This window comes from Myotis myotis, unplaced genomic scaffold, assembly GCF_014108235.1.
Source record: "Myotis myotis isolate mMyoMyo1 unplaced genomic scaffold, mMyoMyo1.p scaffold_m19_p_5, whole genome shotgun sequence".
Classification (NCBI taxonomy): domain Eukaryota; kingdom Metazoa; phylum Chordata; class Mammalia; order Chiroptera; family Vespertilionidae; genus Myotis; species Myotis myotis.
In genome coordinates, this window is record NW_023416357.1 from 78,361,536 (window position 1) to 78,938,251 (window position 576,716).

Consider the following 576,716-nt stretch of genomic DNA (forward strand, 5'->3'; position numbering starts at 1 on the left):
TCTCTCCTCCCTTCCTCTCTAAAATCAAAATATATATTTTAAAAAGCATACAAAAGTTGCTTATTACGTAATATTTAAAGCACAACTTTAGGGAGAGAAGTTAATAGAGATTTTGTTATTCACTTTATACCTTTTTGCTTAATATAAAATTTTATTTTACCATATATAGTTATCAATATATATTAATATATATGTTATATTACATATTTGATATATATTTGTCATATATAAATTGACCTCTATATTTATATTATGCAATTATAACATTTTATAAATGTCATTAATTAATACATAAATATATATTATACTAGAGGCCCAGTGCACAAAAATTTGTGCACTCGGGGGGAAGGGGGGTCCCTCAGCCTGACCTGTGCCCTCTTGCAGTCTGGGACCCCTCAGGAGATAACGACCTGCTAGCTTAGGCCTGCTCCCGGGTTGCAGAGGGCAGGCCCAATCCCTAGGTGCAGCCCCTGCTCGGGCTCAGAGCAGGGCCGATTGGGGAGTTGGGGCGTCTTCCCCTGTCATGCACAGAGCAGGGCAGATTGGGAGGTTGCAATGCCAACCTCAGTCACGCTCAGGGCAGGGCGGATCAGGGGGTTGGGGCGCCGCCCTCTATCACCCACAGAGCAGGGCCGATCAGGGGGTTGGGGCGCCGCCACTCTCACACTCAGGGCAGGGCTGATGGGGAGGTTATGGCTCTACCCCGTCACACACAGAGCAGGGCCCGTGGGGGGCGGGGGGGTTGGGGCGCCGCACTCTGTCACACACAGAGCTGCAGGGCGATCAGGGGGTTGGGGAGCTCCCCCCTATCAGGCACAGAGCAGGGCCGATCAGGGGGTTGGGTGCCTTCCCCTGTCATGAACACAGCAGGGCGGATAGGGAGGTTGTGGCCCCGCCCCGTCACACACAGAGCCACAGGGCGATCAGGGGGTTAGGACGCTGCCCCCTGTCACGCTGATCCCGGTGCTGGGAGGCCTCGTGGCTCCGCTGATCCTGGTGCTGGGAGGCATATTACCCTTTTACTATATAGGATAGAGGCCTGAGGCATGGGTGGGGCTGGCTGGTTTGCCCTGATGGGTGTCCTGGATCAGGGTGGGGGTCCCCACTGGGGTGCCTGGCCAGCCTGGGTGAGGGGATGATGGCTGTTTGCAGCTGGTCACACACCCTTCAGGGTGGGGTCCCCACTGGGGTGCCTGGCCAGTCTGGGTGAGGGGCTGAGGGCTGAAGCTCCCAACTGCTCCTTTTTTTCTTTCTTTTTTTTATTCTGAGCTAGCTTTAGCTCTGGCTCCAGCTCTGAGGCCTCTGCTGCTGAAAGAAGGTATCTGGTTTGTTTAGGTTCTATAATTGAAACAATGTATAACTCCAGCTCTGAGATCCCAGGCTCGCTGAAAGCAGGTTTCTGGGGTTTTGTTTAGCTTCTATATTTGTTACAATGTTTCTTAAACTGCAAGCTCAGAGGCCGGCAAGGCAGGCGGGGAACGTTGGAGTCCTCCGTCACTGAAGCAAGCAAGCCTCATGTTAGTTTCAAGCTGCTTGGCTGCCGGCCGCCATCTTGGCTGGCAGTTAATTTGCATATCTCGCTGATTAGCCGATGGGAAGGGTAGCGGTCGTACACTAATTACCATGTTTCTCTTTTATTAGATAGGATGATATAACTAATATATTATCTATATATTATAATATAGTATATGTGGTATATTATAATACAGTACATATTTTATATTATTACATAATTTATAATATATATATTATATGTAATATATTTCATATAGTACATTACATGTTATATATTTTATATACTATATTATATATAATATATTAATACATGTTATCCACATTGAGATACCCTTTTAAACCAATGACTGGAAAAGAATGGGTTTTTATCCTTTCTAGATGATATTTTAAAATTTATTTTATAATAAAATACAGTAAGATAATATGCCAAATATTTTTCTTCTCTCGGGAAACTTTTAGCAAATATTTGAGGACATGGTAAAGAACCTTAAAAATAATATCACTCTTAATAATACCCACTTGGAAAACAGTTTGTCATCTATGATTTGTCACCCTGTATAGATGATTTATCACCATCTATTCAAGGTGAAGAATATACCCTATGAACTACCAATACCTAAATATTGATCCTACAGAAACTTACACATATTGCTATGATGTGTACTAAAATGTTCACAGTAGTCATGTTCATAATAGCAAAAATAACCTGAACCAAAATATTAATTAATAGAATGGCCACATTAATGATGGTATATCCATACAAGGTAACACAATAATGTTACAAAAATAAATGTACTATGACACAAACAACAACATGGATCAAATGCATAAACAAATGCTGAAAAGAAGAAAGACATAAAAGAAACATGCAGTGTGAATCCATTGATATCATGTTTAGGGATATAACCTATATAATAAAAGGGTAATATGCAAATTGACTCTAATTGCAGAACAACCAGGAACAACTGGTCACTATGACGTGCACTGACCACCAGGAGGCAGACACTCAATGCATAAGCTGCCCCCTGGTGGCCAGTGTGCTCCCACAGGGGGAGCTCCGCTCAGCCACAAGCCATGCTGACTGCTGTGAGCGCAGCTGCAGTGGCGGGAGCCTCTCCCATCTCCTTGGCAGTGCTAAGGATGTCCACTGTGGCTTAGGCCCTAAGCTGTTAGTCGGACATCCCCCAAGGGCTCCCGGGCTGCCAGAGGGATGTCTGGCTGCCAGCTTAGGCCTGATCCCCTGGGGAGCAGGCCTAAGCTGGCAGGTGGACATCCCCAAGGGGTCCCAGGCTGCAAGAGGGTGCTGGCAAGGCTGAGGGACATGCCTGAGTGCATGAGTTTTCATGCACTGGGCTTCTAGTATGTATATATATATACAAAAAGTAAAGCCAAGGAAATGATAGTCACAAACTCTCTGGGAATGGGATAAAAGGGGTGTGATCAGGAAGGGGCATACTTGGGAGCTACTGGAGGCCTCACAGTATTATGTTTCATGACCTAGATGCTGATTTGCAGATACTTGCTTTGTAATTTTCATCAAAATATACATGTTATAAACACTTCACTGTATGTTATACATCATAATAATAACTACAAAAATAAAACAAAGCACCTACTACCATTCTGCATCAAAAACATGGCCCACATAGATCAATGTTCTTTGATTCCGAAGGACATCTTCTGTGAGTTTCTAAGGAGTCATCCTTAGGCGTGCAGGATGAATTCTAAATTTGGGCACTTATAACCCCAAAAGAATGTAAAGAGAGACTATGTCCAAACCATCACAACAAAAATCAGTATCAGTACTAAGAGTAGATTCTATATTTAGATAAGAAGATAGAACTTTGATTCCTTCTTCATTATTAGATATTTCATATTCATACCTAAATCAGATGTAGGCCATTCCTCTATAAAAATATTATATTTCCTGATTAATTTACTACATAAATTGCAAATCCTTTTAAACAATTATATTAATATATCGTTCCTATCATCATTGCTCACATTCACATAGCCTGCACAGAAAGAAATCTGAGAACTAAACAAAAGAAGTACACGAAGCATGTCCAAGAGGCTTCAAATCATCTAGTTAAAAGTCTCTTCTCAACTCATGTCCCACATCAAAATATATGGTGGAGAGGAGAAAGAGAAGCTTTGAAGTGCTATGGTACCCCTTCACACACATACCACTTTGTAAGGGAAAACCCTTACATGTTAGAGCTATGTGTTAATTTTCACTTAATATTTGTAGGTTCATTTTCAGTTCCATTCTATATAGTAAAAGACTAATATGCAAATTGTCCCCTCCACCAGGAGTTCAACCAGAAGTTCAACGAGAGTTCAACCAGGGGCGGGGCCAGCCCGCCAACCGCCCATGGCTCCTCCCCCTGGCCGGGCCCACCCTTGGTCGACCCCCCACACTCTGATTGGAGGTGGGGCCAGCCCACCAACCACCCGCGGTCCCTCCCTCTGGCCTGCCGGATCAGCCCCGATTGGGGTGGGCTGGCCGGACCCCACCCGTGCATGAATTCATGCACCAGGCCTCTAGTGTTAAACATAATTACCATTTTAATGTTAGTAATAGAACCTTTATAACCCTTTAAAATTCAGGTTTCTACCCATTGGCAGGACTCATCATCATAGGGAATTCCAGAACTCCAAGTGTGTGCGTGTGTGTGTGTGTGTGTGTGTGTGTGTGTGTGTGTGTGTGAAGTTGCTTTTTTTCACTCTCTAGTTCCTCCTTCCCACTGACTGGAATATAGAAAGATGTGAGTAGCTGCCTCTGACCCAGAAATGAGAGCCTCCTGGTGAGAATGGCAGAGCTACCTGGCCTGCTTGAGTCATGTCATTTCTGGATTGTTGTCTGAGTAAAAGGTAAATGTCTATCTTATTTAAGCATTGAAATTTGAGGATACTGATAAAGTAGACTTTAACATAAAAGCTTAAATACTCCGTTAAATCATTTGAAGAAAACTGTTAAATCATTGCCTCACACCAAAGAAAAGATAAATGTTAGAATAATCAGAGGATTAAAAATAAAAACTTTATACTATTAGTTTTATGTGTGATGGCAAAGGCTTCCAAGCATTATAACAAAGTAAAAATCACAAAGAAAAAGATTGAGATACTAGATGGCAATACATTTTTTTAATTTATTGATTTGAGAAAAAGAGAGAGATATCAATTTGTTGTTCCATTCATTCATTTCATTCATGCATTCATTGGTTGATTCGTTCTTGTTTGTGCCCTAACTGGGAATGGAACCTGCAACCGTGGCATATCAGGATGATGCTCTAACCCAGTGGTCGGCAAACTCATTAGTCAACAGAGCCAAATATCAACAGTACAACGATTGAAATTTCTTTTGAGAGCCAAATTTTTTAAACTTAAACTATATAGATAGGTACATTGTTATTAACTTAATTAGGGTACTCCTAAGGCCTAGGAAGAGCCACACTCAAGGGGCCAAAGAGCCGCATGTGGCTCGCGAGTCGCAGTTTGCCAACCACGTCTCTAACCAATTGAACTACCCAGCCAGGACTTGGCAATAAATTTTAAAAATATAATCGAATGTCAACGGTATGATGAAAAACTACAATGGAACTGACAAACTGAAGAGAACCAATTTAGTTTAAGGTTTAAGTCTGTGATACATAAAAAGCTCAAAAACATTAAGTAAAAGACATCAGAAAATTTGCAAAGAATGCATTAACACTGATCCTTGGTTGCAAGCCATAGGAACTGACTCTTAGTAATTTAGAGTGAATTACTGAGAATATAGGAATGCTAAAAGGAAGAACTGGGTGCAGGAAGGACAAGAAAGGTAGTTCAGGAGGAGGCTGGTAGCAGGAACTACTTACTATTCAGTGTTCCTTCAGTGCTGCCACTGGAATAAATGGACAGTCCTTAGAAACAGACTGAGGTGGAGGAGCCTTGGAGGATTGCTCCAAGCGGGGTGGGGGGAGGAGAAGAGGGTGTGCTCTCAGGAGATACACCTGTAAGAAAATTAGGAAGGGAGGCTGTGCAGAGGGAGAATGAGACCCACAATGAGGATGCAGCTGAAGCCTCTGTTAATCCTACAGGGTGCTCTTTGGAGTACAGTGGGGCCTTGACTTACGAGTTTAATTCGTTCCAAGACCGAGCTCGTTAACTCAAATTACTCTATCAACTCAATGCAAAAAATCAGCCGAGAGACAGCTGGTATTTCAAAAAACTCATTAGTCGGGACACTCGTAAGTCAAGCCCCCACTGTATTCCCAAATAGAAGCAAAGGCTGTGTATTGTCTGTCCCCTTGCCAGTTCCCTTGGGCTGCCCCAGGCAAGGCAATTCTCTAGTGAGGGAGGTAGTGAGATATGAGCAGCTAAAAGTCCCAGCAACTGGATTTATTTTCTGACACCGCTCAAAATTCAAAACTCTTAAGAGAGCCAGACTGGCATATTGGTCATGTGCGCACAATTTGGCTGGGCCAGGCAAGATCCTCTAATACTGTGTCCTTCCAAAACTGCACAAAGGTTTATTCCCACACCCCACCAAAATAAACAAAAACAGTTATATGCTATTGCCAAAACAAGGTAGAATGGAAACCAGACTCCCAGGATACAGCAAATGTCTACTATCGCTATCAACAAGCAATTCAGAAATAGCAATATACAAATGATTAACAAACTTTAAAAAGATCACCCTCACTAGCAGTCAATGATCTGAAAAGTAAACATCTTTTGCCCATCAGATTGACAAATATAAAGAAGGATCCTTCTCAGAATTTGTAAGGATAGTTGTGAGAATGTTGTAAGACAAACACTCAAATACAATGCTATTAGAAGAATAAACTGATACAATCTTTCTGAAAATTTTGCAATGTATGTCAAAAGTTTTAAAAATATAGACACCCTGCAATTTCCCTGCTAGAAAGTTATACTAAGGAAACAAATGATTATGAAGAAAGATATATGTACAAAGATATTCAATGCATCAGTGCTTGCTGTAATTAAAAGGAAATAAATGAAACATTCAAAAATAGGTGATAGGGGGCTTGGGTAAAAAAAGTGAAAGGATTAAAAAAAACCCAAAAAACTCACAGACACAGACAACAGTATGGTGATTACCAGAGGGAACGCGGGTGGGAAAGGTAGAAGAGGGTAAAGTGGGGGTAAATGGTGATAAAAGGAGACTTGATTTAGGGTGGTGAACACACAATACAGTGTACAAATGCTAGAGAATTGTACACATGAAGCCTATGTATTTTATTAACCAATGTCACCCCAATAAATTCAATAAAAAAATAGTAAATTATGATAAATCCAAATGATGCAATATTATGAAACCATTAAGAACCATGTAGCTTCAAGATACTTATATATACAGAAAGATATTCATGTTATTGGTAAGTTTTAAAAGTTACAAAACAAAGCATATAATAAATCATTTTGTATTATCCTAAACCAAAAAGTAAATGTTCTTTGAGGGTGATGGAATTAGAGTACTATTTCCCTTTTATTTTTCCTATGACTTTTCTATTAAACATGTATTTACAGACACACACCCCCCCCCCATGAAAATAAAACCAACATGTATTTTATTAGCCAAATATTATCAATATCAAATTGATCAATCTCTTATAAATATGAAATTTTGAGTCTATATTCTAGAACTTTGTGTCTTCATGTTATTGGTGGAAGTATAGTACCCACTGGTGGAAGTGGAGGATCCCTTTCCCCACTGAGTCTTGGTCCCTATCATATTTTGAGAAAAAGAATTTTCTGAGATTCTCATGGCAGGATGAATGATTCTTATTTGCATGAAATTACATCCCTTATTTTTTAAAGTCCCATTTCCCTTAACCCAGTCCTGGAAATGTGTGGCTGGGGATTCAGCAGAGTCAGAGTCCAAAGTTTCCATTTCATAGTAGAGCTGGGTCTGGTTTAACATTAGGCTAGTTGCAGTCCCTTAGTCCATTGTGTGGGGGATCCACACGGCTGTGGGCCATGTAGGTGGATGCAGGAGTGTGAGAGCCCTGCAAGTCAGGAGCCCGAACCAAGAGGCAAGAGCATAAGGGCCAAGAGAGCGTGAATCAAGAGAGGAACTCCTTTGTTCAGGAGCTTATGCATCTCAAATCTTCCCACGCTTGCAGTAGCCATGCCTACTCTGGCCAATGACTTGTTCCCAGATGTGACTGATAAGAAAGTACCTTCCCTATTTCACCCAGACTTTACTGGGCATGTGTCTAAGTTGCAGCTTTCTGGCAAAGCTGCACAAATGAATGGCTATCTTATTTGGCCTTCCCTTTGTTCCTGGCCCTCTTGCTCTTGCCTCTTGGTTTGCCCTCCTGGCTTGCAGGACTCTCACGCTCCAATCCTGAGCACCCAGTGGGAAGGGGATACCCCACTTCCACCAGTGACACCCCACTTCCACCAATAACATTTAGAAACTGGTTAAAATAGAGATGGACCTCTGGTTCAAATTTCTTTAAAAAAACAAAAATATATATTTTTTTGACTAATCAGAAGAGTTGATACCCAGGGCCATAGTCTAAGTCAGCTGTGGTGGCCCAGTTTTAAGTAAAAACAATTAATTGTACTGTAAAAAAATCTGTCTTTACCTTTATAATCACCAATTGTTGTTTTTTTAACTGGCATATTGAACCTAATAGTTTTGGCCCACATTTAAAGGAAGAATAAATTACTTGGAAAGAGCCCAGAGGAAAGTAATAAAAATAATTACGTACTTAGAAACTGGGCTCTAGAATGACATGCAAGAGGAAATCACTTGAAAAGTAAAACCAAAAATAACCTTACATTTTATGGGTTACCATAACCTCTGAAGAAAAAAAAAAGCAAAAAAATTAGAATCATTAGAAGAATAATTTTGTTTAGCCATTAGGAAGAATGCCTATTCTTTGAGTGTATTACATGTCTAATACTATGGCTGTAAGAACTTGTAACCTTTAGAGTATGTTATTGGCGTGCTCTCCCTCCTGGGAGCATGCCCTGTGCCTTTCCCTTCCCCCACAGGCTTGTATCTCCCAAACTCTAAGCCTTAGAGTCTAAGGGATACCGCAAGGCTTGCAACCAGGGGAGCAATAGGCAGCTGCAGCTCATCCTGGGCTAACCCCCTGAGCCTGTCCCCCAAATCCCCTTTTCTCTGACTCTCCAGTGAGCTGACAGCAGCCCCACCTTGATTTCTTTCCTATAAAATTTTTAGGAATCAAATCAGCACCCACTCCACCCCCACCCCCGCCTTCAGGCTCTCTCGTGTTGCTTCTTCTAACCCAGAGGCTTTCCTTGTTTCACAGTTTTTAGTTTTAATAAATATATTCTCAAAAATTAAAAAAAAGTATTTTGTTTTTTCTTTAAGTGTCAAAGATAGAATAATTGCTCTATTTTTTTTAAAGTAGGGACTTGCTACATAATCCTTTAGGATCCCTTCCATGTTTATGGCTTTTTGAATTTCAGGCATCTTAAATAATTATAAAAACATTTCTCAATTATACTTGTAGCTTTTTCAAAGTGAAAACATTAATTAATCATAAAGGAATGTAATAGAAGATTAAAAAAATCAGGTATTTTTCATTAATAGTGAAGAAAATATAGGTATGTAATTTAGTTATAGGATGCACTACAGTATTTGACTTCATAAAGGGGGACATTTAAAGTAGTTATTAAGGTATGTGCGTGTTTTGTAAGTATTGGTGTGTTTTAAACCTCTATTTTTTTGGAAAGTGAACAAAACGCTCCTGTAGCATACTTTAGCATATAACATACATTTAGTATGTAGTGATTTCAGTGACAAACCATTAGTTTTAAAGGGTCCCGTATAAGGAAAAATGAATTTAAGATGAACAAGAAAGAAATCCTCAGTCTAGGCTGTTTCATCTCCCCCAAAAGTGGCAGCAAAATGACATTAACAACTGCTTTAAAAATCGAAAACCTGTAACAGTAAAGAATGGCTTATCTGATACTTAAATGCACTCCAATGCCTCTCAAAAACAAAACAAAAAGCAAAATTTAAAAACTAAATAGGACAGTCACAAAAAGAATACATTTTTAAAGGTTTGTCTTAGCGTTACTTTTTTTGAATAGCATATTAAAAGTTTAAACACCTATTTAATGTTTATATACATTAGGGCTTACCATGTATCAGGCACTAAGTGCCTTAGATACTAATTCATATAATCCTCATAATTCTAGGAGGCAGTACAATTATTATCACTATTTTTCAGATGAGGAAATTGAGGCACAGAAGTCACATTAGCCCAAGTTCACATGACCAGTAACTACTGAAACCGAGATTCAAATCCAGGCAGTCTGGCTACGGAGACCACATCACTGGAATAACTAAACTATTTTGTGAAACTATTTGCTTCTACATATTAATATTTGATAACAAATTTTGAAGTTTGCAAATGTTCATAGCCTGCAGAGTTAGATGTATAGAAGTAAATCAGTGGAGATGAAAGGTAACTTTTCCAATACAAAATTTGAGTAGAAGAGATTTCCTTGACTAGCTTTATGACATACATATATTGGTAGAATGAGGAATGAGAAAAGACAGATATTACATTTATTTTAAAGGCATTTGTCATGAACTTACTGCTTGGATAAGATTTAAATTCAATAGAATCGTGGGCTGTTTTGAAAGACATAATTCACAAATATGATGCCCGGCCAGCGTGGCTCAGTGGTTGAGCGTTGACCTATGAACCAGGAGGTCACATTTTGATGCCCAGGCAGGGCATATGCCCAGGTTGTGGCTAGATTCCCTTTGGAGGGCGTGCAGGAGGCAACCAATGGATGGTTCCCTCTCATCACTGATGTTTTTTTTTATCTCTCCTCTCCCTTCCCTCTTTAAAATCAATAAAAAATATATTTAAATATTAAAGAAAAAGCACAATCAGATTTTGATTATTTAATTACATGACTGACTTTAAAATGTTTATAATATTTTTAATTAAAGAAGAATGTAATTGGAACTTAGGCAAGTGAACAAAATTATGACGAAGAATAAACAAGTTTCTCTCAGTAACTTTTTTTCTGTGATAGTATAATCACTTTCTTTTTTTTTTAAAATATATTTTATTGATTTTTTACAGAGAGGAAGGGAGAGAGATAGAGAGTTAGAAACATCGATAAGAGAGAAACATCGATCAGCTGCCTCCAGCACATCTCCTACTGGGGATATGCCCGCAACCCAGGTACATGCCCTTGACCGGAATCGAACCTGGGACCTTTCAGTCCGCAGGCCGACGCTCTATTCACTGAGCCAAACCGGTTTCGGCAATCACTTTATTTCTTAATGGAAATACCATTGACCTAATCTGTATGCTACTACAAAAGGAAAACCATAACCAGGTGCAATGTAAACATAGCACATTAAACTCACTGGAAAACAAAAGAGCTGATTTCAAAGATTCTACATAGTTTTCACATGTTCTAATGCTAAAGATATGTAGGTCTAATATAACTTATATCTCTTTTAGCATTTGTGAAATTAAAGTCCTTTTTAGTTATAAAATTCTAAGTACATTCAATACATAGTACTAAGTACATTGAAACAAATATTGCCAAAGGCTGACTTTTTGACAAAAAAGGAAAATGAGCAAAATGACCTGGGTACTTCATCATGGCACTAACAATGAGTCTGTTCTCCTCAAGGCTAGTGCCTAAATGGACACATGGTGAAACTAATAACCAAATGTTTGCTGACAATAAACTAAAAGGAGACCTCTCCTAAAGTGTTTCTGTGAGTTTCACATATATATTTTGATTATATCTCCTGGAACACTTGCTCTCCCTCTCATTACCCTCCTATGATATTGCACAATACATGTTAATAAATTCAATATGCTATATTCACCTCTCATCTTTCCCCACCTCTTGGCCCAATTTAACATAGCTAATCCTACTTTGAAAATGCCTTCATCTGGTTTTCTTCTCTTCCCTCAGGAATTATACTACGCTGGGCCCTAGGCCATCTTTTGAACTCTATACCTAAGTTGCTAGATATGGCAGCCTCTAGCCCATAGGGCTCTTTAATAAACTTAAAATAATAAAGTTACATTTAAATTAAAAATTCATTCCCTTGGTTGCACTAGGCATTTCAAGTGCTCAATAGCCACAGGTGGCTCGTGGCTATCATACAGGGCAGGATTCCCATCATCACAGGAAGTTCTATTGTATAGTGCTGCTCCACACCATCCCCGAGTGGTCCCATTCATGTCTGTGGGTGAAAAAAAAGGGGTTCTGTGGAAATTTACCTCAAGGGTGATCTGATCGCAAATTCCTAACTGGGCAGGTCATGGTGGGTAGTCATGCCCCTGGCATATATTATTTTAGTAAAAGTTTTATCTTTGCCTTAAGCAAGCTCTGTCCATTGTTTGTGTGTGTCCAGATTAGCGGTTCTCAACCTGTGGGTCGCAACTCCTTTGGGGGTCGAACGACCCTTTCACAGGGGTCACCTAAGACCATCGGAAAACACATATATAATTACATATTGTTTTTGTGATTAATCACTATGCTTTAATGATGTTCAATTTGTAACAATGAAAATACATCCTGCATATCAGATATTTACATTACGATTCATAACAGTAGCAAAATTACAGTTATGAAGTAGGAACGAAAATAATTTTATGGTTGGGGGTCACCACAACATGAGGAACTGTATTAAAGGGTCGCAACATTAGGAAGGTTGAGAACCACTGGTCTAGATTAACACACCTTTGAAATACACCATCCTTAAGAGAGCACATTTTCTTGTTAACTATCCTGTAATCCAATCCCCACCTTGCTTTCTTCCACCTCCATGTAATCTTTCTTACATTCCCTCCTTAATTTCAAATGCATAAATAAGCTGCAAAACTGTATTTCTATGGAGCATTTGAGAGCTTGCTCCCTGGCATATGTCATCAGATTGGCTCAATAAACTAGTAAAAAAATTATCTATAGGTTTGTATTTTTTTATGTCGACATGTCCATGGTGTCAGTTATCTATTTGCAGAAGTCCCCCACATATGTACTCTCTTATACAAACTTCCCCTTTGAGCACATAGGAGGCATGCAGGAGGCAGCCAATCAGTGATTCTCTCTCATCGTTGATGTTTCTATCTCTGCCTCTCCCTCTCTGAAATCAATAAAATATATATATATATATTTTTAAAGTTCTAGAATAGACAGACTCATTAATCTCTTACCACTCTTGCCCCTTAATCACTATGCTTTAACCAAACTGGCTTCAAGCTCCCTAGACGGGTCATGTTCACTCCAAGAGGGCTTTTGTCCACAATGTTTCCCTTTTTTGAAACTCCCCAGCAAATTAGTTTAATCCCAATCAACCTTCAGACTTCAGCTGAAAGGTCACTTCCTTTCTAAGTTTGGTCCCTCTATTTTACATTCTCATTGTACCATGGTAAGAGATTAATGAGTCTGTCTATTCTAAAAGCCCTATAAAACCATTAATGGGTTTCCAGGGAGATAGAGAGGCACATGATCAGATTTACATTTATTAACAGTCTCCGGTTATTTTGTGGGGAAAAGATTGGAAAGGAGCAAGAATAAGCATGAAAAGATAGGGGATGGAACCCATTACATGGGCATGTGCCCTGAGCTGGAATCTAAGCATGAGCTCTTAGTTCATAGGTCAATGCTCAACAACTGAGCCACACCAGCTGAGCCTGTCCTAGAACTTCTCAGTTTGCACTTACACATTTTTTTATTTTATATTTTATTGATTTTTTACAGAGAGGAAGGGAGAGGGATAGAGTCACAAACATCGATGAGAGAGAAACATCGATCAGCTGCCTCCTGCACACGCCCCACTGGGGATGTGCCCGCAACCAAGGTACATGCCCTTGACCAGAATCGAACCTGGGACCTTTCAGTCCGCAGGCCGACGCTCTATCCACTGAGTCAAACTGGTTACGGCTGCACTTACACATTTTTGAGTGACTGTTTATTATTATTACTATGCATTTATTTGTTTTCTCCAACAGACGTCTCAGACTGAACTCCCGGTATTCTTGCTACCCAAGGTTGCTCCATTCACCATCTCCTTATCCAAGAAAACAGCAACACCATTTTCCTAGATGCTAAGACCCCAAACCCTTGGACTCTTATTCATACTCTATATTCATCAGCAAATTCTATTGCCCCCTCAGAATTCAACCACTTTCCAAACATTCTCACTGCTACCCATTGTGGTCAAAGCCACACCACCACTTCCTGAACTTTTGTTATTACCTCTTATCACATCTCCTTGCTTCCCTCTTTGTCCCCACCCCTTACTCCCTTGTATATTTACAACAAGGCAGCTAGACTGATCATTTACATCTATGTCAAATCACGTCATTCCTCTGCTCAGGATAACTTGCCATCTGCCAGGGATGGAATGGTGTCTCCCCCCTCCCCCCAAATCCATATACTGAAGCCCTAACCTATGTGTCTTTAAGGAGGTGATTAAGATTAAATGAGGTCATAGGGTGGAGCCCTCATCAGAGAGAACAGGTGCCTTTACAAGAAGAGACACCAGAGTTCTCTCTTCAACATGTGACCAGATGTGAAGGTGGCATGCTCCACTCACTCACCAAAACCTGGCCATGATGGCATGCTGATCTCATCTTAAAACTGCAAGAAAATAAATTTCTGTTTAAGTCACCCAGTCTACGGTATTTTGTTAGGGCAGCCCAAGTTGACTAATAGCCTATCCCACTCAGGGTACAAGTCAAAGTCCTTCCAATAGCCTAAGATGTCCTACACAATTTGGTCTGTTATACCCCCAATCTGTGAACTCTCTGACCGAATGGGCTCTGATTCTCCCCATCCCTTAAACGGTTTCGGCCACACTGGCCTATGTGAAATTCTGTGAACCTGTCAGACATGCTCTCACCTTTGGGCTTTTGCTTTTCCTCTGCTTGGAATGTTCTTTTCCCAGATATTTGCATCACCCACTTCCTCACTCAGATGTCACCCTCTCAGTGGGGCCATCCTGTGGAAGATTTTACCACCTCCATCTCACATACATATCCTATTCCTTTCCTTGGCACTCAAAGCACGCTCTATATTTCTATATTCCTATAGCATGCTATATACTTTATCATTTGTTGCTCCCCCCTTCCCCCCCAACAATGGGCTTCATGAGAGAAGGGATAGTCTGTCTGGCTCACTGCTATACCCACAGAACACAGAGCACCTCATGGTAGGTGCTTACCATTTGTGCAGTTCAATGAATGTGGAAATAGCCACCTAATCAGCTCGGAGCTAAGCGGTACCACCAGGTCAGCTACCCAGGCAGCAATGCCCTGGTAGAAGTGGCACTGCCTGAAGGGCCACCTGATTTTTCTGGCCTCTTACGGTTTTGTGGTATTACACTGCTCAAGAGGGGGTTTAAGAACCACAGCTACATGATCCAAGGGCGGCTCCTTCCTCTCTCCTTTACAACGGAGATAGTAAACTGAGACGAAAAGCTGTGCAGGTCCACTAAGATCATGGTTATGACAACTTTTTAAAAACAATCTGGTTGCAGCTCTCTTAACAGCACTGTGTTTTCAAACAGTCCTGCACACTCTGCGGCTCTTCGATCACGCTTCTAGGGTTCGGCAAAGGACGGTGTTGGTTCCCATAAATAAAACTTAAAAATACATATAAACACTTAAAAGGCAAGTGACCGAAGAAGTCATTCATTGTTCTGTGTTCATGTAGGGCTGTGGGTAGAATTTAGGTTAAAAATGGATTCTGTTAAGGAAGTTGCAAAATAATTACTTTCCCCTACATTTTACCTGCAGTGGTTCTCAACCTGTGGGTCGCGACCCCTTTGGCGGTGGAGCGACCCTTTCACAGGGGTCGCCTAAGACCATCCTGCATATCAGATATTTACATTACGATTCATAACAGTAGCAACATTACAGTTACGAAGTAGCAACGAAAATAATTTTATGGTTGGGTCACAACATGAGGAACTGTATTTAAAGGGCCAGAAGGTGAGAACCACTGAGAGAGAAAACAGACCTGCAAGAGGACCTTTCTGTTTTGGTTAAAACAGAGGATTCTTCACCACCTCCGTGATGTCGAAACTTCCCGCTTAGTTACTGCTCTCACATTCACTTCTGAACTTCCTCTCGGCTTTGGAAATACCGGGTTTAAAGTCGTCATGAGACAACAGGGCATCCTAACTGATCTCCCTCCTCCCGGCTTCAAACATCACCGCTGGTACAGTAAGGTGTCCCTGGAGTGTGGACACACCCACGGCATCTCCACCGGCGAGTCTCCGGTTACGCAAACCTCAGGCTGCCCTGCGGGTGCGTTTACATCTCGAAGGCGGCAGCGGAAACCCTGCCTTCCCCCAGGCTCAGGCCCGGAGCGAGCGCGAGAGTCGCCGCCGGCGGGAGCCCCGCGCAGGCCTCCCGGGGGCGCGCCCCGCCAGCCACTCCGGAAGCACCTGCGGGCGGGACCGGAGCGCCCCCGGCGTCCTCCTGAGGAGCTCGGGTCCAGCACCGCCGCGGGTACCACGCGCCTCAGGGGAAGCGGCCCTGCAGCCCTGCAGCCCTGCAGCATCTCGCGAGATCTCGCCCGCTCAGCACAAGTACTGCGAGTTCAGAACTTAAAAAAAAAAAAAGCCAGTGGGCTCGAGCCTCTCGAGCGGCCGCGGTGGTGGCAGCTGCCGCGGGAGCGTCCGTGATCCGCGTGCGCCGAAGCAGGGCCCGCGCGCCTCTCCGCTGCCCGTGCCGGGCGCCGTCCGCTGCCCGGTTTTCCGCGGTCCCGGCTGCCGGCCCGCGGCCCGCAGCCCCGGAGGCGGGGAGAGAAGGAGACAGCCGAGGGCCCACTCCTCAGCACCGCAGAGCGGGGCGGGGGAAGGAGGTGGAGGGGTGGGAGGAGGGCGACGGAAGAGGAGGCAGCAGTGCGAGATCTTCCCGGCGACGGCGGTCAGGCGGCGCGCGGCCGCTCCCCGACCGCGTGGCTCGTGCTGCCTGAAGCGGGGCGCGGGCTGGCCGCACACGATCCTCGCGCGGGTCGCTCTCGCGTGGGGCCACGCAGAACCCCAGGAGGGCCGGGCGCCCGGGGAGCGTCCGCGGGCGTCACTGCAGGACCGCGGTGGGCGGGCTGAGGGGTGGGGCGCTCGGGCCCCGCCTCCCGCGTGCTGCAGCGGCAGCCGCCACCGCCGCGGCCGCGCCGAGCCTTTAAACAGCGGGCCCGCCCCGCGCCGGCCGCACTCTCGCGCTGACTCGGCTGCCGGCGGGTCCGTGCCGGCCCGGGCTAGCGGCGGAGAGCCGACTCCTGCTTCTGGCGTTGCGACCGCGGCCACCGCCGGCCAGGGGCGCTGAGGGCGTGCAGCCCGCGAAGTCCGCCAGGCTCTCTGGTCCGCCGAGGGTCGGAGGCGATGGATCCGGGGCCTCCGGCGCCCTCCTCCGGCGTCCCCAGGCTGGCCGGGGTCGGAGAGACGCCGCGGGCCGCCTCCGGGGTGAACCTGCCCGGCGCGGCCGTGTCCTCTATGCCGGAGGATGCTAGCCGGGGCGGCGGCGAGGGCGTCTCGGCGGCCGGGGACGGACTGGGCAGACCGCTGGGGCCCACCCCGAGCCAGAGCCGCTTCCAGGTGGACCTGGTCTCCGAGAGCGCGGGGCGGGCTGCTGCTGCTGCTGCTGCGGCGGCGGCGGCGGCTGGTGCCGGGGCGGGGAGCAAGGAGACCTCCGTGGACGGGAAAGCCACCAGCGAGAGCGGGCCGGCGAAAGGCAGTGAGGAAGCCAAGGGCCGCTTCCGTGTGAACTTCGTGGACCCGGCTGCCTCCTCGGCCGAGGAGAGCCAGTCGGATGCGGCGGGGGTCGGCGGCGACGGGCCCAACGTGAGTTTCCAGAACGGCGGGGACACGGTGCTGAGCGAGGGCAGCAGCCTGCACTCGGGCGGCGGCAGCAGCGGGCACCACCAGCACTACTACTATGACACCCACACCAACACCTACTACCAGCGCACCTTCGGCCACAACACCATGGACGCCGTGCCCAGGATCGACCACTACCGGCACACTGTGGCCCAGCTGGGCGAGAAGTTGCTCCGTCCCAGCCTAGCGGAGCTGCACGATGAGCTGGAGAAGGTGAGCTCTCCCGGCCCTCCCCCTGCAGCCCTCTCGCCAGCCCTGCCTCCTTTCCCAACCTCTGGTCCGCGCCGGCCACAGGATGTGGCCTCCTGCTTTCCCCCGGTGAGGTGGCGGGAATGGATGTGCACGACTCGCTGGCATCTCTGGATTCAGCTGTCAAGGGTGGAATTGCAGAGGAATGTAACTTAATCTCTTAAAAGTTTGCAGCGGGTTAGGCTACTTACGCGATACTGGAGAGGCTGCATTTAACCACCTTCCCCATCCAGTTATATATCTCAATTACGCTTGGTTTCTCAGCCGCGTTGAACAATTAACCATCTCTCTGCATGACAGTTATGCTTGTGGGCCCGCAAGGGAATGTGCAGGAGGTTTAGGTGAGGACGTCTCAGGAGAGCACACCTACCATTTGTGTCCTTTTTAAAGGTTGTATTGTTGTATGGCTCATGTACACCCATTAGGGATCCCAAGAGTAGGAACTTTAGTGTTGGAGGGAAAAATCTTAACAGGGCGTATTTGCGGTCCATGAATTATTAAAGCTCAATTCCTGCAACCTTGAATATGCAAAGATCATAAATCTAGAGACATGCTGTTCTTGATAATGCTATAAATCCATTTTTAATGTAAACCTTTAGGGAGAGGGCTATAAAAAATAAGATGGGGGAGTGGGCGCACAGGAGAGATTGAGAGAGCAGCAGTGAGTTTTTTTCTGTGGAGGAAGTCCAGAAAGACTTTGTGGGGTCTTGCATAGATAGTTATACTTTGTTAACAGAAAATCATCCCTATACTGTTTCTGTAATTCCATTTTATGGCCACATATGACTTTTATTTCTTCATGGTACAAAATTGTTATTTCGCGATAACATTGATGCTTTTGAGATTCAACTAATTAACTATTTTATGGGAATACCTGAAGTTTGCTTTTACAATATGTAATGACTACATTGATGAAATCTGGTGAATGCAAAGAGTTGGTACCATACAGATTGAAAAGATCTTAGTATGTAAAGTTTAAATACAGAAGTATGTAATTTCTTTTTGATGTGATTATTTGATCTCATACAGTCATTTCATACAAAACTACTTGTCCCAGTGTTTGATAATGTAGCATTCATACAGTTTGAAATAATTACAGATGTCTCAACCCTTAACAGCTTATTGATTAGAAGCCTGACATCATTTGGCTTTGGATAATGCTACTGTTATTCTATTGTGGTATTTTGTTATATTAGAAGAAAAAGACTTTCTATAACACTCATACTCTTGTATTTTCTCTCAAATCTGTTATTTTTTCCTTTCAAAACTAAAAATCTTTGTAAAGTAGCTATGTAGCTGGTAATTTTCCTTTTTTAAGAGAACTTTTATTGAAATTATTAATGCAGGTAAATTTCAGATATATTTCACCAAAGCTGAGTAATTTGGCAGTAAAGCACTCTATATTTACCCATGAGTTTTAGAAAGGCTTTATGTGTGTGCGTGTGTGTGTGTGTGTGTGTGTGTGTGTGTGTGTGTATCTATCTATCTATCTATATATATATATATATATATTGAATTCAAAGAGGAAGAGAGGGAGAGATTGAAGCTTCAATGATGTGAGAGAATCATTAATTGGCTGCCTCCTGCACGCCCCCTACTGGGGATGAAGTCTGCAACCCAGGTATGTGCCCTGACCTGAATCAAACCATGACCTCCTGGTTCATAGGTCAACTCTCAACCACTGGGCCACATCAGCTGAGCTAGAAAGACTTTTTAAATTAAAGGATGTTATATTCCTTGAACTTGTATGCTTCCTAGGAAAACTTTTGTTATTTTAAATTCAGTAACCAAGCATATGAAGTTCTCTAAAACATCAGGGTTTTTATGTTTGTTTTGGCATTTTTAGTTCAGTTTACATTGTCTAAAAAAAGAACACCTGTATTGTAAGCTGTATAGTAGTTGAAGTCACCCAGCTTGTCAGCCTCAGTTTTTTCAACTTTCAGGGTTATTTTGAAGATTGGAGGGGGCGGGGGGGGGGGGGGGTGCGGCGGGGGGAATGCACAGAAAGTCCCATGTGCAGTGCTTGGAAAATAATTGCTAATGTAGTTATTATTTTGATCTTATATTGGTCCTTCAGAAAGTACATAGTTAAACTCTAGGATTTCAATTTTCGATCCTAATACCTACATTATTAAATGAATGTAGCATGTAAAATGTTTTGTTAAGTTTCATTTATGCAACAGATAGTATAATGAATTCTTTGTAGTTTTTTATCATCTACCACTCGGGTCCTTTATGGCCAAAAAAAGTTTAATTAATATATGTTAACTAAGCATAAAATCTCATATTGAAGATAATTTTGTTTAGAATTCAGCAAATGGATTATAGAAATGTTTTGTGTTAAGGAGTACAAATCTGGCCATACTGCTGTTGAAGGAGGGCAGGTGAGGGGTGATAGCATAAGTTGGGCAGATCCCTAAAAGTTATTCCTCACCCTATCTAAATTGAGTTCTAGCTCCTTAAACATTTTTCTAATGCTTCTAGCCTTCAGTGGACTCTATTATCACTTTGATTATCATGTAGTACTTTGGTCACTAAATGCTTTAAGTATCTACCAGGGATCTGTGTGCTAGGAACTATGGAAGAACAAAAAAAGTAAAAAGACAGGCACTCCAGAAACTTCTTGAGAACTTGTCTTCCTTCTACTTGAATTCCTTTCATTGCCTAGCACTGTGATTTTAAAAAAGTATTTTGCCTAAAAATTCAACTGAAGGGAAATAGTTAAATATCCATGGCATATCTTGCTGTATTATGCAGCCATTCTAGGGCCAGGACTCATGAGTTTTCTGTTTCAAATATTTATTGGTGAAAGGACACATGGCTGTGGCACTGTGAAATGATGCAGTGATTAGGGAAACAGATAACTGACTCTGCTTAAACATACATTAATCAAATAGTTGTACATATAACATAGTTATAATTATTTTTTTAATGCTAGGGAAGAAAAGTATAGGCTTCTAGTGAGGATATAATAGGACCTAATTTTAATTGGGTTGGAGAAGCCTTTTTCCAGAAGTGTATAACATTGAAGCTGAAACTTTAAGGATTTTGAAGATATGGTAGGAAGACATTCCAGGCTGAAGAGACAGCATTTGTGAAGGTAGTGAGGTGAGAGAGGGATATATCTAAAGAACATAAGGTGACCAGTGTAAGATTTCACCATAAATCTAGTCCGAAGTGATTGAAGGATTTTATGTGAGGTAGCAACATGATCTGTTTTGTTTTAACATTGCTTACTGCTGGGTGGAGAGTGGATTGGCAGGAACAAGAATGGAAGCAGGGAGATCCAAGCTCTTAACTGTGGTCTGGGTAACAGATAATAAGGCATGGTGGCAGATAGAATTGGATGTAGGTGGATTGAATGTGGGAGTGGAAAAGAAGCTGATTCCCAGGTTTTGGTCTTGAGCAACTGAATAGATGGCTGTACTGTTGCCTGAGATGGGAAATACTGGAGAAGGAATAGATTTGAGGGATAAAAAAAAGAATTCTCAGTAGCCTGTAAGACATCTTAGTCCATGAATCATTATGAGGGAGGGGAGTAGAAAAGTGTGTGTGTGTGTGTGTGTGTGTATTAGAAAGTATAAAAATCATATATATATGTGTGTGTATAGTGTCTAAGGTTATGAATGAAATTATTTAAGGAGAGTGCATAGATAAGAGAACAGGTATAAGGTCTGGGATTAGGCCTAGAAAATGTCTAAAGGAAGGTCTGTTAGAGATTGAGGAGACACTAGCAAAGGAAATTAAGGAGCTGCTATGCTGGTTAGAAATAACTAGGAGAGCTGTTTCAGGAAAGCTGAGAGAAAAGTTTTCAAGAAGGCAGAAACTCTTCAAAGCTAATGCCTGGAATTGTGTTGTTTTTTTAAGTATTTCAAAAAATCAACCCAAAGTAATGATTCCTGCCTCTACAGGAAGAAAAAAAGTGGAGGGAGGGTAGCATGATTATCAAATGTGGAAAAATATGGTGTAGACAATCTAGAATAGCTCCTACTAGATTTAAAGCATTAATGTTATTTGAAATCACTGGTTTTTTTAAAAAATGATTGATTTTTTAAAATTTTTTTTTTAGAGAGAGGAAGGGAGAGAGAGAAACATTGTTGTTCCACTTAGTGATGCATTCACTGGTTGTTTCTTGTATGTGCCCTGATTAGAGATCAAACTCTGAACTTTGGCATATCGGGACGGTGCTTTAACCAACTGAGATACCTGGCCAGGATAAAACATTATTAAAACAGTTTTAAAAGGTAGCATTACCTTGGTACAGTTGTCCTTAGGCCATGGCTTGGGAGCCTTTTGCTGGTGGTATGTGGACTGTTTTAGCCTTTTTTTTTTTTCTAATCGCCCTTGACCGGAATCGAACCTGGGACCTTTCAGTCTGCAGGCCGACGCTCTATCCACTGAGCCAAACCGGTTAGGGCTTTAGCCTTTTTTATTAATAAAAAGGGAGCATTAAAGAGAACAACTATATCATCAAGTGTCTTTTATGTCTTACTAAGCTTGTGGATTTTTTAATTACTATGAAATAGGTCTTGTACACATTTTACTCATGATAAAATGGGCTCATGAAGCTGAAGAAATTGCTAGTGTCACTCTCATAGAAAGTGATGCAGGTGGAATTCACACCCAGGTTTTTCTGACTCCAATGCCAGGATATAGTATCCTCTTTCTTATTATCTTTTTTGTTTTAAAGATTATTTAAAATTGATTCTTAGAGAGAGAAGAAGGGAGAGGTAGAGAGAAACATCAATGTGAGAGAGAAACTTTGATCTGCTGCTTACTGCACACCCCCTACCAGGGATCTAGCCCACACTCCTGGGTATGTGCCCTGACCAGGAATTGAACCTGCAACCTTTTGGTGCATAAGAGGATGCACAGGACGACACTCAACCAACTGAACCACACAGGCCAGGGCTTTCTTATTACCTTTTCTTCCTGCCGATCCCCCAGACCTGCTCTGAGATGGCAGGGGAGTTGAGGGGGACACAATGGGGATTACCACCATCACCTCTCTACCATGACCTCCTGAGAATGGAATCCTTATATAATAAAAGGCTAATATGCAAATTGACTGAATGGCAGAATGACCGGTTGCTATGACATGCACTGACTACCAGGGGGCAGATGCTCAACACAGGAGGTCAATGTGTTCCCACAGGGGGAGCATCGCGAAGCCAGAAGCCGGGCTCATGGCTGGCGTGAGCCTCTCCTGCCTCTGTGGCAGTGCTAAGGATGTCTGACTTTAGTGGGCCTGAGGAGGAATTCTTATGATGATGTATGATACGACTGTCTCTTTCATTGGATCTGAACTTGTATCTCATTCATCTCCATATAGAGAATAGGTACTTAATAAAGATTTGTTCATTGAATGTCTCAGGGTGGACAATTCCTCCCACTTAACAAAGACTTCCTGTAAAACAGAAACAAGTATGTTATGTCCTCTAATGCCTGTAACTGCTTCCGAGTGGGCTGTATTGATTCTTGGACAAGAAATTTCATCCACTAATTCAGTATATAGCTTGAGTTCTTAAAAGTCACCCTGAAAGAACAAGAATGGGCCATATCCCTGGGGTTAGGGAGTAGAGTAGTTCCAGGATTGAGTAAAATTAGGACCCTGATATGAAATACTTGTATATAGCAAAGTCAAGATTGGATTATTTCACACTTTCGCCAGAGGCTTCACCCTGTTAAACCCATGCCACCAGTGCTGAAGTCTGGTTTACCCATAATACTGTATACATTCTCCAAGTAGACACCAACTGACTGCCTGGGTAAAAGGAAAGATAAATTTGGGGATTTAAAATGTGGAAAATAATCTGTGCAATGCTATCATAATTGATGTTTTCTCTATGTATATTTGTGTTCAGATTCATATTTCCAGTGCTGGGCATTTGGAGTCTAAAGGACAGAAATAATGTTTCTTGGTTCTTGTGTATTGAGTATGCTTGCTTCATTAATATTTAATTACATATTTCATATATGTGTTTGGAAAGTCTGTGGTACTAATCAAATTGGTTCTTTGCTGAAGTAAAACAAATATGAATTTGGTTATTCAACAAATTGGGTACCAGCAACACTATTCTAAGTGCTGGGGATAATACAGCAATGAACACAACAGAATCATGGGGCTTTCATTTAATAGTAGGAGACAATGAACAAATAGGTCAGATATAATTGAAGGAGATAGATGGTTATGGCTGGGGTGATGCTGTTTTAGAGTAGTTAGAGAAAGCCTGTCTGATATGTGAGCAGACACTAGAAAGGAGTAAGGGATCACCCCATGCAAAATACCTGGGGGAAGAACACTCTAGGTCAGCCGTGGGCAAACTACGGCCCTCGGGCCGGATTCGGCCCGTTTGAAATGAATAAAACTAAAAAAAAAAAAAAAAAGACCGTACCCTTTTATGTAATGATGTTTACTTTGAATTTATATTAGTTCACACAAACACTCCATCCATGCTTTTGTTCCGGCCCTCCGGTCCAGTTTAAGAACCCATTGTGGCCCTCGAGTCAAAAAGTTTGCCCACCCCTGCTCTAGGTAGAGGAATTGCACACACTAAGACCCTGAGATGGGAGTGTCTTGGATTGAGAAATAAGGAGGCCAGCAAGATGAGTGACAAGGAGGAGAGTGATATGAGAGGAGGTCAAAGCAGGAGTGAGGAATAAATAAGTAGATCATGATAAAGATTTAGGTTTTCACTCTGAGTGAGATAGGGAGTTGTGGAGGGTTTAATGCACAGACTTGACATGATCCGACTTATGTTTTTAAAATATCACTCTGATTGTTCTGTGGAGAATATCCTTCTATAAGGGGGTAATGGTGGAAGCTGGGAGACCAGTTAGAGCAGTATTTCAGTCACGATGATAGGACTTTTATTAAGGTAGTAATAGTGTTTGATACAGTGAGAGCTGTTCATATACTGGGTATGTTTAAAGGGTAAAACTGTTGGGATTTGCTGATGGTTTAGATGAAGGGGTGTATGGAAAGATTAATGCCAGGGTTTTCCACTGTTTAGAATGGAGTCTGTAGATATGGAGATAGGGAGGGCTGTGGGAAGAGCAAGTTTGAGAGGTGGATGAAAGAGTTGGGTTTCATTCTATAAATTAGTTCTACAATGGGGCAGACACATAAAATTGCAGCTACTGGTTAGTGAAAGAAAAGAACTTAAGAAAATGGGTTTTTAAATAATCGCATAAAAATGTGCTTTTATGCTACAAATTTAGGTAAAGCCATGAAAATCAATTTTTCAAAGAGAATACAAAAGGGTGGGGAACTAATAGGCTGAAACATAAAGTGAAAGTGTTGAGGGACAGACTAGGGAAAACTACTTAAAATACTGAAGTTAAAAACATCAATGGCTTCCTATTTAAAATATGAAAGCTGTCATCTGCCAGTGGCTTTATTATTCTTTCATTTTTCATTAGAACCAGTACTGTCTTAAAGCAATTATACAAACCATGGAGCTGATAAAGAACTTGGGGATTTCTAATTAGAAGAAGGGGAAAATCTGAAAAGCAAAAATAGCTTAGTGGAATGTTATCTCTCTGCAGAAGCTAGTAACAGGCAGGTGTGTTTGTACCACCCTTGGGCTCAGAAATTTCTCTGCTTTAAATGTTCACTATGCTGTTTCTGAACATTCACAAATTAGATATTCATTTAGGTTAAGAATTCTAAAAACCCCTGGCATGGTTCTTTGTCAGTTGGTGTGAATTAGTTCTTTGATTAGTGTAGCTTCGAGTTTAGTATGCAAATCATTTGGAGTTTTTTGGTAAGGTGGCTTGGTAGGTCAGGCTTGGTTACTCCTGTGGAGGGAAACTTAAAGGATCCATGACCATCTGCTGTAGTATGACTTCTACCCCATCATTTCACCTAAATAGTTGTTAAAGTCACCAGTCATCTCCATTCTTTTTTATTTAAAAAAAAAATTGTATTGATTTTTTACAGAGAGGAAGGAAGAGGGATAGAGAGTTAGAAACATCAATGAAACATCGATGAGAGAGAAACATCGATTAGCTGCCTCCTGCACACCCCCTACTGGGGATGTGCCGCAACCAAGGTACATGCCCTTGACTGGAATTGAACCTGGGACCTTTCAGTCCGTAGGCCGAATCTCTATCCACTGAGCCAAACCAGCTAGGGCAGTCATCTCCATTCTTATCACCAATTCCAGGATACCTTTTTTTCCTCCCCAGCAGCATTCAAACTTCCAATAGCATTTAATGTTCTTTTGCAGTCTTTTCATCACTTCCTCAGCTTCCATATAGCACTTTCCTTTTTTTTAAAACTTACATTGATTGATTTTAGAGAGAGAAGAAGAGAAACGTCATTTTGTTGCTCCACTTATTTATGTGTTCATTGGTTGCTTCTTGTATGTGCCCTGACTGGGGATGGAACCCACAGCCTTGGAGCATCATGATGGTGCTCTAACCACTGACTCACCAGGCCAAGGCACTAGTCTGTCTTTTCATTTTTCTCCCTCTGGCTCTTTCAGCCCAGTGTCTTTTGCAGTTTCCTTTATCTCTAAACTGAGCCACCTTCAAGGCTTGGTTCTGGCTTTTCTTCTGGCTTCTTTCTTCTCTCCCTAGATAATTTTGTCACCCACCCATACCCCTTTTCTGAGTTCTAGGCATCCAATGCCTGCTGACATTTTTGCTTTGTATCTCAAAGGCACCCCAGACTCACAAACCTATAATTGCCTCCTTCTCCCTTCAGAAACAGAACAACCCAAGTCTTCTTTCAGTGTGTCCTATGTCTCTATGAATGGTACCACCATGCATCATATTGCACAAGTGAGAAACATGAGTCATTCTTGACACTTTCTTTCATTCCTCCGCATCCAGTTCATCTCCAAGTCCTGTCACCTTTATTTCCTAAATATTCTTTTTACCTTCACTACTACCAACCTAGACCCAATTGAGGCACGTCGCTCCTACAGTAATCTAACTGGGTTCTCCGAATTCACTGTGCCCTCCCATCACTATTGTGCCCAGAAGTATCTTTTCAAAACAGAAAATTGATTATGTCATCCATTAGCTTAAAACTAGCCCTGCATTGTCTAGCTCTGGCCTACTTCTTGAGTGTTAAAATTACTCCAAGGCACAATACCTTTGACTATAGGAACTATTTATGATACTGTGAACTCTTCCTCCGTTCCACCTTATACACACAGTTAACATTTCAGTTTGGAGATTTCTCTTTAATCCTTATTTCCTCAGAGAGGAAGCCTTATTGTCCTCTGGTCCAGAACAAGCCCCCTTTCCCTTAAAGTACTTATTTCATGTATATTTATTAATATGGTTATTTGACTCAACAGGATTGGACTTCAAGCTGCATGGGAAGCAGACTATGTTTATGGCTATTTATTATATTCACGATACCGTGTATATAGGCCTGACACAGCACACCCTCAATCAATATATGTTGGATAATAGAACTAGTTTTTTAAAATAAATTAATGTAGTACAAAAAAGTCTTAAACTCTTTTATATATCTTATATTTGTTATGTAGACTCTCTATAGTTCATTTGACAGGCATATTGCCCCAATTTGCATAGTTGGAGTTTAACACTCAAAAGCAGCTAAGGAACCCTTACAGAATCATAGGGCCCGTAACAGGCAGCACCAGGGTTGGAACTTGCAGCAAACATTCTGACTTCCAATTGGTGCTACTTTCAAAGATTTGTACTCCTCACTTTCACTGTATGGATATATCTTTTCCTAATAGAAATACCTTCAAAAATAAATATAAGAAAGTATCTTATAAATGGAATCTTCCTAATTTTTTTCCCATTTCCTCTTTCCTTATCCATGTCTCTCAAAAGTGCAACCTAAATTTTTAAAAGTTCTAGGGTTGTGTTTTTTAAAATTCTGTAATCACTAGTCACATGTGGCTGTTAAACTCAGTTTAAATTAAAACTAAAGCTTCAATTAAATTACTCAAGCCATATTTTAAGTGGTAATTGCCTACATTTGGCTGATGGCTATTGTATTGGACAATGGAGATATAGAACATTTCTATCATCACAGAGGTTACTATTATACATTCCTTTTTTCTTCCTTCTTTTTTTCTTCCACATTAAATACTCACCACAAGTTTAAAATTATTCACATTCAAATTTTCTTCTAATTTTGTATGGGATTCTTCCTCAAAGGTTTCTAGAACAGAGCTCTCAGTGAAGTATTTGTTGAATCAGGGAATTCTTATTTTTTCTATCTGAGAATTAATTGGAAAGGCTGTGGAATTTAATATTGTATAAATTGTTAGATTTTCTAAAGCACTCTTAAGCTGCATATCTGTATTTGGTCTTCAAATCTATCTTTGGAAGAGTTGGGTTTTCAGAAAGTCTTGGAGTAGGAGTCTCATTTTGCAAGGTTGTGATTTGCCTAAAGCCACATAACTAATACTTGATGAAGCTGAATTTTTTTGAAATTAGGTTTTTGTCTCCCTATCCTTTTCTTCTGGACCAGTGACCTCCAAATTTCTAAAAATTTGGAGAAAAATTACAGATGTCTCTCTTTCAAAGAATATACAGGTAGCTTTTGAAAAACTTTCTGGTGATTCTCAGAAAGCCAGGTTTGAGAAGCAGTGTCCTAGAACATGATGAGAGATACACACTTTGATTGCCCCTGTAACTTAGTACATAGTTATTTTCTTTGATGTGCTGATTCTCCACTTTGAAATACCCTTATATAGACAAGTGTTAACAATCAAAGATCTGGCTTTAACCATTAGATAACTGTATACTGAATTGTATTAAGTATTTTTAAAATTTTATTTATGTATTTATTTTTAGACAGGAAGTGAGAGGGAGAGAGAGATAGAAACATCAATAAGAGAGAAACATACATGTTCAGTTGCCTCCTGGGAATTGAGGCTGAAACCTAGGCATGTGCCCTAACCCAAATTTGAACCGGTGACCTCTTGGTGCATGGGCCGACACTAAACCAACTGAGCCACACCAGCTGGACTTTTTTCTTTTAACTTTAGTAAGGTTCCTAATAGTCTTCTTTTTTTAAAGATTTTTTTATTGCTTTAGAGAGAGAAACATCGATGTGAGAATGAAACATCAATCAGCTGCTTCCTGCAACCCCTACTGGGGATCAAGCCCACAACCTAGGTATGTATCCTGACCTGGAATCGAACCAGCAACCTTTCAGTGCATGGGATAATGCTCAACCAACTGAGTCACACCTGTCAGTGCTCATCAGTACATTATTAATTAATACTGGAAGGTACAAATTTTCTGGTAATTTGAATTAAAATATTTTCAAGTTATTAGCTTGTTGACATTAATAAGTTGTATGGGATTTGAAATGATAATTATGCTATTCTTAATGCATTCTGTTGTAACTCAGTCTTGAATGATTAGTAAAGAACATGATGGGCTAGGTAGAGGACTGAATTTTTTAATTGCAGTCAGCAGTTCTGACTCGGTTTATTGTAAAGTCACATGGCCACACCATCACTTTTATCTGTGGCACTTGAGTTTTGAGCTTTGCATTAATGCCACTGGATATTAATAGACCATTGTTAAACAGAGCAGATTGGATTCCTGTAAAACAATACTTGGTTTTGAGAGAGTAGTCTGTATGGGGAGCATTACACTGAATACACCAATCACCGACAGCACGGATAGGAAAAGTTGGTAGCTTTGGGATGAAATAATTGGCTAAGGCTTGATGAAAAAATTGTTAGAATAAATCCAGCCACTTTGGCATCTAAATTTGCATATGTGTGCATCATTTTTAGTTACTCATTTGGCTATGTGTCATGATATTAACACTTTGCCTTTGCTTACCTTAGTATTAAAGCAGATGCTATTAAAATATATTAGAAATTTTTATCTTTAAAGTATCTTTATTAATACTTTATTTCAGAGGTTTGTTTTTAGAATTTTAATCATAGTTTTGGGTGACCTTGAACATTTCTGAAGTGTAATTTGGAGTTTATTTAAATCAATAATAAGATGCTTGTAAACAAAACAATAAATTCTTTTATATTAACCGTGCCCTGAAATAAAGACTTCCACTCCTTTGGCTGTCATTAGCAAAGATTTAATTTGCTTAATTAAAGCTGGGACCAGAGGTTTTGCTAATCCAATATGAACCTAAGCTAGCCCTGCTGTAAGGTGCATGCTGGTTGCCACTAAAGGAAATAGGGAAGGGAAGAAGTTATTTACTAAGCACATTTTTAGTTAAAGAGAAGTTGCAAAACATTTCTAGAATTGCTATGGCCAGTGTGGCTCCATTAGTTGAGTGTCATCCTGTGCACCAAAAGGTTGCTGGTTTGATTCCTTGTTAGGGCACAAAACTCAGTTGTGGGTTTGATCTCCGTGAGGGGGTATGCAAGAGGCAGTGGATCAATGTTTACCTCTCATATTGATGTTTCACCCTCTCTCTCCCTTTCCCTTCAATAAAAACTCTGTTAAAAAAAAAAAAAAAGAACACAGTTCACTCTTCAATCCTGTTTAAAAAAATATTTCTAGTAGTGCCATCTTTGATCATCAAAACCCACATTCTTCACACTATACCCTACTGACTTATTGATGGTATCTATAATAATAAAAGCGTAATATGCTTATTAGACCAGACAGCCAAACAACCTTCCGGATGTCCTTCTGGACAACCTTCCGGAAAAAGCCAGGGCTGTGAGGGCCGAGCCCCTTGCACGAATTTTGTGCATTGGGCCTCTAGTAGATAATAAATCCTTTCTCACCAGGCAGAATGGTGATGCCATGTTTATATGTAAAGTTCATCCAGAGGTAATCTTAAACTCTGTCAATATCAAATTTTAAGACCTATGTAGTAGAGTCTGGATGACTGATGTTTTGCAGTATTTATTTTATGTGTTTGTTCAACATCCAGTTATTTAAACTCATTACATGGGCAGTTGTAATAAATAATAGATCACTTATTTCTTGTTTATAATATTAGGCAAAATTTATTTAGCACTTACTCTGTTAATGTCAAGCAGTATACCAGACACTTAACTTATTTTTTGTTTACTCTTTTAAAAGCCTTTCTTTTTATTGTGGAGTATAGCAGAGAGAAAAACCCATAAATATATAACTTAATCAAATGATCACCATCCACGTCAAGAAACAGAACCTTGCTGGCACCCCCAGCCTCTGTACACTATTTTCTGATCCTTCCATCAAAGTAGCTGTTATCATGACTTAAGGGTAATAATTTCCCTTGGGCCTCTGTCCTGACTTTTTCCCACCCAAAATGACTTTTACTACCTTTATGTATTCCTGAAGAATATTACAGTTGACCCTTGAATGGCACAGGTTTGAACTGTGCTGGTCCATTTACATGTGGTTTTTAATTGGAAAAAGAAAATCCTAGGTACATAGAAATGGAATGACTGGCCTATTTTACCTATTCTCTCTACCACAATAGCCTCCAAATAAACTTCCAAAGTTAAATAAACACGTAACTCTATCTACTACACAATTTCATACTTAAAACATTGGACATGCCTTCCAGATGCATTATGTCTAGACACTAGCAATTCTTTCTCCTCCATGGGTGGTCGTTGCAGTTGTCTGTAATCATCCTGTAGGGCAGAGTATCACAGACACTGTAAATCCTGGAGGAATTTCTACAAAGCACAGAGATTTAAAAAAAAAAAATCTCTCTAGTGCCATCCAGTGCAGAACTGATGTCGTTTTTATGAGGACCATGTCAGAAGCCCTTAGGTTTGGAAGCAGAGAAAGAAGGAAAGGTAAAGCAAGGTGGTGAGTGAGAATAGCTGGGTAATTGGGAAGTTCAAGCAGGACAGTTTCCTGAGTTGGGTGAGTTGTCTATCTTTTGTTCCCTTGCCCCAAATAGGTACCTAAAATAATTTTCCTTGTGTAATTCTACTATTTGGAGGATTCTCTGCACTGCCACATTAATAGATATATGATTTGGGGTAAGTTAACCTCTCAAAAGACTGTTTCTTCATTTGTTAAGTGGGGGTAATAGTACCTACCTCTCAAAGATGGACAATAGGACAATCTGCAGAGAAAGAAAAAGAAAAAATATGAGATCATTGTCAATTCAGGATAGTTGGACACCTAAGCGTTAGGGAAGTGTCTGACACACAATTGGCTTTGAGTAGATTGTAGTTGTTATTAAAGTAAGCCTGGCAGATTATGAGGGTCTCACAAATGAAGAATTCTTGGTTTATCGAATTGGTAATCAGTAACCAGACCTGGATGATGTACAACCAGATTTTATAAGAAACACTTGTTTCTTGAAGGCAGAAAAACTATTTCGTTATATCTTGCAATATTACTTAGCAAAACTCCAAATCTGTTGTATGTCACAGTAAACTTGAATTGTGTTAAGGTTCACTTCACCCACAAATATGCAAAGCCAAATTATTTCCTAACCTACAAACCAGTTCTTATCAAGAATTATACTAGGGCCGAAACCGGTTTGGCTCAGTGGATAAGAGCGTCGGCCTGCGGACTGAAGGGTCCCAGGTTCGATTCCGGTCAAGGGCATGTACCTTGGTTGCGGGCACATCCCCAGTGGGAGATGTGCAGGAGGCAGCTGATCAATGTTTCTCTCTCATCGATGTTTCTAATTCTCTATCTCTCTCCCTTCCTCTCTGTAAAAAATCAATAAAATATATTTAAAAAAAAAAAAAAAAAAAAAGAATTATACTGGGATGTTCAGTTGACATGTGAAAAAACTCATCCCTTCCCATTGTATTTTCAAAGTGTTTGTGTAGTTATATCAAATTGTAAGGGGATTGCTAAGAAACATATGGCAATAAAGTATATTTAACTACTAAGGCAGTTTGTTACACTGCTAACTAGGCTTTTCCATCTTGTTTTTCACCCAGTGCAAGTGTTAATTGGGGTAGAATTTAAAATTAACTTCTGGAAGAGATTGCTGTATTATTGGCTTTATTTGTGTGTGCTTTTCCTTAATGTTGGACTTATAATTCTTTTGGTAGTTGTAAAATTTTTTTAGCATTTAAATGATGTGGTCTTCCAGAATAATTTGAGTTTGGATAACCTGAATGAGGTAAACGTTTATATTTTAAAATTTCTGAATGCTCTACCATAGCTACTACCTTGTACACAGCACCTTCTTCTGAATAAACAGTTGTTAAATGCATTGAAACTTTCTAACACCCCCCCATTTTTCCCTGTTCATGTTTTGTTTTGTTTTTTAATATATATTTTATTGATTTTTTACAGAGAGGAAGGGAGAGGGATAGAGAGTTAGAAACATCGATAAGAGAGAAACATCGATCAGATGCCTCCTGCACACCTTCTACTGGGGATGTGCCCGCAACCAAGGTACATGCCCTTGACCAGAATTGAACCTGGGACCCTTCAGTCCGCAGGCCGACGCTCTATCCACTGAGCCAAATCGGTTAGGGCTCCCTGTTCATGTTTTTTCTGTCACTTTAGATTATTGAGTAAGGTTGATTTACTGTGTAAAAAGGTACATGAATGATGATTGGGATCTAAATGGTATTTCCCAGTTCAGAATGTTAGACACAGTATGGTTTCCTAGTCTTCATCTGGCAGGATTAGTCATTGTTTGACCCATGTTTGTGACAGCCTGGTGCTGATTAGCCAATATGTATTGACTTCGTCTTAATGAAAAACTAAAATGATCTCCTATTTTTTTCTTTCTTTGCAGCTTTCTTCATCTTCAATAAATAATCACCCTTGTTTTTTAGTATACGTGCTGCCGAAGTGAGCACTCACCCTTGTTTATTTTTTTTAAACCAGTATCTTATCTTACACAGTCTTTACATTAACTCTGTAAGTTAGTGTATTAGTTTAAGAACCACTTTCTAGTTGCAGAGGTGATGCTAAAAGCAAATTTTGTTCTTTTAAATAAATGGACCTTTATATAGAAGCATAGACTCACAATCCTCCTATCTAATAAAAGAGTAATATGCAAATTAACCATCACTTCATGATAAAGATGGAGGCACCCACAGCCAATAAGGAGGGAATATGCAAATCGACATGACAAAGATGGCGGTGCTGGCTGGAGCCATGGAGCCAGCGGGAGAGCTGGCAGGAAGCCAAGCCTGGCTGGGAAGCAGGAGAGCAGGCAGGAAGTGACCCAGGAAGCCAAGCCTTCCTGCCCACTCTCCCACTCTCCGCTCTCTGTCCAGGCTTGGCTTCCTGGGTCGCTGGGGCCAGAGCCAGCAGATACACCCTGCATCCCTAAGTCTCCTCTCATTTCCAGAAAATAAAATGTCCACTGCGTACCCACCTTTTGGCACAGCCTCTGCCCACCACGGACGCCCCCTCCCCCAGCAGGCAGCGCCATGTGGCTCCTGAGCACCCATCTTCCCATACCTTACATGGTTACCATACCTTATATGGAAAAATGCGTGCAGGCAAAGTCAGGAATTCAGGCCCCTCATGTCAGCTTCCAGCTCATAGGGCACCACATGGGAGACCGAGGGGAGAGGGTGGGGACGAGGGGAGAGGGTGGGGATGGTGGGAAGAAAGGCCAAGGCCCTTGCATGAATTTCATGCCATTGGGCCTCTAGTAGTAAAATAAAAATCCAAACATTTCTCCCTCCTTGGAAATTAACCCCTAGAGTGCTGGGAGCGCAATCGCGCTCCTACTGTCTTCCGCCAAAAATGCCGGGAGCGCTATCACACTCCTCCTGCAGTGTCACTATTAGATGCTAGTAGTTCACTTTTTATTGACAGATGGCACCTAAGTCCAGAAAACAAATGTAGTAAAGGTTTCCTTAAGTTTTTGAATATGTAACTTCATTTACTTGCAATTCATAATTTTTTTCCTAAACTGCTGTAAAATCAGCAAAAATGCCTTGGCAATTTTAGCATAGTTCCTAGGATATTGGTTGGCACTCAAAGGGTTAAAAAAATAGTAGGTTACTGTCTTTTTGCCCACTATGGCCTAAAATTGTGGAGCAGACCCTTTTGCCCAGGCTTTGTCAGTTAAACTGTAAAAATAGAATAAATTAGTATGAAAAATGAATAGATTGGTAATAAACAATGCCAGAAATGTGTTGTATTAGTATTTTAACTGTTATTTTAGAAGCTGCACTGTTCAAATGATATAGATTTCTCTTTGCACAATGATGAACACCTTTGTTAACTTACTCTGGAAAAAAATGTGATCACAAATCATTTGATTACTATACAATCATCTTTCATGGGTATTAAGTCCTTGGCTAGTAACATTGCAAAGACCACCCATGCTATGCTACAGTGCATACCTGAGATAAAAATTTTGTGAACTTAGTAACCGGGATGTTCAAAGAAAGAAAAAACCATGCTATTTTAATGTAAATTATACTTAAAGCATTTAACAATGAGAAGCACGTTAGTGTACACATTTGGGAAATGAGAAGGATGTAATGTACACAGAAAACAATCCTGCACTCTAGGTTACACAGCTGGTAAAAGCACTGTTACAGGTTTTTAAAAAACTTAATTAAGTATTGATTTTTATCCATTATTTTAAAAAGACATCTGAGCCCGGTTTGGCTCAGTGGATAAAGCATCAGCCTGTGGACCAAAGGGTCCAGGGTTTGATTCCAGTCAAGGGCACATACCTTGGTTGCAGGCTTCTCCCCCACCTGGGCCTTGGTTGGCTCGCGCAGGAGGCAACCAATCCTCTTGGTCTTTCCTTCTGTCTTTCACTCTCCTTAAAAATCAATGGAAAAATGTCCTCAGGCAAGGATTAACAAAAAAAGACAGCTGGTTTCATAATAGGTTGTTGCTAAAATACTGAAGGAAATTCTAGTGTTAGGGAAGAAATAATAGCTTGATTTTTAAGAATTTTTAAACTGAAAAATCATTATTAAACCAAGTCATTGTGTTATAAGCAGTATTTTCTCAAGCATAATTGAAATATGACCTTTGTTATGTAAAAGAATTTGAATTTGTTAAAAGACAAGTTAACTTTTGGATAATGGAAACTGAGAAAACTTTGTAAATATTTAAGACTTGTGTAATAAGGAATAAATATAAAATGTATTTTACATTATAAAGGATTTTAATTATTAAGAATTTACTATCTTCCTGGCCAAATTCTTTTTTTTTAAATGTTTTTATTGATTTTTAGAGAGGGATGGCTAGATAGAAACATCCATGAGAGAAAAACATCATCCATTGGCTGCCTCCAGCATGCCTCCTACTGGGGTTTGAACCTGCAACCTAGGCATGTACCCTGACTGGGAATCCAACTGGTGACCTCTTGATTCATGGGTCAACACTCAACCAGTAAACCATTCTGGATGGGCCAAATTCTTTTTTCTTTTTTAAAAAAATATATTTTTATTGATTTCAGAGAAGAAGGAGAGGGAGACAAAGATAGAAACATCAATGATGAGAGAGAATCATTGATTGGCTGCCTCCTGCATGCCACCTACTGGGAACCAAGCCTGCTACCTGGGCATATGCCCTTGACTGGAATCGAACCCGGGACCCTTCAGTCCCCAGGCCAATGCTCTTATCAACTGAGCCAAACCAGCTAGGACCCAAGTTCTTCATTTTTTTTTTCTTTTGTTGTTATTTTTAATCCTCACCTGAGGATATTTTTTCCCATTGATTTTTTTAATTTAAATTCTTTATTGTTTAAAGTATTTTATGAGTCTCCTTTTTCCCCCATTGACCTCTCCCCAGCCGCTCCCTCACCCCCCTACTGTCTGTGTCCATTGGTTATGCTCATGCATACAAGTCCTTTGGTTGATCTCTTACACCATCACCCCACCTTCCCTCATAGGTTGGACACTCTGTTGGATGCTTCTATGTCTCTGGTTCTATTTTTTTAAAATATATTTTATTGAATTTTTACAGAGAGGAAGGGAGAGAGATAGGGAGTTAGATGTGCCTCCTGCACATCTCCTACTGGGGATGTGTCCGCAACCAAGGTACATGCCCTTGACCGGAATCGAACCTGGGACCTTTCAGTCCGCAGGTTGACGCTCTATCCACTGAGCCAAACCGGTTTTGGCTGGTTCTATTTTTGTTCATCAGTTTATGTTATTCATTATATTCCACAAGAAATATCATGTGATATTTATCTTTCTATGACTGGTTTATTTCGCTTAGCATAATGCTCTTCAGTTCCATCCATGCTGTTGCAAATGGTAAGAATTCCTGCTTTTTTATAGCAACGTAGAATTCCAGTTTCACTCATTTACTGATGGGCACTTAGGCTGTTTCTAAATCTCAGCTATTGTAAATTATGCTGCCATGAACATAGGGGTGCATATATTCTTTCTGATTGGTGTTTCTGTTTTCTTGGGATATATTTCTAGAAGTAGAATTATTGGGTCAAATGGAAGTTGCATTTTTAATTTTTTGAGGAAACTCCATACTGTTTTCCACAGTATTTCTGATAGTTAAGTGTTCACTGGAAAATTCAGGAAATAAAAACTAATCAAAAAAGATAAATTATTTTGCTTTTTATTTAGGAAAAGTTGCTGTTCATCACACATTGACAATTTCTTATTCTCATTTGGTAAGAATTAGAATAGTAAACATTATGAAGTATCTAAGTGGCAACATCAATATTTACCTATACTGGGCTGAAATTCAGAGGTGAGGTCTGATCCAGAAATGAATGGAGGCCATCACTTATTACTTAAAACATTTAGATGCTGCTTATAGCTACAGGTCTGGTAAGATGACCTTACAAAGAAAATATAGAGTGGGAAAAGGAGATGGGGTTAGGACCAAGTTGAAGGGACTCTTACTATTTAATTGCTTGGTAGAAGAGGCTGAGAGAAAATGTGGTATTTCAAAAAATGTTTCAAGAAAGAGGGAGTGGTTAACAATATATCGAATGTTGTTTCAAAAGTCCAGCGAGACAGGGACTGAAAAATGTACATTAGATTTGGCATCAGTGAGGTCTATGGATGTCTTATAAAACTAGTTCAGTGTTGTGTGGCAAAGCTAGGTTGCTGTGTATTGAGGAATGTGCTGTAGTATTTTAGCAAGTTTGGCTGGGCTTCTGGTGACAGGTAAGGGAAGTGGTGTGCAATAAAATGTTAACCACAGTTAAAGGAGAGAGAATGATCAAGTTGAGGTGGAAAATTGAGTATACAAGAGAGATATTATCCACAGTGTAAAAATTCTTTGCTCCCTGCAAAGAAATAATGACCATGGAGACCAAAGTTCCCTTTGTATTTTCTATATCCCCAGAAAAATGTTCAACTCCTCTTGCCTTCTCTCTGTAAGTTTCTCTTTTCATTCTGTTACCATAGCTTCACCCACTGGCGTGTTAGCCTGGCCCCTCTCCTAAGTTCCAGTCATGAATTTTTTAACTGCCTGGTAGAATTCTTTAATCATCTCATGACTCCTCAAATTCAGCATGTCCAATTTCAGGCTGACATAATTATTTAGTAGTTCTCTATTTCTTTCATTAAGAGATCCTTTTAGTTACTGAGGGTCTTCCTATCTGGGTCTTCCGTTATCTCTTCTCTTTTCCTCGCTTCCCCAATCTATTCTCACCTCACTCACCCTCAGTTCCTGCTTGGTACATTGAGAATCACAGTACTCCTTTTTTTGAAGGGTTACTTCACCAAATAAATCCTAATTAAATTATCCCACCTCATTTAATATGGTGTTATGCATAAAATCATTTATGTTGTTATTTTTTTGGCATTTTATTCATTATGTGAAAAACAGTAAAAAAACAAGCCCATCATTTCTATAAAAATGGGAGATTGAAGATTTTATTTATGTACCTTTGTATCAGAATAATTTATAGTTCATAATTGTGTGAAATTTTCCCGATTGTAAGTTTTAATGTGCAGACCAAATGTCCTACCCAACAATTTACTTATTTCTCTGAAACTGATTTATTTAAAGAAACAAAATACAGGTACCCCTACTTTTTGAAAGTTTGTTTTATGCCACTTTGTTAAGACCTGCAGCCAGGCTGGTGTGGCTCAGCAGTTGAACGTCCACCCATGCGCCAAGAGGTGGTTGGTTCGATTCCCAGTCAGGGCATGTGCAGTGGTTGCAGGCTCAATCTCCAGTAGGGGACATGCAGGAGGTAGTCGATAGATGTTTCTCTCTCTATCCCTCTCCCTCCTTTCTCTAAAATAAATAAATAAAAAAGACTTGGATTAGTATCTATTTTCGCTAACTGAAAAACAACAACAAGAAAAACAAAACAAGAAGGAGTTTTGCTTTTATGGAAAAAAGGCAAAAAGCAAAAGTAGCATTCCATATTTGTTTTGCAGTGAGCCATTGTGGAGGCAGGGCACAGTGAGAGTGGCATCACCAACCTGCTTCTCTGGGAACTGCACTCAGCAGCTTGGTATCAAGCTATCATAAGCTTTGAACTAATTGTCTGTGAGCATCTATGTTTTATCTCAGTTTATTTTGTGCATTTGTTAGCAAGATGCATTTTAAAGTAATTACTTCTTTGCTTTATGTCATTTCAGCTTATGAAAGGTTTCATGGTCACGCTCTACTTCTAGATAGTGGGAGAAACCTGTATGTGTATTCTACTTTGGTTTCCTATTACTTCAGGAAATTAATACAGTTGTAAACCCAATTTCATTACATTTAAATATATTGATTGAACTATAAATAATAGCATATTTGTGTTTTAATTTTTGAGTTGTATATTTGAGATTACTTACACACTTTCTGAAATATAACTATCAGAACATGATGAGGATTCCACATTTTTCTAAAAATATATTTTATTGATTTTTTTACAGAGAGGAAGGGAGAGGAATAGAGAGTTAGAAACATTGATGAGAGAGAAACATCGATTCAGCTGCCTCCTTCACACTGCCTACTGTGGGTGTGCCTGCAATCAAGGTACATGCCCTTGACCAGAATCGAACCTGGGACCTTTCAGTCTGCAGGCTGACGCTCTATCCACTGAGTCAAACTGGTTAGGGTGAGGATTCCACATTTTATGTGGACCCCATCTGTTAAAATACTATTTCATATATTATAGAAAATCTTACTCTGTTTTTTAATATAGTTGATCGCAATATAGGGGAAATTAGCATAATTACTACTAAACCTTCAACTTTGAAGTGGAATTCTGATAGACACCCACACAAAAATTTTAAGTTGCCTGCATCCCTTCCTTTGCATTGTAAGATACCCACATCAATATGTGGCCTTGGAGAAAGTAGCCTACTACATACACACATCTTTAACTTTCTTTTAACAGAGATGGAAAAAGAGATGTCTTTTTGTGTATACTATGCAGTTACTTTTTCTGGTGATACTGGGAGGTTATGTAATGTTTTAAAGTCATAAATTAACTGAACAGTATCAGAATGAAAACCGAGCAACTGCTGTCTACTTTAGTTATTTGAATTTACACAAACATTTTTTGTTCTGGCTTTTATTTGAATAATTGAACAGTTAAGTCATCAGTACTTATGAAGGATCTTTTTAAAAAAAAAATCTGGGATCATCATTGATACTTGACCATCTAGAAGACATGTAACAGTAGAAGTAACCAAAAGTGGGTTGCTCTTGTAAAGAGCAACTTTCTTTTCTATTTATACATATTTCTAACAAGTTTAATGGTTATTGGTTTCCATGTGTACATGAGTCTAAGCAAGGGAAAGAAGTAACAGTAGACAGACACATTGACTGAAATGAGGAGTGACAGTCTGCAGTCTGATACAAGAGGTGAGAAAAATTATCAGAAGTAGTCATTTCAAAAAGTTTTCATGACCCCAAAATTCCGTTCCTAGGTAAATGAAAACCAATGTCCACAAAGAAAAATTGTAGACAAATGTTCACAGCAGCATTATTCCTAATAGCCAAAATGTGGAATTAGCCCAAATGATCATCGATTAATGGATGGAAAAACAAACGTTTTTAAAAAAGTTTAGTAGATTGGGATAATTAAAAAAATTTTTATGTGAGTGGTTAGTTCTATATAGAATAGTACGTAATAATTGATACAATAGTTTTGAAACTGTTGAAAGGTAAATTATAATTTTTCTTAGGATTTATCTTAGATTTTTGAATTATCAGAAGTGGTTAACATTAAAATTCATTTAAGTTCTTAGTGATACCTGAATGATTTATTTTCTATGTATTTCACATAGTCAAAGTTATAGCTGTCTGTTAATGCAAACATGGGGATCAGTTGAAAATTTGGTTATTTTTCTCTTAACATCATTAAAAAGCTTAGGTAAAGTAATTTTCAAAAGATACACTTAAAGACATTGTTGGATCTAACTTATAATATTTCTTTTTTTGCATAAAAATCTAAATATTAGCAGTAGTTAAAATATATAAATTGGAATCTAAGAGCTACTCTAGGTTGATAGTACTTTGAAAAAAGATATAGCAATAATGCATTGAACAGAATTAAATGAGTCTACTTGGCTAACACATTGGTCAAGGAGAATAGGGAAGTTTGATTATGACAGGTTTTGCTCTGAGGTAACACAGAACTTGCAACAGCTCGTTTCTATGAAAATGTATTTGTGTTGAGGATATCAACCACTGAAAATGGTTTTTTAAAAAATGCTATAGAAAATCTAGATCAGTTTTCAGGATTAAATAATAATTAATTTAGTTGGCTCTTCTGTATTTAAAGAATGATGCTTGAAATATAGCATCATTTGTTCCCTGCTGTTAAGAATATGGGTAGAGGAAGAACTATGGGGATAGTATTAGGGACATGACTCTAGATCTAGAACATTTTCTATCTCTTAACTTCTCCTTTTACCCTTTTATGACCTGTTTAAAGCACTGTTACTGGTTTGGAAATTTGTCATGACTTGGGTGTATTGAGACTGAACAAAAGTTGAGAACAAAGGACAGAGGGAAAGAGAGAAAATAGAGGACAAAAAACTAAAAATGATAGAATCAGACATGAAATAAAAATTTAAGAAGGGAACACTGTTTATGAAAATGCATGTATAACTAGCTCATGTATGAATGTGAGACAGATTACAAAGGAAAAAGTGAAGGGCACTGAGTGACTGAATGCAGATAAGGAGTAACAGGAATTGTGAATGAATGTTGCGATCCTTGGTAATCCTAGTGTCATGGATTATAAAGAGAAAATTGTTCATTATTGATGAAGAGGAGTTTTAAATTTTTTTATTATTATTGATTTTAGAGATAGGAAGGGAGAAAGAAACATCCATTGGGGATAGAGCCTGCAACCTGGGTATGTGCCCTGACTCGGAATTGAACCCACCACCTTTTTGTGTACAGGACAACACTTCAACTGAGCCACACCGGCCAGGAAAAAATAGTTAACGTTGAAATTTCAGATATGGTAAAGATGTCAATTAGGCAATGTGAATTTGTGGCTGGAGAGACGAGGTCTGAATTGACTGACCTAGCTAGCCTGTACTGAGCAAACAGTATTCACTGTGTTGTTCCAGACATTGCCAGAGTGTAACTAAAATTGGAAATGATTAAAATGGGTTTCTGTCATAAGATTTAAATTTTTTAAAACTTAATAATTAAAGTTTCTTTCACTTTATTGCTTTACATTTTCCTCAGGTAAGATATTCAGAAAACCTTGGTCCTTGGGAATCTGTACTATGTCCTTCTAAACATGGTTAAGTGTATTTAGTGATGTTTGTTTTTATCAGGTGATTTTAAATAATTCTTAAGCATAATTCACATTTTTCCTTTTATAACCAGGAACCTTTTGAGGATGGCTTTGCAAATGGGGAAGAAAGTACTCCAACCAGAGATGCTGTGGTTACATATGCTGCGGAAAGTAAAGGAGTTGTGAAGTTTGGCTGGATCAAGGGTGTATTAGTATGTACATATAGACCTAATTTTAGAGTTACAGCATTTCTATTATTTATAAAATCTTCCTATTATTCTCATCAATCATCGATAACTTTTTTCTTTTTTTTAAACTTTTTTGAGTACTATAGAAGACCAAATAAATAACTTGTACTTCCTTTCCTTGTGCATATTAAATTCAGTAAACATATTTTTAATTTAATCATATTATACTTGATTACCTCAAAACTGTATTTTATTGCCTCTTGCAAATTTCACATATTGTCACCTTTCAGTACAGGTGACAGGAGCATCGGAATCAAGCAAGCTGAGCAGGCAATAGAGTTGAAATATGCCTGTTTCCTTTTCTGCTACTCCCATTACCTTTTGATGAGAAATGTATAGAAGTTACAGGGAATATAATAAAAGGAAAATCCTTTTCTTAAGTGTTGGGGTCACTTCAGTAGACAGTTATAGGCGACTAAGGTTTAGATTTACTTTGTTTTTCTGTGTTTGAATAGCCACTAAGGATCTGATTAGAGTAGATAAGCTAAAATAAGCTCATTGAAACTTTGAGGGTACTTAATTAGAGTTGTATTGACATTTAGGGGAGGGGTAGAGGGAAATCCCAGTTCTGGTAGTAATTTTATTGCCTAGCTAATAGAGTAAATGTGAAGGTCCAAATAGTTTAGTTTGCCTATTCTTAGATTTTAGTATTTTAGAAGACTATGCTTTATGAATGAGCATAATAAACAAAGTAAAAGTAAATTGGGGAAACTGTCTTTTAAATAGTTAGGATTTTTGAAAGATATATGAATAATTGGCATTTTGTGTTGATAAATATATAAAACTTAAATCTGTAGAAATCATGAAATGAGGATGTTATAAAACAAAAATTAAACTTACGTGGATTGATAAAGGGGAACATGAACTTTTTTTTAAGGATAAGGCTACCTACTTTGGTTGCTTCTGCTGCTTCAGATAATTGTGATGGGTATGTGTATATATAGGTTAATACACATAGTCACATATTATACTTATATTAGCTCACATTTAAGTTCTCATTAAGCTCTTTTAAAAAACTGTTAAGGAAAAGGGTGGAGTAAGAGTTATATTTAAAAGGACTTTCTACGTTTTAAATGTAGGTATTCTACTTTTGGCTAGTTTAGCATTTATTGCTGTATCATACTTGATTACTTTTTTAAATCTGTGAATTGGCCTCTTTTCCTTTCCCAGGTACGTTGCATGTTAAACATTTGGGGTGTGATGCTCTTCATTAGATTGTCATGGATTGTAGGTCAAGCTGGAATAGGTAAGTGAAGTTACATACTTCTTGTTTCATTTGAGAATGAATAAACAAAAGTAGCTGTGTGCGTGTCTAGTCTCTGAACTTCATAACATACAAGCAACTGGAACCATTTTAAGCTTTGTTCTCCTTTGTATAAGATTATTGTTTTAATGTTACTTTTTTCCCTCATAATTCTAATTTGATTTCTTTAAAATGGGATAAAAATAAGGTTATTATTATGAAATTCCGTATAACTGGACTAATCATTTCTAAATATGGCCGGTTAAATAAGGTGTAACTTTTCTCAGTCCCTTTTCTTCTTCTCTAAAGGTCTGTCGGTCCTTGTAATAATGATGGCCACTGTTGTGACAACTATCACAGGATTGTCTACTTCAGCAATAGCTACTAATGGATTTGTACGAGGAGGTAAATTCAGTCTTTTCACATCAATTGTCATCAGATTACTGTTACTAAAAAAATGAGATTTAAATCTTATTATTTTTTTACCTTTAAAAAGCAGCATATTGGTCTATATAGACAAGAAAGTTGCTACTAAGCACTTTCAAACAAGTATATTTATATTGACCCAACATGTATGCTTTTAGTCTTTAGGTTGTTGAATGTATTTGGTAGCAAGAATGGAGCTTCTAGCTAGGTTTCTTCTCCACAGGGCTGCCCCTTGTTTCCTCCTCTTATGCTTTAGCCCTTGGATCAATAGAGCTAAAGGATCATCTTGCATTTGGTCTGTATTGTACAAGTGTAACCTCATTCCTTCTCATTGAAGGAAATAGGCACAGTTCTTTCCCCATTATCTAACAATTTTTGTGAGTTATACGTGGGACCCTGAATTCACAACCTCCACTCTAACTATATTCTGAGGTTCCCGAGGCCTCTTTCATTGGAGTTCACAAGATCTGTCTAGTAAGATTTTACCCTCCCCAGGAAGAGCACCCAGGAGACCAGGAGAGTGGCCATGGAATCCCTATGAACAAGAAGAAAAGAACTCCATTTTTCAAACAAAGCTCATCATCCAGCTAGAGAAAAGAAAAAGAAATATGTACCAGCTTCTGTAAAGTCATCATAGCAGATCACCTGAGAAAAAGATCAACCTGTTCCATCTGCCTCCACTATTTTTCAGATCTGTATTGGACATTATATACACACTAGAGGCCCAGTGCACAAAAATTCATGCACTTGGGGGGTCCCTCAGCCCAGCCTGCACCCTCTCGCAGTCCAGGAGCCCTCAGGGCTCTAAGCCGCAGTCTGGCCTCCCTCTGTGGTGCTGGGGTCCAGCCCCAGCGGGTCCATGGGTCCCCAAAGGTGTGGACGGAGTCAGTGAAGAAGGAATGACATGGAGACAGCGTTCAGTTGATCAGCAGCCTAGCCAGGATCTCCAGCCAAGTTCTGGTCTGGATCTCCAGAGAGGTTCTGCTTAGGATCTCCAGCCAGGTTCTGTCCAGGTTCTTTTGCCAGGTTCAGTCACCAGGTTCTAGTCAGGTTCTCTTGCCAATTTCTGTAGTCAGGTTCAGTCCAGGATCTTTTGCCATGTTCTCTCCAGCAAAGTTCTTCTGTCTGTAGGTTCTGTCTTCTCAGTTCTGTCTTCTTGGGGTCCAGCCCCAGCGGGTCCAGGGGTCCCCAAAGGTGTGGATGGAGTCGGTGAAGAAGGAATGACATGGAGACAGCGTTCAGTTGATCAGCAGCCTAGCCAGGATCTCCAGCCAGGATCTCCAGCCAAGTTCTGGTCTGGATCTCCAGAGAGGTTCTGCTTAGGATCTCCAGCCAGGTTCTGTAGCCAGTTCTCCAGCCAGGTTCTGTAGCCATGTTCCCTTGCTAGGTTCTCCAGCCAGGTTCTGTCCAGGTTCTGTAGCCAGGTTCTGTCGCTAAGATCTTCAGCCAGGTTCTCTCGCTAGGTTCTGTCTCTAGGTTCTGTGGCCAGTTTCTGTCCAGGATCTTTTGCCATGTTCAGTCTCTAGGTTCTTCTCTAGGTACTGTGTCTAAGTTCTGTGCCTCTTGGTTCTGTTTTCTAAGTTCTGTCTCTTGCTGTCTTGTTACATCTGTATTTATACCAGTTGATTCAATCCTATCAATCTCTATTACAAAGGTTAGGGCGTTTCTTATCTCCATTCCAGGGAGTAAAGATTATGTAGCTTAAGCATGATTGTTCATAGTTAAAGTGATTAATTACCCGCCTGGCACTTAGTTAAGAGGTTTTATTCCCTCCCTAACTTCAGGGGAAAATCCCTACCTGGGGAAACAACCTTTTTCAGAGAGGAGACCTTGGTTAAAACACATAGTGCCAAGAAGGTGAGAAAACATTTTAAGAACAGTATGCCATATATGCCAGGTCCTTTGAAACAGCAAGGATGGACCGGCTCCCGGCACTGTGGGAAGCGACTGGCAGGCTGATCAGGGGATAGCGTCGGCCGGAGTGGCCAGCCCCGCCCCCCAATTACCCCTCTGCTGCTGCTGTCGGTTGTCACTCCCCCAATCGCCGTCCCCTCCCTCTGTCCGCTAGCACCCACCTTGGTTGGCCTGGCGCCACCTGCTTGCTAGCTCTGCCCCCCGCCGACCTGTCATTTCGCCGTTCAGTCACTTTGCATATTAGGCTTTTATTATATAGGATAATTTCTTATTTATCTGTATTCAGTTTTGGGGGTTTTTTTTGTGTGTTTTTTTTGTTTGTTTGTTTTTTTGAGAGAGAGACCCAGATTGAGTGTTTCATTTTCCCCCATTATCTTCATATTTCTTACTTACCAGGGGATTCAAATCACTGTTGTCCTCAGGGAAGCTGGTAGCTCACATCAATATGATTATGACTATGCTGAACATGAATCACTATTTGCTGAAGTTCCATGTGTACATGAGTCTGGATTGAGTGATATTTGAGTGTAAGATGTGTATATATCCAGAGTTATCAGGTAATACTGGAAGTTGCTTTTTGGCTTATGTACTGGATGCCCCGTGTTTCATTTCTTTCTGTTACTATTGGGGAATAGAAGTGGAAGGAGAAAGGGAATGGGGTATTAGCTACTTGAAGGAATCAGAAAATCATCAAAGAATTTCTCTGTTAGCTCTTCAAATCTAGGTTGTGAGCCTCAAGGGGAATGGGACATGAAGCCACTGGCAGCATGAACCCTGGACAGTTTTCCACATGAATCCAAATTTATGGGAAGTATCGATTTTCCTGCATTATGACTAAAAACCCATTTCATCTTTCAATACTACCAAAAGTTTGCATATATATTCACAAGTATATCTCAGAGACTGTCTAGTCCTTTGTCCTGGAATACTAAGGAAGTATGAGAATGTGGAGTGTGTCCCAACAACTTATCATATGTTGCAGTTTTGCCTGCATTCCCTCAAAATGATAGAATCAACTCACTAAGGAAGAAACTACAGAGAAAAACCCATTGGATCATACAATTCAGAATTCTTCTGTTGTTTTCAGATATTCATACAAATGAGAAAGTAAATACATTTGTTGAAATAATGAAACCAATAGAGGAAAAAAGGGAAAGGCATTAATTTAAAGAAATAACCAAGTACTTGGAAGCTATGCTAGAAGGTATTCATTTTTCACTTGCCAGTTGTTGACTGGACACTTGGCTGGTCCTTTACAGAATATAAATGAGCTGTGTCATCTATAGTAAATATTCCCTGGAGATTCCTTCAATGAATTAAGCCCCTTCTGTCTTCTCTGCTTTATGCACTTGGAGAATTCTTAACAGGATTTACTGGTTTCCTGAGAAAACCATATTTTCCACATGGAAGTAAGTAAATATAGGCATAAAACTGATGAAATTACATTGCATCCTGAACTCATGATTCTAAATTGAAAGTATCAAGTCAGTATGACTCATATCCAGAAAGGACATATTTCTTAGCTTTATTCACCCCCAGTAGCAAGGAGCACCCCCAGTGCCCATATTGTGTATTTCTATTAAGGGGAACCTTGGTTGCAGATCTGGGCAGGAAATGCACTAGAGGAGTCTAGACATCTTTCACCTCGGAAAGTAAAGAAGGTAACAAAAACTAATTTCATTTCAAAACTAATTTCATTAGCTTGAGGAAGCTAATACTGACTGAAGTTTTTTTAGTTTGAACAGTAATACTACTACTGCTAATAACTGATTTGGATGAAAACATCTAAAATCCGTAAGATCACAAATACAACAAAAAAATCCCGTTTTTCACCTCTGAAGAATGCTATGAAATTGATAAAGATAAATGTTGAATAAAGCTTTCATAAATGAAAGTTTCTTTGTCTGAACTCAATGTAACCAAGAAATTAATAAATGATTTTTTCATTATATAATTTACATAAGTGAAGAAGGAAAGAGAATTAGAAGATTCCAACTTTGTAAACCCTTTACTCAGTAGGAGTACCTGTGAAATACTGTTTCCCAACAAATTGAATCTGAAATGTATCATGCCTACAGCTCCAGGAATCATATTGTAGAATATGCACACAGGGGAGCGAAGACTATATTAAATGACTAAAGGCCTGGCGCACGAAATTTGTGCACGGGTAGGGTCCCTAGGCCTGGCCTATGATCAGTGCTGATCTTCCCTGGCAGCTGGCCCCAACCCCCCAGTCACCCACCCCTGGTTCCCCATCAGGCAATTGGAGCCTGCCTGCCACGGAAAGGAACCGAGAGGTTGGCCGTTCCTGCCTGCTCGCCGGCCCCACCCACCGCCACCAGTTGTCCTCTGTGTGTGGGGTGACCAGCATGGTGATCAGGGCCCCGCTCGCTTGCACTCGCCTTGGCCTGGCGGAGCCCATGTCTGCCGCCACCCACCCGGTTCCCCGTTCCACCACTGGGCGATCTGAGCCTGCTGGCTAGGGGGAGGGACCGAGAGGTTGGCCAGCAGGCCCCAATCAGGCAATCGGGGCCTGCAGGCTGGGGACAACTCCTACATTGAGCGTCTGCCTCCTGATAGTCAGTGTGTGTCATAGCGACTGGTCTTTCTGCAGTCCAGTCGATTTGCATATTATGCTTTTATACACACACACACACTATAGGACAATAACAGCAAATAACACACTGGCAATCTCCCTGGAACAAGAAATTTTAATTCAACAAAATTTTCCAAGGAGCAAAACAGATAGGGAGTTATGGTTGAGAACAAACTTTAAGAGTGTGACTTTGTTTGTTGTTCTTAATAGTAAACCATTTTATGTTTTAATAGGGTAGGACCAAAATGCTGGATTGGATCTCTTCAAGCTCAGCAACTGAGGGCTTAATTTGGACTGTTTCCTTATTGAAAGGTCTGCACAGAGAGTAATAGAACTAGAACTGTGCAGAGGATCAAGGTGCCAAAGGCTTAAATAGGAGAAATGGAGGGATTCCATGGGAATAATGATGTGTAGACACCCCTAACAGGATTTATTTTGGTTTACTGAGACCCATCTTAATTTTCTATGAACTTAAAGTTGTTAATAAGGGAATTAATAGGGAAATATTTAAAATTTGCTTAAAGGTTGCAGATCTGTTTAGTAATTTCAATTTGAAGAGTTCCTGTTTAAACTTGTATAGTTATCTTATTAATAGAACTATTGAGGTAGTACTTGATAGTTTAATTTTATTTATCTTGATTCTTATGACATTTACCTATATTTTATATTGAATAATATTTTATTCTTGTTTTGTAAGGTGTTTCCATTCCTGTGAAAATATGTGAAATGTGTACTTTTCCTGATGTTGTGCTTTTTGCCACAGGAGAGATTTAATATTACTAAATTGGTTTTATCAGCATCTTTTAGAGATTAAACAGATACCAATCTAGAAAAATGTAGGTTGATTTCCCAGACAGAAAGTGCTAGGAACCTTTCTGTTCCTTGTATCAGCAGTGGAAGTCATTTTTTAAAATATGAACTGCTTGTAAACATGTAATAATGTTCAATTATGAAGTCTAGGATAAAAATAATATGGAAACATTCGGTGTTTCTGAAAAACAAAAAGAGTCAAAACTTAGAAATAAAAGAGGCTTAAAGATTTCAGGCTTGATTATATTTTAGTGATGATTTTTTGGGGGGTACTGCTTAAACTTACTGGCAGCAGATTAATTAATCATCTCCTCAGTTCTCTGTCTCTACAGAGTAAGAATAGTGTCACACTTTACCTTCATCTCTGGCACAGTCCTGCCTTAACAGACAGTTATGTTCTACAGATTACTGCAGCTGGCTGGGGGCCCAGAGCGCTTTCCTGTTCTGCAAATCTTGTCAGTCTGGAGAGTTTGGATTTGACAGAATTTACTTGGGCTATGGGCAACAGGTTCTGTGATGTAGGTAGTCCTGGCCAGCAGCCACTTTCACTCAGGCCAGTATTTCCTAGACCAGGGGTGGGCAAACTTTTAGACTCGAGGGCCACAATGGGTTCTTAAACTGGACCGGAGGGCCGGAACAAAAGCATGGATGGAGTGTTTGTGTGAACTAATATAAATTCAAAGTAAACATCATTACATAAAAGGGTACGGTCTTTTTTTTTTTTTTTTTTTCAGTTTTATTCATTTCAAACGGCCGGATCCAGCCTGCGGCCCGTAGTTTGCCCACGGCTGTCCTAGACTCACAGACCAGAGTTCTCCCATCCTCAGTCTGTGATATGGACTCACTTATGAATTAGGGGACACCCACATCTTTTTATAAGATGAAAGTGTAAATTCCGGTATTTTCATTCCCCTAAATGTGTCATTCGAAGAGTAGTCTTACCTTTTTGTTATTGTTGTTAATTCTCAACTGAGAGTATTTTTCCATTGATTTTTTAGAGAGAGTAGAAGGGAGGGGGGGAGAGAGAGATATATCATTGTGAGAGAGACACACTGATTGGTTGCCTCCCACATGCACCCTGACTAAGGCTGGGATCGAGCTTGCAATGAGGTACATGCCCTTGATCGGAATTAAACCTGTGATCCTTCAGTCCTCGGGCTTTATCCACTGAGCCAAACTGGCTAGGGCGAGCAGTCTTAGTTTTGATTACATCTAAGTTACCACTTTTTATTTCTTTGTTGGATTATGCTTTTGGTGTGTTATATAAGAAGTCCTGCCTTGTTAAAGGTCCCAAAGCTTTTCTTCTAGAAGTTTTATAACTTGAGGTTTTCAGTTATATCTCTCATCATTTTTAGTTAATGTTTGTATATGTACAAAATAGGAATCAAGCCCATCAAGAGTCATGTGGATATCCAGTTACTCTAGCACAATTTGTTAAAAGATTATCCCTTTTTTATTTCATTGCTTTAGCATTTTCGTAAAAAGTTAATCAACCCTAGTTATCCAAAGCCATCTATAGATTGAATGCAATTCCTATCAAAATTTCAATGACATTTTTCATAGAAATAGAAAAAAGTAACCTAAAATTAATATGAAACCACAAAAGACTCCGAATAGCCAAAGCAATCTTGAGAAAGAACAAAGCTAGGTGTTAGGAAAATTGGATATTCACACGTGAAAGATTAAAATGGACTCTTTTCCTATACCACTCATAAAAATTAGCTCAACAAATATTAAGGGCTTAAATGTAAGCCGTGAACCTGTAAAATTACCAGAAACACAAGGAAAAAGCTCCTCGCCATTGGTGTTGACAGTGAGTTTTTTTTTATATGACATCAAAAGCACAAGAACAAAAAAGCATCGATGTATTTCTCTCAAAGCGGATATTTCTCTCTGTCTTTCTCTCTCTCCCACTCTCTCTAAAGATCAATGGAAAAATATCCTCGGCTGAGGATTAAAGAAAAAACAAACAACAAAAACACACACACATACACACAAAGCAAAAATTAACAATGGCACTACATCAAACTAAAAAGCTTTGGTGCAGCAAAAGAAACAACAAAATGAAAAGACAACTAAAAAATGGGAAAAAATAATTGCAAATCACTTATCTGATAAAGGGCTAATATCCAAAATAGATAAAGATCTCATATAACTCAATAGCAAAAAATAACCAATCTGACAAAAAAGTGGGCAGAACACTTGAAGAGACATTTTTCCAAAGAAGACAGCAAGTTAATGAAAAGATGTTCAACATGACTACTCATCAGGGGGATGCAAACCAAAACCACAATGAGTTAGAGTGGCTATTATAAAAAAAGACTAGATAATAAAAGCTGGTGAAGATGTGGGGAAAACGGAACTCTTGTACATTTTTGGGAATGTAAATTGGTACAGCCACAATGGAAAACAGTATGGAGGTACCTCAAAAAATAGAACCACCATATGATCCATCAATCCCACTTCTGGGTATTTATTAGAAGGAAATAAAATTATTATTTGGTAGAGATGTTTGCACCTATATTCATTGCAGCATTATTCATAGTAGGCAAGACATGGAAACAACCTAAGTGTTCATTGATGGATGGATGAAGAAAATGTGATGTATGCGTACTCACACGCACTCACTTGAGAACTATTATTCAGCCACGAAAAAGAAGATTTTGCCATTTGCAATAGCATTGATGAAACTGGAGGGTATTATGCTAAGTGAAATAAGTCAGAGAGACAAATACTGTATAATCTAACTTATTTGTGTAGGGTGTCCCAAAATTCACGCAAGATTTGAATTTGCGTGAGCATTAACAACAACAACAACAAAAAAATAAAAGCCTAATTTTACTTGGTTTATTTTATTTTTTTTTAAATATATTTTATTGATTTTCTACAGAGAGGAAGGGAGAGAGACAGAGAGAGTCAGAAACATCGATGAGAGAGAAACATCGATCAGTTGCCTCCTGCACATCTCCTACTGGGGATGTGCCCGGAACCCAGGTACATGCCCTTGACCGGAATCGAACCTGGGACCTCTCAGTCCGCAGACCGATGCTCTATCCACTGAGCCAAACCGGTTTCGGCTGGTTTATTGAATCAGATTCTAATATCTGTTGCCCTTTGATTTCAATCCCTTCAATTTGATAAGCATTACCAAGTACAAATTATGGCCCAGGAGCAGGGACAATGAAGACCAATGAAGACCACGGTTTTGCATATATGCCAGCAAAGCCGTGGAGGCCATTTACCTGATGTGCTATTCCATACATAACCCTATACTGTATACTTTATGAATCAATAAAAATTTTACAATTTTTAATTATAAACCTGTGTTTTCTATCAAAATTACTTCTTGCGTGAATTTTGGGACACCCTATAGAATCCAAAAAAGTTGAACTCACAGAAACAGAGTAGGAAAGTGTGCTACGGGGTGAGAGAAATGATAAGATGTTGGTCAAAGTGTGCAGATTTCCATTTATAAGAAGAATAAATTCTGGGAATCTAATAGGAAGCATAGAGACTAGTAAACAATACTGTTGTATACTTTAAAGTTGTTAGGAGTAAATCTTGAATATTCTTTTAACAATAATAAAAAAATGGTAATTATGTGAAGTGAAGAATATGTTAACCTTATTTTGGCAAACATTTTGTAATGTATATGCATATCAAATAATCACACTGTACATCTTAAACAATGTTATATGTCAATTATATATTAATAAAGCTGGGGGAGTTTGACCCTACATGCGTGATTTTATTTCTGGAATCTATGCTGGTCCATTATCTATAGATCTATCCTCAATCCAGTATCATGCTATCTTGGTGTACTGTAGCTTTATAGTAATTCTTGAGACTAGGTTGTGTGAGTCTTCCAACTGTGTGTTATTTTTCCAAAATTGTTTTGGCTGTTCTACCTTTTCATTAAAAATTTTAGAATTACCTTGCCAATTTCTGTGAAATATCCTGGTGAGATTGTGATGGGAATTGTGTTGAATCTAGAGATCAATTTGGAGAGAATAAACATCTTAACTGTGTCTTCCACTCCATAATCGTGGTGTACCTATTTAGTTCTCCTTTGGGTTTAAGTTGTTCAGTACACAGACCTTGCAAATATTTTTTAGATTTAGACTTAACTATTTCCAGTCTTTGAGTACTATTGTAGGTAGGTTACTTTTTAAAACTTCAGTTTCTAATTGTTCATTGCTAGTACATGGGAAAATGGTGGATTTTTATATATTTACCTTGTAACATGTCTGTATTAGCTTTCTTTAGAGAAACAGAACCAAGTGTGTGTGTGTGTGTGTGTGTGTGTGTGTGTGTGTGTAGATTTATTTGAAGGAAGTAATTCCCATGATTATAGAGTCTGGGAAGTCCAAAACCTGCAGTGGGTTTGCAGTCTGTAGGCCCAGAGAAGAGCTGATGATGTAGTTCCAAGTCTGAAGATTATCTGCTGCAGATTTCCTTCTTTCTTGGGGAAGGCCTTTCTTTGTTCTACTCAGGCCTTCAGCTGATTATAGAGGAGGACAATTTTTTTCATCTTTATTGTTGAAAGTATTACAGATGTCCTCTTCCCCCCACCCCCCCATTGATTTATTCTAGCTGCACTCACACACACACACCCCCCTCTCCCCACCCTCACTGGAGGAGGACATTTAAAATACTAACTTTAGTACTATTCTTTTTTCCCCTTTTCTTTAGGAGGAGCATATTATTTAATATCTAGAAGTCTAGGGCCAGAATTTGGTGGTGCAATTGGCCTGATATTTGCTTTTGCCAATGCTGTTGCAGTTGCTATGTATGTGGTTGGATTTGCAGAAACTGTGGTGGAGTTGCTTAAGGTAATTCACCTTTCTTCTAGTCATTTGTTTCCCAAATCTTTATTGAGGGCCTATATGCCACTCTCCATGTTAGATGCTAGGAAAGCGGTGATGAACACAAAACTCATCCTTCAAGAAGTTCAGTGTGTGGGGTAGACAAAGGAAAATCATTATTGAATGTCAGAAGTGGGTAACTGTAGAGACCTTGGCAACACAAAGGAGGATCACTTGACTTACCATCCAGAAATGGGGGTCGCAGAGGAGTGTCAAGGAAGGGAGTCTAGGCTTCAGCAGGCAGATAGGAGAGTGGGGATGTGGAATGGGGGGAACAGTGAAGAAAAGGAAACAGACCTGGAAGGGTGGAGTATGGTGGGTTAAAAAACCCCCACTATATTTCTGTATGACGAGTACAAAGTGGCAAGAGATTTAAGACTAGAGAAAGGAAAAAGTATCAAGTCAGGAAGGGTCTTGTTTGCTATTAAAATAGATCTTATCTAGATTGGACTGGGGGACCATGACATGATCAGATTTTCATGACGTGACCTAAATAAATATCTGATCACGGAGTAGAGATTGGATTGAGTGATCACAATGGGAGATTGAGACCATTTAAAAGGTTGTTGTAGTTATCCTGGAAGAGGAGATGTGGCTTATATTAAAACAATGATGAGTGGGGCTGGGGAGGTGTAGGTGAATTTGACAGATTTAAAAAATGTTGAATAAGTGAATTGATGATTAATGGGATGAGGGAGACTAAAGAGAAAGAAGGATTTCAAGTTTATACACAAATTTCTGAGTTGGGGATTTAGACAGAATGTAATACCATTCACTTGAGATAGAGAACATAGGACAATTTAATTTTAGGTGTCTAATTTGAGGAACCAGAGGTGTATCTAAGTAAAGCTGGCCAGAAAGTAGTTGATATACTGCTCTGAAGTTTACAAGAGAACTTGTTTGGAAAGAGTCATTAGGATGTGTTGAGTTAAAGCAGAAGAGAAATAGGATTTAATATTGTTAAGTGATAGGAACCTCAACTGACACAGTTGTTCATGTCAGGGCTATTGTAACTCTTTTTCTGCAGTAGTATGTGGTACATTAGGATATGTAAAATTTGAAAACACTGACATTTACATTGGCATTGCCCTCATCCATGTAGGCTAAACGGATGAATGAAAGGTAGGGCTGTAAGCAAGCAAACAATATAATCAGTAAGAGTTCATGTTCTTCCATTGTTTAATTTAGTATATGTTTCTCATTTCATTGATACTCAATCACAAATACTTTTTTGCTTATAGAATAGGAACAGTGTTTTGGATTACTGCATGAAAGTATATTCACCTCCTTTTATGCAAACTAAAAGACTATTTAAAGCTTGACTTCACTAATCAAAATGAATGCAAAATATTTCTGCTATGTACCTTAAGAACATTCTATTAAAACTAGTTATATGATTTTTATTGTCAGCAATTCCCTTTTTGATATACCACATCTGATTAAATATAGCATTATTAATTTAATCATATTCTTGATGTCGTCATATACTTGAATGACACATCAATAGTAAATATTCCTTTTTCATTGGTCTCCCTATTCATTTGTTAAATAGGCATTTATTCACCTACATGTAAGGCACTGTGATATCTCTAAAATGTTTCAAAAGAAATAAAGACTATCTAAAAGAACTAATATTGCTTATTTATAATTTTCTTTTTCTAGGAACATTCTATTCTTATGATAGATGAAATCAATGATATCCGAATTATCGGAGCCATTACTGTGGTGATCCTTTTAGGTATCTCAGTAGCTGGAATGGAGTGGGAAGCAAAAGTAAGTAATGATATCACTGGAATATCGGTAAATATTTAACATATGAACTTTAAAAGCTTTTATTTTAAGAATGCATTAAATTGTGGTAACATTTTTAGATTTTAAAAGTTCCTAAGTGGCCTTTTTCAGGGAAATTTATGTATAGGGTTATTTTCTAATTGACAAGACAGGGGATATTTGAAGATAGCCATCAGTTCAGGATCTAGTTAAACACAGTATTTTAAAAATATTTTACTTCCTACCTCTCCTCCAGCCCCTATTGTATGACTTAAATTATTTAGAGATGCTCAGGTTAGTTAGGTAGCCCAAATTAAACTGCTGGCTTTATAATTTATTTAAAAGTTCAATTTCAAAAATAAACATAGGGGCAGTAAATTTCAAGTTAGTGCCATTAGGGATTAGAGAAGATAATCTTGTTCCTTGATTTTGAAATCTCAGAAATCATAACTACCCAAACAGGTACCATTGTTTCGGGGGGGAAACTGCTGAATTCACATGTTAATATATAGGCAAAGCACCCAAATACACATATTTCTGTATCTTTGAGGGACTATGCCATAGTACAGCTCTTGTTTCCTGAATAATGCATATCTACAAAGATACTACTGAGCATCTCAAAGTCACTTCAGGTTCGTGTTTATAGATTGTATAAAATCACATATTTGTATTGTATATGAGCTCTGATAATATTTATCAGATCAAGAATTAGCAAAGTCTGAAAGAATAATTTTTCCCTGGTAGGTAAGTCATTAGTATAAAATTAAATCATTTTCTTATACATTTAACAAATTGACTTTACTGAAAAGAATTTCATACAACAATGTAAGTGGTCCTTATTCCCACAGATGGTACAGTTTTTCATGAGCATCTGCCCAGTGTTATTGGGAGGTTAAGAGTGGAGAAGAAGAGGTGGGGTGGGCAAAATGGGTGAAAGGGGTCAAAAGGTACAGACTTGCAGTGAAAAATTAGTAAGTCATGGATGTAATGTTCAGCCATGGTGACAATCCTATCTATAAAGAGGGAATATCCTGATTGACCCTCATGCTATGGCAAAGATGGCGGTGACTACAGCCAAAAAGGAGGGAATATGCTAATTGACTGCCACGCCCTCAAAGATGGCAGCGCCGACAGCCAATAAGGAGGGAATATGCTAATTGACTGGCACACACTCAGAGATGGTGGCACCCAGTCCCCTCAGCCCTCTGGCTTTGCTGCTTGCCTGCCTCCGGAGTCCCCCCGGCCCCTCAGCTCCCCAGCCGCCCAGGGCTGGCCCAAGGCACAGGCAAGCCTTGGATGGTGGCTGCCCAGCTGCCCAGGGCTGCCTGAGGCTCAAATAACCAGGGCTGGCCGAGGCTTGCACTGCCTGTAGTAGCAGCAGCAGAAGTGTGATAGAGGCATTGCCTTCCCCTGATCGCCGGGTTGCCTCCCACGCCTGAAGGTTCCTGGACTGTGAGGGGTCAGGCCGTGCTGAGGGAACCCCCCCTACAGTGCATGAATTTTCATGCACTGGGCCTCTAGTAGTTAATAATACTATATTGTATACTTGACAGTTGTTAGAGTATATCTTAAAAGTTCTCATCACTGAAAAAAAATGTATAACTATATAGTGATGGATGGAACTTCTTATAGTGATCATTTTGCAATATATAGAAATATCAGATCATTATGTTATATACCTGAAACTAATATACTGTTATATATCTGTTATATCCAATAAAACAAAACAAAAAAAGTGAAAGAGGAGAGATGGTAGTTCGCATGGATTATTCCTTTCTTCCAGTCCCACTGCTACTTGAATTCCCCTCCTGGGTGTTGTCTTCTTTTTATACTTTTCCTTATTTTCATATCGCTGTCACACATTCAACACTGTGTTTGGACTTGGTATAAAACTTGGGTTTTTAGCAAATATGTTGTACTGTATGGTGGAGGGGACAGGAAAGAATGATGCATGGAATGAAAAGCCTATGGTGTTTTGGAATTTATAGTGTTTTATGATTTGTGGGAAGGCATGTGCATCATTAATAAATTTCAAAATATATGGCATCATTCTACTTCTGCCATCATTTTTTTTATGGCGTGCCTACCCTGTGCTTGGCATTGTTTGATGCTCTGAGGAAACAAGACAGAAATCCTTTCCCCCATGGAAGTTGTATTCTAATGGAACTGAATGTACAACATAAGATTTGAGTTTTATTTTTAATGTTTAAAATTTCAGGCTCAGATTGTTCTTTTGGTGATTCTCCTACTTGCTATTGCTGATTTCGTCATAGGAACATTTATCCCATTGGAGAGCAAGAAACCCAAAGGTTTCTTTGGTTATAAATGTAAGTAAAAAAGCTAGAATATTTTTAAAGGTGTATATTATACCATTCTATTAGTAAATTTAGTACATTTTAGATATTTTGTAATGTAAGTAAGTTTGGTATAATCACTAATTGGCAATTCAATTTAGTTTTGTATACTTAAGTATGTTACAATTGGAGTTAAAAAATCATTTTTATTTGTATCTTTCCTTTTCATTATTAGCAACAAAAGGTAATAGAATGTAAAAAAAAAAATCAATGCTACTAAAAAAAGATGCTTTAGTTCTCACTAATTTTGGGAATTTGTAAGTGAAAGGTAACTTGTTCTGATGTTGACTTTTTCATTATTTTAGTTGTATTTTAGCACAACAGTCTAAAAGTGTCTGAGACTGAAAGTAACTAGAAATTCAGTTTCTGTGTAATTGCAGTTTTTAAGTTTTTCTACAATTTGCAGTATTATTGTTTTTAAATATATTTTTATTGATTTTAGAGAGGAAGAAGAGAGGGGGAGAGAGAGAAACATCAATGATGAGAATCATTGATCAGCTGCCTCCTGTACGCCCCACACTGGGGATTGAGCCCGCAATCTGGGCATGTGTACTGACCAGGAATCAAACTGTTACCTCCTGGTTCCTAGGTCAATGCTCAACCACTGAGCCACACTGTCTGGGCTGCATTATTAAATGTGTGAGAATTTCCCAGTTTTTGTCTTCTATAACCCTTTTCATTCCACATCTAATTGTCACTACTGGTGAAATTTAATTGTTATTTTTTCCTAAAGGGTCTATCTGTATCTCCCAGCCCCCACCCTTACTCCCTACCCCAGTCCTTATCTTCTCCCCACTTAAATGAGCAATTCTGAACCTATCTGCACAAAATAAAATGAAAGTGGGAAGGAATAGTTGCAGTAGCATCAGAGAAGCTTATTACTTTGGGTTACAAGCCTGTCTGTCTTCAGTTGAACAAAGCACTAGGCAGCGGTTCTCAACTTGTGGGTCGCGACCCCTTTGGCGGTCGAATGACCCTTTCACAGGGGTTGCCAAGACCATCCTGCATATCAGATATTTACATTATGATTCATAACAGTAGCAACATTACAGTTATGAAGTAGCAACGAAAATAATTTTATGGTTGGGTCATAACATGAGGAACTGTATTTAAAGGGCCAGAAGGTTGAGAGGAAAAGGCCAGGTTCTCCTGCATCTTATTGCTGACTGGTAACAACATATAGTCCTTGGATCATATGTGAATAAAACTGGTTTTATCAGACCATATCAGACTCTGGCTTAGTTGGCTGGGCATTTTTCTGATATGAATTGTTTCAAGGACCTTGCCCATTATTTGTGCCTACTGGTCCTGGGTTGATAGTGTGATTTTTGTTCTGACTACTTGTGCTCTTGCCACCTTCTAAACTGGGCATTAAATTCCTGATTTCCTGGCTTGGGGGAAGAGGTGTCTACTAAGCATTCCAGGAGTAAAAGTTTGCAACATTAGTTAGGTAGGTAATTTCCTGTACTTTATGCTCTCATAAATTATCTAATTATGAATGATTTTTACATGTTTTATTATATTATTATGTATGTTTCTGAACATTAGTTTTTGTCACTTTTTTTTCTAAAGGAAGTATTAAAAGCTATAGTGAATGATTACTTAAAATATTCCTAATAATAATATATTTCTGTTTATGACTTTAATTGATTTAAGTATATTTTCTAGGCCACATTTTTCATTTCCTTATTTTCAGAAATTTGGCCACTTATAGAAATATCACATAGTTAGCTAGAATAATAATTATATTATGTTTAAATAGCACATCTGGGCCTATTTCAGTCTGAGATAAATAAATCTAAATATACTTTGGAATGTGACTTTTCTTTTTTTGGTGGTTGATACTGCTTGGTTCTCCTCTTGTTATACTAAGGCAGTGTTGGCAGTAAACAGGTTATATTGATAAACTTGTCAGTTCAAATGACTACCTAATAGGGGGATTCATTTTTCCTCTTTTTTCTTTCTGACATGAGAAGTCTCTCTCCAGTGCCTCTGCTCTATTCTGGATCCTATTTTACTTCCTCAAAGGCATTTATCCCTTTACTAGAGGCCTGGTGCACAAAATTCATGCATGGTGTGGGGGGAGTGGAAGGGGTCCCTCAGTCCAGCCTGCACCCTCTCCAATCTGGGACCCCTCAGGGGATGTCCCATTGCCGGTTTAGGCCTGATCCCACTAAACTGGCAGTCGGACATCCCTCTCGCAATCCGGGACCGCTGGCTTCTAACCATTCACCTGCCTGCTGGCCTGATCACCCCTAACTGCTCTCCCTTGCCAGCCTGATTGCCCCTATCCACCTCTGCCTTGCCCCCCACCACCATGACTTTGTCCGGAAGGAAGGCAGGACGACTGGAAGATATCCGGTGGACCCGGTCTAATTAGGATATTACCCTTTTATTAGTATAGATAATTGACTCTCACTTCCTTGTTTCAAAACTCTCACCTCTATAAAGCTTATGAACTTGCTCTAGTAATTCTCATTCTTGAAATGCTATCTCGTCTTTTATTCTCCTCTAGTTACCACCTCATTTTCCAGTTCCCTTTCATAGACAAACTTCTCACTTATGTATTATTCCAGAATAATGTCAAACTTACAGAGAACTTGGAAAATTGATACAATGAATTCCTTATATCCTTCATCTAAATTCACTAATGAAGAATGGTTTTATATTGTCTCTGCCACATTTGTTTTATTACTTCATACGTATCTATTCATTACTACTATGATGGCTAAAACTTTTAAGAGAAGTTGCAGAAATCATGACTTACCTCTAAACATTGTACTTAAGCATGTATCTTCTAAGGAAAAGGACAATTCAAGAAGTTTAACTTTGGCACAATGCTAATATCTAATATATGGGTTGTATACAAAATTTTCCAATTGTTTCTATAAAAATCTTTATAGTAGCTTTTTTTCCCTTTTCTTTTACTGTTCCAGGATCCAGTTCTCTAAAAAAAATTTTTTTTTTGCTAATCCTCACCCAAGGTTATCTTTTCCATTGATTTTCAGAGAGGGAGGGAGGGAGGGAAGGGGAAGTAAAGGCAGGAAAGGAGGTGGGGAGAGAGAAACATGGACATGAGAGAGACACATTGATTGGTTGTCTCCCACATGTGTCCCTACCCAGGCTGGGATGGAACCTGCAACCCAAGTATTTGCCCTTGACCAGAAATCAAACCTGAGACCCTTCAGTGCATGGTCTAACACTTACCACTGAGCAACACCAGCCAGGACCAGGAGCCAGTGAATGATTATGTATTGCATTGAGTTGTCATGTCTCTTCTTTTTTATTTTTTTTTTAAATGGTTCTTTACATAATCTTCAATCTCCTTGAACCTGAAACAGCTCCTTAGCCTTTGTTTTTCGTGATAGTGACATTTCTCAAGAATATAGCCCATTTGTTTTGTAGAACTCGCTCCAGTGGGTTCATCTGATTTATTTTCATAGATTCAGGTTATTTGTTTTGCCAGGAAAATAGCATGAACGATATGTAATGCATCACATTAGGAGACATCTTTTTTTCCCTGTCAGTGATGGTTTTAACTTTGGTGACTTAGTCAAAGTGGTATCTGAGAGGTTTCTTTATTGTGAGATTGCCATTTTCTTCTTTGTAATCCTATTTAATAAAGAACTAATATGCAAATGGTCATAATGCCCTTAAGCCATAACGGCTCAGGCACTCAACACTGGGGAGACAGGACTGGGTATCAGCAAGGCACAAATGAGCTCGAGAGAGAGGAATGGGAACCAACCAGGCTGTGGCCTGGGAGAGGGACAAGCACCCGCCACGTGGTCCCGGGCGTCTGTGGCTGTGGCCCAGGCGAAGCCACCTGCCCACAGTACCCTGTGGCTGGGGCCAGCCCAGGAGAAGCTGGCCTGGGTCCTGGGTGCCTGCGACTGGCCTGAGGAGGGAATCCTGGGTCCTGGGTGTGGGGTGATCAGGCCAGTAGGGGAGCAGTTAGGGACGATCAGGCAGGCAGACAGGCAGGCAGGCAGGCAGGCGAGCGTTAGGAGCCAGCGGTCCTGGATTGTGAGAGGCAGTCGGATATCCCTCGAGGGGTCCTGGATTGGAGCAAGTGCAGGACAGGCTGAGGGACAGCGCTCCTCTCCTCCCCCTCCCCCCCATGCACAAATTTTGTGCAGCAGGCCTCTAGTTAAGTAATAATATGTTGTAGGATACTTGGAGACTGCATAGCCTACTTCCCATCAGACTTTTACCAAATGTTTTTATTTCCTTCATTAAATCCTTACCTGATTTCCGTCTGTCAGGGTGACAACCACATGGTACTAGATCCAGTGTGCAGTATTTTAGTCCTCTGCTTCCCAGCAGCATTACACTTAGTTGTCTCATCCTCCTTGAAATACTTTTCTTGTTTTGATGTCACATTGTCACTGTCTCTTTTACTCCTTTTACCCCTTCTCTTCCTAGTCTCTAAATGTCAGTTGCACAGGTTTGGCCTTGGGCCTTCTAATTGTATTCTTTCCTTCGGTGAGGTCTATTCTCATGGCTCCAAATGCTATTAAGAGACTGACATGTTTTTATTCCTGGATTTCTCTTTTTAAATTCTGGATATACATAACTACTTATATGATGTCTCTCCTACATAATCCTTTTCAGACTTTAACGTTTGAGTACAGTATGTGGAAAAAGCCAGGATCTCAATGTTCCCTACCTGCCCCTTTACTTTTTAATCTTCCTCTATATTATTCTCCCCTCATAGATTGAACCATTGGAGTAACCTCCTAGTGGGTCTTCCTGCTTCAGATGTTGATGCCGTTGGTCCATTATCCACACAGCATCCACACAAGCCTTAGTAACATCATGTCATTTGCATGTTTCTTAGCCTACCTTAGCTTTTCATTATATTTAGGATAAAATCTAAAATAAAATTTTGCATAGTCTCACCCCCACTGATTTTACCAACCTAATTTTATTCTCCATGTTACTATGATAAGAGCTTTACATTCTTTTAATTCCTCAAAGAGCTAAGCCTTTTTCCTACCTTTGGGCCTTTATAAATGTCATTTCTTATTCCTGGTGTAATATTTTCCCTAATCATCACCTGGCTGATTCTTGCTCAGTAAAGTATCTTTTTAAGTATTGTTTCCATAGTTACATCCTTTAGCCTTCTGTAACCACACTGAATTAGGTTCTCTCATTCTTTATCAAAACATCCTATTTCCATCAGTCTACTTACTGCTATTTGTAATGACTTGCTTCTTTACTGACTGTGTAGCTCCCAATTGGGATTCTTAAGTTCCATAAAGGTAGGAACAATGTCTAGTTTTTTGCTATTCTATTTCTTGATATAACTAGATGGCTCCAGTACAGGACCTGACACATTGACGCTCAAGGATGGGTGAATGGATGAATAAATGACTGTTAATTGGTTTAGTGTCAGGACCTATCAGAATAGATGGAAACAGTAGGATTAGTTGAAGCTTTCATTATTGTTGAAATGGAAAGGACCTTTACCTAATTTGCTTACGCTAAAATTATTTGGAAGGCCCAAAAATAGCCTCAAAAATCAAACAAGTTATCACTGCAAAATAGAGAAAACTGTACAGATAGTATTTATGTTGGATGTTAAAAAAAAAACGGTTCCAGATTAGTATGATGTTACTTTGTTTTCCTACCTCCTTTCTTATTTCTTTGACCTCTGAGATTGAGGGATTTACCCACGCTTTGATTTACATTTGGACCAGTGTTAATAATCAAATTAGAGGTGCTCAAAACTTGATTATGAAGGTACACAAAATAGTAGGAAATGTCCCAGGTCAAATCATCATTTTGGTATATACTATTCCCTCATATAAGAAAAGAATTAGGTGTGAATTAGGAAATATTCAAGAGTTTATCAGTTACTTGAACTGAAGAAATGTCAGGGGTCATGCATACCACTTACTCTTGACCTAATTATGATGGTCTAATCTATCTATTAATTACAAAAAATGTTTTGTTCTCTACAGCTGAAATATTTAATGAGAACTTTGGACCAGATTTTCGAGGAGAAGAGACTTTTTTTTCTGTCTTTGCCATCTTTTTTCCTGCTGCAACTGGTATTCTGGCTGGAGCAAATATCTCCGGTGATCTTGCAGTAAGTACTGTATTGATTTATATTAAAAAGCACTATATTGATTATATATTAAAAATGGTATACATGTATTTATTTTTAAAGGTATACTTAAAAAAAAATCTTCTTGTCTTCTAGGATCCTCAGTCAGCCATACCCAAAGGAACACTCTTAGCCATTTTAATCACTACGGTGGTTTACATAGGAATTGCAGTATCTGTAGGTAAATAGCTTTACATTTCTTTATGTTTCAGAAATTTTAGTTATTTTTCAATTCAGAAATATTTCAGTCAAAAGACATGGTGTTGCATATTTTCATTCAAATTAGTTTTAAGTAAACTAGTAAGTGATTTTATCTAGACATTATCTAAACCACCAAATGCTCCTCCTCCAGAATTTAATTATATTTAGTTAGAAAATATATAAAATCTTATCTGCAAACTCTTAAATTTCAGAAATATATTTATAGAAAATATCACTTATATGTAAAAATAAATGCATTTAACTTTGATCTTTACACATTCTTGAATATTTTTGTTTATGGTGGTTATTTAATATTTTCTCATAATCTTATTATATGAAGATTGTTTCAAGGCCATTAAGTGCAGTGCCTAGCATTTGTTTTTACCATAAAAACTGATTTTGATGAACAGTATATAGTACATTGAATTAAAAACTTACTAATGTCTTAGTAAATTGAATTAAAATGGTATTTAACCATTTTATTACATTTATGGACTCATAGCATTTTAGAACTTAAAAGGACTTAAGTGGTCAACCAATCTCTAAAATCACTTATAGATGATGGAATTCGAGCTTAGAGATTTCACTACCAAGGATAACTGGTGCTTGCTTTATAGACTTGCTTTCATAGTAAAGTGAGTTTTGGTTTGTTTGTGTTTTTTTAAAATAAAGTCTTTAAAGGATGTTCTTTAAGTTAGAAAAAAATTAAATAACTTAATTTACATATAATTTGCATGCAGTGATTAGAGGAATTGTCTCAAATTTACTACACTTTCATTAAAGTATATACCCAGGAAACATTCTTAAGATGTAAGCATTGCTTTTAATGTATAAACTCTAATTCAAATTTTATTGTTAAATGTTTTAAGCACATTATAAAATTAAATCTTATTTTAATACCAATTTAAAGAATCACAAACTCTAAATTCATAGACTGTAGAATAAGGTTTCCATAGTATTTCAATAAGAAAATTTTATTTTTGCTGTACATTCCGTCATTTTTGGGAAGTCCTGACAGAACAGTTTTTACAAACTCTTATGCTAATTTTCACAAATGTAATCCTATATAATAAAAGGGTAATATGCAAATTGACCCTAACAACAGAACCACTGGGAATGACTGGTCACTATGACACACACTGACCACCAGGGGGCAGACACTCAATGCAGGAGCTGCCCCCTGGTGGTCAGTGCTCTCCCACAGGGGGAGCTCTGCTCAGCCACAAGCCAGGCTGATGGCTGCCAGCACAGTGGTGGTGGCGGGAGCCTCTCCCGCCTCCTCAGCAGCGCTAAGGATGTCTGACTGCAGCTTAGGCCTGCTCCCTGCTGGCAAGTGGACATCCCCCAAGGGCTCCCGGGCTGCCAGAGGGATGTCTGACTGCCAGCTTAGGCCCGTTCCCCTGGGGGAGCGGGCCTAAGCCAGCAGGTGGACATCCCCTGAGGGGTCCCTGACTGCGAGAGGGCACAGGCCGGACTGAGGGACCCCCTGAGTGCACAAATTTTTGTGCACTGGGCCTCTAGTATTGAAATATCAGTAAATGAGAGTTGGAAATTCTAATAATCAGTATTGTAGCAGGTTAAACTAAAATTTAAAAAAGGAATTAGTTTTCATCTAGCCTTAAAATCCATAGATAAATCTAATTTTTAAAAAACAAATAAACTGTATGCTATTTGTAATCTTACCAAAATATTTTGTTCCCTTAAAAGTTTCTACCTAGTGTTCTTATATATTCTATGCATAAGCTAAGGAAAATTTAGTTTTAATTTCACAAATGATATAAATGATTATATTTCAAATTAGAAACTAATTTGTTATAGCAGTAGCAGATAAGTGTTTTCTGTTTGTTTCTGACCCTCTAACACTACTGGCCCACATACTCATTTTATTCTGCCTACATTAGCCCTTGGAGCAATAGAAGTAGCCCTTTCTCCCTGGTCTTCAGTGGCTGAACCAGTAAAGATTGCCTCTACACCAGTGATTGTATAACTAGTTCAAAGCAATGAAGCCTTTTGGAATGTGAAACACATAAAACACATAAAAGCATAACTGCTTTAGGCATAGACAGGCCTCAATCCCTATGGTTTCAGAAGTACCTTCAAGGAAACATGGTTTTTCAAACACTGCTCTGAAAGTTAGATGAAGAAATTTAAGAGTAAAGAACCATGCGTAGCTCTTGCTGGTGTGGCTCAGTTGGTTGAGTATTGCCCCATGTATCAAAAGGTCACAGGTTCAATTCCTGGTCATGGCACTTACCCAGGTTTTGGGTTGGTCCCTGCTCAGGGTACATATGTTTCTCTCTCTACCTCTCCCATCCTCTCTCTCTCTTTAAAAAAGAAAGAAAGAAAAGAACTATGTGTAGTCTGTTTAGTCATTAAAATATTCTTCCCTTTATTGTTCAGTTTTTGCTATAATGCCTTATATCTGATTAGACAGTATTAAAATGCTTTAAAAGTAAAAATATATGAGGTCTAAGAAACCATTATTACTTACTATACATCATATGTTATTTCAAATAATGAATTGCTTTCTTCAAGAAAACTTTTACAATTTTTATTATGGGAATTTTCAATTCTGCACAAAAGTAGAGAAAATTTTCTAATGAGCCCAATATAACTATTACCCAGCCTCAAAAAAGTTTTCAAGAATTATTAGTATATGGTTAATCTTGTTTCGTCAATACCCATTCACTCTGCTTTAAAGGTTATTTTTAAGCAAACCACAGATAACATATATTTTCTTAATATCAGGTTAGACTTATTTGAGACAAAGGTTTAAACAGAATTATAATTTATTAATATTCAAATTGTTTTCCTGTACAGAAGAAATTACCTGAAGTCTGATCTTTGATAGGATTCAAATATAAAGTACTTGAAGTATAGGAAAATGCTTCTGCCATGTGGAACTCTTTCAACACAAGGTTTTTATATTTGCTTAAGGACACATTAACCAAATAGGCCAGGGAATAGTTTTCCTAATATACCATTTATAAACAACTATATTTCACAAGCTTAAGTGTATATGTGTAGGTACTACTCTTTGTAAGGTTCTATTTCATTAAGATATTGGGGACAATGATGCTTTCCCAATTCTGTTCCACATAAAGCTATCTTAACTGTAAATGCAGTGTGTGCTAATATAAGCAAGTTTATATGCAGTCAGTATCATTTCTTTATGGGTATATATAATTTGAAATGAACATAAACATTAGCTATATTATTTGTTCTCATTGTCACTTGTGCTTCAGGTGCTTGTGTTGTTCGGGATGCCACCGGGAACATTAATGATACTATTGTGACAGAGCTAACAAACTGTACTTCTGCAGCCTGCAAATTAAACTTTGACTTTTCTTATTGTGAAAGCAATCCTTGTTCCTATGGCCTAATGAACAACTTCCAGGTGAGTAGTAAATTTATGTTATACACATTCTATATTTATCTAGAGGTTAGACTACTATCAAATCTGACCATTCAGAGTACAGCAGTAACTTAGAAAGGAGGACTGTTTTTATATTATATCTAGATTTTTTTAAAAAAGACTGTAGGTAACTAACTGGACAAACAGAAAAATATGAAAAGTTAAAATCTGAAGCCATTCAAGAGCAGAAGGACCTCCAAGGGTAATACCAAGAGTATAATATATGTAGAATACTGTTTCAGAAAGGAAGAAAGCATCGGAGGCATCTCACATATGGTTATGTTTGCTGAGCCTATTTCTGGATTCTCTGTCTATTCCATTGATCTGTGTGTCTATTCCTCCACCAATGCCATACATTATTGATTACTGTAGTTATAAAAGTCTTAAAGTCAGATTGATTGATTTTTCCCATTTTATCCTTTTTCAAAATTGTTTTAGCTATTTTAGTTCCTTTGCTTTTCCATGTAAATTTTAGAATAATCTTATGTTTTTATTCTATCTGCAAAAAACTTGTATATCAATTTGGGGAGCATTGACATATTTACTATGTTGAGTGTTCCAATCCATGAACACAGTATGCTTTTCCATTTACTTCAAACTTCTTTGATTTCTTTCATTAGCATTGTGTAGTTTTCAGAATACAAGTCTTAAACATATTTTGTTAAATATACACCTAAGTATTTCATTTTTATTTTGAGCAGTTTAAATCCAAACTAACCGAAATGAGTTTAGTTTTCTAATTAAAGTATCTCAATTACTTTAAATATAAATACTCCTTTAAAAGTACTGGTTTTATATATATATAAGCCTAAGTGACCCTTATGACCGAATGACCGGAACGGCCGGTCAACCAGTCGCTATGACATGCACTGACCACCAGGGGCAGGCGCTCAACGCAGGAGCTGCCCCCTGCTGGTTAATGTGCTCCCAGAGCCAACCACCCGCGGTCCCTCCCCCCGGCCGGCCGGCCCCCTGGTGCTAAATCATTCATAGATGACCAGCTTCTGGGTCAGAGTTTCATACAGAGCAGAGCAGTCCCCTTGCTGCGATCTATTGAAAATCAGCCCTCAACACAGGGGTTTGTCTTGCTCCTGTCCTCTCCCTTCCCAGGGGGCCACCCACCTGCCACGGTGGTAGCACGGCGGCAAGGGAATGGGGGCGGGGGGGGGGGGAAGGGAACTGGGAACCACTGGGCGCCGATGGCAGTGTCCTTTCCTTCTGTGCCCAGCAACCATCTCCCAACACCGCCAGGACCTCTGGGGCCTGGGCTGGGACAAGGAACCAGGGGTGGGTGGCAGCAGATGCGGCCTCTTTCCCAAGGGGGCCAGCGGCCAACCTCCCACAGTCCCTCCCCCCACCGGCCCCAATTAGCCCTGATAGCCAGCTAGGCCTAGAGACACCGCCCATGCATGAATTTGTGCACCAGGCCACTAGTTTTTTTAATAAAAGTTATAGGTTTTAGAAACTGAGAGTCAATATATATAAAGAGCCAGGGACTGTAATATCCAAAATGACTTAAGACTTGACCAAACACTGGAAGTCAGTCCTGCAGTCAGTGCTGGGTTGCCATGGTGACCCAGCACTGACTGCTGAGGGGGTTGCAGATCAGGCCCAGAGAGAGGCATGGAGAGAGAAGCAGGGTCTGATCTACAGCCTCAGTGGCAGCTGTTGATCAGCCCTTGTCCCTCTTTCTCTCCAGGCCTTGCCAGCAGCCGCGGGGGCTGCTGATCAGCCCCACACTCTGATTAGGCCCGGAGATAGGCCTGGAGACACTGAGTGGCATAGAAACCAACCAGAATCAAATCTGGGTGAACTGCGAGGAGCCAATGGCTGCCTAGGAGGTGGAGCATCTGACGCTGACTTGCATAAAAACCGACCAATCAGAACCTAATCTGGGTGAACTGCGAAGGCAGAATCTAAGATGGGGGCTGAGGAGGGGTTTTAAGGGCAACAGCTGTTTGGTGTAAGGTGTAAGAAAGGGGTTTCATTTTTTTTTCATGATCAGTTTGGCAGTATAGTGCATATAGCTGGCTATCAGTCCAGATATAGGGATTATGTGTTTTTGTTTGCCAAGAGCATCTCCTCCTCCTGAAAAAGGCTCCCCCCACCCATTTAAGCAATCCTATCCTATATAATCTATCTATACTAATAATCTATACTAATAAAAGGGTAATATGCTAATTATATAGGATCAAATGGCCATCTTCAGGACATCTGACTTCCTTCTGGACAAAGCCATTATGATGGGGGCCAAGGCAGAGGCAGTTAGGGGCAATCAGGCCAGCAGGGGAGGGCAGTTGGGGGCGAGATCAGGCCAGCAGGGGAGGGCAGTTGGGGGCGAGAAAAGGCCAGCAGTGGAGGGCAGTTGGGGGCGAGATAAGGCCGGCAGTGGAGGGCAGTTAGGGGTAATCAGGCAGGCAGAGGCCGGTGAGCGGTTAGAAGCCAGTGGTCCCAGATTGCGAGAGAGATGTCCAACTGCTGGTTTAGGACATCCCCCAAAGGGTCCCGGAATGGAGAGGGTGCAGGCTGGGCTGAGGGAAACCCCCCTCCCCCATGCATGAATTTTGTGCAGTGGGCCACTAGTAGGTTATATAAAGGGAGAAGGAGCCCTAACCAGTTTGCCTTAGTGGATAGAGCACTGGCCTGCAGACCGAAAGGTCCTGAGTTCAGTTCTGTCTAGGGCAGCCGTGGGCAAACTACGGCCTGCAGGCTGGATCCGGCCCGTTTGAAATGAATAAAACTAAAAAAAAAAAAGACTGTACCCTTTTATGTAATGATGTTTACTTTGAATTTATATTAGTTCATACAAACACTCCATCCATGCTTTTGTTCCGGCCCTCCGGTCCAGTTTAAGAACCCATTGTGGCCCTCGAGTCTAAAAGTTTGCCCACCCCTGGTCTAGGGCATGTACCTTGGTTGCAGGCTCCTCCCCACCTGGGCTGCATGCAGGAGGCAACCAATTGATGTGTTTTTCTCACCTCAGTATTTCTCTCTGTCTTTCCCTCTCTCTAAAAATCAATGGAATAATATTCTCGGGTGAGAATTAAAATAATAAAAAACAAAAAAAAATAAAGGGAGAAGGAATTACTAAGATAATTTTGAGAGCTGCTTGTTAAGTCATAGAATGCTAGAAGGAAAATAACACAAAAGATGTAATAGATTCAGGAGACTAAAACATCTATTTTTATAATAGATATAAATTTTTATAACAGATGGTTCTACTAATTCAAAGTAAAAAATTTGCTTCCTAATGTTTTCCCAGTATTATGTAAACACATCAAGCAGAATAGTCGAGGATTTAATATATTTCAGAAAATTATAAATTTTATGTAGAATATATAAATTTTATATAAAAAATCTGGGACTTAAATTTTTAATGGCATTATTTTTATTTTCTATTGTATCATTTCAAGCAACTGACTACACTTTCTGTGGTTCTAAATATTGAACTCAATTATGTAACAAAAGTTTGTTTTTGCTAGTCACAAGACTAGGCAAAATCATAGGAATGAAAGAAAGTATTCATGTCCAACTAATGATTCAGGCCAATTCTGACATTGATATTGTGTATGAAAGGCACAAATGTTGGTCTCTGCCCAGTGACTGAAATGCCAATCAGATTTCTGCGTTGCTGCCTTAAAATAGAAAAGTACGTTGTCTTTATCAAGTTTAGTACGGACTCATTCAAATAAAGAGGAGTTTTGTATACATAAATCTGATTTTCTAAGTAATCGAAATGAAAGAGAGAGAGATTGCCTCCAACTATGTGCCCCTACTGGGACTGAACCTGCATCCTAAGTATGTGCCCTCACACTGGGAATCAAACCTGAGATGACACTCTAACCAATTCAGCCACACCTGCCAGGGCTCAATTTGGTATTTTGACAAATTTCAAAAATGCAGAAAGAACAGTGCAATGAATATCTGTGTACCTACCCTTCACTTATATTTACTAGTTGTTTATATTTTGCCTCATTCCTTTCTATGTATGTCTATTCTTTCTCCTCTCAAACATATAAGAATAAATTGTAGACATTGCAACATGACAGTCACTTTGAAGTATTTAAAACATTCTGTACAAGCACAGTACAATTATCCCATTCAGGCAGTTTAATGTTGATGAAATACTTCTATCTAAATATACCATATTCATATTTCCCTGCTTGTCCCACAAATGTCGCTTATAGCTATTTTTCCCACATTTAGGATCCAAACTGGGATCATGAATGGCAGTTAGTTACCATGTTATTTTAAAATCCTTTAACCTAGAGGAGTCCCCAATTTGCCTATTTTAATCTTTCAGTATGCTGACACTTTGAAGAGTTAGGTCAGGTGTTCTGCATTGTACCCCTCAGTTTGGATTTATCTGATTGTCTTATGATCTAAATGATCTATCCATTTTTTAAAAAAATACTTCATTATTGGGAAATGTTTGAACATGTACAAAGATAGGGAAAGCAAAACAAACACTCAAAAAACGTAATACCAATTTTATTATCTTAACATCCAAAAAATAACCGTCCTGATGGAAGTATATCACATCACCTTGAAATAATCTTGCTAGAAAATTTATACTTCAGTCTGATTAACTCCATATCTACTGAGCAGTTGGCTAAAATTCAGAGGTGAGAAGAAACAGGTTAAACAACAAAGTGGAAATGCAGTCAGCAAAATCCAGAGTGGGGGCGGGAGGTTTATAGGAGAAACGACATAAAAATAATAAAATGTAAAGGAAAAGATGAACCTGCAGATTTAAAGAGACTTTTAAGAGACACATTAAATGTAAAGTATAATCTTTATGCCAATCCTGATTTGCATAAACCAGTTTGAAAAGCAAGAAATGAGGGACAATTTGGGAAATTTGAATGCTGTGTGGCTATTTAGTGCTGTAAAGAAATTAATTTAGTTTTTAAGCAGTGACAGGGCTTTGCAGTTACAGGTTTTAAAAGTTCTTACCTATCTATATATATAAAAGCCTAAGCGACTGTCCAGCCGTTCTACTGGAAGCTGTGATGCGCACTGACCACCAGGGGCAGATGCTCAACACACAGGCATGGAAACATGAAACAGACTGATGAATCTCAGTGGGAAGGGGAGAGGGGGAAAGCCGGGAAGAGATTAACCAAAGATCTTATATGCATATTAGAGGCCTGGTGCACGGATTCATGCACTGGTGGGGTCCCTTGGCCTGGCCTGCGGGGATCAGGTCAAAACTGGCTTTCTGATATCCCCTGAGGGGTCCCGGACTTCGAGAGGGCGGTTCTTGGGTGATGCACCCTGGAATCGGGCTCCGTCTGCTCTTCTCCCAATATTGTGTCACTTTCTCTCTGTATCTGTCTCGCTCCTTTCATCTCACTTCACCCTAAGTTTGGCAGTAACTGATGACTTGTGGTCATTTAACTGCAAAATGTAATTATTTAGCAAACAGGATTTACTTAGCCTGGAATATAGTTGGCCTAGGGCAGGATCCTGCTCAATGTCAGGCTCCCATGCAGGCCCTTCCGCCCAGGTGGAGTCCTGTGGCGGCAGGAACCTCCTCCTTCCCACCTGAGCTGCTCTTTCGCCTCCTTCCCTTCCCAGAGGTTGCCCACTGGTGCTATTGTCCACCCAGAAGGAGGGAAGCCACAGCCAGTTTCCCAACTGAGACTGGTAGCAGGAAAATATGCTGTCTCCACTGGAAATTGATATTAAGTGGATGGGCCAGCATGGGTGCCAGATGTCGGGGCCATAGCCAGTAGGTCCTGCATTTCTCATCATTTAACTAATTGAATCTGAAAGTATCTGTAAGGCCCAGACCCACGACCTCTGCAATGGGCAGAGGACTCATGCACCTGTGGGGTCCCTTGGCCTGGCCTGCGGGGATTGGGCCAAAACCAGCTCTCCGACATCCCCTGAGGGGTTCCAGATTGTGAGAGGGTGGTTTCTTGGGTGGTGCACCCCGGAATCGGGCTCCTTCCTCTGGCTCCAGGTGCATCACCCGGGAACCGCAGCTGCCAAGTCACCCCAGCTCGGCAGCTCCTATGTTGAGTGTCTGCCCCGATGGTCGGTGCACATCGTAGCTACTGGTCAGCCGGTCTAATGGTCGTCCAGTTGCTTAGGCATTTATATATATAGATGATATTTGTAGTTTGATTCACCATAATGTGCAGATTGGCTCTGAGTAGGTCATTGTTGAAACTAGGTGATGGATCCTTGGTGGTTCAATATGCTCTTCTGTCATTGTGTGTCATCCTATCTAATAAAAGAGAAACACGGTAATTGGCGTACGACTGCTACCCTTCCCATTGGCTAATCAGCGAGATATGCAAATTAACTGCCAGCCAAGATGGCAGCCGGCAGCCAGGCAGCTTGAAACTAACATGAGGCTTCCTTGCTTCAGTGACGGAGGAAACCAACGCTCCCCACCTGCTTTGCCGGCCTCTGAGCCTGCAGTTTGAAACACTGTAACAAATATAGAAGCTAAACAAAACCCCAAAAACCTGCTTTCAGTGAGCCAGGATCTCAGACTGGAGTTGATACAGAGTTTTGATTATAGAACAGAAACAAACCAGATAACTGCTTTAAGCAGCAGAAGCCTCAGAGCTGGAGCCAGAGCTAAAGCTGGCTCAGAATAAAAAAAAAGAAAAAAAGGAGCAGTTGGGAGCTTCAGTCAGCCTGAAAACAGCCCTCAGCCCCTCACCCAGACTGGCCAGGCACCCCAGTGGGGACCCCCACCCTGAAGGGTGTGTGACCAGCTGCAAGCAACCATCATCCCCTCATTCAGGCTGGCCAGGCACCCCAGTGGGGACCCCCACCCTGAAGGGTGTGTGACCAGCTGCAAACAGCCATCATCCCCTCACCCAGGCTGGCCAGGCACCCCAGTGGGGAACCCCACCCTGAAGGGTGTGTGACCAACTGCAAAAAGCCATCATCTCCTCACCCAGGCTGGCCAGGCACCCCAGTGGGGACCCCCACCCTGATCCAGGACACCCTTTAGGGCAAACCAGCCAGCCCCACCTATGCACCAGGCCTCTATCCTATATAATAAAAGGGTAATATGTCTCCCAGCACCGGGATCAGTGGAGCCGAGAGGCCTCCTGGCACCGGGATCAGCGTGACAGGGGGCAGCGCCCAAACCCCCGATCGCCCTGCAGCTGTGTGTGTGACAGGGGGTGGGGCCACAACCTCCCTATCCACCCTGCTCTGTTCATGACAGGGGAAGGCGCCCCAACCCCCTGATCAGCCCTGCTCTGTGCCTGATAGGGGGGGAGCTCCCAAACCCCCTGATCGCCCTGCGGCTCTGTGTGTGACAGGGTGCGGCGCCTCAACCCCCTGTTGCACCTAGGGATTAGGCCTGCCCTCTGCCACCCGGGAACAGGCCTAAGCCAGCAGGTCGTTATCTCCCGAGGGGTCCCAGACTGCGAGAGGGCACAGGCTGGGCTGAGGGACCCCCCCCCCCCCCCCGAGTGCACAAATTTTTGTGCACCGGGCCTCTAGTTTATTTTATAAAATAAAAAGTTTTCTAAGGTAAGTGCTAGTGGTCGATCTATTTTTGAATTTGTAATGCCCATAACAGTTTATTACTGTTTACTATTATCAAATTTTTCCCAATATTAGTCTCCTTCATTAGAATAATGATGTATAGTATTATGTTCTTGTTTTTAAGACATTTTTCTATTTTATCACTTTTTTTTAAGGTAATGAGCATGGTGTCAGGATTTGCTCCATTGATTTCTGCAGGTATCTTTTCAGCCACTCTTTCATCTGCATTAGCATCCCTTGTGAGTGCTCCCAAAATATTTCAGGTAAGTACTTTCATATTACAATCTTTATTAAAGGAGAGTTTAGGCAATATTGTCTGAGATTGTTAATATTTTTAAATTAATTGCTTCTGTCAATCTCAGATGTATATTATTATAACACACATACACATACACGACTGGTATATTTAATTTTATGCATATGAATGTGAATATATATATATATATATATATTTGAATATATATATTTATATAACATTTGTGCATTTACATACTGTTTGAGTGTAGTCTTTGAATTGTGTTTCTGGAAGTAGTAATAAATTTTTGCTTTTTTGGATATTCTCTGTTAGCATAAATTTTCATAATGTTGTACCAAAGATAAGGAGTGCGGTCCAAGACCATAAATCAGAATTAAGGTATCTTGTTTCCAATAGCATGACGCCAACCTAAACGTTTTATTTTACAGATGTCTGAATGCCTAATATGTGCTACACATTGAGTATAATGATGAATGAGATAGATATGATCTCCTTTTAATGAGCATTAAATGAATAGCTGATACTGAATAGGAAGTATTTTTTATTACTAAATCAAATCAACAAAACGTTGATTCTGCAGCTTTGTTTTTAATGTTGTAGTTGTAGCCAGTTAGTACAGTGAAGATTTAGGATATCTTTCTTTAAACAGTTTTCAGGCCCTGGCCAGTTTGGGTCAGTGGTTAGAGTATTGACCCAAAGACTGAGGGGTTGGAGGTTCGATGCTGGTCAAGGGCATGTCTCAGTTGCAGGCTGAGTCCCCGGCTCCAGTTGGAGTGCATGTGGGAGGCAACCAATCAGTGTGTCTCTCTCACATAGATGTTGTTCTCTCTTTGTCTCTCTCCCTCTCTCCCACTCTCTCTAAAAATCAATGGAGAAAATATCCTTGGGTGAGGATTAACCACACACACACACACACACACTCTCAACCAGTTTCTAGTATTGTTTTAAGAAAAATAATTAAGTTCTGTAATTAGGATTCTTATCTGCTTTAAGTCTAGTATTTGGACTTGTTGTAAAGCAGTTCCCATCTCTGTCATACTTCTCAAGCTTCTAAATTTCTTTTATTTGTATGCCTTCTTTCCTGGTTCCTTCTTCATAAAGAATTTCAGCATGGGGAGGGAGTAAGGTGGATAAAAACTTTTGGTATTCTATACTCTTTCTGACTCTTAAAATGTTAGACTCTCCTGTACAGTATGTAGGTGAAGCAGTATGAGATAGGGGAAATTAAGAGGACAAAGAATTAGAAACATGGACTCCATTCCTGACTAACCAGTTGTCACTATAAGCAAATCTGTATGTCAAAATGTTTCATTTTATTGTTTACATTTTTTCATTAGGCTCTATGTAAGGACAACATCTACCCAGCTTTCCAGATGTTTGCTAAAGGTTATGGGAAAAATAACGAACCTCTTCGTGGTTACATCTTAACATTCTTAATTGCACTTGGATTCATCTTAATTGGTTAGTCAAATAAATGGTGTGCTAATGTAGGTTTTGGTGCATTTATAATGTTAGCGCTAAACATTGAATTATTAAATAATAAATAATGCTACTTTGCCTAGTTTACTAAATTAGTTTCTGATCAAATGAAAGAGTGTTTAAAAAATACTGCAAATAATAGCACTCAATACATATTTTCTTAAATTTTTACTATCACTAAGTCCCCATTAGGGGGAGAAAGAACTCTTAGGTTGTTGTCCCTAAAAAAATTCAATATTTACCACCAGGTGTGGAAACTAACTCTCATGTACTGCTAGGTATGTATTTGGTATAGCTGCTTTTTGAGAACAAGTTGGCAACATTTAGTCAAGTTTTCCGAAATTCAGCAATTCTCTCTAGGGGAATGTACCCTATAGAAACTTGCATTTGTGCCCATATACAAGAATGTTTTAGTGTTAATTATAATAGAAAAAAATGGAAGCAACCTGAATATCTATCAGTGGAAGAATGAAACTGCAAAATAATATTTAGCAGTAAAAAAGAATGAACTTGGTTTTTACATATCAATATGGATAAACTTCAAATATAGAAAGTGTAAAGTCGAATTTCATGTAACTTTTAAAATACCCCAAACATTACTACATAATACTGATTGACTATGTATGTAGTAAAACTATATAGCATTGGAAAAAGAATATACCAGTTTTGGAAGAGTGATGTATACAGGGGGTTTCAACTGTACGTTTCAGATTTGATTTCTTAAAAGTACATGAAGTGTACATGGCAAAATGTAGTTATTAAATCTGGATGGCCAATATAGGAGTAGCTTTATGCCATTATCTAAAGTTTTGAAATAATTCATAATTTTGAAAAGTTAAAAATGTCTAATATGTCAATAAATATGCCTTGTTTCTTTTGCAGCTGAACTGAATGTTATTGCTCCGATTATCTCTAACTTCTTCCTTGCATCCTATGCTCTGATCAATTTTTCAGTATTCCATGCGTCACTTGCAAAATCTCCAGGTGATTTTACACTTTTAAAAAGTTTTTTAAATGTAATGTCTTTGATTCTAGAGGAAATAAAACACATTTTAAAAAATAGTATGTGTGGGATTAGCTCATTAATGCTCAGTCTGCCTTTATAATTGAGTCAAATTGAGTCTTCAAAGATCTCTTTATTGTGAACTTTACTGATAATATTCTGTATTTTGTTTTAAAAATCTGAGCAGCATTGTGAAAGACTTACTTTGCTTTTTTGTTTTATTTTTGTTTATCTGCTTTCTCTTTCAGTTCTAAGAATACTATGATACTGGGGGTCCAGTGCATAAATTTGTGCACCTTGAAAGGAACTGTTGGCCGCAAGGCTGTGGTTGGCACAGGGGCGGGTCTCGGCCAGCCCCTTCCGCCGTGGCCCCTGGTCCCCTGTCTGCCAGCAGCCCTGCTCCCACCACCACCACTCCCATGCGCTGACGGCGCCCGTCTTGTTTGCACCTGCTGAAGGCGCAGAGCAATTAGGGCCGGCGCCAGTAGCAGGTACAAGCAGGATTGGTGCCATCAGTGGGTGCGAATGGCGGCTGCTGCCCCCGATCACCCCTCAGGAGCTGGGAGAGGTGGAGAAGCCCTCAGGGGCAGTCAGGGCCAGCAGCTGCTGCTTGCACACGCTGATGGCACCGAGCGATTGGGACTGGTACCAGGGGCTGGCAGTGGGTACGAGCAGGGCTGGCACCAGCAGTGGGTGCAAGCGGGGCTGTTGCTGGCAGTGGGTGTGAGAGGTGGCTGCTGGCCCCGATTGCCCCTCAGGATCAGGGGGAGGTGGAGAAGCCCTAAAAATCAAGAAAGAAAACCACCACACTATTTAAGACTCAATTTAAACTTCTTTTTAAAAAACCATCTTTAGTTTTAAGTGTTCACTATGGTAGGTTGATTTACACTTTTTTTGGTAAAGAGTTTATTGGATACAGAACTAGTAAGATAAAATAATGTGGAAGTAAATAGGTGTGCCCTTTTCATGGCTGTCAAGAATTGTGAAATTAAATCATGATCTATGATCTATGACTTTACTGTTATGTATTAGCTTTATACTTACTGTTTAAAGCCCTCTCTTGGAGCAGCCATAAAGAAAGTTATTTTTTGCATACATATGAACTATTGTCTAAAGCAGATAGATGATGTATGTGAGTGACTTGTATTAATCTATTTTATTTGTTATTGATAGGATGGCGTCCTGCATTCAAATACTACAATATGTGGATATCACTTATTGGAGCAATTCTTTGTTGCATAGTAATGTTTGTCATTAATTGGTGGGCTGCATTGCTGACATATGTGATAGTCCTTGGGCTATATATTTATGTTACCTATAAAAAGCCAGGTCAGTAACCTTTTCTATTTAGTATTTCAAGCTACAAACATCTAAAAGTTCTTTGTTATTTTTCATATCTAAGCATCATCTGATATATAATTAAATGGTACTTTGTATAGCCAAATTGGCCAGGGCTGTATAAAACTTCAAATATTTTATTTCCAAATACATGTAGTTTTAATGAAAGAATTGTGACATTTTATTCTATGGAATTCCATTCTTTTCCATAAATTAAATTTAATTTTATTTGTAGAAAAATAACAAATTCATATATTTAACATTCTGTTGCACTCAACAAATTTTAAAATTATTATTTGAAAGGCTTTGATTTGCAGTATTATAGAAGCTTGATAGCTTAATAAGCATGTGTATGTATGATCGATCTACCTACTGTACCTACTGTAATACCATGGAATTCACAAAATACCGGAAGACCTATTATCTTCCCACTAGTTTACATGTGGTGGGGAAAATTGGACAAACATGTTTTAACTGGAAAATGGTCACAGATTACCTTGAATGTGTTTTATTAATAACTGTTGGTATATCTTCACATAACAGGATGCTAAGATATATTAGGATTGGTCCACTATTCACTATGGTGACCTGTAACACAGAAGAAAGATCCAGTGATATAGGTTTAAAAGGTTTTGGCTTAACAGAATAGATTAGGAAGAGATTACAAGAGTAGTTGCAGTGTAGTTGTGAGGAAACATTTCGTAATTATACTACTACAGGATGAGGTTTTGGATTACAGTGGTGGCTTTAGAAATGAAATGGACAAAGGATACTATTTTAACCACCTTAGAAGCAATAATTTCTCTAATATGCCTATTAGGTCTCTAGAGTAACAAATGCCTAAAATCACTTGTGTTTAGGCTGTTTATCAATAAGAAAAAAATTTGCCTATTAAAATAACTTAAAATTGTTAAGTACTATAAGTAACATTTGGAGAGCTGCCTCTTTTCCTTTTAACCTTTGGCAATATAAACAATAATTTTAAAATGTTTCCTTTATTTATAAAAGACTCTTGAATTGCACCCATAGCATGTCTGCAGCCCTGTCATCTCTGTCTTTTCTAAATTGTACTTTCTCTTTAAATGCAATTATAGTTCACGTTAGCATTTTCTTAATGTCATGCTGTGAACTTGAATTATTAAAAGTTTCAACTATAATAGTTTATTTTAGCAACTGACTTTTTAAATGGGAAAGCATTGTTTACTTCTCTGTGTGTCTCATTGGTTACTGATTGGCTGTTAATATTGATGTTCTGCTGCATGAACACTATCTTCCCACAGATGTGAACTGGGGATCCTCCACACAAGCCCTGACTTACCTGAGTGCACTGCAGCATTCCATTCGACTTTCTGGAGTGGAAGACCATGTGAAAAACTTTAGGTAAGTGATAAGGTAATACAGAAACATTTGTCTTAGGTGGCAATCAGTTACTCACTTATTGTTCAGTAACATTTTTATATACTGATACTTCATGAGAAGTTCTCAAAAAGTATACATAGAATATTTGTTGTTGTTGGACTTGGGCAGTTAATTCAAGAACAAGGTTGAGGTTCTTAGTTATCAAATTTTACAAAGAGGTAAATTATCTACAAAATATCATCTGAAAACTTCTATTTTTATATTTTTCCATTGATTTTTAAATTTTATTTTCAAGAGAGAGTGGGAGAGAGGGAGGAAGGAGAGATATCACTGTGAAAGAGATACATTGATTGGTTGCCTCCCACACATGCCCCAACCAGAGCCAGAGATTGAACCTGAAACCCAGGTATGTGCGCTTGAGCAGAAATCATATCTGTGATCCTGTGGTGCTTGGGCCAACACTCTAACCACCGAGGAGCAACAGTGGTCAGCTTCCTTATTAAAGGACACATCCTGGAAACAGGAATATCATGTGGGCTGTAAATCAGTCATGAGGCTAGTTTTAGCTGCTAGGAAGGCCAAGAAGTATAATCTGTACCTGGGAGCCCACCTAACCTGCTAAAGCTCAGATGGGGACAGTGGACTCTGTTAGCAGGCTGGGCCATAGAGGATGATTTCACGTTTGATTGCTCCAAAGCAGTTCGGGAGACAGAATTGGTTTTTTAGATAACTTGCTAAAATTATGAATGTTAGTATATTTTCCATTTTTATTCAGGCTTTATGCTTATGAGTACAGTCAGTAACTACCCTAATAATTAGTGATTAAAGCAGAACTTTTAGTCTATTTGCTTTTTGTTATTTTGTTTTAATTGTACAAATTCTTGTTTTAAAGAATTTTTGCTTATCTGTTTGAACTTATAAAAAGGATACCTAAATATTTTTTCATCAAAAAACTGATTTCTATTTGTAGTCAGGGAAAATAAATATGAAAGTCATGCCACTGTCATTTTAATTGAATTTTGGCTCTCACCATAATTAATTAGATTCAAAATGTTTAGTCCAAATAGAAGCCATAGAAGCCTTTTTTTCACCATAGGTGCATTTACTTATATGGCAGCAGCCATAAAAATTAAGCTAGAATAGAGAGGGCTAATATTACAAAGCCGAAGTAATTATCATGTCATCAAGCTAAGAAGGGCAGTGACCTGTTTTTTTGTACATGAAGGCAAGGCCATGCTCTGAAGAAGTTCTGTGAATTCCATGAAAGAACTGGGATATTTATTACCTTTACAAGATGCAAAGTTGTTACATAATTTTTAATCAGTATGGTCATTTCCTTCTGTAATACCTACCAGAATCTTGATGTATCATATTACCTATTACTTTCGAAGAACATTTGGCATGATGTTTGTTCTAAGAAGGTTCTGTTTCTGCATTTCTCATATATCAAGAAACCCTGACTAAAAGTCATCTTTTATGAGAATCCTGTGGCATGTGTCTTAAAGACACCTACATGAATGAGATTCTAGTGTAATAATATATTCTTAGAGAAACAACTTAAAGTCATGTCTATGTTACCAAAAACCTAAACTCTAATTTTGTTTTTATTTTCAATCGTAAATTAGGCCACAGTGTCTTGTTATGACAGGTGCTCCAAACTCACGCCCAGCTCTACTTCATCTTGTCCATGATTTCACAAAAAATGTTGGTTTGATGATCTGTGGTCATGTACATATGGTAAGTGTTTGTTTTGTTTTCTATATTAAAACATTTTTTACTCTGTATGTAATTTGTGGGGCTTTCTAGACCTGAAATAATTTGGTAAGATAAACAAATCTGTTGCATGTATTTTTTAAAAAGGCAGTTATTTTTGTCAAAATATTTTTGCTGCTAAACTGTCTTAAATCTTATTTCTAACACGATATTAGAATTTGAAATCTTAATTGTTTTTCTTATTTATTTTGGGTAGATTTTAGCAACCTATATTGCCCTTATGGAATGGTTTGGTTAAGCAAAGTAGCTTCTTGATAACTAAGTAAGGGAGCTAAATGAAAGGTAGTATGTATTTTTTCTTACTGATATTTCTCATAAAGTCCTGAGAACATTGGGAATATTTACTTACCAGAAAAAAAAGTTGGAGGAGGTAGACAAATCACCATGAATATCTCTAGTATCTAGTATATAAGAAGAATAGAGCGAATGCTGAATTTCTAAGTTCAAACACTTTTAATTACTCATTAATTTTTGTTTTAACCATGAGTAAAACAATATTAAAAAGTGGTAAACGTTTGTCTAAAAGTAGTTTTCTGTTTTTTGGCCTCTTGGCTATTGAAAATAGTCACTAGAAGATGGATCACCTGTTCTGCATAAGTATTGGAGTATTTATCAGGTTAGCTTTTCTCCCAAGCTCTATTGTTTGGTGCTAGAAATGTGTGTTGTATGCCCATGTCCAAGCCCCTGCTAGAGTTGCTCTTCTACTTAAATAGTAGCAAAGTCAAAGCTGTGTTGTGTGTGTAGGGTGGTGGAAGAAGACATTTAGACACTGATCCCACTTGGGACCTGAGGAGTTTCCTAGTTTGTCTCCAAGTTCATCAATTCAAGTTGGGATCTTGAACACAAGAAATTAGATATGGGGCAATTTTTCTATGAGGAAAGATAAGCTGTATTTTTCTTTTGCGTATTCATGTGTAATTAGGGAATGCTCTTAAACTTATTTTTAGATTTTTGCTTTATACATTTGTATGTAACATATTTATGTGTTGCTTGCAAGGATCAAATTGAATTGCAAGTTTAAAAAGCTCATTTCCTGCCCTGGCCAGTGTGGGTCAGTGGCTAGAGTGTCAGCTTGAGCACTGAAGGGTCTTGGGTTTCATTTCTGGTGAAGGGCACACTCCTGGGTTGTGGGTTGGGTATCTGTCCTCTGTCAGGCCCGTGCGAGAGGCAACCAGTGGATGTCTCTCTCTCACCCCCTTCTTCCTTCTCTTCCACTCTCTAAAAAGTAATGGAAAAAAATATCCTCAGCTGAGGATTAACAATAAGAAAGAAAGATGTCCTTTATTATTTCATTGTTTAACAGAAGTATGAAGAAAAAATGCATTTATATTGTATAGCTGACTTTGATTTTCAATGATATTTCTAGGTTACTGAAAATTAATAACAGACATTTGGGACAAACAGAGAACAAGCTGGGAAACTTTCTGTGGAACAACAGAAAGCTCTTTTTTTCTGCATAATATTTTCTCCAGATTCGATAACTTCTACTTGCATTTACTTAATACAAAAAACTTCTTGTTTTTCAGTCTGTGTTTCTTTCTCTTCTATTCTCTCTTCTACAGGCACTCCCTGTGTGCCTTTACTATTTCATCAACTCCATCTTTTTATAATCAAGTATTGTAAAGAATTCACTTACATGAAAATGAAATGCCGTTATTATACCTTTCTCCCCAACCCCCAATGTTTAGGCACCTTGTTTAAGCCAATATAATAGATTTTTATAAATGTGGAATAGATCATCTTTCAATTAAAGGTATTATTAATATTTTTACCTTACAGGGGCCACGAAGACAAGCCATGAAAGAGATGTCCATTGATCAAGCTAAGTATCAGCGATGGCTTATTAAAAACAAAATGAAAGCCTTTTATGCTCCAGTACATGCAGATGACTTGAGAGAAGGAGCACAGTATTTGATGCAGGTAAATTTCTTATGTCTTTCAAATGACATTTTAGTTTATTGTAAGCTTTTAAAAACTCTTATGCTAGGTTTCATTCTTCATATTGATATAGATGGTAAACCTTTTAAAATATCTTTATTAAAGTAAACTAAGATTTGTATAATTTGAGAGTTAAAGGGACTATAAAAACAATGTGCTTTTGGCTTATTGAAGAACCTATTATCTTAGCCTATTTCTCTAACCTTATTGGGTTTGTTTTTGTTTTTTGTAGGAGTATGATGTAGTGGAAGCCCTAATTTATTTTTTTTTAAAAAAATTCTAGTTCTTTATTGTATTTCTCAATATTTACTAGTACTAAACTTAGACTTCTTTTTCAGTTTTGTATATAGCATAGTAGCCCGATTGTGGGATTTAGAGTCAGCTGTAGGGTTAAAGGCTAGCACTGCCACTTCCTTATTATGGATTTGGGACTGAGCAAGTTAACAAAATACTCTGAAACTCAGTTTCCTCTCCTCTGAAACTCTAAAGGTTGTGGGAAGAAAAAAAATGGGTTGATACAGTGTTTGCCAACAAATTTTTATAGGAATCCCTTTCTTCAAAAAAAGCTTTCTCATTGTGTTAATTGTGGAGCTATTTTGCTAAATAGAAGTTGGAGGCTCAGTACTGTCATCTAAGCCCTTTCTGTTTTGTGTTTCTTAAAACTTGACAAACATAGGATTAACAATAGGTTAGGCCAGTGGTCGGCAAACTGCGGCTTGGCAAACTGCGACTCACGAGCCACATGCGGCTCTTTGGCCCCTTGAGTGTGGCTCTTCCACACAATACCGATTTCTGCGCATGGGCCATGAAGTTTCAATCGCACTGTACATGCACGCCTGCACGTGGTATTTTGTGGAAAAGCCACACACAAGGGGCCAAAGAGCAGCATGTGGCTCGCGAGCCGCAGTTTGCTGACCATGGGGCTAGGCAATCCTCAGGATTCATAAGAGGTGAGAGTGGGGTTGCTTTGGCAGATATCATGAGACTATAGTAATTAAGACACTGTGGTGTTGAAGTAGCAAGGACAGAAAACAGAAGAAATAGAGCCACCCATTTAGGAAATTTAATATTTGACCGAGGTGGCATTGAAAGGATCAGCTGGGACAATTGATTATCCATGGATTAAAGACCTGTATGAAAGGCAATTTTTAAAAACTTTTAAAAGAAAATATAGGGAAGACTTTTTAAAAAATGAGACAATGCTTTCCTGCTTATAATGAAAACGAAAAAAAGGAAGCCACACACCAGAGATAGATCAGAATATACAGGGTGGGTTTACAGTTACAAGTACTTGTATTATTATTTGCTAACTATCATATTATATTTTCCAAACGAACAACTGTAAACCTACTTTTGTCCACCATGTATAAAGCAATACTATCTACATATATAAAATCCCAGTATGCTAAGTGTCCGACCGTCTGACTGGTTGCTATGATGCGCACTGACCACCACAGGGCAGATGCTCAATGCAGGGGCTGCCGTGATGTGCACTGGCCATTTACAGAGAACAGCACCGCAGACCTGGCTCCCACAAAGCAATACTCAGCTTCCCCCAAGTGAGACACAGGCCCTGCCATCACCCCGGAGCAACACCAAATCTCAGCCCACACTGCCGAGACCCCATGGCACAAAATGTGGCCCACAGCCCAGCCCAGCCCAGAAATGGTGGCTGTGGGCACCAGGTAATGACATCACGTAGCAACGCCCGGCTTCCTTTCTCTATCGACTAGCCTCCTTGGAGTTTGTTCAGCCCAGGAACACGACTGGCTTTATAGCCAGGCGGAAACATTTTACACTTTAACCAAATGTCTGTGAAGTGTTTTCCTACGTCTCATCTCATTTGATCCTCACAGAAGTCCTGGAGTAGGAAACTCAGTCGAATCCTATTTTCTTTTCATTAGCTGGAAAATGGAGATTTAGAAAGCTTAGAAACTTGACCCGACTGAAAAGAAGAAATGGTGAACCTTGAAAATGACTTCAGGTTTTCTCACTGTGCAGAATATAGTCAAATACTGCTGGAGTTAAATATTTTACCTTTTGTATCTGCATCTATAATAATAATCTGCATCTATAATAATAATCTGCTTCATGTTGATGTTTACTGCTGTGTTGCTGACAATTACCTGAAAGAGAAGTTGGGGTGCTTCATTCGGCTGGAAAAAGTTTAGCTAAATCAGAAAGCAGTTCTAATTAAGCAAATTTATCTTTATATATATATAAAGCTCTCCCTGGTGCCAACTGCATGCATGTGTTTCAGTCTGTCATTGTTGATCGTGAATTTGGTTGACACTTCTATTATAGAGAAAGGGCGAATAGCGATATTAAAATATTTCTTCTAATTAATTTCCTTTCAATGTGCACAAATTCGTGCACCGGGCCACTAGTAAGTTAGTAAGAGAAAAAAGGAAGCAAAAGATACAAGGTGAAGAGGAAACCTAAATGATAGAAATAAAAATTAAAACTGCATACCCATCAGAGTGACCAAAATTAAGTCTGCCAAGTGTTAAAAATTGTGTAGAGAAATTGGAATCGTTGAACTGTGTGGTAGATTGGACAATTACTTTGTACAGCAACTTGGCAATGTCCTGCAAATTTCAAAGTGTGGATATCCTAGGACAGTGATGGCGAACCTATGACACGCGTGTCAGAGGTGACACGCAAACTCATTTTTTTGGTTGATTTTTCTTTGTTAAATGGCATTTAAATATATAAAATAAATATCAAAAATATAAGTATTTGTTTTAGTATGGTTGCAAATATCAAAAAATTTCTATATGTGACATGGCATCAGAGTTAAGTTAGGGTTTTTCAAAATGCTGACACGCCGAGCTCAAAAGGTTCGCCATCACTGTCCTAGGACATGGGTACCCTAGGACATTCCATTCTTAAGTGTATACCTTAGAGAAAAATTAACATGTGAAAAAGGCTATCTGAAACTTCTTACAAACATCATTTGTGATAGTGGAAGAAAAAAAATAAAGAAGAAACCAGCCTTCAGTTATCAATCACAAAATTAAATTGTGGTGTAATAATACAATGGAATTCTATATAATGGTAAAAGGAGTTATATATATCAACAAAAATAAACGTGAAAAAGTATGAAGGAAAAACTGCAAGTTATATGAATAATTTTAAGATATAAACTTTTAAATATATAAATTTAAAATATATACGTATGTGTGTCTAAATAATGGAATACATAGTGAAAATAAAAGGGGGCATGAGAATGATACATGGGACACTTGATGAGTGTTTGTAATGTTTATTTTTTTAAGCTAGGCAGTGGGTACATGATTATTTATTATTTTATTCACCTTTGTGTGCAAAATATGTAAATATTTCAAGTAGAATGTGACTCCTGTTCATAAAGTTGGTTCTAGTGGGTAAATCTTGCTTGCTTTTGTACAGTTTATAGCAGGGGTCCTCAAACTACGGCCCACGGGCCACATGCAAATACAAATATTGTATTTGTTCCCATTTTGTTTTGTTTACTTCAAAATAAGATATGTGCAGTGTGCATAGGAATTTGTTCATAGTTTTTTTTTAAATTATAGTCCGGCCCTCCAACGGTCTGAGGGACAGTGAACTGGCCCCCTGTTTAAAAAGTTTGAGGACCCCTGGTTTATAGGAATATTTTGATAACTACTTATATATTTAATAAATGTTATGAAAGAAAATATTTTCTTAGAGCAATGGTTCTTAAACTTCATTATGCATGAGAATCACCTAGTAGACTTGTTAAAACACACACTGCTAGGCCCCACCTTTGAAATGATTTCAGTAGGTCTGGGGTAAGACCCAAGAATTAGCATTTCCAAAAAGTTTCCATGTGATGCTCTTGCTGTATAGTTCAGGCACTATACATTGATATTTCCACTTATAGGAAATATCTAGGATAAGCAAATTCATAGAGACTAAAGGCAATGTTACCAGGTCTGGAGGGAGGTGAGAATGAGCGATTATTGCTTAATAGTTACAGAATTTCTGATGTGATTGTTTTGGAAGTAGGTGGTGGGGTTAGTTGTACAACATTGTGAATATAATTAATGTCAACAAATTATACATTGTAAAATGGTTAAAATGGCAAAATGTTTTAATTTTTTACAATAACACACACACACACACACACACACATACACACACACACCCTGGGAATCAAATTTTAAAATCTTACAAAAGGAGTGCTTCATTGGCTTTTGGGGCATTTAGTGTTGATGTGATTCAGAACTGTAACCAACAATGCATTTAGTCTTTTGCTTATAGGTTTTAGTTTTCAAAATATGTAACTGAGAAAACTGTTACTATGATTTTTATAAAAGACTAAGTATATCTTTAAAGTTGTATTTTTCGTTCATTTTAGGCTGCTGGTCTTGGGCGTATGAAACCAAACACACTTGTCCTTGGATTTAAGAAAGATTGGTTGCAAGCAGATATGAGGGAAGTGGATATGTATATAAACGTATTCCAGTAAGTATCCTTTTAATTCAATAACTTGGTTCAGAAAATGTTAATTTTGAAAGCTTGCACTGATTTTTGAAGCCTGTTTTTCATAATAGTCTCTAGTAGAAGCATAAGAATGAAAAGAATCACATGCTTACCTGGGTTTTGAATTGATCTATTAATGAAACATTTTGACTGATCTTTTCTTTGTCTTTTTATAGACATGAACATTCATACACATATAGGGTGTCCCAAAAAAATGTACACACACCATTTGAATAATTATAAAGGCAGTGTTTATTTTTTATTTTTTTTAATTTCTTTATTGGTTAAGGTATTACAAATGTGTCCTCATCCCCCCATTAACCCCCAACCTCCCCACCCCCCACTTGTTTATTAAAAAAAAAAACATTTACTTTGCAAAAGTGAACTATCAGCTAAGGTGTGTATACATTTTTTTGGGGAAATCTTGTGTGTGTGTGTGTGTGTGTGTGTGTGTGTAATCACACATACGCGCGCGCGCATATAATTTGACTTCCCATTTAAGTTAGTTGGCTTTTTCACATCCCTACAGCTATTGTCGAGCAGAGTTCCTGAATGTTGTCAGACCCATCCCCTTTTAAGTTATCCTATATAATAAGAGAGGGGTATGCTAATTAGCCCTGGTATGCTGATTAGTCATGACCAGTATGCAAATTGACCATCACTTAAACACACAAGATGGGCCGAAACCGGTTTGGCTCAGTGGATAGAGCGTCGGCCTGCGGACTGAAAGGTCCCAGGTTCGATTCTGGTCAAGGGCATGTACCTGGGTTGCGGGCATATCCCCAGTAGGAGATGTGCAGGAGGCAGCTGATCGATGTTTCTCTCTCATCGATGTTTCTAACTCTCTATCTCTCTCCCTTCCTCTCTGTAAAAAATCAATAAAATATATTTAAAAAAAACAAAACAAACAAAAAAAAGACACACAAGATGGCCGCCCCCATGTGGCCACAAGATGGCAGGCAGGGGAGGGCAGTTGGAGGCAACCAGGCCTGCAGGGGAGGGCAGTTAGGGGTGACTGGGCTTGCAGGGAAGGGCAGTTTGGGGGGGACCAGGCCTGCAGGGGAGGGCTGTTGGGGGCGATTGGACCGGCGGGGTGGCAGTTGGGGGCGATCGGGCTGGCAGGGGAACAGTTAGGCGTCAATCAGGCTGGCAGAGGAGCAGTTAGGGGGTGATCAGGCAGGCAGGCAGGTGAGCGATTGGGAGCCAGCAGTCCCAGATTGTGAGAGGGATGTCTGATCAGCAGTCGGACATCCCCCGAGGGGTCCCAGATTGGAAAGGGTGCAGGCTGGGCTGAGGGACACCCCTCACCAGTGCATGAATTTTGTGCACCGGGCCTCTAGTGTCATTATAATATCTGATGCTGAGGAAGGCATTTCATCACTGATATCAACCTCAGAGCTTAGATTTGTTTCCCACTCAAATTTTGCTGTTAATTATTTGGTTCATCTATTAGGTTATTTACTTTTCTTCTTTGTTATTTATCTTTTTTTAACTTATTGGGGTGACACTGGTTAACATAATTATACAGGTTTCAGGTGCATGATTCTATAACACTTCATCTGTACACTGTATTGTGTTCATCACCCCAAGTCAAATCTCCATCCATCACCATTTATCCCCCCATGCCCTCATCCACTTCTTTCATCCCCCTCTCCCAAGCAATCACCACACTGTTGTCCATGAGTTCTTTTTTAAAATGTACTAATATGTTTTGCTTTTCCACCCCTTAAAGTATAAGTTCAGAGTTCACTATTCACGGTTAGTGCTATTTCCAATGATCTTTACCAGTTGGCTAAGTTTTTATTTACATCATTTTAACTTCTCTGTTAGAGGTTTTCTAGTGTTTGTTTTGTTACTTTGTCTTTCTGATTTTACTCTGTTCATGTTATTTTTTATTTCCCTTACTGGAATGCCTTTTATATCTATAGATAAAAGCACATAATTATTTGCCTGTATCACATAGGATAGTTTTGTCTTCACAGATGCCTTAAAACAATGAGGAAGTAGGCAGATCTCATACTTTACTTTTAAAATCTCTATTGATTATGTAAAGTAGACGATAAAAAAAATAATACAGTATACAATGAATAAGATTTCCCAAGTAATTGTTACATGCTTTTCGTAAAATGAGAGCTTTGCTGGTTTGTCACACATGTGTAAGTGCCCTTTGGCTTTGGGTTTATACTTTATTGTAACCCAGGATTCTCCTACTGTAAGCCGATTGCCCCTCAGTGGAACAACCTGAAGTTTTGCAATTTCGAACTTTTTTAGTAGATCTGAAGAGAACTTGGGTTTATGTGATTTATGGTGTTAACGAAGTTTATAGAATTAAAGTCTGGTTTTAGAGTTGTGTACAAAGGTTTAATGTATATTATATACATTTGTGTTTAAAAAAATCAAAACGACTTTTGAATACATGTCTGCAAATGTGCATAAAATCTTAGTACTTTTTAAAACTAGTTTTGTAAAAAATTGTAAATTACTTAAAAATACCCTTTCTCCTTTGAGAAATGATCCTTTCATCCTCTACAATATGATCTCATTCTCAGTAATAAAATCCATCTTTGTCTTCATGTATTTCTCTTGACTTTAGGGGTTTACGTTTAAATTAAATAATGGTTGGACTCCATAATTTTAGCTTGTTTCTAATAGGATAAAAATAGTTACTGCTTTAAATAGCTGCTTTAAGTAGATTATCAGTATTATAAAGATCTTCATGTAAATAGTTTTAGAGGCATTACAGAAAAAGGGAAAAGGAATGGTATAGTATTTGAAACTATCTTGGCTCTCACCATAATATTTTAAGCATATTAAAGAATCAAATGTTAAAGCTGAAAGTAATTTTAAAGACCTTCAATTATTGCCTTCATTTTATAGAGGAGGGACAAATTTTTTTTATATTTTTCCTATTATAGTGATGCCTTTGACATACAATACGGAGTAGTGGTTATTCGCCTAAAAGAGGGTCTGGATATATCTCATCTTCAAGGACAAGGTAAATCTTCTTTGAAATAATTTTTTATTTTAAATATATAAATTACTTTGTTAGAAAATTATAAGTCTTACAAGTCCTTCAATAATTTTAATATTTACCATCTGTTGTGAATGGCATTTTAAGATCAGATCTGGCCCTGCCAGTGTGGCTCAGCAATTTGAGTCAACCCATGAACCAGGAGGTCATGGTTTGATTCCTGTCAGGGCAAATGGCTGGGTTGTGGGCTTGATCTCCAGTAGGGGGTGTGCAGAATACAGCCAATTGATGATTCTCATCGGTAATATTTCTATCTGTCTCTCCCACTCCCTTCATCTCTCAGAAATCAATAAAAACATATAGAAACAAACAAAAAAAAACAACAAAAAAAGGTCACATGTTTGGCTCCACCAAAGTTTGTGCTTTTTTATTCATTATACTAACCTGGATGATGGCTAGTGATTAGAGAATAAAATTCAATCCACATCATCAGTTTAAGAAAAACAAACATTAGTAATGATTCTAAATCAGCCAAATTTGTAAAAATAGCCTATGTAATAAAACCCTAATATGTACATTGGCCAAATGGCAGAACAACTGGTTGCTATGACACACGACTACCAGGGGGCAGATGCTCAATGCAGGAGCTACCCCCTGGTGGTCAGTGCACTCCAAGGGGAGTGCCACTCAGCCAGAGTCGGGCTCACGGTTGGTGAGTGCAGTGGCAGTGGTAGGAGCCTCTCTCACCTCCGCAGCAGCGCTAAGGACCCCTCGGGGGATGTCCTACTGTCAGCTTAGGCCCGCTCCCAGGCTGAGGGACATCCCTCCCTCCTTCTCAGTGCACAAATGTCATGCACCGGACCTCTAGTATCCTATATAATAAAAGCATACTATGCAAATTGTCCCCTTGACCAGAGTTCTTCTGGGAGTTTGACCAGTGGGTGGGCAAGCTGGGGGAAGGAAGGAAGGCCCTGGCCAGCAGTGGCGGCAGGCGGCCGGGGGATGGGAGGGAGTACCTGGCCAGTAGCTGGCAGCCGCTAGGGACCCTACCAATGCATAAATTTCATGCACTGGGCCTCTAATAATAAATAAAATTGTTGGAGAAAAACAAAATTAATGAGTGCTAAATTGTTAGACATGATCATGTTTATGAAAGTCATGCTTTATATATAGAGGCACATTAATAGTGAAAAACTAAACTCCGGAAAAGACCTAGAAATCATTTTTAAATCATTTTATTCTGAAATAATTATAGGTACACAAGAAATTATAAAAATGTAGAGAGGTCTTGTGTACCCTTCATTCATATCCTTCGTTCTGCTGTTCGGTCGATTTGCATATTAGCGTTTTATTATATAGGATATTTTTACAAATTTCTCCCAATGGTAACATCTTATATATCTGTAGTTCTATACATGCACACACATGTGTACTTTGTGGTATGTATCACATATTTTGATTTATGTAATCAGCACCATAATCAAGATACAGAACTGTTCCATCACCACAAAGATCTCCCTTGTTCTACCCCTATATAGCTTTCACCATATTCTTCCTCGCTCCCCATCCTTAAACTCTGACACCCACCAATCTCTTCTCCAACAATATAATTTTCAAAGCATTTATAAAACAAACCAACCATTTTTGAAAAAGTGAACATTGAAACCAGTTATGGTATAATATTAGCTATTGCAAACTTTTAAACTATGGAAAATTCCATAGCCTCTAATGATTTAAAAAAATATTAAAAGCTTAAGAAAATTTGCATACCTAATATTTTACCATTATCAACTGAATAACCAAATCATCCAAATTAACTAAAGCCTAAATAGCTGAGAGACATAATGAACTTTTGTCATCTGTTTCTAACGATAATTTAAACTGTTTTATTCTTCCCACTCCCTCCACCATTTTAAGTATATTGTGCATTCCCGAAAGGAATGCTTTAAGATCTTTATCCATATAACACTAAAGTATGGCTTGCTGAAAATGCACTTTCTTACTCTATCTAGAGTACGCCTTGCAACATAATACTTTAATTCTTACTTGCTCTGAGAGTAATTTAGGTTTAAGGTTAACTCTGCATAATTATTTGTAGTGTCCCCTTTCATTCAAAAATATCACAGTTTGGCCAATAAATTACATAATTCTATAATTTACTGAGATTTTGAATATTGGAACTTGAAAGTATTTTTATGTGTTTTCAATCATGAAAATTGTTTTGAAATCCTTGTTATTCATCATTAAGATTTGAAGACAGGTATTTGACTTAGCACAAGGATTAAAGAACAGAGTCATATCTGCTTTAGAAATCCCAGTATTTTTTTCTAGGTAGTTTTGTAGTCTGGGCAAATGTATTGACATCCAAGCCTCAGTTTTCTCATCTGTTAAAACATAATTACTTCATAGGGTCATTGTGAAGATTAAAAAGGATGTAAGGCCTGTGAAGCTTTTAGCAGTGCCTACACAGAAGCTCACATAGTTTCTACTGTTATTTCTCTTAATGCACAAATCAGTGATGAGGATTATGGATAGATTGATCAAATTCATATTATGTTTATCTTCATGAAAATATTTTTATGGTGGAAGTTAAATAATTCCTAACTCTTCCCAAAAAAACAGAAAATGAAGAAATAGTGCTTTTACAATGAGTTTGGTAAAGGACTCTATTCCCTAGTTTGGCTTTGTAGTTATGGCTGTAATTTTTCAGTGTTGTCTGTCCTCTTACATTATATATGAACATCTGTCACATTTTACATTTTTCACTTGTGTAAATGACTTTGAGAGTAGAGTTGACTCACATTTCCATACATCATTCTTTTGTCTGCCAGATTCTTGCGTTTCATGAATCTCATTCATTACTGATTCCCCTGCACTTAATTCAGATGTATGACACTTAGTTGTGGCTCAAGATATTGAAGTGAATAGTCATTTCAAAACAGATTAGCACATTTGTTTAAATCAGAAATCACTTATTATAAACTTACTAGAGGCCCGATGCACAAAAATTTGTGCACTCGGCGGGGGGGGGGGGGGGGGGGGCGGGGGGTCCCTCATCTGGCCTGTGCCCTCACGCAGTCAGGGACCCCTCGGAGGATGTCCACCTGCTGGCTTAGGCCTGCTCCCTGGGGGAACGGGCCTAAGCTGGCAGTCAGACATCCTTCTGGCAGCCTGGGAGCACGCAGGGGATGTCCACTTGCCAGCGGGGACAGGCCTAAGCTGCAGTCAGACATCCTTAGTGCTGCTGAGGAGGCAGGAGAGGCTCCCACCACCACTACTGTGCTGGCAGCCGTCAGCCGTCAGCCTGGCTTGTGGTTGAGCAGAGCTCCCCCTGTGGGAGAGCACTGACCACCAGGGGGCAGCTCCTGCATTGAGCATCTGCCCCCTGGTGGTCAGTGTGTGCCATAGTGACCAGTCATTCCCAGTGGTTCTGCTGTTAGGGTCAATTTGCATATTACCCTTTTATTATATAGGATTTTGTAATAAACTTTGCTTGAAATGGTCATTTAATTGATATTATACCATCATGCTTTCCTTAATGTTTAAAATAAGGTTTAGATCATATTTTAAATACTTTCATATCTACAGAAGAATTATTGTCGTCACAAGAGAAATCTCCTGGTGTCAAGGATGTGGTACTAAGCATGGAGTATAGTAAGAAATCAGATTTAGATACTTCCAAACCATCTGGTGAAAAAACCGTTACACATAAAGGTAATTTTTATTCAAACAAGAAATTTCATTAATGGTAATGTTTTAATTTGGAGAGAAATAGCTTTATTACGTAACATAGCTAATAAGGTAACCTGTCCTCAAATTTTTACTTTTCATTTCTAGTTGCTCAAAATTTATGGCTTTCAAAACTATCTACAGATGAACAAGAATAGATCCAGAGACAAATGAGTTGTGGGGGGGAGGTTAGAGAGCAACCAAAGGACTTGTATGCATGCATATTAGTATAACCCCATGGTCGGCAAACTGCGGCTCTTTTGCCCCTTGAGTGTGGCTCTTCCTAAGCCTTAGGAGTACCCTAATTAAGTTAATAACAATGTACCTACCTATATAGTTTAAGTTTAAAAAATTTGGCTCTCAAAAGAAATTTCAATCATTGTACTGTTGATATTTGGCTCTGTTGACTAATGAGTTTGCCGACCACTGGTATAACCAATGGACACAGACACTGGGATGGTGGGGGCTTGCCTGGAGTGGGAATGGCTGGGGGGTGGGGGAGGGCAAATTGGGGAAGAGGGAGACATATGTAAAACATTAGACAAAAAAAAAACTATCTACAAAATAATTAATTTATAAGGCATTAAAGTGGATCACAGAACAGAAACTATACTAATTAATTACCTACTAATATGCTCTTGTATGTTTTTATTTATACTTGCTTTAAAGAAAACATTTTAATTTGAAGCCTTGGTTAAATCTGAACTTGTAAAGAAACATAATTTTAGAGCAGCAGTTCTCAACCTGTGGGTCGCGACCCCTTTGGGGGTAGAATGACGTTTTCACAGGAGTCACATAAGACCATCAGACACCACATATATAATTACATATTGTTTTTGTGATTAATCATTATGCTTTAATTATGTTCAATTTGTAACAATGAAATTGGGGTCACCACGAGGAACTGTATTAAAGGGTCGCGGCATTAGGAAGGTTGAGAACCACTGTTTTAGAGTGATGTACCTATTATAAGCATGTGATAATATTGAAAGAAATTAAGTTTATGTAATTGATTAACCTTTTTTATTCTTTTTAGTAAATCAAGGTATTTAAATGCCAAGGCTTTTATTTATGTGTTGATATATTCAGAATATTTCTACTTCTGCATCTGAAGTTTAGGTAAAACAATGAAATAAAAAATCAAGTGCAATTTTACTTCTTAATTTAGTCTTTCTGAAGAAACAAGCTATTTGTTATTTGGGTGCTGAACTATTCAGCCATAATTACAGACATAATACCACTGGTAACTTATGTGCTCTAAGCCACAAAACAATTTCCAGGTTTCATGAGACTTTCAGATAATTTCATCCACAAATCTATATGTAATGTTTATGAGAAAGAAAGAGAGATGACTTCCAAATCTTACTCTCCCACCCTCACTCTCCTACCTCTGTTTAGTTTAGTATCTCCATCTGTCCTATTCCCAGTTGACATGCAACAAGAAAAATCTGCACTGTAAATCATCAAACCATATCATATTTTTTATTTCTGTAAAATAATTGCCATTCTTTGTCTGAAATTGATAACATTGGATAGTTCCTGTCTCAGAAAATTGATCATTTCTAGATTTAGAAGCATGCATTTATTTATTTCCTCCTTATTTATCTGTTTGCTTAGAGAATGGTAGTTGAGAGCTTAGTTGAGACCCATTGTCCCTTTCAGTTCTTTGCTGGCTTGGGATTATAATTTTTTCTTTTTCATCTCAAAACTCTATAAACTGATTATGACAGCACTGTTCTTATGTTCCTGCATTTATTTTTAGTTTATGGTATTCATTCTTTCATTTCCTCTTACTTTTCATTTGTCCTTTTCTCTTGCCTAAAACAAATCCTTTCCTTTACAGAATCTGTTAGGAATTAATAGATAAAACTATGATGGAAGGGGAAGAAGTAATATTTATCAAGCATCTACTTTGTGCCTTCCACAATTTAATAGATGTTATCCATACATTAGCTCATTAATGTGTCATAATCTTATGAATCATTATTTTTATGAAGTAGGAAACTGGGTCAGTATATTTCTATTTATCTTCTTGTTATAAAAATGTAAATAATTTTAATTTAGTTTAAATCAAAATGTCAATATTTCCTTGATTTTCTGAGCTCTCTGAAATGAATACAGAATGTCCATAGTTATATTTATGTTTTTTATCTTCAAAGACAGATAATATCAAATATCTATAGGAACAATATTTAATACTAAGAAATTAAAATAATTGAAATGTTTCTTGTTCCATAACAGGCGTAAGAAATTAGCATTCAAAAATAGCATTAATATTTTTTGTGTTTATTTTCCTATTTTTCCAATTATTTTCAAAATTATAGAAATCATAGAAAAGTTTATACAGTTTTAAAAGTCTTCAGAATTATAAACATTCTGGTATGGTTATTATGTAGTCGTAGATATTTGATATTTCTGCCTTGATTATTGAGTATTCAAAAGAACAAAAGGAGCACCCTTTTATTTTGTGCTAAGCACTGCCTTAAGTGCATTAATGTTTGCAATATAATAACATTAAGAGGTAGGTATTGTTCATCCTCTTTACAACTGAGGAAAGTGAGGAGTTAAGTCACAGCCAGGAAAGGGGTCAGTGGTAATACTGGAATGCTGGGAGTCTGGCTCAAGAGCCCACTGCAGTGTACTCTTCCCTGACCAAGTTGGGAGTTTTATGTGCCTTAAACAAATAATGCAAGCTTATATTTAAAAAAAATAAATAAAAAAGAAGAGAGAGAGAGATTAGGAAAACTGTTAACTCCAGGAAAACATTTATAGGTATTTAAATGTCAACGGACAAGTATATGCAGACATACTTGCATATGCATATATACAACTTTATGTATTTGAAAAAAAATCGCTCTCCTGTATAACCTGGCATTTTATATAAACCAAGAGACTCTGGCTGATCAAATTCCTTAATATTTCAAGTGGCAAATGATTTGAACAAATACCAAATATCCCTTAAGTGTTTCCAAAATTACTTTTCAGTCATTTGCATAATGATAAAAGTTTATGTGTTATCTGGAACATCAATTTTTTAATGTCGTATTCCTACTCTATTAGCCATAGTTCAACATCTTGTCATCTGATTTCAAGCATAAAAGTTTAAAAATTCTGCTAAAGTTTTGGTCAGTTGTAGAGGAATAAAATTTTAGGGGTGTTAATCAGTAGCCCCATTGGAGAGGTCTAAAATGTTTGCTTTTTTAAATCCTGAACACTTAGTGCAGAAAATATTGATCTTCAGTCTTGATTATTTGTCAGACTGTTTCTTCATACTATGTTTTGTTTATAAATGTGCTCTATTTACATTTTCATTATTTTATTAATATAAAGGCAATTAACTTATATTTTGTGTTTTTTAAACATAATCTAGATGAGGAAGAGGATGGCAAGACTCCAACTCAACCACTGTTGAAAAAAGGCAGGCATTTTTCATCATTTTATTTTAACCCCTTTTTCATACTATTAACTCTTATTTATTATTTTCTTTTTTATCTTAGTTTTTATTTTCATGGTGAGGTGATGTTACAGTTACTTATTAAATGCAGATTAGAAAAATTATCATTAGTCTAATTAAAGCGTTAAATCATCCCAGGAAAAGGTGATATATCAAATATAAATCCTTCTAAGTCATCATAGCATTTCTGAAATATTCAAACCCTGAAAGTCAGTATTAATTTTTTAATTTTAACTGCATGGTTTAGATGATAAGTAGAGACACTGAAATAGGTTTATTCACAGTGTCACTGCATTCTTTACCATCAGTGGTACCAGCCAAGTCCTTAATTTTGATACTAATATATTTTTCATTTCAAAAATTACAATATTTCTCACAGTCCTGCTGCGTTTGGGAGATACACTGTCATGTCAACGTACATGAATTTTATGAGAAGGAGATAGAGGTGAGAGTTATGGAGCAGTGTGGTTTGGTAGCCATATTACTTCATCATGCAAATCATTCGTCATGTTTGCATACATCGTGGCAGCATGAAAAGTGAATGATAGGCATTCTGCAAACGTGATCAGATTTCCTCCTATGGATTTTTACTTTAAAAATTTGGTCTAGGAGTTTCACAATAGTCATTTGCTTACTCACAGAGCCAGTGTTGATTTCTTTTTTTTAATTTACTGGGAATATAAATGGGAACTCCCTTGGTATATTGCTCTTTCAACGTGCAGCATATGGGTGCCCTTCCAGGGAGTTCCCACCATCTTTCTGTGGTTTAAAGAAAGATGTGATGGTTATATGGCTTTATAATTGGGTATCACATATTAATGGGACAAATGCTAGATAAAAATGAGTTTTTTTTCCTTAGACTAAGGTTTCGCTGTGATAATTGTAAGATTGTATTGGTATGTCTTCCATTTCTGTCTTTCATATAACATTTTATTTAAAAAATTTTTTTGAGCTTTAAATGGTTTAAAAACTAGACTACAAAAGAAAAGGCATAAACTTAATTTGTCCAGTTAGCCTAAAACATCTTTTCAAAAATCAAAATCCAGCAGTTACAATTTTCTTGATTGATATTTATGATTCTCTTTTATTCAGAATGCTTCAAAATATTGGAAATTAGGCAAGATGGTCTAAATGAGTTTAACTGTTGTGAAGATGTGTTTATCTCTAGCCATCTTAATTGTATGTTTAAATTATAAACAACTGAAAGCTTATGATTGATACCATATACTACTATCTGCGAAATATGTAAAAGTTAGGAAATTGTAGGAATGCAGCAAAAGGGACTTTAATATTTAGCTTCCTTACATCTTCTTTTTCTGCTTAATCCTTTAGAATCCAAAGGCCCTGCTGTGCCTTTAAATGTAGCTGACCAAAAGCTTCTTGAAGCTAGTACACAGTTTCAGAAAAAACAAGGAAAGAATACTATTGATGTCTGGTGGCTTTTTGATGATGGAGGTAAGGTTGTTAATACATTTTTTTAACAGTTTTAAATTTACTGAAGTTGTGGGACTAGTACTAAAAATTGGCATGTATTCCTTACTCATAGACCACATTCCAGTTTAGCCAACATTCCCAAAAGCAACAGGATTAATTTCGGAATCAGGTGTTGCACTTAGTTGTCATCTCTCTTCATTGTCCTTTAATTTGGGAGTTGCTAGGTCTTTCTTTGAGCTTCATAACCTTAATATTTAAAAAAATATTATAGACCAAATATTTTATAGAATGTCACTTAATTTGGAGTGCTATTTGATGTTTCACCATAATTATTTTCAAGTTATTTATTTTTAGCAGAAATATCACAAGTGATGCTGTGCTCTTCTGTCTATATCTCATCAGGTGGCACATGCTGTTGCTTTGTAACATCACTGGTGAAGTTAGCTTTGACTATGGAGTAAGGTGGTTTTCACCAGGGTTATACACTGAAGAGTTACTGTTTTCCCCTTTTATAATTGCAGGCATTTGGGGGATGAGGAGTTACTTTGAGACTATGTAAATATACTATTGTTACTGCAACTGTTACCACCATCTTTAGTATCCATTGATATTTCTGCCTGAATTTATTGTTGTTATGGTTTGTTTGTGGTTGCCAGATGATAATTTTCCAGTCCTATTATTTCTTCCCATGGATTCCTATTTTATTCACTGGGATATGATTTGTCATTCTCATTATTTGTTTTGATATTCAAATTGTCCCAGATTTCCTGTTCAGTCTGACTGCTATGTCCATGTGGCATGTCCCCACCACTCTTTGTTTTCTAATACAGTAAGAAGTTCCAGGCTCAGTTTTGTGCTTCCCTACAGCATCCGTTGAACCACCCTTTATCTAAGAAGCCCTGATTACTTTTAGTGGAGAGTGGTGTTGAGGAACCAAAAACGGGGCATTAGATGTGCTCGTTGGTATTAGGGTGTCATTGCTCCCAGGCCCTCTCAGTGGACAGATCTATGAAATACACATAGAAGTGTCTGTATGTATACTTACAGGGTGAAAACTAATTCCAGCCCAACACTGCAGGGTTCAATCCAGCTTCTCCCTCTATGTTTCTCATTTTAGTGAGAAATGTTGCTCCCATTAGCTTCAGCAAATATTCTCCTTCCTCCCTCGTCCTTTTGGGGACTAATCTCCCAACTCTGCCAGGCCATAATCCCATTTCACTGACTTCCTCACATGGGCCCTGACTCCACTGGGTCTCCCTTCTAGTTCAGTCCTGCCTTATGGCTTTATGACTGAATCAAGGAAGGATAGAAAGAAAAATTTAGTTTTACAGAGTTGTTGTAAACATGTTTTTAGAGACTAAATTGAATTAAAAGTTTTTATTTAAGAAATTAGTACTTAGTATATGATTTATTTTTATGATTCAGGTTTGACCTTATTGATACCTTACCTTCTGACTACCAAGAAAAAGTGGAAAGATTGTAAGATCAGAGTATTCATTGGTGGAAAAATAAACAGAATAGACCATGACCGGAGAGCGTAAGTCTACTTTAAATTGAAGGACATTTATCTGTAATACTTTATTATTACTATATAGATTTGATAGAACAATCCATAGGCAATCCATAAGATGTCAGTTGCTCTATTCTATGCTGAAGCTGAAAATTCTCAAATAAACCATCTTTAATTTTAAGTTAGTCTTTACGTTTAAGTTGTAGATTGTTTTACTGATATGTAATATTTTTTAATATATTGACATTTAATATATTGACATTTAATATATTGACATTTTAATATATTGACATTTAATATTTATGGCATTAAAGTGTTAAGCAGCTCTTTTTTTTAAATCGGGGGAGAGTGTGCAGCCATTGTCATCTACTCCCTGTCTGTGTTGTCACAGTTCTGGTTCTGGGTTCAGTGCTTCTCTAAGTGCCTGTGGTGTCTCTGACCTGTTTTGCATATATTTTGCACATTGCTCCCAATTTCAGGTTTGGAAAGCAGAGCTTGATCTCATGATTCCTCTGCCCAAAATACTTCATAACTTTTCCTCTGTAACATAACAGAGAAGGTCTATGCTAAATGTGGCAATCAAAGTCCTTACAATCTACCCTCCTATTCCCTATTGCTATCTCTTAGTCCCCCAATTGCCTTATACTTCAGTTTACATTTCTGTACCTGCTTTAAAAATGCAGATGGTTTCAGACTTTCACTCCTTTGCTTACTCTCCTCTCTCTACTATTAATAGCTTTGTACTTCTCAGTTAAAATACTCCATCCTTTAAAGTTCAGGACAGTTGCCACCTTCTTCATTACACCTTCCCTAATTTTCTCCCTTGTCCCCCACTAGTTGTTACATTTCCTTCCTGAATCACAATATACTTGATACCACTCATCACATTCTGGGCTTCTGTTATATTTATTTTATGCCAGAATTCAATTAAGTGTTTATTCATTTCAAATAGTGAATTATGCAAGCAGTATTAGAAATAACTAAAAAAGTTAAACCTGTTTCTCATCTGGGTAAAACTCATTAAGAATAAAATCCTGTTTTGTTCATTGCTTTTACTGTTTGTATGTTTCAACTTTTCTATTGTTGCCACCAAGGCTTCATTGCCAACTCTGCCTCCAAAAAGATATTTACTGAAAAGCCAGAGGCTGTTGGAGCTCCTATCCCATGCCTGTCCAAGTTCAATCCCCCACCCCTCCCAAATACTGTGAACTTAACCTACTCTCAGTTATAACTTCAGTTTGGTCCAAAAGGTTATATTTGGACCTTTTGAGATATGCATTCAACATGGATGGAAGAATAATCCAAAAATAATTAAACAAATAACTAGTTTTTATTGAAATCCTTATACTTAATATAATTCCACTAAAATTAAATTTAAAATACTAGTTGTATTCAAACTTCATTATTAATGTCTTTCACTGTCCATTACTGGGTGAGATTCAGAAAATGTAAAATAACAGAAGTCTCTTCTCAAGGAATTTTTTAGATCCACTTTGTTAATGTACAATGGAAATTAATTCAGATGGGTTTGTTTTGTATGTGATAGATATTTTTCCTATAAATCATGCTTTTCAGATACATAGATTCAGCTCTAAATAGAATAGAAATGTGTCTAAGTGCTATTTATTTTTGTTTTAGGATGGCTACTTTGCTTAGCAAGTTTCGGATAGACTTCTCTGATATAATGGTCCTAGGAGATATTAATACTAAACCAAAGAAAGAAAAGTAAGTTATTGAATAAATTACTTTGTACAAATTTCTGATACTTTTGGATAACCTACTCAGACACTCCAGTAACAGATCATTCAACTTAAACTAATATATGGCCTTTTGGCCTGCTGTTAGTTACATAACTTTTTAAATTTAGCACTGAGAGTTGGCATGCTTATAGCAGATTTCAAAGTAAGTCTAAAGGCCTTCCATTTTCAGAGAATTCAATTACCGCTTTATAAGAAATTTCTGAAAATCATTAATACCACAGAAATTCCACATGGTTCTTTAAATTTCCATTGTTTATGCCCACGTTCATTATGACCACTCAGTCCCTACTCCACATAGAAATTATTCACACTCTTTTATTACTAAAATAGAAAAGTCTAAGTGCATTTACAATTCTCAAGAATGAAAAGATTTGTGGAATAGTGTATCTGAAGATGGTAATATTATGGTTGTTATCATATGTATATTACTGGACAGAATTTTAATTCTCAGATAAACGTTGAATAAATGATGAAGTTGGTGTAAAGAATCCACTTTAAAAAAAATAGTAAGATTATACTGTGTAAGATTGTAATCAGGGAGAGATTTGTTTCCTGTTATAAAACAATAAAAACCAGGAGCTTTGTATGAGACATACTTGAAAAGGGTGTTCAAGGACTCAATTCCAATGTATGTGTGGAGGCTTCACACACCAACCAATTCTCAGACAGAAGCAGAGTATCGAGAATTCAACTCGATTAGGACACCATCTACCCAAAGATAGAATCAAATTACACAGGTAAAGGGCTCAGCCTCACAAGAACTGCCCTCCACTTAATTTTTTTAATTTTTAAAATATGTTTTTATTAATTTCAGAAAAGAAGGGATAGAGAAACATCAATGATGAGAGAGAATCATTGATCAGCTACCTCCTACACTCCCCACACTGGGGATTGAGCCCGTAACCCCGGGGCATATGCCCTGACCAGGAATTGAACCACGATTTTTGGTTCATAGGTCAAAACTCAACCACTGAACCACACCAGCTGGGCTGCCCTCCACTTTAGATTCCAGCCACAAGCACAGGTTGTTACCTATACTTCTGACAGACTAGCTATAAATCAGAGGTTCACATGACTTCCCTCTCCAATTTCAGTTTGCTAGAATGGCTCACAGAACTCAAGAAAACCCATTTACTCATTAGATTACTAATTTATTACAAAGGATACAAATTAACAATCAGATGAAGGGATACATTGAATGAGGTCCCCAACAAAGGAGCTTCTGGCCTTGTGGAGCTTGGGGCTCAGCAAGGTGGCACCTGGAAGCATTCTGGTCTCCAACAAAGAGGGAAAAGGACCAAGGAGCTGTCCTCCCAGTTTTTCTGAAGCTTCATTACTTAGTCATGATTGAACTTTTGGTATAATAAAAATCAGTTCCATAATTAGTTAAAAATTAGTCATGATTGACTAAGTCATTGGTCACTGGCAATTATACTCAATCTCCAGCCCTTTCCTTTTTGTGGGACACTGGAGGTTTGTAGGGGGAGACAACTGAAAGATCCAAACCTCTAGTCACAAGGTGGGTTCAACTGGCAACCAGCCCCACCCTTGGGTTGGGTCCAAACATCATCTCATTAATTAAAAAAACACACCTTTATAATTCTCAACACTTGGGAAATCCCCAGGGTTTGGGGGAGCTGTGAGCCAGGAACTGTAGATGAAGACCAAATATCTTATATAAATCACAATATTGCAATACTGAAAAATGTTTTTCACATTCATAGAGGATTAGAATGCTGTTCATGTTCTTTTAATTATCTTCTGTCCTATTAAGTATTTTTGGATCCAGAGATTAATTCTCCATCTACTTAAATGTTTAGTATCTTCCTGTCCCTCCCTTCAAAATGTTCTAGTACCTTTTCTTATACTACTTATCTTCAGTGGTATTTGAACTGGGAAAGGGAAAGCCTTTGAGTGTTTTGAGTAAAGGAATAACACAATTTGACTTACTGCTCAAAGGGATCATTCTGGCATTGTGGTGAAAATTTACTTCTATTGGGGTGGGGAGTTAGACATAGGAGCAGGGATAGATGAGAAAGATCAGAGTGGTTAAAGGTATAGAGGGGAGCACAATAGATGGAAAACAATAACTGCTTAAGTTATAATTTTGTGTTTCAAGATCATACTGTTAAGTAATTCAAAATAAGGTTATCAGTATTCTTTCCATTGTTTTTAAGTATTATAGCTTTTGATGAAATGATTGAGCCATACAGACTTCATGAAGATGATAAAGAACAAGATATTGCAGATAAAATGAAAGAAGATGAACCATGGCGAATAACAGATAATGAACTTGAACTTTATAAGACCAAGGTATTCTTTTTTATTTCTGCTTACTTTTCATTAACCTTCCATGTGATTTTTAAAAAATACTAAGACATAAAAGTATCAAGAACTGTAGTTTGTTACAGAAGGACCCAGTTGTGTAAATTAAATCTACTTTAAGTTGGATTTATATGTGGTCTTTGTAAAGAATGATTTTTTAAAATTATGGAACTGATTTTTATTTACCAAAATTGATTTTGGTTTCTTTTTGTCTACTTATAGTTTTATGAACTATGATAGATTCCAATTTTCAAATGGTCTAGGCATGACTTTGTCTTGTTTCATTTCAGACATACCGGCAGATTAGGTTAAATGAATTATTAAAGGAACATTCAAGCACAGCTAGTATCATTGTCATGTAAGTAATACCTGCACTAAGATTTTCTTGGGTATTAATTTTTATGATAATGCAATTAGGGTTAATTTCTATACAAGTACATATCTATTTAACATTCATAATGACCTAGTAGTTGTAAGAAGGAAAAACAAACTTTTTAAAATACACTTTGCTCTAAGCATATGGGAAGAAATTAAGTAGGAGGAAAGAAAAATCTTAAGCTTATATGAATCTAAGTAATTTTTTATTATTGTATATTTTGCAATTTTCCCACCTTTTAACTGTGTTTAACTTTGCCATCAATCATATGGGGTATGATGGCCTGAAATTCAAATTTGGACCCCAGGCACCTTGGTTCTCAAACTTAATTCATTACAGAAGGCAGTGCCAGAAGCGATTTGTTCGCAAACAGAATCATTTTTCCCCATTAGAAATAATGTAAATTAAATTAATCCATTCCAGACCCCCAAATACAATGCATGTCTATTGTACTGTTTAGTCTATAAACTTATTTCCTTAAATTTATCGAACAAGCCCCCTACTAGCCTTAAAGGAATCAAAAGCCTTCAGCACTTGTTACAGAGGTGTCTTTCAGGTCAAAACGGTGTATCTTTGCTTATTCATATATCACTGCCTCCAAAATGCAGTCACTAGCTCACTGCTTTTCCTTTATCCAAATCAACAACAGTTTTTCTGCCTCTTCAATTACCTGTGATCATTGCTTCTTTCACAACCTTAGCAACATTAGCAACTCTTGATGGCCTCTTTATGTTTCAAAATTGTGCTAATATTGATTTCACCAGCGACGGAAGCATCCTCTCCTTTGTTACCTTGAGACGCTTTTTGTCTTGCTGAGGTATCAGCAGAAAGGGTTGTCAGGTTAAAAACTGAAGTTTGGTTCTACCACTGAGACATTTTTTCTGTGAACAACTTGGTCGAGAGCCAAATTGTTTGAGATGGGAGACTTTGAAAAATGAGGTTTAACTGTAATAAAGTTGCTTGGAGGATTAAATTTTTAAAATGATTTCCTGTCTGAATCCTGCCCCAAGTTCCCACACACAAGACTTTACATATAGACACATTGTCCTGGCAGTGAATAGAGCTAACTCTGGCTTTCCTTCCACTGAACCAGGTTAGCTAGATATTAACTTGAACCCAAATTCCCTCTGTCCTATAACCTGGGTTCTTAAATGGGTGAGAAAAGCTCAGGCCTTCAAAAACATGGCAAATGATTGAATAAAGTTAACACCAAAGGATTGTGCTTCTGATTAACAATAAACATTTATTATTACATCAGAAATTAAGTTTTGCCAGTAATCATATATCTGTAATGGAAGATGGTAAAACATAGAATCTAGAAACACTATAGAGCAATTGGCCGCTACTACTACTATCGACAAATAGAAGTGAAAGCACAGAGAGACAAGAAGATAAAAATGAGTATCTAGAAATAATTGTTTGAATTTTACTTATCTATTTTAGTTTCCACTTTTACCATCAGATGGAAACATCATCTTCTCTTAAAAGAATTCTATACTTACTGAAGAAAGGGAAATTTAGGGCTTAATGTTAGATACCAAATGGGTTATGCTATTCGTGGGAAGAAATTTTTAAACATATTTTGTTAGAACTTAAAAAAAATAGTAGTTTTATGGTAGTATAGTAGTTGCTATACTATATGCAGAATTTCCCCACACTTAATATTATCTGCTGTAACTATAGTAACTTTTAATTACTATATTTTGACATAATCTAATTTTTATTACATTTTATTCTTCTCAACTTAAATGCATTGCTGAATTTCCTTTCTCCTTTTGATACCAGGAGTCTCCCAGTTGCACGAAAAGGTGCTGTATCCAGTGCTCTCTACATGGCGTGGTTAGAAGCTTTGTCTGAGGACCTGCCACCAATTCTCCTAGTTCGTGGGAATCATCAGAGTGTCCTTACATTCTATTCTTAAACTTTCTACACAGTGGACAGCCCTTCAGACAGTACTGCATTGCCTAGTGAAGTAACTGAAATCTTCAATGACACGTTAACATCACAATGGCGAACTGTGACTTTTCTTTCACTATTTCATTAATTTGAAAGCACACAGGGAAGTTGATCCATTGACATGTATATGGAGACTTCAGTTTTAGTCATTAATGTATCTCAATTTTAATGATGATTCCTTGTTGTTGGACTAAAGCTCATGAAGTAAAGTTTTCCTTTGCTACTTGAATAGCAATAAAAGTATGTTATTTTCTGACTGATGAAAGAAATACAAAAAGCCTTTAGCCTTGAGGTGCCTTCTGAAAATAACCAAATTTCATCCATATATCCTCTTTTATAAATTTATAGAATGTCAAACTTTGCCTTCAACTATTAGTTTTATTTCTAGTCTCTTCTACCTTAAAATGGACACTGCTTTTCTTCCATTGACCAGTTAGTGTTGAGTACTGTATGTTGTCTATTATTTTTGTAAAGGTTTATGTTAGATATTAAAGGTGAGAGTTAGGGCAAGTTAATGGGGGGGGGAAATGGGAACCAAAAAGTGACCCCAAGTTTAGATTGTATGAGTATGTATAAATGTAGACCTAGGGGGAAAAGGCCCAATAAATCTTTTTTTTTTTTTTAACTTCTAAGTGGTTCTTATTTGTATCTTCATTCAATATTACTAAAACGTTAGGGAAGGTTGGAGATTTATCTAGTACTTCTATATACCGCTGAAAAATTACATAGTCATTCTTTAGACAAATTATATAGTTATTCTTTTGACAGAAATTCTCAAAATCAATTGTATTTATTAAAAGAGATTTGTCCTAATTTAGAGTTTTCTTTAAATCTGAGGGACTTTTAAGAAATGCTAAATAATTTTTCTGGAGGAAAATCATTGCCATTTCATAGAATATTTCAAACACTACATGGAATTTCACTATACCATCCTTTACAAGTCATTAAAATAATGTTTCATCAAATGGTTAAATGGACCACTGGTTTCTTAGTGAAATGTTTTTAGGCTTAATTCATTCAAATGTCAAGTACACTTAGTCTTAATTAATATACTCAGGTTTGAACAGATTATTCTGAACATTTAAATTTAATCCATTCTTAATACTTTAAAACTTTTGTGTTAAGAAAAACTGCCAGATTGTGCTTTTGAAATGTCTGTTTTGACATAGTCTACTAGTACAAATATGACAGTGCGTATGTACTGTTATTAAAAGCTTTATATACAATTATTAATGTAAAGTTTTTCAGTTTTTATTCAAGGAAGGATTTCCTAAAAGCATTTCAAGGGATCTATATCTACATATATGTATGTGTGTGTGTGTGTGTATGTATATACATACACAGATGCATATGTATATATAATGACATTTACGTTGGTTTTTTTTTGCATTTTAAACGATCAAGAATCATTAGATTAAAATGGTTTTTGTTTGAGTAAACGTAAGTTCAAAATTAGATCGAAAGAGACAGGTTTCCTGGAGAACAAAGGTGGTTATTTGAAGGGCATGTAATTCACACAGTTATCATTCAGATAGAAAATGGGGAACATTTCATCTAAAGTACTGTTTGTGGGTTCATTGGTATAAGTTTTAATGGTGAAGAACTTATGCAGGTTTTAATAAATCTTGATAGAAATTATAAAATTATTGTTGTCAACAGTGCAGTATTTTTGCTGCATAAGTATGAACTAAGTTAACATAAAAATGAAGATCTGATAATAATTTTGAATTCAGAATGTTAAGAAAATGAAATAATTGTTTTTTTCCAAAATATTTTTTCCTCTGTTATAACGCACAACATTGTTGCTTTTATGGCAGGTTTTATAGTGTTTGGGGGTAAGAATGGTAGAAATGTCTGATTAGTCAATAAACTATTTATGTTTGAATTTTTAAAATGGATAATAGGGCATGAACTAAGTGCTGCTATCTTGAACTGTACACAGGTACACTTACTTTTTTTTTTTTTTTTTCAAGTTTTTCCCATTCAGGAAAACATCATTGTGATTTGTACTGCAGGAACCAAACGTCATGCATCATACATTGTGTATAAAGTACATAAAATATATCTAAATATGCATAATGGGGGGAGGGTAATATTGTCTGTGAAATAATGTAAGAAGCTTTTCACTTTTTAAAAATGTGCATTACTTTTACTTAACACTAGACACCAGGTCAAAATTTTTAAGGTTAATATAGTGCGCTAATAAAATTCAATAATTAATTCTTAGAGATGCTAGCTAGTGTCAAAGCTATTCTAGTCTTTTATTTATACTGAATTTGATTATTTTAATGCCTTTTTTTTTTTTTCTAATCATTCGTGGTAACTTGGAAATAAATAATTATGCAATGGCATTTGAGCATTCATTATTCCTAGAGGTAAAAATTCAATGGGTTTAGAGAGAATGGTAGTGTTACGCTGATTATTAATGGTTAATTAAATCAGATATTTATTTGTTACATTACTTCATTTGTATTTTAGGTTTTCTTTTACATTCTTTTTATATACTTTCTGATATTACATATTTTTAAAGACTATGGAAATAATTTAAAGATTTGCGCTCTGGTGGATGTTTACTAAGTTTGAAAATGTAATATTTTGATAATATTGTATAATAACTGTCACACATGCTTTTCTAATGTTTTAACATTGAGTATTGCAGTTGCTGCTTTGTACAGAGGTTACTGCAATAAAGGAAGTGGATTCATTAAAACTATATAATGTCTACTCACATTTTATCTGTTTTGTAAGTCTATGTCAGCTTTAACTTAACCTCATTTATATAACTACTAGAGGCCTTGTGCACATTGAAAGTAAATTAATTAGTAATTAGAAGGTGGCTAGCAGTCAGGACTGGGCAAGCAAGACGGCAGGACATGCCCTGGAGCCAACCTCCCATGGTTTCTCCCCAGCAGGCCGCACCTGGGGCAGCGCAGGGGCTCGAAGGGCATCTGCAGAATGAGCGGGGCCCCTCTGGCAGGTGGGGTCCCTCAACCTGGCCTGCAGGGATCAGGCTGAATCTGGCAGTCCGATATCCCTCGAGGGGTCCCGGAGTGCAAGAGGGCACACTGCAAGGTTGCTGTGCTTGGCAGCTCTGGCATTGAGCATCTGCCCCCTGGTGGTCATTGCATATCATAGTTACCGACCAGTCGCTTAGACTTTTATATATATACTAGAGGCCTGTTGCACGAAAAGATTCATGCAATAGGCCTTCCCTTCCCCTGGCTGCTGGCACCGGTTTTCCTCTGGCACCCAGGACCCAGACCTTCGCTCCGGCTGGAGCCGCCTTCAGTCTTCGCTGCTCCGGCCAGAGCCGCCTTCAAGCCTGCGCTGCTCCGGCCAGAGCCGTCTTCAGTCTTCGCTCCGCTGCTTCGTGCCTACGTATGCAAATTAATCGCCATATTTGTTGGCGGTTAATTTGCATATCTCGCTGATTAGCCAATGGGAGGTGTAGCGAAGGTACGGTCAATTACCATGTTTGTCTATTATTAGATTAGATATAGATTATTGACGCCTGAGTTTTTAAAATGGCTTTTATCTTAATATTCATGCCTTGAGAAAGTTGTTTGAAATTCTTCACTATTCCTAAGCCTTTGGAATAATCAGTATTGATACTGATAGTGTGATTGAGCCATATAAGATGCAGCTCATTTTGATTTTTAAAAAAATGATTTAGTTTTTTTAATTCTGCTTTATTTATCTTTGGGCCAAATCAGGCATTTATAGGGTGTCCCAAAATTCACGCAAGAAGTAATTTTGATAGAAAACACAGGTTTATAATTAAAAATTGTAAATTTCTTATTGATTCATAAAGTATACAGTATAGGGTTATGTAGGAATAGCACATCAGGTAAATGGCCTCCATGGCTTTGCTGGCACATACACAAAGCCATGGTCTTCATTGGTCTTCACTGTCCCTGCTCCTGGGCTGTAATTGGTACCTGGTAATGCTTATCAAATTGAAGGGATTGAAATCAAAGGGCAACAGATATTAGAATCTGATTCAATAAATCAAGTAAAATTAGGCTTTTATTTATTTTTGTTGTTGTTGTTAATGCTCATGCAAAATTCAAATCTTGCATGAATTTTGGGACACCCTATATAAATGAGGAAACTGAAGATTAAATGGACTCATAGTTCCCTGAATATAATCTAGTTCTTTTCTTCCTAAGATATTTGTTTGGCTAAGTTGATTTTATAGTTTTAAAAGCATTTTCACTTTCTCATTTGAACATTACAGTAGGTGTGCTATATACACAAGTCAGCAATTAATCCCTTTTTTACTCTTGAAAAAGCAGTTTGGAGCAATGTAGGGAGTTTCCCAGATCATGTGGTAAATCAAGGAAGGATGTTTTCCTAGAGCCCAGGTCTTTCATCTCCAGGAATATTTCTGTTATGCATGTACTGCTGATGAATCCATAACTTAAGAGGGTTGTGCTAGATTTGCTAGATTGGTAATTTCCAAACTTTTATACAGTTAAGAAAATATAGATTGTCCATTGTATGATCTTTGCTTCTTGCTTATTCTCAATAAGTTACTATTCAGGCTAGTTTATTCACTGCTATGGGGAGTTAAGAGACTTCTAAGGCAACTATGAATATAGCATTTCCTAATATCAGGAATGTAATTCCTAAAACAGGAATGTAATTCATCCTTGATTTAGCAGGGTTTTTGTTCATTCATTAGGAAGAAGGATAAATGCATTTGATATACTTCTGTCTTTATCTAGTAAGAAGATGTTTGTAGGGTTTGAGCAAATAGTTGGTAGTTTAATGTTTAACTATTTGAATACGGCTCAAGTCGTAGGATATACTCATCAGAAAGTACTGTTTAGTTTATCTAGTTCACATACATAAAATGTTTTAGTGGCTTAGTCAATTTGATATATATATATGACTACTAAAATACCTAAAGATCTAAGTCTTAATGCTCTTAATATAATTCGAAGGCAATGGTCATAGCTCTGTGTTACATGTGTGATATGCATTTCAGATAGGCTATTAAATGCAAGCATTAAGAACTTCAATCCAGGTGGAGAACCAAGATGGCGGCATAGGTTAACGCCGGAGTTTGCTGCTTTGAACAACTACTTCAAAAGTGAAACCAAAAAACGGAAGGGACATCACCCAGAACCACAGGAACGCTGGCTGAGTGGAAGTCCTACAACTAGGAGGAAAGAGAAACGCATACGGACACTCAGAGGAGGCACAGTGCTGAAGTCAAATTCTGAGGTGCGGAGTGCGCGGAGTGGGCTGGCGGCGGAGGGCGTGGTTGTCGTTTTCAATCGGGAGGGAGTCGCAGACTCTGAGCTCCAGATCCGGGTGAGTCTTTAGGGACCCAGACTCAAACGGGAGCAGCGGGACTGTCTGGCTTCGGTCAGAGCGAGTGCAGCTTTCTCTCCGAGCTTTGCAGCGGGTGCTGGGACTCAGAGAGGCAGAGCCCCTGGGGACAGGACTGAGAGCCGCCATAACTGCTCTCTCCGGCCCACCCTGTTGATCCTGTGCGACCCGCCCCGCCCAAAACCTGCACAGAGGCATTTGCCGGATAGCCTCAGGCAAAGGCTAGATTAGCACCTCCCTAGAGGACAGAAGTTCTCTCACTGCTGACACAGCTGATTCTCATAGCCACTTGGCCTGGAGGTCAAACCCTCCCTGGAATTAGCTACAACAATCAAGATTTAACTATAAGACTGCGAACAAAGACCACTAGGGGGTACACCAAGGAAGCATAAAAAATGCGGAGACAAAGAAACAGGACAAAATTGTCAATGGAAGATATAGAGTTCAGAACCACACTTTTAAGGTCTCTCAAGAACTGTTTAGAAGCCGCCGATAAACTTAATGAGATCTACAAGAAAACTAATAAGACCCTCGATCTTATATTGGGGAACCAACTAGAAATTAAGCATACACGGACTGAAATAACGAATATTATACAGACTCCCGACAGCAGACCAGAGGAGCGCAAGAATCAAGTCAATGATTTGAAATGCGAGGAAGCAAAAAACACCGAACCGGAAAAGCAAAATGAAAAAAGAATCCAAAAGTGCGAGGATAGTGTAAGGAGCCTCTGGGACAGCTTCAAGCGTACCAACATCAGAATTATAGGGGTGCCAGAAGATGAGAGAGAGCAAGATATTGAAAACCTATTTGAAGAAATAATGACAGAAAACTTCCCCCACCTGGTGAAAGAAATGGACTTACAGGTCCAAGAAGCGCGGAGAACCCCAAACAAAAGGAATCCAAAGAGGACCACACCAAGACACATCATCATTAAAATGCCAAGAGCAAAAGATAAAGAGAGAATCTTAAAAACAGCAAGAGAAAGAAACTCAGTTACCTAGAAGGGAATACCCATACGACTGTCAGCTGATTTCTCAACAGAAACTTTGCAGGCCAGAAGGGAGTGGCAAGAAATATTCAAAGTGATGAATACCAAGAACCTACAACCAAGATTACTTTATCCAGCAAAGCTATCCTTCAGAATTGAAGGTCAGATAAAGAGCTTCACAGATAAGGAAAAGCTAAAGGAGTTCATCACCACCAAACCAGGATTATATGAAATGCTGAAAGGTATCCTTTAAGAAGAGGAAGAGGAAGAAAAAGGTAAAGATACAAATTATGAACAACAAATATGCATCTATCAACAAGTGAATCTAAGAATCAAGTGAATAAATAATCTGATGAACAGAATGAACTGTTGATTATAATAGAATCAGGGACATAGAAAGGGAATGGACTGACTATTCCTGCGGGGGAAAGGGGTGTGGGAGATGCGGGAAGAGACTGGACAAAAATCGTGCACCTATGGATGAGGACAGTGGGTGGGGAGTGAGGGCGGAGGGTGGGGCGGGAACTGGGAGGAGGGGAGTTATGGGGGGGAAAAAAAGAGGAACAAATGTAATAATCTGAACAATAAAGATTTAATTTAAAAAAAAAAAAAAAAAGAAATTCAATCCATTTTTCCCCCTTGAATCTACCACTGAATTTTGTTTTACACAAGGTAAGAGTTAGAACTATTGTTTTAGGGAAAAAGTGAAGGCCTCTGAATTTGTCACCTGCTATTGTGCAACCTTATTTGTGGCTCCTGTCCTCACAGATCAGGAACTCATTCTCAAAAATGAAAGTGTCTGCTCAACACATGCTTTGTTCCACTATTCTAGAATATGAATGCAAAATATCAAGATATTCTGCCCATGGCTACAAATGAAAATAAACTTACTTTTTTGATTTATGGATATGCAAAGACAGAGGACCCCGACTCCGTACTTGTCAAATTTCATTAGAGTATTGCTGAAGCCTTTGAGGTGGAGAACTGTGCATATTTTGTCATGAAAGTGTTAACTTATCCAGTATAAGAAGGAAAGTAGGTTGCTGTGCAATTTTATATCCAGCTCTTATATCGCTAATGATAGATATACCAAGGAAAAGTTTTTAAATTAAGATGGCAGTGTTTTTTATTTGCATATGGTACATATAATGGCGTAGAATTACTACAAGACTCACAATTACACCTGCTCTTTTACATTCTAAATAAAATTAAGCCCCAAGTCATTTTTAAAGGAGACAGTTACAATTTGAAAAGCAGTGCGTTTTAGTAATTTATCTAAATAACCAATAATCCACGTTATTTTAAGCCCACAATTTTGCTTAAGCCATGAAAAACTCTCCTTTGAGTTTCTAAGAAATGTCACTAGTTAAGAAACTTAAAAGATGGCAGAAACAATTTGGGGATGGGGGTCTGACAACAGGATGGAAAGTTATGCTCTAAGAAAAGAGGTTCATAGATTATGGAAGATTTGCTTCTTTCTGGCTAAAAGTCTTGCTGTCATATTTTTTGGAGGAGAATCATAAATTTTGAAGAATGGAAGTGAGGTGTTGTGGTTTTTGTTTTGTTTTCTGAATTTTTATATATGTTAAGCAGCATCTCCTATTAGCTACATGGTACCAATCTCAGAGGTATAACCTACAGCTTTCAGGTAATCTATTTATGGCTTTTCCATTAGTAAAGATAATCTTTTGTTTACTGTCTGTGCACCTGTGAGTTTTGCACTGTTGATATAAAATTCACACTTAGGTTTGTGTGTTTTTAAATTGATGGTAAGGAAGCACAGGTGTATTATGTATTGAAACACTCGAACAGTGGTTTCCAAACTTTAGTGTGGTCAAAATCACCTGGAGGATTTGTTAAAATGTACTTTATTCCTGCCAAACAAACTTCTGAGTGAAATTCCTCTCTGTCACAAGTACTGCTTCTCAGTAAAACCCTCCCTTATGTTTGCTTTGTCCTTTATCCATGCTTCATCTACTGTGTTTCTTCCACAGCTATATGTTTGTTCATCTCCTCACCAGCTTTGAATTCAAATAATGACCTCCCAAATTCAGTGTTTTCCTTTTAAAATAGTTATATATTGGTCAGTGGCAAGAACAGAACCCAAAGTAGCCCAACAGAAAAAGGAAGTCCAGGAGACAACTGAGTTCAGGAACTCAGGTCAGTGTAAGCAGGGAGACAAGACCATGTTATGAGGGTTCTGTCCCTACCTTTCCGTCTCCGGTTCTTCAGGTAAGCTGTCACCATTCAGTGTCCTTGATGGCTTCTGAAACAACTATAGTTAAAAAGAAAAAAGTGGGTGTTGGCAGCAGAATAACCTCATCATCTGTCAGGAGCCATACCATCTCCCTGGGGTTTGCCCTTGGAGTCTGGGCATTATATAGCCCAGGAAATTAGGGAAAGGCTTCATATTTCCAGCTCACCATCGCTGGCTGCTCCAGGTGCTAGGTTGCCCAGGTTCCAACTATTGATTTAAAGGTGAATAGCTTTGTAGGCCAAACCTGGGCTACTGACACCATTACTAGGTTCCCAAATCTGCAGCTAAATGCTTATCAATAGACACTCCCAGCTTCCACTCCAGCCCAGCAGCCAACAGCATCCCCAACTCAAAAGTCTGTTCAGAAGGCATTAGGCAGAGGTTTCCTGCTTCCTTGTCTACAGCAGCTGGATCTGCAGCACCTCTCTATTATTTATTTTTATTGTTTAAAGTTTTACACATGTGCAGCACCTCTCTTGTCCTTTCACCTCTGCCCACACTAGGGGGCAGCTTATCCTTTATTTTCCTTCTTTCCATGTCTTCATGACCCATGGGAAAATGCAGAAAAGCTCAGCTAATAGGCTCTAGATCACAGAAGTGTCTGCTTTTCCTGCAGCACCTAGAAATGCAATAACCACTTAGCAATCCCTTTAGAAATGCAATAGTAGAGTCTTCCCTCAGCAAAACAAGGCAGAGTGTACTTTTTCTAAAGCAACTGAAAACAATCTGGTTAATTTCTCCTATTATGTTGCATTAAATTGTTAAAACAGCCCACCCTGCTTCCCTTGAATGTCATAGCCAAGCAATTGTAACCCAAGCATAGGTTGTTGGGAAGACATTCATTAGTACCCAAACTAAAGTGGGAGGGAGCCAAAGGACACAGGTGGCATCAGTATCAAATAGGAGGTCCTTACAACAGTTCAAGTGAGAGATGACGGGAGGGAGGGACTGAACCAAGTGAGTAACAGAACAGAAGAAGAGTTTAGATTCAGAAAACAGGGAGAAAGAATTAAAAAAGCAATAACTTATAATACTCATAAAAGTTAAAATACTTGGCTGTTCTCCCCTTGCGAGACAGCCCGGCAGGTCCTTCTCCTCTAATAAAGCCTGTAGTCCTGATAAAAAAAAAAAAAAGTTAAAATACTTAAATGTAAGACCTAAAACCATGAAACTAGAAGAAAACATAGGAATAAAGCTCCTTGACATTGGTCTTGGAAGTGATTTTTTTGGATATGACAACAAAAGCACAAGCACAAATGCATGCACCAGGCCTCTAGTACTGTATAATCTCACTTATATGTGGAATCTTGCAAAATATCATAAAAAGATATCAGACTTCTGGTTCCCAGAGGCAGAAGCTGGAGGAGGCAGAGTTGAAGGAAGATGGTCAAAAGGTACAAACTTCCAGTTGTAAGATAAATATTAGGGATGTAACGTATGACGTGATGATTATAGCTAACACTGATGTATCATATACAGAAAAATTACTGAGAAAGTAAATCCCAAGAGTTCTCATCACAAAGAGAAAATTCTTTTACCTTTTTCTTTCTTTTTATTGTATCTACACAAGATGATGGATACTAGCTGAACCCACTGTGGTAATTATTTCCCAATAAAAATCAAACCATCACACTACATGCCTTAAACATATACAGTGATGTATATGTTATTTCTCAATTAAACTAAGGGCAGGGCAATAGTGTAGATAGGAGGAAAGACTGGGTCATGAGATGAGGATGACATTCTGGCTAGGGCCATGAGTGGATGCTGAGATTGATAAAACAGGAAGTTGAGTAGGTTTGGGAAAAGATATGCATGTGGGAGGAGAAAAGGAGCTCTTTAGTGTGGAGACAAGTCAGAATGATGTAATATGAGAGACAAAGAGACAGTCATTTTTGGTTACTATTTACGTATGTTTTCTATTTCTTGCTGTGTCAATTTTAATAATCTTGTTGTATGTTAATTCCTATGCATCGATTTTTTTTTTTTTTTACCAATTAGGTAGAGCATGCTTTTATAGTTTCAAATTTTATACACTTAATATATTTTTCTTTCTTTCTTATTTTACTTTTTCTTCCTCATTTCTTAATGGATTTCTTTCTGTTCCCTAGAAGAGACACATTTTTGGATTTATCTATCACTTTCATTAATGTTCTCAGGTGTCATGGCGGAAGAAACAAATGCAGAGAAGCAATGCTCTATGTTTTAATTCTCACCCTCATTAGAAATGACCTAATTTCAATGAAACTTTTTTCTCACAATCCTTAAAAAATACACTATAAGATATCAATCTATGAAAATCTATTCACTGTGTTTTTAAAAGATACCAGTATCTTGCAAATCTGTTAGCTATAACCATCTGTTAGCTATAATCATCAAATAAATCTGTAAAGGAAAACTCATGCTCTTATCTCCAACAGGCTTAACTGTTTCAAAACATCAAAGTAACTCTCCTATTTCTAAAACTGTGGCACAAAATTAGCTCCTTGGCAGGAAGCTGCACATTGAGCTCAGGTTGCACAGAGAGCTGACATGTTCTGTTGGATGAACTTCTTGTACTGGGAGAGCTGATAAACAAGAGTTATCTCTTGAACTTTTAAAAAAGTGATGAACCAGTATGGTTCAGTGAAAGAAATATTGTCTGCTTACTACAGGAGACCGTGTTCATCATCCAATCCTATTGATGATTCTTCTAAATATCTCAAATCTTTCTCTCACCAACCAATAAATTAGCTACATCAGTTCTGGTTTCCAGCATGGTGAGATTGGCCATGTTAGGACAGTTCTAAGCCTAATGTTATGAGAAGGCAAAGTTGGGGATTATAAAAGCCAGGGCAGAGGAAGAACTCCCCAAATCTGGAGCAGGTGGACCCTTGGGTGTTGTTGCAGACCACACTTGTCAGCTCCTCCCTCCTGAAGGCTCTCTCACTCCACATGCCCTGAATGGGGTGGGTGCAGACCCAAGGAATGAGGGGCCACCTCAGAGCTACACCCACCAACGTGTACCTTTATACTGTCCCTCCTTTGCACTGTTTCTCTACTAGTTCTTCAGCAAACCCACGCAAAGGCCACTTAAGATGATTCCAAATCTTTATTCTCCGTAGTGCTGTAACTCAGACTCAGACTCAGACTTGTGGATTGGCCAACATCAATACTATTTTTCTCTCACATTACTGCAAAACATGTTTCTCATATGACCCTTCACCTCCCATAATTACATCATTCTGACCCATATCCACCCTAATGCCAGGGTGAAGTTTTTAAAACAAAGATTTGATTGTATCACTCTTCTGCTTAAAACCTCTTCTGGACTCCCTATTTCACCTATTTCCAAGTGCCTCCGCACCTTCTAAGTCCTTCATGCCTCTCTAGGTTAATTTTGAGCCACTGCTGCCCCTTGCCTTCAAGCTCTCTACTCCAGCCAGAATAACCAGCTGCAGAGGACTTTGGCTTCTAGGCAACTGCATGTTCCATTTTCTCTGGCTGGTCTGTCCTTGACCTCCCTCTCTTCAAGAGGAAGCTCAAAATCACCTGCTCTGGGAAGTTTTCTCTGATGCGACCAGACTGCATTAGGGGCCCCTCTTCTCTGCTGTGTTCATTCATTTTCCCCTCTCATAGCCTCACTAACTGCAGTCTAGTTACCTTGCTTTGTTTTGTTTTACACCAGTCTGGGAGCTCCCGGCTAGCAGCGACCTCACACAGGGTTTACATCTTAATGTTGTGGAATATGTCAGTAAATGAATAAAGTGAATGAATAAACAAAATAATTTACTTGTTTTTTTTATCTTATGAACCCTTTGGACCAAGTAATTAATTTTGTTTTTCACTTAACCTTGACTAATAGTTAAAGGACTATCGGGAGTTTATGATGGGTAGTCAAGGTATTAGGTCTATCCCTGTCTTTTCACATCATTTTTCTTTCTTAGTCTGCTCCTACTCCTTCTTCAATGATACTATAATATCAGTACATTCCTGTAACTAAGTGGAAGTGTTAAAATCTGTAAAAACTAAACAAATTTGTTTTGTCATTGTGAAAAAGCCAACTGAGCATCTACCATCAATGCCTTTATCTTGTCAAGTATCTGAGGACTAAATGCCTCTTAAACCCATGCTCTTTTTTAATTATTATTATTGATTTCAGAGAGAGGAAGGGAGAGGGAGAGGGAGAGATAGAAACATCAATGATGAGAGAGAATCATCAATCAACTGCCTACTGCACGCCCCCTACTGCAGACTGACCTCACATCCTGGGCATGTGCCCTAGACAGGAATTGAACCATAACCTCCTAATTCATGGGTCCACGCTCAGCCATTGAGCCACACTAGCCGGGCAAACCCATGCTCTTTATACATACTTTATGAATGAAAAAAATGCTATGTAAACATTATTCATGACTTTTCCTAATTGACAAAATCCTGCTTTTTCTATATGACACAGCTCAAAAGTCACCTTCTCTGTGAAACTTCTCTGACATCCTGTAGCCATACTCCTGAAACCCTCACCTATTCTCCTGAGCCATTTCATTGTTACTTATTTGATTTCCCAATTAGATTGAGCAACTGAATCACTTCATATCTTCAAAAGCTTATCTTATTTGTGAGCAGCTAGGAAATTTCAACACAGGATTTAATTAATATTGCAAATATCTATTGAACTACCATGTCATAAGTACTGTGAGAAGGGCTGGGGACATAAAAAGGAATAAGGCACAGTTCCTGTCCTCAAGGAAATCACAGATTCCTGTTGTAAATAAGTAATTGCAAAGCAATGCCAAAGTCCAAGAACAGTGAAGCAGGTTTTTTAAAATGCTCTAGCAAAAACACTTGCTGGGGGAATAGAACAATTGGCTATTATGGGCCTTGAGAGTTACACATGGATACCTTTTTCATCTACACAGTTCATGAGTTGGGATGCAAAGAAATGCAGGAATTTGGATGCCTGACATGAAGGAACAGTTAGCAACTATTCCCATGTGTTATCTCATTTATTCCCCAAATCTCCAATAAGGCAGTTTCTATTATTATCCCCATTTTACATAAAAGAAAAAAGGAATTCCAGAGTTTAGGTGATGTCCTTGCCAAGGATCCTTACTTTGACCTTAGAGAAAAATTAGGTGTGGTGTGCTGCCAGGTGACAGAAAACTAGGAAGCCCTGACACTGGGAAGATGTCAAAAGGAGAAGCATAAACATGCCCTGCAGCCCTGATTTCAAGAGGGATGTGAACCAGACCTAGTATGTAGGATGCTGAGCCTCATGGGAGATGAATGTGGCCTTGTGTTCCCTTTCTGTGCTAAGCAACTGAGGAGTGGGAGAGGGGAGAACAGGAGGAGAAGAACTGGGGATGGGACCTGGGACTGGAGAACTGGACATCCTTAAGAAGCCACTCACAAGTGACATGAGCTACCAAACCAGACCAGAGAAGAAAGGTGGGTGGGCAGTGTGGTGGGGCAGCCAGCCCTGGGGCTCCTGCCCACCTGGCAGGGAGACAGTGGGGCTGGGAGTGAAATGCTGAAGTCCAGAAAGGGAGCCAGTATTTAGCTAGGCGTTTAAGTATTTGCTTAAGAATTAAACACCTGCTCAGTCAAGTTCAGGCACCAGTTTATATTTTAACTGCCCTTTAAATACTTCTTGCTGGATTTGTTCTTTGAGGATTACTGAACATTTGAGTCCCACAGGTGTCTGCTGTTTTGAGAAAACTTTATGCTGCAAAGTACACAAAGAAAGTAAATCCTTATTTATTACTAAACCTCCAGTCTTTTGAGAGGTTCTTTTCTGAGACAGGTGACTCTGAAGGTTGACCTAAATAGAGCAGGGGATTCCTGCTTAATCAGTTGCTCTCAACTCAGGTGCAGACCAACAGAAGCCTTGGTGGCGGTGTTCTTCCCTCCTTCCTTCCTTCCCTCCCTCCCTCCCTCCCTCCCTCCCTCCCTCTTCTCTCTCTTCCCCTCTCCTTTCTTCCTTTTTCTCTCCTTTCTTTCTTGTCCCCTCTGTTCCAATTACTATAACTGCAGTTCTGACTTAGTTCATTCTTTCCTGTCTTCTTTGTGACATTTCTCAAGTTTCACCATTTTATTTATTTATTTATTTTGGAGGGGAGTGTTTTGAAGGGGGGAAAAGTGACTTGAAAATATTTTCTTTTAAAAACAGATCTTTTCCCCTTATTTTGACTTCAGTTTTATTAAATGCCAGCTTGCAAAGTGAAGACTAGATGGGGGCCCTTGCTTGCTCTGTGGGGTGCAAGGTGGGGGGAGGGGGAAGAGTGAGGGCAAGTCTCTCTCATACATTAACCTACTGCAACCCGGCAGCGACCTCCACTGGAGCCGGGGCGGCAGAATCTGATTTTATGCTGACAAGGGCTCCCCCATGTGGCTTCAGGGTTAGTAAGATCTATGACATGAATACTATTTACTTCTGTTCTCTTTTTAGCAAAGGAGACACTCTTATTTTCTTTTGAGCACATTTTTGTCTCCAATAGAGCAGAAAAAATTCTCAGCTTTTCTCAGGATAACATAGACTCTGACAGAGGAATTTAGCTACGTCCAGTTTTAAGAACCAAATCCTGCCTGGGAAACAAGTTGGGGTAGAATTATTGCAGGATGCCCAAGGCTACTCTTGCCAAGCAAATGAGGTAAAGGGGAAAAGACCTAGATGAGCTGAATATTCACCAAGGGCCCAGCACTTTACATCATTATTTAATCTTAGATTATCCTGATTTAAGTAGGGATTGTCCCCATTTTACAGAAGAGGAAACTACGGCTCTGAGAGGCCCAAGGTCTCAAAATGATATAGGCAGGTGTCAAACTTAGACCTTACTAAGTCCAAAGCTTTGCACTAATGAGACCTGATACAAGAAGGGATAATTTCCTCTCTCTAGAGTCGTCACACTCAGAGAAAGTTCCTTATGTTTTAAGTCTAATAGCTTCACATCTTTATGGCATCTATATGAATTTTTTATTTTAATGGAGCCAAATTTAACAATTTTTTATTTTGTTGCCATGCTTTTGATGTCAAATCTAAGAATTTATTTCTAAATCCAAAGTCATGAAGATTTACCCTTATTATTTCTTATAATAGTTTCATAGTTTTAGCTTTATATTTAGGTCATTGATCCATTTTAAGCTAATTTTTGCAAATGGTGTAAGAATCCAATTCAATCTTTTGCATGTGGCTATCCAGCTGTATCAGCACCATTTGTTAAAAAGTCTATCCTTTTCCCCACTGAATGGTCGTGGCAGCCTTGTTGAAAATCAGCTGACCATAAATAGATGGGTTTATTTCTGGACTCTGATTTTACTCCATTGATTATATGTCTATCCTCATATCAGTATTACACTGTCTTGATTGTTGTTGCTTCACATTTAAGTTCTGCACTTCTTTTGTTAAATTTATTCATAAGTAATTTATTTTTTGTTGATGCTATTGTGAATGGACTAATTTTCTTAATTTTATTTTCAGTGTATAGAAGTATGATTCATTTTTGTATATGGAGCCAATATATTTTTAACCTTAATCTGTTGAAATTGTATTTTTGGTACTTGAAACTGAAAGAATGCTAACCAATATTTTTCTCCAGACCTTGCCATGACTGGCTTCCACAGAGGTTGGGATATAGAAATATATTTAATAATGTTTACAAAATGCTTTCACATGATTTTACTTATCCCCACTCATCTTGTAAGGTATACAAAGTGGGTATTTTTATCTGTATTTTAAAGGTGAGGAAACTGAGGCTTTGAGAGGGTAAATTACTAACCGAGGCCTGAGCTTAATAAGTGACATATCTGATACTAGAACCCAGATCTTCAGACTCCTGCTCCAAAGCCTTTTATGTAGTGTCATCCTGAGAACCTCATTAGGCCTCACAGATTCACTGTCCTAATGGGCCTGCTGGGAAGCAAGTGCAGGGCAGAGAAACAATGCCCCAAATAATGACATAGAAGCAAGGTCTCAGAGAATGAGTCTTGACTGAGTTGAAACTCAAGGGACTAAATTCTAGTGACCATCCCAAGGAAAAATGGTTACTTATCAACTGCAGAACCTTTCTTTAAAAAAAGTCATAAGAGTATGGAAAATGAAACCACAACTCCCCTTCCCCCGCAAATGGTTTAGAATATTTGTGGTAGATAATTTACACTATCTTAGGAACTATACAAACTCTTTAAACTTTAAGACCAATAGCTGAGAAGGCCAAGTTGGCATTGCATTTTAAAAATAAACATAATTATAATGAAAATTGAGAGTTTCTCCTCACAGGACTTCAGTCGGCCCCGTCCTCCCTCCACTGCAGCCCCAGCTGACAGACAGGGGAGAAGTAAGGAAACCCCAACTGGCAGGCGGTCCGTGAGGTCTGAAAGGTTGGTGACCACTGGTCTAGAGGACTGCCTGGATATTGAATTGGAGTATTCAAGAACTGGTTTCAGGACTGAAGAGCTCAACACTCAGGCAGAGCAGAAGTGAACCCCTGAATACCTAGGCAGAAGGCCTTCATGCTAAGCCTCTTCATATCATCTCGGATGGACAAAGCAACGTGTTGACTCTTCTCAGCAGCTCTCATCACTCTCCTCCCTTTTACGTTCTCCATAGAACACAATCATTTGTAGCAGCAAGAACTGCTTTTTCATTCTCCCCTTCTCTTATTGTTTGGCCTTCTTTTAGGGCAGTGATGGTGAACCTGACACGCGTGTCAGAGGTGATAGGTGAACTCATTTTTTTGGTTGATTTTTCTTTGTTAAATGGCATTTAAATATATAAAATAAATATCAAAAATATAAGTCTTTGTTTTACTATGGTTGCAAATATCAAAAATTTCTAGATGCGACACGGCACCAGAGTTAAGTTAGGGTTTTTCAAAATGCTGACACGCCGAGCTCAAAAGGTTCGCCATCACTGTTCTAGGGACTGATTGGACCAATCACTGTGTCCAGGACACATAGGTTGCACAGTGAGGAGATTAATCTTACAGTTTTTTAAACTTCTGAATCACTTTTCTAAAAGACTGACTTTAGGAGGTCTCTAACCTACTCACAGTTCTCTTTGACACCTAGAGGGAAAAAATAAAAAATGCTTGCACACAGCTAGCACATCGGCACAGCAGCACTGACTTTGCAACTCTCCCCATACTATGGTGCTACAAGGGCCTACAAGTTGTCAAAGTGAAGACAGGGGTAGGAACAATTCTGCAGCCTTCCACACTGGGATATTATGCAGAAATTGGGAGGCTCCTAGAAGACATCCTCTCAACCCCCTTGCTACAGGACCAGGCACAGCACTTCTAAATGGGGAAGCTCAGGAAGATGAGCCTCCAGGACTACCAGGAACACCCATCAGCTAGGCTTACTGGACAAGCTGAGCTTAGGAGGAGCGAGGCACCATTCTTTCCATCCCAACACAGGCCTTTCTGTTTGTCATGCAGATCCATAGTAACAAGAAAGAATTAGGGTCCTGGAATACTCATCAGGTGTGGGAGCAAGGCCAAAGCAGAAAGACAGCTATCACATGGAACTGCCCAAAAGCTTTTTCATCTCTGTTCTGTGTGTGGCACGTTATTGCCTCAATAATTGTTGCAAAGTTCCAAGGGCCTCTTTAAGCACTACAAGCACTGAACTATAGATGCCCTCCCTAAAGTCTGGATGACAACAATAAAAACTGCCATGACAAACGATTTCTTCACTGTTATTATTACCAACTGCGTGATCTGGGCAACCCCAGAACTGTAACCAAAACAAGGCAAGGAGAATAGCTTAAGAAGAACTCTTCCACAGAACTTTCTTTGGTTGTTGTTCTAGAGTTCAGGAGATAAATCTGAGGTTAGGTAAGTGTGCATAACAGGAGCAGATGCTATAGGTTTGGAACATGTGAGTCCAGAACCATGAGTTGTTATTCTAGCTCTCAGTGCAGGAACAGACAATCAAATATAACTTTAAACCCTGCCTGTGAAACTGACAGTCAACATTATACTAAATGGGCAAAAACTACAAGCATTTATCTTAAGATCGGGAACAAGACAGGGATGTCGGCTTCCACTACTCTTATTCAACATAGTACTGGAAGTCCTAGCCACAGAAATCAGACAAGAAGAAAAAAAAAGGAACCAAATTGGAAAGGAAGAAATAAAATTGTCATTATTTGAAAATGACATGATACTGTATGTAAAGAACCTAAAGATTCCACCAAAAACTACTAGAACTGATACATGAATTCAGTAAAATAGCAGGATACAAAATAAATATCCAGAAATCAGTTGCATTTTTATCCACCAATAATGAGCTATCAGAAAAGGAAACTAAGAAAATAATCCCATTCACAATTGCTTCAAAAAGAATAAAATACCTCGGAATAAATTTAACCAAGGATGTAAAAGACCTGTACACAGAAAATTGTAAGACACTGAAGAAAGAAACTGAAAAAGATACAAATAAGTGGAAGTACATATATTAACATTGTTAACATGTTCATGCTATTCAAAGCAATCTGTAGATCCAATGCAATTCCTTCAAGATACCAATTGTGTATTTCACAGAACTAGAGCAAATATTCCAAAAATTTATATGGAACCACAAAAGATCTTGAATAGCAACAGTGGTTTTGAGAAAGAACAAAGTTGGAGGAATCATGCTACCTGATATCACACTATACTTACTACAAAGGGTATAGTAATCAAAACAGCGTGGTACTGACATAAAAGCAGGCATATAAGTCAATGGAACATAGAGTCCAGAAATAAACCCACACCTTTATAGTCAATTAATATTTGACAAAGGAGGCAAATACATACAATGGGGTAAAAATAGTCTACTCAATAAATTGTGTCGGGAAAATTGTACAGATATGTGCAAAAAAAAGTGAAACTAGACAACCTTTTTACACCAGACACAAGAATAAAAAAAGGATTAAAAACTTAAATGTTAGACTCAAAACCCTAAAAATCCTAGAAGAAAACATAGTAGTAACTTCTCACAACAATATTTTTTTTTCAGATATATCACCTTGGGCAAGGGAAACACAAGAAAAAATGAACAAATGGGACTACATCAAACTGTAAAATTTTTGCACAGCAAAGGAAACCATCAATAAAATGTAAAGTCAACCCACTGAATGAGAGAACATATTTGCCAATGATACATCTCATAAGAGGTTAATATTCAACATTTACAAAAATCTTATAAAACTCAACACCACTGCCAACCATTGATCTTTTGATGGTCTCTATTGTTTTGCTTTTTTCAGAATGTCATATGGTTGGCAGAGGTTTGAGGAAGTGGGGCAAGATGCGTGGATATTGCAGATTTTTAGGGCAGTGAAACTATTCTGCATGATACTGTAATGGTGGATTCATGACATTATACATTTGCCAAAACCCATAGAATTATACAACACAAAAAGTGAACCTTAATGTAAACTATGGACTTTAGTTAATAATAACGCATTAGTATTAATGCATTAGTTGTAATGAATATACCACACTATAATACAAAATGTTAATAATAGGGGAAACACTGTGTGTGGGGGGGGGGGCAGAGGTGGTATATAGGAACTGTGCACTATCTGCTCAATATTTGTAAAAATTAAAAATTCTTTTTAAAATATGAAAAAAACACACCTCAACACCAAAACCCCCCAAACAATCCAATTAAAAAACGGGCAAAGTGTGGGGGAGGGCGGGGGAGGATGGAGAGTAATGTGGAGATAAGGACACATATGTAATAACTTAATCAATAAATTAAAAAAATAAAATAAAAAATAAAAAAATGGGCAAAGGACCTGAATAGACACGTCTCCAAAGAGGACATAACAGATGGCCAATAGCAGTGGTTCTCAACCTTCCTAATGCCGCGACTCTTTAATACAGTTCCTCATGGTGTGGTGACCCCCAATTTCATTGTTACAAACTGAACATAATTAAAGCATAGTGATTCATCACAAAAACAATATGTAATTATATATGTGTTTTCGGGGTCGCGACCCACAGGTTGAGAACTGCTGCAGATATATGAAAGTATGCTCAATGTCATTAGAAAAATGCACATTAAAACAACAATGAGATATTACCTCACACCTGTCAGAATGGTTATCATCAATAAATCAACAAATAACAAATGTTGAGGATTTGGAGAAAAGGGAACCCTTGTGCACTGTTGGCGGGAATGCAGATTTTTGCAGCCACTGTAGAAAGCAGTATTGAGTTTTCTTAAATAATTCAAAATAGAACTGTATTATTACCCAGTGATTCCATTTCTGGGAATTTACCCGAAGAAACCCAAAACACTAATTCGAAAGAATATATGCATACTTCTGTTCACTTCAGCAGCACTATTTACGACTAGAAGCCTGGTGCACGAATTCGTGCATGGGTGGGGTCCCTCGGCCTGGCCAGCCATCAGAGCCAATCAGGGCCATCTCGCCCAGTCTGGGGGGAGGAATTGTGGGAGTTGGCCGGCTGCCCCAATCGGGGCTATCTGGGGCCAGCCAGCCAAGGGGTAGGGACCACAGGAGGTTGGACGATTGTGGGAGGTTGGCTGAGGGAGTGCTCTGACCACCAGGGGAAGCTCCTGCATTGAGCATCTGCCCCCTGGTGGTCAGTGCATGTCATAGCAACCGGTAATTCCACTGTTCAGTCGATTTGCATATTAGGGTTTTATTATATAGGATATCTCGCCAGGATTTGCAAGCAGCTCAAGTGCCCATCAGTAGATGAATGGATAAAAAAGTTGTGGTATATTTACACAATGGAATACTACTCGGCCAGAAAACGAAAGGAAATCTTACCCTTTGTGACAGCATGGATGGACCTAGAGAGCATCATGCTAAAGTAAAATAAGCCAGTCAGATAAAGCACCATATGATTTCACTCGTATGTGGAATCTAATGAACAAAATGAACCTATAAACAGAATAGAGACAGACTCATAGACAGAGAGCAGACTGACAGCTGTGGTAGGGTGGGGGCTGGATGAGGGAGTGGAGGGATAGAGCAAAAAAGAAGAAAAAAAAAGAAACTAAAAAAAAAATTAAACTGTAAATAATCGATTTAAAGGCGAAGTCTATTAATATCTTGACATTTTTGCATTAGAGTTTTCTTGGAATATTTAAAGTAAAGAATATGGAAGGTAAAGATGCAGTAGAAACTCTGAGCAAACAGGCAGGAAATTGTCTGAATTTTACTGGTCTTCCTTCCATTTTGTTAGCATTTTTGTAAGTATGGACAGGCATATTGCCCATATTTTTTAATAGTGTTTTAAGAAGAAATTGTAAGTTATCTTCGAGCCTCCTGGTGGTATTACTTTATCGTGTCTTTTTACTTCCTTTTGTTTATATCTTGGAAAAATGCTTCTTCGGTTTTAAAGAAGAATGTTAACTCTTTATTTGTAAAATAAAAATGTAAATTTTAAACTAAAAAAAAAAGTTGAAGCAAAGGAAATTTGGTAGTATGCTTTATTTGGCATACAGCTAAACTGGAGTTAAGGCCAATGAGGGAGGTTCGTTATTTGGTCTGAGTGTTGAAAAATTTCTTTGTAATTGTTCTCCACTGTGGGTCTTTTTTTTTTTTTTAATTTAAAAACTGTTCAGAAAAAAGCTTTCCAGGAGAACCAAGATGGCGGCATAGGTAAACACCGGAGAATGCTGCCTCGCACAACCACTTCAAAAATACAACTAAAAGACGGAACGGACATCACCCAGAGCCACAGGAAAGCTGCTGAGGGGAAATTCTTCAACTAGAAGGAAAGAGAACAGCATACCGAGACTCAGAGGAGGCGCAGTGTGGAAAATACAAAGGTGCATAGGTGCGTGCAGAGCGGGCTGATGGCTGAGGGTGTGGTTGTCGTTTTCAATTGGGAGGGAGTCTCAGATTCTGAGCTCCAGCTCTGGGCAAGTCTCTAGGGACCCAGACTCAAACGGGAGAAGCAGGACTGTCTGGCATCGGTCAGAACGTGAGGGCAGCTTTCTCTCTCAGGTTTGCAGCGGTTGCTGGGACTCTGAGAGGCAGAGCCTCTGGGGACTGGACTGAGACCAGCCATAACTGCTCCCTCCGCCCGCCCTGTTGATCCCGTGTGACTCGCCCCGCCCAAGCCCTGCACAGAGCCATTTGCCGGATAGCCTCAGGCAAAGGCTAGATTAGCACCTCCCCAGAGGACAGAAGTTTTCCCACTGCAGACACAGCTGACTCTCACAGCCAGTTGGCCTGGAGGTCAAATCCCCCCAGTATTAACTACAACAATCAAAGCTTAACTACAACAAGACTGCACACAAAGACCACTAGGGGGTGCACCAAGAAAGCATAAAAAATGTGGAGACAAAGAAACAGGACAAAATTGTCAATGGAAGATATAGAGTTCAGAACCACACTTTTAAGGTCTCTCAAGAACTGTCTAGAAGCCGCCGATAAACTTAATGAGATCTACAAGAAATCTAATGAGACCCTCGATGTTATGATAAAGAACCAACTAGAAATTAAGCATACACTGACTGAAATAAAGAATACTATACAGACTCCCAACAGCAGACCAGAGGAGCAAAAGAATCAAGTCAAAGATTTGAAATATGAAGAAGCAAAAAACACCCAACCAGAAAAGCAAAATGAAAAAAGAATCCGAAAATACGAAGATAGTGTAAGGAGCCTCTGGGACAGCTTCAAGCGTACCAACATCAGAATTATAGGGGTGCCAGAAGATGAGAGAGAGCAAGATATTGAAAACCTATTTGAAGAAATAATGACAGAAAACTTCCCCCACCTGGTGAAAGAAATAGACTTACAAGTCCAGGAAGCGCAGAGAACCCCAAACAAAAGGAATCCAAAGAGGACCACACCAAGACACATCATAATTAAAATGCCAAGAGCAAAAGACAAAGAGAGAATCTTAAAAACAGCAAGAGAAAGAAACTCAGTTACCTAGAAGGGAATACCCATACGACTGTCAGCTGATTTCTCAACAGAAACTTTGCAGGCCAGAAGGGAGTGGCAAGAAATATTCAAAGTGATGAATGCCAAGAACCTACAACCAAGATTACTTTATCCAGCAAAGCTATCATTCAGAATTGAAGGTCAGATAAAGAGTTTCACAGATAAGGAAAAGCTAAAGGAGTTCATCACCACCAAACCAGGATTATATGAAATGCTGAAAGGAATCCTTTAAGAAGAGGAAGAAGAAGAAAAAGGTAAAGATACAAATTATGAACAACAAATATGCATCTATCAACAAGTGAATCTAAGAATCAAGTGAATAAATAATCTGATGAACAGAATGAACTGTTGATTATAATAGAATCAGGGTCATAGAAAGGGAATGGACTGACTATTCCTGGGGGGGTGGGGGGGGAAGGGGTGTGGGAGATGTGGGAAGAGACTGGACAAAAATCGTGCACCTATGGATGAGGACAGTGGGTGGGGAGTGAGGGTGGACGGTGGGGTGGGAACTGGAAGGAGGGGAGTTATGGGGGGAAAAAAAGAGGAACAAATATAATAATCTGAACAATACAGATTTAATATAAAAAAATAAAAACTGTTCAACCATATTCTCATACTTTAGTAGGGCTATGCCATATATAATTGTATGCATTAATAGTGTCTGTTGATTTAAAAAAAAAATGGTTACAAAATTCTCCATCGTACTCTTGAGTCAAATTCAAATAGTTCCACTTAAAAGATCATGTATTTTCTTTTACTTCTTATTCATCTGTTATGGTGGACAGTGATTGAGAGCAAGTAGGTGGTGCCAATAGTACCTCTGCTTGGTTCAATTCACAACTGAAATGCCAGTGGTTCACCCAAAGGAGAAGTGGTACTGATGGAGGTAGAGGGCTGTAGGCTATTTCATAATTTATAGTAGGGAGGGGTTAGAAAATTCCTCATTCATTAGAGTCCTCCCCGACTACAATTAGCTACGTTTCTAATGACTCCGTATCTATTTGAGAACTAGAAATCCTGTTTATGATGATAAATTATTGCATATGAAGAATATAAAAAAGAAAGCTTTGGTATTTAGAAATATGTACACACATATTCATATTTATCCACTACCTATATGACGGCAGAGAAGTCATAGATAAAAATGTTAGACTCAATTTGATGACCAAGTTGATATTCAGAGGGAACATTTACTAAGTGAGAAGGACTAGATTTCAGAGCAGAGGGTGAGGTAGAATGGATATCCACACTCAGTCCACAAGCTGGAAAATATAGTACATGCACCTTATCTTCACTATCCTGTGTCTCAATGACCCAGTTTAGTGGGTAAAGCTTCCACGAAGGTCCCCAAGCTGCAGTATTTTCATAGCCTGCTCCCCATCTGAGAGTTCTGTGGAGGACAGCCTTGCTGCTGAGTGTGGGTCCAAAGGCCCAGAGCAACTTGGACTCCGGCTGCCACCCATGGGGTGCTCCCTCCTTCTCTAGGGGAAGCACCCAGCCACCTGTACCCTCCTTTATTTCCCTTTCTGTCTTCCTTCTCTCATATGGAAAAAGAAACAGAAGTTTTATCTTTGTTTTACTTAGGAAAATCTCCCCTTTCTCCTGACATATAACAAAGAGTGTAAGGTCCTTATGTCCCCATTGTCCTAAGAGAGTTCCTGGCATATAATTGATTCTCAATGAATTTTATTTTATTTTTTTTAATATATTTTATTGATTTTTTACAAAGAGGAAGGGAGAGGGATAGAGAGTTAGGAACATCGATCAGCTGCCTCCTGCACACTCCCTACTGAGGATGTGCCCGCAACCAAGGTACATGCCCTTGACCTGAATCGAACCTGGGACCCTTGAGTCCGCAGGCCGACGCTCTATCTGCTGAGCCAAACCGGTTAGGGCTCAATGAATTTTATTAAAATGAATTGACTATGTAATCACTTTTACTGCACTTGTGATTCTGTTTACTTTACCTCAACAACGCTGGGTGGTTTTGTGGGGCTTTCCACTTAAATGTTCACCTCTCTGTTTTTGCTTTTGAAGATCAGGAAGAAGTTACTACTTCCCTGTTCTAGCTGAAGTCCTGAGTCCCGATTATGTGTTTATTTGGCAATAGAGAAATGTTCATTTCAAGTAGAAGTGGCCATTTTCTTGAGATATCACAAAAGGCTGAGCCAATATAAAGATCCCTCAAAAAAATTTAAATGCCAGTTTATACAAAAAAAGCAAATGCAAGTATTTATCCAGGAAAAAATGTTCTCTCCAGTACAAATTCAAAGAAATGCAAATTAAAGCAAATCTGAGGTGTCATTTGCCACTACTAAATTAGGAAACATCTTAATTTGGTAATCAGATATGCTAATATGTTTGTAGTGAATCTGATTTATTTTTACAGCATACTGGGAATCAATCTGACAATATTCTTATCTACCAATAGGATCTTAGTGAGTACAACTTCACAATATAAATGTGGCTCTCCACATAATGTGTATATCTTGTAACCTTTGCTCCCAATTTTTTTCTTATAGGACATAATACAAAGAACTTAAAAACTGTATGTGAAGGTATTGAGGACTTCTACTATTAGTAACATTACAGACTTGGTTACCTGAAAACCTTCCTACTAAAAACAACATCTTGAAATCACAGATAAAATATAATACATATCATAAATATCAGTTAAAATAAGTAAATCAGTTACATGTATCAATATGACTACATTTCAAAAATGTTAGCCAAAAAAAAGTTGTTCATACAGCTTGATGACATTTAGGAAAAAATGTAAGTGCTAAATAATATAGCATATTGTTTTTAATACATACATCTATAGAAAAATGTAGAGCCAGCCAGTAATAATACCCAATTCACAATACTAGTTACCTCTTCTGAGACAGTTGGGAGTGCTTTATCAAGAATGGGCTTCCACCCTAACCAGTTTGGCTCAGTGGATAGAGGGTTGGCCTGCAGACTCAAGGGTCCCAGGTTCGGTTTTGGTCAAGGGCATGTACCTTGGTTGCGGGCACATCCTCAGTAGGGAGTGTGCAGGAGGCAGCTGATTGATGTTTCTAACTCTCAATCCCTCTCCCTTCCTCTCTGTAAAAGATCAATAAAATAATTAAGAAAAAAAAAGAATGGGCTTCCTACAATATCTTTAAATTTTATTGTTTAAAAACAAAATATCTGAAGCAATATGGCAAACACTTGGTGAGTGTTAACATTTGGCAAAAGTAGTTGCATGCTAAAAATATTTTATAATAAAAAATATAGTCACTCTAGTATTTAAACAACAAAGACAACAGAAATGTTCAATAAATTCTGGAATGATTAGATAAATCATGCCATTTAAATTTTATACATTATGCAGTTGTTAAAAATGAGCATTTATAAGGCATATGGTGTAATCAGAATAAAAGGAGGCAGTTTTGTAAATAAATTCCATAGAGAAACTCAAAGAAATATCACTCTGAAATCTAACAAATTATTAGAAATCCAATCTTCCAATCTAAATCTCTCAAACCAATATTAAAAGCTCCTCCATTCTTAAAGCACAATCTGCTCTGTTGAAGATGGTGGCACAGGTAAACGTGGCACTGGCATCCTACCACCACCACATCAAAATTACAACTAGTAAACTTGAGAAAATTATCACTGAGAATATTATATTTCTGTATCTCTTATTACTATCTCACAGGTGAGATTAGCTACCTAGAAAGCCTCTATCCCTCTTTCCTCCATATTTTTAACATGACTCCAAAAACATTTCATTACTTTCTTGGGTTCTGGATTTATTTAATTTTTCTATTGCCAGTAACTCTGAGCTGTTCCAATATAAACCACTCAAGCATGTTTCAAAGCCTTTTATTCTTTCGCCTGATCCATTGTCTCAATTCTGCAAACTAAAGGCCCTGAAACTGAACTGACAGAGAAGGAATTCTTAACCGGTGAAGGAGGGGGAGTGGCCATGAACAAACATCATTAATAACTTATTTTTCCTACTAGTAAAAACAAATAAAATGTTTAGGATCTATTGTTAAGCAAAGAAAATTCATGTTTGCTATGACTTAACTATAGATTTAAACTGAAGTAAGTTCCCACTTCTAGTAATAAGGTGAGCTAGATATTTCAATCAACCTTCCCAGTGGAGGGAAATAAAAAATGGAAAATATTAAAAAATATTTTTAAGAAGTATCAAGTGCTAAAAATAAGAAATTATTGAGCCAATATCTAAGTGAAGGTGGGCACTGAAAAAGCTAAGTACAGTGGGGCCTTTACTTACGAGTTTAATTCGTTCCGTGACGGAGCTCGTATGTCAAATCAAAAAGTGACGAGTGGGACATGTGATGCTGGGCTGATGTTGTGGCGTTCACTGTGACGTTCACTGCGCCAACTAGCCGTGGGGTATCTGAAGCTGGCTCGTAACCCGAATTTTAGCTCACAACTCAAAGCAAAAAATTGGCTGAGAGACGGCTCGTATTTTGAAAAACTCGTTAGTCGGGACACTCGTAAGTCAAGGCCCGACTGTAGACCCCTTAAGCCACAGTGCCCAGAAAGCATTTTCCATATCTTCCCAACATGAGCTTCAGTTTTTAGGACCTTAAAGGGCACATGAGACCAGTGGAAAAACTTCCTGGTACACTCAAAGTAGATGTCTAGCAGAAGTTCCTTTCAGAAATGCTGAGATCTCAGAGGTTCACACCCTCAAGTAAGGGTTCTCCAGGAGTTAATCAGTCTAATCTCCTAACTCTAGAATAATACATTGACAATTGCTTGAGTAAAAGAAAACAAAAATAATCAATCGCCAGAAGCTCATCTCTACAAGGATGTGTAACCCAAATTTAATTATCTTTGTGGTCCAAAAAACTCTATGAGCTTAACTGATAATTATCCCAGAATAGTAAAGCCCTCAGGTACCATGAAGAAAACAACACTTGATAAACTTCACTGATCTTCTTCAAAGGTATGTACTTCATTCTATGCCTCATTGAACTCTCATAAATGATTTTCCCAAGAAATTAAAAGTTAACAGGTCTCGCTGTGATGCTTATTTTCACATGTCAACTTGACGAAACTAAGGGATGCCCAGGTAGCTGAGAAAACATTATATCATGTGTGTCTGTGACAGTGTTATTGGAAGAGATTAGCATATGAACCAGTAGACCAAGTAAAGAAGATCCACACTCACCACTGTGGGCAAGCATCATCCAATTCCTTGAGGGCCCAAATAGAACAAAAAAGGTGAAAGAAAGGCAGTTTTGCTCTCTCCCTTGGGCAGGGAATTCCATCTTCTCCTGATCTTGTAGGTTGAAGCTCCTGGTTCTTGGCCTTTGGACTGGACTGGACTGAATTCTACAAATGGCTTTCTTGGTTCTCCAGCTCGCAGACAGCAAATTGTGGGATTTTGTGGCCTCCATAATTGCATGAGCCAATTACTACAATAAATCTTTCTGTTTCCCTAAAGAACTCTGACTAGTGCACTCACCATAAGCAAGCACTTGTCGAAACAAAAGAGAAACAGACCCACAAGCTTCATACTGGAATTTTCACACACAGGCTATGAAAATTTTTGTTTACTTTATTGAACAAAAGAAAAGACAGTGTAGGAAATATCTATGGGAACACAAAGCTGTAAGCTTTTAAGAACAGAGTTATTTAAAGAAAAAAAAAACTAAAAAGAACGTCTAGACTTTAAAAAATACTTAACATTTTAAAAATTATTTATTGAAAGTATTACGTCTCCTTTTTCCCCCATTGACCTCTCCCCCGGCCGCTCCCACCCCCCAGCACATGCCCTCATCCCCCTACTGTCCACTGGTTATGATTATATGCATGCATACAAGTCCTTTGGTTGATCTCTTACAGCCTCCCCTGCCTTCCCTCTGAGGTCTGTCCGTCTGTTCGATGCTTCTACGTCTCGGTATCTATTTTTGTTCCTCAGTTTATGTTGTTCATTATATTCCACAAATGAGTGAGATCATGTGATATTTATCTTTCTCTGACTGGCTTATTTCACTTAGCCTAATGCTCTCTATGTCCATCCATGCTGTTGCAAATGGTAAGAGTTCTTTCTTTTTTACAGCAGCGTAGTATTCCACTGTGTAGATGTACCACAGGTTTTTAATCCACTCATCTGCTGTTGGGCAATTAGGCTATTTCCAAATGCTGGCTATTGTAAATTGTGCTGCTATGAACATAGGGGTACATATATTCTTTCTGATTGGTGTTTCTAATTTCTTGGGATATATTCCTAGAAGTGGGATCACTGGGTCAAATGGCAGTTCCATTTTTAATTTTTTGAGGAAACTCCAGTATGTTTTCCACAGTGGCTGCACCAGTCTGCATTCCCACCAGCAGTGTATGAGGGTTCCTTTTTCTCCACATCCTTGCCAACACTAGTCATTGGTTTATTTGTTGATGATAGCCATTCTGACAGGTGTGAGATGGTGCCTCATCGTTGTCGTTTTGATTTGCATCTCTTAGATCATTAGTGACATTGAGCATGTTTTCATATGTCTCTTGGCTTTCTGTCTGTACACTTTCGAGAAGCATTTGAGTCCTTTACCCATTTTTTGATTGGATTGTTTATCTTCCTTTTGTTAAATTGTATGAGTTCCCTATAAATTTGAGAGATTAAACCTTTATTAGATGTAACATTGGCAAATATGTTCTCCCAGATAGTGGGCTCTCTTGTTGTTTTGCTTGTTTATTTTGTGGTACAGAAGCTTTTTATTTTGATGTAGTCCCATTTGTTTATTTTCTCTTTAGTTTCCCTTGTCCTAGGAGATGTGTTGGTAAATATACTGCTATGAGATGTGTCTGATATTTTGCTGCCTATGGATTCTTCTAAGATTTTTATGGTTTCTTGTCTTACATTTAAATCCTTTAACCCTTTTGAGTTTATTTTTGTGTACGGTGTAAGTTGGTGATCTAGTTTCATTTTTTTGCATGTATCTGACCAATTTTCCCAGCACCATTTATTGAAGAGACTATCTTGACTCCATTGTATGTTCTTGCCTCCTTTGTCAAATATTAATTGAGCATAATGGCTTGGGTTGAATTCTGGGTTCTCTGCTCTGTTCCATTGTTCTATATGTCTGTTCTGGTGCCAGTACCAAGCAGTTTTGAGAACAATGGCTTTGTAATATAGCTTGATATCTGGTAGTATGATCCCTCCAACTTTGTTCTTCTTTCTCAGGATTGCTGGGGCTATTTGGGGTCTTTTTTATTCCATATAAATTTTTGGAGAGTTTGTTCTAGGTCTGTGAAATATGCTGATGGTATTCTAATGGGGGTTTCAATGAACCTATATATTGCTTTGGGTAGTATGGACATTCTAATGACGTTGATTCTACCAATCCATAAACACAGTATATTCTTCCACTTGTTTATATCTTCCTCTCGCTCTTTTTTCAGCATCCTGTAGTTTTCCAAGTATAGGTCTTTTACCTCCTTAGTTAAGTTTATTCCTAGGTATCTTTTAATTTTTTTGTTGTTGGTGGTACAATGGTAAATGGGATTTTTTTTTTTTAATTTCTCTCTCCGTGAGTTCATTATTGGTGTATAAAAAGGCCATAGATTTCTGGGTGTTAGTTTTGTATCCTCCTATGTTGCCTAATTCACTTATTAAATCTAGTAGTTTTTTGATGGAGTCTTTAGGTTTTTCTATGTAAAATATCATATCATCTGTGAATAATGACAGTTTTACTACTTCTTTTCCATTTGGGTACCTTTTATTCCTTCTTCTTGTCTGACCGTTATGGTTAGCACTTCCAATACTATGTCAAACAGGAGTGGTGAAATTGGGCATGTGTGTCTTGTTCCCGTTCTTAGGGGAAATGGTTTTAGTTTTTGCCCATTGAGTATGATGTTTGCTATAGGTTTGTCATATATGGCTTTTATTATGTTGAGGTATGATCCCTTTATTCCCACTTTGCTAAGATTTTTTAATCAAAAAAGGGTGTTGGATTTTGTCAAATGCTTTTTCTGCATCAATTGATATGATCACGTGGTTTTTGTCTTTCAATTTGTTTATGTGATGTATCACATTTACTGACTTGCAGTTATTGTACCAGCCTTGTATCCCCAAAATAAATCCCACTTGGTCATGGTGTATGATCTTTATGTATTGCTGGATGCGATTTTGCTAATATTTTGTTGAGGATTTTAGCATCTATGTTCATCAGGAATATTGGCCTGTAATTTTTTTTGTAGTGTCTTTATCTGGTTTGGGGATTAGGGTAATGTTGGCTTCATACAAAGAGCTCGGAAGTGTTCCTTCCTCTTGAATATTTTTTCGCATAGTCTGATGAGGATCGATGTTAGTTCTTCTTTGAATGTTTGGTAAAACTCCCCTGTGAAGCCATCCGGACGGGGCTTTAGTTTGCTGGAAGTTTTTTTTATTACTGTTTCAATTTCATCGGTAGTTATTGGTCTGTTCAGGTTTACTGATTATCCCTGATTAAGCTTTGGAAGACTGTATTTTTCTACGAATATGTCCATTTTGTCTAGGTTGTCCAAGTATGGTAGAATAGAGTTGTTTGTAGTTGTTTTTTTTTACAATCCTTTGCAATTCTGTGGGGTTGGTTGTTACTTTACCTTTTTCATTTCTGATTTTATTTGGGTCTTGTCTCTTTGTTTCTTGGTGAGCCTGGCTAGAGGTTCATCAATCTTGTTGGTCCTTATCCTTTCAAAGAACCAACTCTTGGTTCTATTGATGTTTTGTATTATTGGGTTGATTTTTTGTTTTGTTTTTTTGTTTTGGTCTCTCTGTCATTTATTTCTGCTGTGATCTTTAATATTTCCTTCCTTCTACTTACTCTGGGCTTTTCTTATTGCTCTTTCTAGTTCTTTTAAGTTATAGAATTAGATAATTTATTATCAGTTTTTGTTGTTTTGTGAGGGAGGCCTGTAGTGCTATAAACTTCCCCCTCAAGGCTGCTTTCATTGTGTCCCATGGATCTTGGGTTGTTGTGTTTTCATTTTCGTTTGTTTCCAGAATGTTTTTTATTTCTTCTTTGATCTCTTTGGTAACCCATTCATTGTTTTATAGCATGCTATTTAGCCTCCATGTGTTTGATTGTTTTTAATTGCTTTTATTATAGTTGATTTCTAATTTTATGCCATTGTGTTCTGAGAAGATGCTTATTATGATTTCAATCTTCTTGAATTTGTAGAGACTTAGCCTATGTCCTAATATGTGGTCTATCTTTGAAAATCTCCCATGTGCACTTGAGAAGAATGTATATTCCATAGCTTTGGGTTGGAATGCTCTGAATATGTCTATTAATTACATCTGATCCAGTGAGTCGTTCAGGATTGCTGTTTCTTTACTGATTTTTTGTCTAGATCCATGGTCGGCAAACTGCGGCTCTTTGGCCCCTTGAGTGTGGCTCTTCCTAAGCCTTAGGAGTACCCTAATTAAGTTAATAACAATGTACCTACCTATATAGTTTAAGTTTAAAAAATTTGGTTCTCAAAAGAAATTTCAATCGTTGTACTGTTGATATTTGGCTCTGTTGACTAATGAATTTGCCGACCACTGGTCTAGATGATTTATCCAGTGGTGTCAATGGGGTGTTAAAGTCCGCTATTATGATTGTATTGCTGTCAATCTCTCCCTTGATATCTTCCAGAGGTTGTTTTTATGTATTTGGGTGCTCCTGTGTTGGGTGCATATCTGTTTACCAGAGTTATGTCCTCTTGTTGAATTACTCCCTTTAGTATTATAAAGTAGCCTTCCTTATCTTTTGTTATGGCCCTCACTTTGAGGTCAATTTTGTCAGATATAAGTATTGCTACCCCAGCTTTTTTTTCATTTCCATTTGCCCATAAAAAATTTTTCCATCCCTTCACTTTCAGTCTGTGTGAGTCCTTTGTTCTGAGGTGGGTTTCTTGTAGACAGCATATATATGGGTCATGTTTTCTTAACCATTCAGCTACCCTGTCTTTTGATTGGAGCATTTAATCCATTTATGTTTAAGGTTATTATTAATAGGTACTTGTTTTTTGCTATTTTTATTTTTCATGCCTGTATTCCTTCTTCTTTTTACAGCAGTCTCTTTAGCATTTCTTGCATTGCTGGTTTGGTGGTAATAAACTCCCTTACTCTTTTTTTTCTCTGTGACGCTCCTGATTTCCCCTTCAATTTTGAGCAACAGCCTTGGTGGGTAAAGCATTCTTGGATTCAGTCCCATGCTTTGCGCCACTCTGTATACTTTATTCCAATCCCTTGTGGCCTGATGTTTCTGTTGAGAAATCAGCTAATAGTCTAATGGGAGATCTCTTGTAGGTAACTTTCTCTCTCTCTCTGGCAGCCTTTAAGATTCTTACTTTGTCATTGATGTTTGCTAATTTTATTACGATGAGTCTTGGTGTCGGTTTTTTTGGGTTCACCTTGTTTGGGATTCTGTGTGCTCTTGGACTTCTATGACTTTTTTCCCCCAAAGTCAGGGAAGTTTTCTGTCATTATTTCTTAAAACAGGTTTTCTATTCCTGGCTCAGCTTCCTCTCCTTCTGGCACCCCTATTATGTGGATGTTGTTTCATTTTATGTCTCAAAGCTCCCTTAGACTTACCTGCTTTTTGTTTTTCCAGTTGTTGCTTTCTTGGGTGTTTTTAGTACCTTGTCTTCTAACTCGCTGATTCAGTCCTCAGCTTCTTCTAGTCTGCTGTTGAAACCTTCTCTACCACGTCGTGCCAACCACTGTGGAGGTGCTGACTGAACAGCACAAAATACAACACAACACAACACAAAAGGACCAGAACACAAATGTACACAAGACACCTATAACCCCAATAAAAGTGACCACCAGAGAAAAGAGGACCAGTAGAGAGAAAAGAGAGCAAAAATGATAGCGAGAAAAGATAGTAAAAAAATAAAAATAAAAATAAAGAATATGGGAGAAAACACAATGAAACAAACAATTAAACCAAAAAGTACAAACAAAAAATACCCAGAAAAAGTGGGGGCAGAATCTATAGAGGCAAAGCTTAAATACAGAAAATAAGGTTAAGGAATTGGATGAATAGGGGAAGTACTATGGTTTAGTATAGAGAAGGGGGGAAAAGAATGAGTGGATAAGAAGAAAAAATTTAAAAAATATATAAAAATGAAAATATAATAAATTAAAAAATTATTTACTTATTTATTTTGAAAAGGAGAGAGCAGACAGGCCTGAATTTAGAAAGTCACACTAATTAAAACATTAGAAGAAAAGAGCAAGAGAGGAGACGGAGGAAAATTGAGTAGCGAAGAAAGAGAAAAGAGAAATGGAAATTGAGTAGGAGCTGGGAAGAGGACATTTTAAGTATGAATAAGCCAACAGAAACTACAATAAGAACATATCAATAAAGCAAATAAAGATGATCAATTTTTTAAATATTGATTTCAGAGAGGAAGAGAAAGGGAGAGAAATATCGATGATGAAAGAGAGTCATTAATTGGCTGCCTCCTGCACAGCTTCCACTGGGTATCAAGCCTGCAACCCTGGAATGTGCCATTGACCAGAATTGAACCAGGAATCCTTCAGTCTGCAGGCGGACACTCTATCCACTGAGCCAAATTGGATAGGGCAGGAAGACCAATTTTTAACAAGGGGCAAAAGGAAAGGAAAGAGAAAAGCTGAAGTAGGGAAAGGAGAAAACAGGATGAAAAAGTGAGAAGGAAGAAAAAGGTGATAAAGAAAAAAAAACAGAAAATAACAATTAAAAAGTAAAAAAAAAATGTTAAAAAAGTTTTTTTTAATTAAAAATAAAATAACATGAAGTGTTGTTTCCTTTAGCCGCGTTTTAATGTCCCACAGGGGCTGGTTTAGGATCCCACTCTTCTGTTCTGTCTGCCAATTCTGGGTTTCCTGTTAGGTAGTTAGGTGCTGACCACTGTCAGGCACTGTCTTTGGCGTTTAGCACCCTGTTGAAGCTCCAAGTGATCCACTGCTCCTCTGCATGTGTCTGTCTCCACAGGCCTTGGCTGCAAGCAGACGGGACCAATATTCCCGCTTTGCCTGCCTGCCAGCTGTCTATCTTAATCACTCAAGCATCTGTTTCTGACAGGGCTTTAGGTGGGGGTGGTGTTTCTCTTTCCAGAAATCAGATTGATGTTTTTTCCCTGACCGAGAGCTACTCCTCTGCGAGTGGTCTAAGCTATTACTCTGGCCTTGGTTGGCCGGAGATCCTTGTATGAAGACCAGTGGGGTTGGCTGGCAACCTGGAGTTTTTAATCAGTCTGGTTCCAGGAATAGTGGGGCAGACCAGCTCCTCTTCCAACCCAGTCACGGAAGGCTCTTTGGGGCTATTCAGAGCCTTTGTTTACACTGTATAGCTCAAAATGCAAGCAGGGTGTGGCAGGCTATATTTTCTGCCTTGAGGCTACTGGCAGAGACTGGTTGGCTCTTCAGGAGAGAAATGGTCACTTAGGTTTGGAAGGTTACAAATGTCCCAATGCTGGAATCCTAGGGATGTCTCCCTGCCCTGCTTCCCTCCATAGCTTCTCCTCAGGCACCTCAAGTTTGTGCCTTTCTCCCTGCTCCACAGTCTCGGGTGAGTTCTTGTAACCAAAAAGTCCTACTAGTATGTTCTGGGTTTAGCAAATGAAGACAAAATAAAAGCAAAACCACCATGAAACTATGGGTTTCTCTCCTGCCTGCACTGCACTGCACTGCGTGGGCTGCTTTTCAGGGTGCCTGTTGGGGCACAGCCTTTCGCAGCTGCGGTCTTAGGTCTAGATTCCAGGGCACTAGCAGCCCTGTGGGTTTTCTTTTTCTCAGTTGGGTATTATACCTGTTGCCAAGGGATGAGGCTTTGGTGCAATGCAGCTTCCACCTCACCCTCTCGGCCTGGTGGCTGATAGCCCTCTCCTGCCCAGATCTCTGTTCCTACCGTTTTCCAGGCATCCTCTGCCCTTCCTTGATGATAACTGTCTCCTCAGCTGTGTCTAATTTGTTAATTCCAGGTGGATGATATCTGATTTAGTTCTTTTCCCAGTGTGGCCCTGGGACGAGGTGCATGACATGTCTTTCTATTTGGCTGCCATTTTCTTCTCCAATACTTAACATTTTAAAAATTGAATGGACAGATTTAATAACAGATTCAACATGGCTGAAGAGATAATTAGTAGGCTAGAAGGTAGGTCTGAAAAAGTTATTCAGAATGGAGAAACGAAGAGATGGGAAATATGAAAGAGAGAATGTGAGCTAGAGTGAGAAGGTCAAAATACATTTATTAGGAATTCACAAGAGAAAGAATGACATGAGACAATGGCAATTTCTGAGATTAGAACACAGATTTTAATGGGGATTGCATTAAATCTGTATATTGCTTTGGGTAATATGGCCATTTTAAATATGTTGATTCTTCCAATCCATGAACATGGAATATCTTCCCATTTCATGATGTGTTTTTCCATCTCTTTTAATAAGGCTTTGTAGTTTTCAGTATATAGGTTCTTTGTTATCCTTTATTAAGTTTGTGCCTAGTATTTTATTCTTTTTTTAAATTTTCATTTTAGAGTATGTTTATTAAAGGTGGGGACAGTGAAACAAGGAAGGACCTATGTTAGAAGAAGCAGCAGGAGAGGGACTAGGTGGGGAAATGAGTCTAGGCTTGGTTGCTCTGGTTCACTACAATGTCAAAGAAAGGGGGGCTTGGGGACAGGGTCAGGAGGTTAGCTGGGGATGAACTGCCACTGTCCATTGCTACCCTGGTAAGCCTCATGGGGTCCCTTAGATTTCAGTAGATGCCCCGTACCTGAGAGGGAAGAAGAGAAAGGGAAAGGCATTGCATTTTATACTTTTGTTGCAATTGCAAAAGGAATTATTTTTTTCATTTATTTTTTTTAATTTCATTGTTAGGAATGCAGAGGATTTTTGTACATTTATTTTGTATCCTGTAATTTTATTGTATTTATTATTTCTAATAGATTTTTGGTGGATTCTTTCTATATAAAGAATCATACCATCTGCAAAAAAAGTGAAACTTTTACTTCTTCTTTCCCAATTTGGACACTTTTTATTTCTTTTTCTTGCCTGACTGCTCTGGCTAGGACTTCCAGTATTTCATTAAGTAAGAGTGGTGAGAGTAAACTTCCTTGTCTAATTTCTGATCTAGGAGGAAAAACTTCCCATTTTTCACTATTGAGTATGATATTAGCTGAGGGTTTGTCATATATGACCTTTATTATGTTGAGGCACATTCCTTTTATACCCATTTTATTGAGTATTTTAATCATAAATGTAATTACATATGTATCTTATCAAATGTGTTTCTGCATCTATTGGTTATACTCCAGAAAACAATAATCAAAACAGCATGGTACTGGCATAAAAACAGACACACAGACTAATGGAACAAAATTAAGAGCCCAGAAATAAAACCACATATATATGAGCAAATAATTTTTGACAAAGAGCCAAAAATATACAATGGAGAAAATGGTGCTAGGAAAATTGGAAAGCCACATGCAAAATAATGAAACTAGACTACAGTTTATTCCTATGTACAAGAATTAATTCAAAATGGATCAAAGACCTAAATATAAGACCTGAAACAATAAATTTCATAGAAGAAAAGATAGGTACTGAACTTATGAACCTTGGTCTTAGAGAAGATTTTATGAATTTGACCTCAAAGGCAAGAGATATAAGGGCAAAAATAAACAAATGGGACTATATCAAATTAAAAAGCATCTGCACAGCAAAAGAAACTGTCAACAAAACAAAAAGGCAAACAACCAAATGGGAGAAGATATTTTCAAACAACAGCTCTGACAAGGGGTTAATATCCAAAATATATAAAGAACTCATACAGCTCAACATCAAACAAATAAACAATCCAATTAATACATGGGCAGATGACCTGAATAGACACTTCTCCCAAGAAGACATACAAATGGCTAACAGATAAGATGCTCAACTTCACTAAATATTAGAGAAATACAAATAAAAACTACAATGACCCCAGTTGGTATTACTCAGTGGTTAAGCATCGACCTATGAAGCAGAAGATCCTGGTTCAATTCCCAGTTAAGACACATGCCCGGGTTGCGGGCTCGATCCCCAGTGGGCAGCCAATCAATGATTCTCTCTCATCACTGATATTTCTATCTCTTTCTCCCTTCCTATCTGAAATAAATAAAATTATATTTTAAAAAACTACAATGAGATATCACCTCACACCTGTTAGAATGGTTATTATCAACAAGACAGGTAATAACAAGTGTTGGGGAGGTTGTGGAGAAAAGGAATGCTCATTAACTGCTGATGGGAATGTACTAGTAAACTGGTACAGCACTATGGAAATAGTATGGAAGTCCCTAAAAAAATTAAGATAGAGTTACCATATGATCCAGCAAGCCTCTTCCGGGTATCTACCCCAAAAAGTTGCAAACATTTATTTGCAAAAATATATGCACTTCTATGTTCATTACAGCATTATTCACAGTGGCCAAGAGATGGAAACAACCAGTGTCCTTTGATAGATGAGTGGATAAAGAAGATGTGGTACACATATATGATGGAATACTACTCAGGCATAAAAAAAGATGAAATACTGCCATTTGGGACAACATGAATGCACCCTGAGAACATTGTTCTAAGTGAAATAAGTCAGTCAGAAAAAGCTAAGAACCATATGATTTCACTCATATGTGGGATATAAAACGGAAACTCATATACAGTATAGTGGTTACCAGTGGGAAGGAGGGTGGGAGGATAGTAAAGGGTAAAGGGGTCCAAATATATGGTAAAAAAATGATTTTACTTTTGTTGGTAGGCACATAATGCAATATACAGATCATGTATCATAGAACTGTACACTTGAAACCTATATAATTTTATTAACCAATGTCACCCCAATAAATATAACAATAATTACAAAAGCACACAAATATGTAATTAAACTAAACCCAAATTAATTGCATCCTCTAGTTAAGAGCAAAAATAATGCCTGCTTGAATATACAAAATCACAGCAATATGTTGTTTAACAAGAGACATATCTAAATCATACGGCTGAAAGTAAAAGGATGGAAGAGAGTACACCTGAAAAAGTCTAAAAATATAACTGGTGCATTTATATTAATATTCAACCGAAGAAACTTTCAGGCATAAAGCATTACTAAAAAATAAAGCAGGTTGCTCTGAAAAGATAAAATGTTCAATTTACAAGGGAGATATAATTTAAAATGTACATGTATTTAATAATATATCCTCATCCTAGCTAATAAAAGAGAAACATGGCAATTAGCGTACAACCGCTACCATCCCATTGGCTAATCAGGGTGATATGCAAATTAACTGCCAGCCAAGATGGCGGCCGGCAGCCAGGCAGCTTGAAACTAACATGAGGCTTGCTTGCCTCACTGACGGAGGACTCCAACGTTCCCCGCCTGCCGCTGCCGGCCTCTGAGCTACAACTCTAAGCAACTGTTACAAATATAGAAGCTAAACAAGACCCCAGAAACCTGCTTTAGTCCGCCGGGCTTCAGCCAGCAGGATCGCAACATTGTTTCAAATACAGAAGGTAAACAAAGGCCAGAAACCTGCTTTCAGCAGCGGAGGCCTAAGAGCTGGAGCCTCAGAGCTAAAGCTGGCCCAGAATAAAAAAGAAAAAAAAGAAAAAAAGGAGCAGTTGGGAGCTTCAGTCACCCGCCAGCCTGAAAACAGCCCTCAGCCCCTCACCCAGACTGGCCAGGCACCCCAGTGGGGACCCCCACCCTGAAGGGTGTGTGACTAGCTGCAAACAGCCATCATCCCTTCATTCAGGCTGGCCAGGCACCCCAGTGGGGACCCCCACCCTGATCCGGGACACCCTTCAGGGCAAACCAGCCAGCCCCCACCCATGCACCAGGCCTCTATTCTATATAGTAAAAGGGTAATATGCCTCCCAGCACCAGGATCAGTGGAGCCGCGAGGTCTCCCGGCACCGGGATCAGCATGACAGGGGGCAGTGCCCAAACCCCCTGATCGCCCTGTGGCTCTGTGTGTGACAGGGGGTGGGGCCACAACCTCCCTATCCGCCCTGCTCTGATCATGACAGGGGAAGGCGCCCCAACCCCCTGATCAGCCCTGCTCTGTGCCTGATATGGGGGAGCTCCCCAACCCCCTGATTGCCCCATGGCTCTGTGTGTGACAGGCTGTGGTGCATCAGTCCCCTGATCGGCCCTGCCCTGAGTGTGACGGGGTGCGGTGCCCCAACCCCCCCCCCCACCACCACAAGCCCTGCTCTGTGTGTGATGGGATAGAGCCATAACCTCCCCATCAGCCCTGCCCTGAGCAGGGTGACAGTGGTGGCGCCCCAACCCGCTGATCGACCCTGCTCTGTGGGTGATAGAGGGCGGCGCCCCAACCCCCCCTCCACGGGCCCTGCCCTGTGTGTGATGGGGTAGAGCCATAACCTCCCCATCGTCCCTGCCCTGAGTGTGACAGTGGTGGCACCCCAACCCCCTGATCCGCCCTGCTCTGTGTGTGACAGGGGGCGGTGCCCCAACCCCCCTATCGGCCGTACCCTGAGCGTGACTGAGGGTGGCATCACAACCTCCCGATCTGCCCTGCTCTGTGCATGACAGGGGCGGCGCCCCAACTCCCCAATCAGCCCTGCTCTGAGCCTGACCAGGGGCTGCACCTAGGGATTGGGCCTGCCCTCTGCCACCCAGAAGCAGGCCTAAGCCAGCAGGTCGTTATCTCCCAAGGGGTCCCAGACTGCGAGAGGGCACAGGCCAGGCTGAGGGAACACCCTCTTCCCCCCGAGTGCACAAATTTTTGTGCAACGGGCCTCTAGTCTTATCTAATAAAAGAGAAACATGGTAATTAGTGTACAACTGCTACCCTTCCCATTGGCTAATCAGGGCAATATGCAAATTAACTCTCAGCCAAGATGGCTGCTGGCAGCCAGGCAGCTTGAAACTAACATGAGGCTTGCCTGCTTCAGTGACGGAGGACTCCAACATTCCCCGCCTGCCGCTGCCGGCCTCTGAGCTGCAACTCTAAGCAACTGTTACAAATATAGAAGCTAAACAAAACCCCAGAAACCTGCTTTAGTCCGCCGGGCTTCAGCCAGCAGGATTGCAACATTGTTTCAAATACAGAAGGTAAACAAAGGCCAGAAACCTGCTTTCAGCAGCGGAGGCCTAAGAGCTGGAGCCAAGCCTCAAAGCAAAAGCTGGCCCAGAATAAAAAAGAAAAAAAAGAAAAAAAGGAGCAGTTGGGAGCTTCAGTCACCCGCCAGCCTGAAAACAGCCCTCAGCCCCTCACCCAGACTGGCCAGGCACCCCAGTGGGGACCCCCACCCTGATCCAGGACACCCTTCAGGGCAAACCAGCTGGCACCCACCCATGCACCAGGCCTCTATCCTATATAGTAAAAGGGTAATATGCCTCCCAGCACCAGGATCAGCAGAGCCATGAGGCCTCCCGGCACCGGGATCAGCATGACAGGGGGCAGTGCCCAAACCCCCTGATCGCCCTGTGGCTCTGTGTGTGACAGGGGGCGGGGCCACAACCTCCCTATCCGCCCTGCTCTGTTCGTGACAGGGGAAGGCGCCCCAACCCCCTGATCAGCCCTGCTCTGTGCCTGATAGGGGGGAGCTCCCCAATCCCCTGATCGCCCTGCGGCTCTGTGTGTGACAGGGTGCGGCGCCCCAACCTCCACCCCACAGGCCCTGCTCTGTGCGTGACAGGGGGCAGCACCCCAAACCCCTGATCAGCCCTGCTCTGTGTGTGACGGGGTAGAGCCATAACCTCCCCATCGGCCCTGCCCTGAGTGTGAGAGTGGCGGCGCCCCAACCCCCTGATCGGCCCTGCTCTGTGGGTGATAGAGGGTGGTGCCCCAACCCCCACCCCACGGGCCCTGCTCTGTGTGTGATGGGGTAGAGCCATAACCTCCCCATCGTCCCTGCCCTGAGTGTGACAGTGGTGGCGCCCCAACCCCCTGATCCGCCCTGCTCTGTGTGTGACAGGGGGCGGTGCCCCAACTCCCCTATCGGCCCTACTCTGTGAGTGACAGGGAGGAGCTCCTCAACCACCTGATCGGCCCTGCTCTGTGCATGACAGGGGGGAGCTCCCCAACCCCCTGATGGGCCCTGCTCTGTGCGTGACAGGGTACGGAGCCCCAACCCCCCTGTTGGGCCCTGCTCTGTGAGTGACAGGGGGCAGCGCCCCAACCCCCTGATTGGCCCTGCTCTGGGCGTGACAGGGGGTGGCGCCGCAACCTCCCCATCGACCCTGCCTTGAGTGTGACAGGGGACGGTGCCCCAACCCCCCAATCGGCCCTACCCTGAGCGTGACTGAGGGTGGCATCGCAACCTCCCAATCTGCCCTGCTCTGTGCATGACAGGGGGCGGCGCCCCAACTCCCCAATCGGCCCTGCTCTGAGCCCGACCAGGGGCTGCACCTAGGGATTGGGCCGGCCCTCTGCCACCTGGGAGCAGACCTAAGCCAGCAGGTTGTTATCTCCCGAGGGGTCCCAGACTGCGAGAGGGCACAGGCTGGGCTGAGGGACACCCTCCCCCCCGAGTGCACAAATTTTTGTGCACCGGGCCTTTAGTTCTATATAATAAAAGCCTAATATGCTAAGTGTCCAGTCGTCTGGCCATTCAACCAATCAAAGCATAATATGCTAATGATATGCTAAGGCCTCTCAACTGCTCGTGATGACGTGCACTGACCACCAGGGGGCAGACACTCTGACTGGTAGGTGAGCTTGCTGCTGGGGTCTGGCCAATCAGGATTGAGTGAGACAGGCCGGACACGCCCTGGAGCCCTCCTATGGCCCCTCCCCGGCTGGCCAACCTCCCATGTCTCTCCCCAGCCCTGATCATGCACCAGTGGGGTCTCTTGGCCTGGCCTGCACCCTCTTGCAATCGGGGACCCCTGAGGGGATGTTGGAGAGCCAATTTCGGCCTGATCCCACAGGCCAGGTGGAGAGACCCCACTGGTGCACGAATTCGTGCACTGGGCCTCTAGTAATATATAAAGTAAAAATTGACATAGGGCCCAAGACAAAGAGACAAATCTAAAATCATAGATTTTCTCACACCTCTCTATAGTTGGTAGAAAGAGCAGAAAGCCACAAGGAAACAACAAATAAGAAAATACTGGTGAGGTAATGCTTAATTTTTTTCATTTTTAAAAATTTTCCTCACCTCATACTTGTTGGAATAGCTATTATAAGACAGACAAGAAACAACATGTGCTGGTAAGGATGTGGAGAAAAGGAAACCCTGGTGCACTATTGGTGGAAATGCAAAATGGTGTAGCCACTATGAAAAACTGTATCTAGTTTCCTGAAAAAATTGAAAACAGTAATATCATATTACAGCAATTCCACTTCTGGGCATTTTATCTGAAGAAAATAAAAACATTAAATTAAAAAGATACAGGTACCCTATGTTCACTGTAGCATTATTTTAATAGCTAATATATGGAAATGACCTAAATGTCCATCAATGGATGAATGGATACAGAAGATGTGATATATTTTATATATATTATAATGCACACACAATGGAATACTAATCAACCTTAAAAAGAATGCAATCTTGCCATTAGTGACCACATGGATGGATCTTGAGGGCATTATGCTAAGTGAAATAAGTCTGATAGAGAAAGGCAAATACTGCATAAGCTCTCTTATATGTAGATCTTAAAAAACAAACAAAAAAACCAAGCTTATAGATACAGAGAACAGACTGATGGTTGCCAGAGGCAGGTGGTGTGAGATGGGAGAAATGGGTGAAGGGGGCCAAAGGGTAAAAAACAACCAAGTCCCCTAATTTAAATTTACAATTACAGTTGAACAAGAAACAGAGGAGCTGAAGTAAGGCTCCCATGGATTTGTGTCTTGAAGGAGAATAGAAGCTGAGGTTGCCTATCTGTTCCTGAACATCTCAGTGGCCATTAGTGACTATAAGCAGCAGAGGGGGAGGAAAGAACATGTGGGTCAGGTATTAACAGCATTTTTTCCTAACCTTCTCCTTCCTGCTTTTACCAATAACTTTGGTTTTGGAAAGTCCTTTGTGCTGCTCTAAAGTAAACTACGTTGCCTCCCCTGGGATGTGCCGTGGCCTGGCTCTGGGCTCTGTCCACTTTGATCCTGATTCCAGGAGGGAAATGACCTGGAAAGGAGTTGGCATCCAGTCCTGCGGTGGAGACAAACTCACTTCCAAAGATGTGAAAAATACCACTCATTCTAAGTCATTTTGCTTCCTGCTTCGGACATGAAAAGGGGCCCTTGTTCTCAGTGAGGGGGTGTGCAGTGTATCCTGGTATGAGGTAAAGGCACTTTATATTATTTTATTGTCTGTGCAGAATGAACTGTCACCTCCTAGATTATTACACAGGAGTCATACAGTCTTACTTAGAATCAGAGGAACACACCCAGGGGCCAGAACAGTTCACCAGAGACTGAGCTAACAGCGGAGTGTGGAAGAGAGCCATTCTAAGATGAAAGATGTTTCCTGGTGCCGAGTGAGGTGATGGAAAAATAAAAAGCCAGACAAGTATGTACACAAATGTAGAAAGGGTACCTCTTCTCCAACGCCATGTAGTACTTAGGGCTTGCTTTTGCGAAGTGCCTTTCATACAAACTCTTTCCAAAACCACTTTACAGTTAATAAAAAGCTCTGCATTAGCCATTTGTTGGTGTGTGGTAATAAATCATGGTAGAGGCAGAGGAAAAATTACATTCAGGAGATGACACTGCTTCAACTGTCTATGGTGGGGACAGTTGAAGACCTGGTGGTGGGGCACAGGACTAACTCCACTCTTGCAGGGTCTTATGTGGCTCTGTCAAGTGAGGGTAAACACTTTGAACAGTAGCCATAAAGATTGACTTCTTGATATTTTTCAGACTTTCCCCACCCTCCCTGTCCAATTTATAAGGTGGAGATACAAATTGCCATTCTTTAGTTCAGTCTTAAGTATAAGGATTGAGGGTGAAAGGTTGAATAAAGACAGATAGACAAGGTATAAAATTTAGAAGAAATCTGACTAAATTTAGCCAAGACTCGTTTTCAATCTAGAGCCACTTTGGGGCCTCAAAAAGAGATTTTCAAACAGTGAGCCTCTATAAGTCAGAGTTTATCCTGGAAATTGAAATATAAACTGAAGTATTCGTTTTATAAAGTAGAAAAAGTTTTGCAGCTTTACTTTGTTCAGGGCAAGCAGATTCTCTTCGGTGATTGTGAAGTGGAAACGGTAGGTGGCAATGTTGCCCTTATTTTGGGGGATGGAAATAGCTATTTGAAGCTGATGAACTAAGTCAAGAACATTTAAAATCTGGAATTAAAATGTTTGTTGTGTTAAAAACATTGTATGTACTATATCCCACTAGAAGATAAAAAGTTTCCCTAAAATTTTCATGCATTTTTTTTATACCTTTCTGCGATGTTAAGGTTATACTTTTATATTGCAAGTTGTGATCAGAGAAGTAGGTAGGTATAGATAAGGTAGGAAATGATACTAAACCAAGGCCATTTGCTCTGACCTCCTAATATACTCTCAAAGGAAGCAATCAGGAGCTGACAAAAATCTACTGAATTACTATTTTTGGAAAAAGTACCAGATATTTTTTGGATGAAATGGTAGAAAAATTGCAGAATTGATATGCTGTCACAATAGCAAATTTCAGTAAATGATAATAAAAAAGCAATGACAATAATATTAATAATATTACAAATATATCCACTATTTGTGTGTTTTCTATGAGCCAGGCATTGTGCCAAGTATTTTACATGTATACTATTATGTAATTCTCAGAAAAATCTAAAAGGCAGGTGTCATGACTCCCATTTTACAGATGAGGTCACTGATTCTCAGAAAGATTAAGGACTTTTCCTGAGGTTTTAGTCAGTCACTGGATTGGCCAAATTCAGTGTAAAGCCTGTCTGACTTTTTACTGGCCACTCTGAGCCATAAAAAGAATTTCTCTCACTTGTCTATAGCCAGTCAAGATAAAGGCAAGTTTACTGTTTTCAGAATGAACTTTCAAAATTTAGATATGAGACATATCAATTTCAGAAACGGGAAATAAAGAAGCCTGTGGAGATAGAGGAAATTCTTAAAAATTTTTTTAGAACCTCCTGTATCCTATCCAAAATAATCAGATCGAGTGTGTGTGTGTGTATGTGTGTGTGTAATATATACATAGAATCTTGAAAATAACTAATATGTCAATGGCATTATGTGCTGAGAAGCCTGCCCACTTCTCTTTTACTGGTATTATTGCCAATTCAAAAGAGCTATGTGGTGCAAACGTAAGTTTCACAAACTGCTATATCATAAAATCAATAAAAAATCTTTCTTAACCATTATATCCTTAAGTATAAATTTATTTCAAGGAAACACTTTTCCCATAGTGAACCAGGCAATAAATTTTCTTTACTGGCAAACTGCTATTGACTCTGAGTCCATAATGATGCCTGGCATCACAACCTTGCATGCTTCCCTTCTACTGGGAGGTTCAGGCAATGATGGATAAGCCCACGGTCAGTACAGGTCACTCAGAATCTCTGCAGCACAGAGTACATGTGCCTCCCTTGTGAAGTCAAGGGAACTCCTTAGAGCAAATCAAATTCTTCTGAAATGTCAACATGATAGGAAAGAATTCCCTGAGTACGTACTTGTGAAGGTAATTACACTTCAGATGAGCACAATGAGCAAATGTATAAAAACCTTTAAAGGTTGCCTTTGAAATATCTGGACTTTGAGAACTTAGGTTGAAGAATAGGAGAGGCAGAAAAAAAATCTGCCAATTTAGTTGCCACTTGGGGTTTGCTCATTCCTTTGAATGTGAATCAAGGCCAAGCAAATCACACCACATCTCCTTTAATTTACTTCAGAACAGTCTGTGAGTCTTTATGGAAAGTGGACAGATCTGGGTGAATATGAACTCCAAATCCATACAAGTGTTGAGGCCCACCCCTCATGTTCGCAAGGTTGGGGCAAGAGTACAAATGAAAGCCCTGGATCCTATTTTCTCATTTTAATGTTATAAATCACACTAAAAAACTGTTGAATAAAATATGTTCTATTATCCTAAGTTGACAAAGATACCTTTCTAATGTCCTGAAAAAAGTCTGGATTCTCAGAGCCCTCAAGGTTGTGCACGGGAACATGAACATGCAGGGGAAGCCGACTCCTGGCTGCTCAAGAGACCCTCTGTGCATGTGTGTGGACACCCCTGTCTACATGTCCATTCTCCAGGTCTGTCCATTCTCCTCACAAAGTGCTGTGCCTTGCACTTCATCCCATCCCCACCCTCCCCAGGCCTTTGGAGCTAGGACTCAAAGAAGAAACTGGCAACTCTTCTAGGAACTGTCTGGGGCCATTGGAGTGAGAAATTCTGGGAATCATGTTTGAGTTGGGGGTGGGGTAAGGGCTCTGGGTCATCATGCTCCCTTGACCCTGCAGACTTTCCATTCCATGGAGAAGGGCACAGTAGAGGATGGGCAGGGCACACAAAACATGGGTCCTGGCTGAGTCCCTCTTGAATGAATCTAAATGCACCAAGTGTAAGATGCTTTATAACTGGTCAACAGTATCTTTAAAGCTCAGCTCTTTCTGTAGAAAAGAGGCCATGAGAAGAGATAGAATATCAAGAGCAGGTAAGGAAGAAGAGTCAATAGAAAGTTTCTCAAAAAAAGCAGGAGGGGTATAAGGTGATAACATTGCATGGCTCAGGCAGATGACCCAAGTAGCTCGAGGAAAGACATCCATTCCTGAACTGTGAGACCAGCATTTTAGAAATTAGAGATGTGCATCTTTTAGAAGCACTGTAATTAAAATAAAAGAAAAATCCAGTGTCATAGGAGTTAACATTCTGGTCACTGAAAACATAAATTAGAATCATGCTACTACGATTTCAAGTCGGGAGGGACAGAGACGTGCAGGGGCCCTCAGTTACATATAGAGGGAATGGCCCAGAGCCCACTGTGAGATCTCCTGGGAGGTGCCCTGCTGTCATTTACCTCAGCTTTTGCTCTCATTTCTTCAGGTGGCCATTGCTCATACATCCCCACTCTTAGGACTCAGACTTCCCCCTACACCATTTGCTATTTCTACTCCTTAGTGTGGCCCATAGGCAAACCTTTCCAAGAGACACTCAAATTAGATTGTCCTTACCCACTATGAAACACAAAATTTTCTCAGGCCCCTCCTAGCATCTGCTTCAGGAGGTGACTATTAGCTGAGCTACTGAGTACTTCGAATCCACCCTGGCCAGGGAGACTGGTCACTTGAGCTGTGGCTGAGTGTGGAGAGCGGCTACAGTGTTTGGACAGGTTCAAGCCTCGGACTAATGAGAGGGCACAGTCCTCTCATTGCCACGTGCAAGTCCCACCTTGGAGGGCAGAGCCCTCCCAGCACAATTATAGCCAACAGCTATAGTTGTGAGCTTGAACCTATGGTCCGAACACGTGGCCCCCACATGTCTGAGTGATGTGGGCTTGATAGAGTTCAGGTGCATGTAGTTGAGTACGATCAAAACCCACGATAATGTTGTAAACATCTTGACCACACCCTTACTTTGCCTCGTGGGATCTGTCTATAAAATAAAGACACAGCTTGTCGTCCGTGGCGCTGTCTCTCCATCCGGGAGCAGCATCCCACCCAGACCCAGCTTTTATTCTCGTCTGTCTTTTCTCCATCCTTCACCGCCCCCTCTCAGGGTCACTGAACCTGGCTGAGCTGGTGTGGCACATAAGGCGCCCTGGGGCTGGGTATGCCATGGCCATGCCGGCTTGCCACAGCTGAGGTAGGCCTCTGGCTCATACCCGACCTAATTCATGTGCCCAGCTTCTTTTCCAAGGTTGGCTGCAGGATGTAACCTAGGCTAGTCCAGACCTGAGGCCAGTAAGTTAATTTTGTAAAATAAGGCAAACCTTGCCTATGATGTCTTTTAACGCTCAGCGAAAGGCAAACACACAAAGGAAATGACTGAACATAAGGGGAGGCATCACAGTGGCCAAATTTTTACCAATATTTTGCTTTGGCTTGCTGTTCTGTGAAATGAAATGTTTGGATTCAGTGGTCTCCAGGTCCTTTCGGGGAGTACATTTCTTCAATTTGACTTCATGTCCTGGGCTGCGTTGAGGCCTTGTGGAGGTGAACGCAGTGTTCACTGACGTTGTGTAGCTCCATTCCCATGCAGTAACCGCCTGCTCTGCTTTCGTTACCCCCTTGGAGAGCGGCGTCACCTCCCTGTCCTCTTTCCTCTAAGAACTAGCTGTGTGCCAGACCTCAGGAGGTCATTTTCAAAATCCACATCTCAGAAAAACACAGGCCTTTGGTGACCACAGTGTTGAGGGGCCTGGCAGAAGCTTTGCCAGGAGCCATGCTGTTGATCCTGGCAGGCTTTCTGCCCTGATGTGGACAGGGCATGGGAGACTAGCCTCGCCTTGCTCTCACTCCCTGTTCCCGCTCCCCTGCTGTGCAGAAAGGCCTGGGTTTCGAAGACTCTCAGTGGGAGCCAAGCAGCTTGCCTCAGGCCAGGGGTTTGTGGCCTGTGCCCGTGGTCTCCCGAGCCAGCCTTAATGTGCTCAGATGAGCTTATGCCCAGAGACCCACGGCTGGAAAATGACTCAGGGCCAGATGCAATCAAACCCTGGACCAGTCAGGTTTTAATGAAAGCTGCAATACTGCAGATCACACCTAAAATATACATCATATAAAACAAATGTAGTGGGAGGATGTGAATTACTAACTGGAGTTCCACCTCTTTCCACCACTATGTCCGTGCCAGTTGGGCTGAGACCAGAGCCTGGCATTGTCCCTCAGGTTGGGGAGGAGTATCAGGAAGAGAGCTGGAGAACAAACGCAGCAGTCTGAGCTCTTAATTTCAAAATACCTTGGGTTTGGGTATTTTAGGACCTTGAGACAATCAGCCACACCTAGTACTCACCCCTAATAGATAAAGGTGCTTTCTAGGCTGGGGGAAGGGGATATTGAAAAGAGAAAGAAAAAAACATTTTTAATTGACTTTGCCTATAGTGATGCTTGAAGGGGAGGGAGGACTCAACCTGAGTCCTTATACTTCCTGGGCCAGATCTGGGGAGGAAATAATATCCCCACTGGGTCTGGTGACCCTATGACTTAATTCCCAGAGTGCAGCCTTGGGAAGCAATTCCACGTCCAGTGTGTGTTCTGTGAGGCCAGCAGACCTAGGCGAAGCTCATGGAGGCTTCAGCAAGCCCAGCCTCATCCTTCAAAGTGCTGGGAGAGACCACCCAAAAGTTTCTAAGGCCCTTTGATTAGGGCATAGAAGAGAACAGCAAGAGAGAGCCTGCAACCCTGGGGGCCATGGCTGTCAGGTAAGGTGGGCACAGAGTAACCTGCACAGACCTGACAGATTAAGGCCAGGAGTCCCTGGATACAAGAAGAGATGCCCATGGGGCCAGGTTGAGGGCTGGTAGAGGGCGATGATAAGAGGACTATGATAATAGGACTACAGATGCCACTGGGAATCCGGTGAACTGCTCTCTGCTTGGCACAGCCTTAGGTACACTCCTCAGCTCTTCTCTCTCTCTCCCAGGGTTTTGGTGGCAGGTTTCTGGGGGTAATCTTATATTTGTATATGTGTAATCGATATATTTTTTTATTTCATAACTTTTTGAAAATTATACTTTAGTCCCTCTCTCTGACTTAGTAACACTCTTGGCATAAACAAATGAGGCTGGATCTACCTACCTTAGAATGTATGTATGGGTACTTATTACTCTTTGTCCTTGGTTGCAATTCCAAGAGAGAAGACATCCCACTTAATATCCTGTTTCGAGTAGAAATCATCACCATTTTACACATGAAGAAAGAGAGGCCAAAGGTCACATTGATAATAGCAACAGAGGTGGGATTCATACTCCAAGCCTGCATGTTTCCCAACTCTTTGCTTTTCCATCACACCAGACAGGCTTCTCTACTACTAGCCTGAGTCAAACATCAAGTTATATATGGAGAAATAATCCAACATGGAGTAACCATTCACACACATACACACATACACACACACACACACATGACAGAACATAGGTGTGAATAGGAATCCAGTGGACTATTCTGTGCTTGAGGAAAGAGAGAGAGAGGGCGATGGGAGGGGGGGGAGGAGGAGAAGGGGATGGGAGAGGGTTAGAAAAGAGAAAGAAGGAGGAGGAAGAGAAGGAGGAGGAGGAGGGGGAGGGTGGGGAAGGAGGAAAGGAAGAAGAGAGGGAGGGGGAGGAGGATAAGAAGAGGAAGAGAAAGAGATGAAGAGAGAAAATCTCCAACCAATTCGGAACAAAACAATACAAACTTAAACCTCATAAAATAACTACTTTTTGCTTTATCCACAGGCACCCCAAATAAAACATGACTCACACTGAGTTCATGTCCTGTCTTCCACTCCAGTCTGCTCTTCCTCAGATATTTCTGAACCTGATTGGTACCAATAACACCTAAACAATGTCCCCCTAAATTAGAAATTAGGTTGTCATTTTTTATTTGTTTCTTCCCAACCCTCCTCTCTGCTGGAGCCAAACTATTAGCCTTCAGAGTTGGAATACTCCTCAGTAAATCCTTTTCTTCCTGTTTATTTCTTCTGCTGATATTTAAGAGTGGTCTTGGCATTTTCCCCCTCACTTCTCTCCTAAAATAAATTTTTAAAACTATGTAACACCTACATACTATCAATGTTTCATCATAATTTCAAGTGTCTGCAAAGGATCTAATCCAGCATATTATGAATACTCACTATTGTAAAGGAAAGATTTTTATTACTTACTAGAGGCCTGGTGCACGGATTCGTGCACATTGGAAGTAAATTAATTAGAAGGTGGCCAGCGGGGCAGGACTGGGCAAGAGGGGCTGGATGTTCCCTGGAGCCAACCTCCCCCAGTCCCTCTCCGGCCAGCTGCACCTGGGACAGTGCTGGGGCTCGAAGGGCGTCTGCCAAGTATGTGGTCTCCTTCTGGTAGGTGGGGGTCTCTTGGCCTGGCCTGTGGGGATAAGGCTGAAACAAGCAGTTTGACATCCCCAAAGTGTCCCTGAGTGTGTGAGGGCACTCTGCAAAGTAGCGGTCACTCGGCAGCTCCTGTGTTGAGCGTCTGCCTCCTGGTGGTCAGTGCGCGTCATAGCTATCAGCGAGTTGGCTGGTCACTTAGGCTTTTATGTATATAGATTGTTATTCTTTAAAATCTATTCAATATCTAATCACTAAATACTAGTGACTGAGACTCAGTATACATTCATTAAAAAAATGTCTCAACAAATGGCATTGGTACAAATGGATATATACATGAAAAAATTTGAAATTCACTCCATAAATCAAATTTTACAAAGGAATTAACTCAAAATTATCACAGACCAGCCCTAGCCAGGTAGCTCAGTTGGTTAGAGCATCATCCTGATATGCCAAGGTAGTGGATTTGATATATGGTCACAGCACATACAAGAAGCAACCAATGAATATATAAATAAGCGAAGCAATAAACCTTTCTCTCTTTCTCTTCCTCTACCTCTATAATCAATAAAATTTAAAAAATTATCACAGACCTAAATTTAAAACCTAAAACTATAAAATTTCTAGGAGAAAATTTTTGTAACCTTGGGTTAGTAAAGTGATTTTAGACGTGACACCAAAAGCACATTCTATAAAAGAAAAACACTGATAAATTAAACCTCATAAAAATTTTGCTATGTGAAAGATACTGTAAAGAGGTTTAAAAGACAAGCCACTGACTGGGAGAAAATATTTGTAAATCATATATCTGGCAAAAGACTTGTATATCTCAAAATCCTATATTAATAACAAAAGAAAACCAATATAATTTTGACAAAATATTTGAACACCAAAAAAAGATATATGGATAGCAAATAAGTACATGAAAAGATTCTCAATGTCATCAAGGACATGCTAATTAAAACTATACTGTAACTAGAGGCTCAGTGCACAAAATTCATGCACAGGAGGGGTGTCCCTCAGCCCGGCCTGCACCCTCCCCAATCTGGGACCCCTTGGGGGATGTCCACCTGCCATTTTAGGGCCAATTCCTGTGGGATCAGGCCTAAACCAGCAGTCAGACATCCCTTTCACAATCCGGGACTGCTGGCTCCTAACCACTCGCTTGCCTGATTGCCCCTAACTGCTTCTGCCTGCCAGCCTGATCGCCCCCTTACTGCTCCCCTGCTGGCTTGATTGACGCCTAAGTGCTCCCCTGCCGGCCTGATCACCCCCAACTGCCCTCTCCTGCTGGCCTGGTCGCCCCCAACTGCCCTCCCCTGCCGGTCTGATCGCCCCCAACTGCCCTCCCCTGCCGGTCTGATGGCCCCCACTGCCCCCGCCCCCTGCAGGCCTGATCTCACCCCCAACTGTCCTCCCATGCCAGCTTGATCTCGCCCCCAACTGTCCTCCCATGCCAGCCTGATCTCGCCCCCAACTGCCCTCCCCTGTCGGCCTGGTCTCGCCCCCAACTGCCCTCCCCTGCAGGCCTGGTCCCCCCTGTCCAACTGCCCTCCCCTGCAGGCCTGGTCACCCCCAACTGCCCTCCCCTTCTGGCCATCTTGTAGTGACCATCTTGTGGCAGCCATGTTGTGATGACGTCACACAACACCATCTAGGCTTTTATTATATAGGACTAGAGGCCCAGTGCACAAAAATTTGTGCACTCGGGGGGGAGGGGAGTCCCTCAGCCCGGCCTGTGCCCTCTCGCAGTCTGGGACCCCTCAGGAGATAACGACCTGCTGGCTTAGGCCTGCTCCTGGGTGGCAGAGGGCAGGCCCAATCCCTAGGTGCAGCCCCTGGTCGGGCTCAGAGCAGGGCCGATTGGGGAGTTAGGGCGCCGCCCCGTCATGCACAGAGCAGGGCCAATCAGGGGGTTGGGGCGCCGCCACTGTCACACTCAGGGCAGGGCCAATGGGGAGGTTATGGCTCTACCCCATCACACACAGAGCAGGGCCCGTGGGGGGGGGGGGGGGTTGGGGAGCCACCCTCTATCACCCACAGAGCAGGGCTGATCAGGGGGTTGGGGCGCCGCCACTCTCACACTCAGGGCAGGGCCAATGGGGAGGTTATGGCTCTACCCCATCACACACAGAGCAGGGCCCATGGGGGGGGGGGGGTTGGGGCCCCGCCCCCTATCAGGCACAGAGCAGGGCTGCTCAGGGGTTTTGGGTGCTGCCCCCTGTCACGCTGATCCCGGTGCCGGGAGGCACATTACCCTTTTACTATATAGGGTAGAGGCCTGGTGCATGGGTGGGGCCGGCTGGTTTGCCCTGAAGGGTGTCCTGGATCAGGGTGGGAGTCCCCACTGGGGTGCCTGGCCAGTCTGGGTGAGGGACTGAGGGCTGTTTTCAGGCTGGGAGTGACTGAAGTTCCCAACCGCTCCTTTTTTTCTTTTTTCTTTTTTTATTCTGGGCCAGCTTTACCTTGAGGCTTGGCTCCAGCTCTTAGGCCTCCGCCGCTGAAAGTAGGTTTCTGGCCTTTGCTTACAATGTTGCGAATCTGCTGGCTGAAGTCCGGCGGTATTTGTTACAATGTTTCTTAAACTGCCCACTCAGAGGCCTGCAGCCGCAGGCGGGGAACGTTGGTTTCCTCCAACTATCCTCCGTCACTGAGGCAAGCAAGCCTCATGTTAGTTTCAAGCTGCCTGGCTGCCGGCTGCCATCTTCGCTGACAGTTAATTTGCTTATCTCACTGATTAGCCAATGAAAAGGGTAGTGGTCGTATGCCAATTACCATGTTTCTCTTTTATTAGTGTAGATACCATTAAACACCCATTTAAATGGCTAAAATTAAAAAACCTAAAATAAAAATCTGACATGATCAAGTGCTGGTGAAGATGTGAAGCAACTAGAACTCTCATGCATTGCTGATGGGAATGTAATACAACAAAAAGTCTGTCAGTTTCTTTTAAAGTTAAACTCATAGTTGCTACATGATTCAGCAATCCCACTTCTATTTACCCAAGTGAGATGAAAACCTATTCTCACACAAAGGCCTGTATGCATATATTTAAGGAGTTTATTCATAATGGACAGAAAACTGGAAATATGCCCTTCAACTGGTGAATGGAAAAACACACTGTGATCTGTCCACATAATGGAATATTACTGAACAATAAAAAGGATGAATTATCTGATGAGCAAAATAGAATGGTTACAGTCAGACCGCAAAGGTGGTATGATTCCATTATATGACATTTTGGAGAATTGATCACAATAACATTATCAATCATTACTACAGTGGGTACCAATGGTTGGGAATGGAGGAAAGATAGACTACAAAGAAGCATATGAGGATTTGGGGGCGATGTAACTTTTCTACATCTTGATTGTGGTGATGAAATCATTTGCCAAAATCCACAGAATGGTAAACAATAAGAGGAAATTTTACTGTATGCAAATTTAAAAATATACATATATATATGAACTACATCTTTTTTTTTAATTAAATCTTTATTGTTCAGATTATTACATTTGTTCCTCTTTTTTCCCCCCATAACTCCCCTCTACCCAGTTCCACCCCACCATCCTCCCTCACTCCCCACCCACTGTCCTCATCCATAGGTGCACCATTTTTGTCCAGTCTCTTCCCACATCCCCCTAAACCCTTCCCCCACCGAAGAATAGTCAGTCCACTCCCTTTTTATGCCCGATTCTATTATAATCACCAGTTCATTCTGTTCATCAGATTATTCACTTGATTTTCAGATTCACTTGTTGATAGATGTGTATTTGTTGTTCATAATTTGTATCTTTACCTTTTTCTTCTTCTTCCTCTTCTTAAAGGATACCTTTCAGCATTTCATATAATACTGGTTTGGTGGTGATGAACTCCTTTAGCTTTTCCTTATCTGTGAAGCTCTTTATCTGACCTTCAATTCTGAATGATAGCTTTGCTGGATAAAGTAATCTTGGTTGTAGGTTCTTGGCATTCATCACTTTGAATATTTCTTGCCACTCCCTTCTGGCCTGCAGTTTCTGTTGAGAAATCAGCTGACAGTCATATATGTACTCCCTTGTAGGTAACTGACTTTCTTTCTCTTTCTGCTTTTAGGATTCTCTCTTTGTCTTTTGCTCTTGGCATTTTAATTATGATGTGTCTTGGTGTGGTCCTCTTTGGAGTCCTTTCGTTTGGGGTTATCTGTGCTTCCTGGACTTGTAAGTATTTCTTTCACCAGGTAGGGGAAGTTTTCTGTCATTATTTCTTCAAATAGGTTTTCAATATCTTGCTCTCTCTCTTCTTCTGGCACCTCTATAATTCGGATGTTGGTACGCTTGAAGCTGTCCCAGAGGCTCCTTACACTATCTTCATATTTTCGGATTCTTTTTTCATTTTGCTTTTCCGGTTGGGTGTTTTTTGCTTCTTCATATTTCATATCTTTGACTTGATTCTTGCGGTCCTCTAGTCTGCTGTTGGGAGTCTGTATAATATCCTTTATTTCAGTCAGTGTATGCTTAATTTCTAGTTGGTCCTTTATCATAACATCGAGGGTCTCATTAGATTTCTTGTAGGTCTCATTAAGTTTATCGGCTGTTTCTAGAAAATTCTTGAAAAACCTTAAAAGTGTGGTTTTAAACTCTATATCCAGTAGTTTGCTTTCCTCCATTTCTGTCATTTGTGTCCTTTTTCTTTGTCTCCGCATTTTTTATGCTTCCCTGTGTTGATAAAGTGGTTTTCTGTGCTAAGTGTCCTCTAGGGCCCAGTGGTTCAGTGTCCCCAATTACCTGAGGAGGACACTCGTGGTGCACCCCCTTGTGGTCTTTGTGCACAGTCTTGCTGTAGTTAAGCCTTGATTGTTATAGGTATCACTGGGAGGACTTGACCTCCAGGCCAATTGGCTGTGAGAATCAGCTGTGTCTGCAGTGGGAGAACTTCTGTGCTGGAGACACCCCTCCGGGGCAAGACTTGCTTCAATGGGGCTTTGGTGCTCACTGAGTCTGCCCCCTGAGTGTGTCCTTTATGGTTCCACGGAGCTGCAAACTGAATGGTCCCACTCTGACCTCTGGGTATACTGGCTCCTAGATCTCTAGGGAGGTGCTAATCTAGCCTGTGCCTGAGGCTATCCAGCAAAAGCCTCCCTGCAGGGCTTGGGCGGGGTGAGTCCCACTGGATCAACAGGGCAGGGCTAGCAGTTATGGCTGCTCTCATAGGCCCCACTTCTCAGTGTTCCGGCAATTGCTGCAAGCCCCGCTGAGAGAAAGCTGCCCTCGAGTTCCGACTGATGCCAGACAGTCCTGCTTCTCCCATATGAGTCTGGGTCCCCAGAGACTCACCCAGAACTGGAGCTCAGAGCCTGAGACTCCCTCCGGATTGAAAACGACAACTGCGCCCTCAGCCGACAGCCCGCTCTGCGTGCGCCTCTGTACCTTGTTATTTTACTTCTGCACTGCGCCTCCTCTGAGTCTCGGTATGCTTTTCTCTTTCCTTCTAGTTGTGGAATTTCCACTCAGCCAGCCTTCCTGTGGTTCTGGATGATGTCTGTTCCGCCTTTCAGTTGTATTTTTGAAGTGGTTGTTCGAGGCAGCAAACTTCAGTGTTTACCTATGCTGCCATCTTGGTTTCTCCTGAACTACATCTTCTTAATTGAAGATTTTACACCATTCTATTTTCCCTTTAAATATGTATTTCCATTTTACTGCCTCCAATATTTTATCCTAATGTAACATATTTTTATATTTGAAAGTCTGTTACTGAAATCATTATGTTTTCAGTTTACATAAACTGAAAATTAAAATTTTTTAAATTGTGTATATGTGATTTAAAAATGCTGGTTAGAGTTATTTCTGACATTCATAATAGTTCATAATGGACCAAATTAGCAGAAATAGACTATATATTTTGGCAATAAATAAAAATTTATGTAAAAAGGCATTTACATAAAGAGTAACAATTTTTTGGAAATGTTATCTCCTAATGAGATGGATGTTTATGTTTTGACTTGTCCCTTTGTTTGCATCTTCTTCCTCCCTACCCCAAGTATTTCCAACCCAGGATATTACACTATAGTAAAACTCTGACTGCTTTACTTGCTTTCATGAGGTGGGAGAGGGTGATTGTGGAAGCACAATCAGTCCACCACTGCAGGCATGTTCTTAGGCTGGACATGCCTGCAGTTTGAGGAAAAAGGATACAGGGATATTAAATAACTGCTTGGGTAGCACTTGGAATGACTTGGATACCTGCTGCGTTAGAGTTCATCCTTCCCATCTCTGCCTTGGCTGTATTAACAGCTTCAATCCCCCATTCCCCTTATCTGTTCACTACCCAGCCATCAGGCTTATCTCTCTGAATGACAGACTTGACCATTTTCCCCCTTGGCCTTTAAAATTCACTGTCTCCCACCTTCCATACACAACACCCTCTTTATCTACTATATCCAAACTCCTGAGCTGCTCCTTTATGACCTGGGGCATGAACACCCTCATTACATCCTTATCTGCCCCCACCTCTGCCCTTATTGCTTTGTCTCCCCTCTAGTCTGAGCATTTTGAGAGCAAATCCCATACATTTCTCAGCTCTATTCCTAGCAGAATGAAAGGCTTTTTTTTGGGGGGGGGGGGGGGACGACAAAAAATTGAATGTCAGAGAAAGGGAAAGAAGAATACTGTTATTTTTTTTTTAAAATAGCCATAAAGTGTTTTAGTGTGGAATAGAAAGGGACAGAGAGAACTTACACCTATCAAACATAAGGTTTATAGGACCCTAAAAGGATTGGTCCATGCCTGTGTGGCATTTTAATATTTTTATGGAAAGGATATGCCAGATGTGGGCCTTGCCTCTTTGGGCAGTAAAGTCTGATTGGGAAGGGGCCACGTGTGTGTTCTCTCTATTGCTTCACACAGGGTGGGCTCTAAATATATATTAAATGACAATGAATTGCCAGAGGGTTAGGCTGGTTTGTTAATCTTGGCACTCAGGTTAGCCATGGTGATGTTAATAACGAAATTCCCTTTCTGAACACAGCCCCTTTTCATCCACAACATGACATACTGTGGCTTTGAAGTCTCATTTTATGAAGGGAAGAACAAAAAGAATGTTAGTGTTATAAAGTCCCAGTACTGTTTCCCATAAATGCATCTTTTAATTGTACTTCCATAAAAAATATGCTCGATTGCAACAGATAGGGACCTTTCTTGTTCTGTCCAAGAAGGAAACTGAATGAACAGAACACTTGCCAAGTCACTTGGAGTGTATGGATTTGTACAGTGGCATCAGCCCATGGGGCAAGGCTGCGTGCTGTACCCTGGACTCTGAATCAAATCTGTGCCACCAGAAGGGACCAGATAAGTCTCAGAGGGAAGGGAATGCCATGTAGTCCAGTGAGCAACCAGTCAGCAATCTTCACGGTGGATCAAGGTCCAACCACAGAATACCTTTGGGTTCTGGCTCCCTTTTCCCACCAGACACTTGACTGGCAACCTTACAGTATTTCAGTTTTACTTATTTTTAAAAATTCACCAGTCTTTATTCAATTTGGCATCTCCATGGCCTCTCCAGATAATGTGCCGCAGACACACATGGGCCTTTTGGAAACCCTGGGGCTTCCTGGCAAGGTGAGTGAGGGAAGCATTAGCAGAGGCAGCTACAGGCAGGGGATTTAGCTCCATCCATTGTCAGCCTGACCTTCCCTCTGGTCCCAGGCCAACAGTTGCTCTAAGACACACAGTTTGACAGATCTCCCAACTTACTGAGATTACCAACAGCTTTAACAGGCTTCAGTGCTGAGTGTAAAACCTATAAGTGGAATGAGTCCGGAAATTCAAATAGAGAAACTTGCTGGCTTTTTAACTTAAAAAAGACAGTGCTATATACAGGTGGAGGACTCAGGAGAGGTGGTGGGAAGGTAGAGAGAAATTGCTGAATGTTCAGGAATAGAAAAAAAAAAAAGACTGCCTCCTCTCTCCTGTAGCCAATGGTATGTGCAACTCCCCGGTATTAAATGCCCTTAGAAAAAAGCTAAGAGGACAGAGAAACTTTTTAGTGTCCTACTTTGGCTTGGTGGCAGGGGCAACTCGGAAGGAGGTAGATTTGGAGAATGGGGATAGGCTGAGGAAGGGGGCAGGTTTCAGGAGGGTGGAAGGTTTCAGGAGGGTGGAGGTAGCAATGCGTAGCCTTTGAGGGCCCCGGTTCCTGGAAGTGGGAAAGAGACTACTTTTCTGGGAGAGGGAATTAGGCTAAAAGAGGTGGGAGACCTCAAGTGTAGACCCAGTGGCCTAGAGTCCACTGCTATGAACAGGAGAAAGTGAAGTATTTATTCTAGGGAGCTGTGACAGAAAAAGAACCCGGGCCTGGATCAAACCTGTGCAACCTCTAAGATTTTCACCTCAGACCGCAGTTACTTGAGGAAGAATTTTAAGAGTTGTAGCCTCTTGAGAGACTATAGCACTGTATATATTTCTTAAAACTTCCTCCCATGTTCACTCTGAGGGATAGTACCATATCCACCCTAGTGAAGGAAGCTCTGAGAAGTTGTAAGCCTTTGAGTTAACTAGTGTATTTATGGGAAAAAATAAGTCAGGACAAGAAACAGACTTATAAAATCAGGTCAAGGTGGGAGGGACCACAGGAAGGATCTGGATACAACACTTTTATTCTACAATGAATTGAAACAACAAAACGTTTCTTCCCTGGGTCACACAGCCATAGTAGGAAAATCAGACAAAAATGCTTAGTGATTGCTAATTCAGTACAATTTAGCACTGGGTCCATACTACCGTGTGTGTTGTGTTGTGTGTGTGTGTGTGTGTGTGTGTGTGTGTGTTGTGTAAAAGGAACAAAGAAGTGGGGATGGGTACCCATGGGCCCACAGCACACCCACATATATACTTTTAGGCTGATTTATACTAATCCTTAGCAATGACACACTTACCATTGGTGGGCTCTCTCATCTCATAATATATACATACCCCCAGCCTGGCTGTGGTGATAGACAAACACAATTACACCCGCGTATATCTCCTTTGATGGGGCTGATTCACTGTCTTCACAAGCTGCTGGCTAGTTTAGGGAATGGTTCACTTCCCCTAAGAAGTCACTGACCCTTAATGGCATTTTGGGCCCTTGACTGTAGGGACCCAGGTTTACAGCTTTGTGATATATGACCTTGAGGGCAGGCAGCAATGCAGATTCCTGCTCTGAGTAGGACTGTATCCTTCTGAAACCCTGATGTCCATCTGACCTGCTCTGGCCCTACCTAATTCCCTGCAGCAAAGTTAAAATTTAAAAAGTATAGGTAATTAATTTTTTAAAATTAATATACATAATTTTAAACATCTCCTGTGAACATTTATTAGAGACATTAATGCCAACCAAGGGACGATGAACATATGTGGGACCTCTGTTTCATCTTAATTATGCTTCGCTTGCACCAAGGAATTGAGATTTGATTCTTTCTAAACTGTGCTATTGGCTGACCTTGCTGGAATTAGGTCATTAAACACCAGTAATTCTAACACAGATTCTCTGCAGACACTACACATTTGAGCAACCATTTGTTTTACTGTCCCTCTTTGCTAAAGCATCTGTTGTAGTTGGCATTGTTCCAATCCCACTTAATCAACAAATTAAACTTTCCCAGGAACAAAGAATAGTCCCTAAAACTTCTTCAACCAGCCCTGGCTTAAACACAGCCCGGTTAAAGCTGAAGGGTGACTAATGCTACCAAAAATGGGTATTCCGACTCTTACATGGTGGTCTCCTTGGCTTGCACTGGGGCAGCATCCCACATACCACAATGAATGTGATATACAGATGGGGATGCAAGCATCTCACAGCAGGGCCAGCTTGTGGGCACTATTAAATAATGCAAGAAAACCTCGGATATGTTAACTATTTAAACCTCACATTGTCCCACAGTTGTTGTTTTTTTAATTTAAATTATTTATTGTTGAAAGTATTACATATGTCTTTCCCCCCCCTTCCCCCCCCACTGACCTCTCTGTCCCACAGTTTATTGCTGGAGCCACATGGTAAATACTTTCTCCACTCCCCCAAAAACACATTAGCATGGTTCTCAATACTGATGAGGTAGTCACAAATATTTTATAAAACGTGCTTTTAAAAGTTAACCTCAACTTAGGCAAGGTCTCTCCTTTCTTTCTCTCTCTCTCTCTCTCTCTCTCTCTCTCTCTCTCTCTCTCTCTCTCTCTCTCTAACCAAAAGGGTTTTCTGGCTCCAGCTCATATGTAAATTCCAATGCTCTTTCCTGGCTATCTTCATTCAAATGATACCTCACTTTCCAAGCCAATTACGGTGCTTTAGCTTCCTATTGCATGCGCCCCCCTTTTTATTCTGTAACAACAATGACAAGAGGAAAAGTAATCCATAAACCTGAAAAGTTACCCAAACTGAACTTTTGGAGAAGGAAGCTCAAACCTACCCTGGATCAGGGTAAAATTCACAGGCTCCCAAGACTCATACTTTGCTTTCCTTTGATCAAAGTATAATTTGGGCATGTCCTGAAGACCTTAACATTTTCTAGAAGGTTTAGGGATGGGGAGGCTGGTGTGACTAAAAAAGGGAGCTGATATTTCTGGGTTGGCAGGGATTATGTGCTGTCTGGCAGCTATCAGATGACTGAAGTATTGAAAAAAAAATCAGCCAAATTATTGCAAAAATTTATTTTGACATTCAATACTAAAGATAGTTGGAGGTCACACCAAAATAATTTGTTCCACCTCTTCTAACCTAGACTTTATCCATATGGAGAGAAGAGGGGGAGGCAATCAGTCAGTTGAGTCTTGAGCTGAACATAAGAGAGTGTTAACTGCAGGAAAGTTGGTACTGAATATGGAATGGACGTGGGAATGAGCACCTCCCTCTGTGCTTAGAGTTCTAAATTCCTTACTTCCTTTAATCCCACTGACAGTTTTGGGTAGGTAAATAGTAACCCCTGCTTTTGCTGAAGTGAAGTGATTTGCTGAGGTTCTGGGTCATGGAGATAGCACACGCCCAAGCTGGGCCTGGAACCCTTGTCTAATTCTGAAGCCTATTGTCTTTGCACTGTGTTACCCTGACTAGGGTTAGTCTAGATGTGGAACAAGAATGTTCTCTTCATGTCCAGTTGCTAGGAACTTCTTTACTCAGTGATGAAGTCCATTTAGTACTCATTTTTTTCCTAGAATGCCCAGAATTTACCCACATGAAACCCACAAATTCAAATCAATTTCTCCCCTAAATTTCAGTAAACTATTTCAAAAGCAGTTTTCATATTCAGAAATGATGATGAAACACCCTTCCTCCTCCAAAGGCACTGCTACAGACTGAATATTTGCGTCCACCTAAAATGCATATGCTGAAACATAATCCCTAATGCGATGGTATCTGGGGGCGGGGCCTATGAGAGGTGACTAGATCATAAGGGTAGAGAGAGCCCCCATGAATGGGATTACTGCCCTTACAAAAGGCCTCTTCTACCATGTGAGGACACAGTGACAGGACAGTCATCTATGGCTCAGGGACTGAGCTCTTTGCTGGTGCCTTGATACTGAACTTCCCAGCCTCCAGATCTGAGAAATAAATTTCTATTGTTTATAAGCCTATGGTATTTTTTTATAGCAACCCAAATGGACTAAGATAGGTACTTAAAATAAAATTCACCTTCAAGAGAAAATTCTTTTAGACTTTGTGATGGGCTAAAAAAGAGGACCTATATTTTTATTTTAGTCATACAGTGACTTCTCTCCTATAGCTAAGGAGTTAATATCATTATACACCAGTCTTTTAATGGTTAACTCTGGGGGAGAAAGAAAACCATAAAACCACTCAAGAGTTCTGTGGCAGGTGTTCCACTACTTTATTTAAGGGCCATACTTTCCAAATCGGATCTCTAACCAGACCTTTGTAGAAGGGCCTCTTTGGCCATCCCCCAAAGTGCCTTCCCATATACATTTGGGGGAATCCTTCCTCTGTGAGCTCAGAATGTAGTCAGATTGCCTGAGTCTTCTACAACACATAAGGCAAGGATTTCTCTCGGAGTTTGACAAATGATTTCTACTTCCTTTTGCACAGGTAGAATACTGAGAGAAGTGTTTAGAGCCTGCTGTAAAAATCTTTTCAGAACACTTAAAAAAAAAAAAAAAGGCACCACCACAATGGAAAATAACTTTGTCATCTGTTTCTTGTTATTTTCTTATCTGTGTCTCATCCTTCATTTTGATAGGTGAGGCTTTATTTTTAGACTCTTGTCTTTCAGGCTAGAGGGTTCTTGCTGTGGTTTTCCATACATTTTCACCTCTATTCCCGTCAGTACCCTTTTAATGGGGGATTGTTTGGGTTAACTTGACTGCTCAAGTGTAAGTGCTGCTGGCATATAAAGTGCTGGGTCTGTGCTTAAAGCATGTGTGTGGGGAGTGTTACATCTGCAAGCTGAGTTTCGGGGTTGTGGTTATTCTACTCAGCATTTCCATTTTTAAATATCTTTGTTTTTTGAACCATTCTTGTGGCAGATCTGATCATGATTATTAGAGCCGGGCTGACTTTCTCACCACCACTTTTGGAAGAAATGCCTCTTTATTTAAGAGCAGGTTGGAGGAAGGGTCCATTTTGCTGCTGCTTTAAGAACCAGGATTAGAGAACAGACAAAGAAGGCTATCTGGATATTTACTAATTGTTAAAAGGATATTTATTAATCACTGAATATTTAAGTTGCTTTCCGGTGCATGTTCTTTCTTCCTGAAGTTACCAGTACTATTTTCTATCCCTTATTTTGCATGCTGCCAGATCTTTCTATTTGCCTTTTTCTTTTCTTTTCTGAGAGGATAACCACATGGTGGTGATGTTTTACTAATCCAAATTTCTCAAATGTCTTTTTTTCTTCTTGGATATATTCATAGGGTATGAGAAATTGGGATGAGTTGTGGCGCTTTGTTTCCAAGAGCTGGGTTCATGTTCCGTTTGTGAAATGGATGTGTAGGGCTGGGGAGGATTGTGAAAGCAAAGTGACGCTTCGGGAAATCTTGGTTTCGGATGACATCTTCTTTTTTGAAAATTGATTTTTAGAGAGGGAGGGAGGGATACAGCAACCAGTTGCCTCCCATATGTGCCTTGACCAGGAATTGAACCTGAAACCTTTTGGTGTACAGGATGACACTCCAACCAACTGAGCCACCTGGCCAGAGCTGGATTACATTTTCTTTGCTCAATAAAGCCCATGTGGCTTCCACATATAAAGAATCCTCATTGGATATGGCAGTTAGGAGAAAATATTTTTCTGTCCATTTATTGGATACTTTTGATACTAAACCAGGCTGTACTTTAGGGCAACAGCTTCCTGGTGGGGGAAAATATTTTAATGGGACTCATATCAATCTGGTGGAAGGGACAATTCAAATCTCTAGCTTGGAAGAAATGTATGGTGGTTTTAAAAAGTTCATTGCAAAGACCCTTTACCCTTTGTGGAGCTCCTACCAGAGCAACTAAAAAGGGACACAATGAAATTACCTAGTATTTTTCAGAATACCATTGGTTAAATGATAATGAAGAAATGATCTCACAGGGAAAGTGTGTCCTGGTCCCAGCAGAGAACAACAGTGGCAGTTTTTGGCAGGCTCAGTCACCATTCAGGGAAGCGCCTTAACCAATGTCATCTTTTACTCCTTTATTTTCCCTTTAATATCCATACCTGTCTCATCAACAAATCCTGTGGGCTCTACTTCAGATATACCCAGAAGCAACTCCTTTCCACCACCTCCATCACATCTCCCTGGCATACTACAGTGACCTCCTCTATGGTTCAACTTTTGCCCTTGGCTCTCCATGTAAAGTTCACAGAGAAGTTAGCTAGAGAGGAAATCAGATCATTTCATTTCCTGCTTAAAGCGTGGTAATGGCTTCCTATTTCATTAAAAATAAGATTAATTCATAAAATTCAGTGTCTTTGTATAGGCCTCAATTTCCTTCACATTTCCCATATCTCTAGTACCCCCTCTCTTCTGCTCTTTTCTCTGAATTCCAGTATTAACCTCTTTTCCAATGAACATTCCAAGTTCAGTCATTCTTTGAGTCCTTAGCACTCACCATTCTCTCTACCTAAAATTTCTTTCCCCAGATGTTTGCATGTCTGACTTTTGTCATTCAGGTCTCAACTCCTTAGCCCTGCCCCAGACATTCTCCACAAGGGTCAGCATTACTCAGTTTACTGCCTTCATAATCCTTGTCACTAGCTCACGTTTTCTTCATTTTTTTTGTCTCCTCTCTAGCATATATGTTACACAACATTGGGACCTTGGATATTTTTTCCTTGCTGAAAGCTCAGGGCTGCTTAGATAATGTCTGCATATCGTAGGTTTTTAATACAGTAAATTTTTCAGTGAATGAAGAAAGCAAGAAAGAATACATACTCAATAGTACATACAGAGAAGATGGTAAACTGATTACAAAAGGTCTTACTACCTATTCATGCTGCATTTTATCTTCAATCTTCTTCTATTTATTCATTTAATAAATCTTTAATTGCCTACTATGTGCAAGGCACTGTTCTAGGTCATGTCGATGGAGCATTAACCAGACAAGATCTGTGCCCTCATGGACATACATTTTAGAGTGAGGACACAGATAACAAATGCACAGAATATCAAATGGTTATAGGTGTAGAGAACTCTAAACCTATTAAGAAAATAGGTAATGTTGGGGCAGGTATGAATGTTTGCAATGTTAAAGTAAAGGGTCATCAGGAAAGGTTTCTCACAAGATCACATTTGAACAGAAAAAGACATGTTGAAAGAGTGTTCCAGGTAGGGCGTATCCACTGACCTTAAGCACAGGTCAGCCTGGTATCTTTAAAGAGCAGCAAGATGGTCAGCAATAGCAGGAGTGGAGTGAGCGAGGAGAAGAGTAATAGAAGTTAAAGAGTTGGAGATGGGGGCAGATCACCAAGGGCCTTGTGGGCCCTTGTGAGAGACACAGGAAACTGCAAGGTTTTGAGCAAAGTAGAGAAGTAATCAGACTTACATTTTTAATGGATCTCTTCGGCTACTCTGAGGTGAGAAGACTGCAGTGGGGGAAAGGGTGAAAGCAGGGAAGACAGTTGGGACACTATTGCAATAATTAGAGCAAGAGGCGACAGTGGTTTTAGCTCAGTCAGCGGAAGGGGTAAGAAGTGGTAACATGTTTATTATAATGAAGGTGGTACCTAGAGGATTTGATTTAGAGTGTGAGAGGAGAGGAGTCAAGATGACTCCTTGAATTTTAGACTGGATGGTCTCAGAGGCCCCATCCAGTCCTACCTGCTCCATTTGCACCTGATATGCAATAAAAATAGAAATATGCTGTTCCATATTTGAGACATAGACATTTCAAAGACACACGGGAAACAGAATAAGCACCAGGATTTATAAATAAGTTTACTCATCTGGACTGCCAGGTTTATCCTGAGGAGCACAGAAATCATACCTAGTTGGGTTCTCTTCAACAATTACTTTGCTAATCATGTGGACGCTGAGTTGTGTAAATGACTAGATTTTACTATTTGTGTTGGCTAGTAAAAACTAAGTGCTACTTTCTTTTGCATAGGTAGAATGTTCAGAGAAATCTTTGCTATATAACAAATCCTCCCAAAGTTAATGTTTTAAACAACAAACATTGTATATACTATTGGTTTAGTGGGTCAGCAATTTGGGCTGGACTCAGCTGGGTGATTTTTCTTACCTGTTTGTTGTTGTTGTTGTTTTTAATGCAGCTGCAGTCATCTACTGGCTCAATGGGTACTGGCTGTTGGCTGGGTCAAGTGTCTCCAGCAGCCTAGCCCATGGCTCCTCACATGGAGGCTGGGTTCCAAGAGGGAGCAAGCAGAAGCTATAAGATATTTTGAGGAGTAGCTTCAGAAGTTGCACAATGTCATATCCACTGCATTCTATTGATCAAAGCAAGTCACAAGGCACTCCATTAAGCTTCTCTTGATGGGAGGAGCAACAAAGAATTTATGGCCATTTAAAATATACCACATGCCAAATCTGTGGTTCAGAGAAAGTATAAAAAATTGAATGTACAAATTTTTTATTAGCTTCAATTCACTCCTGGCTTTTTTGTATGACCTATGCTTATCTGCATTTTACTTCACTTTACTTCCTATTTATGTTACCTTGCTATATTTTATACACATTGCAAAACTATCTTTAATACTGTTATTTATTATACCTTAATATAATTTACAATATACTTTTTACCTCAATATCTGGGATGCTTTGTTGTAAAGAACTTTGCCCTTAGCTTTCTGTGAATTTCAAATGAACTCAAAGTTAGTTATCAGATATTTGAGGGAGTTAATATCTTCCCATCTGGGTCTGGCTACCACTCTCTCCAAAGACTTATTCCATCTTCCTTCAATGAAAAGAGGAAGTTCCAGCATGTAAGAGTGACAAACCACAAAAATTGCTTCAATGTACACCATGGGAACATTCTATTTTAGTTTCATCTGTGATTTGATGGACTCTGAAACTCATCCACTGGAAAGAAATAAAAACTCTAGAGCTGGTGGATTCAGGGAGAAACATGATCTTTTTGTGTGGTTTCCTTCTTCCCCTAAGCAGCTGGAGAATGAAACAGATCCAATAGTAAAGTGAACACTGATGTCCTTAGCAACTGGAAAATGATCTATCATGATCAGATTTCTTTGAGGGTTTCTTTGCTCTCTCTCCTTCTGTCCAACCACCAAACCAAACTCCAGGAGAGCTACTGTGTTGTTGAGACCAGCTGACCAGTTACTCAATTGGCTTCTCTGGTCATGGGGGCTGCTGAAAAGACCTCTTTGTCTAAATAACTAGAAGAAAGGTATTTTTTTTAAGTCACCTTATTAAAAAATGGCAGGGTTTGAGTCAGAGCAACCCTTCCATTGCTAATGCCACGGCTAAAACCACTGTCACCTCTCACTGATTTATTGCAATAGCCTCCCACTTCCTTCCCAGCTTCTACCTTTGTCCCCATTACTGTCTTCTCACTTCACAGGAGCCAAAGTGATGCATTTGGATCCCAGATAACCAGTATTCTGATTCTTTCCCCACTATAGATTAGTTTTGCTTATTCTGGAATGTCTACAAATGGAATCATTCTGTTAATGGTCTTATGGAAGGCCCTTTCATTCAGAATATTTTTGAGATTCATCCATATTTTTGTGTTTATTACTTTGTTCATTTTTACTGCTGAATAATATTCCATTGCATGAATATGCCAGTTTGTTAATCCATTCTCTTATTGTTGGACACTTGGCATTTTTGTAGTTTGGGCTGTTACAAATATAGCTGTAATGAAAATTCTTATATGTCTTTTTATAGATATATGTTTGCATTTGTCTTAGGTAAACAGTGGAATTGCTGGATCATAGGATAGGTATATAGAGTGTGTGTATGTGTATGTGTATGTATGTATGTGTGTGTGTGTGTGTGTGTGTGTGTGTGTATTTATAAGAAAGCGTTAGGCATTTTCCAGAGTGATTGTAACATTTTACATTTCGTCTAGTAAAATACGAGTCTCCTTGTTTTATATCCTTGCTAACATTTAGTGTTGTCCGTAGTTTAAATTTTAGCCATTCAGGTGGGTATATAATTACATTATATTATGGTTTTAATTTTCTTTTTAAGTTTTTTATTTTTCAACTACAGTTTACATTCAAAATTATTTTGTATTAGTTTCAGGTGTACTATATAGTGATTAGACAATCATATACTTTACAAAGTGGTCCCCCTGATATTTCAAGTACTCACCTGGCATCATATATAGTTATTACCATATTACTGGCTATATTCCCTAGGCTGTATTTTACATCCCCAGGAATATTCTGTTACTCCCAATTTGGATTTCTTAATCCCGCTACCTTTTTCACCCCCCCCCTCCAAACCCCCTCCTCTCTGGCACATAGTTTTAATTTTTATTTCAACTATTACTAATTATGTCGAATACTCTTTCATGTGCTTAATTTTCATTTGCAGTTTTCATTTGTGAAGTATCTGTTCAAATATTTTGATCACTTTAAAATATTGGGTTATCTTATTATTGAGATATAGCAGTTCTTTATATATCTTGAGCACAAGTTCCTCTGAGCTAAATGTTTTGTAAATATTTTCTCCCAGGTTGTGCTATGTCTATCATTTTCCTAATGATGTCTTTTGCTGAGCAGAGATTATACATTTCAGCAAAGTCTAATTTATTATTTTTTTTTCTTTTATGATTTTGTTTTATCATTTTAGCTTTTACATTTAGATCTATGATTCTTTCTTTTTTTTTTTTTTTAATCTCACCTGAGGATATTTTTCCATTGATTTTCAGGGAAAGTGGAAGGGAGAGAGGAAGGGAAAGGGAGAGGAAGAGGGAGGGAGGGAGGGAAGGAGAAAGGGAGAGAGGGAGAGAGGGAGAGAGGAGGAGAGGGGGAGGGGGGAGGGAGGGAGGGAGAGAGGGAGAGAGGGAGAGAGAGGGAGAGAGGGAGAGAGAGAGGGAGGAGAGGGAGGGAGGGAGGGAGAGGAGGGAGAGGGAGGGAGAGAGAGAGAGAGAGAGAGAGAGAGAGAGAGAGAGAGAGAGAGAGAGAGAGAGAGAAACTTCCATGGGAGAGAATCATTGATTGGCTGCCCCCTGCTGATCCCCTACTGGGGACTGAGCCTGCAACCTGGGCATGTGCCCTGACCTGGAATCAAACCCTGACCTACTGGTTCATAGGTTGATGCTCAAACACTGAGCCACGCAGGCTGGGCTTGCACCTTATTTATTGTATATATTACAATAAAAAGAGAAGTTGTAAGTGGGTTCCATGAAAATTCATTGGTGAGAGCTTAGGAAGGTGGGAGAAAGAAAAACCGGGAAATCTCTGGAACTGGATAAAACGAATACTTCTTTTACGTTTATGGGGCTCTCATAATTAACAGTCAACAATTAACCCGGTAACAATAACAATGAGGGGACTTGTGGTTTCCGCTCTGGTGCTCATGGTTGTGCCCAGAGGGATCTGGGAAAACGGAGGAAGTTACCCTGACATTCCAAAAGTATGTCATCCTAGAAGCAAAAAGACAACAGACAGGCTCCGTTAAGGCAAAGATTGACTTTTGTCAGGGAAGACACCAGCCTAGGACATGACTACCTGCCACGGCCTGCTTTCGGTCAGGACGTTTTCATTTCAGACCATCTCATGTGTTTACTTCTGGTCTCCGAGTTTATCAGGCCGCCACACAGGCCTCGCTCTAGCTTGTTAGGTTTAGTACGTGGCCCCTTTTTTTTGTCCACAGGTTATTCCAGCACTATCTGCTGAAAATATTATGTTTTCCTTATAAAGATTATTTATAAGCTTCTGAGTGCGCATCTCTTGCTTTTCTAATGCTGCTGCAACTAATGACTACAAACTGAGTGGCTTAACAAGGTTACCAATCCATAGTTCCGAGGGGTCAGAAGTCTGACACAGGGACCCCCGAACTGGATCAAGGTGCCGGCGGGGAGGGGGTCTTTTCTAGAAGCGGTAGGGGAGACCTGTTCCCTTACCTTTCCCAGCTTCTAGGAGGCACCCCATTTCTTGGCTCAGGGTCCTGGGCGGGCTGAACTGCGTCCTCCCAAAGGATGCGTCGAAGTCCTACTTCCTGGCGCCCGTGAACGTGAACTTCCCTGGAAACACAGTCATGCGCCACAGAACCACACCCTGGTGGAACGGCACATAGGACGACAGGCGCGGAAGATGAAAATTGAGCGAAAAATGCCCTAAGCGCTGGTGACGAGCACGTTGCAGCTGCGGTGACGTCGTAGCCATCTTGACTTCGTAGCGTGCAAACGTCAGAGCGTAAAACGTCGACGTAGCCGTATAGCGTGGTCACGTCACAGACGTCAGAACCACGCAGGGGAAGGCGTCGCCGTTGGCGCTGGCTCAGCCTGCGGAGGGTGATGTCACCGGCTAGACGCGGCCCGCGGCTCTCAGTGGCCCCGAGAGCCGCCCACAGCTGTCTCCCCTTCCAACCAAAGTGAGAACTGGACCCACCTTGTAGTTTCTATTACGACTGCACGATGCCCTTCCAGCGATGACCATTAGGAGACTTTGAAGAAGAAGAGTTTATTACGTACAGGCCCGGCGTGTACAGGTATGTCAGGGGCAGGCAGCCAGGTCAAGGGAGGAGGGGGTGGGGGCGGAGAGAGAAGGGGAGATTCCGCTCTGGGGGGCAGGGGTCTAGGGTCCTGCTTTTATTGGGGTCCAGGGTAGGGGTCTAGGGTTTGGTGGGACCACTCTTTAATGATGAATTTATAACGTAAGAGCGGGCATTTGAAGACGGGGAAGAGATAGAAACAAATAGACCAAAGGCTCCAACTCGGCCAAGATCTCTGACGCCAAGGGGCCTCGGCCGAGAGGGGCCGAGCGCCTTCCCTAGCCCTGCTCCTGGCTCTGTGCTTGTTCCAGGGCAGGTTTTGAAGTGGAAGCCTCCGCCATCAAAACATTCAAAGCTTCATCGGGCGCCACCGTTACTTACAGAACCAGAACAAAAAGCCAGCCGTCGGGGCTTGCACGTGTTTGCGGCAGTGCTGGTGTAAACAGCCGCCCTGCACGGCCAGCCTTAGGAGCGTGTCGCACATACAGTCGCCTTACGGGGCTTGCCAGATAGGTTTGTGTAAGTGCATAATGATGTTTGCATAATGACGAAATCGCCTGGGGACACATTTCTCAGAACGTGTTTGCATCGTTAAGTCGCACATGACTGTAGGTGCAATTTAGAATGAGGTCATCCTGGAGGAGAGTGGTCCTTTAATCCAATATTGTTGGTGCCTTTCTAGAAGAGGAGAAGGAACACAGAGATAACAGGCGGGAGAAACTGTGATGACGGAGGCAGAGAGTGAGTGCTGCAGCTGCAAACGAAGGAATGTCCAGGGTTTCTGGTAAACCACCAGATGCCAGGAAGAAGCAAGGACGGACCCTTCCCTACAGATTTCAAAGGGAGCATGGCCCCACTGACACCTTGATTTCAGACTTCTAGGCCCCAGAACTGTGAGGCAATACATTTTTTATTATTTTAAGCCACACAGTTTGCAGTATTTCGTACAGCAGCTCTCGGAAACTAATAATGCCTCTGTTACCTGTCTTCAAAGCAAACAGTGATGGGTTGAATCCTTTTCAAGTGCTTTTCTCTGATCCTTCTGTCTTCACATCTCTCTCTGATCACAACCAGAAAGGTACTATTTTAGTCGGTCCAGGCTGCTGTAACAAAATGCCATAGGCTTCGTGGCTTATAAAAAACTCTCTCTCACAGTTCTAGAAGCTGGGAAGGCCAAGACCAAGGGGTCAGTGAGGCCCTGCCTCCTGGTTCAGAGACAGTTGTCTTTTGCTGTGTCCTCACGGGGAGGTGCGGAATGAGGAAGCTCTTCGGGCCTCTTTTGTAAGGACACTAATCCCCTACCTGAGGGCTCCACTCGTGACCTGTCATCTCCTAAAGACCCTGTTTCCTAACACCACCACATTGAGAATTAGAACATAGGAATTGGGGGGGAGGGGTGTTACAAATTCAGTTTATAGGATAATCTCTGCTTTCAGGACTCATGTGTTTACATCGGGCCCACCTGGATAGTTGTTCAGGATAATTTCCCCATCTTAAGGTCCTTAGCTGTAATCACATCAGCAAAGCCTTTGGGGCCAGGTAAGGTAACATATTCACATGTTCTGGAATTAGGATGTGGACATTTTATGGGTGCTATTAGTTCGCCTGTCATAACTCATACTTTGCAAATCTTCTGTAGTGAATTTTAGAAAGCATTTCTATATCCAGAAATTAAAAGTAAATGTTATTTTAAAAAGTCAAAGATTCTAAGATTGGGTAAAAAACAATTTGAGCCAAAAAACCTCTCCCCGTTGAACATATAATATTAATAAGCTCCAATTATGAAATTACTGTTTCATTGTTAACTCATTAATGCATATGAACATTACATGAATTACTGTTTTGGCTTATTAATGTATGTAAATGTTAAGCTTATGATACTGTATTTGGCCAAATATATGTTGCACAGTGTTGCTTAATGTGTTAATTTTATAAAATTTTCACATTTTATGGAGTATTTACCCAATAACTGTATTATGAATAAAGTACAGGTTTGGAGAATTTGTCTTATCCCGAAATAACTTCAATGTTAACTTTGGTTATTATAAAGGTCAAGTGATAGATGTATGTGTGTGTGTGTGTGTGTGTGTGTGTGTGTGTGTGTTATAAGAAGATAAATTTAACACAGAAGTAATTATTCCTGCAGTATGATATCTTTATTGCAAGTTTCAGATCATGTTTTGAAGAAGCGTTTTAATGATAATTTTAAAAGCATTATAGTGAGTGATTTCTTTGTAAAGATCTTTATTATACATCAATAGGATGAATGAAAGTAATAAACTGTCCTAAAACCATGCAAATGAGCACTTGTAGCTGGGGAAAGATTGTAGTATAGCCTCCTGAAAAGTGCTGTGTCTCAAAAGTATTTAGGTGACACTGGAGAGAGCATGCTTGGGAAATCTGTGTTAAATTATTTAAAATAATTTGAAAAGTGCAGAGCATACCGACATCAAAGATGCATGCAAGAAATTGAAATAAAATTGGTTTGTAAAATGTGAGTGTAGAAAAAATTTAAATAAATATATTAAATGTGATACAGTTTTTAAGTAGGTATGTAACTAAATTGATAAATAGAAAGTAAAAATTATTTTATATAGTTCCTAAAATTTTAGATTCAATTGGGAAAATGGGAGCTTATGTTACACTTGGAGTTGCCTCGCATTCAGGCAAATAAGTTACTTTAGGAGGCATGATTTGTTTGAGGGCTTGTCAGGTGGCAGCTGATGAAGTCAGGACCAGGGTCTCAGAAACACAACTGCTCATCCTGGCTTTCTGATCCCACAGTGATTTCCGTTTCCTCTTTTGAAGAGCGATCAGGCAGTCAGAGTCCTTGCCATGGAAATGGCTGCTATTAGGACCCTGGAGGGACACTCACAGTCACTGACTGTCCCTTCATCAGCTCTCGAAAAAGACTTGAAGGAAGTGAGGGAAGTGGATGTTTGTAGTTTATGGACAAGATCTATGCTATAAAACATATCTCCTTTTTTCCTTTATTATCAACAGCAAAAGGCAACTTACAGATATATAAACTTCCAGGGACATGGTTGATATCTTTCCTCTATTTTGTTTTTGCTATAAAATAAATACAAGGACAAAGTTAGACACATAAAGTAGATAAAAACAAATTTAAAACAGACACCGGAAAGCATTTTTCTTTCTATTCTGAAAACCATTTGTGTGTAGTGTAGCCAAGGAGACAAGGGTGAAGAATTAAACTGCCACGTTGCTGGAGAAAGAGTTTGCTGACATCACTGGCATTGGAGAAGCTGACTCCTTGAGATGTGAATTGGTTTTGTTAGGCCAAATGCATTTATTCTTTCAAAAATGTCTTGTGTAATTATTTATTCTACACAGAGCCTCACATGCATGTACTCAATCAGCCCATGGGAACAGTTTAGCAGAATATTGCAGGAAAAGCAAAGGATGACAGCATGGAAAGAAACTTAATTAATTAAAGTGGTTGACATAAAACGACAGCATTTGATTTATTTCTCTCCTACTTAGCTGTGCTATTTCCACCCTTCTTTTTGGGCATAATCCTCGGAGATCATGAATGGTTCTTATTGCAGTTTTCCTTGGTCCTTCGTGAAACGTAGAAAACTTGCTCCTGGGAGAGCAGACCCCACTTTTCTCCAGCATGTGCGTCAGAAACAAAGAAGCCTGGCTGTGGTTTACCTTCCTGGGTCTGAGCCCACCGCGGCCTTGCCCAACTCCATCTTTCCCAACTAGAGAGATGGGAGGATGCAAACAATAATGAATTCAAGTGGCAAAGACCTTGTGAACAGTGAACCAACCCATCTGTAGTAACTCCATTCTGGCTTAGTTATTCATGGCAATGGATGGCACAGGAGATGGGATTGAGGAGAACTCAGGGTCCTTCTTGACATTATTAAAGCAGATGCTGGTCTATTGCATGCCCTGTATTCTACAGACCCTATGCTTAGAGATTGCAATACTTCTCATCCTCATAACAGTCTTAGGAGTAGGGTAGACATTAGACTTAAGATGCAAGCAACAACTTATTCTGACAATAAAAATAACTGACTGCAAGGATAGCTTGGAGACTTGAAAAAATGGAAGAACCAGGCTTAAAAAGAACATAGAATGGATCAGCTCCTCGGACTGAGGTTGCAGTAACAGACTGACAGTTCCATTGGGGTGCTACTTGGATAAATGCAAGAGCTGGTATCTGCTCTTGTATTATTCTGTTCAAAACTCAAATTCCAGGGAGAGAATGGAGGCAAGTAGAGATCCTTGAAGTCCTAATATAACTGTGTGCCATGGTGACTGGGTCATTACCTAAAGCAAAGTTGGCATGTTATCACAGAAAGAACTGGGAAAGGATGCTGGAAATGCAAAAAAAAACCAGATGTGCCACAAACCGAGAACATGACTACTATCACCCAGGAAATCAGTGCAGCCAGAATATAAACCCAATTCTTTTTGCCACAAAGGCAACTCTTTTCCCACTCTGCTGTTCAGCGTCTCAGGTCTACATGTGGACAAGGATCATGAACATGGTTTGTTTTGTCATTTATTGCAACAAAGTGACTAATGTGAAAGAAGGAATGAAGATTGGAAGGTGTGGTGAGTACATATGGGTAGAAAAGGAGATTTGATTTTGGTAGCAAAAAATTCTCATGATACTTTGCTCATATCCTTCCTATCTGGGCATCCTGACACTCCTCTCTTCTGGTTTTATGACTACATCTCCACTTTCTCTCTTTTTCAGAGGCGCTGACAGCTCTTCCTATTCTATTTCTAGATATGAGTTTCCTAGGGCTTGGTTCTAGGTCCTCTTTTCTTCATCAACTCTTACCCAGACACCAATGACCCCTCACTAGTTATTGACAACAGGATAAAGTCCACATTGCCCAGCTTGAATTTTAGGATCCCTCACACCTGAGCTCCACACTACCTAATAATTTTTTGTTCTTTTTTTGTTTGTTTGTTTTGTTAATCCTCACCTGAGGATATTTTTCCCCTTGCTTTTTAGAGAGAGTGAAAGAGAGGGAAGAGGCTGGGGAGAGAAGCATCGATGTGAGAGAGACACATTGCTTGGTTGCCTCCTACATGCACCCTGACTGGGGACAGGGAGTAAACCTGCAACCCAGGTATGTGTCCTTGACTAGGAATCGAACCAAAGACCCTTCGGTGCACAGTCCGATGCTCTGATCACTGAGCAACACCGACTCGGCCTTATCTTTTGTTCTTCATGGTACCATCATTCAAGTCTCAACATTTTTTCACGCGATTCTATCTTCAAGGAAGTCCTTCCTACTCTATACCTTGTTTCCAAATCCGCCTCATTGTACAAGATCCAGCTCATCTCCCACCAATCTCCAAGTGGTGGGACAGACCAAGAGACTGTCTCCAGTAGCTCTACATTTCAATGACCTCTCCTTTTTCTAAGGCAAAGGCTGGGCCATTTGACTGAGAATATATATTCCCTATGGTCCTTAACCATACACCATTTTACAATTTTATGTGGTTATCCTGTTTCTTTGAGTTGACTGTAAGCTTTTGCAGGGAAAATCTTTTTAGTATTGGGTAATAGATATCCAATAAATACTCATGTAGTCAGTTTGTTTCAAAAATGAGAACTGTGTAATCTCCTTCTAAGAAAAGTTATTGGGCCTCTTCTCTCATCCACCACACCATACAAGAAACAGCATCTTCAGCCCAGCTCTGGATTGGGGTCTTCTCATGTCACAAACCCAAGGTATAGTCAGCTTCTGCATGGACGGGCTTCCTCAGTCCCGGGGTGCTGAGGTCAGAAAGAGCAGGAGGCAGGAGGTAGACCAGGAGTGGAAACCCAGGCAGATTATGCAGGCCAAGGGGCTGCTTTTCTGACACATTTTCAGGAATTGGCCATTCACAGCCTCTCCTGCTATTTCATTAGTGGAACTCATACATGTAGCAGTAGTTGTCTGGGGAAGGCTATGAATATTAACTTTCCCTATGGTTTGCTCTAAAAATCATGTAAAGCATTTTCCTGTTTTTCTTTGGAAAATGTCTACACTACATCCTGACATTTCATCTGCAGCCCTAACAGAGTGACTAATGTGAGCTCTTGGTTCGTGGCTATTTCAAAAGTAAGCCAATTTAATCTAGTAGTAATATCTTTTTTAGGCTCACAGGAAAAGGGGAGAAAAAAAAAGACAATTAAACAGCACAAGCAACCAGTGTGCTTTCCTTAAACGTTCTCAGTAAAACAAATGTGTATGTGTTTTTAAGTTTTGAAGGTCTGGTTTAAATAAAATGTTTAACCCTTTGAGAACCAAAGCTCTCATGTGCTTTTAGAGAGCTATAGGATTTAGGTGGGGTCTTCTCGGAGGCAGCCAGTGTTTTGGCATTCTACTGTGTACACAAATCTCTGGTCTATAGGCGGTTGGGAGCAGTTACACAGAGGGTGGGGTAGACAAAACCAAAAGCAGAGCTTGAAGCCTGCTTGGAAAACATTTTTGGATTCAATGTAAGCCAAAACCATGGGAACTGGCCCATATCCTCAGGGTTTAAAAGAGATCCAAATAGGCTTACCATGTAGTGGAAATATGACTAGCACCACACTACAACAAGGCCACCAGGGCTTTGGTCTCACCTCGGTGGAAACCAGCAGTGTAGTTAGCGCGGTTACAGCTCTGGGACTCAGTTTCCTCACTGCGCAATCTGTGTTGGTTTTTAAAGGCTTTTCTAGCTCTGACATTCAATGACACTAAATCGTCCCAAAGGGATTGTCAGATGTCCGTGTTCTCCTTCAGGTTTGGTTTCCTGGGGTATGGGTTGTGTGTGTGTGTGTGTGGGGGGTCCTGTGGATGTGAGAGCTCTGTCTGGGTTTCTGGCATGGGCTTCCAGGGTGGCAGCCCACGACTATAGTCCGTGACGAGCAGGGTGGAGATTGTAAAGGCTCAGGACCATACCAGGACTTCTAGAGTCCCTGGAGGTGCTGACCACGCAGGAGACATGGCCTGGAAGCTATTTATCTGAATGTGATCCTACAGTTCAGAGAGAAGGTCAGTTTCAGGGCCAACCATAGTAAAGAGCTTTGTAAGAGGACGGGGGCTTATTCTCCTACTGGTGGTTATAGTGGGGGAGAAGGAAGAGTGCTTTGTGGGCTGGGCTGGCCCTATGCTGACAGTGTGGCCTGTACTATCTCACTCAATTCTCTCAAACACACTGTAGGGAAACATCAGCCTGGAAGAGAAACCAAGGCTCAGGGAGGTCATGTAGCTTGTCCACGGGGACAGATTCAGACACAGGTCTGCCCAGTGACATCAGCATCATGGTAGCCCGAGTTGTTCCCTTTTTCTCTCCCCTTTTATTTACAACTAATTGGATAGTCAAACTGAAAAAAAGTGCCATGCACATTACACCAGGACACCTGGAAAACGTCTACCCACCTGGCATCCAAAAGTGGGTGGTGATGCCCAGCCCGCGTGGTAGAGGTCTACCTATGAGCCAGGAGGTCCCAGTTCAATTGCCGGTCAGGGCACATGCCTGGGTTGCAGGCTTGATCCCCAGTTGGGGGTGTGCAGGAGGCAGCCAATTAATGATTTTCATCATTTATGCTTCAATCTCTCCCTCCCTTCCTCTCTCTAAAATAAAAACAAAACAAAACACACATTAAAAAGAAAAAGTGGAGCTGAAACCAGTTTGGCTCAGTGGATAGAGCGTTGGCCTGCGGACTGAAAGGTCCCGGGTTCGATTCCGGTCAAGGGCATGTGACTGGGTTGCGGGCATATCCCCAGTAGGAGATGTGCAGGAGGCAGCTGATCGATGTTTCTCTCTCATCGATGTTTCTAACTTTCTATCTCTCTCCCTTCCTCTCTGTAAAAAATCAATAAAATATATTTAAAAAAAAGAAAAAGAAAAAAAAAAAAGTGGAGAGAGACTCAGGCTGCAGATCCAAGGAATCAGTTAGCCTGCCCCACCCCCCACAGATGTTCTCTTTCTTTTACTTGCAAGGTGATACTGCCCCAGAAGTTAAAATGCTGAAGTTTTAATGAGCTGTACATTGTATTTCAGGATATCCACTGCTCTATACATGTAAAGGATTTTAAGGAAAACTAGAGTTAGAAACACATATTCCTTATTAAGGAAGGTAACTATGGTTTTGTATTTATTTGAGAAAGTAATCATGCTGAGAAAAGAAAAGAAACCAGAAACTTCAGGCTGGCTGAGATTGCAAATACGCTGTCCCCCTTATGCTCTCTGGGGTGTTCATGAATCTCCCTCTTTGCAGTCTCCAGAAGTAAAGATTCCTGAAGCCCCCACCCTCACCCCCTTTTTAAACATTGTACTGTATTTTCACCACTTGCAATGGATTTGTCTTCATCTTCAAACAGATTCCAATAATCCCCTCAAGGTCCCAAATATGTGTGTTCGACTCTTTCCAAAGTTTTTGGAGCGTGAAAGAAAGTAGCTGTTTGAATAAATTATGTATAGTCTCCTGTGGACTACTGTAAATTAGGAGTAGAATGGGCCACAAACAACATGGAAAGACATGAATGGAATTGGTTCTTTCAAAGAGAAGGGAAATTTTCAGTCTATTCTTGAGAAATGTGGATACTTCTAAACTATTCAATTGAAGCAAATGAAATTGCCATTTTGTAGGTCAAATGTGGCCAAATATTGGCAGTTCCTCATGGTTCAATTTAACAAATGAATTGACCCGTTTCCCTTGAAGCATTAACAATATGAACCTAAAGAATCGTAGACTCAAGTAGACTGATGCTTTGTAAATTTTAGTTGTTTTTTTCCCACTTCCCACCCCAAGCATTTATTCTGTGAACCAAGAAGGCAATGAATGCAAAACAAAATAAACCCCTAAGAATATTGAGAAGGGACAGATTATATGAATAATCCTGTTTGATATTCCTAGATAATGAAAAAGGGCACATGTTTGTATTGAGTAAAATTCTTATATATTATCCTGAATTATTTTCAGTGCTCATGTGAAAACATGACCAAGTTTCATCTACCATAAATAAGCAGCAAAATCAAATTTAAAAAAGCTCCAAACCTAAATATTAGTGGAAAGCTAATCCATGTCAGCTGAAGAAGAAATTATTGCTTATCAATAAGCAATAATCCAAAACCTATTTGGTTTATATGTCAGGGCTTACATCATACTTTACTCTTGTGCAGTTTTTGTAACATAGTCGAGGTAATTTCTGAGGGGACAATGAATGAGGATGACAACATGATACAATATCATTAGCAGGTAATTACCAGAGACACAAATTAATCATGACTATGTCAGGGCTCACACTATGAGAATTGCAATCATGCTACCAGAGGTGCCTAAGAAGGTTCTTCCGTGAAGGAGCATCTTGGACTAGTCATTTTCCTCTAGTTACATTCTTCTGTGTAAATCCACTAATGGGCTTTTATGTTTTCTGTGAAAGGCACCTAACAGTGTAGATTCTCAAGTGTCCTCAAAAGCAAGTTAAAGCTAAACTGGGACTGTTGCCTTCTCAGTTAGAGAAGTTTGGTTCCAGGTAATTTCATATTACAGCGCTCATGCTGTGCCAATAATAGATGCCAGATGAAACAGAATACGCATGTTAACTTTTAAAGGATGCCCCGAGGCAAATACATATTTTCCTTACTCCATGCAGCTGATTTCTGATTGGCAAAGTACAGCATCAAGATCAGTCATAATCTTTCCTTGTTTTCTTATTCCTTGGATGAAAAATTTAACCACACAAATTCTCAAACCTGATATCGAATTAACTTCCAAGATGTTTCTGTACTCATTTCAACAGTGAGTCAGAAGAGAGTTTGTGTTAAATAACGTGTCATCTCTAGCCACTTCTCCGCTGAGGAAAAGTGGGTGACACTGCAAGAGATAGGAGACTTTGGACGATTTAGGGTGAAGATGCCTTTGGGCCTGCTGTACGCCTACGTACTTTTGCTTAACAACTCCAGTTCAGGAAAACCCAGAAAAAGGCAGACTCTCTGAAAGAATGTTTGACTTCCCCACAGGTGGTTTAGGGTGCTTTAACACAATGGCACTCAAAGCACATGTGAGGATGAAATGGAGAAATTCTGAGGTCTTAGAATTTCTAGGAGGCTTGGACTCTGTTTGGAAGTGAACAGCTAACTGTGGATTGTGTCCTTCTATTTGAATGCGACTTTAAGTGGTACTCGTCGGTTGAACACTGCTGCTAACTTTGTGTCCCAGATTTGACAACCTTCCCTTGTCTTCCTATAAATGGGCCTCACTTGCCTTCTGGTACTTTCTTTTATAAAGGTCCCCATAAAGCCAAGCCCCTGCCACTCCCACAAAAACAACAGGGGTCACAGTCCCATAAAACTCTTCAATCAGAAAACTACCCCAAAATAAGCTTTATTGCAAGAAAAGTGACATATTTGATACATAGACCTACAAAAACAAACAAGACCCAAAACCATAAGTTTTTCCTCACAAACACTTGATTACAAATTTACACTGTTTCTTTTTTTAGTTATTAAAACAAAAGAACCCCAAACTGGATATAACTGGTGACTAATCTTTGGTCAGCACAGGTGTGAGAGGAACAACCCAGAGCCTGCATGAGCTTTGGCCATTTCACATATGAGGTTTGGTCACTGGTCCAGGGACAGGTTCTTGGGTTGAGAAGAACATGGGAGACGTACTCTTATTATAGCACATCTGGTACAATATCTTTTTAAATGACTAAAGCAAACTAAAAATCAATTCATTGTACAAACATCTTTCATACACAATAGGCTATGATAAAATGAGGCATATGGTGTATAACTACAGTATTAATGAAAATTCTAAAAAAAATGGATTTAAAAAAACAACATATATTCCTTGGCTGTACTGCATGATTTGTTTGCACATATGGCAATCCTGAAATAGCTTGAACATAATAAATGCACCATTAATCTAAGACAGCACCAAACACTACAGAACGCCAGGTGTTCCTTTTCAAAGGAACGGCAGTTCTTCAGCTGCCTAAGTACCACAAGTACGCAGCACACCCTGGGTACGAATGAGGTGTTGTGGGGAGCACATGTGCTTCCTTGAGGTTATGAGAAGGAAATACAGTACGGTTTGGCCTGCAACGCTACTGGTCTCACAAGCAGTCAAGGTATTTTGCTACAGTGTTGTGCTTCATCTTCATTGCCTGGTGTGTCTGGTGATGTGAAATATCGTCACAATGAGCTGCTCTGGCTTTGATCTCCTTCGTAAAGGAGCGAATGACACTTCCGTCTTTTAAATTATTGATTACACTGCCCATTCAGCTCTGCGAGGCTTTCTTTAAGATAATCAGATGTGTACCAGTTGGATGACTGGCAGAAAACCAAAGGAAACATCTCTTGAATCTACTGAATTTTTAAAAAGCACCTCTAAAAGAAATAGCTCAAATTTATAAATCTAAAGAAAAACAAAACAAGTGAGTTTCCCTTTTTGTTTACATAGTTTGTTCATTTCTCCATATATTACTGCATTAAAAATAAATAAACATCTATATTTTTTTTAATTAGCAACTATAGCAAAATACCCAAAGTGTTACAGACTGCTAACAGGAAAAAAAAAGCTCACATTATTTTTGTGCATTTAGTGCCATATGCTGATCTCTTGAACATTTACGTTTTGTTCTTTTTTTAATATATTTTAAAGTGAAGTTATATAAAAAATACAGTAACCACGGTTGCCTTTGTACTCAAATCTTTGGCCACACCAGAGTCTAAATTATCCCACCCTGTGAGGGTCAACATTCTGAAGCTGAGACAGGGAGGAAAGAAACAAAAGTTGTCTTTTTTTCCTCCTTAAAATTAGTCATTGATTCTCAAAGGCTTCTGAAGGCTGGCTGTGCAGGGATTTGAGCCTGGAACCAAGTCTGCAAGTGTTAATAGAGTTGAATCTGCAGCCTCATTCTGAGAGCCTCCCCGAGTTCCCCTAGGAGGTAGTCATCCTCATTGCTGTCTTCCAGTTTCTTAAGCTCCTTCTTCTTGTAGAGAGGGATGCTCGTGATTTCCAGTGTGTAAGTGCCAGGCACCGGCTTCCTCTTGGCCGTGTGCAAGTAGCTGAGCCCGTTCCTTTGGTGGATGCGGAAGATGCCATCGTCATTCCCTTGGGAGATGACATAGCGGATGTGGTTGTTGAGGGGCTCGATGGCGGGCATGAGTTCCAGGATGTGCTCCTTAGAGCCAAGGCCGGAGAGGTTGAACTTCATTCTCATGGGGCTGTCCATGTCCACACTCTCCAGGCTGATCTGTTCAACCTGAAGAAAGAGCAGGAAATGATGTGGGAGGAGCAGCTGCAGCACAGGAGAGGACCCGGAGGGGGACTGGCTGCTGGGGCTGCAGCCACAGCAACAACCTGTTGCTCTCCCTTTCTGCACTTTAAGGAGTAGTGCTTGGGGAAGAGGTGACTTTAGCTTCATGTGGGCTGGGAGCAAAGGTCAATTCCATAGTGTGTGTCCTGTAAAGCTCTGGGCCTTAACCAGGTGACGTTACAGGGCTGAGCTTACAGACAACATTCACATTTCAAGTTTTTCTGATGAGTTTGTGGAATACCAGGCTTCTTAATAATAAAGATAATTTAGAAAATAATTGTTTTTTTTTCTTGCTGGGGTCAAAAGAAGTGCAGCTGTTATCCACCAGCAGGGACTGTCCCCAGAGGAATCTGCACTCAGAAGGCTTGGCTTGGTTTGTAAGGCCCACAACGCACAAGCGGAGTGCGGGAGTGTGTTTGCTAAGAGCCCTTGGTGCAGAGAGAGGGGACTGCAGTCCTCAGGGCTCAGATTTGAATCAGTGGGGCAGGGACCAGATAAACCAAGTCTCACTTGATCAGAGGGATGGGAGTTTAAGGATGTTATCTTAGTAAAATAAATAACAAAACAAGAAACAAACAAAAAAAGACAACAACCAATGCTTTGACTGGGCACCTGTTGGCTACAGTGGCCCCGAGTGCCCATCAGTGTTCTGACAGACTCACATCCCAAGTCCCACATTGGGAAGGTTTCACAGAATTTCTGGATTTGATGAAAATCTCAATCATCATATTTACCTCAGTGAGGTGCCTTAGTCTATTTAAGGTAGATGTAACACTGGCCTATTTATTATTATAAAGTAGAATCATAGACCTTTTGGCTAGAAAAATCTTGTTTTATAGATAAAGTTTCTGAGCAAGTTGCCCAGTTCACACAGCCAGTTAGCTGTTTTTGGTGGAGGAATTTCTCAGTAACATTCACTGAAGAGGGTGGTGCTATCCCTGATCTTAGGGAAAATCATCATCATTTCTAGATATTACAAGAGAGATTCACTGAACAGGTGTAATATACATGCCAGGTACCATTCTAAGCACTTCATAGTATCAACTCAATTAATCCTCCCATCCCCCTTCAGCAGTATTTTTATTCCCATTGTATAGGTGAAAAAGTTGAGACAGAGAGAGGTTAGGTAAACATGCCCCATGTAACGTGAGTAACAAGTGGAGGGCCAGGGGACAGTCAAAATCAGGCAGCCTGTGGCCCACCCCTCAGGCGTCTCTGCTAAAGGCCATTTACGACCAAGAAACACCAGCAGCAGGCAATTTAGATATTCAGTTCTTTACAAACTACAAGTTATTTGGAGATGTCATCTTATGGGAGGAGGAGGAACACCTAACTTACAAATGTCACAGAATAGGAGACCAGACCTACTTGGCTTACCTACTGAAAATTAAAATCAGCCTACTTTACTATAAATGCATAAAACAGAACTGGGCACATTTAAAATAATTTTTTGAATCATTTCAAATAAGTATTTCTAGGTGGGCATCTTATTCCCTTTGGCATAAATAAAAAAGAAAAAACATATGACATGTGAATCTTAAAGTCTTTCCCCACCTCCCCGTCCTTGTGTTTTGAGCTAAAAATCAACTTATTTTATTTACTTGTCTCTGCCATGTTGAGTCCATTAATTTAGCCATTAAATTTCAAGCTAATTTTAGCTTTACTGAGCCTGAAACCTACATAAAGGTTTACTGCATCATATACATGACTCCATATGGATAAAATCTGATACAAAACAAAAGTGAGGTTTACTCACAGCAGAGGATTCGGGCTCATGAACACTTCTCTTCTGCCTGCCTTCTTTCTTAGAGTAGCCATTGATTTTGCACTCATAACAGGCTTCCGGGGACAGAGCATTTTCCTCATCCACCTCTGTGTCCATTGGCAGGTACTGCCCTTTGTTAAATCCCATTCCTGAGACACAGTGGCTATTTGCAACAAGAAGCAAGGTGTTGTTAGATTTTATCCTTAACTTTAACTATAGCTTTCCAGTGGTAGAGCAAAGACTTTTCAGAAAAAAACACCAACAAAGCAAAATCTAAGCTCATACAAATAAAAACCTAGTAGTCTCTGTAGCTCTTTTCTTTAACATTTCATACACAAGATTTTCCCTTATTTTGAACAGCAAAATTCTGAGAGTGAGTGTTAAGCTTCCCCCAATTTTTTTCTTTAATATACCTTTTAAACTTAAGCATAGTTGGTATACAAAATTATACTAGTTATATTAGTCTCAGGTGTGCAATATAGTGATTCAGCATTTGTATACCTTATAATGTGATCAACCCACTAATTTTAGTAGTAATCAGTCATCATACAAACTTATCACAATATTATTGACTATATTCCCCTTCACCCTTTTCAGCAATCCCCCCATCTCCCTCCCCTCTGGCAGCCATCCTTTGGTCTCTATTTCTGTGAGTCTGTGTTTGTTGTTTACATTTCACATCTAAATGAAAACATACATTATTTTTCTTTCTCTGTCTGACCTATTTTACTTAACATAATATTCTCTAGGTCCATTCATGTTATCACAAATCACAATATTTTGTTCTTCATAATGTTCCACTTTGTATGTGTACCACATCTTTTTTTATCCATTCACCTATCAATGAACATCCAGGTTGTTTCCATGTCTTGGTTATTGTAAATAGTGATGCAATGAGCACAGGGGTACCTATATCTTTTCAGATTAATGTTTTCATTTCCTTTAGTGGCATCCCCAATTTTTAATCCCAATTAGATGAAGCACTTGAGTGTAGTTAACTGGGGAAAGCAAAAGCAGAGTATGAAGTTCCGAGAGAGTGCTAAGAGAAGTCCTGTTCACAACAAAGCTCTCTGCTGTAATGACTAAGACTTCTCAAGTCCTATTTGAGTTAGTGAAAGAGTCAATGTCTAGAACAGTGATGGCGAACCTTTTGAGCTCGGCATGTCAGCATTTTGAAAAACCCTAGCTTAACTCTGGTGCCGTGCCACATACAGAAATTTTTTGATATTTGCAACCATAGTAAAACAAAGACTTATATTTTTGATATTTATTTTATATACTTAAATGCCATTTAACAAAGAAAAATCAACCAAAACAATGAGTGTCATAGGTTTGCCATCACTGGCCTAGACCATGCCTTTTGTTTCAAGTATTATTATGTAACAACTAGAGGCCCAGTGCATGAAATTTGTGCAGTGGGGGTGGGTCCCTCAGCCTGGCCTGCATCCTCTCCAATCCGGAACCCCTCAGGGGATGTCCGACTGCCTCTCACAATCCGGGACTGCTGGCTCCTAACTGCTCGCCTGCCTGCCTGATCGCCCCAACCACCTCTGCCTGCATGATCGCCCCTAACTGCTCCCTTGCTGGCCTGATTGCCCTTAATCGCCTCTGCCTTGCCCCGCACCCAGGACCCAGGATTCCCTCCTCTGGCTGGTCACAGGCACCCAGGACCAGGGCTTCCCTCCCTCTGTCTGGCCGCAGGCACCCAGGACCCGTGGGCGGGTGGCTTCACCTGGGTCATGGGGCAGGAGGCTTGTCCCTTTCCCAGGCTGCAGGTGCAGGCACAGCCACTGGTGCCTAGGACCGCAGGGCAGGTGGCTTGTCTTTCTCCCAGGCTGCAGCCTGGCTGGTCCCCATTCCTTTCTTGCAAGCTCATTTGTGCTTGGCTGGTCCCCATTCCTCTCTCCCCAATGTTGAGTGTCTGAGCAGTTATCGCATGATGGCGTGAGGGCGTGATGGCATGAGGGCATGACAACCATTTGCATGTTAACTCTTTATTATATAGGATGGTGGACAGATGAGTCCACCCCCCTCAGTGCCTGTCTCATACACTACTCTGAGGAAGAGGACCCTGAGTGACTCCTCAGTTCCCACCTTCCATGCTGTTGAGCACAGGCTGCCTTGATGGAAGGAGGCAGGTGGCCAGCACCCCAGGCCCAGCCCACAGGGCTTGAGAGGTTGCACTTGGGAACGTGTGATGGGCTGGAGGAAACCCAGCCCTGTGGAGCCAGCCTGGCACTGAGCAGTGCCACACCAATGAGGCAGGTCTTCCATGGGCAATAACATAAAGCCTGATGAACCAAGAGAGGGACACACTAGGAACCACTAGGCTGGCACCTGTCAAAATTCATAGAACAATCTAAGAGAAGCCATTTCCACTTGTGCCTCACAACCCAGGTGTCTACAACAACACGTAAGCTGCATTTTAAAATATCTGCTAGTCTCTGGCCTTGAGGGACCTGACTGAATGAATTCAGGCCTTTATGCGGGGCAAGAAAGTGCTGTTTGTTTACAAGTTCAAGTCTTATGCACACCACACGGGAGGTAATCCTGCAACATGGGTATAACCCATATGCCTTCTTAGTGCTTCTCCCTCCTATATCCTAAGTGACCAACGCTTTCGTCTCTTGGGCTTCTAATCACCTTTCACTTCCTTGCAGTGCCAGGCGGCCTGAAAGCCTGAACTCAGGGAGGAAACCTGAGTTGGACCCACCCTGTTGGACCTCCCTTGCTTTCCTGTGTGCGAAAGGATGATGGCCTTACCCTTGTCCCACTCTGTAGTACCCAGGCGGGCAGCCACAGAGGTAACCCCCCTCCGTGTTGGAGCAGCCGTAATTGCATGGGTTCTTGGAGGATGAGCACTCATTCACGTCATGGCAGGCACTGGAGAACTGGTCAAAGGAGAACCCGGAGGGGCAGGCACATTTGTAACTCCCCAGGGTGTTGTAGCAGGAAGCAGAGCCACAGGCATTCGGATTGGAGCATTCATTCTCGTCTATGACAGAAAGTAAGAAAATATTATCTGAGGTGACACGGAGGAGGGCCTGAGTCTGAAAGTACCTATGATTTCACAGGAGAAAGAACTCTACAACAGCATTTAAAAAAACATTTAGTCCAATGGCTGACTTGCAAAGTATGTGAAAATAAAAAAATAAAATGCCCAAATCCAACAAATCCTCCTAAATTATAGCTGTAAAAAACCTTGCCCAACACTTTTTTTTTGTTGCTGTTAATCTTTGCCAGAGGATATTTTTCCACTGATTTTTAGAGAGAGGGAAGAGAAGGGAAGAGACAGAAAGAAACATTGATGTGAGAGAGACACATCAATTGGTTGCCACCTGCACTGGATTGAGCCTGCAACCAAGATATGTGCCCGTAACTGGAATTGAACCTGGGACTCTTCTGTCCGTGGGTGGATGCTCTATCCACTGAGCAAAACCGGCTAGGAAATTACCCAGCACTTTTATATAGTTTGTGCTGTTTATGAATCTGCTGGCAGCCCTTTGGGACAGGTATTTGCAGTTTGCCTACAGAATCACCCTTCTATTCTCTTAACAGCAGGGTAGTTCACCAGCCCACACCTCAGATGAACAGATTCACAGGGACAGCAGATTACTCACTGTGAGGCTGTGGGAGCCAGAAATGAAGAACCACACTAATGGGGGTGAACTCTTCGGGGTGCTGAAAATGCTGTGGTGTTCCTGGTGGCATACTCGTGAGGACATACTAAAAACCATGAACTGTACACTTTAAAAAGATGAATTTTATGGTATGTGAATTATATCTCCGTGTTAAAAAGCCTACATCTGTATCTGTATTTGTGTCCTTTCTCCCAGCAATCCCCAAAGCCTTCATTATATTGTAGATGGAGAAAACATAAAAATCTAAATACCCTAAGTGAAAATACTTGAAATGAACATTATTTAATTGGGTCTATTGAACCAACAATCAACGTTTACCTGCGTGAGGACCCCTTAGGTGCAGACTGTGCCTTCTGAGACTGCATCCAGCCATCAGCTGACACCGACATTCCTGGCTTCATGACTAACATTAATACTTTAAATGCCTGACAGCAGGATAATTATGTTATACCTTCAGTTGCATTTATCATTTTAAATTCAAAGAGTGTACTTTTAAATTTGGAGACTACAACTTAGCTCTTAACTGTCTGGTTGATATATAGCCCCTGGCTGGGCTCCTTCAGAGTTTATTATAATTCACATTTCACCCTGGGCACAAGTCACATCTGTCCTGTGGGAAGTTCTTTCAAATTCTGTGACTCCAATGGAGTACAGTGTGTCTGTTTACTTAATATGTGATAAGTATATGTTTCAGGCCACATGGGGAAATGAGCCTATTTGGAAGAGAGTGTGCGCCTGGAACACAACAGGCAGAGGGAAGGGCAGAGCGGCATGGCTCAGGGAGGTTATGGAAGACACAGATGGCGTCTCAGCGAAGAGGCCTCTCAGACAGGAAATTAAACTCCATTAAGTACGGCACAGAGGTTACTGAGAGGGTAGATGTTATTAGGTACATTTTTGTATCATGATTATAGTTTCAGAATTAAATCAGACCGCCAAATGTATAATTCTTAATCACTGGATATAAAATCTGGTATGATTACCTAATATGTACCAATTCTTAGCCTTCATTTCATGGGAAGGAGATATATAAATAAATTCATAATAACTAAGCTACCTGTGACATAAATATAACTGCCATTTTATTTCTGCCACAAATGCTCCTCTGATTTTATAATTAAATCGGACGTTTATATGCACCATTTCTCTCCCAATGGAGAATGTAAATTAGGTTATAATTTAACAAAATGAACTTTCTATGAATATAGTATTAGACATTGTGTTAAGTAGAAAATGTACCAGGAAAAACTGAATAATTGAATAAATTCCATTTTAACATACCAATGACAAGAAAAAATTTAAATATATAATATTTTTGGAAGCACCATTATATATTTCATGTTTATATGCTATAAATGTACATCATAGTATAATTTTATTAGACTTACGTAATCTGACTTTTAAAATGTGTTCCTGTGTGAGAAATATTTTGAGTTGACTCAAGCCTCACCAAGCTATGTTCAAATTATTTTGAAAGGGCATAGATGCAACTGGAAGTTACTAACACTAAATAACTAAAAGCTTCATATATTAAGACATAATTTTTCTTCATATGCAAATGTTAATAATATTCACTTATTTTCAATTCTGAATAATTATAATGCTTGCAAATATTGGAGAATGTTACCTACATCTGTATAATCAATGCACCAGAATGGGATAAATGTCCTATGGTAACTGGCTGGAAACTTCTCAAATTATTCCTTTGAACTAAAAGCTTTTGTCAGTATTAACACTTACAGAGAAATTTCATTTTTCTTTCTTTCTCTTATAAAGATTTTTAGAGAGAAAGGAAGGGAGAGGGGGAGAGAGAAATATTGATGTGAGAGCAAAACATCCATTAGCTGCCTCCTGCACACCCGCTACTGGGAATCAAGCCTGCAACTCTAGCATGTGCTCTGACCTGAATCGACCAGCAACCTCTGGGTGCACAAAACCATGTCCAACCAACTGAGCTACACCGGCCAGGGCAAGAACTGCCATTTTTCTCAAATTGAAAGTAGTATTAACAGCACTGTAGGTTTTCAATTTAACAGTATTTAAATAATCTGATGCATTAACTAGCAGTTCTGTTCCTTTACCAGGAGATCCCAGATAAATCTATTTGAAAGACTTCATTCTCTATCTCCTCTCAGTCATTGAATGAAGATATTCACACACATAGTGACACATAAAAATGATTTGTGCCTTTTAATTTGCACTTTGTCATAATTCTTGTTGCTTTTATTAGTTCCTGATGGGCTGTATAATGCTATTCTTGTTACGTATTTCTGTTAAAATTCCAACTGTGTTATGTGGATTCAAGGCAAGAAAGTCTGCAGTTTTATTAGAGACCAGCTGGGTTCCTCAACCCTTCACAGAAAAGTCTAGAACCTTTCAAATAAATGTCTGTTGCCTCTTGCTCACTCAGGGACCTGCTGCTTACAGGTGCCCATTTTAGCAGAGCAAGCTCACAAAAGAATACTTGTAGTTGGGGATATCTGCTTATGTGACTTTAGTTTTGAACTCATCTTTGAAAACATTTATCCTTCTGTCCAGAGGGTCCCTCCCAATTAGAAGGCACAGGGGTGTCTGGTTGGACTCCATTGTGAGATGTTCTGGAGTGACTGCCTTGCTGAGGTGCTCAGTCCAGGAGACCCCACAAAGGGGACCTGGGATATACCACACAGTCTTGATTTTAAGTCAGACCAAATTTAGTAAAAGCCTCCGTAGCTATATTTGCACTAGATGTTTACAGACAGAAACTTCAGGAAACTTAAAAACTTGGAAATTGAGTTCATACTCCACACATAATCCTATTTCTATTTATGACTGCCTTAAAAAGAAGAATTCTATATAAGCTGACACATGAAATATTAGAGGATCATTCTTTTGCATTTAGTTTCATAGAATTAACCAAGAAGTCCATTTTATTTGCTAAATAAAGTACTGGACATATGTTATGAACAACACAATATAATAAAATTGTTTTACACTTTTAATAGCTATGTAAAAAAATACCATTCTCTATATTTTGAACAGTGTGCCCCACTTTGCCTCTTTATGAATCAAGATATCAGAGCATAAGGACTTTTGCAACATATTTTGTTTTCTTTTTTTCTGTAAAGAGAAAAAATAAATTACACTTCTGAGATTATTCTGGTTGATAGCCTAACTCTGTGGTTGGCAAACTGCGGCTTGTGAGCCACATGTGGCTCTTTGACCCCTTGAGTGTGGCTCTTCCCAAGCCTTAGGAGTACCCTAATTAAGTTAATAACAATGTACCTACCTATATAGTTTACATTTAAAAGATCTGGCTCTCAAAAGAAATTTCAGTCGTTGTACTGTTGATACATGGCTCTGTTGACTAATGAGTTTGCCGACCACTGGCCTAACTCATCATTTCGACATCCTTTAAAACTGTGTCCTTAAACTCGTGATCAGTAATAGTGTTTGCATTTCCTGCCATGAGGATGTATCCATGGTGTGACCTGGCACACAGCCATGGAATAGTTGTGACTTTCAGAGTTGGTTCTTCTCCTTTGAAATTTATCTTGTGTTTTGTTTTGTTTTTTCTTAATTCACTAAACTGTCATTTGAAATTTCTTGTGAGAAGACCATAAAGGATAAAATCAGATTAATTGAACGAGTAGCCCGAGCACGGTAAACTATCTGAAGTACATGTGGGGTAATTGAAATCACTACAGAGGAACAGGAAGCACCCTGCCATCTCCCTGCAGTACCACTGTCCTCCTTTCTGCTCCGTTATGTTAGCATCTAATGTCACAGGGTATTGGGTGGTGTGTCTATGAAGTGCATTCAAATGGAACCAAGAAGTTAGGTGGGTAAGTTAGCTGGTTACTCAGAGAACGGTGCTCTCTTTGATCAACCTCTCCTTAAAAGGAGAGTTTCCATGACGATCATCAATGCAAGAAATTGAGCACAGTGCCTACTAATTTGATTTTACAAACACTTCTGTCTGGAGTTTTTAATGGTATCTGCTGTAAGTAGGTACTATTTCTACCTTAAAACAATTCAGCTCCTTCATTACATCTATGTGACTGGACAGCTCAGATGGATGATCCTCATTAAGTTGATCTGAATTCCTTTATATTTGTCTGAGGGGGACAAAAAGCCCCTGATCTTGGCAAATGAAAATGATGATTCTTAACACAATCTTCAGAAACTTAAACTTATACCTACCAGAACATTGAAGTTTTTATAAAAGCTCCAGTTGCATTACTGTTCAGGTACTTAAAAACCATGTTCTCATTGTGGGTATTTTCAAATATACACAAGTATAAAGACTAGAATAATGGATCAGTCCTAAGCACTGTTTTATTAAGTTCTAGGATTCAAAGGTTACATAGAAACAGCAACCTTTATTATTTGTTCATTTTACTTAAAGCTACTTTAAGGTCAGAAAAGCAGATGCTATGTAAGAAGTGAGTGCTCACCAACACACTGATTCCACTGGTAATGCTGAATATACCCTTGAGGACAACCACACCTGTAGCCTCCCAGGATGTTCTGGCAGCCATGCTGGCACCTATGGTTTCCATCACATTCATCAACATCTGCAAAAACAAGCCCAGCAAGATCTTCAGGTAAGTTTTTTCTACTATTCTTAGATACACTCCAAACACAGCCTGGGATAGCTATTATCAGGGGAACAAACAAGACACAAAGAAAAGCTGTGATTTTTCCAAGTCACATGGTTATTAGTCAGTGGTGGTACAAAGAATGTTTCTGAGATAAGACTTCATTCTTATACTATCCACCAGACCACACCACATCAATGCTCTAAATAACATTTAATTTCATCAACTCAACCACAGCAACCACAAACGCTGTGCATTTTGGATGGATTAACTTGCAGATGGTCTGATTTATTTGGTAAGTGATATAAATATATTTGCAGTACATTTCTAGTAGATTCAAAAGTGATTGACTCTAACCTTCATTTTCAGGAAGATACCAGCACTAAAGAGATACCTAAAATGTATAATTGTTTTGCCTGCCAGTGTGGCTTAGTGGTTGAGTGTAGATCTATGACCTAGGAGGTCATGGTTCAATTCCCGGCCAGGGCACATGCCTGGGTTGCAGGCTCAATCCCCAGGAGGGGCCATGCAGGAAGCAGCCAATCATGATTCTCTCTCATCATTGATATTTCTATTTCTCTCTCCCTCCCTCTCCCTTCCTCTCTGAAATCAATAAAATTTAAAGAAAGTATAATTGTTTTGCAAGCAGAAATTTTTTATTACCATTCAAGATTAATTAGAGGCAAATTTTAAGTATTTAAGAATGTTATTTTTAGACACGATGTGGTATTATTACACATATGGAATAATTTCTTTGTTCATACGTGCATACTCTTTTGGAATGACAATGAGGCTTTGAAATCTACCCATAAAGAGTGAAATAAAATTGGCATGTTTGATGTGTATGTAACAAATTTATATGGATAATTAATAAATGGTATCTTATGTGGATAGTCACAAGCTGAACTCACACGTGGCAAGCAGCTGTATGTTCAGAATACTTTCAAAGTCTCAATGACTTCAAATGTAAAATATTAAAGTAGAAAAATTTAAAACTAAATTTTTCTTGGTGGCAAATTAGATACATATATAAAAGCCCTATACTACTTATAAAGAGTATCTTAAAAACTTTGAATATATTTCTAGAATTCATAATAATTTATTTCTTTTAAAACTTTTCATTATTGTTGAAAGTATTACAGATGTCCCTCCTTTTTTCCCCCCCCATTAACCCCCTTCATCCCACACCCGCCCCTCTCAGGCCTTCACCACACTATTTTTCGTACCCATGTGCTATGCATATATGCATGTAAGTTCCCCAGTTAATCTCTCCATAATCTTATATTTCTAAGAATAAGTAGAGGGCGACTAAAATAAATAAAACACCAACTGCCATCTGCTAAAATCTATATAATTAGCAGCATACTTTCGATACATTTTTCCAGTTCTCTATGACAATTGGTTCTTTTTCTTACACTTAATTTTATACATTCAGGTATCATAGAACAAAAGTCCTCTCCCTTTTTTTCCTGGTACAGTATACTCACTACTGTAAACCATATTAGGTATAGAATTCTTTTTCAGTTCAATTCTTTTTTAAATCAATAATGAAGTAAACAGTTCAGTTACTTTAGAAGCCAGTTTGTACTCACTAAATTTTGTTTCAGCATATAATTATTCTGCCCTCAGAATAATTATGGAAACTTATGAACAAAAATAAATTGCTGGGTCCTAAATTTTTAAATATATTTTTCTTCTTTTGAGATGATCAACATTTCTCATTTAGTGGCTCGGGAGGAAAAAGAAAACAGCATGCTGTATGTGATTAAGGGTTTTTGAGCAAATAAACTCACCTTCACAGTTGAGTCCAGTGGCATCAAGGGAGAACCCTCGTTGGCATTCGCAGCTGAAGCTCCCAGGGGTGTTCTGACAGATCCCCTTTGCTCCACAAAGGGAAGGCTGAGACCCACACTCATTGTTGTCTAGCAAAGACAAATTATTACATGATTCAAATTTCACTACATAAAGTAAAAAGTGAACTATGAAAGGCTAAGTTTCCCAATGTGAAAAGAGCACTTTAGGGAAATAGATGCCAGTATTCACTGTCATATAAAGGTAAAAGTAGGAAGAAAGAGTGTATTTCGAGAGATGTGAAAGTGGAACATATTTTGAGTTGACTGAGGACAAGGTTTTCAATAATATGACCAAAAGAGCCTTAACATATGTGTCTTCTAACATTAAAAACCCCAACATGTTCATTAGCATGGTCCAAATTACAGTGAACCTTTGATCAGATTTTATCTGAACACATATTTAAAATGCAATATAAAGGCACTGCTTGGAAGATGCCTACTGTGTGTGTGTGCTCAGACTACACAGTATAGGTCTTTTTTCCCTTTGAATATTATCCCTGAGAGAGAAAAAAAATCAATATTATTGGCAACATTTTTATTTAATTTTATTTTTTAAATATATTTTTATTGATTTCAGAGAGGAAGGGAAGGGATAGAGAGATAGAAACATCAATGATAAGAATCATTGATTGGCTGCCTCCTGCACGCCCCCTACTGAGGAGGATTGACCCCACAACCCAGGCATGTGCCCTTGGCCGGAATTGAACCTGGGAACCTTTAGTCCGCAGGCTGACGCTCTATCCACTGAGCAAAACTGGCTAGGGCAAGCAACAGTTGTAGACCACTAATTATGAGGAATTGGTTCTAACTATAAGTACTGAAGACATTACCATTTTAAGTACAAGTTTTATGCATCTATCAAAGTTTGTAAAATTCCCCATTTGTAGTTTTGTCTTACCAATACATGCAGTGTGGTGCTGGGTGAAACCAGGTGGACATTTACAGGTAAAACCTCCCAGAGTGTTGACACAGAGAAACTGGCAATTGTGCTGTTTGGTTTGACATTCATCAAGGTCTGAAATGAGAGAAGCCCATGCAAATCAGAGCAGTGGTGTCTGGATATGCATCCTTTGTTGTGAAGCCACACGAGATGTTTGATCTACTGGGAATATTCTGCCAAAGTTTTTGCTGGAATTTTTATAGGCTTCAATATGCATATGACAAGCAGTTCTTTTTTTTTCCTTTTTTGACAAGCAGTTTCTTTTCACATACGTAAGCAGCATAAAGATTATGGGCTACTGTGATAGACTGATGAAGGTGATACATCAAACTAAGTTTTCTTAAAATAAGAAACTGAATGAAGGAATCACTGTGGTTTCCATGAATTGTTCTCAAAGTTATTATTCAAAGATTATAATTCTTGTATTGAATGTACAGTTTAGTACATGGCTGGTCACTTATTCCTATTAAGGGAGAGGGTTAAATAAAAATAAAACAGAATTTGGAAACTGATGTAGGTCTTAACGCAAACATTGAGTCAGGGTCTCGGGTTCCAAATGAAGTCACCATCATAAACACCAGAGGAAGCAAAAACACAGCATCTGTGACTCTAGTCATACCCGGAAGTAATAGCTGGACTGGACTGACAGAAAACTCAAAATGTGATTTTGGTTAGATTGGAACTTAAGATAGAAAAATATATTTAAATACATTTACAAAGCAATGTAAGATATAAACAAGATTAATTCATTATTTTAAAGTTTAAAAACACACGTTTTAGTTGTACTCATTATAAATGTGCAAAATTAAACTGACTCATAATGGTTCACTAAATAGGTACAAGAGAACAGTACTGCTTGCTATTTCTTTATTTATTGGAAATAAAACCTCATTTTCTTGAGCATAATCTGTATTTCAAAAATTTAATTAGACAGGAATTTCCTTAGTCTAATAATTTCATACTGATGAGATTAATATAAAATTCAATATATGAGTATAGTATTGGAGCTATTTTAATTATCTAATTTAGTTTGATAATTACTTTTAATACTAACAAAGCAAAAAAATTTAAATTTAACAATTCATTTTTAGACTATGGCAGTAATAAAGATAGTTTGTAGAAATGAAATCTTAGATAACAAAAAAATATCTCATTTTAGTTATTTGTCTTAATCTCTTCCCTCACCAAAATTAATTTGTTTTAATTTTATTTGTTTTTTAATGTGTGTGGGTTACTCTAGGAAGCAAGCCACTGCAACATGGGTTTTAATTTTGCCTGCCTCCTACCACGTGTCCTTTATTAGAATTTTCTATGAGTAATAAAATGGTCACTAAGAAAATGAGATTGAAGGAGGTGCATGTGGCATAATCCCCAATTAGCTAAATTTGAATCTGAAAGAAGAGACATAGACAAGGGTCATAAATGCCAGAAGCTCTTCCCCACCTTTGCATGTTTTCCCATCCTCCTGCAGGACATATCCCCTCGGACACGAGCACTGGTAGCTCCCCTCGCTGTTCTTGCAGATGAAATTGCATGGTTTCGGGGACTGGGAACATTCGTCAAGATCTAAATCAAAGTGATGTGAAGATTAGATTCTTGGTAAAAGAAACAACTAGCTTCTTCCCTCCCTCTTTCTTCTTACTTCATTCATTTAGCTTTTTCTCTTCAACTTAAAATGGAAAACAGCCAGGGAGAAATGATGCACAGAACAATTTTCCCTCAAGTAATGCACTGGTTTACTTTGTAGATCAATCTATGGATCTTGGACAAATATAATATCTTGACAGTTGACCAAGGTTAAAACACCCACTCAATTCTTTAGATTAATGTACTTTGGTTTACAATTTGAGAGCCATAAACTTAAAAGCAAGAGTTTAAAAACATTTTTTGACATGTAGATGTAGCAGAATTTCTCTTAAACTCTCCAGGCTGACACTCCCTGAAGTAGCTTGTGGGGTCATGGACTGTGCTGGAAATCTTCCACTTGCCTGCCAGGTCCAGTCCTCTCCCTAGTCCATGCTGCTCATGGGCCCAGGAGCCTGCTCTCTTGCTCTCTGTCTTCTGGCTGGTCCTTGTCTCCTCAACTCTTTCCCCGCAAGGTGGGCTCAGGCTGACTGAGTCATGGGATCAGAGTCATAGCTCCTCTCAAGGCATCCCTCTGTGTATAACTTTCTCCTTTCAGGTCCCAGCAGCCTCTCCCTCCCTCCTTTTGGTCCAGGAGTAGTATGGCCCTAGTACACAGCACCCTCCCCATGGTTCTGCAGACACTGTCCACACCACTATAGACGGTTCCTTTGTTAAGCCCTCCTTAAACTGTCCTCATTCGACTATGCCACCTTTCTGCTAGGACTCCGATTGATAGCAAACAATATACATTTCCTCCATAAAACATATTGATTGATACCCACAGAATGCTGAAAGCTCATGGTTAAGAGCCTATTCTCCATTACTTTCATGCCCAACCAAGTGAGACAAATGCTTACTATGAGTCAGTTTGTTTTTTCTTAACTTTTTCATGCCAGGTGTGCTTTATTAATGAAATAGGCAATTTAGAGAATATCATGTTAAGTTGATGAATCATAAAGGAGAAAATATTTTTTTTCTTCAATGAAAACAAAGTTGAATATTTTGGGAAGACTCAATAAAGGCAAATCACCTTTGTCCCCAAACTGTGATAGAATCACGTGGGTGAGACAATAAAAATATTAAATTAGAAAAAGAGATTGTAAAAATGTAGGTTTCTGTACTGAAACTGTTTTGCTACTGGACATTTATATTATGCAAAAACCAGCAATGAGAAACAAGCACAAAGCATTCCCTCTTTATATACGAACACACACATCCACAACCAAAATCCCCTTTCTCTCATCAAAACAATGACAAATGTCATTTATACATCTTAAATTAAAATATAAAGTGTTGGAAGTTCATTTTTTATAATTGAACAGTTCTGTGTCCCAAATGATTGGACAAGGCCTCAGACAACTACGATGATACCAAGAGCCACATTACTGAAAGGAGTGGCATCATTTTAATAACATGTACATTGCAGAGCTCCCTAATAAAGATACTCTACTGACAGTAAGTGACTTGCAGGAAACAGTAGCTGACAAGCTCCCAGACACAGAGATGTCCTGCCTTACCTACACACGAAGTTCCGCTGATGTCTGTGGTGTAGCCCACCTTGCAGAAGCACCGGAAGGAGCCCATGGTGTTGATGCACTGACCATTGGTGCACAGGTTCGGCATAACCTTACATTCATCAATATCTGTGGCCAAGACAAAACCGAAACCAAAACCAAGGAGAAGTCAATATATATTTGAGGTTAAAACTGGTTAGAAACCAAGAAATTTAAGGAATCGACACGAGATAACTAACAACCAACATTCATGGTGCCTTTTCATCATTCAGACGAAGGCAACATGGAAGGGACATAAAAATAATCTGCAGTGATGGGAAGAGATAAACAAACGAAGACTGTGTTGAAAGCCCTGTTTAAGTTTACCCGTTTTGCAACCTAAGTATGAATTATTTTGGGGAGAATCTAGAAAACTTTCTTTGTGAAGTTCCACTAATTTGGAATTTCTGATAATTTCCCATGGATTGGCCTCAAATCTGCACTAGCCTTAGACTCGAAAGAAAGGGATTTATTAGCAAATAATCAGACATAGGGTTGGGAATCTGTATAGGGATAGAGGAAAATGGTATTTTTCAGGAAATTAGTTGGTTGTACAAAAGAAATGGAAACCACTAATCAATTATGAGAGTTGCTGTTTTGTAAACATGTTAAAACAGACTAAATTTTGGTGCACACTCAAATAAATAAATAACATTTATTTGAGTCAGTATAGTTTGGGGGTTACAAGCATGGCCTTTGGGGGGCAGACAGATATGTTCCATTCCTGGGTCCATCCCTTAAAAAGGGTGTGATCTTGGGAAAATTACTTGTTATCTTAGCTTGTGTTTTGTTTCCTCATCTGTTAAAATGGGAATAATAAATTTTACCTCTTAGATTTGATACAAAGTCTCAAAAGTATTAGCAAAAAGCATATACAAACACATACATAAAAATATTTTAGCGATTATTATTGTACTAGAGGCCCAATGCACAAAATTCATGCAAGAGTAGACCTTCCTTCTCCCAGCTGCCGGCACCAGCTTCCCTCTGGCACCCGGGACTGGCCTTCCCTCGCAGCCCTGGCTTCATCTGAAAGGTTGTCTGGTCCAATTAGCATACTATGCTTTTATTATTATAGATTATTTTTATTATTATTTTTCCACTTTTCCTTCAAACTAATCCTAATGAATGAAGTTCACTGTTGGATAATATGCACCAATTTCCTCAACTCCTTACCTCTTCCATCAGTGGTGTATCCCGGGCCATGAGGACATATCTTTTTGTACTGGGCAGTTCCAGGAAGTGGGCAAAGCTCACACTGGTGACCCCAGCCTCGCCCCCCATCGCAGCAGCATTCTGACTTGGTGACGAGGTTGCGGCTGCTGGATGCCATCTGACACATCGTTTGTAATACCTCTGCAAAGCAGAGTCCCTGTCGATTGTCTGAAATGACAGCGCAGTCAATAGGAATCAATGTCATGGAACTGACACTTCATTATCTTGAACTTCAAATTAAACAGGACAATCAATACTTTCATTCTTAGCTATAACTTAACAAGGTAAATATTCTTTGATATGAACAGTCACACTAAGATGGTTTAACAATCATAACATTTTGTTGGGAGTTAAGTTCATAAAGTGTTCTATCACTATAGACAGTTTGTTAAATTTGGACAAAAAGTGACACTATATTTTAGAAAAATTATTTTTCTTTAATCCATCAGCAACTAAGTGATAGTAAACTACCATTTCTGTAGAATCCAAATAAAAATCAAATTATTTTCCTTTAAATAAGCAAACAAGTATCAGAAGTTGTTTTTGAAAAGAAAATTCTAGACTATGTTATAAATTTGGTAATATTCAATTTAATCTCTTTTAATTTCTACATCTAAAAGATGGTTCAAACATTTAGACCAAGTAGATTTTTTTAGAACAAGGATAGGGATCTCCCTGATGTAGAGAGGCAAGAAATCATTAATATGGTTTTTATGAACCATCCTAGTGAAACTGTTAATATAAAAAGAAAAGACCACTTTTTATATCTGAAAAGGCTGATGGTTAGTAAAGGTCTAGACTGAACAAACTATATATTTTCTTGACTAATAATTTCCTAGGATTTAAAACAGATGACATCATTTTGAGAAAAATCTGATGTAGTTGAAACATGCTGTTTTTACACCAAATCAAATGATGAGTAATCTTATTTCTCTTGGTTTGCCTTACGTTTTACTATTCCATACTTTTATACCTGCTCATAATGTACTAAAATGGCTTATAATATATGCATTATAATACAACACAATGTTTGAGATTTATATTTTCCATAAGAAAATATTTTCTAAAACATTTTTCTGTACCATAAAATAAAATTTAACCTTTATTGCATTTTTAAAATATGGCCTTTACTTTAATATCATTAATTCAGCAGAGCTTACCACACATTAAAAATATTTTCTTTTGGAATTAAATCATCATCCCCTGATGTAAGTTTTACTAAAGTCACATTTTCCATAGACTTTAATTAATACTAATCTTGGGAAGACTATTTAAAATATTATTTATATGACACACAGATGTGCAAGTAATGCGCATACTGACAAATACGTCATTTTAATAGGTGTGTATCTTCAGGAAGAGGTATGTGGATTACTAAGATTGAGAGATTTGTTTAGTAGACAAGAATATATATGTAGAGCTTTTCTGTGATGACATCATAAAACAGATGTTTTATTTACTAAGTAAAATACACGCATGTATCAACTTACCAAGGCATTCAGTGCCTGAGGAACTTGATTGAAATCCTTCATTACACTCGCACCTGTAGCTCCCAATAGTGTTAACGCAACGCCCATTTTCACAGATTCCTGGCTTGGTCCTGCATTCATTTTCATCTTTAGAAAAATAAATAATGTGAATAATGAATAGATTATAAAATTATAATTTAAAATTACCTTATAATGGATTATATCTTGTTTAAAACATCTTCACTAAAGTACTAATATGATGAGATAAAAACTAGTCATGTGTGAATACTGATTTATTTTCAACTTTAACTCATCTTCCAGGTGGGTTCTTTCTTAACAAAGTGTGCTCTTCCTCCTTGTCCCCCCTTGCAGGGACGGGGTGGTGTTTGATGAAGAACTGGAAAATTGACCTCCAAAAGGGATAGACACCAGACAAGGAGGAGAAGGATCTTGGGGAAGAGGATGTCATTTTTGTGCTATCAGAGAAAAACTGGGGCATAGGGGTGGTAGGTGCTAGGGAAGGCTGGTGAGTATAAGAGCAAATTGTTTTTTTAAAATTCTCTATACACCTACTTATTGTGATTATTTAATATTTTGTAAATTTTGTTTGAGGTTTTTTCCCCCAACACTATGTTGTTAGGAGTGTAAAAAAGTGCAAGACAATGAAATCTTTTTGATAAACTGTTTTTCATATATTTTTAAATTTTCAATTTATTGGTTTTTATTTTGCATGTGCTTTCTTTTTTTTAGCAATTGCCTTGAATATCTTGTTCCAATCCTTTATTTTTAACCTCTCTCACATTTTGATTTGGTACATTTCTTGTAAAAAGCACCAACCTGGATTAAAAATTTTTTTAGAAGTACATTTATTATTAACCAGCCATTTCAACTACTTGTATCTATTATGATTACTGATATATTTGAATTTTACCTGCCATTTTAGATTGTTTTATATCTACCATGCTATTGCCCCCTTCTCTCAATATTTATTAAATTAGTCTACTTTTCTATGCCATCCTCTCTCATCCCAAACTCATATTTGGAAGTTATAATCTTCTTTCTATTCTTCTAGTGGTAACTCTGGGACAACTTCAATACACACTCTTAATACTTTCCTAATACGTATCTGTTTAAAAAGCTTCTGGCAATAACAAGTACCTTGCCATGAGTTTACTTCTTTCTGTTCTCCCCCTGTGGTACTTGCCAGGTTTTTGTGATCTAGAATTTTTTTTTAAAATATTTTACCCACCATGAGCATCTATTTTAACTAAATTATGAGGTTTACTGGTTTTCTTGGCTCACCATTGTTTCATATGTACTACTACTTCCTCCTGAATTAAGAAAATATATGAGTATGTACTTTGGTTATCATTCTAGAGAAGGTACATGTGTGGTAAATATTATAAAATACACGTCTGACAACTTCTCATTTTGCTTGTTTTCTCACTTGGACTGAGTATAGAATTTCAGTTCCAAAGTATTTTTCCTTGGAATGTTTTGAAAGTATTGTTCCATTATTTCCTTTTACCCAATTTTCCTGTTCATGTGTAGGAAATCTGGTTTTTCTCTCCTTCTAGAGAAAAAAGGATTTATACAGTAAGGGTTTATATTCTGCTCTTAACTGTTCTGAAATTCATCATGATGTATGTTGGTGTAGATACTGTTCCCCTTTTAGCAAAAATAACTTGTGCGGAAAACTTAAAATATATGCAGAAGGATTGAGCTAAGGTATGGATTTAAGTAATTGCATAGTGTCTGTTATTTCTAGAACTTGAGGGTTCAAGGTCTGTCTTCTTGATTTAATCCTATCCCTCATTCACCTTTATTTTTATTTTATTTGTTTGAATTGAGCTATTTTTTCAGGAAGGGCTCTTGTGGGATATACTTCTCGAGTGCCTCAACATTTGATAATGTATAATATAGTTTTTATACTTGAAAGATAACTAGATATGCCTCAAAATCCTAGCTTACTTTTTTTAAAAAAATGCATTTTTATTGATTTCAGAGAGGAAGGGAGAAGGAGAGAGAGAAACATTCATGATGAGAGAGAATCATGGATTGGCTTCCTCCTGCACGCCCCCTACTGGGGATTGAGCCCGCAACCCGGGCATGTACTCTGACCAGGAATCAAACCCATGACCTCCTGGTTCATAGGTTGCCGCTCAACCGCTGAGCCACGCAGGCCAGGCCTAGCTTACCTTTGTTATGCTACCATTGGCATTAACAATTACTGAGAGAACTTGAAAAAAGAGTATACTGATTTTTTTCCCACCTTGCAGGTAATTTCTTTTTCTGCCTGGTTGCCTACAGCCAACAAAATTCATTTCCCATCTTTACTTTCTTTCGTTTTTTTCTGTTGAAATTTGTAAATCTACTAGGGTGTAACTTGGTGTGATATTGTGCCATCTATGAAATTTTGATTTCCAGCATTCCACTTTCTATGCTTTGGCAATTTCAGGATTGCCAATGACCCATCACTTCACTGTCCATTATACTATGCACACTCATTTCCTTCTACCTACTTGTGCCTGATGCAGTGCAGCTAACAGACTAGGTCTTGCTTTAGTGCAAGACTGAAATCTCAGACCAGTAGTGATACTCCCTTGACAATCCTACTATCCTTCCTAGTATGTCCACACTCCTGCTTTCTAAAATGACTATCACATATTAAAAACTCATTCATCTCCCCACAATGAACCACCTGTCTGCGCCCTCATTTTCAATCTCCTGTTCTTTTTCAACAGCTGAAGTATCTCTGGTTTTTCTCAAAGGTCAAGTGTTTGAGCTTGTACTCTGGATTACCTTCCAGACTTCACAATTCTCCTTTTTTTCAATGAATCATTCCCTCAGCGTGATTAAAAAAAATAATCTCTCTCAACATATTATCCCTCCAGCAACTACCACATTTTAGTTCCCTCAGGGCAAAATTTCTTTTTTTTTTTTCCTGCTCAGTTCTCTGACTCCTGTTTTATTTTACTCCAGCTTTATTGAGGTATAATTGACAAATGAAAATGTGAGATAAAGTGCACACCATAATGCACATATTTTCTGAAAGGATTCCTTCCATCAAAGTCATTGACACTTCCATCAATCACAGATTTACATTTTTGTGTGTGAGAATATTTAAGTTCTACTCTCTTAGCAAATTTCAATTATATAATACAGTGTTACCAACTATATCACCATGTTATACATTAGATCCTCAGACCTTATTCATCTTATAACTGCAAATTTGTACCCTTTTACTAACCTGTCATGATTCCCCCAACCCCTGCCCCTGAGGAACCACTTTTTCATTCTGTTTCTGTGAGTTCAACTTAAAAAAAATTCTACATATAAGTTATAGCATATTTGTATATTTTTTTTAGTCCGTTCATCCACAGACACTTAGGATGTTTCCATACCTTGACTATTATAAATAATTATAAATGAACATGAAAGTACAGGGATCTTTTTGAGATAATGGTTTTGTTCCATTGGATAGACACCAAGAAGTGGAACTGCTAGATCATATGCTAGTTCTATTTTCAATTTTTTGAACACACATAGTGGTTGTACCAATTTACATTTCCACCAACAGTGCCCAGGGTTCCCTTTTCTCCACATCCTTGTCAACACTAATCTTTTTTATAACAACCATCCTAATAGGTGTGAGGTAATATCTCATTATGGGATGTGTTTTTTTCCCCCATTTACCTCATGATTAGTGATGTTGAGCACCTTTTCATATACCTGTTCACCATTGCATGTTTTCTTTGGAAAAATGACTATTCAGGTCCTTTGCCTATTTAAAAAAATATCTAATTATCATTATTATTACTTGCTATTGAGTTGTATGAGTTCCTTGTACACTTTGGATATTAACCCCTTACCAGTTCCGTGGTTTGCAAATATTCTCTTCCATTACATAGGTGGTCTTTTCACTTTGTTGATGGTTTCCTTTTCTGAGCAGAAGTTTTTAGTTTGATACAGTCCCACTTGTTTATTTTTGCTTTTGGTGTTGAAAGAAAATCATTGCCAAGACCAATGCCAAGGAGCATACCCCTATGCTTTATTCTAGCAGTTTTATGGTTTTAGGTCTTACCTTGTAGTATATAATTCATTTTAAGTTGATTTTTGTGTATGGTGTAAGAGAGTGGTCCAGTTTCATTCTTTTGCATGTGGCTGTCCGGTTTTTCCAGCACTACTTATTGAAGAGACTATGTTTGCTTACAGTATTCTTGGCTCCTCAGTTTGCTATTCTTTCCAAAACTGACCTGTGTGTCTGTTTTTATGCCAATACCATAATATTTTGATTACTATATTATAATATAGTTTGAAATAAGGAAGCATCATGCCTCCAGCTTTGTTCTTCTTTCTCAAGATTGTGTTGGCTGTTTGGGGTCTTTTGTGGTTCCCTACAAATTTCTTGAAAAAATGACCTATGTTTGCTGTTTCCACTTCCTAATCTTGGGCCCTTTCTGTAACCCTCCTGGTCTACCCCCAACATGGAAAGTACTCCTGAAGAGATCACCAAGCCTAATTATTGCTTCTCTGTCCTTGTCTTATTCTATATCTCAGCAGCATCAGACACAAGTGACTACTCCCTATGTGTTTGAATAATCCATTCTTGTAACTCCCACAGCTTCACACTGACCTAGAGAACTTCCTATCTTGCGGGAAACTTATTTTTAGTCTTCTTGATATGTTTTTTAACATATATTTTTATTGATTTCAGAGAGGAAGGGAGAGGGAGAGATAGACAGAAACATCAATAATTGGCTGCCTCCTGTACGCCCCCTACTGGAGATTGAGCCCACACCCTGGGCATGTGCCCTTGATTGAAATCAAACCTGGGACCCTTCAGTCCGCAGGTTGATGCTCTATCCACTGAGCCAAAAAGGCCAGGGTGTCTTCCAAACATTTTTAATCACTCTAAATATTGTGGTGCCCAGAGGTCAGTCACTACTTCTTCCACTCTCTATATTCTTTCTCGGTGTTCTCATCCAATCTTATGATTTTTAAACACTACCTATTTGCCAGCAATCTATAAATATGGCATACTTGGTGTTATCACTGGAAAGCTAAACCATATCTTACACTTAACATGGTCAAAACAGAACTTTATACTTGTAATCACACTTGTTTCTTCCAGTCTTTCCCTTGTCAGTTAATAGTAGTTTCATCCAACCAATTATTCTAGTAAATGCCCTAGAACTCATCTTTTATACCTCTTCCTTCATCCACCATATCCAGTCCATCCATCAGCTAGTTCTGTTGATTATCTCCAAAGTATATTCTGATATGTCAATTTCACCACATTTCTATTCGTCTATGCTTTTATCTGAGCCTCCTTCGCCTCTCATCTGGATGATTAAAATAGCCACCTAAATGAATCCTGCTTCTGCTCTCACACCCTTACAATGCATCATCTACAAAGCCATCAGAGGTCTTTTAAAATGTAAATTAGAGAATAATAACAACTAGCCCTTAATCAAAATGTAACTATTTTTCAAGGGCTGTTCTAAGGATTTTTTACATGCATTCCCTAATTTAACGCTCCCAATAATCTTTGGAGGTAAATGACCCCATCATTCCTATTTGTTTTTAGATGGGAAATTTGAGGCACATGGGGAGGCAAACTTGCTCTAGGTCATAGAGCTAGTAGGTATGAAACTAGAGTTCTCATACTTACCATCCATCTTTAGGGCACACACTCTGAGTTACTCTGCTACATGCCCTTAGCATAAAACCAGCTCTTTACCATGGCCTGCAATGCCCATGCCTACCATTGGGCTTCAGCTACACTGGTTTTCATTCCTGTTCTTTGCTCTTGCTATTTCCTTATTTTTTCTAGTTCCCAGTTCAAATGTCACTCATCAGAGAAGGCTTCCATAGAAGTGTATTCTAAAGTAGTTCCCATCCAGTCACTAATCTTACTTTCTTGAAAAGATTTACCACTCTATGAAGTTATCATGTTGATTATTTCTTTATTTGTTTGATGAATGCTCTTCCTGACTAGAACATAAACCACTTGAGAGTAGGGTTGGGGTGGAGAAGGGAAAACTTGTCCTTCCAGTTTATTATGATATCCCAAGAATCACAAACATAACAGATGTTTGGTAGATAATTGAATAAATGAGTGACTCTTTGCAACAGTGTTCCATGGAGCGGTGGGCTCTTCTGATATGCTGAATTAAATATTTTCTACAAGAATTTCTTCTACAAGTACTCAAATATAGTTAAACATTTTTTCCTGTTTTATTTTTTAGTTTTCTTTTTTCTCCAGGGACTTCATTTATACGTATACTGACTTTGTTTTCTACCCCTGTCGTCTTCTTATTAATTACTTCCATATTCACATTACTGGCTGTGTTGTCATCCCTTTCTATTTTTTATTACTTCTAATTTGATGTTAATTTCTGTGGTAGCTTTATGTTTTTCCTAAGCTCTGTTAGACCATTATCTCTTGATATTGCTTTATCTTTTTTCAATCTCTTCTTTCTATTTGAATTTTGATATCTATTAGAGTTACCAAAACATTTTTAAAAATCTTCTTCTTTTGTTTTCTGAGGCATTTAGTCTAATTCTTGTTTATTTTGTCTTCTTTCTCTACCCACTTCCCACCCCAGTATATATATGCATTATTTGTAGTTTTGTGTAGTTATTCATCTCTGAACAATTTTCTCCAGTTCAGCTATTTGCTGAAAAATGGTGTAGGAGAGCACCAGTGCTGAACTGGGCACAACCCATAGTTTCAATTCAAGGCTGTTGTATAAATAAACTCTCACCAAATCTGTGATGCTCTCTGTCCTAGGGACATGTACTCTCAAGCTTTCAGGTAACTTAGGAGGTCAGTGTGGCTCTGAGTAAAGTCTTAGTATGTCAACACGATTTCTCTTTCACTTCTGCATCTTTTGACACTGCAGTACGGAACTGGGCTGCTACAGAAATATTCCATACCTCTCTCATTCACCTATGTCCTTTATCTTCTAATCGAAGATTGTCGGATGAACATTTTAAATTGGGGCAGTTACTTTTAGAGATATATGTATTCTGCCAAAGCTTAAAGAAAAATATGCTGCTGAACATCTGTGTTTTTGTTTGAAATTTTCTATTATTTCAAGAATATTTTTCAGCCTGTGGTTGTGACCATTTCTTCACTTAATCTAAAACAGCTCTCTTTCTCCCTTGTCATAGTTCTAAAATTTTCACAGGATGGGAGTGAAGTAACACATTTTTATTCCATCGTCTTTAAAATGAAGCCTTCTCATCAATTACATTTATATAATGTTAATGAAGTCCCAAAAAGTATTTTGTTGGCATTTATTGAAGTATAATTCAGATGGCTATATAATTTGTGTTTTAAGTGTGCAATTCAATGATTTTTAATAAATTAAGTGTGCAATCATTGCAAACTAGTTTTAGAACATTTCCATCTCCCAAAGGGATCCCTAGTGTCCATTTGCATCCACTCTCTATTCCAGGAAATCATTAATAGATTCATTTGAAAACTTATTTTGTTTTTTACCAAAATAATAAATTATTAGTAATCTTCAAATGTTCCTCCAAAATACCCACATTTCTCTACGTACTGGAGGTTAGGAGGGAGCAGCAGGTTCTTAATTAAAAGGAGGGGAGCCACCCATTTTCAAGGAGAAGGAAGACTGTGTAGTAAGTAGGCTTCAGCGCCCCAGGTGACAGCACCTTTGGGAAGAAGTGCTGAGATAGCATGCAGGGGCCATGGCCAGCTTACATGGCATGAGACTTTGGCTTGCATTGTAAGATCATAGCATTTTAAACCCTTGAAGTCATCTCAGAGAAACAGCCCTACCTCCTTGCTTTATAGGTAAATTAACTGAAGTTCAAATATGTTGAAAATATGGCCAAGGTTAGAGATATCCAGCCTGCAATAGGTTTCTGGAGATTATCTGCTTCTACTCTCCTTATTCATGGAATGATTAGAAAAGAGATAGAGACCATTAACTCATACTTTTATTTTGCTATATGAGCACAATTGCTGCAAGTTTTTTACCCTTCTAAATTCAGTGCTTTAGATTTACAGGACACAGAATTAAGAAAAACAAGAGGGCATATATTCTAGGATGGGCATAATTGCCACTGCATTATCCAGAACTTATTGCATTGGCTGGACCCTGAGATGGAGGAAGTCTAGCACAGCTTGAAACAGCTGGGGAAATAATTGCCTTGCCGTTGGGATGATTTTGGAATAGTGCCATAAATCTATCTTGGAGTAGAAATATTAAATAAGCGACATCATCCCTCATAGCCTTACCTATGCAGCCTTCTCCGTCAGGCCTCCGGGTCATTCCAGGCGGGCAGATGCACATGAAGGTGCCGATCAGATTCTTACACATCATGCCTCTGGATTCACAGTCATGTAGCCCTTCAGCACATTCGTCCAGGTCTATAAAACAATTTTAATAAAAAAATATAAAAATAGGAAGTTCTCAGAAACAGACCATTGTTTAGCACTTTTAAAAAATATTTTTTATTGATTTCAGAGGAATGAAGAGAGAGTTAGAAACATCAATGATGAGAGAGAATTACTGATTGGCTGCCTCCTGAATGCTCCCCAATGGGGATCAAGCCTGCCAACCAGGCATGTGCCCTGACCGGGAATCAAACCATCAGCCATGCCAGCCAGGTTGTTTGTACTTTTAAGCCATACATTTGGTTTTTGGAGTCTGAAAATGTAATCATGTAGGAGCTCCATCTTTTTAAACTGTTGGCTATATTCTAGATTTTTAAGTTTCAACATTGGTCCTACTAGTAAGAAGTCCTGGAAAGGACAATATTTTCTTTATGAAGAGCCCAAGAGTGTGACAACTGGTGAGCTCCTCAACCCATCTTATCTTTGACTTGACTGAACAGATCATCAAGTATCTTGTTTCTAGGTATGAAAACCTACCAGTAAAATGCTGTCATAAACATTTCTGTAAAGCTCTGAAAGAAGACTGCTGAGAACTATAAATCATTAAGATATAAGATATTCCCAGCATGGCAAATAAAGGTCTAACCACTTCCTTGCCTGTGGCCTTACCTTTGCACATCTTCTGGTCTTCCCTGAGGGCGTATCCAATTGGACATGTGCATTCATAGGACCCGAAGGTGTTCATACAGCGGAAAGCACACAGTAGAGGGTTCTGGGCACACTCATTGATATCTGATCAAAGAGACAGGCAGCCAGGGGCTAAGCTGAGGGCTCTGATTATTTGTTTAAATAAACACTGATGAATTTACTTGGCAGTTACACAGAAAGCAATAGGATAATCTGACTTCCACTTCTGGTATGGAGACAGTATCACTTACTTTCACTTGCCTAACAAGCTCATCCTCCCACAAATAACTATAAACTCTAAATGCACATGCATGTGCACACACATACACAAACACACACAGAAACTATCTAAAACAGTTATTTGGTGATAGTTGAAACTCAGCAAACAACCAGCAAGGAATAAGTTCCCAATTTACTGTTTTAAAAATTACAGCACCTGGCAGCTAAATTTTCAGTAGAAACTTTCTTGGCTTCTATAGGAGTCTTGGGGCAACCAAGATGGCTGAAGAGTGAGGGGGAACTCCAAAAAGGAGAGGGCCAGAGACTTAACCAGGTGTGCCTGTGCGTGTGTGTGTGTGTGTGTGTGTGTGTGTGTGTGTGTGTGAATCAAAGGGGCTAGCCACTAAGGTTTAAAGAACAGAACTGAAATCTGAACCACTGTCTTCCACACGCCTGTCAGTCTGCTTTCATTTTCATCCAAGTTAACTGCCTGCTAAGAAAAAAGCATCCACATTCCTAGAAGCAATCTAACTGATTCCAGAAGATATCATTCACAATACCCAGGGTATAATCCAAAATTAACCAACACAAGGAAGAGCCAGGCAAATGGCTCAAGGGAACAGACAATCAATGGATGCCAACTCTGAGATGACCCAGATGCTAGAATTACCAGGCAAGGGCATTAAAGCAGCTATTGTAACTATGCTCATTGAAGTAAATACATTTGTGATGAAATGATCATCACTTGAATATCAGGATACTATAAATAAAAACTGAGACATTAAAGAAGAAATGATAAGAAAGTATTACTTGCCTTCACAATTCATCATGGGCCCTGGCTCAAAGCCTTCATTGCAATTGCATTCAAAACTCCCAATAACATTGGTACATGTACCATTTCCACAAGGATTACCAATTGAACATTCATCAGTATCTGAAAAAGAGTAAGAAAATGCCATAAAATTTGGTGGAGTTTTAGTAATCAAAGCACACCCATGAATATCTACCTGGCCCTCACACATTTCCAGGTTCTACGCAGGGCATTCTTGACTCTCATCTCCCACCTCAAACCCCTCCCGCGGCCTTGGCTGACCAGCCTTTGTGAAGTGCAGAGGACTGAGTACCCTGAAGGATCAAGTATGCTCTGAGCCCCGAGACAGCCATGCCTGCCCTGAAACTCAAACTCAAGAGAGGGATGTAGTCTTCTGCTGTAAGAGCAGGCATGCAAAGTCATAAAGTAAAATGGATCTCTTTCCCAGTTAGTGGTTTTGGCAACTGTAAATCTCTAGACACATCAGATTTTGTATATTTTGGTTGAAGGCAGAGTTTGGGCAACTCTCTCCACTTTCACATAAACCAGGCCTACTGGCAAATGTAGGATGGGAATAGAAAGAGCAGTTACTAGCCATTTATCCTGGCTTTGCAAATCCCACCACCACCCAGGGTACCAGAGAGACCTTTTGCTGAATATGAGACATAAAATAGAACTTTAGGTGATGTGGATTCAACACTCACCCACACAGCGTACTCCAGTGTAATCCAGGTTGTAACCCATTGGGCATTCACAGCGAAAAGACCCATCTGTGTTGATACACTGACCATTTGAACAAATGCCCGGGCTCTCAAGACATTCATTGACATCTAAAATACAGAATCGCCCAAGAATGTCCTCATATGGAAAGATATGCTGAAGCTGTGTACACCTATTCAAAATTTCTAAAACTTATAAACACTTCTATAAGAGAAATATATATTTCATATACAACAACATAGTCTTACAAGTGTAATGCATGTGATATACAAAAAATACTGAATATGTATACTAAATACAATATGCTAGGTATTACACAGGAAAGTCAGCAGGATTTATAAAATAAAGAACAATAATATATTCGTATAAAAGAAGACTATAGGAGTGAAATATATCCAACCACACCTTCTCGAGTATCATGAAGACTAGGAACAGTTCCATGGCCATAAGGACACAAATCCTGGAATGCAACTACAGAGAAAAAAATAAAAATTCTCCATCATTGAAGAGTCTCAACTACCAGAGAACTTAAAAGCTGATAAACAATCTATGTGCAATTAGACTTCTTTTTTTTATAAAGCTGTTTTTAATAAGAGCCTCTTATTTTATTTTTATTATTTATTTCAAAAGCAGCACTGAGCTTAGAGAAGATCTCCTGAGCTTTCCCAGCTCCCTCTGGGGTGCCACCTACTGAGGGCTTCTGGTTCTCTCTGCTCTCTGTGCACTGAGCAGCTAAAGAGCCCTCTCTCCTCATTACACATAGATGCCACTTCTGACCTGGAGGCCAAGCCAGTCCTGAGCTTGCTGGGAACTAGCCTACAATTCAGTTGTGCTAACAAGACCTGGAGGCTCTTGGTCTCTTCCAGCAAATGGCCATTGTGTTGACTCAGCTTCCTTTTAAGACCCTGAGAGCCCTAGTCTGTGATACAATGGGACTCCCACAGCAATTTGGAATATAATTTTCATTTTCTTCTCGCACCTTTCTAATTTTATTTATTTTTTATTTTTATTATATTTTATTTTTATTTATTTTTTTTTATATATTTTTTATTGATTCTAATTTTTTTGAAGGAAATTAATACTAACCTTGGGGGTGTGTGTGTGTGTGTGTGTGTGAAATAGCAGGGTAACTTCCTGTGCTTACACATGTTGAATACAGATGTTAAAAGAAATCCCTCAGATTAGGTTGTTCAATGAACCATTCAAGTTTATGTGTGAGGGGTTAATTTCACCTTCAAAATATTCATAAATTATGTAGTCAAACCTACTCCTAACAAAAATTTCCAAAACAGTGCAAAGGGGTGTTTTAGGTTGTTGGTCTCACCTTCATCATCTTTGGGACACAGCTCACAGGGGTCCCCCCAGCCCTCTCCTGGCATCTTACTACAGCAGCATTTTGCCTTTGTGGTGTTGAAAGCTTTGGGTACAGAACACTTTCCATTTTCAAAGTTTGTGAAGCAGAAGCTCTGGCGAGTATCTATTCAAGAAAGCAAAATCACAGACCTCCTTATTGGTCATTTAAAAAGATGGAATAATTTGTGTAAAACTCTATTTCTGAGAGAGCATTTCTTATGGGTTGAACATATGCAGATCAGATTAGCAATTAAAAGACAGGTCTGGAAATCCTCAATGGCTGATTTCATTTGCCAATTTCAGTTGACTTGTTTATAAAATGTTATTTAATTATTTAAAATGATTAAAATATTTTTATAATGTGCCTTGGAAATCTGAGAAATTATGCTCAATATTAAAATGATTTCCAGATCTCTTTTCTACCATCACACTGTTGCCTAAAAAAAACAATGTAGGTAACTTTCATTTAGTTAAATCACATAAAAAACAATTCATATATGAATGTACATACAAATCTATGTCAACAACATAACAGAAGAGTAAAACAAGAATTTTTCATGAAAAATTTAAAATAAGAAAAAGAGCCAATAAATCAAAGTACCTTAAACTTTGTCCAGTGTAAATTCTTTTGAGACCTACATTTTTAACTCAAAGATGATATAATTGCCATAGACATGTACTTTATAGTGACAGAGATCAGTGTAATGGGTTACTGTCTAACTTTGAAGTTTCTAAGAGTGAATTATGACAGAGAAGTGATTTTAAAGCTTACCGAAGCATCTCCGTCCATTATCAGACAGCACAAAGCCAGGGGGGCAGATACACTGGAAGCCCCCAGGAGTATTGGTGCAGGAACCAAAAAGACAGATGTTGGGATCTTCGTCACATTCATTTATGTCTGCAGAACAGCAGAATTTATTGATTTAGTCAAATCAGCACACTGCTCAATATTTCAAGATAAATAATTTGTTCATACTACAATAGTCCACTACCCATGGGCTATTTAATATAAAACAAGATATTATATGAATTTTATACTTATTATTTAAAAGTAAACTATTATTTCTTAGAAGTCAAAGATTATATCCAATTTCAATCAAACATATGCCCTGATATCTCAAGTTAATCTCTGGCTCCCTGCCCTTGGTCCTTAGGGGTGTATGTACATCCACCTGTCTATCTGACATGACCAGTTCAATCAATATCCTATGGGCAGTGCAAGCTCAACTGGTTCCCTTCTCTGATGTTCCTCTGAGCAACCTAAGTTGGGATCCTGTAGTCCCCTTTATTCTTCACTCTGACCTTTTAACCTCCATATACAAACAGCATGAGGCCTATCAATGCTACCTCCTTTGTACATTCAAACTCACTATCATTTACCACTGGGATTATCATAAATCTCCTGACTGCAGTATCTCCCTCTTTTACCCTTTTCTCTTCACAATGCCATCAGGGCTGTCTTTCTAGTTGAAAATCTGTGCCTATGGAATTAGGACTCAGACGTGTTTTGAGAATTTTATTGTTCCCACTTCACCCCAAAATGGTTCCTTAAAATAAATAAGGATTCCTTACCAGTGATGTTTAGCTTTTTTTTCATTGGAGGTGCTTATGTAATGGGTTATTTTAACTGAATGAAGAAACATTACATAATTCCAGACATGAGAGAATGCAAGCTCCATGAGGACCTGACATGTCTGTCTGTCTGGAATACTAATGCCCCCTCAGCTTAGTCTAGCATACTATCTGGCACATGCTATGTTCTTAATTTATATTGGCAGAATGTTCACGAGTGAGTTATATTCCATTCTTTCTAAAAACAAACAAACAAACAAAAAACCCTGTAATGCTTCACACTGCCTGTAGGACTAAGTTCCATCTTGTCCATACCCTTTACCACACTTGTGTTACCTGTGTCTTCAAATGACCTCCTCTGTGCTGCCCCTTTCCTTGATTATAAATTCCTATCAATATTTAAGAGCCACCTCGAGTGTCACCAATCTTTTGTGGTGAGCTTCCTTGACATACCACCTGTCACCACTATCATCATTATTCCCAGCCTCCTCCTCCGCTCCCACATCCTGGACATGCCTCTAGTAGTGTCTCTCACACTGGATTATAACTATCTTTATAAAACAGGTTTACCAACACAATATGAATTTCCTGTTAGGCAGTAAGTTACCTGAGGCAAGGCCTGTATTCCAGCACCTAAAAGGTGCCGTGGTCACTATAATATCCATTGTATGTATACACGTGTAAACATATGTGTTTGTGTGTGAGTGTGTGTGTATATAGTCATGTTAAAAAGCATTTCATCTGGGAAAAGTTGATAGAGATTCTAGTCTGAAGAAAACAATCTTACAGTGAATTAAGTTAACTAAAAAACAACTTTTCAGAGATGCAAAATGGTGGCATGGCCAACAATGGATAAAAGAAATAAAATATTTCTGAAATGTAATGAAATATAACTGGATCATAGATGTTTTTCACCAGGAGAAAAGGTAGCTGAATCTTTCTGACACAAAGCAGCACATCTATATCTATTCCCTCTCAACGGGTGATACACTGCTACTGTCACTTTTCCATAAAGGGGTGGAGCACAGGTACAATGAAGACTGAGATTAAATATGGTAAAGAAAATGAAAGAAAGGATCTTAAATATTTCAATTTTGCATTAAGGTGCTTCTATTATTATTTTTTTAAGTATTAAAACACTAGACAATCTTACAGTGAACTATACACATCAGACAGAAAAGGGAAAAGGTGTAAAGACCAAATTGGAATGACTAGGGATACCCATTATATGTAATTATATGGGCTGAAAACTAATTAAGTTTGATGAAGTAAACTGTTCCCTTCAGTTCTGTTTGTATATGTCCCTTGAATGTGGAAAGTAGAGCTACATGGAATATTTTTAAAAAGTAGATAACTCAAAGGACAAAAACCACCTTATCAATCACACTAAGATTCTGGTGCTTCTGAATTTCAACAAGACTGTAAAAAATAATTTGTATAAAAGTGAAATCAAGTAACTGTAAAAAGTTGGGCCTGCATCACATCCACCAGGAAATTCTGGGACCCACTTCTGATGTGGTTACAATGTTCTTGTAAGCTGGAAGAGTTTCAACAGAAAAACATCTGTTATGACAAACGGATTAACGTTTTCTGTTCTGACATGAGGCCTTCCCAAGGAGAAAAATGTCTCAACAGCAATGTCAAGGTTTTCTGCTTCACATTTCTAGGACTCTGGACACCTTTAATAGATGTTTTAAAATTGGTTGCCAAAGATTACATTTTGTTTTTATAGACACTCTTTAAATTCAATAGGAAGTCCCTGTTGGCATTTGGAAAAAAGATTAGAGTACACTGAAAATTCTTTTCCTAGTATAAGACTTATGTTAATGAAAAAGCCCACATCCCTAGACCCTGTATTCCCACCAATACACCTTCAAATCATTTCTGATGACTCAATAAGACATATGTAGGCAGCTGTATGCTTAAACTCTTTGGGTCAGCATGCTTGGACTGAGTAGACTCCCACAGAGTCTGTAGCAGGTCTTATTACACTGACCAGCTCGGGGGCCTCAGCATAAATATTAGCCTCACCGATGCAGTTCTCGCTCTTCACTTCGTACCCCGGGGGACAGATGCATCGGAAGGATCCCTCCAAATTCTGACAGGTCCCGGGAGAGCAGGAACCGGGAAGGGCTACGCACTCATTAGTATCTTGAAAGAGAAACGAGAAAAATTATTCAAATATGAGGTCACTGTTGTCAAGTGACATAAACATTAATGCAGCTTGGGCTCTCTGTTCCTCCAAGTCACTATGGACAAATACGCCCGAGATTCTCTTTTGACATCTTGGGTATTACTCATTTGACAAGAGGCTAATTTCCTTGTTTTGTTTCCTTTGTCTACTTTTACTGAGACACGGATAGTTTCAAGCTCTATCCCAATAAACATTGTGCACATGAGTCATTTTCAATTGTTAGCTTATTCCTTATAAGAAATATTTCCCATGATACCTTAACTTGTTCATGTGATCAGATGAACAAATGGAAATGTGAATGAGTCCTTAAGTGGAGCTTGGGGGAGTCACATTATTATTTTACAAAACAACTTAAAGACTTTATTATTTAGATACTTACCTATACAGTTCTTTCCATCTGGAGTTAGTTCATAACCTTCATTACATAAACACTTGAAGGAGCCAATTTCGTTAAAACACCGCCCATTTCTGCACACCTGACCAAAAAAGGAACTGCACTCATCTATGTCTGTAAGCAAACATGAGTTGGATTTTAGGAGAGAACTCTCACACGTATACTGTGTCACAAGTTGCAACTTAAAACCATATTTCTTGGAACACATTCACAAAAACCCTCCACTACAGTTCCCCATCAACACAGGGAAATAGCTCAGATTGTAAGCATCACCTGCCTTATAAGGTCACAGAGAGCCCTCCTGTATTTCAACCACCAGGGCATTTTGATATTACTATAACTCAGGAATTTATAAGCAAATTTACAAGTTGAAGGTTTAAGGTAAAATGTTCCCTTCTTTCCAGTTGAAAAAATTTCTTTTCCCAGAGGCAGAAGGATATATAAGTTTAACTTGACTGCGTAGCTTTCAAGTGACCTCACCTGGAGATAAGCTGACTATATTCAAAGGACAAGTAATGGAGCATATTAAATATAGAAAATCAATCATAATTAAAAAGACTAGAATTTCTGATAGAATATAGAATCTGGAGGGGGGGGATTGGTGTTAGGTTTCCAGTTAAGCTTAGGTTTGACTGCATTTGAGTAATTCTCTGGGTTGCTTGAACATTGTGCTTTGATCAGAGCCATGCCTCTGTCTTTAGTTCTCCATGGCTGTGCAAAGTGTCTGAGAAATGATAGACAAGATGGTGATAGTTGAATAAAATGTCCAATTAGCTCAAAAGTTTTCCCAGTGCAGAATTTTGAGACAAAAAAGAAAGAAAATAAAACAGAGGAACATATGTTGGGTTAAATTGGGAGATAGGTTTGAGCAGGGATAGTCCCATAATGGTAGAAAGCCTGAGTTACTTTCACATACCTTAAAGGATCATGTGAATTAAGAGATGTTATGTTTAAAGTGCCAGTATAGTGCCTGGCACATGATAAACAAGAAATACTGTCAATGCTGGTTGTCATTTCTCTTACTATCTCCTCCATCACATATAGGCACCTCCCCTACTCACTAGCAATTATTATTTTCATCAATATCTGTTAGGGGCAAAGGCTAAAATCCTGTACCAGTAGACAGTTTTATTTTCCACTGATAATCTAAAGTTGGTACCCAAAAGATATCAGCACATGCTGTTTCTGTGGGAAAAAGCATCATCCCTGGCTTCAAAGCTGCCGGAAAATAGAATTTTAACACACAGCATGTTGTTAAGTTGGAGACTGTCAGTATTTGAGCATTAACCAAGAATGGAATATATTAAATACTAGCAATGGAATATATTAAATACTAGTAATAACGCTGAAACAATGACAGGTCTATCTTCAATGCCATTGAAGAGGTAAAAAATAACCCCAAACCACAGCACAGCCCCAATACATCTATCATCTGCATGGCCCTTTGCCCTGAATCGACTGGTTGATGAAGTACTCAGCACAGCAGATTGTTCTGTGATTATTTATGCCAATACTAAGGCTTGAGTTAACTAAAAATTAGTCAGCAGTATCACATAGCGTTTGGCACACATTTGTAATTTTAATGATAAAAATATTTATTCTCTGGTTTTATTTTTCATTTCATTATATAGTGTGTAAACAAAGCAGAAGCAATAACCAAGACGGACTGAGTACTTACCCAGGCAATCATTATTATGAGTGAGTTCAAACCCTGGATAGCAGAGGCAGTTATAGGATCCAACAGTGTTTTTACAGGTTCCATTTCCACATGGGTGCCGCTCACACTCATCCACATCTACAAAGAAACATTGGCTCAAAGTAATTCAGTGTTTAATTAGAAAAACATAGCCTATTAAACATTCACATTATCTTAAACTACTGATTTATTTAGATTGTCCTCATTCAGCATAAGGAACTCCTATTTATTTAAGGAAAATGAGTATGAGGTAGAGAAAACTCTGAATTACAAAATTACTAGAGGCCCGGTGCACAAGGTGGGAGGTCCCTCAACCCAGCCTGCATCCTCTCCCAATTCGGGACCCCTCGGGGGATGTCAGGCCTAAACTGGCAGTCGGACATCCCTCTCGCAATCCGGGATGCTGCATGCACCAGTGACCATACTTTTCATACAGGTGAAAGGCATCTTGCTATTGTATGGGCAGCTACATTTTGTTGCCCCGATTATAAAAAGTAGTACATAACATGATCCTTCTGCGGCAGTAGTAGGCTGACCACAAAAAGTGCAAGTCCATGTTATCACTGCATCATCCTGTTTTTTCAGTGTTAGAGTAGCCTTGCCAGGCTTTAATTTTTAAATCTAAGAGACTGTTCCCAATATATAGGGTAGGGTCCCTAGGACTGGCTGCCAATCAGGGCCATCTGTGGGGCGACCAGCGGGCAGGGCAATTGGGGGGCCCCTGCTGGCACCCGCCTTGGCTAGTGGCCTGGCGCCGCCTGCTGCTGCAGCCAGTGCGTGTCCCAGCAGCCGGTCATTTCGCTGTTTGGTCGATTTGCATACTAGGGTTTTATTATATAGGATAAGAAAAATGTGACATTTAATGACTGACAGGCAATGTAACACTCAGAATGAGGCTAAGCAAGCATCCCCTTAGTGGAGATGTTTTAACAATCAGTTTACTTGTCAACTGTAGGGAAACTAATCTTTTGAAACACTAAAATAATTTTGTTCTATTAAGAATTATTAAACACTCCTCCAGACATTTATAAACCTTAATTTGATCAGCACAACAAAGATACACTTTAGGTCCTAGCGTTTATGAATTCGTGAAACCCAAATTGAAGCAGTCGATTAAAACTCAGTATCATTAGCCTTCAAAACAATGAAATTAAGAAAATATTTACAAGGTCATTCTCATATAAGAGACCCGATTTTCTGGACTATGAATTTCAGCCTGCTGAGACTCCTCTACCGTGCAAAAAAGATACTGGTCCTTAGGAAGGAAGCGTTGTTTAAGAGAGGTATTACCAAGGAGTCTATCTGACTTTTATCCTGGGTGAATTGTTAGGATTCAGGGCAGATTTCTCCATATGAATTTCTGAATCATAAATCTCATATTTTTTCTTAGCAAATCCTATTCTCTAAGAGCACAGCCAGGAGAAGCATGTATAAGCAAGCATTCTCAGAATGTTCCTGCCAATAGGACCAGATTCTGTTTGTCCTTTGAATAAGCATCTCCTAGAGAAGTTTCCTAGGGACAAGTCCATAGTGGGGCCCTTAGGAGGCAATGAATGAAGGAAGATTTTCCTGGTGGTCCATACTCTGTGGCAGCTGTACCATACACGAGTTCTGCAGTTCCGAAATCTGACTTCACTCTTCATACAGACAGCATCTTGAATACCCAAAGAGTAGATGCACAACTTTAGCTTTCCTAAACTGAGAACATGCCAATTATAAACCGTCAAGTTACAATTTGATTTTCCTCCTTCAAGCTCAAAGCGTGGAGAACTCTTTCTGCAGAGCCAGGGCCAGTGGCTGACATCAGATTTAAAGAGTTACTCTGAGTTCCAAGGCATCCAGCCATCTGTTTCTGAAATCTTATTAACCAACAGCTCAGCAATTACTTACTGAACACTATTATTGCTTAACTAATCATTACATTGGCTTCTGTTGTTTCTAAAAAATGTCTTTAAGAGTTAAAACACAAACGAAGCAGATAAATCCCATGTGTTCAATGATTTGGGGGAAAAAGTGTATGCATATATGCATGTATGTATGTGCATGTATATATTGTCATTTCAATACTGTCACTCTTACTACTCCCTTTTCTTGAGTGGTACCAGAGAGGGTGAAGGACAGCTGGTACTGCACTGACTTCCACATGACCCCGAGTGTCCCAGAGCCCAGGTTAAACATGTGAAAGACATCTGGGGAAAAAGGTTGGAACACTGAACCAAGGAACATTTGTAAGCAGTGTGTCCCTGGCTTGAAAATTTTATATTGAATGAAACCATAAACAGTTTAGCATAGTTAACTTTTTGCAAGATTGTTTCTTATAAAGACATGTTAATTTGGCAAGTGACCAAACTGTAATCTCTTCTCGACGCTCAGCTCCATTTCACCCCTGGAACGAATGTTCTCCTCTTACCCATGCACATGGTCTGGTCCTGAGAAGCCTTAAAGCCATTGTGGCAGATGCACTGGTAACTTCCTTGCAAATCAACACACAGGCCATGACTGCAAACATTAGGAATTTCTAAACATTCGTTGCGATCTGAAACAAAAATAAGACACGTTACACGTATCTGATTTTTATTAAGGTTCCTTCATTTCTTTCACAGGCATGTTTCTATAACCTGTTATTAATTATTACAGATAGTCTGAAAATGAACCATGACAACAGCTGAATCAAAACAAAGCAAGGCTTTCAAGCATCCAAGACTCTCTCTTTTAAAATCATGCAGTTTTTATATGTTGATTGCTATCTCGAGGATACTATTTTATTTTTGGGTCCAATCCTAGGAAAATCCACTGAAGGGACCTCTTTTTTTAAAAAAATATATTTTATTGATTTTCCACAGAGAGGAAGGGAGAGGGATAGAGAGTTAGAAACATCAATGAGAGAGAAACATCGATCAGCTGCCTCCTGCACACTCCCCACTGGGGATGTGCCCACAACCAAGGTACATGCCCTTGACCAGAATCGAACCCGGGACCCTTCGGTCCGCAGGCCGACGCTCTATCCACTGAGCCAAACCGGTTTCGGCAGGGACCTCTTTTCTGAACAAAATAACCTAATGTGTATGGTGAAATAGGTTCAATATTAATGAATGAATTTACCAGGAAAATCTTTCCAAATTATTTTTGGAAATATTTTTTTATAGAAATGCACACACGACTTTTCATTGTAGGAAATCTAAGGAATGCGGTGCTCAGCGCTAGAGAATGAAATTAGTCTCCTTCTTACCCACACAGGCTCCGTTGGGTGAGAGCTTGAAACCCGCAGCGCATTCGCAGCGGTAACTGCCAGGACTATTGATGCAGTCTGCGTTTCGCTGGCAGAGATTATCGCCATTGCTGCACTCATCAATATCTGGAAGAATAATGATTTCATTACTGCGTTAGTATTACATTCACTTAATCATTTGGTGATCAACTCCTACACACTGAGAAAGGAGCTGTAAAAAAATGACAAAGCTGTCTAAATCATAAAGCTGTCTAAACCATTTATGTCTGCCAAACTTACTGGGATAAAGGTCATACATCATTGAGATTACCTTCACAGACCAGGAGCAGATCATTGTAACTGAATCCTGTAGGGCATTCGCAGCGGAAACTGCCAATCTGGTTGATGCACACACCATTTGCACAAATGCCTGGAATCTCTTTACATTCATCAATGTCTGAAATTGAACAGATTTGATCAAATATATGTCGTTCTGCTTAATGTACTTACCATAGAACCTTGTATAATGCCATATGTACACTGGGATGCAAACTCACTCAGTGTCACAGAAATCAATTCTATACTGGTATGAATGACTTTGTGCTTCATAAAAGCATACAGACTATAAAATACACTATTTCCTTTAAACAGTGATGGAAAAATTTAAGTAAGCTGATCAAATATACCAAGTGCTTTTACTGTCAATGTAGCAAATGAACTTCCTGGGGAATCACACCTTCTCTTCAGGTTACATGATAAAGAAAGCTATGTTTTCTTAATTTTATGTATTTTTGTATATATGCATTGCTAATAGAGACTTAAAATTACATTACTTTTATAATCTTTGAGGAAAAGTAGAATGAGAAATAGAAAGTACATTTAAAAGGAAGGAAGGGATACAGCAAAAATACAACAGAAACTTAAACATATATGTATGAAAATAACAACTAAAAGTTAAAATAGGGAGGGTTATTTGGAATCCCGCAATGTAATGTTCATGAATAGGAAAACTACAGTTTTAGCTTGCTTGACATGTATGAAATCTTGAGATAACCACTTAACTATCATAACTTAATCAACAGACTATGTCGATACAATACCATTATTAGCACTTGATTAGATTCTGTAAACATGCTATCTCTTTCTTGTCTCCCTATATTATATCAGAATTCAGATTATTACATTTTATGGTACTTCAAACTTTAAAGACATTCAATAGAATTTTACAAAATGCTACATAGATGTATTAAAATAAGCATAATATGTAAAAACTCACCAACAGCTTTTCCTGTGTGAATGTCAAAGGTGAATCCAGGAATATTTCCACATATGGTTTTAAAGTCAGCTTTAAAATACAAACAAACCAAATTCACTCTTAAAATTCTCAAACTCCTTCAAAATAACATTTTACATAGTAACACTTTCACTGCCAAATATCTTATATTATTCACAACCAGACATTTTAATTTCAATTATATTTATTTGCAAACAATACCTGCTCATAGATCCAAAGAGTAGGTCTAAGCATTCTTTACCATTATTGTTATTATTGTTAATTGTTATGTTATTGTCATCGTTAACTTTTTAATGCTGATATTAGAAGATAAATCATTATAAGATAAAGTATATACTTTAGGCACATAAATTATTAATTTTTAAAATATATTTTATTGATTTTTTACAGAGAGGAAGGGAGCGAGATAGAGAGTCAGAAACATCGATGAGAGAGAAACATCGATCAGCTGCCTCCTGCACACTCCCTACTGGAGATGTGCCCACAACCAAGGTACATGCCCTTGACCAGAATCGAACCAGGGACCCTTCAGTCCGCAGGCCGACGCTCTATCCACTGAGCCAAACCAGTTACGGCCATATAAATTATTTTTCTTTTGATATGCAGGGCTTTAAATGATTCAATTTATATAGATTGAAAAACCAGAGTAGAGTACAAATTTTTAAAAGGATTACTCATTGCACAAAGGCATAGGCATAAAAATAATTCTGTGGTGGTCAAGTGGGTCAATAATGAATAATATATGAGACATAAATTTTGTCTTTTTTAAAACTTAAGTGTCTATTTGTTAAAATGTGAAACTTGAGGCATCAAAAACAATGCATCTTGGAATAAAATCGAGAATATAAGAGTTATTCCTACACATAATTCACCAAACTAATAGAAATTAAAACAAATTCCAATTTTTAAGAAGCAGGTTGCTACTGATGCCCACTGCTACACACATGAGCAAAACTCTTGAAAAGAGTATCAGGTAAAATATATACAGCATACTATATACTCCAAGTGCTATCAGGGCAGTCTCTTTGTCTATTTCATCCACCATGCATCCAGAAGATATAGAGAAGCACATAACAGACGGTTTCTAATTGCCTGGAAACTTGTGAACTGTAATTTATATATATCACCTCGTTTAATCATCCTTATAACCATATGAATTAATTACTGTCATTGTTGAATTATTGGTCCTATTTTACATGTGAAGAATCAGTTTCAGAAAGGATAAATAATCTATACAAGGTCAGACAATAAGTGGCAGAACTTTAATTTAAACATAGACCTTCTCCCAAACCTAAGCTCTTTACTTCCTTTTATTAAAAAAAAAGTGGTATTTCATTCCCCAAACCAATTGTCAATTTCTAACTGATAGAGTTTTTAAATTAGAGACTTGTAAAATGTTTCTATTAGATTTTTCAAAACACAACTATGGCAAGATACGGTTAAGAAAATCCATTTGCCCATTGAATTTTAGCCACTAGGAAAGATCCCATGTGTCACTTTTTACCAAGTTTCTCATTAATTTTTCACCATCACATTCAATAAAACATTTCAATACATATATTCTAAGTAATATCTGGTAACAGATGCATAATCATTGTTTTACATTTGTCCTATTGGATAAACTAACTCTTAGCATCTAAAACTATTAAAAATGAACACTTTCCAGGTCATAGACAAACTGAAATAGGCAACATTTTTAAGATAATTTTTTTGCTTGTCTCTATTTTCTTTCAAAAGAATCTGTGCTTGTAAAAAACATTTTACCATGTAACATTAGTTCTATTTTCTGCCTAAAAATTTCAGAAAGTTTGAGGGGGGAAAATGCTAAAGACTATTTTGACAAGAAGCTGCTTTTCTGTAAAGTTTGCTCAAATCCATTTTTTGCATATATTTCAAAAATTGAACCAAAAAAAGCAACACAAACACCTTACTGCACTTGGTAGAGTTTAAATCACCACAAGTTTTTCATCAAAATATTACATATTCCAGGTCTAGCCCAATGACACAAAGTAGGCATTCAATAAATATTTGTTCAGTGAGTAAATGAAGAGTTAACCAGGATGGTATAAGATAAAGAATTTAAACGGACCAGTGCTGTAAACATGAACTCTTCAGCAATGGGGCTTGTTTTCAGGGTCCAGACTCCTATTCAACAGATAGATCAGAATTTAGTGTTTCAATCCCAAAGAGGGCCACTTGGGCTTCAGAACTGAGCAGGTCTGGTTTTAGTATGTTTGCTTTTACTATCCTGCCATCTATATTCGTGTGCCACTGATTTGGCATTCAGCAGAAGCAGGAGCTATGTGCTTACCTGTTCCTGGTGTTGGGCAAGGTTCACAAGGTTTGTTCCAGGCTTTTCCCACATTGTATGTGCAGCAGCACATCCTCTTTGTCACATTAAAAGGCAACTCATTCTCACAAGTGGTTCCATTATAGCTTCGGTAGCAAAAGCTTTTTCTCATGTCTACATATAGAAAAACAATAAGCCAACCAATCATATCAGCAAGCAGCTAATAATGAAGCCCATGCACCTGGGAATGCCAAACTGTCACCATTAACACAACTCAGTGAAAGTTTCTCAGTCATTTAGGGGTATCTTAAAATAATTCTTTAAGTTGAACATAAATCATTTATAGGTTAACATCTCTCCTGTTTTTAAATAAGGGATTTCATTTCTAATTTTTTTTTAAATATATTTTATTGATTTTTTACAGAGAGGAAGGGAGAGAGATAGAGAGTTAGAAACATCGATGAGAGAGAATCATCGATCAGCTGCCTCCTGCACATCTCCTACTGGGGATATGCCCGCAACCCAGGTACATGCCCTTGACCGGAATTGAACCTGGGACCTCTCAGTCCGCAGGCCGACGCTCTATCCACTGAGCCAAACCGGTTTCGGCCATTTCTAATTTTTTTGGGAAACAAAGTTAATAGATATTTGTTTCTACATTTAAAGGTATTTATTTATTTTAAAAAGTATTACATATTAAAATTTAAATGTTCTCATTTGTAAAATAATGTTGACTTTATAGAAATGAAAAATTAAAATTATTTAAAGACATGTAATTGTAACATTTGATGAAATTTTCTACTTCAGACTCATTTAAAAAAAATGAAACAATCTCTTTTTTCTTTTTAGCACTAAAGTATAGCTGATATACAATGTTATATTAGTTTCAGGTGTACAACATAGTGATTCTATATTGATATACCTTAGGATGTGATCATCCCATGTTTAGTAACCATCGGTCACCATACAAAGTTATTACAATGCCATTGACTATATTGCCTGTGCTGTACATTACAGCCCCGTGACCTATTTATTTTATAACTGCATTAAGTAGTAACAAAAAAAAAAATGTAACTACACAGCCAAAGTCCAAAAACATGATACAGAGCCAGAAGTTTATAAGACTTGGAAATACTTATTCATAAAGATTTAATTTCCATATTTTATGCAATAATTCTGAGATATAAGCATCTTACATGGGAGTCACCAACTGTGACCTAATTAATCTCAGAGACCTTTACATACCCATGCAGTTGTGGCCTCCGTTGACCTGCATGTATTCAGGTGGGCAAATGCAGGTGTAATTTCCCAGAGTGTTGTAGCAGGTCCCAGGGCCACACACACCAGGATGTGCAAAACACTCATCAATATCTAGAGTAGGCAAGAATATCCATTAATTAAGATATTTCCACACGAGTCTTTATTATTTAAACTACTGAACAAAAGCATAAGGTAATTCCCCAAAATCATATTTTCATAAAATTCAGAATTTAAAGCAATTACATTGAAAATACTTCAAAATATGATGTATCCTTCTTTAAAAGAAACAACCCAATATTAAAAAAATATAAATGATCAAAAGAAATTATTTCAAAGTGGCAGAAAATAATTTCAATGGCAACTGCATTTTTTTGATTGAAATTTCATATTCTTCAAATGGAATTGCTTTAAAGCGTACTTTCCTATTATGTCATTTAAACTAAATTTTAATGTCAACTTTAAACTGAATCCAGTTAGGAGGGCCTTTTTGTTCATAGTAACCTTCAAATTAGTGCACATTAAGAGATTCTAGAAGCCATGCAATTGCTGATTGTTCTCCTTACTAAATCATATTTCTTCCAGATGTATTTAACTAACATGTTCCAAAAGAAAGGTTATAATGGAGATGTTTACAAGTTTAATGTTCATCTTTAGAAGCCTTCATTGGTACCATCAATAAACACTGAGATTTACCTGTAAGCCAGGACTCATAGTTACAAAGATAAGTAAGCTACAGACCTTGCCTCAAGAAGCTCTCAGTCCTGTGGGGAGATGGCCCCCTAAAAGGATGACTATGGTGCCAAGTGATAAGCGGGGGATGGAAGCAAGAAAGGTATCTGCATCACCTTTGAATTTCTTCATAGTGGTCCAACGTGTAGTCCAACATATTAAAATTACTGAAAAATATTAACTTAATAGTCTCATTCAAGCTTACCTATAATCCTAATTAATATTTGCATTAATAACTTATTTGATATTGAATATCTTCACCCTACTCTGGTTTTCCCCATTTATATTTAATTAATCCATTTACTCAGAGAAAACCAATAGTAAATTATTGCAAATGAGCTGTGAATTTATTTATCTAGCAGCATTGACATAAAAAGAAAAAAAGCTATGAACCCGTCTCAACAGATACTTGGATAGAATGTGAGGATGGAACATTTTCCCCAGGCCTGATCAGGAATTTTGTTTTAAACAGCGCTGACTGTTTTTTAGGTGCAGATTCACCTCACCTTCACAGATGCGGGTTTCCTCGCTGAGGTAGTAGCCCTGTGGGCACTCGCACTGGAAGCTCCCGAAAGTGTTGATGCAGTTTCCTCCCTGGCAGAGACCTGGTAACTCCTGGCATTCATCAATGTCTGCACAAGGGAGATAGGTCACTTACAACAAAGACCATCCCAAAGGACAAGAGTTTCTGTTGCTTCCAAACGCTCCATGCGCCTGCGTGAATGCACACTTAGACAGCAGGTTTATTCTGACCATGGAGATTCTTGGCTTTGTTGTGGAATTTTGCTATAATCTGAGAAGTTTTAAAGTAAGTTGGGGATTATTAAAGTTGGGGGATATCAGTAAAGACAGCTTCTCTGTGGAACAGACACAAGATCTGCAATGGGTCATATCTTTCTGACTTCAAGTTGTTATTTAGCATCCTGGTAATTGACTGTCCATCTGTAATTTTGCAAAATAATCTTGTTGGGATTGCTCCACAACTTTTTTTTTTAACCAGCTTTTCTCTAAAGTAAATGCTTGACCTTGGTTACAACTGGGTGAATAGTGGAGCTGTACTCACCTTCTAAAATGATTGTGATGGGGTTAGGTCTGAAGCCCTCACCTCCAGGACACAAGGTGTAATATTCAGCTACAAAACAATGAAAAAGAAGAGATCTGACACCGGTGTCCAAGTGGCTGAGACAATGAACAGGGGAGGTATCTACAGTTTCCTTAGTACCTTTTCAAATACATTTCAAAGTATATTACATTTTACACAAAATAAGATAATTACTTCATAAGTGATATAGACAGGATAACAAAAATCATTTGTTTTTAATTGAAGAAAAAACTCCTTTGCAGACAATTTATATCACCACTTTTTTGGCCAGTAAATAAAAACTCAGACTTGACAATTGACAAGTTTCATCTATGTCCCTATCAGAACACATGTTTCAACTTAAGGCATAATATAATTGATTTCAGGAATACAACACAGCTCTGAACCTGAACTAGAACAACCTCTGAGAAGAACCAGAAATGATCTAATTTATGTGATACCATGGAGAATTGATATTATCACCATTCATATTGGATTGTGGTTACAATTATTTTCTTTTTATCATATCATGAAAAACAATAAGAAGAGGAGAATTCAAATTCGCTTTATATAAAATACTCTTGGCTGGTTTCAGCATAATCATTGAAGGTAATCCAAAGGTAAAATTTTGGCCCTCACTATTTCTCCCATCCCTGGCACAAGAATAAAATTGCAACTAGTCTTCAGCTACCAGAGTTTGTTCCCTTCCTCTTCTTCAGCTCCATACTCACTGCTATTGACAGGGGGGCATGTCTCGCAGGGGTTTCCCCAGGCCTTCCCTAGGGAGCAGCAGCAGGAGGAGCGACTGACGCCCACCCCAATTTCGGTGTTGCAGGACAGGCTTCCGTCTCCTCGCGGACCGAACTTCAGGTAGCAGTTGCCCACGCGGTTGTCTGCAGAGCAACACAGGAGCTTAAAATTGCCCTTCACGTAGTAAGAATTCCTTTTAAGAGAAAGATCACTCAACTGATGAAATTCAAGCTCTTGTACATTAGTATAAAAGGTTCATTTTTATCCACAGTACAAAACAATCTTTTGCATAGTAAAAAAACCTTACTAGAAATTTTAATAATAGCTGAATCCTAAATAACTCAAATTTTTATTTCACATTTTGTTTTGGTTTTGAGGATACAGTATATATACCTGAATGGTCCTATGAATGCGATGAACTGTCAGCTCTCGTGCATGAACCCAAAACGTATCCATTTTGTAAAAGCTGATTCGACATTTCAAACACATCTCTAGTAGGTTCTAGCTTATCATAACTGCTCCTTCTTGCATCATTAGAACACATATCTAAAGACATTTCTGAAAAATTTGACAGCTCATAATTTTGTTGATGAGAGGGCAGCTGTTTTCTTTGCTCCACAAAGGGACCTATTTTCACTTTCACAGAATCAATGCCAATTAGATTCATCAATGATTTCCTTTATTTCTACATCACATATTTCCTTCCAACAACCCTTGTCTAAACACTTGGCTTCACTATTTGTCTATCTAAGAATCTATCAATTAAATTTTGGATATGGGAGAAATAAGAACCTGGGATGATTCAGGTTCTTGTGCAAATACTGCATGTTGAATTTCTTACTAAGAGACAAAAATACCACATTTCCTTTGTTTATAGAAACATATAGTTCACCCATTCTTTGATTCTTGAATGTGAAAAATTCCATGTAGGATATCAGCCTCTGAAGACTCATAGCCTGGCATTTTGCTTATATGATCCATTTCACCTCTTTAGAATCCAGACTAGAATGCTGGTCTCTGTTGAATTCTTCTTCTGACACATCTAACAACTGTAAAATGTTTTCCACTGTCAATTTTCTTCTTGCCATTATGGCCAAAAAGTGAAAACTTCTAATTTTTCAACTGGTTCAATAAATGCTCAAAGAAGGTTCAAAATATAATGTTTCCAGTCTTCTTTTACACCTTCTTGAAAGGTGACGTAATAATTCCCTTGGGTGCCGAAACCGGTTTGGCTCAGTGGATAGAGCGTCGGCCTGCGGACTGAAAGGCCCCAGGTTCGATTCCGGTCAAGGGCATGTACCTGGGTTGCGGGCATATCCCCAGTAGAAGATGTGCAGGAGGCAGCTGATCGATGTTTCTCTCTCATCGATGTTTCTAACTCTCTATCTCTCTCCCTTCCTCTCTGTAAAAAATCAATAAAATATATTTAAAAAAAAAATAATAATTCCCTTGGGTAACACAACAAGAAAATTGAAAAATGATGCAACAGTGACATTTTATTTCACTATTGTATCATCCTTCTAGGTGACACCATCATTTCCCACTTTAATAATTTTATTCTTTGTTTTTAGCATCATTGGGCATAACTAATGAGTAATGACGAATAAAATGGTTCAAAACAAAAGAAAAATAATATCACTAACATCTCATTTCATGCAATTTCACACTTATAAAAGGGTCCAGTGAACCATTACGATATTTGTGAAACAGAATGAGTCTTTATTCTTTGGAAAACCTCTAAGGAAGGATAAAGCTATGAAGTATCAACCCATATAAACAGAACTGCTCTAAAAAGAAACTAAAAAAAGAAACTGACTATATGCTGACAGTTAATCTGAGTACCACAGTCCAAACTCTGCAGGGCTGTCCTGGTCTATACTTCCACCAGCAGAACAGAGGGACTTTTGAGGTCGCTGAGACCAACACCACACATTACCCAGTCTAATTGTTGTCTGTCTATTAGATATAAAGTAATACTTATATAATTGTTTTAATTTGATTTTTCTTACCCCTAATAGTTTTGGGTATTTGTTTATGTTTGTTACCTTTTGGAGTACTTCCTTTTTATTAGTTGCCTTTTCATAGCTTTTCTTTGCTCCAAGAAAGCTTTTAAGAAATGCTTAGGCTCCAGTGACTCCGTTTCTGGGAGCAACGCAGGCATCATAACAATATTAAGGTTCCAAATGGGATTTTACTGTACAGCTAGGGTTGAGAACCACTTTGTGAACTGGGTTGTTGCTTCTTCTGTGACTCCTTTCCTCACGCTCCTACCCCTCACTCCACTCCTGCTCCTCAGCTTTGTTGCTGTGTCTCCAACACCAGCATTCTCCTGCTGCAGGCCCTGTGCAGTGGTTGCTCCTTTGCCTTGAAGGCATCTCCTCTCAGAGGTCCAGTCAGTTTGCTCCCTCCTTTAAGACTCTGACTCTCCCATGCTCCAAATAACAGCACTTATCCTACAACTACATCCAGTGTCAGAATTTCTTCTCCCTATGTCTGTCTCCCTGCCACCAGAATGGAAACACAAAAGCAGAGAATTTGGTTCCTCTGTTCCCTCTGCAGCCCCTAGAATAGAAAGCACTCAATATTTACTGAACAAATAATTCTGAAGGAAAAAGTCAGAACTTAGAGGAGCCATACACCATAACTCAATATATTCTCTAAAATTTGTAAACATATAAAACACAGCAGCAAACATTCCCTCCACATACTGCAAAGTCTGTAAAACTGCCGCTGAAGACAGCAGGCAGATTCATACTGAAATAAGACTTTTCTTTTCTTTTCTTTTTTTTTTGTCTTCTGTCAAGAAATTCTCCAGACCACTTACTCCTCTAGTGAAACGCTCACTAAGGCAGATGTCAAAAGCTGAACAATCCTATCTAATAAAAGAGAAACATGCAAATTGACCATAACCCCGACACCCTTCCCATTGGCTAATCAGCAGGATATGCAAATTAACTGCCAACCAAGATGGCGGCCGGCAGCCACGCAGCTGAAGCGAACAGGAGGCTTGCTTGCTCCAGTGATGGAGGAAGCCAACGTTCCTGGCCTGCCGCTGCTGGGCTCTGAGCTGCATTCTAAGAAACAATGTTGCAATTAAAGAAACTAAACAAGCTTCAGAGACCTGCTTTCAGCCGCCAGCGGGCTCAGAACTTAGAGCTGCAGTGATGGCAATAGAGTTTCAATTATAGAAGCCAAACAAACCTAGAAACCTGCTTTCAGCCCTCAGAGCTGGAGCCGGCTCTCAGCTCCAGTGACAGCTATAGAAAGTAAATTAATCCCAGAATAAAAAAAGAAAAAAGAAAAAAATGAGAGGCTGGGAGCTTAAGTTGCCCTCCAGCCTGAAAACGGCTCTCAGGCCCTCACCCAGACTGGCCAGGCACCCCAGTGGGGACCCCCACCCTGAAGTGGGTGTGACCAGCTGCAAACAGCCATCATCCCATCATCCAGGCTGGCCAGGCATCCAAGCGGGACCCCCACCCTGATCTGGGACACTTTCAGGGCAAACCAGCCGGCCCCCACCCATGCACCAGGCCTCTATCCTATACTACAGGCAGGGCAGGACAGCGCGAGTGCCATCTGGGCCCCATGTGCAGCCCTGGGCAGCAGGGCATAAGCCCTGCCCCCAGCCGGGACCCCTGTGTGCCACCTGAGCCCCCAGCTGGGACCCCCGTGCTGCCTAAGCCCTGCACTGCTAAGCCCTGCCCCCAGCCAGGACCCTATGACTATTGGAGAGCAGGAAAGTGCTGCTGGGCCCTGGGTCACTGTGGTGATCCGGCCATTGGTAAGTAGAAAAGTGCAGCCTATAGGCAGCCCCTAACTGCTCCTGATCTGGGAGCAGGAAAGCAAGCCGGCCTGCGGGCAGCCTCAAACTTTGCCTGCTCCCCAGTTGCCATGGTGATCCGGGAGCAGGAAAGCAAGCCTGGCCTATGGGCAGCCCCAAACTTTCCTTGCTCCAGGGTCGCCATGGGGATCCGGGAGCAAGAGAGCAAGCCCAGCCTGTGGGCAGCCCCCAGCTGGGCCTGCTCCCCGGTCGCCATGGCGATCCAGGAGCAGGAAAGCCTGGCTTGCAAGCAGCACCCCCATCCTGGCCATAGCTCAAGGGAGAGTACAACATGCAGTGGAGGCCAGGAGCCTGAGAGATCAACACAGAGGGGCTCCTGCTCCAAGCCTCCATGGTGTGGCTGGGGGCAGGCCCCCAGCAGACACACACACACACACACACACACACACACACACACACACAGTACCTGCTCTGAGCCTCCAATTGTGGCTGGGGGCAGACCCCCAGTGGGGACACACACACACACACACACACACACACACACACGGGACGCCTGCTCCGAGCCTCTGCTGCCAGACTGTGGCCATCAGTAGAACATCCACTGAGGGCTCCCGGACTGTGAGAGGGGCAGGCTGGGCTGAGGGAACCCCACCCCCCAGTGCACGGATTTCATGCACTGGGCCTCTAGTTATTTTATAAAGATCAGAGATGTCAGGAACATTGAAGACAGATTCTTAACCATTGTTACTGCCTTCTTTGCTTCTCCCCAGTCTCCCAACTTGCTTCACTCCAATGGTTTGGCTCAAGAAATCCAGTTCTCCCATTCCTCTCCTCTCATCATTCACTTATTACACCCTTACATGACCCTGCTCATAGGAGCGATAAATGTAGTAATCCATTAGTTCTACCACTTTGAGCTGTTCTGGCCAATGCACTGGACAGGGCGCCCAGCAGTTTAGGACTGGGCCTCAGCTCTGCCATTTGCAAGCTCTGGTTCCCAAGCCTGTGAGAGGAGGAAGTTGGAGCAGATATCTTGAAAATTTGTTTCTAAATATGTCTTGGCAGATAAATATGATAACAATGGCCATATGATTTGATAATCTAGACTTCCTTAAGGAAAATAACTGTTTTGTTTGCAAATTAATTGTAGCAAATACTCACCACAGTTCATTGCCAAGAGAGTTTGAATATTCAGCTCTAAATAATTCTATTTGTTTCAGATAGCTTTTACTTACCAACACAACCCACACCGGTAGGGTTCAGCTGGAAATCAGGTGGGCAGTTACACTCATAACGACCAGGTGTGTTGACACACAGGCCATTTACACAGTTTATGGGATCTGCACATTCATCAATATCTAGGAAAACATTTAAAAATGCCCATGTTAAGATCTTTACTTTATGCATACTGCTGCTCCAAAAAATTTGGTGGATTTTTTGTGTAGATCATTATAAAGACCTCAGCATAATAAAATAAAGATTTAATCCTTGTATATAGTACACCTAAAATGGTTTCCATAGATCAATCACATGGTATTTATGATAATGTCATTTAATGTCCTTAATAGGTAAGTAAGAATTACATGTTAGAATTTTGATGAAGAAAAAAATTGTCACTATTCGCTTAACTAAAATTTTGTACACACACACGTACAAAGAAAATATACAAGATATTATTTCTTAGTTCCATGTTAGAAATTTAATATTAGGCTGTTTATATAAAAATGGATGAATTCCATTTAAAAATAAATGTATCACAATGCAATTTTCTGTTTCAAAAAAAATGTATAACTCAAGGCGTAGTTTAGCTAAGTAGAAATCTGAGGATTTTTTAAAACTAGCACAAAATATTCATTTCATCTAATAAGAACACAAACCCTTTGCAAACCATACCTGTACAATTCCCGCCTGTTCTGTCCAATTCATACCCATCATCGCAGATACAATGAAACATTCCAGGCAAATTATTACATGTTCCAAAGACACAGATATTTTGGAAGGAGCATTCATCAATATCTGAAAATTTTTAAAAAATAGTCATTTCTTGTTTACAAGGGCATTTTAAATATTTTAAGGTAAAAAATTAGTGAATTTTTCTATCTCCTCAGATATTCTTATGCAGTAAAAGATAATTAAATAAATGACAAGCAACTAATACTTATTTAAGAATATAAAAAAAAACATTATTTTATTTTATTGACAGTATTTTAGCTGTCTTGGGTTATAATATACTTAAAAAAAAGAATTCTCCAAAGGCATAAAAATACAAAAATTAAATATGAACATGTGAAAGGAACAAGGCTGTGAAAATTAAAAATAAAGACCAATACAATTATAGAAGATGAAAAAAAAAGAAAATTAAGGATAAAAACAAATTCAAAAATTCTTATAATTTAGTGCAAAAAGATGTTTTTAAAATACCTACAACATATAAAATATATCTTATTTTATATATTAAAGATCTCATTAACATTACTTAAGTTTAATTTTTAAAAATTTTTATTCTATAATCTGATCTGTTATAATGTCAGTTTAAAAAGGGAAATAATTTTTTTCCTAAGAGCATGAAATAAAATCATCCCTTGCCCCACATTCCTACAAATTTCATTAAAATAGCTCTACTGAAGCCAGAAATTCAGTTTATGAAACTCTTCCACGAGGCTTTAACTCAGTCAATAAATAAAAAAATCACTCCTCATTCATATTAAAATGAAGGCGTGTGTGTGTGTGTGTGTGTGTGTGTGTGTGTGTGTGTGTACAGCTGCAGAAATAATCTATATTTCTTCACATAGAAAGAGGGTGAACATTTCATACACAAATTACCTCATATTCTGAGAATGCAGACTAGGCATGTCATTTTAGGCTGGACCATGCAAATTATCCTAAAGTGCTGTCTTTAGTCAAAAAAGGACTCTGGTCAATTAAAATATGATAATTAATATTAAAATAATGAATTTCAACTAACTTAGATTTAAGTTCAAATTGTTTTTAAAATTTCAGCTGATATTTAAAGGTGACTCTTTTTGTGTTGCTGCAATAAACAAAATTATTCTCTTTATATAAATGAATAAAGACTCATTAAGCTAGTTTATCACTGTATTGTGTTGATCTATAACTGAAAATGGAATTGTGTTATCAGCCCTCTGAGTGTGCATTTCACTTTTAAAAACTTCTTGTGTTAAAAAGAACTTCCATTTAAATAATGTAATAGTGGTGTAAAATAGGTTTTAAAGAGATTACTGTCTTGTTTTTATAAAATTGCTCAGAAATTCAAATAATACAGAAAAGTATTGATATCAAACGGAAGACGGGAAACAATAAAGAAAAAATAGCAAAACCAAAATCACTTCAAAATGCTTCCATCCAGAAGAAACTGTAATTGATAAACATCATTCCAAATATTTCTCTATGCATATTCAGAGAATGAAGCCAAAACCATTTGTAAGCATCAGATCAATTTTTCTTTACCTCAACAGTTTCTAAAATACTTTCTAATGTTAAGAATTGATGCAAAACACAAAAAAATTATCATCTTTTGGCTTTATGTTAAAATTCAAACATAATCTCTAGACAGTATTAAGGAATACTATACAACGAATGATAGGAAAATTCGCATTCATATATGCTTCCATCTTATTTTTGTTATTTATATTATTTTAACTTAAAAAAAGATTTTATATTGAATTTTAGAGAGAAGAAAAGTGAGGGAGAGAAACATCAATCGGCCATGCCCCCTACTGGTGATTGAGCCTGCAACCTGGGCATGTGCCCAGGCCAGGAATCTAACAGGCAACCCTTTAACGCACTGTACAGCACCCAACCAATGAACCACACTGACCAGAGCTACCTTCACCTTTTAAATGTTTATGGCATTTACCACTACCTCTACAGTATATTCGCACTAATTCTCTACTTAAAGTAATATTTTAACTGCATCTTCTCCATTTATTCTTGATTGGCTGTGTTTCATTGCTAAGTTTTTGCTCTTTTTTTTTCTCTAAGAACGGAGAGCCCACAGGTGATTTCTTCCTCAATTATTTCATATGTAAAAAAATATACATGTTGTCTTTATAATTAACTAATTAACTATGAAATTAATTGAAGTATATTATTTTTAAAGATGTTTTATTGATTTTTTTTTTAGAGAATGTGGGAGAGAGAGGGATAGAGAAATATAAACATTATATAAATGAGAGAGAAACATCTACTGTCTCCTGCACATCCCTTACTGGGGACTGAGCCCACAACCTGGGCATGTGCCCTGACCTAGAATCAAACCAGTAACCTATTGGTTCATGGGTCAACGCTCAACCACTGAGCCACCCCTGCTATGAGGTATAATATTCTTGAGTCACATGTGCTCTCAGAATTTTGTGGGCACAGTGTTCTAGTTTCTTTTGATATTGAATGTTTCTGTTTTGTTCATGACTTGCCTTTTTTATAAGTGTCTGAACAATTCTTCACTATGACATAAGTCAACAAAAATAATAAGGCTAAATCTTTGTCTAATGGTTTACCCTTTCCTGTACATTCAGTTCTTTGTTCTATTTCAGGAAACTGTTTAGTACTTTTTTCTATTCAATTTTTTGGGGTGTTTGACTTCTGAAACATCAATTATACTTCTGTTAATGGTCTTTGTCTTCTTTCTAATAGTGTTAATTTCTTTCTTTCCTATTCACTGCTATTATCTCAAGTTTATTCCATATGTTAGTAGTTACAATGTCATCTCTCTCTACTGTTCTTTGCTGTTTCTATTAGTTCTATAAATTTGCTGTATTGGTCCCCATACTTTATTTCCCGTGACACTGCAATCTCCCTCTTTGTTTTTTGTCCTTTTTTTTGTTTTTATAATCTCTTTGAACTTGTTCAATTTTATCTTATTAAGGTCATCTATCATGGCACAAAGTACCTATGGGAAATTTGTTTTTGTCCCTTGAACAGTATTTTTCTGCTCTGGGTTGGTTCTTTATCTGCTTTCTGAATGTTCTTTTTGTTGTTGTTGTTGTTGATTCCATAGGATGCCTAAACAAGTACCACTGTTTTCTTTCAGTCTGTGTACACATTGTTTGGTCAGCTCTTTCAAGAGTTTTTATATACCCTGATACAGTTCAGATAGAGCTTCTTGACATTTTCCTTTTTTTACCTGGAAGACATCTTGGGGTATGAGTTTCATTAAAGCTTCTATTCTATAGCCTCACTTTTCATAACAGTTTCATAAAGTGGGGATCAGGGAAACGTGGATGGGAAGAGCTACACTGTGTGCTCTCTTTAGATATTATATTAAACTAGAGGCCTGGTGCACGAAATTTGTGCACTCAGGGCAGTGGGGGTTGCTCAGCCTGGCCTGTGCCCTCTCATAGTCCAGGAGCCCTAGGGGGATGTCCTTAGTGCTGCCGCAGAGGCAGGAGAGGCTCCCACTACCGCCACTGTGCTCATCAGCTGTGAGATTGGCTTCTGGCTGAGTGGCACTCCCCCTGTGGGAGTGCACTGACCACCAGGAGGCAGCTCCTTCGTTGAGCATCTGCCCCCTAGTGGTCAGTGCGTGTCATAGCAACTGGTCATTCTGCTGTCTGGTTGATTTGCATATTATAGCCTTTTATTATATAGGATAGCCTGTGTCTAGGTTTAGTCCATCTGAAGTTATCCTAACATGTCCCTTAGAAGGTCCCTCCAGGTTTTGTACTCTCCCATTTTGTTAAGAAATACTGGAAAATGCTCAACCCAGCAATTTTTTAGACTCTAGAAATGCTGAGAATTTGTGGTGAAAAAATAGATGCTAAGTGGATCATGTTGATCAGAGGGTCAATTCAGAGGGGCATTTATTTGTAAGATGGAAAGACATCAAGGAATTAAATTAGTACATTCAGTAGAAACTGGATGAGCCAGATTTTATAGGAAAAGAGAAGACAAATACAAGGAGAAACAGGCACAATCACGAAAGTACATTTTTAGGATCTCAAAAGTTGGCATTTAGTTAAATGGAGCAGTGTTTAACTGAAGGTGAACTATAGGTGTGCCACTCTCAGTTACCCTGGCAACTGGGATTTCTCTTGGTGGTAATGACATATGAGAAAATCACCATGTGAAAAAAGTACAGTAAATAGAAACAGCATCAACTTGGGAGAGGTCTGGGAGAAGTTCTGGAATGTTCTATGCCATAGATAAAGGAACAGAATTATGAAGAGGAAAGTCCGTGTTACGTATAAAGAATTAATTTTGAAATTTTATGTTGGCAGAAATATCTGGCTACTGCTTACTTGTTCCTTTTCTAACTCTTGTCAAACTAACATGGGTAATAAATCATGTAATTCCATAACCATATTGACTCACATTTTCTACTGACTGGCTTCAGTGCTTAGAAGAAACCAGGACTGGGGGGGGGGGGGGTATGAAGCTCACTGTACAGTTGCCTTGTGTAAAGTGGATTAGACGCTGCCCAATCTAGCAGCTCAGTGCAGAGAATGGACGCTTTCAATTTCTAATATCACCTTCCCCAAGGCCCACTATTCATCCTCTTATCAGAGTCTCTCAAAATTGGTGGATATTTATGAAAAATTCCATGATCTTTTAGACACACTTTCTTCAGTGCCACTTCTGTAAGTGGGTCAGTCAGGCCCGACTTCAAGCCAATCTGGATTGTATAATTTGGTCTTGTTGGATTGCTGCTGGTGAAGTGTGTGTGAGTGCTGCTATTTACTATTTCTGTTCATTTGATTAGACACTAGTGTAGGAAGAAGAGCCTGTAATATGGTTTCATTTTATAATCTTTGCTTAGCAGCAGTCAGCCTGAGTTATTTTTTAAAGGTTTTCTATGAATCACTAATTTTGTTCAAGCCTTATTGTTTATATGAATTGTTTTCAATCTTTTTCCTTTATTTACATTTCGATGAACTCCTTATAAACACAATGATGGCTCAAAAGATATGTAATGTGAACTGAGTCTCCAATTTAAAAGGAAATCCAAATTCTTTTTCTTGGAAAGATATGATACTAGTCACAAAGTCCCATTTCTAGGAAAGGGGGATGATGTCATCACTGAGAGGAAGGAGACATTGCTATTAGGCAAAGTACTGTCCTCAATGAGTCCCCGAGGAGGACTTCCAGTCCCAGCCACGCAGACAGCAGACTAAAACACGAAGGCAAATGCCCAAAATGGGCTACTTAGATTTTGATAAACACATTAAGTAGCAGTGATTGGGGTAGATAGCATATCCTATTTTAAAAACTGAATAGTTTTTCCACATGTCATTCATTTAGTGATAAAAAAAGAAATGGTTAAAAAAAAAAGAATGAGCCAAACTTCCAAATATTGGCTCATGCCCAGGAAAACTTCATAAGAGATGAAAGCTGCCTTCCTCATTATTCATTCGGCAAAATAATCCATGCTTAAATGAATGACTTTTTTATGTGTAGCATGTGCTGTGTATTCTGTTTCCAGGTGGAGCCCGTTCCAGCCCTTTCTGTGGCTTCATTTGGTGTAGTTTATCCAGCTTGGAAATGAGTTGGAATCCTGGTGACCCACCTTGGCAGGATCTGCTGTCTGAGGCTGGAGTGAAGCCCATCTCGCACTCGCAGCGATATGCACCCGGAACGTTGAGGCATTGTCCATTCTCACAGAGATTTATGTTTTCTGCACACTCGTCAACATCTGGGGGGTAAGCACATGACATCTCCGTTAAGTTCCAAACTTCATGACACACTTTCCCCTTGTTCTATAACTAAATCAATTTCACTGGCTTGAGTGAGTGCTCATTAACATGAAGCAACAATTAATCATATTCACCTAAATAAGGGTATACAACTTGATAGTGGAGCTACTTAACCTACACCCGAACATTAACTTCTAACATGACTAACAGGAGGAATGCAGGTGCCTCTCACATTTGTCTTAGTTCTATTTAATGCCAATTTCTTGCATCGGTATTATACCAACATCATTTAGATAGGACAAAGACCATTGGTGTTAAAATGGTGTTAATTCACTTGAAAACATTATAGTGTTAGAAGAAATAACTAATTCTTTCACTAGTTTAAGCATTTTTAAGCAAATTAGAGACACTATAAGAATTTGGAAAGGCTTTTTCCTATTATTACAATCATATCAAAATATTTCCATGTTAATTATGCAAATGGACATTATTCACAGACCTAAAGGATAACTTATTAATTCCATTGAATGGAAAAAAGGGAGGAGAACAGAAACCAATATTTATTGAGGGCCAATACTCGCCAGGTAGTGTGCTAGTTGCCTGACATGAATTTTTTTATTTAGTTCACCAATCATGTGAAGTTTAGAAGAAGAACCAAAGCCAAGAGCAGCCAACTGAGCTGTGGGAGCCCCAGCGAGTTAATCTGTGGCTGAGCCAGGATCTAAGTACAGTTGTATCTGACACCAAAACGATGCGCCTTCCTTCACATCATGGTGCAGAGAAATTCTAAGAGAGATGAAATAGCCAAGGTTTAAAAGTAATGATGCTTTAAAATTGAATAGACATGTTTTCTTAAAAAGGCATTTGAAAATGATGAGTCTGTATAGTTATGGGTTTAAGGTGTGTACTGAAATTCAACTCACAAAGACTTATCTTAAAAACAAAAGCATCGTACTTTATGTCCAGAAAAATGATATAACTTTAAAAATGAATATAACGAGTAGATGTTTTATCCTCAAGGAATATGGAATGAATAGCAGCTAAGTAGCAGCTAACATTTATTAAACTTGTATGATGCGTTTTTCTAAGTCCTTTATGTGTTTTATTTCATTAAGTTCTTTCAAAACCATGAGATAAGGTAAGATTTTGATAAACACATTAAATAGCAGTGTTTGGATAGGTCATATATCATATCTGAAGATGCTGAATAGTTTTCCCACGTGTCATTCATTTAGTGATAAAAAAAATAACAAAATAAATGGTTTCATTACTATCACTATGTCCATTTCAAAGGCTTCTAGTATACAGCCAAGTAAGCAGCACAGGCAAAATCTGAATTCAGGGGGTCTGATTCAGACACAGCCTGCATTTTGGCCAATGTGTTAATAAATAAGCAAGAGAAAATGATAGTCATTAGCAATAAAGAAGATTACTAAATGTCATTATTTTAAATCTTCCAAAAGTGTTTTAGAAATTTTTTTCCAGGTTTGTGTTTAATGTAAGGGAAAGATACCCAGTAACCTGTATGTTTTTAAACAGAGGTAGGGATTTCAGCCTCCTTTAACTAGTTTTCTTCAAATAAAGAAAGCATGTAGAGTGTTCCAGAAAGGCATGCCAGAACGCACAGCAGGACTCTCACCTACCTGAGCAGGTAAAGCCATCTCCAGTGAACCCTTCAGAGCAGGCACATCGGTAGGAGCCTGGGGTATTCACACACTGAGCGTTGATGCTGCACTGGTGGGTTCCATTAGAACATTCGTCCAGATCTTCATGCCAAGAAAACATAGCAAAAAAGTTCAGAAACAAAAATAGAACATTAAAACATTCAGAAAGGTTTTCATTTGTCTCAATTTAAATGTAAACTGGCCAAACGGAATGTGTTTTAGTTTATCTCTAAAGTTACAATTCTAATTCTCTAAGATGTCAGACTCACAATCCAAAATGCTCATGCCACGAACAGCGGCCAAAAGTACAAATTCAAGCATTTTGCAACTAGCTTTTTAATGACAAAACAACAAACAAACAAACAAAAAACCCCAAAACCACACACACAAAAAAAAACACAAAAAAACTCCAGGGCCATATTCCATTCTGGCTTCTACTCAGGGCGGATTTTGTCACTGGCTTCATAATCAAGACAAAAATGGTCAATTTCTAAGATATTACTGAATTTCAGAGCAGGGAAAATTAGCAGATTTTAAAAGTTAATTTTATAGATGAGGACACTGGCGATTCTTGACCACGTGAAGCAGTGGAAAAGATTTAAACACAGAAAACAAAATTAAATATTGTTATATGTACTAGGAAGAAATGTTACAAAATGCTATGAAAGACTAAAGAGGGCATCTAATTTGGAGTACAGGAACAAGGAAAGTTCTAATAAGGAAGTAATTTTTAGTTAACTACACACCTAAATAATGAATAAAAGCCTGCTGAACAGAAGTAGGGAAGGGTGTTGCTTACAGAGGGAACAGCACATATAAAGACACTGAGTAGGAAAAGAGCTTCGTGTGACAAACTAAAGGAGGTCAGATGACAAAGCATAGTGCAGGGGAAGAGGTTGATGGAAGAAGAAACTGGAGAGATAGTGGAAAGATGCTGTAGGGTCTTATATACCATGGAAGGAAGCTAGATTTTATCCTAAATTCAATGGATTAAAATGACAGTTGTGAAGACATCAGGTCCATGGTTTAAAAGATTTGTCTGGTGCCCTGGCTGGTTTTTCTCAGTGGTTAGAGTGTTGGCTCAGACATGGAAGGCTTTCAGGTTTAATGCCTGGTCCGGGCCTGTTCAGGGGCAACCAATCAATGTCTCTTTCCCACTCTTTCTTTCTCTCCCTCCCTCTCTCCTTCCCTCCCCCCACCTCTCCCTCCTTCCCTTCCTTCCACTCTATGTAAAATCAATGTAAAAATATGCTTGGGTGAGGATTAACGAAAAAATAAAAATAAAACATTTGTCTGGCTGCTATATGAAGAGTGGATTAGTAGGAGGAACAGAGAGGATGCTGAGAATGGTTGAGACCAGAGCAGGGGAATGGAGATGGAAAGGAGTGAGGAATCTGGAGGATATTTTGTATTAGAGAAGCCTGGGCACAGCAGAATCTTTGGTAGTGGAGGAAGGCTATTTTGCAATAGCTTGCCAGAGTGATAGGGGACAAGACACACACAAAAGGGAGGCTAAAAGAGAGAAAAAGAGGAGTCAAGTGGGACTAGACAAATGGGAAGTGGGATATGGCTGAAAAGTTGTGAGATTAATGATAGAGATGGCTGGACTAGGAGTGGGCAGCTAGTGGACTGGACTTGAAGCCATCATAGAACATTCCTTAGCAAAGTTATTTGGAAACTATGATAATTTAAATTCTATAGTCAGCTCATAAAAATTTGAAAAGTATAAAACAATTAAATGGAGGAAAATGCATATTTAAATTAATATATTATTGATAAGAGATTTTAAGGCTATTCTTTAATGCTTACTGCAGGCTTATAAGGTTTTAATGGGCAATCATGGGGAGGTCAGTTTAGCTTGCTTAATTTTCTACTTTAAATAGACTTGCATAAGTCTTACCATTTGGAAAATGTTTTATTGTTAAGGCATGTAAAACACTGAGCACAGTAAGCAGCACTGTGCATGACACCAAGGGGAAAATCCAGTCTTCTGCCTCACAGTTACAAACACTTATTAATCTTTGGCTAAAGATCTATAACACTTGGAATATGTCAACTGTTTCCCCATTCTCCTTTCTTTAAATCAGACCCCTTGCAATCCAGCAAAACATTAATATTTCTCTGGAAGAAAAATTCTATTTTTTATTAGGAGGCTGGTATGGACTACTTGCTGCAGACTTAGGTTATCTGAAAACACCTTTTCATTCCCTTCATTTATTTCAACAAGTTTTAAATCTCACTGATTATGAAAAGATTGGGGAAATATATTAGTCATTTTCATCATACAGCTGTTTGAATTTTTGGCTACACATCAAATAATTTTTACTGAACTACACACTGAAAAACAGATGCCAAGGCATACTGTTGTAATTTGATCATTTATACTATTGTTAAAGGAAACTCTTAGACAAGAACTATCTTGCAACTAAAGATGGCCTTTGGTTTTCAAGAGAATAAATAAAAGAGCATGCTCCTCTTCAAATATGCGGGTTAACAACTATGTAAAGGAGAGCCTCTAAGATTTTGGTCTTAGCCAAGGTTAGTTACATTTGCAAACTCACCAATACATTTGATGCCATTTCCAATCCAGCCTTCTCTGCAGCTACATTTGAAGCTTCCTGGGACGTTTAGACATGAGGCATGCATGTCACAGTTGTGGGCACCAATTTCACACTCATCCACATCTGAGAAACATAGTTAATATGAAGAAGATAAAATACAAGCTAATTAGTTCTACTTCCCACTATATTTCTGTGCAGATAAAATTTTAAAATGTGGAGGTATCTAAAACTGTACAAAAAAACATTAACATTTTTATTTTTCATAGAGTCCAACAAGATTTGAAACGTCATGATCCAAATCAAGCAAGCCCTTCCCTAGAAGAAATTGCCAGCCCTTTTCCAGTGGAGATGCAGCAGCTCTTGTCCTGATAGACGTGTGTGCCAGCCCCTACCCACACCAGCAACCCTTTCCCTTCCCGGGGCCAGACAAAACTCCATGTAGAACTATAGACAAAATTCCATGTAGAACTATAGATGACAAGAGAAATCTTATTTCCAAAAAGAGACTGTTTTTCTTCTTTACGCATTTCTCCTAGTTGGGCAGCAGTCCTCCTAGGAAAGTGGACGCTGCTGCAGGTGCCACCAGAAGCACATCAGAGCCACAGGGCCCAGGCTCCACACCCACTCTCGACTCCACCTGTGGGTCCACAGCCAACTCTGTGGTGGGGAGTAGCTGAACGGTGTGCCACCACAAAGAAGAGCCAAACACCTCACACATGCTCTGTGTCAGCTCCTCATCACACATACAGTCACAGCCTGGTGTGGGTAACAGCCTAACGGATGCTGGTGAGCAGATGATGTCAAAGGTTGGCCTCTGAAACATAAGAAGCTGAAACATGGAGGATACAAGCTTGAGACCTACCTGTGCATCCTGTGGTCCCCTTCTTCACTGAATAACCCAGCTGACAGTGGCAAATGAAGGATCCCTTGGTATTCTCACACTCTCCAAACATGCAGATGTTTGAATTTAAGTCACACTCATTCACATCTAGAAAATGTATTTTCAATATCTTGGTTAATATTTGTTCATCTTAGTAGTTCTAAAGCAATCTTTTAAACTGAATAGCATAATACTAAAATACACAAATAAAATTTAAAAATATAATCTATTTGCAAGATACAGTGTTGCAGATAAATATAATTTATTTAAGGATTTTTTCCAAATAAATTCTCCATTTCAACTTTTACACCTTTTAATAAAATGGTTTGAATTTTTAAAATAACTGAAAAAGCCTCTTATGTTTATAAGTGTGTACGTGCATAAATGTGCCTGAATTTGGATGTGTGTGTGTGTGTGTGTGTGTGTGTGTGTATAAATATTTATCCACTTTTATGGTACCCACCGATGCATGTTTTCATGTCCATTGAAGCCATGAAGCCATCATAACACAGACAGCGATACTCTCCAGGAATGTTGGTACACTGGCCACCATCACAAATATCAGGATTGTTTTCACATTCATCAATATCTGATGATACAAAATTAACATCAAATGAAAGGAAGGATGGCTTTGAGTAAGCTCAGATATTTTTCCCCATCCAGTTCCACTCAAATTATCTGGCGCCAGATGTGTAAGATAAAATTAATTAAACGCACAAAGTGTGTGTGTTTTCTTTTCTGTACCTGCGCATGATCTCCCATCAGGCATCAGGGCATAACCCTCACTGCAGCTGCATTCGTAGCTTCCTTCTGAATTGGTGCACTGGGTGTCGCAGCCTCCGTTCATTATCATGCACTCGTCAATATCTGTGAAAACATTGCCACCACATTGCTTGCAGGGTTACTTCCTTAAAAATAAATAGCTTTTCTTCTTTTGAAACTTAAATAGTTTTGAATTTTTCTTCCCATTATTCATGTTGCTTTAGCATCATACCATTAATCTTACTTAGTTTTTTTTTACTGCCTTTTAGACAGCATTCCATTTGACATTTAGCTCCAGTAACCTAAGAATAAAGAGCTCAAAAGCATAATAACTATGGAGTTTAGGGAGTTTTTTATGATAAAACCAGAGATTCCTCTGCAAAACCACCAAACCATGGCATCTTAGATTCATTTTTAGGACAAATAACTCCCATTGACTTCATTATAGAGTTAGTGCCAGCAGTTGTCCTAGGCTGATCTGAAAAATACAGGTTCCAGACCCCCCTGGCCTAGTCTCACCTGTACAGCCCTGCCGGTCAGGTGTGGCCTGGTATCCAGGATTGCAAGAGCACTGGTAAGTTCCTATCATGTTCACACATTTTCCATTTCTACAGAGATTATCACTCAGGGAGCATTCATTAATATCTATAAAAAGAAACACAGAATTAATGTTTTACACAATTAAAAACACCACACAAACTATCAAGAACATGCTGCACTGGAGCCATGGTCTGCAAAGGGCTTTGTGTACTTCAGAGGGAAGTAAAATAATCTCCTGGGGCACTATCTGGAATATTAAGAAAATTTTGGATTCTATATTTCTTATTTCTACCCACAACAGTGCTGTCCAGTAGAACTTTCTACAGTGATAGAACTGTTCCACATCTGGGCTGTCCAATATGTAGCTCCTACTGAGCACTTGAAACGTGGATAGTCTGACTAAGGAATTGACTTTTTACTGTTATTTAATTTTAATTAAACTTAAATAGCCACATGTGGCTAGTGACGACCACATTAGACCACACACATGTAGCACATGCCGGAAATGAAGCTTGCTCACGTTGAATAGATGGGTTTACATTGGCACGCTCAGCTGGTCCTATCAGATGGTCTAGTGTTGATGTCTCCTGAGGGAAGACATCTGGTTCTGCAGAACAGAGGGTCTGCCTACAGGGCCCTCACCTGTTCATCTGTTTTCACTGAGTTGTGCGTTCAGTGTGCCTGGAAAGGTGGACCTACATATTATGCTGCCTATTTTAAAATTAACTAACCCTTATAAGATGAACAAGTACCTTAAAAAAAAAAAAACTCCTACAAAGATCTATGAAATAAGCTAGTAGTAACGATGAAGTCATAAGAGAACAGCAAGAAAAAGGTAGTGACACTTTTCATCAGACAAACTCGCTGGCAGACACAATATAAGGTGAAAACAATGACAATATAACTGGATATAGCAAGAAATTCATCCTCAATTCTCAAAATTAGTAAGACGACTATGTGACATACAAATGTATGTCTATGATCATTATATGTTTTATTCTATATGCAAAAATATGTACCTTATATTGTATATTATACCTTTGAGAGGTACATTTTTTTTCAGCTCTAAGATCCATAAAAACCAATCAACAAAATAAGCTGACCTTAGAAACTGACCTCTGAGTCACTGTTTGACAACCATGAATAAATATTTTGTAATTATTTGTGTAAAAACACTATTTGTACCACTATTAAAATGAAATAAAAATGTTTAAAGCTTTTAAATTTACCTTTAAAAAGTGTCTGTTTAGTCTGTGATTTAAGATTCATCTAATATATTAGGATCTCGCTATAAATAGAGTTTATAAATAAATATACTAAGATGTGCTTAAATTATGTTTGTGTGTGATCTGCTCTATCTTACACTGTCTTATTTGTTTATACTTTCAAGAAAGATGTCTGTGAAGAAAATGTTTCTTGGCTAAATCCAAGTTTTAAAGCCAGTATATAAGAATATAGTAAGCACAGAGGCCTTCGTATATTTATGAAAAGCAGTAGGTGGGAATGCTCTGAGACCAACAGCTGGTCTTCTCCTGTGGCCCCTGACATCCCTACTGAGCTCAGGACAAGGAAGAGACCTGGTATTTCTGTGAGAAGAGGGAGTAAGGGGAGCTCACATGTTCTCACATGTGCTAGTAGAGCCTAGGACAGTGATGGCGAACCTTTTGAGCTCGGCATGTCAGCATTTTGAAAAACCCTAACTTAACTCTGGTGCTGTGTCACATATAGAAATTTTTTGATATTTGCAACCATAGTAAAACAAAGACTTATATTTTTGATATTTATTTTATATATTTAAATGCCATTTAACAAAGAAAAATCAACCAAAAAAATGAGTTCGTGTGTCACCTCTGACACGCGTGTCATAGGTTCACCATCACTGGCCTATGATGACAGACATGGGCACAGAGGCAGACTCTGCTGAGTGACTGCACAGGTATATTCACTGGTGAACTATCAGGGAGCAGACCTTCCAAGAGAAGCAGCTATCCCATCCCATCTACCTGGAGGAGGGAATGACATGGCCTTACACAAAGTCCCTCACCCAGGATCCTTTCAGGTGCACTTGTAATGAAAAAGAGGCTACCAGGACAATGCTGGCTCATTCGCGTGTGTCCCCAAAGCATTCTCTAAAGATGGCCTTAATCCAAATGTAGGGACTCTGAATTTATCATTTTTAATCAGCTAGATTTCACATGGCAGAATCAAGTTTACTAGAATCAACCACTGATCTTTATCATCTTCACTAGCTGATCTGAGTGGGTTTATGTGCTGAGGAGACAAACTCACCCACACAGTCCTCACGGGAAGGGGATAGTTCGTGTCCCAGTGGGCAGTCACACTGAAAACTGCCCTCAGTGTTCACGCAGGTGCCACCCCTACAAAGGAGAGGGTTACGTTCACATTCGTCAATGTCTGAAAGGTAAAAATGTGAGATCCATTAAAGAACTCTGAGGAAAAAGCATTCACGCATACAGCATGGGAGAAAGAATCATTATGCAAGGTAAGTGTGACTCAGTGGAAGAGACAGGCTGAATAGGAGATGGGATAATGCTCACCTCACCTTTTCTATTGTCAGTGGATAAATGGTTAAAGTTCTACTCTTAAAGACAGTGAGCTCCCAGAGAATTTACTTGTATGAAATAAACAGGTTCGCACAAGATAAAAATAAACAATATTTACTTTATATCACTCTAAACTCGATATCATTTATTGCTGTCTACATCTCTAATCAAAGTGAAAGAAAAATCTTAGACTGTGCACCTCTACACAGCATGAATGGGTCCTATAGGCTGATGAAAATGAGTGGGCTAACACATGGGCAATACCAAAGAGTTTGTAATAACACACAAATAAGGAAAATAACATGAGATTCACATGAATCTAAATTTTGGAATCACCACACAATGTCATACATTTAAAATGAATCCTTCCTGGGTAGTCTGTGTGGATTTTAGATTCTATGAATAAACAGAACCCAGCCTCAGTATCTCACTGCCATTAAGGTGCCAAGAGGTTGGGGCTCCCCAAGAGCCATCTGGGAGCAGACTTCCTGTCTGACATGTGAGGGTGTTCTCTCACACCACAACTCCTTGCCAAGCAAGCTGTCAACAGCTCTGAGACAAGCCATGGTTGAGCCAGAGTCTGGGCTCGATTGATTTCAAGCCTGGAGAGGAAGAGCTCAAGCCGCTTACCCATGCAGTTCTTCATCATCATGAACCCACTTTCGTAGCCTTCGAAGCACTCACACTCAAAGCTGCCTGGTGTGTTGACACAGATCCCACTTCCACAGAGATCAGGGGAGATCCTGCACTCGTCGATGTCTAATTCATAGGGTTTAAGAGAAATAAAAAAATAGAATGAGATGAGAAGGTGTTAGAGATGAGAGAGATTTGGCCTTCCAAGTGAAGGTGAAGCATACTGGAAATGTTGGGGAAGTCAGTGGCTATCGGTTTGAGGATGCATTTTCAGCAGATCAGCTAGAGGGGATCAGGCCTTGGGCGCATTCCTTTCCCCAACTGCCAAAACTGTCATGGCCAATGGGCAGGTGGGGCCTTTTGCCTTTAAGAATTCCGGAATTGGGGATTTCTTTCTGTGGCTTTGAAATGGTAACAGATGGATAAACCAAGCAACCGCAGGAGGAGCCAAACTAGGCAGATGGCAAACGAGGAAGCAGTGGACACAGGAGGAAAATCTCACGCACGATGCAAAGACCATGCTGGTTCTGCAACACTAACCCATGCCCACTCTGGTATCAGAACAGGGGGCTGCTGCCTCTGAGCAGAGTGACCAACCACAGAGGGACAGCCTCGGAGGCAGAAGCAGCCAACTAACTCTGAGCCAGAGAGCGCTCATATTCGGCAGGGCCTTGGAATATGCCCTAATTTCAGTGTGTGTGTGTGTGTGTGTGTGTGTGTGTGTGTGTGTGTGTGTTTTATGTCACATTCAGATGTGATCTAATTTTAAAAATATAAATTAAAAAAATGTTTGTTACTTTTTATATACTATAGTAATTAAGAATCTTCAATAGCAGAATTTATATTCTAAAAAACAGGATTCTTGGAGAAACCTCCCATGCCTGTACCTAAGATTTTTCAATAGAGAAGTCATGTCTATAAAATATAATGAAGAAAACATGGCCTTTTTAAAAAAAAAAAAATTTGTCACAATGGGGAAAAAATGCTTTACCAGCATCTATTTATTTTGCTGAATTTCAATTTTTAAGTTTCTCTATAGCAGGATTTATAAGTCGCTAATATATGCATGCACTGCTTTCTCCCAGCTATTAATACATAGAAGGAAGTCCCTAGGCAGATGAAGGGGGGCTGGGATAAAGGGAGATGACAGCAAAGAGGAACTGTCCAGATGGAAGTCAGAAATGTTGGAGGAGTAGAGGGCAAGAGATAGCTCCTAGGAGTCAGCTCAACAGAGGCCACCCATGAAGTCATTAAGGTAGATGCCATTCTGAGAGGCAGAATGCTAAGAGAGCAAAGGACTGTGGAAAATACTAAAGGAATGAAAAATGCCAAAGTCAAGAAGAATCTGTGAAGATTAGAGAAGAAACATCATCGTCAAAGAAGGGCAACTGAAATAGGAAAGTACCATGGAAACTAAGAGAAGAAAAGCCAGGAGGGGATCTAGCCAGAGGTCGAGGAGAACATGCACAGATGAGGAAAACATGTTACAACTTCTCTATTTTAAACTTCACCATTTTTAATAGGATACTATATCAAGTGTGGACAATTGTTGATTTAATGGCTATGTTTTCTAGTACTCATATACACTGAAAATTATATATATATATACATATATATATATATATATTTAAAACATATATATATATGACATATGTATATTACAAATATGTATATTTGTTATTCCTTATCCAAGGATATTTTTTCCCACTGCTTTTTAGGAAGAGTGGAAGGGAGGGGGAGAGACAAAGAGAGAAAAACATCGATGTGAGAGAAACACATTGACTGGTTGCCTCTTGCACATGCCCCAAACGGGGCCAGGGATCAAGCCTGCAACCAAGGTATGTGCCCTTCACCAGAATGGAGTCTGAGACTCTTCAGTCCGTGGCCTACGCTTTAACCAATGAGCAAACAGGCTAAGGCAGAAAAACATGTTTTTATGTTGTTTTGTAGATAAAACAGCATTTTCATTCTATTTTGCAGCGCTCTCACAGGTTTGGAGAAGTGGTTTAAGAGTAGGAAAAAGGAAACAAACAGAAAAATGGAAAATTGTACATGTTCTCAACAAGAGGATGGGCTTTTACAAATATATATATGTATTTTTTATTGATTTCAGAGAGAGGGAGAGACAGAAACACCAATGATGAGAATCATTGATTGGCTGCCTCCTGCATGCCCCCTACTGGGATCGAGCCCGCAACCTGGGCATGTGCCCTTGACCAGAATCGATCCTGGGACCCTTCAGTCCACAGGCCAAGGCTCTATCCACGGAGCCAAACCAACAAGGGCGAGGATGGGCTTTTGATGGCAGTGCTTTCAAACAGCAAAAGGAAGAGAGCCAGGGCTTACCAAATACAAGGAGCGGTCTTACCTGTGCAGTTTCTTTCCTCCATGTCTAGAGCAAAGCCATTATTGCAACGGCACTTGAAACTTCCAATTGTATTTCTGCACTTTCCATAGGTGCACATTCCAGGAAAAGCTTTGCATTCATTGATATCTAAAAGCAGAGTAAAGCCGGACTGAAGAGTTGGTTGATATAAAAGAGTAGGCCTATCATTTTCAGCTTAAAATCTATTATGATGGAAAAGAAAGTATCCAAGTCAAAAATGTCAATGATCACATTGATGCCACACAAAAAGTTTCAACTGTGAAAAAGATTCTGTGTTCTTCATGAAGAATTTTGATGCCTTTATTTCTGCTCGTTTGTTTTGTAAAGTATAGGGATCTAGAGAAGTTTTCGCTACATTGGGGCTGCATCTAGTTGGAAAGCAGAGTTACAGTAGAGTGATAGTAGGAAAGCGAGATTAACAGACTGTTTTGTATCTTTACTTCCACATCATCTTATATAGGTGATTTTCACACCTGGGATATAAGGTTGGCCACAAATTATGCCTACCAAAGAAAATAAAGTGGGAAATCAAATGTCTGAAGCAAAACCAAATCTCAGAGAATGTGGAGGGTGAGTGTCAGTGTAGGGGAATGATGTGCCGCTCAGTTACCTTTGTAAAATGGCCTTCCAGTAAGGACATCCCCTCTGTTAGCAAAGCCAGGACCCCTGGGGCACAGGGTGTCGTACTCCTTGGTGCCAGGTTTGGGGCATTCCTCACACTCGGTGCCCCAAGCTGCCCCCACGGCACAGCAGCAGGCATCCATGCGGAACTTCCCAGGAACAGGATGGACGCATTCATCTTCATCCCACTTCAAGTAGCACTGCTCCATGCGGATGTCTATGCGGAGGGTGAAATTGCAATTTGAGATGAAGTTGTAACACTGAACTTTCAGATACCGAACTTCTGCTCGGTGCCTGGCATGAAGCCAGGCCCTGGAGACTCAGCAGAAGGTGAGAACCACAAGCCCAGCACCTCCTGGAGTGGAGTCCATAATGACAGTCATCTAATGAGAGCAAGGTGGGTTCTCCTTCAGTATTACTTAATTCTCACAAGCCACCTTCAGGAGAAAAGGTTCCCTTGTGACAAGGCTCTTCCATATCATCACCTATGACCCCCTTCTTGTATTGCTCACTTCAGAAAGAATGAATAATTTCAGTGACAGATTCTTCTTGTTCACTGAATGGTTTAGAGTGGCTTGTGAGCAGTCCTGTCCCATCCTAGTTATAAACAGTAATGATCAACTTGAATCTACTGGCCAATTGATACAAGGATTAAAATACCTTTATAAAGAAAAACTATTATTGCACTTAAAGTTTTTTTTCCTGCCAAACTTATCTTTCACCATGGTTTTTGCCCTAGGTTATGTAAATCTGCTCTAATAAGGGGTCAAATTATTTGTTTAAATGTCACATTTTCCCTTCAACTTCAAAGCATACTAAAGTCTAGGCATGCTAGCTAGGACCTCAGAAGATCAATCAACAGTCACAAAATAGGGTAAATTAGCATAATCTATAGATAACACATTTATCTGTTAGCCAGTAGAGTTGTTGGTCAAACTACAGTCAAACACTTGGCTGTTAAATTGCAAATATGGATAATGAGTTCAGAAAAGGCTTTCCTTAACCAAATAACATGTTTTACTTGATAAGATTATTTAAGATATTAAATCCTTTCCTAAACCTGAAAACTGTTTAACAGAGGAAAAGAGATCCCTAATGGAAATGTAAACACAAACAAATAAATGTGTTTTCTATTTTACTGTCAATACTGATTCTTTCAAGTTCTCAACCAGAAGTAATATCAACTCTAGCTACTTCCTTTAGCCTAGTATTACATACATTTCCAAGTATTATAATTAAGAAGTCCTATTTTTAAAGAAAAAATAACAGTGGCAAATTTTTATTTTGATTTGGTAGACTGAATATAGATATTCACAGTAGGTGATTTTGCCCTAGATAGCTGCATTAACACCAACCAAAAGCCACATTCCCCATCAGTGTGAGATGTAACAGTAATCCAATGAGTCTCCTACCACAAGACACTCAGGGACTGGTCTCACTTATAGCCAACTTTATCCTATGCTGTCACTAGGGCAGTAAGGATCTTAACAAGATGTGACAGTTTTATTTAAGTACAGGTAGCCTGAGAACTCTGGCTTGAGTCAAATTGTTTCTGATGTAATTGAGGTAATTTGCTCAAGAAGCTATTCTGGAATTAATCTCTCTCTTTTTCTTTTTTTTAACAAAGCATTTGAACTAAGGATGTAAAAAGTTATGATAGCCTGGCAGAGTAATCTGGTGTCTTTACTACGCAGATTCATATCAGTATTTACATCAGGAATCAAAACACTGTCAGCACACTTGCCACATAGGGTCTGTGAATGTTTTGATTGGCTTGCACAGAAACTAAAATATAAATTTGGAAGCCTCTGGATGGTTTATGTACTCTACAGTTTGCTGCAATCCCCACCACTCCTTATTACCACCTCACTCATTTATATTACCTGCCTGTCCCCTCAAAGTGTTGCGGTTTGGGACCCCTGATTTAGATAAATTCTATCAAAGCAGTTTACCTCTATTTTTATTCTCAGAAAATTTTACATTTTCATATGTCAATCTCTTCTCAAAACTTTCTCACATCTCCAGCTACAAGCAATTAATGTAGCATAATTCAAGTAGTGACAAAAACATTTAACCAAAGTACAGAGATAAAAAACTCAACACATCGTTTTAGAATATTACAGAAGGTTTAATTTTGAGGGATGTTATTGGGAATTAATTCTGCTTAGTGATAATTCACAATCCATGATATATCTTCATAAACAGTATCCTTTGGTTACTGAAGGCAACTTGATTTCATTAGTCACTTAGCATACTGGCACTCTGTCATCTTCAAGAGACACTTAACTTTTTTCTAAACTTTGTAAATAATTTAAGCATAAAATCTGAAAAGAATTTTTCTTTATACAGACTTTGAATATCATAATTTCTAAACATTTCCATATGATTTTACAGTCAGACCTTATATTTAAATGTCATAAAAATTAACTTAAAATCTGTGTTAATTATAATAACTAAACTGTATAATATTGCAAACATTTTTTTCTTACCACTAATTTTAAAAATCACTGATGTATACATAAATGCCTTAAGGATCTTTGAGTATAACATTACCATTGCTCAGGCTTTGTCTATAAACTTAAAATTAAAATACAAACCCATATAAGGTTATTTTTAAAACTTACTTTTCCATTGCATATTGGAAAAATCCGTTAGGTAAATAAAAGATTGTTTAGATACAGAATTAATACAAGTTTCTTTTCAATCATGAAACTCAACTTCAGTCAAGCATGACATTGATAAAGAGTAAGGTCAACAAGGCATTTCTATAATACAATGTTGAAAGAAAAAGCTTCTTCATTTTTAGAAAATAAAGCATTAACAAAATTTAAACTGTAAAGGAAGTTAAGGAAGAAAAGGGATCGGTCAATGTTTTCAAAGAGAAACAACATAACTTTGACCATGACTTCCCCCACTGTTGTCTAAGAGCACAGCTGCATTGAGCTAGTAAATGTTAACTTCAAATACTAGTCTCCAATTTTTCTTCCATGTTCAAAATATACATAGTTCTCTTATTCGATTGACTCAGTGTGAAAGCTTGAACTTGCCCAAAATATCTGATTAAAGAAATTTAATTTGGGAGGTAAAATTTTGAGCAGTATCAACTTTCTGTATTTTACAGAAATCATTTCATTGAAAAACGTTTATTTAAAAAATATCCATTAGTGATTTTCCCTCAAAATATCTCATTTAAAGTGTTTCCAGCTACAACCTAACGGTTTTTGACTGGTCACTGCCCAAAGAATAAGAAAAATTCATGGCTGTTTTCATGCATAAAATAACACAAGGGCATGAACCTACCCAAACACACACGGCCAGTTCCATCCAATGTAAGGCCTTCAGGGCACTCACAATGAAAAGATCCTTTGCTATTGATACAGCGTCCATTTGGACAAACACCAGGAAACACCTCACACTCGTTAACATCTGCAGGGAAATGAAGCAAGTGCAGGAATAAAGATGTTACAAATAGAAAAGGCAGGTGTAGTCTTACTTCCCATATAGTATATTCAACTTGCAATATAATGTGAATTATTACTTGAGCTAAGTAAAAATATTCCACAATACAGCCACTGGTTTTCCTAGACACCAGCTGTGAAAATGACCACAGCCCTGCCTGTCCATAGAACACAGCCCAGACGTGTTCCTCTGCCAGCTGCTCTGTGCCTCAAAGGCTATTGGTGGCCTCATGAAAATTTACGCAATGGTATAAAGAGGAAGAATGGGAGACTCTAAGCTGTTTCCTAAGAGTAGTATTCTAAAACATTTATTGATTACATTGAGTATTTTTATTGAAACTTCAAGAGTTTTGAAAATGATAAATATTTCCAAAGTGTGAGAGTCAATGACAATTTTACATACTGCTCTAAAGATTTACAATATCATCTGGGAATACACTCACCTTCACAGGTAACACCTTTAATCCTGGCAAAACCTCTTGGGCAAGCTGTATCTGTGAGAACAACAGGACACATTTTACTTCACTGTAAAAGAAAATACATCTGTCTGAAGCTCAAGAAACAGTATAATGGAATCTAAATGGAACTAGTAAAAACCACAAGCTGGGGAGTAGAGGACAAGGATGCCAGCTGCCCTCTGCTGAATTCAGTGTGGCACATGACATGCTGTGGTAACACCATCAGTGCTGACCCATATTGTAGTCCCATAATTTCTCCTATGAAAATTCCTTTTTGCTTTCACATTGCCAATGGAATTATAAATAAACAAATAAAAGATTTAAGGAAACATCGTGTTCTACAAGGACATATGCCAACAAGGACACTAGAGAATACTGATAGTCATCCAGCAGCTAAATACCAGCTGACTCCCTTCCTTGTCTAAAATATTCAGAAGGGCCTGGCTGGGTGGTTCAGTTGGTTGAAGCATTGTCCTATACACCAAAAGGCTGCGGTTTTGATTCCTGGTTAGGGCACATACCTAGATTGAGGGTTTGATCCCCAGTCGGATGTTTATGGGAGGCCACTGATCAATGTTTCTCATAACAATGCCTCTCTCTCTTTCTCACTGTCTCTGTCTCTGTCTCTCTCCGTCCCTCGCTCTAAAAATCTATAAACATATCTCCAGGTGAGTTTAAAAAGAAAAGACGTTAAAAAGGTTTGGTTACATAAAAGGATAAACCAAATACATATTTTAAGAAATGAATAAATTCTACCATAAAAGACAACATTTTAGGGAGGGTAATGATGTTGTAGCCCTCCTCACTACGGAAATACACAGTGGACAAGGTGCCCAGCTGAGGAAGAAGCTTTCCAATGAGAAGCCAAGAGCCCCTTGGTCAGGCTCCTACCTAGCTCACAGCGCTCACAGGGACTCCCCCAGGCGGCTCCAAGGGTGGCACAGCATTCAGATTTCAGAGTGGCTCCATTAATGTTCACCTCACAGCGATTGTCCTGGATGTTGAGCCAACACGTCCCTTTCAGGCTGTCTAAAAATGAACAGGAAAGGATGGGGAGCTTTCATCTTTTGTATACACCAAAAACATTTTCATAGTATTAAAAAACACAAAAGGGTTATTTTTAACAAATGTTAATAGCATATCCTTTGAACACATTTACATGAATATGCACTTAAATACAGTATATTACATACACGTGAATAAAATATTGTACTATATGTATCTCACACAATAGAGTAATTCATATAATTATACCTGCTGGTATTCTAGGAGCAGCCACTATTGCCCAAGATGTTATGCTTGTACTTGCGAACACAAAGCATTACCATAATAAGATCACTACTTTTGTGAAAAATAGTCGTAAGATTTGTCCTTTATGATAACTGCTTTGATATTTAAGATTTTGTCAAATAATAAAATTCCTCAAATAATCTCTAATTTCCACCCAATACACCAGTATTTCTCCAGCTGACGACGCTTATTTGATGAACAATTTGAAAACACAAAAGAAATTAAAAAGGTAAAGAAGAAAATAAACATCTCCTATAAAACCACCAATAAGACATACCAGAGCTAATATTTGATGTATTTTCTTGCAGGCATTTACCTATGTGTAGTTTTATTTCCAGTTCAAAAAGCAACACATATTTACAATAAAGAATTTGAAGAAACCAGGCAGCAAAGAAACTATAAAACTCATCTGCAATCCAACTATCTAGCGATAACTACTACTGATATTTTTAGACCATGTCTCCACATCAAATTGAAGTTCCTCCTTCCATGACTGTTAGGTAACTGATTCTGAAGCAGCAACAAGGAATCCAGTAAAATACTGACATGGCAAAAAGTAAGTGTGTAAAATATGTCATTTATAAAGCTTCCCTTGTAGAACTGGGCACAACAGTTACCAAAGCTCTTGGTAACATGCAGATTCCTAAGTGTCCAGGTGTGAAGCCCCAAATCTTCATGTGACAAACTCCTTAGATGGTTCCAATGCAGGTGATGTGTAAAACACAATTTAACAAAATCTTAATAGCATACCGTGACACACAGATTTGGAAAACAATGAAGAAAAAGCATATCCCAACATTTATTTAAAACTCGATTATTTTAAAACTCAATTAATACAGTTTTACTGCTAAAATTCAATAATAAAAACAAAACATAACCAGAAACACAGAAGAGGAACTACGATGAATCTGGCAGGTCCATGAAGGGATAACTGGTAATTTCTGATTCCGTATGGAACACAGCAGTGGGCAAGAGGAAGCTACCTGAAACCCAAGTCCTCTGGGACAGAGGTTGAAACAAAACAAACAAATCTGTCATTGACTGGATACAGAGAGTTACGGGGCAAGGATGTGGAGAAGAGATGGACAGCCACTCTGCATTTTATTGTTTTGAGATTTGGTTTGAGTAAAAACCGTATACAAATGAAAAAGACTTGTTCATCGGCATTTGTATCAGGCCTCAAATTACAGGCTTTTTATAGGCTTAAACCTGTAAATTCCATAGCATAGAGGAAACAGAAGCTCCTGTGAGGCTACTGTGTACTTAAATAGGCCATACTACTACCGTGTATTTTAAGGACCAGGACTAATTACTAATGATCACCTTGGCTGTAGTTATTTTAAGTAAGATAATATTGTAATAGCACTTGCTAATATTTATTGAGGTAGCAACAAGCAGTATTAAAGGCTTTCCATGTATAAGCTTATTTACTTAAACAACCCTATATGTTATGCACAATTTGCAGATGAGAAAACTGAGGCAAACTGAGTTCAACTAATTTACCCAAGATCACCCTGTTAGTGTCAGCATCAAGTCAAACCTGCATAGTCTGATTTCAGAGCCCTCACTCTGTAACATCATGCATACTCTCTCTCTCTCCATCTGTCTTATTTGTGTGTATATGTACACACAAAGGATATACATGTAGTTATATAGTCAGGAGCTAGAGAAGATGAAATACTGCCATTTGACAACATGGATGGATCTTGAGAGTATCGTGCAAAGCGAAAAAGTCAGACGGAAAAAGTCAATAACCAGATGCTTCCACTCATATGTGGGACAGAAAACAAGTGAACATACAGGACAAACAAACAAACAAACAAAAGCTCATAGACACAGACAACAGTATGATGGTTACCAGAGGGAAGGGTGGTGAGGGGAGGTGGAAAGGGGAAAATGGGTCAAATATATGTTATTTAAAGGAGACTTGACTTTGGGTGGTGAATACACAATGCAATATATGTGATGTATTATAAAACTGTACACTTGAAACCTATATAACTTTATTAACCAATGCCACCCCAATAAATTTAATACATTTTTTAAGCCTCTGAAAAAATAAAGCAGGGTAAGGAGATTGGAGGCTACAGTAATAGTCAAGAAGAGAAATAATGATGGCTGAGATTGAGGGCTGCTGGTGGTGGTAGTTGAAATATGGATACACTTCAAGTACAATCAACAGGATTTGCTGATGAATTCAATGTGAAGTTTGAGAGAAAGGTATTACAGATGACTGCAAAGTTTTGGGGGCTGGCAACTAAAAGAATGGAGTTATCATTTTCCTGAGACAGAAATGATTCTAGGATATACGGGTTCATGCTGAAAGATACGTTAAATTTGAAATGTCCATTAGAAATGTCTCCAAATGGAGACAACTCTGCAGACAGATGGAAATACAAATCTGCAATTAGTAGAGAGATGAATTTGAGAGTCTATGTAGAGGCCATCTAAGCATGACTGTAGACATTGGAGAAGCTAAGAGGTTCAAAGGTTGACCTTTGGTACACTTCAAGTTTGAAAGTAGGAAAATATGAAAGACTTAACAAAGGAAACTGAGAAACCAGGCTAGAAAAGAGAAAGGAAAAGAGATAAAAAATGAAAAACTTCTTGAGAAGAGGTGAGTGATGAACTGTGCCAAGCATTGCTAATATAGGCTAAGATGAGGAATGAGAATAGACCACTGGGTTGGACAACAGAGAGGTCACTGCCCTTGTCACATCCATGCAATCTGAAGACAGGATGCAGACCCAAACCAAAGATGAAGGCAATGATTGTGTAGAGCAGTGGTTGGCAACTGCGGCCCCTTGAGTGTGGCTCTTCCACAAAATACCACTTGCAGGTGCACATGTACAGTGCGATGGAAACTTCATGGCCACACTCAAGGGGCCAAAGAGCCGCAGGTGGCTCGCGAGCCGCAGTTTGTGGACCACTGGTGTAGAGCCATCAGATATGAGCAATATAATGCATTAATCAATTTTTCTTTTCTATTATCTATACCAGTTGTCGGCAAACTGCGGCTCGCGAGCCATATGCGGCTCTTTGGCCCCTTGAGTGTGGCCATGAAGTTTCCATCGCACTGTACGTGCGTGCCCGCACGTGGTATTTTGTGGAAGAGCCACACTCAAGGGGCTGCAGTTTGCCGACCATTGATCTATACTAATAAAAGGGTAATATACTAATTAGACCAGACATCTTCTGGACATCCTTCTGGACAAAGTCACAGTGGCGGGGCTGAGGCAGAGGTGGTTAGGGGCAATCAGACCGGCAGGGGAGGGCAGTTAGGGGTGACCAGGCTGGCAGGGGAGTAGTTAGGAGCATCCAGCCGGCAGATAGAGGCAGTTAGGGGCAAACAGGCAGGCAAACGGTTAGGAGCCAGTGGACCCGGATTGCAAGAAGGATGTCCGATTGCCGGTTTAGGCCCAATCCCTGTGATCGAGCCTAAACGGGCAATTGGACATCCCCCAAGGGGTCCCAGATTGGAGAGGGTGCAGGCTGGGCTGAGGGACCCCCCCCCCCCATGCATGAATTTTGTGCACCGGGCCTCTATTCCTATATAATAAAAGGCTAATATGCAAATCAACCAAACAGAGGAACGACCGGTCGTTATGATGCGCACTGACCACCAGGGGACAGATGCTCAATGCAGGAGCTTCCCCCTGGTGGTCAGTGCACTCCCACAGGGGGGGTGCCACTCAGCCAGAAGCTGGGCTGGTGAGGGCAGTGGAGGTGGCGGGAGCCTAAGCCATCAGTCAGACATCTCCTGAGGGCTCCTGGACTGCAAGAGGGCGTAGGCCAGGCTGAGGGACCCCCCCACCCCGAGTGCATGAATTTCATGCACCAGGCCTCTAGTAGTTAATATAACTTTTCATCAGAAAACAATCCTTTTTTCAAGCAGTTTACAAAACAGTTTAAGATTATATTTAGGAAGTTTGCAGAATAGATTCTAAATTTCTAATTATTCTAAGTATCTAACTAATTAATGTGTTCTAGATTAATTTTAAATTTGTAACCACATAGGGGAATTTTTATTCTATTCTAAATTTAGAAACCCTTTGAAAGAGTGGTTTCTTTGCAGGCTAAACACAGATTAGAGTCACTTGACAGTCCTATTAAAAAAATCCAGCCCTAGCTGGTTTGGCTCAGTGTTTGAGTGTCGACTTATGAACCAGGAGGTCATTGTTTGATTCCGGGTCAGGGCTCATGCCCAGGTTGAAGGCTCAATCCCTAATGGGGCTCGTGTAGGAGGCAGCCAATCAATGATTCTCTCTCATCTTTGATATTTCTAAAGTTCTCTTCCTCTCCCTTCCTCTCTGAAATCAATACAAATATACTTTTAGAAATCCATAATTTTTCTATAAATATATTTTATTATTTATTTCATTTTAAAAATAGAATTGTTTTAAATTTTAAAAAGCAGATAAAATGATGTCTAAATTTTTAAAATATTAAGTAACTATCTGAGCAGCTTTAGGCTAGAATATTAAAATTTGATCATAATGAATAAAAAAATACATAACACATTGGCTGAGAAAAATATGGTGGTATTTAGTTGCCCAATATAATGACTTGGGAATAAAAAGCCTTTGTTCTTTTTTTCATCAATATAAGGGTAAAGGCCAAAATAATAGAAGTGTTTATGATGAAGCAAAGCTAAGATATCTTTGATTGTCCAAGTGGCACACAGATTTAGTATTCTGAGACATTAATTAACTAATGCTGAGTTCATTTCCTTTGCATAATAAAATAACTCTATCTCAGTTGGAAATTGTGGCTTAGCAAAAATACTTCTGCCTCACCAGATCCAACCCACATGCCTCCTTCCCCCACCTCCCAATCTGGAATTCTATAAGAAGAAAAGAAATGCCCCAGGCAGTCTATTTCCTAATATGGAGAGCTGAGCAAGCCTCACATTCCACCAGCTAACCTGGCATTTCCAAAGGGAAGGTTTTCATTGGTAACCTTGGACTTGGTCATTTCTCTTCATGTTACAAACAGGTGCTCTAGCATTATCAAATTATCAGCTAAATATTGTTAACATCAGATAGAATGCTGAAAATACTATTGTCTTTGGCAAATATTAAATTGAAAATTCGCACTGGCTAGATCACAAAAACTTTCAGTGTATTTGGCACTATGTAAAACTGACATATCTTCCCATTTGCAAGTATACATTTAGCTCACTTTTAAGGTGGATGCTAGCTAATCTACAAATATAAAAGCCTAAGCGACCTTTTGACCAGTAGCTATGACGAGCAGTGACCACCAGGGGGCAGATGCTCAAGGCACAGGCATGAAAACATGGAACAGACTGATGAATCTCAAAGGGGAGGGGGAAGGAGGAAGGGAGGGAAGAGATTAACCAAAGATCTTATATGCCTGCTCCCTCTCGCAATCCGGGACCCCTCGGGGGACTTCTGACTGCTGGTTTTGGCCCAGTCCCCGCAGGCCAGGCCAAGGGACCCCACCGGCCTCTAGTGATATATAAACTGTGATATGCCTAGCCAATGAAGCCATAGACACTAGAAGCAGGAAAAAAAATCACAGAGATAGTTTTATTTTACCCTTTCATGTGATGAATTGCTCCTTATGGTAATTGACCAGATGATTCCTTTTATATATTTGTCCTACTATCATTATCATAAGAACTGACCTTAAATATTTTGAGATATATTAAAAGATGATAGTTTAGAAGTTTTGGAATCTTTCTCCCTTAGAGATTTCCAAAAACAGGAAAATGGTTTTCTTCTCTTCCTTGAAGCCCATAAATTTATGATTGATGGGAGAAATGAGAAAACAATAAATTCTTTCTATTTGTTTAAAGCTAAAAAATCTTCAAATTCTTGTCCTGTTAACTGAATCCAAATGCTATCATATTTTGTTTACCATAGAATGTTGTTTATAAAAAGTATGCAGCAGGGATTTGATTGTATTGATGCCTAAGGCATTCTTAGAGTAACGAATATAATTGTGTGTGTGGTATGGAAACGCTTCTAACTTACAGAATAATATATTATTTATATGAAAAGAACACTTCCTATAATCTAATAAAATTTAAGAGCCTGTCCAGTTTATGTTATCCTGTTTTACACCTATGTTGATAAAAAGAGAAAACGACTAGAGTAACTCCTAATTCTTAAGCTTCCTGTAATCATGTTCTGTTTTATCCAAAGTAAGGCCTAAGGTCTCTGCTTATCTCTGCAGGGAAACCGAAACATCAGCACCGTCATGCGTCTTACCAATACAGATCAATCCTGTTGAGCTGAGTTTGCTGCCAGGAGAGCATTCACAATTGAAAGATCCAAGGTTGTTCCTGCAGGCCCCATTGACACATGGGTTGCTTTCACATTCATTTATATCTACAATCCAGAAGGAAAAGATTCTGTTAGAACTGCCATGTGTTTCTGGAAAATATTATTCCAACAAGCCATGCTATGCCAGAATGTCTGGTAAACTTGGCTCTTGTAATTTTAATATGGATCTATGAGGCATAAAGTGAATGGGGGACGAAGTCATGCATTTTACAGCGTGGATACACACATACAGGCCTGGGGACCCAGTAGGACTGCAGAAAGCAGCCTATTTTAAAAGGGTTTAGTATGCAATCTTCACTACTTTACTATAACTTTACATAAAATGGATCAATTTTCCTCCGTAATAAGATGTAACTGTCTTGTGGGAAATTTGAAATTTGGTTCCATGGAAAGCAACACATTGTTAGGTGCCATGTGCTGTGTACAAACAAAGGTTGACTGTCATTTATGGCTCCATGAGCTTTTGGAAGAATTTAAAGAACCTATAATAGAGATAAAACATCACCATGCTGGCTTTAATTCCAAACTCCTGAAAATAAGGTATAAGAAAATACGGGATAAAACTTCAATGCCAGGTGTAGCTTTCTCCTCCAGTCCTTGCCCACCTCCCTCCTATAGCCTGTTCACATTTATACATGTTTGCTGTGGAGAGTCTTTTAAAGCACATATAAGTTTGGTAAAATAAAAAAGAGAATAAACTTTTAATTGCTTCATATAGACCTTACTATCATTAATTTCATTTGAGTCCTAAATCAAATCATATACCATAATCTAAACCAGCCGTGGGCAAACTACGGCCCGCGGGCCGGATCCGGCCCGTTTGAAATGAATAAAACTAAAAAAAAAAAAAAGACCGTACCCTTTTATGTAATGATGTTTACTTTGAATTTATATTAGTTCACACAAACACGCCATCCATGCTTTTGTTCCAGCCCTCCGGTCCAGTTTAAGAACCCATTGTGGCCCTCGAGTCAAAAAGTTTGCCCACCCCTGAAACAATTCCTATTGACAGTCAGAAGTAAACAGAATTAGAGTATGCCTATGTTCTCAGGTGGTGACTAATGAAAATGTCAAACCAATAAAGTTAAATATTTTAATATGAGTTAATTAAAAATATATGCCAGTTTCAGCTAAAGTACTAGCAATAATATCAAAGACTGACTTTCAGTATAAATTCAACAACTCAATTTAAAGAAGAAATACACAGGTTTCTTTTTGTATTTGATTAATTATCTGAAACAGATCAGCATACCTTAAGACATTTTCTTTTGTCGAACACTAGGGTTTCTGAGTTCACCAGAATACTTAGTATTTTTTTAAACACCTCTTTGAATTAAATATAAAATACTATATTGAGGAAAACATGCAGATAAATAACTATAACACTATAATGCTTACTCTTGACCGTCTCAAGTCAAATGTAAACTAATCTGGTCGTGAAAAGGTAATAGAATTGAAATGCAAATTTAAAAATCAATGTGGAAAACAGGTGTGTTCCTTCTTTCCTAATTCAAAACTAGTAAAGAAGTATCCAGGTAGTCATTTAATTTTTGAAGTAAAAATTGTTTGAGGAAATATAAATACATTTTTCTTTCAGGTTGTCTGTAGCAAGAAAACCTCTTAAAAGAAAAATACAAGAGCAGGTTTTGTAAATATAGCACAGATTTGGAATGAAAAAAATCTATTCCAGAGTACTGAAATTCTTTCAGTAAAAACACAGTGTAAAAAAGGAATCAGATGGTCAAGAAGCAAATAACCAATCTGAGGACTGTCTATATAGAGCTCACCTATTCATTTGTAAGAAGTTCCCCCAACAAAAAATTGTGAATATCATATATTTTCAAAATCCCTATTTTAAATTAAGCAATTATGAACTCCAAACTATAAACACATGCAATGACAGCTACAGATATCAACTGTTTAATTTTTCCTTAAATACAATGTTTTTATGTTATAAATGTCATGGAACCAGGAATTGAAACAGTTCACTGTACATTCCTGGAAATAAACTTCAAAGCACATCTGGTTTACATTTAACTAGTTATGTCACTGGAAACACAATCTAAACCACAGTGCTTGCCGTAAAAATTTTAACTTTCACAGGCTCTCAGAGCTCAAACAAAAAAGCAAAATAAATTTTTTTGTAACTTCAGTCTGAAATATCAGAGGAACTTTATTATTACTGCTATTATATATTTAAAATAGCCTATTCAAAACGTGAATGACAAGCACAATTAGTGAATATAGCAAATATACCCAGAGAAAGTTAGAGTCTGTATTAAATCTGCTAATAATTCCCTGTCTCGTCTTTCGAAATTAGTTTAGGAAGAATAGAATGAAGAGAACTGCTTCAGGCAGACAAATTTACTGTGAGAATTCAATGGTGGCAATAAAAAAGAGACCCAAGGGAAAAAGAGATTTGTGGCCTTCAGGTCTACTTTTTTGGCAAAACATTTAATAAAATGCAAATAACAGTGGGAAGGAAATAAAAAGTTATTTGGTTAGGTTTCTCAGGATAAATCATTTATATTTCCACCAATGTCATAGGTTACAGCCAAAATATTTCTCTATCATTTCTTTTTTATTTACATAACATGAACTTCTGCCTTATGGATGACAGATATAAAATATATTTCATATTAAAGAAAAGGCTCAGACTTATCAGGAACAATTACCCTTTGGACAAAATAAGTGAAGAGAACTGTTCCTAACCCTCAACATTGTCTGATTTTGCATTAATGTGCCGTAATGTTTATGGAATCATCCAATGTTATACTATTAAATATCATTTGCTCCTATTTTCCACTTGTTCATGTAAGTACCAAAGTCCTGCCTTTTCCTCATTTTTTTGTATGTTGGCTCTTCGTATCCTTCAGCTCCATCTTGCTTGGTAAAATGGAGGAAATATGCTATAAATATCATTGACAATTCAGTATACAAACCAAACTTTTACCAAACTGAATCAAAGGCACTGTCTATTTCAGAGGTGGGCACCCTTTTTGTGAATGCGTGTCAACCCTAATTTTTTGAGAACATGTTACACCTACTTGATATCTCTTAAGGTATACGTATGTGAAGAACCTTGAAGAAATAATAAAATTCATTCGAGTGACAAAAACACAGTATATGATGATGAAAAATACATTTATTTTTTAATGTATACATGTACACTGATAGTCTGACAGAAAACTTTATGACTCCGTTTGATACTATCAGTGGGACTTTTGCTGCTGCATCACTGATGACAGAGATTTTACATCAGGTTTATATTTTGTGACCTTCAGAGATATGCACGAGCTACTACTTTCATCTGTCAGGCTACTCCTATTACGAGACTTAACAAAATTCATCACTGAGAACAAAGATTCACAAGCATATGTGGATGAAACCAAAATACTGGTCGGATCTAGGAAGGCAGGGAGAGTTAAGGCAGAGGCATAAATTGCTCTTCCCCTCTCTCGTCAATCCATGTCTATGGTCTTTAAGATAACTTGTTATATAAAATTATTTATCTAAGATGCACCTACACTGAATTTATCTGAAAAATAAAAGTCGATATTAAGAAAAAATTGTAAATGGAAAATTATAAGAGAGGGTTTCGCGTGCCAGCAAAAGTTACTGGCGTGCCAGGGGTTGCCCACCGCTGGTCTATTTAGTTCTCCTTTAAATGTATCTCTCACAATAGCCCTGAAGGGTACTGCTGCTGCAGCCGCAGTAATCATCAGCTTCCTAGTTACATCAAGAAGCTAGTATAACCTGATCTTGCTTCCAGAGGTTCTTAACATTTAACAGAAGCTTATCCTCCAACAGACACTAGACAAAAGGATAAAAGACAGTAGGAAGCAAGTGGGAATAAAGAAAGAAATGATTAATAAACTCTGGAAATCTTTACTCCCACCCACCAAATTCCCTACTCATGGAGGGTATAGAATAGTTTTTTACGGAGTATGTTTCTCAGAGCAATTTTGAAGAATAATAGGTTGGGGTGGGTGGGAGTGGGTGCTAGAAAATGAAGCCTCTGGTTGAATATATTTAGAAGCTTGAGCTAGTTTAAAGTGAGAGCTTTTATATCTTACAGAAAGATATTCTAAACTCTCAAATGTGCCCCTGGTCATCTATGGAGAAGATGAACCTTCAGGTACTTTAACTGGGAATGGAATGAGGGCCTTTTTTTTTTTTTTTTTTTTTAAGGAGCTTCTGCAAAATGGGGTGGGCAGGAGGGGAAAGAGTTATCAGAACTAAGATTACAAAAACTGTATTTTACACTGTTTTCTTTCTGTCTTCAGGCTAATTACTGTTTTTCAGTGGTCTCTCCAATTCAACTCAAATTTAGGTTTGCACTTTGTAACTGCATTTCATTGACTTCAGCTGAACCATTTGTGTTCTGGCATCTTGTTCCAGTCCTAACTTGTTTCTGTTCACAAGAATGCTTTGAAGTTAAACAATAAGATGAAGAGAGAATGTTAACATCTTTTTGCATAATATTACCATTGCAGTTTTCTTGGATTTGGAGTCCTAAGAAACCAATACTTAACAGATAAGGAAAGGGCTACTCAAAATAATTAAAGATATAATCTCTTTTTAAAGAATTACTATTCGGAAGTAGCTATTGCATTTGATAGTGTCATGGGACACTTCTGTAAGCTCATATAGTGAGACTTAAAAGGAACAATGGCTAGTAGTCATGCAACAAATTATTCTGAAATACACAGTACTTTGATCAGGAAACAAAAACATAATTGAATACACTCATTACTTAGCTGGTATCTCACTAAGAACGAGTCCTTCCCTAAGCACTTAACTCATTCATGTAACTTCCACTGCAGAAAAATGTGGTTAAAAGAAAATAAGCTTTTAAACACTGGTTTATGAGTGACAAGCCCAAGCAATAACTTTTAAATGATCAAATGAAAAGGACAATTTTTTTAGACTATAAATTTAATTAAGGTGACCATTTTTACTCAGGTCCCATATTTTCTGGACCAGCCTCTGAGGTATAGCAATCATTTCATAAGTAAAATGCTTCAGAGCTGAATATGCCAATACAATTCAGGTTCCCCTAGTCTAATGTGTCAAAGTAGTTTTTAAAAAAGGGAAAACAAAGTAAACAAATATCTGACGTCTTATTTCAGCAAGTAAAACAAACTGGTTCCTTTCATTTTTTTCTTCACTTTTGTTTTCAGACTTCAAAATGTTCCAAATGTTTGTTGTTATTTTATCCGAATGGAACAAAACTGATAGTATTCATAAACTGTGTTAGGTGCACACTATTTCTAAAACTGGAAGATTAGCTGAATGACACTATAAATTCATAAAAAATATTCACACAATACTCTTTTTACTATATTACTTTGTCGATATACTTGACAGTTTTGCCTCGCTAGGTGCTTGCTTACTCACATCTAAGGCAAGGAAGACAGCGCTTACCTTCACACGTCTCCGTTTCAGTCCTGAACACATACCCAGGGGGGCACGTGCAGCTGTAACTTCCAGGTGTGTTCCGGCACAGGCCATTGTCACAGAGCAGTCTGTTCACCAAGCACTCGTCAATGTCTGGAAGCAACCATCAGAAGACAGGAGATACACATGTTGAAACATACAGCCCAGTGGCCAGCAATGTTTTCTTTTTCTTTTTTCTCACCCCTCTCCTTGACATAGTCTCTTTGTAGTCACAGCACATTCTTTGATCCCAAACAAAATATATTCAGTTTTATTCAAATGGCAAATTCTTATGCTGGTGGCCACTTTTAAGATGTTTTGAAGTCCCTGGGGAGTATGTTGTAGTTTGGAAAAGATACATTACTGGTTTGTTCTTCATTTTCTTACTGTACTGTAGTGGTATTATATTATATATTATATATATTTTAGTACTGATGAAATTGATTAAAAGACAAAACTCATTTGCCTATATATGCCTGCTTATGTGTAATAAGAATAACAGTTTTAAAAACGTTTTGATTAAAATTCTAATAAAAATGCATTAAGTGGCAGTTAAACAAAAGGTATTTACTAATCCTTTCTCATTATGTTTTTACCCCAGAAACAATTAATCATTAATGGAAATTAATGGTGTATTTATATATTCCTTTAACAGTCTAGAACAGCCTAGAAGATATTTAAAGCTCAAATTTAAGAAGCTGATATTGAATTTTATTTTTTGCAAGTATACTTAATAACAGAAAAAATTAAAATTGCAATTTGGGATGAAGAGTTCCTTTCACTGAAAGTTACATTTTTAGCCTTGCAAATAACAATTGTTCTTGACCAAACCACATTGTAAAAATTTGGAAACCAGAGCTTGAAAAAACGTTTCCCATAATTCTATCACTACTACTAATATTAACATTTTGTGTTTTATCTGATCTTTTTTCCTTTGGATATTATGCTTTTGTTCCAATTCTGAATCTTTATTTTTAAAAATCAGCATTATATTTTAAGCTTTACCATAATTTCCCCCTATTGTTTATTTTATCAAATGCCTGCATCACAATTTAGTTACCCATTCCCCCATGGTATGGGTTGAATTGTGTCCCTCAAAAAAGCTATGTTAAAGTCCTAACACAGAATGTGACCTTATTGGAAATAGGACTGTTATAGAGGTGATCCAGTTAAAATGAGGTCATTAGTGTAGGTCGTAATCCAACATGACTGAAAGGTGCTCATATAAAAAGGGGAGAGACAGACACACATAGAGGGAAGATGATGTGAAGACACACAGGGAAAGGATGAACATCTGACTACAGTGACACATCTGCAAGTCAAGAAATGCCAAGGATTTTCTGGCAAACAACAGAAGCTACAGGAGGAAAGGAAGGATTCTCCCCTCATGCCATTAGAGGGAGCATGACTCTGTGGACACCTTGACTTTGGACTTATGGCTTCCAAAACTATAAGACAAACTTATAAGCTATAAATTTGGTATTTTAAGCAACCCAGATTTTGGTATTTTGTTACTGCAGCCCTAACAAATGAAAGCTGGAACCTGGCCTCATTTTTATTTTTAAAAATCTAGTTGTAATTTTAATCAAAATTATGCATACACCTAATTTAAAGAGTTAAGCAGTGCCATGAATGGTGTTCAATGTGGAATGCTCACTGATCTGTTTTCGGTAGATGCCTATGTGCCCAACTGTACTTGGAAGGTATGCTGGAAGCAACTTGGCTTTTGGTGAATAAAAAGCTAGCTGGTTTGCATATTTTGTAGATGTTCAATAATCTTTGGCTAGTGCCTTTCTTTCTAGGTGTCAAAATCTATTATAAGTACTTGATATTTAATACAGTTTTATATATCCACCTGTATGTATTTCTTCAACTCAAGATCAAATGGACATATTCAATAATAAGAGCCAGTACCATGAATGCAGGAAAATGTATTAAAATTTTTAAAAAATTATAGAGAGGAAAAGGGGGAAAGAGAGAGAAAGAGATAGAGAGGGAGAATTGTCGTTTGGTTTCCTCCCACATGTACGCCATTTGGGGATCAAACCTACAACCTGGGTATGTGCCCTGACTGGGAATCGAATCCACCACCTTTCAGTGCATGTGATGATGCTCCAACCAACTGAGCCACACCAGCCAGGGTGAAAAATGTATTTCTTTCTAATCATAATAATCAAGATTTAAATGCAAGATTCATCAGTGATTAGATATAAAAATTATTCTGTATAATGATGGATCGAACAACATTCATTTTGGAAAGTGAACTCAAGTTCTCTTTAGAAAAATCTAGATTCTTCACAAATTCTTGAATATATGAACTACATACTTGAATGTTTTCAAACATCTATAATAATAAAAGTGTCATGTGCTAATTAGGCTGGACATACTTCCGGACGAAGTGGGGCATTGAGGAAAGCCCGGATCCTGGGTGTCTGCCTGCGGCCAGAGGGAAGCCGGTACCAGCAGCTGGGGGAAGGAAGGCCTACTCTTGCGTGAATTTCGTGCATTGGGCCTCTATTTCTCTTATAAATTACAAAACGAGACACCATCTCAGTGAGCATATTTAGATATGTTGTAGCATATAAATTAAAGTCTGTCAACCTGTAAGACTTTATTTTCTTAACTTACAATTATCCATACTGCCCTATTCATTTAGTATATACCCATTCATTTGAGAAAAGACAAATTTAAATACTAAGCTGTGCCACTAAGAAGTTTGTTACTGTGTGACAGAATTTGTCTGATTCCAAAATTTTTATATGTTTGTGTACTAAGAAGGAAACAAGGGAAACTGTAAGATTTATAGTTTTAGAAATTTATTTGTATTTTGATTTCTCCTACAATCCATGGGATTAAACTATATGAAAGGCTCCTAAATAAATATAACAAATAACTTACCAATACAGTTTCTCCCAGAGGCATCTGGTTCATAGCCACTGTTGCAATTACAACGGTAACTACCACGTAAGTTTTCACAAATTCCATTGGCACATATATCGGGATCCAAAGCACACTCATTGATATCTGCATCAAATGTTGAAAGTTTAATGCTCATAGACATTTTATCATTCGTTGATACATTCAGGTCTAATAAAGATCACTCAACATATGAAGTGTTTAACTTGGCAAACCCACAATTTGCCTACCTTTCAGGAAGGGAAAGGAAATGAAAATAAGGAGTAAGAATAAAACTGAGAAATATAAGACACTTTCCTGGTAAGCCATAAGGAAAATGAAGGGAACTGGCATAAATTCAAAGAATTAAACCATGTGATGTGCCTGTATTTATGATAAAATTAATGAAGAAATGTATAGGCGGTTGGCTCAAAATCCAAAGAAAAACTCATCTTGATAGGTATTATAACCATCTAAGCAAAAGACAAAGATTTACTAGGGTGGCTATATAATTTCATGGTCCCCAAAGGCATGGAATACTTGTATTTCATTATCATATTTTTATAGTCAACTAAGTAATATGATACTTAATAAATGTTTTTCTGTTGATGTTGAAATTAATGGAGAGGACAGCTAAAACATGGATGCTTGAGAACATGATGTTTTATAATAAGCCATGAACATGTCTACTTTCTGTCACCCATGTGCAGTGGGACTTTGAGGAAGGATGAGCTTGCATGAGCAACAAAGCAGTTTTAACAGGTGGCTGGCTCTGTTGGGGAGGCCTTGCTGAGGTGGAATAAAATACAGAATAGAGATAAAATAAATTTTTGGTCACTATGCTCAAATTTTGGTGCTAGCTATTGTTTTCTAGAATTTGGAAGACCATAAACACTCCAGAAATGTCAGCCTTTACATTTTATTTTTGGAAGAAACACATTTTAAAAGTTTTCTTCTTTACTGTGGTTTATGATATTCATTGCAATATAATAGATTATATTGTCAACTAACCTAAATTTATCTAAAGTCTTCTCAGACATAAAAGTAGAAGAATATATATGAAGAATAAAATAAAGATTAACAGCACCCTACAGCTTTATTTTTAAAAAATGAAACTATATGTATATTAACATATAAAATAAACTTAAAATATAAACACATATGTATTTAATACTTAAATTTCCATTTTAGAATTCTGTTAAACATATTACTAAATTTAAAATAAGAAAACTTTTTAATAAATTTCATTTCTTTAGTTATATAAAAACAAAGAAAATTTAGCATTCTTAGGCATAAATAGTCCTAACAATTTATTTTTAGGGTAGTATATTGCAAACTTCCATATCAAATATGTCTTAAACATTTTTTTTAAACCATGTCAGTACCATTTTTTAATTTTTAAATAAAAATTCACACACTCTTTATTTTTTTAACCTAAATACTAACTGTAGCCTCTTCATAAGCAATGGTCTCCATAAAATCATGGGTGTAGTTGTTCCTGACATTTTTAACAATGAATATTTAACAGATACATCCGCTATGAAAAAGGTGCATCTGCATGCCACTTCATAATCTAGCTTATAACCATTGTTCTAAGAAATAATTTATCTTATCATTTTACCCTAATATATTTCTGTAATATTAAATATAATCATATGCATAATGTTACAACAGAATCATAAAGCTATACAATTATATAATTATTATAACATGGAGAATAGAATAGAGTTACCTCTTCCATCCACTGTGATACCTACTCCACTACTACATAGACCATGGAATTCAGCTATATGATAAAAACAAATAGAGAAATTAAATACTCTAAACTATATCTGTTTTATACAAGTTACTTACAAAATTCCAAAACTATCATTTGAGAAAATTACATGCATTAGTTTTTAAAATGAAAAAAGACTATATTTTTTAGCACATAATTATTACAAGAATTCCAATAATAGTCCTTCTTTCCCTAAATGTGCCAAGTTACCCTTCTATAAGCAGGATAAGAGAATATCCATTTTGTATACCTTCTTGAACACTGGGAAAAATCAATCAATAATCTAATAAACAAAAAGCACATCTTATTTTAATTTTAGAAAGATTGGGCATTTTTAAAATCTGGTAATTTACTGTTTGTATTTCTACTTTGTAAAATCTTATTTGTGCACATTGCCACTTCTAAGAGCATTTCAACTTCCCTTATTAATTAATGTAAATTCCTTATACATTAAGAAAAATATTTTCTAATTTATATGTTTTAGTCTTTAATGTCTTCTTTGAAAACCCTTTATCATTACAAAATAAACAGAAGTTTATATATCCTATAAGAAAATAATTTTTATAAAATATAATGTTGGGAGCTAACTTCATATTTTTTTCTGACATTAATCAACAACTAGAGCAGTGGTTCTCAACCTTCCTAATGCCGCGACCCTTTAATATAGTTCCTCATGTTGTGGTGACCCCCAATTTCATTGTTACAAATTGAACATAATTAAAGCATCGTGATTAATCACAAAAATAATATGTAATTATATATGTGTTTTCCAATGGTCTTAGGCGACCCCTGTGAAAGGGTCATTCAACCCTGAAAGGGGTCGTGACCCACAGGCTGAGAACTGCTGAACTAGAGGCTTGGTACACAAAATTTGTGCATGGGTAGGGTCTTCATTGATGTAAATGCTGTGTTTATCATATCTTATATTCCCATTTATTTCTAGATGAACTCCCATTGTTTTGCTAAGGTTTGAACAATCCACTTAGGATTTTTAATGGAATGACAAGCCATTTCCGTTGCTGGAGTGCTTCTCTTCTATCTTTCTCATGGGAAGTTCTTATTTTTTTTCAAGACCAAACTAAACATTATGCCCCTCTCTTTCCCAGCTTCCCCAGGCAACTATTTCTTCCTTTATGCTCTCCCAGTTCTTTATGTCCCTTTAAAAGGGTTAATCTTACTACACTATATTTTCAACTATTTCCAACTTAAAAAAAAGATTATGTATATTTTTTAATCCACATTTTGCTTACATATACTCAACACAGGCTTATATATTTAATACAGGTTTAGTATGAGTAAACAGGATCAACCTTATCAACCTAAGAGCCTGTAATTACTGATAGACTGTGATATAAGACCATTCTGTGTTAAGATAAAAATAAATAAATAAAATCATGTTCTGGTAAAGTTATTACAATCTTGAAAGCAATAAGTAAACTTTGTGCTATTTGTCTGAGATCAAAGACATTGAGACTAATACATCCATGTAAAAAATCTGCTTTAGCAATCATAATTGGATCAACAAATACATTTTTCTATTCACCATGTGTTCTCTTTATCTAGAGATTTTAGGTAAATACAAGCCAAATCTCATTAATTGTCTCACATACCAACACAGGTTTGGACTTCTTTTCTTCAATTAAAAATAATGACAAAACACGTCAGACTTGACGTACTCCTTGGCCAAATATCTAATATTACATTTCCAGATTCTTTATCAGGTGTGAAACCAGCCAATGGGACTACCTGAGTTTTTAGCAGGGCATGGCTGGCAGGGCTCTCCAAAACCATAGTCTGGATTGGCACAGCAGCACTCGGACTTGGTCACCGCACCCGGGAAGGGACGGACACACACTCCCTTCTTGATTCCACCATAGCATGTACTGCGCATGTGCGTATCTGAAGGACACAGAGGAACAATGATTTGAGGTAGTGACAAAGAAAAAGGGGGTTCAAAACTGAAGGCTTCTTTTAGCCTAAGTCTGGAAGCTTCTAGAGGGCATCTGCCACTTCTTTTTCTTTGTATCTTTAGCATCTAATAGTGTTAGGAAATCAACAAATGTTTGTTGAGTGAGGAAAAAAATGAGTCCACATCAGAGACTCATTTTCTCCAGTTTTATGTGCTGCACAAGCAGCCATTATCCCACTTAAACTCACTGGCCTTTTGTTGAATCAGGTATATTCCCACAGTTAAAAACGAGACTCCAAGCTCTAATCACTAGCTATCTTCTACTTAAAATGACACATTATTATTTCTATTTTAGAAGTTCTCATGAATAATGAAGTGCAGTGAAGTTAAACTACCTTGAGATGACACTGCTTGACCATCATGTTTTTTACTTCCTTTTCAACCCCCATTTACTATGTTTTGACCTCAGACTCTCAATAAATCCAGTTTTAAAAAATAATAACAACCATTATGTGTCCTTGGCATTGCACTAATTGAACATTCAGGTCAACAACTCCCTAGAATAGTGATCATTCCCACACATTACAGATGAGAAAGGTGAGGTTCAGAGGGACTACATAAGTAGCTCCCAGTCCCAGGCAATCCATTGCCTGAGCTTGGATTTAGGCTCACACTGTGTGACCTCCAAAGTCCTTCCTCTTTGTATTGTGTCATGCAATGTCTCAAAGAAGAATATCCTGCTTAGTTTTCTCACCCTAAATTCTCATAAAATATGCTAAAATTTTATGAGATAGTATCCGATGAACTATAAAAAACTCAGATCATAACAAAGCCCAGAGAAGAGTATAGCTTTTAAGTAGTGTAGATTGACATGTTAATCCCACCAAAGAGACAACCCTTATTATAAATATTTATAATTATTCTCAAGTTGTTAGAAATTATTTTATATGCTTGTTATGCAAAGTGAATCACTCAGTGATTTCTTATGATCTGGCAGTGTTTCTCATTAAAACAATGAGATTCATGGCTGCACTAAAACAACGCGCTGTGTATATGCTCAAATGAAAGCGGGCCATGAGATTTACCACGCCAACCCTATAGAGAGCATGTGTTGCTTCAGCTATGGAAGAGTCTGACAGTTTGCTCTGAGTTATACACAAGTGTAGGACTCAATGCAAAGACAAATTTGCACAAAGACTACATAGTTCATGATTCCCAATATTTTTGTGCATCCTTCAAATTTTACCAATTATGTCAGAAGGCATCATTAGAATGGTCAAAGTTATTTATGTTTTCATGTGAAGAACATAAGCCACACAATTTTTAGAAGTAAGTTGATAAAAAGCCTATGGTACTCAGTGGAAGAGTGAGACAGATTACATACTGGTTTTGGTTATAGGTTAACAACACCAACACCAGAAGATTCATGAAAAGAGAAAGTAATGTAATTCATGTGAATGTTTTAGGGACATGAATATGTCTGATCCCTGTGGGATCACCTTACTAAATTAATTAACATTTTTATCATCACTTAAATAAGGATGGAGTTTTTATTATATATGAGAATGTGTTTGTTAAACATTAAGCACAAAGCCTAGGACACACAGGAAATACTAAAAAATGGTGGCAACCGTTTCTTTCTTCTTTCTTTAATGAGGATAGTTGGCCTTTTCCTATCCAAGACTGGAACCCTAGTTCATATTATACTCTTCAAATGTAACTCAGCCACTGCCCACAGGTGGACAGGGTAAGAGGTGCCAATGCCAGGGGCACACTCAGAACATGCCCACAGGAATGCTTTGGCAGGGAATGGGCTTAAATGCTAAGCAGTAAAAATTACAACTAAAATACATAACAACAATCATCCAGAACCACTGGAAAGCTGGCTGAATGGAAGTCCTACATCTAGAGAAGTAAAGAAGAAAGCACACTGAGACTGGTAGGAGACGTGGAGGCACGGAAAGGGCTGGTCTGACAACCACTTGTGCCGCTTCTATAATTGGGAGGGAGATCGCCTCTGCGGAGGCTACCCGGAGGAGCAAGAGGACCTAGCCCCACACCAGACCCCCTGCCCAGGATCCCAGAGCTGGAAAAAGAAGTCCCTATGGGCAGTAAGAAAACCAGTGCAGATTGGGGGTTAGTGACACAGAGGCTGCTGGAGACCCAGCTGTTCCTCTAAAAAGGCTGGCACCATGAACTGAACTTATAAGTTCCTGCCTCCTCTGAGCTCCAACACCAGTGCCAGGCTCTCGGGGACACAGACACATGCCAGGAGGAACTGGATTGTCTGTCATTGGGGCAGGAACTCGTGGGTAGCTTTCTCCCAGATGGAGGTGCTCGCAGGGATCATTATTCCTATTCTGGGACCTTCCTGGTCACAGGGATGACTGTTTGTTTGCTTGACTTGGTGATTCACTGAGACTCCACCCCACCCAATTTACAATCCCACCCAAGCTGTGTGCAGTGGCTTTTGCATATGAATGGCCTGTCCTAGCTCAGGCTAAAAGCTCTCAAACAACTTGCACTTAGGTCAGGGAGCCCCAAACCTATCAATAAAAGGCCCAGGACCCAGCACCAGCAGCAGCCTGCCTTGCTTCATATCTGGGCCTCATCTAGGCACTTCCAAACTTGATATAAAGAGGAGGAATCTGCAGATCTCTCTGGAGCCCCAGGCAGTGGCTGACTTTGCACCTCCCTGGAGATCCAAGAGCCAGTGTACCCAGTGGTCAGTGTAAGACCATACCAGATTACAACTCTACACATCCATAAGCCACACACTCAAGGGGAAGACTCAGTGAGCAACAAAGCCCCACTGAAGCAAGTCCTGCTCCATAAGGGTGTCTCATGCACAGCAGCTCTCCCACTGTAGTTCCAGCTGGTCCTCATAGCCAATTGGCCTGGAAGTCAATTCCTCCCAGTGACACCAACAGCAATCAAGTCTCAACTACAACAAGATTGTGTTCACTGCCTACAGAGTGGTGCACCTAGAACTCTCAGCTCAGGTGACTAGGGAGGCTGAGCCACTGGGTCCTATAGAACACTTACTACACAAGGCCACTCAACCAACTCAAGGAGACATAGCAGCTCTACCCAATACAGAGAAACACAGGGAAGCAGCCAAAATGCGGAGACAAAGAAAGATGTCAGAAAGAAAAAAATGGAAGAAAGCAAACTACTGGATATAGAGTTCAAAACCACAGTTATAAGGTTACTCATGAATCTTTTAGAAACCTCCAAAAAGCAAAAAAGGAGCAGTCAGAAATTAAGCATACACTGACTGAAATAAAGAATAATATACAGGAATTCAACAGTAGAGTAGAGGATTCTGAAAATCAAATCAATAATTGGAACTATGAGGAAGCCCAGAAATCTTGAAGCCATCCTAGGAAAGTATCAGTGTGTCTGTCTCCTTCCCTCCCCTTATGCACTCTTGCCCCCGGTCAAGTCAGAAAATGTCCTGTTCATGAAGGTTATACCTGCCTGTGAGTCAGGCTTCTTCAATGCACTAGTTACAAAAACAGTTTAATTTTCTGAAAATAAAACCCCACATCTCAGTATTTAGGGAAACGAAAACAAATAAAAAAGAAATCTAAAATTAAAATGCTACACCAAATACTAATTCATCACAGTGATTCGTTTCTAACTAACTCCAACATTCAGTGGATCTCAAAAGCATCACCAAAGTCAGAAGACATGAAGAAAACATATCTAGCATGTTATGGGAAGAGTAACATAACTTTACACAGAAAGGTGTTTTTATTAAAAAGTTTAAGTGAGCACAATGGTGAAAAAACGGAGAGGGCTTTCCAACAACTTCTGATGCCTTTTCAGTATGTGAATGATTTTGCGTGTTTGAACACTGAATTCCTAACAACTACCTAAAATATGTTGGTTGCTTAAAATAAAAATAATTTCTCCCTCCAAAACTGGTTTTGTACTCACTGTAGATTTTGACAGAATCATTTAGGTAAAGGAAAAAGTCAACTAAGTGTATCAAAGCAACAGAAAATCTTTGAGCTATTTAAGCAGGAAGGAGCTACATTCTTTTAGTTGCTGTATTTGAAATATCCCTGAACAGAGTGCTGACAATTTTGTAAGCCGAAATAAGTCCTAGATGGGATAGAGTGGATGAATTTAAACAGACAGATTATTTCCATCTGCTGTTGCTTCTTTCTCTCTCTCTCTCCCCCCATCTTCCTCCTCCTCTGGCCCCTCCGGGATCCAAATGTTTTGATTCCCACAGGTAAGAGTAAAGCTTTATCATACTATACCTAAGAAAGAATTTCATTTCTCTTAAAATTACTTTTAAACCAGTGAGTATGTCTGCCGTCTAGAGTATAACCTGAAAAATAGAGGGTGCACAATAGCTAATGTACCCAGGAGGTCTCATGAAAGCACTTCAGAGAAAAAAAGGCAATAAATGTGTTTTTACAACTAACTCACTCTGCCACTGTGATCATGAGAACATAGTGGTTGGTTTGAAATGCCAATAACATTTTTATCTTCCTGCTTCTTTAAAGCTGATGACTGGTAACACTGATTGATTTTCATGGAACACTTTTGACAAAAGCATCCAAAAGAAATTTCGTATGGCTTAAAATAAAATTTTTTCTCATGCTTTTCTCTTGTTTCTATAGTTAATTGCACAGTGATGAATAATAACTATATAAAAACATTTCTAGCTTTTGACATAAGTCAAAGAGTTAGGGTACTGATTATTTATATTTTAATTTTGTGTGGGTACAAACAAGAGTTTACTTAAATATAACTATAATCCCTGTTTCCTGCCTTCTTTGTTATTAATTATGAAATCTAAATCCAGTGTATTTAGAAACTCAAGTTATCTAACATCATCAAGGATGCTGGGTTAAGGACATTTTTTTCTTCTTCTCCGGCATTTAAAAAACAATTTTTATTCATTTCAGAGAGGAAGGGAGAAGGAGAGAGATAAGAAACATCAATGATTAGAATCATTGATGGGTTGCCTCCTGCACACTCCCTACTGGGGACTGAGCTTGCAACTCAAGCATGTGCCCTGACTGGGAATTGAATCATGACCTCCTGGTCCATAGGTCAACGCTCAATCCCTGAGCCACACCGGCCAGGCACCAGCATTTTTGACTGGCCTCTCCTCAGAGCCTTCTGAGGGAGCTAGCTGGGGTATCTATCCATTTTTTAAAACAGCTTTATTGATATATGATTCATACCCCATAGATTTCATCTATTTAGACGTGTACAATTCAATAGTTTTCAGCATATTAATAGATATGTACAATCATTACTACAGCTGATTTTAGAACATTTCATTACCTCAGAAATACCCTTTAGCTATCACCTCCTCTCTTGCCACCCTACCCTCTCTCTTCTAAGCAACCACTGACTTGCTCTGTCTCTGTAGATCTGTCTATTATGGACATTTCTTATGAAAGAAATTACAACCTATGTGGCCCTTTGTAACTGGCTTCTTCCACTGCGCATGTTTTCAAGGCTCACCCTTGCTTCTCATGTGTCCGTATTTCATTCCTTTTGATGGCTAAACATTATTCCACTGGATGGATCTATCTCTGCCCCCTTTTCAAAGATCATTTGGACACTGGGGACACATTATAGAATGTTTCACTTACCGACACATACACGTCCATCCACACCCACAGCAAGCCCTGGGGGACAGTCACAGCGGAAGGACCCTTCATTGTTGATACAATGCCCATTCATGCAGATTCCTGGGGTTTGGCATTCGTCAACATCTGCCCAGAGGGGAACACAAGCCAGGCCACAACTGGGTAAATTTAACTTTCTTTTTATCTATTGTCACTGCTCTATACGTTCAACCTTTTGTTTTTAATTTTGAAATTTGTGGGAAAACAGATGTTATAATAAATCTTTTTTTAAATTAAATTTATCAGGGTAATCTTGCATCTTAATACAACTCTAAAACATTTTCAGAAAGACTAAGTGAAAGTTTACCCATTCGGAAAAAAAAGAGCCTTACTATTTTTTCATTATTTATTTGGCAACCCTGTTTAACATATTTAATCCCAATTAGTTAAGTGAAACAAATTCTTAAAAGTAAGGTAAATTTTTGTAATCACCTTTTATTTACACACACACACAATTCTAACTATGAGGGATGTTTTAATATTAACTTTATCAGTTCATAATATCAAAATAGTTTGGGGTATCACTTCTAATTTTCAATCTGCTTCAAATTATCAAAGGTAACTCACAATTAAAAGGCTCCCCAAATGATGAAACAGCCTTCAAAACACAGAGCTGCTAAATCATGAACATTTCAAGTCTTACAGACTACAACATTTGTAATAAGAAAATTAAAAAATAATTTCAAGAAAGCAGAAACTGGTGAGATCTAGGTTATCTTTCTATGTGTATTTAATTTTCTTAAGAAATTGTGAAATAAAGCACATGCTATAATGTAATGCTACACACTGGATGGAACATAATGCTAAGCTCATATCCTGTGTTACATCCAACCTTGAGATGACTTCCGAGTGATGAGTTCAATCAGCAAAGCTACAATGGTTCTATTTAATCCTGTACTCTCCTTTCTTGAATAGTCAAGAAGCAATTTTTTATTCAGAAACACGAGAATCAGTCTTGATTTTTCTCTCTAAGGTCCCTGGAATTTCATTGAAATTATAGGGATTAGTTATGAGTCTTATTTGGTATTCAAATAAATTTGTGCAATTGAAGGCAGAAACCATCCTCAAAGTTAATTTTGTCTAAAATGAGAAATTGCGGGGGGGAGCGGGGGGGTGATGGGGGGTAACAAGCTTGTTTCTAAGTAGGAACTGCAAAATTTGTTGCATCTTACTAAATTCCAATTGTGAGTACACACATAAGATAGCCTTATTTATTTCCAAGAGGCATTATCTTTTGCTAAGTTATCACTTGAGCTTGGCCTTTAAAATGGCTTTATGAACAAAACAACTGATAGGAATATTTAAATTATTTCTTCACTAAATCAATGTAAGATTTTTAGATAATGATATAATCATAAATTATCTGTATATTAGCTTTATGGAAAAGTATAATTCAAAACTAGTTCTGAGAATACACAAAAATGAAAACCTTTCAAGATTTTTTTCTTCCCCTTTTTAATTTAGGGCAGAGACAAATTATTTCTATGTTTTCTCTTTCAGACTTAATAGAACCTATCTGTCATTCTCTTAATTTTTCCTATATCATTATTAGTTTTGTAAAATATTACTGTTCCCTAGACCACAATATGTGTTTTTCTAGGAAGCTTTAGACACCTGCCTTACTGAATTAGCAAGAGATGTGAATAATACAAAACCCACATGAAGAAACTGAAGTAATTCTTGCGTGATTCATTCAAAGGAAAAAGATGGTTTCAATCACAATGATTTTCCTATCTCAAAGCCACACATACCAGTACAGTAACGCCCATTTGGAGCCAAGACAAATCCTGGTTTGCAGATGCACTTGAAGCTGCCATCTTCATTAATGCACATCCCATTCAAACACATGTTGGTAGTTGTACATTCATCATGATCTGTGGAGGAGAGAGAGGAACTCACACCACTGGCCTTGAGGGAACCAGTTTCCTCTCCTTCCACAAACAATCAAATTCCACTGCGTAAATGAGCCATGTGCTCATGAATTCCTCCCAGCCCCCCTAATATGAATGGAAACTTAGTGAGAGCAAATAGTGTAGGGAATGTGTATAAGGGATGTAAAGGAAAAGAATTAAGTAAATTTTGTGCTTAGTGGCTATTAAAACCACATGAATAGCTTTTATTTTGATTTCCAAAAAATTAATATGATTTCAGGGATTATTTTTCTTTTGTAAGGGAAAAGGACGCAATGATAAACTTCATTGTAAGTGAAATGATCTTGACTTTTATTAGTGGGTGAACTATGTGTTGCTGTGTGAATAGAATATTTCTGTGAAGTACTGGTACCCGCTGTACTACTAGACATCACCAGGAACACAAATTAAGAGATTTGATTTTCACATATGCCAAACATTTTTATTTCCCCCCAGAGTGAGGATGGGGGAGACCTGTTCTATTTTGTCAGTGTTGTCACCCCAACATGTGAAATGCAGTAGGTAGTAATAATTATTATAAAGAATAACTGCTACTTACAATTAAACATATACCACAAGGAAATTTCCAGAAGCAGTGAAGTGTTCCTTGTTATAACATTTGCCAAAGAAAGAAATAAATAAAAATCTGTTGTTTCACTTTGTCTTATGTTAAAAGCATTTATATTTTCCCTAAGTCACCTGAAGAACTCTCACATATGTGTTGTGTGAGCTTTCATGGAAATAGTATATGTATGCTTCTAAATAAAAATGTATATCCTTTAAAAATCTTTTGCAAAGGAGCAGGCAATTTCCATACCAACACAGTTTTTTCCATCTGTAGTTAATTCAAAGCCAGCATTGCAAATGCACTGGAAACTTCCATCTGTGTTCACACATCGACCATTTTTACAAAGAACCCCATTCTGGATGCACTCATCAATATCTGGGAAAATTAAGAATGGCCAAACATTTTTATTTTACAATAATTAAAGATACAAACAGTAAGATAATAAATTTAATTTCAAATATCCAGTTTATTTTTACATGTAATATACAAAATCATGCTGCTTCTTTAGCAAAATTTCCATTTCTCACTAACCTTTCATTTTTTCTTGGGTAGGTAGATGTAGCAATTTTAAAGCCTTGAGTAATTGAAGAGGGAAAGAGAGAAAGATGACATGGGTGTGCAGTGAACCTAATCGAGGGCAGGTAGGGGAGCTGTTTTTGACCCAGTGGTTGAAGACCTTAAACATCAGAGCAAGGAGTTGAGTAGGAATCAAGTAACTACAGAATATCTGGATTAACAGCAACATGATGAAAACTTCTGGAGCAAGTTTGTTTAAGCAACTTCCTGTGGATGAATAGGAAATGAACAAGAAGACAAGCAGAGGCATCTGTGAAAAGAATTCCTAGATGAATCAGCAGTGAGGTAGAGAGTTTGAACCATGGTAGAGACCAGGCATAATTTGGTGTTGAACTGTGTGTGAGGTTCACAGGAAACAGTAGATGAAAATGACTATAAATATTAAATTCCATTAATAGGAGAGCAGTAATGCTACTGGTGTTACTCAGAAAAAGAAAGCTGTGATTTAGGGAAGAAAGATACACTGAATTTTTCTGAAGCCAGATACCACAATGCCTGGGTTATATATGCAAATAGTGTTTATGTATAAACGGAGCCCTTCTGAAGGAACAGAAATCTGTAATAACGGAACAGCGCTTATTTCATTCCATGTTTTATTTTAATAAATCTACTTTTAACCTCAACAGCCTGGGTCGCTGTATTTCACGGAACATTTTCAAATGTGAAAGCAAACTGCCTTACCAATGCATGCTTGCTTGGTAGGAGTCCTCTGGAATCCAGCATGACATTTACAATAATAGGATCCAGGTGTGTTAACACAATCTCCATTAGTGCAAGGATTTGATGTGCATTCATCAACATCTGTGAGCAGCAAAAGAAACCATTATAGACTTCACTCCATTTCTAGAAATGTTTGTTTAAAATACATTTAGGCCCCCTAAATTTGAGAGGCTAGTCAGTGGTAATAGTCTAAATAGCAGAGTATTTATAAATGAATGAACATTCCTTTCTTTAAATACAGAGGCCAGTATGGAGATTTACAAAAATATTGCCTATTGGAGAGTACAAGCAAATTTGCTTTAATCAAGAAATAATGATTTTTAAATCTGAATAATGCACAATGATTAAAAGCATGGACTCCTTACTATCGTTAGTAGTCTGGGCAAGTGAATAGCCTCTCTAGCCTCAGGATAGTGTTAGAAGATCAATGGAAGATTTTTGAAAATATATATTTATATTACATGTTTTCACTTCTATTAGTTTTAATGAAAGAGATAGATGGATTATGGGATTCATCATTTTGTGAACTCAACTATATAGGTAACTATATATGCATGGAGGCTTGGTAATATTTTGTAGTAACAGAGGGTGGGGTAAAAATGGAAATTAAAACGAAGTCTATTATTTTCAGTAGCTTCAGGTTTTTCTAGGATCTTAATATTGGCGCAGGATTTTTTTTTTTTTTTTTTTTGCATAAAACCAAGTTTTATGCAAATACTAGTTCTGATCCTAAATGGGAAAAATGTCACTGCTTTTCATTCAAGGCTCCCTAAGGCCTGATTAAATGCAAACCCATCGCAGAATTCAGGAACTGCACAACCAAATGGCAGTCTCAACAGTCTGGAAGTCAACTCCCAGAAAAATCACGTTAGAAAAAGTTTAATTCATCTTCTCTCAACAATGCCCACTAAAGAGTATTTTGAATGCTGGCAAATTAAAAACATGGCTGGCTGGGGAGGGCATAATGACTTGCCATTTCACATACATGTAGAAGTCATTAACATATACAATTTCAGCTAAATCAGAGAGCACAACAATAAAATCAATTCACAGGTTTAACATTTTAATAAACAGATTACTCTTTTCACAGATGTTCTTAAAACAGGAACTGTACTCTATTAAACTCACAACCTCAATTATATAAACACTCAGGCGGAATGCAATTAAGCTCTCTCTAGTAAAGGGGGGTGGGGAATCTCATAGCAAATAAAAAAAATTAAAAAAAAACAAGATTAAATGTTTTTTTCAATTCATCCAAAGACACCTTCAGCCCATTAAGACTCACTCACATTTAAACTTCTGGTCGATAACATCAATTCTACTAAGCCAAAGGAATGAAGCAAAATGAAAAAAGAGAGTTTAGAGTGTTAGTAAGCATACAAAATATAATTAATGAACTTTCCAATACAAAATTTCATGTTCAGTGTGCAGTGTTGAAGATCCCTTAAGTTTTATGTCTTTGTAATATTGACTGTAACAATTAAAAATGTGCTGTAGATGCATCTCTATAGAAGCTTCATTGTAAAGATCTGTTCTAGTGAAAAACATGCATCCAATCCCCTCTCTTTAGATAAACTTGCTGGGAAGCTGGGTCACTGTCAGAACATTTCCCTCCCCTTAAGAACCTGTTCCCAAAGCCTCAATGTCCTAGGATTGCCTCTGCCAGTTATTTTGCCATTAAAACTCCAATTCATTGCTGTTTCTGTAGCTCCTTGGCTAAAGAATCAGTACTCAGAGAAGAGAATTCGTTCACTTATTTATTTTTATTTTGGAAGGACGACAATCACCAAAAACCTATAAGTAACTAAAAGCCATGACTTTCACACCCCAATTGTTTTCTAAGTTAATGGAAGACTAATCATAAATGAGCACTGCCATGTTCTGAAATATACACCTCATGCCCCTACTTTATTCTGAGTCTCACACTTCAAAGTGTTCCCCTTTGTTTTGCCTTGTACAGAGGAACAGGGGCACTTAAATTTTACAGTCTGTATATTTTGATTTCTTCCTATATTTTCACTGTGGACTGAGCATTTTTAGGCAAAATTCACAAGATTTTAAACTCCTAAAATAAATGAGAAAATAATTTTAAACTCCTAAAGTAATTGAGAAAGACATCATCAAAATGGTTAAATTCTCAGATACTACCAGTATAAGAAATAGTAACCTTTGAAAAAGTACTTTATATTCCAACTTAGCAAACACTTTTAATTTGCAAGGGCTCTACGATAACCTTTCGCCCAACAGAAACAAAAATTATTTCTTACTCTTCCAAAATAGAATAATTTAAATGGAGTTAAAAACCACTGCTAACAGCAGTCTGACTTAGACAACAAAAGAGTCACAAAAATTCATTTTAGAGGAGAATTCTCAGGAAAAAGAGAGAATAATGTGATGAGTAAATACCACTTTCCAGATCTCAGGAGTAACTCATAATAGCAAAATGGACCCAATTCTATTTTCCTGGTCTTTGATTCCTTAATACAGTTATTGACTTTCAAGTTATACCACTTCCTCAGTATCTAAAGCAGCGGTTCTCAACCTGTGAGTCGCGACCCCTTTGGGGGTCGAACGACCCTTTCACAGGGGTCACCTAAAACCATCGGAAAACACATATATAATTACATATTGTTTTTGTGACTAATCACTATGCTTTAATTATGTTCAATTTGTAACAATGAAATTGGGGGTCACCACAACATGAGGAACTGTATTAAAGGGTCGCGGCATTAGGAAGGTTGAGAACCACTGAAAAGGAAGTTCCCAAATAGCAAGGGCAGTTTGTTATTTTTCAAAACACAGGTACAATTAACATAGTCACCACTTTATCTTTGGTTTATGTCCTCTTTAGCTTTTTCTGACATCTCAACGTGTTGTTTATAAACTCAAACACAAATTGGCTAGAAGCTGACACTAGAAAGAGTATAGGATAAAAAACATTAAAAACTTCTCTTCTGAAAAGATGCCCCAATACTAACCTTTGTCCCTAGGTATTACAATGGAAAGATAACTCTGCCTAGGCTTTAACTTTTCAGGGCTGGATGATGAGATCAAACTAGAATGGAACTGTCTGTAATAATGTTTGGGTAAAACTCAGAAGTTTAAGATTTATGTTAACATACTAACTGTGCAGACATACAATCCCAATATTACATTAGACATAGAGTTTATTAAAAGGGTGGCAGCAGCCTTTCTCACCTGGGTTCCAGGAAAAGTACCTTAAGTCATCCATTTCATGTGGTTAGTTCATTTCCTGCGCACCCAGCATTGTACTAACCATGCACCACCTTTGGGAGAAGTGAAGTTCTGCAGGGCCTCATTCTCTACAGGAACCCTGGTTAAGAAGGCTGGACCAGCAGCATGACTACAGTAGGAACTGCTGATCCTTAAAGACAGTTTATCTTTATACCAAAGGTTTGCAAGCTCCCCCCTGAGTGGAGGTGCTTTACTAGCTAGAATAAAGTATATCCAGGCGCTAACATGAAATAAATGGTGGTTTCTGGCTAGTTTACAAAAAATGTTTAACTTCTGGCCTACGTTTACTTGTTAATTAGTGAATCATGCAGTGACACATGAATGACAAATATTAATAGCAAAGCAAAAATAACCAATAAAATTTCAGTTTGACAGATTGTAACTGTGTATGTATGTGCAAGAGGGAATGTTTTATATATTATATACTTACAATAATGTTTTCTGGTAGTAAAATCGTTTTCAAGACACATAATAAGAATAGATATATCAGTATTTCATGATGTTCCCAAACTAACCACCTGGTCTATCACTTAAACAAGCATCCAGTATTACCCGCTCAGTGAGGGCTGCTGTGTATGGTTGCACTGCACAATTGATGGTGCCCATTTCTGTGTGAATGGTACCTGCTACACTTGTGCAGTGAAAAACCTATGCAACGGTACATAGGGATCCTGAATTAAGCTTTATTTGATCATTCTCATCTTGTAACTCTGTACATAGTTTAGAATAATCATTTTTCCAAAACATTGTATTTGGCTCACATTTTCCTCCATAATCATAGTCCACTTAGATCTTTTCAGTTTAACTTAGCAAAATTGAAATCCTAACTCTCTGTTTCTGGTTTCTCATCTATATTTTCTAACAGAAGACCTGAACCCAAATCTGGTATTTAGTGTTATGCTAATTATGAAACATACACATGATCATTTGTTAATATAAAGAATAAATAAAAGAGTAACCTCAAAATGGCTCAATTCCTGTAGTCCTAAAACTACTCTTAATAGATCCTCAAATCCTGTTCATTATGAAATCTAGGAGATTTTCCCCCCTCGTCGTATTTGATTTTTCTGCCACATTTAACACACCTGACACTACTTTTCTCTTGAAAGTGTACCCTTGCATAGATAGCTTCAGGGACATAATACTTTCTGCATTATTTTTTCCTCTCTCCAACACTATTACTGTTTTCTTTATGAACCTATGTTGTTGTTCCATGGGATCCAGCAGAACTACTATTAATCTTTTCATCCCTCTTGCTGTTCAGTCCAGGAGACAGTATTCACTCTCATGGTTAATATCCACCTTTTGTTACCGATCTCTACCTCTGGAACTGAACACTTCTCTTAGCTTTCTTTAGACTTTTATAATTAAACACTCTACACACCTAAAACTTTACATGTCTAAAAAAATTTTCATCAGCCCTGGCCAATTTTTCCTAGTGGTTAGAGTATGAGCCCATGGACCAAAGTGTCATGGGTTCATTCCAGGTCAAGGGCAAGTACCTCAGTTGTGGATTCAAACCCTGGCCCCAGTCGTGGTGCGTGTGGGAAGCAATCATTCGATGTGTCTCTCTCACTTCAATGTTTCTCTCTCTCTTACCCCACACCCCTTCTCCTCCTTCCACTCTCTTTAAAGATCAATGGAAAAAGTATCCTTGGGTGAGGAGTAAAAAAAAAAAAAATTCATCAGCTATTTCCTCCCAATCTGTACCTTCCTGTGCACGTTAATGACACTATCATATATCCAGTGTTGTTCAGCTAAGAAGGAAAGAAAGCAAGGAGAGACAGAGACAGAAATCTCATATTTAGGGTGGGGGATTCTTGATGTGGCCTAGCTCAGCAGTAGGTTAAGGAAGCATACGGAAGACCATGCACACAGGACAGACAACTTGGAAATTAGCTTTACTTCAAAAGACTTTTTTTCTATCCCATTCAGTCCAATTTATCTGTACAGTGTAAAAGCTATCAAAGACTAAGAAGGATTAAAGAGTCAAGAGCTTACCTATGCAATCCCCATTTGCATCCTGCTTATAGCCCATATTGCACTCACAGCGGTAGCTAGAAACAGTAGGTATGCAGCGTCCGTTTAAACAGAGATTAGCATGGTGCTTGCAGATATCTATTGTCTGGTTCAGAATAGCTATGGAAAATTAAAACACAAGTGATAGTTCATCATTACATGGATTGTTTTTCTTAGAGCTAATTTTTAAAAGGATATTTAATAGTACATTACTTAGGTGTATAAATCAAAAGCTCACATTATTCTAGATTGTATTAAAACTTTAAGGTTGAGGATCTTAAAAATATTCTTGTGACACATGGTTGTAACTGGCATTTGCTAAGTTATGCATCTGGAGACTTTGCCCACAATAATGTCTTTAAAATGTCAGGAATGTTCTACTGTACATTTGAATGCTTTCCATTTCTTTTTTTTGTAACTGTGCTGAATATTCAGATATAGTATACAGGCAATATGCCAAAAATAATAAACACCACACCGTGGGACATCATAAAATATTATTAGCAAGAGCAGTTCTTTTAAAAAGAATGAACTCAAATGTCAAGTACACCGATGCCAATTTTGGCCTGAAGCCCACCGTTCTCGATTTCTTAAGTTATTCAACAAAAAAGAGTGAGGAAAAGAAAGATATTTCATTATAATATTTGGATAGGCACAGAGCAAGCCTTATTCAGTTTATCTCAGTTGAGAAATGGTTCTGGAACTAATTCAAGGGTTGTATGAATAGGGCAGCTGCAAAGGGCCAAGTGAAATACACTGGAACCAAAAACGTGCTTTTGAATGGCGTCATCTGGACTGGAGTATCACTGTACTCTCATTTCTCCTTTCAAAGAAAGCCTGGATCACTCATTCTTTTATCCAATTTGGAAAGTTAATGAAACACACAAAAAAATAATATTTTTCTTAAGAATTCTATATTACTGCATTGTATTTTAGACCCTGAAACAGATTTTTACACATATATGTATACATGCACACACACACCTTTTGGAAAAAAACGTTAGGGATTATAATATCATTTAAGGCAGAAAACTAAAGAGTTTACACAAAAAAGTGAACACTCACTTAGTCCAGTGATGATGGGCCCCTGTCCCCCGGCCCCTACACCCGCTCCCCCAACACCAGGAGAAAAGCCATTGCCTCCAGGGATGGGGATGAAGCCTGCCCCTCCAGGGCCATAGCCATTGCCATTGCCATTTGGGGCAAAGCCATTCCCCCCAGTGCTTCCAGGTCTGGAACCAGCACTTCCTGGAATCCCTCCTATTGGAAGTCCATCCATGCAAAGTCTTTGATACTCCTCTAGAAAAAAAAGAAAGTTCAGTTACACACAAATGGCTGTCTTTCTGCATAATAAAAGCAATCTGTGTTGGCTTATCTGTACCTACATGATGTGAATAAGTAGTGCATTATCCTGATAAATATTTTCAATGCTAACAGTAGCAGAATACATGTTTCAGAAAAATATTAAAACCTATATGCCATATTTTAACTGAGTTGCATAACCTAATAATTGTCTGTATGAGTATTTTGAATTTATGTCCCTTAGTGAAACTCTTAAAATTCTAGATATAACTATGAATGCAAGAAATTTATTTGAATGGAAGAAAATTAAAGCTTTAAATACTTCATTCTATATATTTTATTTTGCTTGAAATGTCTTTGGTATTGTACCTATACGTGTTTCCTATCTCTTTTCTTGTCTTTAAGGGATTAATACGGCTTCAGAGTAATATTTTTTTCCAATGTAGATTTTAAGAGAAGATGGTATTTAATAAGCTTTAAAATCTGCTCCTTATTTGTCCAAGTATCAAAGTTGAGAGAAAAGAAGCAAGGATAGTGATTGCCTTTATTTCCTTAATTGTTCTCAAAATTAAGAAACTACATCAGAAGAAATGAAAACTATTTAGCTCAAGTAATTGTTTCAGTATTAATATTACTATTATTTATTATTATTAATATTACTATTATTACTAGTGGAACTACGAGTTTCCAAAATTATATACTATGTATTAACGCTTTTTTAAAAATTTTACTACTTGGTTTTGATATTTTATGGCTTAAAGATTTTGAAAGAATGTGCCTTGTTTTTCTCCATAACAGTACATATAGTTACATATTTTATAAGCATAGTTCAAAAAATTAGTTTCCATAAAAATTATAATTTAATATGAAGACAATACAATAACAAATATTGATATACCTTTATGTGATAAGGCATATCAATATACGTTATTGTATATTAATTGTACTTTAACTATTCTTATTATTTTAATAAGAGACACTATTGCTCATTAATCCTAAAGTGATTTTCTGATTTAGCCTCAGTTATATGGCAGTTAATATAGCAAAATGAATGAAAGGCATCCTCCTACCCTTGTATTCTTAATGTTCAGGTCATTAGAAAAAAGAAAATATCTTCAAGATTGGGACACTAGGATAAGATAAGATAAGATAAGATAAGATAAGATAAGATAAGATAAGATAAGGGCACTCCTGAAATAAAATATAAATGGAGGTTGAACTTTTTAGTCAAAGATATTCAAGCTCTGGAATGAAAGATCAGGAGGTTTTAAAACTGAATTGAAATACGAGCATTCAAAATAATTTTTAAAAATATTTCACAAAGACGGTGGTAATCAGCTTTTAGGTATTATTTTAATATCAATAAATTAGGTACAGTCAAAATTGATCCCAAGTAAATAATGCTATCCCAACTCTCCCCAAAACACCCAAACTGTCTTCCATTAAATCAGGAAGACAGTAATGGGAATATAGACATGACATGACTTCAAAAAGAAGAGCAAAGTACATTAGTACAAATTTTCTTCATACTGTATGTCTTGAGGAGACTAGCAGCCAGCCACTCACCAGAGCCTCTGACGGGACAGGCTTCAGGAATGGTTCCAAGGCCCCAGCAGCGGCCGGGCTCACAGCAGCATTGCATTTTTGTCATTCTGCCCGGGAGCTCTTGTGCACAGCGACCATTCACCAGGCCTGAGAAACATGTGCCTGATCTTTGATCTGAACATGTGAAAATAAAATAGAAGGCATGGTAGAATTATCTCAAGTTCTTACTTCATCATTTCACACATCAGAAGAGGTTAAATGAAGTGAGTTATTTTACTTAATCTCTAGTGTATCTATTTATTCTCTTCATTTCTATTACATTTATTCATTCCTTTACTTATTTACTGAGCAAACATTCATTGAGAACCTAATCCATGCCACATCCCAGGGATACAAACATGAAAGACACAAAGCAGATATGAGCCCATACTGCAGTGAGAAGCCAACACAGCCAGGTCTGGAACTTGAAGAAAAGCAGAAAGGCAACAACCCAACCCCATCCTAGATCCTTCAATCCCAGCTGACCTGGAGATGTGTGCTGTTTTTGGCCACTGAGATTTTTGTGGATGTTTGTTACACAGCAGTATCTGACTGATAGAGGCCTACTTTAGAAAGGTTGATCAGAAGCATCTCTCTGTGACAGTCACAGCTGAGAAGAGACTTGAATAAAGTCAGATCACGAACCATGTAGCTATCTGAAGGAAGAGTAGTTCAAAGAGAAAGAAGGGGATGTGCCTGATGTGTGTGAAAAGCAAGAGTCCAACGTGACTAGAGAAGAACATTCAAAAGGGAGAGACTATGAGCTCAGAGAGATATCAAAGGCAAGATTATGGAGACCTGAGGACCATTCAGGAGGACTTTGGATGTTATTTGGTGTTCTTTAAGATTAATTAAATGGCTTCAATTAGAAGAAACACAATAGTTTACATTAAAAAAAATCTCTTTGGCCACTGACTGTAGTGAGCACAGGAAGACCTTCAGGTGAGAGATGATGGTAGCCTGGATGAGGATGGCAGCAGTAAAGATGATGACATATTTTGAAAGTACAGACAATGGGAACTTGCATGGGTGTGGGGTCTGAGGGAAAAGAGAGAATTTCCTAAGTTTTTGATTTACACAGTTGAGACGGGGATGACAATTAGGATTAGAGGACATAATACAAAGCTTCTCTTTAACGTGTTACATTTGGGATATTAAATATATGAACCTGGAACCCAGAGGAGTGGTCAGGCTGAAGATATATACCTGTGAGTTATCAGTGTATCTACCAGTACATAGGTATTATAAACTATGAGGCTAGGTGGGACATTTTCAAGAACCAGGGGCAATAGATCATGTCAAATGGTGATAAGAAGTAAAGTAAGGTGCAGATTCAGTAGTAACCACTGGGGTTGGCAGTATTGCTATGATAAGGATTGTGTGTATTATCCTACAGTATTGGGGGAAGAGAAGTGACATGATCAAATGTGACTATGATAAAGGTCACTCTAGCAGCAGGATAGAGAATGGATTAGAATGGCAGATAAAAGCTAGAAGATATCATCAAAAGACTACATAAAAAGCAAAACTGCATAAGGATAAAATATTAGTGTCATCTGTGGGTTTATAACTGAATCTACCTTTATGGTAAGCAATGAAAAAAAGTGTGTCTAATTTCCTATGTATTATTCAACTTTTATCAAGAAGACTTCAAAGGTATTTTGTCTATGACCACCAGAAGAAAGATGTAGCACAACAATCAGGAGCTGCATATTAATAATGCACTTGAAACTATTAATCAAAAATAATCCCATTAATCTCAAATGGTCCATAGTATACCGTGGGTTGCTTTGCTTCCAAGTTATCCTATATAATAAAGAGCTAATATGCTAATTAGACCGGATGGCAGAATGACCTTCTGGAATGACCTTCCTGAACGACCAGTGGGTGGGGCCGTGGGGCTGTGAGGACAGAGGCAGCCGGGGCTGTGAGGGCCTACTCTTGCACAAATTTCGTGCATTGGGCCTCTAGTTGTTAAATAAAAGAATTGAATTTAAAATGCTCCATGTAAGAATCAGTACACCTCCCCCTGTATCCCAAAAGAAACCTTGTATATCCCAAAGCAAAGTACAGATGGTCCCCAACTTTAGGATGGTTCGACTTAACGATTTTTTGACTTTATGACGGTGTGAAAGCAGTATGCATTCAATAGAAACTGTACTTCGAATTTTGATTTTGACCTTTTCCTGGGCTATAGATAACGTGATATGATATGTTCTCCTGATGCTGGGCAGGAGCTGTGAGCTGCAGCTCCCAGTCAGCCACACAACCACCAGGATAAACAATAGATACTCTATAGTGTGCTGTGTCGCCAACGTTTTCTGAACATGTTTAGGGTAGGCTAAGCTAAGTGATGATGTTTGGTAGGTTAGGTGTATTAAATGTGTTTTCGACTTACAAAGGGTTTATTGGAAAGTAGCTTCATTATATGCTGAGGAGAATCTGTACTAAATTTGGTACATGCCTGCGTGCTTGAAGACACTGCAGACATTTCATAAACTGCATAAGTTGCTGTCACTGGGAATGTTTTCACAGGTAAGTTTCTATTCCCAAGAATGATCCAGGAAAATAATTTTGGAAATATTCATTCCAGAAACCCAAAGTACCACATTCCTATATTTACTGGATTGTTACACTCCTCCAGAACAGGATGTAAATTAGAAAGTCTCAAACTCTTAACAGTAATCACTGTAATGAAACAATACTACCAGGTAGATTGAATTGTATTGATCTCTTCAAGGTTTCTTCAAGGAGGAGACTATACTTTAAGTTTTGAAGAAGAAGTGGCCTTGAATCGGGAGACCTAGGTTTACATCAAAATACTAATTGATTATGCAATATATTGAACTCTTCTTTGTCCTGGAAAAGGGCTGGTGGGTGAATTAAAGGAAACAACATATGTTCTGTTTTTAGCATAATGGAGGATTAGCTACTCTGAATGTCTCTTTCACTAGAAATATCACAGATAAAACAATTTAAAAAAATACATCACCTAGCTGGCATGAACTATTTAAAGAATGTTACCTAGTGGGCATGAAAGAAATGAAAAATAGTCTCAAAATGAAGTGAGAACAGGAACCATAGGAGGTAAGTGAACAGAAAGTTTTCAGTTTTAGGGCTTACTTCTGCCAAATTCTAGAAACCTGAAATTTCAACTCTGATACGTTCACAGGACCCCACGCCTGCACAAGAGATAAGAAGCCTAGTCTCTCTCCTCCAATATGAATGCAACAGGGGGCTCCCTGATGAAGCAGGGGCTCCACAGAGCTGTATCCCTAGCGTAAGGTTAACTTAGAGAAGGGCAGCTAAGAGACTTGCCTGTCTCTGCCTCAGTCCTGGGTGGAGGAAAAGAAAGACCTTTCCAAAGAATCTGTAACCACAAACTCTTCCTCACACAGACAGCTTTGATGTCTCAATTCCTATTAGGTCTGAAAAACTTCAAAGAAGGAATCTAATATAAAGATGTCCTCAGGTAGAAATATTTCAAGCAACAGGCAAAAACTAATACCACTGAGGATTTAATATTGACACCAGGTCTGAAAGAATTCCCACAAATAAAATTCCAAGAAAAAGAGGTAGCTAACAGGAAAAGAATAAGTAAACAAATAACACATAAGGAAACAAGGCTCAATGAAAAACAGCTAGCTGACTGAACAAATAGCAAATTTCAGATACTGAAATGGTCAGACTAATTCTGACCATTATTAATTAATGATAATTTACCAAATGTTAGTTAATAACTACATTATAGTTAATATGTCTATGACTATTAAAGTATAAAAATTTGAACAAAGAGAAAGAGCCCATAAAAAAGGAAAGAACAAATTTAAAAGAATTCAGTGAAACTTCTATAAATGAAAATGATTGTAACTGAAGTAAAATGTTCCGTGAATATATTAAACAGTTTTGCACATAGTTGAAGAGAAAATTACTGAGCTGGACGATACAGGTGAATAAATTAACTTCATTGTAGGTTAGAGAGACAAAGAGATAGAAAATGTTAAGAAGAAGTTAAGAAATATGGACATGAGCTTGAAAAGATAATATATATCTAATAGGAGTACTAGAAAGAGGTAACAAACAGAGGTAATTGGGAGGGGCAATGTTCAACAGATACTACTTTAGAATGTTCTAACAAGGTTGGAACAATCTCAAATCTAGGAATTCCGGCAACTCCAAAACAGAAAAAATAAAAAGAAATCCACAGCTTATCACATCACTGAAACCACAAACCAACAAAGGAAAATCAAAGATCTTAAAAACAGCTAGAAAGAAAAGACAGACTACCTGCTAAGGAATGATATTTAAACAAGCACTGACTTCTTAACGGAAACAATGGATGCTAGACACAATGGAATATTATTTTCTGTCCACTTAACATTCTGTATCCAAAGAAACCATCTTTCCAGAGGGAAAATCAAGGTCATTTTCAGGAATTAAAAAACAAAGAAAATTTTCCCTAAAAGTTCTTTAAGAGAAACTTTTGAAGAGGTGATTTAGGCAAAATAAAAATGATTCCAAGTAGAAGGTTTGGAATGTATAAAATAATGAAGAGGAAAAATATTGTTAGGTACATAGGTAAAATCTAACAGGCACTAAAATATCAAACAGCAATAATAATGATTAATTTGTTGCAAAGAGGGAGTGGCAGTAGCTAGAATTTTTTATTTATTTTTTTAAATTTTGTTTTATTGCTTAAAGTATTACAAAGAGTATTACATATGTCTCCTTTCCCTCCCCCCGCTTAACATTCCCCTGATTCATAGGTCAACACTCAACCACTGAGCCATGCCGCCGGCCCATAGTGGGATATTTATACAACTCTTTCAATAACTGACAAAGTAGATAAAGTTCAGTAGATATAGAGAAAACCATAATAGTATAGTTAATAAGTTTCATCTAATGGATATATCTATGCAACAACTGGAAAAAACACTTTTTTTTTTTCAAGCCCACATGGGAGATTTGCAAGCCAGAAAAACCTCTTACACTTCTAAACAACTAATGGGCCAAACACAATAGCATACTGGAAATAAGTGAATAAATATAAAAATGAGTAGGTACTCATCAGGAATCCCTCAGGAATCTACATTTACCACTCTCAAACTTTGGGAGTCTGTTATATTTTAAGGGATCCACAAATCTTACACTGAACATTGCAATGCATGTGAGCAACACCTCACAGTATGTAGGTACTACATAATTCCTGCTTATGAAGATTCCTATGACTAATAAAATACAAATTCATTTAAAATTATTACTTAATACTCAGTAGCATTTTCATTATGTATTTTCTCAAAGATACTGAATTACCCTCATATGTCCAATAGTATTTATTGAAAGAAACCATGTCACTGATGAGAGGGTAGAGGGGCAGAAAGTGAGGATTAGAAAGTAAATCATAACTTTTTTCATAAATTCCACATTATCTTCTAATAACATCAAGGAGGCAAGGAAGTCACCTCCAACCTTTGAGTCATGATCATTGTTCACAGATCATTGTTAAGGTCTCCCCAAAAACAGATTTCAAAGGCAAAAGAGTGGCTAGGAGTTAGGTTCTTTGCTTTGCATATCTCTGATAAAGTACTGTGTTGGAAATGTGTCATATGATAAAATATTTGAAATAAAAAAGGGACCTCCCACAGAACTAACTAAGAGTTATCTAGGCAGACTCTTAAGATAGGGAATTATTAGGAGCAAAGGCAGATGAAGCATATTTATTACCCATTAGGACAAATCCTTCTAATGCTTGGTATATGTTTAACTGCAGGACTGATATGTCACTGGAATGAAAACAAGTCTATTCCTCCAATAATAGCCTATCGCCCTCACTACACTCCCAGAGCAAGGTTTACATGAAGTCTTATTTAAAGCCACACTGAAAAAGAGGAAGCAATCCATCTCTTCTGATTAAAATATAAATCTATCCTGAAGCAAAATAATGGTACTATTATCAGAGTTTGTTTCATGGCTTGACATTCAGTCTAAACTTGATTTAAGAGAAGTAAAGGTTAATTATACATTGTGATGAAAACTTGGTAAAAGTTGGGGGTTGTGCCTTGAAATAAATATGTCTCCTGTTGAGTGAGCTTTGCTTGTTAAAAATGAAGGGTTCAGCCAGAAAACACGGATGAGGTTGGCTCAAGCCATAATACTAGTAGTGATAGTAGGTGTTCGGTAAATAGCAACCATTGTCTCAGGTTTTATCCCCTGATCCTGGAGGCTGCCCCGCCTCTTTGATGGTCTGGTGCCAACATGGGTTTCCCTTAATTGATTCTGCAGATTCGGACTATTCCTAAAATACATTCATGTTGCTTTCTTGTTTCCGTTACACAAGACTAACTAGAACTAGGAACAATGGTTCTTAGAGTTACTTCTTTCTTTAAAATAGTGAATTGTTCCTTCCTCACTGTCTAAGCTTCTATTTCTGGGACATTCTTTCTTAATTAAAATACTATCCCTGATCCACCAATCACCTATTACATAATTCTGAAGTTAAAACTATAACAATATTCAGTACTTTGTTTCATCCCCATCTCCCCTTCTCCTTTAGTTAAATATTTAGTTTTTGGTTATCTTTCAAGTGTTGTTATAAATGTGTATATGCATATATAATCAACACCCATCATTCACATAAAATGCTGCATAATAACAGCACATCCCCACATCCTTCTACATCATCGTATCATGATCTTCCTCATTTCGTTATAACAGTTTTCCCCCATTGATTTTTGTCTATGTTCTGCTCAAAAGTCTTGATGGGCTCTCACTGACCTTAGGACCAACCTGGAACTTTTTAGATGGCAGTTAAGAACTTTAGTAATAGAACCCTTCATCTCAACCCATCTTTCCCGTTTTACTCAGCAATCTTTCCCAGACATGCTCTTCTCACCATCTCCTGAGTCCACCAAGATACCCAGCACCTATAATCTTGCTCACACCTTTCTCCTTGCTCAGCACACCCTAATTCCTTTGGGGAGCTCCTGCCCATTTTTCAAGATCAACATCAGTGCTCATTTCCTGTGATCAATTTTTACTACAATAATCAGGACTTTCATTTCAACTTATAGCATTTATTGCCTAAAAATTACTTAGCAATTAATTGCTCCAAACTTTCTCTCCTCCCCACCACCCACATTATGTTTTCCATTTTTGTTTTCTCAAGAATACTCCAAGGCAATATTGTGCATGGAAAATTTTGTTTAACGCTCATGGTAAAGCACTTGGAAGTTGTGGCGAAGACATGTTACTGCAAGGATTTCTAAACCCTTGCTCTCATTTTTTGAACTTCACTCGCTGCTGACTGGCACTTGGGAGTCCCACTGCTGAGGGTTCCTACTAGAACTCTGTGTACACAACAGCGGCTGTGACATTATTTTGCACACAGAATTTGCTCCATGCTGCTTGTCAATTCATTATTTACTCATCACTGGCTGCCAGTCACTCTTCTGCCTATATTACAATCTAAAGCTTCGGTATTAAAAATGCCATGGGTATGACAATGACACTGACTTCCAAAATGATATAAGGGCCATCAAGTTGTGTTACTAAAAATGCTTCTAAAAATATTATTAGGTATGTTTCAACTCTTTAGAAATGACATATGTTAGTACTCTGTTAAAAATAGAAAGCTCTTTCCTGGATATTTAAAAAATTTGATGAAACACACCAGATAAATTTAAATTAGGAATTTGACTTTTATAGTTAGCATGAAATTAAATGGGAAAACTATCCTCTTTTACTGGTATAATTAAAACTAGAGGCCCAGTGCATGAAATTTGTACATGGGTAGGGTCTCTAAGCCTGGCCCGCGATCAGGGCCAATCTGTGGGTGACTGGCAGGGCAACCAGGGGGCCCCTGCTGGCACGCACCGTGGCTGGCCTGGGGCCTGTGGGCTGGGGGCAGCCGCTGGTGGTCAGTGTGCATCATAGTGACTGGTCATTCCACTGATTTACATATTAGGCTTTTATTATATAGGACTAGAGGCTCGGTGCACAAAAATTTGTGCACTCGGGGGGGGGGGGTGTCCCTCAGCGTGGGCTGTGCCCTCTCGCAGTCTGGGACCCCTCGGGGGATGACCACCTGCGGGTTTAGGCCTGCTCCCCGGGGGATTGGGCCTAAGAAGGCAATCAGACATCCCTCTGGCAGCCCGGCAGCCCTCGGGGATGTCCACTTGCCAGCGGGGAGCAGACCTAAGCTGCAGTAGGACATCCTTAGCGCTGCTGAGGAGGCAGGAGAGGCTCCCACCACCACCGCTGTACTGGCAGCCATCAGCCTGGCTTGCGGCTGAGCAGAGCTCCCCCATGTGGGAGCGCACTGACCACCAGAGGGCAGCTCCTGCATTGAGCATCTGCCCCCTGGTGGTCAGTGTGTGTCATAGCGACCAGTCATTCCCAGTCTTTCTGCTGTTAGGGTCAGTTTGCATATTACCCTTTTACTATATAAAATAGAGGCCTGGTGCACGGGTGGGGGCCGGTTGGTTTGCCCTGAAGGGTGTCCCGGATCAGGGTGGGGGTCCCGCTTGGGTGCCTGGCTAGCCTGGGTGAGGGGCTGATGGCTGTTTGCAGCTGGTCACACCCCCTTCAGGGTGGGGGTCCCCACTGGGGTGCCTTGCCAGCCTGGATGAGGGGCAGATGGCTGTTTTCAGGCTGGCCACACCCCACTGGGGTGCCTGGCCAGTCTGGGTGAGGGGCTGAGGGCTGTTTTCAGGCTGGCTGGTGACTGAAGCTCCCAGCCTCTCCTTCTGTTCTTTTTTATTATTATTATTCTGGGATTTATTTACCTTCTATAATTGAAACTTTGTTGCCGTCACTGGAGCTGAGACCTGGCTCCTGCTCGCTCCAGCTCTGAGGCCACAGCCTGCTGAAAGCAGGTATCTGGGGTTTGTTTAGCTTCTATAATTAAAAGTTTGTTGCTTTTGGAGACCAGAGCCAGGCCGCGGCAGGCGGGGAACCTTGGCTTCCTCCATCACTGGAGCAAGCAAGCCTCCTGCTTGCTTCAGCTGCACGGCTGCCGGCCGCCATCTTGGTTGGGTTAATTTGAGTATCGCACTGATTAGCCAATGGGAGGCATAGCGAAGGTACGGTCAATTACCATGTTTGTCTATTATTAGATAGGATGTCTAGTTAAGCTCTCATGCCATATGAAAATATTTTCCTACACGTAAAAGAAACAGGTAGTTACTGTGACCAGGTGGCTGAGTTGGATGGATGGTCATCCGGTACACCAAAAGGTTTGGGTTTGATTCCCAGTCAGGGCACATACCTAGATGTGGCTTAGATCATAGGTCGGGGTATGTATGGGAGGCAGCTGACCAATGTTTCTCTTTCTCTTCCCCTTCCTCTCTCTCTAAAAATTAATAAAAAACATATCCTCTGGTGAGGATTAAAAAGAAAAAGAAAAAGCCAATTTGTTGATGCTTTACAATGTGGGATAGACTTTGGATATATTTGTTAACTAGAATAAGGAAGGGAAGCATTCAGCATGTGCCATTCTTAGAATAAAGCTGCAGATAACATGCAGCTTCACATTCAAAAAAATATTTTGAGTTCGCCCAACTTATTATAGTTAGCATATATTTGGTTACAAAATAAATAGCATGGGAATATCTATGACCTACAAAATTCAATTATAAATAAATTCAATCTAAGAAAATACACCCAGATTTTAAAAAATCAAAGTCAAAGATTTCTTACACATTAGAATGTTAGATTTATTTTTTCTCATGTATAGAAAACATGTACTTATTCCAAATGTAACATAGTTATTCAAAAAAATTTTAAGTTGCTCACTTAATTTTAACATTGATTTCGTAATTTTAGAGAGTCATTCTCCCCTCCTGAGAGGTTTTCCTCTGTTCCTGGCTTAGGATGTTGATACTGAAATGAACGGAGACTCATGCTTTGCACAGGACTCACTATGCCTCACTCTTAGGAACTCACGCAGGCTCTGAGAGCATCTAGGACCACAACTCAGTACCACCACATCATGTCCAACAGGGTGAGAAACAATGAAAAACAGTTATTAACCAGCATAAAATTCTTACATTTGATCTGATCTCATTCATTCATTTGTTGGCTGGGCTATTCATTCAGAGAAGACTTATTGAGACCAAACTTGTATGCAAGGTACTACTACACAGACATAAAGCTGCATAAGGCAGGACCTAATGAAGCTCACAGTTTGGCCAATGAGTAAAGCACAAGTTCCTGTGACAATATGGTAAACCCAGAAATGAAGAAAATTAAAAATAATACGGTAGGAGCTGATGAATTTTGTCCAAGAGAATATGGATTAGGTAGCAATGGCTATAAAGAAATGTGGTATCTGACTGGGGACTTTAAGGATCAGCTGAATTTTTGTTGTTGTTTTTTAGAATTTTAAAAAAATGTTAAAAAGCACTTTTACTAAATCATTAATAAAATGTGAGGATTTTCACATTTTCATAAACTAGGTAGGTCAGGCATCCTATTCGTTGAAGGGCCAGACTTTCAGTTAGTTTTAATGAGCACAGAGGGGGACATCAAGATGCTTCAGGTAGAGGGGATATTGCAGGCAAGGACCTGGACTGTGCTCATGTTCACAATGAGAGAAATGTGTTGGGTGAAAGATGAGTCCTGAATACAGTCTGGATCATGTTCTAAAGGGCTTTAAAAGCCCAAGAAAAGGCTTAGGACTTTTATATAGCTAGGCAGGAGATAAAGAGAGTTTATCATGATTTAATGGTAAACCAAATATCTGACATTAAAGAAAACAACCTCAGTAAATCATTAGAAATCTTGATTTTGGCTATCTGAATATGATGAAGAATATGCCTCCTTTTCAATGCAAACAACAACAAAAAAGAACAAGTGTCATCTGACTAAAGAAGGATTTAGCAATTTAAGAAATCAAGGATAAAGAACTAACTTAGAAATATGATATAAAACAGTAATATTTATTATGCCAAGTTCTGCCTTCTAACTAGTTTGTCTTTCTTCTTACCCCTCCCCAACTCCATTCCAATTCATTCTGAAAGGCCTTCCCCACTTGCCTACCAAATAATAAAATGTTACATATACCTTAATTGATATTTCCAGAAATTCACAGTAAAATCCTCATTTATTTCTCCAGCCACATTTCTTCTAGCCATATTCTAGAACAACTTTCCTGAAGCCAAAATCTATGACATACAGCCATTGATGTTCAGTAATGACTCCCAAGTTGACATTTTTCCAGCAGAGTTGAGTCCATTAACTGTTTCAAGCAGATGATTGTGTGTGTGTGCATTATTTTCCTATACAGTTAAAGAAAATTAGCCAATTTTGGTTGTTCTACTAATTTTCAATTCTCATAGCTGTTAAATTATGTTAAATGAGCCCTGGCTTATGTGGTTCAGTTGGTTGGAGCTTTGTCCCATACACTGAAAAGACTACCGATTCAATTCCCAGTCAGGGCACATACTTAGGTTGTGGATTCGATCCCTATCTAAAGCAGGATCTATATCTCTCATATTTACTGTTGGATGGAAAGAACTAGCATAGTGTCTGGCATATCAGTACATTTTAGTAAATGAATTCAGGCCTCAGCCCTTTTGTTGGGGCTGACTCTGTATTTCCATTTCAGCAACCCAGTTCACTTGGGCACCATCATCAGGATCTACAGAGGTCTGGCAGTCAGTTGCTGACATATCCTCCTGGTGGGGATAGGAGACTGGCACTATCCAGATGACCATCCTCTAGTAAACCAAGCAACTCCATTTTTGGGTGCTGGCTTAATTTTCCTAATTCCTGTATCTCATAATGCCCCAAAAGTCTGACTTGCTCAATAATGGCTGACCTACACATGATCAAGAAGCACTGTTCCGTTTCTCTAAACAAAGAAGAACATAAAATATATTTAGCTTTAATTTGAATGTGTTTAAAGAACAAAATTAAAGGTGTCCATTACTTTTCCATCATAAATATTTTCACTAGAATAAGCAAGGCCTAAGTAAATAAGATACTGACTATATTCATGATTCAAAAGAACATTTAATTACTACATTCTTCTCCAAAGCAGAATTTTTAAAATCTTCCTCATGCCTCTGTGTCGCTAATGCTGGGCAAAAGCAATGTCTTGAGGAAGTTTTTCTTCATTTCAAAAATGACTCTGACAACATAAAACAAACCCAGATGGCTTCTGAAACTGAAGTCTTTGCAAAGAGCATCTGGTCTATCAATCTCTCAATAGTGGTACCGTTTATTTTAAACAACTCTTTCAGCCATTTTCCCAATGGTTTTATAATCGTTGCCATCTCCATACCTGTTTGGGCTGTTCTGTCATTATAAAGAAGCAGTGTATTGTGCTTTCAAAAACACAAGGCTTACCAATGCACCGAGAGCCATCAGTGGAGGTTACGTATCCACGTGGACAAATGCAAAAATAGCTTCCCACGGTGTTGGAGCATTCGCCAGTTTCACATATCCCAGGAATGACGCTGCACTCATCGATGTCTAATCAAGGGAAGAAGGAGAAGACGGTGAGAAAGGCCTTCATTAAATAGCTTTTAGAAGGGATTTTTAAAAAAAAAGAGTATGAGTGCAATCATGGTTGATTAGGTCAGATCATATAACCCTGAAGATACTCTTGTTTCAGGCCCTAAAGAATTTCTCACACATATCTATGGGAACTTAGATGAAAGTAAACTCCCATGGCAGTAAAACAAGGCCAACCAAAGCAAAACTCTATATCCTTTTTTCCCCCTCCCAAATGCAATTTAAATTGGAAATAAGTAAAAATGTCAACGTTTTAGTTTCCATTCTACATCAGTTAGGAATTATCCTACTACAGCCTTTATAAAAACACATACAGGGATTATATTTTAAAATATGGAGTAGCTACATTTAAAATTGTTACAGCTAATTTTCACACTAATCTTTTGAATCAGTGGAAGGTGGCAAATGCTGTTTTTTTTGTTTTGTTTTTTTTTTTTCTATTTGGCTTCAGGAAATGTTTTTGTACTTACATCTGAATATGGGTATATTTGACATTCTGGGAATTAACTCCAAATCTAAAATAATATAGAAACACCACAAAGGGCAAACTTGGGAGGTGTCCAGTTTTCCTATTGTACCTCCCTGCTAATTCATTCAGTTTACTCAATGCTGGGACTAGTCTATTCCCTTTCACATTAATGAAAGGTCTGCTTTCTTTTAAACTTTCACTAAAGCAGGAAACCTGGCCATTTATATAAGCTTTAATGTACTTTTCTTCTAGTTCAATAAGCATCGAGAGGTGGAAAGTCAAAGCTACAATTTGGTATACTGGGCACTAATTGTTAATACACTGAAAAGGAAATGGGCCATTGTGAGGAAAATCCAGCTATGCCTGCTGGGAGTTGGCTGTCCTTTCTAAGGAACAGAGTTAGTAAAGACCAGTGAATACAGAGACCAATACTAAAAGACACAAACAGATAATTACTGAAATATGAACTTGAGCACTTAGGTTTTTTGGTTACATTTATTTTTTTTTAGAAATGTATTAATAAAAACAAAGGAAAATGTTATTGTAAATACAAGAAAAAATGATTATAAAAATAGTTGGCAATGCCTTTCTTTTTTTCAATATATATTTTTATTGATTTCAGAGAGGAAGGGAGAGGAAGAGAAGGATAGAAAAATCAATGATGAGAAGGAATCACTGATTGGCTGCCTCCTGCATGCCGCCTACTGGGGATCCAGCCTGCAACCCGGGCATGCGCCCTGACCGGGAACTGAACCGTGACCTGCTGGTTCATAGATTGATGCTCAACCACTGAGCCACACCAGCCAGGTCGGCAATGCCTTTCTTGAATTCCTCTATAAGTCTATTCATTTATCCTTTCCTTTCCCATTTATTCTATCACTCTTGCTTACAAGCTGCATCATGAAATAACTATATGCTCATGCGTCTTCTTGGAATATGCATATAAAAAATTACCAGATTCAGACATTCTCTAAAATAATATCTTTATTTGAGGCTTAATAGTCAACCACTGAAGGCACAATTGTACAAATCAAAATCTACCAACTCCCCAGGAGAGATCCGAATTCTAACAGGAACTGACTACAGGAGGGGCATATCTGTAATTTGGTGAGTTACCATCAGACTTAATCCAACAAAATGAAACCATGTGTACAAAATTAAGACCCGTTGCATCTTGTGTTTGCTGTCTTAGCTCAGTGCATCCTAAAAAAACTGAACTGGATTCAGAAGAGAAAGAACACTAGAATAGTTGTACTTGGTTAACCAAATAAATTAATCAATCACTTCTGGACAAGGAAGACAAAAGAGAGAGAGAGAGAGAGAGAGAGAGAGAGAGAGAGAGAGAGAGAGAGAGAGAGAGAGAGAGAGAGAGAAGGGCACAAAGCACAGCAGCAAGAAGTGCAAAAGTGAAGAGCCAGAAAACTTGCCTCTGATCCTCTTACATCCAAAGTTATACCAACAGTCAAGGCACTTATGGGGCTCAGGATTAATCCAAATTCTTAAAAATTAAGAACTTAAGTCTTTCATTTAACCATTAACTCTCATTTCTTGGCATTTCCTTTCATAATAAAGAACTTCTTTGTTCTCTACTTCCAAATATCCTTCCTGACAACAAAAAGAGTAACAACTGAAAGATGTTTAGCATTTTCTTTTTTAAGGAGAAAAGTATTTGGAACATAGAAGATCACATGGAATGATACTAAATTTGTGGGTTTTGTGTTAAATATTTTATTGTTCAAAAACTCCATGTTTCACAATTCTCCTTAGAATTGAGTAGGCATTTTAAAAGGTTACAGTCAAAATAATTACATGTAAAAGGCTCTCGGCAAAGTATTTAAGAATTCTATATGAAAAATAAGAATGTTTTTCATTTATTTTTGAGCTAGACTCCCTCCAAAAATTTTTAAATTAAAACATTTGGTATTTTTTTTTCTTTTTTTACTGCATTTCAATGTAGCCATGCCCAATATTTATTCATCCATTTAAACTTAAATTTAGCATTAATATTTATGTTAAGAAGGATGTATGCATTTAACTTTTTTTAAAAAAATATATTTTATTGATTTTTTACAGAGAGGAAGGGAGAGGGATAGAGAGTCAGAAACATCGATGAGCGAGAAACATCGACCAGCTGCCTCCTGCACACTCCCTACTGGGGATGTGCCTGCAGCCAAGGTACATGCCCTTGACCGGAATCGAACCTGGGACCCTTGAGTCCGCAGGCCGATGCTCTATCCACTGAGCCAAACCGGTTAGGGCTGCATTTAACTCTTTTGTAGTATCATTTCTTCAAAAGAATCCTATATAAAAAGAGAGGAATATGCTAATTAGCCATTATGCCCTGAGGCATAACGACCAAACACTTCATGACCAGATCACAGATCAGCAGGAGGATGGGCCAGCGAGGTACAAGCAGGCTGCTGAGAGCTACAGGAGGGGGCAGGGCAGCAAGCTATTGGGGCAGGGGGAGAGGGGAGGGGGGCGGAGGGAGCCACCGGAGGATGGGGCAGTGGGTGGACAGCTACAGGAGGGCAGCAGTGACCTACTGGCTACAAGCAGGTGGCAGAGAGCTACAGGACGGGGCAGGGCAGCAAGCAAGCAGGAGGTGGAGAGCTACAGGAGAGGGCAGGGCAACAAGCTATGAGGGGTGGTGGGGGGAGCTACAGGAGGTCAGAAGCTGGTGGAGAGCTATAGGAGGGCAGCAGCGACCTACTGGCACACAGATTCATGCGCAGGGCTACTAGTATGTCATAATCGGGTTTGGAAGTATTATCTTCTCAAATATAAAGTGTATATTGCCTAGATATATACAAATGTGCCTATGTATATTCATGGGGAAGCCATTTGTTTAATGGGAATTATTTTCATTCATGCTCTGCATACCTAATGTGCCTCCACCTACCTTCCATTAACTTTTTTAAAAAGTTTATCAGTTTGGAGGTTTTGGTCTGCATATAATAGAAAATCTGATCCAAACTGACATAAACCAGAAATTTAATAGCTTGCATATCTTAAAGTTCAGAAGGGGCATGGACTTCAGGACTGGTTTCTGTGAGATACACTCAGCCATGCCCTCCTCTGTGCTCCGACGTTATCCTGAGGGTGCCTTCCTTGATAGAAGCAACATGGCCGTAGCAGTTGTAGGCTAGACCTTTGACTGGGACATCAAGCAGAAGAGAGGGTGTCTCTTCTTGTGATTCTCTCCTAAGAGCAAGAAAACTTTTTCCAAAGAAAACCAAGCAAAGCTTACCCTTTGTTTTAATGTCCTCAATGAGTCACATGCTTATTTTTGAAAACTCCTCTAGTCAGGAGAATGTGCTGATTGGAATAGAGTCCTGAACCAATGACAGTGGCAAGTGGGAATGCAATTAGCTTTAGACTAATAATAGAGAATGTGACACAGAGGGAAAAACATATTTTGAGATTAAGTTGAGTTTGGGACATTTTGAACTTGAGATGTTTGAGAGAAACAGGCAGAAATTCCAATTGCGCCACTAAAAATTTGAAACTCAGTAAAGATGTAAGGCATAAATATGTACATTTGTGATTTATCACCAACTCCATGAATTGCATTTTGAAGTTGTAACAACAGATTGGATCTCAAAGACAACACATAAATGAAAAGAGTTGAACTTAAGGAGGGAACTCTGCGAACCACCACCATCTAAGTGAAAGTCAAAGGAAGAAAGGCCAGTATAGGAGGCTGGGAAGGAAAGGTTAGGGAAGTAATAGGAAGAGTATGATGAATGGAGGCTAAGAAAGAACACTGCCAAAAAGGAGGCGGGCCCTGACTGGTTGGCTCAGTGGATAGAGCGTCGGCCTGCGGACTGAAGGGTCCCGGGTTCGATTTGGTCAAGGGCATGTACCTTGGTTGCAGGCATATCTCCAGTGGGGGGTGTGCTGGAGGCAGCTGATCAATGTTTCTCTCTCATCGATGTTTCTAACTCTCTATCCCTCTCCCTTCCTCTCTGTAAAAAATCAAAATATATTAAAAAAAAAAAGGAGGCGGTTTTTAAGTGTGCCATGGAAAGGTAAAGAGAGAGAAGGATTGGAAAGTGTTTGATAATTTGAAGAGGCTGAACACGTTTTTTTGTGTGTTCTTTTTTTTAAAGAAAACTAGATCTAAGCAAAACCATCTGACAGGTTACTGACTGCCAAACCACATAACCTCATATTTGTCAACCAACATTTACAACATTTACTGTAAATCTTACTCAAAGCAGAATATAATGAATAATTTGGTAAGTAGTGCTAAGTGTGATCTCAGATATCACTGAATTCTAAGAACATTGCCCTAGAGATTGTCAGTTCCAATATGTACATGTCATACATAAAAGCAATCCATGGAACAATTGTGTTACAGAGAATTAGAACATCAACAAGAAATTTTGTTTTTTTTTAAATGTGTTCTTACAATATTTTATTTCCATGTATGCCAAGGAACTTTATGTATTTGGCCATTCTGTATAATTTTTTTTTTGTATAAAGAGTATATTCTGTTTGATATTCAACTTCTATTAATTCATATACTATTTAAAATTAGGAATATTCATGACCAAAGTTTAAACACAATAAATTGCTAACTATTTCAAGCTTTTTCAAGGACATAAGCATTATTGAAATAAAATAAGTTGTAATGGAAAATTAATGTTTTCTTTCCCCTTTTCAGATTTTGAAAGCAAGGTATACCACAGAATTTCATTGTATATTTATAAACAGCCTTATTTAAATACAATAATTGTGTGGTAATATAATTCACTTTTATTTAAAGTATAAAATTCAGTGGTTTTTAATATATTCATAGGATTGTGCAACTATCATTACAACCTAATTTGAGAACATTTCCATCCTCCCAAAAGTAGTTCCATCTCATTAGTAGTCACTCTCTCTGTCTTCTTCCAAGTGCTAGGCAATAACTAATCTATAACTAATAGATCTATAAGTAATCCTAACTAATCTGTCTTTACAGATTTACCTGTTCTAAACATTTCATATAAATGGATTCATACAATATCTGATCTTTTCATGACTGGTTTCTTTCACTGAGCATAATGTTTTCAAGGTTAATCCATGTTGTGGCATATATCAGTACTTCATACCTTCAGATTGTTGAATAATATTCCACTGTATGGACATACCACATTTTATTTATCCACTCATCACTTGATGGTATTTGAGTTGTTTCCATTTTGGGGCTATTATAAATAAAGCTGTTACGCACATTCGAATACTAGTTATATTAAGATATGTTTTCATGTCACTTGAGTATATACACAGAAATGAAATTGCTGTCGTATAATAACTATTAAGAAACTGTCAGCCGAAACCGGTTTGGCTCAGTGGACAGAGCGTCGGCCTGCAGACTGAAAGGTCCCAGGTTCGATTCTGGTCAAGGGCATGTACCTGGGTTGCGGGCACATCCCCATAGGAGATGTGCAGGAGGCAGCTGATCGATGTTTCTCTCTCATCGATGTTTCTAACTCTATCTCTCTCCCTTCCTCTCTGTAAAAAATCAATAAAATATTAAAAAAAAAGGAACTGTCAAATTGTTTTCCAAAGTAGCTGTAATATTTTACAGTATCACTAGAAATATATGGAAATTCCAATTTCTCCACATCCTGCAAACACTCATCATTATCTTTTTTAATGTAATGGTGTGAAGTGGTATCACACTGCAGTTTTGGTTTGCACTTCCCTAATGACTAATGATGTTGCACACATTTTCGTTGATTATTGGCTTTTTATAACTCTTCTTTGGATACTACTATTCAATTATTTTTCTCAGTTTTTAATTGAGTTGTATATTTATAATTGAGTAGTAAGAGTTCTTTATATATGTCCTACATGTGATACATGATTTGTATATGAATTTCCATATGAACCTTAGAATCAGATCGTCAATTTCTGCTAAAAAAAAAAGCGCATTTTAATGAATACTGTGTTTTATCTAAAGATCAATTTAGGAAGCATTGCCTTCTTAATAGTAAGTTTTCTGGTCAGAAAGAAAGAGTATCATGAGGGTGATTAAAGAGATGGAGGAGATGCCCTAGCTGGTTTGGCTCAGTGGATAGCTCATTGGCCTGCGGACTGAAGGATTCCAGGTTCGATTCCATGCCTGGATTGTGGGCTCTATCCCCAGTAGGGGGCATACAGGAGGCAACTGATCAATGATATATAAGAGCTGGAAGAGAGAGCTGGAGGAGAGAAGTTCTGTGTTAATGTGTATTAGGATGGCTTTGACTGTAGGTAAAGAGGAGGTGTCAGGAAAGAGAAGAGATACAAGCTAGAAACTTAACTAATTAATGGCAAGAGTTAGAAGGAGTCTAGAACAGTGAAAGACTTAAGGGCAGAGTTGGAACAATTTTTTCTCTGGAAAGATGGAAAGATAATTCATCAAACGCAGGGAAATGGAAAATGCAGATGTAGTAATAGAGGGAATCTGAGCTTGAGTAAGTTCACATCAAATAGCTCAGTCTTTTCAATAGAATAAAGCAGAGTACTTATGTACAAAACTTTCATGTGCATAAGAATCACCTGGACAGCTTATTAACACATGCAGATTTTGACTTCTAGTCAAGATACTTCAGTACTTCCCTTCTGCTCCAAACACATAGCAGTGACAGATGACATATAAAATGAGAAAACAAAAAGACCCAGCTGGTTTCAAAATACAAGATAAACATTTCCTTGGACCAGAAACAGAACTGCAAAGCAGAGAGACAGCTGAAACTAGGGGTTTGCTGGACTCCTTCCCCAGAAGCTGCCAGTGGTGGCCAGGAGATCAGAGTTATGCCCAATGATGACATTGTGTGATAAAAACTAGAGGAGAACAAGTGCAGAGGAGAAAAGGGTCAGGAAAAACTTCCACAGGAAACTGACAGTTAAACTGAAACATAATAAATAGGTCTACCAGAGGCTATGGCAATGAAATGGAATATTGTATTCCAAGCAGAGTAAAGAGCACACACAGAGACAAGGCAACAGAGAGCATAATTTATTTGAGGAACTAAGTAAATGTTAATGTGTCTTGAGTCACAGAGCATGTTGAAAGAAAGGAGGCTGGAGGAGACCTCAAAGAAAGCCATCCCAAAGATAGAGAAGAGAGACAGTGGTGATGAAGGTAGAAAAGTGGATCAACTCACAATATATTTAGGAGGTAGAATCTATCCAAATGTCTTGGGATAAAATGGTTGTGTCAGGAAAGGGAGGTATTGAGAGTGGTACCCAGATTTCTGTCTTGGGCAAGAGAATGGATGGATAGTTGGGTCAATCACTGAGATGGATGACATGAGAAATGCTGGTAAGGTACATGTAGAGTGGGCTTAGTGGAGCTAAAGTCTGTGTATGAGTGTGAGCTAACTGGGACATTGAAAGCACGTGTGACTCAGAGGCAGCTGCACAGGAGAAATCTGTGTTCTCTTTTGGGAATCCAACTGTATAATTTTTTTATAGGAATGGGAAAAGTCCATCTAGTGATCCTGATGAAATTAGTTTTACTTGACTAGTGAGGATATTCCCTACATTACAATGCGTTCAAGAATAAGTCAGAAGAAAGAAAGTAGAGAATGACTGTAAATAATTCTAAAGTTGGATGTGAAGAGAAAGGAAAAAAGAGGGCAGTAGCCCAAAGGGAAAATGAAAAGAGAAGGATACCATTTTTTAGAAAGACAGAAAACACCAGGGGCCATGTAGAGGACAGAAGCCTATTATCTGTCATGTAATGTCAGTATTTTTGTGTTATTTCAGGGTTTTACTATAGAAAGATTATATATTCCTTCTTGATCCCTTTTTCCTCTTGTTATCGATCTAGGGAAGCACATTTTTAAAATAGTTTCTGTTTGTTATTATTAATAGGAACTTTTTAATTAAGAGTTTTGGGTCTACATGGGCAAAATAATAGCATTATTAAAAGGGTTACTATGGTAGCAATGTAATGAATGGTTCCCTTTTGGCTTGAAATTAATACTGCATCTTTGTAAGTACTAATTTGGAGTAAGTAACTCAGGCATGAATTAAAGGCAACAAGAGGCAATTCCATCACAGTGCATTTTAACATTACAGCAACAGCTGGAAAGCAATTTCTATTTCAAAATGCATTAAAGTTACTGATAACATAGTCAAACATTATGAGCTTAAATTTTTGGTCTGCATTACAAAATGGTATTTCTTTGGAAGTGTAGCTATTTGCCAGCAGTGACTTTTCCTTTCCTTTCTTTCCTTCTCTTTTTTCTTTTCTTTTTAATTTACTCTGGGTGGAAACATTTTGTTAGGCCAAGATAAATAAGACCAAATTATTTATAAGTTTTAAAATATTGAAGACTTAAGATGATGAAGCTGAGTTTCTGTAGGAAAATACTTTTAACAATTGAATGGTAAGCTGTTAAAATTATGTCCTCCAGAATCTTCCTTTTTCTAATCCTCCCTGCCTTCTACAATTACCTAAAAATATTTAAATATAGGGAAATTAAATCAAAAGGCTTCCTTACTGTTGAGTAAAACCTACACTTTCAACAACACAAATGTCAGGAAATTCCAAAGTTAAATTCACTATAACCATTTGGACTTGGCAAAGATGCAAGAATTTAATATTTTCTGTTCCCATTTTTTCTTGTTAAACATCAGTACATTAAGATGTAATCATAAAATCCCCAGGATTTTAAAACTATTTTGGCACAATGCAGTCATAACCGCAATTTAAGAAATCTTGATCTTTTATCGATACTCTAATGATGCATCAAGTCACTTATTTTGTATCTACTAAATAAATGACATCCAGTGGAAAAGAAATCTATCCTATATTCCATTATAAAAGTATCTTATACATATTCATTAATCTCTGTGCTTTTCATACTTATTACCATTAAAAGAAAATAACAAAAAAGGTATGTTCAGTTACAAGACTATGAGCAATTCTTATAAAAGAAAGTTACTCTTTGAATTAATACAGATGTGTTTTCTTGGGTTTGATTTCCTTATTTCCTTATTCATCTGACAGGTTACATTGATATACAGTCAGTTTAGATTCAACAAGTAACTGTACACACACTGAATTACAGACATATCTGTGTATTATACACAAAACGCATACAAGAGCAGATATGTGAAGACAGAGAGCTCATTCCTAAGGCTCAGCTTCAATTAAACTTTGATCTGTTCAACGGGGTGATGCATGCCATCCCTTAGCATTCTCTGATCCAAGTGGCAAATTTAAAATGGCTAACATGGGAGGCTCAGCAAGACCTTGACTGTATCTCACTCAGGTCACACTCTAACCAGGCTACTGGAGCACAGACACATTCACACTGCATCTTGAATGATTACTTTATGGTGCAGGACAGAACTGTTACCTATCCATAGCAAGTTATCTGGACAACTCATCTCCTTTCTTTGAGGTCCTGATTGGGCAGATGAGAAACATACATTCACTGCCCCTTCCCACACTATAGTTCATAGACAACAGTTTCCAAAAATGATCCTCACTACTGTTAGTTCTCTTCAACCTCTTTAAAGGATTCTCTTTTTACATAGCCTGGAGGTGAGGTATGAACCACTGAAGACAGGACAATCTTCCCCTTTCTCTCCACCTCCTTTTCTCCCTCATCTCATTCCTATTACTCAAAAGTTATGCAAATGATAAAGACAGTAGTTACATATTGTATAGTAACATTCCTAAATTTGAATTACTTTCTTAAATAGGAGCATATTCTAGAACATTTTACTTATGAGATCTACATAGTTTGATTCCAGATAGAAATATTAATATTTAATTACCTAGCTACTATAAATCTTATATACACTAGTATCCAGTTTATATAAAATTGCAACATTATACTTTGTGAAAAGAAAACATCAAAAATAACAATCTTCCATCTTGAAGCTATAAGGAAAAAATATACAGGAAATACTTTAAAATATAAGATCAAATTTCAAATAAATGCCAGAATGCTTTACTTCCTGTTTTTCTTTACTAGTTAATTATGAAAAATATTTTTCTATCATAATAAATTAAGAGAAAATCTTCCATGTGGGAGAAAAAAATTATGATAATCTAATTTGTGAATAGCTGTATTGTATGAGTTTGTTAAGTTGAATTAATTTTCTAAGCCTACAACTAAATATTCACAATATGGTTTTACTAAAGAATTGGACGAAAAATTTTTTTAGTAAACTTCAAATGTTTTCTATTACAAAGTATCTTCAAAGGCTTCAAATCTGTTATGCTTAGAACCAACAAAACAAGAAAGCAACCTCTGATATTTTTTTCAAAATATCATTAAAAGCACTTTTGTATATGCCTTCATGTTAAACAGAAGCTTTAGGAAAAGTTTGCTAATATTTTTGTTTCTTTTAAAAAAATAAAATACAATACTGACTGCGATAACACACACATCCCTTCTTTTTGAGTGATGCACTGATTCATATCCCATATAACTTACAGGTAGATGCATAGAAGTAGAACAACCTGAAATGACGTTAACAATGTTGAGAGCACTTTCTTTTAATTTTAGGAATGGCCAGGTTTCCAACTGCACTCTAGCTAATAGTAGAGATTAGGAAAGGACCAATATTATATAAAGAAGGGTAGCAAGAATAGAAACTTATAGTTGGAGGTAAGAAAGGTAGACCTACAAAGAAAGATAATAAAGCTAAATTTACCACGATCTTTGCAGGGCATTATTTTCCCTTTGGAACTCTTTGGCAAACATAATGGCAACTCTGAGTTCCAGTTGAAGAACATTCATTTTGGGAAGTCAAATAGCTTTCTGGGGAGAACCAAGATGGCGGCATAGGTTAACGCCGGAGTTTGCTGCTTTGAACAACTACTTCAAAAGTGAAACCAAAAAACGGAAGGGACATCACCCAGAACCACAGGAACGCTGGCTGAGTGGAAGTCCTACAACTAGGAGGAAAGAGAAACGCATACGGACACTCAGAGGAGGCGCAGTGCTGAAGTCAAATTCTGAGGTGCGGAGTGCGCGGAGCGGGCTGGCGGCGGAGGGCGCGGTTGGCGTTTTCAATCGGGAGGGAGTCGCAGACTCTGAGCTCCAGATCCGGGCGAGTCTTTAGGGACCCAGACTCAAACGGGAGAAGCGGGACTGTCTGGCTTCGGTCAGAGCAAGTGCAGCTTTCTCTCTGAGCTTTGCAGCGGGTGCTGGGACTCAGAGAGGCAGAGCCCCTGGGGACAGGACTGAGAGCCGCCATAACTGCTCGCTCCGGCCCACCCTGTTGATCCTGTGCGACCCGCCCCGCCCAAGCCCTGCACACAGGCATTTTCCGGATAGCCTCAGGCAAACGCCAGATTAGCACCTCCCTAGAGGACAGAAGTTCTCTCACTGCTGACACAGCTGATTCTCATAGCCACTTGGCCTGGAGGTCAAACCCTCCCTGGAATTAGCTACAACAATCAAGATTTAACTATAAGACTAGGAACAAAGACCACTAGGGGGTGCACCAAGGAAGCATAACAAAATGCGGAGACAAAGAAACAGGACAAAATTGTCAATGGAAGATATAGAGTTCAGAACCACACTTTTAAGGTCTCTCAAGAACTGTTTAGAAGCCGCCGATAAACTTAATGAGATCTACAAGAAAACTAATGAGACCCTCGATCTTATATTGGGGAACCAACTAGAAATTAAGCATACACGGACTGAAATAACGAATATTATACAGACTCCCGACAGCAGACCAGAGGAACGCAAGAATCAAGTCAATGATTTGAAATGCGAGGAAGCAAAAAACACCGAACCGGAAAAGCAAAATGAAAAAAGAATCCAAAAATGCGAGGATAGTGTAAGGAGCCTCTGGGACAGCTTCAAGCGTACCAACATCAGAATTATAGGGGTGCCAGAAGATGAGAGAGAGCAAGATATTGAAAACCTATTTGAAGAAATAATGACAGAAAACTTCCCCCACCTGGTGAAAGAAATGGACTTACAGGTCCAAGAAGCGCGGAGAACCCCAAACAAAAGGAATCCAAAGAGGACCACACCTAGACACATCATAATTAAAATGCCAAGAGCAAAAGACAAAGAGAGAATCTTAAAAACAGCAAGAGAAAGAAACTCAGTTACCTAGAAGGGAATACCCATACGACTGTCAGCTGATTTCTCAACAGAAACTTTGCAGGCCAGAAGGGAGTGGCAAGAAATATTCAAAGTGATGAATACCAAGAACCTACAACCAAGATTACTTTATCCAGCAAAGCTATCATTCAGAATTGAAGGTCAGATAAAGAGCTTCACAGATAAGGAAAAGCTAAAGGAGTTCATCACCACCAAACCAGGATTATATGAAATGCTGAAAGGTATCCTTTAAGAAGAGGAAGAGGAAGAAAAAGGTAAAGATACAAATTATGAACAACAAATATGCATCTATCAACAAGTGAATCTAAGAATCAAGTGAATAAATAATCTGATGAACAGAATGAACTGTTGATTATAATAGAATCAGGGACATAGAAAGGGAATGGACTGACTATTCCTGGGGGGGGAAAGGGTGTGGGAGATGCGGGAAGAGACTGGACAAAAATCGTGCACCTATAGATGAGGACAGTGGGTGGGGAGTGAGGGCGGAGGGTGGGGCGGGAGCTGGGAGGAGGGGAGTTATGGGGGGAAAAAAAAGAGGAACAAATGTAATAATCTGAACAATAAAGATTTAATTTAAAAAAAATAGCTTTCTGATGATGATGATGATGATGATGATAAATCTTACAATATCATTTTTCAAACTCCAGTCATCAAAGGGCCACATCTCCTTACCTATTGCTATATCACTGAATCATCTATAGTATTATCTTTTACTATATATGTACCTTTCATTTAAAAAATTCAATATGAGAGAACTTTTAGGGCAGTGAAAATACTCAGTGTGATACTATAATGATGGATACATATCATTTAAAATTTTTCCAAATCCATGAAATGTACAACAGAACTCTTAGGTAAACCATAGACTTTGGGTGATTATGATGTGTTGATGTGGTTAATTACTGTAACAAACGTACCTCTCTGGTGGGGATGTTGATAATGAAAGATGCAGTGCATGTGTGGGGTCAGGGAGTATATGGAAAATCTCAGTACCTTCATCTCAATTTTGCTAGGATCCTAAAACTGCTCTAAAAAATTAAGTCTTTATTAAAAAAATGTAATATGATCTTTGTTCTAATCAACAGTATTTTCTGGAATAACATCCATAAACATGTATGATGTACTACTTGTGTGTTTTTTCGTAAAACATTTTATTAAAATTATTATAACTATTAAAATAAAAAATTGTTTATCCATGATCCACCTAAAGTCATCTATCTAGTATAGAAAGTCATCTACCTAAGAAAATAGCTTCAGAATTAGATAGAGAGAGACTATTTGAAATAAGGCAAGAATAGTGGTAATAAAAAATGGACTAGCAATCTGAAACCCATTGCCTGTTTTGTAAGTAAAGTTTTCTTAGAACATACCCATGCTCATTCAATTATGTATTTATTTTCTATGGCTGCTTTTACATGTGTGTTAGGATACCAGAGTTGCATATTTGCAAAAAAGAGTGACTTCCACATCCTAAAATGTATTATTATCTGGCCCTATACAGAAAAAGTTGGTCGACCCTTGATCTAGAAGGGTTCTGAGCTTAAGAGTGTCTCACAAGCATCTTGATGAGTTTGTTTTAATTTAAAGTAATAAAACTGAAAATCATAGCATTTGGGTAAAATTTATACAAAAATGAAAGTTCAGGATGTCTTTGGGAAACTAACCTCAAAAAGAAGACCTGTATGAGAGAACTGGAAAATGAAAGTCAACAAACAAGTTTTAAATTAAACTAGAATTCTAAAGGATATATTAATTTTCTGATACCTTCTTTTACCAGATTTAAAAGAAAATTAAAGTATGCCGTTGGTATTTTAATGGGGATTGCATTGAATCTATAGATTGCATTGGTAGTATGGACATTTTAATGATGTTGATTCTACCAATCCATGAACACAGTATATTCTTCCATTTGTTTACATCTTCCTCTAGTTCTTTTTTCAGCATCCTGTAATTTTCTGAGTACAGGTCCTTTACTTCCTTGGTTAAATTTACTCCTAGGTATCTTAATTTGTTTGTTGCAATGGGATTGTTTTTTTAGTTTCTCTTTCTGTGAGTTCATTATTGGTATATAAAAAGCCATAGATTTCTGGGTGTTAATTTTGTATCCTGCTATATTGCCAAATTCATTTATTAGTTATAGTAGTTTTTTGAAGTCTTTAGGGTTTTCTATGTACAATATCATGTCATCTGCAAATAATGAGTTTTACTTCTTCTTTTCCAATTTGGATGCCTTGTATTTCTTCTTCTTGTCTGAACGCTATGGCTAACACTTCCAGTACTATGTCGAACAGGAGTGGTGAAAGTGGGCATCCCTGTCTTGTTCCTGTTTTTAGGGGAAATAGTTTTAGTTTTTGCCTACAGAGTGTAATGTTGGCTCTAGGTTTGTCATATAAGGCTTTTATTATGTTGAGGTATGATCCCTCTATTCCCACTTTGCTGAGAGCTTTTATTAGGAAAGGGTGTTGGATTTTGTCAAATGCCTTTTCTACAACAGCATACGTCAAAGACTTAGAACAAACTCCAAAAATTCACCTGGAATAAAAAAAATATCCTGAATAGCTGCAGCAATCTTAAGAAAGAAGAACAAAGTTGGAGGGATAACAATACCAGATATCAAACTTTACTACAAAGCCACTGTTCTCAAAACTTCCTGGTACTGGCACAAGAACAGACATATTGACCAATGGAACATAACAGAGAATCCAGAAATCGACCCAAGTCATTATGCTCAATTAATATTTGACAAAGGAGGCAAGAGCATACAATGGAGTCAAGACAGTCTTTACAATAAATGGTGTTGGGAAAATTGGACAGATACATGCAAAAAAAAAAAAAATGAAACTAGGCCACCACCTCATACCATACACAAAAATAAACTCAAAATGGATAAAGGACTTAAACCATAAAAATCCTAGAAGAAGCCATAGGCAACAAAATAGCAGACATTTGTCGTAGCAATATCTTTACTGATATAGCTTCTAGGGCAATGGAAACGAAAGAGAAAATAAATGAATGGGACTACATCAAAATAAAAAGCTTCTGGACAGCGAAAGAAGCCATCAACAAAACATTAAGAAAGCTCACTGCATGGGAGAACATATTTGCCAATGTTATCTCTGATAAGGGTTTAATCTCCAAAATTTATAGGGAACTCATATAACTTGACAAAAAGAAAAACAATCCAGTCAAAAAATGGGCAAAGGACTTAAATAGACACTTTTTGAAAGAAGATATACAGAAGGCCAAGAGACATATGAAAACATGCTCAAAGTCACTAAACATGCTCAAAGTCACTAATCATGCTCAAAATCAAAACAACAATGAGGTACCATCTCACACCTGTCAGACTGGCTATCATCAACAAATCAACAAACGACAAGTGCTGGTAAGAATGTGGAGAATAAGGAACCCTCTTGCACTGCTGGTGGGAATGCAGACTGGTGCAGCTACTGTGGAAAACAGTATGATGTTTCCTCAAAAATTTAAAAATGGAACTCCCATTTGACCCAGTAATCCCACTTCTAGGAATATAAATCAAGAAAACAGAAACATCAATCACAAAGGATATACGCACCCTTATGTTCACAGCAGCACAATTTACCATAGCTAAGATTTGGAAATAGCCTAAGTGTCCATCAGCAGATGAGTGGATTAGAAAACTGTGGTACATCTACTCAATGGAATACTATGCTGCTGTAAAAAAGAAGGAACTCTTACCATTTGCAACAGCATGGATGGAACTGGAGAGCATTATGCTAAGCAAAATAAGACAGCCAGAGAAAAATAAATATCACATGATCTCACTCATTTGTGGAATATAATGAACAACATAAACTGATGAACAAAAATAGAACCAGAGTCATAGAAGCATCAAACAGACTGTCCAACCTATGAGGAAAGGTGCGGTGAGGGGGTAAGAGATCAACCAAAGGACTTTTATGAATGCATATAAGTATAACCAGATTGGTGGGGGGGGGGGGGGAGTAGTGAGGGCATGTGCTGAGGGGTGGGGGTGGCCGGGGAGAGGTCAATGGGGAAAAAAGGAGACTTATGTAATACTTTAAACAATAAAGAATTTAAATTATATAAACAATAATAATAATGCAGGGGAGATAAGACCTATTGAACAATGCCTATCCAAAGTAGACAAGCCTAAAATAAAAATTTAAAAAGCAAACAACAACAACAACAAAGTAACGTAAAAAATACTGATTTTGCTGGGTAAGAGGTATTCTTAATGCAGACCAGAACAAAATGAAAAGCTGCTTACTTTTATGTGACAGAACTACTATGATATTCTATGACAAACAGAAGGAAAGGAAACTTTTATTTATAGGCACATAGTCCTGGAAGCATTTTCAAGAATTTGGAAGATGAAACCTATAGCTGAAGAATATGTTTATGCTATACCTTAGCATCAGCTAAAGGCAGTTAAATTAAGTCACACTAAATGTAATTTGATTGCATATAACTATTGGTAAATATTGCCTAAACTGTCTTCTGTCATTCACTAGAACTTAGTCACATTCCCAACTTAGCCATGCATTTGCCCGAAATGTGCTGCTGCTGGACTGGGACAAAAATATATACCAGATAGTTTTCACAGCTAAACTGAAAAAGACATGTTAGCATGTGAAATATGAAACTACAGCCCATTAGGAAAACTAAAGCTTACATTAAAAAAAAAACCCACAGTAACCAATCTAATATCCATATGATGACATTAAAAGAAACATACTCATACCATAGCTAAGTTTATTTATTTGTTCATTTACCTTTAATTTTGTGTCCTTGAAATAAAAGCTACTTAAAATAGTTATATTCTGAAAGTAAGGAAAACAATAGGTACTTGGAGAAACAATTTACCTCACTTTGACCAAGAGCAGGTTCTATAGTTAAAATGTTCAAAATCATTCACAGTATCCTTAAAATGTAATTAATTGTACTAAAATCTAGCAAAGGCAGAGTAGCGATGAGAAACATTGCACACTGAAATATGAAAGGATTACATTAAGAAAAAGATTCCTAGGTCAGGAATAAGAAAGAAAGATAATTCAAGCATTTCACAGCTTTGATTTTTATATCTGTACTAAATGGAAGCATCTAACATAAATTAGCAGCCTGGAACAATTTTTGCCAGTCCTTCATATATTTTTCAATGCCTGGGTATTGAATGAAGTATACACAACGTCAGTAAGTGACAACACTTGCAAGAAATGCAGTCCTGGATCAAGATATTGTATTTCAAGTTCTGTTACATTTTTACTTGACTACAGCAGGGTATTTCTTTAGAGTAGACTAATTTCCTTCAGGCATTGAGCCATGGTAATTTGTGAAATGGCCTCTCTCTCTCTCTCTCTCTCTCTCTCTCTCTCTCTCTCTCTCTCTCTCTCTCACTTTTCTCTCAACAGAAGCTAAAGATATATTTCAGGAATATTATAAAACTAGGATTTTATTTTGTTTATTTTGTAGGCATTATTACTTTTCCATTTTTACTATGAAACAATAATTATTTAGTAAGTAAAATGAAGAAATAAGGAGGTATGTTTCAGTTTATATCTTTTTCCCCTAATGGCAAAGCTCAAAAGCATTCATCTGATCCTTTCATTCCAGGGTAGAATAGATTTTTCTATCAATAACACACACCTAATTTTGTTTCTAAGAAAGGTGTTTTGGAGGCTCTCAATTTTTCCAGTGATCTTCAGCAGAAACCGAACTGCAAAAATAATGGAAATTACTTTACCAGGCTTTTTTTTTTTTTGTATTTTAAAAGGGATTTAAATATACGATGGCACAGGGGAAACAACACTGGTCCCCACCATTTGGGAAAATTTCTCAGAATCCACTAAAATGCAATTTCCTGACCATTGTGTTATGCTAAATAAATCAAGTCCTCGGGGTCTCAAATGTCCATTTCTGTAATTTGGGTGGAACTGGGTTTGGGGGAGTAAAAACATGCTGGAACCAGTCAAGAATTAATGGATAACCTAAAACCACAGTTCCATGTTTCCTCTTCTTGATGATGGATTTGGGTCTATTTCATTGTTTGTGAATAGTGTCATGAGATTAGGCAAATATGTATTCTAGTAGGTCAATTTTGCTATTTTTTTTTTTAGGATTAAAGGAGTTTATTTATAGGAAACTACTAAAAGTCATAATTGAAATGTTATATTAGAACTCTTTTACAATTAATTTTTAAAGATCTCAACTCACATGGTTGATTCAATCTTTTAAAATTAATTTGTCTGTACTATCTGTGCCTTCTTTAACAAACACCTAAAGTGTCAAATGCTTTCTTTATCTTATATAATACCATAAAGACCTCTTGCAGAAAATACCATTGTCATCCCCATGGTAAAGATGAAGGCATTCACTTGCTAGAGTTCACACAGTTACCACAAGGTTCAGCTGGAGCACAGATCCTGACATTTGGGTCCCAAATCTTGGGCTATTGACCACCATGCTCTCTTCTCTCTCAGCATTTGTTTGTTTTTAATTGTACTTAAAACTTAAATTGTCATTTCTCTTTACAATGTTCCTCGTTATTACAACAAAACTTTAAAAAATAAACGTGTTATAAAAGTTAAAATGTGGTGTGAATATTCCCAATTTTGATTTACAATCTGGATGACATGCGAAAGAATAACTTCTTGTTGAATTTTTTATCCTGGAATCTGTCTTTTTCACAGACTTCATGTTAGTAATGATGATGTTACCCACTGTGCCTCAAATAAAGAACTCTTTCTCGTCTAGGCTTTCATAGAAAAGTATATGTGCAACTTTCCATGTAAGCCATTTTTTTGGGGTTGAAGTTAAAGGGGTGATGTCACTTTGGTAACTCCCTATGAAATATTGCTGTTAGTTGACTAAGACTGTCAAGGTAGTGCCCAAGTAACTTAACTCAATTGTTTCATTTGTGGGAAGAAACTAAAAGAGTTTAGATTGGCAACTTCTGATAAATATGCTCGGAGTAGTATGTGCTAATTCTGCCTCAACTGTCAGCTTTGGGCTGCTGTTGGCTGCCCCGTTGGACATCCTACCAGTCTTCGCAGCTAGTCTCACTTTCTTGGATATGACCTTTTCATTCATGAGATACATGGGGGCTTCTAAAACTCAATCCTGAAAATCCCACTGCTAGCCTGGCATATGACCAGTACACCCTTTCCGATGATTTAAAAAAGCATAAATGGTTCATATTTCCATTTTAAATTTTATTTAATAGACAGGCAACAAATTTCTAAGCTACTCAATGCTCTTCTTCCAAACACAAATGCACCATGAAAGCAGATTCCTAAGAGCAAAGAACTTTTACTATCAACTGATTACAAGTAATTGCCTATTTTATATGGAGAGAGGAAGAAAGATAGAGAATGAAAGACACACACACATCCTGCTGAAAGTCATTTTTGCTTAGCATCCATAGTAAAGCATGGCAAGTTAAGACAGGCTTTGATTCTCAAAGCTATTAGTTCCATTAAAAAAAGTTTATAACATATAATAAAAGGTTATATGTCCATTATACCTCAATGAAAGAAAGAAGACCAAATGAAAAGGCTGGAAGAGAGTGAGCATAGGGAAAAGAAAAGGAGGGGAAGAAAATGGAAAACATAATCCATTCACTCACTCCTGTTTATTCAACAAGCACTTATTAAGAGAATACTCTCTATTAGGTGTTGAGGCATTGTGAAAAGTTCCTGAAAACTAGATCATAAGAATGTGGTTGGGGAGTAGGAATTATAATGAGGAATTGAATTTAACCCAATTTACTTTGGGGTTCAAGGTATCACAAGGAGATGACAAAAAAGTTTCCATTATTGTCCCTGTGTTAAGAAAAATTTATAATTTTGCTCTTGGGGGAAAGAGTATGGGGAGCTGGGAGGAAGAAGGGTTAGGGTTAGGGTAATGTTGAAGTACTTCTGTTTCTCCTGTATGATTTCTTGACCTGTATTATGAGCCCAAAGCCTGATGGAAGAGCCCTAAAGAGTGATCTAGATCAACTTAGCTTGTGAGCCGGAGTAGGATTACTGACCACTCAGCAGATGCTTCCTCATCAAGCTAGGAGGAGGCCTGGGCATCACACAGGCCTGGGATGAGGTTGACATCACCCTAACTGAAGAGTATTAAGTATGAGGGTCTTTATTCCCCAACTGGGCACCAAGCAACAGTGGGAACAAGGCTCCAGAATGCTAGTGATGGAGTGACCTAAGCTGCTTACACAGACATCAATCATAACAGAAGTATGAATGAGACACCTTTTAGAAATAAATGGATCAAAAGGAGGACAAATATTCCTCTGGAAAATCAAAATGACTCTGGCTCCATAGTTTGTTCTATGCTGAGCAAACTAGTGGGAACAGTGGGCCCTACTCTGAAGGAGACACCTAGTTACAAAGTGCACAGAGTGTATGTGTCTGGAACAACATGCAACTATGTAGGTCAATTATAACATTTTTAAAATATTTTTATTGGTTTCAGAGGAACGGGGAGAGAGATATAGAAACATCAATGATGAGAGAGAATCATTGATCGGCTGCCTCCTGCACACCCCACACTGGGGATCGAGCCCGCAACCGGGGCATGTGCTCTGACCGTGACCTCCTGGTTCACAGGTTGATGCTCACCTGTTCATAGGTTGATGAATTATAACTTTTAATATTAAATGAAAAAAGTAAGTTCCATAACAGCATTAAATCTTTTTTTGTAAAGTTTTAAAAACTGAGATGTATAACAGTAGTAGTAATAATAAATGGAGTGTCTATAGGTTTAATAAAAGTACCTTAAAAAAAGGCAAGAAGCCCTGACCATTCTGGCTTAATGGATAGAGCGTCGGCCTGGGGACTGAAGGGTCCCAGGTTCGATTCCGGTCAAGGGCATGTACCTTGGTTGCGGGCACATTCCCAGTGGGGAGTGTGCAGGAGGCAGCTGATCAATGTTTCTCTCTCATCGATGTTTCTAACTCTCTATCCCTCTCCCTTCCTCCCTGTAAACAATCAATAAAATATATAAAAATAAAAATAAAAAAAAATTTAAAAAAGGCAAGAAATGGTGAATCCCAGATACAAAGTGATAATTATGTGGGGGAAGGGGAGGCATCATGGGTAGTGCAGGTAATTATCATAGTCCTAGATTTTGTTTTTGGTGGTTCATAGGTGCTTATTTTATTATTTAAAATAATTAACTAAAAAAAAATAAAAATAAAAATAAAATAAAATAAAATAATTAACTAAATAAAAGCAGGCTATAGGTGGAATAATAATGAGATTATGTAATAAAACAAATACTATTAATACAATTCTGTGAACACAGAGAAAGAGCTACATATTATATAAACACATATGTATGTATGTAGAGAAAGAGTGAGAGTGAGCAAGAGAGAGAGATGAATTGCTGAAATAAAGAAATGCAAACACCATAAAGTAGAAAAAGACTGACCTGTTTTCTACTTAGAAAGTCCTAACCCACCCCACTGAAAGGAGCAGCTGTATTCTGGCTGCTCCATCAGTTCCACCTTCACTGGTAGAACTGCAGCTTCTTTGCAGTTGATGACGAGGATTTTATCAGCTTTTGTTAAAACATATAATGACGGCTATCTTTTTTTCTTGACAATAGATTTTCACATACACCCTTCTAAATAATGCTTGTGTTTTTGTCAAAAGCAAATTATAATCAGTTTCATTGTAATTATCATCTCTGGCCCACCTCTCCCTTACTGTCTATTTTACTCCTTCTTCAAGCCACTGCATATATTTTAAGAAGATTTTTTTTCCTTGACAATTAATGACAATACCATGAAAGTGAAACATATTTCATTTGATGCTTCTAAGCACGTAATGATTTATAAAAGTAGTAGTTTTAAGGTTAAATGAAATTCTGCTCAAGTTCCAGATTTTCATTCCACATGTGAGAAGCATTAGATGTGCATATATTGTCTACTTGGCAGCACATAATGTGCCATGGACACAGTGCCCTGGGGGTTACGGTTGCAATGCCCCATTACAAAGGCTCTACTAGGGTTGTACTCACTGTTCCAGGCCATCAGGAGGGAGACAAGAATTCTGCTACAGGAATTTGTTGAGAGCTTAACAGAGAAAGTAGCAAATAAATGGGTCTTTTCCTTCCTCTTCGTTTTTATTTTTTTGAGTAAATAGTACATTTACATGGCTCAAAGTAAAACACATATTAGAGCACTCAAAAAGTCTTTTCTGTCTCTTTCTCCAAGCCAGTCAATTTCCATCCCCACAATATCAATGGACACAGATTTTCCAATATCCTTCTATGGACATTCTATGCATAATAAGCATTCACACACACACTTTATCTTTTTAAGATGAAAATGTTTTACAACTTGCTTTTGTCACATAATAAAATATCTTAAACATATGTTTATATCAATATATAAAGTCAACAACCTTTCTTAAGGATGAAGTTTCCACTGTGTATATGCTTCACAATTTAACCAGTTTACTCTCGTGCGTATGTTACTATATTTTGCTATTACAAAAAAGACAGGAGGAATAAGATTGTAAGTCCATGATTTGATTGAGAATAGGATAAATTATTAGAATTAAAATTATGAAATAAATGTTATGTACATTTTGATAGATAGTTCTAAATTGCCTTCTACCAAGGTAGTACCAATTTTACACTTATCAGGAATTTATGAGTGTCTATTTCCCAAAACTCTCACAAAAGTTTTTCCATTAGAATTTTTGTTTTATCCAAGTTTATAGGTAAAAAATGTTATCTCATAATTTTATTGTGCATTTTCTTATTTTATTGGGTATTTTCTTATTGATTTGAAGAATTTTTTATGTATTAGAAACATGTCTTTATTTGTGTTATTAGTTGCAAGTGTTTTCCGAGTTTACCATTTGTCTTTTATTCTTACTTGTAGTGTGTTTTTTTTCTTTTTATTGCCTTGCAATTTATTTTATTTAATGTAGCTGAAATTTCCAATCTATACCTCTAGAACTTTTAGGTGAAGTAACATATAAGAAATACTTTCTCAGATCTAAGACTGTATAAAAATCCCCATGATTATTTTAAATCACTATACCTCTTTTTTTGATATTTACATCTCTGATTCAGTTAGGCTCTATCTTGGTATAAGATGTGATGACACCAAACTAATTTTTTTTCCAAAAGATACCCAGTCATTTCAATATCATTCACTGTATATTGTATCATTTCCCCCATTGATTTAAATATTATATATTTGGGTAATTATACTAGAATTTCTATTGTGTTTCATTGGGCTGTTTATTTACAGGCTAGTACAATAGTAACTTAAATATTTTAGCTTTCTAACAAGTTTTATATCTAGAAGAGATAATTATCTACTTTTCTTTTAAATGTTTTTCCCTTTCTTATCTTTTCATAGAAATAATAGAGTATATTTGGCTATTCTAAAACTATTTCCTTAGACCTCTACTATAGACTCCTTTCTATAAATAAAGAACTACTTCAGTTCCACTTATTCCTACTCTTAATCTCCTAGACCTTCAATTCCAATGCTAAAGTCATAGTAAATGAATTACTTAAGACATTTTAATGAATAGAAAATACAACAAAAATCCATGATTAAGTATCTACCACATCAGCCATGAGAGGCAGTAGAACATACATTGAAGGGAAAGGTTAAGTTTTTCAAGAATTAGTCCTTGTGGGCTATCCTTCCAAAAGGTTCCTTGGAAACCAGCTACATCTGAGTGCTTAAATTGATCAATCTGCACCCACACCACAAGGCGTGGACCCTGAACCCTGATGACATAGAGGAAAGGTTCCCCCACTCATGAAAGGGGAGGTGAAGAAAACAGAAATGGAGGTCAAGGTTCCATCTTTTTTCAGACTTTATCATATTTGAGGAGAGAGGCAGTGCTTTTATCAATCATGAAAATTCCACTGCCAGTGCCAGGACCACTAAACTGGGTGTAATTGTGGCCTTTTGCTGGATCGCAGGGCATACTACATAATACAATAAGCAAAGAGAGAATTGTGCTCATATTGCTGCTGCTGTCTTCATGAATTTCCCCCCTGAAATGTACTCTGTGGGCTGGGATGTGTGCTGCCAGGTTATCCACCCTTGTTTGCTCAACAGTCACTAAGAGTGGAAGCTCTAGAGTGAATCTAGCAGGTTGGAATCCTGGCTCTGTGGTTTCCTACCTTTACAACCTCGAGAAAGTTACTTAGCCTCTCTGTGTCTCAGTTTCTTCATCTATAAACTGGGTTCATGGTAGTAACCAACCTCACAGCTCTGTGTAATGAGTAAATAAGAAAATCCATGTAAAGTAATTTAACTATTGTCTACAATATATTAAATGTTCCATAAATATTAGCTCTTACGAAGATGTTATTTTGGTACGCACAATCTGCTGGCAGAATCAGATAAGAAAAATAATTAAAATACAATGTAAAAAGTGCCATGAAGGAGGAACAGTTTAATAGTTATGGGAGCAGAAAGCAGGTTTGGGTTTTTAGCAGCCTGACTTTCTTATTTAAGAAAGAGGAAATTTATGTTTTAACTACAGTGTTCTAAATGTCTTTTTAAAAGAACTTAAAAGATGATAGTTTTGTGGTTTTTAAATTGATTACTTAAAAAGTTTTATCTCTTTCCAATATTTACAATCCCCTTACTTAAATCTCAATTTTAATATATATAGCTTTCTTTTTGAGGAATAGTCAATGAATTTATTTAGCATTTATTTTAAAGTTAAAAAAATATAAAGTTAATACACTTTTGGTACTATGAGTATAAGCAAGTACTTTTCAGTTTAGAACAGAAGTTTATTTTTCATGGTTTATCAAAGTGGAGTTGGAACAGCAGCTATAGCTACTATGCCAACAAGTTTTGTAAGTTTCATGAGCATAAATAAAATTATTTGTTGTCACAGATTTCAAACAACTAAATGCTGTGGTAATGGAACAAAGCTGAAGACTCTTCAGAATAAACTGTAAACAACTATTTGGCCTATAAAGAGGCATTGAAGGGAAACTTTCCAATACAGTGATGCTATTTTCCTGCCTTCCATTTAAGCCAGGAAAGAATAACTAGCTCCAGGAATGTTAAAGAAGGTATAGTCTGGAAGGGAGGATCATGCAAGGACATCTGGCACCTACGTGTGCTTTATCTAAGTGGACTAAAATTCAAAATAGCATTTATTATAAAAAAGAAAAATTCTGGAAAGTCTTCTGATATACCATTTCATATTATATTAATGGGTTCTGCTTGCCTTCTTCATTTAAATTAAACAAATACTTAGATGAATGAATCTTTGAATAAAGTAAGTAACCGAAACAACCTTCTCCTTGGATGTGAAGACATAGTTTACTGCACCAAAGAATCATTTTGCCGACTGTGTGACAGAAATGGGGAAAGCTTTTGTAGCCAATCTGGCCCACAAGAAATAAGACATGACTTCAGTAGGCATAAGAGGTTTTATTAAGTCTGGGACCCTAACTGAGTAAGAAGGAAAATAACTGATTCTCTTCTTTCTTACACACACGCACACGCACACACAGATTCCTTTCTGCTTTGGGCTCAGAGTTACAGCTTGGAAAGTAGTCTGTATCTGAACATGCATGAGAAGAACCCATATGAGAATCCACCCAACCAATGAAGTAAAACAAAACAAGTCTCAATGATAGACACTGAGTCATATGCTTCAAACACTGAACTGGGAGATGAATATCATTCCACCTTTTTTATTTTCATTTTAGTATAAACTGTGTATGTTCAAACTTAAATTTCCAGCAGAACAAGCCTTTGAAGATAAGATTTTAGTTAAGAAGACATCCAAATGAACAAGCAGAAGAACGTTCTTCCTTTTAAATAGAGAGCAAGGTGTCTCACCTCAAAAGCATTAGCTGCAGGTGAATGAAGAGGGACAATGACACAAAGATCTAAAAATGTCAAATTGCATTTAATGTTTATGCTCTTGGTCTTTGAATGGCAAACAGAACAAAATAAAACTATGATAAAAATGAAAAAAGTCAGATGAAGGAGAAATTCCTATGATAAAGATCATTGGCCTCTTTCCAAATACAATTTTAACTGTCCACAAATTTCAACTTCTTTTTGGACATTCAACCCAAGTCAAAGAAATTAACTTATTATGCACACCACTCCCAACTAATCAACACATATTTTTTGGAGCCTACAAAACATCATGAACAATTCCAGGAAACATTATTTTGTTTTTGTCCTTAAGGAACTTACTCAAGTGTTGGAGTGAGATGGTCAACAAACAAAGTATCAATAACACAATTTTTAAAAGTTAATAAGCTAACTTTGCAGTTTATTATTAATGCTACAACCATTTCCTCAATCACTCAGATCCAAAACACTGGAACGACCTTTCCTATTTCTGAACAGACTTAGTAAATTAAAGATAGAAAAAAATTCTTTAGAGAATTTCATTGCCATATAAACAGAAATATGATATGTGCTATAATGAAATAGGAACAGCATCATTTTAAAATAAATTTTCCAAAACTACTTTATTTTATATTCACATTTTAATCCACATAAAAAAATAAAATACATTACCTTTGACAGTTTGTCAAAGGTTACTGTTATGGTTGTATTTTTATTTGGAGCAAACACTAAATTTATGTCACCATCTTTACATTGATACAATATAAACTACACATAAACTGACTATAATTTAAAACCTGTCGCTGAGTGAGGCAGTAGTTTACAGTCTTTCCAGACACATTATACTACCAATTACATTAAATAATTTACATAAGGAAATGCCACTTTATCTTTTGCATAGAAGAATACTATTACCCAAAGAAAATCGATAATGTTGTCACTTTTAAGACCTATCTAAATAAGTATAACTTATACAAAAAAGTAAGGACTTCATAAATCCTTTAGTTTTCAAATTCTAATTACCACTTCTTCCAATTCTGCTATTTCCCTCCAATCCCAAATATTAAATCACATAATTCTTTCTGGGCAGTGGCTAACTGAATTTGGCTGCCTGGGCAGGAAGCAAGGAAAGGGATGGCTGGATTCAGGGCTCAGGGTGGTGCCTCCATTACATCAATAGCCCCCTTTCCTAAAGAACATAGACAAGTGCGAATACAGAGGTGCACTGTCTTTCTCCAAACTCTGTCTTGGCTCTGTATGTTGTTTTGATGAAAAGTGATTTAGAAAAGGCTCATTCTATTTCAACTAAGAAGAAATATATATTGTTTGATGATTAATGGAAATGTTACACCCATTTAAATCAGTCAGTGGCTGTGCCTTCTCATCTATAATCATACACAGTCTTTTTGTTCCTAAATCTACCATCCTTGAATCTTGTTCGGATATTATTCCAGATGTACAAAGTGAAGGGGGTGACAAAAGCTTGAGTGATAGAATCAACCCCAAAAAATGTCAGTAGAAGAAGTAAAAAAAAGTAGTAAGGATGCAGCAGCACCACTACCCAAGCTTTTTGCAGATTCCTAACCCTGGTTTAATTCCTGTGCTAACTCAGATAATTTTCTATTTTCCAAATATTTTTCTTAACCTTTCAATATAGGCAGATTTTGATTATCAACATTGCATTTAAGTAGCATAAACTAGTTGAACATTCATGCTGTCAGTTACAGAAAGAATTTATTTGGTCTTTAAAATAATTAACCACATTTTATTATCTTCTCTTTTGGGTGAGCATGAACTTAAGTTTAATAATGCAAAAATTTGTGAGGATTATTTTGGAGCTAACTATAAATGAACTGAGGCAAATAGGCAATATAGAATGATACATGTCCCTTGGGCTCAGATAGCATGTGCACCTACTTTATCTCCTGTCTAGTGAAATCATTCATGTTCCTGTTTGCTTTCTTTAATTAAACTCTGGAGTTTACCTTTTCCCATTTTTTCTTCTACAGAGAGGAACACAACTTTTTATAACCAAGTAACAAAAAAATAAACAGAAATACTGCCTTTTGAAAGGAAAAGAACAAAAAAATTATATACACCAGAGGGTTATTTTAGTTATTGAAGGTAAGGGGGTCTAAATGAACTTGTGACCATTTTTTTTGCATAGGAAGCAATTACATGCTTGATACTTTTAGTCTCTGGAACTCAGAAAATGCTTCCAGTTATGATCATAGTAGGCAATATGGAATAAATTGAAAATACTGAATTTCCCATATACATTTTTCCACCTCAGTTAAGCTAAGATTGGCAAAAACAAATTTTTAGAATAAAATTTTCTAAACTTTGAGATGAGAATGCTTACATCACACACACAAAATGAGAATAGATATACTGTATTATTTTTAGAAAACTACCTCAGTTGAAATAAATTGATTTAGGTAATATAATAATTGAAAAGATAAACATTATACTTCAATACTAACAGAAGCATAATGATTATTCCAAATATCCATGTTCATTAAACCTCAACACACTTAAAAGCTTCTTGAATTTTATAATGATGAAGCTTTGGATCACAATTATAAAAAGTTAATTTATTTTATTTGAGTAATGCTGATGGAATTTGTATTTCAATACTATAATCTAAAACTATATTCTGGAAAATTATTTTATTTTTAAAATATTTTTGCCCTAGCTGGTTTGGCTTGGTGTATAGAGCATCAGCCTTTGGACTGAACAGTCCCAGGTTCAATTCCAGTCAAGGGCACATGCCGGGTTGTGGGCCCGATCCCCAATGTGGGCCTGATTCCCCAATGGGGGGCGTACAATTATGCTTGTTTTTCAGTTTGGTGGGCAGTCAAGCAATAATATTCAATATAAAAATTAGAATATTTATTGTATAATGTATGACAGAGTATGAAAATCATATTATGATTTTCATTATTATGAGAATCATTGATGTTTCTATTTCTCTCTTTCCCTCTCCTTCCTCTCTGAAATCAATAAAAATATATTTAGAAATATTTTTGAGCATGTATTGGGGGCGGCAGGGGAAAGATCAATGGGGGAGGGAGGAAGGAGACTTACGTAATACATTAAACAATAGAGAATTTAAATTAAAAAAAGAAATTTGAGTTTTCTCATCATAAAAAGGTGATAAATATAGCCCAGTTGCTATCCTTAAGAGCTCTCAGTCTAGCTATCTTACGTGGTGGGAAATACTCTTTTAAAAGAGGAATTGTGAACTATCAATCATAATGCTTTAAACAGTTATCAAATTTGTCTTTGTAATCAAATAACTATGAACTATATAAGAAGTCAATATCACCAGCAGTATTGAAGTGAGGCAAAATAAGTATTATCTTTTAAGGTGATTTTTGTATTATTCCCCAGTCAAACATTTTCTCACATTACTCATACTTTCAGTATTAAAATATGGTTTTTTATGTAGTTTATGCAATACATTGAGCTTTTATTATTAAAAATATATATTTTTTGAGTAAGCTATTCTTTCACAGAATACCTGTTTTGGTAATTTCAAAATCCTCCCTGAGTCAATTATGCTTGTTTTTCAGTTTGGTGGGCAGTCAAGCAATAATATTCAATATAAAAATTAGAATATTTATTGTATAATGTATGGCAGAGTATGAAAATCATATGAATCATTTTACACAGGACACTATATTTCACTTATACTTCTCTTTACCCAATTTTAATATTTATATAATTTTGTAAGTGAAATGGCAAAAATTCATTATGGAAAAATTCCAAGTGGCTGGATTCCATTCTCATTACAAAATAAAAACTGGGATACTACACCAGATGCAAAATGCTCATTGGTTCTTCCCAAATCAAACCCATTAAATATACAAACCAATATAAAGTTCTTCAAAATTAAAAATGAAGGTATGTTTTTGGGATTCAGAGTCATCAATTAGATATATGGAGACACTAAAAAGTAGAGACACTCACCTTCACACTTCTGAGTAGTTTCACTCTGCTTGTGACCAGCAGGGCATTTGCATTCAAAAGAGCCTACTGTATTGATGCAGTTTCCTCCCTGACATATCCCAGGAATAGCTTGGCACTCATCAACATCTGCAAAAAGAAAGCATTTTAAACATAGATACCACTGATTTTGAGACTATCTTTTTTTTAATGTATAGTAAAAGTTCAGTTTTTCTCAAGAGAATGGTGTGAGTCAGGACCCCTTTGTATGCATATTTTTATTTTATTTATTTTTTGTATGAATATTTTTAAATTAATTTAAAGAATATGTATACGTTATAGATTTCATTTTGTTTCCTGATTTTTTTGTTTTGAAATTTTATTTTTAAAATCCTTCCATGTTATTATACGGACAACAAATCTCTTGCTTTGGTGTGCTGCAGAATACTTCTGAGTGTGTTCACTCTCCTGGGGATGGGCGCTCAGTATGTACCTCCAACTTCTCACCACCTCAGTAAATAATACAATGAATGGGTTCCTACTATGTCTCTTTATGGAGGTGAGTGAACGCGGACTTTAAGGACTCAAATGAGTCCTTATTCTTTTGCTGTAGACACAAAACAGAACTACTAGATAACAGGGTATTTATACAACCAATCTATAATAATAAAAGCGTACTATGCTAATTAGACCGGATGCCCTTCCATCTTTCCGGACGAAGCAGGGGCTGCTAGGGAAGCCCGGGTCCCAGGTGCCAGAGGGAGCTGGTGCCGGCAGCTGGGGGAAGGAAGGCCTACTCTTGCACAAATTTCGTGCATCAGGCCTCTAGTGTGAATAAATAATGCCCAATGGTCAGAAAGCCCTCAGTAGTCTTAATACCACCAGCAATCTACACACCTATGAGTAGTCCACACACCTCTACTGTTCATGAGGATTCTTGTGTTTTCTCTTCCTTGCCATCACATGATATAATTATCCAATATCCTAATTTTCTTTGGCCTAATAATTGTAAAAGCATATTAATGATCAATTTTAGTTTTCATATACCTAAATATTAGTTTCATGTTTGTAATCTTTTAGATTTCCTCATCTGAAAATTGTGTTTATCCCTTAAGCATTGCTATACTGAGGTGTTTGTATTTTTTTTTTGTAAATTTAAAACCTTTTCTGTTTTAGACATGGCAATTATCTTTCTGATCCTTTAAGCTATTAGTTTTATTCACTTAGGAACAGATATCCTTAATGTTGACAAAATTAAATTCTAGAAACTATTATAAAGATTTTCAGACAAATGAAAGCTGAGAGTCTACAAAAAATGTTAAAGGAAGTTCTTCAGGAAAAACAAAAATACGATGGAAATTATGGTCTACACAAAAAATGAAAGGCACTAAAAATTATAAATATTTTGATAAATATAAAAGACATGTTTCTCAGTTTTAAATAATCTTAAAGATTACTGGTTGTTAAAATTAACAGCAACAATAACAATAATGTATCCTGGAAGTTATAAAATACATAGAAGTAAAAAGTTCAACCACAATAGCATAGAGGATTAAAGCAGAAAATGGAAGATTACATCAATTATTACAAGTGAAGTGGCATAATATTATTTGAAAACAGACTGTATTAAGTTAAATAAGAAATGAGAAACAAATTACAACACAAACAAAGAGGCAGAGTTAATAATTCAATTTTGGAGATAAAATGAAATACTAAAATATACTCAGTCTAATAGGGGTAGGAAAAGAGAAAAAGAAATAAAGAACAGGTGAGATAAAAATACAGGAAATAGCCGAGACCGGTTTGGCTCAGTGGATAGAGCGTCGGCCTGCGGACTGAGGGGTCCCAGGTTCGATTCCGGTCAAGGGCATGTACCTTGGTTGCGGGCACATCCCCAGTACGAGATGTGCGGGAGGCAGCTGATCGATGTTTCTCTCTCATCGATGTTTCTGACTCTCTGTCTCTCTCCCTTCCTCTCTGTAAAAAATCAATAAAATATATTAAAAAAAAAATACAGGAAATAGTAAGATGTAGATTTAAACACAATAATATTGATATTACTTAAAATGTAAATGACATAAAGAATCCAATTAAAAAGGCTGAGATGATCAAATTTAATGTAAATAGGCAAGACAGGAAACCCACTTTGTCAAAGATAGCTTAAAAAGTAAAAGGTGACAAAACTATATCATGTTCATTAATGAAAAGAAAGCTGGAATGGCTATATTAATATTATACAAAGTGTTCATCAGAATAAGAAATATTACCATGAATAAAGATGGATATTTCAGGATGACAAAGGGCTCAGTTCATCAGAGGACATAATAATGTTAAACGTGTATGCACAGATAATAAACTGTTAAACACTCAAAACAAAAACTGACAGGACTGAAAAGAAAAAAAATAAACAAATCCACAATTACAATTGTAAATTTCCACATCAGTCTCTTAGGAACAGAATAAGTGGACTAATAGAATAAGTAGACTAAAAATCAGCAGGGATATATAAGAACTGAACTATACTTTCAACCAACTTGTCCTAATTAACATTTATAGAACACTCCACCCAACTTTAGCAGAATACACATTATTTTCAAGAGCACACAGATATTTACCAAGATAGACTATATTCTGAGGGCATGTAAAAAGACTCATCTATATATATATAAAAGCCTAAGTGACCGAATGACCAAAGGACCAGTCAACCGGTCGCTATGATGCGCAATGACCACCAGGGGGAAGATGCTCAATGCAGGAGCTGCCCCCTGGTGGTCAGTGTGCTCCCACAGTGGGAGTGCTGCTCAGCTGACTGACTGGCACCAGATGCTGCCGGGCTCACCACTGGTAAATGCAGCTGTGGTGGTGCGGGCCTCTCCTGCCTCCACAGCAGTGCTACCAAGTGGTAGCGTTAGACGCAGCAGGGCCGGGATGAGTGGGAGTGGTGCAGTGCCCAGCGGGGGCACAGGCTCCTCCCAGGCCGCCTGCCGCTTTGCGCACTACTACATCCCTTGGGGGATATCGGACTGTTGGTTTTGGCCCAAAGCAGGGCATTAGGCTGAAACTGGCAGTCCAACTCCCCCAAGGTGTCCCAGATTGCGAAAGGGCACAGGCCAGGCTGAGGGACTTCATCAGTGCATGAATCCATGCACCGGGCCTCTAGTTTAATGTAAAAGGATTAAAATCACCTAAACTATGTTCTCTAAAACACAACAGAGTTAAACAAGAAATTAGTAACAGAAAATATCTGGGACATCCACAAATATGTGGAATTTAAACAATATACTTGGAAATGATCCATGGGTCAAAGAAAAAAAATCACATAAAAAATCAGAACACATTTTTAATTAAATGAAAATGAAAGCACAAGATATCAAAATTTGTGGGATGCAGGTAAAGTGGTATATAGAAATAGATACATAGCATTAAAATGCTTATTTTACAAAGAGAGAAAGATCTAAAATTGGTGATGTAAGTTTTTATATAAAGCAATTTTAAAAAGAGCAAATTAAACCTCAAGTAAACAAAAGCAAAAAAAAAAAAATACAGAACTGCTGTCAAACAACAAAGAAAATCAGTAACTACTGGCTAGTAACCTGGCTATCTTTAAATAAGTAAAACTGACAGATCTCTGTCAAGACTGATCAAGATAAAGGAGACAGAGAACAATGAATGACCAGTATCTGGAATAAGAGTGGGTGTTATCACTACAAATTCTGTAGAGATTAAAAATAAATAGTATTGACAGCTAACTATATGGCATTAAATTCACCAATTAAGACAAAATGTACAAATTCCTTGAAAATCCGAATATTAAGGCTTACTTGAGAACAAACATGAGTAAATCTATGTCTATTAAAGTAATTTAATCCATACTTTGAAAATCTTTTCACAAAGAAAATTTCAGATCTACATGGCTTTACTGTTGAACTCTTTCAAACATTTAAGAAGAAACAATAGTGGTTATATACAAATTCTTACAGAAAAAAAGAGAAGAGGGGACACTGACTTACTCATTTTATTGAGCTAACATCACCCTGACACCAAAGCCAGACAAATATATTACGAGAAAGAAAACAATAGAATAATATATTTTTAGAATAGGCACACAAAAATTCTTAGCAAGTCAACTTTATCCTATATAATAAAAGCCTAATATGCAAATCAACCTAACGGTGGAATGACCAGTCACTATGATGCGCACTGACCACCAGGGAGCAGATGCTCAATACAGGAGCTGCCCCCAGCACACAGGCCCCAGGCCAGCCAAGGTGGGTGCCAGCAGAGGCCCCCTGATTGCCCTGCTAACCACCCCACAGAGGAGGCGACCAGCAGTGATGGTGGGGGGTGGGGCCAGCTGTCAAGAGGGCTGGCACCACCCCCCGCTCACACTGCTGATCATCTCCCGGGAGGCAACTGGGAGCGGCAGTGGTGGGGGGCAGGGCTGGCGAGTGGGTGGCACCAGACCGGCCAAGGCAGTTGCCAGTGGGAGCCTCCAATGGCCCTGCCAGTTGCCCCGCAGATCAACCCTGATCACCGGCCAGGCCTAGGGACCCTACCCATGCAAATTGTGTGCACCGGGCCTCTAGTTAATATATAAAAATGGTAGTACAGCATGACCAAGTGGGGTTATCCCAGGAATTTAAGGTTGTTTCAACATTCAAACATCAATCAGTTTAATTCATCATATTAACAGATTAAGGAAGAGAAAAGATGATTATTTTGTAGATGTGAAAAAAGCAAGTGACAGAATTCACCACTTATTCATCATTTTAAAAAATCTCAGTAAACCGGGAATAAAAGGGAACTTCTTCAACTGATAAAGAACGTGTGCCAAAAAAACTACAGCTAACATACTACTGGGGATTGGGGAAAAATCCTTTGATTTAGAGTTTTTTAATCTATCATTTTATATCTATGTAAATTTGCCTTATTTTCTCTCTCTGTAAAAGATAATCTCTAATTCAGTGTACTGTCATGATAAACACTGAACATAAAATAAATATAACATATAAGCATATGTAAATTTGCACTATTCAAATTAAAAGGTTAACATACATTTATTAATATATCTTTAATTACAAAATAACATGCTCATTGTAATAAATCTTAATGATACAAAAATAGAAAATTAAAGATATAACCATTAAAATAAGTTAACTGTCTCTTCTTTTACTCTTATACATTCAGAGTGGTGGTCTGTTTAACACAAATAAGATCATACTTTGTGTGTTGTTCTACGTCTTGCTGTTCTCATTAAAAAAAGATTTTGTGGGTACATCTCTATGTCAGTGTATACTGATTTACCCTATTATTTTTTGATAAGCCCACAAGTTTGGTGTATGTTCGCTTGTAAAAGAGAATCCAAGCCTACAAAAGAGCCTAGCATCCGTATTATTTCTTCCTCACTTTAGCTATCTATATATATAAAATCCTAATATGCAAATAGACCAAACGGCAGAACAACCAACCAAACAACACGTCGATATGACATGCACTGACCACCAGGGAGCACAATAGGCATCGGCAGCAGGCAGCAGAGCACAGAACATGGCGGGCGTCAGCTGCGGCGGAATGGTGGAGCAGGTGATTAGGGGCGCCAGACCAAGGCGAGGCACTGGTTGCTGTCATCGGGGTGAGCCTCTGATGGTTACTGAAAATTCTTTGCTCCCGCGCACCACAGTCCCGCCTGGTGCTCGCACCTGTTGCCAGCACTCTGCACCGGTCCAGATTGCTTGGCGACATCAGCACGTGTGAGCTGTGGCTGCAGGCCCTAATCACCCCTGAGGGCTTCTCCACCTCCCCCTGCTCCTGAGTGGCAATTGGGGTAGCAGCCACCATTCCCACCCGCTGATGGCACTGGATTCGCTTGCACCCGCTGCTGGCACCAGCGCCAATCGCTCTGTGCCATCAGCAGGTGCAAGCGGGGCTGGCACTGTCAGTGCATGGGAGTGGCGGAGGAAGGAGCGGGGCTGCTGGCAGAGAAGGAACTGGGGGCCACGGCGGTAGGGGCCAGGCGGGGGTGGGGAGGATGGGCTGAGACCAGTCCGTACCCACCGCAGCCTCGCAGCCCACAGTTCCTTTAAAGGTACATGAATTCATGCACCGGGCCTCTATTCTGTCAATAAAACTTTTTACAACAGCCCAGAATATTTTCATACTGAAATTATGGTAGATGTCTTTTAAAATTTTTAAAAATTTTTTATTAAATTTATTGGTGTGAGCTCTGGCTGGTTTACTCAGTGGTTAGATCGTTGGCCTGCAGACTGAAGGGTCACAGGTTTGATTCCAGTCAAGGGCATGTATCTCGGTTGCAGGCTCCATCCCCGGTCCTGGAGGCAACCAATCTATGTGTCTTTCTCACATTGATGTTTCTCTCTCTGTGTCTCTCCCCCTCCCTTCCACTCTCTCTAAAAAATCAATAGAAAAAATATCCTCAGGTGAGGATTAACAAAAAAGAAAAAGAAAAAAATTTTACTGGGGTAACATCAGTTAATAAAATTATATAGGTTTCAAGTGTACAATTCTATAATATATCATCTGTATATTGTATTGTGTGCCTACCACCCAAGTCAAGTCTTCTTCCATCACCATTTATCCCCCCATACCCTCTACCAGGCTAACTCTGAGTAGGTGAAAACCTAAGCAATTAGAGTTGAACTCTTAGGTGCCTTTCCTTGATTAGTACTACCTGCTCATAGGAAATGCCTCCCAATACGTCAGCCAGAAAGAGGGCTCTTATCATCCAGTATCCTAATCATGTTGACTGAAGGCAATTACTGTGATACACTACTATACTATCATGTAAAACGGGTCTTAACTGAAACCCTCATTAAAAGGACCTAAAAAAATGACAAAACTTAGTACAGATCTAAAATACTAACCACAATCCAATCTTGGCACCTTTACATAGTTATTTTTATTTTATGTGATCTCTCAGTCCACAAAAATAGTCTTATTAAAGAATATCTGACTCAAACAAAAAGCAACTACAGTGAAATATATGACAAGAAGTTTAAACACCAAACCGTTTAATTCAGAACATACAAGCCGCATTATTTTTTAAATGTACTACATTTCCACTCTCATTACAATGTGGTATAAAATATCCCTAGAAACCTCTTTTCCTGGCAGATAAATCAGAGAGAATATCATGATATAAGCTGGAAAAGAAGGCCAAACCTATAAATCCCTTAATACTATTCATAAAATCTTTTGACTACATATTTAGTAGATTCAGTAATTTTTCAAAGGAAAAAAGCAAAAGATAAAACCTTTATTTTTTTAAGTATCCTAGACTACATAGCTATACAGAATTAATTTCTTTTAGGTAGATCAAGTTGATCATGAAAAGATAAAATTTTAAAGAAACCTAATAGAAATAATGAACTTGAACCTACAGGCATACACAAATGCTCTATATAAAACTAAAAAAAAGGCAAGACTCAGACCTTCAAACTATACGAGTTAGTACATCTTCAAAATGCTAACATAAGCAACTACTAATGTCTGATTAGTTTTCCACTGCCCAGATTACTATACAGATGTGTTTCCATTTGGCCCTTCAATTCAGGCACAATGTTATTATTTTTTTACATGTTGAATTACTTCAAATCACATGTAAGAATTTTATGGAACAAAATTAAATCTTTTGAAATCTAAACCTTATATAATCACTTCAGTCTATTCTATAAGGTTATAAATAATGTAACAAAGCAATAGTAATTCTAGTTCATGAACTCATTTACTCTCCAACTTCTCCAAATAAACTTGCTATAGAGAATCAAACTAAATTACATAAATTAGTATTAGATGGTATATTACTTTTAGTTCACATTAAAACATGGAAACTTTGTGCAGTGGTACATATAAAAATTGTTCATTTGCCCTAGCTAGTTTGGCTCAGTGGATTATAGTGTTGGCCTGTGGACTGAAGGGTCCCAGGTTCGATTCTGGCCCAGGGCACATTCGATTCTGGGTTGCGGGCTTGATCCCCAGTAGGAGGTGTGAAGGAGGCAGCCGATCAATGATTCTCTCTCATCATTGATGTTTCTACCACTCTCTCCCTCTTCCTTCCTCTCTGAAATCAATGAAGAAATATATATAAAAAATTGTTTATTTAATTTATATCTGTGGGAACCAAGGACCCATTCTTATGACTATATTTAATAGTGAATGTTTCTGAACTTTGCTTGTCACCAAATTGGATCCACTTTTAAAATATAAGTTCTTGGAGAAACCAAGATGGTGGCATAGGTAAACACCGGAGTTTGCTGCCTCGAACAACCACTTCAAAAATACAACTAAAAGACGGAATGGACATCATCCAGAACCATAGGAAGGCTGGCTGAGTGGAAATTCTACAACTAGAAGGAAAGAGAAAAGCATACCGAGACTCAGAGAAGGTGCAGTGCGGAAGTAAAATACTAAGGTACAGAGGCGCACACGAAGTGGGCTGGCGGCTGAGGGCGTGGTTGTTGTTTTCAATCGGGAGGGAGTATCAGGCTCTGAGCTCCAGTTCTGGGCGAGTCTCTGGGGACCCAGACTCATATGGGAGAAGCAGGACTGTCTGGCATCAGTCGGAACTCTAGGGCAGCTTTCTCCCAGAGGGGCTTGCAGCAATTGCCGAGACACTGAGAAGTGGGGCCTATGAGAGCAGCCATAACTGCTAGCCCCGCCCTGTTGATCCAATGGGACTCGCCCCGCCCAAGCCCTGCAGGGAGGCTTTTGCTGGATAGCCTCAGGCACAGGCTAGATTAGCACCTCCCTAGAGATCCAGGAGCCAGTATATCCAGAGGTCAGAGTGGGACCATTCAGTTTGCAGCTCCGTGGAACCATAAAGGACACACTCAGGGGGCAGACTCAGTGAGCACCAAAGCCCCATTGAAGCAAGTCTTGCCCCGGAGGGGTGTCTCCAGCACAGAAGTTCTCCCACTGCAGACACAGCTGATTGTCACAGCCAATTGGCCTGGAGGTCAAGTCCTCCCAGTGATACCTATAACAATCAAGGCTCAACTACAACAAGACTGTGCAAAAAGACCACAAGGGGGTGCACCAAGAGTGTCCTCCTCAGGTAATTGGGGACGCTGAACCACTGGGCCCTAGAGGACACTTAGCACAGAAAACCACTTTATCAACACAGGGAAGCATAAAAAATGCGGAGACAAAGAAAAAGGACACAAATGACAGAAATGGAGGAAAGCAAACTACTGGATATAGAGTTCAAAACCACACTTTTAAGGTTTTTCAAGAATTTTCTAGAAACTGCCGATAAATGAGACCTATAAGAAATCTAATGAGACCCTCGATGTTGTGGTAAAGGACCAACTAGAAATTAAGCATACACTGACTGAAATAAAGGATATTATACAGACTTCCAACAGCAGACTATAGGATCGCAAGAATCAAGTCAATGATTTGAAATGTGAAGAAGCAAAAAACACCCAATTGGAAAAGCAAAATGAAAAAAGAATCCCAAAATACGAAGATAGTGTCAGGAGCCTCTGGGACAGCTTCAAGCATACCAACATCAGAATTATAGGGGTGCCAGAAGAAGAGAGGGAGCAAGATATTGAAAACCTATTTGAAGAAATAATGACAGAAAACTTCCCCTACCTGGTGAAAGAAATAGACTTACAAGTCCAGGAAGTGCAGAGAACCCCAAACAAAAGGACTCCAAAGAGGACCACACCAAGACACATCATAATTAAAATGCCAAGAGCAAAAGACAAAGAGAGAATCTTAAAAGCAGCAAGAGAAAGAAAGTTGGTTACCTACAAGGGAATACCCATATGACTGTCAGCTGATTTCTCAACAGAAACTTTGCAGGCCAGAAGGGAGTGGCAAGAAATATTCAACGTGATGAATGCCAAGAACCTATAACCAAGATTACTTTATCCAGCAAAGCTATCATTTAGAATTGAAGGTCAGATAAAGAGCTTCACAGATAAGAAAAAGCTAAAGGAGTTCATCACCACCAAACCAGTATTATATGAAATGCTGAAAGGTATCCTTTAAGAAGAGGAAGAAGAAGAAAAAGGTAAAGATACAAATTATGAACAACAAATACACATCTATCAACAAGTGAATCTGAAAATCAAGTGAATACTCTGATGAACAGAATGAACTGGTGATTATAAGAGAATCAGGGGCATAGAAAGGGAGTGGACTGACTATTCTTGTGGGGGAAAGGAGTGAGGGTGATGCGGGAAGAGACTGGACAAAAATCGTGCACCTATGAATGAGGACAGTGGGTGGGGAATGAGGGAGGAGGGTGGGGTGGGAACTTGGTGGAGGGGAGTTATGGGGGTAAAAAGAGGAACAAATGTAATAACCTGAACAATAAAGATTTAATCAATCAAAAAAAAATAAAATAAAAAATAAAATATAAGTTCTTATATTTACATTCCATAGATAGTAATACATAGTACTTGTCCTATCTAATAAAAGAGAAACATGGTAATTAGCGTATGACCGCTACCCTTCCGATTGGCTAATCAGGGAAATATGCAAACTAACTGCCAGCCAAGATGGCGGCCAGCAGCCAGGTAGCTGGAAGCGAACATGAGGCTTGCTTGCTTCAGTGACGGAGGACTCCAACGTTCCCCGCCTGCTTTTCCGGCCTCTGAAATTGCAGTTTGAAACATTGTAACAAATACAGAAGCTAAACAAAACCCCAGAAACCAGCTTTCAGCAGGCCGGGATCTCAGAGTTGGAGATGATACAGTGTTTCGATTATAGAAACAAAACAAACCAGATACCTGCTTTCAGCAGCAGAGGCCTCAGAGCTGGAGCCAGAGCTAAAGCTGGCCGAGAATTAAAAAAAAAAAAAAGATAAAAAGGAGCGGTTCGGGGCTTCAGTCACCCACCAGCCTGAAAACAGCCCTCAGCCCCTCACCCAGGCTGGCCAGGCACCCCAGTGGGGACCCCACCCTGAAGGGTGTGTGACCAGCTGCAAACAGCCATCATCCCCTCACCCATGCTGGCCAGATACCCCAGTGGGGACCCCCACCCTGATGCAGGACACCCTTCAGGCCAAACCAGCCGGCACCCACCCATGCACCAGGCCTCTATCCTATATAGTAAAAAGGTAATATTCCTCCTAGCACTAGGAGCAGCAGAGCCGCGAAGCCTCCCGGCACTGGGATTAGCATGACAGGGGACAGCGCCCAAACTCCCTGATCACCCTGCGGCTCTGTGTGTGACAGGGGGCGGGGCCACAACCTCCCTATCAGCCCTGTTCTGTGACAGGGGAAGGCGCTCCAACCCCCTGATCAGCCCTGCTCTGTGCCTGATAGGGGGGAGCTCCCCAACCCCCTGATCGGCCCTGCTCTGTGTGTGACAGGGTGCGGTGCCCCAACCCTCCCCCCCGCCACGGGCCCTGCTCCGTGTGTGACAGGGTAGAGCCATAACCTCCCCACTGGCCCTGCCCTGAGTGTGACAGTGGTGGCGCCCCAACCCCCTGATCCGCCCTGCTCTGTGTGTGACAGGTGGTGGTGCCCCAACTCCCCTATCGGCCCTACTCTGTGAGTGAAAGGGGGGAGCTCCTCAACCCCCTGATGGGCCCTGCTCTGTGCGTGACGGGGGGAGCTCCCCAACCCCCTGATGGGCCCTGCTCTGTGCGTGACAGGGGGGAGCTCCCCAACCCCCTTATCGACCCTGCTCTGTGCGTGACAGGGTACGGAGCCTCAACCCCCCTGATGGGCCCTGTTCTGTGCGTGACAGGGGGCAACACCCCAACCCCCTGATTGGCCCTGCTCTGTGAGTGACAGGGGGTGGCACCGCAACCTCCCCATCGACCCTGCCTTGAGTGTGACAGGGGGCGGTGCCCCAACCCTCCAATCAGACCTACCCTGAGCGTGACTGAGGGTGGTGTCGCAACCTCCCAATCTTCCCTGCTCTGTGCATGACAGGGGGTGGCGCCCCAACTCCCCAATCGGCCCTGCTCTGAGCCCGACCTGGGGCTGCACCTAGGGATTGGGCCTGCCTTCTGCCACCCGGGAGCAGGCCTAATCCAGCAGGGCGTTATCTCCCGAGGGGTCGTAGACTGCAAGAGGGCACAGGCTGGGCTGAGGGACCCCCCTCCCTCCCAAGTGCACAAATTTTTGTGCACCGGGCCCTAGTCCTATATAATAAAAGCCTAATATGCTAAGTGTTTGGTCGACTGGTTGGCCGTTCAACCAATCAAAGCGTAGTATGCTAATGATATGCTAGGGCTGCTCAACTGCTCACTATGACATGCACTGACCACCAGGGGGGCAGTCGACCGGTCAACCAATCGCTATGATGTGCACTGACCACCAGGGGGCAGACGCTGCGACCGGTAGGTTAACTTGCTGCTGGGGTCCAGCCAATCAGGACTGAGCTAAACAGGCTGGACACACCCTGGAGCTCTCCTGTGGTCCCTCTCTGGCTGGCCAACCTCCCACATCTCTCCTCAGCCCCAATCATGCACCAGTGGGGTCCCTCAGCCTGGCCTGCACCCTCTCCCAATCTGGGACCCCTCGGGGGATGTCGGAGAACCCGTTTCAGCCTGATCCTGCAGGCCAGGCCAATGGACCCCACTGGTGCACGAATTTGTGCACTGGGCCTCTAGTATTTCCATAAAAATGAATGTTATCCATACTGGTTCCATTTCTAAAGTTCTTATTTCTTATCTCAGTGATGTTCCACATGGTATTTGTTTTTCTATAAAAAGGAATGTTAGTCTTTAAGTACAACAATTGAAGACTAGGTCTCTCTCATTCTGAAATCTGAGAAAAAACAGAGTATCTTAGCAACCATTCAATATGGTTCGATTCAGCCAGAATACATGTTCATGTACTCACATAATTCAAATGAATAAAATGGTCATCTCGTCAAGCAAATATTAGTAACACCACCTGTAGGACTCTGCACTTGTAATAAAAAGACCAGAGCATGGTTCCCTCTCAATGTTCCTTATCTCAACAAATGTCATCATCATTTATTCGTTGTCAAAGTCAGAAACCTAAGCGATAAACTCTGTTTCTCTTGTCTCACATCATTCCATCAGTAACAAGTTTTACTTCCTAAATATGTCTCAAATCTCCCCTCTGCCTCTACTCTAGTCTCAACCTCCACCTGTACTATTGCAGGCACCTTTCTTTGTTTCCACTCTGGCCCCCATAATTAATACTCTACCAAGAAACTAATTTTTTTCAATATAAGTCTAATCAAGTACAGATTCTTACCTCAGAAGTGTGTAGACACTGCTACACTGCTTTTTGGTCAATGAGATGCTCTACAGAAGTTGGAGAGGAGTTGGGATATTCCCTTTATTTAAATAAAAAAAAAAACCTTGCTTATTCTTCCTTATGCCCACAGGATTCTCTTTTCTTTTTATTATAGTTTTGTGCTTTCAATCGCCTTTATCTATTTTAGAAAATTTTTCTATTTTATCTTTGAGCATATTTTCAGTTCCTTTCATCAGCTTTCTCTAGTCTGACTTCATTATGTATGTTTCTTTATAATCATTCTTTACTGTTCTTTGACATTGACTATTGATTTCCTCAAGCTTACCCATTTTCACTAATTCTTTTCAGTTATATATATGTCTCTATATAAATATGTATACATGCATTATTTGCCTTCCACTAGGTAAAGATTTAAATCCTTTTTCAATTTATTTCTTGAGTATTATCAATTCATTTTTATCTCTGAGTGTCTTTACTGAACTTATAACTCTCCCTGTAAGTACTTTTTAAAAGAACCACACTGTCTTTCATTTACTTGAGATACGAGAGAAGTATCTGAACTTGGTATTTATTTAGGAACTCTTTGAAGCATATTCATCTGCCTTTTTTTTAAATATTCTTCTCTCCTTTTTTCAGGTTTTTTTGTTTGTTTTTTATGTAAGCCTTTTCTCTTTACTACTCTTTAAATGGTGTCATTTCCTGCTGAAGCAAGAAAGGGGGTAGATAGCCAAGAGGAAATGGATTGGTTTAAAAACTTCCATAGGAAATATTGCTTGAAATAGTTTCACACCCAACTCCCACCATTCCACACCCCTTCTCAGGGTATTCATTTTCAACTTGCAGGTGGTGATGTGGCTCCCACCTTATGCCTTTTCAGATACTCACTCTGTTTTGCTCATGAGTGGTTCTTACATCCTCTTTTACCTTTCCTCTCCTTTACCTCAGAGAGTGTCTCTGAGCTGGAAGGCTGGGTAGTGGATACGAGAAATGGTTTGCCTCCAAAGTTTCTCTTTTGCCATCCCTTCTTTACTCTGAGGGAGTCCAGTAGATCTATCTCACAGGGACATTCTCTTCCTCTCCAATGGAACATCCACAACCACTGAATGGCATTTCAGGATGTTGATACTCATAGAAGATTCTCCTTGTCCCAGTGACTTCCAACAACTGCCTGTGTTCCTCACTTCTTTTAACTGGGGGGTTGTTGAGCTTTATTTTAGCATGCCTTGTTTTCTATTATCCATGTTAGAAGAAGGGGAATATTCTGCTATTTTAAATAAGAGTATCTATAATCAAGTATATTTTAAGTAAAATTTTTGAATTGTATTGGAATGGCTTTTATATTCACACAATATGAATTAAAATTGAACTTTGTAATGATCTGGTTAACTTAGTCAATGTAGACAGCCAAGATAAATTTGTCTTTAATAACTTATGCTAATCAAATGAACCAAATCTCCTTTTTATTTAGTGCTATATAGAAGGCCTAGAGATAACTTTCTACTTTGGACATCTTCCTCTGTCTACAATGGAGGAACTAGCCATGTTTATCTGATTTTAGCTGAGATTAAACTTCTCTACATTATTCATGTGCAGTCTAACTAAAGGAATTAAATATTTCTGTACAATATACCATTGGAAAAGAGGTCACACCAGCATTTGTTTTGCAGGGAGTGACTTAGGGTCTGTACTGCTTACCGAGTTGTAATTTTTAACCATATTCTTTTCTGACTCAGTTTTTCCTTTTTGTCCTTGAATTCCACTCTGATATTGATTTTGCTATTTTGGCTTCATTTTATTTATATTTTTCCTGCCGTTTCCTTGTCCTATTTTCACTCTTTTTTGTTAGTTATTGCTGTTAATCCTCACTCAAGAATATTTTTCCATTGATTTTTAGAGACTGGAAGGGAGGGGGGGGAAGAGAGAGAAAACAGCATATGTACATTGCAGTTTAAAATTTGTAAATATTCTTGAAAAGGGGCCTAACACCAATTTTTAAAACTTTGTAAGTTTCTCATTTTATGATAGCTTAAATCTTTAAGATCTATGTTAATTAGTTTTGGTCCTTTTACTATATAATAAAATAGAAGAAAATACCATACAAGATTACATGTGATTAGCCATAGGCACAGGGGCTTGAACTGAAATGGCTCTCAATATAGAAGGAGTCAAGACTCGCCATGCCTGACCTCATAGCACCCTAGGACTGCCCACCTTTCCAACACTGCTTATTTAAGGCCAGAAAGTCAATATGGCAACAGTTATATTAACTGCTTTCCTTATAGCTTAATTTTTGAAGAACATTTAATTTTCTGTTGGCCCTGATTTTTCAGTTATTCTGTTTATTACATGATCATGTTTCAGTCCCTCTTAGGCCATTGACAGGGTAATTTTCTAATTGCGTCACCTATGGGATAACATTATGTTCAGAACTTCAGAATGTCCTCCCTTCATTAATATAAACCATGTTTTAGAACCAATATTAAGATATTTACAGTTATCATCTACACAGCTGAAATTTATCAACTCTATGAAAAAATTTAATTATCCTATTAAAAGATGACTATTATAAAGAAAAGTATGACATGTACATATCATGTTTTATTATGTTATTTTTTCATGCCCTATATCTTCCAAGTTAATTTGGCAGCAGTATTTGGGAAACAGTCTAGGAATTTAAAGGGAAAAATAAAATCACAGTAAGATGTGGTCTTAAAATAGCCTAAACTGTGGATTACTATTTAATTGAGAACTTTCTGACTATGCCATGATTTTGAAATAAAGCAGAACTTTTTAAACTTGCTTTTCCATGACATTTTAACCATGTGGCAAATTTCATTTTGCTCCTGTGGCTCTATTAATCTATTAGATTTTTTTTAGGGAAATGGAGCCCAAAACTTATCTTTGCTACATAAACATAATCAAATAAATAGGACTTCAGACATTACCAAATCCTGAAGGACATTCAGAAAGTTTGAGATCAGGTCATACATTTTTAGTAACTGTTCAGAAAGCTGGAGCTCTCTGACAAAACAGCAGGCTAGAAAAGCGTAAGTGCAGATACAGAAGATGAGGAGAGTCAATAACGTGGGATTTTCTGGTTGAAGTTAAAGGCTTTTCTCAACCTGGACTATTTCTATGAAAAGTGGTTTTGGGAAGTATTTTAATTTTAATCACATTTATTAATTCAAAAGATATTTACTAAGCATCAACTGCATGTTAGACACTAGAGTTAATGAATGGAACAGAGACATTAATGAATAAAACATGTATCTTCCCTAATGAAGCTTACATTCTAGCTGGGGGAGAATAAAGACAATAAATAAGCAAGTATATTAGAATAAAACAAAAAGTACTACTCTAACAAGTCTAGTCAGTATTAATCTACTAAATCTATATAGTTCTTCATCTTTAATGGTAATCTATGTAAGTTATATGGTAATTTATATACTAATCTGGGAAATCTATGTAGTATAGTGAATACTAGATAATCTATAGTATAACTTATCCTCTATTTAAAAACTTGTTGCTTTATAAGGAACTATATGTAATCAGACTGGTAGTTGTATCAAATTGAGGCTATGCACAAACTCTGCAATCTACAATTCTCATTTGAGTTTTAGGACACTGGACTGGCTTCCTGTAATATGCCATTTACATGGGCTGAGTAGATGACATCTCTGCCTCTGCCACGGGATATTAACATCAATTTGAAAAACTTCATATCTATTTGTTATATGATTTAATTATAACAAATAAACCTAACTCCCATGTCTAAAATATGAATAATACAATTTCTTTTAATAATACAAGAGTACTTTTCCATGATCCTACTTCCTTTTGAGAGTTCATTACAGAGCTCTGTTTCTAAGCTCTAAAAATGGGTTTAGTACATGTGGTATCAGAGAAGTAGCCAAAAAAAATGATAGGAATCATGGTGGCTTGAAATTAAGGCAATTATCCAGTGAATATGTAACAAGTTTTGGCTACTTGGCTTGGAGTTTACTGTTGCAGTATCCTCAGAGACCTAATCTAGCCCTGATATATAAAACTAGTGGCCCGGTGCATGACATTTGTGCACAGAGGGGAGCGGGGTTCCCTCAGCCCAGCCTGCAACCTCTCCAACTGGGGACCCCTTGGGGGATGTCTGACTGCCAGTTTAGGCCCGATCCCTCTGGGCCTTGAGCAGTTGACATCCCTCTCACAATCTGGGACCACTGGCTCCTAACTACTCACCTGCCTGTCTGTCTGATTGCCCCTAACCCCTCTGCCTGCCTGCCCGATCACCCCTAACTGCCTCTGCCTGCCTGCCTGATAGCCCCTAACTGCCCTTCCCTGCTGGCCTGATCTCGCCCCCAACTGCCCTCCCCTACCAGCCAGAGCCCTACTGCTCTGATTGAGCAGTTTCTATGCCAGTCAGCGTCAAAAGCTCTGCCTCCTAGGCAGCCATTGGCTCCTCACAGTTCACCCAGATTTGGTTCTGATTGGTCGATTTCTATGCCAGTCAGCATCTCCAGACCTATATCTTGGCTTGATCAGAGAGGCGGGGCTGATCAGCAGCCCCCATGGCGGCCCGAAGAGAAACAGAGGCGCAGCTGCTGACGAAGCCGGAGAGAAAGAGAGGCAATGGCTGATCAACAGCTGCCACAGAGGCTGCGGATCAGACCCTGCCTCTCCCTCCTGGCCTCTCTCCATGCCTGATCCGTAACCGCCTTGGCAGTCAGTGCTGGGTCGCTGCGCCCACACCAGTGGCAGTCAGTGCTGGGTTACTACTGCAACCCAGCACTGACTATAGGACTGACTTCCACTGTTTGGTCGAGCCTTTGGTTGGTCATTACAGACCCTGGGTTTTTATATATTAGGATATGTATCAGAATGAGTTTGGGAAAATTGCCTGCATACAAGATAGCAAACATCCAGGTTATACACTCTGAAATAATTGTAATCCTAGAAGTCCACACTTTGTCTTTGAAGACACTATTAATTGGGTATTGGGTAGCTCTCTTCTCCCTGTTGCGTAGGCTTGGGTTCTCATTTCTTGAATGAGATTAGGAAAAAGGAACAAAATGTTTTTTCTGAGTATTTACATGTGTATAGTTTGAGGAGCTGTGGAAGAGAGCATAGAGTGCCAAGTGGATGAAGACATCGAGTGGTTTGTCTTCTGATTCTATTAAATATCTTAAACTGTATTTTAAAATTTTCTCCAATTTTTCATATTACCTCTCGCTTCTCCATTTATGTCAAGAGTTGAAAAATAATTAGTTATTAGGTGCCCAAAAGATAAGCCATCTCTGGTCATGCTTGCTAATGAAGCTGCTCTCAGAAATGATACAGGGTTAAAGGTTACTCCCCAAAGTGGCAGGTCCTTCAAGTGCAGTGAAAGAAGACCTGACATGTGGGTGACTCTGTACATAGGCAGACGGCTAACTCACCTTGGCAAGCTCCAGTGCGGATGTTGGGGATAAAGCCCCGCCGGCAGGGCTGAGGCTGGGCGGGACACATCTCACAGGGGTGGCCCCAGGCCCGGCCAATGGTGGCACAACACAGAGTCTTCGTGCAGACAATGCCTGTCAGCTGCCCTTGGCACATCTGGTTGTTGACCTGAGTGAAACATGGGCCAGTCCTGTAATCTGGAATGTGAAAGAAGATGAAAAGACAGGTTTACGGATCACACACCAATCTTACTCTTGTATCTCCAAATACATAAAGCAGAGTCTATTTCTTCTGACTAAAGTGGCTAAAGACAAAAGGTCAGAAAGTTTCATTTTGAAAATTCATTTTTCAAAACATGAGACTTTAGTGTAGTCTACAACATTAGACATTGTAAGTGGGTGGCTCAGGGGCTGTGTCTGGGACACAGATGTGTTTTCTTGGCCCGCATAATGTTTTAAAAGAATTTAAATTTAGTAGCCAACATTTTTAAATTGGGAACTTTCACATGAAATATTTATTTCTGGATTTTCTTGAAAAGCTGAAGCTCTGGCCATGCTAGCCTGCCATACCTCATGGCAGCGATGGAGCCATGTGCACCCTCTGTGTGACACTGCTCCCCAGCCACTCCCAGCACTCCTCACTGATTCACATGCCCCGCCTGATCCCTGGCGCCTGCTTGAATAACTTCTCTTACCTAGCAAAGATTTTCTTTCCTTACTAGGTAGATAACAGTTCACAAAATCAAAACAAAACCGATAAAGATATATCCTTCCATATCACAAATATATTTGGCCAGTCTAATAATTTATGGATATTTAGGTCTAACAATTTGATTTTTGTTTGTGTGTCAGTCTGTTTAGTTGTATATGTAGCTCAGCTAGCTAGAAAGACAGTACTAAGGAGGCTCATAGTCATGGATTTGTTCTAAGTAAGTTAATATTATATGACCTCCATTCTCTAGAAGATGACTATACCATTGTTCAACTTTGTTATGATGGCAATAAAAATATTTGCAAATGTATGTCACATATGATCAGTAGGAAGAGTTTTCTATGAATATTATGGACAGTCTATTTAGACCCCCTCATCTCAAAGTGTGGTCCATGGACTAGCAACTTACTGGTAGTGCATCACTTGGGAGCTGGTGAGAAATGCCAACTCAGGTTCCACTTCAGAATCACTGAACCAGAATCTGCGTTTTAACAAGATATTCAGGAGGTCCATATGCACTTTAAGGTTTAAGAAGGACTGATCTAGACTGGGCAACTTGAAAGCTAGGCATTCCTACTCTACACCTCTTCCTGCTATAATTTACTTCAATGAAATTTTTAGATGATCAGTATATGTACTTTTAAGCAGAACTGAAACATTAAATCATTTTTAATTTGAATGTTGTTGCTGCTGTTTTGAGAAACACAGAAAATAAAGGTCAGTTTCCTGAAGACTGACCAATTAAATAATTAATATTTGTTAAAAATTACAACACAAATATGTGGGGGAAAATTTCCCTTTCACAGAGATTGTATGCATGCAGCTTATTAACTCTTGGGAATGTAACATCATAGTCAGGATTTCCTAACAAGCCCGAATGCAAGGAAAAGCCAGAACAGTTTATTTGAGATTTTTAAAAGACAAAAAAACATCTCACATTTAAAGGAACAAGACTCAAAGGAAGCATGTGGAGGGGCGGGGGTGGAGAGGGGGGATATAGATGAGAGGAAAACATTGATTGGTTGCCTCCTACACAAACCCCAACCTGGGATTGAACCCAAAACCTAGGTATGTTCCCTGACCAGGAATGGAATCCACAACCTTTTGGTGTATGGGGTGATGCACCCACCAACTGAGTAACTCAACCAGGGCTGTTGATAAGGTTTTATGAAAAATTGTTACTGGACAATATCAAACTTGGATATAATTTAACATTTAAAATGCTTAGATATCATCTAAATGCTATAGAATGACAAAAATACAACTTAAACCCACATAAAACTTCTATTTTTTTTTAATGAAGAATGAGGTTTTCTCATACAGAGAACATTTTAAAAGTTCATTATAAAGAAACAAAATTTGAAAGAGGGAACACCTTTTTAGCAAGCTGCTTTAACATTCTGTTACTCTGCAGCTGAAGTTCAACCAAAATAGTTCACTGTAATCCCTTACATAAGAACAACAGATGTGCTGGCTACAAATCACATTTCTGAAAAAGACCATCTCTGTAGTATACACGTAGATATGTCAACCTTGTAAATAAGCATGCTTCACACATCACAAATTGCCAGGTTATAAATTTTTTAAACCTACTCTACTGTCCTCCAGACAACACATTATTTTGCCATTTTAAATAAATATTAGACTCACAACAAAGTAAGTCAAGTTCTGAAGAAATTGAGGAAGAGTTTTCACAAAAAATATAAAATGCTTATTTCTTTGGTAGATTCATGCATATATACCTATGTTGACATTCTGTACACATTTAGGATTCCCAGAGAGAAGCCTGCATAGTCTCTCTCATAATCCCATTCTTAAATAAACCAACTTGTCAGGAAATTCATTCCTTCTAACTGCAACGCCTCCTTAGAATTATGTCCTTTCAGTCTGTCTCTTTAGAGAAGAGGTGTATCTGGAAAATGATAGATGTTTGTCCTTTCATGTTGAAGGTTCTAATAAAGCCCACCTCAGACTCCCCTTCCTAAGAACAGAGTTTATGCCATTCCTTATTTCTTTTGCCTAAATTTCCTTCCTTACAAATTGTGATGAACCTAGTTTCTTATATGATTGCATTTTACTTTCAGGTTGGCAACTGATTACTTTAAAATTTAAACTTACAATGTCACCTCATTATTCAAGAATTACTAACATGTATGCGAACAAATATTAGAGATTGAAAAGGGATTTAATTTTCTTAGATCAAAACATTCTATTCCAAACTTTACAGTATTTTAATTATGGTCAAAGAGTTCTAAAAGACCTTAATTAAATGTTATTGGCTATGGATTCTCTTCACCAAGATTTCATCATTGGTCAGATATTGTATGCCATCCTAACCATGCATAGTCAAGGAAAGGACACACTTGCAGTGTGTTAACAAAGTATAAAAGAAGAGACCTCCTTATCACTTTGGTAGCTGGAACCAGTGGGTTGGAAAGAGGTATTTCCCTCATTATTATATGAGCAAGAAAATGTTGTTTGCAATTAGCTTGTGAAACACAAATATTATTATTTTGATATCCTAATATCTAAGAGCAGTATATCATGTTAACTTGTTTTATATAATTTCACTTTCATTGACATTAAGCAAATGGTGCAGTTAACAAACTCATCAAATGATTTGGTGCTTGCTGCTTCTTTCTGTAACTTCATTAAAGTACAACTTATATATCATATATTTACCTGTCTTAAATGTACAATCCAATAATTTTTAGTAATTGCACAACCTTTACTGCATTCCAAATTTTGTTTTTGTTTTGTTTTGATTTTGGCTTCTCAGCAGGTATTTTTTTAAAAAAATTATAATTGACATACAATATTATGTTAGTTTCAGGTGTGCAACATGGTGATTAAACATGTATATACCTTACAAAGTGATCACCAAGGTAAGTCTAGTAGTCATCTGTCCCCATACATAGTTATTATAATACTAGAGGCCCCGTGCATGAAATTTGTGCACAGGGGGATGGGGGTCCCTCAGCCCAGCCTGCCCCTCTCACAGTCCGGAGCCCTCAGGGGAGGGCCATGGAGACTCGGAGCAAGCGCTCCGTGTGTGTGTGTGTGTGTGTGTGTGTGTGTGTGTGTGTGTATGTGTGTGTCCCCGCTGGGGGCCTGCCCTCAGCTGCTCCACAGAGGCGCAGGCGCCCCTCTGTGTTGGTCTCTCAGGCTCCAGGCCACGCCTGCGTGTGGTTCTCTCAGGCTTGGGGCCAGGCCCAGGCCCTCCTCCTAAGCTGGTTGTGATCATTACGGAGTCCCAAACTCATTTGCATATTACCATATATATATATATATATATATCATTGAGTATATTCCCTATGCTGTACTTTATAACTATTTGACTTAATTTATAACTAAAAGTGTGTACTTCTTATCCCTTACCACAATCCAATTTTGGAACGTTTGCATCACCCCAAAAAGATTCATTGTGCCAATTTCCAGCCCCAGTCATCCATGAATCTACTTCTGTCACTATAAAATTGCCTTTTCTGGAAATGTATATGAGTGGAATCATATAATATGTTGTCTTTTTTGGCTGGCTTCTTGAGCTTAGCAAAATGGATCATCCATGCTATGGCATGAGTCAGTTCTTGACTCCTTTTTCCTGCTGAATAGTATTCCATTGTATGAATAGAGCACATCTGCTAATCAGTGGCCATCCGCTGAGTTGTATGGCAAATGTATGTTTAACTTTTTATGAAACTGCCAAACTGTTTTCCAATATAGCTTCGCCATTTTATATTCTTACCAGCAATGAATGTGGGCTCCAATTTTCCACATCCTTCTAATATCTTTTATTTATTATCTTTTTAATTATATCCTATGTTACCATTTTACTTTAAATAAACATAATTGAATATATTTGAGAATTTTGCTATCTGTATATATAAAAGGCTAAATGACTGGCAGTCAATCCAACTGGCTGGTACAAATGACACACTGGCAATTTAAAAATAAACGTTGACTCACGCATGCATGATACATATAAAGCTCTCACTGGCACCACTGCCATTATAGAGAAAGGGCGAATAGTGATATTAAAATATCAAATCCTCTGGTTTGCGGGACAGCACTCCAACCACTGAACCACAGAGGCCAGGGTTAGAGTCCCAATTTTTAAACATTCTCATGTTATTTGCAAGTATTACTAATTAAGATCTATATATATATAGCTAAGTGACCAACCATCCGTCGATCCGTCCATCCGACCAACCAACCGGCCGGTACAAATGACGCACTGGCAATTTAAAAATAAACATTGACTTGCGCATGTGTGATACATATAAGCTCTCGCTGGCACCATCTATTATAGAAAAAGGGAGACTAGCGATATTAAAATATTTTTTATTTTAATTTTATAATACTATATTATATATACTATTTCGACATGTAATTTTTTGTAGTACTGTAATTACCACACGAATCTTTCTTCTAATTAATTTCCTTTCAATGTGCACAAATCCATGCACCGGGCCACTAGTAATTTCATAAGTCCACTTAATATAGCTAGAGATGCTAAACAATGCTAGATAACCAAAGCTGAGTATTATTTCTGTGCAGACAATCAGACAACCTTTGGAGAGGTTACTGGAAGGTAAAGACAGAAATAGGTCTGGTGGGGGATTTGGGGTTTAGGAAAAAGAGATTTTGTTGTTATTTTTTTAATGTTATAGTTTTCTTCTGTTTTGTGGAAAAGATGAGCATTTCTAAAAGCCAATGGGAATGAGATGTAGTTAAAAGGGAGGGATTATAATTACTAAAGGAATAATAATATTTAGTAAAAGATCCCTAAGGAGTCAGACTGAGTAAAACCGGAATTTGTGTGGAGCAGTTACCTTAGATAGAAGAAAAGCACTTCTCTTGTAGCCTGAGGGAAGAAGGGCAGGATGCACAGAGATACAGGCATATTTATATAGTAGAGGGAAATTATCAATGTCCTCTCCCACCTATGTCTACTTCATGAAACAGGAGATGGGATGATAGGTCTTTGGTGGTGGGTGGCTGGAAGTCTGATCTTTGAGGCTGAAATGGTACTGCAGATACTGTGCATCAGAGCTGACCTGAGAACCCAGCAGGTTCCTAGGGGACATCCAGGGCCTCTCTATGGTAGATGAACAAGATGAATTTACAGTGCCAACAATAAGTCTATTTTCTAGTGACTAAGCAGCTGACAGGCTCACTCAGAGATTAGGGTTCATCCATGGTTAGGGTTTTGTCTATTAGATGTGAAAAATAAATTCAGATGGCAAGGGAGTTTAGAGTATTGTTAATACATATTTTTAAATGACGGACCATGGAATCTATGGTGGATTAAATGGGAAGTGAGAAAGAGAGAGGAATGGAAGATTAAGTAGTAGGAGAAGGATTGTGGGAAACTGTTTATTGCCTTCACTATCTGATAAGCGTAGACAGAGAAACCGCCCCCCCCCCCCGCCCCCCAAGGCTGGGTGCCTTTGAAGCCCTAGCAAAGATTGGAGCTAGGCGCCACCTCTGTTTGTCCAGACAGTGGTAGCTGAAACTACTCCCCCATTTATAATTATGTAAATCTTTGCTGATGGGCTAGTCTGCCTGTTGCAGGGGGTCACCTGCCTAAGGGCTATGCTATGGGTGCATCCCAGAATCAATAAAAGCTTGGTGAGGCCTGAGCACGGGAGGAAGTCCTTCCCCTTGAGTTGGACTTGCCCGCCTGGCCCCCCCAATATTCCCAAATTATCTCTTGTCTTTTCATTTTCATTTGTGTGCGCCTCTGCTTCCAGTTCCTGAACCCTGACCCACGCGGGATGTGGGAAGGAAACACCCAACAAAGGATTAATGGACTAGGTGCCCCTATAAGGTCTCACATGAGAAGGGAAAACAGTTACAGTGATAGTAATAAATCATTGGCTACCCATGTGGCTGAAATAGCATTTACTGAAATGTCAGAAGAATATAGTTATGCTATACAGCAGCAGAGATTGTACACCGCATAACAGGGAGATGCTATCCACACATACTGTAATGTAAATGTCATCACCTCACACTATGCAATGGGATGCCCTGTTAGAGACTTTATATGCTGTAACTACAAGTCAAACAATGCCACAAGGTATCAGAATTCCACCCATTCCCACTTTAGTACAAAGAATTGCCTGATCCTAGAAAGTATATGAAAATATATGGAATTTCCATCAAGCTGCACAGTCTTTGGACTTAGGCAAGAAGGCATTTCCATTCTCAGGAACCAAAGAAATGCAGCATGTAATCAAGTGATCACTTGCATGAGAGCTGCATACATGAGTGCATATAATAAACAGCGAAATGTGTCTAACAATCTGGCTATGTGACTGTCTCCTTTGAGTAATAGAGTTTTTACACAGTAATTATAAATAAGGTTTGATATATCCTATTAGGATAATAATTGAGAATCTAGTCAGTATGCCAGCTGAAATCTCTGATCATAGACATAAATGGAGCAAGCAGAGAAGGAAACTTCCCAAATATATGAAATGATGTAATAGTTTTTATAGTTTCAATAAAAGGTACACTGAATGTCTGCAGATCCAGACTTCATGCTGGGTTAAATATTCAGGGTTAAATAAACTCAAATAACTAGATGGTAATTATCTTCCTTGATGTCAATCTTGGGAAATGAGAATGAAGTACAGAAATGTTTAAGAGAATCAAAGCCATTAAGTGAATACTTTTCCTTTAAGAAATCTGTGCAAAAATTATGTACCTGTAATATTTAACAGCATTTGGTCCTTTCCATTAGATTGTCCTGTAATCACAATTTAAAATAAATAACTCATTTCTTTAAAGTTGTGATTTTTAAGTTAAATGTGACTATGCATACATACAGAATTAGATCATTGAAATGAAATTCAAGTTTTATAAATTAATATTTATAGGTTTGAGTATTGATACATTTAGTTTTTAATTACCTTTTTAAGAGTTGAGTAGCTGCCAAGATTTTTAAGTTGCACACTTGAAAATATTACATGTATTTAATATATAAAAGCAGTTTAAAAGATATGGAGGTGATTCATTAACAAGTATGAAAATGGAATCAAATATCATTTAAAAGCCTCTTAAAGTGACTACTAAAATCCACTAGATTTTTTAATGCATTAGTAATATTTATAAGCTGTATTTAAAAGCTCAAGGAATATACCCTAAACAATTGAAAACAGGGACTTGAAGAAATATTTGCAGATCCATGTTCATAGCAGCATTATTCACAATTGTTAAGAGGTGGATGCAACCCAAGTGTCCACTGATGGATGAATGGATAAACAAAATACACACTGTGGAATATTATGCAGCCTTAAAAAGGAAGGGAATTCTGACATTTTAACAACACAGATGAACCCTGAGGACATCACTCTCAGTGAAATAAGCCAGTTCCAAAAGGAAAAATGTTCTGAGTCCATTAGAGTAGTCAAATTCATAGAGACAGAAAGTAGTATGGTGGTTGTCAGGGGGCTGGAGGGAAAGGGAAATAAGTAGTCAGTGTTTAAAGGATACAGAGTTTCAGTTTTGCAAGATGAAAAGAGTTCTGTGGATGGAATGATGATGGTAGCACAACAATGTAAATGTACTAAATGCCACAGAAGCGTACACTTAAAAATGGTTTAAGATGGCCAATTTTATGTTATACATAGTTCACAGTTTAAAAATATATTTTTGTAAAAGCTCAAATAATAACTATGGTTTTGAAATTATATTTAAACTAGAGGCCCGGTGCATGAAATTCATGTGCTGGGGGTGGGGGTGGGGGATGTCCCTCAGTCCAGCCTGCACCCTCTCCAATCTAGGACATCCCTCTCACAATCCAGGACTGCTGGCTCCCAACCGCTCACCTGCCTGCCTGCCTGCCTGGTTGCCCCTAACCGCTTCTGCCTGCCAGCCTGATCACTCCCTAACCACTCTCCTGCCAGCCTGATTGCCCCCAACTGCCCTCCCCTGCAGGCCTGGTCACCCCCAACATCCCTCCCCTGCCGGCCTGGTCCCCCACAACAGCCCTCCCCTGCAGGCCTGGTCGCCCCCAACTACCCTCCCCTACAAGCCTGGTCCCTTCCAACTGCCCTCCCCTGCAGGTCTGTTCCCCCCGAACGGCCCTCCCCTGCAGGCCTGGTCCCCCACAACAGCCCTCCCCTGCAGGCCTGGTCGCCCCCAACTACCCTCCCCTACAAGCCTGGTCCCTTCCAACTGCCCTCCCCTGCAGGTCTGTTCCCCCCGAACGGCCCTCCCCTGCAGGCCTGGTCCCCCCCAACTGTCCTTCCCTGCAGGCCATCTTGTGGCCACATGGGGCAGCCATCTTTGACCACATAGGAGCAGCCATCTTGTGTGTTGGAGTGATGGTCAATTTACATACTGGTCTTGACTAATTAGTATATCATGGCTAATGAGCATATCCTGAGCATATCCCTCTCCTATTACTGTGTTGGAGTGGTCAATTTGCATACTGGTCAAGACTAATTAGCATATCCGGTCATGACTGTGAGGGTGTCATGACCAATTTGCATATTACTCTTTTAGTAGTATAGATAAAGCAACCCTGGATTTTTTACCACCAAAATAAACTTTGAGTCTTTTTCATATACAAAGTCACCATGGAGGGCACTAACGCATCCCCAGCAACACTTACTACTCGCCTTGTGATGGACATTTATGTTGTTTACAATTGACTGCAATTGAATATATTTATTGATTACATGCTTTGGCTTTCTGTAAGGCAAATTCCTAAGCACTGGATTTCTGGGTCAAGTGTCAAGTTTGAAAAATACTCAAACTAATATTCTGAACTGCTCTCTGAATAGGTGGCACTACTTTACACTCTCAACAGTAGAGGCAAATGGTTTGATGGTATCTCTTATTGTTCATGAATTATGACAACTCATTGTCCCCATTTTTGACAATCAAGGGAAGAAAATTAAACCTGTTGCAGGCACTTTACAGTGACCCTTTCTATAAACTATCTCTTTTTACTCTGAAGTGCTAAAAATATTTTTGCCATTTTTACAAATAAGAATAAGTCATTCATAGACAATCAAAGAGCTAGTGAAGCTGAGCTCTGACTTGGGGACCCGCCTCACTCTAAGCGCTACACCATGCATGCTGGGTTCATTAAACCCGACGTGGATCATCTGCATTCTTAGTTTCTGGTGGCTTTGCCTTCTCCTAAGAAACCAAAGTGCTTTACCATTTTAATGAATATTGCCACAACCTCACAAATGCCTGCTGCCACCTCCCAAGTATAATCTCCTAACTCCAAATTTGCAAGCCCAGTCTTGCTTTGCTTCTGGTTTCTCCCAAAGATGAGTCTCCACCTAGCAAACTAGTGTATCAGGGAGAAATTCTCTCTCTAAATTGAGACCCTTGGTAAATTAAAGACTTTTGCTCCTGCAAATAGATGAGTAATTACTTTAATTACCACAGTTTCACTGAATCGTCTTTCTAGTATAATACCATTATTTAATATTTCAGAGGAGCACGAACTCAGTAAAGACAGATGCCTTGCACCATTTTCTAGTCTTTCAAAGCACAAGGCTACTGCAGACATCAAAGGGCTTTTTAAGAATGAACAGGCAGGGAAGGTAATTAGGTGTTGGGCAATGATGCAAACAAAATTGCTATCTTTGATGTCATGTTTCATAAGGATGAAGGTCATCAAAGACATGGTCCCAAAATTCATGGCCTATGAACTTCAAGTGCACTCTCCCAAGAGCAAAGCCAATTAACTTACTTTAGGGGCAACAAACAATGCTGACAATTAAAAACTAATAAGATTATTCAAGCAGAAGGATATCATCAGTTTTGAAGGAGGAAATTAAAGAGATGAAAATATTTTGTTGTGAGTTAATAAGGAGGCTAGAAACACAAATGGTTCACAACAAAAGATGGATGATACACAAGTCAAATTGACAAAGTACCAAATTTTATGGTATCTAAGAAAAACCTATATGTAGTTAAGTAGGCCTGAATAATTCCAGGAAAAATTGGCATATTCTCATAAAGCATTTTTTCATTATTAATAAACTCAGAAACAGAATCAATGAAAACCAGTGCTTGAACAGATCTTATATCTCCCTTGATCCAAATACAAGACTGGATTGCAGTGGCAGTGAATAAAATACTATACTAGGTACATTAGTTGACAAAGCCTTTCTATAATAATGTGGATTCAATATACTACTTTCTTTTTTTCAATATATTTTTATTTCTTTCAGAGAGGAAGGGAGAGGGAGAACTAGAAATTTCAATGATGAGAGAGAATTATTGATTGGCTGCCTCCTGCACAATTGGGGATCAAACCCGCAATCCTGGCGTATGCTCTGACAGGAATCAAACTATGACCTCCTAGTTCATACATCGATGCTCAACCACTGAGTGACCGTGGCTGAGCCAATATACCACCTTCTTATTGAAATTTCTGCCCAAATCAACTCCTCCTGAGCAAGAAGCAGCTGTATGAATATTATTGAGTTGATGAAATCAATAAACCACACCCTTTCCAGGAAATCAAAAGCCCTTCTTCTATAATTCTGTCCTGACATCCACTTCAAGTATAACATCTAACTAAAGGGGCTGGGGGCTTTCCTGAGGAATGAGAAAGTGTCATGTGACTCATTACTGGGGTTTTAATTACTTAGGAGTTTTAGGAAAATGCTAAAGAGCAAGGAAGACCACACACAGATCATATGCCCTTCTAAGAGGACACAAGTAGCATCTGTCAAGGAATCCATCAGATTCAAGGGGGAGCCCTGACTCTGTTACTTGCTGCATGAAGTGTGGTCAACAGATCTTGCTGGCACAAATGGTCCAGATGGGTGGTAATCTACACTGGGGAAGTGAACCATTCCTGGACCTCTTGTTGGAGCCTTATACCTGTTCCTCACACATGAACCCTAGGAGGGGCTCAAGAACAAAGAGATCCCCCTGAAACATCTCACTAGAAAGGTCAAAGTACTATGACACCAGCTCAGAAAATAAAATGATCAAATCTTACACAGCCAGTAAGCTTCTAATTGCTGGAGAAACCCATGTAGCCTGACTGGTATTGGTACTGAGAGAATTTGCTTCACAAATGCGCATATAAAAATTCAAAGTCTAAAGACTTTCTTTGGTTCAGGAAAGTAAACCCTTTCAATATTCAGAACAGAAAAATGAATGGCCACTGCTTCAAGCTAAATTAATTGTCTAGAAGATCAATGGAAGAAACAGCTTATAACACAGAGCAAAATTTCTAAGCAATTAATAGCATAAGATAAGATTTAGAAGACAGAAACTAGAGACCAGAATATAAATAATATGAATTTCAAAATAAGATTTTAAAAACAGAGAATAAAGAAATACTAGGAAAAAATTATCTATGCTTAAATAAAAAGTAGCCCTACATCTTCTTGTTAAATGGCTCATGGTGTCCTAGATAGCAATAATGAATAAAAGGTATATCCCCAAAAATACAGCCTTGTGAACTCTCCGAACCTCTGAACCCTATGACTAAATGAAAACAACAACAAAAAATGACTTTCATTTCCATAAAGAAAGAACAGGGTCACTGCAAAAAAGTTTAAATAACTTAACATTAGGTTTCTCACCTGTAGTATGGAGTTTTAAAATACAGTAAAATAAGATATACAGGTTATCCTGTATCAGTGATGGCGAACCTATGACACATTTTTTTGGTTGATTTTTCTTTGTTAAATGGCATTTAAATATATAAAATAAATATCAAAAATATAAGTCTTTGTTTTACTATGGTTGCAAATATCAAAAAATTTCTATATGTGACATGGCACCAGAGTTAAGTTAGGGTTTTTCAAAATGCTGACACACCGAGCTCAAAAGGTTCACCATCACTGTCCTATATAATAAAAGGCTAATATGCAAATTGTCCCCTTGGGAGTTAGACCCACAAGAGTTCAACTGCTCGCTATGATCTGCACTGACCACCAGGGGGCAGTGCGTAACAAAGGAATGCCCCGGTCAGCAGCTGGCAGCCAGGGGAAGGAAGGCCCCGATTGGCCCTGATAACCTACCCATGCATGAATTTCGTGCACCAGGCCTCTAGTTAATTCATAATTTTGAGAAAGAATTCTGGAAACAAAAGAGCCATATGATAATAGCTTGAAATAATAATGGCAGGGATGGGGGTGCAGAAGTATTTGCCATGATGAGAACTTAGAAATTAATTATTCCTTAAGAGCTCAAATTGGGACTGGGAGATATAAACAAGTAAAATGTCTCTTGAGATAAGAGAAATAGGTATTATTTAATTTCAATACTATAGAATATAAAAGTTGTAAGGGAGAAAGAGACAGATTTCAATATAATGGGAAAGACAGAAAAGTAATCACAAGTTTAATGAGGAATATAATAGAATTTCTTAATTAAGGAAGAAAGGCAATGCAAGTACAGGAATGAAACATTAAGCCAAAATGATAACAAAGGTGAAATGAGGAAAACTACAAAAATACAATGATACATATATAAAGTAAAATGGTAGAAATAAACCAAATATATTGAAATCACAATATATGAATACGCTTAGTTTTTATTCAAACAAATAAATCATCTGTAGATCTGATTAAAATAAAATTCAGCTTTATTCTATCTATAAGAAAACTATCCGACTTGGAACAGACTGACAGCTGTCAGACAGGAGGAGGACTGGATGAAAGAAGGTGAAGAGACTAGTCAAAGAACATATATGCATAATTCATAGACACAGACAACAGATTAGTGATGGACAGAGGGAAGGGGGCAGGGGCTGGATGGAGAAGAGCAAAAGGTGGGGGGAATAGGGACATCTGTAATAGTGTCAACAATAAAAATAAAGTAAAAAGTATAAAATATTAAAAATAATAAAACCATCTAAATGAAATGTTAAAATAAGAGTGAAAGCCCTGGTGGTGTGCTCAGTGGTTAGGACATTGGCCTGTGCACCGAAGGGTCATGAGTTCAATTCCCAGTCAAGTTGTCCTGGGTTAGAGATTTGATCCCTGGCTCCAGTGGGGGCACATGCAAGAGGCAACCAATAGAGGTGTCTCTCTCACTTCAATGTTTCTCTCTCTTCCCCTCCCTCCCTTCCAATCTCTAAAAAATCAATGGGAAAAAAATATCCTTGAGTGAGGATTAACAATAACAAAAAAAGAGTGAAAATAGGAAAAGGAAACAGCAGGAAAAATATAAATAAGATGAAGCTGAAGTAGCAATAATCAATATCAGATAGAGTGGAATTCAAGGACAAAAAAGGAAAAACTGATTCAGAAAAGAATATGGTTAAAAATTACAACTCGGTAAGAGGATACAAGATTCATAGACTAAAGCTATAGTGACATACCAAGAGCAAAAACTACAAGAAGAGCTAAAAGTTGTAAAAGAGGTCTTTTCAAATTTTATTTTCAAAACAATAAGAACATCACAATAAAAAAGCTTGTCTTAATAGATGATTTACAATTTTGTACCATAACAGAAAATGTGACATTATTCTTTTGTTTAAGAGAATATTTAGATGAAATACTTGCTCATATGCACACCATTATTTCAGTGAGATTCAACAGATCTCTGGGGATATCTACTGAATATTTTCTCCTTCACAGTATGAAAGTCTGAAACTTTCCACCGTATCTTGCATAGAAGGATTTCAAGTAATGTGGCCAATAAATTCACCATAAAAAATACCCAGTTCCCTCTTTTAAATTAATGCTAAATTAGTTGATTCCTTTTAAAGGGATCACCACCAACTTTTTAAACTGTGGAATCTTTGACATGAAATTGAGTGTTTTAGAGAAATTTTAGCAGTTACAAGATTTCACACCAATGTGGTTTGTTATAATCTATAGCTGTGCTGTCCAAAACAGTATCCATTAGCCACATGCGGCTTTCTAAATTTAAACTTTGAATTTAAATTAAATTAAACAAGCATTCAGTTCCTCAGTCACACCAGCCACATGTCAAGTGCTTAAGGGCCATGTGTGGTTAGTGGCTACTGTACTGGCAGCACAAAGAATATTTTCATCATCCCAGAAAGTCCTACGGATGCACACTGGAGGAGCTGACAGCGTCTGGTGCTGAGGCACCAGTTCTTTAAGAGGTTATGTTTGAAACTATAAATCATTTCTATCCTTTTTAGTGCCAACCATGAAGTCTGTGCAGGGCATTATACCCATCATTTACAGTTATCTGTACAATATCCTTATTTGGTTGGCATGAATAGCTTTCCTTTACAGATGATTCTAGTAGGCTTGATAGGTTAAATGAAATTACCCAAAGTCACAAATTACCCAAAGATAGTGCTTAACGGAGCCAAATCTGAATGACAAATATATCAGACACCAAAAACTATGTAGCATTGATCATGGAGGGGGAGAAGTGGGGGGAGAGGTGGAATCTTGTGTTTAATCAGTGGTTCCTGCTCAGCATTAAATTCTCTTTTCTGTATACATTTATTCCTTCCTCGGTTTTAAGGCTGTGACCCCTTCTTCCAACTAATAAATGAAGCCCAGCTCATTAAATGCTTCACTAGCCACTTTGATATGCCTCCAAAGAGCCACCACGTCTCAGATGGCTAAATGTCTGCCTGGATTTAGACTTTCCACTTCTTTAGTACACAAGTACTTCTCAGCTATGGAAATTCTTTCATCAGGCGCCCCATGGCATGGCAGCCAACCCACTTCAAGTCATATCAGCAGCTTAGCTTCTGTTCTCTGAGTGAATGGACTATGAACAAGTATCACTTCAACACTTGAGAGTTTGCAGTGCTGGGGTTGGTCTACAGACAATGCTGGCCAAGTGTCTAAGAAGACACTGTATCTACAGAAGATGAAACTCAGTAAACTTCCAATCCAATTGGTAGTATTAGGTAGGTGCTGGGTTTTACTGCCAGCTTACCAAAAGGAACCAGGCCATTCTAGATGAGACATATAAGAGCATTTTGAGAACTGTAAAGTATCACTTAAATTTTGATTATTTTCAATAACAACTTTTAGATGGAACACCCTTAAGAGATGACCTGATCTGATCATGTGATTAAAGATGAGAAAATAAAGGCCAGGAATTTCAGCAACTGGCATCAAGATAAAATAGATTTGATGTAACAGCTTAGGTGTCCTGACTCATTCTCCTGCAGTATCTATAATAATAAAAGGGTAATATGCTAATTAGACCAGATATCCTTCTGGACAAAATACACCTGCTGAGCTCAGATTCAGAAATATGGTCTAACTCAGTAGTTCCCAATATGTGGTCAATGGAACACCAATTTCACAGATTATTATGTAAAAAAAAAAATTATGTGGTCAAATACAGGGGTGGGCAAAAGTCGGTTTATAGTTGTGAGTACATGAAACAACTTGTATTATTTATTATTTGTATTACAACTGTAAACTTACGTTTGCCCACCTTGTACATATTAGAGTTGAACAAAGACATAATCTGTGTGTGAGTGTGTGTGTGTGTGTATGTGTGTTTGTGTGAAACTTCACAACTTTCAGAAGCCTTTAATGTACTTATGTGCATTATTAACTGCCAAGGCAGTGTTCAACATTTATTTGCCCATAAAATATTTTTATCCAATAGTATACCTCAAGACTAGTGTGGGATGAAACGCACTTCGGCAAACACTTATCTAACTTTATCAGCAGATGAGTCCCTGTCATATCCTCAAACATCGCTGCCTGAAATAGATTTAATAAAATGATATCTTTGGTGTGACTGGCTTTCCTCCAGATGACATCACTACTACCATAAATATCACAGAAAACTTTAGAGACTTGTGACATGATTGTAGCTCTCAAACTGTCTTAGCAGTGCTAAACTATTGTCTAAACAGCTAATAGTATTGAAAACATTTATAAGTGATCATAGTTCAGAGGTTTTTCTGTTTCTTTGCATTATTTCTCCATATACCAAGGATCCCATCTATTCTTCTTGAGCTTAATATCTGATGTCCCATAACTGGTGATAGAAAGCACATGGTCCCATATTCCTGTGTAGGCTGTTGTCAGCAATGCAAGGCAGAGAAAATTGTGACATGTATAGAAATAGCGTTAGAGTAATATATATCACTACTAGCATAAGTTACTTAACTCAGTTTCCTTAGTTGTAAAATTGCTATAATAAAGAGAACTTTACTTACAGTTTATGATGTGGATGTGTGCATGCCATGAGATGCACACATGCATCTTGAAGTTTATTTCAAAAGTATTTAAAACTTCAAGTACTTAGCACAGTGCCTGGCTTTTCAAAAATGCTCAGTACCTGGTAGCTGTTCTTATTATGGCTATCAATAAACAGTTTAGAGCACTCTCTAGTTTACAACACACTTTCCTATGTTTTATTTCATCATGGCCATTATTTTGACATTGCAAGGTGAAGGATGAAGGAGGCAAAAAGGCCTGTACAAACCTCATTATGGCTTTGTTCCTCATAATTCTATATGGATACAATTTTCTTGGATATGAAAGCTGGAAGAAACCACTTAAATGGAGAGGAGGATCCTTCCAAGATGTACTATACTTACTTATGGGGTTATTTTCTGTATTATTCAAGCTCCCTCTTTCCCAAATATCTGCTTGGAATCAAAGCCAGGTTTCACAGCCTGAAAATTAATACTTTGCAGCCAGAAATAGATTATTTTGAAAAGAGAAATACCAGACTCACATAATTTCTACTCAGTGAAAAAAAAAAAAAATCTCCCTTTTTACCTAGCCAGCAAGTATGATGGACAAACGCAAAGCAGAACATTTACCCCCCATGTGGTCTGTAAAGGAGAGCACCTCTTTTGATTCACATCGCTTAGCCTTCATTCCAGCAGTACTGCCCTGATCTGCAATTAGCCCGGACATTTCCTGGTTTTCTGATTATTGATTTCTACCTGCAGCCTTGATCTACTTGCCGGGGGACTGAGCCTCGTGCCGCTGCGTAAGACCTGGGTGGGGAGGAATGTGGCACAGGATGCAATGAGATCCTCAGGGTCTGAGCCACAGGAGAGGCTCTGCCTGCTTGATGATGAACATCAAAGGAAACCTCAGTTAAACATCCACATGTTTCCAAACTTCGCTAACTTTCCAGATCTAGAAAAACATCCTGATGCTAAAGTAAATTTTCGAATTTCCAACCAGATGTTCGCTGGGTTGAGTATGTGTATCTGATTACCTTCAAAAATTAGAGGATTCTGATTCTTATTATTTTATATTATCTATTTACTAGAGGCCCGGTGCACAAAAATTTGTGCACAGGGGGGCAGAGGAAGGGGGGGTCCCTCAGCCCGGCCTGTGCCCTCTTGCAGTCTGGGACCTCTCAGGAGATAACGACCTGCTTGCTGGCTTAGGCCTGCTCCCGGGTGGCAGAGGGCAGGCCCAATCCCTAGGTGCAGCCCCTGGTCGGGCTCAGAGCAGGGCCGATTGGGGAGTTGGGGCGCCGCCCCCTGTCATGCACAGAGCAGGGCGGATTGGAAGGTTGCGATGCCACCCTCAGTCACACTCAGGGTAGGGCCGATTGGGGGGTGGGGCATCGCCCCCTCTCACACTCAAGGCAGGGTCGATGGGGAGGTTGCGGCGCCACCCCCTGTCACACACAGAGCAGGGCCCATCAGGGGGGTTGGGGCTCCGTACCCTGTCACACACAGAGCAGGGCCGATCAGGGGGTTGAGGAGCTCCCCCCTGTCACTCACAGAGTAGGGCCAATAGGGGAGTTGGGCCACCGCCCCGTCACACACAGAGCAGGGCGGATCAGGGGGTTGGGGCGCCGCCACTCTCACACTCAGGGCAGGGCCGATGGGGAGGTTATGTCTCTACCCCATCACACACAGAGCAGGGCCGATCAGCGGGTTGGGGCGCTGCCCCCTGTCACACACAGAGCAGGGCCCGTGGGGTGGGGGTTGGGGCACTGCACCCTGTCACACACAGAGCCGCAGGGCGATCATGGGGTTGGGGAGCTCCCCCATCAAGCATAGAGCAGGGCTGATCAGGGGGTTGGGGCGCCTTCCCCTGTCATGAACAGAGCAGGGCTGATAGGGAGGTTGTGGCCCCGCCCCCTGTCACACTGATCCTGGTGCCGGGAGGCCTCTCAGCTCCGTTGATCCCGGTGCTGGGAGGCATATTACCCTTTTACTGTATAGGATAGAGGCCTGGTCCACGGGTGGGGGCCGGCTGGTTTGCCCTGAAGGGTGTTCTGGATCAGGGTGGGGGTCCCGCTTGGGTGCCTGGCCAGCCTGGTGAGGGGATGATGGCTGTTTGCAGCTGGTCACACACCCTTCAGGGTGGGGGTCCCCACTGGGGTGCCTGGCCAGTCTGGGTGAGGGGCTGAGGGCTGTTTTCAGGCTGGCGGGTGACTGAAGCTCCCAACTGCTCCTTTTTTTCTTTCTTTTTTTTTTTTATTCTGGGCCAGCTTTAGCTTTGAGGCTTGGCTCCAGCTCTTAGGCCTCCACTGCTGAAAGCAGGTTTCTGGCCTTTGTTTACCTTCTGTATTTGAAACAATGTTGCAATCCTGCTGGCTGAAGCCCGACAGACTAAAGCAGGTTTCTGGGGTTTTGTTTAGCTTCTATATTTGTAACATAGTTGCTTAGAGTTGCAGCTCAGAGGCCTGCAGCGGCAGGCAGGGAACATTGGAGTCTTCCGTCACTGAAGCAAGCAAGCCTCATGTTTGCTTTAAGCTGCCTGGCTGCTGGCCGCCATCTTGGCTGGCAGTTAATTTGCATATTGCCCTGATTAGCCAATGGGAAGGGTACCGGTCATACGCTAATTACCATGTTTCTCTTTTATTAGATAGGATATTCTCTGTTCCTAATTAGTAAAGGAAATCAAACTTGAAATTTTCTACTAGAAAAAAACACATTCTTTGAGCTACTATAAATATACTCACATATTTCATATTATTTTTGCTTGGTACATAATCCTATCTAATAAAGAGGGAATATGCTAACTGACCCTCACACCATCACAAAGATGGCAGCGCCCACAGCCAATAAGGAGGGTACATGCTAACTGACTGCCCCACCCTCAAAGATGGTGGCGCCCACAGCCACAAGATGGCCAGCAGGGGAGTGCAGTTAGGGGAAACTGGGCCAGCAGGGGTGGGCAGTTAGGGGTGACTGGGCTGGCAGGGGAGGGCACTTAGGGGAGACCAGGACAGCAGGGGAGGGCAGTTGGGGGAGACCAGGCCGGCAGGGAAGGGCAGTTGGGGTGACCGGGCCGGCAGGGGAGGGCAGTTGGGGGCGATCGGGCCGGGAAGCAGTTAGGCGTTGATCAGGCTGGCAGGGGAGTGGTTAGGGGATGATCAGGCTGGCAGGCAGAAGCGGGTAGGGGCAATCAGGCAGGTAGGCAGGCGAGCGGTTGGGAGCCATCAGTCCCGGATTGTGAGAGGGATGTCTGACTGCCGGTTTAGGCCCGATCTGTGGCATTGGGCCTAAACCGGCAGTCGGACAGGGATAAGGCCTAAACCGGCAGTCGGACATCCCCCGAGGGGTCCCAGATTGGAGAGGGTGCAGGCTGGGCTGAGGGACACCCCCCGCCAGTGCCCAAATATCGTGCACCGGGCCTCTAGTACTATTATAAGAGTTATCACATTTCAACTCACTAATTGTTCCAATTCTTAGGTAACTACAGAAAGTTTACCTTAATATATGGACAGTAAATAATAAATCCCTTGTGTTGTTTCCATAATTGATCATATATTTTGAGGGTAATCTAAACTTTTTACTAAAAAGGGTCTATTTTAATTCTTTATAAGTTTTAATAGTTGAGACCCATATGGCTGCTATAACATTGTAGTTAATATTGTTTCATTCTAAAGCTGAATTCTCAACAAAAATAGGTTTATAGAGTTCATGAAAAGCCTGGTCAAAATATAAGATAAGCTATGTAGAGAAAATGTGAATATATTTGGCCTGTCCTGCAACCAAACTGTTTCCCATTTAGGAGAAATCTCCATTGTGAGAATCTGTGGAAGGAACAGATGCAAAGACAAATATTTAGAAACTTGTCTCAGCAGCAAGAGGACAGTGGAGGTAAAAAAGGAATTAACCAGACAAGACCTCACCTGAGTTTTCTGCTGGGAGCCTCTACTGGCTCTTACCTATTCTCCAAGCTTGCTTCTCTGGACTGCTTGTAGATTCTATAGTCACCCAGTGCCTTTCTACTATATTCCTTTTGTAACTATTTTTAATTCAATGAGCCAGATTCTGTTTCAGTTTTCTTGCAGCCAAGACCCCAATGATACAGGTAGCATTTTATTCACAATGGGAATTTTAAAATAAATTTTAAGTGTTTGATAAATTTAAGGACTCTATATAATTTTTTCTATTGTACTTTTGCAAGTATGGAGTGAGGTTCATAGGCAGCTATTATCATTCTTTGCATGTGTATCTGAGCTTTAATTACAATTGTAGAACACTGATATATTAATATTCAGCATTAGAGTCCCATTTTTTTTTCAGGGAGGGGGCATTAATCCTCGCCTGAAGATATTTTTTACATTGGTTTTTAAAGAGAATGGAAGGGAGTGTGGGAGAAAGGGGAAGAGAGAGAGAGAGAAATATCCATCTGAGAGAGACACATTGATTGGTTGCCTCCCACAAATTACCCTGACTGGGCAGGGGATTGAACCTGCAACCCAGGTACATGCCTTTGACCAGGAATCGAATCCTCTGGTTTGCAGGACAACACTCCAACCACTGAGCCACACATTGTTTACAAAAGCTAAGTTCTAGAAACAGGCCAAGTGTCCATCATTAGATGAATGGGTTAAAAAACTGTGGTACATTTACACAATGGAATACTATGCAGCTGTAAAAAATAAGGATATCCTAACCTTTTCAGACAGCATGGAGGGACCTGGAAAGTATTATGCTCAGTGAAATAAACCAGTTGGAGAAATACAAGTATCATAGGATCTCACTTATATGTGGAATCTAATGAACAAAATAAACTGAAAAAGAGAAAAGATCCAGAGGCATGTGAAGCATACAACAGACTGACACATTTCAGAGGGAAGTGTGTTTGTGTGTGTGTGTGTGTGTGTGTGTGTGTGTGGCCAAAAGAGATTAACTAATGAACTTATATGCATATATGCATAGTGCATAAATAGACAAGAGTGGGGAAGGCCTGAGGAAGGGATGGCAGCGGGGTGGAGGGGATAGATGGGGAGAAAAATGGAGACATCTGTAATACTTTCAACAATAAAGATAAATTAAAACAAAGATTCTTTGTACTTGTTATACATGAAAACCTGCTCTTGTCTAATTCATACTACCTTGCCAAGATGTGAGACCAGCCATGAGGATTCTAAAAGATATGAACAAAAATGAGACAGGCGGCACAGATTTGGGGCTGACACAAATAAAAAACACTGTATGAAAGGTGCCATGCAACAAGTCATGAAGAAAATGCAAACTGGCTGAAAACGAGATCCAGCCTTTTGGAAAATTACTTAGGACTGGCTGACTATTTAACTTATCTTAGAAGAAGCTGACAGTCCCAAAGCAATCTCTTACATTTGGGGCAGCAGACTCAGGAAAGCTTAAAGCCCACCCATTTCCAAGTTCTGAATTTTCACTAATTCTATCTTAAAAGTTAATGAACAACTCAAGACAAGTAGGTCTGTGAGGTACATAACATGTTAATAACTTTGAGCCCATAAAAATATTACAAGCATTGAAAAAAATTGAGTTGCCTGGGGGAAAAGACAAAGAATTTTAATATTTTGTGTGAATCAGTTCTTAAAACATTTTAAATGATAATATTTGGAAAAAAATTTAAGTATATAATAGTTCTCTTTAATAAAAATCCTGTGTATAGAGTAGATGAATCTGGCTGCCAGTAGAGGCTCTTTAACGTTTCAGTTCTACTATCATGTCTGACTCGATTGCTGTGATGGAAGCCAGTGAGTGACAGGGCTGTCTAACATACTCCTATAAATTAAATTGCATATGTCATGGGCAAGCATAGGGGTGGAAAAAAAACTAATTATTTAATGTAAAAAAGTTAATTCAATTTTTTTTTGTTTTTATAGAATTACAGTTTATTTTTCATTCTGTTATATCATCCATACTTGAGTACATGCATTCTCATTCATATTCATTCTCTCAATATCTATCTCTCTCTCTCTCTCTCTCTCTCTCTCTCTCTCTCTCTCTGTTATTCTAGGTTATTTTAAGTTATTACTACTTAAGCATTAAGCAAAGAATATGAAGTATTTTAACATACCTAGAAATTACTTTTAAACAGAAATCACAAGGGAAGATATTAGCAAAAGGGAACTATTTAAAATTAAAATGTTCTATATAAGAAAAATCACTAAACCAAACTTCAAAGGCAAACAACATTCTAAAAGCAGATAGTGGAACCACAGAAATATACATATTTATATATATTATATAGTTTTATAATATAATATATGTTATATATACATAAATCTTTTGTTTATGGCATACATACATCTATATACATACAAATGCCATAAGCAAAGAATTAGTGTCTCGAATATATAACAGACATATGCAAATCAAGAAGATAACACCTTTAGAAAAATAGAAAAAATGTTAATAAACAATTCACAGAAGAAAATACAAATAGTTGATACATATATGAAAAGATATACAAACTCATCCGCAGAGAAACAAAATTAAGACAATAAGGTATCATTGGATACACATCAGAGAAGCCAAAAACTATGGCAAGCATTGTTCTAAGCATCTTACATAGTTTATGTCATTAGTCCTCATGAACTTAATCATGCATGGCTATTACTACCCTCATTTTACAAATGAGACAAGCAAGACACAGAGAAGTTAGTTCAATGAGCTAATGAATGACAGTCCATGCAGCCTAACTTCTAAACCTAGCAACACCAAGTGTTGGATAATACTGGATAAAACAATCCTGGTTAAGAGAAGACTGTTTTAATGGTCAAGTCAACTGTTTTGGAGAGCAGTCTAACAATACTTAGTAAGAGAAAGATGGATATTTCCAAACCGGTTTGGCTCAGTGGATAGAGCGTCGGCCTGCGGACTGAAAGGTCCCAGGTTCGGTTCCGGTCAAGGGCATGTACCTTGGTTGCGGGCACATCCCCAGTAGGAGGTGTGCAGGAGGCAGCTGATCGACGTTTCTCTCTCATCGATGTTTCTAACTCTCTATCCCTCTCCCTTCCTCTCTGTAAAAAATCAATAAAATACATTAAAAGAGAAAGATGGATATGTATAATCTTGTTTAGTCAAGAGAAATTCTTGCACATGTGTACAAGAAAACATTTTAAAAGATGTTCACAGTAACACTTTTTTATTGGGAAAAAGACAAATAATCTAAATGTCTATCAGTAAAAAAAAAATGGATAAACTGCTTTACATGTATGCAATGGAATACTTCACAATAGTTAAAATAAATAAATTAGTTCTATAGTATTAACATTACAAGATCTCAAAAACAATGTTGAATAAAAACAGCACGTTGGATAATGCATGGAAACTGATAGTATTTTGTGTTCACTTAAAATATAAAACTGGAAGTATTTTGCAAAATAGGCTTCTTGAAAAATAATAAATGTTCATAAAACATTTTGAGCATCATATTACTATAGTGGGACATATCTTAATTTTTTTTCTAAGTATGTTAGCTTCTTCACAATGACTATGACTTGAGTGTAATATCAATGAAAAATTAGCCATCTGTCATTCTACTAATAGTGTTATTTTCCTGATGTTTAAAAAATAATTCAGATACTGCATTTCAAAAATAAAAACATGCGAAAAAGAAAGCAAATATATATGAATTTGTTGAAAAGTAGTTGAAAGTAATACTTATGCATAAGTAGACATCTTCCTCTCTTGTTTATTTTTTTCTGTTCAAAAATATATAAAACTGATAAATCATGGTAACACTGGATGTAGTTAGTGTATAAAAACATGGACTAAATACACTACAAGTTCATGACATTACCTCTGGGAAAGGAGAGGAGAGAGAGAATGAATGAAAAAAACATAGGGGATTTCAATTTTATCTGCAAAGTTTTATTTCTTTAAAAAAAAAACAGATGTGATCAGAAACAATTTTTTAAAAGTTAGTTTTCTTTTCATTTGCCGGTATGCACATGAAGATATTTTGAAATGTCCTTTGTTATATACCAGACTTTAAAAATTATCCAAAGTATTTTACTTTAAAAGATCACTTACTTAAAGAACAGAGCATTTCTAAACAACTGAGTAATCAGAGGACTAAATCAAACTTATCATTTAAGTACAAAATTTATTTAGAGCTATTTCTCAGTTTATTTAACTGCAGGAGATCAGACATATCTCACTAATGCCCACATATAAAAAGAGTTTTAAGGTTAGAATGTTATCTGCCCTATATTCTTTTACTTTTCAATTTTAATCCTTAGACTACTTTCTCTTCTAAGGACTATCAGAGCTAAGTCAAATCACCGAAGAAACAAAACACAGTTGTTCTTATAAACTTAGAAGGCTTTAAGTAAAAGTCTTCTAGAGAAAAATTAGTATATCATGACTTCTTATTCCAGACAACTGTGCATCTACCATAAATGGAGTATAATATGGAAAACTTTCACAATCTAAAGATAATCTCCAATGACAATGAATGAAAGGTCAAGTAGCTCTACCTGGTTGCTCAGTGGTTAGAGTGTTGGCCCACAGACTGAAGGGTCATGGGTTCGATTCTAGTAAAGGGCATTTACCTCAGTTGCAGGCTTGATCCCCAGCCTTGGTTGGGGCACATGCAGGAGGCAATCAATTGATGTGTCTCTCTCACATTGATGTTTCTCTCTCTCTCTGTCTCTCCCCTCCCCTTCCACTCTCTCTAAAAATCAATGAGGGGGAAATATCCTCAAGTAAGAATTAACAAAAAAGAAATTAAATGATAAATAATTAGGAAAAACATTTTCAGCATATTAGTTACTATTACTACATTAATATTTTTAATGGCAGATAATTATTTAAAATAATGATCTCCTAACCTATATTTAATTGTATAAAAATTATCTTTCACAATAATCTAATTATTATTATTAGGTGTTTTTTTTTTGGTCTTTAAAACACACCTCTTTCCTATGTCAGGGTTTTTTCCTATGTAGTCTCCTTTTCAAGAACTTTATTCCTTCAACTCTCTAAATGGCCAGTTTCTTGTCATCCTCAGGCCTACAAGTCACTAGATGTACCCATGTCTTGTGATATTTCTTTAAATTTATTTTAATTTTATTTATTTATTTATTTTTTTGGTGTGCTCAATCATATGAGAATAGATAACACTGTCAGGCAAAAACCTTTAAGGGCCAGTGTACAAGTCACCAGATTCTCCTTCCTTGTTTCGGTTACCATGGAGGCATGTGCTGAGGTAGTCTGCTTTGCTCTCCATGCCTGAGATGAACAAAGCTCCCCAACAACATTGGACACTTGGTTATGTAGGGTGAACAGAAATTAGCCTTTGTTTATTAAGTAAACAAATTGCAAAGATTTTATGATTGTTTGCATAAAACCATAACCTAAGTAACCTAGATTCTAGGTCCTAGAACATCCTAACTAATACAAAGTCTCAGATTAAATAGCATCTCCTCAAAGTGGAATTTCTTATACAATCATTTAAAATGGTTTTAATTCATTATCTTAGAAACCTCTTTGTTTCCTACAGAACATATATCACTATACAGGCAGTCCTCAGGTTATGTTGGACTCAACGTACATCCTTTCGTGGTTCGTCACCATCTCCCACTTATTTATAAAAAAAAAAGTTCCATCATTGTGACGTATGTATATATGTGCTTTATGTTTTTTATTATTTGCCACAAGTAAAGGTCAGGAATTGTTATCTTTCTTTTAATTTCTTTTTACTGTTTCACTTCATTACTGCTGTGTATGTGCTCCATGTGAGTGACATAGGTGCTTATGTAGGTGGGTTCCAACTTATGGCGAAAATTGCGTTGTCGCGCTGTAGGAACGGACCTTCACCATAACCCGAGGACCTACTGTATATGTATACTAGAGGCCCGGTGCACAAATTAGTGCACGGGTGGGGTCCCTCAGCCTGGCTGGCAATGGGGGTCAATCGGGGCCATCTTGCCCAGCCCCAATCGGGACCGATTGCGGGGCGGGGGGAGGGACTGCGGGGAGGGACCACAGGAGGTTGGCTGTGGGAGCACACTGACCACCAGGGGGCTGCTCCTGTGTTGAGCGTCTGCCCCCCTGGTGGTCAGTGCGTGTCATAGTGACTGGTCGACTGGTTGTTCCGGTGGTTTGGTTGTAATGGTCGCTTAGGCTTTTATATATATAGATATGGTTTCTATGTTTTAAATTTTCCCAGACTGTACAAAAGGAATTTCAAATGTCTTGGTTATAGTGGTTTCCCTAGTACCTAGCACAGTGATCTGCAGACATCTTCTTAGTAAATACTTGTTAAATGAATGTTTCACTTTATTTCATTTAAAATAATATATTATGCTCTTTACAAATTCTGATACATAGTCAACATGCTTGGGCAAGAAATTCCAATGACAAAAAAAGTTAAAAGGTACAATAAATTCTCACAACACATAAAAGTTCTAAATTTGAACATCGGCATGACTTACAAGCTATCTATTTTACATTTGGAACCCAACTGCTTCAATTTAGAGAATATCAATTACAGATTCCTTCATTTATCAAAAAAAATAATTTCAGATAAAGTTAGTCACAGTTCACATCAAGTGTAATTAAATTTATCCAATATATAAAAAGCCCTAAAGTTATAAAAATGGCATTTTATTGAAGTTATAAAAGACACATATACTAAGCTAGAGTCCTTATTTTACTGCTAGCAATTTAATAAATGTTTCAATCACATTTATGACTATTTCATTTTCCACATATCTTTTGCTGCCAGGCTAAAACCCTTAGTAGTTCATGCTACAATAAATCCAGACCAAGAATCTATTACAAAAATGAATTTTAGGTTGGCTTCCACTGAAGTCTTCTTGTTCAACTGCCAGGGTCTAAGGTAAAAACAGTTACTACACTAACAATCTTTGTCAGCTGCCATACTTTGCCAATGACTACATATCAACCATGGATTGTTGGTGAGCTGCAATTTATCATACATTTTGTGGTAGAGTTTAGCATGCCTGGTGGTCTCCACTCAATGACATTTCAAAACTACCATCAGACAAGCCAAAATGCCAGTACTAGAAAGCAAATTTAAACTAAATATGTTAAAAATGAACATTTCTATGCAATCATGCTAAATCAATAGTAGCAATTACACCTGTGGCAATTTAGCTTGGATTCCTACTCACTAAGAAGTATTTGACCAAGACAGCCCACAAAACATCTGATGAAATTTTACTTGGAGTATTTGTTCTTATAAAAATTATTTAATTATATTTTCCTCTAATATGGATTTGTTCTTTTCTCTTTTAGATGTTTTTATACTTTTATTTTCATATACTTGCATTTAAAATATATTTTTTTCCTTTTAATACTGCTTAAAAATGTTTACTGCAATCAGACAATGCATGCCTCTATACCATAATGATAAAAACCCTGGCCTTCTATAAATGTGTTTATATCTATGTCATGTAATCATTAATGAAAATAATAACAGCTAAATTCATTTTTAAAAGGAAATAATTCTGATTATTTATAATAAAAATATTATCAAATAATTATAAAATACTTATAAGCATGAGGCATTGTTCTAACTGCTTTATTAACAACAATGCATTTACTTTTTATAGTGAGATAGGTGTAACTATTATACTCAATTCACACATGAAGAAACAGAGGTTCTTCAAGGTTAGGTGCTATGTTCAAAGCAATATAGCAGCGTAAAAAAAAATGTATGTATATGTTATTAGTGTAATGTACACCCAGGAGAAAAAATAGTATAGAATAGCAGTACAACAGAAAGAGTAGACTCTGGAATCAGGCAGACCTGGGTTCCAATTTCAGTGTCATCATTTACAAGCTTCTTGACACTCAGTGACATAATTCATAGAAAGAGCCTTACCACATAGCAGGTGCTCATTTAAAAAGCTATTTATTGTATCATTATTTAGACATGCATTCAGTAACTCTCTGATAACAGTCAGCATTTTCCAAGCATTATAAGAAATATAAATTTTTATAAAAATAAATAAATAAATCATGCAAAAAGTTATTTTAGCCAGGCTGGTGTGGTTTTGCCCATGAACCAAGAGGTCACAATTTGATTCCTCGTCAGAGCACATGCCCAGGTTGCAGGCTCAATCCCCAGTAGGGAGAATGTAGGAGGCTGGCAATCAATGATTGTCTCTCATCATTGATTTTTCTCTCTCTTCCCTTTCCCTTCCTCTCTGAAATCAATAAAAACATATTTTTAAAAAATTATTTTATTATTTTGACAATTTGAGATTAGAGCCATATCCAATTCAAGTATTAAAAAAGAAAAAATAACCAATTTCATGCAACTTAATTTCAACATATATAAGCCATATTGATGGTGAGAAAGGTTTGTGAAAAAGAAATAAGTGTTAGTTATGAGAACTTCCACTGACATTTCTACTGAAGACAAAACCAATACTGTTGTGATTATTCATGGAAACTGCAGCAAATGCAACATAATCTATATAATAAAAGCCCAAGCAACCATTACGGTGGAACAATCCGTCGCTATGAAGTGCACTGACCACTAGGGATAGACGCTCAACGCAGGATCTGCCCCATGGTGGTCTGTGAACTCCCACAGGGGGAGCAGCCACTCAGCCAGAAGCCAGGCTCATGGCTGGCGAGTGCAGCAGTAGTGGCGGGAGCCTCTCCTGCCTCCGCAGCAGCACTAAGGAGCAGCGAGCAGAGCGGCAAGGAGTGAGCAGGCAGGTGGTAAGGAGTGAGTGATCCAGGATTGCAAGAGGGATATCTGACTGCCTGCTTAGGCCCAATCCCCGTGGGGAGCAGGCCTAAGCTGGCAGGCAGGCATCCCCCGAGGGTCCTGGACTGCGAGAGGGCACAGGCCAGGCTGAGGGACCCCTCGCCAGTGCAAGAATTTTGAGCACTTGGCCTCTAGTAATTATAATAAAAAAATAACAAAAAATCTCCAACCCATTTCTTAAAATTCTACAGCTTATTCTTCTAAATAGAAACTGAAAAACAAGAGTTTACTTCTTCATAAATGAAAATACTTTATGTATTCGAAAGTGGAAATATCAATGCAAATGCCCACACTGAGACATTGAGTACATACAGTAATGAATGTGCCATCACCAGGTTTATGTACCCCAGACACTCTTCATTTCTAATGTCATCCACTTATATCCAGGTATACAACTTAACATTAGCAGTAATAAGTATACAAACAATAAGTAGCAATTTTTCTACTATACTGACTAATGGCTTCTATGAAAAGTAAACAAGTTATTCATCTATTCCTTATCCATCAATGACCCAGAAATCTTGGAGTGCATTTTCCCTCCAAGTAGAGTGGCCCTAAATTTTTCTTCATCTATTTCCATAATTATTAGTTGACCCAATATTCAGAAAAAGTAAAAACAAAAACCATTCACCGTATGTAATTTCTTCAAGTGTTTAAATGATGAACGTAACACCCTAGGTCTAGAGAAAATGGTAATATGAGGTGAACAGAGATAATAAAGTCATATTTTGAGTTAAGAAGACAGGAGAAAAATGTCAAAATGAGAAAAGACCTCCTTCTTTGGGTTACAATTAAGAAAGGGTACATACAATCTGTACTAGGCTTAAAACTGTCTTTCACAAGTTCAAATAATCTTTAAAAAGAACAGCAAGCTCTTTACTGTACTTTCTAAAGTATAATTGGGATTTTCTTGATAAGACACTTAAAGTCTCTACAATGTAATCAAATGTTCTCAGAACATTGTAAACTATGCTCTTTCTAGGCAGTGACAGACCTGAGATCCTGAGATTTACTGAAAACAGAAGCAGATTATTGGCAAAAGCCGTGCTGGCATGCTTCCTGCCAGATCAGGTGGTAACAGAACTTAGGGAATAATCACATTTTGTCCACACAAGAACTGGAGCACGTGAAGATTGTTAGGAATACTGTGTCATTAATGCTACCAGAGCTAGGTACAGGCTACAAGCCTGATGACTTTGACACAATGCTGCCATTTATTTCATAGACAATCTTCTTACCCTTTAATAGCACTAAAGTTATTTCTCCAAAGTCATCCCAACATCTGAAGGGGGGACTTTACTAATGTTAAACATGAGCAGGGGAAGCAATGCAACAATAATAACAAACCAAGAAAAATCCCACCTTGATGAATAAAAAAAAAAATCTGTCACCAATTTTAAAGGTGAAAAAACAATCTCTGAATGATGGACATTTTTTTCTCAACATGAACCAAGATTACCCTACTATTAAATTCTATTGAAGGAATTAATGACAGAGGGCTTATTTTCAGATTTTTTTATTTTTAAATTATAGTTATACAATATTATATTAGTTTCAGGTGTACAATATAGAGATTAGACATCTATAACTTATGATGTCTGGTACCCTTCTGACACCATACATAGTTATTACATTATTAATGACTGTATTCTCTACACTGTACTCTACATCCCTGTGACTATTTTTAGAGGTGCCAATTTGTACTAATGACAATTTTTAAAAATACTTTTTTTGCCATTCTGTATCTGGCAAAGTGATACTATTTTTTAAAAATGGTCAGAGAAGCTTAAGAAAAACTTAGTGACCTCTAGTTTGTCCTTAAGACAGCATTAACTCTATAATGTTCTTGGTATTTAAAAAAGCATACTCTTCATAGAAATTTAGTTAACATCTTAAAAATGAACATGTATATATGTGGTTTAGATAAATGTAATCACCATTAGCATCTATATGGTCTGGGATTTTGTTTTCATTTTGAAATGGGAGCTTTCTTGTTTAAAAGTTTATTAAAAACTAAAAATTATTCTGTAGAAATAGAAAATAAAAATGGTCAGAGAGGAAGAAAGTTGAAGAATTAGAATATAAAATATTAAAAGGATAAAATTTGGTACACAGAGAGAATACACAGGAAGAAAATGGCAGATGAGAAGCTCCATTAACTTGGTCCCCAGAGAAATAACTATAAATGTTAAAAATATTTTTTAAAACAACCATTTCAGGTCTCTGAATATTGTCCTGTGGGCATAAAACAAACAAAGACACACTTATTCAAGAAAATCTATTAAATCTAGGTAAGAACAACATTCTGTGTCACTTGAGCCACAACTTTCCCCCCACAACCCCCCCCCCCGCCCCGCCCCGCTAAATTCATTATGATAGAAGCTCCAATCCAGGAAGGTATAACCAATAAAATGGGGCTGGCTTCCTCTCCCCCTCAGTTCTAGGTCAACAGCTATGGTATCTCCCCAGAAGGAGGAGCTGCCAGTGTTCTCCCTCAGCTTTGCATTATAGAGGCTAAATTCCAAGTGAGTGTGGCAAGAGGTTGGGGACCTCTTTCTTCACCCGGCCCCACCACTTGTAGGATGGAGGCTTCAGCCCAGGTGCAGGAGACTAAGAATACTCACTGCCATCACCCCGGCATGCTAATAGGACAGAAGCTCCATGCCAGGAGAGGCAAGCCCAAAACATCAAATGCTACCCAACCCACACAGCATCCTACTCATAAAACTGGATGTCCCTTTTAGACAGACCACCATCCCCCCCTTTAATCCAGAGCAGCAGCTCAGCGATTTTGTCCAGAGGGAAAGGCAGGTCAAAAGAAAGAGGGTTGTGAAACCCTCACCAAAGGTATTGAGATTTCACCAAACAAGAGATTTCAATGGTAAGCAAGGCTGATAGTTCCATGAGGCCAAAAAGCTAAATTATAGGCCAGATTATCAGAGAGAACCAGAGTAAGACACAACTAAAAAGAGTTTTCCTGGGGTCAGAACAAATCTCAAAGACTGAGACTGGTCAGAAAAACTACTCCTGGAAAGAGGCCTGCATTCAACTGGATCAGATTGTAGAACAATTTATGACTCAGGGCATTGTGAAAAAATAAACAATAAGGAGACCATTAGAGAAGCCTAACAGTTGGATGTGATAACAACAAAAGCAGACAGCTTAATACAGAGATCAGGAAAAGAGGGCAAAAGGGAGCCCTGCTAAAACCACTGCCATTTCAGGTGACTGTGGATGTGTCTAAGGCAGGGCTCTCTACGGAGTAACATTAGAGGCTTCACACTGCAGGGGCATAAATGAGTTTAACCAAGTCATTACGTGAACAAGTAAACAACAGATGGCATCAAACCCCTGAGAGGGAAAATCCCTATCAAGTGTTGCTGCAGAGAGAACCAAGATGGCGGCACAGGTAATCGCCTGCACTTGCCGCCTCCCACAACTACATCAAAATTACAACTAAAATACAGAACAACCATCATCCAGAAAAGCCAGAAAGCTGGCTGAATGGAAGTTCTACAACTAGAGAAGTAAAGAAGAAAGCACACTGAGCCTGGTAGGAGGTGCGGAAGCGTGGAAGGGGCTGGTCCAACACCTATGTGTGCTGCTTTTTTAACTGGGAGGGAGGGTGACTCTTCAGAGGCTTCCCAGAGGAGGAAGGGGTCCCAGTCCCACACCAGACTCCCAGCCCAGGGTCCCAGAGTTGGGAAAAGAAGTCCAAATAAGCAGTAAGAACTGTGGACTGTAAAAACCAGTGTGGATTGGGGCTCAGTGACACAGAGGCTGCTGGAGACCCAACTGCTCCTCTTAAAAGGCCAGCACCATGAACTGAACTTACAAGTATCTGTTTCCTCTGAGCTCCAGCACCAGGGCAAGGCTCTAGGGGTCCCAGGCACATACGAAAAGAAACTGGACTATCTAGCATCAGGGCAAGACCTTGGGGGATGCTTTTTCTCAGACAGAGGTGCTCACAGGGATCATTGTTCCTATACTGGGACCTTCCTGGTCGCAGGGCTGACTGGCAGCCATTATGTTTGCTCTGCCCTGGTGATTCCCTGAGCCCCTACCTCATCCAATTTACAACCCCACCCAAGCTGTGTACAGTGACTTTTGCATATGAATGGCCTGTCCTTGCTCAGGCTAAAATCTGTCAAACAAGCTGAAGCTGGGTTAGGGAGCTCCAAACCTATCAATAAAAGGCCCAAGACCCGACACCAGCATGAGCCTGCCTTGCTTCACAGCTGGGCCTTGTCTGGGCACTTCTAAACCCCATACAAAGAGGAGGAACCTGCAGATCTCTCTGTAGCTCCTGCTGGGTGGCCCCAGGCAGTGGCTGACTTTACTCCTCTCTGGAGACTCAAGAGCCAGTGTACCCAGTGGTCAGTGTGAGACCATATCAGATTATAACTCTTCACATCCATAAGCCACACACTCAAGGGGCAGACTCAGTGAGCACCAAAGCCCCACTGAAGCAAGTCCTGCTCCATAAGGATGTCTCCTGCATAGCAGCTCTCCCACTGTAGTCGCAACTGGTCCCCACAGGCAATTGGCCTAGAGGTCAATTACTCCCAGGGACACCAACAGCAAAAGGCTCAACTACAACAAGACTGTACACACAGCCAACAAAGGTGCACCTAAAGTGTCCACCTCAGGTGATTGGGGAGGCTGAGCCACTAGGTCCCATAGGACACCAGCTGCACAAGACCACTCTCTCAACTCAAGGGGACTTAGCAGCTCTAACCAATATATAGAAACAAGCACAGGGAAGCAGCCAAAATTTGGAGACAAAGAAACATGTCACAAATGACAGAAATGGAAGAAAGCAAACTACTGAATATAAAATTCAAAATCATGGTTATATGGTTATTCAAGAATCTTTTAGAAACTTCCAAGGGACTTAGTGAGACTTTCACGGATCTTAGTGAGAATGTCACAAAAAAAAAGGAAATGGACCAGTCAGAAATTAAGCATACACTGACTGAAATAAAGAATAATATATAGGGATTCAACAGTAGACTAGAGGATCCCCAGAATCAAATCAATGATTTGAAATATGAGGAAGCAAAAAACATCCAACCAGAAGAGCAAAGAGAAAAAAGAATCCAAAAGTATGAATATAGTGTAAGGAACCTCTGGAACAACTTCAAGCATACCAACATCTGAATTATGGGGGTGCCAGAAGAAGAGAGAGAGCAAGATATTGAAAACCTATTTGAAGAAATAATGACAGAAAACTCCCCCCACCTGATGAAAGAAATACACTTACAAGACCAGGAAGCACAGAGAACCCCAAACAGGAGGAACCCAAAGAGAACCACATCAAGACACATCATAATTAAAATGCCAAGGGCTAAAGGCAAAGAGAGATTCTTAAAAGCAGCAAGAGAAAAGCAGTTAGTTACCTACAAGGGAGTGCCCATACGACTGTCAGCTGATTTCTCAACAGAACTATGCAGGCCAAAAGGGAGTGGCAAGAAATATTCAAAGTGATGAATAGCAAGAACCTACAAACAAGATTACTCTACCCAGCAAAGCTGTCATTTAGAAATCGAAGGTCAGATAAAGAACTTCACAGACAAGAAAAAGCTAAAGGAGGTCATTGCCACAAAGCCAATATTATATGAAATGCTGAAGGGTATTCTTTAAGAAGAGGAAGAAGAAGAAAAAGAAAAAGAAAAAAAATATGAGCAACAAATACATATCTCTCAACAACTGAATCTAAAAATCAAATGAATAAGAAATCTAATGAACAGAATAAAGTGGTGAATAAAATAAATTCAGAGGTATGGAAATGTAACAGACTGACAATTCTCAGAGGGAAGGGGTGTGACGAGATTAAACAAAGATCTTATATGCATGCATGCATTACCTATGACACAGACAATAGGGTGGGGAAGGCCTGTGGTGGGGCTGGAACAGGGTGGAGGGGAGCCAAGGAGGGAAAAACAAGGGACATCTATAATAATCTCAATAATAAAGATTTTTTTAAATGTTAAAACAATAAAAAGTTGCTGCAGTCCAGCCAGTGTGGCTCAGTGATTGAGCTTCAACTCTTGAACCAAGACATCACTGGTTTGATTCCTAGTCAGGGCACATGCCCAGGTTGTGGGCTTGATGCCCCGTAGAGGGCTTGCAGTAGGTAGCAGAAAGGTGATGTTTCTCATCAATGTATCTATCTCTCTATCCTTCTCCTTTCCTCTTCCTAAAATTTAATAAACATTTTTTAAAAGTTGCTATAGTATGATACTTTAAATGTACAAATTTCAACAAAAAGTATGAGACATCTGAAGAAATAAGAAAGTAGATCAATTATATGTAGGAGGGAAAAGCAAACAACAGAAATAGCCTGTGAGAGGACCCAGATGTCAGGCTTAACAGACAGACTTCAATGCAACCATTATAAATTTTTAAAGGCCTAAAGGAAACCATGTTGTAAAGCAAGGTATGATGACAATTACTCACCTAGGGAAAGCTTTTAATAATAAGACAGCAATTATAACAAAGAACCAAATGGAAATTCTAAAGTTAGAAAGTATAATACTTAAAATAAAAAATTCTCCTTCATTGACTGGCTTATTTTACTTAGCATAATACTCTCCAGTTCCATCCATGCCGTTGCAAATGGTAAGAGTTCCTTCTTTTTTACAGCAGCATAGTATTCCATCGTGTAGATGTACCACAGTTTTCTAATCCATTCATCTACTGATGGACACTTAGGCTGTTTCCAGATCTTAGCTATGGTGAATTGTGCTGCTATGAACATATGGGTGCACATATTCTTTCTGATTGGTGTTTCTGGTTTCTTGGGATATATTCCTAGAAGTGGGATTACAGGGTCTCACTCATTCATGGATAATAAAGACCATTATAAACTTATGAACAATAATAGATACAGAGGCAGAGCTGCCTCAAACTGATTGTCAAACTGCAGCGGGAAGGCCAGGGAGGGTTGGGGGGCAGGAGGGAGGCGGGTAAGAGATCAACCGAAGGACTTGTATGCATGCATATAAGCATAACCAATGGACATAAGTCACTGGGGGGTAGGGGAGGCCAGGGGATTATCAAGGGCGGGGGGGGGGGGGGGACACATATGTAATACCCTTTGTAATACTTTAAGCAATAAAACAATTTTTAAAAAAAGTTAATTAGAAGGGATCAAAACAGATTTGAACTGGCAAAAGGAAGAATCAGCAAACTTGGTGATAGATCAGTAGAGATGATGCAATTTGAAGAACAGAGGAGAGAAAAAGAATGAAGAAAAGTGAACAAAGATTCAGAGAAACATGTCACAGTATTAAACACACCAAAATATGCATAATGGAAGTATTAGCAGAAGAGAGAAAAGAACAGGAAAAATATTCATAGAATTTAATAGAAGGAAACTTCTCAAACTTGAAGAAGAATGTTATTAACCTACACCTACAAGAACTTCAAGAAAGACCTACTCATAAATACAAAGCAATCCATACTCACACATACCATAGTTAAAATCTTAAAGAAAAAATCTTGAAATCAGCAAAAGAAAAACAATTTCCCACATATAAGGAAACGCTAATACATTTAACTGCTGACTACTCGTCAGAAAAAAAAAAATGAAGCCAGAAACAGAAGTAAAAGAACAAATTAAACTTAAAACAAGCAGAAGGAAAGACATCACAATACATACAGCAGAAATTACAGAAATTAATGAAATAAAAAAGAGAAAAATAATACAGAAAAATCAATGAAACCAAAAGTTGGTTCTTTGGAATAAAATGGACAAATCTTTAGCTCGACTGACCAAGAAAGAAGACAAAAGACTCAAATTATTAATGTCAGAAAGAAAAGAGGAGGCTTTACTACTGACATTACAGAAAGAAAAATGATTAGAAAGTAATATGATGAGCACAAACTACAAATTTGATAGTCAACAAATTAAATATATGAAACAAAAAATTTTTGGAAAGACACAAACTACCAAAAGGGACTCTAAAATAATTACAAAATCTGAATGGACCTATAAAAGGTTGACTTAAGCATTAAACACTATACACAAAGAAAAGTCCAAGTCCCTTAGCTTCACTGGTAAATTCTATCAAACATTTAACAAGGGAATAATACCATTTTTTTACAAACTGTATCAAAAATTATGAGAAAGGAACATTTCTTAGCTTATTATATAAGGCCACTATAACTCTGGTACCAAAACCAGACAAAGACATCACAAGAAAACAATAGAGCAATATTTCCTATAAATATAGACACAAAAAATATTCTAGATAAATGAATAAACATACTAGATAAATGAATCCAGCAACATATAAAAAGGATTGTACACCATGACTAAATAAGTTTATACAAGGAATGCAAGGTCATTTTATCATATAAAATCAATCACTGTAATCCACCATAACTATAAAGGACAAAAATAACACAATCATTTGAAACAAAAAGCATTTGACAAAACCCAACACCCTTTCATGATAAAAAAAACAACCATAAAAACTAGGAATGGAAGGAAATGAAACTTCCTCAACCTTTTGTAATAAAAGATAAACTTTTGTAGATAAAGTCCATCTATTAACACATTGTTTGCGGGTAGTTTTTATCGCGCGCTAACAGGTGGCACGGGCCATTTTTGCTAATTTTTTGCGCAAATGGCAATGTTCAGTAAAATTACGATAACTTTAGTTTACGTATTTATACGTTACCCGCATTTTACCGCTAGTCTATAAAAAATGCATTAATATGTACCCGCACTCTACTACACTGGTAGAATGTATAAATACATAAAACGTATAAATACGTTTCCCGCATACAATGTGTTAAAAACCCCACACTTACATTATACTTAACTAGAGGCCCGGTGCATGAAATTCGTGCACTCAGTGTGTGGAGGGGGGATCCTTCTGCCTGGCCTGCACCCTCTTCCAGTCTGGGAGCCCTTAGGGGATGTCTGACTATTGGCTTAGGTCCGCTCCTTGTGGGCCTAAGCTGTCAGTCAGATATCCTTAGCACTGCTGCAGAGGCAGGAGAGGCTCCTGCCACCACCACTGCGCTCACCAGCCATGAGCCCAGCTTCTGACAGAGCATCCCTCCCCCTGTGGGAGCACACTGACCACCAGGGGGCAGCTCCTGCATTGAGCATCTGCCCACTAGTGGTCAGTGCGCATCATAGCGACCGGTCATTCTGCCATTGGGCCAAAACCAGCTCTCCAACATCCCCCGAGGGATCCCAGATTGCGAGAGGGTGTAGGCCAGGCCAAGGGACCCCACCAGCGCACGATCAGGGCCAGGGAGGGACATGGGAGGTTGGCCAGCTAGGGAGGGACCATGGGAGGGCTCATCTAGCCCATCTCGCTCAGTCTTGATCGGCCAGACCCCAGCAGCAAGCTTACCTACTAGTCGGAGCGTCTGCCCCCTGGTGGTCAGTGCATGTCATAGCGAGCAGTTGAGCGGCCTTAACATATCATTAGCATATTACGTTTTGATTGGTTGAACAGCCGACTGGATGACCGGACACTTAGCATATTAGGCTTTTATTATATCAATAATATATAGGATGGTGAAAGACTAGCTGCTTTCCCCTTAAGATCAGAAATAAGATCAGGATGTCTGTTCTTACCATTTCTGCTCATCATTGCAGTGAGGTTCCTACTCAGGTCAATTAAGCAAGAAAAAGAAATAAAAGGCATGCATATGGTTAAGAAAAAAGTAAAACTATCTCTATTTGTAGATTACATGACATATATGTATGTGTGTGTATGTGAGGCCTGGTGCACGAAATTCATACACAGGTGGGGTCCCTAGGCCTGGTAGGCAATCAGGGCCGATCAGGGCCAGGCGGATTGGGGCCCAAAGGCCCTGGTGGGGTCAGGAGAGGAGGTGATAGTCGCCAGGCACAGAAGGAAAGGATGCCAGAAGCCGATGCCACCCTCGGCACCCCGCCACCCCATGGTTTCCCACCTCCCCCACTCCTCCTTCCCTTGCTGCTGTGCTGCCACCAGGGGCCTGTGGGCAGGAGGAGGGACAGGGCCTGCCGGAGGAGAAATGGGTGAGAGACCTCGGGAAGTTTGCCAGCCAGGGGGAGGGGCCACAGGAAGTTTCAATTCTTCCAGTTTGAAACGTGCAGGAGGCAGCCGATCAATGATTCTCTATCATCATTGATGGTTCTATCTCTATTTCTCTCTCTGAAATCAATCAAATATATATTTTTAAAATGCAAGGGTTTTAGAGGAAGAAAGCTAGGGTAAGGAAGCTATTGGAAAAAAAAGGACAGGGGGGCCTTTGAGATCTTGCTCACATTTCAAATAGGTTAACATAAGGTGGTCCTCAGGGCGTGACAGGTGAGGTGTGGCAGTGGGTGGAGCAGGGAACTGTGGGCTGAGGAACAGGCTGTAATGACTGGGAATGTCTTGATAGTGACACCGAGCCTGGGTTGGGCCATCGCTGGGATCATTCATCCCCAAAAGGTTTTGAATCCAGGAGGTGATGCGGGAGGCAGGAGCTGGCTGCCCTGCTTTTCTACAAATGTAAACACGCAGTATAACTGCACATGGACGTCAGTCACGCAGACAAATCAATGCCCAGCCAGCTCTGGTGGCTGTGTCCTGCCACTCTCTGGCTGTGCTGTGGCACTATTGGATGGGGAGGCCGAAGCCAATCTCTGAGTGCATGTAGCATACAAAGGGGTGAGCAGGAAGCTTGAAACTGGAACTGACGTGTAGTGGCCTGGCAGCGCTGTATCTGTCATGGAGTGGGACGGGGAGCAGCTGTTGGCGCAACTGGCTTTGGAGTCGGAGGGGCTGCGTGTGCTTCCTGCATGTCACTGGTGAGTCGCCATGAGCCTGCGACATGCCAGCCAGGATAGGCAGGGCCTGAGGAGGCCTTTCCCTCCTGGAGCTGCTCTTCCCAGGGTGACTGCACCCGGCTGCTTTTTTTTCCAATTTATTTATTTTTCATTGGAAAGCAAGCTCTGGGCTTGCAGTTCCTGGGATCCCTGGGCCATAGCGTGCACCACCAGGCCTCAATGCACCCCCTCTCCCTCCTCCTGCATTGAGTGCCTGCCTGCTGTGGTCAGTGCGCATCATAGCAATTTGTCAACCGGTCATCCTGGTCGTTCTGGTCATTCTGCCATAACAGTCACTGGGCTTTTATATATATATAGATATCCTAAATTGTCTACTAAAAATTATTGGAATTAATTCAAAAGTTCTGCAAGGTAGGATATAAAATCAATACACAAAAATCAACTGTATTTCTAGACACTAACAAGGAAAAATTTTAAATAAATTAAGAAAACATTTCCATTTATAAGAGCATAAAAATACTTAGAAATAAATTTAACAAAAGAAGTGTAAAATTTACACTCTGAAACTATAAAACACTGTTGAAAGAAATTAACAAAGATTAAATAAATAAAAAGATATCCCATGAAACAATGAAAAAGAACAAGTTAAAAAAATCATTTTAAGACCTTGTAGGATACCCTTTCCAAAATGTCTTTAATGACAGAGTGTAAGGTGGGGAGGATCCTTGCTTTGAGTTGTGCTGATTATCAGCCTGATGGGCACAGTTTCTAGGGCAGTTTGATGTCAACACCTAGAACACCAAACACGAGACTTAAGAAAAATTAATATATGAAACGTGCATGTGTTGTTGATGAGCACGCCAAAAAATCCCAGATCTTCTGAGATTTGTGGACAAAATTTCCTTGAACCAGTATGAATTGTGAACTGAATTTCCAAATCTGGCTTGGTAATCACCAAAAATCTAATCCCAAATGAATGAGAACTAAAGTAGAGGATCCAATAGTCCATTCCAAAATTCTTAGAATGCCCTGTGTCAACAAGTACTATGCTTACTAGTTAAGTAGCTCCATTGGTTAGAGCATCGTCCTGATATGCCAGGGGCGTGGGTTCAATCCCAGTCAGGGCACATACAAGAACTAGTTAAGTAAATACTGTAGTTAAGGTTTTGCTTTAGTGTTATTCTAATAAGCATTAAGATAGCCTGAACCATCCAGAGCCGTAGTGTACAAGATAATTAATAATATAGTCATCTAGAATTCTACAGTTATTATGCCAAATTTCTGTAAGTAAAGTGACCAGAGAAAGAGACATGTTTTCTAGTGCATGGTCATGTCTTTGGGCTAGTGGCAGGGTTAGAGCTATATTTCAAGATCCTTTGTAATGTGATATTTAAAATAAGTAACATCTCCAATAACTTTTAACTGAATGGCTGGATGAGTTTGTTTCATAATTCTAGTAGTTAAATAATAGAAAACATTTATTAGGCATTGGTATCAAGCAAGTTCTTTATATATGTCAGAGTATACTTAAAGCAATTCACAATTCAGAACCCCCATCCCTATCCGTGGGCCTCTCTCTCTCTCTCTCTCTCTCTCTCTCTCTCTCTCTCTCTCTCTCTCTCTCTCTCTCTTTCCGGCACTAAATTGGCCACGAGTCTGGCATCTGAAGGAAGAAGATATGACTGAAGAGAGTCCTGTTAAGGAGGAAAAGCAGTAGGAAAGCCTGATGCCTTCGTCCTGAGTACTACTACTATCTGAAGTAGAGGGAAGCGAAAAGGCAACATGAGAAGCCCAGAGCAAGGTCAGTCAGTGTAGTGTGTTAAATACATTAATGGAAATACAGAGCACATTTACCTCCTTTGGGCTCTATGAAGGTCACCTCACAAATGCACACCAATCTGATGATGATCACATCAAAGTGGTTCCTGTATAGCCCCACTGAAGGTCTGCAGGCCATGGCTTTTGCAAAATCCCAAATATAATCGTGATCATACTTGAGAGAAGCAAAAAGCCCTTTAACCATCTCACCACAGAGTTTTGAGATTAATTAATGAATATAATACTTTTCACCAGATTCCCCAAAGTACCATCCTGCCCCCCTCATCAACTTTGCCATTATCTGCTCAGCCGCTCTTTCATCTTATCTGGTTCCGGCTCTAGGTTTTTTCCTGAAGTACCATGTGCCTGAAAAATGCTGAGTGGTATTCCCCAGCCCCCGCAAAGCCCTCCAAACTGTCTGTTTATCAAGCAGCTTTTCAGATACCACCTCCTTCACAAATCATTCCTGCAACAAAGACAAGAAAGTGATCAAGTCTCTTGGCTCTCACTCAAAAGTAGAGAAATCAACTATACTTATTTAGTTTTACATAGTCATAAGCAACAGGAAATGCATAATTGTGTAGTGAGAAATGAATATTTATGAATTCCAGCAATTATTTTTAAAAGAGGAAGTATTATAAATAAAGTATAAGTGATATGAAAAGTACATAATGTCATATCCCTTTGTTCATCTCACTATAATTTACACTATAATAATGTTATTGAATAAACTATAGGGTTTAACTCTAGCAAGGTATGATGTCAGAAGGCTGCTTCAAAGAAGTGGGATTTTCCTTTTTAGAAAAAAACAGACAAAGCTTTCAGTTTTCTATGTATGATTGCTAAAGTATATTTGGATTATTACTTAGTTTACCACGCAGTAACCAAGCCAAGATTTGAAGCCATTATAAACATTGTTGGCTTAGTTGTGCCCCCTGCAGGGAGTATGTATTTCTTACTGAGGTCACTGGGATTTAAAAATATGTGATATGGAGTAAAACCTCAAGATAAAGTTGACTCTTTTCAAATCCAATTTTGCCACATCATAAGGAGGCAAATCCTATTCTGATAACAGAATTTTAGGACATTATAAATCTGTTCAAAATAATCCAGTAGTAAATTTCATCCAGAGTGGCTTAATTTGGGGCTCTAAATGTAAAAACTGAATTACTGGATAAAATTTTAGAGATAATTTAATAAATGATTTTTCAGATTTACCTAATCATAAAAATATGCCAGGCTATTTTCTAAGGACTGCATGCTAGGCCAGTGTTTCACACACTTCACTCTGCGGCAGAATTACTTTAGGGACTTTTTAAAAATGCTGACACTGGAGCGTGGGTCCCACTGCTTCAGATATCCTTACATAATTCACCAGTAAGAAGTCTGGGTGTCGGTATTTTAAAGCTCCCTGGAGATGATAATATACAACTATGTTTAAAAGTCACTGAATTCAGAGCACTGAATCTGATTCTCCCGGGACAGGCACAGGAGGCAACGTTTCTCACGAAAAAGCAGGTGATTCTTATCAAGAAAGATGGGTAAACACTGATCTAGCTCAATGTCTTCATTTTTCAAAGACATTACTTATAAATTGTCTTGCTGAAAGACACAGTTAGTTTGTTAAATTTTAACTAAAATCTCTTTATGACATTCAAACTTAATTATTTTAAAAGATGAAAACAATCACGCTCAAGATTTGAAATGTGCCTTGAATGCTATTTCTAATCCAGATGAAGGTGTTTACAAACATTCAGCTTTGCTCATGTGGAAGAACTTTGCATGCATTAAACCGTGATATTAAGTATGGTCATGGGAAACATAATTTTTAATCCACAAAAGATGAAGCACCCACAGAACTAGTGTTGCTTGGTTCAATGACGTGCACTTAATAAACCACCACAATATTTTTTGAAAATGATAACCACAATGTCATAAATTATATCATCTTCTATCATAAACCCTTATACCTGGCTTTCTGTGTGACTTTAGATATATTCCAGATAATATCAACTTCCTGAAAACCTCTGGAGACTGAAAATATATCAGAGAATCTCCCTTCCCTGAAGCTAATATGACAAAAACTAAAGGCAAAAGCTACAAAACCATCCACCTATAGCACCTAAAGAAGAAAATGGCACAAACTCCTGTGTAGTACTTGAAAACGGCAACCTAGGAATAAAACAGAAGAGAGTCATAACCCCTCTTCGCCCACATGACCCAGGGAATGAGAATAACTCATCAAAATCCCGAGAAATCTCACTAATTCTCCCTGGAGAACTGGGTGTGAGTTCAGCTTATGGAGAAATCAGAAAACATCCGGAGGAGTAAATTCCCTCCCTACCAACATAGCAACTCATCAGAAAGCAGGAACACAAAGAAATCCAGACACTGTGATCTCTACTAGATGGGAGGAAACCAGACAGTGAAGGCAGGATGCTCCTTACCACCCAGGGTCAATTATCCCAGCATCCAACCAGAGGAGACACGAAGGATGTAAGAAAAAAGGCTCTCCTCCAGCGGGAAGCTCGGCTGAAGCCCCTTACCATCACAATGAGTATGGGACACCTGGGAGAAGCCAATGCAAGCATGATTTTCCAAAAGCAAAGGTGCACCAGGGACTATAGCTGAAATAGGAGGATCCTCCATTTCCCATTTTGGATCATCCTTTTTGAAAACAGATCATGTTTCCATGACCAGATGACGTGGTCCTCGCACAAGTCATGCAAAGAACAACCTGAGAAAGTGCGGAGCTCACATCTTTTAATTAAAGCTGTCCAAATCCCACCTGAGGTCTTCCGCTCCTCGTCTGGGCTCAGAACATAAAGCACCCTGGTTCTCAAATAGCAACTAAACAGACAGGAAGACAACTCACGCAAATTTGAAAGAAAAAAGTGTAAAATTCACTTACATCAAATTAATGTGAATAGTTCTGGACAGAGCTGCCCATTTTAAGCAAGCAGAAGACAAAAGAAATGGGTCAGAAACTGTGTAACATATTGTAATTGATTTTTTTTCTTAAGGTACAAAGCAAATTAAGAAAACAAGACTGTTGCATTACAAGAAAAAAGCATCATCAAGGAAATAAGATAATTACACGAGTTATCTGTATTACAGAGGTAACTGTAAAGACCTACATAAGAAAATGGATTCAGAATAAAAAGGCTCTTTTAAAAAAAAATTTATTGTTGGTAGTATTACAGATATCTCCCATTTTCTCCCCCTTTTCTCCCCTCCTTTCTGCCCCTTCCCACCCCCTAGGTCTTCACCACCCTACTGCCATGTCCATGGGCTATGCATATAAGTATATTAGTTCTTTGGTTTATCTCTTCTTGTTCCCCCAACCCCACATGAGGTATGTCAGTCTGTTCCATGCCTCCCTACTTAGGGTCTTATTTTGTTGGTCAATTCTTTTTGTTCATTCGTTTCGACAAATAAGTGAGATCATATGATATTTGTCTTTCTCAGTTTGGCTTATTTCACTTAGTATAATATTTCGACAAAGCCTAGTTGATAAACAAACGAAGCAAATAGAAAGGAAACTTCTAAGCTAAAGAAACAAACTGAAGACAAAATAAAAATACCTCACAGAATTACAAAACCATTACATTAATTGGAAAAGGAAAAACAGAGCAGATGAAGCTAAAAAAAAAACAATTACTGACTCAGGTCAAAGCAATTAAAGAGCAAACAACATTATGATCACAAGTCTAACAAAAAAAAAGTCAATATACTTGAATTAGAGAACCTAACTAATGAAGCATAAAAACCATTCAAAGACATAAAAGAAATTCCCTGAATATTAAAGAAGAAACTGTCATTTCAGATTAAATGACCACACCATTTTCACTAAAACTTCTGTAGAACAAATAATTATGAGTAAAATTGTTCAAGCATCTGAAAAGAGACAGCAAGTGAGCGTAGAAAGCTCGAAAAACTGGGGTTAGATTCAGATTTTTCATACAGTCAATGACAGAAAACAAATGGATGATATCTATAAAAATTTCAGAGGAAAGGTATAAACCCTCAGACTTTTTCCCATCCAAGTTGGAATTCAAGTATAAGGCAACAGGCCGACATTCTCTATAATGAGGAAGCACTCATTGAATACTTCCTAGAAAAATAACTTGATGACAAATCCAATCAACCAACAGATGTATTGGGGGGCAGGGAGGGGAAGCAATAATAAAGCATGTAGTACTTACTCCCCTCAGGGTGGGGAGATAACAGAAATTGTATAATGTTATCTATCAAGAAAATGGTGACCTAAGTACATATATTGACCAGCTTTTACAATCTTAAACAAAACCATTAAAAAAAAATTAGAAGAAAGAGGTCACGGAGAGCAACTAAGATGGCGGCATAGGTAAACACCGGGAAATTATTGCCTCATACAACAATTGAAAATTACCCCAAAGGACTGAGCAAACATCATCCAGAACAACAGGAAGGCTGGCTGAGTGTAAATTCCACAACGAGAAGGAAAGAAAAGCACGCTGAGAGCCAGAGGCGCTGCGGAGGTGAAGTGCAGAGGTACGGCGGCGCGCGCGCGAGGAAAGGGGGTGGCGCCTGAGGACGCGGCTGACTTTTTGAGTCACAAGCTCCTGACTGCTATGAACTCCGGTTCCGGGAAGTCTCTGGGGACCCAGGTCTCACACGGGGAGAAGCTGGTCTGTCCGGCAGCGAGCGAACTTGAGGGCGGCTTTCCCTCAGAGGTGCTTGCAGCCGTTACCAGAACACTGAGATGCGGGACTCCGGGCGGAGAATCGGCCATGGCTGCTTTCTCCGCCCTCTGACTCCCTGAGACCCCGCCCCACCCAGGCTGCGGCAGAGGCTTTTGCATGTGAATGTACCTAACTGCAGCCGAACCAGGCAGACCTGGAACTTCCAAGAGAAGGCCCAAGGCCCCGCAGCGGCTTGCATTGCTTCACAGCTGAGCCTCTTCGTGGCTCCTGCTGTGTGGCCTCAGGCAGAGGCTGAATTAGCACCTCCTTAGATCCAGGAGCCACTGTACCCAGTGGTCAGAGGGGGTCCATCCAGACTGCAGCTCCTCAGATCCATAAGGGACGCACTCAGGGAGCAGACTCAGTGAGCACCAAAGCCCCACTGAAGCAAGTCTTGCCCCAGAAGGGTGTCTTCAGCACAGAAGTTCTCCCACTTTAGACACAGCTGATTCTCACAGCCAATTGGCCTGGAGGTCAATTCCTCCCAGTGATTCTACAACAACCAAGGCACCAAGAGTGCACCAAGAGTGTCCACCCCAGGTAACTGGGGAGGCTGAGCTACTGGGCCCTACAGGACACCTGGCGCACAGGGCCACTCTATCAACACAGGGAAGCTGCCAAAATGCGGAGACAAAGAAACAGGTCACAAATGGCAGAAATGGAGGAAAGCAAACGATTGGATATAGAGTTTAAGGCCACGGTTATAAGGTTTTTCAAGAATTTTATGGAAACCGCCGATAAATTTAATGAATCCCTCAATAAGTATAGGGAGACCATGGAGGACATGAAAAAGGACCAACTAGAAATTAAGCATACACTGACTGAAATAAAGAATAATTTACAGAGATCCAGCAGCAGACAAGAGGATCCCAAGAATCAAGTCAAAGATTTGAAATACAAAGAAACAAAAAATACCCAACCGAAAAAGAAAAAAGAAAAGAGATTCCAAAAATATGAAGATAGTGTAAGGAACCTCTGGGACAACTTCAAGCGTACCAACATCAGAATTATAGGGGTACCAGAAGGAGAGAGAGGGCAAGATATTGAAAACCTTTTTGAAGAAATAATGACAGAAAACTTCCCCTACCTGGTGAAAGAAATGGACTTACAAGTCCAGGAAGCGCAGAGAACCCCAAACAAAAGGAATCCAAGGAGGACCACACCAAGACACATCATAATTAAAATGCCAAGAGCAAAAGATAAAGAGAGAATCTTAAAAGCAGCAAGAGAAAGACAGTCAGTTACCTACAAGGGAGTACCCATATGACTGTCAGCTGATTTCTCAACAGAAACCATGCAGGCCAGAAGAGAGTGGCAAGAAATATTCAAAGTGATGAATAGCAAGAACCTGCAACCAAGATTACTTTATCCAGCAAAGCTATCATTCAGAATAGAAGGTCAGATAAAGAGCTTCACGGATAAGAAAAAGCTAAAGGAGTTCATCACCACCAAACCAGCATTATATGAAATGCTGAAAGGTATTCTTTAAGAAGAGGAAGAAGAAAAAGGAACTCTTACCATTTGCCACAGCATGGATGGAACTTGAGAGCGGATAAATACCACAGGATCTCACTCATTTGTGGAATATAATGAACAACATAAGCTGATGAACAAGGACTGATCCAGAGACGGAGAGGCATTGATTGGACTGTCGGGACTTGGAGGGAAGGTAGGGGAGGGTGGGGGTAAGGGGGAAAGATCAACCAAAGGACTTATATGCAAGCATATAGGCCTAACCAATGGACATGGACAACGGGGGGGTGAGGGCATGAGCGTGGGTGGGGAGGGTGGGGGGTAGAGGGTAACGTGGGGACAAGGACACATATGTAATATCTTAATCAATAAAAAATATATTAAAAAAAAATTAGAAGAAAATTTGTATAATGTTTAAAATTAAAATGAGTCTAAAATAATATTTAAAAGTTTTTGTATGCCGAAACCGGTTTGGCTCGGTGGATAGAGCGTCGGTCTGCGGACTGAAAGGTCCCAGGTTCGATTCCGGTCAAGGGCATGTACCTGGGTTGCGGGCACATCCCCAGTAGGAGATGTGCAGGAGGCAGCTGATCGATGTTTCTCTCCCATCGATGTTCCTAACTCTCTATCTCTCTCCCTTCCTCTCTGTAAAAAATCAATAAAATATATTTAAAAAAAAAAAAAAAGTTTTTGTAAGGTCAAAAGCTCCCAATAAAGAGAAAATAGGCAGACAGAAAATATCTCTTCCCTATATGTTCAGAATAAATTTAGTTTTTAACTTCTTGAGAGAATATGTTTGATATGACTGAAACTAATAAGAATGTACCCCGACTATTTATCTAGTGATATGTCCTGGCTCCTTGGCTATCCACTCCTTGAGAAATCCACACTCATTATGCACACAATAATTAGTGATATTGGTTTTTCAAGGTCCCACATTAATATTCCCCAAAAGAGTGGACACAATAATTCAGGATGTGTCCCCCAATGCGTTTCTTTAACTGTGACTGAGTACAAGTTTAACTCTTGCAAAGGATCAAGAAAGCATAAAGGATTATTGCATTTCCCTAGGAAACTAATTAGATTATATTTTTATGGCATTAAGGTACTTTTTCAGAGACACAGTTTCAATTCCCCTTAAGATTTGTCCTCCACTTCATCCACAAAAATTACTTCTTTCAAGGAGTTATACACGAGGTTTATTTTTATTGTATAGTAATATGCAGCATCAATTAGAAGGTGCAAAAAAACAGATTTTAACTTGAGTTGTTTTTCTACAAGCAGATAAAAAGACATATATGGCCAGAGGCATTAGTCTCAAAACCTAAACCAATTTATATGGAAAAAAAGGATAAACAATTACTTTCATTTTCCCATTCTTTAAAACAATTTTACTGAGGTATAACTGATACAATAAACTACACATAAAGTGTACAATGCTTTTACATATATTATACACCCATAAAATCATTAATAAAACCTACATAATGAACATATATCCATCACCCCAAAGTTTTCTCTTGTTCCTCTGTAATTTCTCTATCCTGCCCATTCACACCTCTCCATCCCTAGGCAACCAATGATCTGCTAGTTGTAACTATAGATTAGTTTGAATTATCTATAACTATATTGATATGAAATCATACCACATATACCTTTTTGTGTGCCTTCTTTCACTCAGGATAAATATTTCGAGGTTCATCAATATTGCATGTTTCAACAATCCTTTTACTTATTCTATATAATAAAAGGGTAATATGCAAATAGACTGAACGGCAGAACAACTGAACCACCAATCAAAGCGTAATATGCTAATGATATGTTAAGGCTGCTCAACTTCTTGCTATAACATGCACTGACCAACAGGGGGAAGACAGTCAACTGGTCGACCAGGCACTATGACATGCACTGACCACCAGGGGCAGATGCTCCAACCGGTAGGTTAGCTTGCTGTTGGGGTCCGCCGATTGGGACTGAGCGAGACAGGCCGGACATGCCCTGGAGCCCTCCCGTGGTCCCTCCCCGGCCCCATCGTGCACCGGTGGGGTCCTTCAGCCTGGCTGTGCCCTCTCACAATCTGGGATCCCTTAGGGGATGTTTGAGAGCCAGTTTCAGCCTGATCCCACAGGCCACTCCCCTTGGGAGGGCACCTGACACAGGGCTCATGGCTGGCGAGTGCTGCTGTGGCAGTACAAGCCTCTCCTGATCAGGACTGATTGGGTGTGAGCCCATGGCAGGCACAGTGGGGCCAGAATGAGCAGGAGTGGCAGGTGGGAGCTGCAGGTGGCCTTAGACTGTGGGTTTTGGCCTAATCCCTGCAGGGCACCCAGAGGGACCCCACCCATGCACAAATTCATGCACTGGGCCTCTAGTTATGAATAAGAAGTATTCCATTATATAAATATACCACAATTTGCTTATCCATTCACCTGTAGACAGACCTTTTGGGTTGTTTCTTTTTTTAGGGCTAAGGGGGTTTATTAGCCCTTGGTTCTGTCCATTTACAGCATTCATCAAATTTGAACATTTTGTGACCATTTCTTCAAATATATTTTTCTGCCATCACTCTTTTGATAACTCTAAAAGTTGCCACAAAGTTCAGTGATACTCTCCTATATTTTTAAGCCTTTTATTCTTTGCATTTTATTTTGAATAATTTCTATTGCTATATTTTCTGGTTCACTAATCTCTTCATCTACAATGTCTAACCTGTTATTAAACCCATTAGGAATATTTTCACATCTGATTTTGTAGTTTTCACCTTTAAAATTTCTATTTGGATTCCATATCTGTTTACCATTTGAATCTTTCTCTAGCTTTATAGACAAGTAGAATATACTTAAAAGAACTGTTTTAGCCTTCTAGTCTGATAATTCTAACATCTGTATAGGTCAGTGATGGCGAACCTATGACACGCGTGTCAGAGGTGACAAGCGAACTCATTTTTTTGGTTGATTTTTCTTTGTTAAATGGCATTTAAATATATAAAATAAATATCAAAAAGATAAGTCTTTGTTTTACTATGGTTGCAAATATCAAAACACCAGAGTTAAGTTAGGGTTTTTCAAAATGCTGACATGCCGAGCTCAAAAGGTTCGCCACCACTGGTATAGGTTTTGGGTATTTTGATTGATTGGTAAATCTTATTATGATCATACTCTCCTACTGTAAAATTTGGTTCTTACACCTTCTACTTGATGCTGCACATTATTATACAATAAAAATAAACCCCCATGTAGGGAATTTTTATCAATAATGTTATTAGATATAATATATTGTGAGTTTTACATTATATAGTGCTTAGCTTTTTTGTATTTTTATAACTATTGTTGAACTTTGTTCATAAATCAATGAACCTTCTGGGTTTTGCTTTCAGAATTTATTTGCCAGGGCCAGAGTAGCATTTAATCTATGACTATTATTCCCATTACTGAGGCAGGACCTATCTTAGTACTCTAACCATTGCCCCACAGATTATGTGGTTCTGTTCTGATTTGAGTAAAAAGCAGTAATTCTGAGCTGTGTGTTCTCTGAGCATTGCTCCTTCTAGTTCTTTTGGGGGATTCCTTCTTCAGCCTCAGGTAGATTCTTCACATTCATGTGCTGATCAGTGTGCTGCTGAAAATTTAAAGCAGACCCTCTGCATAACTCTATAGTTCTCTTTATTCAGCTTTCTCCTCTCTCATATTCTGCCCTAAGAACTCTAGCCATCTCGGTCTCCTCAGCATCTCAACTCCATCTCCTCAATGTAAGGAGTCTGACAGGCTATGCTTGGGTTCTCTATGCCTTTAGCACAGCCTGGAAAAACTACTGAGCAGCAAGCTAATGGAATCTAACAGAGCCCTTCTCTCAGGAGTCACTATCTTTTGTAACCTGATGCCCAATATCTTGAAAATCATTGTTACATATATTTTATTGTTTTTCAGTTATTTTCAGGCACTTGTTTCACCCTATTTCTTCTACTTTGAACCATATTCTATGTAATCAGATATATGATATTTTTCAATATATTGCATTGTGTGAAGCAGAGGGAACACACAGCTATAAAAAAGAAAAACTCTTACCATTTGCAACAGCATGGAGGGACCGGAAGAGTATTATGCTTAGTGAAATAAGTCAGTCAGAGCAAGACAAATATAATGACCTCACTCATATGTGGAATCTAATGAACAAACAAATCCAGAGACACAGAAGCATGAAACAGACTGTCAGACCTCAGAGAGAAGGTGGGGGAGGGTGGGAGGATGGAAGGAGATCAACCAAAGAACTTATATGCATATACATAAGTCTAACCTATGGAAACAGACAATAGAGTGGTGAAGGCCTAGAGTGGGGGGCAGGGACAGGCTAGAAGAGGTCAATGGGGAATTAAAGGGGACATATGTAATACTTTGAACAATAAAGATTTCTTTAAAAAAATCTCTGCTCTTCACTGGCTCATAGCCAAGTAAATAAACAGTCACAACACAGTGATGGAGTGGAACATGTGGGAGGTATGATAAAAGGAAAGCATGCCTAATTTTTTTGTCTGAGAAATAAGGTAAGGTGTGTGTGGGGGGGTGCTGTCAAGGAAAGCTTCACAGAGGAACTGATCTCTGGACTGTTCAAAGACCCCCATGATCTACTTCTATCAGATTTAGCAATATGCAAGTCTACTGATTACAAGTACCTCGGGAGAAATAAACCCTACACATATAGTCATTACACTGTGAAATGCTTAGAACAAGACTTCGTGCACAGGGAGAGACTGAGCCCAAAGAGACCAGTTAAACAGTAACTACTGACAGCAACACTGGTATTGACAGTAGAAACATGTCTAAACAAAATAAGTAGGATTGGAAAGTTCAACTGCATAATATGTAAGATAGTGATAATGATATATGATATTATTCAATTGATCTGTTCTATCACAAAAACCCCATAAAACTAAACAATGAAACTTGTATCATTCACAACTGATGCACCCTGATCTGAGACAGCCCCAGTGATCCTGGGACAGTCCTCCTCATCCAATAAGACAATTTTGTCTCAGAGAGCATATCATATCTTGACATTATTTTTCATAAATTATAGCTTATCATTTATTGAGCACTTACTCTGTGCCAGACACTGGCTAGACACTTTATTTCTCATTTAATTCTCATACCAGTAATGTGAACCTCTCTTAAAATATGGTATTTACTAGAGGCCCGGTGCACGAATTTGTGCACCAGTTGGGTCCCTCAACCTGGCCTGTGGGATCAGGTCAAAACCGGCTCTCTGACATCCCCCGAGGGGTCCCTGATTGCGAGAGGGCACAGGCCAGGCTGAGGGACCCCACCAGTGCATGATCAGGGCCAGGGAGGGACGAGGGAGGTTAGCCAGCCGGGGAGGGACCCCGGGAGGACTCCAGGGCATGTCCGGCCTGTCTCATTCAGTCCCAATCAGATACACCCCACAGCAAACTAACCTACCAGTCAGAGCGTCTGCCTCCTGGTGGGCAATGCACATCATAGCGAGCAGTTGAGTAGCCTTAGCATATCATTAGCATATTATGCTCTGATTGGTTGAACGGATAACCGGAAGACTGGACACTTAGTATATTAGCCTTTTATTATATAGGATTCTGAGTACTTCCACTCTCAATAAAAACAGGGCTGAACTCTTTTTGTTGTTTTTTACTCTTTTTAAAAATATATATACATTTTAATTGATTTCAGAGAGAAAGGGAAAGGGAGGGAGACAGAGAAAAACATCAATGATGACAGAGAATCACTCATCAGCTGCCTCCTGCACACCCCCCACTGGGGATGGAGCCTGCAATCCAGGCATGTGCCCTTGACTGGAATCGAACCTGGGACCCTTCAGTCCGAAGGCCAACGCTCTATCCACTGAGCCAAATCAGCTAGGGCTGAACTCTATTTTTAAATACTTGAAAAAATCCTTTTATTCCCCACTCAAAATTCCATTTTTGAATATTCCATTTGGAATAGCTAACCACCACACATCTATCTTTTTGATAATGGAGGAGTCCGGTTAAAAGAGATGAGCATCAATGACTATCATTTACTGAGTGCCAAGTATTACACTATATCATTTAAGGATCACAAAAATAATTCAAGATTGACATAGCAGACACAGGATCAGAGAAGGTAATCACATTTCTAAGGTTCTGGTTACACCCTATATTCCTAAAACACAACAAATCACTTAGTGGATGCCTACCATGTGCCAGGCACTCTGCCTATTATGCGTGCAAAGCTTAACACATTATCGCTTTTAATCTTCCCAATAAATCTATGAGGTAACTACACAACCCTTTATCTGAAATCCTTGGAAAAAAATGTCATTTAGCAATTTATAGTGTTTGGAATTTCTGAAATATAGTGTATATTACATAAATCCCATCCCCACACACATGCATATTTTATTATTAATTACTTTTGGCTAAATCCTATATAACATTTCATTATATTTAATTTGTGTGTGTGGTAGTTTTGTCCAGTATCCATATCCTTTAATGTCTTCCAACCTGATGATGAAATTGGAAAACAGGAAAATATTTATGGAGTTACACAAATATAAAATATTTGAATATTTTTATTTTGTATTATAGATTTCCCTGCCTCTAGATAGATAAACCAAAAATAAACAAAAGAACATATAAATAAAAGCACATAGAGCTGTAATAAATGAAAATACTGCTTTTAATTCAAAGGAGTTTTATAAATTAAGCATCAGTATCTAACAGGCTGCAAACACATTCAGTCTTACTGCTTAAATTGAAGAATGAGAAATAAAAACTCTCACCTCTCCCAAATTAGATCAATGAATAAATTGATTTCCTCCCAAACTTAGACCCTCCCTTTACACAAACAAGCATCTCTGCTCCTAGGCTTAGCATTACATCTCCCTCTTCTATCATCCTTCATTTTCTTCTTCCCATCCTTTCCTTCCAGCTCCCACCGTCTGCTTTTTCTCTCCCATTTTCCTTCCCTTGTGTTCTTAATGGCATTCAAGATAAGGATGTCATCTGAGCTAGCGCCAAAAGTTAAGTTCTCACAGATCTTTTGGTATTTCTCTGATGCCCATTTAAGGCTAAGTTTAGTTTAGCGAGTGCAAGGTTATAAAATGTTCTTAACAGCTTCACGAGTATGGAATATTGTGTGTGTGTGTGTGTGTGTGTGTGTGTGTGTACGCGCATGTGAGTTTGACATCTGCTGTTGGTAACATGTTCTCTTCCTATTCCTTGTAATTTCATCCTCATTAAAATTTCAAAGTGCAAAAAAAAGTGACATCTTATTTGTATAAAACAAATATCAGCTCAGTGACTGTGGTAACTAGTAATTAATTATGGAGTTTAAATAATGTTAAGACTCAATCATGATACATCTTAAAATATCAATACAGGAATTAGTCCAAAATTGTTTTTCCCATTAGAATGAGGTGTGTTTTTTTTCATTGAGACTAACTTCAGGAAGACTTTTCTTCCTGAAAAGTCTTAATCAGAAAACATTTTGTCTTAATCAGGAAGCATTTTTGAGCTTTCACACAACTTTGTTCCTACTTCTATTATAGCATTTCCTGTGTCCTATTAGATTTTAAGATTTAAAGTGCATGACTAGTTCAGTTCTTTAGAGAGATTATTTGCTTCTCATTAACAGAGAGCACAAATTATTTGTCTTTGTAACTTGAGTTTCAAGTACTTAGCCTAATATTTAATAAACATTCAATTGATATTTTAAAAATGTTTATAAATAAATTTGTTACTCCCTTGTATATTCTAACTTGTCATTAGAAAGTCAAAAAGAAGTAAAATCCCAAATCCCAAAAGCACTAGGAAAACAACTACAGATTTTTATAAGACCTGTGAATAAGAAAAGACTTTCTAAACACAATACTGAAGGAATAATTAATAAGGAGCTTTTTAGAGGGAAGTGAACATAACAAAAGTTTTAAATTTTCACAAACTCAACAACTCAGCAATTAAATTTCTAATATATATGCTAAGAATAAAATCAAGGATATAGATTTATCTGCATAAATTTTTATCACAGGATTGCTAAACTACAAACAAACCAACAAAATGAAAAGAAAACCTGGAAATGACCCTAAATGTCAACTAATAGGAAATGTAATTATGGCAGGCAGCTCTATCACAGTAATTGAGTTTAAGGTGTTCAATCAGATTGTTTGATAACCTCCTCCTGTCTTTATACTACCGATACTACTATAACTTTGACCTGGGACGTTTCCTCATCTGTAAGGTTGAAAAACTAACCTTACAAATATCATACGGTTGTACAGAATGTAGAGGCCTAGCCCTCAGTGCAGCTTTTACAATCCCTAGCATAACGCATTTTGTAACACAAAAGGAGAAGCAGGATATAAGTACATTTCATGTTACAGGAGATTCAAATATAAATGGAAAAATCCTATTCTTTGTAAACACTATATACGCAGTAGGAAAACGTACTCAAAGTCTATTCTCCAAAATGTCAAAAGTAATTCATTCTGAATAAAAAAATTATAAATAATTGCATTTTTTGGTTTTATCTGTTATTTTTAATTATCTTATAATAAAAATGTGTTACTTTAGCTAAGTATATTATAATGAAAGGAATGTCTTCTGAAAAGTACTGCTTATACATTTCTTAAAAGCATGAAATCTACTGTGTATAGAAGTCTGCATAATACCAGCATGTTCTCTCACCATGCTTCCCTGGTTCCTGGTCACACTATTAATTTGCTATGTTACTTGAATGTTCACAAACAAATCCACCTGGCATACTTTATAGTAAATTGTAAGACCATGGAATTAATGTTGGTTAATTGGTATACCAATTATTTCTGAATAAACTTGGATCCTGTGTTCATAATTCAGGAAAACCCTGATTTCCCTGTCTCCACTCTTGTTCATGAAGAATCTGCGTAAGGTCTGAGTAGGTTTAATAGCTGTCATAGTTACTTTACCTCCTGAAATGTAGCTGAACAAACAAAAATGTGTAGAATAATTCAAGAGCTTATAATTAGACTTCAGCTCCCATAATGCAAACCCAAGTGGTAGATTGTGGCTGACTCCTAGAACTGAGGTTAACTCCTTTTGGAGGCATCACCATCATCATCAATAAGGGAGGTGCTGCTCATCTGTTAAATTTGCAGCTTAGGCAGGTGTGGGGTAATGCAGAGTTTAAACAATCAAGACTGACAATGAAACACTGTCTCATGATGGGGTGAGTGAGAGCCCTATGACTGGAGGCATTCAAGTGGAGGGTGAGTGACTCCTTCTGCCATGCTTTCGTCATTGAGTTAATGCATTAGATTTTGTAACTGGATGATTTTATGAAAGTAATCCTGCAGCAAAATCCTTCAATTTTTGATTTTACATAAAGGTTTGAAAGTTTATATTTTATAAACTTAAACATTTGCAACTTGATCTCACTTTTCCCCCAGATTTTTAAAAATGAATTATTCTTAAAAATTTCAATAGATTAGAAATTAAATTTCCAATCCTTTTTAAGGCACCATGTACTGAAAAATGAACACTTCAAAAGAATTTTCACTAAGCATAAGAGCATTTGAAATTTTAACTATTTTACACAGTTTTTAAAGAAAGTCATGATTAAATGACAAAAACAATTTGTAGTAAGAATATTTATATAATTTAAAAGGGTCTAGAACAGTGGTCGGCAAATGGCGGCTCGCGAGCCACATGCGGCTCTTTGGCCCTTGAGTGTGGCTCTTCCACAAAATACCACGTGGGGACGTGCACGTACAGCGCGATTGAAACTTCGTGGCCCATGCGCAGAAGTTGGTTTTCGGAAAGGAGATAGACAAAACAAGTATACAAGATGAGTGTGGATGGGAGAGTTGGAAGGGTTGACCTCAATCAGCGAACGTACCTCAATCAGATTGAGGATTACGCAAAGGCCAGCTTAGGAGTACCCTAATTAAGTTAATAACAATGTACCTACCTATATAGTTTAAGTTTAAAAAATTTGGCTCTCAAAAGAAAGTTCAATCGTTGTACTGTTGATATTTGGCTCTGTTGACTAATGAGTTTGCTGATCACTGGTCTAGAATATATTTCTAAGAACTAAGCCTATCTAATAAAAGAGAAACATGGTAATTAGAGTACGACCGCTACCCTTCCCATTGGCTAATCAGCAAGATATGCAAATTAACTGCCAGCCAAGATGGCGGCCGGCAGCCAGGCAGCTTGAAACTAACATGAGGCTTGCTTGCTTCAGTGACGGAGGACTCCAACATTCCCCGCCTGCCTTGCCGGCCTCTGAGCCTGCAGTTTAAGAAACATTGTTAACAAATATAGAAGCTAAGCAAAACCCCAGAAACCTGCTTTCAGCGAGCCGGGATCTCAGAGCTGAAGTTATACATTGTTTCGATTATAGAACCCAAACAAACCAGATACCTGCTTTCAGGAGCAGAGGCCTAAGAGCTGGAGCCTCAGAGCTAAAGCTGGCCCAGAAAAAAAAAAAAAGGAGCGGTTGGGAGCTTCCGTCATCCGCCAGCCTGAAAACAGCCCTCAGCACCTCACCCAGACTGGCCAGGCACCTCAGTGGGGACCCCCACCCTGAAGGGTGTGTGACCAGTTGCAAACAGCCATCATCCCCTCACCCAGGCTGGCCAGGCACCCTAGTGGGGACCCCCACCCTGAAGGATGTATGACCAGCTGCAAACAGCCATCATCCCCTCACCCAGGCTGGCCAGGCACCCCAGTGGGGACCCCCACCCTGATCCAGGACACCCTTCAGGGCAAACCAGCTGGCCCCCAACGTGCACCAGGCCTCTATCCCATATAGTAAAAGGGTAATATGCCTTCCAGCACTGGGATCAGCGGAGCCACGAGGCCTCCCGGCACTGGGATCAGCGTGACAGGGGGCAGCGCCCAAACCCCCTGGTCGCCCTGTGTCTCTGTGTGTGACAGGGGGTGGGGCCACAACCTCCCTATCCACCCTGCTCTGTTCATGACAGGGGAAGGCGCCCCAACCCCCTGATCAGCCCTGCTCTGTGCCTGATAGGGGGGAGCTCCCCAACCCCCTGATCGCCCTGCGGCTCTGTGTGTGACAGGGTGCGGCGCCCCAACCCCCTGATCGTCCCTGCTCTGTGTGTGACAGGGTGCGGCGCCCCAAACCCCCTGTTCGGCCCCGCTCTCTGTGTGACAGGGTGCGGCGCCCCAACCCTCCCCCCCCCACCACGGGCCCTGCTCTGTGTGTGACAGGGTAGAGCCATAACCTCCCCATCAGCCATGCCCTGAGTGTGACAGTGGCGGTGCCCCAACCCCATGATCGGCCCTGCTCTGTGGGTGATAGAGGGCGACGCCCCAACCGCCCCTCACGGGCCCTGCTCTGTGTGTGATGGGGTAGAGCCATAACCTTCCCATCGGCCCTGCCCTGAGTGTGACAGGGTGCGGCACCCCAACCCCCTGATCCGCCCTGCTCTGTGTGTGACAGGGGGCGGTGGCCCAACTCCCCTATCGGCCCTACTCTGTGAGTGACAGGGGGGAGCTCCCCAACCCCCTGATGGGCCCTGCTCTGTGCATAACAGGGGGGAGCTCCCCAACCCTCTAACCGACCCTGCCCTGTGCGTGACAGGGTACGGAGCCCCAACCCCCCTGATGGGCCCTGCTCTGTGACAGGGGGCAGTGCCCCAACCCCCTGATTGGCCCTGCTCTGTGCGTGACAGGGGGTGGTGCTGCAACCTCCCCATCGACCCTTCCTTGAGTGTGACAGGGGGCGGTGCCCCAACCCCCCAATCAGCCCTACCCTGAGCATGACTGAGGGTGGCATCGCAACCTCCTGATCCGCCCTGCTCTGTGCATGACAGGGGCGGCGCCTCAACTCCCCAATCGGCACTGCTCTGAGCCCACCAGGGGCTGCACCTAGCGATTGGGCCTGCCCTCTGCCACCCGGGAGCAGGCCTAAGCCAGCAGGTCGTTATCTCCCGAGGGGTCCCAGACTACGAGAGGGCATAGGCCGGGCTGAGGACCCCCCATTCCCCCCGAGTGCACAAATTTTTGTGCACTGGGCCTCTAGTCTATAATAATAAAAGCATAATATGCTAATTAGACCAGACGTCCTTCCAGACAACTTTCCGGATGACGCCGGGGCTGAAGCCACGGGATCGAGGCAGCCACCTAGGGAGGGATCTAGGCAGCTGTCATGGCTGTGAAGGCCTATTCTAGGACGACTTTCAAGCATTGGGCCTCTAGTCCTTATATAAGGTACAAAGAAAGTTCAATTAAAAAATAAGATTTCAAAAATAACTTAAGTCAAAGAAACTGAAATAGGGACTTTGGGTAGGCCACATTTTTGATCAAGTAATCATTATATTTGTTCAGAAATCTCTCAGGTAAATTCATTTTTTTGTCTGAACACCCTCTCCAAATTTCTACTGATAAATAATAAAGTACATTTTTAAGTGTTGGAGGGGGAGGCGGGGATGACACAAAATCTTGGTATATAATGCTGATACAATTTCTATGTATTCTTGGGTGTATTTTAAGTGCAATACTTATTGTTTTTCAAATGGCATCTGTTTGGAAAGAGAAACAAAGAGAACTGAGAACTTTCATGTACCTTGGATACAGCTGATGTGTCTGCATTTTATAATCAGCATGTGGTCATGAGAACTTTTATTTTTCAGTGTTAAGTATAAAAGGTCATTGTGCATATCAGCAAGAGAAGAGAACTCTAAAGAAGTGCAGCTTACCCAGCACCAAGATTCAAGTTAAATACCATAATCATGCCAGCCATTAGTTACCATCAGTCTCCGTCTCCAGTCTGGAAACGAGTCTGCCAGAAGCCCAGATAGCTGGAAAAGCAGCCATGTTTATCACACAACTGACCACCAGAGGCCAATTTAAAGGAAAATTTTGTGTTCTACATTAAGAGGAAAAATATCCCTAGGTTTACAGAAGTCTTTTTTTAAAAGAACAAATAACATATATGTTGAAATTCTGTAACTGAAAAACACAATGTGAACTTTAAAGGTTAACAGAGCACGCAAATCTAGTCACTATACTCAACATAAATAAGTTATTCCTTTTGTATCTATGCAAACAGTATTTCTTGAGAAAAGTTCTGACTCCACTTTTAGCAGGTTTAGCTATTATACATTTACAAAATACAATTGCAAATATCTCTTAAAGGTGTTAAAGTTCATGGTTGCAATCTAAGAGTGGAAATTACTAACTTCTTCTTTGGAAGAAATGGAGCTTTAGAACTTCCATGTTAAGGGTAGTAATTTAAAATATGTTTAAGAAAGAAGCCCATGTTTTAAAAAATATCCTTCAGGCCAATTTGTTAACTAATTAATTTTGTAATTTCTTCTGAAAACATGCTACTGTACATGTAATATATATGTAGGCCTTTATTGCGCTCCCATAAATTTAGTAAGAACTAACAAATCTAGTGAATGAATAACTGTTGAAGAACAATGATGTAATGCTTGGAAGCCTCTGAGTTGAAAGTACCCAATGCTTTTGCCAATTGAACTTGAAATCTGCTTCAAAATGACAGAGCTGCAAGGCTTACATGACTTCCAGAAAAATGAACATTATCTCCACCAATTATAATTATGTTTGAAATTTTAAATTTAACTGTTTACCATTCTATGGTCTTTAAATAAACAATATCATCTAGGAAATTTGTGTTATCCCATTCTTAACAACTTATCTTTTTATGCTAACATTTCATAATTAATTTTTCTTCCCCAAATAAAAGTATCTGGTAAAGACATTTAAATGTATCCAAAGTGTAACTGTAAACTCTGACATTTGCGTAATGTACTTCGATTTCAAGAAATCTGTTACCTTAGCAGTAATATAAATATCTTGAGATATATATATATATATATATATATATATATATATTGGCTGCACACATCTTACTTTTCTAACTTCACCATACAGTTCTAACTTCTCAGTTTCTTCTCAAGATTTAACCTGAATACCAAGATGAAATTTTGTCAGAGTAATGAGTTTAATTGTTAAAATATAAAGTTTCTTTGCAATTCAATGCCTTATATAAACCATCACCACTACTTCTCTGTTATATTTCAATGACACAGCTTCATTTACTCTAAAGCTTTGCAACCAAGAAAGTGCTATCCAATTTTAGATGCTGTGACAAGCCCTGGAAAAATAAATTGAGGATGTGTATAATTATGAATGATTATGTAATATTGCTTTTAGTTTAATCTTACTTTTACTCTTATGGTTCAAGTGCTAAATAGTTATTTATCACTATGAAGTTTAACTTTTTTGATATACCATTGGCACCCAATTGCTACCAGGACATTATTAATAGTTCACTTAGCATATCAACACAGGGATTTTTCAGAAGTCTACAGTAGGTCACGAGTTTAACTGTTAATCCAAATTACGGAAAATTGGTTTCATGTTGGCTTGAATGACCATTTACAAGGATAAAGTAGACAATTCTGGATGCCTACCCAGGATTCATTCCTCTACCACTTTCCTCCTGTCCAACAGAACCTCTACTGAGTTCAAATACCAAACTCTCCCCTCTCTGCGACTTTAAGGAAGCTCACATTATTTTCTCCTCCAAGGACAGGTCCTGATAAGTCTACATTAAACATAGTATTAATACCATCCACCTTGCCATGGACTGGTTCAAAAACTAAAGCTTAAGCCAATCAGAATATGGAATTATTATTGGCCCATGGTTAGAGGAGAAATTTTATCTCTCTAGATGTGAACAGGGGAGCAACTTGCCTCAGTTGCTGCTGGCATTATCTTACAATCACAAAGAACTTCATGGTGGGGGAAAACTGACACCCAAATGAGGACAGGGCCAAAAGAAATAGAGGAACAGAGTGAAAGCTTTAATCACATCCCACCTGAGGCCCGCCAGCTCTGGGCTTTTTGTTATGCAATGTAATATACTGTATTTCCTTATTGGCTAGGAAAATTTATACCACTTTTGTTGGTTTTGCATTCAAGAATGTCCTGATATTATTCCTTTTAATAGAGGCAGAACTTCCAACAATGACTCCCAATTTTAATTAAAAGCACATTATTAGAATGTGTCATCAGTCACTTATTCAATAGACATAGGCCCAGATTTGGCCTCTTGAAGTGAGGCCACTCTGGTGGAAAAAAACTGATACACTTCTGCTGCTATTAGCTATATTTCTAAAGCTTACCATTCAAGTTACAGACATAACTAAAAAAGGAAAACATTGCTTCATTTGAGAACTTCTGATAGGATAACAAAAAACTATACATTTTTACAATAGAATAGACTTCTCCAAAGTGAAGTTTTCATTTCTCTTTACTTACCTCTTTCGCACTGTGGACCGGTGAATCCATAAACACAAGCACAGCGGTTGGGTCCAATACAACGTCCACCATTCTGACATCCATTTTCACAGACAGCTGCACACAAACACAGCAAGAAGCTTATTACATAGCGAATCCCCAAGTACATCATAGTAGCGTGGAGATGCAGCCAATCATGAGCCTTACCTCCAAAACACAAGTTACAGTTCACATTATGCATTTCATAAATATATTTAAATGCATAGTGAGACAAAAGCCTACACAATTCATGTAAATCACATTGTTAAGCAAGTATCTGATAAAATTTGTTTGTTTTTTTAAATCCTTACCTGAGGATATTTTTTAAAACATATTTTTATTGATTTCAAAGAGGAAGGGAGAGGGAGAGAGAAATAGAAACATCAATGATGAAAAAGAATCATTGATCAGCTGCCTCCTGCACGCTGCCTGCTGGGGATCGAGCCTGCAACCCAGGCATGTGCTCTGACCAGGAATCAAACTCACCCAAGAATATATTTTCCATGGATTTTTAGAGAGAGTGGAAGGGAGGGAGGGAGGAAGGGACAAAAGAGAGGGAGAAAGAAAGAGAGAGAGAGAGGTGAGAGAGACACATGGATTGGTTGCCCTCTGCACACGCCCTAACCTGGGCGGGGGATCGAACCTAGGACCAAGGTATATGCCCTTGACTGGGATTCATACCCGCAAACCTGCCCTGACTGGTTTGGCTCAGTGGATGGAGCGTCAGCCTGCAGACTGAAGAATCCCGGGTTCGATTCTGGTCAGGGGCATGTACCTTGGTTGCAGGCATATCCCCAGTGGGGCGTGTGCAGGAGGCAGCTGATTGATGTTTCTCTCTCATAGATGTTTCTAACTCTCTAACCCTCTCTTCCTCTCTGTAAAAAATCAATAAAAAACAATAAAAATATATTTTTTAAAAAAACACCTGCAAACCTTTGGTCTGTGGGCCAATGCTCTAACCACTGAGAAAACCAGCTAGGGCTGATAAAAGTTGTTGTTTTAAAATCATAATCACAAGGATTGGCTGGCTCTAATGCCCATCTATTTGGAAAATAACTATTCAATTCTCTATTTCAGTTCTAATAACCCTATAATCTATAACCTATGGGTAAGAATGTGAGTAAAATCTGGGGAAATATAGGAAAAAGGAGGCAGATTCTAAGCAGAAAGAGGGAGAAAGGAATGAGGGGATAATTGATATAGAAAAATAAAGAGGATATGGCAACAAAGCGAAGAAGCAAAAATCAGAGAAGAGAAAGAAGGCAAAAAAGGAGCAGAGGTTAAACTAGGAATGGGCAAAACTATCATGAAAAAATGAGGGAAATATTGTCAATTCAACAATAAAATACCAAAAGAAATAACTAATGTGTACAGAGAACGTGCAAGTTATAGATGAAAGAAAGGGAGAAGCCTCACTGTGTCAGTACAATAAGTTCTTTCATAGAAAATTAACCCAGAGTCCAAAATTTTTAAGTGATGATGACAAACACATGCAGACACACTCTTTCACTCCTTCAGACTGAGGATGGGGAGTCCAGGATTCAGGGGTCAGAGAAATCCAGGGAGCCAGAACTGAACCTGAGCAGCTTCTCTCTCCCCACTACACCACCCTCCATGTAATTTAGCTCAGCAGCCAAGACCTCAACAAGAAATCTCCAAAAAGATCACTTTCCTGATTCCTTGAAAAATAAACAGCCTGTGAACCATACTGAGAACTAACTGAATTCAAGAATCATGTCTTCTCCAAGAGAAAATACTGATGCTAAGAGCTTGTCTCTCAATCCATCCACCTTGTTGAACAGAATAAACACTGTCCACACAGATGAAGAAGAGGATTATACTCTGTGAGCTGAGCCCAAGAATAGGGTTGAAGAGTTTAAAGGGAAGTGAAGGGGGAAAGAATAGTTATGTGCCCTGCAAGTGAGGTAAATACAAAAAATAAGAAACTCAATAAATAACCTGATATTTAAAGATGCAATAATGCCTTTTCCTTATCAGGAATATTGAACTAGATTACCTATCATCAACCAAATGCTCAGAGTAGCTTCTGTTCTGCTGGCAGTAGCAATAACAAAGCACACTTTGAAACAAAAGGTATCTTCACCTTAAAGCATCAATGTGCCAATGGTCTTCAAATTCTTTGTCTGCACCAGGCTTTGCTCAAAGGCAGGATTCTGTGTACATTTGCACAAGGACATATCCCTAAGAACCATACCTTTCTGTTCTTCATTTCTTAAAAGGACCACTTACAAATAGTCACTGCCTTGAAATACGGATAGGGCAGTAAATTAGATGAATATAGAGGATAAAAGAAAGGGAATAAAGGGCATGAGAAAGATGGGGGTGGACAGGAATGCTGGAAGAAAACAAAAACCTGAAAGAGAACTCTCAATAGTAATTCCACAGAAACAAATGCCAAGATTTGAAGATTTCGATTACTAAAAATATATACTGCAGAAATGTAGCACTCAGCTAATGTAATTCATTATAATCGTGAGGAATTTTCTTTAAATACTATCAAACTGTAAGAAATGTAAATGAAAGTCATTTTTCCACCCTGGATGGATAGCTCAGTTGGGTAGAGAGCACTGTCCCGAAGTTGTGGGTTTGATCCCCAGTCAGAGCACATATACGAATTAACCAAGGAATGCATAAATAAGTGGAACAATGAATCGATTTTTCTCTTTCTCTCAAAAAAGTATCTTTCCAGATATATTTTCATTAGACTTATGCTAGCCTTTCAGACATGAATGGAAAAAAAGCGTTCATGACTGATACTCAGAACCTATCTAGGGGAAGGCGGAGGAAGGGCTTCTCTCAGGGTTTTCCAAAGCAGAGCTTCCAAATGCCAGGCAGGAGAACAGGCTGGGTTCATCTTGGGCTTGTATTGGAAAGAGAACATCCAATAGAGATTAAGCCTGGTTTAATTTAGATTAGCAATGCCTCTCTTTTCTCATTCAATTTTAGTTTTAAAAACATTATTGTCCATAAAAAAAAGTATGTTAACGTACAAAATGGTTTTATTTTGTTATTTTCAATGAATTCAACATTTTTTAATTTCTCAATTTTCATTTTTAATAGATAAATATCAGTAGATATAACCCATTTAAACAAAAGACTTGGGGGGTATCTGAATAATTTTTTAAAAAATATAAAGGGGTGCAGTGAAGAATAATAGATACAGCCATTTGCTTATATCCCTAGCTCTCACATAAGAGTGAGTTCTTCCAGGACAGGGACCAGAGTGTGTTTGACTTTGTTTTCCCATCACCCACTGCAGTATTTGATGTACCACAGATACTTTTTTAAAAACCCTGCAATATGTCAAAATTCACAGCCTTTTTCCCACTGTTTTGGGAAGCAGAATGATTCAGTGACTAGATCAGGAGTTCTGCTGTCCCCAGTATATCCTAATCACATCTTTCCAATCCTCAGCCTGTAAAATAGTGTGAATAGTCCCTACCCCATAGAAGTATGAGGATTAAATAAAACAGTGTATAAAATAACATACACAGCGGCTAGACATTAAAGGTATTCTACAAACCTTCACTCCCTTTCTCTTTTATACTACAGAGTATTTGTATGAAAACAACTTGCTCTACAACATCCAATGTTTACACTGAAGAGCAACAGCAAAAAAAGGGAAGCGGTAAATACATATAAAATTGGAACAACAAAAAAGAGGTAATTTTCCTTCCTTTGAATGAGTTATAACAAAAGTTATTTTATAACATAATATATTTTGTAACAAAACATAACAGAGGCAGATATTTACATTCAACTAGAGTTGGAAAGAAACCTGAATATGCCTACATTTCCACCATGGAAAGAATGCTGACCACCCAAGATGAAAAAAATGCCTACACCTGGTATAAGATATAGTAAAAGACAGGAGAGCAAAAGATATACTATAGAGGAAATAGAAAGCTGGTTTCTTAACTACAGAAAGCTGGGGAGAAGGGAAAAGCATATCCTTTTTCATGCTGGTCAGCCTATGAAACAGAGCACTGACAATGTACTGCAGAAGCTTAAAGATTTTTATTCAGTAAATATTTACTGAGAACCTACTTGTACAAAGTAATATGGCAAGTATATGTTTTTATTAACAGACTCTTATACCATTAACTTAGGTACAGACACTGAGACATGTTATGGTTGATACTTTTACACAAACATCTATCTATACATATAAATGCCTAAGCGACTGTTACAACAGGTCGACCGGTCTCTATGACATGCACTGACCACCAGGGGACAAATGCTTGATGCAGGAGCTGCCCCCTGGTGGTCAGTGTGCTTCCAAAGCTAACCTCCCACTGCCAGCCAACCTCCCCCGGTCCCTCCCCCTGGCCGGCTCTGATCAACCCAATCAAGACGAGGCAAGGCGGGCCCCCATTGGCCGAAGGACCCCACCCGTGCACGAATTCGTGCACCAGGCCTCTAGTATTAGATAAAAATAGCGCACTAGACCAGGCTAAAATGCTAAAGAGATGAAAGAAACAAAAGCCTATTGTTTTGACATAGGACAATATGAATCTTTACTATTGGCTCTATCTTCTTTATTTGTCTTCCAGGATTCCACACTCTCCCTGTTTTCCTCCTATTTCATTGTCTACTCTTTCTCATTCTTCTCTGCTGACTTCTCTTGCTCTTCTCCATCTCAAAACGTTGGGCTAAACCAGGGCTCTGCCTTCAAACCACTTCTCTATCTATATCAGCAACCTAGTGGTTTTCATTTAGGCCTATCATTAAAAGAGTATCGACTGGCATATAAAAATTCAATCTATATGTTCCCAAATTCATATCTCTATCTCTGACTTCTCTGCTAAGGTATGAGTTCACAGCTCTTTTCACTTGGAGGTCTAACAGACTTCTTAAACTGTTAAATCCAAAACAGAACTCTTGATATCCTGCATTCTCAGCTCCACCTGACTCTCCAGTCCAACCCACTCCCCGCTTAGTCTTTCCCATCTCAGGAAATGACATCACCATTCAGCCTAAAGCTCCACCCAAATCCTCTAGTTGTCACTCTGGATCTTTGCTTTTCCTTTTTTTCTTAACCATCACACCCAGTCCACCATCAGCACCCACTTTCTTTCATAGATTCTACATCCAAAATACAAGCAGAATCCTAGCTCTCATCACATTCTCAATTACTACAGTATCATTCACCAGCACCATGAAGTAGCCTCCTAACTGGCAGCCTCTCATTTTCTCTTGCCCTTTCTATAATCCAGTTTCAAAAAATCAATCCAGCCAGAATGAATTTTTTAAAAATGTCAGATCATATCACTCCATTGCTCAAATGCCCCAATGGCTTCCGCTAATATTGAGGGTACAGTCCAAATTTCTTTCCTTAGTCTATAAGGCCCTACACCTCCATCTCTGAACTCACCTCCCATTATCTCCTTTCCTCCAGCCACATGCATGGGTCTTCTTATTGTTTCCATAATACACAAATCTGTTCCCACCACAGGTCCATAGAATTTGCTTTTCCCTCTGCTTATAACCCTTTCCCCACTGATCTAAAAGCACAGACTCGGGTGTGTGTTCAAAGTCATCTTCTCAGACATCACCAATGTAAAATAGAGAACTGCTTATCCTGACCCAGACTATCTCCCCCTTACTCATTATGCTTCTAGAACTCTCATTACCTAATTTGTTTTAGGTATTTACCTTTTCACCTACTTGTTAATTGTCTTCCTTACCAAATATAAGCTCTGTGAGAGTAGGGCATCATCTTGTTTGCTCACTGATGTACTCCCAGCACCTTGCATAGTGTGGGGCACACAGTAGTTATTCAACATACATGACAAAATAAAATGAAAAGACTGCTTTCTGAAGAATGCTTTATACATTTCTAGGAAAGCAGCTAAACAGTTTTAAAATGTTTTCATAATTCTCATTTTTGCAATCATATTTCCAGAGTTTTTCTGGATTCACAAGCTGAAAATTATTACACCTGCTTCTTTACTCACAGTATAGTAACACTCTTAGAAAGTATCTTCCTTAAACTATTTCTAGACTGATACGTACTAGTTATCTTACCTTCCCCTTTTATTTGCTGACCAATGAATTTTGTTGGTTACATGTTCTGTTTATACTACATGTTCTACTACCCCTGAGATAGATGTTGGGCAACGATGGTTTTATCCCATAATATATCTTAGAGAACAAATTTTCAGGTATCGGCTGCTTTTCTGACCCAGTGCTTTTCGCTTTCCCCTGAATGGAAATCAGTATGGTTTGACACGGGCAGAAGAACATAAAAAACACCTCCTCCAGGAAGGGAAACCACTTGTCATCCCTCATTTCCCATTTCCGTGTGAAGAACAGGCAAGGGACACACCTACCAGAGCTCTTTCTGCAGAACCTTCAGGAAAATACAGACACACACACATACACCCAGATAGGTACAGCAGCTGAATTCAGACTGAATGTGGCTAGTTTCAAGATAGCTTTGAGCAAATACTCAGAAAGATTAACTTGAGGCGAGGTTCTTCACTCTTTAATTTTAAAGTAATTATGATTTTCCCCTGAAAGAGTGAAAAGTTGAGTTTCCAGAAGGGTAGTTGTGTCTCTCTTCTCTGGCTACTGAACTCTGTAAAAGACATGATCAGTTATTCTAATGCTTTTATAGATATAAAGGTAAAAATCTGCCTGCTTATTAATGTCATGTTCATAATATATTTTTCCTTTTTTATGATTATAAATTGGAGTCCACTGTATAAATTTTGGAAACACCTGAATTCATGAAAAGATATAGAAAAGAAATCAACCATGAAAAACTAAACTTTGCTAGAATTTCTGTTCCTCTCGTCCAGCTCTTTCCTGCTCTCACCAGGCAAACCAAAAAAAATGTGTTACATTGGCAACTCCTACTTTTTGCAAGAAAACTGGCCTCAGTGCACTGTATTCTCTTAAATACTTTAACAATCCATTTCCCTAACTGCAGTCAATCTCAGATTACCCTAATAGTTTTTGCCATACTTGAGAACCACCCACATAAGAGGCTTACAAACTGTGACCCACAGGCCAGACATGGCACAGGGCCTGTTTTTGCACTGCCCATGAACTGGGAGGAGATTTCACACTTGATGTAGTTGAAAAATAAAAAGAAAAATATTTCTGTGACAGTGGAAATTGGATGAAATTCAAATTTCTGTGATCATAAATATAGTTTTACTGAGACACAGCCAAGCTCCTTCGTTTACATGTTGCCCATAGTCACCTTTGCACTAAAATGGCAGAGCTCAGTAGTTGGTCATGAGACCATGAAGTCTAAAATATTTACTATCTAACTTTTATAGAAAATGTTGGCCTAATCCTCCTCTTAACAGAATATTTTTCTTGAAATTGATTCACTACTTACTTGAAATGATCTTCAAAGAAAACTTTATAGCACTTATAAGCAGAAAACTATAATCACCCTAACTTGAAGACAATCTTAAAAATAACTTTAACAACCACAAGGAGATATCACTTCCTATCTATTAGGATGCTTATCATTGAAAAACACCCACAGAAAGAACAGTGTTGGCCAGGGTGTGGAGAAATTGGAACCCTTGTGCAATTGCTGATGGGAATGTAAAATGGTGCAGCCACCATGGAAAACAGTATTGCAGCTCCTCACAAAATTAAAAATAGAACTACCACATGATCCAGTAATTCCACTTATGGATGTACTAGTATACCCAGTAGAACTGAAAGCAGAGGCTCAAATGGATGTTTGTATACTCATGTTCACAGCAGCATTATTCACAATAACAAAAATATGGAAGCACCTCATGTGTCCATTGATGGAAAAATTCATAAACAAAATATGCTATATACATAAAATGGAATACTATTCAGCCTTAAAGGGAAGGAACTTCTGATATCTATAATAATAAAAGTGTAATATGCTAATTAGACCAGACAGCCAAACGACCCTCAGGACGTCATTCCAGACGTCCTTCTGCACAAAGCCATGGTGGCAGGGGCCGAGGCAGAGATGGTTAGAGGAGATCAGGCAGGCAGGAAAGTGGTTAGGGGCGATCAGGCAGGCAGGTGAGTGGTTAGGGGTGATGAGGCAGGCATGCAAAGGGGTTAGGGACGATGAGGCAGGCATGCAGAGTGGTTGGGGTGATCAGGCAGGCAGGTGAGTGGTTAGGGGTGATGAGGTAGGCAGACAGAGGGTTTAGGGGCAATCAGGCAGGCAGGCAGGTGAACAGTTAGGAGCCAGCAGTCCTGGATTGCGAGAGAGATGTCCAATTGCGGGATCAGGCCTAAACCGGCAGTCGGACATCCCCCAAGGGGTCCTGGATTGCAAGAGGGTGCAGGCTAGGCTGAGGGCCCCCCCCTGCACTAATTTTGTGCACCAGGCCTCTAGTATACTATAATAGGGTGAACCATGAACAAAATTATGCTAAGTAAAGTAAGCTAGTCACAAAATAACAAGTACTATATGATCATAATTATATGAGGTACTTTGAGTAGTCAAATTCATAGAGACAGAAAGTAGAATGGTGGCTGCCAGGAGCTAGGGTGAGAGAGAAATGGGGAGTTACTGTTTAATGGGTACACAGTTTTAGTTCAGCAACAAGAAAAAAGGGGCTGTAGATGGATGGTGGTGATGACTGCACAACAATGTGAATGTGCTTAATGCTACTAAACTGTATAACTAAAAATGGTTAAAATGGAAATGTTTAAGTTATATACATTTTACTACAATTTAAAATTTTAACTGCAACAAATTAAAATTAATTTAATTTAAAAGAAGCTAGATATCCTTGCACATCTAAGACTCAGTCTATTTTATGTTTAAAAAGCTTATGAGCAATTCTTAGGGAGGCCTTAAAGATTAGCAACAGCAAAACCAGAGTCTGAATCTGATGAAATGCAAATGAAGTAAATAGGGACTTTCTTACAATTTATGATTCAGCTTTCTTTCATGTCATGTCCTTCCCATAAGAGTCCCACAATTTGGGAAGTACTAACCTAAAATATTCCCCAGTGATGTGTCACAATCCAGGAGCTACAATCTTTACATCTTTGCCAAAATATTATTTCTTGATTAGTACAGGATATTCTCCAGTGATTGAAGATAAGAGCTTTGCTGGATTAAAGTTCCCTCTTTCATAATGACATCTAATTTATTTTTTAAATGTTTTATTGATGTCAGAGAGGAAGGGAGAGGGAGAGAGAAAGATAGAAACATCAATATGAGAATCATTGATCGGCTGCCTCCTGCATACCCCCTACTGGGGATCAAGCCCGCAAAGGCATGTGCCCTCGACAGGAATCGAGCCCAAGACCTTTCAGTCTGCAGGCTCTACCCATTGAGCCAAACCAGCTAGGGTGATGACATCTAATTTCTAAAAAATCATTTCACAACCCTGTACTATGGTATTATATAATTAAATATATTTTGAGCAAAGGACAATTTATAAGATTGGCTCTCCAAGGTTTAATTTTGGGAAATCCTAAAAAAATCATATATATGATTATATAGACATACACACACACACACACACACACACACACACACACACACATATATATACACATATAAATAGAAATAGAAATATGTGTATGTGTGTGTGTATAATATATGTGTGTGTGTGTGTGTATATATATATATATATATATATATATAGAGAGAGAGAGAGAGAGAGAGAGAGAGAGAGAGAGAGAGAAATATCGAAGCAAAGAAAACCACTATTGCCAAAACCGGTTTGGCTCAGTGGATAGAGCGTCGGCCTGCGGACTGAAAGGTCCCAGGTTCGATTCCGGTCAAGGGCATGTACCTGAGTTGCGGGCACATCCCCAGTGGGGAGTGCAGGAGGCAGCTGATTGATGTTTCTCTCTCATCGTTGTTTCTAACTCTCTATCTCTCTCCCTTCCTCTCTGTAAAAAATCAATAAAAATATATTAAAAAAAAAAAAAAAAGAAAACCACTATTTTTTCAGAAAGGTATACCAATTTTATGGAGATAAAAAGAAACAATATTTATTGGTGACGTGTGTCAAATTTGATAAAGCACTAGTGGTATTCAACAACATCAATACTACACAATGCAAAAATTATTTAAAAGTCAGAAAAAAACCCTGTAGATAAAATTTCGAAATTCAGTTGTAAAGTATGCTTACTACATAAAATTACTTTTTTAAAGGATCATGGGCTTCACAAGACCTTACATTATGACTTAGTATGAAATACCTACTAAATCTCATAATTTCTACTAAATCAAGTCTATGCTAATGTTCCTTACGTTGTCCACAGTAAGTTCCAATATATCCCTTCTGGCACTGGCAATGGTCTTCTGCACAGGTCCCACCATTCATGCATCTAACGCTGCACTGCTGAACTGCAAAGGACAACAAAAATTACAATAATATGAATGGTCAAAATCATAGTATCTGTGAGTTATAGAACTATACCAAATATTCAAGTCAATGAAAATGTTATACCCCAAGCAGATCTGTATATATTTGTAGTAAGTGCACAAATGAACGTATCTGTTACAACATATGTTATTAAGTACATGTTTAAGATATATTATACTTTCAGTGTGAAAGGAAATAAATATAAGGTAACTAGTAGTGTAGTTTCCAAGATGCAGGAGACAGTGTAACTGTTCAGAATGCAGGGGCTAAGTACCTGCCATATGTGGTCAGTGCCCTGCTATCATGATGGTCTTGGTATCTACTCTCATGGAGCTTCCATTTCCATGGGAAATAGACAAAACACAAGAAAACAAATACCATGATGTCATTATAAATTGTGATAAGTTCTCTGAAGGAAACTGTGTTGTAAAGGAGAACAGTTTGGAGCCAGAAGGTACCTCGACACAGGAACCAGATGAGGCCACTCTGATGCAACATTAAACTGAATTCTGAAGGACTAGAATGAGCCACGCATGAGAAGTACCAAGGAGGAACCTCACGGGGAGAGGGCCCACCAAACCAAAAGGTCTTAGGATAATAAAAGGTTTCCTCTGAAGAACTAAAAGGTTCACATGATTATAAAGAGGACGGTTGGGAAGAGAAAACCTTAGAGAAGCCGTCAGCTAGATAATGCAAGGCTTCCTGTGCCATAGAAGCATTTGCATTATCCCAAATTCAACTGGGAATCATCAAAAGGATACAAATAAGACAATAAGGTGATGATTTATATTTTTAAAAGATTACTTTAGCTGCTTTGCAGAGAATGGATTTAATGAGGGCAAGAGTAGAAGCTAGGGAAAGCATCAAGAGGTTACTGCAATAGTCCAGGTGAGAGGTGAGGGTGGATTGAACCACTTGGTAGCAGTGGTGATGGAAAGAAGATGGATTTCAGATAATACTTTCCAGTAGAACTGGTAGGTCTTCTTAAAAAGAGTTGATGTGAGAAAAAGAGAAGCAGTTGCTTAATTACTGTGTGGATGGTAGTGCCATTTGCTGAGGCAAGAAAAACTATGGAAGAAGTAGACTGTGGTCAGTAATGAATCAACAGTTTCATGTGACCAAGTTTCAGATGCATTCAGGTGGAGACGTTGAATAGATAAATGGAACATGTGAATATAAGGCCCAGTGGAAGGATCTACTCCAGAGATAATTATGAGTTAGGAACATCTTGGTAGTACATTTATATATATAAATGAGTTCATCCACAGAGGACAGACCTCTTGGGAATACCAAACATTAAATGAAAGGCTAATGAAGGAGATACAGAAAGGAGACTAAAAAATAACAACTAAGAAAAGGAGGATTGTAGGCCACTGATAAGTGAAGGGAAAGGAAAGCGCTTCAAGAAGATAGTGATTAATGGTGATTAATACTTTAGGAAGGTGGAGCAGGATAAAGACTAGAAAGAGTAGAAAAGTTTGTGATGGAAAGGTTGATAGTATTAGTCAAGACTAAATGACTAATTCATGGATTCCCTACTCAATTATATACCGTAAACCGAGGGTGGGCCAGGGATTATTCAGCTACCCAGGTAGAGGAATTAGGTAAAATTTCTTCAGGATTGGGTTTTTTGCTGAGGGCATATATGATAAAAATAAGAAAATAGGATAATGAAGATACAGGCAAGGGTTTCTTCCAGGCAATCAGACAAGGAATGTTCGGGATAAGTGTACAGGAAATTTGCTAAAAAGTCTCGATGAATTCTGAGTAATAGGCTTTAAAAGGCTGTGACAATGACAGATTATTTTCAAAGAAAGTGAAATTAGAGTTTTAATCAGAAAGACAATGACAATTCTTACATGAATCTTGAATCTTATATTACTAAATCATTGGGATTTTCTATTACCTTTACTTGGGGAAATTTTGTGGAGAAAAATGTTAAAAGTGTAACAAGTTCACACTACTTTAAGGCAGACATAAAGATGTATTTAATTATTGAGCAGTTAAATAAACAATACCAGCTTCCTCCTTGTTATAATGCTATCTTAAACACTGCCTAAAAGATTAACCTGGGACTTAAAGACCCAACACTTTCTAAATACAATCTTAGTCCACTGTTACAGTGATCTTACAGAGCTGTTGGGAGTTAATATGTGTAAAGCAAAGTAAGTTAATATATGTGAAGCATCTGGTCAGTAAATAATAAATATTTGTTCTCTCCTCAATCTTTTGATCCTTCCCCTTTAGTTAACCCACAAAACAGGATATGAGCCACAGGAGTTAAGCAAGGCAATAAATAGAGCCTAGGGTTTGAGTCTATAGGTTTAGGCTTCAGAATATCTGAATTCAAATCTGTTACTTTGGGCAAGTTACTTATGTGTGTTTCAATCTCCTTCTCTGTAAAATGGGGTAACAATAGTATCTCATAGTGTCCGTGTGAGGATTAAATAAGTGATACAGTCAAACACTAGGCACATTGTAAAAACACAGTAAATAATAGCTATTATTCACAAAGAGTCACTTCTCCATTGAATCCAGGCTCTTTTACTGCACAGACACATAGCCTCTGGATCAGAAATCTATCACCCAAGACTAACTCCAAAGATTAAACCAGACGTAGCTAGTGAGGAAAATAATCATGGATTTATAGTCTCATTGAAAAGGACATTTAGAATTTACTCAAAAGCTTAAGGATAATGCAGTAAATAAGGTCACACAAGAAACATACTTGATTTTGATCCACAGGTCGGTGATATTTGGCCACTGGAACAAGTACACATGTTAGGACGGGAACAAAATCCATCTCCACAACTATTTCTACATATTGCTGTAGAAAGCACAGTAGGGAAATAAATGAATAATTAGGTAATAAACCATGGTTTACAACACAAGAAAGCTATAGTTAAAAACAATAAATTTGGAAAACTAAAATATAAAATATGCGATATGTAATGTCTAATTTCAGATATGCAATCAAATTACCCATTGTAGACATGAGAACAAATATCATAAGGTGCAAACAAATGAAGCTATTTCAAGTTCCATATTTCTAATTGTTGAACTCTCCTATACACAGGTTGTCTTTTCTACAAGTCAGAGTTTATATGTAGAATTTACCATGAGAAGACAGTCTTGGTCCTAGTAGGAAGCTGGGAGGGTTGATGAAACCCAGAGGTCCTGCATACTCTCGGAAAATACAACCCACTCTGTAAGGGACCTTCATAGGAGACAGGGAATGTGAAATTGGCTGAGCCAGAGACTCCAGGCCCTAATGACTTGGCCAAGCCCCAGGGGTTCAATGCACATTCCTTCCCGGCTGGTATCTGACCTGCACCATCATCAATCTTTATTCCCTTAATAATTCCTTCTGTCCTTCCTCCAGCCTTTCTTCTCCCATATTATCTACACAACCTAGCCTATTCCTGCTGCTCAGAGAAGCTGCTGCGACATTTTGATGGAGGGAGAGTCAAAGCCTCCTGCAGCTGTGACCTCCAAGGTATGAAGGTCATCACAGCAAAGAATGATAGGCACATACCATGGATCCTCAAAATCATTAGCTGAGCACATTCAAATGGAAAGCCTCTCCCATATTTAGAGTCAGTTCATTTAGGAGCGGAAAGATTTATCTCTATACCCACAACTGAATTCTCTCTTTGTGTACAAACACTATGTGCTTTAATGCTCCATGACTGGGTGCATGAAGACAAGAAGAGGAGAGAGAGTCTGGGAATACCCTGAAACTAGCTATAAACATTTATGCCAATGTGCATATATGTCTTCTGCTAGAGAGGGATCCCACAAGTTTCAAATAGATCGGAGAACCCCAGTAACGATAAGGGTGTGTTCTATAGAAGCAAACTAACTTAATAACAGTTTTTCTTCTCTAAATTGCCTTTTGACGTCCACATTATATCACCAACATTTCCATTAATATTCCCTATAAATGAAAATGTCATAGATCATGGTGTGAAAATAGAAAACTGATTTTAGGCAAGAACATGGTTCCTACCATGAAGTTGACCATTCTTAAAATGTACTAGAGTTCTGATCACCAAAAACTGTCTAATGAAAAAATGTTCATTAAAATATTATTTTATTTCAAAGCCCCCTCATCCCCAGCAGGCAGACATGTAGTCTAGGCTTAGGTGAATACAAACTATTCCTACCCAGGTCCTAAGCCCAGAGAGAGCCTGATTGGCTGGAGGTTGATTATCCTCAGACAGATCCATGTCATGGCCACAAGCTTGTCCACTATATCTGTGAGCCACTGAGAAGCAAGAATGCTCCTCACCTAAATTTTTGTCCCTTCCATAATCACACAAAAACCATGAGATCCAAAAATACTACAGGGAGAGGGAGAGAAGACCTGGGTGTTGGGATTTCAGTGATGTTGGGAGAAGATGCATGGCACAGTAAAGCGTATATTGTATGTAGGAGGTCTGAAGTTGAGTTCTTGTTCTGCCCCTGACCCACTGCACCCGTGGGGAGGGGAGAAAATACAGCTTCTTTGGGTTTAATTTCCTCATTGGTAAAATAAAACCAAAGGATTACATTGGAGTGTTCTCATCTCTCTTCAGGTCTCAAAGGCTATGTTTCTGGGCCAACCCCTTCCCATTGGCATTCCACTGATCAAAATGGCCTTTATAACATAATTTCCCAATAAATAAATTAATAAGCAAACTTTTCCATTGCTTCATGTTCTAACAAGATTTTAAAAAACAAATGGAAAGTGAGAAAGTCAATTCCATCCCTTTGGAAACAAATATATGGAAGCTTGGAAGTACTTCAGTGATCTTTGCAGGCCACAATTAAGAACAATAACAAAGAAACACAGAGACTAAAATAAAAATGCAATAGATTTCCAGTAGTTTGAGGAATGTTTTACTTTTAATATCTTCTTTTCCTCATGAAGCCTAGTCAAGGCCAAACATTAAAATTCTAGAAGTTGACATTTTAGTATCTTTCTATAGAGAAAGAATGGTGATGTACAAATGTATGAGAAAATTAATATTTGGTCCTCATTTTCTATTTGTATTTTACTTATTCTCTTTTTGTAAGTTTCCTCAGAGGTTTTCTTTGGTAAAATAATGAAAATTCAATAAATAGAAAAAGAAATGTATTATCATCAGAGAATCCTGGAATCAAAATTCTTGATTTTGATTTTATAGTGATTTCAAGTTGGTTAATACCTCCATATATTCTCATCTTAAATGTTGAAATAATTGGACTACTGAATTTAGTGCAGAAATATTAGAAGTTAAAATTTAGGTGCGACCCATATAAAAGACTATAAAGGCATTACATTCTCCCTCCCTTTATTTTGTGCACTATTTTATATTCTTGGTACTTTTAATATTTTCTAAATGCACTAATAAATATTTTTGTAGATACCTCTTGACATAAGTATAGCAAATCTTTCTTGGATATATAAAGATCATTTCAAGTATATGCCTTTTATAGATTCATGACCCATGTACTTTCCAGTGTATTTCATAAGCACCTAAATATTTCAAGTAGTAGAAATGCAGTCTACAATATTAAATGTTACTCTGAGATTTCTAAAACTGATCTTCTAAACAAGTAAAGTGCACAGTGTTATTCAAAGACCAAAAGTATTTAAAGCTGACACTCAGAGGAATATATATATATATATATATATATATATATATATATATATATTTCCTACTGTAAATATTCTGGAAGGCTCTGTTCTCTGGAATTCCCATTCCACGCTGATCCAATAAAATCTGACTTTACAGATTTTCAACACGTACCATAAACCAATCCCTTCTCCTCGGCTGCTCTCCAACTCAATAATGGCAGTCACATTCATTACATTTAGTGAGTCAGACTTTCCGCAGTGCCTCAGTCACTCCCAGCTAGTACGGCAGGTGTGTGGTGAGTGACTGTTAGCTGTGTTAGGATTCTAGAAACCATGTAAGTTTAAAGCAGACATGGTAATGCCCTACTGGCCTGAAAGAGTAAATGCACCCTCCATAAATGCCTCACATATATGGCTTCTGTGTTGGAGAGAAAAGATGCCATACACCTCTCTTTCTTTTTAATAAAAGCTAAGGCTTATCATCAGAGGGTTTACTTTAAATATTTATGAACTGCCTTAAAGAACACAATTGTTGTTTCCTAGTTTTGCCTCTTTACTGGAGTTGTGGGATTTTTAGGGTAGAAAAATTATTTTTTAAAATGTCTCCACAACGCTTGAGATTTTGTTCTTTAAAAACTGTACTGAAAAAAAATTAAGAGTCTATCTCAATCCCACAAAACCAATAAATATAGAGTCAGAGATGCCACTATATCCTTATTATCCCTTGGCTAGTGTGGCTTGCCCTTTTTCTCTGTTCACAGTTGCATAATTATCTATTCCCTGGAGAACATCAAGGTCAATCTAAAGTCAGGATCGGGCCTAAATGAATACACTGTCTATGATGCCTGGCTCTCCTCCCAACAAGACAAATGTGGCTGTGCTGTCTAAACACACAGGGGAAAGTGGGTCACACTTCAACTCACAATTCACAGGCACGTGAAATAGGACATCCACAGTCCATCACTGTGAGGCTGACAACTAGTAACCTCTCCAATCAGAACTTGTAGAGCTGGGTGTACACTTTGGAAACTGAATAAAATAATCAAAGCTTTTAAGGTCAGATATGCAGGACTGGTAAAGTTCTAAGGTTCACACTCTGAAAATATACAGTAGACGATGGTATTTTTGGTCTGTAAATCCTAAATCTAAATGTCTTCCAAAAAATAAAAAAAAAGTCAAGCCATTTGGAAGAGTTCTCCCTTTTAATAATTTTGTTAACCTGGGTCAAGTGTTAAATTTGCTCCTTTCATATCTATGTTGTGTGGCTGTTGAGATGAAATCAGATACAATGAAGTGGTTTTGTACAAAGGCTTAAGAAAGCTTGATCTTCCTAAGGCCTAAACCTCATGCAGAGTCAAAAACCGGTTAATTTACATAACCACATTGTGGTCTTATCTGGACTCTTAGGAAAAAAGTGGTTTTGATTTATCAAGGGAATTGCTGTGCTTTCCCATCAGTTTGTATTAATAGACATAGATAAAACTTCCAAGTATCTTTGAAACCTTTATCATTATTGCCCTTCAGCAGAGTCTATAAGTGAAATCTAAGCTGATGCAAACCGGCTGCTTCTTCCCCACCATTCAAACAGGGCCACATCCTAATTATCATGCTATGTGGCCACTGGATTCTAAATGCAACTACGTATCCAAAAGACTAAATGCAAGAGGTCCCACCCTGAGAAGGGGCCTTAGAGTGCTACCCCAAGCTGCGAACCCAGCCAAGCACTCACGGACAATGCATTGGTTTCCTCCAGGTAGCGTCTTCCATCCAGGACAGCAGTAGGAGTGGAACCTGGATCCGCACACGTTGGGCCTGCGATGGAGGGGTGCAATAACACATTAGCGGTATTCATAGGCAAAGCCCTAACAGAGTAGGTTTCAGGATAACAAACAAACCCAAACTACCCTTCAAATGTTTGGGGCGCAGATGTGGAAAGAGATGGACTAGTCCCAGGAATGGGGAGGCCAGCAACGTCTAAACATTGCCTTTCATCTTCCCTCTGTTGCTGCCTTTTTAAAGGGAAAAGAAACATGGAACATATAATTTGCTACTATTCTAGCCTCCGGATGCAGAGAACAAAGGGAACATTCCGTTTCAAAAATCCTTGCCCTTGTCCCTCCTGATCAACTGTTCCTTTGGCCCCGACGTGTCAAGGAAGAGGCGTCGAAAGGTGGAGCGCTTGGGTTCTTGATTAGGGTGAACTGTAAGCCCCGCACGCGTCCTCAAACAAAAGGCTCGGGAGCGGCGCCCCCGACGGTGGGGAGAGCAGGCTGACTCCACCAGACCCGGCGCGGTGGGCTCAAGCGCTCCTTCCTCCCGACATTCGAAACCTGTTCCTGCACCTTGGGCTCCGCAGACGCTCTGCGATACGCACCCGGGGGCCTACGACCCATCTGCCGCCCAACCGCACCCAGGGAGGCCCGCGCGGACAGCAGAGGAAAAGAGGGCGGCGTTCCTGAAAGTCTTCGGAGTCGCCTGGTGGAGGGGGCCGCAGCTCTAGCCACCGAACTAGATCAGGGGAGGGGGAGGATGGAAAGCTGCCAAGCCGAGGTTCCCCTGGTGCGGGCTGCCCACCTACCCTCGAAGCACGTCCTGTTGTCCTCGCCTGCGGACGCGGCTGGCCACCACGGCGCCCTCCTCCCGGTACTCAGGCACCGCGAACCCGCCTTCGGAGCCTGTCGCTGCGGGTCGGACCTGTTGCTGCGGCTGGGGACCGGGCGGCTTGGGCGGTGGAGGCTGGGGCTGGCCAGCCGTGCCCTGCGCCCAGAGCGCCACGCAGCCCAGCCACACGAAGTAGGGCTGGAGACACTGCCGCCGCCGTCTCCCCATCGCGGGCGCTGAGAGCGCGCGGACCCTGGTCCGCGGAGAGGGAGCGCTCAAAGACAAAATCCGCGCGGCCCGAAAAAAGTCAGCGTCTAGCAAGCCCTTCGTCGGTTCCCGGGACGCTCTTGGGCTCGGGCTCCCAGCTCTACCGGGAGCCCCGGGCCGCGCGCCGGCCCCTTCGCTGACGGTGGGGCGCGAGCTCTAGCGCAGCGGGCGGCGAAGCGCGGCTGCGGTGCGGCCGGCAGCCCCGCGCGGTCCACGTTGCATCCCCCGGGCCACGGCCTCGAGCGACTCCAGGACCGCCGGCGGGCGGGGGCGGGAAATTACAAAAGTAACCCGAGCAGCCGCGGCGTAAAGTTACAAAGAAAGCGGACCTCAAAAGAAAAAAAAAGGGCCTGCGCGCAGCGGCTCGGCGGATTCCCGTGCGCTCCCGGCACAGATCCTGGCAAGCTGCAAAAGTAACCAGAAAGAAGCCGGCCAGCAAATTAAAAGTAGCCCCCAAAAGAGGAGGCTCTGCTCCCCGCTCGCCCGGAGTCCCGCGGGGCTGCGACGCGCCTGCGGCGGCTGAGGACCGGGCTGGGGTGCGCGGGGCCGGGCGAGCCGCCGGTGAGAGGAAGGGCGGGAGGCTGGACTCGGGGAAAGATGCGGCCGGCGAGGGCGCGGCGCGGGGGTTTTGAGGCGAGGCGGGGCGCGGGGCGGGCCGGCGGGCGGTGGCTGTCAGTGGGGGCTGGAGCGCAGCCGTCCACACGTGGGGCGCAGCCCCGACCCAGGGGCCGGCGCAGAGTGGGCGGGGACAGAGTCAGGGGGCGACTGGGTGGGGAGGAACAAGGGGAGCTAGGGCCTGGGGGAGGGGAAGAGGAAGGAAGGGGGTAGGATGAAGGGAGGAGAGAGGACTGAGATTGGGGAGAAGGGGGGGCAAGCCGGAGAGGAAGGCCAGGGCTGGAAGAGGGGCTTGGAAAGAGGGGCTGGCGAGCCGGGGTACGAGAGGAAATGAGCGGGGGATGGGGGCGAGGTTAGGGCGAGGAGAGAAGTGAGAAAGAGGAGGGAAGGCCAGGGGGCCAGAAGGAGCGGGCCGTTGGGCCGGTTGGAGGGGGCTGGGGGGCCGGCTGGAGGGGGCGAGGTTGTAGTCGGCTTTGCTTCCCGTCCCCCTCAATTGGCCGCTAGCTCTGTTTTGACTGCCTGTACAAAGCGAGCAGACGACGGGGGAGGGGGCGGTTAGGGACCGGATTTGGGAAAGGAGGCAGCAGCCCCTTCCCCTCCCCCTCGCCCTTGCCGGGCGGCGGACCAGGGAGGGTCTCTACAAGTGCTTGGCTCCCTAGATCAGCAGCTGAACTAACCGACCGGGCAGACGCCACAAGTTTAAGAATGAGAACTGTTCCTCCCGCTGGGACCCGGACCCGGACCCAGGGTGCGAGAATTCGCAGCCAAGCAGGGATAGAGACCAGCACGGCGTTGTCTGCAACCTCAATCCGAGAAGGCTAGGCCTTCCCTATCATCGTCCCACCCCCACCTTCCCAAAGGGAGTAGCGTCAGTCCGAGGGACCCAAAGAGGGGCTGGGTGTTTCCAGATTGAAAATCGCCGCCCTCCGGCTCCAAAAAGAACAGGCGGCCGCAGGGGGGCCTAGGCAGCCTGCCCGCACCGAGGTCCCAGGGAGTCAGCGCAGGGGATGTACCTCAGGGTGACCCCGGGCAAGGCTCTGCCTGGGTTTGCAGCCAGGAAGGAGTTAGAGCCCCTGAAGTGTGTGCATAGGGGAAGGAGTAGAGGGGGTGGAGGGGCGGGGGACGCAGGGCGGGTAAATGGGTCTTGGGGCATATCCTTATTTCCTGGCTTGGACTCCTGATTAATTATTAAACCCTAGCAATTGGTTCATTCAGGCTGGCGACTTGCCCTCTGAACCCTTAGAGCTGCCTTTGCACTCACCCGCCTTTGGGGTCTTCCTTTGTGCACCAGCTTTCATGAGGTCTCTGCGAAATCCTAGTAGTCTCCCAGTCGGTGGCATTTCATAATTAGAAATCAACACCCCTGAAAACTAGGACTGACCATTCAAGCACAGTTTAGGAAACAGTACAAGAGAGCAACGTCTGGATTATTCAGGCCTAGAGAACCGTACTTTAAAGATATGTATACACAAAATTTTTTTTCCTGGCCTGGATAGCCCAGATGTGCTATTTGGCAGCCAAAGTTCTCTGAGAATTGGCATAACTCCCTGCGTTATTTTCCCAATGTAGTCGGACAAAGGGTCTTAAGGTAGTATCCCTTCTTACAATATTCTCACAAGGCATAAGAAAAAGGTAGGAGTCACATAATTTCATGTGGGACATCTATTTGTTTAAATACAAAGAAATTAAAGACAGCAAGAGAAGTATTTTTCATTCAGTTGAAGTTATGTTAATCAAAAGTGCTAAAGTAACTATCCCCTGGGTTAGTGTTGTAATCATATTCTTAAAAACATTTAACCATGTTAAATAGGCTTTCATTTAATACTGAAATTGTTTCATTGTTCATTCCTATCACATAAGATGCAAATGTTCTAAAATTGCATATGCATTTATCTTTTGATTCACCAATTCCACTTTAAAAAATCTATTTCAAAGATATGCAAGGAAAAAAAAAGAAATGATGAACACATTAGTCTGTTCACTGAAGCACTGTAGTAATAGATTAGGAGCACAAATTTCCCATCAATAAGGAATTAGTTGAATGTACATAGCTTAACCCATTCAATGGATTAAGCTGTAAAAAATGAATGAGGATCTCTGTATACTCCTATGGAGTGATCTCTAGAATATACAATTCAATGAAAAAAAGCAAGGTGCAGCTAGTATAGGTAAATCCATTGAGACAGAAAGAATAAACGGGGAGCCCAACCAGCATGGCTCAGTGGTTGAGCATCAACCTATGAACCAAGAGGTCGTGGTTGGATTCCTGGTCAGGGCACATGCCCAGATTGCAGGCTTGGTCCCCAGTGGGGGCTCAGCAGGAAGCAGCTGATCAATGATTCTCTCATCAATGATGTTTCTATCTCTCTCTCCCTCCTCTTCCTCTTTAAAATCAATATATATATTTTTTTTTAAAAAAAAAAATAATAAAGGAGAAGAATGGAATGAAGAATAATTGTTTAGTGGGTACAGTGTTTCCATTTAGGATGATGAAAAGTTCTGGAAATTATGATAATATATTTAATGTACTTAATGCCTCTGAATTGTATGCTTAAATATGGTTAAAAATGGTAATTTTATATAATGTATATTTTATCACAATAAAAAAATTTTATGCAAGGTGAAGGACATTGCTAATTGTATGTTATCTTAGAGAAGGGGAAGGACATGGAGGAAGAGATGGTGATAGAGCTGTCCCTTTCTAAACATGCTGTGTTTTACTGTTCTGACTTTGAGCCCATGTATATATTATATTAAAATTAAATTTTAAAAGGGCAATACCTAAAATTGAAAAAAAAAACTAAAACAAATGAACCTGTTTATTACACTGGTGGCAAAACCAGAGAATAATTAAAGTGATATTGAAACACAATATTTTGACTGTACATCTTTAGTAGGATATAACCTAAGAAAAAAATAAAACACAAAGAAGTCTGAACTTGCATTAAATGGGGGGTAATGTGAGAGGGAGGAGGTGGGAAGAGGAAGAGGAAGAGGAAGAAAGAGGAAGAAAGAAAAAGAGAAAGAGAAAGAGGGAGGGATGGGGAGAGAAAAACTGATATTAGAAATCATGATTTCAGTATAATTGAAAGACTAAATATAAAATAAAAATTAAAAACATTGTAACCTTAAATTGAGTTAAAATGTCAATATGGAATCAGAACTTAACTTTGTCTTTCAAAAAATATATGCATTTCCTGGCCCAACACATTGAAAAAACCTGGAAGTAGTGACAACCCAAAAACAATACACACCCATTGTGCCCAGATTGTGGTCCCTAAATACCATTTCCCAGTAAAATAAATGAGGGCTTCTTGAGTAAGTGTATGATTTCAGGGCTAGGACAGAAAATATGTAAGATGAGTCTGGACTATCTATACTGTCATACTTGAAAGCAAGGAAATTATCAGTGATTAGGATCATGTTGAAAGGAAACTAGAACTACTTGAAAAAGATCCCACTGACCAAAGATGGGAAAACTTGGGCTTAAAAAAATACTGCCAAGGATTGAAATAAATGAAATGTGTAAATATTCAAGAGTTCCCAATGGTACTTCAAACAGAAACTTAATTGATCACTTTTGGAGGTTGTTGGGTACAGCTAATTGTTCTAGAAACACTGATAAATAAAATAATCAAAACCTTATCCTTCCTTTGCTGGACAGACTCAGAGAAAGTATTTCTTTAAAAAACAACAACACACAAAGAGTTGTGAATACAGAAATGATAGAATTAGAAAAATCATGACTACAAAATCTAATTAAAATAATGGACCTAGGCAACAGTTATCAATGATTGCTAAAACTATTAAGTCAATGATTCTCAACTGGGGGCCACTTTCTCCCAGGGGGGCATTTGATAATATTTGGAGACATTTTTTATTGTCACAACAAAATGGTATGGTGTATGTGTGAGAGAGAATTAAGGCTAGCAGGGATGCTGCTAAATATTCTACAATGCAGAGTCCCCTATATAGGACATTCTTCTATATCAAAGATTATCTGGTCCAAAATATCAGTCATTTAGAAATCCTGCATTAAGAGGTCAGTCAATAGGGAACTTTTAAATGAATGATTCAAGCTGTTACCACCAAAACCTACTGATAGTCAATTTCTGAAAAGCAGAACAACCAGAATTGTATATCTACTTAAGTGGTACAATAGGAGGCACACAGAACCACCTATGAAATCTGTGTCAAAAATATATATATATATATGAACCTGAATGTAATGCATTTTTATTGAACTATCAGTTTCTAGGAACTATGGAGGATAGTGACATATATTAAATGATACCTATGATTATAATCAACCAGATCTAGAATTTGGGAAATAACACAGAAGCAATTTCCTTCAAATAAATGACATGGGTAGAGAGAAGGAAAGGGAACTGCTTTGGTCCAACAACCAAATGCTATGTCTGTGCCTTATTTGGGATTTTGATTTAAACAGAGGTGTAAATTTATAGTTTTGAGGCAATCTGTGGGGCTATTGGATATTAAGGATGTATGTTCAATTTGTGGAGGTGTGACAATATCATATTTTCTAATACTATTTTATATACTTACTGAAATATGGTGTGAGTGGAGAACCTGGGTTGCCACTCCCACCTAACAGTAATGAAGTACCCTGTCTATTGGGATGCTATCAGAGGAGCTCTAGTAGAGGGGTCAGTGCTTTTATCATTGTTCGTCCCATGGTGTCTTGGGAAGCCATGGGGAGCCACATGGGGAGTAGCCAGGGTAATACAGCAGAGATTTAGAAGGCAGTTGGTACGTCCTCCCCTGCTTAGCAATGGTGCTCCTCACACTCCAAGTGTGTCAACAGAGGCTGAACTTGAACTTTTACTGCTATCTAGGAGTAACAAGGCAGCACCCCTTTTCCCCACCCCTCTGCATAGTGCCAGAGGAGGCTGCTAAAACAGGTGACTTAAATATGATCCAAAGTCTCATAACATAATGACCAAACATAATAAAAAATTACTCATCATACTACCAAGAACCAGGAAAATCTCAACTTAAATAAGAAAAGAAAATCTAACTCATCAATGTTGAGATGACACAGGTATTAGAATTGCCTGGCAATGATTTTAAAGCAGCCATGATAAAAATGTTTCAATGAGCACTTGTGAACATGCATGAAACAAAAAGAAAAAAGTAGAGCCAAAACCGGTTTGGCTCAGTGGATAGAGCGTCGGCCTGCGGACTGAAGGGTCCCAGGTTTGATTCCGGTCAAGGGCATGTACCTTGGTTGCGGGCACATCCCCAGTGGGGAGTGTGCAGGAGGCAGCTGATCGATGTTTCTCTCTCATCGATGTTTCTAACTCTCTATCTCTCTCCTTTCCTCTCTGTAAAAACTCAATAAAATATATTTAAAAAAAAAAAAAACTTTAAAAAAAAAAAAGAAAAAAGTAGAAAGCCTCAGCAGAGAAATAGACGATATAAAGAAGAACTAAATAGAAATTTCAGAAGTGAAAAATACAATAATCAAAATTTTAAAGCCTGAAGATGGGATTAACAGCAAAATGAAGAGGACAGAGAAAAGAACCAATGAACTTGAAAGTAGAATAATAGAAATTTCCCAAACTGAACAACAAAGAAAAAATAGATTAAAACAAACAAATAAACAGAGTTTCAAGAACCTGTGAGAGTATAACACAAAATTTAACATTTGGTCATCAGAATCTCAGAAAAAGGGGAAGAGTATAGAGCTGCTAAAAAACTACTTGCAGAAATAATGACTAAAAATTTGCCCAAATTACAAAAGGATTCAAGAAGCTGAGTGATTTACTTTGTAAATTATTCATATAACTGCTTAGTGATTTTGAAGACATCAGATTTGCTGATATTTGCATATTATTTTAGATCTTTCCATACCACTCTCGTTACCCCAACCCCATTTAAATTTTTTACCATATGTATATTTTCTTCTATTTAACACATAAGGGATAAAATAAGAGTACCTCAGTCAATTGCATGGAAAAGCCTGGCACGTGTAGCATGCAAATCTCTGTCCTTTACATTAACTTCATTAGTGGCAGTGTCGAGGTGGGCGGTACCTGTCAACAAATTACAGCTTCTCAAGAACTCCATTAGGGTGAAAACTGAACATTTTTTAAAGTTTGATGTTCTGGTTCTTCTTAGTAAATTTCTATCAAAATCACTCAGAAATTCTAACTTGTAGGATTTTATTATTTGTAAATCACAGAAGATATAGCATAGCTTATACTTTAGAATTTTTCATTCCAGGATTTAAAAGTGTCTTTTCAATGTATTGACAGGTATTTTTATAATTCTTTGTGGAGAGATAATAAAAATAATTCTTTGATGAAAAAAGTTTAAAGCAAAGTTACTATTACAGCATACATGTATATTTTGTGTAATAACATTAAATTCTTCATTTGTACACTGTTTGCTAACAGCTAAAACTTAAACAAGAAAATCAAGGGATGCGTTTTTGCTTCCAGTGGCGTAGTATATGAGCAGATAAAAACCTTGCCCTTCTCTTGTAATTGAAAGCACCTTAGGAGATGTCTAGACAAATGAGAAATACCACCCAAAGATTTTTAGATTTTGTGTCTGGAAAAAATGATTAGTGAGAGCAAACCACTCAACTATATTCAGAGACAAACTAAAGGGAAGGAGCAAATTCTATTGTTTAATACATTTTAGCCCTTTGGGAAAACCTTGTTTGACCTCAACTCAAATTTATGCAGGTATTCAAATAAAGCTTATTTATCTATGAATATGTTTTTAAAAGAATCTGAGTGAATCCCAAACAGTATAAACCCAAAGGAATCCATATTATTCACCATAGTTACATTTATGAAAATTAAAGACAACGAAAGCAGCAGAGAAATCACACCTTAATGTTAGGTGAAACCAATTAGAATGACAGCAGATTTCTCACAGAAAGCATGGAGGCCAGAAGGAAGTGGCACATGTTTCTCAAGTACTGAAAGAAAAGAATTGTCAATGGAGAATTTTATCCTCAGTGAAAATATCCTTCAGGAATGAAGGGGAAATCAAGACATTCTAAGATGAAGGAAACAAAGAGGATTTGTCTCCAGCAGATCTACCCTAAAATAATGTCTAAAAAATTATCTAAACAGAATAGAAATAATGACAGATAAGATCTTGGAATGTCAGGAAGGAAGAACAATAAAAAGAGTGAAAATATAAAGAATATGGATTATTAAAATAGACTTTTTCTTGCTTTTCAAAATTATGCTTCATGATTAAAGCTAAAAGTATAATACTGTCTCATGTGCTCCTCAATGTATATAGAGGAAATACAAGGTAGAGAAAAAGTAGGTTTACAGTTATGAGTATGTAAAATACTAAGTTTATTCTTGTATTATTTTTTATTAATTATTGTATTATTTTTCATATACACAACTATAAACCTACTTTTGCCCACCCTATACTGTATTTATAACTAGAGGCCCAATGCTGGGGTTCCTCAGCCTGGTCTGCACCCTCTCGCAAAGTGGGACCCCTCGGGGGATGTCAGAGAGCCAGTTTCGGCCTGATCCCTGCAGGCCAGGCCGAGGGACCCCACTGGTGCACGAATCCGTGCACTGGGCCTCTAGTATGCATATAAGATCTTTGGTTAATCTCTTCCCACCCTCTGAAATTCATCAGTCTGTTCCATGTTTTCATGCCTATGGTTTCCGCTCCTGTGTTGAGCTTTTGCCCCTTGGTGGTCAGTGCGCATCATATCTACCAGCCGGTTGGACAGCTGTACAGTTGTCCAGTTGCTTAGGCTTTTATATATATAGATGATTATAAATAGAACAGGATAAAAGTTCAAAAAGGGTGGTAAAGTTTTTATACCAGTTAAGTGTTGATACAAGTAGACTATGATAAATTAAAGGGGATTTTTTAGTGAGGGAATAGTTCTCTAAGTGATTAGTGGTGTTTATCCTGATCTACATATGTAATCAATTGGCATAGAACTATAGACACACATTATGCCAATGTCAATATTCTGGGTTTTATATTGTATTATTAGAGGCCTGATGCACGAAATTTGTGCAAGGGGCAGGACCCTCGCCACTGCGGAAGCTGCCTCTGCCTTGGCCCCCACCCGCTGCAGTGGTGACCTCGGCCCTCGCAGCCCCAGCTTCATCCAGAAGGATGTCTGGTCTAATTAGCATATTATGCTTTTATTATTATTGATAGCTACATAAGAACCATTGGGGGCCCTGGCTCAGTAGCTCAGTTGGTTAGAGAGTCATCCCTATATACCGGGGGTGTGGATTTAATCTCCAGTTAGGGCACATACAGGAAGCAACCAATAAATACATAAATAAGTGGAACAACAAATCGATGTCTTTCTCTCTGTCTCTCTCTCTGTCTCTCTCAAAATCAATGAGTGGAAAAATGTAACTCTGGTGAAACTCTGTGAAGGGTTAACAGGACCTCTCTTCTTCCTGTGATTCTATAATTTAAATTTTTAAAAATATTATTGGGTGGCGAGCCCCTGCGCGTGCGCGGTGGGGCGGCGGGCGGGGCAGCCCTGGGATCATCTGCCTTGCACGTGGGGTAACGTCCCAAATACAGGTCTTGTGTATGAGAGAGAGGGGTGTGTGTGGACTTTCCCCAGCATGTACCGGGCACTGCAGCTTGACCAGGCCGCATATATATCTTTCCGACAAAGAATGTTAGCTTTCTTCATCTCCTTGCAGCGGCGAGAAGGGGGTGAATGGGACGGGACAGATGGAGGGGTTAACTGCAAAAGGCAGTATCTGGCCGTTAATTTCCTTGCTTATTCTCGCACCAACCCTGCAAGGTAGGCAGGCTTCATTGTTCTCAGTTAACTCAAGAGGAGACTGAGCCCTAGCTGGTTTGGCTCAGTGGATAAAGCGCCGAACTGTGGACTGGATGCTACTGAGTTCAATTCGGGTCAAGGGCACATGCCCAGGTTGCGGGCTTGATCCCTGGTTGGGGTGGGGGGCAGTACAGGAGGCAGCTGACCAGTGGTTCTCTCATCATTGATCTCTTTCTCTCTCTCTCTCTCTCTCTCTCTCTCTCTCTCTCTCTCTCTCTCCCTATTCCTTCCTGGCCTGGCCTGTGCCCTCTCACAATATGGGCTGAGGGACCCATCCCCACCCCAGTGCCAGAATTTCATGCAGCGGGCCTCTAGTAAAAATATATGGGGGGTTGGGAGGGGGGAAGAGGAGACTGAGACTCAGACTAGAAGTTACTGACCTAACTGTTATAGAAACTGTAGAAGTGAGAGTCAAATTTAAGAAGGACTCTAAAGTCTGTTCATTTCCCATTTTATTCCAGTGCCCTGTCACAGTCGATGGTATTTTAAGAGTTTTAGATTAATGGTTTTGTACTTGGGTTGTGTGATGGGGAGATGATAGCAAGGGATACAGTCTTACCACACATTTAGAATAGCCCAGAATAACTCTGGAACCTACCTTAAAGCTGTAGAGCATCTGCAATTGCTAGAAACAGACCTGTAAGAATGCCTATGGTTCATTTGGTTGGTACTTATTTACCTCATCTATTCCATTAGTCATTATAAACTGAGATGTGTAGAATTAGTCTGGATGCCCTAAAATTGCCCTCAATTAGCACTCAATATGTTAGCTATTATTGTCCTTTCAATCTCTGAGAGTCTTGCTTATGGTCCTCCACCTGCCTTCCCTGCTCCTAAATATAGTTTACAGGCCAAGAGGAACCACTTAGAAAACCTCTTCTGGAAAAACTTGAGCAGGGGGAAAGATTGACTTTCTAACCAGCCTCTTTTTAGAGATAAAGACATTATGAGGTGCGGGAAGCTGGTCCATCCTTGCTGCTTGACACAGTCACTGCAGGGAAGAAACATCTGCACAGCATATGTTTCAAGGGACCTGGTGTATATAGCATACTGTTCTTAATATGTTTGCTCCCCTTCTTGGCGCTATGTGTTTTAACCAAGGTTACCTCTCCGAGAAAGGTTGTTTCCCCAGGTAGGGATTTTCCCCTTAAGTTAGGGAGGGAATAAAATCCCTTAACTAAATGCCAGGCGGGTAGTTAATCACTTTAACTATGAACAATCACCCTTAAGCTACATAATATTTACTTCCTGGAATGGAGATAAGAAATGCCCTAACCTTTGGAATAGAAATTGACAGGATTAAAATCAACTGTTATAAATACAGATGTAACAAGACAATAAAAGACAGAACTTGGCTGGAGATCCTGGCTAGAGATCCTGGCTAGGCTGCTGATCAACTGAAAAAAATAAAAATAAAAATAAAAAATAAAAAATAAAAATAAAAATATTATTGGGAAAAACATGGATTTTTGTTTTTTTATTATTTGACTCAACTGATTTTTATCTATCTCCTATCAATGTAAAGTTGAGACACTGCATTTCATGGGACTGAAAAAAAGAAAAGACGTTAACAGAAGAAATGGCAAAATGTTGATAATTGTTAAAGCTGTGTACAACCTCTATTAGTAATTGACATAACCAGCAAGCAGAAAACCGTTAAGGATATAGGTGAACAGAACAATATCACCAATCAACTGATTTTGGCTGACATTATAGAATACTTCAACCAGTGATAGAAAACACATTCCTCTCAAGTTCACATGAAATACTCACCATGATAGACCACATTCTGGGCCATAAAACAGACCTTAACAAAATTCAAGAGAATAGAAATCATGCAAAGTGCGGTCTGAGAGCACATGGAGTTAAATAAAAGTGAATAACAGAAAGTAGCTGGAAAATCTCCAAATATTTGGATGTTAAACAACACAGTTCTAAATAGTACACATGTCAAAAAATAAATATCATGAAAAATTGAAGAATATCTTAAACTAAGTGAAAATGAAATTCAACTTAACAAAATTTGTAGAATGCAGTGAAAGTATTTAGAGGGAAATTTATAGCATTGAATGTATACATCAGAAAAAAAGGAAGGGCTAACACTGATGATCTAAGCTTTTACATTAGGGAATTAGAAAAAGAACAGCAAAATAAATCCAAAGTAAACAAAAGAAAATAAAAAATATAGCAGAAATCAATGAAATTACTAAAAACAAAAGTTGATTCTTTGAAAAGATAACTGAGAGAGAAGAAGGGGGGAGAGACATAAATTACTAATATCAGAAATGAAAGACAGACATCATTACTTACCCCATGGATATTAAAAGGATAATAAGGAATAGTATGAGCAACTCTATGCTATAATTGGATAACTTAAATGAAATGAACTACTAATGCCTTAAAAGACACCAATTACCAGGTCTTACACAGGATAAATGGGAAATCTGAAGAGATCTATACTTAGTAAAGCAATTGAATTAAAATTAATAATTTTCCAAAAAAGAAAGTACCTGCCCAGATGGTTTATACAAATTCACTGGAATTTTACCAAATATTTAAAGAACAAATGATATCAATTTTCTACAATCTCTTCCAGAAAATAGAAGTAGAATGAATACTATCTACTCTAGACTCATTCTACGAGGCCAAGATTCCCGATATCAAAACCAGACAAAATACCAGAAAAAATTACAGACCCATATCTCTCATGACTATAGATACAAAACCCCCTCAACAAAATAGTGGCAAATTGAATCCAATGATGTATAAAAAGAATTATACACTATGATCCACAGAATTTTCTTTCAGATATGAAATACTGGTTCAATATTTTAAAGTAAGTTAATGCATTCTATCATATCAATAGCCTAAAGAGGAGAAACTTTCTGATGATATCAAAAAATCCAGAAAAAGCATTTAACAAAATCCAATATCCATTCATGATAAAAAATGCTCCTCAAACTAAGAATAGAGGGGAAATCCCTCAACTTGATACAGAATAAATAACAAACCTAGAGCTAACATCATAATTTAATGGTGAGAAACTGAATACTTTCCCCTTAAGATTGGGACCAAGGCAAAGATGTCCCCTCCCACCACTCCAAGAAAGTACTGAAATAAGATAAGGAAATAAAAGTTATACAAGTTGGGAAGGAAGAACTAAAACTGTCTTTGTTTGCAGATGACATAATTGTCTATCTAGAAAATTCCAAAGAATCATCAAAAAAACTCCTGGAACTAATAAGTGATTATAGTAAGTTTGCAGGATACATGGTCAATATAGACAAGTTGATTGCTTTCCTATATATCTATGAACAATTGGCAAAAAAAGGAAACAAAACTACTTACATATAAATCTAACAAAATGTAGGATATCCCAAAAAATATATACACTCACTTTGAATAATTATAAAGGCAGCGCTTATTAAAAGACATTTCATTTTCAAAATTGAGCTATCAGCTGTTAAAGTGTGTATGCACTTTTTTCGGACATCCTATGTATACAAGATCTATATGAGGAAAACTACAGAAATCTGAAGAAAGAAATAAAATAAGATATAAGTAAGTGGAGAGATATTGCTTGTTTATGGATAAAAAAATAACCTCAACATTAAGATGTCAGTTTTTCTTGACTTGATCTATAGATTCAAGCAGGTGCCAATTAAAATCCCAGCAAGTTATTTCTTGGATATCAATAAAATGATTCTAAAGATTATATGGAGAAGTAAAAAGACCCAGAATAGTTTACACAATCCTGAAGAACAGTCACAATACTGAAGATTTACTATAAAACCTACAGTAATCCAATAGTGTGACATTGGATTCATGGATGTACACATAGATATATTTCTCTAATTTTGTGGATTTGAAGGCTTTCATAAGGAAAAGGGTCTTTTGTTTGTTTATTTATACTCACTGATTCCTGTGAGCCTTCCTCAATTGTCCTTTTCTCCATGTTTTCTCCCTTCCCCTAATAACCATAGGCTTCATCCACACTCTAGGATTTATTGATTTTACTGATTTTCTGTTTTCCAAATCAGTAATACCTACTCTAGTTGTTATAATTTTATTCCTTAATAAAAAATACATGATTTAATTTTCTAGTTCTTATTCAGAGTTTTTAGTCCAATGCTTAATTTACTTTATATTCCTTTTAATTGCATACATATGTAAAACTATGAGTGCTGTCTGAGCTCCAATTTAGGCAATCCCTAAATTTTTTGATACATGATGTAGTCATTATTTTTATTTTATAAAGTTTCTTTATTTTCATTTTGAATTTGAAATATTTGTGAAAGATGTACATTTTTTCTGTGGTTAGATTTTTTCATTTATGATTATTAATTTGTAATTCTACTGCAGTATATCCATGGGTTATGGTCTGTTCTTCATGTATTTGTGGATATATTTGGAAATAATCTGAGCTCTGTATGGCATTGATTTCTGTAAATTTTCCATGGGGGCTTGAAAAGAAGGTATGTACTATTTTATGTTACAGAGTTTGAGGCATATCTGTTACCTGAAGTATAACAATTATTTTATTAAAATTCTCTATATGGTTATTTTGTTGGGTAACTGATATGTCACAAGTCTGTAGAGGCAAGTTAAAATCTACTGCTAATACTATGTTTCTGTCCATTTCTTCTTAGTTTTATGCAGTGTTTCATCTCCTATTATAAATGTACACATTTATTTCAGCTCTATCCTCATTGTAAATTTTGTGCCTCATGCTTATAAAATGTGCCTCTATTTTGTTTAACATTTGCTTTGGATTTAGTCTTTGTGATATTAATATTTTGACTTCATATTTCTTTTTGTTACTATTTGTCTATTTTTCCATATAATCTAAGTTTTCCAGCTATGTTTCTTGTATATTCAAAACGTTTTGTTTTTATTTTCTTACCCTGATTACCTTATTTACATTTTATATCAAAACAAATTTATTTGGTTTTAATTTTTTGTTCAATTTTATGTTTTATTTTTTGTTCTAACTGCTTTCTTTGTCTTTTGCCTTCTAGTATGTGGATTTTCTTGCTGTTGCTTGGGTTAAGAATATGGAAACATTTATAAGTTTATATGTTTTACCTAACTAGCTCTTGACATATTACATTTAGACAGTATTTGTTGATGTCCCCTATGCAAGATTAGATAATTAGCGCACTACACTTTTTCCTACCTCTTTTCTCTTTCTCACTTTCTGATTTTGTCAGTTATAATGCTATTTTTATTTCTGACAATTCCCTTCATAACATGTAAATAATGCAAACTACCATTTATTGATTTATTCAACTTGATATGGTTATTGATTTATCACCAAAAAAAGGTGAGAAAATGAATACATTAAAATTATCCCCAAATTTTGTTTTCTTATTATTACTAGATGCCTGGTGCACAGATTCGTGCACCAGTGGGGTCCCTCAACCTGGCCTGTGGGGATAGGGCCAAAACCAGCTCTCTGACATCCCCTGAGACATCCTGGATTGCAAGAGGGTGGTTCTCAGGTGACACACCCCAGAATCTGGCTCCCACTCTGCTGGGGTCCAACCCCAGCAGGTCCAGGGGTCCCCAAAGGTGTGGACAGAGTCAGGGAAGAAAAAATGACACGGAGACAGCGTTCAGTTGATCAGCAGCCTAGCCAGGATCTCTAGCCAGGCTCTCCATCCAAGTTCTGGTCTGGATCTCCAGCGAAGTTCTGGTTAGGATCTCCAGCCAGGTTCTGTGTCCATGTTCTCTTGCTAGGTTCTCCAGGTTCTCCAGCCAGGTTCTCCAGCCAGGTTCTGTCCAGGTTCTCCAGCCAGGTTCAGTCACCAGGTTCTAGTCAGGTTCTCTTGCCAATTTCTGTAGTCAGGTTCAGTCCAGGATCTTTTGCCATGTTCTCTCGCTAGCACCACTCCTCTTCTCCCAATATTATGTCACTTTCTCTCTGTATTTGACTCGCTTCTTTCATCTCACTTTACCCTACGTTTGGCGGTAACTGACAATTTGTGGGCATTTACTAGTAGCTGAAAAATGCAATTATTTAGCAAACAGGATTTATTTAGCCTGGAATCTAGTCAGCCTAGGGCAGGACCCTGCTCAATGTCAGGCTCCCACCCAGGCGGAGTCCTGTGGCAGCAGGAACCTCCTTCTTCCCACCTGAGCTGCTCCTTCGCCTTCTTCCCTCCCTGAAGGTTGCCTGCTGGCACTACTATCTGCCTGGAAAGGGGGAAGCCACAGCCAAATTGTCAGCCGAGACTGGTAGTGGGAAAATTTGCTGCCCCCACTGGAAATCGATATTAAGCGGATAGGCCGGTGCAGGAGCCAGACATTGGGCCTTAGCCAGTAGGTCCTGCATGTCTCATCATTTAGCTAATAGAGTCAAAAAGTTTCTGTAAGGGCCAGACCCACAACCTCTGCAATGGGCTAGAGGCCTTGTGGGGAGCCAGACCTGAAGTGGGGAGCCAATGGGCTAGAGGCACGGTGCACGGATTCATGCACCAGTGGGGTCCCTCAGTCTGGCCTGCGGGGATCAGGCCAAAACCGGCTCTCTGACATCCCCCAAAGAGTCCTGGATTGCGAGAGGGAGGTTCTCGGATGATGCATCCTGGAATTGGGCTCCCTCCTCTCTGGTTCTGGGTGCATCACCCAAAAACTGCAGCTGCCAAGTCACCGCAGCTTGGCAGCTCCTACATTGAGTGTCTGCCCCCTGGTGGTCAGTGCGCATCACAGCTACCAGTCAGCCAGTTGAATGGTCGAATGGTCAAATGGTCAACGGTTGGCCAGTCGCTTAGGCTTATATTTAGAGAGAGATTGTAAGTTATAATGTACCAATATGACATTTTCCTTCTCTAATTAAGAATCCTATAATGATTTAGTTGTTATATATTTAAATTAATCCACATATGCTATGATTCCTCTGATCATTAGTTGGATAGAATAGTCATTTTTTTTTCAAAGAAAGATTCACCATTGTATATTTCATGCTTCAATTGTTTGTTTTTAGAGGTCTATGTCTACTTGAGACTATCTACCTATTGACTTTATATTTGAATAATTACTCAGTTTGGCATAAAGCATAGTATTTTGGGGTTACATAATCCTTTTATTAGCTCTTTGTAGATTACTGCTACACTTCTAATGGTATCAGTTTGTGGTCAGCCTGATCTGCCCCTCCCACCTCTACCTCACATTTAGCCTGATTTTTCTCCCTAGAAAATTTTTCCATTACTTTCAAAGTTTTATGAACTTACCTAAGACATGTTTCAGTACATATCATCATTTATATTTTTTCCTGGAACATGATATATTTTTCTACAGATTCAACTCTTACTATTTCTGGAAATTTTTCTTCTGTTCTGCCTTTGAATACCTTCCCCATTCTGCATGATGGGTTCCTTACCTCAAAGACACAAATTATCTTTACTTTATTATATTATTTGCTTTCCACTTACTTTAATATCCTTTTCATTTATATTCACTGTGGTTATCTCAAACCTTCTTTCTTTGTTAGTTATTTGATTATCAGCCAAGTCCATAGTTGTTAAATTTAGGTTTTTTTTTTCTCTTTTTGGTTTAATTTTGCTTCTCAATTTTCTTCATTTGACTTCATTGTTTATCATCTTTTCTTTAAGGTTATCTTCTTTTATTAGCTTTATGTTTTTATCATGTTCTTCCACAACATAAAACCTTCCTAGAGAAATTTTTTCTGTCTCTTCAATTATGCTTTTTCCTAGCTAAGATTTGTCGTATGTAGCATATATTGCTAGTAGCCTACTTAACATCCATTCTTCCCTATTTTCTCATTTCCAGACCACTCATATTATCAAGGGCAATAATTTACCCAACTAAAAGGCAACATTTCCAAGACGCACAGCTAGTGATGGCTAACCCCTTTCTTCTTAGTTTTCCTATCCACACAGGGATATTTAAATTAAATATTCCCATATTTTCCCTTGTGCAGATACAACTTTTGTGCATTGGTTCATCTTTCTATGTTTGAAGACCTTAGTGTAATTTAAAAAACCTTTTTATTCACATTTCTTGCATAATGTGTGTGTGTGTGTGTGTGTGTGTGTGTGTGTGTGTGTGTGTTGAGGGTTTGAACTCCTCTAATATTTTTAGTTGCATATTTTGAAATGTATGTCATAAAGCTCTGTCCTTTTCTTTGAAAGGTATTTTGGCTAGTTTGATCCTATTTATTATTCTATCATTAGGGCTGGGAAAAGGGAGAGTTTCAGATGTTTTTATTCTACCACCTTAACTTAGAAGTCTGTACAAGTACTTTAAATAAATTTTAATCAAAGTAATACAAACAAATGGTCACAAATCAAATCATGCAAAAATATTGTGATAAGAGACGACTGAACTCAACTTCACTGTGTCTTAACCCAAACCTTATTCCCAAGAGACATTTTTTTTTCTTTTTGTATGTAAATGTAAATGGAAGAAGAATTTACATACTGTGAAGTACACACATCTTAAGTGTATAGTTTGATGAGTTGTGACAACTGCACATACCACTGTGACCCTCTCTATTAAAATATAGAATAGTTTTATCTCCCAAGAAAAATCCCTTATGCAACTTCCCCATTTACCCCCACTTTATTCCATGATCCCAGAAACAATCACTGTTTGGTTTTCTTTTATCATAGATTAGTTTGTTTACTGAAAAAATCCATATAAATTGAATTGTATAGTAGGTACTCTTTTATATCTGGTTTCTTTAATTCACCCTAAAACTTTTAAATTTTTTTCATGTTGTAGCATGTCTTAGTGCAGTGGTAGGCAAACTCATTAGTCAACGGAGCCAAATATCAACAGTACAACGATTGAAATTTCTTTTGAGAGCCAAATTTTTTAAACTTAAACTATATAGGTAGGTACATTGTTATTAACTTAATTAGGGTACTCCTAAGCTGGCCTTTGCTAAAAACATCCTCAATCTGATTGAGGTACGTCTGCTGAGGTCGACCCCTTCCAAACCTCCCATCCACACTCATCTTGTATACTTGTTTCATCTATCTCCTTTCGTTCATCCTCTCTATATGTCCAAACCATCTCAACATACCTTTCTCAATCCTCGACACTACATCTTCTTTCACTCCACAAGGTTCCCTAAAATTAACTTAATAAACTTTACTTAAAGTTTTAAGTCAACTTCGCACTGTACGTGCGCGCCCACATGTGGTATTTTGTGGAAGAACCACACTCAAGGGGCCAAAGAGCCGCATGTGGCTCGCGAGCTGCGGTTTGCCAACCACTGTCTTAGTGGATTGTTCCTTTTTATTGCTGAAGAGTATTCCATTGTCTGGAACATAATACTTTATATTATACTTTGCTTATCCATTCTGATGATGGACATTTAGTTCATTTCCAGTTTGAAGCTATTATAAAGAAAACTGCTATGGACATTATTGTACATATCCTTCTATGTACATATGTTTTCATTTCTCTTGAGTAAATAACTAAAAGTACTACTTAGAGTAGTACTTTTAACTTTATGAGAAACTACTAGAACAATTTTCAAACTAGTTATAGCATTCTACACTACCTCCAGCAATATATGAAAGTTTTGATTGCACCATATCCTCAACATTTGGTGTTGTGTTTTCACCTTTTCTATTTTAATAATTTTGTGGTATATGACATTGTGATTTTCATTTGCATTTCCTAAATGACTAGTGATTGATGTTAAGCATATTTTCATGTGCTTATTAACCACTTTTATGTCTTCCTTCATAAAAGGCCTGTTCAAGTTTTTTGCTGATTTTTATTAGTTTTTTTTTCTTTTTATTATTGAGTTGTAGGAATTGTTTATATATATGCTGAATATACGTGCTTTATCAGATATAGGTATTGCAAATATTTCCTCCCAGTCTAAGGCTCATGTATGTTTTATCAATGGTATCTTTTGATAAGCAGAAGACAAATTTTGATGAAGCACAAGTCTATCTTTTCTTTTTTATTATATGGTTAGTGATTACTAGCTAAGAAATCATTACCTAACCCAAGCTAATGAAGACATTTTCCTATGTTTTCTTTATAAAGCTTTTTTTGCTTTTATAATTTTATCTATAATGCATTTCAATTGAATTTTGTGTAGGATGTAAGGGATGAGTCTAGGTTTATTTTTGTTTTTATATAGCTAGTCAGTTCTAGTAGTACTGTTTGTTAAAATACTTTCCTGACTTCATCACCACCAAACTAGTATTATAAGAAATGTCAAAGGAACTTCTTTAAGAAGAAGAATAAAATATAAAAAATATGAATAACTAAAATGGCAATAACTACATATCTACATATCAATAATGTTCTAATCAAAAGAAATAGGGTGGCTGAATGAGGAAGGAAACAAGACCCATACATATGTTGTCTACAAGAGATCCACTTCAGGTTAATGACACACAGATAAAGTAAATGGATGAAAAAAGATATTTAATGGAAGTGGAAATGAAAAAAAAAAAAAGCTGGGGTAGCAATACTTATTATATCAGACATAATAAACTTTATTTATTTATTTTTTTCAGTACAAACCAAAAGACTTTATTTCTTAAACCAACTGGTAAGAAAATAAATAGTGAATAACACAAAAACCACAGGATCCTAGCCACACCTCCCACTGAGGTCTAAGGCAGGAGACATGGACACCTAAAGAGGGGAGGGAGAGGCCACAGTATGGCTCAAGAGTGCGGCCTGGACACAGGATGTGGGCAAGGTCTGGGTCGTGGCAGGTATGGCAGCCAGAGAAGAGGGAGGGTTCCCGAGGCGTGCCCAGGCCCTGGCCTGAGCTGCAGGGGTGAGGCAGGGGCCCAGTTTCTCCTCAGCCTGGGCAATTCGGCGGGCAAAGCGGCTTCGATCACGGGCAAACTGCTCCCAGGGGCTCCTTCGGGCAGCCTGGGCTGGTCCAGCCCAGACAATCAGGAAATGGATGGAGACCTTCTCAGAGAAGTGCACCTTTCTGGCCTTTTGGGGAGTCTCGGGGTCCAGATGCTAGGTGGGGGTTCCTACAGACTTGAGCCGCCTTTGCAGTCGGAGGGGCAGCCGAGGAAGAGGCCAGGGAGGTAGAAGCTTCTCTCCTGGTAGATAGATGGCCACTCGGAAGGGCTCAGCTTCTCCCCATTCCTCAGTAGCTTCCACTCCCTCTGTCTCCTTTCCAGGTGGGTATGTCCAGTTCCTGAGGAGGGCACTCTGGGCCTGAAGGGAAGAACTTGGGTCCGAGCCAGCTATCTCAGAATCATCTTTCTCATCCTCATTCTCCTCATACTCCTCCTCTGTGTCCTCTCCTGGCCGGTACACCCAGGCCCTCAAGAAGGTACTTGTGGGGGGAATGGAAGAGGGACCCTCAGCTTCTCCCTCCTCCTCAGATGCTCCTGAATCACTGTCTTCATCTTCCTCCTCTGTGTCCTCTCCTGGCCGGTACGCCCAGGCCCTCAAGAAGGTACTTGTGGGGGGAATGGAAGAGGGACCCTCAGCTTCTCCCTCCTCCTCAGATGCTCCTGAATCACTGTCTTCATCTTCCTCCTCTGTGTCCTCTCCTGGCCAACACACCCAGGCCCTCAAGAAGGTACTTGTGGTGGGGATGGCTGACAGACCCTCAACTGCCCCTGAAGCGTTGTCCTCCTCCTCTTCCTCTGTGATCTTATTGGGTTAATGCTGCCAGGTCCTGAGCAGGGGCCTGTGGCTTAGAACTGAGGAGTGTGGCTCTGAGTCGGCTTCTTTCTCAGCCTTTCCATCCTTTTCCTCAGATTCCTCCCCTGAATTACACTCACAGGCGCTGGGGCAGGAGCCTGCAGATGAAGAGGTAATGGAGGTCTTCCTGGTTTCTTCACTCTCTGTTCTTTCTTCCTCCTTAGCTCCAGCCTCTTCTTCCCCTGCAGCACACACCCAAGCACTGGGCTTGGATCCTGGGGATGAGGGGCAAGTAGATGTTGTTGGAACTTTATTTACAGCTTCTCCATCCTCCTCCCCCTCCACCCCTGGACAGTGCTCCCAGTGTGATGGAGGGAAAGAGAAGAATGTCATCACTTTATCTTCAGCAACTCCTCCTTCCTCAGTTTCCTCTTCCCCAGGAGGGTCTTGCAGGGTTCTCAGAAGGCTGAGGGACATGGGAGCAGGTTGGCCACCTATATAGTCACTTCCTTGCTCTTTAGGGATGCTGGTTGCTTCTTCCCCACCATATTCTTTATCATCATCTGAAAGTTCCCAGGCTTCAGGAAGAGAACTGTTGGCCTCTCGGTCAGGGCAGGCCGATCTGCCATCCTCCACAGCTCTTCCACTGTCTCCAGGCTCCCACTGAGGGTGCCCACCCCATGGGGCATAGTGCATGGCCAAAGCAGCCTTAGTCACTTCCTCCAGGCAAGCTTCTCCCTGATCTGCACTCATCACTGCTTCCTCCAGCCAGGGCTTTAGAGGTCCAGGGTTCATGTCCCTGTTCGGGCACCAATTGTTGGGGTCCAACCCCAGAAGGTTCAGGGGTTCCCAAAGGTGTGGACAGAGTCGTTGAAGAAGGAATGACACGGAGACAGCATTCAGGTGATCAGCAGCCTACCCAGGATCTCTAGCCAGGATCTCCTGCCAGATTCTGTCCAGGTTCTCCAGCCAGGTTCTGACCAGACATAATAAACTTTAAAACAAAGACTTTAAAAAGAGACACACAAAAAAGACATTTCATATACAATAGCCAAGATATGGAAGCAACCTATAAATGATATAGAATGAAATCTTACCATTTGGAGCAAATTGGATGACCTAGAGGATATTATGCTAAGTGAAATAAGTCAGACAAAGAAAGATAAGTACCATACAATTTCATCTATATGTGGAATCTAAAAAACAAAATAAAAGAACAGTCAAAACTTATAGATACAGAGAACAAACTGATGGCCAGATGGGAGGGAGATTAGTGGACTGGGTGAAAAGAGTGAAGGAATTAAGAAGCACAAATTGGTAGGTACAAAATAGTCATGGGGCTATAAGGTACAGTAAAGGGGATATAGTCCGTAACATTGTAATTTATATATATGGTGCTAGGTGGGTACTAGACTTACCGAGGGGAATCATCTTGTAAGTTATATAAATGTCTAACCACAATACTGTACACCTGAGACTAATATAAGATGTCTAGTTTGTCTGTTGTCCCCACCCCATTTTTAAAAAATTGCTCCATTGTTTAGTCAGTGTGTTATCAATTTGTGTTTATTAAGTGAACAATTTTTAGTCATTTATAAATAATTGGATCTATTGATCCTATTTATTTATTAAAAATTCTGGCATTGTGGAATATGCTTTACTTTTAATTGTTATTGGTATTGCCTCCCCAAAAAACATTCTGTGCTTTTACTTCTAAAAAGTAAGTATCCAAAAAGGTTTTCACATATTATTAAAATGGTACTAATCACTAGAATATTATATAGCAGGTATTATAGTTTGGCTATTTATTTAATTACTAGAGGCCCGGTGCATGAAAATTCATACACACAGGGGGTCCCTCAGCCCAGGTTGAGCCCTCTCACAGTTTGGGACCTGTGGGGGATGCCCACCTGCTGGCTTAGGCCTGCTCCCCGAGAACAGATGATCTTAAATAATCATATCCTTGGGTAAGGATTTTTAAAAAGGTAATGGTCGCATAAAAATTCACTGCCGGTGGGGCTGAGGGGACTGAGGGACTCTGGCAGCAGGTGCGGGGCATGGCCGGACCTGCCTGGAGGCGGGCCCAGCCGTGCCGCATGCCTGCCGCCCCCTAGCAGGGCTGAGGGGACTGGGTGCCGCTATCTCGTGGCTGTGGGCGCCACCATCTTTGTGAGTGCATGACAGTCAATTAGCATATTACCTCTTTATTATATAGGATACAAGTGCAAAATTAAAAGTTTAATAAGATGACTTCTGTTATTTTACCATTAAGTGAAATTTTTAATTGGCTGATATTCTTTTTTATGTTAAAGATGCATTTCTATTTTTTAAAAATATATTTTTATTGATTTCAGAGAGGAAGGGAGAGGGAGAGAGAGAGAAACATCAATGATGAGAGAGAATCATTGACTAGTTGCCTCCTGTACGCCCTCTACTGGAGATCAAGACTGCAACCCGGGCATGTGCCCTTGACCAGAATTGAACCCAAGACCCTTCAGTCCACAGGCCAACGCTCTATCCACTGAGTCAAACCAGCTAGGGCTGCATTTCTATTTTTAATGAGTACTACTTTATAAATAAGCTGTAACCATTGAATTAAAAGACATAATCATTTACATTTTATCTGTTTGACACATATTATATGAAGAGACTTCCTAAAATGGCACAATCCATCCCACCATAATTTAAATCATTACCTTACATCTAAATATAGTCATTGTTATTACTCCCTAAATGCTTAACTATTGGATTTTTATTTTTAAAACTTTTAAATGGAGTACATGAAATCTCTATTTGAGACTCTTCCTGTACCCAGTAGAAATAAGAATAAGATTTTTAGAGATACATAAATCTTTACAATATTAATATATATTACAGATTTAACTTTTGTATTACTAAAATATTCATCTTGAAAATGCATATTTCCCACTTTCTAAAGTCATCTAATTTATTTAAAGAAGCCAAGCCTTTCACTTTACAAAAATTTTAAAACACTACACTAATTTTTATATTATTTTTATTTTTATATACATTTTCCAAGCCATTTTGATTCTATTGATACAATATGCAGATAATTTATTTAATATTTTTCTTGAAAACATAGTCAATAAAGCTCTATTATTTACTTAAAAGGAATAAATAAGAAGGTAAGCTTTTGTTTTTTTCCCCCACCTGCCAAAAGAATTTCTCAATTGATTTAATAAAGAGTATTTCCTTAGGAAAAACTAAAATAGAAGTTAGTGATATTAAATTGCCAAGAGACTTACAATTTATTTTTTTCTTAAATTTTAAATTGATTATGGATTTATTTGAATTTCTTTTACACATTCCCATTTTCATTTATTTCTGCCCCCCTTCCCTTTATCCCTCTGGAATAGGGAAAGTTTCTTATAAAAGTAAAGTCCTACAGTTTCAAATTTCCCATCTTTAAACTATATTAGGCAATTTATGGAGTCAATTTTTGAAGCCAATTGCAATAGTACGTTTAAGATTCTTGGATGAAAAAACCCTTTATAAATAAAATTTTCCTGTTCAAATATAGAATGTCTCCTGCCCATATGAAGAGAAATTTAAGCTACTATGTAAAGGATGTTAATTCTTTTGGTGCTTATTTCTTGCAAAGTTTGCTTTAAATCCATTTCTGAATATATAGGAATTTTCCTTATATTTGTATCAATACCTTTTAATGACGTTATCTCTCAGTTGATATTTTTTAAGTTTTACTAAAGATATTTTAAAGTTTGATTCTCTTAGTGTTACAAAAGAATAACAAACCTGGTTTCCTTATGTTCACTATATTTATTTATTTATTTTTCATAAAAAAATGTGGTCTTGAAACAGTTTGACCTTCTTTTGTGTAATGATTTTTTTTTATGATGATCTTGGAATTGATGTAAAAACAGGCCATATTTATTTCCCTAGAACCACAATTTTGGTGTTTCTCTACTTTTTCTCTCTCTAACCTCAATTTCCAGTTTCTTAACTTTCCACTTTTATGACCTTGTTTCAAACTCACTTACCCCTAACTAGATCTTCAGCTTAGCCTTCCCAGCAACCCTCATGCCATAGTAAATCTCTCTTTATATAGATACATTTTTATATAGAACCAGACGGAACAAATCATCTTCCTCACAACCAGCTCAGACACTCTATTCTCCCCCTTCAGTTTCTAAAGTAAAATCCAAACGTCTAGTAGGGTATTCCAAGGTAGCAACTACCCCAACTAATATTTGCTAATTTCCTTGGCCTAGATTTTCTACTCCTGTAGAATGAATGAGATTTCTCTCTAGTCCTAATATTACTGTCCAATCATGGTCATTATCATCACCACTGATCACTAACACAGATCTTTACAATCACACTAGTATCTCCAAACTTCTGCATATGTCACTAAAAGATAACTTTTCTTTTTTCTCCAACGAAATGCACTTAAAAATGTATTCACTCTACACTATCTTTACTGGCTAAATTATTTAGTATATATTTTCTAACTACCTTAAAGATTTAGATATAAAATTTCCACAGAACTGTAATTAGTTTGCGCTCATTTGCAAGATGCTTCCTTTTCTTAAAAAAAAAAAGAAATGAAAAATCTTTATTGTTTAAAGTATTACATATGTCTCCTTTTTCCACCCATTGACCTCTTCTAGCCTGCCTCCCCCGCCCCCCCCCCCAGGTTTTCACCACCCTATTTCTGTGTCCTTGGGTTATGCATATATGCATATCCAGTGGTTCTCAACCTTCCTAATGCCGTGACCCTTTAATACAGTTCCTCATGTTGTGGTGACCCCCAACCATAAAATTATTTTCGTTGCTACTTCATACCTGTAATTTTGCTACTGTTATGAATCGTAATGTAAATATCTGATATGCTATATGTGTTTTCCAATGGTCATGACCCACAGGTTGAGAACCACTGAAACTCTTTGGTTGATCTCTTCCCACCCACCCACCCTTTCCTGAGGATGCTTCTTATTTGTATGTTTATATAATTATTTTTTAAAAAATTGATGAGGAGCAACTAAGATGGCGGCATAGGTAAACACCGGGAAATTATTGCCTCACACAACAATTGAAAATTACCGCAAAGGACTGAGCAAACATCATCCAGAAAAACAGGAAGGCTGGCTGAGTGTAAATTCCACAACTAGAGGGAAAGAAAAGCACGCTGAGAGCCAGAGGCGCTGCGGAGGTGAAGTGCAGAGGTACGGCGGCGCGCGCGCGCGCGCGCGAGGAAAGGGGGTGGCCCCTGAGGACGCGGCTGTCTTTTTGAATCACAAACTCCCGACGGCTCTGAACTCCGGTTCCGGGAAGTCTCTGGGGACCCAGGTCTCATACGGGGAGAAGCTGGTCTGTCCGGCAGCGAGCGAGCTTGAGGGCGGCTTTCCCTCAGAGGTGCTTGCAGCCGTTACCGGAACACTGAGATGCGCGACTCCGGGCGGAGAATCGGCCATGGCCGCTTTCTCCGCCCTCTGACTCCCTGAGACCCCGCCCCACCCAGGCTGCGGCAGAGGCTTTTGCATGTGAATGTACCTAACTGCAGCCGAACCAGGCAGACCTGGAACTTCCAAGAGAAGGCCCAAGGCCCCGCAGCGGCTTGCATTGCTTCACAGCTGAGCCTCTTCGTGGTTCCTGCTGTGTGGCCTCAGGCAGAGGCTGAATTAGCACCTCCTTAGATCCAGGAGCCACTGTACCCAGTGGTCAGAGGGGGTCCATCCAGACTGCAACTCCTCAGATCCATAAGGGACGCACTCAGGGAGCAGACTCAGTGAGCACCAAAGCCCCACTGAAGCAAGTCTTGCCCCAGAAGGGTGTCTTCAGCACAGAAGTTCTCCCACTTTAGACACAGCTGATTCTCACAGCCAATTGGCCTGGAGGTCAATTCCTCCCAGTGATTCTACAACAACCAAGGCACCAAGAGTGCACCAAGAGTGTCCACCCCAGGTAACTGGGGAGGCTGAGCTACTGGGCCCTACAGGACACCTGGCGCGCAGGGCCACTCTATCAACACAGGGAAGCTGCCAAAATGCGGAGACAAAGAAACAGGTCACAAATGGCAGAAATGGAGGAAAGCAAACGATTGGATATAGAGTTTAAGGCCACGGTTATAAGGTTTTTCAAGAATTTTATGGAAACCGCCGATAAATTTAATGAATCCCTCAATAAGTATAGGGAGACCATGGAGGACATGAAAAAGGACCAACTAGAAATTAAGCATACACTGACTGAAATAAAGAATAATTTACAGAGATCCAGCAGCAGAAAAGAGGAACCCAAGAATCAAGTCAAAGATTTGAAATACAAAGAAACAAAAAATACCCAACTGAAAAAGAAAAAAGAAAAGAGATTCCAAAAATATGAAGATAGTGTAAGGAACCTCTGGGACAACTTCAAGCGTACCAACATCAGAATTATAGGGGTACCAGAAGGAGAGAGAGGGCAAGATATTGAAAACCTTTTTGAAGAAATAATGACAGAAAACTTCCCCTACCTGGTGAAAGAAATGGACTTACAAGTCCAGGAAGCGCAGAGAACCCCAAACAAAAGGAATCCAAGGAGGACCACACCAAGACACATCATAATTAAAATGCCAAGAGCAAAAGATAAAGAGAGAATCTTAAAAGCAGCAAGAGAAAGACAGTCAGTTACCTACAAGGGAGTACCCATACGACTGTCAGCTGATTTCTCAACAGAAACCATGCAGGCCAGAAGAGACTGGCAAGAAATATTCAAAGTGATGAATAGCAAGAACCTACAACCAAGATTACTTTATCCAGCAAAGCTATCATTCAGAATAGAAGGTCAGATAAAGAGCTTCACGGATAAGAAAAAGCTAAAGGAGTTCATCACCACCAAACCAGCATTATATGAAATGCTGAAAGGTATTCTTTAAGAAGAGGAAGAAGAAAAAGGAACTCTTACCATTTGCCACAGCATGGATGGAACTTGAGAGCGGATAAATACCACAGGATCTCACTCATTTGTGGAATATAATGAACAACATAAGCTGATGAACAAGGACTGATCCAGAGACGGAGAGGCATTGATTGGACTGTCGGGACTTGGAGGGAAGGTAGGGGAGGGTGGGGGTAAGGGGGAAAGATCAACCAAAGGACTTATATGCAAGCATATAGGCCTAACCAATGGACATGGACAACGGGGGGGTGAGGGCATGAGCGGGGGTGGGGGGGGTGGGGGGTAGAGGGTAACGTGGGGACAAGGACACATATGTAATATCTTAATCAATAAAAAATATATTAAAAAAAATTGATGAGCAAGAGTTCACCTGTCATTTTGGAACAATGGCTTGTTATTAAAAATGAGTCCAGTGTTCTTTCTCAAGGGTTCTGATCTTATGCACTGTATTCCATGGCTGTTTCCTAAGGTGCATTAGTCTCTTCAATAGCTTATTTAGACAAACATACAAGCTGCCCTAACAAATTGAAACTCCAAGTTTTTAAAAAAGTGAAAAATTGAAATAAACAAGCCCTTAGGAGTCAAAAAATACTAACTCCATGGGTGATTTCCCAGTGGAGCCACATAAAAAAGACAAAGTTTAGGACTGAATGTCTGATAGCATGATTAATGAAGCAAGAGTAATCTGTCTTAACTATATTTACACTTATGTGAAATGTAAGCTTGGACGACGTAGAATCCATAAGTTAAATAGCAAAAGAAGATTCCAAGATGAAATCATTTTATTACATAGGAACGCTTAATTTGTCAACTTCGAAATCCCAGAATGCTGTCTTTTTATTTTCCGGAATCCATTTGCTTGTTTTGGTGTTTAGCCCAATGAAAGATATCTCAGGAGATCATATTTTACAAGTGAATGCAAACATATGAAGCAACTTGATGGTTTAGAGTTTATATTTAAACAAGTTTGCATTATCCTGGTTTAATTATGTTACCCATAATGTAGACAAGTCATATTTTTATTAAAGGAGTTGGGGCGGGGGGGCGAGGGAGGCTGATCTCAGAAGCACAGAAACTAGAACTGGAGGGTCACATGAATCTATAGCATCAGCTCTGCTAATTCCATACAGATGTGCTAGTGCATTCCTGTAAATTTTCAGACTGAAAAGGAAATGTTAGTTACACCCTTCCTCTTTACAGCCTGGGGTAAAATATTTCACATATTGTACATGTGTTTCACTAACAGAAAAAATTAAAAGGCAAAAATTAAGAAGCGGTCATACTGGGCTTACTATTTTACTACAAATAGAAAAGAAAAATGCATGTAAAACCTGCACACAATTCCTTTGCAGCTATCGATCCCCCTGTTTCAAAGTATAAAAGCATAATTTGTATTTTTAAATGGTGATTAATAGGAAGAGTTTATGGAGAAAATTCGTATGCATTTCTAACACGCGAAATAATATAGCTGTCCTGTGGATATGTTTACCTTTGCCGAATATTTCTCAGTACAGCACTATGGTAGCCATTACCATTCAAACAGAAATGACATGTGATAAAGACTGTTTATCTTCTCTGATTTAGTCCAACACTCACATTTTTCTAAAGAGTAAACTGAGGCTCAGAAAGCCTAAGAGACTGGTCAGAAATCACTTGACAAGTAAGTGGCAAGAACAGAATCTGAGAGTCTGAATTTAGTCCTGAATACTTACATTCTGACAGTTCTTCTGTGAAAGATATGGACTTTTCTTTACAATTATTCATTAATCAACTAATATATAAAGGCAACTGAGACCAACCCTGGCTCAGTTGGTTGGTGGTTGGAGCATCAACCTGATGCGCCAAGGTTTTGGATTCAATCTCCAGTCAGGATACATTTAAGAGGCAATAAATGCATAAATAAAGTGGAACAAGAGATCAATGTTTCTATCTCTCTATCCCTTTCTCTCTAAATATCAATCAATCAAACTTAGCCCTAACTGGTGTGGCCCAGTTGATTAGAGCATCATCCCATGCCCCAAAGGGTGAAAGGGTTAGGTTCTCTTTCAGGACACATACCCAGGTTGTGGGTTCAATCCCCAGTCAGGGAACATACCAGAGGCAAAATCAATCAATCTCTCTCTCTCTCTCTCTCTCTCTCTCTCTCTCTCTCTCTCTCTCTCTCTCTCTCTTTCTCCCTTCCTCTTTCTAGAATCAATGAAAAACCTATCCTCAGGTGAGGATTACAAAAAAAATTAGAGGCACCTGAGACCAGGAACCCTCTGTTAAATATTCTGCTGTGGGGAAAACCCTCAGGCTAGCTTCTGAGCCATAAATAGAAGCCTCCTGCTATCAGAAGGTAGAATAGTTTTCAAGGAGTGTAGTGCCAGGGAAGGCAGATGACTGTGAGTCAGGGTTAAAACAATTCAGGGACATGTTGATAGCAAGCGTTGGAAGAGGACAAATGAAGGGGAGTTTATAGGATCTTGTTTTAGAACCTGCATAAGGGTCTCTGCTTGTACCAAATGTCTAAAGATAATGCAGCAAGAGCTAAGAGAGAAGCTGTTGTTTAGTGTGTGAGGGTTTGTAAACAGGAAGCAGAGATTTGCTCTGCACATATGTTTAGATTTGAGATATTGGCAGCAAGCCTTGTAACAACGTGCTGGGCAAGTTTCAAAAACTGGGATCAGCTACAGCGGGTTAATGCAGCAGCTAAATCTTGCCAGCCAACAGAACTCTCAGTCAGTAGCTGCCTGTCTGGAGGACCTGGCTGGAGGCGGGAGGACCTGGGAGTGTGACTCAGTGTCCTGCATCTGAACCTCCTGAGGAGCAAGATGCTAGCCAAGATTTGGAACTGGTTGGCTCTTCATAACCAGTCCATGGCTCCTGTCAGAGACCACACTGCAGTTTGATATTTTTGAGCCCTTAATATTCATAAAGAAGATACAACTAGAAGTGTTGAATCTCAGAGGGAAGGCAAGGGGTGGGTGGGTGGGTAAGAAGATATCAACCAAAGAACTTGTATGCCCATATGCATAACCCATGGACACAGACAATAGGGTGGTGAAGGCCTAGGGTAGAGAGGAGGGGGAAAATGGGGGGAAAAGGAGGACATATGTAATACTTTCAACAATAAAGTCTTAAATAAAAAAAGAGCCCTCTATGCATAAGACATATTCACAATCAAACTGAAACCTTTTCTAGACTGGGAGTTTGAAATGTTCTATTATTTGTCTTGGTGATGGCAAGAAATTAAAGTGAGGCTATAATACATTTTATAACAGAGTGCACTAGTCCAGTGGTCGGCAAACTGCGGCTTACGAGCCACATGCGGCTCTTTGGCCCCTTGAGTGTGGCTCTCCCACAAAATACTGGCTCTTCCACAAAATACCAACTTCTGTGCATGGGCCACGAAGTTTCAATCACGCTGCACATGCGCGCCTGCATGTGGTATTTTGTGGAAGAGCCACACTCAAGGGGCCAAAGAGCCGCATGTGGCTCGTGAGCCGCAGTTTGCCGACCACTGCACTAGTCTATATTTACAGGAATCAAGAAATTTGGTGGAAGTTGTTCCCTTGATGCTGCTTACAGATGTGAGCTGGAAACTGAGGAGATGCTAAAAAAAAACTCCAGGTAAGAGAAGTGGGACAGGGAACCTGACTCAAAACTCTGCCTTCCTCCTCCTCCTCCTCCTCCTCCTCCTCCTCCTCCTCCTCCTCCTCCTCCTCCTCCTCCTCCTCCTCCTCTTTGAATCTGGATACTATGGAATGTATCCACATGGCAGGTATACTTTCTGCAGTTTTATGTTTTGAAATGCTTTGATGAACGCAGCCAGGTAGAGCCAGACAGTGGAATAAAGGCAGTTTCAGAAACAATCCTATACTCTACGCTGTAAAAGAACTGGGGGAATTGGTGGATGATGGGCCATGAGTTGGGTGACCTAGGGGCCATAAGAAAATATTGCAGTCTCCTTAACCAGCAGGAAACTGTGGTAAAATATATCATGTCTTCCCACAACAGGTTTTTAGGGAGAGACAATGGTTAGACTTAAGGTTAATAACCAGAATTTATTTTGCTCAAATTTCTAAATTACCTGTGTGTGTGTGTGTGTGTGTGTGTGTACGAGTGCGTGCACACGCGCAGAATGGGATCAGCATGTGGCACACCATCTGGAAGAAGATTTACAGGGTAGGGATGAGAGAGACTGAGAGAGATACAGAGATGTGACAATTACTTCAGACAGTAGAGCTTTAGCAAAAATGCGGACATTGTATTGTTCAGTGGTCCTAGAAGAAAACAGACAGCACATTCAAAGTAGGGCAATTGGAGGAGAATTTAATAAAGGGTTTATTCATCAAGATGTATGCAGTGTGTGGGGAAACCCTAAGGGATAGTCCAGAATCCCTATGTTATTTTTAAGGGTATCAGTTTCATTCCTAGATCTGAAGGGAAGGACTGGTTATCAGAACCTGGAGGCAGTGAGCCCGTGACAAAAGGGCTGCCTAACAGGGAGTAGAGCTCTCTGTCCAGGGATGTGGAATAAAGACAATGCAGAGCTGTCTGCAGGGCAGGGTCTGGGGCAACTTCATCTCTTACTCTGCTCTTACCTTGACCACAGGACAAGGAAGCCCAATGACCAGTCAACACAGGTCAACCTTGTAAGGCCCAGACCAGGGTAGAGAAAGGTGGAGGTAGGATTGAATGGAACATAAAAGACATTCAGCACTAAACTTTGAGGAGGATGTTTAGAAAGTTTTGCTATTTAAACCACTACTCTATCTCCCCATGAAAATGTCAGTAAAAATCAACCTTACTTATCAGTGCTTCCTGGAATTAGGTAGGTGTGTGTGCGTGCGTGTGTGTGCGCATGTGTGAGCGTGTAAGTGTGTGTGTGCATGCGTGTGTGTGTTTGATGAAAGGTTTTGACTTTAACTTTAAGGCAGGTGCCGCATGAGGGTTAGCCAACAAAATTCAGTTAAATCTGGTTGCCATTAATTGAGAGATATTTAGCCAGCAGTGTTTCTTTGTAAGAAGTAAGATGGGATCATACTCCCTTTTGACTTATTCTTAAAGAAACTCAATAAAAATTGTGGAACTCTCTATAATTGGTAAAATTGAGACAAAGCATGAATTGGGGCTTATGAGCTGTAGGGATTCTTAGGCTATGAATGGAGTGCTTTTACTGATTCCTCCCAGCACCTAAAATAGTGTTGCACAGAATAGGTACTCACTTTTTTGGACTAAAATAAACAAATGTATGAATTAATAAACAGACTGAGAGGTTTTTTATTGTTGTTGTTAATCCTCACCTGATGACATTTTCCCATTGAATTTTAGAGAGAGTGGAAGGGAGGTAGGGGGAGAAAGAGAGAGAAACAGCAATGTGAGAGAGACATATCGATTGGCTGCCTCCTGCACATGCCCCAACAGGGACTGAGGATCAAACCTGCAACCCAGGTATGTGCCCTTGACTAGGATCGAACCTGAGACCTTTCGGTCTGCAGGCCGATGCTCTAACAACTTAGTCACACCAGCCAGGGCCAGGCTGAAAGGTTCTTTTTTTAAAAAAAATATATTTTATTGATTTCTTTTACAGAGAGGAAGGAAGAGAGAGAGAGAGTTAGAAATATCGATGAGAGAGAAACATCCATCAGCTGCCTCCTTCACACCCTCTACTAGGGATGTGCCCGCAACCAAGGTACATGCCCTTGACCGGAACCGAACCTGGGACCCTCAGTCCGCAGGCCGACGCTCTATCCACAGAGCCAAACCGGTTACGGCCAGACTGAAAGGTTCTTGATTCAAGCTAGTGGCTACTTCTGACAGGATAAACCAAGGGAAGTAACATGCCCTTCTCCAGAAGCAAACCACCTCCTTTTTTCAGATTATTCCTTCTTATCTTTCCTGTTTTGCCATATGGAGAGAAGGAACTGAGCAACCATGGCGGCCTGTGGTTCACAGTCACAACTCCAGCCAGAAACGGATCAGAGAGGGCTAGCCCCCTGCAGCTGCATAAAGTCCAAGGAGATGAGTCTTGTTACTAGGAAGGCTGTCTGGCTTTCCCTTCCTAGCTGCACAAAGACCTTAGCTACCTACCACCCTTCTGCAGAAAAACAGCCCCCTTGCCAACTTAATATCTGCATTTAAGGGAGGGAGCCATTCATTGAACATGGGCAGACAGCAAAGGAGGACATCTCCTGAAGACTTTGTTGTGGAGTCTGGTTTTACATCCATGCTGTTATACTACACTCTGAATGTTCTGCAACACAGACTGCATCTGAATATGTTGACAGTTCATCTTTACCTAGAATTGTATCCAATGATGTTACATTTCCTTAACCGCCCAGTGCTTGTCCATGGACAACAGTGAATCTTCTAACACTCTGTGGCTACAGCCTTCCCCCCCGTCCTGTGTTTCTTCCGGACATTGCTTTTTCATCATCCATACAGATGTCTCTATATTTTTGCCAATTTATTTGATGGTGTGTTAAAAACTGATATAAACACATAAGAATTCATTCTCCTGTTGTATATGTGTCAAATATTTTATGAAGCAATAAATCAACCTAAGTGAACATACTGTACAATCTACAAACATCCTTACTCTTTTCCCCATGAACCATAAAGATTTCATATATCTTTGTCTAAGGACTAATTTTTCAAGCATTGTTCCTGGGACTAATGTACCAGATAATGTTACTAGTTGTATTTTTGTGGTAAACCTTATACTTCCTACCTTAGTAACTGTTAGTGTTTAATAAGTTCATTTCTTTTAAGTGTAATGTTATAACTTATTTTCAGGAAACTTTAAAATGCATTATTAATGTTAGGGCAATGGATAAGTCAAAATTTTGTTTGTATAAATATTTTTCAATTTCATTAAACTGTTCCACTTACTCAAAAGAAGTTGAGACCCTCATTACTGTTTTATTTTATTTCAGAATGAGGTAACTTGGTAGAGACCATAAAATATTGTGTTTCCACAAACATAAGACATTTAAATTTAACCATTTTAACACTTTTAATGCCAGGAGGACTTCTATAATAATATGTGTGTTTAATGTGGCAGGAGTCTTATTTTTCCTGTTTTTTAATTGTCAGATACATTTTGGAATAAAGAAAAGCTATCTTTAAATTGCCAGTTACACTTTAGAATCAATTAGGTCCTTAGAGCGCCAGGAGGCAGCTGAGACTGGGTACTTTTGACAACATGTTCATCTCCTCAAGGGAAACAAAGTATATTTTTTCCTTTTCTTTTTTTGTTGTTAATCCTCATCAGAGGATAGTTTTCCCATTGATTTTTTTTTTTTTTAGAGAGAATGGAAGGGATGGAGGGAGGGGGGAGAGAGAGAGGGAGAGATAGAGACATCGATGTGAGAGAGACACATTGAGAGAGACACATTGATTGGTTGCCTCCTACACGTGCCCCAACCAGGGCTGGGAATTGAACGTACAACCAAGGTATGTGCTCTTGACTGGGAATTGAACCCAATGCCCTTCTGTACTCAGGCTGATGCTCTAACCACTGAGTAACACTGGCCAGGGCACAAAGTATATTTCTTGAGAGAGCATAGTCTCTGGAGGATAACAATTCATTTTTATGCCTTCATATTTGCACTACTTTTATTTACATCTCAGCAGACCTTCTATGACCCACCTGTGGCAGCTCTCATACCCAAATACTACCCCATATTTTCATCTTCACCTATGTTTCTTACCCACCTAGCCTAAAAAAGCAACAACTCCATCAGGTCCTCCTGACTGAGGGACTCCAGGCTTAGGTTTCCCCATCACTTACACAACTCCACTGCATTCATAGAAAATATAAAATATTCCTCCTTAGGTGACTGAGTCACTGGTGCGTTCACCTCAAAGTAGGTGACTTGGTTCTAAAAAAATACGTAGAGACAGGGCATTTCAGCTCTCACATATTAAGGGCTTGGAACCCAGCTTTCCTATCCTTAAAGAGAAAAAAGGAAGGCTAAACAACACCACCAAAAATGCTAAACAAATTGAAAGCCATTGACTTTCCTTAGACTCATCAGAAAATTGAGTTTACAGGGCATACTGCCAGTGTGAAATCTAGAGACAAGGTGAATACAGAAAATCACAGTTGAGATCAACTCTCCTGGAGCAGAAGCCAAGGAGCCATAGGCTGGAAGGAACCTGCAGTGGTAGTTCATCTTCATCTAATTGGTGTTTCTAGAATATATCACCCAACCATGACACAACACACATTTTCCTCAAATTTACAGGGAACATTCTGATGAATTGGTGGAGGCTGAATATGAAACAGCTTGAGAGAGAGAAACTCATGATGGCTCACTCTTAGGGGGCCCCCATACTTTGTAGTTTTTACCTCCACTATGTTGTCAGAGTGAAGAACCAAGAAAAGTCCTCTCATGTTTCCTGTAGTAGGAGAAGAAAAGCAGTCATTTTGAAATATGCCCAGAATATTCTCTGTAGCAAAGGATTACTGTCCCTGGGAAAGAATTCTATCAGATTCTTATCTGACATGGGGAAGGGCAATTAGCTAACCCCACTTCCACTAGTCCTCCTGTCTTACCTCAGGAGGGAAAAAAAAAAGCTAAGAAACATTTCTGAACATCACAGCACAAGGATTTAGGCCTATTCAAAGAATGCTATCCTGTATAATAAAAGGGTAATATGCAGATTAACCCTAACTGTGGAACTACCAGTCTCTATGATTCGCACTGACCACCAGGGAACAGATGCTCAAAGCAAGAGCTGCCCTCTGGTGGTCAGTGCTCTCCCACAGGGGGAGCTCCGCTCAGCCACAGGCCGGGCTAACGGAGGCAAGCAGCAGCGGTGGTGGGAGCCTCTCCTGTCTCCTCGGCAGAGCTAAGGATGTCTGACTGCGGCTTAGGTGGGGAGCGGGCCTAAGCCATCCGTCTGACTTTCCCCGAGGGCTCCCAGGCTGCCAGAGGGATGTCTGACTGCCAGCATAGGCCCGATCCCCCCAGGGAGCGGGCTTAAGCCGGCAGGTGGACATCCCTCAAGGAGGTCCCAGACTGCGAGAGGGCACAGGCCGGGCTGAGGGGACCCCCCCCCCCCAGGTGCACAAATTTTTGTGCACTGGGACTCCAGTTTAATGATAAGTTTATAGAAGACTTCCATTCCCCACATCTTACCATCACATTAGCAGGATTCCAGAGCATTGAAACAGGACGTTTGTGGAGGTACAGATGATATCTCCACATGATAGTTGGAGATTTCAACACCCCTTAAGCAACTAGAAAATCAGTTCAGAATATAGTTGAACTGAATAAAACCATCTATCGACCAGATCTAATTGACATTTATAGAACACGGTATCCAACAACAATTTAAAACACACTTTTCTCAAACATACATGATACGCCTTCCAATACAGACAATCTTTTGAGCCATAACATGTTTCTAAATAACACGAGTTAAAAAAAATATCAAGGGAAATTAAAAAGATTTTGAACTAAATAAAGAAGAAAATACAATCAAAATTTGTAGGATATAGTCAAATCAGCTCATAGGTAGAAGAAAGAAGATATAAAGTCAATAATTAGTGCTTCTACCTTAGAAAACTAGAGAAGGAAGGACAATTTAAGCATAAAGCAAGCAGAAGAAAAGACAATAAAAATTAGAGCAGAAATAAGTAAAATTAAAAACAAGAAATCAATAAAGAAAAATCAATGAAATGAAAAGCTGGTAATTGGGTAAGATCAATAAAAATTAATAGACCTCTACCTGGCTAACTGAGAGGAAGAAAGAAGACACAAATTAATATCATAGATGCTAGGGGTCATCTCTTTTGATCCTATGGACAATAAAAGAATTATAAGAGGGTATTATGAATAATTCTGTGCTGCAAATTTGACAACTTAGAAAAAGGTACCAATTCCTTCAAAGACACTATCAAAACTCACACATGGAGAAATAGATAATCTGAATAGGCCTGTATCTATTAAATAAATTTAATCAATAAATAATAACCTCCTAAAACAGAAAGAACCAGGTCCACATGGGTTCATTGTGAATTGTAACAAGTATATAATGAATAAATGGTACTAATTTTTCACAATCTCTTAAGAAACTAGAAGCAGAAGGAACATTTCTAAACTCATTTTATGAGGTCAGCATTATCCTAACACCAAAACCAAGCAAAAACATTACAAGAAAAAAAACTACAGACTAATAGCTCTCATGAACATAGATGCAAATAAAAGTTCAAAATATTAGCAAATTGAATCAAACTATGTATAAAAAGAATTATACACTATAACCAAGTGAGATTTATTCCAGGTATGTTTCAACTTTTAAAAATCAATTAATGTAACCCATTACATCAACAGGCTAAAGAAGAATATCATATGATTATATTAATTAATTCAGAAAATGCATTTTACAAAATCCAACACTCATCCTATCTAATAAAAGGGTAAGATGCAAATTAACCATCACTCTGTCACAAAAGATGGCAACACCCATAGCCACAAGATGGTGGCGTCCAGTCATCTCAGCCCCACCGGAGTCCCCCAGTCCCAGGGGGGCAGCCACTGAGAGCGGGCAGCATGAGCGGCCTGGTGGAATGCTTTCTTCATCACCACGGCGACGAGGCAAGCATTTCACCCTGGCCGCAGAGGGCCTTTGAGCAGTGGGCACAGAGCGGCTGGGGCAGGGGGAAGGAACACTTGTGTCATCACCCCAGTGACAAGGCAAGCGTTCTGCACCCAGCCGCAGAGGGCCTCTGGTCAGGCCAGGTGCGGAACACTTGCGTCATTGCAGGCCGGGCTGAGGGACCCCCCACCCCTGTGCACGAACTTCGTGCACTGGGCCTCTAGTTAATCATAAAAACTCTCAGCAAACTAGGAGTAAGGGGGAACTATGTCAACTTGATAAGGAGCATCTAAAAAAAATCTACAGCTAATATCATGGTTAAATGATGAGAAACTTGATGCTTTTTCCCCTGTGAATAGGGAAAATAGCAAGATGGCCCTCTCACCACTCCTATTCAACATTGTACTGAAATAAGTCAAGAATATTAAAATGAATCAGCAAAAAGACATACTTGGAAGAAAAAAACTGCTAAAAAATGATTCAATTGTCTATAAAATCCAATAGAATCAGCAAAAAAAAAAATCCTAAAACTTGCAATGATAACAAGTGTCCAGGATTAAGGGTCAGTAGAGAAAAGTTAACTGCTTTCCTATCCTATATAATAAAAGGGTAATATGCAAATAGAACGAACAGAACAACCGAACAACCAATCAAAGCATAACATGCTAATGATATGCTAAGGCTGCTCAACCGCTCACTATGACGTGCACTGACCACCAGGGGGCAGATGCTCCAAATGATAGGTTAGCTTGCTGCTGGGGTCCGGTCAATCAAGATGGCCAGACACACCCTGGAGCCCTCCCATGGTCCCTCCCTGGCCCAATTGTGCACCAGTGGGTCCCTCAGCTGGGCCTGCACCCCCTCGCAATCCAGGACCTCAGGGGATGTCGGAGAGCCAGTTTCAGCCTGATCCTTCAGGCCACTCCCCTTGGGAGGGCGCCAGATGCAGGGCTCATGGCTGGCAAGTGCTGCTGTAGCAGTGTGAGACTCTCCTGGATGGGGACTGATTGGGCATGAGCCCACGAGAGGCACAGTGGGGCCGGGATGAGCGGGAGCGGCAGGTAGGAGCTGCAGGTGGCATTGGACTGAGGGTTTCACCCAATCCCTGCAGGCCACCCAGAGGGACCCCACCCGTGCATGAATTGGTGCACTGGGCCTCTAGCATACTAATAATGAACAATTGCAATTTGAAATGAAATCCACAATTCCATTTCATTTGTATCAAGAAAGAAAGAAAGAAAGAAAGAAAGAAAGAAAGAAAGAAAGAAAGAAAGAAAGAAGAAAGAAAGAAAGAAAGAGAGAGAAAGAAAATTTTAGGTATAACTCTAAGAAGATATGCAAAGAATCTATATGTACAAACCTACAAAACACTGATAGAAGGAGTCAAAGAGGAACTAAGTAAATGAACAATTATGTGTTTATAGATTAGAAGGCTCAGTATTATTAAGATGTCCATTTTCCCAATTTGATCTATATACTCGATTATACAACACTCAAAATGCCTACAAGGTATTTTGTGGATATTGACAAACTGATTCTAAAGTTTATACAGAAGGCAAAAGATCTAGAAGAGCCAGCACAATCCTGAAGACATCAGTTTACATAACTCCCCTGAGAGCGGGCAGCAGCTGGTAGGACCCTTGCTGCCAGTGGAGTACAACGCACATTTGTCAGCGCGTATCTAGCAGCAGAAGGGTGAAATGCACACTTTTTTCTCTGTCCAGACATCATTTGGAAGCCTTCAACCTAATGACTGCACTGCCTGCACACTCAAGAACGCGTGTGAGCCAAGTACTCAGGACACAAAGTGATAAAAATAAGCAAGAACTGTCCCTGGAAGCGGCAAGATAAAAAACAAAGAGTTCCTGAATGCAAATTCACCAGTCACAATTCAAGGCTCTAATTCTTAGAAATGTTTTTGTTTGTTTGTTTGTTTGTTTTTCTGCCAATTTGAAAGGAAGGAGCATCGTGAGGTTACTTTCCCTCCCTCCCAGGCTGCACGGTGCGCTGACTGGGGTCATTCTTACCTTTGCAGGTGTCCTCAGTGTCCCCCGTGTCCATCCCCGGGCTCCACAGTGAGCAGGGCTTCCGGCGGGTCTCAGACACTGGAGAAGAGAAAACAGGATTTCCCCTCAGCCTTTGCAGTGGTTCTCAACCTGAGGGTCGCGACCCCTTCGGCGGTCGAAGGACCCTTTCACAGGGGTCGCCTAAGACCATCCTGCATATCAGATATTTACATGACGATTCATAACAGTAGGAACATTACAGTTATGAAGTAGCAACGAAAATAATTTTATGGTTGGGTCACAACATGAGGAACTGTATTTAAAGGGCCAGAAGGTTGAGAACCACTGCTTTAGAGCGAGTACCTGGCCGAGGCCCCCTTTCTCTTACCAGGGCCCCTTGTCCATGGACAAGCTTATCTAAGTTAAAAGTTCTCCACCGGGGCCACTATGGTACAAGACTATCTTTGGTAAGGCTCACCTACTTTTCAGCCTTAAAACAAAGTTTTATTTACCTGAGGCCTCACGCGGGACTAAGGTGAGCTTAAGGCAAACCAGTCTGTCCTCAGACCTAGTTCGGTTTCCAAGTCGGACCCAGTTTGGCCACGGACCCAGTCCAGTGTCCATGTCAGACCCAGTTCTTCCCAGAACCCAGTTCGGTTTCCAAGTCGGACCCACTTTGGCCACGGACCCAATCCAGTGTCCATGTCAGACCCCGTCCTTCCCAGAACCCAGTTCTGTTCCCAAGTCGGACCCAGTTTGGCCACAGACCCAGTCTAGTATCCAAGTCGGAACCAGTTTGGCTACGGACCCAGTCCTTCCCCGAACCCAGTTCTGTTTCCGAGTCGTACCCAGTTTGGCCACGGACCCAGCTCTGTTTGCAAGTCGGGGCCAGTTCAGCTCCGGCTGGTTTCCGAGAACGACACAGACGTGCTCGGGGCCTAAAGCTCCCATGGAGGCGCCTTGGAGCTGGGATCGGAGAGCGACTCACCCGCAACCCGCAGAGGCCGCAGAAAGCAGAGCTCCTGGGGCTCCACAGGTACTTAGGTCTGGTTGCCCGCAGCGCCGGGAGCCATTGGAGGCCCCTTTCAGCCCCCTCTTCTGAGGCCAGAACTTTTAAAAGATAAACTAAGATACATTAAAATCTGTAAAAGTTTTATTTGAGCAAAAATCAATTTTAACTGGGCAGCACCCAATTTAGCAAATAGTGAAGGGCTTTGAGGAGATACACAAAATGAGATACTTTTGTAGGCCAAAGGGAGCAGAACGAGGACATGGCATGAGGCAAAAATACAGGTTGCTAATTGCGAGTTGCTTACCTTTAGGGCAGTGGTTCTCAACCTTCCTCATGCCGCGACCCTTTAATACAGTTCCTCATGCTGTGGTGACCCCCAACCATAAAATTATTTTCGTTGCTACTTCATAACTGTAATTTTGCTACTGTTATGAATCGTAATGTAAATATCTGATATGCAGGATGTATTTTCATTGTTACAAATTGAACATAATTAAAGCAGAGTGATTAATCACAAAAACAATATGTAATTATATACGTGTTTTCTGATGGTCTTAGGCGACCCCTGTGAAAGGGTCATTCAATCCCCAAAGGGGTCGCGACCCACAGGTTGAGAACCGCTGCTTTAGGGGCTGGTGGGGGTACCTGCTGCCAGGATGAGTAACTAGTGCTGATCCGGTGATTCCTGGGTGGTTTAAGAGCTGAAACTGGAAGTCTCCATTTGGTGACATAAGGCTAACCATAAGTGACTCGATTTAGAGCCTGCCATCTTTTTAAAAACAAACAAACAAAAAAACAGAACCAAAGCTGCCCTAATAATGATTATGGCTAAAATTTGAGTTCTTGCATGCATTATCACATACATTTTTTAACATGTTTATCCTCACAACAATCCACAAGAGATGGGTATCATTATGATTTTAATTTTCAAGATAAGGAGATCCAAGCACAGAGACATTGCCCATGGTCCTAGAACTGAAGGTGGTATAACTGAAGCCTGGGTTTGAGCCCCAAAGTCTTGATCCAGAGCACATACACTTAGCTGCATTGGGAACTATCTCTGTGCAGGTGTACAAGGTTTTCTAGGGTAAATGAAATAGTTGGATTACAAGGTGCAAGCATTTTGCTATTGTTAGAGTCATTGTACTAGCGAATATTCCCACCAGCACCAAATGAGTGTTTTAGGCTCCAGTCTCACTGCTCATGCACAGAACTTATAGTCACACTAGAGGCCGATGCACGAAATTCGTGCAAGAGTAGGCCTTCCTTCCCCTGGCTGCTGGCACCGGCTTCCCTCGCAGCCCTGGCTTTGTCCAGAAGGTCATCTGGAAGGACGTCCTGCCTAATTAGCATATTACACCTCTATTCTTATAGATATTACTAGAGGCCCGGTGCACAAAAATTTGTGCACTCGGGGGGGGGAGGGGGGCCCCTCAGCCCGGCCTGTGCCCTCTCACAGTCTGGGACCCCTCAGGAGATAACGACCTGCTGGCTTAGGCCTGCTCCCGGGTGGCAGAGGGCAGGCCCAATCCCTAGGTGCAGCCCCTGGTCGGGCTCAGAGCAGGGCCGATTGGGGAGTTGGGGCGCCGCCCCCTGTCATGCACAGAGCAGGGCGGATCGGGAGGTTGCGATGCCACCCTCAGTCACGCTCAGGGTAGGGCCGATTGGGGGGTTGGGGCACCTCCCCCTGTCACACTCAAGGCAGGGTCGATGGGGAGGTTGCGGCGCCACCCTCTGTCATGCACAAAGCAGGGCCAATCAGGGGCTTGGGGCGCTGCCCCCTATCACTCACAGAGCAGGGCCCATCAGGGGGGTTGGGGCTCCGTACCCTGTCATGCACAGAGCAGGGCCCATCAGGGTGTTGGGGAGCTTCCCCCTGTTATGCGCAGAGCAGGGCCCATCAGGGAGTTGAGGAGCTCCCCCCTGTCACTCACAGGGTAGGGCCGATAGGGGAGTTGGGGCACCGCCCCCTGTCACATACAGAGCAGGGCGGATCAGGGGTTTGGGGCGCCGCCCTCTATCACCAACAGAGCAGGGCCAATCGGGGTTGGGGCGCCGCCACTCTCACACTCAGGGCAGGGCCGATGGGGATGTTATGGCTCTACCCCGTCACACACAGAGCAGGGCCCGTGGGGGTCGGGGGGTGGGGCGCCGCACCCTGTCACACACAGAGCAGGGCCGATCAGGGGGTGTGGGCGCTACCCCCTGTCACGCTGATCCCAGTTCTGGGAGGCCTTGCAGCTCCACTGATCCCGGTGCTGGGAGGCATATTACCCTTTTAGTATATAGCATACAGGCCTGGTGCACGGGTGGGGGCCGGCTGGTTTGCCCTGAAGGGTGTCCTGGATCAGGGTGGGGGTCCCCACTGGGGTGCCTGGCCAGCCTGGGTGAGGGGATGATGGCTGTTTGCAGCTGGTCACACACCCTTCAGGGTGGGGGGTCCCCACTGGGGTGCCTGGCCAGTCTGGGTGAGGGGCTGAGGGCTGTTTTCAGGCTGTTGGGTGACTGAAGCTCCCAACCCCCCTTTTTTTTCTTTTTTTTTCTTTTTTATTCTGGGCCAGCTTTAGCTCTGGCTCCAGCTCTGAGGCCTCTGCTGCTGAAAGCAGGTATCTGGTTTGTTTGTGTTCTGTAATCGAAACTCTGTATCAACTCTAGCTCTGAGATCTCGGCTTGCTGAAAGCAGGTTTCTGGGGTTTTGTTTAGCTTCTGTATTTGTTACAATGTTTCAAACTGCCAGCTCAGAGGCTGGCAAGGCAGGCGGGGAACGTTGGAGTCCTCCGTCACTGAAGCAAGCAAGCCTCATTCATGTTCGCTTTAAGCTGCCTGGCTGCTGGCCGCCATCTTGGCTGGCAGTTAATTTGCATATCTTGCTGATTAGCCAGTGGGAAGGGTAGCGGTCGTACGCCAATTACCATGTTTCTCTTTTATTAGATAGGATGCGTGGTCTAAGCTGGCCGTCTATCCTTGATAAACACCCAAAGCCAAGGAGGTGTGTGCCTTCAGCTCCACTTAACTCATCCAGTTTTGCTTTGTTTTATTTTTGTTGTCTTTTCTGAACTATCCTTTACATTTATTTTTATATTTAATTGTAATTGTTACATATTTGAGTAGAGAGCATTCTCAAAACAAGAACATAAGCATCACCTGCACCTTCAATTTTATTCATCCTCCATTATAACCACCAAATATTTCTTAAAACACTTCCCCTTTTCTTCTATTTACCAAGGATTCAACACATATTTATTGATCATCCTTATGATGAACAAGACACTGTGCTAGATTGCGGGCATACAAAAACGATTAAGACAGGTTTTTTTTTTTTCTCTCTGAAGGACTTACAAAAGAATTAGTCAAATAAACAATTAATTATAATGAAATGTGATAAGTACTGGAATGGAAGTATAATTATATGCTATAAGAATATACATGACTAAGTATTTATTTTTGCTTTAGGTGGAGCTTAGGGATGGTGACATATATGCCATGAATTGAAAAATGAGTATGCTTTTCTTAAACTTTGAGGAGAAAGTGAAGGTATTTAGTGAAAGGGAGGGACATAAACAATTGCACCGCACATTCAAGAATCAGCAAGTAAAGAAGTTCAAATGGTGGATGATGGGAATTGGGAAAAGAAATCACAGCACATAAAGATAAGAAGATAAGTTGCCAAAGCTTTGGACATGATTTCCTGGCATTGCACCTGAGAGGAGAGGAAGAAAGGGTCACAACTCACTACCTCCTCCCCAGTTCAGCTTTTATTGGTTTTTCGTACAGTCGAAATGTTCATATCACTTTTTTCCTTAAAGATTTTTTTTTTACCATAACAGTTCTTGAAAACTTATACTACTTTTTAGACAATGGCTCCTTTTTTTTCCAGCATAATGACTTTGCCTCACTAAAATCCACTAAACAAGCATACTATGCAGTTATATTTCAACATTACTGTTTCTGGCAGAGGCTCACACATAAATTTATTTTATATAATAGTTTCTAGTCAAAAAACATTACATGGAACAAATTTGAAATGCATGCTATATTTGGATGAACCCAAAAGTTTTGCTTTGCCTTTGGATGCCAAGCAAGAGGAATAAAAAGAAATCTGCTCCTATCACTCCTCATTCTTTTGTTTGTTTGTTTGAAGTATTACATATGTCTCCTTTTTCCCGATTGGCACCCTCCATCCCGCCCCGCCGCCCAGGACAAGCCCCCACCACCCCAGTGTCTGTGTTCATTGGTTATGCTAATATGCATGCATACAAGTCCTTTGGTTGTTCTCTTACCACCATCCCCCCTCCCCTGCCTGCTCTCTGAGGTTGGACGGTCTGTTCAGTATTTCTTGGTCTCTGGATTTACTTTTGTTCCATCAGTTTATGTTGTTCATTATATCCCATATATGAGTGAGATCATATGATATTTATCTTTCTCCGACTGGCTCATTTCACTTAGCATAATGCTCTCCAGGTCCATCTATGCTGTTGCAAATGATAAAAGTTCTTTCTTTTTTATAGTGGCATAGTATTCCATTGTGTAGATGTACCACCATTTTTTAATCCACTCATCTGCTAATGGGCACTTAGGTTGTTTCCAAATCTTAGCTATTGTAAATTGTACTGCTAGAACATAGGGGTGCATATATCCTTTCTGATTGGTGTTTCTGGTTTCTTGGGATATATTCCCAGAAGTGGGATTACTGGGTCAAATGGCAGTTCTATTTTTAATTTTTTGAGGAAACGCCATACTGTTTTCCACAATGGCTGCACCAGTCTGCATTCCCACCAGAAGTGAAGGAGGGTTCCTTTTTCTCCGAATCCTCTCCAGCACTTGTCATTTGTTGATTTGTTCATGATAGCCGTTCTGACAGGTGTGAGATGGTACCTCATTGTTGTTTTGATTTGCATCTCTCAGATGATTAGTGACTTTAAGCATGTTTTCATATGTTTCTGGGCTTTCTGAATGTCCTCTTTCGAAAAGTGTCTATTTATGTCCTTTGCCCATTTTTTGATTGGATTGTTTATCTTCCTTTTGTTGAGATGTGTGAGTTCCCTGTAAATGTTGGAGATTAAATCCTTATCAGAGATAGCATTGGCAAATATGTTCTCCCATGCACTGGGCTTTCTTATTGTTTGTTGGTGGTTTATTTTGCTGTACAGAGATTTTTATTTTGATGTAGTCCCATTTGTTTATTTTCTCCTTAGTTTCCATTGCCCTGGGAGCTATATCGATAAAAATATTGCTACGACGTACACTGAGTGGCCAGATTATTATGACCACCTGATGTTTGTAAGCAAATTAGCTATAATTTCGCGCTGAAGTTGCTAGAGGCCAGACCATTATAAATAGGGAAGCAGGTTGTTTGACAGTAGAAGTGACCTTTTTTGAAGATATGGGTAAACAACGCGATTTAATAGCCTTTAAATGTGGGGTATGTATATACACTGAGTTGCCATATTATTATGACCAGCCCATCAGTACTTTGTTGGGCCACCTTTTGCCTTCAATACTGTGGCGATTCTTCTTAGCATTGACTTCACAAGATGTTGAATGGTGATGCGAGGAATCTGACGCCATGCCAGATGAATAGCACTGTCCAGTTCTGTGAGATTTGATGGTTGTGGAACCAGCTGCCTGATGGCTCTTTTAACTTCGTCCCACAAATGCTCAATTGGATTGAGATCTGGTGATTGTGGGGGCCATCTAAGCAAGGTAAAGTCTCCCTCGTGTTCTTGAAACCACTCCTGCACAATACAACCACCATGGCATGGCGCATTGTCTTGTTGGAAGAAGCCATCTCCATTGGGATATGCCATCAACATGATAGGATGAACTTGATCAACAACGATACTTAGGTATGTTGTACTATTCAGATGTTGTTCCACATGAATTAAAGGGCCCAAATCATGCCAGGAAAACATGCCCCAAACCATAACACTGCCCCCACCAGCTTGAAGGGTTGTACTCATGCATGTGGGGTGCATGCTTTCATGCTAAGTGGGATTACTGGGTCAAATTGCAGTTCCATTTTTAATTTTTTGAGGAAATGCCATCCATACTGTTTTCCACAATGGCTGCACCAGTCTGCATTCCCACCAGAATTTTCACTCTGTCATCTGCATGATGCAACTGGAAACGTGATTCATCAGACTACATGACTTTTCCAATACTCGACTATGCAATCCTTGTGTTCCTTTGCAAATTGGAGACATTTTATCTTGGTAACTGCAGACAGCAAAGGTGTTCGAACAGGCCTTCAGCTTCCATATCCCATACGATGCAGTGTACGGCTAATTTGCCTGCAATCATCAGGTGGTCATAATAATCTGGCCACTCAGTGTATGTCTGATATTTTGCTGCCTATGGAGTCTTCTAAGATTTTTTATGGTTTCTTGTCTTACAGTTAAGTCCTCTAACCATTTTGCGTTTATTTTTGTGTATGGTGTAAAGTTGGTGATCTAGTTTCATTTTTTTTTGCATGTATCTGACCAATTTCCCCAGCATCATTTATTGAAGAGACTGTTTTGACTCCATTGTATGCTCTTGCCTCCTTTGTCAAATATTAATTGAGCATAATGGCTTTGGTCAATTTCTAGGTTCTCTTGTTTTGTTCCATTGGTCCATACGTCTGTTCTTGTGCCAGTACCAGGCAGTTTTGAGAACAGTGGCTTTGTAATATAGCTTGATATCTGGTATTGTGATCCCTCCAACTTTGTTCTTCTTTCTCAGGATTGCTGTGGCTATTCAGGGTCTTTTTTTTTTAAAATTCCAGATTCAATGGAGAGTTTGTTCTAGGTCTATGAAATATGCCATTGGTATTTTAGTGGGGATTGTATTGAATCTGTAAATTGCTTTGGGTAGTATGGATATTTTAATGATGTTGATTCTATCAATCCATGAACATGGTATGTTCTTCCATTTGTTTATGTCTTCCTCTATTTCTTTTTTCAATGTCCTGTAGTTTTTTCTAAGTACAGGTCTTTTACGTCCTTAGGTAAATTTATTCCTAGGTATCTTAATTTTTTTGGAGCAATGGTAAATGGGATTTTTTTTAATTTTTATTTTTTAGTTTCTCTTTCTGTAAGTTCATTATTGGTGTATACAAATGCCATAGATTTCTGGGCATTAATTTTGTATCCTGCTACATTGCCGAATTCATTTATTAGTTTAGTAGTTTTTTGATGGAGTCTTTCGGGGTTTTCTATGTACAATATCATGTCATCTGTGAATAATGACAGTTTTACTTCATCTTTTCCAATTTGGATGCCTTTTATTTCTCCTTCTTGACTGATCGCTATGGCTAGCACTTCCAGTACTATGTCGAACAGGAGTGGTGAAAGTGGGCATCCCTGTCTTTTCCTGTTCTTAGGAAAAATGGTTTTAGTTTTTGCCTATTGAGTATGATGTTGGCTGTAGGTTTGTCATATAAGGATTTTATTATGTTAAGGTATGATCCTTCTATTCCGACTTTGCTGAGAGTTTTTATCAAGAAAGGGTGTTGGATTTTGTCGAATGCTTTTTCTGCATCGATTTATATGATTATATGATTTTTGTCTCTCAATTTGTTTATGTGATGTATCACATTTATTGATTTGCAGATATTGTACCATCCTTGCATCCCTGGAATAAATCCCACTTGGTCATGGTATATGATCTTTGTAATGTAATGCTGGATCTGATTTGCTAGAATTTTGTTGAGGATGTTAGCATCTATGTTCATCAGGGATATTGTCCTGTAGTTCTCTTTCATTGTGATGTTTTTATTTGGTTTTGAAATTAGGGTAATGCTGGCTTCATAGAAAGAGCTTGGAAGTGTTCCTTCCTCTTGAATTTTTTGGAATAGTCTAAGGAGGATAGGTTTTAGTTCTTCTTTGAATGTTTGATAGAACTCCCTTGTAAAGCTGTCCGGACCAGGGCTTTTGTTTGCTGAAAGAGTTTTGATTACTGCTTCAATTTCATTGGTAGTTATCAGCCTATTCAGGTTTTTGTATTCTTCTTGATTGAGTTTGGGGAGCTTGTATATTTATAAGAATATGTCCATTTCCTCTAGGTTGTCCAGTTTGTTGGAGTAGAGCTGTTCATATATATATATATATTTTTTACAATCCTTTGTATTTCTGTGGGGTATGTTGTTACTTTACCTCTTTCATTTCTGATTTTGTTTACTTTGGTCCTCTCTTTTTGTTTCTTGGTGAGCCTGGCTAGAGGTTCATCAATCTTGTTTACCCTTTCAAAGAAGCAGCTCTTGGTTTTGTTGATCTTTTGTATTGTTTTTTTTTTTGGTCTCTATGTCGTTTATTTCCACTCTAATCTTTGTTATTTCCTTCCTTCTGCTTACTCTGGACTTTTTTTGTTGCTCTCTAATTTTTTAAGTTGTAGGGTTAGATAATTTATTACCATTTTTTCTTGTTATTTGAGGTAGGCCTGTAGAGTTCTGAACTTCCCTATCAGGACTGCTTTCACTGTGTCCCATAAATTTTGGATTGTTGTGCTTTCATTTTCGTTTGTTACCAGGATGCTTTTTACTTCTTCTTTGATCTCTTTGGTAACCCAATCATTGTTTAATAGCATGCTATTTAGCCTCCAAGTGTTTGATTTTTTTCATTGTTTTTATTGTAGTTGATTTCTTATTTTATGCCATTGTGATCTGAGAAGATGCTTGATGTGATTTCTTTCTTTTTTTTTTTGTAGTTTTATTTATTATCCTGTTGATTTCCTGCCCAACCACCATGGCTCTGGGTTGAGCATCGACCTAGGAACCAGGAGGTCATGGTTTCATTCGGGGTCTGAGCACCTGCCCAGGTTTCCGGCTCTATCCTCAATGTGGGGCATCAGGAGGCAGCCACTCAATGATTATCTCTTATCATTGATGATCCTGTTTTTCTCTCTCCCTCTCCCTTCCTCTCTGAAATCAAATAAAATATATATATTAAAAAATAATAATGTTAAAAAAATTGATAATGTTTATTTCCTGATTTTTTTTAAAGATCTTAAAAAAATTTTTATTGACCTCACCACAAAACCTACTTAGGGCAGTGACACAAGGAAGGGCATAAAGAACCAGCAGGAGAGCCTAGGCTGGGCTGCTTTGGCTTTCTGGAAGTCAGAGAAATGTGGGAAATGAGGAACCTCAGAGACAGGTCTAGGGGTTTGGCTCAGGATAAGGTGCTGCTGCCCATTGCCCCCTAGTTGCAAGTCTCCTGAGGTACCCTAGAGATGAGCGGATATGTCCCTAGGAGTGCAGTGAATAGAGGGGGAAGAGAATGGCATAGGCATGGTCTCTGGGAGCTTCAGAGGTTTAAAAGTGTGGGTGTTTTGTCTGATATGATTTCTATCTTCTTGAATTTGAAGAGGCTTTGCCTGTGTTCCAATATGTGGTCTATCTTTGAAAATGTCCATGTGAACTTGAGAAGAATGTATATTCTGTAGCTTTGGGGTGAAATGTTCTGAAGATGTCAATTAATTCCATCTGATCTACTGAGTCATTTAGGATTGATGTTTCTTTGCTGATTTTTTGTTTAGAGGGTTTATCCAGTGGTGTCAATGGGGTATTAAAGTTCCGTAGTATGACTGTATTGCTGTTGATCTCTCCCTTGGTATCTTTCAGAAGTTTTTTTATGTATTTGAGCGCTCCTGTATTGGGTGCATATATGTTTACCAGAGTTATATCCTCTTGTTGAATTGTTCTCTTTAGTATTATGAAGCGGCTTTCCTTAACTCTTGTTATGACCTTCATTTTGAGGTCTATTTTGTCAGATATAAGTATTGCTATCCCAGCTTTTTTTTTCATTCCCATTCTACTACTCTTCATTTTTTCCCCACTCTTTGTTCTTATGTATGTACACTATTTCTTCATGTTTTGAAGCACATATTTTTCTATCCAAAGATTCCAGTCTTTTCTATTTATGTCAAAGCCTTCCATGTCAGGTAGTTATTTTAGGGTTAAATTCTCAAGGGAAAGAGAATTGTCAAGCACATATGATTCTGATATTGAATGCCTGCCCAATATTCAGACACCTGCCTTTCCACAGCTATTAGAAGAATGATACCTCATCCCACCCCCTCCTTCAGCCATCATAAATCTTCATCCTTTGGGAATATAATAAAACTTCATTATATTACTTTATATGTACAAACAGTATTTATTTTTATATTGGTATTTTTTATAAACATGTTTTTATTATGTAGTTGATATATTATCTGTCTGAAAAAATATTGGATATATTAAATTGTTATGGACACATCCCATAGTTTTATATTTAACAACTTTGAACTTAGTGGTATTATTTTTGGAATAAGTTTGTGTCATTACAGAAAGAACAGATGCATTTGGATTTCACATAAGACCTCATTTTTGAGACTACATTTAAAAACATTTACAAACTACTTATATAGATTGACAAGACTGTGCCTGTTGTATCTGATTCCAAGCAAAGAACTCAATTATTTTTTTAAAATATATTTTTACTAGATGCCTGGTGCATGATTTTGGGCACAGGTGGGGTCCAGCTGGCCCATCCTGATGGGGGTCAATTGGGGGCGGGAGCGGCTGTGGGTAGGGGCTACGGGTGGTAAGCTGGCCGTCCCCAACCCTGATTGGGGTGGCGGGGGTCGATCCAGGGCTGACTGGCCAGGGGGAAGGGCTTCAGAAGGTTGGGGGGAGCCGATCGGGGCCCTGGTCAGGCTGGTTGACCACCGCAGCGCAGGTCATAGCAACTGGTTGTTCCAGTTGTTCCAGTCACTTGGCTTTTATATATATATTGATTTCAGAGAGGAAGGGAGAGGGAGAGAGATAGAAACATCAATGATGAGAAAGAATCATTGATCGGCTGCCTCCTGCATGCCCCCTAATAGGGAACGATCCCACAACCCAGGCACGTGCCCTTGACTGGAATTGAACCCAAGACCCTTCAGTCCACAAGCCAACACTCTATCCACTGAACCAAACCAGCTAGGGCCAAAGAACTCAATTTCTACCACTTAAGCAAAAACAGGTAATTTATGGGAAAAGAAAATTATTGTATTGGTATTTCATCACAGGATATGCCAAACAACCAGTTTGGAAAGATAAGAATGAGGACTGTTAGGGATTCCAGTAGCCAGAGATGCAGGACCATCTTTTTATTTGTGTTGCCATTCTTGCCTGCCTCATTCTTGTATTATCTCTGCATCAAGTTCAAATTCCAAGGAGATCTATGTAATTGGCATGGACTGGGTTATTTCTATACTTCAGTGACTACTTTGAATGGGAGACAGTTTCCCAAAGAAGGATTTTTATTAACTATAAAAATGATGAATGTGCTTGATATGGGGTAACAACAGATGCCCACCAGATTCTACACACACACACACACACACACACACACACACACACACACACCTTTTACTCTATATAAAAATTTTTAAATACCCTTAGTTGATATAATGACTATCTCAAACAGAATGTGCTCTCAACACTGTAGAGTAGATTAACCAAATGATAACCACTTATGTAGCTTCAAGCCTAGAATCTCTGGATTATATATTATCCTTGTTTCTGTGGCTTGTCAGAAAGCCTTACCAGCTATTCATATCTTCTTTTCACAACCTTTTGTATGTGGTGTTGTTGTCTTTGTTGTTTTTCTAAACACTTCTTAAATAGTGGTGGCCTTCTCGTGAACTTTCACATGGGACATAAATATTATTAGTCTTCGTCTACTCTGAGAGCTCCATTTGAGCAAACCATTAGCTAGTGCCGATGCACCAGTATAGAAGTGCTTCTCAGGTTATCTTTCCTTAAAGAAATAGCAGATAAGAGAGGTACAATTTCAAAGACTGCCCATTGGAAGAATTGTCTTTCTTCACCGTCTTCAGGACCACAAGTAAGTAGGACTGTAATTCAATAGCAGTCTTTACTAGCTGTGGGAGAAAAGCTTGGAGAATCATCTGAAAACCAAAGTAGTTTTTCATCCTCAATCATCCATTCAAAAAGAATTGCTAATGAATCTGTTGATAGGGTTTAGGGAGCAGTGCATCTTTTAAATGTTTGACACAACATAAATCTCTCAAATTCTCTTGTGTGTCAGACTACTGGCAATTCACCAAAATTTTTACTCTTTTATTCTCCCTGGAATTATTTCTAGGATATATCTAGCAAATTCCTTTGTAGTTAGTGTGATCATGTGACTGTGTTCTAGCTAATGGAATGCAAGTGGAAATGATGGCTACAATTTTCAGACCAAGACATTTAAAAAGTTTTATGCTTCTTTGTGATCTTTTATTTTCCCTGTATTCCCATGTGGATACAGAGGATGACAGTGTTCGAGGAGCGGTGATTTTCAACCTGTATGCCCCATGCTACCCCTGACTATTTAGTCAGGGGCATTGACCTTTTTCCCCTTAGATTGTCAAATAAAAAAACCACAACAGCCAACACAACAATAGCCATCAACTGTGAATGCCCTGTCTTGAACCATAAATATATAGGTCATATAACAGAGTTGCAGCTTATCGGTCATATCACATAATAAGGTTGCATCTGATTGGTTAATTCTTGGTACCAGAAATCATTATATACAAGTATAGACACCTGGTTTTTTTTAAAAAAAAGTCACTTGGGAGCAAAAAAAAAAGGGTAGGCAATTACTATTATTATTTTTTGTAAATATATCAAAATTATACCAATTTTTTTGTCAGATTAGCAAAAGAAAAATTTTTTTGGTGTGCTGCAGAATTTTTCTAGTTAGTTTATGTGTGCTCTGAGATGAAAAAGGTTAAAAATCACTGCAGAGGTTTAAGAGGCAAAGATTCTGTATCTCTGAACCACTGTGTAGAATGAATGCCATCATCCAGGAATACCCTTACTGGATTGTTACATGAGCAAGAAGTCCACTTCAATTGGGCTAAACGCCTGAAACTTGTATATATTGTGAGAAGTTAGTATTAGGCCCTGACTTGAGGAATACTTATGTTTTACATTTGGTCCTTCCTATTATAATGCCTTTACATCATCATGGGTCAGAGAGCTAGCAAAGGCATTATGCAAGTAGCCAAAGATGTCCATTCAAGTATACACCAATAAGCTTGGAAAGTAATCATTGGATGGGTTTATTGTTCCATTGGCCTTGGGACTAAGAACTCCATTTTGGTAATGGATCCCACAAGCCTCACTCTGACTACCTGACTTTCTGGAACTTAGGTTTTCTAGAACTAGGGAACCAATACTATCTAAAAGGTTTTGGTATTTTTCTTTATTGTTTTTCATAGTGCATACTATTTTATGTTTGTTTGGGGAGGGCTGGGAGGAAGGACTAGAGAACCTACATATAGTGTTAGAGTAAAGCTTCCTTAAATAGGTGTGATTTTGACTTTATTCATGGGCTTTTAAGTATAGGGAATTAGCTCAGAGGCAATGACTGTAGTGTGAGTGGTTCAAGTTGGTGTCTAGAATATTTTTGGTTATACAGATCTAGTAAAACCTTCTATTAATTCTATTTCTGTGGTTCCATGATTAATAAACTTCAGCTAGATGTATGTAAGTGTCTGGCATTCTTGGAACTTACATAATCTTGTTGAGTCTGTTGCTTGATATGAAAACCAGGGATATTATTCTAATTATATTCCACTTTGTAGTGGCCAGTGTCCATTTTGATTCTTGATGCCTGTACTTTACTGGTCATTCATTATTTTGAATTTATCCCCTGATAATAAGGATGCACACTATACTTCTGCCATCATCTGGACTTGACAGCCCAGAGTTCTTCCCATTTCTGTTGATATCAGCAAGCCCAATTATGATGGTTGAGGGCTAGATGGGACTATATGTTTATTTCAGAGAATATAAATTATAAAAAATAAAGTTACATTTCTCATATTTGAAATATGAGAAATTCATATCTACCAGAATAATTTAAAATTTATTAAATATTTTAAACTGGATTATTCAATTAAATACTACTAATGAAAAGTTCTACTCTTCAGACTCCCAGAAGGAAATACAAGATTGCCACCGTGGAAAGGCCAAACTTTGCTGATATTACTTGCTCATGTTTGTGCAACTTTTAAAAGTTCAATAATTCAAGTCTTATTATCTCCAAATACTTAAGTAAAAACTTAATTTTCTAGGAAACTATGAAGCAAATACTCTGCCAATTACCCCCGTGTGTGTGTGTGTGTGTGTGTGTGTGTGTGTGTACTAATTATGATGCATAGGGAAACATTATAGACACAATTGGAGGTTCAGCAAAAGGAGGTTTGAAGGTCATTCCTAGTGCCTCTATTTTTTTTTTCAGGTAGGTGAGTAGTTTATCATTTTTTGAGAGTCAAAGTGGGGGGAAATGATCTTTAAATTAATGATAAAGGCTGAAACTTCACCATTAGCTTTGGGGAATTAGAAATGGAATGAATGGATAAAATGACTACTAATTAGCAATAACTTTCCCTTCTCATACAGCTAAGAAATAATGATCTTGACTAGAATTGAAGCCAAACTATCATTTTCCTGCTACACCATTTTGCCTGCTACACCATTTTTCCTGCCAGTGGGTTCCTTTTGTAGCAGTTTATGTCTCTCCAGAACTATTAAGTCAATAGAATGATGTTTTCTCCAGTTAGTAAGATGGATCTATAATGGTGAAATTTGAATAAATATTCTTTTTCATTGATATTTTACTGTTGAGTAATCAGAGAAAATAGTGAGGTGATAAGTAAAGCCCAGGGGTTGCAGTACTGAAAGTAAAATGAGTAAAATGAGATCCTTAGATCTCAGAGTGAATACATGTACCAATACAATATGAAAAATCACAGATGCTTTGTGTCCTTCTCAAGTGCTTCCTAAGAGTGGAAGAAATGGCATAACTTCATGAGATACATACAAAGGAAAAGTAAAAGCATTCATTGTTCTGGCATTAAAATTTTTCTATGGTCAAAACACCAGTTTTTCAATGTTATGGAACAAACACTATGAAGACTAGTTATCTTACCATTGGCATGATAATTTCATCACTTCTGTGTAAGAATTTGAAACTGTTGTGCAATATTACTTCACATGAGATTAATGATCCTCAGTCTTTTGTTCAGACAATCAGTACCTGAAATAAAGAATCAACTTCTCGCCCTCCCCCAGTTAAACTGGACAGAACAAATAAATTGGAATGATTTTCATCATCTTTTCTCTAAAAAAGGGATATTCAAAGGGCCAAATATGGCAGTAGTCTTTGAAAAGTCTCTTTAGATTCAACTACAGGCAGCTCAGATCTTTTATAGAAACTCCAGTCCTCACTGAGTCCCTTAAGAGTGATCAACCTAAGATGTGTAATATGAAACTTCTGTGTGAATTGTTAACTTCCCCCAGATGGGACAAACTACAGTATCTTTTAATGTATTAATGGTATCAAAATGCATAAACATCAGATGAAACTGCGCTCTTGCATTGGTATTGGTATTATAATACCAATCTGGTATTATAATAAAGGAATTATAATGTTGGGCACTAGGGAAATCATAGCACATCCTCTTGTCCTGCTTACTACTGCTTGATGAGTTCATAAACACTTCTGTCAGTCAACCCCCCTTCCAAGGTTTGAATAATAGGATCATACCAAAGAGATAGGCAGAAATTAGGACTCCCTAATATTAATGACTAATGGATTTCCCATTTTCCATTAAATACTGAAACCACTGCTGATTTTCTTATGGGGAATATTACTTTCCTTTTATTTCAAGTGAAATAAAAGTAATAAAATATTTTAGGAAATTTATTTTCAGGATCTCTTCTTAACTCATGTTAACATTCATGGTAAGGTATGTGACTACTGGACTTTGAAATACAAATGGAACTTGTAAACACCTTTTTAAAAAAAGCAAAGTTCCAACTATGAGATTTGACCATAAGAAAAGCCTTCACAATATTGTGATTCAAATCTTTCATAATTTACTAACTTTCGTCAATATTTTATATTAACATGGAAAATTAACACCTTATGCTTTTCCTAAGAATACAATTTTCATAATTAAAAATGTTAGAAAATTAAATGTAAGACTTAGTTAGAAGAAGCATATGGATACACAATCTTTCAGACATTCATCTTTTTCACTTATTTCCTCATAGTTTACAAAATTTACAGGAGAGAAAATTGTTGTTTTCAAAACATACACAGTTATAGAATTTCTGTTGCTATTGTGTTTCTATAACAATTCTAAAAGGGAATGCTAAACACTTTTTATCTCATCTCCTTAAATGAAATGAATCCAGAATTCCAGCAGTCTTAATTCATCTTGTAACTTCTACCACAGACATTTTAAGAATGAAATAACTCATCACCATTAATATCCTTTCTTTCCACAGCTTTTAAGCCACCGGTTCTCAACCCGTGGGTCGCGACCCCTAAGACCATCGGAAAATACATATATAATTACATATTGTTTTGTGATTAATCACTATGCTTTAATTATGTTCAATTTGTAACAATGAAAATACATCCTGCATATCAGATATTTACATGACGATTCATAACAGTAGCAAAATTACAGTTATGAAGTAGCAACGAAAATAATTTTATGGTTGGGGGTCACCACAACATGAGGAACTGTATTAAAGGGTCGCGGCATAAGGAAGGTTGAGAACCACTGTTTTAAGCTAAAGCATACTGAAAAATTGACAACTATCTTAAAAAATGGAATTTGGTGATGTCTTCACAAATGCTTCATTTTCTTCAGTTGCACACTTATTTTCCTACTCGGACCTCAGAGAAAACACACAACAGCCACTACAACTCTTCCTTTCTACCTGCATTGCAGAGGAATTCTCAGAGAAGGCAGGTTTGAATATCTGCATTTTCAATTCAGATGTGCATTTCTCTTTTGAAATAGGGTATGGTTTTAAGCCTCAATTTTAAGCCAAAATTGCAAAGTTGAAATGTATGTTGAGCCAAGGGCTGACAGATGTGAATGTCAGGTTTTTGAAAAACCAAGAGAAAACAAGGAATTTTCTTGCCAAAAAATTATTCTGAATAATATTTAGTTTGCTACATATAACTCCTGGATGTGGTAGAATGATTTAACTCTCACTGGTTTAAACAAGCTCCATTCTTTTCAAAGGTGGTAAATTATTATATCTTTAGTATCAAATGACAAAGTGCAATTTCAAAATGTAATAGTCCTATCTTCTATATTCAGCAATATTTTTTCCTCATCAGTCTGCTTGGCTATTCTGTCTTGTCTAAAAATAAATTTAAGGCATTTTAAGGCATTGCTTTAGTATAGAAATGAAACATGAAGGTCATGGGACCAGGAACCGAAATTCTATAAAACAAAACTGAAGAAAATCTTATTGCCTATAGAGTGTGTCTACTTATGGAAGGGAAAATAATAATAGAAAAACACCCAAGTTTATAAATCATTCTGAGGCTATTTATTACTTACTGGGTATTAGATAGGCCAACATTGAAGAGGACACAGTCACTGCCTTGGGGATACAGACAAATAGCAATTGCAGCTCCTTGACAGACTTTGTAGAGCTTTTTACACAACAGTCCTGAGGTTTGAGCAATTGAGAGGCAATCCATTTAGAAGCTGGAGCAGATTTAGCTAATGGAATACTAAGTGCATGGGAGGGAAAGACATTTAAAGCATTGTCTCCACAGCCTCCCCCAGGTGGTGCCTCAGGCACAAGAGAACAATACATGTGGTGGAAATAAATGCAGGTGGAATCACAAGGTAAGAAGTATCAACAATTATACTCGATTGGCAGTAGAGGACTAAATTTTGTATGGCATTGCATGTATGCTAAGGTGTTTGGACTTCTTCCTAAGGCAGTGGGTAGCCATTGAATAATTTTAAACAGAAGAATGATTTGTTTTAGAAAAGTCATTTTGGTGTATGCTGGAGTCAACAGGTGTACCAGGGCAGAGTGGCTTGAGCTTCCAGAGGGCTTGCAATCCATGTGAGATATGATGACAGTCTGCCTGAAGGAATGAAGAGAAGTGGACAGCTTTGGGAGGATTGGTGAGGAGGACAGAGGTAGGAACCAAGTCAAGTCCACCTCCTTGCTTTGGGGGACCTGACTGAGAGGGAGTGCAGGATAAGGCTGGAGCTCACTAGGGACCTTTGAAAAAGAAATTGCATTTGGGTACCATGCTGCCTTGCTTCACCTTCAAATGAATTCAGCTGAATCTGACTCTGACTGAGAGAGGATAGCTGGCCAGGAACAAAGCTTTATTTCCGGTGCTAGATTTAGATTAACAGAGGGAACTTGAATTATTGGCCTCTATGGAAGCCACTGACTCCAGAGTAGAAATTCTCCCTTCAGCAATGCTGGGCACTAGTCCATTTGGAACAAAATAAGCTGGAATAGGAAAAGACAAAAACTTCATTTGGATATTGTAAAAGGAAAGAGGATATTTTAAAATGGACCAAATAAAGAGGAGTTAATACAAGTATTACACTCTGTAGCAAAACTTCATTTTATGTATAGTTATTACATTGTAAAGAAAAGATATTTATGTGGAAAGTTTATATAGTTCTTGAGTTGGTGCCTTGACTAACAAAAATGTACTTTGTAGATTTTGTTTCCTTCCATTGTCTTGCTAAATGTAATGCTCAGTTCTGTGCAGTTTTCAAGAATTAATCAATAGTTTAATTAGTCATATCTAATTTGGGGATTCTATTAGGGGCACTGTCCATGTACTTAGTTACTTATTATCTTTTGAATGACTTTGTTTGGAGGCATCTAAGACAGTAAAGGTCTTTTGGGATCCCTGAATCCCTGAAATTACATATGTGGTTGGCACCTTTGTCGAACAGAGAGTGCATTAGAGTTGATGCTTGGGCAGGCATGAGGTGAGGCTTTTCCAGGTCTCAGTCATAAATCCTGCAATGCTTCCCCCCCCACACCCCCCGCCCCCCCACCTCCTTTTTCTCTCACTTATGTTAGCTTGGGGCAAAGATTTTGACTCAATATCATCTGACTTTCTGATGTATTTAGTTCCTAGTTGGAAAGGGCCTCTTTGAACAAAGCCATATATTCTTCCCTTCCTGTTTTCATGTAGGCTAGCCCCACAAAGTGGCTGTCTTTCTTCTAAAGTAGTGAAACAGTTTGTCTCACTTGGCTCTTGGTTGCAAGCAATGGAAAACAATTCTGCCTGATTTAAAAAGAAGGAATTGACTGGAAAGGTAGGATACAAGGGGAGGCCAGAAAGAGGGACCATAGGCAGAGTCTGACGTCTGAAATGCTCTGGTTAGGGCACTGCCACTGGCCCTGCTGACAGTGTCCCAACAGTAAAGCTACTATCACTGCCCATCCCCGCCCCTGAACCTGTGCCATAAACTTCATCTCTGCATCACTCACTGAAGGTACAAAAGCCGGGGAGGAAAACCTGCTGGCAGAGAGTGGGCACACCTCTGTCTGCCGATGCTGCTGGGGTAGGGACTTGGCTTCCTTGGGCCTCTGTATCTCCCCAAGGCCCATGCAGTGAGGACTCTTCCCAACTGAAAGGAGTTTGTGTAGCCAACAAATGACAGATACACTTTTACCTTTTGACTACCTTTATTTGTTCTTCTTTATTTGTTCTTTAAATGTTCACATTTTAAAAAGGCCTTCACCTAACATAATGGAACTTCCACATACCATTTAAAATGTTCTCCTTTCCTCCCCAACAAGGGAAACCCTAGACAAGTCAGTCTCCCCAAGTCCAGAATTTCTGGATGTTGTCAATTTTCTCTAGTTTTGCATAATCCCACTTCAGAATTCTGCCAATGGTGATATGTATTACATTGTTAATTATTGCCAACAAAGAAAAGTGAGCTTAATTAAAATGTGTAAATATAGCCACGACTCAACAAGGAAGCAGAAATAGGTGGAGGCAGTAGTCTTTGTTTCTGCAACTGGCAATAGCTACTATTTATGACTTTCTTCTTCCACCAAGCATTTCTGTTTGCTTTGCCCTCTGCTAGCACCTCAGCTGTCTGGGATTCTTTACCCACTTGGGGCCTCCAAAAACTTCATTTCTGAGGGATCTAAGCTTTTGGTGGTTCTGCCTGAATGGATTGCCAGAGTCTTTGATTAACTTTTAGTGCTGGACTTGGTAATATGAGAAGGTGTTCTGTTTATTCTCCTTCCTGCTCCCATTGTATAACAGCAATCCTGTTTTTCCTTGAGAATTAGAATCAATCAAACCAGGCTAAAACACACACTCACTCTCTCTCTCTCTCTCTCTCTCTCTCTCTCTCTCTCTCTCTCTCTCTCTCCATATATATATATATGTATATATACACACATACATACATACATACATATATACTCTTCACATCAGCAGAGCCTGTAGATGATGGGATGGAAAATAAATTTTTGCAAGGTACAATTAGTCATTAGGTAGTTGTGAATAGCACTGTCTTTCTAGCCCTTAGTTCTCAGACTAATGCAATTTGACTTTGAGAAAAACAGAATCATTTATTGCTTGCTGGTCCAGAACAGTTATAGCATCTACAGAACTGCACCATGAGTTTTCAAGGTATTTCTGCCACATGATGACTTAAGTCAATACTCACTAGCCTATCTTCCTCTTTTTGAATCTAGACGATGGACCATGATAAAACTACTAGTCATGTGAAGTAAATGTCTTAGAAGCAGTGTTGTGTGAGATGCCAAGACCTGGCTTGCCTTGAGGTGGATAAAATGCCCACTGGCTTTCATTCTATGGATAGTAGTGGATAGCACTAGAATCCAGATGGCATTAGTACTCAGGAATTAGTCTTGGCTCTTAGACAGTTCTCTACATATTTAGATATTTTTCTCTTTCTATAACACTGTTAACTTAGTAAATACCAAAAGTCACACAGCTAGTAAATAGTGGAGCAAGAATTTGAATCCAGGAGCCTGATTCCAGAATCCAAGAGCTTAATTTTGAATCTAAGCTCTTATCTTTATACAGTGTGCCTCTTCTCTGAATTTATTATTTATGATTTTATTATTGTTCAAGGTCACTAGGCTCTTCTTTAATGGAGACATGAGTTTGTGAAATGATCTTGTTCTAGGAATCAGGTGAAAGGTCAAGAATTTAATTTCTATTTTGGTGATATGTTTATCAAACCCACAAGTTTTTTTCAATTATATAAATTAAGCATGACTTCAGTGGATTGTCCTTCTATTTCAACTCCAGAAATCCCATGATTGTTTAACCATTGCCAAAAATATCTAGGTTGGAACATTCTGATTGCTATAGTAACTATGCCTCCTTTCCTTCTGAGGATTAAGTGCCACATTATAGACATTTTACTGAACCAGGGAAGCTGATTCCCTGGACATTTATCCCACTAGCATCCCCAAAAGAGCAATCATGAAAATATCTTTTGAAGATGCTAGTGCTATTCTCACTAATTATATCAAAAACCTTGAAGAAAGAAGGGAGTTCTGGGCCCTCCCAGGGACTGAAGAGAGTGGATTGGACAGTTCACACATGGTAAGTCCACTATGGCCTTCCTGTTTTCTGAAGTCTTGATATACCAAGGAATGTCTGGCATCTCAATGGATAGGGTATGGAAAAATAAACCTTCACTATACCTGTAGTTGCACTACACAGAAAAAAACCTCTTAACTAAATTTTAATATTTATCAAAGTAAACAAATGTATAAATGTACCTTTAAATGCCAAGTGAGGTCTTAGCCAGATAGCACTAGCCAGATAGCACTATTGGTTAGAGCATCATCCTGATATACTAAGGTTGAGGGTTCTATCCCCAGTCAGGGTACATACAAGAATCAACTAATAAATGCATAAAGAAGTAGAACAGCAAATCTCTATCTCTCACTTAAAATGAATGAATGAATGAATAAATAAATAAGCCAAGTAAGACAATAGGCGATAGATAGCAGCTGAACTCACACACTACCTCTTCCAATTTCTGCTTTCAGGGGTAAGGATTATCAGCTCTTCCTTCTGCTATATTTTAAAATATTTTTCTTATTCAAATAATTTGGATCTCTAGATTTTTTTCAGTTATAGGTATTAGCTATTGATTTCCAACTATGAAAGATAAGTATTTAGTTTTCTTTTACCACCACTCACCATCTGTGCCCATAACTTCCATTTCCCATCACTTCCAAAATAGTTATAGCATAATTTTTGCTTAAGTCAATATTGTCTACATTCCTTTGACTCCATTAATATTGTCATCAGCTGAGTTTGTAATATAGTGATATTCTACTTCTTGTAAAGCTTTTTGTTTTTCTTGGAATTCTTTTTACATTTTTGCTTATTTTATATATACCTATTACTAATTACCAAATTCTTCTGGTCTATGAATATTCCTCACAGTAAAATAATAAATCAAACACAACAGATAATCTGTCAATCTCATTTGACTTTCCTGAGTGACACCTCTTTTTGAGTATTGGGTTCTACAAAATTTGTTATCTAGACCAGCTGCACAGCTATGATCCTGGGCTTCTTATCACATTAAACCTGAGAGTGGCCCTAGCTGGTTTGCCTCAGTGGATAGAGCGTCAGCCTGCGGACTGAAGGGTCCTGGGTTCGATTCCAATCAAAGGCACATGCCCAGGTTGCAGGCTCGATCTCCAGTAGTGGGGGTGCAGGAGGCAGCCAATCAATGATTCTCTCTTATCATTGATGTTTCTATCTCTTTATCCCTCTCCCTTCCTCTCTGAAATCAATAAAAATATTTTTTTTTTTAAAAAAAAAAGAAACCTGAGAATGCTTTTTACTTTGCCCCTATATTGAATTTCTCTCTCTTGGATGCCATAGTTTTCTATTTCTTAGTTTACTCTATTGTATTGGTGGAGCATGCCCTACTGAGAAAAGATGATTTATAGGCAAATTTTTGAGATTCTTTACCTGAAAATGCCTTTATTTTACCCTTACCTTATTTCGTAGCTTCTAGTTTGAGGCCATTATATTTTCTCGCACTTTTTTGGTACCTGACCTCTTGAAGTCTATAGGATTTTTAATTAATCTGCAGTGTCTGGGACTTGTTATGGAAATTTGTAACTATACCAAAAAGTTGAAAGAATTTTACAGTAAAAACCTACATAGTCTTGCCTAGATTTTGCCATTAACATTTTATTGCACTTGTTTTATCATATATCTGTCCATCTACTCATCCTTTATCCATCCATCAAACTACCTTGCTTTTTGATAAATTTAAGTATTTGCGGAAATTAGTATATTTCAGCGCACATCATCAATTAAAGTTCAGCATTTGTTTATAGTTCTTGTTTTGTGGTAAAATTTTCATTTGATAAAATGCACAAATATTAAACCTACCATTAGGTGAGTTTTGTGCAGTCTAAACCAGTATCAAAAGAGAGAACATTGTCATCGCCTTAGAAAGTTCTATCCCGGTTAATGCCCATCCTTAACCCTTTGAGCCAGTCATTGTTCTGACTTTTTCCCTCATTATAGATTTAGTTTTACCTGCTCTAGAACTTCATGTAAATGGATTCATATTCATATATTTATTCCTTTGAGTCTTAATTTAAAAAAAAATCTGTGCAGTGTTTTTGAGATTCATCCCTGGTACTAATTTCCATTTGTCACTGGTTGTGTTAGTATGGATTCTCTGAGAAGCAGACAGAAAGACAGGATTAGATGTGTAAAAGATTTGTTGAGGGAAATACTTGTCAAGGATAAAGGGGGACAGGGTAGGTAGGGAGAGCCTTCAGATTGTCATGTGGGTCTGACACCTGTGATGGAGAGGAAGATGGAAGGACTGGTAGGAAGAGCCTCACACTGCAGAACAGCTCTGAGAAAGATTCAGGCAGGCGGATGGCTAGTCCTCAAGCCGCAGTTGCCTGTTGAAGGAATCCCAAGGTCTTCCTTATGTCATCTGCTAGAAGCAGCTACAAGAAGCGTAAGAGTGGATCCAGAGGGACAGCAGCTGGGGCTGTGCGTGAATTGTGCTTCCCCCAGCAGGAGATCTGAGTAGTGTCAATTCATGACCACATGGTGTTCCATTGCATGGATACAACACAATTTGTTTATCCATTCTGCTGCTGATAGAAGCCTAGGCTGTTTCCAGTTTCCAGTTTTTTAGCTACTGTGAATACACTTTCTATCAGTATTCTTGTTCAATTCTTTTTAGGCATAAGTTTGTAATTCCTCTACTATAAATACCAAAGGGTGGAATTGTTAGACCATAGGCTTAGGTATATGGTTGTTTTTCTAAGAACCTGCCAAGGTTTATTTCAAAGTGGTTGTAAAAATTTTCACCCACACCAATAATGTATGAGGATTATAGTTGCTCCATATATTGACAAACATTTGATGCTTTTAACTTTAGCGATTCTGGTGGATGTATAGTAGTATCTCGTTTTAATTTGCATTCCCCACAGGTCTAATGAACACTTTCATTTACTTTTTGATAATTTATACATTTGCTTTCTGTAGAAGGCCATTTTATTTTTACTTTATTGACTGGAATTGTCTATGGACCATACTGTCTCAACATATATCTCCCTAATTCTCCTTCAAAATCTATATCACAAAATTAGGTGTGGACAGAGAAGTTCTGGCCCATTACATTCAAATATTTAATGAAGTAAGCTCTACATCTTTCTCTAAGAAATGACATAACTTTCTTTTCTTTTTTTAGTTTTTTTTTTTTAGTTGAGAAATGTGCCAAACATCTGTAGTGTCTCAGTTTCTATCTGTTCAGTAGAGCAGGTGTGGCCTGCCAGAGAATACCGATTATGTGGAGGATAAGTCATGTCCTCTCTGGAGTAGTTTGTCTACAAAGCTTTAAAGTGGGATCCAGATGGGGTCTCTGGCCTCAGGCATAAGATAAAAGATTGTATGTATTGCTGCTTATTATAAAAAGGAAGCTATATGGTCTGTCCTGTTGAGAAAAAAAAGTTTCCTCATCTTCCCTTTATTTGAACATTGACAGTGGGCAACATGGGACCAAGAACATGGGTTTTAAGTCACAGAGATCTTGTATTGAACCCTGACCCACAATTTACCTACTTGTGACCTTAAAGAAATTAATTAATTTTCTAAGTATCATTTATTTTCTTTTTAAAGAGATAGCTATTTCTGTGAAATAAACCATCCTAAAACACAGTGGCTTAACACAATAACAATTTATTATTTCTTGTAAATCTTTGGTATAACTGGAGGTTCTTCTGTTTAATATTGAGTCTTCAGGAACACTGAGATGATTAAAAGGTTCAGAAGGTCTCATTCACATGAACAGTTACTGGTCCTGGCCCCTGGCTGGAAGCATAGCTGGGATCTTAGTTATCCTCTACCTGGGCTTCCCTGCATAGCTCCTTGGATATCTCCAGAATTGGGTTCCAAGAAGAAGCTTTCTAGGAAGGCAAGTCCTAATGCGCAAGCACTTCCCAATTCTCTGTGTGCTTTACAGGTGCTAGTGTCCCATTGGCCAAGGTTAGTTACATACCAAGCCCAGAGTCTACAAGGTAGATTCCTGGGAAGTGGGCTTCATTGAGGACATTGGGTCTATCGCAACTTTCCTAACAATTTCTTCATCAATCAGTTGCCTCTTGTATGCACCACAACCGGGATCAAACTGAAGCCTAGGTATATGCCCTGACCTGAAGTCAAACCCGCACACTTTTGGCATACAGGATGGCACTCCAATCCACTGAGCCACCAGAGCCAGGCATGTAGCCTTTATTTTCCCTGATGGCTCTGTTTGTGATTCTTTCTAATGCGAATTTCATACTCTTCTAAAAGTTCCCTGTTTAATTTTTTTTGTTTGATCAAATGTTTGAGTAAACATTTTTTAAGGTAAAGAAATTAAAATACATTTTTAAAGAAATATAACTTAAAAGCAAAAAAAAAAAAAAGGGAATATAAAAGGTAAGGTCTTGTTTTTTTTTCTTTTTACTTATACTGCATCTTAAATTATCTCAAGATTAAAATTAGATATATCTTTGAGATAACGCCACGTCTTGTTTTTTCTTTTTAGTGTTTTTATATTTTTTACCTTCAAAATGTTCAAGATGCCTGGAAGAGTTTTAAATTGGAAGTGGTGGTAATTTACTCCTCTCTTCATTTAAATTAACTACTCCTATGATTGAAAGTATAGAGTTGTGGCAATCAAAGTTTTTCTAAAAGTTTTTATCTAATCAAAAGCCATAGCCATTTATTTACATTATACAATGGTAAGGGACTTTAATAATAGTGAGTAGCACTGTTTAAGCACATTCTATTTGGTGGTGGTGGTGGTAAGTGATGGAGATAGAGGACGCCGAGTACACGCAAGTTAGCTGTAGGGTGTGAATGATTCATATTTGAAATTTATAGCATATATATTTTAGATACAACTTACTAGATATCCTAACCTCTCCCCACCAAAAACAAACAAAAAAAAAACACTCTTAATTCAAATATATGTCACTGTAGCCTTTAAAAAACTAAATTCATAGTGTTAAATTAAAAGTAAATTCTAATTAAAACCAAGGTTAGAAACAATTGGTTACTCTGACCAACTCAAGTCAATATCAAGAATGCACTGCTAACAAGCTGTCCTTAAAAATGTGCAAGAATTCTAATTAGTGCCTCACTGCTAAGCTATGTATGGAAGCCAGCTGATTAAACACTTATCTTTGGAATACAGTATAATTCTCAAGAACCTTATTTTTCTATTCTTCTAGGAAAACCATTAAAATATGGAAAATTTCAGCTCTTACTGTTATGATTTTTACTCCCCAACTTCTGGAAAAACTATTTATGCCCTAAAAATATATTAGAAATATCCTAACTTCTGGGGTGGTCTATTTTCCTTTTCTGTAAAAATACACATACATACACACACACTCAAAACTGTCTAACCTTCAGCATCAGGAGGAATGATCTATTTTGGGAAATTGGCTATAAAACCTCAATGCACTGGAGTTGAATAGCTGTGAGATAAATTTTAATCTTACTAGTCAAACCGTGGCTTGTCACTGGTGTCATTAGAAGTGATATAAAGTGTACTAAGTCCACCACAATAAAATGTTCACTGTTTCTGAATTCCACTAATTTTCTGAATAATGAAAAGAAGATTTCCTCTAAGGTAGTAATTGAGGTAAGACAAGACAAACCAAAATGGTTTTGAGTCCATTTTACTGTGTGAATGGGGACCTAATGGATGTGACTTTCATTTTACCACTTCTCAGTGAGTAGGTGGTCGTTTCTTCTTGTTTCCTCAGGAACCAAAGAGTATTTTTAGTTTTTATTTTCCCTAAAGTTTTTTTTTTTAAGTTAAAATGGAACCTGGTATATACAATCACTATTCACTAAAATCATATACCATATATACAATAGATATATATTTGTCTGATTTCAAACTGCAACATTTTCTTGACATTCTTAAATGAGGGAACACTTTAACTTTCGAGTTAGTTAATAAAAACCCCAAAGTGAACACTTAAATGAAAAAGTCAACATTTGAAAAAATTCAAAATGTACAGTCATTGTGGAAAAACTTGAAAAATACGATTAAAAGAAAGAAAAAGTAATTTAAAAGCTCAGAAGTCCCTGATACATACCATTACTATTTTGGGATATATCCATTACAACCATTTTTAAGTAAATGTATATATTGGGTAGGATAACTTATTGAAATAATAATTTGTCTTTTGTTCTTTTGCTCTAGGTAATTTTCCCTGCCATTTTCCAAGATAGCAGCCAAGTCTTTTTTCCTTACTGTGGGAAGTTAATAATGGCTTTTGTGTGGTAGGGCCAGAAGTAAAAGTTGCCAGACAAAGAAAAAACAATACCCACTGAGAACTTTTGTTGAAGGTAGATTCATGGAGCAGTGAAATCGGATTGTCTAAGGAGAGGAGGACTTCCAGGAACTGGGCAGAGCTGGGAGGAAAAAGGTTTGGATAGCTTCTCCCAGGATGGGCATGAGGATGGGTGTATGAGACCTTTGCACCCTGCTGCCTCCTGAGACCCCAAAGACTGTCAGAGTTTCTGGGGTACTGGATGGGTGGTGTGCCTCTGAGGCTGGGTACAAAGTACTGTGATGCTCTGTCCTGACACTGACCCCTGAGCTCAAGCTTAGCATCTAACAAGCAAAGCTTCTGAGTTTAAGGCACCAGGCTGGGTTGTTCAGTAAACACACCCCCAGTGACCAGTTTGGAATAGGGGGCCTATAGAGCAAGGGGGCTTTCCCAAATGTCCTGGCCTGGTGCCTCTGGGATTCTTGCATAAGCCTAAAGATGAGATGCTTGATGACGTTCCTACAAACTTGATGGAAATAAAACCTCCCACCATTCAAGTAGGTGGGCATTTGGAGGAAATACTGTATTTTAGAAACACATAGTAATGTGACATTTTAGAGTAAAATTCTGAGCCACTGTACACGAATCCAGCTGGAATTGCACACAGGATGATTAATAAACTACACAACTGCAAACATTGATTTGGTGCCCTAATAGTGTCCAAGATGGAATTTCCCTTCATCTGAGGTCTCAGGGAGCAATTTAAGTTTATTTAAAGAAAATAAAGAAACTGTGCTATTTCTTGAAACCTATCACAGTGGTTCAGAGTGTAAACTCTTAATTGCTGCATAGGTTAAAGTCATACCTCTGCAGTTCTATCATTGTAACCTTGGACAAGTGTCTTAGCATTTCTATTACTTGGTTATTTTATCTATAAGTAAGAGTACCCATATCATAGAGTTGTTGTGAGGAATGCATGAGTTAGAATAATGTCCGACACATAGTAAGTGCTCAGTAAACATCTCAATAAACATTAACTGTTGGTGCTAACTTTTGTGGTTGCTTGGACTTGTTCCCACTATTTGTGGGTCCACATCCAGGATTGTTGAGCATGTGCTGCAGTATGCATCTGCTCCAAAGACTCAACCCTGAGGGAGATTTATTTAATCAGTATTTTTGTCCTTGTTGAGGAAATGGGCAGAGATGAAGTAGGCTCAGAATGCACTGTGTCTTTTGGGACCATTAGTTGACAGTAATGAGACTGAGTTAGAGAGGATCTTAGGAATACTTAAAAACCCCTCAGGGACTACAGCGTGATCAGCATAGGGTAGAGGAAATAGGGGGAAACAAATGCAGCCTTTTTAGTATTCGCTTATGAGATGATTTTCTCTGGTATTCTTAGGTAAACTAGTATCCTCCACTAACACCCTGCACCCTGTTATCCACAGTTTCACTTTCTGTGGTTTATGGTCAAGTTTGAAATATTAAATTAAAAATTCCAGGAAAAAACAGTTTGTAAGTTTTAAATTGTGCGCCATTTTGAGTAGCATGATGAAATCTTGCACCATCCTGCTATCCTGCTCTGTCTCTCCCATGATGCGAATCATCCTTTGTCCAGCATATCACACTGTATATGCTACCAGCCCATTAGTCATTTAGTAGCGGTCTCGGTTATCACCCTGACTGTTGCAGTATTGCAATGCTTGTGTTCAAGTTACTCTTATTTCACTTAATAATGGCCCCAAAGTGTAAGAGTAGTGATGTTGGCAATTTGGATATGCCAAAGAGAAGCCATAAAATGCTTCCCTTAAGTGAAAGTGTAGAAGTTCTTATCATTTATATCATGACAAGGAGAAGGATGAGTACAGTAAGATATTTTGAGAGACTAAATTTGCATAACTTTGGTTATATTATAATGTTATACTTGTTTTATTTTATTATTATCATTAATATCTTACTGTGCCTAATTTATAAGTTAAACTTTATCATAGGTATGTATAGGAAAAATACAATATACATAGGGCTCCGTGCATCCACTGGGGCAGTGGTCGGCAAACTCATTAGTCAACAGAGCCAAATATCAACAGTACAACGATTGAAATTTCTTTTGAGAGCCAAATTTTTTAAACTTAAACTACATAGGTAGGTACATTGTTATTAACTTAATTAGGGTACTCCTAAGGCTTAGGAAGAGCCACACTCAAGGGGCCAAAGAGCTGCATGTGGCTCTCGAGCCACAATTTGCCGACCACGGCACTGGGGAGTCTTAGGACATATCCCTGTGATAAAGGGGGACTACTGGTGAACTCTAAGAGCTCCATTTGAACTTGAATTTGCACAAAAACAAAAACTCATCTTGGAAATCTAGGGATACCCAGTAGCTACTGTTGCTCCGAGTACTGGAGGTAAAAACACACTAGATGTGCTGATGGGGGCTTAGGGTAATATACTGGGCCAGGAAATAAGGGACTCTGTTTTGCTTCGGAGGGTAATGATAAGTTATTGAAAACTGAGGGTCCTCTCTAAGGAGCCATTTTACCACCCCACAACACACCACACACACCCACTTGAAATTTGCCTTGGACACTTGGTTGAGTTGTAGCAGAAAGGGTGGTTTCCTAGACTGAGAAACAGTGACTGATGGAAGAATCTAGGCAAAGTGGCCATGGAGTTCTTCTCTTGTTTCTCACTCTTAGGCAGCTTTTTGGTATATAAGCATTAACAAGTTAAGGGATTCCTCTTTTATTTCTACTTGGTCAAGGGTTTTGTTTTTAAATGGGGCTGTATTTTATGAAATTCTATTTTTGTATTTGGTAGGATAATCATATTATTTTTCTCCTTTAACCTATTTATAGTGGTGAGCTATAGTAATTGATTTTATAATATTAATTCAGGCTTGCATTACAGTGATATTGCATGGTGTACAGCATTGGAAGCAATTTGCTAATATTTTATTAGGGTTTTTTATGCCTATGTTCCTAAGTAACATTGGTCTATAATTTTCTGTTCTTGTACTGTCCTTCTCAGATTTGGTATTTGAGGTTACACAAATCTCCTAGAATGATTTTAGGATCTTCCCAGTGTTTTAGTTCTCTGAAGCAGTAAGTATAAGAGAAGGATTACCTTTTTCTTAAATATAAGTTAAAATGTACCAGTCTATTTGGTCCTGATAGGAATTCCTTTTCCTATTGTTGAAAGATTTTTAACTCCTGATACTATTTATTTAAAAGTTAAAATGCCAATTCAGGTTTTTAAAAATTTTGAGTCAATTTCTTATGTTACATTTTTTTGGGGGGAAATTGATCATTTTATTCAAGTCTTAAAATTTAGTGGTTTAAATTGGTTCATGGTCCTCTCCTGTGGTTTATTTTATTAGTATCTCTTTTATTTGCATTTATCCTTCTCTATGTATTCTTTTAGGGTTTTCACCCTATTTTCCTTGATCAATCTTGTGAGGTGTTTATTATTTTATAAACTAGAGGCCTGGTGCACGAATTTGTGCACGGGTGGGATTTGTGTGACTGGTGATCCGGGCCAATGGGGACGTCTCATCCAGTCCTGTGATCAGGGCCTCCTGGGGGGAGGGGCTATGGGAGGTTGGCTGGCTGGGAGGAGGGACCGAGGAAGGTTGGCTAGCCGGCAGGGGGAGGGAGGAGGGAGGGCTCAGGAGGTTCCGATCAGGGTGATTGGGGCCGGCCAGCTAGGGGGAGGGGCCACAGAGGTTGGCCGGCCATGGGAGATTGGCTTTGGGAGCGCACTGACCACCAGGGGGCAATTCCTGCATTGAGTATCTGCCTCCTGGTAGTCAGTGCGCATCATAGCGACAGGTCGTTCTGGTCATTTGATCGTAATGGTCGCTTAGGCATATATATATATTATTACAAAAGGATTACTTTTAAAATTTTTGTTTTCTGTTGTTTCTTTTAAAAAGTTCATTATTGGTTTTTTTACCTACCAACCTACTTTAGAATTTTCTTTTAGTAAGGGCCTTTAGGGAGCTTAATTAAAATGGGTAAAGATAGCCATGACTCAGCAAGGAAGAAAAAATAGGTAGAGGCATCAATCTTTGTTTCTGCAACTGACAGTAGGTAGTATTTATGACATTCTTCCAACAAGCATTTCTGTTTACTTTGCCCCCTTCTAGCACCTTAGTTGCCTTGGATTCTTTACCCATCTGATACCATACATAGTTATTACAATATTACTAACTATATTCCCTATGCTGTACTTTACATCCCCATGACTATTCTGTAACTACCAATTTGTGTTTATTAATCCCTTGCCCTTTTTTATCCATCTCCCTACCACACCTCCCATCTGGCAACCATCAAAATATTCTCTGTATTTATGAATTTCTTTCTGTTTTGACTGTTTATTTTGCTTTTTAAATTCCACATATAACTGAAATAATATGGTATTTGTTTTTGTCTGTCTGATGTATTTTACTTAGCATAATACCCTCTAGGTCCACCCATGTAATTGCAGATGGCAATATTTCATTCTTTTTATGGCTGAGTAATATTCCATTGTATATGTGTATCACTTCTTTATTCATTCATCTACTCATGGACACTTAGATTGCTTCCATATCTTGGCTATTATAAATAACTAGAGGCCTGGTGCATGAAATTCGTGCATGGGTAGGGAACCTAGGCCTGGCCGGCGATCAGGGCCAATCTGTGGAGTGACCGGTGGGGCGATCAGGTGGGCCCTCTGCTGTCACCCACCTTGGCCGGCCTAGTGCTGCCCACTCACCAGCCATGCCTCCCGCTGCTGCCGGTTGCCTCCCTCTGCAGGGCGACTGGTGGGGTAATAGTGGGGGGCCGTTGGCACCCACCTTGACTGGCCTGGGGCCTGCGGGCTGGGGGCAGCTCCTGCATTGAATGTCTGCCCCCTGGTGGTCAGTGTGCATCATAGCAACCGGTCATTCTGCCGTTCGGTCAATTTGCATATTAGTCTTTTATTATATAGGATGCTGCAATGAACAAATGGATACATATGTCTTCTTGAATTAGTGTCTTGGTGTTTTTCAGGTAAATACCCGAAGTGGAATTGCTGGGTCCTTATTTGTCTCTTGTTACATCCTTTGTTTTAAAGTCTATTCTGTCTGGTGAAAGTATTGCTACCCCAGCTTTTTTTTTCCTATTTCCATTTTCATGAGATACCTTCTTCCATCACTTTACTTTCATTCTGTGTGTGTCTTTTGATCTGAAGTGAGTCTCTAGTAGGCAACATATGTAAGAGTCTTGTTTTCTTATCCATTTAGTCACCCTATGTCTTTTGATTACAGCATTTAATCTATTTGCATTTAAAGTAATTGTTGATAGATATGTAGTTATTGCCATTTTATTATTCATATTTTTATCTTTTCTCTTCATCTTCCTTAACATTTGTTATAATACTGGTTTGGTGGTGAGAATACCTTTAGCTTCTTGTGTGGGAAGCTCTTTATCTGTCCTTCGATTTTAAATGATAGCTTTGCTAGGTAGAGTAATCTTGGTTATAGGTCCATGTTTTTCATCACTTTGAATATTTTAAGCCAGTCCCTTTTGGCCTACAACGTTTCTGTAGAGAAATCAGCTGACAATCTTATGGGACCTTTTCTCTTACTACCTTAAGATTCTCTCTTTGTCTTTAACCTTTGGCATTTTAATTATGATGTGTCTTGGTATGGCCTCTTTGGGTTCATTAGGAGATAATGTTTTCATTTATGCTTTTTATTTTTTAATGTTGGTCATTCTTAAGAGTTTCTCTTTTTCTTTGGTGTTTGAAGTTTCATTATGGTAAGTCTAGATATGGATTTCTTTATATTTACCCTGCTTAGCATTTGTTAAGTATTTTGAATCAGTTCTGGAATAGTCTCAAATATTGTAATTCTTAAATAATTATTTCTGGTCCATTATCTTTTTTTCTGTGCAGAACTATGTTTTAATATATGTCAGATTTCTTACTCTGTGCTTCCTGTCTTTCCTTTTTTTTCTTTGCTTCTACGTAATACATTCTGGATAACTAAGGTTTATCTCCCAATTAACTAATTATCTTTTGATATATGTGCAAATTGCTATTAAACATATACATTTATAATTTTTACCATTAAAATTTTCATTTCTAGACATTTTATTCTTAAAAATCTACTGGGTCCCTTCTTATAGTTTCTTGATACTTGCATATATTTTCATTTATATTTTTTATTTCTTTAAATATAAGAAGTATATTTTTAGAACCTATGTACTGATATTTTTAGTTTCCGAAATTCCTATATTTCTATCCATCTCTTTGTTATTTTTGCTTATTCTTCTTCAGGGAGCTTTATTTCTTTATTTGACTAGTTCTTTGGCCTGCAAGTGCTCATTTTTATTGTCAGTTTATTTACAGGAATTTTTTGAGGCCTAAGATGTAGGTGATTCTTCCAGGTAGAATTGTGTTTGCTTCTGTTAAGCATATGAGAATGTTATACTTCTTGTATCACTCTGAATTTCATTTATGAATTAGGTAATTTGGGTCTGCCTATGTAGTATAGGTTCAGGCTAAAGAATACTACTTTTCTGGTCCCTAATTTTCAGTAATAATTTCCCCCCTTTTTCGGTGTCTAAGTAGAGGAGAGTTTATTTCTACTCCCACTAAGCAGCCCAGAATTTTAGAATCCAAGTTTTATAAGCAGAGGAACTGTTCTCCTCTTAGATTATTTCCCCCTTTTGACTAGGCTTTGAAGCTTATCTCTTATTCTTGCTTATCATAAGGCTGTGAAAACCTCCGTTTGGACAGTGTCTGGGAATTATTTACTTTTCTACAGCTCATCTGTGCTTTTACGAAGATTTAAAAATTCTTTTTATCTAAGACTTTCAGTTGACTTCAATGAAAGAGTGATCCAGGTACTTAGCCTACTACATTAGCAGAAACTGAACAGTGTTATGTATTTATCTTAATGTTAATAAGAAAGCATATAATAGCACATCAAATCTGTGGTTTAGCTGATATATTACATAGTAAATATTTGCTAAAATAAGGGGTGGGATTAAAGTTTATTGAAAAGCTATATGCAAATCAGGCATAAATTATGAAGACTGTAACCCACATGACTATTGTATTGACAAGTGTCAAGAGTATGCTTGCACTGAGCACATTCAGAGACTCGTGGCATATCGTATGTTAGACAAAGTTGATAAAGTCAAAGAATAACGAATGAAGCCAGAGCAGCCACTATTAAGAACAGAAAGATCAGCAACATTTTTCAAGTCAAATAGATATGTAAGTTCTGAGACCTCAGAATCTTCATAAGGGGGGGGGTCCACATAGTTTCAGATAATAACATGAGTCATTGAAGGTTGCACCAAAACTTCTAGCTGGCAGCTCAGCTCTACGCTCCAAGGTCCACCTTAAATACAGAAGGCAAGAGTCATTTATAGGTAAGCTAGTTTGACTGTGTGCTGGATACCTCCATCATGAGTTGCCAGGTTTTAGTGTTGTACAATACACAGTGTGACTATAGAGCCCATTTTAGTACAGAACACTCAAGTGAGAAACACAGCCCACATTTATCACCTTCTCCCTACCCCACGCTGGCCAAATCTGGTTCAAGGATGTTTCTGAACTCAGTGTTGTGACTTGAGAACAAAGATCAGTTGCTCAGACTTCTTTATCCTTATATGACTAACTGAAGTTTTGGAAACACAGGTCAGGAATTATGGACCTCAGTCAAAGGGAAAATATATCACATTCAAATTAGCGTAACTTGAGGAAAGTTTATTTATGAAAGGTACTAATTACAAAGGTGTGTCTGTGGTGGTGGGGGGAAACACAAGAGAGAGTGCAGAAACCTGTAGCTAGCAGAAGCAAACTTTCATCACCCTTAGAGCTAAATGGACAATGGAAAGAAGATATTACCAGGACCCAGAAGGAGAGAATGTCTCATAGAGCTGATACGCAGAGTGGAAAAGTGACCTTCTGTCAAGGTACACAGGCTGCCCAAGGGGAAATACTGTAACAGCATGGCTGTCGGGAAAACAAATACTCTGTTCTCAATTTCCTCCCACTCCCAGTTTCCTTTTGGCCAAATCAAACTGGACCCAGAGGACTTGGGAACCCATTGATGTAATCCATGCAGGTCAGGTTCCCTAAGTAATGAGCAAGATGGAGTTGGATGCAGAGTTGATTTGGAGGAATATTTAAATGAAAGATTTCTGGTATATCAGAAAAACTGACCTCTAATCCAAAATTAGTCAATAACTGCATCAATTTGTAAATCAGCTAAAATCTCTAATACTTTACATGCATAATCATCAGAATGTTTTTACTCTTATTTCAACAAGAATTTATTCAGTGTGCCAATCATACTGATTTTCTTCACATTTTGTAATTTAGTCTTTCTAATTTCACCTACTTTATTCTCTTTGGATGTTATTCTGATTATAAGTCTTTCAAAACCTCTCCAAAATACTCTAGTTTTCCAGGATCTTTGCCACTGGTCTATTTTTTCCTCCTCAAAAATTTTTAAACTGCCTTGGATAAAACCCATGTGGGCAGAGTACTTATTGATATTGGGTCATGCTAACGCATTTATCACTTCTGTTTTACTGACTCTGAACTCAGCACAGTGGAGTATGTAGCCAGTTCAGAATGTTCACTAAGGTTTTACCCTTTTCAGGAATCATGTTGCTTATGATTGCCTGGTGACTTTAATTGGTGTATACTAGAGGCTCAGTGCATGAAATTCGTGCACTCAGGGGGATCCCTCAGCCTGGATTGCGAGAGGGCACAGGTCAGGCTGAGGGACCCCACTGGTGCACAATCGGGGCTGGGGAGGGACGTGGGAAGTTGGCCAGCCGGGGAGGAACCACAGGAAGGGCTCCAGGGCATGTCTGGCCTTTCTTGCTCAGTCCTGGTCTGCCAAACCCCAGCAGCAAGCTAACCTACAGGTCAGAGTGTCTGCCCTTGGTGGTCAGTGCATGTTATAGCAAGCAGTTGAGTGGCCTTAGCATATCATTAGCATATTACACTTTGATTGGTTGAATGGATGACTGGACACTTAGCATATTAGGCTTTTATTATATAGGACTAGAGGCCTGGTGCACAAAAATTTGTGCACTCGGGGGAAAGGGAGGGTCTCTCAGCCTGGCCTGTGCCCTCTCGCGGTCGAGGACACCTCGGGAGATAACGACCTGCTGGCTTAGGCCTGCTCCCAGGTGGCAGAGGGCAGGCCCAATCCCTAGGTGCAGCCCCTGGTCGGGCTCAGAGCAGGGCCGATTGGGGAGTTGGGGTGCTGCCCCCTGTCATGCACAGAGCAGGGCGGATCGGGAGGTTGCGATGCCACCCTCAGTCATGCTCAGGGTAGGGCCGATTTGGGGGTTGGGGCACCGCCCCCTGTCACACTCAAGGCAGGGTCGATGGGCAGGTTGCGGCACCACCCTCTGTCACACCCAGAGCAGGGCCAATCTGGGGGTTTGGGCGCTACCCCCTGTCACGCACAGAGCAGGGCCCATCAGGGGGGTTGGGGCGCCGCACTCTGTCACACACAGAGCCGCAGGGCGATCAGAGGGTTGGGGAGCTCCCCTGTATCAGGCACAGAGCAGGGCTGATCAGGAGGTTGGGGCGCCTTCCCCTGTCACGAAAACAGAGCAGGGTGGATAGGTAGGTTGTGGCCCCGCCCCCTGTCACACACAGAGCCACAGGGCGATCAGGGGGTTTGAGCGCTGCCCCCTGTCATGCTGATCCCGGTGTCGGGAGGCCTCTTGGCTCCGCTGATCCCGGTGCTGGGAGTCCTCGCGGCTCCGCTGATCCCGGCGCTGGGAGGCATATTACCCTTTTACTATATAGGATAGAGGCCTGGTGCATGGGTCGGGGCTGGCTGGTTTGCCCTGAAGGGTGTCCTGGATCAGGGTGGGGGTCCCCACTGGGGTGCCTGGCCAGTCTGGGTGAGGGGCTGAGGGCTGAAGCTCCCAACTGCTCCTTTTTTTCTTTATTTTTTTCTTTTTATTCTGGGCCAGCTTTACCTCTGACTCCAGCTCTGAGGCCTCTGCTGCTGAAAGCAGGTATCTGCTTTGTTTGGGTTCTAGAATCGAAACAATGTATAACTCCAGCTCTGAGATCCCGGCTCACTGAAAGCAGATTTCTGGGGTTTTGTTTAGCTTCTATATTTGTTACAATGTTTCAAACTGCAGGCTCAGAGGCCAGCAAGGCAGGCGGGGAACGTTGGGGTCCTCCGTCACTGAAGCAAGCAAGCCTCATGTTAGTTTCAAGCTGCCTGGCCTCCGGCCGCCATATTGGCTAGCAGTTAATTTGCATATCACCCTGATTAGCCAATGGGAAGGGTAGCGGTTGTACGCTAATTACCATGTTTCTCTTTTATTAGATAGGATAATATACTTAGTAGTATAAACAAATAATGTATAACTTGGATGTACTTCGGAAAATTTTCTTGGTAATGGGATTCTTAAAACTTAGAACATTTAAATATTGCACTGTGTTTGGTTTCTAATGAGGAAATAGTAGTTTAAATGAAGTGACATCAATGTACCATGTTTTGGAGAGGATTATCTAAAAAGGAGGCACAAGGGAGTTAATAGTTTTTGATCATTTACTGTAGGCCAGTTGATGTGTGAGGTATTTTACACATGCAGTCAACTGAGTCACATAAACATTACAAGTCAGATCATCTGTACTGACAGAAACATACTTTAAGCTTTCAGAAAAATGTTACTGGATAGCATTTATAAGGTCTTTATAACCAAAGTAAACGTTTTAGATAGGATTCTCTCTACCCAACGAAAGCCCAAGAGTCCAATTAATGTTCAATAGAAAGGTCTATGTGTCATGCCACACTTGTAGATGGTGAGTGCCCTGGAGAACGGTAGGAGCCTCCCAATTTCCTGCTTTCTCAAATGGTTCATGTAGTCCATCTCTGTGTTCTTTTGAAACAATGTAGTTTAGCCACATTGCTTCTTCACTTACAACTTTAACTTCAAAAACTGTAATGGCAGTTAGACTAAAATTCGAATCTTCAACATGACCCTATAAGGTTCCGGAGGACCTGACTTTCTACTTCTCTAGCTTCATTTCACATAATCTCTCCTACATACATTACCATTGCCCAGATAATTCTTATCTGTGTTTTTTCCTGAAAAGTTCCTGTCCTTTCATGTTTCAGATTAGATATCACTTTTTAAAGGAAGCCATTGCTTGCCCTCCCAAGGTTTCCTGATATTCTCTCAAATAGCATCTTATACTTTTATTTCATATTTCTTACTACACTTTGTAAGAATACATTTGTTTCTGTGAGTTTTTCTATTGTCTGCCTTTCCCATCAGATTGTATGTTCCATGAGGTCTAGTGTGTTCACTGTGGTATCTCTATATGTGGCATGAGGCCTAACACTAACTAGGAGGCACTCAATAACTTGTGCCAAGTGAATGAATAGATGACTAAAGTACAGAACCTATTCTCAAAGCATTTCATTTTTAAGGCTGCAGTGTAAAGAAATACTATCACTGCCATGTGGTAAGTGCTGGGAAAGAGGACACACGGTGGCACATGCAGAATCAATCAGGGGGTTCTGATGCAGGTTGAAGCCATTGGTGCCTTGGGGAAAACAATGAAATTTTTCTTTTCAATAAATACCATATTGAGTGTGTAATTACTGTTAACAAGGAATGAATGGTGGAGGTACTCAAAGGTGATGAGGACACAGTCATAGCCTTCTAGGCATTTGCATCAATTTACATTATCAAGGACTAAGTAAAAGGTAAATAAATGAAATGCAACATGCAATTAGGATCAAAAGAAAAGTATACAGTAAGCTATATAGAAAGTAAGAGAGAGGCCAGATCACACTGAAAGGGATTCTTGCTGAAAGAGCCCTTTAAAGTTGACCTTGCAGCACCAGCAGGACTTGGGTAGTGGAGGGTAAAGGGAAAGATGCATTTCGGGCAGAAGAAACTAGGTAAGAAAAGGTACACAGTTGGGATACTATGAGGGTGATTTGAGGGAATGAGTTGTTTTGATTCAGTTGGAGTATTACTTAGGGTCTTTGATAGGCAGAATTCCCTAAATATCCACCTCCCCCCAAGATTCCATTTCCTAATCCTTGGAGCCTGTGAATATGAGATATCATAATTATGAATATGTTACTCTCATGGGAAAAAGGGCACTTTGGTAATAAAATCAAAGGTACTAATCGGCTGATTTTTAAATTGAGAGGTTATCCTGGATTATCCAGGTGGGCCCAATGTAAGGACATGAGCCCTCACGCAGCGGTTCTCAACCTGTGGGTCGCGAACAATGAAAATACATCCTGCATATCAGATATTTACATTACGATTCATAACAGTAGCAAAATTACAGTTATGAAGTAGCAACGAAAATAATTTTATGGTTGGGGGTCACCACAACATAAGGAACTGTATTAAAGGGTTGTGGCATTAGGAAGGTTGAGAACCACTTTAGTAAAGTCAGAGACCCTTCTGAAGCCTGAGTCACATTTCTCCTGTGAAAGAATGCCTGAGTGCAATAAAAGAAAATTAAAAATTAGAGTTGGGGGGGGGGGTATGACTCACTTTCTTCCAGGTTTAGGGAATACTGTCTTCCCCTCTCAGAAAAATGTAAATCCTGAGGGCCCCCCCCCCCCCCCCCCCCCGCAAGACTTTGGAAGGAGAATTGGGATCAGCTGCCTTTCGGGCCTTCATGTTCCCTCGCAGTGGTCCTCAGTAATGACTGCCACTGCCAAGCTGAACTTCCAGGAGTTTGTTCTTCTCTATCCTCTGCTCAAATATGGACGAAAGCTCTGTTTCTTGTTTTCATTTGCACAGTTTAGACAGGCTAGAGCTTCAAAATGACCAGGGGGAAATGAAAACTACAGAGGGTATAAGCATTATAGACATTTTTGCATGCAGAGCACATGAGTCTGAGTTGATCACTAAGTGTTCCACTCTGCATCCTGCCTGGAGACTAGTGCAGGCAACCATCGTTCTCAGGAAACGTCCTCACATCCTGGCCCAGATCCCCATGGCTGCCACTATCTTATTGCCTGCCACTTGGGCATGGTCCTGTAAACATATCAGTATAAACATCATCTTATAAACATACTAATCTCAATGAACAAAGACTTTATTATCCTCTTTTCTGTTTATAAAAGCACTATTTGTTTATTGTATAACACTTGAAAGTAGATTAAATTGTAAGGTAGAAAAGAAAAAATCCCATAATCTTAACATCTATTTACTTTACACAGGGACATATTTTTTTTTTTTAAATGTGGGTTGTTTACTGTTTGGTAATGAGCTCTCCTCTCTTAATTACAGATGTAGATAGCTTGACTTTTCTTCCATGATCAAGACCAGGAGAAGTGGGGTACCTTCTGTCTCCCTTGTGTTCTCAGTTTTTCCATCCTAAAGTCAGGAGTCCAAGACTGCTCATCCACCTCTTAAGCCTCCTGCCTCTTACCACAGAGGTGTGGCTTTGTTGTTATGGGTCTTAAAGCAAGCATGTTTAATTTAGCCAGCATAATGTTTAAGACAGTTGAATTTAAATATTTCTAGGTAAGAGTATGTGCTGCCCGATTCACACATTTATTTCACCTACCTAGCTCCTGTGGACATTTCAGATTGTGACAATCACCTTAAGGAAATAATTGTAATATAAAATAACAAAATAATAAGTCTTATGATACCATGACTTAAAATATCTAGTAGGAGATTGTTCCCTTTATACAAACCATAGGGAGGAAATTTTAAAAAATGGCTCATCAGCAAAGGAGAAGGCCATAAATACGGTACCGTTGTGGTTCATATTTAAGGTTGTGGAGTGGTCCTCTTATTCCCACACCTTCAGAATTCTCCATCAGCTGCCAAAAGAGAAATTAAAGTTTTCATGTCCTGTAGGTCATGTTAAAATATTAATGGCTGTGGATAGGGTAACACAGTGAGGCACCGATGTACACTAACATATTACTGAAGATTAATTGATTATGTCAATAAGTGACATCTAGGATAACAAAGTGGACTGGAGGAAATGGAACCCAAGATGAAAGAAAAATAGAAGAAAAGATCCAGATTGTAGTGCCCCGTCTAAGGTTACATCCAAGCTGAGCCTCACAGTGCAGAAATTAAAGAGAGGAAATTAATGAAAGGGAAGAGATCAAGAAAGCTGAAAATAAATTTCACCTACTACACTATTTTGTCGGAACTTAGTTCTGCTTCCCAGGACTCTCCAATTTGTTATTCAGCCTTTCTGGTCAAATGAATCATTATTCCACCAGTGATGATAACTGTTCCAGAGAACAAACTATCAGACACCACCCATCCAACCCTCTAGTTCTAAACTAGGCCAGATATTCTTGGACTGGACTAGGATGAATAAATGGATGAGGAGAATTAAGCACTGCTGACTGGAAAATGATTTTTTTAAATGCAGCCAAGGAGGCATTATTTTCTTTTTTCTCAGGAGGTCATTCAAAGAAGACAGAAGGACAAACAGATTATCTTTCTCCTAAAGGGATTGTCACAGGGGCGTTTTAGAAAGAGAGTCCATTAAAGCTATTTGATCTGTAGCATTATTATTCTGGATATTCTTTAAAAATATACAATTGAGATTTTTAAAATGGTTTAAAGCTTTTCTGGATTATAGTTTAAAGCTTTGTATTTTCTTGGAATAGTTAAAGAATTTTGGTGAAACATCTTAAATTAATCATTTTCTCTAAATTGGATTGGTTATTTCATTTCCAGGATATAAATTAAGAAGAATGTTTGGAGAACTCTTGGAGGTTTATCCCAGGGAAAACCAGGCTAGAATTACATAGAGCTCTAATTTATGTAATTAAGTATATTCTCCAAATTTTAATTATTATTATATTATTTTCATATCACATTTGGTTTTCATGTAGCCTTTTAAAGTCTAAAGTGAACATAGATTGTGTTTCTGTAATCTGTAATTACCTTTGTGTAATAAAAACTTTTTTATTTATCATTAGTTTTAAAAAAATCAAGTCAACCAATCAACTACATTTTTTCAATTAAAAATCAGTAATAACAATAAAAGTTGCTTTAAAAGACATTATTACTCAGGGTTCATTTACCTAAAAGGTCATATTTTTGGAGCATTTCTTTTAGTTCCTATAGAAGTAATGTCTAAATTCTGTAATGATATGTGTAATACTATGGAAGGCAAGTTTCAGTGCACATTATAGCAATGAAATAGCTTGTTCATTGGCAGCAGTAATTCAGAATATATTCTAGTACAATACAAGAAAAATTGAGCTTAATTCTCTTTAAAAATATGTTTTTATTGATTTTAGAGAGAGAGAAAGGGAGAAGGAGAGAGAGAGAGAGAGAGAGAGAGAGAGAGAGAGAAGAGGGAAACATTGATGTGAGAGAGAAACATTGATCGGCTTCCTCCTGCATGCCCTTTACTGGGGATTGAGCCTGCAACCTGGGCATGTGCTCTGACCGGAAATTGAAAGGGTGACCCCTTGATGCATGGGATAATGCTCATCCAACTGAGCCACACTGGCCATAATTTTTTTATGTTAAGGAGGGGAATACAATATAGAAGGAAGAAAATCTTCCTCTTATATCATGCTTACTTCTAAATATCATTTTAGGATACAGGATAAATTTGTCAGCATGTGTTGGAAACATCAAATGCAGTGGAGGACTTCTGTGGAAGAGGCTGCTGTGTGCTCACTCAAATGTGCTTCTTCCAAGCCACACAGCTAGACTACATATCTCAGTGTTCTTTGCAGTTTGATGTCATAAGGCAACTGAATTCTGTCTAATGCAACATGGATGGACTTGATAGATGTCTGCCTCTTTCACACCTGATCATTTAAAAACTCTTGCACCATTTCCCATACTTGTTCTCTCTATCAGTTTCCTGTGTGTAGGCAGAAAATCCAGTAGGGGTTTCCTAGGCCTTATGGAATGAGCCATGTGATGGGAAAAACCTTGGTTGCTGAATGATGCTGACCAGGAACTCTGAATTAGACTTTTTATGAGTAAGAAATGAACTTATATGTGTATACCAATAAGATGTGAGTATTTGTTGCTAAGATAAGTAAATTAACTTATTTTAGCTAAATCTTAGCTAATACAACTAAGAACCAAGGGTTAGAATCTCTAATAAGAAGTTCTGAGATCTTGAAAGTTAAAGAAACCAGGTTTCTACACAACTGTGGGCAATTCAGTCTTGTTTCCAAATGAAATTAGTGAAAGCTGGTAAACTTAGACGAGTAAATAATTCTCATCTCTTAATAGTGAAAATTAAAAAAATGTAGAAAACTTACTAAATCCATATCAAGAATTATTTAAGAAAAGGAGAAACAGAACAAAATAAATCAATAATGATAAAAAACCCTTATTTGATAGTAAGTTGTATGCAGAGAAATATTAGTCTAATGTTCACAGAAAATAAAATAGCACTTTAATAGAATGCCTTTTGATTCTCAGAGGTAACCAGAGCAATGCAAGAAAGGTGAAGGTTTTCTGGGTATTAATGATATCAGGACATTTCCCCATCTAGAATATAAGTTCCAGGTTTGGTTTCTTTAAAGAGAGGCAAGAACTTTAAGAAGTTGTGAAAGAATCTGAGTGCAGAATCCTTCTGTATTTTTGTTCCAATCTTGTACAGGTTTATCACATACACTAAAATTGATAGTATCTTTTCATAGTGGCGTGTTTTTATTGAAAAATCACTTAACTAGTTTTCAGAGAAACAATGATTTCTTTGCATTCATTTTCATTGGTTTATATAATATTTAAGAAATATTTGTCTTCACAGTCACAGATACAGCAGATTTTGTAGCAGAATGATTAATTCTTGGTAACCACCCATGTGGTAGTAGCCAAATTGTGTGGCCATGGCAGAGAGTGGCTTCATAGCAGTGAGTGTTCACATTGTTTTATGGAGAGAATGCTGAATATTAGAAAACCCAGAATTGACTAAGAGGACTTGGGTTATACGAGAATGCAGACTAAAATTTGGTGATGTTCATGCCATCTTCAGGGTTTTAGCTCCCTAGAACTTCCCCTCCAATGTTCAGAGCCTTGGAGGTTATTACCTGCTCCTGTGAGGATCACATGGGTCTCCTATTTGATTCTTGTTCTGTCCATTAAATCAGTGGACAATGACATAACTTCTGTCCAGTTTTGCCATTCCTGACGGTGTCACTGCTCCTCCTGAAGATGTTGTTACCCATTGGGCACCATTCCGGGATATCAAAGCTGTGTTCTGTAGCAAAGTGGACATGTGAGATGCTTGTGTGCATTATCTTATGAGAATTTAACCGAAATAACTCCTTCAGGCTTTGATTATAGTACTCTTCCTCTCCACAACTCACCCCCAGCCCATGGCAAGCCTATCTCTACACAAGAATTAGGACACTAATTCAGGTGAGGCTGGGTAGCAAGGTAGGTCCCAGCCACATTTACAGAAGTCTAAGCATTCTAATAACTAAAGTGAGTCAGGATTATCTGCAAGACTATTTTTCCTTTTAGAATTATTTATTCTTCAGGAATCTCCTGTTTTTAAAAATATATATGTATATTTTTATTGATTTCAGAGAAGGGAGAGGGAGAGATATAGAAACATCAATGATGAGACTCATTGATCGGCTGCCTCCTGCATGCCCCCTACTGGGGATCAAACCCGCAACCTGGGCATATGCCCTTAACTGGTATCGAAACCAGGACCCTTCAGTCCACAGGCTGATGCTCTATCCACTGAGCCAAACCAGCGAGGGCAGGAATCTATTTTTTAAAAAAATGCAAATGCACTTAGATTCAGGCTTGCCTACCCCCAAAATGGAACACACCTAAAGCTTATGATGAGAAGGTAACCTAAAAATAAGCTTAATTATAATATGACCAGCTCCTAAATAAAGTCTAGCCTGAATAAAAATAGTGTTCAGTTATCTTCCTGCATAAAGAACTACCCTAAAACATAGTGGCTTAAAAAACAACAGTCTTTTTACTATATTATAATTTTGTGTGTCAGAAATTCAGACAGCTCAGGCTGGCAAATCTTTGGCTCTGTGGTGTTGATTAGGTTCACTCTGTAGTGTTCAACCTGGTTGGACTGGAGGATTCAATATGGCTTCATTCACCTGCCCAGGCCCTGGGCAGGGATATTGGAAAGTTATTCTTAGCTGCTATCCTATTCATGTAGTCTCAGGGTCTCTTTACCCTCTGCAACATGTACTTGGACTTTTTACCTGGAAGTGGCTATCCCTATATGATGGTTAATTTTATGTGTCAATTTAGCTAGGCTATGGTACCTTAATGTTTGGCCAACCACTATTCTAAATATTGATGTGAAGGCATTTTGTAGATGTGATTAACATTCAATCCAGTAGACTGTGAGTAAAGCAGATTACCCTCCATAATATATGGACTTTATCCACTCAGTTGAAGGCCTTAAGAAAAAAAGGCTGAGGTCCCCAGAGGAGGAAGGAATCCTGCTTCCAGATTGCCTTTGGACTTGAGACTGTAGCCTCTAGTCTTCCTTGAGTCACCAGCCTGCCCTAAAGGTTTTGAACTTGTCAGACCCAATAATTCCATGAGCCAGTTCCTTAAATTAAATCTATCTATATATCTATGTATTTATCCATCCATCCATCCATCCATCCATCTCCTATTGTTTGTGTCTCTGGAGCACCCTGGCACACCCAAAAAGAGCATTCCAAGGGACAAAAAGTGGAATCTGTCACTTTCTTAAGACCCAGGCCTGGATATCATCCTGTTACTCAGATGCTGTTGGGCAAGTAGTCATAATATACATGCAGGCACTAGGAGAGGGGACACAGAACCCACCTTTCAGCACAAAGAATTTGTGGTCATCTTTACCACAAATAATAACATTTGTAAAATGCATTGCCCCATTATATTCTTACCGTATGAAATATGCATTATCCGTATTTTACAGATGATAAAATTGGTGGGCAGAGAGATAAAATGGGAAAGACAGTATTTGAAGTGAAATAGTATAACTTCAGGATCTTTGCTCTGCCTCTAGTGGCTGTGCTGGAGAACTGGCTCTCTGGAGGTGGGGGTGGGGGGAGTGGAGAGAACACCCTAATTTGTAGTGCTTGTCAAATTATGTGTAAATTATCTCATTATGACCAATTTTGATGCAGGCATTACCCTGGACCCAAAGATCTGCCACCCATGGTAGGGTTTTTTTTGCATCGCACAGGAAAGAATTCAAACACCAGCTAGCATATGGTAGAGTTTAAAATGACAGAGTTTTAAAGAAAGAAGTTTATTAGTGAAACAGTGAGACAGAGAATGGCTATTCCTCAGGCAGAGAAACCCCTTTCTAGTGAGATTTACCCCTTTTTATTAAATCCTCACTAAATAAGAGAGAGGAAGGGAGTAAGAGAAAGAGAGAGAAGTGAAAGAGAGAGAGAGAGAGAGAGAGAGAGAGAGAGAGAGAGAGAGAGAGAGAGAGATGAGAGGTGAGAGAAACATCAATTGGTTACCTCCCATATTCTCCCCTACTGGGATCAAACCTGCCCCTAGGTATGTGCCCTAATCAGAAATTGAACCCATAACTACTTCTGTGTACAGGAGGACTCTCCAACCAACTGAGCCCCCAAGCCAGGGCAGGGATTTACTTCTTTTATGGAGGCTCATTTAATCCAGGAGTAGGGCATTCAAAAAGGAGGAGGAATATTCAGATTTTTTTTTTCTTCAGGAAAAGGGTGGAGACGTCTCAGATTTCACATGCCCAGGGCCTGGGCAGGGATATTGTCCATGTTGTATTCTTATATGCGCTTTCTGTTTTTGGTCATGGCATCCTGGGGGTATATCGTTTATTATGCTAATGGATCACCATGAACATATAATGTGGCTAGGGGTTAGCACAAGGTGAAATTAGTCGCCATGTTGGGTTGAGCTGGTCTTCTGCCAGTTCTAAGCTATATATCTTTTGGGGGTTGGTCTATCTTCAAGATAGTGCTTATAGCCCTTATCAGTTACAGCCATTTCACCACATACCCTATCTCAGTTCCAAGTTGCTAACATATTGTTATCAATCTCAGAATTGGGAAAGGATGTTCATAGTTAGCTGTAGTGAGCCAGTATGAACTGACTGGTTCCCCCAAATAGAGAAATAATATCACTGGTCTTAACAGAGAAAGAAAGAAGGAAGAAAGAGAGGGACAGAGGGAGGGAGGGAGGGAGAAAAAGAAAAGGAAGAAAGAAAAAACAAGAAAGCAAAGGAATGAAAGAGAGAAAGGAAGGAGAGCAAGAAAGCAAAGGAAAACAAAAGAAAGGAAAGGAAAGGAAAAAAGAAAGAAAGCGGGGCGGGGGGGGGGGGGAGTATTTCTAATGGAAATCCCTAACTATGCTCAAAAGAGGAAGAGAATAACTATATATGGGGGGAAATGTTAATTCAATTTAAGAATCAAACTTTCATAAGGTTGTTAACCACAGTTTCATTTCTGATTAAGGGTTGCTGATTTACTTGGTCCATGTTTTCTAACTTGGTAGCCAAGATGTAATTTGCTTCTTCCAGCCTTCAAATATTTTGTACATAGAAAAAACTGACCCATTTTCTTATTGCCCCAAAGGAGATGCAAATGAAGTAAGTAAAATTGATCATTCCTTATCCCTTATCAGTTGGGCCATTCTGGAGGTACAAAGAGCATTTTCAGCATATTTGAATCTCTTTAGGATCTGAATCTCCTCCTTAAGCACATGATATATACAATTTTTATTTTTCCTTGTTATTTGTCTTTTTAAATCCACTTCATTGTTACATTAAATTATCACTCAGCTTGGCATAATCAAACCAATGACAAAAAGATCTTAATCCTATTGTTTTACAACTGAAAAAGACCTACATGATGATAGCAAATATTGTTTGTTGCCTTCTCCAGAGACTTGCTGATAAAAAACAAATTTTTACCAGCTATCAAACTTTCCCCAACGTGACCCTTGGCTAAACCCCTTTACCCAGTTGTTGAAACGTAATTGTTCTTGACAATGACTTCCTTGGAAAAAGGCATGTGACCTTATCCTAGCCAATGAGGCTCCAGAGAAGACTCCTAGGGTGATTCAGGGAAAGGTTTTCTTGTTCTTAGAAAGTACCCTTTCTTCCATTGGATCTTGTCATGTTTATATGTGACATGTGGCCCAGTAACCCCCATGAAAGAAGCCAGCTGGACTACAGGCTGGTGCCAAGAGAACTGTAGAAGAGCAGAGCCAAAACCCTGGAGTATAGTGTAGAGCCTGTTCCATTTATGGAAGTCTTGTTAATACGACAATATGTCTTCTAATTGTTTAAGATAGTCGAGTCCGGGTATTCTGGTCATTGCAGCTCAAAGTATACAACTACCAACCTCTTTACTGAAAACAGAAAATTGGGGTCCACGGATGCTACCTTTTTTGACTGTTGCACACAACCAGCACCTCATATACTGACATAATCCTTGGTGGTCCACAAAGAAAGAAATCCCTTCTTCCCTACTCCCTTTCACCCGAAAAATGTGGAGAAGTCATTTTTGTAAGTTGGAGACTTACTTAGTGGGTCTTGGCAAAGACTTGCTCCTGGGCCTGACACTTAAACTTATCCCACTCCATTACTTAATAGAAATGTATATACAATATTAGATTTCAATATATATAAATGGATATTTCAGAGATAATTACCTTAAAATTATGAGTTAAATATTTTCACCATTACATACCTATTTTGAAACCTCATTCTATAATTGCAGCAAAATATTTCAAAGCATGTGGTGAGGTACATTAAATACTTGTCAGCATGCAAAATTTATATTCATATGTATACGCCATATTGAGTATGTATATGATACGTATCTTAGGTGTGCAGTATTTGGTTGCAAGAAATTTTCATGAGATCCTTCCAGTCAATAAAAATCTCTAGTATTCACTGAACATATTGTTTGCTAACTTAGAGCTGCTACATGAGTGAGCTCATTTAATCCTCATAAGAGCCCTATAGGTTAGTTTTATTATTGTTCTAATTTTAGAGATAAGGAAACTGAAGCCTAAAGGTTAAAGTGACTTGCCCAAGCTCAGTCGCACAGACCATCTAGGCAATGGTAGGTATTGTCCAGGGTCAGTCTTATGCCCCACCTTGGGAATATATTTCTTGGTGGAGCCTGGAATGATTGGGGTGGGAATGAAGGGTGATGAGTAATGGTTCTCTTTCCTGTGGGGCTGGAATTGCCCTTTTAAGGGGTTTAGGGGTCAAGCCAGAAGGCAGCAGGAACTCAAATCTTGGTAAAAGCCCCATTCCACCCTTCTTACCCATCCATAGGCACCTTTAGATATTTTCAGCTAGAAAATGGAGCTTCTTTCAGGTCTGTAAGGAGATCTATAGAAAGATAAAAACATGGCCAACATCTGAACCAGCTCTTCAGCAATGGTCATTCGGGAGAAACTGATGGTCTAGACCAGTGGTCGGCAAACTGCAGCTCATGAGCCATATGCAGCTCTTTAGCCCCTTGAGTGTGGCCACGAAGTTTCAATCGCACTGTACATGCGCGCCGGCACGTGGTATTTTGTGAAAGAGCCATACTCAAGGGGCCACAGTTTGCCGACCACTGGTCTAGACATACTACTTTTGGTGCACTCTCCATGCTGTTCTCACTGGCTGGACCAGATACATGACCCAACATAAATGTAATTGTGGCTTGGATCACAATTGGGCCTGAAGCACTGACAAGTCTGACAGTTTTGCTAATCCTATATAATAAAAGGCTAATGTGCAAATTGTCCTCTCGACCAGGAGTTCGGCTGGGAATTTGACCAGGACCAGGGCTGGCCAGCCAACTGCGCTCAGCCCCTCCCCCTGGCTGGCTCTGCCCCCCATCGCCCCTCACCCCGATCGGGGGCGGGGCCAGCCCACCAACCACCAGCGGCCCCTCCCCCTGGCTGGCCCAGCCCGATTGGCCCCGATCGGGGTAGGCCGGCCAGACCCCACTCGTGCATAAATTCATGCACTGGGCCTCTAGTTTGTACTATAATCTCAGATCATCATAGACAGATTGATCATCTGATCACTGGTCATTCTAGATATAAATCCTAGGAATCCCTGCTGACTTCATTCTGGCTACATGCAATAGGGCCCAGAAGGAAAGTGTTCAAAGGGTCATCTTGCATCTTCTACTTGCAAGTACTTATTAAAAACTTGAATGTGCTTTTGTAAAGTTCTGCTAGACCTGGTTTTGACACCAGAATATAAAAATTTCCAGTGGCCACATAAATGTCAGGTCTTTAACTTATAAACATACAATGACATAGGTGACAGCTAAGTCATTTTCTTAGAATTGTATACATTTAAACTATTTACACCATCATTACTTAGATTTTTACTATTTAATCTTTTTTAAAAAAATTTATATATTTCTTTATTGATTTCAGAGAGGAGGGGAGAGGGAGAGAGAGCTAGAAGCATCAATGATGAGAGAGAATCATTGATCAGTTGCCTCCTGCATGCACCCCACTTGGAACTGAGCCCGCAACCCTGGCATGTGCCCTTGACCAGAATCAAACCCAGGACCCTTCCATCCGCAGGCCAATGCTCTATCCACTGAGCCAAACCGTCCAGGGCTACTATTTAATCTTGATGTATGGAATTATTAGGGGTTGGTACTACCAACAAAACGGTAATTTAAAATGAAGCACTGAGAACAATTAATACAACATTCCAAAGTGAAGTGCCAGGACAATTGTAAATACTTAAATGGAAAAACAAAATTAGATATATTTATCTGCCAGTACTTTTAGACCCTTTATCCACAGTTACAGAATAAAGGAGTCAGTATCTGTAGGGCTCAGAGAGGATCTGGGAAGAATTTCTTTAGAGGATCTGTTGGAGAGAGAGTGCTATTTAACACTAAACTTGAGAAAACGATCTTTAAGGAGAGTACCCAAGAAGAATGTCTTAGTAGAGAACACTGGGTGCTCCGAATAGCAATCTCTCCTCCCAAAGGTATAGGAATGAGGTTGCATTAGCTCTTAGTCTGTAGATAGGAGGTTTTAATGAGACCACTCCAAGAGTGGTGTCTTCGTCTCACCTGTGAAATCTCTAGGATGAGAGGTGTCAGGCAACATGCTGGCAGTTAGCAAGAGGAGAATGGTCTCATTCAGTGGCCTGCACTTGCAGATTTTATTATGGCTAAAAAATGTATACTAGTACATACAATCCATGAATCAGGTATAGACATGACAATGAACATGGAGAAGCTTCTGTCCAAGAGGGGCAGCCTAGACTGAGGGATGAACAGACCTTCACAGATGCAAACTGAAAACATCATAATAGTTCTATGAAGTGAGAAAGGAATATAAGAGCTACACTGCGGGGAAAGCTATCCCTTAATTTTAAAATAAATTTAGAGTTTTAACTCTTACATGGTTCTGAACATGTTAATATTTGTATTGAGACCATTACTCCCAAGGGCAGGGAGAATCTAGCCCCATCAAATAAAATTATGAGACAGTGGGAGATAAAATAATATTTTAATACTACATCCCAGGAATGAGTGGTATTTGTGCAATGCAATCTCATGCAATTCTGCAGCATTAAATGCTGGTTTTCAATAATTAAATACATGAAACAGATTAGAAGAATGGTGTATAGTTTGAAATCTATCACAGGAACAAACTTACAGTTTCTATTTTTGAAATGTGTCATGTTACTTTATCAAACATTCAAATATTAATTTGCATATTACATCTTTATTATATAGGATTAATTTTTAATTTCACAGAGGATATCAGTGGCAGTTGCCTCTATATTTTCCTAGTGATAAATCCCAGTACTTCAGCAACCTCATATTTGAGCACATTAATTGCATCTTTGTTTTTTTAAACATATTTTTATTGATTTCAAAGAAGAAGGGAGAGGGAGAGAGAGAGAGAAACATCAATGATGAGAGTCATTGATCGGCTGTCTCTTTCACACCCCCTACTGAGGACTGAGCCCTCAACCCAGGCATGTGCCCTGACCAGGAATCAAACTGTGATCTCCTGGTTCATAAGTTGATGCTCAACCACTGAACCGCACCAGCCAAGCTGCATCTTTGTTAATATGTTTCTTACCACAATATGTTTCTGATGTTTGTTCAGGTGATTAACTCAGGAAGTCAAGAAATAAATTACTTTTTCTTACTGATATAATTAGTTATTACTTTATAATATGGACTTGGAAGTAACATTTATTTATTTTTGGTTTTATTTTTTTAATTTCTTTATTGATTAAGGTATTACATATGTGTTCTTATCCCCCCATTACCCCCCCAACCCCCCCACTCATGCTCTCACCCCCCTGTAACATTTTATTTTTTATTACTAGGGGAAAACCTAAAGTGCACTGTTATCTCTACGTAGATTAAAATCTTAGGATTTGCACACAGAAAGTGAAGTTTATAAGTCTAGAAAAGAAAGGCTACATAAAAGGTAGATGTAGAAGTGACCATCAGAGTATGACTCTTCATAAACTTAAAGGAGGTCTACTAGGGAAGGAAGGGGAATCTAAAAGCACAGTGAAAACATAGAAAGGAAACCAGGACTCACTAAAAGATCATTCAGTGATTTACAGCTTTAAGAAAAGGGGATAGCAGAAAAAGAGGGATGGGGAAATGTTTAATGCTTCAGGTATACAAATTGCAAGTTTTAAAATTTATTTAAGGAACACTAATCTTAAGATTTGTAAAAATATTCTACTAATATTTTTATGATTTTAGGATTTCATGATTTTAGGATTATCTTCAATGTCATCAATTTTCATGCTATAAGTAGATTTATCATTTTGAAAGGAGATAGAGCTTTTATAAAACAATAGGATAAAATGCAATTTTTATTACACATCTATTAGAATAACCAAAAACACTGACAAACCAAATGCTGTTAAGAATGTGGAGCAATGGGAGCTCCCATTCATTACTCATGGGAATGCAAAATAATACAACCACTTTGGAATACAGTTTGGGAGTGTCTTACAAAACTAAGTATACTCTTACTATAGGATCCTACCATCACACTCTCTGGAATCTACTCAGATGAGTTGAAAACTTATATCTACACAAATGCTTGCATGTGGATAGTATAGCAGACATTCATAATTGCCCCAAGTTGCAAGCAACCAAGATGTCCTTCAATAGGCAATTCAGTAAATAAACTGTGATATATCCACACAATGGAATATTCTTCAGTCATAAAAAAAATGAGTTATCAAGCCACAAAGATCGGGGGGAACTCTAAATACATAATACTAAGTGAAGACAGTCATTCTGAAAATCAATATATTATGTGATTCCAAATATATGACAATCTGGGGAAGGCAAAGTTATGGAGTCAGTAAAAAGATCAGTGATTGTCAAGGGTTAGGGAAGTGGGATAGGTGACTAGGTGGAACACAGAGGATTTTGGTGTCTGTGAAACTATTCTGTATGATCCTCTAATGGTAGATATATGTAACTATACATTTGTCAAAACCCATAGAACTACAACACCAAGAGTGAACCCTAATTTAAACTATGGACTTTGATTAATAATGATATCAATGTTGGTTCATCAACTGTAACAAATATACCACTCTGGTGGGAGAATGTTGATGGTTTTCAGGATACAAGATCAATACACAAAAATCTATTGTATTCCATATACTGGCAATGAACAATTCTAAAATTAAGAAAACAATTCCATTCAGAGTAGCCTCAAGGTCGACCAAATCATATTTCACTTTGGAAACCTCCAATTGTTTCCCTTTATACTTAGAGTAAAATTCCCATGTGCTCATCATGCCTTGTAAGGCTCAGCAACGAGCTTACTCCCAGTTACTTCTCTAACCTTCTCTCTTCCCATTGTCCCTCTCATTCATTCTGCTTCAGTCCCCTTGGCATGTTTTCTCTTCCTCAAGTCTGGCAGGTGTGCTGCTTGGAACTCTTGTTTCTAAGACAGTTGCATGGTCTGCTTCACTTCTTTCTGCTACTATATCTTTGCTCAGATGTCAACATATTAGAGAGGGTGTCTCTCATCACAAACATAAAACAATACCCCCACCTCTACCCTCATTGCTTTTTATCCCCTTACATTACTATACATATACACATGTACTTTTTATTTATCCTTCAATATTTCATTTTGAAAACTTTTTAAAAAATCACAATAACATTAGCATAATCAAGTACAATTATATTGATCCAATCCTAGTATCTATTATTCAGTCCATATTTAAATTATTCAGTTGTTCCAATAACGTTATTTATAGCTGTTTATTTTTAAATCCAGAATCCTAGCAAAAAAAAATCACACATTACATTTTGTTATTTCTCTTTGATCATCCTTAATCTAGAACAGTTCCCAGCTTCTTTATTTTCTTTCATGTTGTTAACAATTTTGGAAAAAAATAATAACTTTCAATGTTCCAACATTCTGAGATGGCTGAGAAGTTCCAGAATGGGTGCCTGTATCAGAATTGGGATATCCATGTAGACAATCATTGTTGGTCATGGGTCAAAACATATGTATATCTCTAGTTATATATTGCATTCATATGCTACTGTTCTAATCTATTAGGTACATTCTAAATGTATGCATAATTTTTTAAAAATAACTTTAAATATAGATAGAAGTTGTAGTGTTTTCTTTCTAAACCCCAGTGGCTTGTTTTCCCAATTCCTGGGGGGCACACAAATTTTCCTTTTACAGATCACTGTTTTTACCTATCCTTGAGCAGAGATGTTTTAGTGTGTTGAATGTCCATAGGAGTCTCTTCACAGATCAAAACTTTGGGAGGGATCCCAGAATTCTTTGCTGGCCTCTGGAGAGACAATCAAATGTTGTCTTGTCGCCAAAACCGGTTTGGCTCAGTGGATAGAGCGTCGGCCTGCGGACTGAAAGGTCCCAGGTTCGATTCCGGTCAAGGGCATGTACCTGGGTTGTGGGCACATCCCCAGTGGGAGATGTGCAGGAGGCAGCTGATCGATGTTTCTCTCTCATCGATGTTTCTAACTCTCTATCTCTCTCCCTTCCTCTCTGTAAAAAATCAATAAAATATATTTTTTAAAAAAAATGTTGTCTTGTCCTGTCAAATCCAGCTGTATCTTTTGAGGCCTTCCTAACAAACTTCTAAAAGTCACTCAAAGTTGATAGTATTTAAGATAAAGATTCTCTAAATCCCAATTTTTGACTTCTAGTTGTTCAGCCAGGAAATATCTTTAGTTCTTGGAAAATTGTAAATTCTCGGAGGATAGCCCTTCCAGACCAGGCTTTAAATGATGCAGCTCAGAATGTTACTAGGAATTTGAATCATCTAGCACGCCTTTGAAAATCAGTCCCATAATTATCTGAAGGGCTCCTTTAATTAAATCCATGTTTCAGGATGCTTAATCCAAACTGAAACATTCCAGAAGTGTACTTACCGAAAATAATATATTGTGACCATTTAAACCCCTGGTGCTTTAAATCAACTACACCATAGTAGGTCCTCCAGTATCAGGGTCTTTGTTCCCAATTCAAAGTCTTATTTAAGAAGGAGAGCTTCCCTAAATGAAATATCGATTTATGTCACTGTTTGTTTAATTGTTTCAAATTTTTTGCATGTTATGTCCATTTCCTTATGTCTCCTTTTCTTATGAAATTACACGAAATATGTAACTTACATATCACAATGTTTTATATTCTTCAGCACAGATCTGTGAATTAGGGCAGGATTGCTTAATGAATAATCAAATCACCTTTGAAAGTGCAACAACCAAGGCTTCAAGATACACAGGTTTTTCTGGGAAAATAAGATTTTCATGTGTCCTTCAGTTTTCTCAGTGTTATTTATGGTGGTTGAGTATTTGATGAATGCATCATGCCATTCGTTTAAATTAAGAAGATAGTTTCTTTATATTTTTCTATATAATTTTAGAATTTACAAAGGCAGCTTAAAATTTTGAAATTTCGAAAAGCATTGATGATATAGTACTTACTTCAAATGAGAGTACAACTCCTAAGGGGAAGAAGGTTCAGTCAGTGTTATAAATTATGTTTGGCAAATGTTATTGGAGAACACTTAAGATACTTTAGCAATAATTTCTGCTCAATCTTTTATTTGGGACATTTTGTCATTTTTGTGAATCTGTGAGTGATTAAAGGTCTTTTGGCCCATCTTATTAGACAGAAATTGTTGTCCCTGTACACAAGACATTTTAAAATTAAGATGTCCAGAGATTCATTAGCAAAAAAATTTAAGTCATGAATTAAAAAGTGTGCACACACACACACACACACACACACACACACACACACACATAGACACACAGACACACATTTTTCATGTATAACTACCAGCTATTTTCATTGGCATCTGCTCTGGTTTTGCAGCATTCAACTTTACAGTTTTCTAAGCATCTCAGGTACCGTTTTATACCATTCAGTTGTGTCCAGCTTTCCATTATTATTGGCAGGACATCCTTTGGAATGTCTGCTCTACTTGGGATGATCTGGTGCCAGCCTCTCATGGAGAAAGAGACAAAAAAGAATCTGCAATTTAAATAAAAAATAGTGGTATATAGTAAAATTGACAAGGAGGCAAATGTCCTTAGAATCTTCATATCCTGAACAAAACTCAATTTCAGAAGGGCAAATCTTTCTCAAAACATTTAAAAGCTCTTGCTCTATGATAAGGATCCTTAGAGAAAGATACCTCCCTTAGCTTCAGTCAGAAATTACTTGGATTACTAGTCAGTAAAACATCTCAGAGACATCTAAGCATGTACTTTTTAAATTAAAAACTGGCTTTGCTCAAAGTAAATTGAGACAGAAATGGACTTGGATACATTTTCCATAGAAGCACCTGCTTTGGGTGCAGCCACACATAGAAGGATTTTGGCACAATAAATTGTCTAACCCATTCAAGGATGATCGTTTGGATACTGTTCATGGCACCTTTTAAAGGCAATTTTTAGTGTTCTGTCTAGACTTATGTTCCGAGGTCAGCACACAGCCTTAAGATGCTGTTTATTGGCTGAAATCAGAGATGAGACAAGGAAATTCAGATTAAAGTCTTACCCTTTTCAGAGAGGCTGTGCTTCAGTACAGGGTTTTTAGATCACTGTTGTGAGAAGCCAAATATGTCATTATGAGCCCAAACGAATTGCTTTGCAACAGGATTACCTTTGTAGCCTTATAATACATTTTAAAAATCTAGGAAAAGCTATATTCCAAGAACATTACCTTTGGTGATTGAAACATAGTGTTATCAGAGAAAAAAACCTTTCTCCATTGCTAGTGGGAATGGGGTTCTTGGGGTACCGCTGGAGTATTTCCAGAGATCCCCACAGGAAGATGATATATGGTAGAAAGCTTTATTTTCATGAAATTACATTCCTGGGTTTCCAAAGTCCCATTTCCCTTAGTCCAGTTGTAGAAGTGTAGCTGGGGTTTTACTAGAGCTAGAAGCAAAGCCAGTGTCCAGATTTTTCTTTCCATGTTGGAACAGGATCCAATTCAGCATCAGGCTAGTTACAGTCCATTAGTTCATTGTGTGTGGGGTCCACATGGCCATTGGCCATGTGGGCGAATACAGGAGAGCTTGCCCGGTGCAATAAGAGCCCCAAGAGTATAAGAGAAAACAAAAGTGAATTCCTTTGTTTAGGGTATTAAATATTCCAAATTTTGTGCCCTTGCAGTGGCTATGCCCATCCTGGCCAATGACCTGTCAGTTCTAGATGTGACTGACAGGTAGGAAGCACCTTCCCTATGTCACCCCAACTTTACTGGGCACTAATCTATCTTCATCTTCCCTTTGCTCCTTTCCTGTTGTTACAACAGTATCACTAGATGGTGACTCAGGTCACTTAATAAGATTGTTACAGTTAATCCTATCTTGTTTGTGAAATATATGTGTGTATATATTTTTGTGGCCTCTTACAACAGTGCTCTCCTAAAAACCCCTGTACTGAGACACAGCTGCTCTGAACAGGGTAAGGCTTTAATGTGAATTTCTTTGTCGCATTTCTGATTGCAGCTAGTAAACAGCATCTTAAGGCTGTGTGCTGACCTCAGAACGTAAGTCTCGATAGAATACTGAAAGTTGCCTTTAAAAGGTGCCATGAACAACAGTATAGCTATCTTTTCAGCATAGCGATCTTTTGATTCATTAATATTGGGAACTACCTTGTAAAATGTGTCACTCTATGGCAATGATGGCGAACCTATGACACGCGTGTCAGAGGTGACACGCAAACTCATTTTTTTGGTTGATTTTTCTTTTGTTAAATGGCATTTAAATATATAAAATAAATATCAAAAATGTAAGTCTTTGTTTTACTATGGTTGCAAATATCAAAAAATTTCTATATGTGAGGCCTCCCCCATCCTCTCCTCCAAGACTGCTTCCAGCTGACCAGATATTACAATAATAAAAAAAAAGAGAAAAAAAAATTTCTATATGTGACACGGCACCAGAGTTAAGTTAGGGTTTTTCAAAATGCTGACACACCGAGCTCAAAAGGTTCGCCATCACTGCTCTATGGGATACTTCAAATCCTAATAGTAATTAATTGTCTCCTCTGACACACAGTGTTTCGTCACTTGGTGACTTTGAGTGACCCCTATAAATTCCCCCCTACCAGAGCTGGGCATACTTGAGCAGTTAATATCTAACACATTGATACTTTTTTGTTTTGTTTGTTAATCCTCACCTGAGGATATTTTTTTCCATTGATTTTTAGAGAGAGTGGAAGGAAGGGAGGGATGGGAGAGAGAGACATCGATGGGTTACTCTCACACATGCCCCGACTGATGGAATGAATCCACAACCCAGGCACATGCCCTGACTGGAAATTGAACCGGTGACCTCTTGGTTCATGGTTTGACGCTTAACTACTGAGCCACACTGGCTAGGCTGAAAGCTCATACTTTTGAACCATGAAGATACTATCTATGATGCCTATACCATGCTTTTATTTTTCCTTTGACATTACTATCAAGGTTCAAAAAGCTCCTATTCTCTAAATCAGGTGTGTGTGGTTTTTGTTTAACTCTTAAGAGGAGAAAAAAAAAAAAAAAAAAAAAAAAAGAAAAAAAAAAAGAAAGAGAAAAAAAAAAAAGGTATGCAAGCCCTGGACGGTTTTGCTAAGTGGTTAGAGCACCTGTCTGTGCACCAAAGAATCTCAGGTTCGGTTCCTAGTCAAAGGCACATACATGGGTTGCAGGTTCAATCCTCAACCCTGGTCGGGGCACATGTGGAAGGCAACCAATCGATGAGTCTCTCACACATTGATATTCTCTCTCCATCTCTGTCTCTCTCCCCCTCTCCCTCTTTTCTCTTCCTTTCCACTCTCTTTAAAAAAAAATCAATGGACAAAATATCCTTAGGTGAGGATTAACAACAACAAAAAAGGATATGCAAAATTATATCTGCATATGGGTACTTAGAGCATCGAGTATAATTTCTATAAGGTTCTTAAGCTTATTTGTGACTCCGAATGGTTAAAGACCTAATAGAGCAGCATTCTAGTCATTAGCAAAGAGTGCCTCTACCACTCTAAATAATCAGATACATCATCAAGACCTTTTTAAGACTATGTGTTGCATATGTAAATTATAAACTGACATATGTAGAAGAAAAATGCATGGTTTGTTGCTATTTTTATTTATACCAATAACATTTCATATAATTATTCTGTTCTTCAAATTTTGATGTAGGTTATGTAATGCTAGAAACCAGAAAGAGTTGTGTTCCAAGTTATAAGTGATAGAAAATATGTAATTTATGCACTGAATGTTACTTGGAAAACATATTTTCTGCATGTTGTATACATTAGCATAAGGTGAAAATGTGTTTTTGTGTGGAGAGGCATAGCACCAAACAAAGAGGAAACTGATGAAACCAAAGAAAAATAATTGGTAAATCATGATGCTTCTGTGAGAAGCCATATATGTCAAAAGTAGTTGGTGCCTCTTCTACAAAGAAAATTAGGGGTAACACAAAGGTAAACAGTACCTTAAGATATGTGGTAATGATCATTATAGTTATTAAGAGTAATAAAATGCTTTTTTATGCATTTTGTCAACACTGGCATTATATTACATTTCTTGTCCTAATCAACTTATAACTAAAAGACATATTTCCTTCTTACTGAGATCATGTTCCCATCTATCTTCTGTATCTTCAAATTTTCCTTTATTTTCTCAGTACATAAACATGATCTAATATTTTCTATCATATAGCCCTCTTTTTAATAATTCATCAAGATATTGACTCCTTTTCCTTCCTTTCATATCCATTATGAGTCTAACTCATTTTTGCAATGCTCTTCCTAGGGTTATTGATAACCTCAATGTTACCTTCAATTATCGATTTTCACACCTTTTCTTAAATAATGGCTCAGAAACATATTTTCTATAACTTATAACTTGGAACACAAGTCTTGGCAATTGACTGTTAAACATGCTCTCCTTAAAATTCTCTTGTCAGTTTGTTTCTGTAGCACTACTTATTCACATTGCTGCTTCAAGTTCGACCCCATTTCCATTTTAGTCTCATCATGGGCTCCTTTTCTTTTGCCAATACTTTAAATGTTTGTGTCACCAAGTTTCTTCTGCTAATCTTTGTCTTTTCTCATTCTATATTCTCCTTTCCCACCCTCACATGTCATCTGAAGCCTTGATTTCAACTACCATTTAAATCATGAAAACACTATTTTACAGACTATCAGTTCATAATGATAAAGGGAGTAAATTCATCAAAGGCACAACAAATAATCCCAAATTTTTATGAACCTAAAAACAGAGCTTCAATATTCGTAAGGTGAAAACTGATAGAGGTGCAAGCAGAAATAGACAAATGCACAATTTTTGTTGGAAAATTTAACACATTTCTCGGTAATTGATAGAAGTATACTGAAGACTAGAATGTAGAAAACTTCTACCAACTTGACTTTGGCATTTATAAAACAACTCACCAAATCAAATGACAGTAGGCCACACATTCTTTCCAAGTACACCTTGAACATTCACCAGGATAGCCAAGATGCTGCATTATAAAACAATTCTCAATAAATGTAAAAGGATTGAAGTTATAAAGAGACCAGTCTCTAACCAAAACAGAGTTTTTAGACATCAATAACTAAAAAATTTTGAAAAATTATCAAATATTTGGGAAATAAGCAACACACCTTTAAATAACTTATTGAGCAAAGAAGAAATCACAAGGTATATTTAAAAGTATTTCAAACTGACTGAAAATAAAAAAAGAACATAAAAATTTATTGATTGCAGATAAAGCAATATTTAGAAAATATATAGAGCTTTAAACACTTATCTTGGCAAAGAAGATCTAAAATAAGTGATCTGAATTTCTACCATAAAAAGCACAAAAAAGAGAAAATGTCATCTATAATAAGTAAAAAGAAAAAATAATGAGAAAATCAATGAAGCAGAAACACAGAAGCAATAAAGAAAATAAATGAAACTACAGCTGATTCTTTGATAAAATCAATACAATTGGTAAACAGTTGGCTTGATTAAATGAGAAAGAAAAAATAGAAATTACCAATGGAAGACATGAAAAAAGAGTCATCAGTATGTATTTTATATTCACAAAAATATTATGGCAATATCTTAAATGATTTTTGGATAATGAATTTGGCAGTTTAAATGAATCAGAAAAACTTATTTTTTTTAAAGTTTGAGAATTTTTTTAATATATTTTGATTTTTTACAGAGAGGAAGGGAGAGGGATAGAGAGTTAGAAACATCGATGAGAAAGAAACATCCATTAGCTGCCTCCTGCACACCCCCTACTGGGGATGTGCCCGCAACCAAGGTATATGCCCTTGAACGGATTCGAACCTGGGACCCTTCAGTCCACGGGCTGACACTCTATCCACTGAGCCAAACCTGTTAGGGCAGAAAAATTTCTTAAAAGGCACCAATTGTCAATATTCATATCAGAAGAAATAGGAAATAATCTACACATCTTTTTAAAAAATATATTTTCTTATTGATTTCAGAGAGGAAAGGAGAGAGAGAGAAGCATCAATGATGAGAGAGAATCTTTGATGGGTTGCCTCCTACATCTCCTATATGGGGATCGAGCCCGTAACCTGGGCATGTGCCCTGACCAGGAATTGAACCGTGACCTCCTGGTTCATGGATCGATGCTCTTGATATTTATTTAACAAAACTGAATACATAACTCAAAACTTTCTCACACATGTACACACACAACTCTAGAGCATGTAAAGCTTTATTAGTCAATTCTACCAAATATTTAAAAACAAGTTGTACTAATAATATATACACTGAGGAAATAGAGGAGTTGGGGATACTTCCCAACTCATTTTATGAGTTCAGCATTACTCTGCCCAAAACTAGATATTATTAAAAGAACAGAAAACTTGAGCTCTTAAAAGGTAGCTCAGGATGTCACAAGCAGTGTCTGATATTGACCTGCACCAGACAGAGGACCTGCCAAATGGCCCCACCACCATCACACGGAGGGCTGAATTCAGACCACAACAGAGCACCACCCAATTTGCTCCACAAGTGGCACAGTGAAAGGGAAGTCTTGGCAAGCACCAGGCCCTGATGGGGCTTTGTAGGGTCAGCCCCTGTACAGCAAGCAGCTTGCATATTGTTGTCCTGGCCAATCCTCAGAGCCAGCCTGAGGGCCAACCTCACCCACAGAATGAAATCCTACTATTTGCAACAACATGGATAGACCTAAATGGTATTACGCTAAATGCAATAGGTCAGACAAAGACATATAACATATGACTTCGCTTAAGTGTGGAATCTAAAGAACATTATTTTGTTGTTTAAATAAAAGAGCAAACAATAACAGACTCATAGATGCAGAGAACAAACTGATGGCTGCCAGAGGGGAAAGGTTTTGGGGGATGGGTAAAAAGGTGAAGGGCTTAAGAAATACAAATTGGTAGCTACAAAATAGTCATGGGGATGTAAAGTTCAGTATAGGGAATATAGCCAATAATATTATAATAACTGTATGGAGTAGGTGGACACTTGGATTATTGGGGGAATCACTTTGTAAGTATATAATTTTCTAACCACTATGCTGTACACCTGAAATTAATACAAATTTTTAATGTAATTTTAAAATACAAATTTTAAAAATGTAACATATTTAAAGGAAAGTAAAAAAGCATTTGTGCAAATCTGTACTTTGGAAAATATATCCCCCCAAAAAAACTTTCAGAGAAATTAAGGAATGCCTAAATAATTATAGCCATAGACTGTGTTTATGAGTTGGAAGGCTCAGTATTTTTGAAATGTCAGTTTTCTCTAAATTGATCCATAGATTTTTATGCAAATCTGATCAAAATACCAGAATTTTGCAGAACGAATCAGAAATTCATTCTGATTTTAACATGTAGAAATGTAAAAGAACTAGAATATCCAAAATAATTTTGAAAATGAAGGACAAAGTTGGAGGATTTATACTACCTGATTTTAGACATTATAAAACTGCCATTATCAAGAAAAGTGGTATTGATGACACTGTAAGCCTTACTTCATACTATACTAAAAGAATAATTCAAAATGGATTCATACCTAAAAGTATAGGGTGGGGAAAATGTAGGTTTAAAGTTGTGAGTACACAAAACAGTTTATTCTTATGTTACTATTTTAATTTTAATCACATCTGCAAAGTTAACCTCCCTTCCAAGTGCTGAGTCTTTTTGAATATAGGTCTGCTTTGAATATAACCAGCCTTAGCAGCTTGCTCAAGAAGAGAATATAGGTGACTGCATCACTTCTGAGTCTACGTTATAAAATCTGTGACATCTTTTTTCTTGCTCTTTGAACCCAACCACCATATTGTTAGGAAGCCTAGGCCCCATGTAAGTGTTCTGGCCAATAACCCCAGCTATGATATCAGCTGATAGACCTTATCATCCACCAGACATAGGAATGAATGAGTATATTGATTTCAGAGAGGAAAGGAGAGGGAGAGAGAGATAGAAACATCAATGATGAGAGAGAATCATCAATTGGCTGCCTCCTGCACACCCTCTACTCGGGATTGAGCCTGCAACCCAGGCATGTGCCCCTGACCAGAATCAAATCTGGCATCCTTCAGTCTGTAGGCCAACGCTCTATCCACTGAGCAAAACCATCTAAGGCATTGAATGAGCCTTTAAATGATTTCAGCCCTAGCCTTCCAGCTGCACCAACTGATACTGAGTAGAGCAGACATAAGCAATCCTCGCCAGGCTTGTTTCAAAATGCATATTCATGAATCAAATAAATGTTGTTGCTGTTTCAAGCCAGTGAATTGTGGTATGTTTTGCTATGTAGCAATAGACAATTAGAACAATGTAGGACCTAAACTATAAAACTTTAAAATGAAAAGGCAAAATTTGTAATGCAGATATCTATTGGTATATAGAACATATAATATGTTCCCATCCTATATAATAAAGAGGTGATATGCAAATTGACCATCACATCCACACACAAGATAGCCGCCACAAGATGACCAGCAGGGGAGGACAGTTGTGGGCAATCAGGCCAGCAGGGGAGGGCAGTTGTGGGGGGGACCAGGCCTGCAGGGGAGGGCAGTTGGGAGCGATCAGGCTGGCAGGGGAGGGCAGTTGGGGGTGATCGGGTCAGCATGGGAGCAGTTAGGCATTGATCAGGCTGGCAGGGGAGCGGTTAGGGGGTGATCAGGCAGGCAGGCAGGTGAGTGGTTGGGAGCGGTTGTCCTGAGGGGTCCAAGATTGGAGAGGGTGCAGGCTGGGCTAAGGGACACACACCCCCCCCCCAGTGCACAAATTTTGTGCACCGGGCCTCTAGTATCTCAATAATATGAAGACAAATACTCTTTTTAAATAAAGACAAAAGATTTGTATGTACATTTTACAAAAGGAGATATATAAATGTCCAAAAGAGACACAAAAAGAGACTCAACATCATTAATTATCATCATTAGGATAATGCAGCTTTAAACCTTAGTGAGATGCTGCTACACATCCACTAGAATGCATAAATTAAATAGGTTGACAACACCAAAAGTTTGCTAGTATATAGAACACTTGGAATTCTTATATTTTGTTGGTCGAAATGTAATTTTACAACTTTGCAGTGTTTGACAGTTGTTTATATAGTTGTGCAGCCCTTTTGGAAAACAGCTTGTCAGTGTGTTTTTTTTTAAATTAAATCTTTATTGTTCAGATTATTACAGTTGTTCCTCTTTTTTCCCCCCATAGCTCCCCTCCACCCAGTTCCCACCCCTCCCTCTGCCCTTACCCCCCCCACTGTCCTCATCCATAGGTGTACAATTTTTGTCCAGTCTCTTCCCACACCCCTTCTTCCCCCCGAAAATTGTCAGTCCACTCCCTTTCTATGCCCCTGATTCTATTATATTCACCAGTTTATTCTGTTCATCAGATTTTCAAATAACTTCTGTATTAGTCAAGGTTCTACAAAGAAACAGTAGGAGATAGGTATGGAATTGTCTCCCATCATTATGGAGCATGAGAAGTCCCATGATCTGTCACAGTCAGCAAACTGGAGACCCAGAGAAGCTGGTGGTATAATTTAGTCTGAACCTGATGTATTGAAAATTAAGGGGGAGGATGGTATAAATCTCAGCTCAAGGATCAGAGCGGAAGAAACGAGATGTACCAGGTTAGCAGTGAGGTAGGAACAAATGGAGCAAATTTCCTCAGGTCCTCAAGGATTAGATGATGCTTCCCCACATTGGAGAGGGAAGTCTTCTTTACTGAATCTACCCATTCAAATGCTTATTTATCTAAACACATCCTCACAGACATGTCCAGAAATAATGTTTACTTTGCACACCCTGTGGCCATTCAATTTGACACAAAAGTAACCATCACACCTATGTGGGAACTGCCCTAACCACTAAAGTGATTGCTCTCTTCTCCCCCTTCTCTTCCTTTTTTAGTGGCCTGATCTCAGCTAGCCGTTAAGGAGGGAGATGATCTGGTAAGTTTTAGACTAAATGTAAGTAATATTAAAGTTCTAAATATTTGAACATTTGCCTTTTAATCAACAAGGATAGTCGCTTTTTTAAATGTCAATGAATGAACAGTAAATCTTGACATACATTTTTTAGATATTAAAAATAGTAAAATTTTATATAGAGAGCCTTCAAGGAACTCATCACATATATAATTTCACATGTTCTAAGGGTAATCCTGGATATATGTAAATAAAAACTTTGCCAGGATATAATATAGAAAAATGTACCAATAGAATCAACTCTTTGAAACTCAGCTTTCTCAAACATAAAGCATTCTCTTTATTGTCTACAGGGAATTGTTAAAGATGAATGAAAGAAGTATTTTGTTTTCTCCAGAGAGCATCTGCATATTAATAAAATTTTTATATGTTTTTTCAATAAATAGCCTGGAATAGGGTTTCTATCCCTGGTGACAGCCCAATCTCTGGAGCATATCCCTCTATTGTAAACCTCACTTAAAGGAGTAATTTACATAGTTCATGGACCAGGATTTCTATAGAGGATTGTGAGAACCTCTTATAAAAGTTGGGCAAAAAATTCAAATTAATTCCAAATGTTCTATGCTTCACTTAGTGTTTATCTTGAAATTTTTATTCATTACTGAAAAGAATTGGCTATGTATTCATAAAGAGTAATATCTTAAGTGTCTAAATTTTAAAATACATGTGCATTGTGACTGCTGACAGGCTAGTCTAATGGAATTTTGAATTATGTTTTTATTACATACAATTAGTATAGACTGCTTAAGTTTACTTTTCATTATTATGCTGTTAGGCATTTCATATTGTCCACTGTTAATATATGTAACAATATTAATTTTTCTAGGGATAGAAACAAATTTTTCTACCAATATAAAAATTATAAAATACTTTTTATATGAAAGTAGAAATACAGGTAAAGTTGAAAATCTTACCTGGTTCTAAGAATTTTATTTTAAAAAGAGAAGCATTATGTTTAGTTAAGAAGTCTTTTAAGTGGAGTAATTTGTAGAATGAATCCCTCCAAAACCTTTAAAAAGGGAGGCCAGATTCAAAGACATGATGCATACTGTTTCTTGGTTGATGGCACACAAAAACCTCACCTTCCATCTTTCTGAAATATCTTTTCTTTTTTTCTTTTTTTTAAAATATATTTTATTGATTTTTTACAGAGAGGAAGGGAGAGAGATAGAGATCTAGGGTTTATACTCTTTCCTTTCACTCACCTGCAAAATTTAACTGTTACCATCTTATTTTTACTTCTGAAATCAGTCTTAAATTCATCTCTTTCTTTTGATCAAGCTCACCCTTTTCTTCTGAATTGTAATGAAAACTTTCTGAATAAATTCCCAGTCTGTAATTCTCTTGATATCTGGCTGATATTTTGCTGTTTCAAAATTATCTTTCTTAAAGGCAAGTTGGATATGGCATTTACCTCATTAAATATTGTGCAATAGAACTTACAAAACCTATGTCCATGATCCCTGGATAGTCATCAGAATCATAAGAGGAATTAGTAAAAGGCATGAATTCATAGAGTCTGGAAATCTGCATTTTCAGTAATTTCCCAGATGATTATGATGATCACCCTCCATCCCAGGAGTAGGAAACAGAGATCTACAGAATAAAGGGTAAATTCCCTGGCATCATGCCCAAAGTCTTTTAATATGTGGACCCTGATTACCTTTCCTTTCTCATCTCCACCATTAACCCCAAGGTTAATGTCATCAGAATGGAACATTTTAATATTGTTTAATAATCTCTCAGTATTTCAAATATCAAGCAATTCAAAATTACTATAGTTACAGGCTATTTGAGCCACATAATTAACACTAGGGCCCTGCACCTAACAATTAGGATATATGCATCCTTGTTAAGTATACATGGGATGTTTATAAAAATTGACTGTAGATTAGGTTCATAAGGCAGATCTTATAATTATATTAAGGAATTGGTATCATAAAGGCCACTTTTGATGATGGCAGAATTTTAAAAATCCATAAAAATACTTTAAAATACATTTGAATAATTCAAAGCATAGTTTTTAATAACTCAGAAATTAAGAAATCAGAAGGGGAAAATATTTGGAACTAAATGATAATTGAAATACTATTTATCAAAATTAGTGGGATATTGCCAGGGTACTTATAATTTATAAACTTCATGCATATAATAGAAAAACAACTGAAAAATAATGAACTATGTGTTTAAACTTGAAAGTTAAAAGTACAACAGAATAAATGAAAAGAAGAAAAAACAAGAATGACATCCAAAACAAAAAAATATTGCTTTAGATTTATATGGAATTAACATATTTATTGGTCAAAAATAGTTGAATACTAGCAATTATGGTTTAAACTAAATACAGTAGAGACAATTGTTAAAGCCTCAAGTTGACCCTTTGGAAATACGTATGAGCAAAATGAAAAGAGAATGGCCATTGGTAGGAATGAAGCAAACCTGGAAAAAAATCTCTTCTTGTCACTTACTATGTGTATGATATTGAACAACCTAAGTTTTCTGATCTTCAATTTTCTTAATAGACAAATGTGAACAATAATAATTTTCTTCTAAATATTATGTAAGAATTTAATGAGACACATAATTATAACATATGACTTATAAATTGTATATATTTAGTTCTTTTCCTCCTCTTCTTAAAATATAAGATAGTATTCATCATTCATCCATCTATTCTAGCAAAAAACAGAAACACCCATTAGGTTTTTAATTTAAAAAACAATATATTTAAACCCATTTTCTACAGAGGAACCTCAAAAAACCTCAAAGAAAATAAAATCTGAATACAGATGATTTGTTCAATGCAGATTACATTGTAATTAATGTCATTATGTTTAACCAAATTATGTTTCCAGGAAGCTGTAGTTCCCAACCTAGTAATGAGATATTCCCCTTTGTAGTATTTTGCGATGGATTAAGAAGAAATAAAGGGACGGGCACACAGCAGAAAGAAAGAAAGAAAAAAGACCCTCAAATATGTACTTAAGTCAGGAGTAAGATTCTAATTCTATGGCAATTGGATAGGCTTCCTCCTGTCTTCACTGCGTAGTTCTCCATATGTCTCCAATTTTAAACAAAGCCACTCCCAACAGGAGCTCTACCTCAAAGAAGCCTGAGAAATGGCTGAGTGTCAGAGTCTTCAGGGTACTTAAAATACATTTGCTCCGACAGGATCTTGAACACCTGCAGTTATTTCAAAGGAATTTTGATCCAACAATAATTCACATAATTTATCATCTGGAGATGCCAAAAATTCTTTGAAAAACTGTACTGTAGTTAGAAAGAAAAAAAAAGATGGTGGGTGGCAGTATTTTCACATATGATGTTTTTACAGGAATCATTAAATTCTTTTTTCTTCCTAGTCTTTGTTTCCTCATAGTTGAAACACAGACTGCTGATTTATGTTTGGAACTTTATTGTGTGTTTACAATGAACACACACAAAAAAGGGGCTGTTCTATTATTTCAAGGGATTTGGGTTTTTCAGTTTTATTTTTATCTCAACTGAGAGTCTCACCTTAATAACATTGATAATTTTTAGAAATGTCATGATTTTCCTTCTACCAAAATCACACTGAGATTTGAACATATTTAGTGAATAAGTGAAGAAACATGCTTAATCAGAAAGAATAAGAATTTGGATTCTTTACAGCCTCAGTCATAAATAAATCTGTCATCTAAATTGAGGACCCTGAGCAAACTAGAGCAGAAAGGATAACGTGTTGTGATTTCCTTTGTGAAAATAATCAGAAGTGCTCAGGAAAAAAACAAATCAGTGGACTTGCGGATTATAGAGAAGGCAGTCTGGACTAGTGGATTATAGAGTGAGGGCTCATTGACTTTAGGGAACTTTTGCACCCACTGAGTATTCAGAGTGCGTAAGAGAAGTAATGCTTTTTAAGCAGATGGATGCAACGTGGAGTTCATTGGAACAAATCTATAAAAAACCTCCTGGACATCATTATGGAAAAGTTAATTAGAAAATGTGCTTATAAAAGTTAATTTCTTCTGAAGTTATTTTATGAGTATCTTTGTAATAAAAAGAAATACTAATATTAAGTAGAAAGAAGGCAGTTAGTGCTGTCACCTAAATAAACACATTTAAAAACAAAAACGTATTAATTCTGTTGAAACGTGTTTACCTGCTCTTCTCCTGGCAGCCCATGACTGAGATAAGTCTAATTTCTCTGTTGGGCTGGTCCTCAGTGAAAACTACTGGGCACAACATTATAGCTTTCAGGGTGAAGACTTGAGTTTTCTGGGGAAATTGGAGAACCTCTACATTTTCCTGTTCTCAAGTTCTTCTCACTTAATAGAAATGATGCTTCATAAGAGCAGAATTGCTGAATATCAGTGTTCTTTCAATCAGGATAAATACCTAACTAGTATTTTTAATATTTCATCCTGAAAAATCTGATCTTTCATTGATTTGCACGAATCAACCAGGATTCAGAAAGGGTGGTTAAAGGACATAGCGTGCAAAAATAAAGTGCCCATTTTCAGTTTGGATCAATTTGCTGTAGAAAGTATTGCCAACATAATTTTCATTGAGCTCTTCCAAACCTCAAGACTTGACTTTCCTGCTTTGAAAAAATATAGTTGCATGACCATGCTCCTGGGAGAGCTGGTTCTGCACCTCTAAAAACCAAGTTACACCCAGTGATGTGAATGAAAGACCCCAGATGGCCTAAATGGAGCTCTCTTCCAGATGGGTAAAGGGAATTGGGCAGTGAACATCGAAGCAACATATTTAAATGGTATTTCTTCATCCTTTTTTTTTTTTTTTTTTGAAGTGCAGATTGATTGACCTACCAGAGAGCAGAGTTGAAGAATGTTGTGGTTTTACTTGAGAGGTGGGTTCAAAAGCTTTTTGCTGCTAAATAGTATGTATAATTTTTATTTTATATTATGATGGAAAATCAACTTAACCTGGGTAACCCTGTTAGCAAAATCTCAGTCCAACTTTTCAAATGGATACTATTGAATCAACTGTTCTAAGTTAATCTTCAGTTTTCTGGCTTCAGAAAAAAAAATACCATGTACATTCTGAAATGGAACAAAGTTTAAACACAGCTTTCTCTTCTGCTCCTGGGTGGTTTGACACAATTCTAAACTAAAGACTTGTGCACTCACAGCATGACCAAGATTACCTCCCCCCCTCCTGCTGTTTCTTTATGGTGGCCCTTGATTACAAACCTGCTATTACAGCCTTCTGGAATCCTTAACCCTTTCAAAGTAGTTTCCCCCACCCCCACCCCCCACTCTCTTTTTTAGTTTGTTCCACTTATCAGTAATGGGTCTTGCTGAATCCCCTCAGAACTTGTGATTTTTGTAGAAATGTTACATGACCATAATGTTCATAGGCTCCTATGGTGCAATAATGGAGTTTATTAAAGTTTAATTGTTAAATTGTATTTTTATTCTAATTAGGGCAAGTTTGTGAACAAAAAGAGTATTGGTTTAAAGCATGGGGTTTGGGGCCAAACAATACTATTTGTGTATATATCTGAGCATCCCTTACTAGCTCCATGACTTTTGAAATGTTTTATAATTTGAAAAAGGATTGAGAATGAAAGCTACCTCAGAGAGATGAGAAAAGTTAAATGAGTTAGTTATATATAAAAAGCACCTAAAACTGTGTTAGACACATATGAGCTCAGTAAATGTTAGCTCTTAATGACTAAAAGTAGAATGTGACTCTTAAGATGTAGGAAAGAGTAAACTTTTCAAAATAGATCCTCAGAATCCTATAGATGGTTGGTTTAACATAGCTACATTGATATAGGTCATTAAAGGCTAAGATACAAAGTATTTAAGTTTCTTGACATATACGGTAGAAATAGCTATTTCATTATAAAGATTTAAGAAATCGGTAGCGCAGACTTATCACAAAAGAATTGGCAAATGAAAATAGTTTTTAAAAATTATAAATAGATACAAATGAGAATGTTCAGTCCTAGGAAGGATACTCTTAGACATGCAGGGTCATAGCTTCTTGCTGCCCCATAGTGGCAGTTGATGTCATTGCAGTCTCCTCCCTGCAGGTGGCCAGTGGGAGGGACTCCATGTAAATATAATCAAGAGAGTGCTACAAAGTAAACACAACCTTCTCTAGTCTTATCAGTAAAGACCACTGGGGAAAATAGATGGCAGGAAAAGAAAAGGATCCCGCCCACATAAGAAAAAACAACAGAAGTGTCGGAAACAGCCATCCTGGGAAGTATATCAATCCAAATGGCATGTACAGAATGTCCCTTGTAATTGTTTGTGAGTTTACATGAATGGCTATGCAGATTGGCCCTTGCAAGTCTGCTCCTTTGCTCTATCTATCTATCTATCTATCTATCTATCTATCTATCTATCTATCTATCTACCTACCTACCTACCTACCTATGATCTATCTATCCTATCTATCTAGTTTATTTTTCAAGTAATACTACTTTTGTGGTAGTACCCAATGTATGTGCACTTGGAAAGCTGATAATTTTGTGACACGTCAAGTCATTATATTTGAAAAACAACTTAACCTTTGTTTCGAAGGGAGGCTGAGCTTATAGGGCAAATGCATGGTACAAAAAATTGCAGCATCCTTAATCTCTTATGCCTTTCTGAGCAATTCAGCTCTGCCTCCAAACTTGCATTCCTTAGTAAGCAAAAGTTAAATGATCACTAGGCTACTCACTCTTAGAAGGCAACTTGGGATTAACTATTGTTTCCAGAGAATGCCCCTTATCCATCCAAGCAGCTTGTCAAAGTATTCACTCCCCCTTTTTATATATATACTAGAGGCCCGGTGCACAAAAATTTGTGCACTGGGGGGGAGGGGGGAGGGGGGGTCCCTCAGCCCGGCCTGTGCCCTCTCGCAGTCTGGGACCCCTCGGGAGATAACGACCTGCTGGGTTAGGCCTGCTCCTGGGTGGCAGAGGGCAGGCCCAATCCCTAGGTGCAGCCCCTGGTCGGGCTCAGAACACGGCTGATTGGGGAGTTAGGGCGCCGTCCCCTGTCATGCACAGAGCAGGGCGGATCGGGAGGTTGCGATGACACCCTCAGTCATGCTCAGGGTAGGGCCGATAGGGGAGTTGGGGCACCGCCCCCTGTCACACACAGAGCAGGGCGGATCAGGGGGTTGGGGCACCGCACACTGTCACACTCAGGGCAGGGCCGATGGGGAGGTTATGGCTCTACCCCGTCACACACAGAGCAGGGCCCGTGGGGGGTGGGGGTTGGGGTGCCGCACCCTGTCACACACAGAGCAGGGCCGATCTGGGGGTTGGGATGCCACACCCTGTCACACATAGAGCCTCAGGGTGGTCAGGGGGTTGGGCAGCTCCCCCCTATCAGGCACAGAGCAGGGCTGATCAGTGGGTTGGGGTGCCTTCCCCTGTCACGAACAGAGCAGGACAGATAGGCAGGTTGTGCCCCCACCCCACCCCACCCCACCCCCGTCACACACAGAGCCGCAGGGCGATCAGGGGGTTTGGGCGCTGCCCCCTGTCATGCTGATCCCGGTGCTGGGAGGCCTCTCGGCTCCGCTGATCCCGGTGCTGGGAGGCATATTACCCTTTTACTATATAGGATAGAGGCCAGGTGCACGGGTGGGAGCCGGCTGGTTTGCCCTGAAGGGTGTCCTGGATCAGGGTGGGGGTCCCCACTGGGGTGCCTGGCCAGTCTGGGTGAGGGGTTGAGGGCTGTTTCAGGCTGGTGGGTGACTGAAGCTCCCAACCACTCCTTTTTTTCTTTTTTTTTTATTCTTGGCCAGCTTTAGCTCTGAGGCTTGGCTCCAGCTCTTAGGCCTCCGCTGCTGAAAGCAGGTATCTGGTTTGTTTGGGTTCTATAATCAGAACTCTGTTTCAACTCCAGCTCTGAGATCCCGGCTGGCTGAAAGCAGGTTTCTGGGGTTTTGTTTAGCTTCTATATTTGTAACAATGTTTCAAACTGCAAGCTCAGAGGCCGGCAGCGGCAGGCGGGGAACGTTGGAGTCCTCTGTCACTGAAGCAAGCAAGCCTCCTGTTCGATTCAAGCTGCCTGGCTGCCGGCCACCATCTTGGCTGGCAGTTAATTTGTGTATCGCCCTGATTAGCCAATGGGAAGGGTAGCAGAAGTATGGCTAATTACCATGTTTCTCTTTTATTAGATAGGATAATTGATTTCAGAAAGGAAGGAAGAAGGAGAGAGAGACAGAAACATCAATGATGAGAGAGAATCATTGATTGGCTGCCTCCTGCACACCCCCTACTGGGGATCAAGCCTGCAACCCAGGCATATGCCCTTGACTGGAATCGAACCTGGGACCCTTCAGTCCACAGGCCAACGCTCCATCCACCAAGCCAAACCGGTTAGGGCTCACTCCCCTTTTATAAGTACCCTGGTAGGTAGATTTTTCTTTATTTCATTGTAATTTCAATTGGATATTGGCAACTGCTTGATATCAATGTCTAAGATATTGCCCGGTTCTGCTCCTTCATAGCTGTTAAACTTGAATTTCACCATATCCATTATTTCCAGATCTAATATGTTGTCATACTTGGTCCATTTTGATCCTGCAGTATCAGCACCACTACCACCAGCCCCAATTCCCAGCCATGCTTTTCTTTCTATTTTTCTCATACTGCCAAGGTCAAGCCCCAGTTATATCTAAATTTTGCCACAGCTTACTTCCCTCCTACACCCCATTAAGAAATAGTGTGTAGAGTAGAGGTAGTATATGATTTGGAGTCAGAAAATCCTTGGTTTGAATTCCAACTTCACCACTTACTTTGCTGTGTAATCTTTGGCAATTGAGGCTAATATTTTTCATCTTAAAATGACAAAATAACTTCTCTTCAAAGAGTTATCCTATATAATTCTATATAATAAAAGGCTAATATGCAAATAGACCGAATGGCGGAACAACCGAACAACTGGTCTCTATGATGTGCGCTGACCACCAGGGGGCGTATGCAGAACATGGCGGGCATTGGCCACAGTGGGATGGTGGAGCAGGTGAGCAGGGGCGCCAGACCAAGGCGGGGTGTCGGTCGCTGTCATCAGGCGAGCCTCTGCTGCTTACTGAAAATTCTTTGCTCCTGCGCGCTGCGGTCCTGCCCAGCGCTCACACCCACTGCCGGTGCCAACCCTGCTCGCACCCTGTTGGTGCCTGGTGCTGGTCCTGATCACTCAGTGCCATCAGCGGGTGTGAGCAGCAGCTGCCAGCCCTGATCACCCCGGAGGGCTTCTCCACCTCCCCCTGCTTTCAGGGGCAATTAGGGGCAGCAGTCGCTGCTTGCAGCTGCCGCTTGCACCTGCTGCTGGTGCCGGCCCCAATCGCTCCATGCTGTCAACAGGTACGAGTGGGGCCGGTGCCATCAGCGTGTGGGAGCAGTGGCGGCGGGAGCAGGGCTGCCAGCAGACAGGAGACCAGGGGCCGCGGCGGGAGGGGCCAGGCAGGGGTGCAGAGGATCGGCAGAGACCCACCCCATGCCTACCACAGCCTTGCGGACCACAGTTTCTTTCAAGGTGCACAAATTCGTGCACTGGGCCCCTAGTTTTTATATAAGACTCCAACATACTGGTGGGCACAGTGTGGATATTTACCAAAATGCCAGTTTCCATTTTCCCTTTTCTTCTTAGTGGCAGACTTAAGAGCAGGGCAGTGGAAACTGTTGCTATGGTTACAGATAATAAAAGAGTGCATTTTAAATTGTAGGGAATTTAAAGTAACAATGTAAGTGACTGAAAGATCATTTGCTTGTTTTATAACTCTAAAAATGATAAAATGTTTCTCTAAAATTTTTTGGTTGAAATAAATTCTAAAGAATTGCTGCTGGATTAAAAAAATAACAAATAAAAAACAAAGAATTGCTGATGTTGCTATTGAATTTCAAAATAACTTCAAATTACAAGAGCTTCAAACTGGCATGTTTGTATTATTTATCTTTGAATAAACATTGTATTATACATAGACATTAATCCAGAGAATGCCTTGTTGAATAGTTCCCTCCAGACACACGCAGACTAAGCGATATGTTTTTGTTCCCTTAGTATGTTCATATCAGGTTGGAAATGCTTAAGCATGCTTCAAGTACAAATCAGATCTCAGTCCTGTAATGTTGCATATTCTTCCATTTTAACAGAAGATCTAAAATAAACAATAAAAGCCCAGGATCTGTAAAGATACAAAAGCAGAATTTGAGTTAGTTCCATTCTGTCAGTCTATGTGACCATTTGGAGTTTTTATTTGTGTTTAAATTTTCTAAAATTCTTGTGAAATAGAATTGTTATGAATCTCTGCCAAATTTAGAATTAAGACTATAATTAAGGCTATAACTGCCCGTAGAATATTGGTTGCCTCATGTGATAGAAAAATTTTGAACTTAAATTTAAAGAACATATTTTCCACTCAACTCTGAGTGAAGACAGATTGACAAATCTGCCTATATTTCCTATTGACCATGAATATGCAAGAATCTCAGTTTTTATAAAGTTGCAAAAATTAAGGCTCTTAACAGAAATCTTAATGTTAATATTTATTATTGTGATGAACTTATATGTATAAATAAGAGTTTCCCTTTTTTTCAAAACTACATGTAAATATATTAACACATTTCGTACCGCTCAGGAGTGTTCTCGTGTCTCGCGCGCCATCTGTTAAGGACTGCTCATGAGTGTTCTCGTTTCTCACGCCCATGGAAAAAGGAGCGAATCTAGATACTTATGTAAATTTTGTTTGGTCCCTCTTCATAGAGGAAAATGTTTTACGCAGTACCATATGTTAAAAAAAGTACTAGGAACTTTAATTGTTTAATTGTTTTTGTAAATAAAAATGTTATAATTATTGAAAAACAACACCTAAAGTGCATTATGATGATTTAAATAACGTGCAGTTTGCCCAAAAACGTGCAGTCCCTGGCATATGTTTTAGAGATTTCTATGCACTATGCAATGTGTTAAAAAGTGTACCCATTGTATATGTACTGTAATTGCTCAATAATATTAATTTTGTTTTCAATTTTTAGTGGCATAATTATATCACAAAATTATAGAAAAAATCTTAATTGCTGCCTTTCCCCCTGTCCATTATTATTTATTTTATTTCACAATTATTACTAAAAATAATCATTTCATGATTATTACTAAAATAATTTTGTTGCCCTGGCTGGTTTTACTCAGTGGTTGGAGTGTTAGCCTCTGGACTGAATGGTCTCAGGTTCAATTCCAGTCAAGGGCACATGAGTCAGTTGCAGGCTCAATGGAAAAAATAGCCTTGGGGGAGGATTAACAAGATAATAGTAATATCCTATATAATAAAATCTACCGAACGGTGGATCAACTGGTCACTGTGACACGCACTGACCACCAGGGGGCAGATGCTCAACACAGGAGCTGCCCCCTGGTGGTCAGTGCGCTCCCACAGAAGCTGGGCTCATGGCTGGAGAGCGCAGCAGCTGTGGCGGGAGCCTCTCCCACCTCCGCAGCAGCGCTAAGGACCCCTCAGGGGATGTCCGACTTTAAGCCGGCAGGTGGACATCCCCTGAGGGGTCCTGGACTGTGAGAGGGCGCAGGCCAGGCTGAGGTGAACCCCCCCCTCCAGTGCACAAATGTTTTGCACCGGGCCTCTAGTCCTATCTAATAAAAGAGAAACATGGTAATTGGCGTACGACCGCTACCCTTCCCATGGGCAAATCAGCGAGATATGCAAATTAACTGCCAGCCAGGATGGCGGCCGGCAGCCAGGCAGCTTGAAGTGAACATGAGGCTTGCTTGCTTCAGTGACAGAGGACTCCAACGTTCCCCGCCTGCCTTGCCGGCCTCTGAGCCTGCAGTTTGAACATTGTAACAAATATAGAAGCGAAACAAAACCCCAGAAACCTGCTTTCAGCGAGCCCGGGATCTCAGAGCTGGAGTTGATACAGAGTTTCGATTATAGAACCGAAACAAACCAGATACCTACTTTCAGCAGCTGAGGCCTCAGAGCTGGAGCCAAGCCTCAGAGCTAAAGCTGGCCCAGAATAAAAAAAGAAAAAAAAGAAAAAAGGAGTGGTTGGGAGCTTCAGTCACCCGCCAGCCTGAAACAGCCTCAGCCCTTCACCCAGGCTGGCCAGGCACCCCAGTGGGGACCCCCACCCTGATCCAGGACACCCTTCAGGGCAATCCAGCCAGCTCCCACCCATGCACCAGGCCTCTATTCTATATAGTAAAAGGGTAATATGCCTCCCAGCACCGGGATCAGCGGAGCTGCGAGGCCTCCCGGCACCGGGATCAGCGTGACGGGGGCAGCGCCCAAACCCCCTGATCGCCCTGCAGCTCTGTGTGTGACAGGGGGCGGGGCACAACCTGCCTATCTGCCCTGCTCTGTTCGTGACAGGGGAAAGCGCCTCAACCCCCTGATCAGCCCTGCTTTGTGCCTGATGGGGGGGGAGCTCCCCAACCCCCTGATCTCCCTGCGGCTCTGTGTGTGACAGGGTGTGGCGCCCCAACCCCTCCACCCCACGGGCCCTACTCTGTGTGTGACAGGGTAGAGCCATAACCTCCCCATTGGCCCTGCCCTGAGTGTGAGAGTGGCGGCGCCCCAACCCCCTGATCGGCCCTGCTCTGTGGGTGATAGAGGGCGGTGCCCCAACCCCCACACCCCACGGGCCCTGCTTTGTGTGTGATGGGGTAGAGCCATAACCTCCCCATTGGCCCTGCCCTGAGTGTGACAGTGGTGGCGCCCCAACCCCCTGATCGGCCCTGCTCTGTGGGTGATAGAGGGTGGCGCCCCAACCCCCTGATCCGCCCTGCTCTGTGCGTGACAGGGGACAGCACCCCAACCCCCTGATTGGCCCTGCTCTGTGCATGACAGGGGGTGGCGCCGCTACCTCCCCATCGACCCTGCCTTGAGTGTGACAGGGGGCGGTGCCCCAACCCCCCAATCGGCCCTACCCTGAGCGTGACTGAGGGTGGCATCGCAACCTCCCAATCTGCCCTGCTCTGTGCATGACAGGGGAAGGCACCCCAGCTCCCCAATCGGCCCTGCTCTGAGCCCGACCAGGGGCTGCACCTAGGGATTGGGCCTGCCCTCTGCCACCCGGGAGCAGGCCTAAGCCAGCAGGTCGTTATCTCCCGAGGGGTCCCAGACTGCGAGAGGGCACAGGCCGGGCTGAGGGACACCCCCCCCCCGAGCACAAATTTTTGTGCACCGGGCCTCTAGTATATATATAAAAGCCTAAGCGACCATCACAACTGAAACAACCTTACAGATGACCAAACAGGCTGCGTGGAGCGACCAGGCTGGCAGGGGGGTAGGGAGGGGTGACCAAATGACCGAACAGCAGGCTGCATGGGGTGACCAGGTCGGGGGGGGTGGGCGGGGGGCAGTTGGGGTGACCAGGCTGGCAGGGGGAGGGCAGTGAGGGGTGACCAGGCCAGCAGTGGGGGGTAGTGAGGTGTGACCAGGCTGGCAGGGAGTTGGGGGTGACCAGGTCAACAGGGGCAGGGCAGTGAGGGGTGACCAGGTCAGCAGAGGTGACCAGGCCGACTGAAGAGGCAGTTAGAGGTGACCAGGCTGGCGAGGGGTGGGGTGGCAGTTGGTGGTGACCTGGCCGGCAGTGGGGGCAGTTAGGGAGGATCAGTCAGGCAGGCAGGTGAGCAGTTAGGAGGCAGTGGTCCCGGATTGTGAGAGGGATGTCCCGGATTGGAGAGTGTGCAGGCTGGGCTGAGGGGACCGTCCTCCCCCCCCCCCCCCCGTCATGAATTTCGTGCACCGGGCCTCTAGTAATAATAATAATAATAATAATAATAATAATAATAATAATAATAATTTTGTCATATAGAGGAGATGGTGTTAAAAAAGTGATCCACTTTGCATGTCAAATGTGGCATTGACTTATCTTAACTCCAGGCCTTTTTTCTTTCATCAATTCTTTTTCTACATTAATGCAGCTATGTTTCTGGAAGCATGGATTTGATCACGCCATTTCCTAGTCAAATATTTTCTAGGGCTTATTTTTTTGTATAGAATAAAGTCATATTAAACTCTCTTAGTGTCTGGCAGTCATGGGTTTTGAGAACATTATCTCCCCATCTTCTTTTCCTGTGTCCCCTGTTCCAGCTACTTTTAAGTCCTCACCTAGGTCCTGTCACATCCTGCCTCTCCATCTGTGCTTATTGTCACCTCCAGCTGGAATGTCCCAGCCCTTCTTCTCTGCACACTTTCTAATCCAAGCATGTCAAACTTGTGGCCTACAATGAATATTTTTGTGGCCCAACCAATCTAGTGGTATGTAAGAAACATTTTAATAAAAATTTTGTAACTTAATTTTTACAATATCCTGTTATATATAACTAGAGGCCCGGTGCACAAAAATTTGTGCACTGGCAGGGGAGGAGGGGTGGGGGGTTATCCCTCAGCCCTACTTGGGCCCTCTCACAGTCTGGGATCCCTCGGGAGATAACCACCTGCTGGCTTAGGCCCGCTCTCTGGGTCGCAGATGGCAGGCCCGATCCCTCGGTGCCTGCCCTGCCACCCCTGGTCGCGCACACGGCAGGACCGATCCGGGGGTTGGGGCGCCGCCCCGGGTCAGATCACACACGGGATGCCCGCCGCCCCAGGTTGCAGATAGCAGGCCCAGATGGCAGCAGGGCAGGCGGGATGGCGCTGTCCCATCCCACTGCCCCAGGTCGCAAATAGCAGACCCAGATGGTGGCAGGGAAGGCGGGTTGGTGCTGTCCTGCCCTGCCTGCAGTATGCAAATTAGCCACCATCTTTTGTTGGCAGTTAATTTGCATATCCTGCTGATTAGCCAATGGGAGGCGTAGCAAAGGTATGGTCAATTACCATGTTTGTCTATTATTAGATAGGATAGAGGCCTGGTGCACGAGTGGGGGGCTGACTGGTTTGCCTTGAAGGGTGTCCCAGATCAGGGTTAGGGGTCCCGCTAGGGTGCCTGGCCAGCCTGGGTGAGGCGCTGAGGGCCGTTTTCAGGCTGCTCACACCCCCTTCACGGTGGGGGTCCCCACTGGGGTGCCTGGCCAGCCTGGGTGAGGGGCTGAGGGTCATTTTCAGTCTGGCCACGACCCCCGGCGACCCAAGCTCCCAGCCACTCCTTTTTTTCTTTTTTTGAGATTTATTTATCTTTTATAATTGAAACTTTGTAGCCTTGAGTGGAGCTGAGGGCCAGCCAGGGCAGGTGGGAAGCTTGGCTTACTCCATCGCTGGGGGCAACCCAAGCCTCCTGCCCGCTCCAGCTCTGTGGCCGCCACCATCTTAGTTGGGTTAATTTGCATACTTGCTCCTGGTTGTATAGTGGGCGTGGCTTGTGGGTGTGGCTTGAGCATAGTGGAGGGACAGTTAATTTGCATGTTTCTCTTTTATTATATAGGATTATTAATAACAAACTAAAACGTTCGATAATGACTGATTACTATAATCGTGTTGCATTCATTTCCCTTATGCGCCTTACACACAGGCGAACCATTTCTTTCCATTAATACTAGCAGTGAATATTTTAGTAACTGATTACCATGTCATTAGTCTTTTACTGACTTGTTTGGTATGTGCAACAGGAAATATTTCACTTTCGGAGAACAAGAAAAATAGATTTATTTGCGTTATGCTTGTTAATTTGTGCAGTTATTCAGTGTCTTGTAAGTTAATGTTCAAGAAAAAGGTTAATTTTTTATTAAAATATTTTATTATTTTATGTTAACAATTACTTATTTATTTCAGCCCTTTGTGTTCAGCATGTCTCTTTCAAAATAAACCTACATTTCTATGAAAATTTTGTGGCCCACATAAACTTAAACCTTCTTTTATTTCACCCATGTGAGCCTTTGGGTTTGACATGCTTGTTCTAATCCCTCACTGAATCAGAATCAGCTCTATGCTGTTCTTTCAAAAGCCTTTCCTGATGCTCTCAAGAAAAAAAAAAAAAAAAGGGATTATGCTCCTTTACTCTAAATTCTCATAACTCTTTGGGCCATGAGGATTCCCCTCTTCAGAATTGTTTAATCTTCCATGGTATTTGTACATTTCTATTTTTATAATAGTCTATAATAATAATAGAGGAATATGAAAATAGTCCAGGACGCCATCACAGTAACAGTAACGACCAGCAGGCTGCGTGGGGCAACCAGGCCAGCAGGGGGGTTAGTGAGGGACGACCAAACGACTGAACAGCAGGTTGCATGGGGAGACCAGGCTGGCAGGAGGGTTAGTGAGGGACAACCAAATGACTGAACAGCAGGCTGTGTGGGGTGACCAGGCCTGCAGGCAGAGGCAGTTAGGGGTGATCAGGCAGGCAGCTGAGCAGTTAGGAGCCAGCGGTCCTGGATTGTGATATGGATGTCTGACTGCCGGCAGTCGGACATCGCCAAGCGGTCCTGGATTGGAGTGGGTGCAGGCTGGACTGAGGGAACCCCCCCCCCGTGCACGAATTTTGTGCACCGGGTCTCTCTCTATATAAAAGCCCAGCAACCAGAACAGCGTAATGACCAGAGCGACCAGTGGCTATGACGCACACTATGGCTACCAATCAGCCTGATCCAGGTCCTGATTGGGCCTCCCGCCCCTGGCTAGCCCTGCCCCTGATTGGCCCCCAATACCTCAGTCAGGGGCGGGGCTGGCTGTCAACCCCCTGCACCCCTCCCCCTGGCCAGCCCTGCCCCCACTTGGCCCCCAACACCTGATCAGGGGTGGGGCTGGCCAGCCAACCAGCCACAGCCCCTCCCCCCAGCCAGCCAACCACCCACAGCCCCTCCCCCTTCCGGCCCCGCCCCCAATCGGCCCCCTCCACTCCCATGGGGGGTGGGCCAGCTGGCTAACAGCCCGTAGCCCCTTCCCCCCTCCAGCCCAGTCCAATGGGCCCCATCGGGGTGGGCCAGCCGAATCCCATCCTTGCATGAATTTGTGCACCGGGCCTCTAGTTAGTTTATATTTTTCTCTCTGTTGGATTAAAAGCGTTTAGAAGGCAAACTTTATATCTTATTTTTTCTAATTTTGGGAGCCATCAAGGCTGCTTGCATAAGCATGCTGCCTTTCTAGCTTCCCATTTTCCCTTGCTGTACACCCTGATATCTTCAAGTTCAGAGAGCTTCACTTACCCTAGGCTCTGAGGAAGACCTGAAATTCAGTATATAAGCGTGTGTTTACATGTGTAACTGTTATATCAAACTAGAGGCCCAGTGCACGAAATTCGTGCACTGGGTGGGGGGTGTCCCTCAGCCCAGCCTGCATCCTCTCTAATCTGGGACCTCTCAGGGTATGTCCAACTGCCAATTTAGCCTTGATCTGCCCTCCACTGCCAGCCATATTGTGACAATGTGGGGATGGCCATCTTGTGGTGGCCACCCTGTGACAATGTGGGGTGGCCATCTTGTGATATGAGGGCATGAGGGTCAATTTGCATCTTACCTCTTTATTATATAGCATAGGATGAGGTTGACTCAAAGGGATTTAATGAGCCATCAGCCTTTCAAGCATGTCCAATAGGCTAGCTTTCTTGGACCTTGGGTAAAATTTGGCAACTGACAGATTTTTCTGGACCTTTCCAATCATAGCTACAACCTTACTGAAGAAATTGCAATGTCCAGTCCTGACAATGCTAAATTTTCTCTGAGCTCTGTGTTACTAGAAAACACTGTTCAGAAATCCCCCTCACTTTTTGTGTTTTGGGAAACATCTTATTGTAAATTGTCACCATTCCTTATATGACTTAGATAAGACAAATGTACCCCCTCATTCACCTATAACAAGGTGAGGCACAGACCCTGTAATTTCTCATTCTTTGCCTCATAAATGAAGACCTAAACCTTGTGTCCCCCACTAATCAATAGGAACAAAATTCTTTGCCAACCAAATTTGGGTTAAGTTTCTCTTCTTTCTCCAGCAGTAACAACAAAAACTGCAAGCTCTTCTCCAATGAGCTTCCTTCTGCCTCAGGTTGGTACTGTTTTTGATCTAGAAGGCCCCTTGGCTTCTTTTCTCCTTTCTTTGTCACTTCTTTACCACTTGGTAGCTAAGGTTCTGGCTTCTACACAGCTGGCAGGGGATGGCATGGAAGTTGGGGGTAGACAGGATTTGTGGGAGGGACTTCAGCTGCTGTCCTTTATATTTGATATTGATAATCTCTAGGGTTATTCTCTTGGTATATATTTATTGGTTTCTTGGAAAGTTTCACTTCTGGGAATATCCAATGACATCCTCTCTATTCCAGCTAGCTATCTCAGCCTCCAAGCCTCAAAAGTTCACCTTTCTGTTCTGGCTGGTGTGGCTCAGTTGGTTGGCGTGTCATCACATGCACTGAAAGGTCACGGGTTTGATTCTCAGTCAGGGCACATACCTAGATTGTGGGTTCAATTTCAACTGATCGATGTTTCTCTCTCACATCTCTGTTTCTCCCTGCCCCACCCTACTTCCTCTTTCTCTAAAAATCAATGCATATATCATTGGGTGAGGATTTATTTAAAAAGTTCAGCTTTCTGCAGGGTCATTTTGCTTATCAATTTGAAATGGAATC

General features: G+C 39.1%; 3 protein-coding genes across 11 annotated transcripts; 1 reads left to right on the forward strand and 2 right to left on the reverse strand.

Moving 5' to 3' along the window:
• The first annotated feature begins 16,736 nt into the window (after positions 1 to 16,736).
• SLC12A2 (solute carrier family 12 member 2) lies at positions 16,737 to 111,477 on the forward strand. 9 transcript variants are annotated; one of them, XM_036310934.1, is made up of 27 exons: positions 16,737 to 17,590; positions 42,233 to 42,352; positions 43,559 to 43,634; positions 43,941 to 44,036; positions 54,070 to 54,209; positions 55,905 to 56,015; positions 58,231 to 58,339; positions 64,333 to 64,460; positions 64,575 to 64,659; positions 67,925 to 68,076; positions 75,771 to 75,878; positions 77,209 to 77,332; positions 78,233 to 78,334; positions 79,527 to 79,682; positions 80,972 to 81,071; positions 82,676 to 82,787; positions 84,603 to 84,743; positions 89,125 to 89,231; positions 92,165 to 92,244; positions 95,809 to 95,934; positions 99,320 to 99,367; positions 100,736 to 100,858; positions 102,263 to 102,374; positions 103,986 to 104,072; positions 106,285 to 106,420; positions 106,723 to 106,790; positions 108,594 to 111,477. In XM_036310934.1, the coding sequence occupies exons 1-27, from the start codon at positions 16,883 to 16,885 to the stop codon at positions 108,727 to 108,729; spliced, it is 3,591 nt and encodes a 1,196-aa protein (XP_036166827.1). In that variant the 5' UTR covers positions 16,737 to 16,882; the 3' UTR covers positions 108,730 to 111,477. The 9 variants fall into 9 exon arrangements, 7 of the variants coding, with proteins under 7 accessions (XP_036166827.1, XP_036166831.1, XP_036166829.1 ...); XM_036310938.1 differs by lacking the exon at positions 106,723 to 106,790; XM_036310936.1 differs by lacking the exon at positions 103,986 to 104,072.
• Positions 111,478 to 191,587: 80,110 nt separating this feature from the next.
• FBN2 (fibrillin 2) lies at positions 191,588 to 450,574 on the reverse strand. Its single transcript, XM_036310847.1, has 65 exons — positions 449,759 to 450,574; positions 448,910 to 448,992; positions 444,307 to 444,405; positions 441,464 to 441,559; positions 431,194 to 431,289; positions 367,518 to 367,715; positions 348,902 to 349,027; positions 318,331 to 318,456; positions 305,965 to 306,117; positions 304,162 to 304,395; positions 303,079 to 303,216; positions 297,784 to 297,903; positions 296,776 to 296,901; positions 295,800 to 295,922; positions 294,013 to 294,135; positions 288,226 to 288,378; positions 286,435 to 286,488; positions 284,706 to 284,831; positions 281,796 to 281,921; positions 276,294 to 276,413; positions 269,659 to 269,796; positions 268,753 to 268,803; positions 268,152 to 268,277; positions 264,841 to 265,068; positions 264,213 to 264,338; positions 261,842 to 261,970; positions 260,937 to 261,062; positions 258,627 to 258,752; positions 258,090 to 258,212; positions 257,809 to 257,934; positions 257,328 to 257,453; positions 256,466 to 256,588; positions 253,884 to 254,006; positions 252,114 to 252,239; positions 246,485 to 246,607; positions 245,827 to 245,949; positions 240,792 to 240,953; positions 240,043 to 240,111; positions 239,486 to 239,611; positions 238,236 to 238,361; positions 237,012 to 237,164; positions 234,683 to 234,751; positions 233,738 to 233,863; positions 233,428 to 233,553; positions 232,609 to 232,734; positions 230,181 to 230,297; positions 228,488 to 228,616; positions 227,946 to 228,065; positions 225,115 to 225,240; positions 224,314 to 224,466; positions 223,395 to 223,460; positions 222,974 to 223,099; positions 222,273 to 222,392; positions 221,222 to 221,344; positions 220,454 to 220,585; positions 212,200 to 212,325; positions 210,671 to 210,877; positions 209,459 to 209,584; positions 207,759 to 207,881; positions 206,274 to 206,390; positions 205,316 to 205,444; positions 203,379 to 203,498; positions 198,065 to 198,296; positions 195,293 to 195,464; positions 191,588 to 193,482 (listed from the first exon to the last, which is right to left on the reverse strand). Exons 1-65 carry the CDS (start codon positions 450,007 to 450,009, stop codon positions 193,108 to 193,110), a joined length of 8,736 nt encoding a protein of 2,911 aa, XP_036166740.1. The 5' UTR covers positions 450,010 to 450,574; the 3' UTR covers positions 191,588 to 193,107.
• A 19,472-nt stretch (positions 450,575 to 470,046) lies between these two features.
• Positions 470,047 to 471,895, reverse strand: LOC118656533 (protein phosphatase 1 regulatory subunit 15A-like). The gene is given in 1 exon segment (XM_036309989.1): positions 470,047 to 471,895. A coding segment is annotated over 1 exon segment (1,776 nt). The 3' UTR covers positions 470,047 to 470,119.
• Between the last annotated feature and the right edge of the window lie 104,821 nt (positions 471,896 to 576,716).

Bases quoted from the DNA above. Each gene is read 5' to 3' on its own strand.
- SLC12A2 (XM_036310934.1), top strand. From the start codon at position 16,883: ATGGATCCGGGGCCTCCGGCGCCCTCCTCCGGCGTCCCCAGGCTGGCC. The intron at 68,077-75,770 runs GTGAGTAGTAAA...CTTTTTTTTAAG, and splicing joins GCCTAATGAACAACTTCCAG to GTAATGAGCATGGTGTCAGG. The intron at 106,791-108,593 runs GTAAGTAATACC...TTTTGATACCAG, and splicing joins ACAGCTAGTATCATTGTCAT to GAGTCTCCCAGTTGCACGAA.
- FBN2 (XM_036310847.1), bottom strand. From the start codon at position 450,009: ATGGGGAGACGGCGGCGGCAGTGTCTCCAGCCCTACTTCGTGTGGCTG. The intron at 441,560-444,306 runs GTATGTTTCTTG...TGTCCTTTGCAG, and splicing joins GACCTGTGGATCAAAATCAA to TTCAGCAGTGCAGCGTTAGA. The intron at 234,752-237,011 runs GTAAGCACATAG...TGTATTTTAAAG, and splicing joins TTGCCCAACACCAGGAACAG to CTGACTTTAAAACCATATGT.